Source organism: Heloderma suspectum, chromosome 3 (genome assembly GCF_057233095.1).
Source record: "Heloderma suspectum isolate Gila_16-S chromosome 3, 16-S_ref, whole genome shotgun sequence".
NCBI lineage: Eukaryota > Metazoa > Chordata > Lepidosauria > Squamata > Helodermatidae > Heloderma > Heloderma suspectum.
Window position 1 is genome coordinate 326,528,978 of NC_139460.1, and position 522,203 is coordinate 327,051,180.

Here is a 522,203-nt window from a genome sequence, read left to right on the forward strand (position 1 = left end):
GCTTTTGAGATCTTCATCAGGCAAGATGTTACAAAATGTAGGGTGTGTCTGGGATTTGGTTGGTTGGTTTAAGCTACTTCTGTACCACTTGACTCTGCAGGATCGCCAAATTACATAAAAACATATACAATACAATATAAAAACCAACATAAAAACCATACAAAATAATAAATACCCTACAAATGTTACAACAAGAGTAGTAAAACACAGTAGTGTCAAGATGGAGTACAAGTCAGGGAAAGCCTAAGTGAACACATGTATCTTCAAGTGGTGTTTGAAGCTCACCACAGTTTCACACTTGATAGAGTGTTCCAGAGGGTTAGTGCCACTACCAAGAAGGCCCCACTTACATGTCATTTACCTGATTATTGATCATGGTACGACCAATAAGTCCTCAGAAGATCTCAGGGGTCAATTTGCAGGGAGGTGGTCAGCTAGGTATGGGAGAGAGAGGAAAAAAGTGGACTTGATGGTGAAGTCAACGTGTCTGCATGTTCAGAGTCCCAAGGGGATGCATGGGATGAGGGGTCTTCAGACATGCAATTTAGGCTCTACAGGTCATGTGATGGTTACAGAGCTGGACGTAGAGCTGTCCCTAGAATTGCTGGGAACCAGAAAGAGAAAAAAATGTTGGGCCTCCCATTTGGAAAATACAAAATGCTGCTGTTACTCAGACATGCTTCCATTCTGGGTGAATCAAACTCGCCCCTTTCACCAGCAGATGAAGGGATCTGGAGATCTGAAAAGCTTGCACATTTTTGGTGATATCATGGTTGGCCTAACAGGTATTACACTAATATGGATTTTGGAACAAACAAAAAAAAGCATATGTGAACAGTTACAGAATGAGAAGATCAAGGTCTTACCTTTTAAACCTCTAAATCGCTACTTTCAAGGCAAAAATTGGACCTCAACAACATTTATAGCATGTACACTACACTTATGCACCTCATCAAGGGATGGATGAACCTGTCCGTTTTGCTTCCTCCCACATTCAATTTTTTAAAATTTCCAAGTTCTTTCTGGGCCAAATATGGAGAAATTTGCAAATTTGGTAAATTCTGATCAGAAATGAACTGAAATGAAATTCTCACCCATCACTAACCTAGTCTGTTATACAATACCCGCTTGCCTTAGGTATTGTTACTTTATATTGCTAGCAAACAGACCCTGCTTCACACAGGTTGATTGGAGCAGCCCTGAGTTTGAAGCAGTGAAGCCTTCAAGCAGTGTTCCGCAGCTGTTGGAGTTGGACAAGTCGTGCCCACCTTGAACGAGTGCAGCCATGCTCACTAGCACCCCTAGGCATGGTCCCTGCCATGGTGCACCAACACAGCTCCCCGAGGTAGGGGTTTGTCCGCTCCATTCCCCTGAGGGGGGCTCTCCCACAGCAGTGGGGAGGGGCAGGCCCGTAACTCTGCCTCCCGGCCTGCTAATCTCCTCCGGAGTCAAACTGTGTGGGCAGCAGAGCTATGCGCTGGCTAGATAAGTCTGCCCCTAGTGGCTGAGGCTGTCACTGCAGGCTTCAACCACATGGACACATTAAAATTAACCAACATTAATTAATGTGTTTTAAAAATAAAATAACCCCGAGGTGCACACACCTAGGGTCCCCTTAGCATGCACGCCAAGTTTCAGGTGTCTAGGTTTCATGATTTTGGCACCATAGCACTGACAAATACACAATCCTCTTTTATTATTTTATTTTATTATATTGTATCATATTATATCCTATTATATTATATTAAACGTTAGCATGGTCATCCCATATTTGCAAGCAGACTGGTTGAAGCTGTAGCACACTTAAGGCCATCCAGGGAATTTGTGGCTGAGATGACCTTGGAACTGGGGACTCCCCAACTTGCAATAGTCTCCTCCTCTGAGGCTTCCTCCAGGTGCCTTCTGAGGTTAGGCAGCTAGGAACTAAGCACAGGGCCTCCAGAGTAAAAGCACTGCAGCTGTGGAATGCTTTCACCTGGGAAGCTTACCTGGGGCACCGAGTCTTGTCTCCTCCTGATGTCAGGGGAAGACCTTTTCGTTTGCCAAGACCTTTTGTAAGGCGTGTTGGATTTGTCGGGGTGTTGCTGCTCCTGCTGCTGTCTTATCTGGCCTTGCTGCTTTTGCGAAGTCATATTTCTATTGTTTTATATATTTTTTAACTGTGGATTGTAAACCATGCTGGGGGTTGTAAAACTGAAGGCGAGGTGCCAAGTGTTAAATTGAAGAAATGGGAGTTTGTAGGAACTTTGTAGGCAGTCTATGCATTTATTAAAAAAAGAAGAATAGGCCTCACCTGTCATTACTGTACATCACACTAACTTTATAATCCTCAGTTTAACTACCCTCTTGCTGTGGGTGGATTTGAATCTCGGTCTGGACACACATGCTACTCAAGGCAAGACATTTGTGCCATGAGCATTCTATATCCAGCCGCTTCAACAAGCCAGGGAACTTGACTTCCCACACAACGAGATGAAAGGCAAACGGCCCATCCTTGAGCTCTCCACGCTCCAGAGTTCCTCCTCCAACCCATGACATTCAAGGACAGAGATGACAAGATGACAGGGAATTAGGCTCGGGGGTTTTGAGATGCAGGCAGTCAATGAAGGCGGCTCTAGGATGTAGAAATCTGGCAGACAGGTGACTCATAAAACGGACAGGAAATATGTGGGGTTCTGCTGACGCATCAAGAGGGTGATGGTGGGGCATCCCATTGCCAAGATGAGATCCAGTCCATGTGGATCTCTGTTGCCAAGTTTTACCACACCTTTAAAGCCAGGGGTGGTGAAATCAACAGCTTAGGGCTGTAAAGAATTGGTGGGAGCAAGTTTTAATGGCGGGGGTGGGGGGATGTGGGGGAGACACTTGCCGTTGGCTTTTTGGAAGCTGTGCCATCTCTGGGGTGTTGCCATAGTGGAGAATAGAGATGAAAACATTCCAGAGGGACTTCCTTTTCAGCAATAAGCGGCAGTCTGCAATAGCCCACAGAAGCAGAACCCGGGAACATGCAGTCCCCTGTGTCGCTGCCCCATGGGGCGGGCCACCAGAACTACATTCAGGAGCATCTCCCTGGGCAGTGGAATATTCTCAGACTCTGGACTGGTCCTGCCCATCAAGCCGCAGTGTAGCACAGCCAGGGCTCAAAGGGTCGAGGCCGCGGGAGTTTTTGATGGGCAGGATGATGACATCATCAGCTACCCACACACACTCCCCCTTCTCAGACCTCCCTCTGATCTTAGCTGTGATCATCACAGTGGCCCAGTTTCCATGACAATGGAAAGAGAAGGGAGGAGTGTCTTGTCCACATTTTTGTAGGAGCCGCTTTTGGCCTGGGCAGGGCTCCACGAGAGCGTACTTGGCACCATTCTAGGTGGCTTCCCATAACTTACTTCCGGGAGGGGTGTGTGTTTGGGGTGAATGTCATCTGAGTGGCAGGGGCTGCTCAGCCAATAAGAGAGACTCCCCCACCCCCAGGCTCTGCAAGGAATGTGTGAAGTAGTTACTTCCCCTTGTGTGCATTTGTAAGACAAGCCTCCCAACGAGCCCTAAGCCTCACTGAGCACCATGGGAGTTACTTCTGAGTAGACACACATATGCTTGTGCTGGGAAAGGGGGGGGGAACACAGGGATGGAAAACCAGCCTCCTTTCTAACCAAACCAATACTGCACAGGATCTCTATAACAAAGCTGTGAATTAGTTGCTTCCTAAGGCAATAAAGCAAACAATGGAGAATTTAAACTCTGCCATGTCAATTGAGGGGGATCTCTGTAAGTACTGATGTGGGCATTCAGAGGGCGAGCCTCATTCAGCACAATGGGAGTTACTTCTGAGAGGAGACACTAATGGGTTTGCTGAGGGAAAAAGAGCAGTAAACACAAAGACGGAAACCAGCCCCCATTTTAACCCACAGGATCTCTATAACCAAGGGTCAAAGTAGTTACTTCGGTTCCTAAGGCAATAAAGCAAACAACAGAGAATTGGAGCCTCGAGATTGTGCTTTACTGCACTTAGTGAATTGAGCTTTAAACTGCGCCATGTCAATTGAGGGGGATCTCTGTAAGTACTGATGTGGGCATTCAGAGGGCGAGCCACATTCAGCACAATGGGAATTACTTCTGAGGAGACACTAATTGGGTTGTGCAGGGATGGGGAACACACAGAAAACACTCATTGACCAGGGTCATGGTGAAAGGCACCCCCCTGGGCAGGGCTAGCGTACCAGAGGTCAATACGGGGATTGGGGCACACAGCAGCTATACCGGAGAGAACCTGACTTGAGGAAAAGAATCGGACTTTGAGCAGTCTCAGGAAATCCAGTTTTTCCCTGATAAGCTCCGGGGTGGCTGCTGGATGGCCACAATGTCATGTATCCCTAATGACCTCCACACACAGCCGGCTCGGAGTAAATTGCTGGTGGAGACACCTCCAGTAGCTGGGCAAGGGAAAGGCTTTCCAAGCAACAATAAATGGTTGTGAACTCTCCCATGCACAGAAGTATCACACACACACACGCACACACACACGGATTAACACAGCTATCTGCGTTTGGGGGCTCTCCTTGGGGGAATGGCTATGTGCCCTGTCGTGATGAGTACCTGCACTTCAACACTTGCCATTACACCGCTGCAACTGAGGCTGGCCTTTGGGCCGTCCTGGACAGAAAGGACAACAATGGGCTTCCTGTCTGGGGTGAGACTTTTCTTGAGCAGCAAGGTCTTCACCTCACTCTGGTGAGATTCACGGTGTTCCTCAGCTCTGAGCCACGCCACAACTCCTGGTTCCCATTGGAGAACTGCCAAGGGCTTAGCCTTGACATGGCTTGTTTGTATTCACTTGCAAGTGGTAATGAAGAACGCCACGTGCTCTTAGCCCTTGCCTCAAGGAGCTAGAATCGGTGCACGTACGGCCCTCCCCCCATTTTATCTTCACAACAACCCTGTGAGGTAGGTTAGGCTGAGAGCAGGCAGCTGCCCAAGCTCAGCAAGTTAGCTTGTGGACCCAGTTGGGTTTCTGCCCCTGGCTGCTCGGGTTCAAATCTAACCATTACACCATGCCAGCTCTCACCTCAGCTCAGCTCAAGCTTCTTTCAACACTTTCAAATGGCACCTAGAGGAAGGTTGGCAAATCTGCAGAACTACTTAGATATACTCAGTTGCTCAGTTAATAGAGTAAGGGCCTGTTGCCCAATCAACTATAGATCTTTAATGGACTGGCAACCCTTACAGAAATAAATAAATAAATAAATAAATAAATAAATAAATAAATAAAAAATAAAGAGCAACAAGGCTTCACCTCAATAGCCTCTCATGTTCTACCATGAAATTGGTTTGAAGAGGAGGTGATGATGCCTATATTCTTCAAAGGGACAAAAGTAAGCTGGCGGGGGTGGAGGTGGGCAAGAAAAAGCCAACTAATGTGTTGCATTGGGACCACTGGGAGGGTGGGAGTACTTCCTTTGGTCAGTCCTGAGTTTCCCATCAGTCTCACTGGATAACCCCAGGCTCTAGTATTATGAGAGATTATCCTGGGTTCCAATATTATGAGAGATGACCCCAGGTTCTAGTATCATGAGAGATGACCCCAGGTTCTACTAGTATCATGACAGACGACCCCAGGTTCTAGTATCATGAGAGATGACCCCAGGTTCTAGTATCATGAGAGATGACCCCAGGTTCTAGTATCATGGGAGATGACCCCAGGTTCTAGTATCATGAGAGATGACCCCAGGTTCTAGTATCATGAGAGATGACCCCAGGTTCTAGTATCATGAGAGATGACCCCAGGTTCTAGTATCATGAGAGATGGTCCCAGGTTCTAGTATCATGAGAGATGGCCCCAGGTTCTAGTATCATGAGAGATGGCCCCAGATTCTAATAATATCCACTTTCTCTACACCATGCATAGTTTTGTAAACTACATGTCATAGGCCTCTTACTTGCCTTGTTTCTAATCTAAGAAGTCCTGAAAGTTATAACCTTTCCTCACATGATGTTGCTTCAACTCCCTGATCATTCTGATTGCCCTTTTCTGCCCTTTTTCCAGTTTTACAATATCATTTTTGAGATGTGGTGAACAAAACTGTGCACAGGACTCCAAGTGTGGTCATACCAAAGATGTATAAAGGAATTACAGTATCGGCAGGGTTTTTTTTTTTTTATGATCTCTTCCCTAATGCTCCCTAGCTGCATGAAATTTGCCTTCTTCAGACCTGCCACACACTAGGGTGACATTTTCATGGAGATATCCACCACAATGCCAAAATTCCTTTCCTGGTTGGTCACTGCCAACTCCAGCAGAGAATATGTGAAGTTGACCAGAGAAGGGTATTTATATCAGGCCTGGCCAATCAAGAGTTGTTATATTGCAGCCTTTTTCAACCTGGTGCCCTCCAGATGTGTTGGACTACATCCTCCAGAATGCAGCAGCCAGCTTAGCTCTCCAAGGTTCCTGGAAGAAAAGTAGGGTAGTCACTTACACATCATCAAAAAAGAGGACATGTATTGCCAATACCGAGGACAAAAGATGGAACAGGACTGCATAAAAATTGCATATGCTAATTAATATGTACAGTATGGCTGCAGATTTAGAAATAATTACTACAATCTGAATAGAGATAAAGTACATCTCCATAGTGTGGAAGACTGCGACCAGGGGGCTGTCTTCACAAGTGATTTAGTACGAAGTTAGAGCAGTTCGAGTTTCTTTGTGACAGATGATGTCACCACCAATCCGCCGCCAACTTCCCTCTTGAAAAGCTGCATTTTCTGAAACTCCTTTTACTCTGACTTTTTTTTTTTTTTTTTACTGAAAGAAGATCCCTGGCAGTATTACACAGTGTGCCATGCCCTCCCCCCACACACACATTAAATCCTGGGTGTGCTTCTGTGATGTGGCAGTGACATGGTCAAAGGGGTGGGATGCCCCATTCCCTCTTGTTTCCCTAACTGAAGTAATTTTTCCCATTGAGAAAATCCACAGCAGCGACTCCTCACACTGCCACAGTAGGGAGGACACTCGTTCATCTTAGCTAGCCTGTGTTAATCTTTAACATATCCCCTCTCCTGTGCATGTTTACTCAGAAGTAAAATATATATATATATATATATATATATCGATCCCCTGAAGTGAAAGGGTTAAAAGCTAACTTTAGTAACTCGCCCTAAAGCTGTTGTGATGTTGTGCTTCTTTGATGTTCTGTAGTTTCTCTGTTGTTATGTAAAGTCCCTCCCTTCTCCGCTTTATCGCAGTAATGGCCTTTTGGGTTGGGAGCTTCTCATTGCGAGCAGGGAGAAGGAGGAAGGGAGAAAGGGGGGTTGGAAGCAATTGGCAAAAGTGCACACATGGGGGGAAATGGGGCGGGAGCAATAACTCCACAGCAGTTTGCTGAGATGCAGTGAAATTGGGGTGGGTGGGGAGCGCTCAGGAGCCTTCAGATGCTGCACTGGAGACCTGGGGATTTTGGTTTCTTCTGGGAAAATTATTTGCCCTCCATTCATAATGTAGCAGCAGCAGGGAGCCTGGACAGGGGTGGGAAACAAGCCTCTCTCACTGGCTGGGCAGCCCCTGCCAATCTGATGACATTCAGTTCCACTCCCCCCACTCCACCTGGAAATATGTTCCTTGCAAGTGCTGAAAACTGGATTTTAAAGGCACACTACACCTGGCTTATCTTGCTTCGTGTGTCCCTGATGGACCAAAGCCGATCCCATGAAAATCCAGGTCATATTCCGACGCGCTTCTCATTCCATTGTCGTGATGCTCCCCCAGCCCCAAGTGAACTGTGTGCCTTGCTCAGCCTGCTGTCCAGGTGCTAGCTGTGGATGGGCAACTTCAAGGTCTGGCCCAGCTCTCCCTTCTGGTGGTTCTTTATCTTTAAACTGGGTTTGGACTGGACATCCCTTCAAACAGAGGTCACCTTCAAACAGAGGATTGTTTTCTGTAAAATAGAAAACCTGGGCACCCTCTGAATTTTTGTAATCACCTGCTACCTGAGATCCTGTTAACTGGAGTTGACAGGGATTGAACCTGGGACAGCTTCCATGAACAGCACGTACTCTACCACTCAGCAGTGGGCCCTCCCAATGGCTAAAATTGAGCTACAGCCCCTGCCTTGCTGTTGGATAAATCCATTGTGTCTTCGTGCATTGTTCATTTTCCTCACCCTCCAGCTAATCTGATTTACAGATATTTCTCTATCGGGAACTCCTCCTTGGCATTCCTCTGCTGGGAAGATCCATTCCACTTTTGTTGGGGAGAGGATGGAATGTACATGGCTTAGCCTTGAAAAAGGGTTTAGAATGACTTTTAATGATATGTTGAGGCAGCGTATGATTATTTCTTTGAACATAATGATTGTTTGTGCTGATGGGATGGCAGCAAAGTAATTGAAGCACCCAGGGGAGATCTTCTAGGATACGGTCTGCTCTGAACAAAACCTTTCCTTCCTGGAGATCAAATCCAGACTTGAGTATCCTGTTGCAGGCCACCTTTTTCCAAAGGATTTGCCTTTTTTCTTTTCTTTTTTACAGGTACGCCTCTGTGATGATTGGTGTGTGTGTGCGTTTTAATGTCAAAGCGTGTGTGATCCCTTGGGTGTTGTTTTTAGTTCAACCTGGTACCTGAGGACTGTGTGGAAACGACAATCCCAGGTCTGAAGATGAGCACCTCAGTTGCTTTCCATTGCTTCCTTTCCTAAAAATGAATGTGTGTCCTGTTCTGGTCCCAATGAGGAGTCCACAGGGCACAGAGGAGCAAGGATGTCACAGCACCAAGGAGAGCTCCTAGTAAGCAACTTACTGCAACCCTTGATCTGGTCTGTGCTCATGAGTGGTTTGAAAAGCGGGGGTGGGGGTGGAGGGTGGGGGTTAAATAATCCATTGTCATGGTCAGACCATTTCTATTTGAACCAAAGGGGGACCTGTTTGGATGGTCTGCCGCAAGAGATTGATGGAATCTATGAATACATGGTAGAGTTGCTACAAAGGGAAGACCTCTGCACTATCCTTGACCTTTTGACCTAAACCAGCAAAAAGACAAGATGAAGTTATGCTTTGACTGGGTGCACAAATCCCATCATGTTGCTAGACAAAAGAAGGCACATTGTGGAACCATGCAGAGTCAACAAGTCATTTGGTGCCACGAGGGTGGCGAGGACCAGTTGCTTAGGTGCCTTTCAAAGAGGATTCGAAAAAAGTCACAGAGGAGGGGAGGTATATCAGCTGCTATTAGTCATGCACGTAAGATGGAAGCTCAGTATTTAGATGCAGGATACCTGTGGATAAAAGTTGCTGTGGTTGAGGTGGAGGGGGTGATGGGGCAGTGGGAAAAGTTATTTCCTTCACGGCCTGGTTGTGGATTTCCTGGAAGCTTCGGGTTGGTCACTGTAGTGAACAGGGTGCTGGAATGCATGAATGTTTCGTCTGAACCTGAGAACTAAGCAGAGCTGTGCTGGATCAGACCCGAGCCTCTCTAGCCCAGCATTCTGTTCACACAGCTGCCAACCAGGTGCCCCAAAGGGAAGCCCACAAGTAGCACATGATGCCAAGAACACCGCTGTACCCTTGTGTTAAAAGGCCTAAAACGGGGGTGGTGAACTTCAGGTCTGTGTGCTAAATCTGGCTTGCCCCGGGTCCCAATCCAGCCTTCTGGTGTTCCCCAGGGGGCCGGGGCCCCGCCCCCTATTTCTGCAGTTTTCCCCCATGCTAAAAAGTCGCAGTGCCTCTCCTGTGGGTTAGTTACTGACAGTAAGAGCTTGAAGCTAAAATATGCTGGTGTTTACACTATGCTGGCCCAGCCCCCTTTTGCCTGTGGATCTGCCCACCTCTGGAATGTGGCCCCGAGATCTTTGCCAGAATTGAATTCGGCTCTTGGACTGAAAGAGGTTCAACACCCCTGGTCTAAAGTCATGCGGAGCAGCTCTGCTGCTGAAGATAAGCAGTCCTGGCACAGAAAAACATTTGGATGAGAGTCTGGGAGCCGTACCTAAGCCACGCTTGGCTCTTTGGTGGTGCTGGTGGTGATGGGAAGGAGAGGCATGGGTGATGAGTGTGCTTTGAACTCACCCCACCAGTTATTAACATTTGTCTGCATAGATTAAAATTAAGTGATTCATTCGCTCGAGGCCCCCTCCCACAAGCTATTTTCTTTCCAGAAATCAATGTGCCCCAGCCACTGCAGAAAGGAGGAGAAGGACATTCTGGTTTCTGCTGCTGACCAGAGGACTTAAGGGCCAGTGGAAGGTTGTGCCACTTCCTTTCCAGGAAGCACACAATGGCCAGAGGAAGAGCAGCCTGGCCCCAGGGAGTAGGGTGGCCACTTAGACATCACCAAAAAGAAAGGACAAAAGAGGACACCAATTTGTATAATATTTGCATATGCTAATTTATATTAGCTTCGGCTATTGGACAGTATAGAAATGTGATAAATGAATAAATAAATAAGTCGGTATAGATACACATTTAGAAACAATAACTATTACTTAAATAGAAATAGAAGACATCTCCACCACAGTGGAGAAGACTGACCAAGTGCCCTCCTGTGTGCCCGCCCAGTCTGTTGTCCAGTGCGAAGCGCAGATGGGCAGCTTGAAGGCCCCGACTCTGCTCTCCCTCCCTGTGGCTCATTGACCTTAAGCCAGACTTGGACAGGACAGCCCATCAAACACAGCAAGGACCTTCAAATAGAGGACTGTCCTATGTCAGCATTCCAAAATAGAGGACTTTCTTCCATAAAGTGTGGTATAGTGGTTAGCATGTTGAACCGAAACTAGGACTGGGGAGACCTGGGTTCAAGCCCTCACTTGGTCCTGAAGCTCAATGGCTGATTTTGGGCCAGTCACTGACTCTCAGTGTAAACCACCTCACAGGGTTGTTGTGAGAATAAAGTGGAGAGGAGGAGGCTCATGTATGCCATCCTGGGCTCCTTGGAGGAAAAAGTAGGATATAAATGTAACAAACAAACAAACAAACAAACAGGACACCTGGCCACCCCACCAAGGAGCAAAATGAGAAGCAGCAAAGAGCTCAGCTCCTTCCTCTCTGCAAGAAAGAAATTTGTTCCATCTCCATTTCCGCTAGAGAAGTGAGGGGAAGGAGAACATCTCCCCTATGAGGGAAGGTTACAGTAGCTGGGATTGTTTAGCTTGGAAAAAAGGAGAGTAAGGGGAGACATGATAGAGGTCTACAAAATTATGCATGGTGTGGACAATGTGGATAAGGAGACCTTTTTCTCCCTCTCTCAAAATACTAGAACCCAGTGGGGTCATCATATGAAGCTGGTTGGTGGGAAATTCAGGACAGATAAAAGGAAGGTCTTCTTTACACAGCACACAGTTAAACTATGGAATTCGCTACCACAGGATGTAGTGATGGCCACCAGCTTGGATGACTTTAAAAGGGGGTTGGACAAATCCCTGGAGGAAAAGCCTATCAATGGCTACTAGTCTTGGAGGCAATGTACTACCTCCAGTACCAGAGGCAGTGAGCCTATGTACACCAGTTGCTGAGAAACATGGGTGGGAGGGTGCTGTTGCGCTCATGCTCTGCTTGTGGGTTCCCGGTGGACAGCTGGCTGGCCACTGTGGGAACAGAATGCTGGACTAGATGGACCCTTGTTTTGATCCAGCATGGCCCTTCTTATGTTCTTATTCTGACCTCCAGCACCAACCAGAGGAAGGAGGTCACTGAGAAGTTGTGTGTGTGTGTGTTACTGTTGAAATCCATTGTAAACCACGTTGGAGATAGTTTGATTGAAAGACAGGGTATATATACATCTTCTAAATAAATATAACCAGATTCCAGGAATCTGGCCTGAAAGAAGTTCACTTAGGACTCCATTTGGCAACATCTCTAATACCTCTCAGTATAGTTATATAACTCAGAAATATATTCTCCAGTGAGTTGCAAGTGGTTTGAACTCTCCTTCAATGCATTTTGAGGCATTTTGTTTTCAGGGCAGCAGCGGGCCTGTCCCAAAATTGCTTCCACCACCCTTCAAACATCTTTCTGTCTTCAGCCTTCCTCAAGGAAAAAACCGTCATGAGGCCACTGCAGATCAAAGGGGGCCCTTTCAGTGCCCTGACACTCCAGAGTCTATCACTCATTGCTTTGCAGCAGCTTTCTCCGGAAGGGCAAGGGAAAAAGCCATGCAGAAACTTGACAATGCCCTGAACTGATGAGGAAGTGTACCTTAGGTCACCTTCAGAGAGCTGTGGCACAGATTAGGCAGGGCTTCTTGGGAAAGATGTCATCATTGGTGTTGATGTCATCCACAGGTGAAGTTGCAGAAAGAAAAGAAAAAAGAAAAAGGGAGCCTCAGGAGCAAGCAGTGAACTGAAAGGTGTGGCTGAAAGTGGTGTTGGCTTTAGCAGCGGTTACTCAACATGCTGGCAACACCAACGAGGCCCTCGTGATTTCCATATCTTTTTGTTTCTTTTTGTAAGGCTGCGATTCTCCACGAGTTTCAAATGTAAAGCTGCGCCCCATCTGCCTGCCAGGCTCAGGGCAGTGCCCGCCGGCAAGATCTGGGAATCCAAGGAGGAGCGAGGAATATGGGACCAAAGAGAGTGAGAGACAGAGAGAGAGAGAGAAGGCACTTCAGCTGAAGGTGTGGGCCAAAGACTTGGGGCTGGGAGCAACTCGATTGGTCTCAGATGGGTGGACTTTGGGGAAATTTGGAACAAGAACATAAGAAGACTCGTGCTGGATCAGTCCAAAGCCCTGCCTTGTCCTGCTTCCTGTTTCTCACAGTGGCCAACCGTCTGTGGCAAACACACAAGCAGAGTGGGAGTGCAATAGCCCCCTCCTGCTCATGTTCCCCAGCAACTGGTGTGCAAAAGCATACTGCCTCTGACACTGGGGGTAATATATGGCCATCAGGGCTAGCAGCTTTATCCTCCAAGGACTTGCCTAATCCCCTTCCAAAGATGTCCAACTTGGTGGCAAGGCAGGCTGAAGTCCAGCGGTGCAGAGGGGGGCTCTGGTCCTCCCTCAGCAACAGACTGCCTAAACAGAGGGAAAGCAGTCAGTTCAGGCGCTTTTATATCAGCCAGTGGCTCAGAGGAAGTAAGGAGCAGAGGTCTGGCCCACAGGTCTCCTGTGATCTTTGATGCCACACCAGGGGAGATGCTGCAGAAGCCTCCCCCAGCCTGGTGCCCCCCAGATGTGTTGGGCTGCACCTCCATGGGTCATGCTAGCTCAGCTGGGAACCTCCCACATGGCTAGGCCTACACTCCGCAGCCCAATGGAAGGCAGCTCTTTCTACCCTAACAAGCAGGGGTGCAGAACCGCTTTCATCCTGACTTTCATCCTGAGGGCCAAATTCCATTTTGGAGAAGCTTGTGGGGCCCATGTCCCAGAGGTGGGAGGAGCCAAAGGCAAGAGGGGGCTGAGCCAACGAACCCCAAATACCAGCATATTTTAGCTTCAAGCTCTTACTGCCACCAGTAACGAACCCATAGGAGAGGCATTTCAACCTTCTAGAATGGAGAATCCCTGCAAAAATGCCAGGAAACCACCAAACCATTGATGGCTGGGAGAAAGGAGGCGGGGCCAGGGTAAGTGGGCTGGGCCATCAGGGAAGAGGACTGGATTGGGACCCCGGGGGGGCAGATTTGGCTCCCAGGCCTCAGGTTTTGCACCTCTCCTAAAAAGGGACCAGGGGAGTTCAGCCTGGTTGAGCTTGAAGATCTGTTCCCAGGAGAAGCACAATGCAAATTTGCATTGGCAGTGAAAACTAAGATGTGCCCTTTTGCAAAGGGATTTTATGTAACTAGCTGTACCAGTGAGAAAACCCTTTGTTCTCTGGACAAAATGCCTGAATTACAGATGAGGAAATTTCGAGGATAATCTCTAAAGTAAACAACCAGGGATAAGGGAAAGCCAACCCCTTGCCATACTGGCAATGAGGTGTTTTTCCAAACCTGACACCCACCCCGGGGTTTTATAACCACAATTATGGACAAACAAACAAACAAATGGAGCCATTTCATTATGCACAGGAATGGACTGCATGGGAATTTGTAAAGAAACCTTGAGCCTGGTTTGCCGCTGCTTAGGCATTTCTCCATTTAGTGTATTTTGAAGGATTCAAGTAGAACACCCCGAGGGTTGTTCCAGGGGATGCCCAGATTCTTCTGTCACAAGACAGTAATGACCTGGTTTGCATGATCGTAATAAGTGGTTAATAAGCCACTGTGGCTTGACAACCACCCTGCGTGTGCTGGTTGCATGCCAGCTAGATTTGCATCATTACCACTCACCGGCACAGATTGTTGTGACATCTGAACCTGGCTAGGGTGGGTGGATGGGGTGGTTAACAAACCACCCAACAGCCCCAAAACACGCCATGGGTTCTGGGTGGTTTGTTAACCATCCCAACCACCCACCCTAGCCAGGTTCAGATGTCACAACAAGCTGCACTGGCGAGGGGTAATGATGCACACCTGGCTGGCACGTGACTGGCATGCGCAGAGTGGTTAGCAAGCCGCCCTGGCTTATTAACCACGCTGCAACTGTGCGAACTAGCCCAATGTGTACAATCCCCAGAGAGCAACCTTCTGACAACTCTGCAATAATACAACACACTTCCTATCTTTGAGGCCAGTTTCACAGGTTGAAGGGGTGGGGAGGGGGGCTTTGAATGTTTCTCCAGCACCCACAAAGGTCTCCTTTCACAGGGAGGCTGGACTGATACTTTCTGTATAAAGAGCCAGGGATATTTTGTCTGGAGAGACTGTTCAGTCATAGAACATCAGACTGTTCAGTAATGGAACATCATACATCAGGTCCATTGAGCCCAGTATTCTCTACTCTGACAGGCAGCAACTCCCTAGGGTCTCAGGCAAAGAAGGGTCTTTTCCAGTGGAGGCTGGTGGCACTGCTGTCAGTAGGTGGTTTCAGTCAGAACCAGTCAGAATTCTAAAGGTGGCACCTTGGATGGCTCCTTTAGAGTTCTGACTGACTGGTTCTGACTGATCTACTGCCCCCCTGACAGTACTGACTGATCTACTGCCCCCCTGACAGTTCTGACTGGTTCTGACTGATCTACTGCCCCCCTGATGGAGCCACCAGCCTCCACTGGTCACTGAGTGATGCATAAAGTGTGTGTTTGCTTGTTTCAAAAAGTTCTTTGTTGAACCTCTTCGCCTGCGATCAGGGCCCTCCCACGCACCTTTTTTTACAGCCTCAGCCTGTTCATGTTGTCCTGGCGTCAGCGGCAATTGTGCTCCCCCTGTGGCTGTGGAGCACCATTTTTCTTTCATGCAAGGGTAGCTTCCTACCCAAAAGGCACTAGACCAGCTTCCCCAACCTGTGCCCTCCAGATGTGTTGGACTACAACTCCCAGCATCCCCCAACCAGCATGGAGGGCAGCAGGTTGAGGAAGGCTGTGCTAGAGAGAGGCTCGGAAGCATTCTTTTCTGCTCCTGCCCTGGCTCTGAGTTGGCTTCATGATGACGTGGACATAGAATCTATGGGGGCGGCAGGAGACTCCCAATAGCAAGACCACCACCCAAGTTGCTAAAAGGCACCACAGTGCATGTCACCAAATCACAGCATTGGTTCTTTAAAGTCCTTGCCTTTTAATTAAGGGGGGGGGGGGCTGGCAGTCACCTGGTCCTTGTTAGGGATACCAGGGCTCCGTTGAGCTGTGGCCACCGCCACCTCCTCCATGGAACCAATAGTGATGGAATTTGTGCCACAAGATGTGTTGATGGGCACTGGCATAGATGGCTTTAAAAGAGGGATCAGACAAATTCATCTTGGAAGCTTTTCTTTCAATGGCTCTTAGCCATGCTAGCCAGATGGAGCTTCCATGGTCAGGGGCGGTATACCTGTGACTACCAGTTGCTAGGGAGCAACAGTGAGAGGGGGCTATTTTCCCCACACCCTGCTTGTGGGCTTTTGGGAAGCGTCTGGCTGGCCACTGTGAGAAGCAGGATGGTGGATCAGATGGAGCAACTCGGTCTGATTAAGCAAGGCTCTTCTTTTCGATCTGGTCTGACCAACATCTGCCTCCTCTGTGAGCTCCCAGGTCCTTTTGACCCTGTCCTTAACCATACTCCCTGTTTTCGTTTCTGGGTTTCATTTCAAGTGTTCTTTAACCCACCATGGGCTTACAACCTCACTGGAGCAAGACAGGCCATTTCATGGAAAGTCTGGCTGCCAACATTCATAGAATCATAGAACAGTAGCATTGGAAGGGGCCTACAAGGCCATCGAGTCCAGCCCCCTGCTCAGTGCAGGAATCCAAGTCAGAGAGAGCATCCCTGATGGATGGCTGTCCAGCCTCATCCTGAATGCCTCCAGCGTGGGCGAGCCCACCACCTCCCTAGGTCATGGGTTCCATTGTTGTTTTGCTCTGACAGTCAGGAGGTTTCTCCTGATGTTCAGCTGGAATCTGGCTTCCTGTACCTTGAGCCCATTAGTCCGTGTCCTGCACTCTGGGATGATCGAGATCCTGGCCTTCCTCTTCCTCTTTTTTGGGCAGGGAAAAAGGAAGAGGCTACCTGGTGCTGATGCTATCTGGTGCCCCTTTGCATGAGATTGCTCCCAGAAGATGCAGTGCCAGGCGCTTTGCATCAAGCGTGGGCAGGCACATGGATGACGTGGCCTTCCCAGAAAGCTCTCCATGCATCTTGGTCTGCCCATGAGGATGGAAGTACACAACCTCAGCTTCTTTCATCCCTGCATGTCATGAGTCTTGGGACTCCAGAGAAGAGAAGGGTGAGAATTTCATGTCATTTCAGTCTTGGAAAGAATCTACCCAAACTCTCAAAGTTCACAAAAAGAACTTGAGAGTAAAAAAAAAAACGTTGAATGTAGGAGAAACTTGAACTGACAGATACGTTCATCCAGGCTCAGGGTTTTGAGTGCTTTGCTCTGAAATGTCTGGATCTGAATCCCTGCACATTCAGCCATGTTGGTTCTTAATGTGGCTTGCTACCTCTTTTATTTTGGGGGGGGGGGGACAGGCTCCTCACCTTTAATAGCTAAATGGCAGGCAGGCACAACATGCTCTTCTCCATGCTGGGAATATTGAATTCAATATCTATTGAATTTGGCTGGTGCAGATGGGCGATAATTTTGGTTCAGTCCCATTTTGATAGGAATGTGCCAGATGTCAGGGTGGAAACTGAGCCGATAGAACCCCAGAGCAGTTCTGATTCTGAGGAGGATCAGCAATCCGTGGGAGAGGAGCCCGCTCATCCCTCACAGGCACAGCAGCTGGCAGAGATTCCTCCTGCCGGCATTCCTGAGATAGATAGTGACCCTGGCAATGAGAGAGTGCGGGAGTGGGGCTTGCTAGACGCTTGACGCAGATGCAGGAAGCGACGAGTGATGGAGGGCGCGGAAAGGAGGCGTAGCGCCCATTTGGCGCACAAGCAACGGCTGCGTCCCGTGGACCCAAGGGAAAGAGGGAGGATCTCTCCCTAGCCCATAAGTTCAGGGCCTTCAAGTGATTCTCCTTCAAACGGGGACCAACTGCCTACCCGGAGCATAGGCTACTCTGCTGTTCATTGCTTAGTCGCTGGTGATTAGCATCTGAAAGAGTCATTAAGTTGTAAAAGGATTAAAGCCTTGAAAAGAATCCTTTCATCTGTGTCTTGAGTTGGCTATTGGAGTGTACTGAAAGAGGCTGCTAGGGCGCTCCTGACACCAAAATTCACAAAGTTCTTCATATTCAGGAGAGAAATAACTTGAGATTTTAAAAATCCAAATGTGGGAGAAACTACACATTTGCTCATACCTGCTCCAGTCAACTTCTGGGAGTAATTTAGCATCAAATCCAGTTACTTGAGTCGAGTCTATGGGAACATACAGTCACATGCAGCTGGATCGAGCACAGCATGTGCAATGGGAATCAAACAACCATTGTCACTTGAGCTATGAGAAAATCAATTGCGAGGGGAAATGAGCGATTATTTTCATAAGCGATGCGTAAATGGCCAACTCATTTTTCTGCTTGCTGTACATTCTTTCTCAGTACATTTGCTAAAAGCTACTGGTTTAAATAGAGTTTGTCTGTTCCTTGGCTCCTCAAGTAGGTAATTTTCTTCACTCGACAGCTTGTCCAACATTCTCCAGCGCCAAAAGAGGAGGAAGGCTGACTTTTTTCTGCCGACGTCGCTGCTGTTCCAACAATCTGCCACTTTTGTTCATCTCACTGCCACAAGAAGACAGCCAACGCTTCCAAGATTTCCCTTTTGGTTCCCAACCAGCCTTCTCCACCCCATGCAGTTAAGTGGGTGCAGGGAGGGATGTAATACGCTTGCAGGGGTTCCTCTCTCCTCCCACAAGGTGCTGCTTTATCGAAGGAATGAAAACAGAGTCTCGGCATCACACAAGGTTTGTCAGTCAAGGTGGATGGTGAGGTGTCCACTCAGACTGCTCAGCCAAAGCCAAGGCCTACCAAACAAAATGCAGCACTGGCCTTGGATCATGGCCTGTCAAGTTCTTTGCAGCCTCCCCTGATTCTGCAGTTCCACACAAACAGCACAAGCTGGAAGTTAAACAAGGCATGTGTCGAACACAACAGATCCATTCTGTAATATTCTTTAAAAAAACCTTTTATTCTGCACATTTTCACTCTCTTTGCATCAGCTATTCTGGTTTGTCTAGGAATGGGAGATGGACAAAGAGCTAGGCAGGGCAGTGAAGCTCCCACCAAACTGCTATTTATCTGTTTAAGGCCCCCCCCCCCCCAGCCTTGCAGCACTCCTGAGATTTTGGTGAGGTTTCCCTGAATCTTTTCAAGCATATCTTTGTAACAATAATGGCTAGGAACATACTGCTTGAGTAAAAAGAAAACAGAGATTCTCAGAATTCTGAATCCTGTATGCATAAGACCATATTCAGTGCTTTTTCTGCACTCTGGTGGAATGACAGCATCATACAGTCCTGGCTGCAGGTGACAGAGGATGTTTAATAATCCAGGCTGTCTGTGGAGGCGTCAGCACGGGGTCATAAGTACCCAAGAAAGCAAGAACCACAAGTGGACGTCCCACAATGAAAAGGTGGTGTGGGGAAACAGGATGGCCATGGGAGAAAGTTGATCCCACTGGTCTATTCCAGGGCTAGTGGGCACTTTTGAAATGTTGAGTGTTGTGACCACTCTCACAAAATGGCTACCAAGGGTTCATGACCCATCACTAAACACCAGTTTTTCAGAATGCAAATTGATGAGGCTGAAAGAAAAGGAATTTGCCCAAGAACAAGGTCAGGAGAAGGCGGTCTGAGCTCCAGAGGCAGCTTCCTGTGATCCCAACGGTAATCATAACACAGCAGGAAGAGCACATCTGAACACATAATCTTGCCTGGGGCTCTAAGAATGTAGCTCGGGGAACAATGAGAAGAGCCTCAGAGATGAGGGGTGAACTGGAGCAGATTCATACGGGATGGGTGGCGATTCCCCGGTCATTTAAGTCTTTGAAGACCACAGCCAACCTCTCAAATTGAGCCCAGGAAACAAATTGCTAGCTAAAGGAGCCTCCGCAAAACCAGGGAGGAGCATGGCCTGCTCTGCTTTCTGTTTATTATGCATTTCTTTGTTCTGTTTATTAGTCACTTTATCAAAGATATAAGCAACGTACAAGATACAGCCAATGCAGTTAAGAATAGCATCCAAACCCACTCTAAAAGGGATGAAACAAACAGCAGCACCAGTAAAAGTCAGTCATATTAAGGGCACATTCCTATGCATGTTTGGACGGAAAAAAGGCCTACAACTCCCAGAATCCCCCAGCCAGCCATGCAGGCTGGGGAAAGCTGGGAGTTGTAGGCCTTTTCTCTGTCTAAACATGCATAGGATTGAGCCCTAAAGAGCGAAACCCAACTCACTAACAAAGAAAACACCTCCCCCCCCATCATCAACAGAGATGATGTAGCCACCCTCTGGATGTCAGATTGAGCGGGTCCTCACAGAAAGGACTCTGCTAATGATCTTAGGGCATGGGTTGTATGGATAGGAAGAGGCATCTCTTAGGTACTGAGTTCCCAAGCCATGCTGGGCTATATAGGTCAAAGCCAGCACTTTGGGCCCAGAAATGAATCAGGAGCCAGGGCAGGCAAGAAATGACTATGCATAATATCATTGCCATATTCTGCAGCAGCTGCTTCCCTGTACCATGCTGATTGTGAATTATGGGAGTTGAAGTCCAAAACATCTGGAGGGCACTAGGTTGGGGGCAGACCTATTCAGGCGTTCTTCAAGTGCATGAATAGGATCTCCGTGTGTGTGTGTGTGTGTGTCCCTTTTCCATCCCAGGTCAATGCAGCATCCCATCCATATGCCCGCTGCAATGTGATCCCTCATGCAATCTAATTACCTAATGCCTTTTTTTCTTCCACATCTTTGACCTTGGTGAATCCAGCTTGATACCGATAGCGGTAGCTGTGTTGGCTACCAAAGTATGAGACCCACAGGAGAACCATAAAGTGATACTTTCTTATCAGGCCATCTTCTGTTCATGTTGAGAGTCTACATGACACGGAGCTCATTAGCTCTACAACATTTCTCCAGATTGCCCAATGAGGATTTCTGCGTAACCTGGAACCTGGGAACACACCCACGGACATTGATCTCGTAAATGATGTCCCTTCACTTCTCCTGTTCCTGTCTCTCAGACTTACCTCTGTGTAGGGATGTACAAAACTCACTTACCTTTTCGCAGCTTGCCTTCGCGGTGGGGGGGAGGCACTTCGCTTTTCCCCCCGAAGTTCAGGCGAAGGGGGGGAGGCTTCCCGCCTCGCCCGGCTGAAATTCAGGCCGGGGAGAAGCGCCCCGTCTCCCCGGCTGTGAAACAAAAAGTAAAAAAAAAAAAAAGACCCCGTGATAGGCTACGTGACGATTTACGTAGCCTATCACTGCTAGATTTCCAAAGTCAGCCGTGATAGTCTACATAAATCGTCACGTAGCCTATCACGGGTGACTTTGAAAAAAAAAAAAGCGCGTACGCAAATGGCGGCGGCCCATGGGCGCCGCCATTTGCGTTCCTTATTTTGGCACATCTAGTCTACGTAAAGATTTACGTAGACTACGGCGAAAATAAGGGCAACACAAATAGCGTGCCCTTATTTTCGCCGTAGTCTACGTAAATCTTTACGTAGACTAGACGTGCCAAAATAAGGAACGCAAATGGCGGCGCCCATGGGCCGCCACCATTTGCGTACGCTTTTTTTTTCTTCAAAGTCACCCGTGAGGCTACGTGACGATTTACGTAGACTATCGCGGCTGACTTTGGAAATCTAGCCGTGATAGGCTACGTAAATCGTTACGTAGCCTATGCACGGGTGTGGTGTTTTTTTTTTTACTTTAGTTTTTTTTTTTGCAATGGCGGCAGCGGCAGCCGGTCGGGAGACCGGCCGCCGCCCCCACCCGCGCCGAACCGCCACCAAACCGCCACCGGGACCCGCCGCCGGGAGGGACATTCGCCAAAGGTAAGTCCCGTCCCGGAGGGGCGGGGGGGGGGCGGAGAATTTCACTGCCGATTTTGGGGGGCCGAATGCGTTGGTGCTCGGCCCCCCGAAGATTCGGGGAGAAATTCTCCGCCATCCCTACCTCTGTGCCTTGGACTGGGCTGTTCTCTGCTCTGGATCTGCCCTCCCCTCTAACGGCCAAATAGCTTGCTTCATCGCTTCTCAAGAACACCTGCCCCACCTTTTGTCAAATCCTTCTGAACGGCCTTGGTCTCACCTGTCTGTGCCTCCAGGACCTGTTGCTAGCCCACCCACGCAGTTCACTGGCCAAACTCCAACCTGCCCCATCACCTTTGAAACTCTATCGTGCTGCTTCTGCCAATGCCAGATCCTTGTTCATGTGGAGAGACAGTGGAGGAGGGACGTTTGTATTGCACATGAGCATTCTGGGAGACGTAGGTTTTACATCGTATTACAACACTGTCTGTAGCAAGATCCAGCCTTTTAGCCTGACATGAAAGCGTGCCATTATCCACCTAATGTACCTTGTAAAACCTCTGGGTGTGAACTTTGTCTGTACAGCACGGGAGCAGAAGCTCAGGACCGTGGGCCAAATCCAGCCCACCTGACGTCCCAGTCTGGCCCTCTGGGGTTTCCCAGACAGCCATGCCTTTCCCCTGGCCACACCTTTTCCCTGGCTGCTGATTGTTTGATGGTTTCTTGGCTTTTGTGCAGTTTTTCTCCCATTCTAAAAGGTTGCAATGCCTCTTCTCCCAAGGCTAAGTAATTGACAGTAAGAGCTGTAAGTGAAAGCATGCTGGTGTTTTGGGGCCCACCCCTTTCTCCTTTGGCCCCACCCACCACGTGGCTCTCAAGGACTTCTCCAAAATGGAATCCAGCCCTTGGGATGAAAGAGGCTTGACGCACCTGCTGTACAGCACGAAGCCCCCTTTGGGGGTCCCGTGTTTCGTGATAGCGGGGTATCAGTTGTGAAGGGCCTACACGCAGCCTCGACTGCTGAAACGACTTCAGGCAGCAGACGCCGGAGAGCGAAGGCAGCAGCCGCGAGAAGTTGGGCAAGAGAGCCGCATCTGTCACATGCCCTTCCTGGCACCCCCTAAGCTACCCTGCTGCCCACAGGTGCAGGAAGAAGCTGGCCCACCACCAGCGTTGAAGTAAGGCTCACCTCTGTTGTACACGGAATGGGTGGGGACACCATCTTGCCCTTTCCTCAGGCAGCAGAAGGTCGTTAGCTGGCCTTGAGCACCGGTCTGGGGAAGCACGACCGCTGAGGTACAGGCCACAGCAAGGGGCCACAAACAAGGAGCAGCCGCACTGCAAGTAGGGCTTACAGAGGAAAAGGATTGAGGCCACTCACACAAATGAGCCAAGTGACACACACAGAGATGCCGGAAGTTAGCGGCCAATTTGCACTGGGGATATTTTTCTTCCCAACTCCTAATATGGTGATGCGTGAGACCCTGAGCCCAAGCCAAGACTCGGGAACCGAAAAAACACTGCCTCTGCCGGATCATGTCAGGGTTAAATTTTGTACTTTTCAGAAATAAAACATTAGATAGATTTCAATTTACAATTGTGTCTGTAGTGATGTTTGTCTGTTTGGATTAGCTTGGTTATCCCCTGGGATGCTTCAGACCCATTTGGGGCAGGTTTTGAGGTTAAACAGGACCGAATTTACATTCCTAATCCAGCTCTCTGAACCTTTCCAACCTGAGGCAGCAGAACAATCCACAGCAGAAATAGGAAGGCCAGAAACTGCCTCCCATCCCACCAGATTGCTTGTCCATCCATCCCAGGACTGGCTACGCTGACTGGTGGCGAGTCTCCAGGGTCTTCGGGAGAGAAGGGCCTTTCCTCTCCCTCCCTGCCACCTAAAATTGAACCCAGGACCTTCCACATAAAAGTACGTGCTCTACTGCTGGGCAGTGGTCTCTCCTTTCCAAGGTAATGGATTACAGCTGCATAAATCTGCATGTGACTAAAACTGTTTTGGAAAGGGGTGGCGGGGGGGAGCAGGTTTTATTTTTAAATAATGCACACATGTGTGTTGCAGGAGACCCCCCCCCCCCCCCGGAGCATTCCCTCCTGTATCCCATCTACAGATTTTGACATAATTATTTTTTATTTCTTAAAAATTATATTTATATTCCACCTTTCTTCTTCATGGAACTCAAGGTAGCTACATGGGTTTCCCAAGGGGTCTCCCCTCCAAGCACTGACCAGATCCAGATCCAGACCTGCTTAGTGTCAGCAAGGTGGCATCCTCATGTGACTTCAGTCCATGCGCTGTTTCCCCGTGTATATTTGAAAGTGACTCTGTGTGTGTGTGTGTGTGGCATTTAAAAATGTGCTGCCTGATTAACTTCTGATGCCTTTTAAGTCAATTAAAAATATTTTTATCCAATAGAAGTTTTTTTAATTGATTGATCTAACCAATTAAAGGCTGTAGCCCTCACACAAAGGGAACTGCCACCCCCAGGAATTGCTATAGACTAAGCATCCATACTGAAATGCATCCTCCCTCTGAGCAGAGAGGTTACACTGAGTCAGTCAGTCATTCGTTGGCTCATTCATTCCGTTTCTATACTGTCCAATAGCCAAAGCTCTCTGGGTGGATTACAAAGAGCCATTCCTTCGACAGGCCTCTGGGAATCCAATCGAATCCTTTTTCTAAAGCCACCCAGGCTGGAAGCCGTTAAGGCATCAGATATGGCATCACATCCCAGAATGCTTTTTTCAAGGGAAACATTTTTTCAAGCGACATTTCAAATCAGGCCCAAGTTCACAGCACCCAGGATTCAGCCTTCTCCCATCCTCTCCAGGCAGCGTGGCCAGTGCTTCTGGCTGGGGGCAATGGGAGATAGTACCAGCACTTCTGGAGGGTGCCAGGATGGAGAAGGCTGTTTTAAGCCCCTTATGTCTGGGGAGAAGTCTGGGCTGTGTCTAGAAGTCTCGGATGGGAAAGCCGCCTGTCGGACTGGGCACGACCCCAGGCACTCCATCCCAGCCCCTTGCAGAGGGTTTTCTGGCGTTCTCTCCCTCTGTTTTCCTCTGGCAATGCAAATTTGCCATCCCCATGCCTTACATGGTCAAAACTGCCTTCAGGGAAACACAGGAATTCGGGATCCTGACGTCAGTCTGAAGCCAGTGCTTTGGGTAAAGTCCAGGAGGAGGTTCAAAGGGGGCTGAGGAGAGGCAGGGGGGAGACATTAGCCCAAGAGCAGAAGCTCAAGCAAAAGTTTCACTTTTTCTTTTGGGGGCTGATCTGGAGACCCTTCCCTGTGGTTCTGCGTGCTTTGCAAGGATTCACCTGGTGTGAAGGGAAAGAGGCCAGGTAAGGTGTGCATATGTGAGGGGTGGCAGGAGATGGAGAGCTCGAGGAGGGCAGGAGGGTAGGCCAGGAGAAGTGAAGGGAGCAAGCCAAGGGCCAGGAAACGTAAAAGAAGGAAGGAGTAATCTAGGAGGAGAAATGCAAAGGGAGAATCGGGGTGGGGGTGGGGGAAGGAGTTAAAGAGCTGGAGAGAGGAAAAGGATGAGGAGTGCTTGAAAAGTGGAGAAGGGCAAGGCAGACCATGGCAGAGGCAGGAGAGGGAGAGAAGGATGGACGAATGAATGGGAGCAAGAAATGGTGTTGCTGAATCACTTCCCATTTTTGGCAGTGCCTTAGACTGCTGTCCGGCAAGCAGAAATTCAACCTTGTATTATTGATGCAGTACCATGATGTTGCTTTTCAGAATAACCAAAGCAAAAAGACAGTTCCCTTCCCTGCCCCAAGGAGCTTACAGTCTAAAGACAGACAGGAGGGAGGGAGGGAGAGAGGGCCCACAAAAGGAAGAGTGGAATGAGAGAGACAAAGGTAATGAGGGGTGAGTATGAGTAAACGTAGTCACATGGGCTTAGATTTTGTTTTATTTCGTATCATTAGACTTTATCCCAGATGAGGGTAAGGGGCAGGGCATTAAGAAAGAGCTTTGCATCCCTGCAGCTTCATCCCGGGGGAGATGCACAGCTGCACTGGCTGGTGTTCTGCCTTTCACACAGTGGTGAAATGCACGAGCCCCACTGGAATACAATAAAATGAAAAGGTGGGGCCCCTGATGGGAAAAGGTGAGGTGGGGTGGGGAAAAGATAAAGCAGGAGGAAAGAAAACTTGCAGCTGAAAAAGGAATGTGGTGAAGAATCAAAGAAAATGATGAGAATGGATGAAGGGTATTAGTTAATGGGGAGGAAGTAGGAGAGAAGCAGATGGAGAAGGAAGAATAGGATGAACATGACTGAGGGTGAGAGAAGAGAGGCAGGTACAAGAGAGAAAGAAGGGAGCAGAGAGACGGGAGCAAAGCGACTGGTAGAAAAAGGGGGAAGTGAAAGCCAAAACAAGGAAGATCAGATGATGGCGGGCAGAAGAGGAGGATAAAGGGTAAAATAAATATAAAGGGGTGGAGAATGAAGGTAGCACAGACAGGACAGATTATAGTGCTGACAGGCAGGATGGAGGAGAGCTCTATCCCCCCCCCCACCCCCCAAGTGGGAAATGGAGATTGAAGGAGATATGGAGGAGGCGGGGTTAGAAAAGCATAAAATAAAGGAAAGCTCCAAAGAAATGAGTGAATGAAAACTGGACAAAACAAAGTACTCCAGCTTAGAAAGGAGACGGATGTGGTAAAGGCAAAGAAAGGAGAGAAGAAAGGAGGGGACAGAGAAGGTCGCGATGAGAAGAAGAGGCAGCCTGGTGGGACAAAGCATGGCAGACTGGGGGAATTTGCTGCCCCCAGACTTGGCGAGGGACGGGCTGCTGGCTTGCCGCGAGGTGAGGGCGGGTGGCCTCTTGGCGGCTGTTACTCAGCGTGGCAAAGCGGTGGAACCTCGGAGTTCCAGAATGGGGCGCGCTGGGGCCTCCATGCGCTGCTCACTGTGGGAAATAGGATGTGGAGCAAGATGTGCTGTCCTTTGGTCCGACCTAGCAGGGGCTCTTTTTCTGGCATTATAATGGGTGGAGCAGGAAGGGTATGAGAGCCAGGGTAGTGTAGTGTAGTGGTTAGAGTTTTGCACTGGGGCCCAGGAGATCCGGGTTCTAGTCCCCACTCTGCCATGAAGCACACTGAATCCCTTGGGGCCAGTCGCTGACTCTCAGCCTCACCTACCTCACAGGGTTGTTGTGAAGATGAAACGGAAAGGAGGAAGAGGCCCACGCCAGCGGCCTTGGGTTCCTTGAGGGAGGAACAATGGCAGGACATGAATGTAACAATAGAAATAAGACTGTAAACTCAGTGGTGTTGAAATCGACACAAGAGAAATGTGCATGCCGATTTAAGTAGTGCACAAACTGCCTTTGCGTATCTCATCCTCGGTACTCCTCTCATGGCCCGTTGGACATGCAATGGGCACAGACCTGCGTGGAGCCCAGTAAAAGAGGTGGAGCAAGAAACAATCACAAGGGATTGTGCCCCGCGCCCCATTCCCCAAGCTAATTTATGGAGTAACGGCTTGGTTTGTTCCCCACACCAGGCCATCCACCTTTTCTTGCTTACTGGGGGCGCTGGGCCGGGACTCGGGAGACCGGAGTTCGAGTCCCCGCTCAGCCAGGAAGCTCCCTGGGTGCCTTGGGGCCAGTCGCCGACTCTGAGCCTCACCTGCCTCACAGGGGTGTTGCGAGGATAAAATGGAGAGGCGGGGGCGCATGAGAGACACCCCGGGCTCCTTGCAAGGGGTGCGGGGCGGAGAGAGGATGTAAATGTAATGATAATAATGAATGACCCCCCCCCGTTCCGGGCAGAGGCGCTGTCGCCTGAACAGGCAGAAGCCCGCCGGGGACCCGAGGCAGCCGCGCTCTTCTCGGGGGCGGCGTGTCCGCGAAAAGGCCGGGCGCGCGGGGGCGCGCGGCCGGGGACGGGACGGGACGGCGGCGGGCCCGGAGCGGAGGCCGCGCCGCTGCCGCCCGCCCCTCGGCTGCCGGCCTCGCTGCTCGCGGGCGGAGCGAAGGCGGCGCGGGGCGGAGGCTGGCCGCCTGCCGCCGAGGCGCCCCGCTCCCGGCTCCGCCTGCTCGCCGCCGCCGCCCGAGGCTCCGCGGGCCGCGCGCCGCCCGCTCCTGCCGCCCGGCGCAGGTATGGCAGGCGCCGCGCCCCCGCCCCGGCCCCGGCCAGCCTCGGGGGCGCGGCCCGCAGCAGCCGGGGGCGCCGCTCCTGGCGGGCGCTTGTCCGCAGTGGGGCGGGGGCGCGGCCCCCCCCCGCGCTCTGCGCACGGGCACCGGGAGGGCGAGGAGCGGGGCGCCCCCCGTGCGGGAGGCGGCCGGGAAGGGCCGGGGCCGCCGGCCTTCCGCGGGGGCTGGGGGAGCGGGCCGAGCGCCGTCGCGCCGGGGAGGGGGGCGCGCCTCGGGAGGGGGAGCCGCGCTGCGTGCGGGAGGCCCCAGCTTCAGCCCCCCAGATGGCCTCAAGACGTGGGGGGGGCGAAACAAAACCCCAGCCCCTCCGGGGCGAGGAGGCACCATTGAGCGAGGGGGGCGCGGGGCCTCCGGGCAGTATCCGGCGTTAGCCTTGCTTAGAGGAGACCCGTTGAAATGCACGGCTAACTTCAGCCCCATTCATTGTAATGGTTCTACTCTAAGTCGGTCTCACACCGGATACTGCCCTGCGGCTCCGCACCAGGCAGCTTTTGATGTGCCAGAGAGGCGCGGCCTGCGCTCTGCGGGGACGGGCATTCCGTGCGTGGGGCGGGGAGGGGGAAGGGACGCGGCTTTGCATCTCCGCCTTTCCCCATGTGCAGAAGAGGGGCCTCTGGCGCGGCGCTGCCCTGGTTCACACCATCAGCCCATCTAACCCGGTGTTGTGGGTGCTGACTGGCAGCAGTGGCTCTCCGGCGACCGGGGATGCAGGCAGGAGTTTTTCCAGCCCTTCTCCTCGCAGAGCATGTGCTCTCCTACCACTGAGCTACACATGTGTGCCCTAGTTCAGTCCACATCCGTCCTGTTCCTTGTCACAAACAGTCACAACATTGCCATCCCCGCACACCAGTGTGATGTGACATGGGGTACTTTTTGCAGCCTGCACAAAATTGTGGAACCCCCCCCCCCCCCGCAAGCTGAACAGAGCTCTCATGTGGTGGCTCATTGGAGGCTTGAGAAAACTCCAGGTTTTAGTTGCCCACCTAGGATTGCAAGGTTTCAAGGGGGTTTCGCATAGCTGGCAGGTCATGGGATGTGGCTGCTATGGCCATAGATGTAACAGAGCTGGAAAAGGCGCAGGAAAGGGCAGCCAAAGATGAAAAGAGCAGATGGGTGGTGCATTTTGCGAAAGGAGACGTGCCCCAAATGAAGGATTGTGTGCTTTCTGGGGAAAGACAACTGTTTTTAAGAGATGGGAAGGCAGAAAGACAAAGGCATCGTTGCCAACTGGTATGGCAGGTTTTAAGTTAGCAGAGATGACAGTGGGAGGAGTGTGTAGGCCATGCACAGTGATGCTTCTGTCATAATAACATGCTTCAAGAGAAAACTGTCTCCAGTCTTTGTTGCTGGTGTGCATTGGCTTTAGACCCAATACATCTTGGAGCTTCTCTGTCAGTTGGCCTCATTTGGCCGACACGGTTCAGGTTGTCCCACTTGGAAACTGGAACTCATAACTTTGCCAGGTTGAAATTGTGTCTATTTAAGTGGCCAGGTAGTGAGATGCTATGTGCAAATTTATGACAAAGAACTGCAAATGTGATCAAAATGTGCAGGTTGATGACACATCAATGTGAAAAGGTGGCGGGGTGGGTAAGTGGGATTTCTGTTTTGAAATGTAGATTTCCAGACTGCTGTGCAGATTTTCAGATTCCTCACTTGTTTGGCTGGTTAAGGCCTATGTTGCAAAATCCATGTGTGTGAAATATACAGATTGTATCTGTTTTTCTGTGTCAAAGGCTTCAGGGTATGGGACTGTGGAACCTCTAGACAGTTCTGGTTACAAAGTGGGTAACCAAAGGGGTTTTAGGTGTGGGTAGAGAGAAACCTCAAGGTGACAGACTTTGCAGGGCTGGGTCAGGCTATCTCAAGTTGGAGTGATATGGAACATTGGTCAAAAAGAGATTTCATACCATCGGGTTGAATGCCTTTTCTGCAAGGGATATTTCTGCAAGGTCATTTACTTCACTTTGCGCTCTTAACAAGGCACCATCTGTGTTACACTTGTGTCCAAAGCACAAAGGACAAGGGATGCATTGCTAAAGTGCAGCCTCTCGGGGGCTCTGGGTTTGATATAGCAAGACTATTTGGGTGTTTTTATATTCCAGGTAAATCTGATATATGGGGCACAGGAGTAGTTTCTAAGCTTTTCTTGTTTCATTCTGTAGGGCTGGCTTGTAGGTTCTCTGGGGAAGATGCCCCTCTATTGTTGGCTTCTGAAGTTGGCCATAAAGTGCAAAGTACGTGGATAGCACTGTAGTAGCAATAATGCATTTTATACCCTGCCAATGATGCAGATCAGGGGTGGGCAACCCTTTTGCCATGGAGGTCTGCATTCCGCAATAGGCAGTGGGACAGGGGCTGTGCCATGCAGGCACTCAGGTGCACACACACACTGGGTCGCCCCCCCCCACCAGTGCACGTGGATGTGGAGGTTTCAACCTTCCGTTCCTGCACACTAAGACCACATCACACTTCCTCCCTTGCCAGTCAGCTGGGTGGGGAAGATTTAAATGGAGAAGAGATTTCACACACTGTCTTGCCCTTTTAAATGATGCCCCTGGATGAGGAGCAGGGCGGGGGGGGGGGAGCGGGGTGAATGGATGTCTGTGGCGGGCTGTACAGAAGGCCTCTGATGGATGAAGGTTGCCCCTGCGGTGTGTGGATCAGTGGGGGGGGGGCAACTTGTAACCCTCTGGATGTTTTGGTGTACAACTCCCAGCAGCCCTTGCCAGCATAGCCAATGGTGAATGATTTATTTTATTTATTTATTGCATTTATACCCCGCCTTTCTCCCTCTCGCAAGGAACTCACGGCGGCTTACATTATCCTCCTCATTATCCTCCCATGATGATGGGAGTTGTACGCCAAATCATCCAGAGAGCCACACGTTGCCTCCTGACTCCATAATTCTCAATGCTAAGATTTCTGGCTGTGCCCTGCGGCAAACCCTCTTAAGACCTGGCAAAAGACAGTTGATCGCCAATAGCATTCTGGTGATGCATTTCAGTGGGAACTAGGATGGCCCGAAGAGGCATAGGTGATGGGCGGAGATGACTCGCCTTTCCTGGTGTAGATGGTGCCTTACAGAATTCCATAGGCAACATAGAAGGATCTCTGTTGCCAAAGAGGGCACAATCTCAAACCAAGAGGGAAAGGGAAGGAGTGCAAGAAAGGCAGCGGACACCGTTACACGTCCTGTCAAGATAAAAGATTCAATTGCAAAACAGCTGCATACGTTAAAAGCCCTTGTTGTGGTTGCTTTATACCTCAGACCACATTGTCAACAACACAGTGCTATTCACAATCCTCATTTGTTTTGGCTCTAAGGGCTTTGTGCCTTTGGCGTGTATAACTTACCTTAGAGGCCCTTTAAACTGAGTATTACTAGCACTTTGCTGAAAATTTCTCCCACATTTTTTTCGACTGTTCTCATTCAATCTGAAAGAAATGAAATGGTTTCCCAAAGAAATTCAAAGGAGAAGAAAATTTCAGAGAAATTTTCATGGGTGGAGTTTGGGTTTCTTGTGCTTACCTTACTTATGAGGTGGCCAAGGAGTGTGCATCAGTGTCCTGCACTTTCATTGTACAATTATTGCTCCAGCGGCGTTTAGCCTCCTTGGCGTCCCACACTTAAAGCCCAGGGGAAGGCATCATGAAATAATTCCTCCCATAGGGGTTTTTCAGATCAGGAAGTGCAGGCAGCCTGGGAGGCTGCAGAGCAATGGGGAGATATGCAATAGAAAAGAAAAAAAGACATATAGGCATCACCCTCAGCCGCCTCACAGTGGTTAGGTAAGCTCAAAAACAGCACAAAAATCAGTTATAAAATGCCTTGAGAATGAGGCAGAACAATGGAGGCCTCTTTCACGGGAGAAGAAAACTTTCAGGAAATTAGAAGACAGGTTTTGTCACAGCACTTTCTCCACCTCTTCCCTGGAGCTGGATGCAACACTTCCCGCTCACACCTGCACTGTGGAGGAGGAGAAATGGGGACCAGGGTGCCGACACAGTTGCCAGTGCAAAGAGAAAAAGAAAAACCTTTAGGAAAAAGAAGAAGGAGCCGTGGAACAACCCCCGCCAATGGTGAGCCCTACCTGTGAGAAACTGTTGGAGAGTTTCTCCTCCCCTTGGAGAAATTTGGTGAAATTGTCCCCCCAATTTCTCTCCGCCCATTTTGAGAGAGCTTTTGTGCACAGCTCCAATTATTACTATAGACGGTGCGTAGAATGAGTGACTTGGCTGTTGGTACGAGAGGAATAATCTGAAATGTTGAGTGGGGCTAGCCCACCCCCATGCCGCCTTCCTAAATGGCACCTTGGCTTGTCAACATTTCCGTTGGGGTGTGTGTGCATATTTTGGATGTTAATCAACAGTGCAAAAAGCAAGAAGAGCTGTTGTTGGTGCTTGCCCTTCACCCACTTTGCAGACCTTCCTCAGCTGGGCAAAAGGGTGACCTCTCCTAAAGTTCTTTTTTTTTTGGGGGGAAGGGGCCACCAAGCTTTGTTCTTTGTCATTCAGCAGGCATCTCCACTTCTCTCTGGGGCTTTTGCCATTGAGTGGAGGATGTTGGTGCGTGGCAAACAAAGGCCGTAATTGCTCTAGAAGCTGGCTAAGTAGGACTCTCTAACCCCAGAGAACAATTCAGAGGAAACCAGTGGTGCATCAAGGCAATTTTAGACCCTGGACTTCATGGTCTTAATGGTGCGGGGGGGGGGGGGGGCTTTAGACAGCCATGTGTATTACTTCAGCTGCAAAGTACACAACTAACATTCCAGCGCCCCCCCGCACAACCACAATTCCATGCTCTACAGCTGTTTCTCCATTCCATATACATTAGAACAGCAACAACAAAACTCGTTGCCAAATCTGATTTTTAAAAATCCTCGAAGTAGAGCAGTTTTGCATTTTAAACTCACTTCAACCGTAGCACTATCATGACTCCAAGAATAGAATGGAGTTTGCATCTGCTGCCTGCGTCACCTGCTGCTCTCTGTGTAGTCATTGGGGGGGGGGGCTGGGTGGCCGGGCCCTGGATTTTGGCCCCAAGCTCCAGCTGCGGGCACACCACTGGATGAAACTTTGTGGTACTTGCTCCCAAATAGAGTTCACTGGGATGTAGGCAAAACAAGAAAGAGCCTTGTGGCACCCTAAGGCAGCCTTTGCCAACCCAGCGCCCTCCAGATGCGCCAGACTACAAATCCCATCATCCCCAGCCAGCACAACTATAGGACACACTGAGGATGATGGGAGTAGCAGTACAACACATCTGGGTGGGTGCCAGGTCATGGCAAGCTGCCCTAAAGACTAACAAGGTATTATGGTATAAGCTTTTGGGGACTGGAGTCCATTTCATCGCAGGCATGGTGTTACCTTCTGTTGTAGCTATATGTACATGCGGTTGGGTGGCTGGCTGGGGATTGCAAGCATTGAGATCAGGGGGAGATGAAGTGCAAACAGTACAGACAGTGACAATTGAAAATAAGCACAGTGATTGTTCTCGACAGCTGTGGTAAATGATAACAAGCAATTTAGTAATGCTAAGTTGGACAATAGTGGGACAGGAAACTATTCCCTCTCTTCAGACCCAAATAAATGTCTTTATGATTGTTAGCCACCTTGAGCACCATTTACTTGGTGGAAAAGCAGCGTAACCATTGAATAAACAAATAAATCGTAATTCTGCAGTTTTGGAGTCTCCCTTTGAAATTCCATTGTTCAAGAATGGCCACGTTAACATCAATAGCAGAGTGTCCTGCTAGGTTGAAATGATCTCCTACTGGTTTCTGAATATTGCCGTTTCTGATGTTGGATTTACATTTGTATGGTTCTCGCCCATAGGGATTGACCTGTTTGTCATGTGGAAATGGATAAATCTGGCCTTTTTGTTTTCTGCAGTGTTTCGATTTCTTCAAGCATGTGTTTTGTTCCGTCCAGTTTTTGAATCAGTGTACAATTTTTTTTTTAAAGTACGCACACAAATCTGTATGCATTTTTGTGTACACAAAAATTTGTACACATGTTTCTATATGCAGACTTCCCTAATATATGCATGTTTTGCAACCACTTTCCCCTAATGTATGCCTTTTTTAATGCGATTTTCCCCAGCGTATGCAGTTTTGTATGCATTTTCCCCATGTAGCCATTTTTGCATGCATTTTTTGATCACAACATTTGGAGAAGTGTAAAATACCAGGCAATCTTATTGTTCCACACATAGCTGTATTTGTGGTGTTATATGTCCAGTTGACACTTGATATTCAGTTGCATGTATTTTTTTTTCTTGAAGTTTCCTTACCAGGGTGGTGGGGTGGCCATTCCATGATGGGGTTCATTAGGAAAACTGGCAATATAATAATGCCTTTATATGCATCTATAGTGCAACCACACTTGGGATACTGGTACAGTTCTGGTCACTGCACCTCAAAAAGGATGTTGTAGAACTGGAAAAGGTGCAGAAAAGGGCAGCCAAACTGATCAGGAGCCTGGAGCGCTTCTCTCCTGAGGAGAGGTTACAATGTGTGGGGCTGTTATCTATATTGAAGTTAATCAGTGTGCCTGTGCAGGTGGAGGGCCACTCTCCTAGGGCATACGGCGGAATGCCAAAAATTTGATTCTTGCTACGTTGGTTGTCATTATTTTTAGACTGAATGTTCTTGCAGATACCCAAGCCAAGTAAACCACATGTCTTCGGGAGGAAAAGAGGTGCAGGAGCAGCTTGGCAAATATTTATTGGGCCTACCCGCACATGGACCTACTTAATCATTGGAAGCTCACGGAAGATCTAAAGGGGTGTGTGTGTGTGTGTGTGTGTGTGTAAAACCCTCCACCTTTCTTCTGGTTTGCAAGGGCATCCTCGATTGGTCACTTGACTCTTAACTGACCTGATGCAACAATGTGTGAGTGGCTACTTGGGAGAATGTCTTTCCTGGATGTTTAGTTCCCTGGCAGGAGGAGGCTTCTTGATTTATATATTGTTGCCACAGTGAATTGTTGCGGTTCTGTATTTTAGTTGTTAAGGAGCAGGGCTCTACAGTCTTTTGATCTGTTGCTGCGTCCCCCATGATAAGTTACCATGAAAAAACACATTAACTTTGGGTTACCACTTCACATCCTGAATCTGGTTTCATCTCACTCCCCCTTCCCCAGTTTGAGCACCGGCTCCTGGAGAAAAAAATGAGAATTGTGTAGTCCCACAAAATTTCATAGAGCTGGAAGGGACTTCGAACATCATCTAGTCAGCCCCCTGCCGATGCAAGAAATCCACTAGTACAGCTCTGTGGATAGGTGGCTGTCCAGCGTCTGCTGAAGAATCTCTAATGAAGGAGAAGCCATCAGTTTCTAAAGCAGGCTGTTCTACTGTTGAATGGCTTGTACCACCAGGAAGGACTCACGTTTAGTCAAAATCCGTTTTGTAATGTGACCCCACTGCTTCAGGTCCTACCCTATGGACCAACAGAAAACAAATTTGCGCCATCGTTGCTGTGACAGCCTTTCAAATGGTTGAAAATGGCAAGATTTTTGTGTGTAGTCAGTTGGAATGGAGGAACTTTCAAAGTCCCATAAGCAGGGCAAAGTTGCGCCTAGGCCAATGTTCACATTTATTTAAATATTTGAAATGTTTATTTCCTGCTTTGGGGGCCTAGGGCCCCACAAGGTGAAAAACACAGCCAGCATTAAAAGCAATGCATAAAATAAAACATGTATTTATTTATTAGTAATTATTTATTCATGTAATTGTTACCTCGCTGCTGGACCAGGAAATGGCTCTCAAGGTGGCTTACAACAGTAAAAGCCAAAATAAAAACATAGTTAAAACCATCATAAAATAAATACAATAAAAACACCAAAAACACAATTAAAAACCCAGCAATAAAATAATGATTTAATGAACAATAAAAACAAAGTTCACCCCCCCCCCCGGAACTTAGTAGAAATGCTTTGTTGAGGATGCTTTGGGCCAGGAATGTTCCACCCAGCCTCCTTGAGTTCCTTCTAACTCTGTGTCTGGCACTGGGTACCAAAGTGACTGAAATGTTCTCCGGAGGCCCACACTTAGCACTTGTTGGTTGACTTCTGGCCCAGGTGGGCCACTATTTTGAGCCCACTTGGCTTGTTCCCTGCTCCTGAATGCTTCTAGAGGGACTTGTGCGAAGCGTGGGAAAAGGGCTGAAAAGCCCCAGTGCTGTTGACACACCCAACTCCAAACAGTCCACACCCTTCTGAGAGTTGTAGAGTGTTTACTTCTCGTTTCCAGTTTGCTTGCCTGTCAGCCTGGCTCCCTGAACCTCTTTTAACGCAACCCTTTTGCTAGCTCTTCTTTGGTCTGCCTTCGGGTGCTTTCCCCGCGGATTCTCTATTGATTTATGGATTTCGTTTGTTGAAAAGTTGTGCTCGGAATGATGTTTTCCCCTGGTGGCAGGAGAACATCCTTGTTCCTTAAAGAAACTTTTCATTCTAAATCGCTCCTCGGGTTTGTTTCTTCTGAATATGTTAACTGGCCCATTTAATGGCCAAACATATTCAACATCCTTCCCCGACCTGCTGAACACCCAGATATGTTGGACTGCAACTCCCACCGTGACCCAGCCAAGGCTGGGAGTTGTAGTCCAACACATCTGGGGGTGCACCAGGTTGGGAGCTGCTGATACTGATATCCTGCTGTTGGGACATGATCTACAAGGAGGGCACAACACTCACTGTGGTTGGTTGTACCAATGCTGGCTCCCTTCCTGCAGCAGCATTTAAGTTTTGTTAAAGATGAGGTGTGGGGAGAGGGGAAGAGGAGTGTGACTCAATCCAGAGCTCCTTCGCCGCTAAAACTTGTGTACTAGAGTATGTTTCACTGGGTGCACTTCTTTGTATTGTTCGCTGCTTGACAAGCTGTGCTTGCCAAAATCCCCTTGTGTGCACAACGGTTGGACAACTTATACTGTACACAACCACTGAACGATGATTTCACAAGCCCTGCCTTCCTTTGCATCTGTTTTCCCTTGGAAGAGAAGGCGGCAGGTGGACATAATGGTAAAAAATTAAAAGGGAGTCCTGTGTGAAGACTGTAAGAACTGCTTTCCTGGAATGGACCAAAGTTTCAGTCAAGTGCTGGCTCCAGTTTTCTTTTTTTGGGGTGTGTGTGAAAGATGCTCTTAGTGGGCCCCATTTCTGAGTGGGGACTACTGGTCCTTCTCATTGTCCTTGTTGCTGCTTGTACACTTGGAGAGGATGGGCAAGGTGGCCATGACAGCAAGGAAGAGCAGCAGCAGGGATAGGCCTCCGGGGGTTGGCAGCAGATCTCCTGCTGATGTGTGGACCACGGCAGGTGCCAAACAATGCCGACCCTTGATGCTGGCTGTGATCTGGCCCAGCCCACGATTCTGCTTCTGGCAGTGGCCTATTTCTCTGAGGCGGTCAACCCACGTCTGGGTTGTACCACTCTAGATCTCAGGGGAGGACCACCAAGATGGGGATCCATCAAAGGATCCATGTGCTTAGAAAACTAGCACGTCAGGGAGAACCTCTCGCTGACATGCTAGCTTTCTGTGTGCAAGGATAATTTTGCATGGAGGAGCATTGGTTTGCCCCGTGAAAACTAGGCTATGCACTCTCTTGATAATTAAAGACTGTTCATAGTTGCCTCAGCTTAAAACACCAGTCCTCTGTTAACAGTGTATAGCTGGAAAGGGCAGGCATTCAAATTGGAGGCTTGGATGGCAGAGAGAGAGAAGATGACCAAAAACACAAAGAATTTCCCAAACATGGGCATGAGCAAGCAGAATGTTGCAAGCATTTCGTAATAAGGGAATTGTGTGCTAAACCTGAAGAAGTATTTTTTGTATGTGTGGGTCTTCCCTCCCCTTCCCCCACCTCCTGGAGAGCGTTCGCATTTTGTAAAATAGAAACAAAGCCAGCTAAAAGAGAACATAAGTCAAACTGAAAACCACAGGGCCAAAAAACCCTGAAGACAACAAGTTTTTTAGCAATGTGAATTGATGCCCAACAAGAAACTGGGTTAGGCGGGTGCGATGTTTGGTTGCCTTTGCTCCATAGGCCTGGAGAAATACAGAGTGTGTGGTTATGTTACTAATCCCGATACCAAGAATGTTGCTTGATTGTGAAGATTAAAGAGCATTTAAGATGAATGTCAGCAACACTTGAGTTACAATTCTGCCTTAATCCCAAAGAGATTAAGCTCAGCGGCAAAGCTCATGTTTTGCATACAGAAGGTCCCAGGTCCAGTCCTGGCATCTCTAACTAAAAGGGTCTTAGGTACTGAAGACCTTGCCAGTCGGGTTGGACCAGCCTCCATCTAGATGTGTTGGGCTGCAAATGCCATTGTTCCCGGCCAGTGGCAGTCCGACACATCTGGAGGGCACCCGGTTGGAGGAGGCTGCCATAACCCTTACAGCCCAGTGACTGATTGCCAGGAGATTCTGGATCCCTCCCAACTCCATGACTCCCCACTAAGATTTCTGGGGTGCCCTGCAGCAAAACCTCTTAAGACCTGACTAAAGAGTTGATTGCCAATGGCATTCTGTGATGCGTTTCAATGAGAGCTGGGATGGCCCAAAGAGGCATAGGTGATGGGTGAGGATGACTCATCTTTCTTCCTCCACTAGACAAGAGGCGGGGGTGGGGGGGTGAGTGAGGTCTGTGTGTGGCAGGATGTCAGTCTGTGCTGGAAATGGGTCAGCAATACAGGCAGAGAGCTGACTTTGCTTTCTGCAGGAAATCCTATGGCACGGTGGGTTCCCATAAAAGTCTGATGGAGAACAGGAAGCTATTATCGTGCTAATACTGTGGAGGCGTGTCGTATGCGCCGTCTGTATATAAATGCAAAGACACCTATAACAGCAGTGCCAGAAGTTTCCAGTCAAAGGAAACCAAACTCTGAGTCAGTGCTGGAACCCCTGAAATGTCTCACTGCTCAGAAGTGGGGTGCTCGCATGCCCCTCTGTTTTTGTCCGAGACCACAACATCTGTTTTGAAACCAGCTTAGTAAAGGAAATAGCAGAACACATGAAAGACGGTCAGTTATTTAAGGTGAACTCTATTTACCAGGCTTCCCAATTACAACTAGATCGACAAGTTTCCCAAATTGAAAGGTGTGTGTGTGTGTGTTCTTCCAGAAACAGTTTACAACTTCCTAGTCAGGGCTTGCTTTCAATGCCCAGGGTTAATCAGTGATCGTCTCCTTTAATTTCTTTTAGTTGTTGTTGTTGTTCAGTCGTGTCCGACTCTTCGTGACCCCATGGACCATTTGTTTTAGTACTTTAGTTAAATGGGTGTGTGTGTGTGTGTGTGTGTGTGCGCGATCGCATGTGTGTGTGTGTTTTGGTGTTAGGAAGGTTTTGGCCTTTGAAATGTTATTGCATGCTCTGAACCTTCAGGGATGGAGTGGGTTACAATCTGAATTTGCAGTGCCCGTCCCACCTGGCCATTTAGTGCCCTGGCCAGCAACTGCCTTTGCCAGGGGCCTCTTAGCCTGCAGGTTCACCCTATTGCTCCCCCCAGGCTGTTTTCCTCCACTTGTCGATTGGCCAGCTGGAGGAGCCATGGTGGAGTGAGTGTGTAGACCAGGTTTGGCCTGAGGGTCACTCGGTTGCTAACCCCTCTTCATCTGACCTGCATTTTGGGAAGTGTCCTTTGCATCTCCTGGCTTGGTACTTGATTTAAATACTGAATATCTACCCTTGATCTTGTGGATGTGAGCTTACAAATGGGGTGGTATGTTCCCAAGGATTTTGATGGTGAGGTGGATGCCTCCCCTTTCAGAAGACAAGTTTAGCATGGCCAAGGAGTTCAACCTCACATATCTGCAGTGTGTGTGTGTGTATGTGTATGTGTATCCCAGACAGAAGATAGGACAATACAGTTTTGGATGGTGCTGGTACATCTCCAAAATGAACCCTAGAATGTGAGTGTCTTGGACAGAGGCCTGAATCTTCCTTGTGCCCCGCTCTCTCTAGGGATGGCGGAGAATTTCTCCACGAATCTCCGGGAGGCCGAATGCCAACGCATTCGGCCCCCCGAAATTGGTGGTGAAATTCTCCGCCGGCCCCCCGCCCCCCCCCCCGGGATGGGACTTACCTCGTGCAAATGTCCCTCTTGGCGGCGGGTCCCGGCGGCGGCGGCCGGTCTTCTGACCAGCTGCTGCTGCCGCCATTGCAAAATAAAAAAGGAAAGTAAAAAAAAAAAAACACACACCCATGATAGGCTACGTAACGATTTACGTAGCCTGTCACGGCTAGATTTCCAAAGTCAGCCGTGATAGGCTACGTAAATCGTCACGTAGCCTATCACGGGTGACTTGGGGGAAAAAAAAAGCGCGTACGCAAATGGCGGCACCCATGGGGCGCCGCCATTTGTGTTCCTTAGTTTGGCACATCTAGTCTACGTAAAGATTTACGTAGACTACGGCGAAAATAAGGGCAACGCAAATAGCGTTCCCTTATTTTCACCGTAGTCTACGTAAATCTTTACGTAGACTAGACGTGCCAAACTAAGGAATGCAAATGGCGGCGCCCCATGGGTGCCGCCATTTGCGTACACGCTTTTTTTTTTCAAAGTCACCCGTGATAGGCTACGTGACGATTTACGTAGCCTATCACGGCTGACTTTGGAAATCTAGCCGTGATAGGCTACGTAAATCGTTACGTAGCCTATCACGGGTGTGTGTGTGTGTGTGTTTTTTACTTTTTTTTTCGCGGCCGGGGAGACGGGGTGCTCCTCCCCGGCCTGAATTTCGGCAGCGAGGGATGGGGCGCCTCCCCCCCGGCCTGAATTTCGGCCGGGCGAGGCGGGGCGCCTCCCCCCCCTCGCCTGAACCTCGGGGGGAGAACGGAAGCGCCTCCTCCCCACCGCGAAGCAAGCTGCGGGACCAGGTAAGTCCCTTTTGTCCATCCCTAGCTCTCTCCCTACCTCTTACTTTTGCCTCCTCCGATGGTGATATGGTCTAGGCTGTGGGTCCACCTCCTGCTGGCAGTGGCTGTTCCTAGGGCCACAGCAAGAGAGGAGCTCTTCATAGCCCTGCTCTCAACCTGACTTCCTCTTCACTGGAGATAATAACTTAAAAACTTAAGAGCCCTGCTGGATCAGGCCAAAGGCCTCTCTGATCCAGCATTCTGTTCCCACAGTGGCCAAAACTGGGTGTATGAGCCACAGCACAGAGAGCTTCGGCTATTGGATGGTATAGAAATGAAATGAATGAATGTATGAATAGCTAGCTAGCTAGCTAGCTAGCTAGCGCTCTCCCACTGGTGTTACCAGCATGTGGTATACAGAGTCATGCTGCCTCTAATACCAGAGGCAGCATACAGGCATCATGTCTAGTAGCCATTGATAGCCTTGGGGAGCCACTCTGGTGTAGTGGTTAGAGTGCCGGACTGGGAGTCGGGAGGTCCGGGTTCTGTTCTCCACTCGGCCATGAAGCTCACTGGGCCAGTCACTGACTCTCAGTCTCATCTACCTCACAGGGTTGTTTTGAGGATAAAATGGAGAGGCAGAAGATCATGGAAGCTCCTTGGGCTCCTTGCGAGAGGAAAAAAAAGGTGGGATATAAATGGAATTGAACTTGGGGGATCTGCCTCTGCGCGGTGCCTCCTCCTTTCCCCGTTTCTGTTGCTGACACTGAGCAGGTCGAGCAGCCATTATGTCAGCTTGGCCCCGAGTCCTCGTTCTTTTTCTGGACCAGAGAGGGGGTCTAAGCCAGGCCTGATCGCTGGAGAACCGCGACGCACACGCGACAGTTGACTCCGACAAATCACCCAATCGGTATGGCCATGGCACATGACAGGGATGGTGCTTGGTGAGATGCCTTGTGCTTCCTTCATCCCTTGTCCTTGTACTGTTAGTGGGTGGTTCGTCTGCCCGGCTAACTGATATTCAACCTCTTCTGGAGGGGGCTGCACTCCCCCTAACGGATCACGTTCGTAGTTTGGGGGTGCTGGTATTAACATTCAAAGCCCTTAATGGCTTGGGGCCAGGTTACCTGAAGGATCGCCTCCTCTCATATGTGCCTGCCAGGACCTTAAGATCATCCTCAGTGGCCCTTCTACATGAGCCTGTGCCAAAGGAAGTGAGGCAGGTGGGTACTAGGAGGAGGGCCTTTTCTGCTGTGGCACCCCGGTTGTGGAATGAGCTCCCTAGTGAGGTTCACCTGGCACCTACGTTGTATTCTTTCCAGCGCCAGGAAGACCTTTTTATTTTCCCAGGCATCTTAGCAGTTTAGCTTTATACACTTTTAGCTTTGCTGTTTTAAATCTGTATTTTAAATCCTTGCATCGTTGCTAGGTTTTATCCTGGTTGTATTGTTATACTGTGGTTTTAATGTTTTGTATATTTTATATTGTTTTATTCTCTGCTCTTTGGTTTTAATTTTTGGGAACTGCCCAGAGAGCTTTGGCTATTGGGCAGTATAGACATGAAATGAATGAATGAATGAATGTCTTTGGAACAAATGTTTTGCCAGCGTGTGGATTGACCCAGATTTGTTGGACTTGACTCCGTTGAGGTCCTTCCTTTGGCCAGAGCTGCTAGTTCTAGATCATGCCTGACAAGCGTATGGTTGGGTCTTTGCCCTCATCTTAGAACAGTACTGGAGCAGAGATCCTTGGGGTGTCTTGGTGCTGAGCTGGAATGCTCTCATGCAGAGCAGGCTGGCAGAAGGAATGTGTGTGGTCTGTGCTCATACCCTGTGAAACGTAGTCCAGCGTTATGGACATCTTGGCCCTATTTTTTCCATTTGTGTTTCTAGCCCTCGTGAAGGCAGGCTTGAAAACATATGCAGGGTGAAAATCTCAGAAGCCCAAGGGAGGTTTGAGCGGGACATCAATTGTCAGGGTAGGTCTTCAACCTGGCCAACAGAAAAAGAACAAACCAGTGTTGCAACTGAAGGCAATGAACTGATGGACCAGGTTGCCAAAATGGTAGCTGAATGTGCCATTAGGCATGCAGGGATCTGGATAAGTGATTTTGACCCCCATTTTCAAATCTAGAGTGGTAGTATACATCACTTGCTACCCAGTCCTATTTTAACGGGGGGGGGGAGGGGCTTCTGCATACACAGCATGTGCCCTCCCACTGAGCTACGGGCCATCCACCAGATCCTTCTGCCTGTGATGACTGGCCCTAAGCATTCCTGTTGGGAAGATCTTAGGACACAGCATAGCAGACCACACCAAGGATGCCTGGGCACCTCCCTAAACAGAAAGACATAGATGTGATTTTCCATGGAGAATGACTCCATGGGGATGCTTTATGGGAGAAAACATTAAAAGGACGGAGGACACAAAAAGGAGCTGGATGGTGATCTCAGGAGGTGCCCCGATAAGCATCTTTGCACACCCAAGGGAAGGCGAGCACTGGCTGTGCTAGGAGAAGCAAGGCTCTGACGTCAAACTGCTCGGAGAGAGTTGAAAACACAGAAGGGCACCTGTGTGGCAATCAGCTCCAAAGTGCGAGATGGCAAGATTAGAAGGGAGGGCTACAAGAGAGAAAGGCATTTGAAGGCGTCTGTAATGAGACAGAGCTTTCAAAACACTCTGCTGGGGCAACAGACATTGATGTCATGGTGGTACATCGGAAGCTGCCTTATTCCAGGTAGCAACTCTGCAGGGTCTCACACAGAGCATCCTTCCCCAGCCTGCTACCTGGGTTCTTTTAAATTGGAGGTGCTGAGGACAGAACAGAGACCTTCTGCATGCAAAGCGTGCGCTCTGCCACTGAGCTTTGGCTCCTCCCATGATACGTGGCAACTCCTGATTGGCCAGATGTGACCTGGGCACTGAATGGGTCACCAGGTCTTGATTTCTGGGCCAGGGCTTTTCCTTGGCAACAAACAACTGGCTAGAAATGCTGGTTAGGCCTCTGCCATGTGGTTTCCCTAGTTCAGGTTTTGCCTTAATGGAACTCTTCAGCCCTTCTCCAGAATGCTGATCTCTCCAGCCCTATTTTTGTCGTCCTTCTCCTTCAGTCTGCTGCCCACTCTCATTTTTTCCCCTTGGGTGCAAAGGTCCCCACCAAAGCCACTTGAATTTGGCAGAGTAAACCATGCAAAAGAGGTGGGTGGATGACATAAGCAAGTGCTGTGTGCTCAGAAATAATATCAGAATCCTCTTCCAGGGCATCCAAATTCTGCAATGAGAAGAAAACTCATTTGTGCTTCCTGTTTTAACATATATACATTAAGCAAATCAAAGATAGCAGCTTATCTTGCATAGCGGGAGTGTTGGACTGGGACTCGGGAGAGCCATGAAGCTTACTGAGTGTCTTTGGGCCAGGCACTGACTCTCAGCCTAACCTACCTCACGGGGGTGTTGTGAGGATAAAATGGAGAGGAGGGGGAGGACCATGTAAGCGCCTTGGGTTCCTTGCACGTGGAAAAAAGGAGGAATATAAATGTAATACATAAATAAATAAAACACCTAAAGACATAACATTGTGTATAGTACTTTCCCTAAATGCTTGCAGTAGTTCACTTCCATTGTTATCTAGAAATTCTCACAACAACCCTGTGAGGTAGGCCACTGGTGTTTCCATATTGCAAATAGAAGGCTGAGGTTGAGAGAAGGGGCTCGCTTTAGGCTCCCTAGTGGGAGCGTCACGTAGGCCTCTGAAGACCTACTCTCTTTTGTCCTCATTTTGGCTTCTGAGATCTTCCCAAGCATTGCCACTGTGCATGAACAGCATACCATGCCATATCAGCCACTGTGTGGAGTACTTTAAGTGGCTTCTAGACGGTGGCTGTAACACTGAAATAGGGAACCCTCAAGTACCGGTGACTTTATGATTGTGGAACAAAACACTGCTTATTTGCTTGTTGAAGATAAATATCCCAAGCAAGGTTGTGGGAATATGATTGTAGGAGGGGAGCAGGGAGTTGGAGCACTCAACTCTTGCGCATGAGCCAGACGCTCAACCCATGCTTTTGAATGGGTGGGGAAGAGAGTGCAGTAGCTGACCAGAGCTTTGAGTGAGGAGTGAGTGTGACAGATGTGCAGAAAGCTGGTTGGTGCTCTGGGGGATGAAGAGCACCTGCCCACTCCACTTACCTGCAGATATTGGCTTGACTAGGTGATGCTGTGTGAAGGTATGTAAGGCTTTGCACACCTTGGACATTAGCCAGCTCTTAGCAAGAACATTACAGGAGTTAAAACCACAGAATCCTAGAATCGCAGAAGGTTAGAGTTGGAAGGGATCTTGGAGATCATCTAGTCCAACCCTGCTCAATGAAGGCTCTGCACTGCAGGCTGTAGCTTTGCCTTTCCTGTCAGATGGCTGTCCAGACTGCTTAAATCCTTCAGCAAAGGAGATCCCACCGCCTTCTGAAGTTGCCTCCTCCACTGTTGCTGTTCAGCCAAAAACTGCTTCCATCCGCTGTTTCCAATCCTGCCCTCAAGAACAAGTCTGCTGTGTCTTCTTGCAAGACAGCCCTTCCGATAGATGGTCTGCTGTTGTGTCTTGCTGTAATTTTCTCTTCTCCGGGTTAACTATATCCAGCTCATTCCACCGTTCCTCCCAGGACTTGGTTCATTAGTGTTCATTAATAGATTGTTAAATAACTGCCTGCATCTGTGTGACTCTTGTAAATTTTAGCTACACACACAGGAGGAGAAGGAATGTATCCGATGACTTAAAACGGAGATGCCGTAGGTGGACTCTGTGTTTGCAGGGGCTGCTTCTTCAGAGAATTATCCAGGGTCTTCATTCTTTCCTCACATGCATCATAAAGAGGTGCTGCTCACAGGTCTCTGCTGGCCTAGATCCATCTGTTTCTTAATCCCTTGTTTTGCATGTTGGGTCATAATTACATCGTGTTAACTTCAGGTGAAGGCATGGGGTGGGAGTCAGATGCAACCTGGTGACTGTATCAAAGACACTCTAAGGCTTTCCTGCTAATCCAGACCTATGATAGTCCCTATTAAATCTGAACCTCTCCAGACAATGCTGGTGTGTTTCTCTGATACGTTGGCTATAGCTGTGCAAACTCCATGGGGCAGAGAACATGGCTTCCTTTCTCCCAGGGCACGTGGCAGGGAAGTGCTGTTGGTAAAGGTGCGAACAGTGCCCCTGTGTGGTAGATTTAGAGCTCAGCAGGATGGGATTGTGGAAAAACTGGGTCACACTGATTGATTTTGAACACATGTACTTTGTGCACAATCCTTAAGTATCTTAAGTATCTAAGGGCGCAAGCATATTGGTATAGTTGGCCACGTCTGAACTCAGAGGCGGCGGACTATCCAATGCAGGGTGGAAGGAGCGCGGAGGCAATCTTCTCCTTTGCGCTCTGGCCACCCTGCATTTGTGGCTAGATGGCCGCTTTTGGCTATCCAACCAGGGCGCCTCAGCAGGGGGCGGGGGAGGCTGGGTGGGGCAAAGGAAGTGTCGTAATGGCGCCTCCACCATCCCCTCCTCTCCCCACCCACAGGAACACCCCCTTTCTCCCCGCTCCGCACTGCTTTTCGGAGCGTAGAGCCAGGGACAAACCGCACCTCCTACGAGGTGTTGGGGGAGGGGGTGGGGAGTTGGATTCCTGGGAACCCAGCTCGGCGCGCCGGCCCCACCTCAGTGCCCCCAAACCCCCAAATCTTGTGGTCATCTAGATGCTGTCTAGCGGCCACAGGATTGCACCCTAAGAAACTTAAAAATAAAATGTTCTAGGATAAATTTTAGTCCAGTTTATAATGGATTGTTTTGTTTTATAGTATTTATTTTAAGCAAGCTACCATTTATACCAAGGGTGTTGAACCTTAAGCTCCTGGACCAAATCCGCTCCACCAGGTTTCACCAGATGGCTGCGCTTCCTTCTCCTTTCCCCAACTGCTCGTTTGCTGGTTTCCTGGCTTTTGCATGGTTTGTTTCCCCTGTTCGAAAAGGCTGAAATGCCTCTGCTAAAGTTGAGTTATTGCCAGGAAGAGATTTAAGCTATAAAGAGATGGGAGTACCAGGCCACCTTACCTGTCTCCTGAGAATCCGGTACGAGGGTCAAGAAGCAACAGTAAGAACCAGACATGGAACAACCGATTGGTTCCAAATTGGGAAAGGAGTACGACAAGGCTGCATATTGTTGCCCTGCTTATTTAACTGATATGCAGAGTACATCATGAGAAACACCGGGTTGGATGAATCACAGGTCGGAATTAAGATTGCCGGGAGAATTATCAACAACCTCAGATACGCAGACGATACCACCCCAATGGCAGAAAGCGAAGAGGATCTACAGAGCCTGTTGTTGAGGGTGAAAGTGGAGTGTGCAAAAGCTGGTTTGAAACTCAAACATTAAAAAAACGAAGATCATGGCATCTGACCCCATCACTTCCTGGCATATAGAAGGGAAAGAAATGGAAGCAGTGACAGATTTTATTTTCTTGGGCTCGACGATCACCGCAGATGGTTACTGTAGCCATGAAATTAAAAGATGCTTGCTCCTTGGGAGGAAAGCTATGGCAAACCTAGACAGCATAGTAGGAAGCAGAGACATCACCTTGCCAACAAAGATTCATATAATCAAAGCTATGGTTTTTCCAGTAGTAACGTGTGGCTGTGAGAGCTGGACTAAGGAAGGCTGAGCACCGAAGAATGGATGCTTTCTAATTGTGGTGCTGGAGAAGACTCTTACGCGTCTCCTGGACTGCAAGGAGGTCAGATCAGTCAATCCTAAAGGAAATCAACCCTGACTGCTCATTGGAAGGACAGATACTGAAACTCAAATATTTTGGCCACCTAATGCAAAGAGAAAGCTCCCTGGAAAAGACCCTGATGCTGGGAAAGATTGAAGGCAAAAGGAGAAGGGGGCAGCAGAGGATGAGATGGCTAGATAGCATCACCGATGCATATGGACTTGAGCACGCTCCGGGAGAGAGCGGAGGACAGGAAGGCCTGGCGTGCTATGGTCCATGGGGTCACGAAGAGTCGGACACGACTTAATGACTGAACAATAAATGCTGGTACTTTGGGCATAGGGCCATGCCCCTTTGCCCAACTCTGTTGCCTTCAGCCCAATCCAGCCCTGGAATGCAGTCCCGTCCCCCCGCACTTCTCTGAAATTGAATTTGGCCCTTGGGCTAATTTGGCCCTTTGCAACATTCCCACAAACTAACTAGCTTTGAAAAACCATTCCCAATTTGAATTTGGCCCTTTGCAACATTCCCACAAACTAACTAGCTTTGAAAAACCATTTGTGTGTGGAGCTGCACCTTCTAGGCCGCAACCAGGGACATGGGACCAGTGGGCCATCAGGTTTCAAAAAGTGGAAAAGGGAGTTGGGAATTGCGTTATATCAAATGATGTGGATTACAATTTGGTCCTGTGTATCGTTTAGTTCCTCTGCTCTTAACATTGTTGTTGTTGTTGTTGTTCAGTCGTTCAGTCGTGTCCGACTCTTCGTGACCCCATGGACCATAGCACGCCAGGCCTTCCTGTCCTGCGCTCTCTCCCGGAGCGTGCTCAAGTTCATATTCATTGCATCCGTGATGCTATCTAGCCATCTCATCCTCTGCCGTCCCCTTCTCCTTTTGCCTTCAGTCTTTCCCAGCATCAGGGTCTTTTCCAGGGAGTTTTCTCTTCGCAGTAGGTGGCCAAAATATTGGAGCTTCAGCTTCATTATCTGTCCTTCCAATGAGCACTCAGGGTTGATTTCCTTTAGGATGGACTGATTTGACCTCCTTGCAGTCCAGGGCACTCGTAAGAGTCTTCTCCAGCACCACAGTTCGAAAGCATCAATTCTTCGGCGCTCAGCCTTCCTTATAGTCCAGCTCTCACAGCCATACATTACTACTGGCACAAGTGGTCTATTTTATGTATTCATGACATGCATCTCCTGCTTTTTTTGCCCTACGGTTCCAAGTAGTTGGTCTCTCAGAGGGTCTCCTATCCAGGCACTGACCAGACCGTGCCCTGGGACCTGAGACATATCAAGGAAGGGGGCAAACCACTGTTGACTCACGAGGCTGACAGGTGGAGAAATCTGACAATTACAATTTCAGTTGCTCGTTTTTACAGTCTTAAATTTGGTTCGTCCCAAATGTAGAGATTTTTTTTATAAAAGCTCGCATGAAAATTTGTACACATTTTTATATACAATTTTGCCACACATGCACATAAAAAGGATTTCACCTTCATTATCTGTCCTTCCAATGAGCACTCAGGGTTGATTTCCTTTAGGATTGACTGATTGGACCTCCTTGCAGTCCAGGGGACTCGTAGGAGTCTTCTCCAGCACCACAGTTCGAAAGCATCAATTCTTCGGCGCTCAGCCTTCCTTATAGTCCAGCTCTCACATCCATACATTACTACTGGGAAAACCATAGCTTTGATTAGACGGACCTTTGTCGGCAAGGTGATGTCTCTGCTTCTTACTATGCTGTCTAGGTTGGCCATAGCTTTCCTCCCAAGGAGCAAGCGTCTTTTAATTTCATGGCTACAGTCACCGTCTGCGGTGATCTTGGAGCCCAAGAAAGTAAAATCTGTCACTGCTTCCATTTCTTCCCCTTCTATATGCCAGGAAGTGATGGGGCCAGATGCCATGATCTTCGTTTTTTTAATCTTGAGTTTCAAACCAGCTTTTGCACTCTCCTCTTTCACCCTCAACAAGAGGCTCTTGAGATCCTCTTCGCTTTCTGCCATTAGGGTGGTATCGTCTGCATATCGGAGGTTGTTGATAATTCTCCCGGCAATCTTAATTCCGACCTCTGATTCATCCAACCCGGCATTTCTCATGATGTACTCTGCATATAAGTTAAATAAGCAGGGTGACAATATGCAGCCTTGTCGTACTCCTTTCCCAATTTTGAACCACTCGGTTGTTCCATGTCTGGTTCTTACTGTTGCTTCTTGACCCTCGTACAGGTTTCTCAGGAGACAGGTAAGGTGATCTGGTACTCCCATCACTTTAAGAATTTGCCACAGTTTGTTGTGATCCACACAATCAAAGGCTTTAGCGTAGTCAATGAAGCAGAAATAGACGTTTTTCTGGAATTCTCTTGCTTTCTCCATGATGCAGCGAATGTTGGCGATTTGATCTCTAGTTCCTCTGCTTCTTCGAAACCCAGCTTGTACTTCCGGTAGTTCTCGGTTCGCATACTGCTGAAGCCTAGCTTGTAGGATTTTGAGCATCACCTTGCTGGCATGTGAAATGAGCGCAATGGTGCGGTAGTTTGAACACTCTTTGGCGTTGCCCTTCTTTGGCATTGGAATGTAAACTGATCTTTTCCAGTCTTGTGGCCTCTGTTGAGTGTTCCAGATTTGTTGGCATATTGAATGCAGCACTTTAACAGCATCATCTTTTAGGATTTTAAATAGCTCGGCTGGAATACTGTCATCTCCGCTAGCTTTATTGTTACTAATGCTTCCTAAGGCCCACTTGACTTCACTCTCTAGGATGTCCGGCTCAAGTTCAGTGACCGCACTATCATGGCTATCAGGGACATTCAGATCTTTCCTGTATAGTTCTTCTGTGTATTCTTTCCACCTCTTCTTAATCTCATCTGCTTCTGTTAGGTCCCTGCCTTCTTTGTCCTTTATCATGCCCATCTTTGCACAAAACGTTCCCTTGAGATCTCCGATTGTCTTGAAGAGATCTCTAGGCTTTCCCATTCTGTTGTTTTCCTCGATTTCTTTGCATTGTTCACTTAAGAAGGCCTTCTTGTCTCTCCTTGCTATTCTCTGGAACTCTGCATTCAGTTGGGTATATCTTCCCCTTTCTCCCTTGCTTTTCGCTTCCCTTCTTTCGTGAGCTACTTGTAAAGCCTCATCAGACAGCCACTTTGCTTTCTTGCAATTCTTTTTCTTTGGGATGGATTTCGTTGCTGCGTCCTGAACAATGTTACGGACCTCCGTCCATAGTTCCTCAGGCACTCTGTCTATCAGGTCTAATCCCTGAAATCTATTCCTCACCTCCACGGTATATTCATCAGGGATATGATTTAGGTCATACCTGAACGGTTTAGTGGTTTTCCCGACGTTCTTCAATTTAAGCCGAAATTTTGCAAGAAGCAGCTCATGATCTGAGCCACAGTCAGCTCCAGGTCTTGTTTTTACTGACTGTATGGAGCTTCTCCATCTTTGGCTGCAAAGGACATAATCAGTCTGATTTCGATATTGACCATCTGGTGATGTCCATGTGTAGAGTCGCCTCTTGTGCTGTTGGAAAAGAGTGTTTGCTATGATCAGCGTGTTCTCTTGGCAAAACTCTATTAGCTTTTGTCCTGCTTCATTTTGTACACCAAGGCCATGCCTGCCTGTTATCCCGGTGATTTCTTGACTTCCTACTTTAGCATTCCAATCCCCTATGATGAAGAGGACGTCTTTTTTTGGTGTTAGTTCTAGAAGGTGTTGTAGGTCTTCATAGAACCGATCAACCTCAGCTTCTTCGGCCTCAGTGGTTGGGGCATAGACTGGAATTACTGTGATGTTGAATGGTTTGCCTTGGATTCGTACTGAGATCATTCTATCATTTTTAAGATTGTACCCCAGTACTGCTTTTCCCACCCTTTTGTTGACTATGAGTGCTACTCCATTTCTTCTAAGGGATTCTTGCCCACAGTAGTAGATATGATGGTCACCTGAATTAAATTCGCCCATGCCTGTCCATTTTAGTTCGCTGATTCCCAAGATGTCGATGTTCAATCTTGCCATCTCATGTTTGACCACTTCCAGCTTACCTTGATTCATTGATCTGACATTCCAGGTTCCTAAACAATATTGTTCTTTACAGCATCGGATTTTCTTTTCACCACCAGACACATCCACAGCTGAGTGTCCTTTTGGCTTTGGCCCAGCCGCTTCACTCTTTCTGGCGCTACTTGGAAATACCCTCTGCTCTTCCCCGGTAGCATATTGGACACCTTCCGACCTGAGGGGCTCATCTTCCGGCGTCATATCTTTTAGCCTTGTGATACGTTCCATGGGGTTTTCTTGGCAAGAATACTGGAGTGGGTTGCCATTTCCTTCTCCAGTGGACCACATTTTGTCAGAACTCTCTGCCATGACCTGTCCGTCTTGGGTGGCCCTGCACGGCATAGCTTATGGCTTCACTGAGTTACGCAAGCCCCTTCGCCACAACAAGGCAGTGATCCATGAAGGGGCTCTTAACATTAGTGAACTTTATTTTGAATTAATACTCCTGTTTTACTGTGTATTTTTTTATTTTATGATTTTATGCTGGAGTGAGCTGCCCAGAAAATAATTTTACTGGATGGCGTTATTGGTGATGTGTGTTTTGGTGATGTGCGGTTTCCAGCAAATTGTGAATTTGGAAATGTTCCTATGCAAATTAGGGTAATTTGCATAGAATCATTTGCATCAGAAAATGTTCTCATGCCCTGCAACAGCCTTTCCCAACCTGGTACTCTCCAGATGTGTTGGACTACAACTCTCACCTTCCATGGATAGAGGACAAGTAGACAGTTGCCCTCGTAGAAAGTGATGTGAATGGCAAGGGAGAGGGTGGAGCTAGTGAGCTCATCCCTGCTTCCCTCCCCCATGCTTATACAAATTGAAAATGACTTACACACAATGAAAATGGGGCTAGATTCTCACAACCATCTCAATGAGTGTATAGAGAATGTGAACGCACCGTCAGTGTAACATGTGAATATATCTCTAGTTTGAGACACAATCCTTCCATGTCCTTCTCCTACCACACAGAAAGTAAGAGCAAAGATCGGGCCCCTTGCACTGCATTTCATCTTTCAGAAATGTGGTGTGAGGCCCTGATCCTTCTGCTCCCTACACCTGTGTATTCCATCCCCAGCTCTCAAAATTATCTGAGGGTCAAACTGTATGCTATTTTAAAAGTGTAGCTGCCCCCCCCCCATTTTTACTTAAAAGTAAGCCATGGGGCCTCATATCAATCAAGAAACTAGAGTGGGTGCCATTTTGGCAATGTGAATTGGAGGCATGGGGGCCTGATCCACATTGGGATCATGCGGGTGGGGGAAGGATTAAAGTCTCCCTACCACGTCCCTCCCAGCACAATACCAGGGTCCCAATCTGTGCAGCAATGTCTAGAGTTATCTTGTGAGGTCACATTCCATAACAAAAGGAATAGGCATTGCACATAGAAGCTCTCTGTAATAGAATTCCTCTGAAAACACTGGAGTACTGGCAGCATTCTAGCTTCAGAGTGAAACTGACCATGCCAGATATAATTTTGCCAGTGGTTGCTGCAATTAGCTTTCATGAACGTTGAAACCCCTGCTCAGAATTTCACCAAACCAATCAAAGGCCCACCTCCTTGACAAGCCAGAACAATATACATCAGTTGCTGTTGTTGTTGTTGTTCAGTCGTTCAGTCGTGTCCGACTCTTCGTGACCCCATGGACCATAGCACGCCAGGCCTTCCTGTCCTCTGCTCTCTCCCGGAGTGTGCTCAAGTTCATATTCATTGCATCGGTGATGCAATCTAGCCATCTCATCCTCTGCTGTCCCCTTCTCCTTTTGCCTTCAGTCTTTCCCAGCATCAGGGTCTTTTCCAGGGAGTTTTCTCTTTGCATTAGGTGGCCAAAATATTTGAGCGTCAGCTTCAGGATCTGTCCTTCCAATGAGCAGTCAGGGTTGATTTCCTTTAGGATTGACTGATTGGACCTCCTTGCAGTCCAGGGGACTCGTAAGAGTCTTCTCCAGCACCACAGTTCGAAAGCATCCATTCTTCGGCGCTCAGCCTTCCTTATAGTCCAGCTCTCACAGCCATACGTTACTACTGGGAAAACCATAGCTTTGATTATACGAACCTTTGTCGGCAAGGTGATGTCTCTGCTTCTTACGATGCTGTCTAGGTTGGCCATAGCTTTCCTCCCAAGGAGCAAGCGTCTTTTCATTTCTTGGCTACAGTCACCGTCTGCGGTGATCTTGGAGCCCAAGAAAATAAAGTCTGTCACTGCTTCCATTTCTTTCCCTTCTATATGCCAGGAAGTGATGGGGCCAGATGCCATGATCTTCGTTTTTTTAATGTTGAGTTTCAAACCAGCTTTTGCACCCTCCTCTTTCACCCTCAACAAGAGGCTCTTTAGATCCTCTTTGCTTTCTGCCATTAGGGTGGTATCGTCTGCGTATCTGAGGTTGTTGATAATTCTCCCAACAATCTTAATTCTGACCTGTGATTCATCCAACCTGGCGTTTCTCATGATGTACTCTGCATATAAGTTAAATAAGCAGGGCGACAATATGCAGCCTTGTCGTACTCCTTTCCCAATTTGGAACCAATCGGTTGTTCCATGTCCGCTTCTTACTGTTGCTTCTTGACAGGTTTCTCAGGAGACAGGTAAGGTGGTCTGGTACTCCCATCTCTTTCAGAATTTGCCACAGTTTGTTGTGATCCACACAATCAAAGGCTTTAGCGTAGGCAATGAAGCAGAAATAGATGTTGTTCTGGAATTCTCTTGTTTTCGCCATGATCCAGCGAATGTTGGCGATTTGATCTCTAGTTCCTCTGCCTTTTCGAAACCCAGCCTGTACTTCCGGTAGTTCTCGGTTCACATGCTGCTGAAGCCTAGCTTGTAGGATTTTGAGCATCACCTTGCTGGCATGTGAAATGAGCGCAATTGTACGGTAGTTTGAACACTCTTTGGCATTGCCCTTCTTTGGCACTGGAATGTAAACTGACCTTTTCCAGTCCTGTGGCCATTGTTGAGTGTTCCAAATTTGTTGGCATATTGAGTGCAGCACTTTAACAGCAGCATCTTTTAGGATCTTAAATAGCTCAGCTGGAATACTGTCATCTCCGCTAGCTTTGTTGTTAATAATGCTTCCTAAGGCCCACTTGACTTCACTCTCGAGGACGTCCGGCTCAAGTTCAGTGACTGCAGTATCATGGCTGTCAGAGACATTCAGATCTTTCCTGTATAGTTCTTCTGTGTATTCTTTCCACCTCTTCTTAATCTCATCTGCTTCTGTTAGGTCCCTGCCTTCTTTGTCCTTTATCATGCCCATCTTTGCACAAAACTTTCCCTTGATATTTCCGATTTTCTTGAAAAGATCTCTAGCCTTTCCCATTCTATTGTTGTCCTCGATTTCTTTGCATTGTACATTTAAGAAGGCCTTCTTGTCTCTCCTTGCTGTTCTCTGGAAATCTGCATTCAGTTGGGTATGTCTTCCCCTTTCTCCCTTGCTTTTCACTTCCCTTCTTTCCTCAGCTACTTGGAAAGCCTCCTCAGACAGCCACTTTGCTTTCTTGCATTTCTTTTTCTTTGGGATGGATTGAGTTGCTGCCTCCTGAACAGTGTTATGGACCTCTGTCCATAGTTCCTCAGGCACTCTGTCTATTTCTCTGTCAACGGCATTGTTTTCAAGGTGCTTCCAGATGGATTGCTTTATAATCTGCTCCAGAATTTTGGTCTGACTGGTCTGTAGTTCCCAGGTTCCTTTTTTTTACCCTTTTTGAAGATAGGGACATTAGCCCTCCTCCAGTCATCTGGCACTTCACCCGTCCTCCATGATTTCCCAAAGAGAATAGACAACGGTTCTGAGAGTTCTTCTGCCAGTTCCTTTATGACTCTAGGATGCAGTTCATCTGGCCCTGGAGATTTGAACTCATTCAAAGTAATTAGGTGTTCCTTGACCATATGCCTGTCGATCTCAAGCTGCAATCCTGCCCCTTCAGCCTGTACTTCGCCTTTGCCAGGGGGATCATAGACTGTCTTTTGGGAGAAGACTGAGCCAAAGTAGGAATTGACCACTTCAGCCTTTTCCTTGTCATCTGTTATCATTTTGCCATCCTTATTTAATAGCTGAACCACCATTTCTTTCCTCTGTCTTTTACTATGCACATAGCTGAAGAAAGCCTTTTTGCTGCTTTTAGCATCCCTCGCTAACCTCAGCTCATTCTCAGCTTTAGCCTTCCTGACGCCATCCCTGCAATTCTGTGCTACCTGCCTGTACTCTTCCTTTGTTACTTGGCCTTCCTTCCACTTCCTATATGTGTCCTTTTTTTGTTTTCAGGTCATCTCTAAGCTTTTTATGAAGCCACACTGGCTTCTTCTGTTGTCTTCTGCCTTTTTTTCTTGTTGGAATTGTTTGTAATTGTGCCTTTAGAATTTCCTTTTTTAAAAACTCCCACCCATCTTGGGCTCCTTTTCTCGTTGGAGTCGCTTGCCTTAGGACCTGACTGATCATTGTTCTGAGTTTATTAAAATCAGCTTTCCTAAAATCCAGGGTACGCGTTTGACTACACTCGGCTTTTGCTTCCTTTAGAACCAAAAACTCAAGTATAATATGGTTGCTTTCCCCCAGAGTTCCTGTAAGTGTTACTTTATCCACTAAGTCATCTCTGTTGATTAGGATCAAGTTTGAGGCTTATAAAGGCAGAACCTTTTTTTGTTTTTGCAACTCACTTTAAAGGGACACAGGAGTGCCCCTTTAGTTAATGTTGTCAGTAAGTGAGCCAATGGATGGTCTTGGCCCACTCCAACACTGTAGTTGTGGACTGTCAAGTCTGTGGCCAACATCCAAGGATGCAAGGTGGGCTTCTGCTAAGTTAGATCATTGCGTCCCCTGGCCTAGCATTGTCTCTTTTGATGGGCAGTAGCTCTCCAAGTTTACAGGAAGAGGTCTTTGTGGTGCACTTCTCCTGGAAAAGATCGGGGCCACGCTGCCCCTCCCGATAACATCAGTAGGGATGCCCTAGATGTCATCAACTCTGCATGTGATAGGAGGGCCTGCTGATGGTAGTGGTACGGAACGGATGAGTGGTGAAAGAAGAGATGTGTGTCCATCGCATCTTATCTGTTCCTCCAAAGAATGCAGGTCAGCACACATTGTTCTCTCGCCTTCTCCCACATTTACCTTTGCAGCTGTCCTGTGAGGTAGGTAACAGGCTGAGAGACAGTGACTGGCCCAAATTCACCCTGTGAGCTTCCCTGGCTGAACAGGGCTTTGAACCCAGGTCTCCTTCCTTGCTCTGTGCAACTTTCTACCACTAAACCGCCCTGGATCTCCAAGCATGGGGGCAGGCAATGTTTTATGGGAAATTGATATCTGTGTAAGAAGTGGGATGACCCATGGAGGTCCTGTCAGGTAGGGATGTCAGAGAATTCTGCCACGGATCTGGTCTTCCGACCGGCTGCTGCCGCCGCCATTTCCAGTGTTGGAAAAAAAAAAAAAAAGACGTGATAGGCTATGTAAAGATTTACGTAGCCTATCATGGCTAGGTTTTTTTTTAAAAAAAAAACACGACGTGATAGGCTATGTAAATCTTTACGTAGCCTATCACGTCTGACTTAAAAAAAAAAAAACACGCGCGTATGCAAATGGCGGCGGCTATGGCCGCCGCCATTTGCGTTCCTTATTTTGGACCGTCTTATTGGGCCGTCTTAGTCTGCGTAAATATTTACATAGACTAAGACGGCGAAAATAAGGGGGAACGCAAATAACGTTTTGTTTTTTTTTAAAGTCAGACGTGATAGGCTACGTAAAGATTTACGTAGCCTATCACGGCTGACTACAGGGACGCAAACGGCGGCGGCTATGGCCACCGCTATTTGCGTCCCTGCTAGCCAGCAGCTGGATGTCCAGCTGCTGGCAGAGCCAGCCGGCGGCTCCGCGGAATCCCGGCGGAGCAGAGCTGGCTGGCCAGGATTCCGGGGGGGAAGGCGCAGAGCACCTCCCCCCCCGGCGAGGATTCCAGGGGGAGGGATGGAACGCCTCCCCCCCCAGTGGAACCCGGCGGAGCCAAGTAAGGGCAATTTCGTACATCCCTACTGTTAGGTCCCTGCAAGAAAGAAGTGAAGGAGTGCGTAACATGGCCCTGACATGGAGAGACCTGTAGTTGGACCTTTTGAGAGCGCTAATGTAGGGCAAACCAGCTGCTCTGGGACAAAGCTGTAAATGTAACCAACAAGCTGTCTGAATTTCTCCCTCCCTCATTTCCTTTCCATGACACTGTTTTTGACAGCCAGAACTCATAGGTGGAGCAGAAGGGGCAGGTACAAATTTGTTTTCCTTGTTCCCCTTGCATAGCCCCTAGCAGCCTCAGCTAATAAGAGAGTAGCGTTGATTTGGTTATTTCAGCTAATTGCAAGGTAGAAGGAGAACCGTGCTTTTCCACGGTAATTATCTTGGATAAAAAGAAGAAAATTGCACCTATTACCAATTTACTTCCTAACTCCTACTGGGCCTTCATCTGGAGAGCCCAAGAGACGAATGTGGTTGCCAGCCGTTCTCAGTATGAATCCTGTCGATTGAAAGAAGCCACGCACACACACACTCACCTGGCAAGAGTATTTTTGCGGGGTGTTCCAGGGAAGGCTGGGCCTTCGTTTAGGCAGGGGGTGTCCCTTGGCTCACTGCCAGCTTCTTAAGCTTTGGGCTTGAGGGGGTGGTAGGGAATTCAGACTGCTCTCCCAAGCCAGATGTTGCAGGCAAGGAGAAGGGGCCGTCCTGAGAAAACATTTCAAATATTTGGCAAGCTCCAATTAATACTGTTTTTTTTTTTTTTTTAAAGCGTTGTCACCAAATTTTCACATATCTGAACACGAGAGGTTCTTGGGGGCAAGGATTTGTCTTTGGGGCTTCTGCTGCCCTGGAAAGTGCAATGTACATTGGTAGCATTATCTACTGACATATATTGGAAAGAGGGCCTCTTTGGTGGTGGCACCGTGGCCTTGGCATCCTCTTGGATTCCTGCATTGAGCAGGGGGTTGGACTTGATGGCCTTGTAGGCCCCTTCCAACCCTACTATTCTATGATTCTATGATTCCCCAGGGAGACTCACCTGGAGCTGAGTTGGATGTCTTGTTGCTGTCAGCAGAAACCCTTTTTATTTCCCCAGGCTCCCTCTAGATTTTCTTATTTTGCTTCTGTCCTGTGCTGGTCCTTTGTATGTTTGCTGCATTATTTTTATTTTATTTCATTTATTACATTTATATCCCACCTTTTCCCCTCTGGCAAGGAACCCAAGACAGCTGACATGGTCTTCCTCCTCCTCCTCGACATTTTATCCTCACAACATCCCTGTGAGGTAGGTTAGGCTGAGAGTCAGTGCCTGGCCCAAAGTCACCCAGCGAGCTTCATGGCTGAGTGGGGACTGCAACTGGATCTTCCAAGTCCCAGTCTAGCACTCGCACCACTACACCACACTGGTGGTCTTGGGTATGGTTTTCTGGTTGTGTTGCTTTGATGATTTTTAAACACATTTTGAAAGGCCTTGCAGTGTTCTGAGAATCCCATTGGATCAAAGAGCGGGGGCCTAAATCACAGAAAGAGGAATGAATAAGAATGTCAGATCATGTGGAGAGCCCTGCTGGAGCAGGGCAGCATCCTGGCTCGCACCAGCTAGGTGGCTCTTGGGAAGCCCAAAGCAGGACAGAAGTGCCATTGTGCCCTCAGGATCTGAGTATTTATGGCCTGCTGTGTATCAGTCATGGAATTTTCTCAGAGCCATCATGGCTAGCAGCCGATAACAGACTTTGTCCCATTCCCCTTCGAAGCCATCTAAGCTTCATCACCACATCTTGCGGCACAGAATCCTGCAGATGCGTTGCACATTGTTTGAAGAGGAACCTCCGTTTGTCTGTCCTCAGTCTTCTGCCAATCAGTTGCATGGGTTATGCCTTCCCCAACCTGGCGCCCTCCAGATGTGTTGGATTGCAACTCCCAGCATTCCCATGGGCCATGCTGGCTGGGGAGGATGGGAATTGTAGCCCAACCCACATGGAGGACACCAGGTTGGAGAAGGCTGGTTTTATTATTATGCGAGAGGGAGTCAAACTTTTTTTGCACTGTGCAGAATTATATAAAAAAACCTGTTGTGTCATGTTCCCTGTTAGTTATTCCCCCCCCAAACTAAAAAGCCCTCCATGCTTTTGCCTTTCTTCATAAAGGAAGTGTTCCATCCCCCTGATCATTTTGGTTTCTTTGTTGAGATGTAGCGACCAGAACCATGTACAGTCTTAGAAATGTGGCCGCACTATCCATGTACGAAACATTGGTATACTGTGATGCACCATCGTGGCATACATTGCACTGAGAGAGGCACCGACCAGAACGCCTGCAAAATGGACAGCGATGCTCTGCTCACTATTGGGTAGACGGGTTGGGGTTTTTGGTTTTTTTTGGAGCACTCTGCTTCGAGCTTGCTGTGATGCAAGAGAGATTTTGGCCATGTACAGCAGCACCAGTCTGGAAGCTGCTTCTGCCTCATATGTTCAGGGGGTGGGGGGCATGTGTGTGTGTGTGTGTGTGTGTGAATAATGTGGCTGCAGGGGTCTTTTCCACACCATTGACACCCGATCAGGAGGGAGGGTGCTATTGAATGGGAGAGACCCACATGTTTCCTTTACTTGTGTGGGTGCCCCTGCAGTGTGACAGTACAGCACACAGATGTGGCTCTGTTTGCCACGACTGAACAACAACAACAACAGCAAGTGTGTCTGAAGGGGCTGTCGGGCTGAAACAGGCATCACTTTAAATCAGTGCCTAGCAACTATGTTTCCCTGCCTCCATTTTTATTGTAGAGTAGGTGCAAGGGCCCCAATCCAGAACTTTAAAAACCTTCCAGCCATCACAGTAAGGTCCCGGTCTTGATCATGGGTCCTGTACCTCCTTTAGAGTAAAAAAGAAAAAAAGAAAGAAAAAGATGCAGCTACTAGACACCAGTGTAATGTAATGTCTGTTTTGGCCCTTAGACCCAAAGACTGCGCAAGGATATGGTGGTTTGTAGGGATGGGGGAAGGCAGTTCTGCTGAGGACAGTCCAAAGGCACTGGGTCTGTTTTAGGCAGGAGAAAAGGAGAGTAAGGAAAGATGTGCTGACAGTTTTCAAGTATTTAAAAGGATTTGGGAAAGGAGTGGGAATCGTTGTTTGGTCTATCAAGAGAGGATGAGACGAGAAGCCGAGGATTTCAAATTGATGTTGCCATTAGGCTGGCAGATCAACATCATCTCCTATCCTGTCTGAATTGCGTGCCTTCGGATGTCTCGGAGGTATGTGCAGGCTGGCAGAGTTTGTAGACTTATCTCTGAAGGCCAGTTTTAAATTACAGGCAAGTGGAACAAGGCTTGCCATTAGGATGAACAGCCTGACTTGAAGAGCAGTTCCGTGACCAAAATGCTGCCAGAGGAGCATCCCCACCCATGGGTGGGAACTTGTCCAGTTTTGGCCAGGCTATGAGCCTGGAGGGGGCAGGGCGATGCCAAGGAAGGCCTTGCGCAGACATCCACCAGCGGCAGGGAGCAGGGGCAGGGTCCAAGTAGCAGTTCCAGCAGGCAGGGGGCAGAATTTGCCTGATGGGGGTCAGGCGTTCCCAGGGAAGGCAGACATTGATCCTATTTTGTAGATCCTAGATGTATTTTGTTTGTTCATTCATTCATTGAAAGCATTTTTGTCCCACACGCCCCGGGGTCTACAATACGGTGCCAGTGGGCAACACTGTGCCATAGCCTTCCTGCCTCTCCTGAATTTTCTTTTCTTTCTTGTGATTTTAATTTTTTAAAAAAAATAATAGCTGGGAGGCTGGCACACTGCGAAGCTCCATCTCTATTTGGGTTCCACATAGTGATTTTGTGCTTTGGAGCTCAGACATCCCCCCTCCCCTCCATCTCTGCCTTGTACTTAGGTTTTGGGCAAGTCACTTTTCTCACCAGTTTACCTTCTGGGAAATGGGTGTTTTGCGACTGAGTGTGCCCGCCATGGCAGCCATTTTGTGAATGGGCACATCTCCCCATGGCAGCCATTTTGTGAGTGCCCATGGCACTCCCTCAAAATTCCAAATGTGCCCACTGGCCCCAGAAGGTTGGGGACCCCTGAGCGACTTACAAGAACAAATTATTAGATGAGCCCTGCCCTCAGGCTTACAATCTAAAAAGACACGAGACACGAGGAAAGGGACTGGGAGGGAGGAGGAAACACGCTTGATGGTGGTGCTTGATTCCTTTGCTCAGGTGGATGAGCATATAGCTATTCTGGAAGTAACTGTACTCAGGTTTGCACTGCATCGCTTGTCCTGCTGGGGTGGAATATTGTCCGCTCTCCTTCTCCCATCTGCTCAAAGCATGATGTTGCCTCAAAAGCCCTTCTGGTGGCACTTGAGGGAGGGAGGGACCTGCGCTGGGAGCGCGATCCACAGACTCTCCTTGTCCCCAGCCGGCATGGCCATTAGGCATGTTGGCTGGGGATGGTGGAAGTTGTAGTCCAAACACATTGGGTTGGGCAAGGCTATTCTAGATTAAAAACATGCCAAAAGGGTTGACACATGCGGTACAGAAAGAAAGGATTTTATGTAGAGGATCTTGGTGCTGTTCGGGCAAACTCAACATGTACTTGGTAGTGGCTAGAAAACTGGCCCACTCTTAGCCCAACTGGGCCTGTGTTGGAATACCCAAACCTCTTTGGGGTGAGGGGAGATCTGGTGGCGTTTGAGTCAAGTACTTATCACCTGTTTTACATATGAGGGAGACGTTTGGAGCCCGCTCTGGCAGCGTGTGACCATTTCTCGGTGCCCGGTTTCCAGTTGTTGGGAATGGAAGCCTCTTCCTTCTGGGTGAAGGGCAAACGTCAGATCTTCCTCCTCCTGGGTTTGCTTTCAGAGAGAGGCTCCCTGACCTGGGTGCCCTCGGAGCCGCGTTGTGACACTCCTCCGCTTGACTTCGTTTTCTCCCTGCTGGGGCTGACTTGGCTCATCTGCCCTGCTGCCGCGCTTGAATGTGAGGGATGCCCTGTCAACACGGACCGATGCGGCGAGCCCTGGGACATGTGACGTTAACGCAGCTGGTGTGCCGGGAAGGAGCCTGGCTGGGTGCTAAATTCATTCAGAGCTGACTCAGTTGGACCGCTGCTGGGCACGGAAGGGAACTGATAACGGTGGAGGGATTCAGGATGACCCTGCAGCTATTTGGAGGCTTGTTTATGCCATTTAATCATGAGCAGGATATCCCAAGTATCTCCCCCGTGACTTCCTAAGAGATCCATTTCTTTTCTGAGGAATTTGAGGCTTTGTAGAAAAACTCTGAGGCTGGAGAGAGGAGACAGTAGTTCTTTTCAGAGTGTGGGATGGTACAATACAGGGTGCTTCCAGTAAAGGTTTGTATTGAATCATCCTGCATGGTTCAAGGAATCTTACATCGGGGCGGGGGGGTGGGGTGGGGTGATCACATCATCTTCCATTCATAACCTTATTGCATTTGCCCACCACTTCTTCCATCCTTTTCCTTACTGCAGAGAATCAGTTATGGAAAGGCAGACTGAATAGCTGCAGAATGCCTTCTAATTGGTTGCGCCAGGAGCCTTCTGTCTGGAAGCACCCAGAGCTGCTGTTACTCATGTCTTTGTTTACAGGCTTTGAAAGGTTTTGTATGGTTCAAAAGCCTGCAAAACCTGTTTGATCGGAGCTGGTAGTGGGATGGAGGAAATGAGCGATGAAATGATGGCTTTGCCACGCTGTTTTCAGGTCTCTTAGAAGCTCCAGCCCAAGGAAGGGGCTTCCACGGTCACCCTAGCTTATTCCTCCCTGTAGTCAAGCATTGTGTTTGTCTTGTCCTCTGTAGAAAGGAAGAACACCTGTCTGTTGTTGTTGTTCAGTCGTTCAGTCGTGTCCGACTCTACGTGACCCCATGGACCATAGCACGCCAGGCCTTCCTGTCCTGCGCTCTCTCCCGGAGCGTGCTCAAGTTCATATTCATTGCATCCGTGATGCTATCTAGCCATCTCATCCTCTGCCGTCCCCTTCTCCTTTTGCCTTCAGTCTTTCCCAGCATCAGGGTCTTTTCCAGGGAGTTTTCTCTTCGCATTAGGTGGCCAAAATATTGGAGCTTCAGCTTCATTATCTGTCCTTCCAATGAGCAGTCAGGGTTGATTTCCTTTAGGATGGACTGATTTGACCTCCTTGCAGTCCAGGGGACTTGTAAGAGTCTTCTCCAGCACCACAGTTCGAAAGAATCAATTCTTCGGCGCTCAGCCTTCCTTATAGTCCAGCTCTCACAGCCATACATTACTACCGGGAAAACCATAGCTTTGATTAGACGGACCTTTGTCGGCAAGCTGATGTCTCTGCTTCTTACTATGCTGTCTAGGTTGGCCATAGCTTTCCTCCCAAGGAGCAAGCGTCTTTTAATTTCATGGCTACAGTCACCATCTGCGGTGATCTTGGAGCCCAAGAAAGTAAAATCTGTCACTGCTTCCATTTCTTCCCCTTCTATATGCCAGGAAGTGATGGGGCCAGATGACATGATCTTCGTTTTTTTAATCTTGAGTTTCAAACCAGCTTTTGCACTCTCCTCTTTCACCCTCAACAAGAGGCTCTTGAGATCCTCTTTGCTTTCTGCCATTAGGGTGGTATCGTCTGCATATCGGAGGTTGTTGATAATTCTCCCGGCAATCTTAATTCCGACCTCTGATTCATCCAACCCGGCATTTCTCATGATGTACTCTGCATATCAGTTAAATAAGCAGGGTGACAATATGCAGCCTTGTCGTACTCCTTTCCCAATTTTGAACCAATCGGTTGTTCCATCTCTGGTTCTTACTGTTGCTTCTTGACCCTCGTACAGGTTTCTCAGGAGACAGGTAAGGTGGTCTGGTACTGTTTGTCTTGTCCTCTGTAGAAAGGAAGAACACCTGTCTCCCTTTCTTTAAATATTTGAAAGCTGCACATCTCCCCTAAGCTGGCATTTGACATCAGCCAGTTTCTTCTTGTCTCTTCTTGTTAGGGATGTATGAGAATTTCAGTTTTGCTTGCAAAACATTTGAGCTTGCCCTGTTTGAAGATCTGGACGTGAGCTGCCAAAAATATTTGCAAATTGTCAAACACATGCTCATGTTCACCTTGTTCCCATTTCCAGTTTGATTCGTGCAGATTTCCTAATTTCCTAATAGATAGAATCAGCCCAGCTTTAGTCTATGGAAGAAAGATGCACTAATTTGAAAATTTGCCTAAATTTGGGGTAATTTGATCGCTGCTCGATGTGTGCAAGTTTCCTGTTTGTGCAGGAGCAGGAATCGGGCAGGAGATGAGCAGTGGGGTGATGTTCAGATCTCGAACATTGTTCGTTTGCCCATCCCCGCTTGTGTATGACTTGCCTTTTGCAGTGTGCACTGTCCTTTGTAACTCTCTGAATCTTCTTGTCCAACTTGCCAAAAGCCTTCTTGACTTGTATGGCCCAGAACTGAGCACAAGACCTTTGAGTCGTGTGGTTCTTCCATTGCTGGGCGGAGTTGATTGATTGTGTGAGTGTCTGTGGTTCAAGCAATTGATTCAGAATAAAGAGAAGCTGTGGAAACACCCTGCTTTCTTTGAAGGGTTAAGAAAAAGGTTAGGTGAGGTATCTTGCAGGGAATATATTTATTTATTTATTTAATTTCATTTTTATACCGCCCAATAGCCGAAGCTCTCTCGGCGGTTCACAAAAATATAGGGTAAGATGAAATCAGGTCTGGTTGTCATGTGTTCTCGAAGCCTATACAGGGTTCTTCTCCAGTGGTCTGGGGTGGGGTGAAGGGGGCTAGAAATGTATTTTTCCGCAACAAAAAGATTCACGGCCCAGTGGTACAGTGCATGGGTTGAATGGAAAAGGCCCAGGTTCAGTCTCTGGCATTTCCATTTAAAAAGTTCTCAAGTAGGTGGTCTGGGAAAGATAATTTCGATTGCTGCTGCCACTCACAGTCATATAAAGGAGATGGATTTCTTCCCAGCATTCCACGCCCCCCCTCCCCCAAGGGTAGTTGTTGTTGTTGTTGTTGTTGTTGTTGTTGAGTCGTTCAGTCGTGTCCGACTCTTCGTGACCCCATGGACCATAGCACGCCAGGCCTTCCTGTCCTGCGCTCTCTCCCGGAGCGTGCTCAAGTTCATATTCATTGCATCCGTGATGCTATCTAGCCATCTCATCCTCTGCCGTCCCCTTCTCCTTTTGCCTTCCGTCTTTCCCAGCATCAGGGTCTTTTCCAGGGAGTTTTCTCTTCGCATTAGGTGGCCAAAATATTTGAGCTTCAGCTTCAGTCTCTGTCCTTCCAAGGAGCAGTCAGGGTTAGGTCTCTGTAAAAAAAATTGCCAGTGTGTGCTTGGATAACATCAATGAATTGGAAAAGCAGGACCGAACGATCTGCCCAAAACCGAGAGTGGTGTTTTGATCTTGTGGTGCACTCAAGAGCTGCACTACAATTCAGTTTGTCTGAAATGTATACAAGAGACTTCTTGATCTTGCAAACAGCCATCGGCTGAGGCATTTCATACAAAAGCCAAAGATTACCTAGCAGCATGGAACATCTCTGCCTGTTGCAAGTTTCGAAATGGTTTCCTTTCCTTTACAGGTTGATGTATTGCTTGGTACACACTTTGGTTAAAATGTGGTTGAGTCACCAGGGGTCACAGCTGACTCCTGTGCTTCAAAGTGGCTTCAAAGGCACATCTGACTCCCAGGTTCCCATAGCTCAGTGGTACAGCCCCTGCTTGAATGCAGAAGGCCACATGCTCAATATAAACAGACGGAGCTGGAGAAGGCCTCATTGGCCTACTCCCTGCGCATTGAAGGAGATCGAGAGCTAGGCCATCTGCAATCCCCAGGGAGGGAGAGCACCCCCCCCCCGCCCGGGTAATTGGTTCCATTGTCAAACCGCTCTAGTCATTAAGACATTTCTCCTGGCCTTCCTCCTGTTAACATCGCTGTTGCTGCTTTTAACATCGTCGATGTTTTTGTTGTTTTTATATTTTTATCACTTTTAATATTTTAATTGCTTTTATGTATTTTATTGTTGTAAGCCACCTTGGGAGGGCTTCTGCCCTGAAAGGCGGCCAAGAAATATTTTAAATAAATAAATAAACACGATACAATACAATACTGTGCTAGGCTGCCCAATGATCTGAGAGTCCACTCGGGTTGAACTTTTGAAGGTACTCCTGAATTCAGCGCTGAACCTGGATGCCCAGGTTTTGGCAGTGGCCAGCACCACTGTTTAATTTTTGTATTTATTATCTGTATATTTATATCCCACTTTTTTCTCTTGAAGGAACCCAAGGCAGCTTACATGGTGGTCCTCCTCTCCATTTTATCCTCACAACAGCCCTGTGAGGTAGGTTAGGCTGAGAGTCAGTGTCTGGCCCAAAGCGAGCTTCATGGCCGAGTAGGGACTAGAACCCGGATCTCCTGAGTCCCAGTCCAACAGTCTAGCCACTACACCACACTTGTGCACAACTAAGAGGAGGGCATCAACTGTGCCCATTTTGGAGAAACCAAAATATCTGTTCTACAATGGAGGGATAAGCTATGGTCATTTGCACTCATGGACAAACTTACATTATATGTGCATTCCTTAGGGACACGAGAAAGATTTTCATGCAATTTGGCATCTGTTTATTTCCCATGCTAATGGAAATACTGACAAATTCAACATACCAATATCTCATGTAAATCTATGGAAAGGTTTGGTGTGTTGACAGTGATTTTCATCTTTATATGACTCTTCTATGGAAGGCTGAGAAGAATAAGGGTATGGTCTTTATAAAGGGAGGGTTGTCCATTTCTTGGAAGTATTTTGTGTGTATAGTTTGGTAACTTTATTGTCCATTTGATGATATGTGTGTGTGTGTGTGTGTGTGTGGTTGATTGTATAATAAATTATTTATTTATATTTTTTAAAAAACTATGCCCATTCCTAGAACTGTCAGATTGGCCATGCCTTCATTGCATCTTGTTTGGACTACTGCAATGTGCTCTACGTGGGGCTGCCTTTGAAGAGCGTTCAGAAACTTTAGCTGGTTCAGAATGCTGCAGCTGGACTACTGACTGGGGCTAGTTATAGGGATCACGTGACTCCTGTGTTACAACAGCTTCACTGGCTACTGATCCATTTCCTGGCACAATTCATTGTTCTGGTTATGACTTACGTGATTTGGTACCACGCTATCTGAAAGACTGTATTCTCCCATTCAAGCCTGCCCAGGTTTTAAAACCTTTCAAAGAAACCCTTCTTTCTGTCCAGCCAAAATCTGAGGCCTCCTTGGCAGGAAATGAAGAGAGGGCCTTCTCCGTGGCTGCTCCCTAGTTCTGGAATTCCTTGCCATGGGAAGCCTGTCTAGGCCCTTTTGTAATAAGCATCCGCTGACAGACAAAGACACTTTTATTTAGACAAGGCTTTGGCTTCATGACTTGTTATGGCCACTGTATTTTGGTCTCTGGCTGTTTTTTATTGGTTTTCTTTACTTACTCCGTCATACTTACTGTGTTCCATGTGGAAAGCGATGGAGAGCTCTCTGCAACTCGAAACTTGTCTGGAGACCAGATGTGGGAAACCTTAGGCCTGGGAGCCAAACCCAGCCACCCAAAGGAAGGGGGTGTGGCCATCTGGGGAATCATGGAGGCTGGGTTCAGCCCCTAGGCCTCAGGTTCCCCACCCCTGGTCTACAGACAAGTTCCAAGCTGCAGGGAGCTCTCCATTGCTTTCCACATGGCAAAAGTGAGCATGGCTGTCTGTCCATGATGTTTCCTTGTCCTTGTGTCCTCTGTGATGGATGGGGAGAAAAGGGTTCATGTGTCTGAGTGTGGGAGCAGTAAGAAGAGAATCAAGCAGTTATTCATCTCTGTCTTAAGCTGACAGTAAGGGGGAGAGAGGCCAGGAGCAGCTCACGTTACTTTACAGCGTTTCTCTTATGTGGTAGAGTTCATGGACTTCATGGGTAATATTGGACTGTTCCCCCAGCCATCAGGAACAGAAATATGGCAGAAAGGCATGGGGCGTTCCAGAAAAGAGTGGGTGGCACTTCACAAATGAAGATCTTTTGGTGTATACCTAAAATGAGGTATGCCTGAAAAGGGAATGCGTGAACGTGGCATCGGTTTTGTACAGGTACACTCGGAGAGAAAGAATGGGCTGCCTGTTGAGGCTGCTCTTAGTGGCAAAGCTGGGCTTGCTCCACATAATGACAACAGCTCAAACAAGTATGCTTACAGGTCCCTGAAGGATGGGCATGCAACAACGAAAAGGCAGGGGAGGAACAGGAAATTCAAGGGCAATGGTGCATCTCAGGCCAATTTCGGATGTTTGTTTGTTTGTTTATTTACAATATCTATGTATCGCTCCATATCTAGAACACATTTTGGAGTGGTGAAGGCAAGAAATAAAAGAGTAAAAAGGGCCCTGCTGGCTGAGGATTGTGGGAGCTGTAGTCCAACACGTCTGGAGGGCACCAGGTTGGAGAAGTCTGGTCTAGCTGCTGGTGATGGAGGTGCCACACATCCTTACCAATAGCAAACGTGGAATCCCTGCACATCTCCCGTGCACACACGTATGCCCGGACTTGCCGATGGCACTTAGCCACTTGCCTCTCCACACAGCTCCTTGGCCTCCTTGGCTTCGCCTGCGTTGGCAGGCTCGGACAGCAGAGCCGAGGACGAGCTCCACTCGTTCCCCCGTCCGCTCTGCCTACCAGACCTCCCTGGCTGAGGAATCTCTTAAACAAGAGCGGCAGGGGCGGGGCCAGCGGGCATCTTGAAAATCCCACGGAGAAATCCCTACATCCTCAGATCTATTTTGCCTTTTCACAGGGCTATGCAAAAATTCCCCACTTTGTGACTCTAGAGGATCACGACGAAGGAAAGCCTGCAGCTCACCCGAGTGCCTGTCTCGATCCGTCCACTTGCTAGGAGGCCAAGCTTTTGCAGCGAGAGATCTGGTATGTAGACCCACTTCTCCTTGGGCCGTGACTCCAGCCTCCCACTGTGCTGTCAGGATGAGTGCAGTGCATCTCTGACCCTCCACGCTTTCTTGCCTGGATTTACCAGGAGTAGCTTTGCAGCAGCCTTCCGCTGGGGATGATTGGCTGGGGATGATTGGAGTTGTAGTTCAACCCATCTGGAGGGCAACAGTTGGGGAAGTCTGTCTTCTAGGATAGAGTCAGTTTGCAGAAACTGGAGCTATGAGATGCAGCGTGGCCAACTTTCAGTTGTAAGTCTGCCTGATCAGTGGATAGAGCCAGGGTGGGTTTTGAGCAGTGGGGTTGGGGTAGGGCTGGGGGGGGGGGGAACAGAGTGTGGCTTTTTTATAAAACAGGTCAGGAAGTGGAGTCTGTGGTGGTGTGCTGGGAGGGCCTCATCCTGGCGGTTTTGGGTGGGTCAGCGGGTGGGGCCTGGCAGATCAGTGTGTGGCTCAATGGAATGGTTTTTTCTCCCTCCTCCGGATGGTAAATATGTGGTTTCTGCAACAGAATTCCGAGCACCAAGTCTGAGGCAAAACTATGGAAGAGGCAGTTAAGATTCCGCAACTCTCCAGTGAGGTCTCGGTGCTTAACTGGGAGGGTTAAATCTTGTTATTGATCTTCCATGTGTAACTTGTTTTGAGTGTGGAAAAAGCTTTCCCATTCTGCTCTTCTTAGCTGCATTGTGAGGTAAAGAAGGAGGTTTCCAGTTCTGTGTCCAGTTCTGGGCACCACACTTTAAGAAGGATGCAGACAAGCTGAAGAGGGTTCAGAGGAGGGCAACGAAGATGATCAGGGGGCTGGAAATAAAGCCCTGTGAGGAGAGACTGAGAGAACTGGGCATGTTTAGCCTTGAGAAGAGAAGACTGAGGGGAGACAGGATAGCGCTCTTCATGTACCTGAAAGGTTGTCCCAGAGAGGAAGGCCAGGATCTCTTCGATCATCCCAGAGTGCAGGACACGGAATCATGGGCTCAAGTTCCAGGAAGCCAGATTCCGGCTGAACACCAGGAGAAACCTCCTGACTGTTAGAGCAATATGACAATGGAACCAATTACCCAGGGAGGTGGTGGGCTCTCCCACACTGGAGCCATTCAAGACGAGGCTGGACAGGGATGCTCTGACTTAGATTCCCGCATTGAGCAGGGGGTTGGACCCGATGGTTTTATAGGCCCCATCCAACCCTACTATTCTATGATTACATGATTCTATGGTTTCTAATCCCGCTCCGTAAGAGGGTGGGAAAAACTTATTTTCCCAAGTTTGCTCAGGAAGCTCCTTGTTGGGCTGGACGGTCAGCATGGCCTGGTGCCCTCCAGAGGGGTCGGACTGCAATTCCCATCATTCCCAGCCAGACTGGGAATGATGAGAGTTGCAGTCCAACCCCTCTGGAGTGCACCAGGTTGGGGAAGGCAGATTTGAAGTAGGCTGATCTTATTTTATTGTCTCACATTTATTTTATTGTCTTGTATTTTATGGTTTTAATTGTTGTGAACTGCCCAGGGATCTTTGGCTATTGGGAGGTACGGAAATAGAATACAAATAAATAAATAAATAAACAACCCCGCCCCTTGCGCTCTAGTAAGACCTCACTTGAAGGAGTGTGTCATGGTGCGGGTGCAAGGTTTCAGCCTGGCGTGTGCTCAGGCCCAGGCAGCAGGCAGGAGGAAGGCAGCACTGAAGAGAACCTAATGTCTTCTCTTAGTTATTTTTCCTGGTCTGAGCTGTCTGTCCATCCCTGGCACTGGACTGCTCCTCTAGTTTGTGTCACCTGATTCTCCAGGCCTGCAGGGTTCTGGGATGCTTACTTGCCAGTGTCCCGCTTGATGCACCACTGCGGTCCTGGTGGCACTAGGAGCAGTGAAGCCATGCCTGATCTGCACGGTTGTTGGCCCTAGCCCTGCGTCCAGCACTGCCGCATTGCCTTGGCCCTGATCCTGCCCCTTCAGGAGCAGCCGGCATACAGGCATCTGGCAGGCAAGCCTTCTCCTGAGATGGGAAATGCATGGTGGGGAAAGACTTCGGCTGAATTTCTGGGTGTTCAGTGTCGTTTAAAAGGCAGAGAAGCAGGGCCAGGAGAAAATGGTGGGTGTCGTATTAAGGCAGAGATGAGGAACCTCCTGCCGTAGGTGGATGTGGGCCCCAGGGAATCCCCATCCAGCGTGCAGTCTTGGCCAGGGAGCACTGGTCAGAGAGAAGTGGCTGTGTAGAGGCAAATTGGCCTTTCAACACCCTGCAGAGAACAAGCTGTTGCATTTCACAGACAGAAGATCTGCTTACTTGTGAGTAGACATGCAGAGGCTTGGGGTTTGGGATTCTGTTTGAAAGTGCTGCTGAGTGATTCAGTCCTGCTTACTTCTGAGTAGACTTAACATTGGTAATAATCACATTTGGCCTCGCCCACTCTGGACTTGGCCATGCTCTCAGTTGCAGCGTGTCCCCCGAGACCATTCCCGGTTTGCAATTTGACCCTCGGGCTGAAAAAGGTCCCCCACCCCTGTATTAAGGTGACTAGATGCCAAAGAGGATAAGTCTCCTGTGTCAGGGCATGGCCACCTTGGAATGAGACGACCCGTTGGTCCAGTCCAGTGAGGCATGCTTACTCGGGCTTGCAAAGAGGTCTCTTGGGCAACCTCTGGAGGAAGACATTTTGGGGTGGGAGGGGTGGGGGGGCTTGCTGCTCATAGTCCAGCTTTGCCGCGACCTGGGGCTGGCGTGTGTGTATGTCTTTCCCCAGTGTGGGCTGTTCCACGTGGGGATTAATTGTGCAGACTGAGAGCATCCCAGACATGCACACAACCCAACTTGGGTTTCCAGTTTCTCCCTTCTCCTGTGAAATATGCACAGTGTCGTGCTCCTTTTGCTCTGCCTCCCACCTCCGGATTCTCTCCGCTGCTGGGCTGAGCCCCAAGCCCTGCAATAGTACATCATAAAGGTCAGTTTCTGAGCAGATCCGAGCCATATATGGCCAAAGGCAGCGTCTCTCCTGCCCGTTGCCTACAGAACCGATAAGTTTCTTGCTTGAAAGGAAGCGACAATCGGCCCCCACAATCTCGGCTCTGCAGCTCGTTTCTGCGAGGGAATGGCTAGCTTGCACATTCTTTAGATTTGCAGTGCTCCAATCTTGGAGGGGTCTGTTTGCACTGGGACAGTTAACTGCCTCTTGTCCCCCGCCCCCCCAGCAACCATCAAAAAGAATGGGCCATAAAGATTGCAGTTCCACTGAAATGCACCACCCGGGGGTGGGGGGGATCTAAGGACTTTGCGTGGAGGGAGTGGGGAACCAGAGCAGGGGACCTTGAGCCAGTCTCTGAGGGAGGTCAGGTCTTGCTTTCCAATCCAGCCATTTTGTGCAAGAGAGCTGTCTATGGAAGGATTGCCTTGGAGCAGGGGTGGGAAATGTTTCATACCCAGCAGCCCGCCTTCCCTCATGGGGCTGCATGCCAATAGTGCAGCCTCCCCAAACCTGGCGCCGTTCAGTTGGGTCGGACTGCAGTTCCCAGCATCCCCAGCCAGCATGCTGGGAATTGTAGTCCAACATATCTGGAGGATGCCAGGTTGGGGAAGATCAAAGCCACATATTCCCTCTGTTTATACGTATCCATCCACAACCCCCCTCTCTTCTCTCTCTCTCTCTCTCTCTCTCTCTCATACACACACACATGAATTAGGCTTGAAAAAAGCCTCCCATTGGAGCCAGTGATATTGGGGGGGGGGAGGGGGAGGTTTGCAGTGGGTGTGGAAAGAGAAAGGTGTTAACCTTTCGCTTCCCAACTGAAATCCCCCCCCCCCCACTGCAGCTAGTCAGGAAAAAGCCGCTCAGTGACGAATTGCTGTGCTTCTTGAGGGTCGGAGCAGCTTGACAGTGGAACCTGTTTAGCTGGAGGGTGCTGGGCTCTCCCTGGCTGGAGATCTTCAAGCAGAGACCGGAGGGCTGCCTGTCGGGCGTGCTGTAGCTCTGGATTTCCTGCATTGAGCGGGCGGGGGGGGGGACTGGGTGTTTACGAGGCCCCCTCCAACTCTATGATTGTGCTGCTGACCCGTCTTCCCCTGCAGTGGGAGCACTGGGCGCATTCATGGGCGCCTTCCGTGTTTGTCAAGCCTTGCTGGCATCCCCGGAGACTCTGCAATCTTCCTTGGGAGACTGTAGTATGATCACAAACTTTGTAATTTTGTTCCCTGATTTCTCTCCCCATTTTATCTCCCCATGTGTTTTTATCTTATTTTATCTCATGTATTCTGTGTGTATTTTATGTGTTTTACGTGTTTTTATTTGCTATGCTGGTCATTGACCGTCACAATAAATGATTGATTGAAGGCATCCAGGATGAGCTGAGAGCAAGAATGGAGAGCCCTGATGCTGGATCAGACCAAGGGCCGACCTCCTCCAGCAGTCTGTTCACACAGTGGCCAACCAGCTGCCCCAATGGGAAACCCACAAGCAGGACAGGAGTGCAAGAGCACCTGCCCTCCCATGTTCCCCAGCAACTGGTGTACATAGGTTCACTGCCTCTGATAATGGAGGTAGCACATGGCCATTGATGACTAGTAGCCATCGATAGCCTTCTCCTCCAGGAATTTGTCCAACCCCCTCTTAAAGCCATCCAAATTGGTGGCCATCACTCCATCTTGTGGAAGTGAATTCCGTAGTTTTAACTCTGTGCTGTGTGAAGATGTGCATCCTTCTGTCTGTCCGGAATCTCCCACCAATCAGCTTCATGGGAGGACCCCATTGGGTTCTAGTATTTTGAGAGAGGAAGGAAAATTTCTCCTCACCATGCGTAATCCTGTACACCTCTGTCGTGTCTCTCCTTACCCACCTTTTTTCTAAGCTAAACAGCCCTGGACATCGTATATGGTATCCTTGGTTGCCAAATGACGTGGATTGAGTCCAAACAGTAACATGTTTGAGAACCACAGAACATCTGGGCAGGAGATTTTGCGGTGCAGGAGAAGTTGAGGGAGATGCAGAATGGGGTTTTAGTTTTATTCTGGCCCTGTTATTTGTTTTAGGACAGGGGTGCAGAACTCTAATTGGGTGAAAGGCTGAATTGCCCCTCACCAGGTGCACCTGGGGCTGGGTGACACTGGTGGGCATGGGGTGTGTGTACTGACGTCATTGCCAACCGCCCGCCCCCCAGCTGTTTTGCCTTTCTCCATGCCGGCAGAGTCCGTGTGCTTCACACCCTGCGTGCAGTTGCAAACTGGTCAGCTGGCACCGGGAAGAGCGCCCCCTCATCCCAGCACTGGCTGAGTCCCCTATTGCATGCCTGCTTCGCCACTGTTACCTCTGATCTGAGATTGGAGATAACACCAGGGATTCCTCCACGGGCCGGGGCATGGAGGCCTCCTTGGAAGCTAAGCCCCATCCCCTAAAGAATCCAAGGAGGCTCCAGGGACTGGAGGTTCCGTATCCCTGTTTCAGCTTGCATCGTATCCACAAGCGCCAACGGCCAGTGCCAGGAAGAGAGAACGTTATTCCGAGGCAGCAGACCCCAGTCTGAACTGTACATCTTGAGCCGTTAGCTTCGAGGTTTACTTTTAGTTAACTGGGGATTTTTTTTTTTAAATCACAAGAATATTTCTAGCTCTCATGGTTCTGGGGGCACACGTGAGAAGTTCTTTGGTACTGGTATGAAACTCTCCAGGGAAATTGCCCCATGCATGTAAGAGCTCAGGGATGTTCCATTAGACGTTTCAAATCTGTCATGAAATAAATTGAAACCTTTTGTTTGCTGCCTGTCATTTCATAATAAATGAACGTTGGGCCCAGATGTTCTTGTGCCTGTGTATTTTGCCCATAGGCACAGCATAGCATGGAATGCGTGTTGTTTCCTGTATGGGAAAGCCAAGCTGCAGGGTATGGCTTGGGGGTGCGGGGGGGGGGCGCATGCTTTGCATGCAGAAGGTTCCAGGTGTAGTCCCTGGCAGCTCCAGTTCAAAGGATCTCAGGCAGCCAGTGATGAGAAAGACCCTGTACTACTTGTCCTTCGAGATGTAAGGCTGGACAGAGAAGACGGAACTTGGGCGGACTGATAGTTATGTCGAATAGTTGTAAGGCAGCTTACTACAGCATATGACAGTGCCTGTGAATTTGGTTGGGTTTTCTTTCACTGCACCACTGGAGTTGTAGAATGTAAGCTGGCTTGCCATAATTTCAAAGAAATATTGTGCAAAAACAGAAAAAGTGATTCCTCAGTGCAAAGGCAAACATGGTCAGGACCGCTGGATGCAGAGGGATGGATGGAAGTCTTTCTGATTCTGGCGGGTACTGTTTAGAGCAGCTTTCCCCAATCTGGTGCCCTCTGGATGTGTTGGACTGCAGCTCCCATGCTGTCTAGGAATGATGGGAGTTGCAGTCCAACACATCCAGAGTGCATCAGGTTGTGGAAGGTTAGTTTAGGATAATGTCAGTATCCAACCTGAATTCCACACTTTGCAAATAAAAAGCATAGAAATGGCACTGTTGGAGAATTTTTATTTTTACTTGTTTTTCCTTTGAATCTCCATACATCAACAGAAACAACTTTGGGAGAATTGCACTAGCCCGGAATCCTGTCTTAGTCTTACACAGTGGCCAAGCCAGAAATCCCACAAACTGAGTGTGATGGCGAAAGACATTCAGAGGCATAAAATGCCTCTGAATGGGGAAGCTCTGTTTAGCCATCCTGGCTAATAGCCACAGAGAGGTTACCCTCCACCATGGGTTTGTTCAGCTTTTTTTAAAGCCTTCTGGGCTAGTGGCCATTGTGTCATCCTTCCTAGCCTATGCCTGAGGGTTCTTGCCTTGAAAGGGAGCGAAGGGAAGTCTGTCCTTTTTGCAGGAATCTGGTGGCTTTCCCAAGGCTGCTGTATCAGTAGGGCGTAAGGCCCAAACTGTACGCAGCTGGGAGTTAATCATTGACCCAGGACAGGGGAATTCTGCCTCTGGAACAGCAGGCAGCCCGCGAAAGAAGAAGGGTGATTTTTCTGACATCCTTTGTAGTTGTGATCTCCATATTTGGAAATGTTTAGCCATGCACTGATCTATTGGAAGGGGAGGGGAGGTGACTCAGGGCCTGGTGGAAGCAAGATTTGAATTCCTGAAGTCAGGATAAGTTTTCCCCCCTTTCTTCCTTTCTCTCTCTCTTCCATTTCCTCTGGTTGTGAACAGTTTTAGAGTTCTCTCGCCCGTGGAGCTGGTTCCAAATTCGTTCCACTCTAGGACACAACGTCCCTGGGGAGGGCGACGAGCTGGACTCGAGTAGGTACGTGCTTATTGTCGTAGCAAGCCGGGTGGTGGCGGTGACTGTTTGTTGGGTCAGGAGGCTTGCATCAAGCCCTTGACGATGTGCCGTGCCCTCCGAGGTGCGGGGGGGCGGGGGGGATTGGCTACACTTGGAGTCCCAGCAGACAGTCCCTCCCGGTGACTTGGGAGCTGTCTTGGAATTGAGCGTAGGCTCCTGCCATGTTTTTGCGGCCTAGTGTCCCAGGGCATCCGGGCCGCCTCCGTTTTCGTGTTCCTTTTTTGTGTTTTATGTGGATCCAAGCAGGGCATGAAATGGCCGTTATGGTTTATGCCCCATTTTCTCAGGGAACGAGCTGCTTGCCCATTTATGGGTCTGTTTTGCCTGAAGGAGTATTTATTGCCTAAGTTAATATTTATCTCTGATTCATTGGAGAACTGAGGAAATTGAGATCTCGGCTGGAACAATTTCTTCCTCCTGTTTGCCTTTCCACTGCAATTGTGTTTTGTTTTCTTCTCCCCCCCCCCTTCTTGCTTTTTGGTGCATCGTTTAAGAATCTGGTCTCATCCTGAAGCTCTCTGAGTTTTCTTTCTTCCCTGTGTTATTCCTGAACGGTCGGAAACTACCTTGCAGCCAGTGGAGTTGGTGCAAAAAAATCTGAAATCATTCTGCATCCTGGCTCACATGGGGGAAATGGAAACATATGGGCACCTCCTGCTCAACTCCTTTATTTTGCAGGACAGCTGTGACTTTAGCAGTAGATTCAGGACATATGCAAGCGTTGTCACACCGTGCATAATTCCGTCATGGAAGTCCCTGGCATGAAATGTGATGATGCTCATTCATAGACTTAGATGTCTTTCAAAAAGAAGAAGTCTGTCTTATTGTAGTCATTATGAAACCTAAATAGAACCTCCATGTTCTGAAGCAGTATACCTCCGAATTCCAGTTTTTGGGAGGCAGATGGCGGAGGAGGGCTGGGTGCCTTCATCTCCTGCTCATAGGCAACTTGGAGGCATCTTCTGGCCATCGTTGGAAACCCAACACTGTCCTAGATAGTCCTGCTTGACCTGAGACAGACCTGTTGGGTCTGTATGATTTTAACTGCTGCGTGACGAGTGACGAGTGCCTTTCCCTGCAGCGTTTGGAGAAGGTCCATCCATAGAGCTTCAGCCTCATGAAGCAATTAAAGGATAGGACCCCTTCAGGAAGAAAAGTGATTACCCCAGGTAAACCCCATGACTGCTCGTATTGTCCTATCGGTTTATGTTTCCTTCAGCGCGGACAGTGCGCACAAATGCTTCCCAGCAAGGAGAGATGGGAGATAATAGCACTGGGGCGGCTTTAGGGCACATCGTTTGCTGCTGTAATGGCCATGGCTCTCCCGACTCCAAGGAAACCTGGGGATTGTAGTTCTGCGTGGGGCTATAGTGGCCTTCCCCAACATGGTGCCCTCCGGATGCGTTAGACTAGAACTCCCATAATCCCCCAGCCATTACGTCAAGGTGTTTACCTGTCACGACTGGTACCAGTTAGCTCGGTGCCTGGAGGGTGGAAGAAGAGAGAGACAGAGAGGGCAAAAGCTAAGCCCCTTCCTTCCTTCCTTCCTTCCTTCCTTCCTTCTGCGCCCTCCCCTCCCCTCCCGGCCTGGCCTTTGTCTCACTTCAGCCCTTCTGCTCACTAGTTGACATCAAAGTCATCACAGTCAGATGGCTTTAAAAGGGGACTGGACAAATTCACAGAGGAGAAGGCTGTCCACGGCTGTCAGGCCCGATGGCTATGTGCTACCTCCAGGATCAGAGGCCGCATGCCTCTGTCCACCAGTCGCTGGGGAACTTGGGCGGGATGGTGCTGTTGCACTCATGCCCTGCTTGTGGGTTTCCTGTGGGCATCTGGTTGGCCACTGTGTGAACAGAAACCTGGGCTAGATGGACCCTTGGTCTGATCCAGTACGGCTCTTCTTATGTTCTAAAGTCATTCTGCAACCCCAGATCGGCTGTTCTCTCATTCCCCCCCGGAGCAGGGGAAGAAGCCATCTTGTGGCCAGCCGCTCCGGAGCGCCAACTTTGATTTGGCGCCTTGAGCTGAGGGCCTCTGAATCTGTGCGGGGGGCCCTTTCCCATGAGGGAGAAAACAGGTGTTCCCCCCACGCCCCACCTTTCTTGAAAAAGACACCTGAGAGCATGGAAAAGCCTCCCTGCCTTGTGAGAGGGACCAGCTTCTCTTCCTTTAAGAAGAAAATGGGCAGAAGGACACAGATGGAATTTGCTGCCCTGGGAGGCTCACTTGTCTCCTGCTTTAACCATCTTCTGCCGGCACCTTAAGACGTTTATTTTCTGCCAGGCCATTAGCTTACCAGTGACGTAATACTTACTTCTTGTTTTAATTCTGTCCTTTTCCAGTTTCGCTTTTACTGCTGCTTCTGTATTTTTTTTAATAGATTTGTTTTTACTTTTGTATTAATGTTGTTGTTGTTGATGTTTTTATTGGTTGTTTTAAAGCCCCTTCATGTTGGGGGGATGTTAAAGCCTCCATTGTTGGAGATGGAAGGGAGAGGGAGAAATGCTGCAATTCAGCCTTTCCCAACCTGATGCCTTCCAGAGGTTTGGGGCTATAACATCCATCAGTCTCAGCCAGCACAGCCAATGGTCAGCGTGATGGGAGTTGTAGTCCAAAGCATCTTGCAGACACCAGGTTGGGGAAGGCTGCTCTAATACACATAAATAAATAAAATAAGTGGGAACAGGAAGCATGAAGCTTTGACTGGAAGCTGCCTTCAACAAAACCTTTAGAAGGGCCACGTGCCTCTGATCTTGTGCAAAGTGCTGAAGGGCATCATCTTTGCTCCTGCAGCTAAATGCTGAGGTGGATTTTGAGGATCCTGCTTTGGAGGAGCAGCGTCCAAAGAATTTGGATGCAAGTGTGAAGGAGTGAAATGGGTCAGGGAGGGTTGGCACATCCCTAATTTTGGCACCCTTTTGCACACAAGTGGACAGACACTTGCCTCAGGCAGTTTACGTAGGTTTTTGAAATAGAGAGAGAGACTATTTGATAAGGAGAAGAATGGAAAGATGAGTCTTAAAAGTGAATCATGTTGCATTATAAAGCTATGCCAAGGTTTATGGCACATAAAGATGGTATGTGGTCTGTTAATGGAGCTATGGATGGCGCAGTGCTATTGAAAGTTATCAGTTATGAGGGATGCAGTGTTTGGCAGTGATTTAGGAGAACGGCGGAGGCTGGTGGCTCTGATGTCAGTGGGGCGGTGAATCTGCTCCAGGTTTCACTCAGAACTCTAAAGGAGCTCTCCAAGGTGCAAAGCGTAATCGTCCCCCTTGTGAAGCACCTTGGAGAGCTCCTTTAGCGTTCTGGCTGGTTCTGACTGAAACCCAGAGCCGGTTCACTGCCCCACTGACATCGGAACCACCAGCCTCCATTGGGGCAGAACTGTATCCCCCCCGCATCTTTTATAATCACCTCCCTCAACCAGGTGCCCTCCAGATGTGTTGAATTACAGCTCCCAGCATGGATGGTGAAGGCTGTGTTACAAGAAGCAAGTTCTTGATCTTTGCTTGCTACTCTGTTTTTAGGTGTTTCTCTGCAACCATGAGGTCTTTCAACTTCATGTTCATAAATCCCAGTTTCTCTCTTGTTTTTGATAAGAGTGCCATCCTTAAAAATATTCCCTTCTCCTGCTTGGCAATCTCTTGGTTTTGCTGTGGTTCTGATTACTTTGACCTTCCTCAACTTTTCTAATCCACATTGTTGACTACAAAGGTGAGCTGTCCAAGAGATGAGCTTCCTAGATGCAGTCAAGGCTGACTCTGTGATGCAAATGGGAGTTCTTTAGGAAACTTCAGTTCTCTTGCAAGCTCAGAAAGATCAACTCTTCTAAACCTGAGCTGCTATCCAGTGTGCAGCAGCAAAGCAGGGCTGGACTCATTTGCTGGCCAACTCAGCAGCAGACGGCAAGGCTCACATTTACAAATGGGGGCCCACCAGCTTTGGCTCCCTTTGGTGGACAGCCCATCAGTTGTGAAGGCTTCCTCTCCTCCAGGTCCTCTCACGCACAGGAAGGACTTGGAAAAAGGGAGGGGCTGGGCTCCACCTAGCCCCTGCCTACTTGGAAGTGGGGAGACGTTGTCCGTGCCCATTTGGAGCATCTTCAAAGCATGGAAATGGCCCCAAGTTCCAGAGAGCTGCGGGGGGGGGGGGCATTTGGGGCTTTTGGGAGAGTCCGAAGCACCAAGAGAGTGCACTGCATTTGGAAACCTCCTCTGGATGCCAAGTGGTCTGGCCAGATCAGTGGCAGGGACAACCTTGGGGTCTGTGTGTAGTGCCTTGGCCATGCTGGCTGGAGATGATGGGAGTTTCCGTTTGACACCTTTGGAGGGAACCGGTGGGGGGAGGCCGCCTTAGCCAGTGTGTCATAGTGTCTGCTGTCACTTCACACTGCATGTGGGGGCAGCAGTGGGAATCGCTCCTTTAGCAAGGTCCGTTAACGTAGGCAAGAGGGGAGGGGGATGCATCCAGTTGCTGGATCAGTTCAGTCTTTTGTGAGCAGCATATTTCAAATCTGTGGAGATCAGATCCTGCTCAGCACTGTTCCCCTGCCCTCTCCCGGATGTGCAGGACTGCACTGTTTCTGTCACTGTTTTTATGGTTACTGTCTTTATGGATGGGCCTTTGTCAGGTGTTTCTGAGCACTTCCTTTTGGGGAGGGGGTGCTGGTCTGCCGAAAACAACGGCCAGGCTGCTGCCCTCTTTTAATTCATTGCCTCTTGTGGGTGAGCTTATGAGGTACAGAGCACACAGTTTTTCAAAGCTGACTTCACTGTTAGGTTGGGAACTTGCAATTTGATCAGCAAGTAGCGTTTTGGTTTGTTAGGGCGCAATCCTATCAAGATAGGCGGCCGCCTCTGAACTCGGAGGTGACCGCCTATCCAAAATTGGGCAAGAGAAGCACGGAAGGGATCGTTCCCTCCGCGCTCCTCCTGCCCTGCATTTTTGGCTAGACAGCCGATTGCGGTTGTCTAGCCACAGGAGCACGGAGTGGGGATGTGTCGTACATGCAGTTACTCTCTCCCCGCCCCGGAACACCTGCAGCCACGCCCCTTTCTGGACACTCTGCGCTCCTCTTGCGAGCGCAGAGGATGGGGCTGTTCTGCACTGCCTCCGAGGCAGCGCAGAAGGGGGGCAAGGTTGGTTCTCCAGGAACCGACCTCAGAGTGTGGGGTCCAAGGTCAGTTCCCGGAACATTGGGAACTGGCCTTCCAAATGTGTTGGACTCCAACTCCCATCATGCTGGCTGGAGATGATGGGAGTTGTAGCCCAGCACATCTGGAGGGCGCCAGGTTGGGGAAGACTGGTATATATGATGATTGGCACCAAGTTGATGGCGCTCAAGTGCAGTGAATCCCAAATAAACACTTGTGTACAAATGGGATTCTTATAATTTCCCGGGTAATTGATTGTCTATCCAAGTGCCCAGGACCACTTTCAAGCAGCATGGCAATTGGCAGTGCCTGCAGTTGCCTCCTCTGCTACTTGGAGACACGACAGCAGCAACTTTTTTGCTTCTGGGCATTTGTGCTATTGAATCCCCTTTGTGGGATCTGGCCTAGGTGCTCTCAAAGTGTTCAGATTAGGGCTATAAATCTACAAGAGGCCTTTTATTATCGCCTCTCCCCTACAAAATGTAGATGCAAACATTTTTTGGAGGTAGAGTTTGCTGGGGAGCAACTGCTTGCAACAGACCTTTCGATACCTTGTAGAAGAGTTTGTGACACACATTGCATGGAGTCCATCGAAAGCCTTTGACTCCTGCCCCATAGCCTGTGTAGTGGACTCGGGCTCCTGGGCCCCATCTACATGGCACTGCTTTCACCCTTTGCTCCATTGCTACTGCGCAGCATTGCAGCTTCAAATTAGCTTCTGCTGCGATACACTCGCGATTTACTGTGCGCTTCCCTAACAGACTCGGCCATGCCCTTTTTTTGCCATTATACGTTAATGCACAGCTGTGCAGCCCCGTGAGTGTGTGACACTTCAGTGGCTGTTTTGTATTTTAGGGCTTCTGTTGTGTCTTTCCGTCCATCATTAGGTAAAAAGTGGGTGTTCTGTGCTCCTTCATTTCTATGCCATCTGTTTGTCAGTTCCCCAGCCTGAGACTCTCGTGATGGTTTGCGCTCACAAGCATGAGCGGCGCGTGGCTACCCATCACTCCAAAATGGTGGCCTGAACAAAGTTGGTCCTCCCCCCCCCCCCCCCGGCTCTTGGGCACTGAGTCCAAAAGCAACCGAAGATACAAAGCTGCAAAGATACGAAGCTGCAAAAAATGTGCGGAAGTGTGATTAAATAAATGAAAACGCCTCTCTGTGCCTCTGTAACTGCACAGCTGTGAAGAGACGGGGGGAGTAAAGGGGCGTCACAGAGTGACGCAAGCATTACGCACACCTACAACACGCCCACCGCAAAATGTGAAGTCGGCTTGGGGAAGGGACAGACGGCTTGCAACCGCGGGGAAACCTGCAGCAAATGAAAAACATTGCAGCAAAACACCTCCTTGGAAATCCGCATTTCTGGGAGAAAACGACAGATGGCTGTGAAGTGGCGACTACATTGTCTGTCCCGAGGAACCTCAACTTGCAGCCGCCCTGGAGTAAAAGGCTCATGTAGATGGGGCCCTGGTGGCTCCTGGTGCCCCAGTACCAGCCACATCTCCCCCAGTGATCCTGCAGATGTGTACCCGGGTGGTTCAGGAACTCATGGCCACTAGATATGTTTAAGGCACAATCCTATGCATATTTAGAAAGAAAAAAAGTCCATGCTGGCTGGGGAATGCTGGGAGCTGTTGGATTTTTTTCAGTCTAAATATGTATAGGATTGCACCCTTAGGATGTTTTACACACAAATGTATATTAACTTCCTCTGGAAGCTAATTTGATAAGTCTGTTAAAAGTGGGACACCAGTAATAACTGGAAAGAAAGGAATGATAAAAATCTTTGCAAAGTTCAGTGGCTTCTGTCCAACACAAGACCCTTTTTTTTGGTTCCCACTGATTTGGGCACATATCTGAGGTTTGTGGCTTCGCAATATAAGTTGAGGGTTAGGGCTTGGCTGTCTGACTGAGTCTTGCAGCGGGAAAGGCAGCAAGTGAGAAACGGGCTGAATGGCGCACCTTGCTCAGGGTCATCCAAGAATGTTGGTATTACTTATTTATCACTTTATTGCCAACAGCCCCATAAATGTATATGGCACTTAACAAACAGATGAAGGCCAGAAACACCATCCTGGGAAATTTACAGCCCCAAAGTAGACGAGGAGGGCTAGCCAGGTGGAGGGTGGGAATATTGCCAAAGCATCTGAAGGTGTGATAAGAGAGATTCCTGGAACAAGCAGTTTTGGAAGAGAACAGGAGATGCAGATGAAGGGGAGGAGGTGTGGTCTTAGATACTGAGGGAATACAGGCCTCGTTCTCACGGAGGTGTTCAGCCAGTGTCTGGCCTGTGTCACTTCAGAGTGCAAGACGGGGGCTCACATGATTGAATGCTCTGCCACACAAGAATCCCTGCACACAGAAAGCTAGTGTATCAGGGAGACAGGCTAGTGTTCTTCTCCCTGACGCGTTGGGTTTTTTTATGTACAGGGAATGTTTTTGAATGGAGAAGCTTCTAGTTGTGTGAATAATCTGAGGTAGTACCTCCCTGTCACAGGTTTACTTCCTTACTGAGGACTAGGCCACAGGGAAGGAGGTTTGTAGGTGGAAGAGGAAGAGGATTTAGGTGGCATTTGTGCTGGTATACCTTAAAAAAATCCTTCTTGTTCTCATGCACACTACTTTGTGAAAAACAGAGACTAGGTGGATATACACACAACCAGATTATATTTTTAATTGATATATCTTGGTGAACGTAGAGAAAGACAATGGCTAGGATGGAGGTGGGGGGGATTTGAAGACAGAAGGAATCAGTGGACTAAATAAGAGAACTGGTGGGCTGTAAATTGTTGTGTTCATTTTTGAAGCAGTGGACTTCAAATATGCCAAACAAGCAGATGTATGCAAAGATACTTGATTTGTGCAATTGCAAAAAATAAAGACAAGAAAAGATGTTCCTTCCTGTGCAATTTGGTTGAAGTTTGATTATTGTTAAGGGTGGAGAATATTCCCTGTCCATATTAGGGATATTTGTATATTCTTTTATTTGAAATTAATTCTGATGAATATTTTTACTGAATAGTAATTAATAAATACAAATAGTCTGTCACTTCTGTGAATTATTCAAATAGACATTTGATGCATTAACATCTCCCCCAGTCATCCCTAGCACAATGTAAAAGGAGATTGTTGTTGTTGTTGTTCAGTCGTTCAGTCATGTCCGACTCTTCGTGACCCCATGGACCACAGCACGCCAGGCCTTCCTGTCCTCCACTCTCTCCCGGAGCGTGCTCAAGTCCATATTCATTGCATCCGTGATGCTATCCAGCCATCTCATCCTCTGCCGTCCCCTTCTCCTTTTGCCCTCAGTCTTTCCCAGCATCAGGGCCTTTTCCAGGGAGTTTTCTCTTCTCATTAGGTGGTCAAAATATCTGAGCTTCAGCTTCAGTATCTGTCCTTCCAATGAGCAGTCAGGGTTGATTTCCTTTAGGATGGACTGATTTGACCTCCTTGCAGTCCAGGGGACTCGTAAGAGTCTTCTCCAGCACCACAGTTCGAAAGCATCAATTCTTCGGCGCTCAGCCTTCCTTATAGTCCAGCTCTCACAGCCATACGTTGCTACTGGGAAAACCATAGCTTTGATTATACGGACCTTTGTCGGCAAGCTGATGTCTCTGCTTCTTACTATGCTGTCTAGGTTTGCCATAGCTTTCCTCCCAAGGAGCAAGCGTCTTTTCATTTCATTGCTACAGCCTACAGTCACCGTCTGCGGTGATCTTGGAGCCCAAGAAAATAAAGTCTGTCACTGCTTCCATTTCTTCCCCTTCTATATGCCAGGAAGTGATGGGGCCAGATGCCATGATCTTCATTTTTTTAATGTTGAGTTTCAAACCAGCTTTTGCACTCTCCTCTTTCACCCTCAACAAGAGGCTCTTTAGATCCTCTTTGCTTTCTGCCATTAGGGTGGTATCGTCTGCGTATCTGAGGTTGTTGATAATTCTCCCGGCAATCTTAATTCCGACCTGTGATTCATCCAACCTGGCGTTTCTCATGATGTACTCTGCATATCAGTTAAATAAGCAGGGTGACAATATGCAGCCTTGTTGTACTCCTTTCCCAATTTTGAACCAATCGGTTGTTCCATGTCTGGTTCTTACTTTTGCTTCTTGATCCTCGTACAGGTTTCTCAGGAGACAGGTAAGGTGGTCTGGTACTCCCATCACTTTAAGAATTTGCCAGGGTTTGTTGTGATCCACACAATCAAAGGCTTTAGCATAGTCAGTAAAGCAGAAATAGACGTTTTTCTGGAATTCTCTTGCTTTCTCCATGATCCAGCGAATGTTGGCGATTTGATCTCTGGTTCCTCTGCCCCTTCGAAACCCAGCTTGTACTTCTGGTAGTTCTCGGTTCATATACTGCTGAAGGCTAGCTTGTAGGATTTTGAGCATCACCTTGCTGGCATGTGAAATGAGCGTAATCGTACGGTAGTTTGAACATTCTTTGGCGTTGTCCTTCTTTGGAATTGGAATGTAAACTGACCTTTTCCAGTCTTGTGGCCACTGTTGAGTGTTCCAAATTTGTTGACATATTGAGTGCAGCACTTTAATAGCATCGTCTTTTAGGATTTTAAATAGCTCAGCTGGAATACTGTCATCTCTGCTAGCTTTGTTGTTGGTAATGCTTGCTAAGGCCCACTTGACTTCACTCTCTAGGATGACCAGCTCAAGTTCCGTGACCGCACTACCATGGCTATCAGGGACATTCAGATTTTTCCTGTATAGTTCTTCTGTGTATTCCTTCCACCTCTTCTTAATCTCATCTGCTTCTGTTAGGTCCCTGCCTTCTTTGTCCTTTATCATGCCCATCTTTGCACAAAACGTTCCCTTGATATCATAAAAGGAGATATGTGAGGACAATATGTGAAGAAGGAGAGGAAGAAAAGGAGGAAGAGACCAGAAAAGGGGAAGGAGAAATGTTGGGAGCCAGGGAGACAAATCATATAGAGCAGCCTTCCCCAAACTGGTGCCCTCCAGATGTGTTGGACTACAACTCCCAGCATGCCCCAGCCAGCATGCTGGGAGTTGTAGTCCATCACATCTGGAGGGCACCAGGTTGTGGAAGGCTAATAATGGAGCCATAAGCAGCCTATGCCTTCTTGTTCAAACAAATAGAAACATCCATGCCACATTAACAGAGAGATGGATATATTTGTCTCCAAGGTGATTTGTTCCTTTAGTCCAGTCTTCCTTAACCTGGAGCCCTCCTGATGTGTTGGATTGCTATGATCAGCAAAGGGCCAGACAGCAGTTAAGAAAGCCTGTAAACTAAACGAAATGCAAACGAGAACTGTATAAAAGAAAGATGAAGTGAGAAACAGACAGGTTTGAATTTAAGAGAGAAAGGTATTACAACATGCTGTTTTGTAACTTCTTGTAAACCTCCTTGGTTTTATTTATTTTAAAATGAAAGGTGTTTTTTATAAGTGTTCAATAAGAGAGAGTGAGTGGGTGGGGAGGTGGGGAGCCCCAGCTACCTGTTTACTTCATGGTGGCTGGGGATGATGGAAGTTGTACCACAGCACATCTAAAGGACACCAGGTTGGGTGGGGAAGGCTGCTTTAGGCTAAGTTTCAGTTGAGGATTTGGCCAAAAAGTCATTGCTCGGAGGTAGGACACACACTTCGCATGCTGAATGCACTGTTAATGCCGTGCCATGTCGTGTGAACCCATCCAGGGTGACTTGTTGTTGTGGCCGTTCTGGGTTAGGGTGGACCCTCATCAGCCCAACAAGTCACCCTGGCTGGGTTCTCAGGACATGCTGTGTCGTGCTGCTGGGGGAATTATGCTAATCCTCCCAGTATGTAGCCGGTACACTAGGGGAGGGGAAATAAGACACTGTGGCTTATTTCCCCTCCATGTTCATGCGAACCAGGTCACTGAGTCAGATCCTTGGCCCATCCCGGTCAGTATTGCTTACACCAGGGGTTCTCAAACTTTTGACTCCCAGGGCCGGCTTGAGAGAGCTGAAAATGACTGAGCCCCACCAGTCACAAAATGGTGACAGATGGACGCAGAGTTGGATATAACCAGTTGTCAGTTGCTCAGAGCATTTTATATTGATATGTAATCCCTCTTAGAAAATTGCTAGATACTTTGCCACAGCTATTTCCTTGTACCAGGGAGTTCCATGGTTCAGCTTTCTTCAAGTTCAGTACAGACATTGGCTTTGGAGGTATCATGACTCTCCCTTCCCATTTCGGGAAGAATTTGCTGATCCAGAGACTCCAAGTGAGCGTTTCCAAAATGGTGCCATTGCACTCACCAAGTTCCCTTCCTCTCCTGATTTTAGAAATTCTTTTAAGTGGTAGATTGTCATGCTGCAAAGCGAAGTGCTACCCTTTATTTGGGTTCAAAAGAGTAGTTTTGTATTTTGGAGCTCAGACCCACATCTCTGCCTTGTGCTTAGGTTCCTGGGTTCTTGGGCTAGTTACTTTTCTATTAGTCTTACCAGTTTGCCTTCTGGAAAATGAGAGTTTTGTGACTGGCCATGCCCACCATGGCTGCCATTTTATGGCCGCCCAAACCCAAGGGTTCCTTGCAAGGGTTCTTTGCAAGAGGGAAAAAAGGGGTATAAATGCAATAAATAAATAAATAAAATAAACCCATGAGAATTTCTCTGAAATTTCTCCTCCTTTGAATTCCTTTTTGAAAGCAATTTCTTTTCTGTCACACTGAATGAGAATGGTCGAAAAAAATGTGGGAAAAATTTTCGGCACAGCACTAGTTTTAACAAAATCTGTGCATACTAGTTGAAACCCAGTGGTATGAGTTGGGATAAGAACATGGGAACTGCCATGCTGGAGCTGACCAAAGGCCTGTTTAGTACAACATTCTGTTCCCTCAGTGGGCAACCAGGTGCCTTTTGGGGAGCCCATAAGCAGGGCCTGAGCGCAATGGCTCCCTCCCGCTCATGTTTCCCAGGAACTGATATTTAGAGGCACACTGTGTGTGATACTGGAGGTAATATGTAGACATCATGACTAGTTGCCCTTGGTAGCCTCACGCTCTATGAATTTGTCTAATCCCCCTTTCAAGCTGTCCAAGGCCATTTCAACATCGTGTGGTAGCAAATTCCACGGTTCATCTATGCGCTGTGCGAAGAGGGTCTCATGCATTTAGTCACCCGGTGTTCTACGGAAAGGGATACCAAGAGCTTCCAGCGCTGGGAGGCTTTCGCCAGTCCTTGCTTTATTGCCCTTACGCTTTCTCAGAAGGGAAACCCAAGGCCTTGAGCGTGCAGATGTGTGGCATTAATGGCTTGCTGCTTTGTCCTTGGCCAAGTGCCTGGTGGTCATTGCTGCCTCTTGGGGTCGCCAGAGAGAATAAACAGCTGCAGAGGGCAACGTTTGCTGGTTTACACCCCCTTCTGCGGGCACTGCTGTTAGGGCAATGCACAAGCAAACACAGCTCTCCCCCTCCCCCACACCATTACATGAAAAGTAAAAACCAGGAGGGACTAGAGAATGCATTGTTTTTTTTCTTTTTGGAAAACGTCATTAGCGTATAAAATCTATATATTATAATAATATCTGTAAATATATATAGTGTCTCTGGACTATACAGCTCATTTTCCAAGATCACTTGTTGGGTTACCAGATGCTCTTTGAAAGCTTTCAGAATAGAAACGAAGAGCAGGTTCTCTTGAAACCACCGGATGAATGAAGTTGGGCTGAGGAGCTTCGTCTGCCCCGTGTCCTCTCCCCAGTGGGAGGTGTGGGGAGGCGAAGAGGCTTCTCTGCACATGGACCTTCTGAAACAGGAGAAGCCCCATGCCCAGTGAAGCCATTTGCCAGTGCACCTGACAGGGACCAAATGACATCATGGGGTGTGGCCCCACCCCACTGATGTCATTTGGTTTGTGGGGGGCTGCATGGGGGTCATCCCCCCAATTTTATTTGCCCACTTTTGATCTAATGTTTTAGAAGAACATAAGAATTGCCTTGGTCCATGAGACCAAGGACCCCATCTCTTCCTTTACCATCCTTTCCACAGTGGCCAGTTGGGAAGTCCACATGCAATAATTCTCTCCTGTGGCCAAATTGATTTAACTCAGCAGACAAAATGGCTGGTTTAATAACAGATTTAAATCAAATTTCCAGTTTTCTAAGTCTTATAGTTCCTGAACAAGTGTACATATACATGGGCTACCACAGGAATTAAGCATGTCAGCTTTCAGCTTAAGAGAGACCCTGTATACTACCAAAGAGCATTATCCCAAACCTTTGGATATGCAGCCTGCAGGCCTTTTGCTCTACACAGTTTATAGCTCCTTAGAGGATGTGTCTAGGCAGACAGCTCCTAGCACCAAGAAATCATTGCTCGTCTGCTGGAAGCTACACAAGTGGAATTGCAGTCGGCTTTCCACAGCCTTCGACGGTGTTTTGCATTTTCTTTGTGTATTTGCACTGTGTTTTGTCCACACCAGTGGCTCCTGTGCTGCTTTCCCATCGTTTTTAAGTGGCGTGGTTTTGAAACCCATTGCAAATCCTTTGCAGTGGGATCACTTGGTTCTGTAAAATGGATCGTTCAAGTCACGCTAAAACACTTCTGGCTATACTTTAAAATTCATAATGGTAAAATACCATTTAAATGAAAATGTGTTACAGCACAACACCCCTGTAACTCTCTCTCCCTCTCTCCAGTCTCTCTCTCTCCTTTCCAGTCATCACTATTTTAGCATGGTGAGGAGAAAGTTTTTTAAAATAGTGCTGTATAGTGCTTTTAGAATGCTGATTGACCATCGACGTCTTCGGGAATCAGCGAACTAAAATGGACAGGCATGGGTGAATTTAAGTCAGGTGGCCATTATATCTACTACTGTGGGCACGAATCCCTTAGAAGAAATGGAGTAGCACTCATAGTCAGTAAAAGGGTGGGAAAAGCAGTACTGGGGTACAATCTCAAAAACGACAGAATGATCTCAGTACGAATCCAAGGCAAACCATTCAGCATCACAGTAATTCAAGTCTATGCCCCAACCACTGAGGCCGAAGAAGCTGAGGTTGATCGGTTCTATGAAGACCTACAACACCTTCTAGAATTAACACCAAAAAAGATGTCCTCTTCATCATAGGGGATTGGAATGCTAAAGTAGGAAGTCAAGAAATCACCGGGATAACAGGCAAGCACGGCCTTGGTGTACAAAATGAAGCAGGACAAAGGCTAATAGAGTTTTGCCAAGAGAACACGCTGATCATAGCAAACACTCTTTTCCAACAGCACAAGAGGCGACTCTACACATGGACATCACCAGATGGTCAATATCGAAATCAGATTGATTATGTCCTTTGCAGCCAAAGATGGAGAAGCTCCACACAGTCAGTCAAAACAAGACCTGGAGCTGACTGTGGCTCAGATCATGAGCTTCTTATCACAAAATTTCGGCTTAAATTGAAGAACGTAGGGAAAACCACTAAACCATTCAGGTATGACCCTTATGAATATACAGTGGAGGTGAGGAATAGATTTAAGGGATTAGACCTGGCAGACAGAGTGCCTGAGGAACTATGGACGGAGGTCTGTAACATTGTTCAGGAGGCAGCAACTCAATCCATCCCAAAGAAAAAGAAATGCAAGAAAGCAAAGTGGCTGTCTGATGAGGCTTTCCAAGTAGCTGAGGAAAGAAGGAAACGAAAAGCAAGGGAGAAAGGGGAAGATATACCCAACTGAATGCAGATTTCCAGAGAATAGCAAGGAGGGACAAGAAGGCCTTCTTAAATGAACAATGCAAAGAAATCGAGGAAAACGTTTGTGCAAAGACGGGCATGATAAAGGACAAAGAAGGCAGGGACCTAACAGAAGCAGATGAGATTAAGAAGAGGTGGCAAGAATACACAGAAGAACTATACAGGAAAGATCTGAATGTCCCTGATAGCCATGATACTGCGGTCACTGAACTTGAGCCGGACATCCTCAAGAGTGAAGTCAAGTGGGCCTTAGGAAGCATGACTAACAACAAAGCTAGCGGAGATGACAGTATTCCAGCTGAGCTATTTAAGATCCTAAAAGATGATGCTGTTAAAGTGCTGCACTCAGTATGCCAACAAATTTGGAACACTCAACAGTGGCCACAAGACTGGAAAAGGTCAGTTTACATTCCAGTTCCAAAGAAGGGCAATGCCAAAGAGTGTTCAAGCTACCGTGCTCACAAGTTCACATGCCAGCAAGGTGATGCTCAAAATCCTACAAGTTAGGCTTCAGCAGTATGTGAACCGAGAACTACCGGAAGTACAAGCTGGGTTTCAAAGAGGCAGAGGAACTAGGGTTGGTGGAGAATTTCTCCCCCAAACTTCGGGGGGCCGAGCGCCAACGTGTTCGGCCCCCCGAACAAGTTTCGGGGAGAAATTCTCCGCACCCCCCCGCCCCCCGCACACCCCCCCGGGACGGGACTTACCTTTGGCGAATGTCCCTCCCGGCGGCGGGTCCGGCCGGCGGTTCGGCGGGTCTTCGTCCGGGGCGGGAGCGGCAGCCCGTCTTTCGACCGGCTGCCGCCGCCGCCGCCATTCCAATAAAAGAAAAAAAAAACGCCCCCGTGATAGGCTACGTGATGATTAATGTAGCCTATCACGGCTAGATTTGCAAAGTCAGCCGTGATACGCTACGTAAATCGTCATGTAGCCTATCACGGGTGACTTTAAAAAAAAAAAAAAAAGCGCGTACGGATAATGGCGGCCCCCATAGGGAGCGGCCATTCGCGTTCCTTATTTGGTCGCTGTAGTCTACGTAAATCTTTACGTAGACTACGGCGAAAATAAGGGCAACACAAATAGCGTGACGATTTACATAGCCTATCACGGCTGACTTTGCAGATCTAGCCGTGATAGGCTACGTTAATCGTCACGTAGCCTATCACGGGGGCGTTTTTTTTTTTTTTTACTTTTTAGTTCGCGGCTGGGCGAGGCGCCTTCTACCCGGCCTGAATTTCGGCCGGGCGAGGCGGGAACCCTCCCCCCCCGGCCTGAACTTTGCGGGGGGAGCAGCGAAGCGCCTCCCCCCCACCGCGAAAAGCTTCGAGGACAGGTAAGGGACTTTCGTGCACCCCTAAGAGGAACTAGAGATCAAATCGCCAACATTCGCTGGATCATGGAGAAAGCAAGAGAATTCCAGAAAAACGTCTATTTCTGCTTTACTGACTATGCTAAAGCGTTTGATTGTGTGGATCACAACAAACCCTGGCAAATTCTTAAAGTGATGGGTGTACCAGACCACCTTACCTGTCTCCTGAGAAACCTGTACGAGGGTCAAGAAGCAACAGTAAGAAGCGGACATGGAACAACTGATTGGTTCAAAATTGGGAAAGGAGTATGACAAGGCTGTATATTGTCGCCTTGCTTATTTAACTGATACGCAGAGTACATCATGAGAAACGCCGGGCTGGATGAATCACAGGTCGGAATTAAGATTGCCGGGAGAATTATCAACAACCTCAGATACGCAGACGATACCACCCTAATGGCAGAAAGCAAAGAGGATCTAAAGAGCCTCTTGTTGAGGGGTGAAATTGGAGAGTGCAAAAGCTGGTTTGAAACTCAAGATTAAAACAACGAAGATCATGGCATCTGGCCCCATCACTTCCTGGCATATAGAAGGGGAAGAAATGGAAGCAGTGACAGACTTTATTTTCTTGGGCTCCAAGATCACCGCAGACGGTGACTGTAGCCATGAAATGAAAAGACGCTTGCTCCTTGGGAGGAAAGCTATGGCAAACCTAGACAGCATAGTAAGAAGCAGAGACATCAGCTTGCCGACAAAGGTTCATATAATCAAAGCTATGGTTTTCCCAGTAGCAACGTATGGCTGTGGGAGCTGGACTATAAGGAAAGCTGAGCGCCGAAGAATTGATGCGTTTGAACTGTGGTGCTGGAGAAGACTCTTACGAGTCCCCTGGACTGCAAGGAGGTCAAATCAGTCCATCCTAAAGGAAATCAACCCTGACTGCTCATTGGAAGGACAGATCCTGAAACTGAAGCTCAGATATTTTGGCCACCTAATGCGAAGGTGGCCCTTTTTCTCCCTGGAAAAGACCCTGATGCTGGGAAAGATTGCAGGCAAAAGGAGAAGGGGACGGCAGAGGATGAGATGGCTGGATAGCATCACGGATGCAATGAATATGAACTTGAGCACACTCCGGGAGAGAGTGGAGGACAGGAAGGCCTGGCGTGCTATGGTCCATGGGGTCACGAAGAGTCGGACACGACTGAACAAGAACAACAACAACAACAATATATAAATAAAAAAAGAATGACCCCCTGCCCTTTCCAGTTACCACAATTTTAGTCAAGTGGTTAATGATGATGACTGGAAAGGTTTTTTAAAATGTTTTCTTTAATTAGAACTAGACGGGTAAAGCTCTACACCCCTACAATGTTATAATGCTACTTTAAAGCAAGCATCGTCAAGTGGATCTCACGTAAAATGTGAGTGAATGAGCCATCCATGGTAATTCCACACTAATGCTTGTCTGGAAGCAGCCACAGACAAGGGAGCCTTGTGAAATTAAGGATTTGTACTATCTTGCTCTTTATGCAAACAAGGACACTAAACACGAGCAGTTAGTTGAAGGTTAAACACCCAGAACTTTTCGAAGACAAGGGCTTAGTAATTATGAACAGAGCAGTATTGCTCCATGAGATTGAAAGAATATGGACATTTCCTTGACAGAATGCAATCTTACGTGTATCTATTTGGAAGGAAGAACACACTATTCAGTGGGTTTTCTCCCAGGTAAGTGTGTATAGCTTTGCAGCATTAATACTCATAGTTTGCCCAATAATAAATACAACGCACAACATGACCTATTGTGTGGTATCCATAATACCTGCCCTCAAAAGGTATGGTATCCATAATATGGTATCCCTTCTGATCTGGTCTCTTTCATAGAAAATCACCCTTTAAATGTGTTGGATTAGATCAGGGATGTTAAACTTCTTTCCGCCCGAAGTTTTGGCGAAGCTCTTGGGGGCCACATTCCAGTGGTGGGTGGGGCAAAAAGTGTGGGCCCAGAATATCAAAAGACCAGCATATTTTAACTTAAAACTCTTACTGTGTGTAACCAAGCTATAGGAGAGGCATTTCAATCTTTTAGAGCAAGGGAAAAATGTGCAAAAGCCAGGACACCACCAAACAATCAGTGGTTGGGGGGAAGGCCTGGGGCCAGGGGAAGGGGGCATGGCCTTCTGGGGAAGCCTGGGGGGCTGGATTGGGCCCGCAGGCTGGCCGGATTGGGCCCACGAGCCTGAGGTTCAACACCCCTGGCTTAGGTGGTAGTGGATTCAGGTTTAAGAGATCACGATTGTTTACATCTTCACATGTTTCGTTTTAAATTCAGATTTCAACTTAAATACGTTTCAAAGGATGTCTGCTATAACTGACTTTTTAAAAACATCTTGCTTAAATTCTGGAAGCACTTTTAGCGAGAGGAGCTGCGCCCTGGCTGGGTGGTAGGCTTCCCTCTGGCTGGGCCGGGCGGTGGATATCCCTGCCCAGTAGGGCAGCCTCTTTGTTGGTTTTTTGCCACCTTTTTGAAGATGCATCTAATCCAGCAGGCCCCTGAATGTTCTGGCTGGTCTGTGTTGTATTTCAGCTGCCATCCCGTCAGCATTTACTTTTGCTTTTATAGTTGTTGTTTTAACGTTGATTTTGGATAATGTATTGTTAAGAGATTTCTGTTTTCCCTGTTTGTTTTGATGTTAGATTTTTAGCTATCTTTGTTATCTTAAGATAGAAATCTGGGATAAACATTTGCAAAAATAACAAACAGATAAAATAACAAAGAAATACCATTTAAATTTTGCTTTCATTATTTTTTATCCGCTGTCTCTCCTGCTGCTTGCCTCTAACATCTGATATGAAGTGGTTCACTGCTTCTGAATCTGAGAATTCCACTTAGCTACAATGACTAATAGCCCATTGAGAATCTTTTTTCTTTAAGTCACCCTAGGTCTGTAAGTGGTGATGGGGAGAGAGTATCAGAAGTGTGTTTGGTCTGTTGTGTTTGTTTGTTTGTTTATTTATTTATTATATTTATATCCTACCTTTCTTCCTTTGTGGAACTCAAGGTGGCTGCATGTGGTTCCCAGGTGGTCTCCTCTCCGAGCACTGACCGGACCCAGACCTGCTTAGCTTCAGCAAGGGGGCTGCCTCCTGTGCCTTCAGACCATGTCTTGGGACTTCTTTTGATAGCTTTGATATTAACAATATTTATATGAAATCCATATGTATATGTGGTTTATTGTAATAACGAAACAATAAAATACAAGTATGAACAGGAATCGGAGAATAAAATCAGTATAACCAAAACAAAACTCTGAGCAAGACTAATAAATAGATCTAGAAAGCAAGGATTATTTAAAATCTAGGAGCCTGCATGTCTCTTTGCCTTCCCTACTGCGGCATGTTTTTATTTCCTCAAAAACCACCTGAGCTCCTTGTTTTCACCCTTAAGCTCTTTTGAGCTTCCTCGAGTGAACATTTCCCTGTCTGAAAAAAATAAGACAGTTAATCCATTGCAAAGATGAGAGCATGTAGCTTGGGATGTTGCCAGAAGGAGAGCGCACATGGATATGCTTTTTTAAAAAATCTGGGTTTGCTTATTCAGTAGATAAGTGCACCAGAAGCCACTATGTAGGAGGGTGCTGTGGCACTCATGTTTTGCTTTTGGGCTTCCATGGGCACCTGGCTGGCCACTGTGAAAACACAATGCTGGCTTAGAGAGGCCTTTGGTCCAGCAGGGCTCTTAACGTTCTTGTCAACTTACCTCCATGGGACAGGCTTCCCCTGCCTGGTCCCAGGTTGGAGAAGGTTGCCACAGTCTGCATCTCTTTCCATCATTTTGTCTGTCTGCCTTTGATGCTTTTATGACAGAGGTTTGTTCACACATGTGCATGAGGGCACGCGCGCGCACACACACACACTCTGACTTCCTTCAATCTTTCTCGAATTAAATCCGTCTCGGGGTGTGTGTCATAGAACCATAGGGTTGGAAGGGGCCTACAAGACCATCGAGTCCAGCCCCCTGCTCGATGCAGGAAGCCTGATTCCCAGGCGGTCTCCCACCCTGCTTAAAGAAGTGCTTAAAGTTAAAGGGCTGGTCCTGCTTAGCTTCTGAGATCAGACCAGATCAGGCGCATCCAGCCCATGTGTGTGTCTTGGTATCCACACAGTTTCCTGAAAGGCCTTGTGCCACAGAGGGCCTCAGGCTTCCCTGCAATTGCAAAAGAGTTACTGTGACAAACACTTGCCCAGGGCAAGTTACTGTCTCTTAGCCCTCCACTTGGGCATAAGAATGCTCATGTGCATTAAACTTACAAGGGTTTTTATTTTGTGTTGTTTTGTTTTGTTAAATTAAAACAATGTGACTGACGTCAACTTATATGAAGGAAGCACTTCTTTAAGAACTGAAGAAGCATTACGTAAATACGCAGTGAGGAAGGCTTCGTGACCCTTCTGTTCTGTTGCCCCCTCAACGGACTAGCTGGGCCTAGCGCATGCCCTCCTCTCTGCCTCAGTGAAGGCTTCCTCTGCCAGCCAAGCAGGGCTCTTTTCGTAGACCGTTGCTCCTCCTTGCCATTATGGGAGCCACATTTTGTCCCTGGTATATCCCTGTTTGCCCCCAGTCCACCCCCTTTCCCATAATTGCATCCATGGGGAGTCAAGCACCCATAGCTCACTGGTAGTGATTTTCATGCCGACGGCCCCAGATACAGCCCCTTTGAAGGATGTTGGGTAGGGGGGCTGGGAAAAGCCCCTTCCTTGCAGATACCCTCTGAGATCTCAGGCATTCAGAATAGTCAGTACTGGGCTAGATGGATCAATGGTCTGGCTGGGTAGAAGGCAGTTTCATCTGCCAGCCACGAGAGGTGGAAGCCCAGCCCCTCTCTTTTGGCAGAACACCTCTCTGCCTTCTGTCCAGAAGGCACACATGTCGCCTCGACGCTCTGCCGGCCAACTTCCCTGCGGCATCTGGCCTGCCCCTGTCGGAAGAGGGATGCCGCATTCCGTGTGCCGTTGGGTCTGAACCCAGCAGAACACTTCTGGTGTTCTTCTGCCTGAGCTTCGTACAACATGACCTGCATTGGCTGCATGTTGTACATCTTATCTGTGCTCTCTGGCTGTGCGCAGAGCTATATATAACTCCCCTCAGTGGGAGGTATTTTGGCTGATACACTCGCAGTTATGAGCTGCGGCGAGAGATTTAAAAATATCTCGCTGAGAGCACACAGTGACAGAAGCTGTCGAGAGAGGGGGCGTGGCCGAGACCACGAAAAGAGGCGCAGGGAGGAGAGAGAGAGAGAGAGAGAGAGAGAGAGATTGCTCGTCGCCGTTACTCCCGAATGTGTGTCTCTTGGATTGTTTGGTACTTACATCTTCTGGCAAGATGAGCGAGGCACATTATTTCCTCCTGCCAGAAACATTTTGTGCTTCCAGTTGGGGAGCAGCTGTCTGTCTTTTCTTTCCTCCTAATTCCCGCTTAACTGGTTTTGATCTCAGTGGACACCATTAAGGGGCCTTTGGAGACAAGGAAATGCAGACTCAGGGTGGCGGGGTGGCTGGACCGCTCTTGGCTTCGCTGACAGGAGAGGTGGCGCGCAGGTGGAGGGAAGGGGCCGTACGCAGCCCTGCCCGGCTTCTCAGACTCGAGGGATGGATTGATTTGTTTTGAGAGGACTAAGAAATGGGCTTTTCTTCCAAAGACGGCTTGCTTCAAATAACCACATTCCAGGGCATCAGCGTTTGACGCATTAGTGTTCCCTCGGCTCTAATAATTTCAACCAGAAGGTGCTACGAACGTACTGGGAGCTTTTAGTGCAACCTTAGAGATTAGCGAGAGGGAGAGAGACACGGAGAGGCTCAAGCGACATATGACATTTGTCATGTCATGTCATCTTTTCTTTTTTCTTCTCCCTGCCCCCCCACCCCGCCACCCAGGCTGTTGCATCATCTTGATGCTTATTGTGCCACTAGCTTTTCACTTCGGAGTTGACAACCCGCAAGCTGCTTTGGGCTCCACAGTAGAATAGAAATGGGTACCAGTTTCTCTTCCTCCATGGGGCCCAGTAGTTCCTAGGGGTGTTTCATCTGGGAGGTTTCCAGGGGGCACCTGGGTGGCCACTGCGGCCGTGTGTGTGCATGCATGTGTGCAATTATGAGGGGTCAAGATGGGTTACAAGTTACGATGACATGGTTTGGACCACGGATCATGTAGATTTCACAGCTCAGTTGGCATTTGCAAATAGAAGTTTAGTGGCAGCTTTTGTGATCCCCACTCTTGACTTGACAGAGTGGCACCTTCATTTGCAGGCACATCTTCCCATCTGAACATGGGAAGCTGCCGTATACCAGGTCAGACCCTTTGTCCATCTAGCCCAGGGTTGCTGAACTTCCTTCAGCCCAAGGGCAGAATTCAGTTTTGGAGAAGCTCTGATCTACTCCGCTGTGAGCATTTCATGGATGATAGCCCGAGTCTGGGCATCAGTAAAAATCACAGGGGGTGAGTAGGAAAAAAGAGGAAGACCCTGACCATCAGGGCACTGGAATAAGATGAATTAAGGCAGAGACAGGCGAGACGACCTAAGAGGCCCTTGAGACCTGGCCGGGCTCCCGCTCCCAGTCGTCTGTTTTTGCTTTGGTGGCTGGCAGCAGCTGCACAACCTGCAGCACATATTGTACATTCCCTTGGCTTCTTGGGGGCCCTGATGTAATTCACCCATCCATGTGTCCATTGTGGGACAGCACGAGTCGAGCTAGGAGATGAGGCCGGTGGCGGCAGGGTCGTGTTCCACTCTCAGGCGTATAATGTGATGGACACGTAATTGCGACGGCACCCGCTCCGCCGCTCGGCTCCTGCTCCCCTGAGTGAGGCGTGGGCCTGTTTCGCCAGCCGGTTGGCGCAGCCAGTAAACAGGATGGGCTCTGGGGTTTCCGCTCAGCTTTGTAAATGTAACCTGAGACCCTTCCTCCCTGGGAGAGCTGACACTTGAACATAGTCTTTCCCAGCATGTGCCTTGCTTGGAGCTCATCTCCAGAGAGGCACCTGACCTTGTTCACACTGTTGCCTGGCTCCCCCATTGCAGCTTACCAGGAGCTTAGCCCCAGAACCTGTTTGCAACAGGCAGACCAAATCCACCCTGTGCAATGTAAAAAGATGGCTCTTTTCCTAGACCAGCCTCTCATTTTCTATCATGATTTCCCTTCTGCCTGCTGCTTAATTTCTTTTTTATACGTATCTAATCCAGGGGAGTTAAACCAAAGGCCTGGGGGGCCAAATCCAGCCCAGCTGGGCTTCTACTCTGGCCCTCCAGGGTTCCCCAGATGGCTGTGCCCCCTGCCCCCGGCCCCACCACCTCTCTCCTGAGCGCCAATTGCTTGGTGGTTTCCTGGCTCTTCGCTCTGCCACCCCATTCTAAAAGAACGAAATACTGTTCTTAAGGCTTAGTTACTGGCAGTCAAAGCGTTCAGCTATAGCATGCCAGGCTTTTTTTTTTTTTGAGTCGTGGTGGTGGTGGTGGGTATTTTGGCGCTGCTCCTTTGCCTTCCATCCTACCTACCACTGGACTACATCCCCCAGGAGCTCATCCAAAACTGAATTTGGCCCTTTGGCTGAAATAGGTTTGTCACCCTTGATCTCATCTATCTGCTAAGAATCCTGCTGGATCAGACCAAAGGCCCATCCAGTCTAGCATCTTGTTTCTCACAGTGACCAACCTGGTACCTATAGGAAGCCGACAAACAGGACAGGAGTGCAATAACTCCCTCCCGCTGTTGTTCCCCAGACCTGGCGTTCAAAGGCATCTATCAATTCTATCCAGCAGGTTGGATCCAGACTTAGCCATAGCTACAGTAGACTCACTGAAATCAGTGGGACTTAGGTTAATCGTGATCAGTTTAAGTCCCACTGATTTCAATGGGCCTGCTCTAAGTGCAACCAAGTCTGGATCCAACCCATAGTTTTTATCACAAGGATTTGCAAAAGCAGCACCCAATTCCCCTTCCTAAATATTACAATATTTTGAACTGGATCTACCAATCTTCCTGCCATTCTGCACCTTCCCAACTTCTGCTCTGGTTGCTTTTTTGCTTGCCAGATCTCCAGTCTCAAAAAGCAATATGACTGCGTGCAACCTTAAAAATAGCCCCCATGTGCCAACAAACATAGCAGTGCCATTTCTGACACCAAAAGTGCTTTTGAATGGATTTCAGTTAATTTGTTTACATGTGCTAACCATCCTGAATGATGCAGCACATCACATGCTTTGCACACACAAGGCCCTGGGTTTGATCCCTGACACCGTCAGTTAATGGGAGCTCAGACAGCAGATCTCAGAAAGCCCCTCTCTGCTGGAGACCTTGCAGAACAACTGCCACTCAGAGTGGCACGTGTATGGCGAGAGGGACCCATGGTATGCCCATATAAGGAGGCTTCCTATGTGGATAAATGTGTGTTTCTTTCATGGTAGATGGACTTCCACAGAATATCCCAGTTTCCCAGAGCACGTGGTATTCTCAGATTTCAGATATGCCACAGCTTTCAGTGTAAGCAAGTGTAAAGTGATGCACATTGGGGCAAAAATCTGAACTTCAGGTATAAACTGATGGGATTTGAGCTAGCAGTGACTAAGAAAGAGATTTTGGGTTTGTGATGGACAGCTCAATGAAAATGTTGAGCTAGTGTGTGACAGCTGTGAAAAAGGCAAATTCCACGTTAGGTGTAATTAGGAAAGGAATCGAAAATAAAACTGCCCTTATACAAATCTACAGTGCAACCACATTTGGAATACTGTGTACAATTCTGGCCACCGCACCTAAAAAAGGACATTGTAGAATTGGAAAAAGTGCAGAAAAGGGCAATTAAAATTGTCAAGGGGCTGGAGCAACTCCTCTATGAGGAAAGGTTACAACAGCTGAGATTGTTTAGCTTGGGGAAAAAAGGAGGGTAAGGGGAGACATGATAGAGGTGTACAAAAATGTGCATGGTATGGAGAAAGTGGATAGGGAGACATTTTTTCCCCTCTCTCATATTACTGAAACCCAAAGGGGTCCTCCCGTAAGCTGATGGGTGGGAGATTCAGGACAGATCAAAGGAAGGACTTCTTCACACAGCAGATAGTTAAACTATGGAATTCACTTCCACAAGATGTAGTGATGGCCACCAATTTGGATGGCTTTAAAAGGGGATTGGACAAATTCATGGAGGAGAAGGCTACCAATGGCTACTAGTCCTGATGGTTCTATGCTACCTCCTGTATCAGAGGTGGTATGCCTCTGTACATCAGTTGCCAAGGAACATGGAAGGCAGGGTGCTGTTGCACTCTTGTCCTGCCTGTGGGTTTCCCATGGGTAGCTGGTTGGCTGCTGTGTGAAAGAATGCTGGATTAGATGAAAATGTGCTCTGATCCAGCATAGCTCATATGTTCTTATGAAGAATAATACCTATTGCTCCACACTGAGTGATTCCAGACGGAGGGCTTCTAGCACTACTGATCAAGAGGCAGCTATTCCGTCTTTCTCTCTTTAATGGATTTTTAAGCAGTTAGGGAAAGTAAGGGAGTGTTACAAATGGAAGATGTTGTCATCTGGACCCCCTGTAAAATCCCATGTCTGAGGCAGGGCAATTGCACACTCAAAGCCTCACCTGGGAGTGCCCTCTGACTCCACGCTATCCTGTGCTGCTCAGTTGACTTTTGAGATGAGCTGCACCCAGACCTGTTCCTCCCACTTACCAAAAATCTCTTCTGTGCAACCACTGCATGTGTAGGATGCCAGCACCCCAGTTCCCACTGCAGGGCCGCCTGCAGCTTTTTGGGAGCCCTTGGGTAACTTTACCTAGAAGGAGGGTCTCTTTGGACTGGAGGGAGGAGCGTGTGAGCACAAGGGTCAGGAACTGAGGAAACATCCCAGAATAGCATGTACTGTCCTAGCAACTCTGGGGTACACCTGCACTTGGACTGAGGGCTCATCAAGTTGGAGCTGGTGTGCAGTGCCTCTGAGCTGGCTAGGCATCGCCATGTTGACAGTCTATTTTGGGTACAGCAAATACGTTAATTCTGGTTTGCTGAAGCCGATCCAGTAGTTGAGGAAGAGTTTCCATTTAGTCTTCAAAATTATTTATCTTAGCCCGACCGCTGCAAATTCTCAGGAACTTCGCAAGTTTTGCCATCTCTGCTTGACTCTGGAGCTTCCATAAGATCTCTATTTTTGGTAGACCAAGTAACCTCTAAGGGCTATCTCCATTTTTATAAATGTCCAAGCCCATTCTAAAACTGTACTAGATACGTTATCTTTCAGATAGCCCAATATCAGTAAGGAGAACATATATTCAATGATTGTCCATACGTTAATTGCTAAAATTCAAAGTGCTTGTACATTGTTCCATTTCTGCCACTAATAGCATGGATCCAAGCTACTTACATTTGCACTAGGGAGGAGGCAGCATTTGCACAACCCCCTCACAACTTGTTATGGAGGGTGAGGGGTCATGTGGAACAGCTTTGGGTCTGGGGGTTGGGAACTCAGAAGCGATGACAGTTGGTGACCTTCCTATACAAGGCAAGCAGAAATTCCATCCCCTTGTGCAGCATGATCTTTCGATCTCAGCCATTGAATAGAATGTGTGTTAAGTAGAGATGGATGAAACTGTCAGTTTCAATTTCTCTTCCTTTCCCATTTTACCAGTCTTAAATTTGGTTAATCCCAAACTTTGAGATATTTTCTTCATATGTTCACATAAAAAGTTGCACGCATTTTATGTGCATTTCTCCTGATACCTGCATTTTTCTAATTTTGCCTAATATGTACATTTTTGCGTGCATTTTTCCTAATGTAATACAGTTTTCAACATTATTTTCACAAATATTTATTTACTTATTAATTTATTACATTTCTATACTGCCCAATAGCCAAAGTTGTCTGGGCAGTTTACAAAAAATATATGCATTCCCCTAATATATGCCTTTGATTGCAAAGCTCTTTTGCAAAATTTGGAGAAGTGTGAATTTTGTAGGATGACTGGGTTTTGGTTTGCATAGTGGTTCAAAAGTGCGAAATTAGGTACGTTTGCATTAACATGCAAACTAAACTAATTTCTCCCCCATCCTCCTCAGTGTTAAGAGATGCATATTTCCAGCATTGTCCATTGAGATGTATGGTTTTCTCAGCCTCTCTGGAGATAAGCGCTCAATTGTACACTATTGTAATGGAGCACAGGAGTTGGGTCAGAGCCTGGCTGGAAGATCACAGTGGATTTGGTGGTGTGACCCACCTATTCTGGGGAAGAGAGAGAGAATACCCATGTCTTTATGCAGAACTGGCATGGGTGAGTGGGAATTAATAATTTTACTACAGTGTGGTGGGTGGGTGGGTGGAACATTCTCCATCTCTACAATTTAAACAAGCTTTGAAAGAGACATCAGTTATTTTAAATTTAGACTCCCAGTTTACATTTTGTAAGAACGAGCTGGTGTAGACAAACCCAAGAGCAACAGAAATGTCTTTCTGAGATCGAGATCCAAAAATCAGTGTGAATAGGCTGAAAGTAAAACTGGCTGGGAGCCAATGGGAAATCCAGTTTGGATAGTATTTTTGTCTTCCCTCCCCCCACCCCCAAATTCTTGAGACTAAAAAGAGAAGAAAATAAGTAATCCAGAGAGCTGCATTCAAGAAAGAATGCCTGTGTGGGAAAGTTAGATTCTGTTCTATTTGTTTTCAACACCATTGAATTTCTTCCACAGCACCTTACCTGGATTGGAAACAACAACTTACAAGTATGGGGATGGACCCAATCCACTGGGAATGTCTCCTGCGCCCTTGCTGTTTTAAAGTTTTTTTTAGGCCAACCCGAATGGCAGATGATAGAGAGCTAGAAACTCGATCCCTACGTTTGTGAGACTTTCTCACAGTACACATTTGAGGATGCCTCTTCATAGGCTATTTGGATATGAAGCACTGGGATGACTGGGAAGGCATGTTTGAGGACTCTGTTGTGTTAAAAAGCAAGTGATGAGTAGACTGGATTGCAAGCCTGGAGTTTTCGTCTGCTGCGCGGATGCCTTGGAAATACAAACATCTCTCTGATCACTAAGGCATTTCTCAGCTTGCTTGCCATGAGGCCTGTGACGCCGGGACGCTTTGAGCTTGGCCGTTCGGTTCATGGAAAACAGGATCGAGTTTCAGCATGCCTGCCCCTAGTAAACATGTTGCTGGCCTTTCTGGAAGTGGGTCTGACTTCGCCTTGAGGCAGCTTCGCGCGTTCATTTAGGGGGAGAGGCCATAGTTGGTGACTGAGCACATGGTTTTCATTAGGGCTGTGCACCGCTTCGGCCCGAGGCCTGAACCCTGAGTCGAAGCGGGCTGTTTCAGGCTACTTTTTGACCCCTCCGAGGTGAAGCGGAGGGGGCACGAAGCAGCCCGGAGCGGGTCGGGGGCTCGGTGCCCTTCAGCCCCCGGCCCAGCCCCCCCCCAGCGCCTCCAGGTCCTTATCTGAGCTGCCTTCTCCTCTCTGCCGCCACGTCGCCACTGCCTCTGCTGCTGCTGCTGCACCGCACCGCCTCTGCTTCTGCGGCCATGCCGCCTCCTGGGGCCTGGACGCACGGTGACTCTTCTTCCCGGGAGTTGCCATTTTTAAAATGGCAACCTCCTGGAAGTTCCAAGAAGTTGCCATTTTAAAAATGGCGACTCCCTGGAAGAAGAGTCACTGCGCGTCCAGGCCTCAGGAGGTGGCGGAGGCGGCAAAGATAGTAGCAGTGGGCGGCGGTGAAAGCGGTGCAACGGAGGAGGCGGCCCAGGTAAGGAGCTGGGGGGGGGCATGGGGGGAACCTGCATCAGGTTTGGGGCAGAGGTGGGTCAGGGCCCCCCCGAATCTGCCCGAGGCGTGATTGGGGGCCCCCTGCACAGCCCTAGTTTTCATGCACCTAGTTGTTGTGGCTTCGGCCCCTAGCATCTCCAGCTAAAGGATTCAGGTGGCAGCAGGCAGTGGGAAAAGAACCTTCTCTGCGTGAGACCCCCGGAGAACTACTGAAAGTCAGACTTTCCCAACCTGGTGCCCTGCAGATGCGTTGGACTACAACTCCCAGCATCCGCCAGCCAGCCATGCACCTAAAAATCTCTAAAAATCTCTCTCTCTCTAAGCGGTTTACGAAATAAAAAATCAAAATACCTCATAATCGATACAAAAACCCATCACTTAAAATGTTCAAACTGTTTAGGATGAATTGTAGTTAAGTCCTTCATTTACTGTGTCTCCCTATTGAGGGAAGCGTTTCCGCGTTTGTGGTGTTAGCTAAAGCACCTGCACGTGTCTGCCTCGAGTATTGCAGAAGATTATGGGAAGCAGGTTCTTGGGCGCATGCGCACTAAGTTCTAGTGGGGAGCTGGCCAGCTCCATTGGGCCTCGCCCTTGCCCTATTGTGGACCAGAAAGCCTGGCCTCAGACACCCTCAGGACTCTCCCGGGACGCACATTGCAGGAGAAGATCCACATCTTGCCTTTCGGGAAGTGTGGTCCAGCAATACTGACCACCTCGTTCAGTTTGCCGGAGTGTAGTTTGATTTCAGCCATTAGTTTCTTAAAAGAGAGGTCTGCAGTTAAAGCTTGCCTGTAAGACACAGACCTTTGATCTGAAAGTGATGCTTGCTCATCCAAGATGTTTCGGCTGATGTCACTTATTGGTCATAGAATCATAGAACAGTAGGGTTGGAAGGGGCCTGTAAGACCATCGAGTCCAACCCCCTGCTCAGTGCAGGAATCCAAGTCAGACCATCCCTGACAGGTGGCTGTCCAGCCTCGTCTTGAAGGCCTCCAGTGTTGGAGAGCCCACCACCTCCCCAGGTCATTGGTTCCATTGTTGTATTGCTCGGACAGTCAGGAAGTTTTTCCTGATGTTCAGCCAGAATCTGGCTTCCTGTCACTTGAGCCCATTATTCCGTGTCCTGCATTCTGGGATGATCGAGAAGGGATCCTGGCCTTCCTCTCTGTGACAACCTTTCAAGTACTTGAAGAGCGCTGTCCTGTCTCCCCTCAGTCTTCTCTTCTCAAGGCTAAACATGCCCAGTTCTTTCAGTCTCTCCTCATAGGGCTTTGTTTCCAGTCCCCTGTTGCCCTCCTCTGAACCCTCTCCAGCTTGTCTGCATCCTCCTTAAAGTGTGGTGCCCAGACCTGGACACAGTACTGTAGATGAGGCCTAACCAGTGCTGAATAGAGGGGAACTAGTACTTCCCGGGATTTGGAAGCTATACTTCTAGTAATGCAGCCCCAAATAGTATTTGCCTGTTTTGCAGCCACATCACATTGTTGGCTTGTGTTCAGCTTGTAATTGACAACAGTTCCAAGATCCTTCTTGCTTGTAGGATTGTTGAGCCAAGTATCGCCTCTCTTGTAACTGTGCATTTGGTTTCTTTTTCCTAGGTGCAGAACTTGGCATTTATCCTTATTAAATGTCATTTTGTTGTTTTCTGCCCAGCGCACCAGTCTATCAAGATCACTTTTTTTGTTTCTGTCTTGCAGGGTATTAGCTATCTTGCCCAATTTTGTATCATCTGCAAATTTGATAAGCAAATGGTCCAACATACTGGGTTGGATTGCTGGTACTGAATTTAGATTTTTGGGGTGGGCCATGGCTCAGATTATGGCACATGGCACCTTTAATCTTAAGAACATAGGAAGGTGCTTTATACTGAGCCAGGCCCTTGGTCCATCTAGCTCAGTATTGTTGGCACTGACTGGCAGCAAGGGCCCTCTGGGGTCTCAGGCAGGGGTTTTCCCAGTTTTAATAATTTATGTTGTATATTTTGTTCAAAGAAATTGGAGTTAGGCTCTGTGTTCAGGGATTGCATTTGGCTGGGAATCGACAACCCTTTTAGGTTGGACATCTTCTTTTTGAAGTGTGACAGCAATTTATATTGCTCACATCCATAATCTTGGCACACATGCTTCAAATGTTGTACTCTGTAAATCAGGAGTCTTGTATCTCTTTCAGCCCAAGACTGAATTCAATTTCAGAAAACCAATTGGGGCCTGCATTCCAGTGGTGGGTGGGGCTGATGGCAAAAGGGGCAGGGTCAAAATAATAATAATAATAATAATAATAATAATAATAATAATAAGAAGAAGAAGAAGAAGAAGAAGAAGAAGAATACCAGGACATTTTAGCTTTTACTGCTAGTAATTAAACCTGAGGAGAGTTATTTCAAACTTTTAGCATGGGGGAAAAACTGCACAAAAGCCAGGAAACCACCACAAATGACTGGCAGTCGGGGGAAGGGGTGTGGCCAAGGGAAGGGGGTGTGGCCATCTCAGAAAACCCAGAGGGCTGGATTTGTCCCCTGAGCCAGAGATTCTGCACCCCTGGTGTAAACCCTCAGCTTTCATTTGAACAGTGCCTAGACCTTATATTGAGGCTCATCAATGAACAAAAATTGCAGGTAGCTGTGTTGGTCCATTGGTGGGGGCAAACCCTCCCCCCACCCCCCGCCCCAGTAGGGTATTATCTTCATTGTGGCCAACCAGTATGTAACAAAGCATGGTGGATTAGGCAAACGTTTAAAGCATGGAGAAAGGGGTTGGGTGAGCCAGCCTTGCTTTCTACCAGCCATGTTTTCTGCAAGTGTGAGAAAGCAGGAAAGGGGGAAGCATGGCCAGTAGTTGGGTTGCCAGGAGGCGGGGGGCTATTCTGACCCCACAGCCCCCTTTTGTGTACTTTAAACCTGAGATGGGATTCATCTGATTCCTGCTGTAGCAGCAAGCTTTTGAGTTCAACAGGACTCTTCTTTAGGCTGGATGTGTAGCAAACAAAAGGGCAGGGGGAGAGAGAAAGGGATTGTTCCTGTGCATGATGAAATTGCTCTAACTGGCACTTTGTAAGATGGAGTGGAGGAGGTGTTAGAGGCAGATTTAATTAGGTCAGTTATTTATCTGTATAGAAATTAATATCTCGCCCTTCTAGTGCCTGTGCGTCACTCGGAGCAGCTCAGAACAGTTCAAAACCTCAACACGATGTGAAATAATATATTCGATTCAAAATACAAAGGCAATAAAAAAGACAGGCAAAGACCATAGATAGATAAAACAACCTTTAAATAAAACAGGTTAGACTGTGCGAGGTGCAGAGAAACAGATCCCAACTTTTACGAAAGGCTACTGGGAGAAAGAAACAATGGCTGCCCTCCCTTTGAAAAGTATATATGAAAGCCACCAGTTATACGGATCTGTCTCTAGCATTAATAGGGGGCCCCTTCTAAGGCAGAGAGCAGAATTAAATAAAAGAAAAGAAAGCATGGTGGTTCTTACATTAGCGAAGCTTCAAGTCAGTTTAGAAAGATGCAGAGATAATTCAACACTCTCTAGGGTGCCCTGTGCTTTACCATAATGTCTTCATTTCATTTTTGCAACATCCTGTTCCTGCGAGGTAGGCCTTATAAGATTCCCATTTAACAGGCAGGGAACGCAGGCTGGGAAAATGTGAACTGCCCAGGGCTGCTTAGTGCTGTGTGTGTTTCATGGCAGCCAAGCAGTGCTTTCAAGAAGAATTGAACTTAGGACTGTTACTATTTTTAAATTGAACCGGTTCCTTCTGTTTGCTTTCTAGGCTGATTTATATTCTCCAGAGCTCTCCCTCTGAGTTGTTTTCCCAACTGTCAACATTCATTCTTGGACAGAGGACTCCAGGTAAGCCCTTACAAGAACTGAAAGCAATATACTACCAAATAACTATTGCATTCTCAGGCCTGTTTTTGAACTGTACCAGAAACACCTGGTGTGCTGTGAAGCCAGCTGGTGCAGTGTATGGACTAAGATGCTGGAATAAGGCCAGGGAGGCCTGGGTTCAAATCCTCCCATAGCCAAGAAGCTCACTGGCTGATCCTGGACCAGTTGCCATCGTGCAGCCTACCTACCTCACAGGGTTATTGTGAGGATAAAATGGGTGGGGAATGTATCCTGCATCGAGCTCCTTAGAGGACGAATGGGATAGAAATGTTGTGAGTAAATGTATGAAATTAAATACTGCTGTAGACAGGGCTTATCCTCCCCATTTAAAACAAAAGGCCCTGTTTATTGAAAAATAGCCTGCCAGGAGTAAGGCTGGGCCAGAACTCCTCTATCTGACATCAAGCTTTTTTGTGTCCTTCCATCACATACTTCTCTAGCATATTATTATTATTATTGTTGTTATTATTATTACTATCATCATCATCTTCATTATCATCCTTCTTCCCAATAACCAACATTCTCTGGGCAGATTGCAAACAGATTTTTGTTTTGCCCTTCAGTCCAAGGTTGTCTGTTTGCTCCTGCTTTTCTCGCAACTTTCTGTCCTGGCAAATTTGGATGGTAGCCGGCTTTGCTCTTGCGGGGGGGGGGGGGGATGCAAAACGCCGCAAAACACGCCTCGAGGTAGGGTCCGTTGGCTTGTCGAAAGGTTTGCCCTTTGTTGCTGCTGTGTTTGCCCTTCATTAGGTCTTGCTGTCGCTGTGTGCGTGTGTGTGTTCCTCTCTTTGTGAATGTAAATAATGCATGCAGGATGCAAGCGAGCACTGAAATTTTAGAACAAGGCTGACCTGTCAGATTTTGCTGATCAGCCCGGTTGGTTACGTGCAGCGGAGCCTTGGAGGAGGAAATGATTTCTAGTTTCAAGAAAACACAAGAGTTATTTTTGGGCTCAGTTAACTGCTGCTCTCTGCATCTGAAGCGGAGAGAGGAAGATTCCTCGGAAGCAAAGGGAGAGGGCCGTGGTGTGTGCCCCATTGTCTTATTTCTCCTCCTCTCATGTCTTGGCATTGTTAGGGCTCAAAGCCAGGTGTGTCTCCTACCTTTTTTTGCAGATGCGTCCTGGAACTGCATGTCCAAAGGGTAGGCCAGATCCTGAACTCCATTCCAAACCTCCAGCCACAGCTCACCTCTTTGAAGTCCCATTGCTTTTAGTGAAAGGTTTAAGTGTGTGCTCATCTCTCTCTCTCTCTCTCTCTCTCTCTCTGAAATAAATGAGACTTAAAAGCACCTGATTTTGCATTTCCAGGACCTGGCTGTGGTAGCCCTACTGGGCTTGCATGTCAAGTATGGAGCATGCTAGGCTCGTCCTGTGCTAAACACAGGCTCATAGCAGGGCTGGCTCAACTCCGTAGACCAGGGCTGGGCAACCTCTTTCAACCAACCGGCTGGATTCCGTTTTGGAGAAGTTCTTGGGGGCCACATGGTGGGCAGGGCTGAAGGCAAAAGGGGTTGGGGCCCAAGGTAAAAGGGGTGGGGTCGTTTTTTTAAAAAATACCTGCATGTTGTAGCTTAACATTCTTCCTGCCAGTAACTCAGCCTCAGGAGAGGCCCTTCAAGCTTTCAGAATGGGGGAAGACACTGCGCAAAAGCCAGGAAACCACCAAACGATTGGTGGTTGGGGGGAAGGGGGCGGGGTCATGGGAAAGGGGTGTGGCCTCCTGGGGAACCCTGGAGGTGCATGTTGGAACCCCAGGAGGGCCAGATTTGGCCTCCGTGCTGGAGGGTCCCTCTTCCTGCAGTAGACAGTACAGGTGACTGCCTAGGCCAGCAGAATCTCCCAGGCTCCAGACTAAGTGGGAAAACCCTCTAGAGGGAATGCCCGTCCTCCAGTCCTTGGAACAGCATGCTGAGAGGTGTGGGGGTAGTGATCTCCCCCTCTTTTCCTGACTGCAGTGGCAGACCCCTTCCCTCATTCTGTGCAAATGAGTTGAATGAATGTCACCTTTCCTACAGAACAGGGGAAGAAGAATGCAACTGGCAAAAACCCTTGAAAAAGAAATGCAGCTTTCCCCAATACACTCACGGTGGTGGTGGGGCATATGGAGGGAGAAGGAAAAGGCTTGAGCCAGCCCTGATTCTCAGTACCGGGAAACTGAGAAGACTGGAGATGCTGTATTTTGACCACCGGCTGCACACAGCATCCTCCTGGCCAAGGCCAGCTGAGGTCATCCATGTGTAATTGCTCTGAGAGTGTTGTGTGCACACGCGCACACAATCGATCTCTCTCTCCGGCTCCTTAGGGCTTATTTGGGACCTTCCGGCCTCTCCTCTAGACTTCGAATTGGGCTGATGGGCACTGAAAAGGACAGTCGGGTGGTGGCTCAGGGACTGAGCCTCAGCGAATGAGGGAGCCCCCAGTTCAAATCTCAGCTCTGCGCTGAACGCACTAAGTGGTGTTCACCATGCCAGTGTCCCTCAGTTTTTGCCCCCCTGATCTGCACTATGGAAACTAATGCTGACCCGTCTTGCAGGGTTGTTGTATGCTTAAATGTCTCCTTGATGCTCTGCTCTCCATCTATGGTGTTGTGGTTTAACCCTATTGCTTTCTTGACCCGCCCTTAAGTCAAGAGAGACCTCACTGCCACTCATGCCCTCCCTGAGATCATGAGGGCCAGAGCATTCCTTTTAAAATTAGAGAAGGTGTCTGGGGACCAAGTCCCGTGCTGGAAATTGGAATCTCAGCTTGTGCGGGACTTGTCCAGTTCCGTCCATAGACAAGGGAAGTTAAAAACATGGGGAATGTTGTTTATCGAATGCGCAGCTGTTATCTAAGCCTGCTTAGCCTAAAAAACAACAACCCCTTTAAGAGTTTGCCTGAAGTGGGTTGAATGTTCTTAACCGCTCAAGCTGCCCCCTGGTCAGATGAAGAAAACTGGCGTGTGTGTTTGCGTTAGGAAGAAAGGCTTTAGCAGTGGAGAATCTTAAGCTTAGACAAATGGTTTCGGCGAGGAGAGGGGAGGGGTGCGAATGAGAATAGATTTATAAAATCATGAATGGTGATGAAAGGATGAATGGAGGCAAATTATTTTGACTCCCACGATGCTTCTCGGAGCATTGGCGGCAGGTTCTGGATGAACAAGAGGCTATACGTTGGTACTCTAGATCTAACGAACCCATGGAATTAATTGCCACAGGGGTTTTGTTGGCAGCGGAAGTGATTTTTTGAGCAAAAAAACAGAGTGAGGATTAGACAGATGCATGAAAGTTTAAACGCTATGTTTAGTGGCAGTGAGACCTCCATATCCCAGAGCAGTTTAGCTTCAGCTACCAAATGTAGGGGACAGAAATGTAAGAAATCCTCGGCATGCCACTCATCTTACTGAAATTACTTTTTCTTTCCTCAAATGTGCAGAAACCTCCAGCATAGCCTTGAAATTCTGCTCCAGGCAAATTCTTTTGTGTGGGTGCCACAGGGCAGAGTTTGGAGTTTCCCTGAGGGCATCCAGCTGGGCCCTGTGGGAGACGGCCTGCCAGGTGAAACTAACAGTTGGCCTGACTCGCCTGGAGACCCTTGAGAGGGCCAGCCCCTGGCCTGCCAACTCCTCAGCCCACCGTGCCCACGTGGCTGCCTGCAGCCTGTTCCTAGAGGGAGCCATTGGATTTCCAGCAAAGACAAACAGTGTTGGGAATCTGAGCCGCCCCTGTTGCCGCTCCATGACCCCGTCGGCCGTGCTCAGCTCCATATACGGCCGGGAGCGAGGACCGGGGGAAGAGGGCACGGCGTGAATACCAGACATTCGCCGCATTCTTCATTCACTGCATTCTTCCCGGCTTGCTTCCCTCTCCTTTTCCCATTAATTCAGAACATGAGCTGGGCGTCGCATACGGAGAGAATCCAATGTTCTGAGTGTCACCTCCTGGGAACACTTATTCTCGCATATGAGATAATATTGTGCTTAACTCCACCATCACCACCACTTTGTTCCCAGCATCTGCAGGCCACATTGTCCCGAAATGTGCAGTCGCTTCTTGGCAAGCTCCAGGCAGGTAGTCAGGTCTTCAGGGAGGATTCGTCTCCCCGCCCCTTTGCTTCCTCCCACTGCATAGGATTTCTTCCTGGAATCGCTGCCTCCTCTCATTGCCAGCTGCCGGCAGAAGGTGAAGGGTGTTGATCCGGAAGGGGGTTTCATTCGGAAAACCAAGTGGCTGACTATATGGGCTCCCCGAGCAAAGCAGGGACCTTCCAGCTTCAGAGGAATTCCTGGCTAGGGAGGGACTGTAGTTCCATGATGGAGCGCCTCTGCTGCATGCAGAAGCTCCCAAATCCAGTCGTTGGCATCTCTAGGGCAGCACATGGCAGGGAAGCGTATCTGCCCAAATGCTGGATAGCCCAGCCCGCTGGAGTGAACTGGGCTGGGCTAGATGGGGCAATAGTTGGACTAAATGTACGGCAGACTGCTATGTTCTTTAGGCCAGGGTGTCAAGTCCGGCCCACTTGGGGTGTCAGTCCAGCCCTGGGGGTTCCCAAGATGGCCATGGCCCCTTCCCCTGGCCACTGATGGTTTGGTGGTTTCCTGGCTTTCCCCTGCTTTTCCTCCGTTCTAAAAGGACGAAATGCTTCTGCTAAAGCTTAGTTGCCAGCAGTAAGAGGTTTAGGACGCAGTTCTATGCATGTTTAGACAGCATAGCTGGCTGGCGAATGCTGGGAGTTGTAGGACTTTTTTCTGTCTAAGAATGCATGGGATTGTGCCCTTAAAGGTAAGATATGCTGCGGGTTTGCCCCGCCCCTTTGCTTTCCGCCACTCCTGGCACTGGAATGCGGTGAATTCAGTTCCAGGTGGCCTGCATGATCTCCCTCCTCTCTGTTTTATCCTCACAACAGCCCTGTGAGGTAGGCTAGGCTGAGAGTCAGTGACTGGCCCAAAGTCACCTATTGAGATATTTATTTATTTATTTATTTATTTATTTATTTATTTTTATTCCTCTAATTTATATACTGCTTTCCACAGCAGTATTGAAGTGGCAAACATAAAATTCAGTAGCCTCAAAACAACAAAAAATATAACAATAAAAACAACACAATACAAATTAATCAGCAGTTAAACCACATACTACTGTGTGCCCGAAACTATAGCTGGCTGGATCACACTCCAGGGAAAGCTGCGTTTTAAGAAGACGTCTAAACGTCAGAACTGCGGGGAGCTGTCTAATGTCAACTGGTAAAGCATTCCAGAGAGTGGGTGCTGCTGCAACACTCAAAACGCTACTGTGAGGGAAGGCAACCTTTTTGGGTCATGGGCCCATTTGGCAATTTGAGAAAGTATTCTGGACACCACTGCAAAATGGCTGCCGTGGGAGTAGGGATGCGCGGATTCCCTACCTGCTGCTCCGCTGGGGAATCTGCCCTTGCCGGGAGGTGATCCATCCCTCCCGCCAGAATCCTCGCCGTCTGGCTCCACTCGGCGGCGATTCCGGGGAGCTGCCAGCCGGCTCTGGAGCGCCAGCGATATGGCCGCCATTGCCGTGACGTATCACTGGCTGAGGCTGACTCCGGACACAAATGGCGTCCACTATGCCATTTGCGGCCGTAAAGCCCTTAGTTTAAGCTAAATGCGGCCGTAATGGCCGCATTTAGCTTAATCTAAGAGCTTTACGGCTGCAAATGGCGTAGTGGACGTCATTTGGGTCCGGAGTCAGCCCCACCCAGCGGTACGGCATGGCAATGGTGGCCGTATCACTGGCACTCCAGAGCTGCTGGCGGGGAGGATCCGCCCGAGGAGGATTGTGCAGGGAGGTGGAAGTAAGGGATCCTTTCCACCACGGACTGTGGATTCTTTTGAATCCGGCCTCATTGGGGTCTGTGGCGGAATTCTCTGACATCCCTATGTGGGAGGCATGGCAAAGGACAAGCAGCCTGCTTAAAAGACTGAGTACAAGGCGGAGGTAGGCTAGGATAGTAAGAAAATGTGTTGATAACCCTGACTGTGCACCTGTTCCTTCAGGGGGAGTGCAGCACCATCCAGAACTGGCAAGTGACCTGTTTCCTGGACCTATGACCCCCCCACTAACCCACAGGCGAGGATTCAAACTCCTGAGTCCCACTCCAATACGCTGACCGCTACGTCACACTGGCTCTCAATCCCTTTGTTAACTTAGAGCTTAGAATGACGGGAGTCCTTTCGGTACTGAGGTCAAACGGACAGTGTGGTTTGGGCCGGGCTGTGTGCGTAAGTGAAAGTGAGCTCTCCAGAAGGGGCCCCACTCAGTTTTCTGGGCAGTTCCTCTCCACACCGTGTGTAATTAACATGTGGAACTCATTGCTACAAGTCATTGTGGTGGCGGCTTATTTCTAAGAGGATGAAGCAGAGTCCTAGAGGAGACACCTATTCAGTGGGGATCAGCCATGATAGCTCAATCGATCCTTTCTGTATAAAGGCAGTCTACCTGTAAGTACCAGTTTCTGGGGACAGGGCACCTCTCCTTCGTGCCCCACTTATGAGCTTTATGGAGGCGTCCTGTATGGGAAAGAGGATGGAGGCCAGAGGTCTGCAAGAGCAGAGGTCAGGAAACCCGCTGTGGATTTCTCCTCGACTGCCCCATCTCTTCCCAAGGAGGATTCAGGAGAGGTGTGTGCAGCAGAGGGGCGTTTGCTGCTCTAACTCCAGTCTTCTACCACTGGAGGAATGAGCCAGGAACTTACCAGCGGACTAGCCTTTTCGTGCTCCAGCTTGGTTCAGAAGTTGAGCAGGGCCTAAGTCTGCTGAGGCAGCGGATGATGGAGGCCGTCCTAAGCCCCAGCGCAGCGCAGCATCAATTAGGAAGAAGCAAGCCCCTCATGACTGACTCATCCCGCTTGCAGCCACACGCGGTGGTGCAGTTGTGAGAGGAAATTAATCAGGGAGCCAGGCCTCGTAGCCTCTCTGTTTTACCGGAACGGTGGAAGGTAATTAGCAGGTTTGCCAATCTCCTGGGTTCAATAGGAGATTAAGTACGTGACTTAAGTGGCTTTTGGGGTTGTTTTTTGATGCGTCCTTCTTCGGGGTACATTGGAAGGAACAGGTTGTGATGAGATTCAGCAGTGCTGATTCTGATTTAGCCTCGCAGGGAGGAAATGGGGGAAGAAGCCCATTATCTGACTTGGCTGTGGCCAAAATTGAATTCCACCCCCCTCCCTTTGCTTCATGAAACCTTGTTTTCTTATGAATCATTCTCTTAATTTAATACGGTGAACTTGGGGACCCTGCCGAGGAAGAGAGCGAGAAACTTTTTCAATAGTAACGGGCTTGGGCCAAGCAGCTCTTTCAGCAGACCGCCTCACAGACGTGGCAGGAGTTACAGCACCAGCGGTTAATCTGTTATAACCTGTCTACGGTGTCCAGGGCCGAGCAGTTTTTGGCTGTAGACATACTTGTGTTAGGTCAGTGGAGGCTGGTGGCTCTGATTTCAGTGGGGCGGTAAATCCACTCCGGGTTTCAGTCAGAAACAGTCAGAACTCTAAAGGAGCTCTCCAAGGTGCGGAGCACCTTGGAGAGCTCCTTTAGAGTTCTGGCTGGTTCTGGCTGAAACCCAGCATGGATTCACAGCCCTACTGAAATCAGAGCCACCGGCCTCCACTGGCTCAGGGTGGTGTCTGTGCTCCCACCCTGCCTCCATTGCGGCAACAATGAACCCTGCAATGGAGGTTCACACCGTGAGCTCATGGCTGGCGAGGGATTTGAACGTGGCTCTCCCCAGATGCCATTATGTAGGTGTGGACTACAGCTTCTGTCACTCCCGCTGTCACGTTCCTTTGTCCTCCCACTTCGCAACCAACACACTCCAAGATACCAGGCTTCAGGCTCACTACTTTATTAGTTAACGACTGGGTCCTTTAGAAATGCAAATTCTAGGAAACTCTCTGGCTACAAAGGAAACTGCTACTCCACGCAATTACGGATACCAGTACAGGAGCTGAAGTAGAAGTTAGAGAAGTTGCCGGCAGTTTGAACAAGAACTTCCCGGCTGGACTAGCTGGGTGGGGGTGTCCCTCCCTTACAGCAGCTCCCTCCTACATAGGCTATCACGCATAGCCAACCTGGTGGGGCGTCTGAGCTCTGCCTCTAACTTTTCCTGGTTCGCTGTGTGACGGACGCCAGCATCCCTCAAGTCACGCCCCTCACTCTCCTCCTCTCCTGAGACCTGGGTTCTCATGGAGGAGGAAAGGGGGGCCCTCAGGCTGAGCCATCTGTGTGCCAAGGTCTTGAGAAGAAGGCCTTGCCGTATCCGAGCTCACTAGGGATGGAGCCTCCCCCGGTTCTGGCTGTTCCCATTCTGAATTTGAGCTGCTAGCTATCTCCACATGCTCAGATTCATTCCTGACACCCAGCTAGCATGGCCATTGGCCACTGGGGAAGGCTGCATGACACTATCCCTATTTGGCCCTGCATATTAGTGCCAAATTAGGGATGGTGGCATTCTGTCCGCAAATTAGGGAATGCTGAAGTCCAGCATTCTGTTCACACAGTGGCCAGCCGGCTGCTCACAGGAAAACCCACAAGCAGGATATGAGTGCAACAGCATCCTCAAGCCCATGTTCCCCAGCAACTGGTGTACAGAGGCATACTGCCTCTGATCCTGGAGGCACCATGTAGCCATCAGGACTACTATCCATTGTTGGCTTCTCTTCCACGAATTTGTCCAATGCTCTTTTAAAGCCATCCAGGTTGGTGGCTGTCATGACATCTTGTGGTAGCAAATTCCATAGTTTTAATGATGCGCTATGTGAAGAAGTCCTTCCCTTTATCTGTCCTGAATCTTCCACCATTCAGCTTCGCGGGAGGACTCCACCGGGTTCCACTATTATGGGGGAGGGATAACCGCAGGTGTGCCTTCCTGCTGCAAACCATGCCAGCTGTTTCCAACAACCCTTGCTTCGTGGACGAAAATATCAGATCCACCTGAGATGTGTTCCAGATGTCATTCGACTGCAGCTGGTTGGTCATGTGAATCGATATTGAGGAGGCTGACATGACTGACGTTAGCTTGTGTTTTCCCTGAGTTTTGTGCTCTCCAATTTCTGCCCCTTCACTCCACGTTCCAGATGAGACAAGTATTCCAGGAGGGAGTTTCAGGCACAAGGAACAGCAAAGGGGAAAGGATGGAGGCTCCAAGGCAGCTGAGGTGGTGGAGGAGAGAACATTTGAGAAGAATTAGTGATGGAAAATACAAAGTGTGTCAGAGAATGTTAGTAGTCACCTTGAGTGAGATGAAATGAAGGCATGGAATATTTTGTAGGACATACTGATTTTCTATATATTCCCTGTTCAGCGTACGCTTCAAATGCCATATCCATAAATACGAATCAGGGTCTTTGATTCCAATTTTCAGGTAAGATTAGCTTGTCACTGAGTGCTCCATCTGTTATGCGTTACAATTCACATTTACATCCTCTGAGGGTTATTAACATAATTGGGCTTCTTAAGAAACAATATATATATATATATATATATATATATATATATATATATATTTGTCAAGCAGCAGCTTTCTCTGGCAAATTGTCATTCCAGCCTTTTACTTAATATCCCACGAGCCTTATTTATTATCATACTAAATTTGGGATTATAAATCATTAGTATGTGCTGCAAGAGGAATGTGTGTGGGTGGGGTGGGGGGGAGTACGCACCAAACCAAAACCCCACACAAAATTCTTGAAGAAGTTTTACTTTATTCATACTGCATTTTAAAACTGCCAGTTTTCTAAAGAAAAAAGCAAAAAAAAAAAGCAGGAAGTATGGTTTTGTAATTGGACAACTTTCTTTCGCTGCTTTTAAAATGCAAAAAAAAAAGCAAACTTCTTTTGATGGAAGGACGGAAAGAAAGAGCTGGCTTGTGGGTTTCAGGTTTCGTTTGAATGAACCGCCTGCTAGTTTTGTTTCAGATCTCATCCCCTGTGAGGGAGCTTGGGAAATATTTGCAGAATGGACAGCCATGGTTAAGCAATGAGCAGATGTAGATCCCACATTGGGCAGGGGGTTGGATCTCCAAGGTCCCTTCCAACTCTTAGGATTCTATGACTTATGGCAGCCTTCCTCAGTGTGCTGCACTCCAGATGTTTTGGACTAAGTCCCACCAGCTCCAGCCAGCATGGCCAGTGGTCCGGAATTATGGGTGTTGTAGTCCAAAACATTTGGGGGTCACCAGGTTGGGGAAAATCAGTCTACCAGATGCACGCTTCTCCAGGGCATCTGATAGCCTTATTTTCTGAAATAAAATGGGAAGCATGCTTTGCTCTTAAGACCTGGAAAGAGTGTGTTTTGGCAGTGTGTTGTAACTGAGTAAAGATCACTTGCTCCCTCCCCCACCCCCCACGAGGAAGTTCCACCCTCTCTGTTTCTGCACACTTCTGGGATCAGGCTGCGTCCCGCACTTGAAAGAAGGCGAGCCAGCAGTTCACTCCCACAGAGTTGCAACAGAGAGCCCCCTCTTGGGAGCGGGTCATCCTGCTGCATCTCTGTCCAGGAGCATTGGATGAATCCCATTGCACCTGGAGCCACACTGGCTGGGGTGATGGGAGTTGTAGTCCAACCCATCTGAGGAAGACCATGGGGGAAGACCAGTTTAGACATGTAGCACACATCCTGTTTTAGGAAGGAGGGTAGTTAAGACAATCTGACCTGAGGAGATGGATCCATTTGCTAAGCCCTGGGTGAAGTGAAAACCCGTGAATGTTGGTTGGGGCAGAATGGAAGGCTCCTAATGGAACAGGATGTGCTTTGTGAGGAGATATGGGGAGGTGATGCTGGGTCTGTATTGCATTTGACTGAGACAGGGACTGCAAGGTGCACCTTGAGTTAGCACAACAGTGTGAAAACAGCAGTACCTGCCCAGCTCTTTCGCTTCCTTTTCAAGCCACCATACTTCCTGAAATATTCAGGATCCCACCTTTTTGAGCTCCTCTCAAGAATAATAGTACTCACTACCCCCCCCCCCGGTATGTTTAGTTAGACTTTCATATCCACCAATTAGAGCTGGGAAAGTCCCACGCTGACTCTGATGACATGGAGACCTTTGACTGAGAGTTCTGCGCGCACACGAGCTTTTGCATCTGCCATGCTGCGGTTCCTTGGAGACTGGTGCGCCTCAAGCGTGGCGCATTTCTTTGGACTGGGTAAGAATATGGTAAAGACATGGACACATCAGCCTTGCCCCACTGCTGCTCTCCAACCACTGGTTTTCAGCGTTATGTGGCTGTTCTATGTTGCCTCCATGTCCGAGAGCCTTTCACAGGCCTGTCCACCCCCGTGGATTTATCGAATCCCCCTTCAGAGTCCTCTAAGACAATGACCAGCATCGCATGTCGCAGCCATGAGCTACAGAAATTAGGCCTGCGTAGCTGTTCTTGCCTGTTCATCTAACTTCACGTAGTCTGGGGTCCGTAGGACTGCTGACTGCTGGCAAAAATAAAAATCTGTGGTTTGCTGCCAGAATTTGGCAGCAAACTGCTACAGAGCCTTAGAAAGGCCAAATTTAGCTAGAAAACAAGCTAAATCTGGCTTTTCTAAAGCTCTGTGGCAATTTGCTGCTGGATTTTGGTGGCAAAGCACCATTTGTTTTCCACCGCCACCATGCTGCAGAAGAGGACTGTGGGGCACATGCAGAGCGCAATGCCTGTGGGTTGGCTACACCTGACCATAAATACGATCTTGCATTTGGGGATCAGATGCCATCTCTTCCTTGTACTTAGTTTCTTGGCCGAGTTACTTGTCAGCCTCATGAGTTCACCTTCTGTGAAATGGGTGTTGGAGCACAAAACTCTGGCTTCAAAAGAGTGGATTTGTGTTCTGGAGCTCAAACGCCATCTCTGCCATGTTCTTTGGTTCTTAGGCAAGTTAGTTTTCTTACCATTTCACAAGTTTGCCTCCTGAGAAATGAACGTTTTGTGAACGACCATGCCCACCACATCAGCCATTTCATGAGTGGGCAAGCCCCCACCATGGCAGCCATTTTGTGAGAGTGCCCACAACACTGTATGTATTCCAGATTTGCAACTGAAGGACCACACTGGAGCCATTCAAGACTAGGCTGGACAGCCACCTGTCAGGGATGCTCTGACTTGGATTCCTGCATTGAACAGGGGGTTGGACTCGATGGCCTTGTAGGCCCTTTCCAACCCTACTATTCTATGATTCTATGATTCTGTGACCCCTGACTTGGGATTACTCTCAGTGTTAGAATGGGGTATCCTGGGCATTGCAAGCCCCTCATCCTCTAATGAGATTTCAGATTTTGGGCAGATAAAGGGTGATCACCCTTCTGGAGAGCACATGTTTGGGATGACTTTGTGTGGATGTATTATCCTTCAGCAATCTTTCACCACTCTGTTGAACTAGCAGTTGGGGTGGTAAAGTATTTCATGATATTTGGATCTCGTACATCACCTTCCCCAACCTGGTGCCCCCCAAGATATGTTGGACTACTACTCCCATCCTGCCAGGAACATGCCAAGGACTACACTTGGGCCCTTTTGGATGTACACTAAGAGTGCGCTTCTTCCCTTATTGTCCAAAATGTTCAGGGCTGGGCTGAAGGCCTTCATATCTGTGTTGGCAGAAAGTCACGTGGGAACCTTACCACAAGTGCAACCCCCTCCCGCACTCCCCGCCTCCCCAGCTCCAGCTAGGAAAGGCAGGATTAGAAAGTGCTCAACCTGTGTCTGAGACATCAGGGGCCTTTCCTTTTTTAAATTAAGCTTCACTTTGGAAAGATCCAAAGAATCTGGGGCAGCTTTTAGTACCAGCAAGAAAACAACTTCCAGTGAAAATCAGCTTCCATTTTCAGGAATTCCTCCAGCTGGGAAGTAAGACTTCGTGCTTGGCTTTTCTTTGGCCTCTGAGGGTCTCAAGGAGATCTAATGGTCCCCAGCTTTTTTTTTTTTTTTTAATGCGTATTCCAATTTGTGCAGTGTGGAACTTTCATACTACCTGTTTTTAGTGTTGCATTGTTTTCAGCTGGGGAATAACCCTGATCTTTCTGTGCATGGGAGGGCAACTCTGAGGCATACCCGTTGCTTTTTATACCTGGCCGGCATATGCAAGACGATGGCTGAGGTCTTAAAACTGCTTCTTTTGCCCTGACTTTGGGGCATGTCACCCAGAAGTGCTCCTCTTTGGTTGCAGAGTCTAAAAGAACGTTGTAGAGCTGGAAAGGATGATGGAAATGGACAAGTAAGGGAGCAATCCTGTGGCTGCTAGATACTATCTATAGGGCTATAGGATTTTTCAGTTTACTGGCTTCAAGTTTCTTAGACAGCGCTCTGAGCCAGGAAACCGTGCTCCTGTCCCCCTCCCCCTCGTAGCCTGCACAGGGAGAACCGTGATGGCTGCCTCTCTGTACTTGTAAAATGGAGTGTAGAGAGGGTGGAAATGCGGCGTTCCCTGGGGCAGGAGGCCAGGAGACCACGAAAGCTGCTTTAGATAGCGTCCTACTGGGCCTCCAGGCCTGTTCCCTCCTTCTCCCTGAAGCCACAGCTAAATGTGCAAAAACACATGTCTAGCCACAGATGCAGGGTGGGCGAGGCATGCAGAAGAGGATCTCCTCCATCCTCCATCCTTGATCCTCCATCCGCTCTGCATTGGATAGCCAGTAGCCCCTGATTTCGGAGGCTTTCTCAGTAGGATTGTGCCCTGAAAGGCTCCAAGTGTGTGAGCACCTTCCTTACAAGGAAGTGGCCAGTGGCCATGCTGGCTGGGGGTGAAGAGTTTTGTAGGCTACCACATCTGGAGGGTACCATGTTGGGGAAGGCTGTTTTGGGTTCTTTAGAAAGAAAGAAAAAAAAGATGATGGAGATTTTTCATTGTCATAGTTGTGGATGTCATGTCCCCGCTGGAGGAATCTTCCTCGAAGTAAGAGCTTGAACCTTCAGGGCCAGATCTCTCCAGGGAACAGGCTGCCTCAGAGGACACTGGCACTACCCCAGACGATTCTTGGCCCTCAGGGGTGATGCCTTCAGATCTGCGTTGTGGAGGGACAGGTTGCTCAGCTTCTGAGGCAGAGGGGGAGGCTGAGCCACCACCTAGCCCTCGCAAATGATGAAGAGGGCACCTCATGAGTAAAGACAGCAGCACGACAAGGCTCCAGCACATAAGAACATAAGGAGAGCCACGCTGAATCTGTCTAGTCCAGCATTCTGTGCACGCAGTGGCCAACCAGCTGCCCACGAGAAATCCACAAGCAGGACGTGAGTGCAACAGCACCCTCCCACCCATGTTCCCCAGCAACTGGTGTACATAGTCTTACTGCCTCTGATCCTGGCGGTGGTATAGGCCGTTCACACTTCTGGGTGTGTTAAGCCTCTTTGGGGTCTTTCCTGTTAGTAAGTAATTGCAGCCTCATTCAAAACAAAACAAAACAGAACAAAACTACAATTTTGAAATCCAGGAGTTTCCTGTAGCTGGGTTTGGGCAGCAGTGTGTCTACCAGAAAACAAAAGGTAGTAGCAGACATAGGAGTTTGTGTTCTTTCTACCTCAAGTCTTTTTAATATTTGTTTTCCTGAGTTTATAAACATTTAAAAAATTACCTTGACAATATGCGCAGATAAACTTCATCCTTATTATACCCATATTGCAGGAGGCAGGGCCGTGGCTGAGAAATGCAAGTCCAGCCAAGCAGCCCAGAGTAGTTATTACTATTTTGTGGAGCAAGGGTGTGTTAGAGCAGTGTATGGCAACTCTACAATGTAGTCAAGTGTTGTTGGTGTTCTAGGGAAGTGCAGATTGGGCTGTGAAATGGATTGTAGAAGCAGTGCAATTTCTCAAGGGTTAAAATGGGTTGTTGTGAGATATATAGCTTTAAGAGAACCTGCCAATTTTAGCTCTTGCAGGAGGCCTGAGTGGAACCTCTCCCCATCTCTTGCTTAGCGTTGGCCCTGGAGCTGAGACAGTGTGCCACGCAGCTGCACAGAAATTAGTGTTTTCTCGTGTATTCTAGAAATAAAGAAACCTCTTGTGAAGGTACCTGACCCTACTGTGTGTTTCCTGTAGAGCAGAACCTAGCAGTGGGCTGCAAGCTGAGCAGGTCACCCTACCCCTACCCTAGTATTAACCATGCCCTTTGACCCCGTAATGGCCTTTGGCCCAGAGACAGTCATAGAAAGCACTGAGGGTTTCAGCTGTGGGTGGAAAAACGTTGTCTGGACACCAGGTCTACCCATTGAGAAACAACAGAGGGGCAGACCTGGCATACACATTTCTCAGGCGAGATCTACCTACTTTGGTAGACCTGGTGACCAGGCCTTGTTGCGCCTCAGTCACCAGATCTGCCAGAAAAGGTAGGCTTGTTCTCTGATGCTATCACGGCTTTTTAAAGATGTGCAACCATATGCACAGTTCAAGGAAAAGTATGCCATTCCAAAAGAGCATTGCTGTAGTTAAACATTCAAGCCATGCAAAAGTTGTATTGTTGCCTGATGTAAAAAGTGGCTGATAACAATGTGAAAAGTAAAGTGAATCATCCAGGCTTCTCTGGAACCCTAAGACCTGATCAAGCAGACTCATTGCTCCTTCCAGGGCTAAAGACCCTCCCTGCCGACTCCACTGCTGCTCTCTAGAGCTGCCTTCCCCAACCTGGTGCCCTTCAGAGGTTTTGGACAGCACCTCCAGTGAGCCCCAGCCAGCATGGCCAAGGGTCCAAAACATCTGGAGGGCACCAGATTGGGAAGACTGTTCTAGAGAGTGTTCACCAATGTTTCCAAGATGAAGGAAATAATTCTAGGATGCATCATGTGAAGTTGTTAATGTTATGATAAGGGCAGTGATGCCATAAAATGTACGATATGACATTCTTAAGACAGCTGTACTGTATTTGCGCATGCATTTGCAGTTTTCTTCTCTTTCTCCTGTTGTTCAGTCGTTAAATTGTGTCTGACTCTTCATGACCCCATGGACCATAGCATGCCAGGCCTTCCTGTCCTCCGCTCTCTCCCGGAGTGTGCTCAAGTTCATATTCATTGCATCGGTGATGCTATCTAGCCATCTCATCCCCCGCTGCCCCCTTCTCCTTTTGCCTTCAGTCTTTCCCAGCATCAGGGTCTTTTCCAGTGACTTTTCTCTTTGCATTTGGTGGCCAAAATATTTGAGCTTCAGCTTCAGTATCTGTCCTTCCAATGAGCAGTCAGGGTTGATTTCCTTTAGGATTGACTGATTTGACCTCCTTGCAGTCCAGTAAGAGTCTTCTCCAGCACCACAGTTCAAAAGCATCAATTCTTCGGCGCTCAGCCTTCCTTATAGTCCAGCTCTCACAGCCATACGTTGCTACTGGGAAAACCATAGCTTTGATTATACGGACCTTTGTCGGCAAGGTGATGTCTCTGCTTCTTACTATGCTGTCTAGGTTTGCCATAGCTTTCCTCCCAAGGAGCAAGCGTCTTTTAATTTCATGGCTACAGTCACCGTCTGCGGTGATCTTGGAGCCCAAGAAAATAAAATCTGTCACTGCTTCCATTTCTTCCCCTTCTGTGTGCTAGGAAGTGATGGGGCCAGATGCCATGATCTTCGTTTTTTTAATCTTGCACTCTCCACTTTCACCCTCAACAAGAGGCTCTTTCAGCCATTAGGGTAGTATCATCTGCGTATCTGAGGTTGATAATTCTCCCGGCAATCTTAATTCCGACCTGGGTTCATCCAACCCGACATGGGTTTCTCATGATGTACTCTGCATATAAGTTAAATAAGCAGGGTGACAATATGCACCCTTGTCGTACTGCTTTCCCAATTTTGAACCAATCGTTTGTTCCATGTCCGCTTCTTACTGTTGCTTCTTGACAGGCTTCTCAGGAGACAGGTAAGGTGGTCTGGTACTCCCATCTCTTTCACAATTTGCCAGAGTTTGTTGTGATCCACACAATCAAAGGCTTTAGAGTAGTCAATGAAGCAGAGATAGATGCTTTTCTGGAATTCTCTTGCTTTCTCCATGATCCAGCGAATGTTGGCGATTTGATCTCTAGTTCGTCTGCCTCTTTGAAACCCAGCTTGTACTTCTGGTACTTCTTGGTTCACATACTGCTGAAGCCTAGCTTGTAGGATTTTGAGCATAACCTTGCTGGCATGCGAAATGAGTGCAATTGTACAGTAGTTTGAACACTCTTTGGCATTGCCCTTCTTTGGCACTGGAATGTAAACTGACCTTTTCCAGTCTTGTGGCCACTGTGGAGTGTTCCAAATTTGTTGGCATATTGAGTGCAGCCCTTTAACAGCATCATCTTTTAGGATTTTAAATAGCTCAGCTGGGATACTGTCGTCTCTGCTAGCTTTGTTGTTAGTAATGCTTCCTAAGGCCCACTTGACTTCACTCTCGAGGATGTCCGGCTCAAGTTCAGTGACCGCACTATCATGGCTATCAGGGACATTCAGATCTTTCCTGTATAGTTCTTCTGTGTATTCTTTCCACTTCTTCTTAATCTCATCTGCTTCTGTTAGGTCCCTGCCTTCTTTGTCCTTTATCATGCCCGTCTTTGCACAAAATGTTCCCTTGATATCTCCGATTTTCTTGAAAAGATCTCTCGTCTTCCCCATTCTATTGTTTTCCTCGATTTCTTTGCATTGTTCATTTAAGAAGGCCTGCTTTTCTCTTCTTGCTATTCTCTGGAACTCTGCATTCAGTTGGGTATATCTTCCCCTTTCTCCCTTACTTTTCGCTTCCCTTCTTTCCTCAGCTACCTGGAAAGCCTCCTCAGACAGCCACGTTGCTTTCTTGCATTTCTTTTTCTTTGGGATGGATTGAGTTGCTGCCTCCTGAACAATGTTACGGACCTCCGTCCATAGTTCCTCAGGCACTCTGTCTATCAGGTCTAATCCCTGAAATCTATTCCTCACCTCCACTGTATATTCATAAGGGATATAATTTAGGTCATACTTGAATGGTTTAGTGGTTTTCCCGACGTTCTTCAATGTAAGCCAAAATTTTGCAAGAAGCAGCTCATGATCTGAGCCACAGTCAGCTCCAGGTCTTGTTTTGACTGACTGTATAGAGCTTCTCCATCTTTGTCTGCACAGTACATAATCAATCTGATTTCGATATTGACCATCTGGTGATGTCCATGTGTAGAGTCGCCTCTTGTGCTGTTGGAAAAGAGTGTTTGCTATGATCAGTGTGTTCTCTTGGCAAAACTCTATTAGCCTTTGTCCTGCTTCATTTTGTACAACAAGGCCATGCTTGCCTGTTATCCCGGTGATTTCTTGACTTCCTACTTTAGCATTCCAATCCCCTATGATGAAGAGGACATCTTTTTTTGGTGTTAGTTCTAGAAGGTGTTGTAGGTCTTCATAGAACCGATCAACCTCAGCTTCTTCGGCCTCAGTGGTTGGGGCATAGACTTGAATTACTGTGATGTTGAATGGTTTGCCTTGGATTCGTACTGAGATCATTCTGTCGTTTTTGAGATTGTACCCCAGTACTGCTTTTCCCACCCTTTTGTTGACTATGAGTGCTACTCCATTTCTTCTAAGGGATTCTTGCCCACAGTAGTAGATGTAATGGTCACTTGAATTAAATTCGCCCATGCTTGTCCATTTTAGTTCGCTGATTCCCAAGATGTCAATGTTCAATCTTGCTATCTCATGTTTGACCACCTCCAGCTTACCTTGATTCATTGATCTGACATTCCAGGTTCCTAAACAATATTGTTCTTTACAGCATCGGACTTCCTTTTCACCACCAGACACATCCACAGCTGGGTGTCCTTTTGGCTTTGGCCCAGCCACTTCACTCTTTCTGGCGCTACTTGGAAATTCCCTCTGCTCTTCCCCAGTACTACTTAGTAGTACAGTAGTACAGTAGGACACTTTCCGTCCTGAGGGGCTCATCTTCCGGCGTCATATCTTTTAGCCTTGTGATACGTTCCATGGGGTTTTCTTGGCAAGAATCCTGGAGTGGGTTGCCATTTCCTTCTCCAGTGGACTACATTTTGTCAGAACTCTCTGCCATGAGCTGTCCGTCTTGGGTGGCCCTGCACAGCATAGCTTATGGCTTCACTGAGTTACGCAAGCCCCTTCGCCACAACAGTGATCCATGAAGGGGTATCTTTATCCTATGTGTTCTTTTTTAACCTCTCGCTCCAAATAAAGTTTTGTTGGCGCTCATAATGCTTCTTGACTATAACACTCTTCTGTGTTAGTACTGCTCAGTTTCCAGGATCTTCTACTACTCTGTCTAGGCTTCTAAATGTCATGGAATGTGATGCTAAGCAACAAAGGGCACACACAAGGAAAGTGCACAGGTGTGTTGTAGCAGTGCTTGCTATGTGTATGAATTACAAGCACAAACCGCTGTGTACCTCCCCCCGCTGGAAAAAGTCCAGCAGTTTTTTGGCTGTGAAGCGGAGAGATTGTTCTTTGCATCTAGGGGGGAGCCTAAATGCATAGAGCAGGGTCACCATGGCCAACTTCCTGCGCCCACTCACCCAAAGTGTGTTAACAGCTTTCTGTCCTGTGTTTTGGTAAGTCAAAAAATCTTTATTGTTTATGCTTGCTTGGAACACCATGCAGAAAAGCTGCTGCACTGTTTCTCAAAATGCTGTCATATATAGTGCCTCTTCTACCACTTGGAATGTTTGCAAACATTCTGTGATGTCACAGCAACCTGACCACTAGCATGGGACAGCTGGCAGGCTGTACCCAGACTTGAGCTTGGTCTGTGTATGAGAGTCAGAAATACATACATTATATTAATCTAAGGTGTGTGTGTGTATGTGTGTGTGTATGTGTGTATGCAGGTTCATGGGCATGTATGTGTGTGTGAGAGAGAGAACCCTGACTAACATCTAAGGGGCGAAGCTGTACCATATTTTATTTTTAAAGGGTGAATAAATTTAAAGGGAAGTAATTTGCCTCATACTGCTCCTTTTTATGTCCCTTTTTTAGCTGTTGAACTGCCCTGGATAAACCACACATACAAATACACACACACATACACACTGTGTGTGTGTGTGTGTGTGTGTGTGTGTATACACACACACACACACACCCCATTATCTAGTCCTGCAAAGTGAGAAAAAAAGGAAGTAAGGTAGTCATAGAGCAGATGCTGGGATGACTCAGCTGGCAATTTATGATTCTGGCCTATTTCTGTACCATTTTTAACATGCGGTCGTTTTCTTCTCTTAATATTAGGTCACTGCCATGTAACATGTGGCTGTCGGCTGCATAAATCAAGGGCACGCTTTGTTCCCTTGAAAACAGCCTTCTCATCACAAGGCTGCCGAGGGGCCAGCAACCCCTCTGCGTGGGCTCGCATTGTCATGTGTAGCTTTGAGTCTTGCTTCAGAGCCGCTTGATCTTGGGACGACAGTCGATTGTCAGATGGTGCTTTTGAATTGGTACCCCCGTTTGTTTTTTTCTTAGTTGGGAGCTTGGAACAGATAAGTGCAGCGGTCTAGCAAACACAATAGCCGGCGAGAGGACCAAGGGCAGAGCGGCACAATGAGTGCAAATGAACACTTAACAACGGAGTTGATGAATGAAGGAAAGGCCAGACTTGAGGGCAAGGAACTGTACGGACTCTAAAAATGTGTTGAGGCTACCTGGAAGTCTGAGTAGTGTTGCTGGCTGAAAGCGGGACAGGATGCATTTTGGAAGAATTTGGTCCGTGGGTGGTGTCTCCAACCTGGTGCTCGAGTCACCAATGTGCCCACGGAGACCTCTCTTGGTGCCCGCCAGGCTCCCTGCCCCTCTTGATTTTCGTTTTATTTCTTGAGATTGTGATGATCATTGTCATTATTTTAACTGGGAGGCTGGCGTGTTGCTAAGTGAAGTGCTGCCCTCCAGTGCCATCTGTATGTGGGTTCCAAAGAGTGGCTTTGGGTTTTGCAGTTCAGCCCCCACTCTTATCTACTTTACCTAGGGAGACGGTGGGCTCTCCCACACTGGAGGCACTGAAGACGAGGCTGGACAGCCATCTGTCAGGGATGCTGTGACTTAGATTCCCGCATTGAGCAGGGGGTTGGACTCGATGGCCTTGTAGGCCCCTTCCAACCCTACTATTCTATGATTCTGTGATCTTGTGCTTAGTTTCTTGGGGAAGTTGCTTTCCTTTTAGTCTCCCCACTTTGCTTGTTCGGAAAGGATTGTGACTGTTCATTCCCACCATGGCAGCCATTTTCTGAACGGGTAGGCCCCCCATGGCAGCCATTTTGCTATAGTGCCCATGACACTCTCTTAAAATTCCACATGTGCCCACTGACCCGAAAAGGCTGGGGACCCTTGGTCTAGGGCCATCGGGGGCAGGCAAGTGGGGTGGGAGGCAAGCAGGTAGGATAGGGAGGGATCCAAGTCCTGCAGGGGCCTCATGGAAAGCCTTCCCAAAGGGACAGTCCAGCACAAGGGGCAACAAAGTAGCCCACGGAATTTGAGCACTGCCAGAGTCTGGCATGTTGCAGAGTTTGGTTCAAGGAGATTCTGGCAGGAGTTTCCGAGTAGCCTCCATTGCCTCTTCTGGCTTCTTTTCCCAAGCGCTGTTGGGAGCCTGGAGTCAATGAAGCCACAGCACTCAAGCAGCAGGCCCAGGGGGCAGAGGAGACCAGAGAACTTGGCTCTCCACCCTTGCTATGGTAGCTGGGAGGCTGAGCTTTCTTCGTAATCTCGAAATTGCCAGGGGCACGCGTCACCATGCGCGGGGAGAGGAAAATGTTAGTACTTTCAGCAGGACTGGTGCATTGGCTTTGCTTCCCCCCTCAGCTCCCGCCGTACAGCCTGCTGGGATAGTCAGGGAGATTTCCCAGGTTATTTTATGTTTTTTGACCTGCTGAATCCAAATCTGTCTGTACCTAAATGATACACTTTAGCATTGACCCTAAAAACAGGGAGTGACAGCCAATGTGGGTGATGCAAAGTCCTGAACAGCACACATTTGTCCCTGGAGCCTTGCTGTTTAACTAGTTTTGATGAAATTTTGCAGGCAAGCTTATACTAGGCCTAGTATAATATTTTTAGATGTCCACATTGAAAAATTATAAAATGGCAGCCAACGAAAATTTATTTTGGGCCAGAACACATAATCTGTGCAAACTATGTTATTCTGTGCCCTTGATGTTTGTAAGCACCCAGAGGCAGAGGCTTAGGATCATCCTATGCAGGGTGGGAGGAGCGATGGAGGCGATATTCGCCTCCCCATCCTTCCACCCTGCATTTTTCACTAGATGGGCTTGTTTTGCCTGTCAGGCTGGGGCACTTTGGAGGGGGAGGGTTGGAAGGGGTTCAGGATAGCTTGTATAATGCCTCTCCAGTCTCCTCCCCTCCCCACCCACCGAAACACCCTCTTTCCCTCCTCTCCAAGGTCACTTTTCTGACCTTGGAGGGCAGCCGGCACAGTTCTTTGCGCGCTGGCTGTGTGGGGTTGGGGCAGGGTCCGGATCAACTCCCCCTTCCAAAGTTGGAGTGCTGTCTCTGACCTCGGAGGGGGATTCCAAATAGTCCTATAGCCCCTCAGACAGTGCCTAGGGCCCATAGGATTGCTCCCTTAGGCTGAAGCACACTTACCCTAGAGTAAGTCCCATTGAATGTAATGAGATTTATTTCTGAGTAGGCATGCACTGGATTGCACTGGAAATGTGTTAGTCAAAGAACTTTAAATGACACATACTTTGGTCATACTTTGATGTATAAACCAACTTTCTGTGACACTACGATGCTGAGAAAATGGAAATGTAAACATCCAAAATGGCTGTCAAAATCACAACATATCAATTAAAACTGAAATATACTTATCATTTTGTAATTGGAACAACAATGAAAGGTGTACAACTGCAGAAACAGCACCTGGTATTACTCTAGGGAACAACTCTTTATGACTTCCAGTTGTCTTTAGATCTGCTATTTATATGTTTGTATCTTGTTTTGTGAACTGTCCAGAAAGCTTTGGCTATTGGGTGGTATAGAAATCTAATAAATAAATATCTGTTTTTATATGTGCATGTTAAATATTTCTGTTGAAGATGAAAAAAAAAAGTCGCGTTCCATGCCCATTCTACAAAAGCCAGACAGCAGTTTATTTCCCTGACGTCTTGCTTAACCAACAAAAAGAAAAACTGGTGTGGAAAAAACAGATGCAAACAAGTGTAAACTTCCCTTTAAACGAAAACCTTTAAACGACTGGTATCTTGGCCACCTCTTAGCAAAATGTGTAAAAAACTGGCCATCTGATGGTGCTCTCCTGGTGTTACGAAGCACACTGCCTCAGAACATGGCATCTCTGTTTGGCTATCACGGTGATTTTCCCAAAGCGGCCTAAAAAAATACAAACAAATTAATAAAATAATATTAAATATGAACTATCTTAAATATTGGAATAGTTGCAGTTGTCTCTGTCAGTGAGCTCACAATTTTGACAGCTGCTCAGGTATGGCACCTTATGACTTATTTTATACTACTACTACTAAACTTTTTAAAAGCTTGGATCCTAACAAACAAGCTTTCTTCTTGATGCTTGTTATTTGGTTATGTCATAGCCTTATAGATGTGCACAGTGCTTTACGTTTCTCTTCCTGCTCCCCTTTGGCTTCACAACAGCCCTGCCAAATAGGTCATTGTTATTCCGTTTTGGACAGGGACATCTGAGGTACTGAGAGTGCAATTTACCTAAGGTGCAGAGCTAACGTGAGCCTTGAAGGCAGATTTCCTGGTTTAAAGTCCAGCATTCATTCCTCTGAGCCACCTGATGGGCTGCACTGAATTTGTCTCAAAGCATCTCTGGCATTTCAACACCAAACATTATTATGATTATTTATTTGAGCACTTATAGAAAAATAGGCATCATACAGAATACTGACAAGTCACTCCTATTTTTTCTGGCCCTTTCCTGCTCTTTCTGATAATCCTGGCCACTCTTTGGGAACAAGACAAAGCAAAAGAGAGAAGTAAGTCCCTGTGCTTTCTTCCGTCATGTGTAATTGTTCTGTAATGCAAACTCTGCTGTTCTGGCTGACGGGCCATTCTGGGAAAGCCATTCTCCTGTGCTCCAGTTAAACCTCTGTGGGGTGCGTGTGTATGTTGAGGTTGGGGAGAGGTTGTTCCTGCCAGTTTATTAATTCTGAAGGAACAGATGCTACCTCCCGCAAAGGAGTTGCGTAAGGAATCTGTTGAGACCCAGAGCGTGCTACTCGAGAGTTACCTGGCTTCTTGGGGTGGGGGGAGGGTGGTGCTGTGGGTAATTCTAGGAAAACCAAGGCTCAGAGAAAAGAGGTGTGGGAGAGTGTGAGGACACATGGAACAGGGCAGCTGAGCAACAGGGCAGACAGATCCACCATGCTGGAATACTGTATGGTACCTGCCCGGCTCATTTTACAGTCAGGGCCAGAAATATCGGAACAAGGATAACTGTTTTGGCAGTTGGCCTCTGTACACCACCACATTGAAGTTGAAAGGAAACACACCCAGATGGGAGCGAAGTCAGGACTTCCAGCTGTAATTCAAGGGGTTTGACAAAAGTGGGGCATGAACCAGTCATGAAGTACGGCCAGTGGCATACACACACACCCAGAGTTGGTGGCTCATAAGTAGTGGAACAAACCAACATCATTTCAAGCTTAAGCATCGCCTTTAATACCTGGATGAAAATCCTTTGCAGTCAGTGACTGCCTGAAGTCTGGAACCCATGGACATGACCAGGCCTTTACTGCAGCTGCCTTCAGCTGCTGCTTGCTTGTGGGTCTTTCTGCCTTCAGTCTGGTCTTCAGTAAGTGAAAAGCATGCTCTATGGGGTTGAGATCAGGTGACTGCCTTGGCCATTGAAGAACATCCCACCTCTTTTCCTTGAGAAACTCTTGGGTCGCTTTTGCTGTATGTTTTGGGTCATTATCCATCTGCAATATGAAGTGGCATCCTATCAGTTTGGCAGCATTTGGCTGAGTATGAGCAGAAAGTATAGCCCTATACACTTCAGAATCCATCCTGCTGTTTTTATCAGCAGTCAGGTCATCAATAAACACCAGTGACCCGGTTCCATTGGCAGCCATACATGCCCATGCCATAACACCATGTTTGACAGATGATGTGGTATGCTTTGGATCATGAGCTGTTCCTTTTCTTCTCCATACTTTCCCCATCATTCTAGGACAAGTTAATCTTGGGTCATCAGTCCAAAGAATCTTATTCCAGAACTGGGCAGGCTTTTTTTAGGTGTTTGCTGGCAAAGGCTAATCTGGCCTGTCTGTTCTTGAGCATTACCAGTGGTTTGCACCTTGTTGTGAAGCCTCTGTATTTACATTCATAAAGCCGTCTCTTGTCTTGACTGTATGTTGACAATGACATGCCTACCTCCGCAAGAGCGTTATTCACCTGGCTAGATGTTGTGAAAGGGTTCCTCTTTATTTTATTTATTTATTTATTTATTTATTTATTAAATTTATTAATCGCCCATCTGACTGGTCACCCAGCCACTCTGGGCGATGTACAACCCACCATAAACAATTTAAAACAATAAAATTTTACCATAAATTAAAAAAAAAAAAATGCTGCTCTTCACCATGAGCAGCATTCTGCGGTCATCCACTGTAGTTGTCTTCCGTGGTCTTCCAGGCCTTTTGCTGTTGCTGAGCTTGCCAGTTAATTCCTTCTTTTTCAGGATGTTCCAAACTGTTGTATTGGCCACTCCCACTGTTTTTGCTGTCTCTCTGATGGGTTTATGTTGTTTCCTCAGCCTAATGATGGCCTCCTTCACTCGCATGGACGCCTCTTTGGACCTCATGTTGGGCGTTCCAGTGAACAGCTACCAAATGCAAATGTAACACTCAGAACCACCTCCAGGCCTTTTCTCTGCTTGATTGGTCATGGGACACCCAGGAAACAGGCCACCCTTGGCCATGCAGCTGCTTGTCAGCCAGTCGTTCCATTACTTATGCGCCACCAACGGTGTGTGTGTGTGTGTGTATGCCACTGGCTGTTCTTCCTGAATGGTTCGTGCCCCACTTTTGTCAAACCCCTTGAATTACACCTGAAAGTCCTGGCTTCGCTCCCACCTGGGTGTGTTTCCTTTCAACTTCAGTGTTGTGGTGTGCAGAGGCCAACTGCCAAAACAGTTATCCTTGTTCCAATATTTCTGGCCCTGACTGTATCATCTCCTCCTTGTTGATCTGTTAAGGCAGCGGTCCCAATCCAGCCCTCTGGGGTCCCCCAGATAGCCACGCCCTCTTCCCTCAACCACCTGTTTTTGGGGGGTGTTTCCTGGCCTTGGTGCAGTCCCCCCACCATTCTAAAAGACAGAACTGCCTCTCCTATGGCTGAGTTATGGGCAGTAAGAGATTTCAGCTACAATACAATGCTTCCGAGACCAATTCAAAGTGCTGGTTTTGAACTATAAAGCCCTACAAAGCTCGGGACCACAGTACCGACAGCACACCTCTCCCGACATGAACTGACCCGTACACTACGTTCTGCATCTAAGGCCCTCCTCCGGGAGCCTCCTTCGAGGGAGGCTCGGAGGGCAGCAACAAGGAAAAGGGCCTTTTCGGTGGTGGCTCCCCATTTATGGAATAATCTCCTTGACGAGGCCCACCTGGCACCAACATTGTCATTTTTTTGGATCCAGGTTAAAACTGCCCTCTTCTCTCAGGCATTTGGCAGCATATCCTTGATTGTGTCTGGCTGATTGTTTTAAATTGTTTTAGACATATGTTGTGTGTGTTATTTGTTTTATGTCATTATGTGAATAGTTTTTATATTTTATATAATGTATTTTAATGGTTTTTTATTTTTGTGAACCGCCCAGAGAGCTTCAGCTATGGGGTGGTATAGAAATATAATAAATGAAATGAAATACACTGGCATTTTGGCCCCGTCCCTTTCGCCTTTGGCTCTGCCCACCACTGGAATGCTGCTTCTCCAAAATGGAATTCTGCCTTCGGGCTGAAAGAGGTTTCCCACCCCTGTTGTAGATGCAGCTTTGAAGCTTTTTGTGGGCTTGAGAGCACCTGGCTACCTTTTAACCTCGGAGGTGAAGTTGTATGTCCCCAGATTGGGCTCAGACTCAGGCATGACTGTGGCACTAACTTAATACAACATTTTAATGCATTGATGGTAGTATAGCTTGTTGTTGGCTGAGGCACAGAGAGTTTTTTCTGCCATTAACCTGTGTGTGTGTGTGTGTGTGTGTGTGTGTGTGTATGTGTGTGTTTGCTTTGCGTGTGCTATCCCCTACAGGCTTTATTTATTTATTTATTTATTTTTGGTTCAATTTCTGCTTTTCCCCAAATGTGTGTTGTTGTTTTGCTCCCTTCTTTTTATAGAAGATTGAGTGCTGTCTCGTCGAGACCTTGGTCAACAGCATCTCTTCTAGCTAAATGTCATCTCGTTTCTTTTTAAGGGAAAAGAAGAGTTAGAAATGAGATTTGTATGGGTTTTTCCCCCTCCCAGAAGGCTGCTTTTGTGAATTTTCACCCACCTTGCAAAGTCCACACACAACAGAGATGAGGGGGAAATTGCTGGTCCACATTTTAATGCCATCATGCCTAACTGGAGCTTAGTTTGAACCAGTATGCAAACTGAATCATAGTTCTACTTGGGTATTTACACTTTTCCAAATGTTACACTGCAATTCTCCGGCTAAAAAAAGTGGATAATAAAGCACAAGTTAGTGAAAATAATTTACAAAATGCATTATATTAGGGTAAATTGCTTGCAAGAATTCATATATTAGGCAAAATTACATACAAAAATGTGAATATTTGGAAAGATGCACACAAATGTGTACAGGTCTTCAAATAGGTTCAGATATGGGATGAAACAGAGGGAAGGCTGGAAAAAAATGAGAGATTGAGTGGAACTGAAATAGACAGATTCAGCCTTCCTTAGAACACACAGACATATATAAGTAAAATTAAGTAGACCACTTGTTTTACTTTACGCTCTCCACCTCCCTCAGGAAATACATCATGAGTTACGTCACTGTGGCTAACCTGCCTATTTGAATGGCTTGCAATCAACAGGGTTTGCATATCACTGTACTTAATTGTTTTCTAGCTTTGTTGTCTGAAGAGTTCAGGGCAGGCAGTGATATGATGAGCCTTTCACACATTACATATTTTAGGTGTAAAGCTAAAAGCATCTTAATGTCTTAATGCAATGGGCATGTTATTATAGTAGGTCAGTGGTTCTTAAGCTTTCATCCACTACCACCCAAGTATGCCACATTACCATGGAATGCCCCCCAAGCCACAGGTAAAAAAATAGGATATAGAAACATCACTCCGTCAAGACAGGACAACTTCATTCTGATATAGAGGTATAGTTATGATATACAGACCTCAGCATTGATTCAATGAGATCCTTGTTCCTCGACTGGCACTTTTTGGACAACTTCTTTCTCCTGGTCTTTGTTGTTGTTGGAAGCTTATCACACATAAACTTGTCTCACTGTAAGTGGAGAAAGCAGTAGTTTTGTTGTTGTTGTTTGCCCCGTACATACTCTGTGCTACTTTTCTAAGGTCCTGGGGGAGAAATTCACGATTGGGAGTTTTCTCTGCAGGGCAGAGTGAGCAGAAAACACAACTTTCCTCTGCTGGTTGTCAGAAGGCATTGCAAGAGAGGAAAAGGGGCTGCCTAAAGAAATTCCTAAAATCCCAAATGCCCCCTGTTTCTTCCCAAAATTCTGAATGCCCCCCAAGATTTGTAGAACATACAACTTAGGACATAGGAACCTAGGAACATACCTTATACTGTGTCAGACCCTTGGTCCATCTAGCCCAGTATTGTCAACAGTGACGGGCAGCAATGGCTCTCCAGGGTTTCAAGGAGGAATTTCTCCAGCCCTACCTGGAAATGCCGGGGATTGAACCTGGGACCTCTTGCATGCAAAACCTGCACTCTGCCACTGAGCCATGATCCTTCCCCAGTCATCACCTTCAGGGCTGTGCAGCCCTGGTTAAGAGTTGCTGTACTAGGTACATTTGTTCGAGTGATGGGTTTGGCTGGAAAAACATACTGGGTGAACACTTGGAGTACATGTGGGCCACAGATCCCCAGTGTGCTAAAGCTCTCCACACAAGCAATGGCACTTATGTTGAAATGTGAGGCTGGCCATGTACAAGCCCACCTGACATTAAAAAAATGCCCAGGATCATTTTTAAACCAGGCCAAAAAAGCAAGAGGACCAGCAAACCGCCCCTGTTCTCTCTTATGCACGCATTCTCCGTGCCTTCTGCTTCTTGTGCTCACCATGAGGCAGACACAGGCCTTCTACACAACTGTGTTAAGGAAGTCTCCTTGGGATGCTTGCAATCTGTGAAATAGAGCAATATAGTAGGCAAGGGAAAACTGAGGAGGGGTAGGAGAGGAAAAGGGTAAGGCAGCCTTTCCCCCAACATCGTGCCTTCCAGATTTCTTGGATTACAACTCCCATCACCTCCAGCCAGCATGGCTGTGCTGGCTGGGGATGAACGGAATTATGTAAAGCAGGCCCTGGTCCATCTTTGGAAAGTGACTTTGGTTTGTTGCGCATCCCCATTATAACCAATAAGGCATTAGCCAAGGATTACATGGGACACTTCAGTAGTGGAGCTGGCTTGTCAGGAGAGGGTGGATGGGATCATATTTATAATACATGACTTGCCTACTGGCTGACGGATAGGGTCATTCATTTGGTGTGTGGAGAGCCTTCTAATTTAAAAGCGATTTCTTCTGTCTGTTGTATTACCGGGCAGAAGAACAAGGATGTCTTCTTCAAGTCCTGTGATTTGCTTGCTTGTGAATTCTCGCCAGACAGTGAGGTTTAACAAATATTGTTGCAGCTTTTCCGGACCTACATTTTCCTAGAGAAGGCTAGCGTTGGCCAGTGCTTACATACCTGTTACCCAGAACTGACAACACTATAGCCCGAGTCCTTTACACATTTATTTATTTAATTGATTGATTGATTGACTAATTAATTTCTATACCGCCCAATAGCTGAAGCTTCCTGGGCGGTTCACAAAAACATACAAAATCTGTTCTCTTTGAATTGCTGCAACATACTTTTTATCCCCTCTGGTGAAATTATCTTTCTTGTGTGTATTAATTGTCCCCTGCCCCCTCCATCTGCTGCTGTTTCCTTTTGATTGCAAATGGACCTCACAGTTCACCGTTGTTTGCAATCATAATTTGCGCTGGGCAGTTCTGCTTTGCAGATGAGGGGCTTATGCTCAAATAAGCACAGTGTAAATGGGTGTGACAGTGTGTCCACAATCTTATATTTAAAACAGGAGGGGGAGAAAATGTGTGCTAAGGGTCCCTGAAGAATTGCTGTCTCCTCCCACCATTCTCTAACTCTAGGTGGTGAAATCGGGAATTGACTGGTATCCCAAGGAGGTAAAGGGTTTGTCTTCCTATTGTCACATTGCACAGAGCAGCTAAGAATGGCAAAGCCATCCCAGTGGAATTCTAAGTTTGCAGACCCCTCACCTCTTCCGGGTAACCCCCCCCCCCAATTCTGGACCCAGTATTTCCAAATCTTTATTGCTGATCCAAGGCAAACCCAACCTCCACTCTGCCCATCATATCCCTTTTGATTTGTACACCCCTCCGAAATTCACCTCCAAATCATAATGTCTTGCTTTTGATCTCTGTTTTGATCCACTTAGCTGGCTTTTCCAAACACAAATCCAAAGGCTGGGGAGAAACGGGAGTTATTTGACAACTCCCCAGTGAACAATTGCAGGAGATAAAAGAAATAGTTTTCGTAAATGCTCTCCAAGCAGCTGGTCCACTTTTGTCAGCCAGGTTTTGTCAGCCCTCTCTAGGCAGCCACCCTCACGCCAAGGTCCCTGGCAGTCGAGTGAGGGCTTACTGGCTTGGTCCGACTGGCAGCTGCTGTCAAAAGCTCTAGCGAGTGGGTGAGCCAGGCTGAGTGTTTCCTCTCTGGCTTCCCACCCAGGTGACTCCAAGCTGCTAACAAGCTTGTGTCGAGGGCACCACGAGGTTAAGAGGATCCGTAAGGAGAGAGGGCACCTGTCGACATCTGCTTCTTAGATGCAGATTCTGCCCAGATTAGCAGAGCAGTCGGTGTCATGTCGGGAGGCTGAAACCTATTGGCCTTAGTGCTGGGGGTGGTGCAAAGGCAAACAGATCTGTCAGCTCTGGCATTTGGAGGGGCCTTTAAAACTGGCTGCCCTCTTCAAAATCCGTCGTCCTGGCTGGGTGTTAGTGGTGATCAGGACTTTCAGCTTTCCTAAACACTGTGCTTTGCTAAGAAGTTAAAGGTCCCTCCCCCCAAGTTTCTCTGCAAGATTTCAGCTAAGTGGCAACTTAAGGGAATCACAGAATCATAGAATACTAGAGTTGGAAGGGGTCTATAAGACCATCGAGTCCAACCCCCTGCTCAGTGCAGGAATCCAAGTCAGAGACCCCTGATAAGTGGCTGTCTATCTTCATCTTGAATGCCTCCAGTATGGAAAAACCCACCACCTCCCTAGGGAATGGGCTCCATTGGCATATTGCTCTAACAGTCAGGAAATTTTTCCTGATGTTCAGCTGGAATGTGGCTTCCTGTAACTTGAGCCCATTATTCCGTGTCCTGCACTCTGGGATGGTAGACAAGAGGTCCTGGCCTTCCTCTCTGTGACAACCTTTCAAGTACTTAAAGAGTGCTATCCTATCTCCCCTCAGTCTTCTCTTCTCCAGGCGAAACATGCCCAGTTCTTTCAGTCTCTCTTCACAGGGCTTTGTTTCCAGTCCCCTGATCATCTTTGTTGCCCTCCACTGAACCCTCTCCAGTTTGTCTGCATCCTTCTTAAAATGTGGTGCCCAGACCTGGACACAGTACTGTAGATGAGGCCTAACCAGTGCTAAATAGAGGGGAACTAGTACTTCCCGGGATTTGGAAGCTATACTTCTATTAATGCAGCCCCAAATAGCAGTGGCCTTTTTTGCAGCCACATCACATTGTTGGCTCATATTCAGCTTGTGATCGACAACAGTTCCAAGATCCTTCTTGCTTGTAGTGTTGTTGAGCCACATATCCCCCATCTTGGAACTGTGCATTTGGTTTCTTTTTCCTAGGTGCAGAACTTGGCATTTATCCCTATTAAATGTCATTCTGTTGTTTTCTGCCCAGTGCTCCAGTCTATCAAGATCGCTTTGAATTTTGTTTCTGTCTTCCAAGGTATTAGCTCTCCCACCCAATTTTGTGTCATCTGCAAATTTGATCAGCATTCAGCACCTCCTCCTCCAAGTCATTAATACAAATGTTGAAGAGCACTGGGCCCAGGACTGAGCCCTGCAGTACCCCACTCGTTACCTCTCCCCAGTTTGGGAAGATCCCATTGATAAGCACTCTTTGAGTCCGATTCTGTAGCCAGCTGTGGATCCACCAAGTCATTGTTTCATCTAGCCCACTTTGAGCTAGTTTGCTCATCAGGAGATCATGGGGCACTTTGTCGAAAGCTTTGCTGAAGTCGAGGTATATTATGTCCACAGCATTCCCACAGTCCACCAGGGAAGTGACCAGATCCAAAAATGAGATCAGATTCATCTGGCAGGATTTGTTCTTGACAAATCCATGTTGGCTTCGAGTAATCACTGCATTATTTTCAAGGTGCTTACAGATGGATTGCTTTATCATCTGCTCCAGAACTTTCCCAGAGATTGATGTCAGACAGACTGGTCTGTAGTTCCCAGGTTCCTCCTTTTTACCCTTTTTGAAGAGAGGGACAACATTAGCCCTCCTCCAGTCATCTGGCACTTCACCCGTCCTCCATGATTTCCCAAAGAGAATAGACAACGGTTCTGAGAGTTCTTCTGCCAGTTCCTTTATTACTCTAGGATGCAGTTCATCTAGCCCTGGAGATTTGAACTCATTCAAAGTCATTAGGTGTTCCTTGACCATATGCCTATCGATCTCAAGCTGCAATCCTGCCCCTTCAGCCTGTACTTCGCCTTTGCCAGGGGGGTCATAGACCCTCTTTTGGGAGAAGACTGAGCCAAAGCAGGAGTTGAGCACTTCTGCCTTTTCTTTGTCATCTGTTATCATTTTGCCATCCTTATTTAATAGCTGAACCACCATTTCTTTCCTCTGTCTTTTACTATGCACGTAGCTGAAGAAAGCCGTTTTTGTTGCTTTTAGCATCCCTTGCTAACCTCAGGAACTTTGTGAACTCTCTGAGTTGAACTCAGGGTTCAGATCTTGACCGCAAGCCTGGCTTGGCTCTTAGTTCTTGGGTGAGTGAGCTGAGCAGGAGGGTTCCCAGAACGAAACTGAGAGGCAGAGTAGCAAATGGAGACTTCGGCTGAATGGCCTTGCGCTGCTCTCAGGAACTCTGGGCGATGTAACTTTGGCTTCTTCCAATGCTGGCTCTGGTTTTAGGGGAAGGGACCATGGCTCAGTGGCTGAGGATGCTGAAGCTGATGGTTTTATCTGGATCATCTCCAGTTAAAAGGATCAGGTACCAGGTGATGAGGAAAGACCAATCTCTGCCTGAGACTCTGGAGAGCAGCACAGTACTGGGATAGCCCAGGCTTCCCCAAGCTGGGGCCCTCAGATGTTTCAGATGACAACTCTCAGCATTCCTGACAATTGTCCATGCTGGCTGGGGTTGATGGGAGCTGGAGTCCAAAACATAGGAAGGACCCCAGATTGGGGATGGCTGGGCCAGATGGATGGAAAGTCTGACCTAGCATCAGGCCACTTCTTACGTTCCCAGGTTTCCTTTTCTGTCGGTAACTGTTTCTGGCAATAGAAGAGATCGGGCAGAAGGTGCCAGGAGCAGTGGATGCTGGTGGCTCCAATGACAATGGCACCTTGGATCACTCCTTTAATGTTCTGACTGGTTCTCCCTGAAGCCTGAAGAGGATTCACTGCCCCACAGACATTGCAGCCACCAGCCTCCACTAGCCCAGGGGGGGGGGGGGGAGTCTGGAAAAATGGCCCTGCAGATAGCAGAGGAGGTTGGGGAAATCCTATGTTTATCTGAGTTTTCCAAGTTGGTTGGGGCTTTCGTGTCTGAACCTAGGTTCTGGTCTCCTTTTGGACAGCACCTGATGCTGGTTTCTGGCACACTACTTGCAACCCCTCCCTTGCCTTCTTGGGAATATTTACTAATCTGAAAGGCATTGTTAAAAGAATTTTCATCGGGGCAAGTTTTCCCCATCCCATTTTGTTGATTTCGAGTGATGAACCTGCCTTTGCTCTACGTTCTGAAAACCAAAAGGCTCTGAGCAGGTATATGTGGAAGGAGACAATCCATCCATAACTCGTCATGGATTTTTGCCTTGGGTGAGGTGCTGCAGTAATTGAAAGATGCACAAAGCCTCCCTCAGAGATTTCACTAGTGTTCTTGTAGTTCTCTTAAATTCCCCTCAACATCCCCTAGATGGTTTTCCTGAGCAGGATCTTTGAAATTTGCATTGGTTTTTGCTTTTAGGAGACATCCGATGGCAACCCGTCACTGTGTGTGTGTGTGTGGGGGGGATAAGCAACACATTGCTTGCATCCTGTGTTTTGACTTGCGGAGAGCTACTTTCCTCTGCCTGTAGCCGGCCACGTCTGTCATCTAGAATTTTGCAACATGTCTCAGCTTTCTCCCCAGGATTATAAAAAAAAGGAAGAGAAAACAACAACAACAATCTGATATCATTTTGAGAGTGATGAGGGGAATGAGAAAGTGAGTGCCTTTACAGTAAGTCTTGGGTTTTCAAAGACAGAAACCTGACTGTTAGATTGGGTATTGCGGAAATCGCCCACTTTCACATCTCTAAAGAAAAAGCTGAACTTGCAGCCATCCACCAGGCACCCCGGAAACCACAGAAAGTAAAAGGGAGCTGCTTTGTTTGGGGGCGGGGGTGGGCTGGTTCTTTCCTTGATATGCAGATCCTCAAAATGCTCTTGAGTATTCAACCATGCCAGGCTGCCTAGAGTGGAAGGGCCATGTCAGGATGATTTTGTATATTCCCCTTTGGGTGAAGCATCCTAGGAATTAACAAAATAAGAATTTGGATAAGACTGGTGACATGTCCTGCATGTGTTTTGGGGGGGGGGTCTTCAACACACCCAAACTGTTTATCCCCCCTCCCCCCGGTGGAGTTTTGTGTTTCTGAATGCTTCATCTTGTTTGGAAAATCAGATCTAAATATGGGGATAATGAAATGTAAAGGTGGTTCTAAGATAATTGCTTTGTGGTGCCAATTTGTTGGCTTAAAAAAAAATCTTTCACTTCTGTTAAACAGGACTTATATGCACAAGTCTGTTAGTGCATGTCAAATAGCTAAAGAATAGTCATCACTATTGGTGGCGGTGGAGATGGGGAGATTCCAACATGGGATTTACCATCTTTTGCCTCAGTGATTCCATCTGTTAGCTGCTGTAGCATTATACATACTTTTGAGAAGCTGTGAAAATCTAGCCAGAGCAGGACATAAGAAGAACTCTGCTGGATCGAACCATAACATTCCATTTAGTTGATGGTCCTTTTTTCCAGCTGTTGTCAATCAGATGTTTCTGGGAAGACCACCAGTGAGGCATGAAGACAGCAAGCTCTATCCCTCAGCAGTTGGTACTCAAAGATACACTGCCTCTGAACACAGAGGCTCCATTTGGCTACCTGGTCTTGATAGTCATTGAAAGACTGATCCTCTATGCATTTATCTAAGGCTGCTTTTAAGGCAGCTTTCCTCAACCTGCTGCCCTCCAAATGTGCTATGCACCTGGGAGTTGCAGTACAGCACATCTGGAAGATACCAGGTAGGGGAAAGCTATTTTAAGCCTTTGGCCACCTACACATCTTGCAGCACTTGATTCCATACATTACATGTTGTGCGATAAAGAAATGCTTCTCTTTGCCCTGAATCTACTGCACGTTGATTCAGTGGAGTGACCACCAAATTCTAGTCACAGAAGAGGAGGGAAAAAAACCTTTTCTCCTCTTTTTCCACCCTCTGTAAGCTGAGCCCTTTGAGGTCTTTCGGCAAAAGCATTATGCATGGTTCTTGTTTCCTACCCAGAGGAAGCAGCGCGAATGCCCCCGAGTGGGAAAATATGGGGCATGCGACCTTTAGGAAAGTAGCTTTTACTGCAGTTTAGTTCCTCCTTAGAACTCTTCTGTGTGTCATTTGATGGCTGGAGCAACTCAGAACGGTCTAGAGATTTGTAGAAAATGCCATTTAGAGAAGGAGGGGTAGTGTGCAACTTTGGGGTGGGAAGAGACCGACAACTATTTGTGAGGCGGTGGATTCCCCCCTCCTCTGTGATAAAAACCACAGTATTGTCTTTGATGAGTCTGTGGAGAGCCATAAGCTCTCTGAATCATGCTCTGTTAATCACAGCTTGCCTTCTCTTATTTGATTAAGTCACTTGAAACAATTTAAGTGGTTTTTCCATGAGCCAGGATGTCAGGGAGATTTATTGGGCAAAAATGCACCTCGGTGATTGAATTGAGAATGCCACTTCTGGAGGGAATGGCCCAGGGGGTGGGGTGGGGGGCATGGTCGTATGGACTACAGGGAGCTATTTGCCCTTCTTTTCGTCTTCTTTCATCTTCTTCTTCTGGAATTGCCACGTGCTCTCAGCTCACCCAAACATAACATTGCATTCCCTGGTCCAGAACCCATCCATCTGGAAACGCCAGGAGCTTGTTCTCAGCCGGCTATTGCCAGGGGAGCAATTGGCATTCCTGGATTTGAACGCTGGGAAAGTGGATTGAGGTAACACATCAAGCAACACGTTCTTCTCTGTAGGAGGTGTTCAGCAATAGAACCCTCCGCCCTCAGATGTTTTCAAGGAAAGGTTGAGCAGACATCATCTGGAGATCTGTACTCCACTTGGCACCCCGCTCTTCCTCTGAATTGCTCAGAGCAACATCCATATGGGAGGGAGCATAGCTCCGTGGTAGAGCTTTGCATACAGAAAATCCCAGATCTCAGAAGATCCCAGCATCTCGAGGTAGGGCTATGGAGGAAACCTACCTGAAACCCTGGGGAGCTGCTGCCTGTTAGTGTAGTGAGCCAGTATGGTATAGTGGTTAGAGTGTTGGATTGGGGAGACCTGGGTTCTAGTCCCCACTTTGCCATGAAGCTCACCGGGTGACTTTGGGCCAGTCATTGACTCCCAGCCTAACCTACCTCACAAGGTTATTGTGAAGATAAAAAGGAGGGAGAAGATCATGTCATCATGGCGATCACTCGTAACCGAGTAAGATTGTCTTCCAGGGGTAGAGTCTTAGCAGTGGGTCTGCAGGTGGCTGTGAAGGCCAATTCTGGATCCATTACTTGGGAAGACAGACAGACTAATGTCAGCGTATTGGAAGAAGTAAAGACCACCAGCGTTGAAACAATGATTCTCCAACATCAACTTCGCTGGACCGGCCATGTTGTTCGAATGCCTGATCATCGTCTTCCAAAGCAGCTACTTTATTCCCAACTTATGAATGGAAAACGGAATATTGGTGGTCAGCGAAAGAGATTTAAAGATGTTCTCAAAGCTAATCTAAAAAAATATAACATAAGCATTGAGAACTGGGAAGCTCTAACCCATGAGCTCTAGGAGGTCAGCCTATATTAAAGGCACTATGGACTTTGAAGAAGCATGAGGACAGGGCGGAAGGGAGAAACGAGCTCAGCGGAAGGCACGTCAAGCAAACCCTCATCATAATTGCCTCCTTGGGCACCTTGGAGGAAAAAGTGGCATTTAAATGTAACAAACAAATAAATAAATGACAGTACTGGGCTAGATTTACCAATGGCATAACTTGGTATAAGGCAGCTTCCCATGTTCCTACATCTCACTTTTTCATGAGATCGCCTGCCCGCCTGTCCGCCTGCCTGCCCGTCTGTCCATCCATCCATCCATCCATCCATCCATCCATCATTACATTTCTATACTATTTCAGTAGCCAAAGCACTCTGAACTGTTAAAAAAAATAAAGCTTAAGGCCTTACAATATTTTCAGAAAGCCTTTAGTGCTGGACCTGGCTAACATCAGGAGAAGAATTTCACCATGTGCCTTCAAACTGTTTCCTGGGACGGTTTTCTTTCTAGGGCAACCTGAAAGCCTTCATTTGATGGGTATGATAGGGCTGGGGATTTTTAAAACTACCGAAACATTATAAATGCTCAACATCCCTGTTGCCAGTTGGCTTCCCCCTGCCCATCAGAAGCCATCCCAAAGTTCCGTTGGATGTCCCGTTGTTGTTCAAATCTGTAAATTAGGTGGTAGTGATAACTGATCCTTCATGGTGGGCCACAGAGGAAGAGGCGAAAAATACAACTTCTCAGCTGCTCATCCTTGGGTATAAGGGGCTAAAGCTCTACGGTTCCGGCAAAGAAAAGGGATGGGGCTTCCTCACCCTAGTGGACTCCAAGAGAGGCACCTGGGTTGCATCTCTAGATCTCTTTTGTGGACTCATCGAGCTGCACACAGTTTACTTTCCCAGCCATTCTCCCTCCCAGGGCATCTCGGACTCAGGTGCTCAGCTTAGCTGGCTGGTTACAACCGGATGGAGAAAGTGGCACCCAGTCCGTTACACGTCTCTGTTTCTGGGGTGTGGAGAACCAATGCAGGCATAGTGGTGATGGAGGTGTTTTCTCACCCCCACTTCTGATGGACCTGGCGAGGCCATACATAGCTCTCCTTGCTAAGGAAGTGGGAAAAGGGTGCAAAAAATAAAATAAAAAAATGAGTTATCTGGCTCTCCTCCAGGGGTTTATGTGGAACATCAACCCCTCCACACGTCTTGCGTTGTGCAGGCCTGGCCAAAGATGATGTTGCAAAGTGAGAACAGAAAGGCCAGGGTACATACTCCCCTCCCCCCAAAAAGGAGAGCAACTTTTGGAGAGCTGTGATTAACACAGCCAACCTGTGATTCGAGCCGGTTTGTGTTTGCTCTGCTTTGATGAATGTGATTCAGAAAGTTATTACACAGACAGGAGGCAAGGAGACTAAATATAAATGCACAGAGCAGCAGCACTGTTTTCAAGTCATCCTGCGAGGAAGAAGTGAAAACTGCATCCTGGATTTTTTTCTCCTCTTAGTCATCAAAGGCCAGCTCATAATGATGCAAGGGTTCAGCCCTGAGAAGGCTTAATGCTGCCGAGAAATGGAGAACGGCAGCCTTTGCCAACCAGAACCGCGTGCTGCGCACCTCCTGCTGGCTCTTTCAGTTCTGCCACTGGCTTTGCCATGCAATGGTTGTCAGCTCAAATATGCTACATGCCAGCCACCATGTCTGCCATTTACGGGCTGAACAGCAGAGCCCCCCCCCCTCCCCCGGCAACCAGGGTCGAGGGTGGAGAAATGCAATGAAAAGCCACCTGCATTGCCTTGTTTGTTTCTTTTGGTTCACCAAATAATCTTCGTCTCGGACTCAGAGCCATACTCAGGCAGTGTGGGGCCAGCATCAGAGGGTGATCGTTGCTTGGCACCTGCCAAGGAAGCCCACTGCCAGCCCTGTGGGCATCCTGGCCGTGCTGTTGTTCCTGCTTGCTGTGCTTGCTTGTTCCCCTGCTCTCTCGAATCATGCAGGCAGTGATCAGAGTGAGTAGGTGGACAGCACAGCATCCTTCACTTGCCTCGGGCTCTCCCTCCGGGCAGGTGGACCAACTTGAGTCCAGAGGAAGAAGGCAAGTGCATGGGCTGCGGAGGTGAAAACAAGAAGGAGGCAGGCCTGTTCATGGTAGGGGTCCCATTGAGGGCATTTTGCCCAAGGACCCCCCACAACCTGAAGTTGTAGGGGGTGCATTGACGGCATCTTTCCCAAGGACCCCCCAGAACCTGAAGCCAGCACTGGTCAGTGGGTAGGTGATGATTGGGGCTGCCTCCTTTCTTTTTGGACTGTATCCAGATGAGTCCCTCCCACCCTAGCCCCCTTTTGTGGCTGGACCCCGGAGGTCAACTGGCTGCCCTTTCACCTTTGCAGGTGGGTGGGGCGAACCAAATACCTGCTTCTCGGGCTGAGCAAACGCAGCCCATGTTGCCTGTTCGTGGGCTCGTGCTGTGTGGGCGGGATGAGCTGCCTGGCTGCAGCGGGAAGAGAGGAGGCATTGTGGTTCCTCCTGTGTTGCCGTCAGACTCTCCTCCCCACTGCCTGAGTTTGAACAATGCACTAGGGTTTGTGTCAGCCTTGCTGAGGTTTTGCACCTCTGTCCAGTGCTTCATACTGGAGCAGGTTCCCCACCAACCTCTCCCTCCCCAACCCCCCGAACTTGATGAGAGACTTTGAGTTGATTCTCCTGGCGCTGAATGCTCCTGTGTTTCAGTTCATTTGTTGTTGCTTCTTTTAATGTTTAATGGGTGCTTCACGGGAGCAGGAGATCAGCTTGCACCAAATGCAACATTTTTGGTGTAGGACAGAGCAGCAGCCTTTTGCTCGGGATGTGCGAACCAACAAAAACTGAGCTTGACAAACTTCTCCGAATTCCATCTTGAAGGTTCTTCCAACTTGAGTCCATATCAAATTGTGAGCTTTGATTTTTTTTTTCCTCATGAAAATCCGTGCACATTTTTCTGAATGCATCCGTTGTGCACGTCTTTGGAATGTGCACTTTCTTTGCCCACTGATTAAAGTGTATTTGTGTGCATTTTTTGAAAGTATGCATTTTTCATGTGCATTTTTCAAATGTACACATGTTTTGGCCCATAAAGCCCTAAACCATTTGGGATCAGGTTACTTGAAGGACCACCTACATTTGTGTGGACCTTCCCAATTTAATAACAGCATAATTGAATGAGGAGAAATGAAATACATGGATGTGCTTGCAAAAACAAAGCAACAGTGCTAAGGAGGAATTGTTGACATTCAGCAAAGGGCTAGAGAACAGTTAAGAGAGTTCATATGAAGTAAACTAAAATGAAATCAAGCAAGAATTGCATATACAAAAACAGTGAGAGATAGATGAGTTAGAACATAATAGAGAAAGGTGTTTTATATGTTGATTTGTGTCTTATTGTAAACTTCCCTGGATTGCAATGTATCTAAGGGTGGTGATATTAAGCAGTATTTAATAAGAGACAGTGACGGGAGTAGCTCTCCCCACCCTGGTGCCCTCCAGGTGTGTTGGGTTACAACTCCCATAATCCCCTAAGCAGGATTATGGGAGAAGTAGTTAACACATCTGGAGGACACTCGGTTGGGGAAGGCTGGCGGACTTTATGAGAGAAAGCAAATGCTAGTGTGTGCGTGAGAGAGATTTTCAGTTCAGATTAAATGACCAGGAATTAATAACATTCCAAAATAGGTGATAAAGGTGTGTGAAAAACATTTTAGAAGTGTTCCTAAAATGAAGTTGTTGGTGCAGATACTGAGAATTATTGGTACTATACATTGCCGCATTATTGTTTTGAGCACTTGCATCTTTTAGTTTTCCAAAGTTTTGTTTATGAAATGTTGCCAACTTGAAAATATTTTTTCCTCTAAAGATGCAAGAAAAAATGTTAGGTAAGAAAAGGCCAGTGTGTGTGTGTGTGTGTGTGTGTGAATGTACGTAAAGAAAAAGGTGATTCTGACAAGTATAATAATTGTTATGTTTTTAAAAGGTACAGAAAAGAACTTTAAATACATGAGAAAAGGTGCATAGGGTGATATAACTAAAGGCTGAAAAGCAATATTTCAGATCAAGGAAGTTATGATACTTAAGTATAAACCTTGGAGAGAACTCTTGTTATTTGAGCAGAACAGAAATAGGGGGTAGGATATAACAAAGAAGTAAAGCAAAATGCACAGATAGCATTCTTTTTTTCCAGTTCTGCACTTGATGATGACGATGAAGAAGAAGATCATAGTAATCATTATCATCATGCTTCTATTTGTCTTGGCCATCAGCCAGAACAACGATACCAGAACTAAATATTACAATTTGAAAAACAACCCCCAAACTGTCACATGGCAACCCTCTGCACACTTACTTAGAAGTAAGCCCCATTGTACATACTATTGCTTACATCTGAGAAACACGCATAAGATTGTTCTGTTTGGCTGCAATCCAGTGCATGCTGACAAAGGAGTAATTACTTTGGACTAAGTGGGACTTCTCAGTAAACACATATAGGGTTGTGCTGCCCACAGTAGAGACAGTACCATGAATTGGGAGTTTTGTTTGGGTGGTCTTACTGTTGCTTGCCTAATAGCAACCTTCCCCAACCTGCTGTCCTCCAGATGTGTTGACTGCAAGTCCCATAATCCCTCATGCGTGAATTCCTTGAAGCCAGTTCAGCCTCAGCAGATTCTGAGGCTCTTTATCTCATGACTGCCCATGGCATGGGATCTCCTGAGTGGGTGGCATGCAGGGTGTGGGAACTGGACGCAACTCCAGTCAGTTTATAAAAGGGAAGTGGCCGTGGGTTGCCTGAAGGCACAGGGGCCTGCCCGCCGGGCTTGCTGTGGCCTGAACTGCCCTATTATCTGATGATCGCTGGATCTCTGCAGTTGCACAGTTAAATCCAGCACCAACTAAGAGGCATTACACTGGTTTGAACACTCCACAAGACGAAATGAGGCTGGGGGAACCATGGACAAAGCATCCAGAAATGTTCTTTTGGATAGTCATTGAACATACCCGGACATTAATATCATCACCTGAGGCCCTCCTCCAGGTGTCTCAGCCAAAGGAGGCGAGGTGAGTGGCCATGAGCGAATCGGCAAAACCTGAGCTTGCTGAAATTCTCCGAATTCCATCTTGAAGCTCAATCTGACCCAAGTCCTTATCAGGTTGAGAGTTTTTTTTTCTTTCCACACAAAAATCTGTGCATATTTCTGTGCATATATTTCCAAATGTACACATCTACTGTGTGCATCTTTGAAATGTACACATTCTTCTCCCATGAGTTAAAGTGTATGAATGCACATTTTTCAAAAGTACGCATTTTTCATGTTTATTTTTCAAATGCATGCATGCTGTCAAATGCATTTTTTTTGTCTGCAGATCACATTGAAAAGCTTGAAAACATACAGACTTCAACCGCAGGTTGCCTGGGTGAATTGGGTAAATCCTGATAAAAAATGAACTGAAACAAATTTCTCAAACATCCCCAGCCACGAGGCAGAGGGCCTTTTCAGTGGTAGCTTCCAATTTGTGGAATGCTTTCCTCAGAGAGGCTCACCTGGCAGCTACATTATATTCTTTTGGGCACCAGGTGAAGAACTTTTTAGTCTCCCAGGCATTTTAACAACAGTTTTAGTGGTGTTCGTATTTTATTTTGCTCCTGGTTTTAATTTGGTTTCATGTGCTGACTCAATTTTATTCTTTGCTGCTGGTTTTATCTTGGTTTTAGTCTGTGCCATTTTTTATTCTTTATTTTAATGCTTGCATTTTATATTTGTAAAGGGTTGTACACTGCCTAGAGACTGTGGTTATTGGGCAGTTTAAAAGTACATTAAATAAATATGCAAACACATAAATAGAATTGGAACCAGGATTGTGCAGTGGCCAAAAAAAGGTGTGCATTATGGGTTAGGCAGTCCTGATTTACATCACATTTAATCCCAGCCTTTATGTGCAGTGAGTTGGTGTGCCAGGGATCTGTGGCCCAAGAGTACAGCACACTACACAGATGTGTGCAGTGACCCAGTTTAAATGTGATGCCAGCCACATAGAATGCTGCCGAGGCAGTGGTTCCTGCCTTTGGCACGCTCACTGCTGTGTGTAAACTAGGCTTCAGTGGCCTTAAGGAAGCTGGCATTCTCTTGCTCTCCTCTCTCCATCTGCAGTAGGGGGTCATGCTATGGATTTCTACCATAAATGTGGTGACTGGCATAAAGGAATCGCCTTTGGGGTTGATGCTTAGGTGTCCATGCCTGAGCCAAGGACAGCTCATATGCTGTTCATAACAATAGTTACTCAGTACCTGGTGATGGGGGTGGGGGTGGTGGGGAGACTTCTCATCCCAACCCTTGTAAATGTCCCCCCTCCCCAATCCAAATCCAGTCCACTCCACGCCTCATGTGTAAAGGAGTGCTCACAATGGGGGAAATAAAATGGTTCTATAGTTCTGCCGTGGGGGTGTTTTTAAAAGATTAATATAATTTAATTGCCCACCTGGGTGCTGCCCAACTCCCCTGCAGCACTTCTGATATGCACCATTGTGTTCGCCCTAGCTTTGCTGCTCAGCTTTGATCTGGCACTTATGGCTACCAGGAAGATAAGAGAATGCTCCAAAACGGTGTGTATGTTTAGATATAGAAGCCTTCTGCGCCTTGGTCATTGTTCCTCCCCCACGGCTGCTCATCACTGGTACCTGCCACAAGCCCACTTCCCCCCAATACCCTTTTCGTTCCTCCTTACCTTTGCTGCAGAATTATGAAGGGAAGAACTGGGTATGTTTAGCCTTGAGAAGAGAAGACTGAGGGGGAATAAGAACATCAGATGAGCCCTGCTGGATCAGGCCAAGGGTCCATCTAGTCCAGCATTCTGTTCCCTCAGTGGCCAACCAGCTGCCCACAGGAAACCCACAACAGCACCCTCCCGCCCATGGTCCCCAACAAGTGGTGTACATAGGCTCACTGACTCTGGTTCTGGAGGCAGCACATAGCCATCAAGACTAGTAGCCATTGAACGCCTTTTCCTCCAGGAATTTTTCTCCAGGATATGGTAGCACTTTTCAAGTACCTAAAGGGTGGCAACACAGAAGAGGGCCGCAGCCTGTCCTCCATCATACAAGACACAAAATAATGGGCTTAAGTTTCAGGGAGGCAGATTTAGGTTGAACATCAGGTGGTGGGCTCTCCGTCCTTGGAGGTATTGAAGCAGAGCCTGGACAGCCATCTCTCCAGGGAGGGATGCTTTAAACTGGGTTCCTGCACTGAGCAGGGGTTGGACTCGATGGCCTCAGTGGCCCTTCCAACTCTAGGATTCTATGAAGTTCCTGCAGAGCTGGGTGTTGGAAGCAGAGGTGCTGGTGTTGGAACCTGTTCTGTCTGCATACAGAGCACATGCTTTACCACTGAGCTACGACCCTCCCTTCAGTTCAATTGGAACTTGCCCCCTATTCACTCAGATCTTTGGGTGATCACTCCATAATACACAGCACAGCACTCCTGAACCAGAACAGCTGCCTGAAAAAAAGTTGACCCATCTGTAAAGACACATAAGCGGATGTCTGTTGATGCCAGGAATGCATCCGGAGACATTTTTTCACACTTCACAGACATCTTCAGTGTATTTATTGAGCGGAGATAAATCACTGCCTCTCTCTCTTTGTGCTCCCAAGTGAGATGTGCAGGCCAATGGTGGTTCCCCCAGTACCTCCCCCCCCCTCCCCTTGTCCCCAAAGAAAGGAAGCGCCTAACCTTGTTTAACATTACTTTAGGCGGTAAAGACGGGCATGATAAAGGACAAAGAAGGCAGGGACCTAACAGAAGCAGATGAGATTAAGAAGAGGTGGCAAGAATACACAGAAGAACTATACAGGAAAGATCTGAATGTCCCTGATAGCCATGATAGTGTGGTCACTGAACTTGAGCCGGACATCCTAGAGAGTGAAGTCAAGTGGGCCTTAGGAAGCATTAGTAACAACAAAGCTAGCGGAGATGACAGTATTCCAGCCGAGCTATTTAAAATCCTAAAAGATGATGCTGTTAAAGTGCTGCATTCAATATGCCAACAAATCTGGAACACTCAACAGTGGCCACAAGACTGGAAAAGGTCAGTTTACATTCCAATTCCAAAGAAGGGCAATGCCAAAGAGTGTTCAAACTACCGCACAATTGCGCTCATTTCACATGCCAGCAAGGTGATGCTCAAAATCCTACAAGCTAGGCTTCAGCAGTATGCGAACCGAGAACTACCGGAAGTACAAGCTGGGTTGAGAAGAGGCAGAGGAACTAGAGATCAAATCGCCAACATTCGCTGCATCATGGAGAAAGCAAGAGAATTCCAGAAAAACGTCTATTTCTGCTTCATTGACTACGCTAAAGCCTTTGATTGTGTGGATCACAACAAACTGTGGCAAATTCTTTAAGAGATGGGCGTACCAGACCACCTTACCTGTCTCCTGAGAAACCTGTACGAGGGTCAAGAAGCAACAGTAAGAAGCGGACATGGAACAACCGATTGGTTCCAAATTGGGAAAGGAGTACGACAAGGCTGTATATTGTCGCCCTGCTTATTTAACTTATATGCAGAGTACATCATGAGAAATGCCGGGTTGGATGAATCAGAGGTCGGAATTAAGATTGCTGGGAGAATTATCAACAACCTCCGATATGCAGACGATACCACCCTAATGGCAGAAAGCGAAGAGGATCTCAAGAGCCTCTTGTTGAGGGTGAAAGAGGAGAGTGCAAAAGCTGGTTTGAAACTCAACATTAAAAAAACGAAGATCATGGCATCTGGCCCTATCACTTCCTGGCATATAGAAGGGGAAGAAATGGAAGCAGTGACAGATTTTACTTTCTTGGGCTCCAAGATCACTGCAGACGGTGAGTGTAGCCATGAAATTAAAAGACGCTTGCTCCTTGGGAGGAAAGCTATGGCAAACCTAGACAGCATAGTAAGAAGCAGAGACATCACCTTGCCGACAAAGGTCCGTCTAATCAAAGCTATGGTTTTCCCAGTAGTAATGTATGGCTGTGAGAGCTGGACTATAAGGAAGGCTGAGCGCCGAAAAATTGATGCTTTCGAACTGTGGTGCTGGAGAAGACTCTTACGAGTCCCCTGGACTGCAAGGAGGTCAAATCAGTCCATCCTAAAGGAAATCAACCCTGACTGCTCATTGGAAGGACAGATACTGAAGCTGAAGCTCCAATATTTTGGCCACCTAATGCGAAGAGAAAACTCTCTGGAAAAGACCCTGATGCTGGGAAAGACTGAAGGCAAAAGGAGAAGGGGACGGCAGAGGATGAGATGGCTAGATAGCATCACGGATGCAATGAATATGAACTTGAGCACGCTCCGGGAGAGAGCGCAGGACAGGAAGGCCTGGCGTGCTATGGTCCATGGGGTCACGAAGAGTCGGACACGACTGAACGACTGAACAACAACAACAACAACAAGCCACGGCATCAAGAAAGGCTTAGCAAAGGGAATAATTGTGTGCCTTGGACTGCAAGAAGATCAAACCAGTCCATACTCCAGGAAATAAAGCCAGACTGCTCACTTGAGGGAATGATATTAAAGGCAAAACTGAAGTACTTTGGCCACATAATGAGAAGACAGGATACCCTGGAGAAGATGCTGATGCTAGGGAAAGTGGAAGGCCAAAGGAAGTGGGGCTGACCAAGGGCAAGATGGATGAATGATATTCTGGAGGTGACGGATTCAACCTTGGAGGAGCTGGGGGTGGCGACGGCCGACAGGAAGCTCTGGCGTGGGCTGGTCCATGAAGTCACGAAGAGTCGGAAGCGACTGACCGAATAAACAACAACAGCTAAAACAAATGGCTGTGGGAGTAAAACAAAAAGAAATAGCCAGTAAAAATATTGTCCCCAGCACCAGCCATTCATCCCTGCAAAGTTAATCTCATTGAGCTAACACCTCAAAGGCAAATGGCCTTCCAAAAGCATGGGGAGGCTTTGAAGGCAGATCTGCCCGTGTCAGCATTTGATTCCCTCTGCACCCCCCCCCCCCCGAATAAAAGCTGCTTTCTCTCTTTGCCATCATTAGGTCTTATCTGCTTGTGGGTCCTTCCATGCTTGGGGGAGATGATGTTTGCCTTGCGTTGGGCGTTGCGCATTTAGCTCAGTAGTTAAGAGCTGCAGTGTGGCAGTTTTTCCTTGATATTTGTGGGTACCAGTTAGGGTTGGCAGAGAATTTCTCCACGAATCTTCGGGAGGCCAAGTGCCGATGCATTCGGCCCCCCGAAAGTGTTGGGGAAATTCTCCACCGGCCCCCTGCCCCCCCCGGGATGGGACTTACCTTCGGCGAATGTCCTCTCAGCGGCGGGTCCCGGCGGCATTTCGGCGGCGTTTCAGCGGGGGCGGGGGCGGTGGCCGGTCTCCCAACTGGCTGCTGCCGCCGCCGCCATTGCAAAAAAAAAAAGTAAAGTTAAAAAAAACAACACCCGTGATAGGCTACGTAACGATTTACGTGGCCTATCACGTCTAGATTTCCAAAGTCAGCCGTGATAGGCTACGTAAATCGTCATATAGCCTATCACGGGTGACTTTGAAAAAAAAAGGGGAAAAAAGCGCGTATGCAAATGGCAGCGCCCATGGGGCGCCGCCATTTGTGTTCCTTATTTTGGCACGTCTAGTCTACGTAAAGATTTACGTAGACTATGGCGAAAATAAGGGAACGCTATTTGCGTTGCCCTTATTTTCGCCGTAGTCTACGTAAATCTTTACGTAGACTAGACGTGCCCAAATAAGGAACGCAAATGGCGGCGCCCATGGGCGCCGCCATTTGCATACGCGCTTTTTTTTTTCAAAGTCACCCGTGATAGGCTACGTGACGATTTACGTAGCCTATCACGGCTGACTTTGGAAATCTAGCCGTGATAGGCTACGTAAATCATTACGTAGCCTATCACGGGTGTGTGTGTGTGTGTTTACTTTTCTTTTCGCAGCCGGGTAGACGGGGCGCTCCTACCCGGCCTGAATTTCGGCGGCGAGGGATGGGGCGCCTCCCCCCCGGCCTGAATTTTGGCCGGGCAAGGCGGGGCACCTCCCCCCCTTCGCCTGAACTTCAGGGGGAGAACCGAAGCGCCTCCCCCCCACCGCGAAGCAAGCTGCGGGATGAGGTAAGTCCCTTTCGTCCTTCCCTAGTACCAGTAGAATGTGGCAGAGAAGCAGGTCTCCTTCACAGTGTTGGTTTATTCTGGGCGACACACATAATGAAACAATCATAAACTATCCATACTTCCTGGGGAGAGGTGATTTATTCTCCGAGGCGTGATTCCCGGTGTGCATAGTTCACCTGTGGAGTTCTCTGCCACAAGATGCAGTGATGGCCACCAACCAAAACAGCCTTAACAGTGGGTTAGCACGTTCATGGAGGATAAGGTTATTAATGGCTACCAGTCACAATGGCTGCATATTACGTCCAGTATCAGAGGCAGTCTGCCTATGTACACCAGTTGCTGGGGAACATGACTGGGAGGGTGCTATTGCGATCATGTCCTGGCTGTGTGCTTCCCATGGGCTACTGTGGGAACAGAATGCTGGACTAGAGAGTGGTTGTTGCTGTTCAGTCATTGAGTCGTGTCCGACTCTTCGTGACCCCGTGGACAATAGCATGCCAGTCCTTCCTGTCCTCCGCTCTCTCCCGGAGCGTGCTCAAGTCCATATTAATTGCATCAGTGATGCTATCTAGCCATCTCATCCTCTGCCGTCCCCTTCTCCTTTTGCCTTCAGTCCTTCCCAGCATCAGGGTCTTTTCCAGAGAGTTTTCTCTTCGCATTAGGTAGCCAAAATATTTGAGCTTCAGCTTCATTATCTGTCCTTCCAATGAGCAGTCAGGGTTGATTTCCTTTAGGATGGACTGATTTGACCTCCTTGCAGTCCAGGGGACTCGTAAGAGTCTTCTCCAGCGCCATAGTTCGAAGGCATCCATTCTTCGGCGCTCGGCCTGCCTTGTAGTCCAGCTCTCGCAGCTGTACAGTGCTGCTGGGACTAGAGAGGCCTGTGGTCAGATCTGTTCTTCTTAGTGTGGGACACGAAGTGGCTTTAATCCAGTGGTTAATGGCACAAGTGGTGCTTCCTCGTGGCACGCCAGGATGCACAAACACATAATTTAGCATAAGCAGAGAGACATGCCATTGAACTCCTTTGGGGTCATTAGCTTTTGCCCGGAAGCAGCCAGACCAAATGGATGTCCCTGACCCCCTCGGCTTGGGCCTTGCTCTCGTGGAGACGGTGAACCTGTGTCTGGGCTGTACCATGTCAGATTGCAGAGGTGGGTTGACTAGACCGAATCCTCCTGGATACTGAAATCATCATCATTGTACATGGGAAATTAGGTGTCAGGAGGAATGCGAGGCTCGAATCTTTCTCTCTTAACGTCTAGGTTTCATATGGAGGGACATTCCATCAGGTGATCAGCTCTGTGAGAAGGGGGCTTTCTGTTCTGGTAGCAGTGCCCAAGTCTGATACGAGGACCCTCATCTCCCCAAAGCAAAGAAGCCACAATGGGCTGCAGATGGCTCACCTACTTGGAGCCCTGGACAACTTTGCCAGCCAGAACATCTTGGCTGGGTGCCATTATGCAGGTGCAGTAGTGACAGAGGAAGGCTTTCTTCGCCATCCTTGAAACAGTGGCTTGGATCTTGAAATGAGCTCCAGGCAGCCTTGGATTCAGTCTGAGCCTTACAAGAGTCCTGCGGCGTAGTCACAAGCCGTTTTGACGTCACTGCTACGAAAACATTTCACCCTTTTCCATTGCTTTAGAGGCCTCTTGCGTTCTCCGTCCCAATATCCTTTAGCATTCAGCATCACCTGCTGACTGGACCAGGACTGTCCGGCTGTCAGCCCTCGCTTTTGTGTGCCGTTGGGTGACTTTAAAAAACACCTGCAGCTGAACACCAGCGGTAACCATGGCAATAAGACATCTCAGGCAGCATTTTCTTCTGAGTCAGTCTTGAAATGCTGACAATTAAATAGATACAGGACGTGTGCGAGACCTGTCAGTCGCCCCTTTGTTGTCTTGACAACCGGGGTATATTTAGAAATGTAACAAGGGGTTCAGTCACACATTTGCTTGAGCAGAGTTTTGTGGCTTTGGAAATTGGTTTTGCTGCATGGGGAGAGAGAGGGAGGTGTTAGGGAGATGCTGCTGGTTCTCTGATCCCAGACTCCCCTTTGCCATGGTATCTCCGGAGGGACCCAAAATTCATCAGAGAAGTCAGGGAAGAGCTTCTCAAACTTCTTGCCAAACAGACTTCACAGTTTATTTTCATCATCAAACCCTCTATTGTTGTTGTTGTTGTTGTTGTTATTGTTATCACTATATTTCACCGGGCTTTGAAAGCCTGGCTGTTCAGGCGGGCGTTTGGGGTGGATTAGGGTTTTTTAGTGGTTAAGACGCTGAACTGCAGACCGGAAGGTCGGCAGGACAGCAGTTTGAGACCCGAGTGCTGCGTGACGGAGTGAGCTCCCGTCTTCAGTCCCAGCTTCTGCCAACCTAGCAGTTCGAAAGCAAGAAATTGCAAGTAGATAAATAGGTACCGCTTCGGCGGGAAAGGTAACAGCGTTCCGTGCACCTCGGTGTTCAGTCATGCCGGCCACATGACCACGGAAGCGTCTTCGGACAGCGCTGGCTCTTCAGCTTAGAAATGGAGATGAGCACCACACCCTAGAGTCGGACACAACTGGTTGGGAACACCTTTACCTTTTTTTTACCTTTAGGGTTTTTTAGAGCAATGTTGTTTTGTTTAGTCGATCATGTAAATTTGTTGTATTTTGTGGTGTCTTTTGTATGTACGCTGTCTAGAGTTATTAGCGGCTAATCCATCCATCCATCCATCCATCAAATAAATAAATAAATGTTTTTTATCTCGTAGACCTGAGATGGATTACAATATGATGAAAGCATCTCTTGTGTATTTTCTGTAATAATAAATGTATCCATGCCTGTGATCTGTGTGTTTCCCCTGTCCAGATGTTCAACCAGGGGTGAGATGTATGCACAGAAAAGGGGGGGTTACATTTGGACCCACTGGTCCCCACCAGTGTGCCTCGTCTCCACATGTTCAAGCTGGCATCTGCAGAGTGGCCTGTGGGCAGGCTCTAAATGTTGGATCTGTGGAAGTTTTCATTTCAAACGGATGTCTGAAATAGTCTAATGTTTCCTTTCTTTGAAGTTACTGACATACAAAATCAAGAAGCATCTTGGCCATTGTGCGCCTGTGCTGTTTGGCATACAGCGAGATGTGAGCAGGGCGTGGGAAGAGAGGAGGGTCAGCAAAGAACTTTCATCTGGTCCTGAGAACACAACCTTAATCTGGCAATATTTGTATGTGCTTCTACCCACAGATACACTCAAGAACTGCCTGTTTACTCTGGCCTTCCCGTGCCTACTGAGGTGAGAGGTGAAATACACAGTCATGGTGTTTGTGGACCCCACAACCCCTGTCTGCCACTCCATCAATCTTAGTGTCTGAGTTTGGAGGCTTCTCATTTGAACATGGTGGCCCAAACTATGGCATGGGTGCCCTATCTCCATGGACATGAAGAATATATGTTTTGGTGCTGTTGCTTTTCTCTTGAAAAACATGGCTATGGATGCATATTGCTTGCTTACTACTACAGAACAGAGCTGTTGAACCTCCCCTGTCCATGCCCCCTTTCCCTGGACTACCAGTCATTTGGGGGTTTTCCTGGCTTTTGCACAGTGTTTTCCCCATCCTGAAAGGCTGAGGTACCTCTGCTAAGGCTTAATTACAGGCATTCAGAGCTTTAAGCTACAATAGGCTGGTATTCTTTTGACATTTTTGGCCCCACCCCTACAACCCTGCCGACCACTGCAATGTGGCCCCCAAGAGCTTTTCTGAAATTGAATCTGGCCCGCAGGCTGAAAGAGGTTCGACAACCCTGTTAGAGAAGTGTAGAGTTGGAAGGGACCTTGGAGGTCATCCAGCCCAACTCCTTGCTCAATGCAAGATGAAACTATGCAGCCCTTTCAGATGGCCGTACACAGGCTCTGCTTAAATATCTCCAAGCAAAGGAGAACCAAACCTCTCCGGAGGCAACTCTGTTCCACTGTCAGACTGCTGTTATCATTAGGAGGTTTCACCGAACATTTAGCCGAAATCTGCTTCCCTGCACTTTCCACCTATTCGTTGTAGTTCCTGCCCTCTGGAGCAACAGGGAATAAGTCTGCTCCATCTTCTGCATGGCAGCCTTTCTGACAGTTGAAGACAGCTATCACATCTCCCCTTAATCTTCTTTTCTGTACTACAAGTGTTTTGTTAGGTTTCTATCCCCCTTTTCTCATTGCCGCACTGAAGGTGGCCAATAAAATTGCCATTGCACAAAAACAGAGCAACTCAATGCAAAATCATCATGAACGCGAGCATCACTGTATGGCAGATTATCCTTGATGGAGACATGGAGATCTGGATTTGCTTCCTGTCCCCTTCACTCCTTTCAGTTCAAAGTCTTTCGGTGATGACAGAAGTGATGACACACAATGGGTGGGGAAATGCCCCTGTCTCTGCTGCTAACAGTTGGGAGTAGCTGCAGCTGCAATGGAAAGCTAATATTTCCGTGACACGTTCACATGTCCCAGGGGCTCCAGGTATGTTATCTTGTGATCCTTATAACAACCTTGAAGATAAGCCAGTAGTGTCTTATGGTTTGCATCTGGCAGGATGAGGTTGAGAGACTGCAGGGTTGACAAGGCTGCTTACCAAATTCATGGGACTTCCTGGTTCATAATCCAGACCACCCTTCCCACCCACCAGATGGGTTGGACCGCCACTGCCATGATCCCAAGACAGCATTATTGTGAAATATTATTATGGCTTATTTTTCTATCCCACTTTTTAGCCTGTAGGAGTCACGGTATTTTGTTTGTTCATGAACTGCACCTTCATTCAAATATGGGTTTTAGGGTGGTATGCATATCAATACAGTATTAAAACAAATAAAACATTGAGCGCAATGACAATAATAAATAAAACTTGCGCAACCAGCTGAAGATACGGTTCTTTAAAATTCCAGGGCACACGAGAAGGTTTTAACCTTGCACCAAAAGGAATACAGGGTCGATGTCAGGAGCAACTCCCTCCATATGTGCCCTGTGGTGATGTCACAGCACATTCAAGGACATTTGAACTGCTTCAGTGAACCGGCCAGGGAGCTCCGGCGGTATAGAAATGAAATGAAATAAATAAAAATTAATAAATTCAGAGAAACTGTGAGCAGTAGGATATTGATAAACAGTGCAGGTTTCACCAGGGAAGTAAATGATCAGTTCTGCTACAAGAAATCAACTCTCATCTAGAGGCAGACACAATGGGGAGCTGAGTGGCAGTAACAAGGAGTTAGGGGATTTTACACACTGATTTGAATCAACCTGCAGGTCTCTCTCGAGGTTAGGGCTGTGGAATGCTTTGTACGCTGGAAAATGCTGCAGAGCCAGCACCCTCCACATGTGGTGGACTACAATCCCCATCATGCACAGCCAGTAGCCATGCTGGCTGTGGATGATAGGCGTTATAGGCCAACACATCTGGAGGGTGCCAGTTTGGGGAAGCCTGCTGTAGAGGTTCAACAAATGACTAATTTGTGGTTGCACTGACAAATTAACACAGTTTCTTTGCATGGTTGGACCCCGGCAGACATGTCCAGGATGCAAGCAGCTCCGGTGGATGTGCGTGCTTACTCCAAAATCAGTCTCACTGATTTCAGTGGGCTTACTCTGGGTAACCGGGGGTAGGCTTGCAGGCTTTAGTATTGCTCTTTGCATCATGTGCGCTTCTTCCCTAGCCGGGGCAGGCGGCTGTTCGGCCCCTATTTGTTCTGAACAGGTGAGGGGGCAGCCTCAGAAAATAGATTGTGGATAAAAGGGTGAGATATGATCCAGGGAGCACGATCCACTGGGAGGCGGTGGGCTCTCCCACACTGGAGGCTTTCAAGACAAGGCTGGACAGCCATCTGTTGGGGATGCTCTGACTTGGATTCCTGCACTGAGCAGGGGGTTGGACTCGATGGCCTTGTAGGCCCCTCCCAACCCTACTATTGTACGATTCTATAAAGTTTCTTGGATGAGCTCCTCAAAACTGCCCAGGTTTGTGTTGCATTCTTCCCCACATCGAGAAGTGGGTGGCGTTTCGGTGTTCCCCCTTCGGCAACCAAACGTTTGGTGGCCGGGCTCTGATGGCTGCCGTCTCGCTCTCCTTCAGGTGAACCAGACCCGTTACTCCCGCCTCTTCGTTTTCCTTGCCCAGCAAATCGCAAAGAGCGGGCGATGGGGTTTCAGCATCCTGTTTACCACCAACAGTTGCAGACGTTAATAAAGGGCGAGATGGAGAGGCAGGCAGGGGATTAATAATAGTGCATCAGAATTCGGTTCAAGGCTTGCTCCTCCTAGTTGCCGGGATACAGACGTTTAATGGCTCTGTTGCTCTTGTTAGTTTTGCTCTGTCGAATGGCTCTGGGAGTGGCAGGAACGAAGCAGCCGGCAGCAACGTCCCCCTTGTCAGTTGCTTCTGCTTCTTGCAACGGCCACGTGCAGGTGATGTGCATTCCAAGCAGGGATGTCCAAAGCCCCGCCGAGGGTTGGGTTCTTACCAGTGAAGGCTGGAGGCCCCGATGTCAGTGGGGCAGTGAATCTGCACCGGGTTTTATTCAGAGGCAGTCAGAACTCTAAAGGAGCTCTCCAAGGTGTGACTGAAACCTAGACTGGATTCCCCACCCCACTGACATCGGAGCCACCAGCCTCCACTGCCCAGGACTGTGGGAGGCTGGGAGGGGAAGTTGAGTCTTCTCTCCCTCCCTGCTGTGGGCCCGACAAAAGCCGCTTCTCTGAAGTGGCTATTCGGATGTCGAATAAAGCTGCAATTGGTGCCAATGGAGGCTTTCTTAGAAATTGAAATAGCAGCTTTGGGGAGTCAATTTCTTACCTTTTCAAATATGAAATGCCCAAGGCAGCTAGCAAGAAAAAACGTAAAACAATCAGGCCATTAAATCTACACATGTGTGCGCACGCACTGACACGCACGCGCACACACAGTGCCAGCTCCAAGTTTTGGAGGGCCTTTGGGTAAGACGCCCCTCCCTGAGCGAGTCCACCCCCTCACCGCCATGGCCGCCAGCTGCTCCTCCTCCTCCTCCTCTTCCTCATCGTTGCTCCCGCTTGCTTGCTTGGGAGCCAGGCGGCCGGGGCATCTGCTGCTGCTCCTTCTCACCACCACCGTTGTCTGGGCCAGAGCAAGAGGCAGGTGAGAGGGAGGAGCAGCTCTGCGGGGTCTTGTCAGTGGGCCCTTGCACATGCCTGACCGTGCCTATGCTGGACCCCAGCCCTGCACGCACGCACGCACGCACGCGCACACACACACGTTGTCATTGGCGGGGTCAAAAGGCTTCATGTGCTTTGATGAGGTGGGATGTCAGGGGAGGCTGGTGGCTCCAATGTCACTGGGGCAAAGAATCCGCTCTGGGTTTCAGCCAGAACCACTCAGAACTCTAAAGAAGCTCCCCGAGCTATCCAACCCGGAGCGGATTCAACATCCCACTGGGTCTTACCTAAACTATTTCTGGGTGTTACTGCTGGGTAGCAGAGTCCACATTTACCTTGAGATATTGCTATAGGGTGGGGTGCAGAGCCTTCGGCCTAGCTGGGGTCGCAGTCCCACCCTCCAGGGTTCCCCCTGGCCATGCCCCAGTCCCCTGACCACCGGTTTTTGCACAGCTATTTTGCCATTCCAAGTGGGTGCAATGCCTCTCCTGAGGTTGAGTTACCGGCAGGCAGCAGTAAGAGCTTTAAACTGAAACAGGCTGGCATTTTGGACCTGGCTCCAGTCGCCTTTGGCCTTGCCCACCCCTGGAGTGCTGCCCCAGAGAACTTCTCTGAAGTGGAGTTTTGCGCTTGGCCTGAATGAGGTTCGATACTCCTGATCCCAAGGAGTCCTTTGCGACTGACAGCCCTCCGGCTGCTTCCTTCTGAAGCTTCAGCTCCTTCCAGGGAGGAGAGCATTGCAGAAGCGACATCCTTGAACTACACTGCTCGTCTGCAACGGATCCCTCTCCCGCCCCCCACCAAAAATACATCTTGCTCAGTGGTTCATGACTAACAAAATATTTTTGTTTCCTCTTCCCGGCGGCATATGGGGAGCTCCGGGGAAGCATATGGCCCTTTTCAGGAAAACATATTGGTGAATGGACAAATTAGAGTGGTTGCCAATCTGCTTTGGATGTCTGGCTAGACCACCACAGCGACTCTGCTTGCATCTCCTGCAAGACTTCCCAAGGTGGCAGGCAGCAGGCAGGCTGACGAGAGCTTCGCGCAGCTCCGGTGGAAGCGCAGGCGGGCTGGAAGCGGCACCTGCGCTTTAGAGATGCACGCAGCTCCGGGCGGTGTGGTTTGCCTCTGGCTGCACGGCGGCTGGCTGGCGTGAAGGATCAGGCGCCCAGCGGGATGGCAGAGTGGGCAGGGTCTGGAGGGCAGGAAGTAGAGCTCCAGATGTTTGGGCCTTCAGCTCACAGCCTTCCTGACCATGACCATTGGCCATGCTGGCTTCTGGGAGTTGAAGTCCCAAACATCTGGAGATTACCTTCTGCCCACCCCTGTCCTAAGGGATGAATCAGAGGCAGGGTTGAGCAGGGCCTGTTGGCGTGGGGGGAGACCCTATAAAAGCATGGCTGTTCCCTCAATGACGAGGCTGGTCTTAGCATTCTGTGTGAAAGAGCCAATGTCTGCAGCTCAAGAGACAATCACGTCGCTTGAACCAATGATGTGGGGCAGAGGGGGGGATGCAAGTTCAGTCACACAAGGGGAGAAGCTCAGGACACCTGTTGGCACTCTACGTGGCCACATTGTGAGGTGACCCCCCTCCACCGCTCCATCTCTGTTTTTCCACAGAGACTCCTGCATCTGAGAATTTTGTAGGCATATGGTCCAAGGAGCATCCCACAGGTACACTTGTTTCTGAGACCAAGGCAGGGATGGCTTGGGAGCGACGTACTGAAAGGATGCCCTGCTTCGATATTCTACCCCCCATCACTCCCCCCACCCCCAGTCTCTCTCTCTAGGCAGCATTTGAGGTTGGGTTCCTGGCCCCCTGCTGCTGGAATTTTAGCAGCAGAATACAGTGAGCAAGGCCTTCTCAGTGGCGGCGTTGACACTGTGGGAAGCTCCCTCTAAGGAAGCCCGCCTAGCCTTCTCCGTGGTTTCTTTTCATCACCACATCAAACCCTAGTTTTGCTGGCAATTCTTCCAGTGGTTCTGCTGATTCTGCTGTGTGTCTGTGTTTTGTTCAAGGTGCTGGTATTTGGGTTCTTTTAATTCTATTGGTAGTTGTTTTTGTTTTTTGTTTATGTTGGGTGAGATTTTATTTAGCTGCCTGTTAAGTTTAATTGTTTATGTTGCGCTGATCTTATTTGCATTTTATTTCTACTGTAAGCCACACTGGATTATTTTCCTTATATTTTTTAAACAAACAAAAACACAAAAAATATTGCAGGAAGAAAAGGCATTTGCAAGTGGGAGGAAGGAAAGTCAGCTGGTTGAGCCTTGGGGGTGGCACCAAGGAGAAAGTGTATGAACAGGCCAGGTTGATGTAGCAGGACGGAGAAAGACGTCCCTCATTCAAACTCACAATACCACAAACTCACTAGGTGGGCTTCAAAGCTATGAATGGCTGCTAGACCTGATGGCTATATGCTACCTCTAGTATCAGAGGGAGTATGCCTGTGTACACCAATTGCTGGGGAACATGGGCGGGAGGGTGCTGTTGCACTCGTGTCCTCCTTGTGGGCTTCCTGTGGGAAGCTGGTTGGCCACTGTGTGAACAGAACTCTGGACCAGGTGAACCCTTGATCTGATCCAGCATCGCTCTTCTTACATGCTGATGTCTTAGGGGAGTGACCGACCTCAGCATCCCATTTGCATTATAGGGCTGGTCATAATATTGGCCTACCTTACAGGCTCATTGTAAAGCAAGGGTGGGGGCTACACCACACCCCTACCATCAGATTTGCCAGGGTGGTGGCAGTGAAACAAAGTGCATGGACAGCTTTATGCACAAGCAGAATCACACTCCTGGGAGCTTCCTGGAAGTGCAATTCTGCTTGGAAATGAGGTGCAGACTCCCAGCATGCCTTGTTTCACGACAGGATTAGTTTGGTTTTTGCTGCTCTCACAGAAGAATACTCACTGGCCATGGCAGCAGGGGAGCATGGGTGAGGGGTGGTGCGTGCGGCCGTGGGCCACATCTTGCCCACCCCATTATAAAGATTTCAACAAGATCATGTATGGTGGCTGCATTTGGACATACTGCTAAACTATGGTTAATGAGTAACCATGGTAAATGAGCCTTGTGTCAGGAACGCCCCAGCTGCCTCTTGCGGTCCCCACCAATAGCCAACTCAGGACACAGACGACGAGGAATTCTTTCTGAGGCTTTATTCCTTTATTACTTTATGACTCTTTCAGATACTAATCACTAGCGACTAAGCAAGGAACAGTACCGGGGAGAGATAGCAGAGTAGCCTAAGCTCCAGGTAAGGCAGTTGGTCCCCATTTGAAGGAGAACTGCGGGAAGGCTCTGAACTTAATGGGCTAGGGAGAGATCCTCCGTCTTTCCCTGAGGTCCTTGGGACGGGACCGTTGCTTGCGCGCCAAACGAGCGCTACGCCTCCTTTCCGCGCCTTCCATCTGTCGTCGCTCTCTGCGTCTGCACCGAGCGTCCAGCAAGCCCCCCTCCTGTGCTCTCTCGCTGCCAGGGTCACTATCCCAGGAATGCTGGCAGGAGGAATCTCTGCCAGCTGCTGTGCCTGTGAAAGATGAGCGTGCTCCTCTCCCACGGATTGCTGTTCCTCCTCAGAATCAGAACTGCTCTGGGGCTCTATTGGCTCAGTTTCCACCCTGACATCTTGGACTTGTGAACTCCCCACTCCCCTCTCCAACTCTGGTGCGGCTGCAAGGAGGAGGGAGAGGAGAGGTGTTTGACATTTGCCATGATGTCCAAACCTGGACAAACTGTGGGTAGTCTTAGGTTTTGGGAAACAAGCTAACTTAAAACTGTGGCTTCTGATCCTGGCTTGATTTCCTAAACTACAGTTAAGATTAACCATAGTTCCACGTTGGAACATAAGACACCAGGTACCTGAAAATGAAAGCAAAAAGCTTGTGGTCTTGCACATGGCTATGCCAGAGGAGTAGGGCAGGGGGGATTGGAGGAGCCCTAGGGTCTTCATGTCATGCTAAACCAGAGTTTGGTTTTGTTTTAATTTATTCAAGGTGTTTCTATACTGCTCTTCATCAAATATATCTCAGTTTAGCATTAAGTTCAAACCAAGTCAGTGCATGTGAAGTGCTTTGAACATTCATAGGCGCCATGTACATGTGAAGTATTAATTATCAGTATATGAAGTTGCTGATGATGGCACGGCTAATTAGGGTGTGAGCTTCAGAGTCTCCTCTCCTGCTGCTTTTCGCTCCCTGGCTGCGGTGCTGCTCGTTTTGCTTTGTCTCCATCACCAAGTAGGGAAGACTTCGAGCCTTCCATCAAGGAGGGTGAGGGGTTGATTCGGAGCTGCCATTGTCAGACTTGGGGAATGTCCCCAAATCTCACAGATACTTCAGCAGATGTTGATGGTAAACCTGCAGCGCCCATTGGTGGTGTGGGTTTGTCAAATGGAAAATGTCTTGCTCCATATAGATCCTCAGACACTCACAAAATTCCTCTGAGATGATCAGCATTCACCAGATTTGGATATTGGTTGTAATGTATATATACATGCCAACAAACGCCAGAAACCTGGGCTGGGAACAGATGGTGGCTCTCTCTCGCTCTGTGTGTGTTCGAAGAGAGTTGAAGGTGATTTGCAAGAGGGATCTCAGTCCATAGTGCGTATGCTCATCCCAGTCTTGCCTCTGGTAAACCAGGTTCTCCTACTTTTTTCAGAGACCTGCAAAACCTGTTTGACCAGTGGCATGGTGGATTGGAATCAGCAGCCATCAGCATGAGATGCTTCCGTGAAACTACTTCTAACTCACTTAAAAAAGGATCTGTCCCCATCCTCTGAATGCTTGTGTATGTGTGCGTGTGCGCACATGCGTGCGAGAGCACATTAGGAATCGTAGAATAGTAGGGTTGGAAGGGGCCTACAAGACTATCAATTCCAACCCACCGCTCAATGCAGGAATCCAAGTCAGAGCATCTGATGGGAGAACTAGTGATTTTTGAGGTAATCTAAATTCTCCAGAAAACACTTTGAAACCTGTTTCGGCTCACTCCCATTTTTGTTTTTGGCCTGTTTTTCAAACATTTGCGAAGTGTGCATTTCAGATGGGGGAAGTGCACATTTCCATGCATATTTTTCAAAAGTGTATACTTTCTCCCTTGTTGACTATAGTGTGAAAATGCATATTTGGGGGGAAATGCACATTTCAAAGTGCACGAACATGGTTGTGAATTCAGGCATTTGTGAACATTTCTACAAACAAACAAACAAACCCAAACCACTCCTGCTCATGTTCAGGATTGTGAACAGAAACAAATTCTTGTACATCCTGTGTCTGTGTAAAAAATGGTGGCTTTAAAGTTCTTTTTGGGTAGCTGATTTTCAGTACAGCTGGGAAGCCCGTTGACGACATGTGCAGTTTTCAAAGCGGCAAGGTTCTTGCATTGTATAATCCTTCTCCACATTCGGATTTAAGACGCCTCCCTCCCTCCCATATATATATATATATATATATATATACACACACACACACACACACACACACACACGAGATATATACGAACGAAATCTGGTGAATCCTAAATGATACAGAGCATGAAAAAAACCCCACTCTGTTCTTTGTCACAATATTGAACATTAGTTGCTATTTACAGTAATGAATCAAAATGTCAGTTATAAAAATACGGCGTGTCACAGTTATAAAAATACGGCGTGTCACTTTGCTGAAAAAGTTTGATATGACAGTTTGTTAATCATATGACTATTACATCAAATGTGTCTCACAGCACTGCATGCCTCAAGGAGCTAGTAGATCTTTCTTTTTCTCTTTCCCTCTGCAGTTGGTCTCTGGTCTTGGACAAGATTCCAGCTGCTGTTGGAATTCAAGCACGTTAAGACCGTGTTGATAGATGGCTGTGTTTAGAGAAGAATTTTGTGGGTGTTTAGAAGGGTACTGACTAGCAAGTAGGCCTGGTCAATCAGGAGCAAGTGGCCTTCTAGGGAGACCAGCAAGTACTGTGTCTTCTGCATGTCCTTAGAAGTATGGGGGGAAAAAAACCATAGGATATTGGGCATTCAAATTCAGCTCTCGCTTGAGAAATCAAGTTCCTAGCTCTTATGGTGAGAAAGATCAAAAGTGTGTGGGTGATGTCTCTAGCACTCCTAGAAGGCGGGGGAGTGTCTGAATAAGGGTCCCAGCAGCCAGGGATGGGGCTTCAGACCCCTCTGTACCTCATTGCTCCTGCCCAAGACCCAGCAGAAGCAGAAAAATATGTACATATGCAGGATAGTAACACCAAATTAAGCAAATTAAGAGGCATCATACAAATGCGTTTCATTTGGCTAACTGATACCTTCTGCAGAATTTAAACTGTCTTATCACTGCTCTTGGGGTTCCATAGGGGTTTCTCATAAATTAAAAAGCGTGTCGGGAAGAAAAGAGAAAAATAACAATTTGCTGGACTTGCTAGGCGCAATGCAGGTGGATTTGCTGCTATTTGGGTGGAAGGGGGCCCAGGGGAGGATTAATGTGAGCGCTCAGCCACTAAATTGGCCTCACCCATTCCATCAGGCTGCAGTGGGAGGAGAGGTGGGGAAAAGGGCCCCATCTATTGGCTCTGCTGGGACACCAGCTCCATTGGGCTCCTCTATCCTGCTATGGCTGGATCAGGTTCAGCGCTAGGTTAAATTAAGGTGCAATCCAAAAGCAACTCGATAAACAGGCAATAGTCAAAAGGCAGAGTTTTACCAGGCAGGAGGGAAGAGTCCAAGATCAGTAGTGCTAAGGTTCAATCACAGCGCTCGGTCAGAGGTACAAGGCACTGGAGCTGGTAGAACACATTGTTTCCAGCAATGGCTAGACTGATACTGCGGCCGGGGCCCAGCTTCAGCCCTGCAGTGGGCCTTGTAGGTTATAGCCAGGATTTGATTAGAAGTAGCCTGGAAGGGCTTGGGCCTATTCAGTTTCTGGCCCAAGCCCTTCCAGGCTACTTCTAATCAAATCCTGGCTATAACCTACAAGGCCCACAGCAGTACTGAAGCTGGGTCCTGACAACTGCAGGCTTATATTTCCAGAGCTTCCTAAGCCCCACCCAGGACTCCGCTGCAGTTTGTTACATGCCTTTCTCCTGAGGAGTCCCTTCCTCTTGAGGAGTCCTTCTTTCTATCTGAGCCCTTCTCCTTAAAGGAGCCCTATCGGCCTGCCTCTTGAGGCAACTGCGCTCTTGGGGCCTAGGTGGTCGCCCAGCCTCTGCCTCAGAGGCGGAACTCCTCCCCTCCCATGGGGATGGAACCATGGACACCGCCCCTGAGGGCCCAGGCTCCCCCAGGTCTCCTGCCATGGTGGGTCCTTGGTGTTGGCCATCTCTGGGAGTACTAGCTCCTTCCCAGAGGATAATTCCTCAAGTGAGGGCATGGCATCCTCTCCCTGAACTGTTTCTTTTCAGGTTGGCCATTATAAGAACTACCAGGTGGTACCTAAACCTATTGACCTGTCTAGGAGGTGGGTTTGCTTCAGGCTTGGGCCAAATTTCCCACCAGGACTCTGGATTGGCCAATCCAAAGGTCCCCTCGTAGGTTCATCAGCTGGGTAGCGGCATAGCAGTCAGAGAGGCGTTTGCTTGTTTCCATAGTTTCTGGGACCCACTTGGTTTAATTTAATCAATGGAGAAAGTACATACGCATGGTGCCTTCTGTAGCAATGCAGCCATCCAGGGCCTTATCGATATTCATGGCAGCTTTCCATGCTGTGTCTTTGGGAATCAAGTGGATTCTTGAGCCAGGGGTTCAGAGTAGCGCCAACTAAACCCATAGTGTACAATGCGCATGTCCAGATTGCCATGGAGGAGCCTTGGGAGGGGCTGCCAGGTATTATCCAGGTACAGGCGTGTATATCTGAGATACATCACAACTGGAAGATTCTCTGAGTGGCTCTAATGCCAGGGTGCAGAGCTTCAGGCCCACCTGGGGTCCTAATCCAGTCCCACTGGGACCTCCAGATGGCCATGCTCTTCCCCTTCCCTGGGCCCTTTCTCCTGACCGCCGATCGGTTGGGTCTAACGGTATCGCACATCTTCATTTGGGCTTCAAAGGGAAAGTAAATGGGTGGTTCAAATAGTGAAGCCGGACTTACGATTTGAATGCAACAGCCTGGGTGTCTGTTCCAAGAAAGCCACGATGATCGTGTCCAGTAGATTCTGTGATGTGGTTTCCTTCGCTCGCGTGGCAGGCGTTGAGCAGGAAGCATGAGGAAGATCAGCGGGTTGTAGTTCTTCTGTGGCCTGAGAACAATTCTGGTGGAAAATTGCTTCCAGAATTCATTTGCAGTAGGTTTACCCCCCTCTCGGGAGCCCTGAGAGCACAATTCTCAACCCTGGCGAAAGGCTCCGGAACTGCTAACAAAGACGAAAAACATATCAAATTAAACACCCGCCGGCCAGGGAAGGTGGTGCTGGCAGGCCTTGATTTGCTGAATGAGGATCGCCTGCGTCAGGTCAGGCCTGGCCACTTATCGCACCCAAAAGCTGAACTTGTAATGACGGGGTCTTGAATGCCAAAGCTATTAGCAGCATTCCCCGTCAATCAGTGTGGCGCTTCGTGATTGAAAGGCACCCTTTGCATTTTAAAGATACGAATTTCGGCTTTGGGGGGGTGTCGGTTTACACATCCACAGCAATCGCTGTGCTTGGCAGCCGTTTCTGGGTGCTGCAAGTTGGCAGTTCTCTCAGTCCACCCTCCACCCCCGATTCAGTTCTTTCTCCAGCCTTATAATGAATTACCTCTAGATGATACCAAGGGGTAAAGGCAATACATTAATTTTATCCCAGTGTACTTTAGGTTGGCTGTGGGTACCTCTGCTAGATTCTCACTTGCTTCAACTGAACTGTGCCTGAATATTCCTTAATGACGTGGTTACCTGCAGGTATTAACCTTTTGGTGCAGCAGCCAATGACGAATATAGAATATACACTCAGACTGGACTGAGTTTTCCTGGGGTTCAGTTTACACATCAGAAGGTAACTGTTAAGAAGTATGCTTTAATTTACATGGACGTGCGTATTACACAAATGTAAACCAAACACATGCATGAGGGATCTTTTGGCATTGAACTCTGGGTGCTTAGGAAAACCTTATAACCCCCAAATCTAAGGGAGTTAGAGTCTGCAAAGGCAAGGTCTTTGTTGTATTAAAGAGGATTTTAAAAAGAATTAAATTCACACTTCAGGGGAATTATAACTGCATATTAACCCCAAGAAGTTTAAAAGATAAGCATTTAAAAATCAGTGGTGAAGCTAGGTGCACTGCATTACATAGAAAATAGTGTGTGTGATAAAAAGGGGTGATGGAAGTGTCTTAAAGAGCATAATGTTAACTTTTAGTGAGGGGTGTGTGTGTGTGTGTAAGTGTAACTAGCTGATCATAGAGAAGGGGGAAGAGAGTGGGGGGAGAAAGACATTTCAGCCTGGGATAATGTTAATGAGAGAGAAACAGACTGTTTTGGGGGATTGTGGGAGAGTTTTGAAGGGGGTTTAGAGCGAATGCAAATGGTTTTGGAAGAAAGTGGACAGAGAGGCATAAAAGAGCAACAGGGACCTCCAAGGCCAAGGGTTTTTTTGGAGTTTGCAATGGAGTGAACTATTAGGAAAAAGAGCGAAAAGGAGAATAATTGGAGTATGGACCACTTAGAAGAAAAATAGAAGATCATGCAGAGATTTACTTCTCCGTATCTGCTGACTTGTAAAGCAACAGGAAGCTCTTTTGAGTAGGGATGGCCGAACTCACCCTCATCTGCACTGTGTGCCACTTGCCAGACTCTTGCCAGCCACCTGACCCTGTTCGGTGCACAAATGGCCGTAAAGGGGCCATTTATGCAAAAGTATAGGTGCAAATCTTTTATTCCTGCAGTCTTGAGTAAGTGACCCCTTTATGGTCATCATTTGTGTAAATGGGGATTTAGGCAAAAAATGGCAGCTTGGTGGACCAGTGGCGACCGCTGCACTGACACAGCTTGGCATATGTTGAGTTGGGCAAGCATGGCGTTCTGCGGACTGGAGTCTGGGAGACCAAGCGGGGGGAAGTCTGGCGGACTCCACCCTGTTCCCAGACTCCCATGACATCCCTATTTTTGAAAGAGGAAAAGAAAAGGAGACAGAGAAGAGGAAAGTGTGTGTGTGTGTGGTGGTGGTGGTGTGGTTGCTCTTCTGAGCATAAAGCGTGAGAGTCCCACTTGGATGGAAGGAATCCTCTTTCCCTCTCTAAAATCCAGAGATTTGGCTTGCTCTGTCTATCTCCCCCAGGATTTAGTAATTAACATAAAAACAGCCAAAGATCTTACTTCAAGATTGCTCATCGGATGTTGGAAAATTGATTTTTAGGTATGATACATTGAGAGAAGGAAGAAGACAATGGCTTCTTTTCTCCTTTGTGATGTGAGCAAAGACCTATGGCAGCAGAGATATTTATGCAAAAAATACCTATCAACTTTTTTTTTTTTACATAAATATCTCTGGCTAACACAGGTCCAGGTGAGCAAGATAGCCAGGGGAGTTTTGGTATGGCCTTAAGCAAAGGTGAGCAAGGAGTCATGCAGGCATGTCCGCTTACAGAATATTGGGGTTTTAGGGTCTCACAGCTTTAAAAGGTGTTGAATGCCTAACTTTTCCTTCTGTCTGGCTTAACCAGGAAGGTTAGAAATCAGCATAAAATAGTTTATGCTGGAGGCTTCTGTGGTTGTTGTCCCCGGAGGCAAGATCTGAAATTTGGAAGTGTTAATACAGAGGAATTAAAACCATCAGAACACAGCGGCTGGCTGGAAAGATACCTGCAAGAGGTCTGCAGCTTCACTTGGGACATGCTAGGCTTCAGTATCCTAAAGAAACTTGCTTTTCTGCTGTTCTGCAAGCCCAAAACAAAGCAGTCTTTTTCAAGATTCAGGCCCCTTCTTCCCAAAACAGCAGAAATTGTGGGTACTTGGAACATAATGCTGCAGCACAAAGTCCGGTACTTGCCGGGGGGCAGGGGGGATTAGTTGTTGGCTGCAAAAATTGTGCTCCTTTGCCTGCTCTTGGCAAAGCACTTCCCAAGGCAGGAGGAACGGACTGAGCTGGGCCTCACACCACTGATTGGCTCGATTAAGGCAGTGTGGTGTAGTGGTTAGAGTGCTGGACCTGGGAGTCCCGGGTTCAAGTCCCAGCTTGGCCATGAAGCTCACTGAATGACTTTGGGCCAGTCACTGACTCTCAGCCTGACCCACCTCACAGGGTTGTTGTAAGGATACAGTGGGGAGGAGGAGGATCACGCACGCCACCTTGGGCTCCTTGGAGGAAAAGGTGGGATATAAACATAACAAATGAGTAAATAACGGTGTCTGCTACAGCTGCTTTATTATGGATTTATTTGTTGTACTTGTATACCACGTAATACAGGGGTGGGCAGCTTGTGTCCCTCCAGATGGTTTGGCCTACAACTCCCATCAGCCCTCACATTTGGCTCTGCTGCCTAGGGCTGATGGGAATTGTAGGCCAAAACATCTGGAGGGCCACCAGTTGCCCACCCCTGCCTTAATAGAATAAAATCTCCAAGCCAAGGTTAGGCAACCTGGTGCCCTCCAGATCTTCTGGATTGCAAGTCCTAGAATCTCTGACAATTGGCGATGCTGGCTGGGGCTTCTGGGAGTTGTAGTCAGAAACATTTGCAGGGGCTTCTGGGAGTTGTAGTCGAAAACATTTGCAGTGCCCCAGGTTGCTCTAAGCAGTTTACACTGGAAAAAATATTAAAAATCACTGTTCAAATACATATATAATATAACACTAAATTACAACTTACAACAACAGTGGTAAAAGAAAAAGAAGCCATAACATTGAGCAGTGATCATTGGAAGGAGACCATCTGCTACGTGCCTGGTCCTTTCCCTCTTGCTTGCCGAGAGCTGGCAAGGATTGTACTGCAGGTGGCTGAATGCTTTTGGCCCATTAAAGTGCCTCTGTAGCACTGCTGAAATGGGGCCCCTTTTCTGTGGGGGCAAAATGTGTGGCCAAAAGAGCCCCCTTGCTTCATCTCAGTCCTAACATACACTTGAACTGCTCATCATTCTGCATACAGTATGAGCAAGCTTGGAGTGTGAACAAAGAGCCAAGCTGCTGGTGGGTGAGGCAGGGCCAAGTTTGGACTTGGATCAAGACGGGATCAGATTAGAAGAACCATGGAAAGAGGCATGACCTCCCACCCCACCCCCACCCCCTCCACAAAGATACCAATTGAGGCTGGGAAATCTTGACAAGGGAAAGGATGCAATGAGGTGATACCCCCATCTGCATCCTGAAGTGGTACAGTTCCAGGAAGGGCTATACCACATGCTGGTTTCAACTGTATGGTTCAGCTCAGTCTAAGCCTCAGAAAGGTCGGCTGCCATCAGCCCTATCAGGAGAAGGCTGGGATAGTACAGTTGTGGACTGTGGAGAAAGGCCGTGGCCCAGGGGTAGAGCCCCAGCTTTGCATGTGGGAGGTCCCTGGCTCAGTCCCCAGCATCTTCAGGTTGGACTGGGGAAACTCCTGTCTGAATCCCCCGAGAGCCATGGCTGCCAGTCAGTGTTGACAATACTGGGCTAGATGGATCAAGGGTCTGGCTCAGTATAAGGCAGCTTCCGATGTTCCTATATCCCGCAGAGGAACACTGCTGTCACAGTTATGCCTGTTTCACCCACGCTGGGGTGAGAGGGGTGATGAAAATAGAACCCCAGGCCCAGAAAGGGCCAGTTACTGCATGGCAGAGCATGTGATTTAAATGGGGGGGGGGGAGTCCCAGGCAGTGTAAGACAGCTTCCTATGTTCCTACTGACACTTCCCAAATTTATTTATTTATTTATTAAATTTATTAATAATTTTAATAAATTATTAAAATTTAATTATTTATTAAATTTATTAATAATTTTAATAAATTATTAAAATTTAATTATTTATTAAATAAATAAATAAACTTCCCAAAGTGACTGAGGTGCCATTGAATTTGATAGTGGGTAGATTGTGAGTGGATGCATGCAGGATTGTCTCTGTTCTTTGATGACTTGGTTTTATGTTGCAATAGCTTGGAATGCTTCTTAACATTTCATCAAGCATTGTTGATGCTCTTCCAACCAGAAGTTAATTATTGTGTTTGCATTGGTCTAATTCCAAACCATAATCTTTGCATGAAGTCTAGCATAAAGTGTTGCATTAAAGAAAATAAGGGTTTCATAACATTGAGACTCCCAGATGAGATACAGAAATGCTTTTGGCTCATATCTAGAATGCCTCTTTACTGAAAGAGCTTCACGGCCTGACCTCCGGTAGATGTATCTTAGCGGGGACCAATGGCGGTGTGTGCATGGTATGAGTGAGTGTGTGTGTGTATCATCACCTGCATCATCATCAAATGTTTTAATTTAAGTCACGCAACATTTCTAAGCGGCTCACTGCAACAGGTTCTGGTGGTGATGGCCAAAGGGATTAGACAAATTCCTGGTGGAGGAGAGGTCTGTCTGTGGCTACTACCCATGTCAGCTAAATAGAACCTCTGGGGCAGTGTAACCCTTTTGCCTTCGTACTTATTTTGCCTGCTTGTGGACTTCCTGGAGACTCCTGCTTTGCCACTGGGGAAAAGTAGATGGATCCTTGGTCTGATCCAACACGAGTCAGCTTAAGGTTTTAAGTACCGTACAAAAGTTAAAATCTGGGAAGTGGCTTCGGCCAACTTCCCATAGTCTTAAAAAGAAAGATATGGCATAAAAAGGGTGGGAGCAGAAAATGCACACACCACAAAGCATAAACCGTAACCAAGTGAAAATCACTTTGGCCACAATCCAGTGCGGAGTTCAGCGCGCTCAAGCCTCTTGACTTTGATGGGTTTGAGTGCACCTAATTCTGTGTTGGATGTTGGCCAGCATCTGGTAAATATAGAGCTGTGCACAAATGGCTTCTCAAAATTCTCCACTTTATTTGTGGGCAGAGAAATTTGGGAGACAATTTCACCAAATTTCTCCAGGGGAAGGAGAAATTCTCAACAGTTTCTCACAGGTAGGGCTCATCATTGGCAGGGCCTATAGCACAACTTTCATTTTTGGTAAGGATTTTGGCGGTTTTCGTGCTGCAACAGCATCATCTGTGTTGGCAGGCTGGCCCTCATATTGCATCCACCACAATGCAGGTTTGTGTGTGGGGGCAGTGTTGTGTCAAGCTCCAGGGATGAGGTGGAGTTAATGCTTTTCCAAAATCTGTCCTCCAGTTTCCAAAAAGTTTTCTACCTTCCGCCATGAAAGGGTCTGCCATTGATCTGCCTCATTCTCGGGACAGTCTATAATTTATGTTGAATTTATTTTGGTGGTGTTTTTGAGCTTACCTAATCACAGCCAGCCTCCCAGGCTGCCTGCACGTCCTGATCTGAAAAAGCCCTAAAGGAGGAACTAGCTCATGATGCCTTCTGCTGGACATCAGTTGAAGTGTAGGGAGCTGAGGAGGCTACAGGCTGCCAGAGAGATTTTTGTACAATGAAAAGCAGGGCACTTGCAGTCACTCCTCGGCCATTTCCTAAGTAAGGTAAGCCCAAGAAAACCAAACCCAAACCTTGAGCATTTCTCTGCAATTTCTTCACCATTGAATTTATTTTTGAAAGCAATTGCTCTTCTATCAAATTGAATGAGAATGGTAAAAAAAAAAAAAAATGTGGGAGAAGTTTCCAGCACAGCACTAGATAAATGTACATTCCTAGAATAGATATTTGACATGTTCCTTCATTGTGCAGCTTTCCTCCCACTCTTGACTGTTTAAAACTGGGGTGGATGGCTTGGTGAGGTTGGGATGCCGCATTGGCCCCCAAAACACCTTTTAGTGGGGTGTCTGGCAGGCTGTAGGGCGCCCAATACTGCAGAGAAATGGAGTGTACAGGGATGACTCCCCTCACATGCCTTATTTCTCAGCAGAATCCCTTGGATTTTGGTGGTAACTGTGGTGGAGGGGTGGGGTGGGGAACTGTGGGCTGCACAAATGGCAGTCAATGGTTGCCCATCATTGGTTTAAAAAATATAGTTTGGGACTTTATAGAAGATAATAGGGCTCTGATTAACGGCCTTTGATGTCCAGTGGTTGCAACATCAAGCCACTGGGATTAAGCTGCTTTGTTGGGAGCTGAAATAAACACTTTTTGCAGGTTGGATGTGAGTAAAAGGAATTATTATTATTATTATTATTATTATTATTATTATTATTATTATTAAAAAGCCTGTCCACAATCAATTCCCATCAGCCCTAGGCAGAGCAGTATTGCCAATGGTGAGGGATATATGGGAGACACTGGGAGTTGTAACCCACACATCTTGAGGGCACCAGGTTGAGGAAGGCTGAACTAGACCAAATTGCTTTAAAGTCCTCTTCTTTACCACTCCGTTGATAAAGACACAGTTCATACATTCTCCAAGAACACACATCAGCTGTCCACAGTTTCAGGTCAGGAGAAGATTTGTCTTTCCAGGACTGTGTAATAATTCACTTGGCTACACCCCATGCTCAAAGAATCCATAACTCTTGATACACGGATAGATCAGGGATGTCAGCTAAGAGAGCGCGATAAGCAAGACCTTAGGTTTATTCTTAAAATTAATTTGCTGGGGCTCCAGCTTCAGGAAGGTTACGCCTTGTAGCCTGCAGCTCCCTGATGTGACGATGCTGTCTATAGGGACAGAAATGCATGCGGCACACCTTCCCAAACTTGAGCTGTCCAAAAGAGCACTGGAAGGCTCAGCCCTGGCTCCAGCAAAACACCCATGAGCACGGTTGCAGTTCTGCATATCGGTCAGGATTTGAACGGAAAGCCTGCTGCTCTGGGCATTGGTTCCATCAGTCCGGGAGAGTCAAGGAAGGTGGAGCAGTATTGTTCTCCCTGGCCCCATGGTTCTTCCCGGCCTGCCTTACCTAGATGTCCTTCAGGGTCAGCCTCAAGCCTTTGCTTGGGACACAGTCAAAACCTAGCCTTGATTGCAGTGGATATCTCTGCCTGTCTGAGTGTGTCTCTGTATCCCCCTCCAGTCTGCCTGCATTCTGCCACCCCGCCCCCTCGGCTCAGAGGACCCTCGTCTGCAACCGTCATCTCAGGGCTCCATCCCCCTCTGTCCTGATCTTGCTTTCGCTTTCCATGTGCTCAGATGCCTGTGGCCTACCCTTGCCAATATCCACAGAATTGTAAAGGGGGGGCGTATTTCTAATTGCATTTGCTGCGGCAAAGGCAGTAGCAGATGGCAGAAATGAGCTGCAAAAACATGCGGCCCCCTCTTGCCATTTGGAGATGCAAATACCGTTCTGGCAGGGCGTGGCTGTTTGCTCCCTTTTTATCCATATTAGGAGAGGCAGCTTTTCTGTTTGGGTTCATTTTCTTCTCAAACAATTTATGGCTGTTTAGTAGTGGCTGAGAAGCCCTGCTGTGAAGCCCTGAAACAAACTATTTGCCTTTGAGCCACGATGATTTGAGCTGTTAGCTTGGCAGGCTGTCCTACATCCTTCCTCCAGTTTAAACCTCTTGCTTGGAAACCTGGTCTGCTGGCCATTGTGTTTTGGCTGGCAACCACTTCTAGCAGTGATTGCTAGAATCACCTCTCTGTCCTCCATCTGTGTCTTCTCTCATTGCAGTGCAGACATACGAGAAGGTCAATGTTGTAGCACAGCCTTCCCCAAATGGGTGCCTTCCAGATGTTTTGGACTTCAGCTCCCATCAGCCAGCATGGCCAATGGTCAGGAATGCTGGGAGTTGTGGTCCAAAACATCCAGAGGGCACTAGGTTGGGGAAAGCTGTTGTGGCAGACACCTGTAATAACAAAGACACAATGGGACCCCTCTCATCTGGATCACTGTGTCCAGCTTGGAGCATTAGAGTGCTAGCTAGCTGGAGAGCTACCCAGATAATAAAAAGGTTTGCAGAGGTGGCAATAGATGTAACATTTGAAGAGCAGTGGGGCACCTCTGAATTTGTCCTCACCAAGAGCAGTCCAAAGTATCTGTTACTCTCCAGGACCTAGTGCTGTGCTGAATCCTGTCCCCTATTTCTGAGAACTTTTTCTCTCCCTGCGAAGGCGGCATTGTTTTTACCCCCTGTAACACCCCCTGTACTTACAGGAGCCCAAGACTCTTCTCTAGCCGGGAGTTCTTCCTGAATGCCTATTGGAGAGGGAGAGGTCTCATGACCTCCTGGGAGTCCAGAAAGGACTGCCAGGCTGGAGGAGAGCCCTGGCCTCCTGCAAGTGCTTTTTTGTTTGGGGGTGTTTTTTTGTTTTGTTTTGTTGTTTGTTTTTTAAAATAAAAATAGACAAAAGACCCCTCAAGAATTGCCTACTCTTAAAAAGGTATGTGGAAACCCTGTCCCCCTCCCCGAGGAGAAGATTCTCCGAAATGCTCACCTCTCCCAGCCCCTTTCAGTCAAGTGTTTGTTCTCAACCCCCCTCACACACACTCCTCGCCCCCCACAAAATGCCCCAAATGGAAGAATAGACATTTCTGCTACAGCACTGCTAAAAACCAGGACCAAGTTTGGAGCAGGACTTGTGTGTGTGTGTGTGTGTGTGCACGCGCATGTGAACTTTGATGCAGAATCCATTCTGCCCTCTGTGATACCACCAAGAAAACTCCCTCTACTCCCTAGAGCAGTTTTGCAGATCAGTTTGGGCCTGGGTATGTTTAAAGAATGAATAAGACCGATAAATGCATGGCAGCTTGACGAGCGGTACGGTGGAAGAAGAGACAAGGCCAACAGCTGTGCCAGTGTTTGAGTTGCTTGCAGGCATGTCTGCCATTCCAGTTGGGTCCATCCAGGAAGAAGCTGGATGTGGCTGCTCTGTTAGCTTGTTGTTAGATCTGTTCCCCGTTAATTGATCCCATCTTCTTTAAAGCCGTCACTGCATCTTGTCGCAGCAAATCCCAAAAGCAAAATACATGTTACATCAGAACATAAGAAGAGCCATGCTGGATCAGACCAAGGTCCATCCAGTCCAGCATTCTGTTCATACAGTGACCAACCAAATGTCCAATGGGAAACCCACAAGCAGGACACGAGTGCAACAGCACCCTCCTGCCAGTGTTCCCCAGCAACTGGTGTACATAGGCCTACTGCCTCTGATCCTGGAGGGAGCATATCGGCACCAGGTCTAGCAGCCACTGATAGCCTTATCTTCCATGAATTTGTCTAACCACACTTTAATGCCATCCAAATTGGTGGTCATAACAACATCTTGTGGTTGGCTAAACAAATACTGTCTTTAGTCTGTCCAGTCCTTCCATCAGTTAGTTCACTGGCCAAGAGATCTTGAGTTCTAGTGTTACATGGGAGGGAAAAATAATCCTCACTAACCCACTAATCATTTTAGAGCAGTAATTCATGTATCATCACCCACTGTCATGTTCCCCATCCGTTGCCCTCTTTCTAAATGGGAAAGCTCCCAGTGCTTTAGCTCAGCCTCCTCCAACCTGGTGCCGTCCAGATGTCTTGGGCTACAACTTCCATCATTCCCAGCCAGCATGGCCATTGGGACTGGAAAAGGTCAGTTTACATTCCAATTCCAAAGAAGGGCAATGCCAAAGAGTGCTCAAACTACTGTACAATTGCGCTCATTTCACACGCCAGCAAGGTGATGCTCAAAATCCTACAAGCTAGGCTTCAGCAGTATGCGAACCGAGAACTACCAGAAGTACAAGCTGGGTTTCGAAGAGGCAGAGGAACTAGAGATCAAATCGCCAACATTCGCTGCATCATGGAGAAAGCAAGAGAATTCCAGAAAAACGTCTATTTCTGCTTCATTGACTACGCTAAAGCCTTTGATTGTGTGGATCACAACAAACTGTGGCAAATTCTTTAAGAGATGGGCGTACCAGACCACCTTACCTGTCTCCTGAGAAACCTGTACGAGGGTCAAGAAGCAACAGTAAGAAGCGGACATGGAACAACCGATTGGTTCAAAATTGGGAAAAGAGTACGACAAGGCTGCATATTGTCACCCTGCTTATTTAACTGATATGCAGAGTACATCATGAGAAATGCCGGGCTGGATGAATCACAGGTCGGAATTAAGATTGCTGGGAGAATTATCAACAACCTCAGATATGCAGACGATACCACCCTAATGGCAGAAAGCGAAGAGGAACTCAAGAGCCTCTTGTTGAGGGTGAAAGAGGAGAGTGCAGAAGCTGGTTTGAAACTCAACATTAAAACAAACGAAGATCATGGCATCTGGCCCCATCACTTCCTGGCATATAGAAGGGGAAGAAATGGAAGCAGTGACAGATTTTACTTTCTTGGGCTCCAAGATCACCGCAGACGGTGACTGTAGCCATGAAATGAAAAGACGCTTGCTCCTTGGGAGGAAAGCTATGGCAAACCTAGACAGCATCGTAAGAAGCAGAAACATCACCTTGCCGACAAAGGTCCGTCTAATCAAAGCTATGGTTTTCCCAGTAGTAATGTATGGCTGTGAGAGCTGGACTATAAGGAAGGCTGAGCGCCGAAGAATTGATGCTTTCGAACTGTGGTGCTGGAGAAGACTCTTACGAGTCCCCTGGACTGCAAGGAGGTCAAATCAGTCAATCCTAAAGGAAATCAACCCTAACTGCTCATTGGAAGGACAGATACTGAAGCTGAAGCTCAGATATTTTGACCACCTAATGCGAAGAGAAAACTCCCTGGAAAAGACCCTGATGCTGGGAAAGATTGAAGGCCAAAGGAGAAGGGTGCGGCAGAGGATGAGATGGCTAGATCGCATCACTGAAGCAATGAATATGAACTTGAGCACACTCTGGGAGAGAGCAGAGGACAGGAAGGCCTGGCGTGCTATGGTCCATGGGGTCACGAAGAGTCGGACACGACTTAATGACTTAATGACTGAACAACAACAACAACAAATGGCCATTGGGGATTGGCCATACTGGCTGGGGATTGGCCATGCTGGCTGGGGATCATGGGAGTTGCAGTCCATCACATCTGGAGCATAGCAAATGGGGGAAGGCTGCTCTAGCCATTCTCCCAATCCTGTTAAGCCATCAAAGCAGAGAGAAACCATATTAAGCCATTTTAAAGTAGTGCCTTGTACTTCCTGTTATTTGGGACTTCAGGCAGCCCTCTTGATCTCATTTCATCACTGTTGTAAGAACATAAGAAGAGCCATGCTAGATCAGACCAAGGGTCCGCTTGGTCCAGCATTCTGTTCACACTGTGGCCAACCAGCTGCCCACGGGAAACCCACAAGCAGGACATATCTGCAACAGCACCCTCCTGCCCATGTTCCCTGGCAACTGGTGTACATACTGTAGGCATACCGCTTCTGATCCTGGAGGTAGCATATAGCCATCAGGACTAGTAGCCATTCATAGCCTTCTCCTCCATGACTTTGTCCAGTCCCCCTCTAAAGCCATCCAAATCAGTGGCCATCGCTACATCTTGTGGTAGTGAATTCCATAGTTTATGCGCAGTGTGAAGAAGTCCTTCCTTTTATCTGTCCTGAATCTCCCACTGATCAGCTTCATGGGATGACCCTGTGTTAAGCAAGAATTTCATTAATGAACTCCCATAAGAACATAAGAAGAGCCATGTTGGATCAGAGCAAGGCTCCATCTAGTCCAGCATTCTGTTCATACAGTAGCCAACCAGCTGCCCACAGGAAACCCACAAGCAGGACATGACTGCAGCAGCACCCTCCCACCCATGTTCTCCAGCAACAGGTGTACATAGGCATACTGCCTCTGAACCTAGAGGCAGCATATACCCATCAGGACTGAAGGCTGTAGATCAAGAAATAGATCAGCACACCTCAGTGGAAGGGAGCGTGTTCCCTTTCACCAAGTTCTGATCTGGCCTATCTCCAGTGGTGAAACATTTAGGGATCTCGAGGCTTCCAGTTGGGACTTCTCAAATGAAAGTGTAACCATTCCTGTTCCCCTTCTTCCCCAAACTGGGTTTCATATCCAAGTCTCAGTTTTATATTTCTACATTAAGCAAAAGTTCAGCAGTGCACTGTAAGGGAACACTTCCCTAAGTCTAAAGACCCTGAAACCACAGCGAATTTTCCCATCAAAGGAGATGGCTCTCCACCCTGGGTTTTGCTTTCCAGTCTGCTTCCTGAAATGCAGGTTTCAGTTCTGTATCCTTGAGCACTTCTAGAAACTGAATCCCTTTGCCCCAGCTCCATGGCACAGAAAGCAGAGAGCGAGTGAGAATGAACCAGTCTAGGAATCCACATTTCAGGATATCGTCAGTGTCAAGGCATTTACTCCCGGTGGGGTGTTCAGTGGGAAGAAGCTGTTTGTGAACCTTAATGATGGGGCCGCTTCTGTCTTACCTCCTAGCACTGTCAGATAAGGGCTACCAGGTGTTAGTTAAATGCCAATTCCATGCGGAGACAGCTCAATTTATTCCTTTTACACACAGACACACGTTCCACCATGTGTTACTTGAAATTCTGCGTATCCAGACTCATGTCTGCAGTGAATCTTGAATTGATGACCCAGAGGATGTGAGATGGGGATTTATCTTGTGCACCCCTACTCAGCTCTGTCCAAAGTAGGGAGCTGCAGAAGGCACAGCTGACACCAGCCAAGGAAGGCTCCTTACACCAGTAGGCTAAATACATTGGTCAGGTTATATTCCGTGACCCCTCTAAGACTGGTGAGTCAGGATTGCTTGCTGTTTTCAGCAACTAGCAGATGACTCATTTTTGCTGATATCAGCCCACCTTTGCCTTGTGCTTAGCTGCACCAGAGCTATTTCTCACAACTCTGTCTCTGATGATTGGCCGTTGAATGTTAGAACTACCTCCACTGCATTTTGAGTTGATACTGACTTGTATGAAAATTTTCTGTCCGTGTCATTTGATTTATGATAGCTCTTTCACACCGGCAGTTTGTCATTCTATGTTCCAGAAATCGTGTGTGTGTGTGTGTGTGTGTGTGTGAGAGAGAGAGAGAGAGATGCACAAGGATTTTATTGACACTCCAAACTTTGACAAAAATGGCTCCTTGGAACCCTGAACATGAGCACAATTGCAATTTTCAAAAAAAAGCTTGCACATTCTCAAATGCACCCATTTTGAAAAATGCACACTGTAAAATGTGATTTTTCCAAAAAGGAAGTATTTTCACGCTTTAATCAGTGGGGAGGGGGCTGCACATTGATTTGAAAATGCACACTTTTCCTGTTCAGGAAAAAGAAAAGAAAAATACCACACTTGCATTCACAAGCAAGAACACTGCAAACGAACATCAACATGGGAAAGGGAGAGCTTTGAAATTTGCTTATCTGCCCATCCCTAAAGTGGAAGAACCAGCCCTCAGAAAATGGATCAGAGGGTTGCGTGACCTGCAGCTGCATGATACACTGCTGCTATGAGAAGATGACTTCACTGTGGATTCAGTATCGAAGGTCCATCCTCCATGCAGTGGAGCTGGTCAGCGTCTCATCTCTTGCAAAGCTTATTCATTGTTGAAGAATTAATGTGTGTTACTAGATGTAATTGTTGAATAAGTACTTTTGTTTTGCTTTGAATGAAACCAACCAGAGCAGAGGATCTCCTTGAATACCTCTGGTTGGGTAGGCGGTCCATCCTTTGCTTGCACATTGTTCGTTTTTCATGTGGTATCTTTTAAGGAAGCCTTCACGAAAGTCCCCCCACCCCCATTTTATATGAACGTTGCTTAGCTGAAGAAGAAAAGAACAGCCATCTGTTTGAGCAAGAGGCAAAAAAAAAGATGGATCTGAAACTAAATAAGCTCACATCTGCTTAGCAGAACCATCAAAAGACAACTGAAAGACTTAATGAGAGGCACATGCTGATAAAATCGAAGATATATTGAGGGACATTGGCTGCCAAGGATTTGTTTTTTCTGTGCTGGGCCATCCCGGGAGTGTTGCTGCTCATTTCTTTGCTTAGTTTCAGTCTCCCTTCAGAGTCTTTACCTTACACACCATGGAGAACCAAAACGAGAAGGAGATCTAGCAGACTAAATGAATTAACACCCACCCCCCCGAACCCCTCATTCTTATATCAGCAGCTGGAGTGGAGCAGAGAAGTGAGCCAGTGTGAGGCATCTAAGAGGGATCAAATTGGGAACCCTGTAAGTCACTCATTCTTCTTACTCACTGGTGACACTGGGACAGGTGGTCAAAGGGGGAAATAGAGGAACTGATGAAGGTTAGTTAGGCCACTGGTCCACCTAACCTGGTATTGTCTACTTTGACTGGAAGCCGCTCACTGGGGTCTCTGGGAGAAATCCCTCGCCTGCTACTTGATCCTTTTGAAATGGAGGTGCTGGGGATTGAACATGACACTTTGGTATATAAAGCATAGGTCTTCTCACTGAGCCATGCCCTTGCAGGCAGAAACTTCTTGGCAGAAGCTCATCTAGTGTTAAGTTCGGTTCATCACAAATGTTGAGGGTTTTTTTTAAAGAAGTTTTCATGAAAAATTGTGAGCATTTTTGTGCATGTTTCTCCCAAAATATCCATGTTTGTGTGCATTTTTTCATAATGTACCATTTTTTCAAGCCATTTTTCCTTATATAATTAGTGATGGAGGAACTTACCGCAAGTGAATTCGTAACTTACTTGGGAAGTAACGGATTTATCCATGTGAGCTCAGATGGGCTCCTTTAATACAAAATGCCATTCCATTCCCCCGAGTTTTGGGGCATGCACAATATCAAGGTGCATCTTGGTAGTTGTAGTTTGGAATCACACATTGTGGCATGATGACACTACTCTACTCAGCACTGGTAGACTACTCACTGGTAGACTACTACTCAGCACTACTCATCTGGAGTACTGTGTCCAGTTCTGGGCACCACACTTTAAAAGGATGCAGACAAACTGGAGAGGGTTCAGAGGAGGGCAACAAAGATGATCAGGGGACTGGAAACAAAGCCCTATGAAGAGAGACTGAAAGAACTGGGCATGTTTAGCCATGACAAGAGAAGACTCAGACTGAGGGGAGATATGATAGTGCTATTCAAGTACTTGAAAGGTTGTCACAGAGAAGAAGGCCAGGATCTCTTCTTGATCATCCCAGACTGCAGGACACGGAATAATGGGCTCAAGTTGCAGGAAGCCAGATTCCGGCTGAACCTCAGGAAAAACTTCCTGACTGTTAGAGCAATACGACAATGGAACCAATTCCCGAGGGAGGCGGTGGGCTCTCCCACACTGGAGGCGTTCAAGACGAGGCTGGACAGCCATCTGTCAGGGATGCTCTGACTTGGATTCCTGCATTGAGCAGGGGGTTGGACTCGATGGCTTTGTAGGCCCCTTCCAACCCTACTATTCTATGATTCTATGTCATGTGTCGCCAAGTTACGCTGCCCCTTTCCCATGCTGGCTGGGGTTAATTGGAGTGCAGGCCAGCACATCTGGAGGGGGCACCAGGTTGAGGAAGGCTGGCATCCACACACAGACAGCTGTGGGGGGATCCACATTTGATTGGAGTACCAGCCATTGGAGTTGCTTCCTGCTAGGGATGTGCAAGAATTTCGTTCCTGTTGGCAAATCATGCAAACATGTCCCATTCTCAACCCCAAATGCAAACATGATCAGGAACACAATTCTCGGGGAATTTTGACAATTTCCTGAACTTGGATTCACATTCAAAAGTGTGCACTTGTACACATGCACACTTGTGCATGTATGCACTTGCACAAATATGTATTTGCACAAATCCCCCTTCTCATGTTCATGTGTTTGGGAGAAATGCACATTTTGGGTCAGGAAAAAATACACATTTTAAAAATGTGGCTTTTATAATTTGAAACAATTGTGGACTTTAAAAAATGCACATTTTTTCCAATTAAAAAAAATGATGCTTATATTTGGGCATGCAAACAAGACCAAACAAGCTTTGAGGGGGAAAAAAGTGGAGAACCTCAACAAACCCAAACATTGCATAGTTGCCCATCCTTACTTCCTGCAGGCTGTTCACCATTCTTCCCTTACCACAACTGCTTTTCTCCCTGCGCAAGAAAAGATGCATAGTCCCAGCATCTTTCCCTGCCATGGGTGAGAGAAGCTGCAGCTTGTGCAAAATGCAGCGGCCAGATTGATAACAGGGAGCAGAAGGTCTGCACATATCAGACCGACTCTGGCCCGCTTGCATTGGCTGCCTGTATGTTTCTGTGCCCAGTTCAAGGTGCTGGTCTTGATATATAAAGCCTTACATGGCTCGGGACCACAATACCTGATGGAGCGTGTCTCCTGACACAAATTGACCCATACATAGGGTTGGCGGAGAATTTCTCCCCGAAACTTCGGGAGGCCGAGCACCAACGTGTTTGGCCCCCCGAACAAGTTTCGGGGAGAAATTCTCCGCACCCCCCCGCCCCCCGCACCCCCCCCGGGACAGGACTTACCTTTGGCGAATGTCCCTCCCGGCGGCGGGTCCAGCCGGCGGTTCGGCGGGTCTTCGTCCGGGGCGGGAGCGGCAGCCGGTCTTTCGACCGGCTGCCGCCGCTGCCATTCCAATAAAAGAAAAAAACAAACAAACGCCCCCGTGATAGGCTACGTGACGATTAACGTAGCCTATCACGGCTAGATTTGCAAAGTCAGCCATGATAGGCTACGTAAATTGTCACGTAACCTATCACGGGTGACTTTAAAAAAATTTTTAAAAAGCGCGTACGGATAATGGCGGCCCCCATAGGGAGCCGCCATTCCTGTTCCTTATTTGGTCGCTGTAGTCTACGTAAATCTTTACGCAGACTATGGCGAAAATAAGGGCAACGCTATTTGCGTTGCCCTTATTTTCGCCGTAGTCTACGTAAAGATTTACGTAGACTACAGCGACGAAATAAGGAACAGGAATGGCGGCTCCCTATGGGGGCCGCCATTTGCGTACGCGCTTTTTTTTTTAAAGTCACCCGTGATAGGCTACGTGACGATTTACGTAGCCTATCACGGCTGACTTTGCAGATCTAGCCGTGATAGGCTACGTTAATCGTCACGTAGCCTATCACGGGGACGTTTTTGTTTTTTTTATAACTTTTTAGTTCGCGGCCGGGCGAGGCGGGAAGCCTCCCCCCCGGCCTGAATTTCGGCCGGGCGAGGCGGGAAGCCTCCCCCCCGGCCTGAATTTCGGCTGGGCGAGGCGGGAAGCCTCCCCGCCCAGCCTGAACTTCGCGGGGGGAGCAGCGAAGTGCCTCCCCACCACCACGAAAAGCTTCGAGGACAGGTAAGTGACTTTCGTGCACCCCTACCCATACAGTATGCTCAGAATCAAAGGCCCTCCTCTGGGGGCCTCCTCCAAGAGAGGCTCAGAGGGTGGAACAAGGGGAGGGCCTTCTCAGTGGTGGCCCCCCAATTTTGGAATGATCTCCCCGATGAGGTACATCTGGCACCAACGTTGTCATCTTTTTGATGCCAGATTAAAACTGCCCTCTTCTCTCAGGCATTGGGCAGCATATAGTAAGTTTTTACCAGGTCCAGGATTGTCTTTGGTTGATTGTTTTAAATATTGTTTTAGATATACATGTTGTCTGTGTAGGTGCTATCTATTTATATGGATATATGGTTTTTGCACTCTATACAATGTCTTTTTTAATGGTTTTTAAATTTTGTGAACTGCCCACAGAGCTTTGGCTATGGTCCGGTATAGAAATATAATAATGAAATGAAAATGAAAGGGAAATGGAAATGGAAAAACAATGTGGTTTTGATTGGGAAAAATATACCACATGAGCCTGCAAGGAGGGCATCCAGACCCATAACATGATTCTGTTTGAACTTGACCCCCTCCCCACATTTCAGTTCTTTAAAGTGTGGGAGGAACTCCAGATGTGACTTGCATCACATCTAGTATGGCCTGGTCCTTCATGAAGATACGAACCTGATGGTTGGGGTTCTACTTCATGTCCAAGCTCCACACTTTAGCCATCGCCCCACAGAGGGCAGAAGCCACTACATTCACTTCATCGGAACACCTGTCTCGTGTGTAAAGATGCACCTTCAATTACATTCACGAGTTACCTATTCGCTTTTAGAGGTGGCAGTTCAAATATATCGTAGACATTATTTGGGAAATTAAAAGCTTGGCCTGAAACCAGTCATGTTTTCTGCTGCTTTTCAGGAGTAGTCCTCGGCTGTGGGTTATTGTTTTGTGCTCCTTTATTTAATCCATAAATATTCCTCATCTAATAGGTGAAAATTTTGTAGATGAAGACAAGCTTTTTTACTCTATTGACGGACATCACCTTTCGATGAAAATCACTGTAAACTGTCATTGATCATGGTGTATTCAGTGTAACAAAGGGTCTCTGGCTAGAGTAGAAGTCAACACATTGCATTCCAGTTATATTCTGACTCATAGGAACTTCGAAGGCTGCCTTCCTAGGGATTTGCAAATCAGGAAAACTGGAGCTCGCTGAACTTCTCCAAATTCTGTCTCTAACCTTGAAGTCCATATCAGATTGTGAGATTTGTTTTTTCCTTTCCACATGAAAATATGTGCATATATCTGTGTGTATTTGTCCAAGTGTACACATCAGTTGTGTGCATCTTTGAAATATACGCATCCTTCTCCCATTGATTAAAGTGTATTTCTGCACATTTTTCAAAAGTACGCATTTTTTCATGTGCATTTTTCAAATGTACACATTCTGTCAAACACATTTTTTGGGTCTGCGAATCACACTGCATGCTCAGAAATGTACTGACTTCGTCTATGGTTTGCGCCCGAGTCCGTATTCAGTCTGGAAGGTGCAAAACTGGGTAAAAGCCTGATTTTAAAAAAAATGAACTGAAACACATTTTAATGTATCCTTAGACTGAACATGGTGATATAAACAGTGAGTAAAGGTGTTGTCTTCTCCCCTCGCCCCCCCACCCCACCCCCCAAGCTAACAGCATATCTTGAAAGAATTCCTCTTGAGGTTTATTGTATTTGTTGTCCAGACTTCCTTTTCATGAAAATATGTTCTTTTGGTCTTTTACTATTTCTTCATATTGCACTATATTTATTGTGGTCATTAACAGCAGCCGTGATACTATATGTCAAGCACGATAAATGCATGTTACCAATAACCTTTGAAAAAACAGCAGATCTCTGGAATGAAAATCAATCTACATTTCCTGCAGATTTAAAGAACAGACAGTGATCCATAAATCATATTAACATCTCTACAGTTCACCACTTAATCTAAGCAAATGTTTTCCTCGATTTTTGAGTATCCTCCGCAAACCTGGCCTCGTTTACCTGTCATAAATGTACCTTGGTTAGACACTGTGAATATCATTTTAGCCTGAGCCTCAACATTCGACTCCGGAGGCACCACGCAGGCACAGTGTTTTGCTGAGATTTCTGTGGCGTTGCCCCACCATATTCCAAGCCATATTCAGTGGATATGGCTTGGAATTTCAGTGAAAACAATCTTAGCTGGCGCAGGCCTGGGGCTCAGCTCCCTGGTATTTTTTGTCTTGGTCTTGCCCCGCGCTTCTCCGTCATGGCTATGCCCTTCTCCAGGAAGTTTCTCCTGGTTCTTACTCTGTTGTCGTTTTGCTGCCAAGCTAAGGCCTTTTAATTTCCCCATGCTTTTAAACTTAGACACAGTCGTTTTAAGACTGCCTTTTCCCCCACTGCTGGTTTCATTTGTTATTTGCTCATTGCTTTATTGCTGGGTTTTGTGTGGTTTTTTTGGTTTGTTTTCTTTTTTCATTTTCATCACTTCGTTGTAAGCCAGGGGTGGGGAAACGTTTTCAGCCTGAGGGCTAACATCAAATTAAAAGAAGCTGTCAGGGGGCTTCATTCCAGTGGTTGGTGGGGCCAAAAACAAGTGTCAGGGCTAAAAATAATAGAAAAGAAATACCAGCCTATTGTAGCTGAAAGCTTTTACTGCCAGTAACTGAGCCTTCAGAGAAGCATTTCAAACTTTTAGAAGGGGGGGAAAACTGGACAAAAGCCAGGAAACCACCAACTGAGCAGTAGTGGGGGAAAGGAGGTGGGAGCAGTGGCGGGAGGGCATGGCCTGAGGGTCCCCAGCCCTTTCATAAGCCATTCTGTTACACTGAAGGGTGGGATACAAATCTGTACAATAACTTCATAAATGCATTTACCCATCTCTTTTCTTAGACCTGAGCGATGTCTCACCCATCATGGCTGCCGCCAAAGAACACCAGCGAGCCTGTGGGTCATGTGACTGCAAGGATGGAGACGACGCATGCATTTGGGACCCCTAGCATCTCCAGGTCCACTCAGCAGACACCAAAGAAATTTGCTCCAGTTGTAGCACCTAAGCCGAAATACAACCCGTACAGACAGACAGAAGGGGAAGGTAAGGAACGATTGATTTCCGAATGTGAATCCTCCTTTCTCAATAATGCCTTAAGGTGTCTAACACCAATAAAACAATAAGATGCACATTAAAACAGGGCATATTGAAGAGAGCCCCCCTGGGCATGAGTCCTGGATCTTCTGAGCTGTGCTCTGGATTTTTTGAGCTATCCTAATTACCATTTTTTTAACATTTTGCCATTGACTTGCACTGGAAAACAGAAACAGCCAAAGCTTTTAAAGTTTGTATGATAAATACATGAACTCTGGAGACCTGGTAGTGCCCATGGAGCTGATTGAACCTGCCAACATTCAGACAGTTAGGTCCAGTGACTTTTGTGCTAGTCACAGGTAAAATTTGCTTTTTTCAAGAAAATCTGTCAAAGCAAAGAGCTATAATTTTTTTTGCTCTTCCACATAAGTGCATGGAATTTGGGGACCTGGCAGCTCCTATAGAGTTGACTGAAGCTGCCAACATTCAGACAGTTAAGTCCCGTGGCTTTTGTACTAGCCAGGCATAAAGTTTCTTTTTCTCAAAGACTAAAACAAAAAGTAGGGATGTACGAAAGTCACTTACCTTTTCACGGATTGTGTTCATGGGGGAGGCGCTCCGCCCCTCCCCCCAGAATCCTCGACGGGGGGGGGGCGATCCGGTCCTCCCCTCCGGAATCCTTGACGGCCGGCTCTGCTTCGCGGCAGTTCCGCGGAGCAGCCGGCCAGGCCAGGGCCGTCCGCAGCCGGATTTCCAGCCGCGGACTGGCTCGTGCGGATGCAAATGGCGGCTGCTGTAGCGGCTGCCATTTGCGTCCAGCCAGGGAACCATGATAGGCTACGTAAGTCTTTGTAAAAAAGACTTTTTACTCTGGGTAAAAAAAAAAAACCCAAACAAAACGGTGTATGTAAATGGCGGCGGCTACGGCAGCCGCCATTTGTGTTCCTTATTTTTTGCTGTTTTAGTCTACGTAAATATTTACGTAGACTACTACGGTGAAAAAAAAAGGGAACGCAAATAGCGCAGTGGGCGCTATTTGCGTTCCTTTTTTATTCGCTGTTTTAGCCTACGTAAATATTTACGTAGGCTAAACTGCGAATAAAAGAGGAATGCAAATAGCGCCCACTACGCTATTTGCGTTCCCCTTTTTTCCCACCATAATAGTCTACGTAAATATTTACGTAGACTAAAACGGCGAAAAATAAGGAACGCAAATGGGGGCTGCCGTAGCCGCCACCATTTACGTACGCCGTTGTTGTTGTTTTTTTGATTGGCTTGCCATGATAGGCTACGTAAAGACTTGTGTAGCCTATCACGGCAAAGGCCAGAATGCAAATGGCGGCTGTGGCAGCCAGTCGAAAGACCAGCCGCTGCTGCCGCTGCTGGAGCCACCACCGCCCGGAACATCCGCCCTAGGTAAGTCTCATCCTGGGGGGGATCTGTGGGGGGAGGGCGGGGGGCAGGCCATTCTGCCACGGATTTTGGGGAATCTCACTGAAATCCGTGGCGGAATTCTCCGCCATCCCTAACAAAAAGTAAAAACTGTCAAGCCACACAGGTGATTAGAGATCCTAATCAGAAGGTGTTTAAGGTGACCATTAGGAGGGCACTATCCCTAATATCTGGTGTAGGTTTTTTTGAAGTGCAAATAGTACTTTCCTTTTGTCTGTCCTGAATCTGCCATTATTGAGCTTTACTAGATGACCTGAGGCTCCTCGTTAAGGGAAGAAAAAAGTTAAACATCTCTTTGGCTGCAGTACACATTACCTGAGAAGAAGTCACACTGAACTCAGCTTATTTATTGCACTGCTCCACTTTCACTGCTCCATATAACTGTATAATCCTCCCCCTTATTTGCCTTTCTTCTAAATTAAATAGCCCAAACACTGAAGCCTTTCCTTATAGAGTAGTGATTTTACCCCACTCTTAATCACCCTACTGTGATTGGAGACTGCTGGGTTAAAAGTTCAGCCCTATTGGCAGCTAGATGTCACTTGCCAGGACTCCGTTACCCCTCCCAACTCCTTCTGTCCCCCTCCTAATCTTAAGGAAATTGTTACATTAGAATAATCCAAAGCACTCTGAATCGATTTGGACTGATCTGGACCCACTTTGGATCCAGACTGATTTGGTCAGGCTGATTTGGTCCAAATCACCTTGCTCTGGTTCAGAATTCAGATCCAGAGCAGTGCAGAGCCCTGCTTAATACAAGCCTGCGTCTTCCCTCTGAGGTCAGTAGCCTTGCTGTTACTAGGAGGCCTTAGGTCTCGCTCTGTTGGCAGACCAATAGGGACTCCACCAGTCTTTTAAACTAGAGGGGGCACCACCACCTTTCCTTCCACAGTCCGCTCATTGTCCCCCCCACCACCTACTTTTCTGCTCTTACATACCCACTGTTGGGAGCTTGCAATGAAATTTTGAAGAGGGAGAAGAAAGGGAAGAAAGCCCTCCATGTGAAATACTGGTATTTCACACAGCATCTGATTTTACTGCCCCAAACTTTACTTTTGCCTTCTGCAGAAGTTTAGTAGCTTCAGTACAGCAAAGGATCCAATCAGACTCCACAAACTTATTTCTCCCCCTGTAGGACTCAAATTATTCCAAAAGGAGGGTTAGGACTATGTGGCGTCATGATCGAGAAACTGCTGAGGCTTTTAAATAGGTCTATAGTTTTAAAAAAAGCTGGAAAAAGCCCTCAGCCACCTCACTTCATAAAGTTAATTTAAGTATGTGCAATCCTTATAAATGCTCCACAGCCTCCTAAATTCCTCTGAAGTACTACCTCTCTGAAAGGAGCCACTTGGCTTCGTGAATTCTCCCTACCCCCTACCCCCCCCCCCGCATTTCCAATCACCATTCTTCTTTTTCTTCTTCCCTCCCCTATCCTGTTCTCTCTTTTCTTTATTTCACCCAGGGCATATCTTGAGGAATTCTTAAAGAGAATTCTCTTCAGTGGGAAAGAGAAGTTCTGAACTGTATTTGACTTTATACAAACAGACAAGAGGGTTGGTTTTTCTCCTTCTCCTCACTCAAGCCTTTGAGAAAAGTGGGTTCACATGGTTGCAGAGAAACAAATCTGGGGCTGTTTTGTCTGTCAGTCGCCATTATCGAGCAATAGGAAGGGCTGTCGCTCTGTGGTGGAGCACATGCTTGGCATGCAGAAGGTCCCGGTTTCAATCCCCAGCATCTCCAGGTAGATCAAGGAAAGAATCCTGCCTGAAACTTTGGAGAGTTGCTGTTGCTAGTCAGTGTCAACAGTACTGGGCTAGATGGACCCAGGGCCTGACTCAGTATAAGGCAGCTTCCTATGTTCCTATGAACTGAAGGGTTTAATTTAAAAAATAGGAGTTTGGGGTTTGTTTTTTAAGTGGAGGGGAGATAAATATTCCTAGTTTATGCAATCCTCTGTATGCCTACTCAGAAGCCCCATTATGTTTAATGAAGCTTACCCTCAGGAAAATGTGCATAGGATTCCAGCACAAGTTACTTTTGCAGGGAGGTTTGCACCCTGATGTTCTGCATGTTTTGTTGTTGTTGTTGTGAGCATGGTGCTGCAGGCTTAATGCAGTGCCTACCCAATTCCATTCTAATGAATTGACTACCCTTTCAGCTCAGTCCTATGCATGTTTTGTCATTTGTGGGTTTTTTGTTTTTTGTTTTCATTTTGTATGAACTCTTGCTTCAGTGGTGACAGAAAGGCACTTGGTACATGCTCAGAGTTTCTCCATAACTTAACACTAATTTTGAAAACAGGTTCATTGGCTGGATCTTAGTGAAGTCTTGGCAGAAATGAAGTTATGGGGAGGAAGATACAATGAGAGCTTGTGCATAAGAAGGAGGAGGTAGAGGAGAGTTGCACAAAACAAGACATCTGTTTTTATGAAGAGTTGCTGGAGGATGGTAGGATGAGGAGGAATGGTTGCATAGAGAGGAATAGAATTGGTAGGGGGAGAACATAAGTGCTCAGTGGTGAAAGAAAAGCATTCTGCATATGCTCAGAGGCACTCTATATTTAAGAACATAAGAAGAGCTGTGCTGCATCAGACCAAGGTCGATCTAGCCCAGGTTTCTGTTCACACAGTGTTCAACCAGATGGCCACGGGAAACCCACAAGCAGGACATGAGAGCAACAGCATCGTCCCACCCATGTTCCCCTGCTGCTAACATTGGTGAAATGTAAATACATTCTAGTAATTCTAAATTTGCATGCATGTATATCCTTCAGGAACTTTGCAGGTTTCTTGCTTGGGGGACACCTCTAATGACCTGTGCATTTTCATACACATTTGTTGTTGTTGTTGTTCAGTCGTTCAGTCGTGTCCGACTCTTCGTGACCCCATGGACCATAGCACGCCAGGCCTTCCTGTCCTGCGCTCTCTCCTGGAGTGTGCTCAAGTTCATATTCATTGCATCGGTGATGCTATCTAGCCATCTCATCCTCTGTCGTCCCCTTCTCCTTTTGCCTTCAGTCTTTCCCAGCATCAGGGTCTTTTCCAGAGAGTTTTCTCTTCGCGTTAGGTGGCCAAAATATTTAAGCTTCAGCTTCAGGATCTGTCCTTCCAATGAGGAGTCAGGGTTGATTTCCTTTAGGATGGACTGATTTGACCTCCTTGCAGTCCAGGGGACTCGTAAGAGTCTGCTCCAGCACCACAGTTCGAAAGCATCAATTTTTCGGCGCTCAGCCTTCCTTATAGTCCAGCTCTCACAGCCATACATTACTACTGGGAAAACCATAGCTTTGATTAGACGGACCTTTGTCGGCAAGGTGATGTCTCTGCTTCTTACTATGCTGTCTAGGTTTGCCATAGCTTTCCTCCCAAGGAGCAAGCGTCTTTTAATTTCATGGCTACAGTCACCGTCTGCAGTGATCTTGGAGCCCAAGAAAGTAAAATCTGTCACTGCTTCCATTTCTTCCCCTTCTATATGCCAGGATGTGATGGGGCCAGATGCCATGATCTTCGTTTGTTTTAATGTTGGGTTTCAAACCAGCTTTTGCACTCTCCTCTTTCACCCTCAACAAGAGGCTCTTTAGATCCTCTTTGCTTTCTGCCATTAGGGTGGTATCGTCTGCATATCTGAGGTTGTTGATAATGCTCCCGGCAATCTTAATTCCGACCTGTGATTCATCCAACCCAGCGTTTCTCATGATGTACTCTGCATATCAGTTAAATAAGCAGGGTGACAATATGCAGCCTTGTCGTACTCCTTTCCCAATTTTGAACCAATCGGTTGTTCCATGTCTGGTTCTTACTGTTGCTTCTTGACCCTCGTACAGGTTTCTCAGGAGACAGGTAAGATGGTCTGGTACTCCCATCACTTTAAGAATTTGCCACAATTTACCCAATAACTATTAGTGGGGGGGGGGGGTGAAGGGGAGGGAAAGCAAATCACTCCCTCCCACAAATTGGAGAACTCCCTTTCCACATGAACTGCTGCACCTATCCTTCTGGAACTTTGTTGCTTTCTTGCTTAGGGACACCTCTAGGCTGTCTGTAATTTTCAGAACAATGGTCCACAAGGAACCATATGTCCTCTTTTGGAGACCTCAAAATGTCAGGGCCACCCTTGCACAAAAACCTCTGAGGCTATCATTCTGAAATTTGGCAGACATGATCTCCTCTGATGGGGCAATGAACTCTGAAATGTTTATCCAATTCTTCCAAGTAATAAAGATGTTATTGGCAGTTCCCTTTAAAAGAAAATCAAAATATAACCCTTGCACCCATTTTTTCTGATATTGGGCAGGTGTAATCCCTTTCTAGGGGGGCTACTATGCCTGAAATTATCCAGTTCTGACCCAAGGGAATAAAATAACAGGTTTTTCCTTATTTCCCATGGTAGTCAACAGGAAGCACAGAAACTCATTTTTCCAAATCTTGACTTAAGTTTGGTGATGAGCTGAAGTGGACCGACCACAAATTGGCCCAAGCAGAAGCATGATGTTTTCCAAAACGCTGAATTGGGGTTTAAGTTGAAGTGGCAGGGGGGGCGGGGCGGTGCATACGTCTTAGGTATGTATGTATGTATGTATGTAATCTATACACACACATACAAGCAGACCACACGCACACCAAACACACACACACACATTAGAGGTGTGCTTAGACTTGAGGATACATGCAAATTTGTGTTATGGGCCTGTACCCCAGATTTTTTAAGAACCTAGCAATGCCCCTGCATTAAAATAATAATCAATCATTGCTTGTTATGGGTTTGCATGTGTGTAATGTGTTGTTATTGGAAGGAAGGCTGTTATTACTGTTAGATATACTGTTCCAAAAAAAGAGAAAGAAATGACTGCTTTTATACTGCTGTTTTCTATTGGGGTGTTTTTGTTTAAACATGTTTGTTTCATTATAATTTTTAATATTTTTGTAAGGCACCATGAGAACATGGGGGGGGGGGAATCAAATAAATACCAACATACCTATGTACATACATACATATGTACATAAAAACATAAAACAACAGTCCAACCCCAGTTTACTGAGGTAACTCAAATTTTGAGTCCAGAAGAAATTGTGTGAATTTGCAGGCGTCTACAAATTTGTATATTCAGTTCTGCTTCTGGTGGCTATAGGAGAGATACAGTGCCCCAAAATTCCAGAAATTTGCCCACATGCTTTCAAATTCTCTGCATAACCATAAGGACTAGAAACATGATGGAAGAAATGGAAAGATGAGAAAGAAAGGCAAGACCCTGCACCAATTCTATACTTTCACTGGTGCATGGTCATATTAAAATGGGCTATATAAAGAGCTGAAAGAGACCAGGAGGAAAGGTTTGGGATGCAGACCTGAGATTCTGCAGCCTCCTTTTAAGCTGTGGCAGGTACTTTCTCCAGGATATTTGCTGGGATTTTCCTTCTTCTTCTAGCAGCAAAATTAGCTTAGGAATAGAATGCTGTCTTTTTTTTTACTTGCTGCCTGTTAGTAGCTCTGATAGAAGCCATCTGGTTCCTTTTTAAAAACTCATATCCAAAGGAACAGAAGATTTCTCCCCCCTTTACAGTGTCAGCCTCTGACAGTTTTTTTTAGTTTTTTTCTGTCTGGTACATCCAAATTGACAGCAGAAAGAGCCCTGTGCATTTCTCATGCCTGTTACTCGTTTGAGTCCTGAGTCAAGCAGGTTGAGGCCATCATGGTACCAGAGGGGGGGGAGTGTTCTACTAAAAGCCCAGTTTGCCTTGCCTTACATGGCTGGGATGCCTTCTTGAGACTCGGTGTAACCTCTGGAAATGCTTCCCAAATGTACTTTTCATTGCTTTTCTGGTGTGTGTAGGGAAGTGGACAGAAAATGGGTAACAAGCCATGCCTTCACAATGTCTCAAAAAGGTGACTGCAGTCTTGTGTGGTCTTTTGCTTGTTTGTTTGTTTTAAAAACAAACAAAATAGAATCCCAGTGGTCTTCCAATGTGTTTTGAATTTACAAGCAAGAATGCGCGCTTGAGATCTCTGAATAGTTAGGGCACAACCGGTGTGCAAGTAGTGATTTGGAGTTTGCAACTCTTGCTTAAGAACATAAACACCACTGTGCAGAATCAGACCACCTCATTCAGTACTCTTTGTAAGAACCCCTGCAACTGGCCCATGCTTAGGTGGCCCACCAGAAATTGAATAGTCATCCATCGGTGGACTACATCTCTGAGTTCTGCCCATACCTGATGTCAGGGAGTGTAAAATGAATTTGAGAAACGACATCCAGCAGAGCTTTGGAGATCTTGTCTGCCAGTTGTACGTCTCAGGCTTGCATCTGACAGCATGTGACAAGAATGGCCTTCACCTTTTCTGCAGCTATTTTCAGCCATACAGCACAGGCAGGGAAAAGTAACAGCAGTGAGCCCCACATTGCAGAACCTGGAACAACAAAGGAAACGCCACGTTTAGCTGAACATCATAGGATCCTAGACCGGAGGGTCCCTTGTAGGCGAACTAGTTCAAATCTGCTTGCTTGGTGATGGAAATCCTGAGCTAGAGCGCCCCCAACAGGTAGCTATCCAGACTTTGCTTGCTATAAATTTGCCTGAAACAGGCATTAAGGGCACAATCCTATGCATGTTTAAACAGAAGAAAGTCCTGCATCACTCAGCATTCCCCGCCAGCATAGCTGGCTGCATAGGATTGCACCCTAAACTAACTTGTCTGTGATTACCTGAATCACGGATCCCTTTTTAATAGTTGGTGTTACAGTAGCCACTTCCCACCCTTCTGATACTGAGGTCGACATTAGGGACTTATTACATTTTGTTGTTGTTATTAGAAGATCAGCAATTTCACATTCAAATTCTTTAAGAACCTTTGGATGGATACCATCTGGACCTGGTAATTTGTCAGGTCTTATAATTTCCTTGACACTGTACATCAACCATGCTGGTGACCTCTTGGACTTGGTGCTACCTTTCCTGATCTGCAGGATACATTCTAGGTGAATTTCTATTACTGTGGTTTTGAGTAACCCCCAAGTGTTCTGGAGAGGTTTGATTCTATTGATTTTCCCTTTCAGCTTCCTTTTCACAAACGCCCTAATTTTAGAGCAATTCCTTTGAAGTCAAGTGTGACTTACGTTGGCCTTCCTTGGGGATTTTCCACTTCTGTATAAATTAAATCTGATTGCACTGTGGTCACTATTTGCAGTCAGTTGAACAGCACTCACGTATTGCACTAGGTCCTAGGTACCACTTAGGAATAAGTCTAGGGTCATCTCCCCTCTGCTTGGTTTTGTGACCAGCTGTTCTAAGTCGCAGTTGTTTAGAGTATCTAGCAATTTTACCTTTTTGTCGTGACCAGAAGATGCATTCATTCACTCTGTGTCAGTAATTGCAGTTACACATTACTCACTTTCTCCTATGGATGCTACCCTTATTTCATTCTCCATATGAAGATCACCCTGGGCATTTTGTTCGGGGGGCAGGGGGATAGTATGTCCATAGTAGGGATGTCAGAAATCTGCAGCTGATTCAAATGGGATTGGATTTCTAGGAATCTGATCTTCAGATTCCACAGCGGACCAGCTTTTTCTGAGTCACAAGGATTCCACGGACTTGCAGACCAGTATCTTACTTTCCGGAATTTTATGCATATGTAGTCATACAAAAATTCAAAAATTGTTGGAAAATATGCTAATATATATGCCATTTAACCCCCCCCCCTTATACAATCTCTGATCTGTCTTCAGCCTCTGCTGAGTAGCAGTCCCTTTCGTGTGCATTCTGCTGATTGATTGTACGCTGAGCTAAGAAAAATACGCAAAATGTTACATGTGAGAGGAGGTTCCGTAAGTTGTAGTGGATTTCTTGCATGCTTTTCCAAAGGGGGAAAAACCTGAATCTGTCAATGAGCAGATGACGGAACAAAAGACGCCTGACAATCCGTGAAACACAGACAGAATGGGTTTAACAAAATCTGTGCATCCCTAGTCCCTTGTACTAAATTAATTTTGGAGCCTGGTATTGCCTCCCACAGCTCTTCTGTGGAGGAGTCTGCCCCTTTTAGATTTTCTAGTCTGCTTGACTCTATGCCTAGGGTTGTCGGAGAAATCCACAAGGGATTCAAATGAGTTCGGATTTCTATGAATAACCTACGGATTCCACAGCAGACTGGCATTTTCCGAGATGCATGGATTCCGTAGACTTGAGGGCTGTTGTTGTTGTTGTTATTGTTGTTTTTAAACTTTTGGGGGGATGTGCACTGATGCACACTTGCACGTATGTGCACCTGCCTAAGTGCAAAGAGGAATGAAATTCTTGAAAAAAAATCTGATTCTGTTAATGAGCAGATGGAGAAATAAAAGATGCCTGACAATCTGCCAAACACAGACGAAATGGTTTCAACAAAATCTGAACATGCCTAACTATGCCCTCTTTGACATGCAGAGGATTACTGCCCCCGGTATGCCCTTCAATGTCCTTCCTATAGAATTTGTAGCCAGAGATGACCGTATCCCACTGGCTCTCTCAATTCCACCAGGTTCCTGTTATGCCCACTGTATCTATGTTGTCCTTTAAAATGGAGCACTCCAACTCCCCCATCTTGGCTCAGAGGCTTCTAGCATTGAGTGTAGAAACAGCCATACATGGCGTCCCCCTGCAGATGTCTCTGGTGTGTGTGTGTGTTTACCCTGTGGCCTCTTAGACTGGCTATCATGTTCTGTTGTATGCTCTTGGCTAGGGATATCTGTGAACCGCCCAGAGAGCTTCGGCTATTGGGCGGTATAGAAATAAATAAATAAATAAATAAATAAAATCTGAGAAATTTATTTCATTTCATTTTTTATCAGATCAGACCAAACATGGACTCAGACGCATGTGTGGTTCAAGTCTGTAGATTTCCAAGCTTGCAATGTCACCTGCAGACACCCCCCCCCCCAATTTGTTCGACTGTATGCGTAGCTTTGAAAAATGTGCATGAAAAAGGCATACTTTTGGAAAATGTGTACAAATATGCTTTAATCAATGGAGAAGAATGTGCACATTTCAAAGATGCACATGATTGATTTGTACATTTGGCAAAATACACACACAAGTATGCACATATTTTCATGCAAAAAGAACCCCCCCCCCCCAGTTCACAATCTGTGTTGTGTTATAACACACATAACGTGTGTTATGGACACACGATAGAAAGGAGAGAGCTGGGAGTCGCATTATTAATAGGAATTCCTTTGTGCATGCCTTCCCCAAATTGGTATGCTCGATATGCTGGATTGCAACATCCATAATTCCTGGCGAGTATGGCCAGTGCTTTCTGGGAATTATGGAAGTCGCATCCCAACGTGTGGGGGTCACCAGGTTGGGAAAGGCTGCAATTTAGGCAGTGCAGTTATAGATGCTTTGTATCACATACACCCGTGTATATATCAACAATGCTCAGCGATGAACAGTGAATTTGCAGCCAGAACATTTAATGTGTTCTCTTCTTAAACTACAAAGAAGTCACTCACAAGAGAAGCTTAAAAAGAAAGAAAGAAGAAGAACTCACAAGATTCTAGAGTTGTAGCACCATCTGTTTTAATTTTGGGGAGATAAAGAGAGAGGTGTCTTTGTCTTGGGTTTCATGCTCTTTTAGAAATCCAGGTCAATGTATATATGCCTGTCTTTCTTGCAGTCTTCCAAATGAGTTGTTGTTTTTGCTTTCCAAAAGAGCTCAAATACTATATGGAATGGTGTGTGTGGGGGGGTTCCCTTCAGGGCGGTGGAGGGTGTGATGCTGAAGGGCGCAGTCCTATGCATGTTGAGACAGAAAAAAGTCCATGCTGGCTGGGGAATGCTGGGAGTTGTAGAATTTTTTTCTGTCTCAACATGCACAGGATTGTGCCCGAAACATCTTGCATTTCATAAGTGACAGCTCAGCAATGCATGGGTAGAACCAGCTAAATGCATTCAGGGTTGGCAAAGTTTTCAGTCACTGCACATCTCAGTCCTCCTGACAGCTCCCAGAACTTTGCCCATAGATTGTCCAGTTATGGTTGGGGATTCATAGTGTCATCTGCAATGTCAAGCTGTACTGACCGTCCTCTTCCTCACCCCACCTCACCCCAATACACCAGTTATCCTGACAAGTCCCTAGTATTACAGGGATTCAGATCTCACTGCCTCTTGTGGTAGTTTAACTCTGCACGTCCTTTGTTTTGTCCTGAATCTCCTACTATTCAGCTTCATGGAATGACTCCAGCTTCTTCACACCATGCACAGTTTTACATACTTCTGTCATGTCTCCCCCTTGCTCCCCTTTTTTCTCTAAGCTGAAGAACGGCCATAGAATAGTCTTCCCCAACCTGGTGCCCTCTCTATGTCTTGGACTAGAGCTCCCACCATCAGTAATGGGAGTTCTAGTCCAGCACACCTGGAGGACGCCAAGCCAGGGAAGACTGCCAAAGAATACAAATAGGCTTGGGAAATGCTAGTGCTCAGTGGAACTGGACATGCCTTGCATGCAAAAGGCCCCACAGTTCCCTGGTGGAGTTGGGGAAAGTGTCTGTCTGAAATCCCTGAGAGCCTTTTCCAGCCAAGGCTGGCAGTACTGAGCTAGACGGACCAATGGCATATGGCAGCATTCTATGTTCTGGGGGTGGGGGTGAGGGGAGTTTGCTGGGGATTGGCTGCAGAAATGCACATCTAAAAGTGGAATGCGCATAAAACTCAGGTGTTTGTGCTGTTCTTTCCTGTGAGCAGGATCACTGTGGAAAGGCACTTCTTTTGCATTGAATATTTAACCACTCGAGAGCTAAGTCCTACATTTCAAAACACTTTGGGGGGGAAAGGAGCCCTATGAATTACTCCCTCCCAAATATCACGGCAAGACATTCTACCAGGGCTCTGACTTGCGATCCTCCTGGAGGAGAAGGCTACTAAAATGGCTACTACTCTTGATGATGTGCTACCTCCAGTAGCAGAGGCAGTGAGCTTATGTATACCAGTTGCTGGGGAACATGGGTGGGAGGGTGCTATTGTACTCGTGTCCTGCTTGTGCTTTCCTGCTGAACAGCTGGTTGGCCACTGTGTGAACAGAATGCTGGACTAGATGGACCCTTGGTCTGATCCAGCAGGGCTCTTCTTACATTCTTAAGTTCTTAAGGCGCTTGCTTATGGATGTTTGGGCCTGTAGGGTGAACTAACAAGGGGCAGAATGTAAGATACTGGGGGCTTGAGCATTGTCCTTATTTTCATTCACCTGTCCTGAAGAGGTAGGGCCAGGGGCTGAGCACCTTCAGTCCTGCCTTCTCCCACAGCCATGGCTGCCAGCAAGGGATACTTTATTTATTTTTTATTTATTTATTAAATTTATTAATCGCCTATCTGGCTGGTCGCCCAACCACTCTGGGTGTTGTACAACAATAAAAACAGTTCAATACAATAAAATTCAACATTAAAAACATCACATTTCTGAAATTACCCTAACCCACCCCAAATTCCTGCCTGAACAATCATGTTTTTAGAGCGTGGCAGAAGCTCATTAAAGAGGGGGCATGGTGGAGTTCCATAGGGAGGGAGTTCCACAGAGTGGGGGCTACCACAGAGAAGGCCCTCTCCCTCGTCCTCACCAGCCTAGCTGTCCCGGCTGATGGGACAGAGAGAAGGCCAACCGAGTCTGATCTTGTTGAGCGTCTGGTGTTGCTGGAGGTGCTCCTTGAGATAGGCTGGGCCGGGACTGCATAGGATTTTAAAGGTCAAAACCAACACCTTGAGTTTGGCCCGGAAAACAACTGGTAACCAGTGCAGCTTCTTCAGCACTGGAGTGATGTGATCTTGCCAGCGGCTGCCTTTAATCAGGCACAACAGCCACTCTGAAGCTCAGGACTGGGATGGGGTGCTGCTGCTGCTGCTGCAGGGAAGAGGATGAAGTCCTCACGCTCCCCTTGTCAGCATGGCATTTTCCCCAGAACCAGTGTCGTCCCCCCCCCCCCCGCAGATGCCAGCATGACTGCAGAGGCCTCTGGGCTGGGCTGCAGTTCATGCGGTGTTCACTGGGTGGGTGGGACATCGCACACTGCAGAGGTTTGTGCAGTTGGCAGCCTGCCTCGTGTGTAGCGGTCCACCAATTTTGGGTGGACTTGGTAGCCATCCAGAATTGGTGCTCATCACTGACCCTGTTCCTCCCCTGAGGGGGTCTACTGGGGTCTCAGTTGTAACGTCAGCACCCCTGAGCCCAAGTGCACCTCTGAGGGCAAAAGCCCCCACCCTTCTGTCCAGTTCGAATGGGGGGGAGGTGTCTCATCTTGGTTGCACTGAGCCCCACAAGGTAGTAATCGGAAAGTAGTGAGCTGTCTTACAGCTTTCTACGCCTTTCAGATACTCAGCGTGAGGTTAGGGAGACCCCTCATGCTTCTCCAGCTCCGGATAACAGGGGGGGGGGGGACATTGTCAGAATCAATGATGCTCTAGCAGGGAGTGCGTTTCTGGATACCAGCTACTGGGCACTTTGCCATTCTTCACACTGCCCTCTCTCCTGAATCCAGCGCCACAATGCTATCCTCACCCACAATGCGTATTGGCTACCACTCTGCTTCCAGGGACAATTTAGTGTGCTGGTTATAACCTATGAAGCCCTATATAGCTTGGGACCAGGCTACGTGAAAGACTTCCTTCTCCCATATCAGCCTGCCTAGGTTTTAAGACCTTCGGGGAAAGCCATTATTTTGGTCCCGCCACCATCAGAGGCATGTTTGGGAGCATGGGAGACAGGGCCTCCTTGGTGGCCGCTCCCCAGCTGCAGAACTCCCTGCTGAGGGAGGCTGGGTTGGCCCCTCTCTTTTTCTGAGAAAATACATTTTTCTATAAGCATATAAGCTGGCATGTTGCTAAAGAGGGTTTTAACATTGATACTGTTCATTTCTGTTATGTTGTGTTTTTAATTGTGTTGTGAATTTATTTGTTTTTATGTTATGTTTTCATTAAGATCTTGTTTTTAATCTGGATTTTATTGCTGCCTACTTGAGCACCATTTTTTTTTTTTTTGCAGAAAGGCAGGATATAAAATAAACCCAGCCACCCATGAATCCCCCCCCCCCCCGCTCCACTAGCCACGTACTGGGCCAAAGCTATCATCTATTTACTCATCCTGGTAGAGAGGATGGGAAAGTGGATTCTCTGGTGGGTTTCCAAAGTCTGGTATGTAGCTTCAGGAAATGAATATGGGTCTTTAAATCTTTGTCCCCCTGGTACTTCTAATGCAAGAGGAATGTGCTTGACCGAAGCATTCCACTATTGCAAAATAAAGCCTACACAGTTTGATAACGCATGAAACCCTGGTTCCCTCTCTGGTGGCTTTGCTAGTGGCTGGCTTGAATCTATTACATATGGAAGGCAGAACAATCAGGAAGGGTGGAAGTTCCTCACTAGTGTAGGTTTTTCAGGCTAAGGCTGGTTTCGAGTGGTCCTTTGGTTGTCTCCATCGATTTCTCCCCGATGGTGCAAAAGAAGACGAAGGCAGCTGGTGATCACGGTCTGGTTGCAGTGACATCAGGCAGCATCCAACGGGACCCCTTAGCCTCCCCTGCTGCCTCCCCTGCTTGCGTTGTGCTCATGGGACCTGCTGCTTGCACAACGGGGCTTTTGCGCTTCTGAAGATAACCCCAGACACGAGCAGAAATGCACAGTTTGGGATTGAGACAGATCAGCAGAGCTCCCTTCTGCAAGCTCCGCCGACCTGCCCCATTCCGAAAACGAATGTTTCTGCTCATTTCAGACCATTTTTAGAATTGCAAAAACCCCGTCACGCGAGCAGTGGGTCCCACAACTGCAAAGTCACAATAGGATACTACCCATGATACCAAAATACACCTGAGCCTCAGGACTAAGCCAAAATGATGCTCTGTTGCAACTCAGAGAGGCCAGATTTTAGCCACCTATCCAGGAAATAAAGATGGATAATTGTTTCAATTTTGTATGATGGTCTGTATCTGCACCTCATTCTTTATAAATGCCTGTAGCTCCAATGGAATGGTGAAGGATACAACACCCAAGGTGAGGCAGGTGTAGGCAGATCTGTCCTGCCTGTGGTTGAAGTGTCTTTAAAAACTGCTTGTCAGGCTCTGCTAGAATTAGGACAAAGGGCCAAAGACCTGCAGCCTCAGGAAGGGCTCTGGACAACTCTGGATCCAAGCAGCGAGACTGGAAAGAAGTTGTTCCGGTGTAGCAAGAATTGCAGTTTTTGAAGGAGCAAGGACCAGACCAGAATTGATGGGTCTGTCAGTCTTGGTCTTGTCAACATTGTTGAGATTTTGATGTCCAGCTTGTTCCCTCCCATTTCTGCATGAACATGCGGGGGGGGGGGGAATCCATACAGAAATTCATACTTCTTTTGTGCACATTTTTGAACATGCATTTCTGAAAAGTGGTTTTGTGCATAGTTTTTTTTAACAATATACATTTAGTAATACTTTTGCCTGTTGTGCACATATTTTGTGCCCATTTCCCCGCAAGACGAGCCACGTGGGAAAACTCACAAAAATGTCAGTTTCAGAATGCAACTCTGCCTTGACTCGTTGAAAGGCTCAGGAGGCACGAATTGGGTATATCTGTTAAAAAAGTTGAGCAAATTTCTTGCACATCACTAATCCAGCCCAGCACCCTGTTTCCAACCATGGCTAGCCAGAGGCATCTATGAATGGGGATGTACACACCTCCCTTGCTGTGTACATCCCCATTAATAGTTGGGTCTATACTGCCTCTAAACATGCAAGTTCCATTTAGTTATCATGCCTAATACCTATTAATAGATCTGTTCTTCATGAATGGTGATTTAGGGTCCAATCCTATGCGCGTTGAGACAGAAAAAAATACTGGCTGGGGAATGCTGGGAGTTGTAGGACTTTTTCCTGTCTAAGCATGTATAGGATTGCGCCCTTAATCCTCCAGTGCTTTCTCGCAATCCATAAAGCTCAGGGAGGGGTGTGGTGTTGCATTTAAAAGTCAGAAGTTTAATCTCTTTTTAAAGCCATCTCAGCTAGTGGCTGCCAGTGTGTTAAGATGCTATATTTAATGTTCTCATATCACCATTGCAACCTCTTGCATAGTGATTCATCTGTGCACTGTCCTGTTTGTGAACCACAAGAGATTAATTTGGGCGAAAGAGGAAAAAAAATGAGTATTTTGAAAAGGGGGTGGGAAGGGAAATTAAAAACCCTGGCATGCTTGATAATGGAATGAAATCGTGTTTTTTAGAGCAGCAATTGCCAGAACATCTCTCGTCAGCTATATTAAACCTGTTTTGAAAAAGATAAAGGTCGCTCTATCTATATTTACACATGGTGTGTGTGCTTAATTAAAGGTACAGCATTCTAGCCGAAAAAATAACATTAATGTCATAAAGCAGCAGCTCAGTCTAAGGCTTTTAGGCACACAAAAATAGTCATTTTTTTTTTTGGTTTTGTGTTTCTTCCCCTTCTCTGTCTCCGACTTTTAAAGCAGCATTAGATCTATATACCACCCCATCACTGAACATGCTGGGTTGGGTGAGAACCAATTTTAAAACCAACAGTATTAAATAGAATTCTGAATGAGAATTCAATCTCACTGGGTAATCCCAGGGTTGTGTGAATGCTACAATCCTGCCAGAGCCCTGACATGCTTGTGATACTCAGCTTAGAGCCAGCCTAGCTATCCCTGAGTGTAGCCTGCCACTCCAGCCACTACATCGCAATATCCCCTTGTGGTCTTACCCCTCATTCCCTTGCACTGAGTGAGAGAGTGTGGAGTGAGGCATGGAAACCATACAGGGCTCAGGCGGCACGGATGACACACCTGGACAAGAGTGAGACCAACTTGTGGCATCAATTCAGGTGTAGAGATACTCCCGCCGCCCCCGGCCTGCATACACACTGTGCTCTCCTGGCTTCAGAGAGTACAAGCACGACGACACCATCAGTCCTTCTCAGAATGGCCTCCTCTCCCCTCCAAGCATCCCATGGGAAGGGAAATACCTCCCAGCTGCAATTTCACTCTCAACTACTGATGGTCCAGTGTGGCCTTGATGGTGTAAGTAGCACATCATCCAGGCGCACCCAGGGTTGATGATCACTTAACAAAACGAGGATCAACTTGACCTTGGCACGAAGATCGTTTGTGACTTCTAGAGAGTTTCCATGGAGGGTCCTTCTACAGATTAACCATGCAGCAGGTGTAGAAATATTTATTAAGCTATTTTCAGGTGGTGAGGTATTGCCACAGTGGAGCAGAGTGATCACTCCTTTTTGTGTTGCCTTCTTTTTTTTTAAGTTTGTGAAGTGGCATAAGCTTGCGACTTAACTGTTCTTAAAAGAATGGTGGGGGGGGGTTGCCACTAGCAAGCACCCCTGATGGAATGTTTGGGAGCAAGACTAGGGCAAGCACAGCACAGCTCTGCTCGCAACTCTGCATTTGCCCCAATCCTGTGGATGCTTTGTGATCATTCCTTTGGAAAGCTCACCAAGTCTTGACTTCTTTGGGGGCAAGCAGAGGGATGCTTGTGCATCCCTCTGCTCAGCATGGGGCTGCTGCTGAAAATGGCAGCCCTACAGTGAGAGATCCCCCCTTTGCCAAGTGTAGTCCAACCTACCGATGCCCTCATTTCATGACATTGTGAGCATATAAATGTAACAATAAAAATATCTGCCTCTGCTCCATGTCATTTGGCTGCCCTTGGAGGGGACGGGGAATGACACAACTTGTTAGCTTCAAGACGTGAGCATATTTGGCTACATTTTATAGAAGGGGAGAAGTCAACATGGGACTTCAGTTAAGAACATAAGAAAAGCCATGCTAGATCAGACCAAGGGTCCATCTAATCCCACTGTCAGGAGCGCCCTAGCGGCCTCTTTCAGTACACTCCAATAGCCAACGCAAGACACAGACGAAAGGATTCTTTTCAAGGCTTTAATCCTTTTACAGCTTAATGACTCTTTCAGATGCTAATCACCAGCGACTAAGCAATGAACAGCAGAGTAGCCTATGCTCCAGGTAGGCAGTTGATCCCCGTTTGAAGGAGAATCACTTGAAGACTCTGAACTTATGGGCTAGGGAGAGATCCTCCCTCTTTCCCTTGGGTCCACAGGAGGCGGCCGTTGCTTGCGCACCAAACGGGCGCTATGCCTCCTTTCCACACCCTCCGTCGCTCGTTGCTCCCTGCGTCTGCAGCGAGCGACTAGCAAGCCCCCTCCTGCACTCTCTCATTGCCAGGTAGGGGTGGACGAAAGTCCCTTACCTTTCGCCGAAGCTTATTCGCAGTGGGGGGGAAGCACTTCGCTGTTATGCGTTGCCCTTATTTTCGCCATAGTCTACGTAAAGATTTACGTAGACTACAGCGACCAAATAAGGAACGGGAATGGCGGCTCCCTATGGGGGCCGCCATTATCCGTACGCGCTTTTTTTTTTTTTTTTAAGTCACCCGTGATAGGCTACGTGACGATTGACGTAGCCTATCACGGCTGAGTTTGCAAATCTAGCCATGATAGGCTACGTTAATCGTCACGTAGCCTATCACGGGGGCGTTTTTTTTTTTTCTTTCGTTGGAATGGCGGCGGCGGCAGCCGGTCAAAAGACCGGCTGCCGCTCCTGGCGCGCACGAACAGCTGCCGAACCACCGGCCAGACCCGCCGCCGGGAGGGACATTCGGCGAAGGTAAGTCCCGTCCCGGGGGGGGGGTGCGGGGGGTGGGGGGGTGCGGAGGATTTCTCCCCGCAACTTGTTCGGGGGGCCGAACACGTTGGCGCTCGGCCCCCCGAAGTTTCGGGGAGAAATTCTCCGCCATCCCTATTGCCAGGGTCACTGTCTATCTCAGGAATGCTGATAGGAGGAATCTCTGCCAGCTGCTGTGCCTGTGAGGAATGAGCTGGCTCCTCTCCCATGGATTGCTGATCCTCCTCAGAATCAGAACTGCTCTGGGGTTCTATCGGCTCAGTTTCCACCCTGACACCCGCATTCTGTTCACATAGGGACCAACTGGATGCCTGTGGGAAGCCCACAAGTAGGACATGAGTGCAATAACACACTCTTGCCTATGGTCCCCAGTAACTGGTCTACAGAGTCATACTGCCTCTGATCATAGAGGCAATATATAGCCATCAGGTCTAGTAGCCATGGATAGCCTTTTCCTCCATGACGATGTCTAACCCTCTTTCAAAGCCATCCTAATTTCCTGCCACCACTACATCTTGTGGTAGTAAATGCAACTATGTGCTGTGTGAATAAGTAATGGACAAATGGGTTGGCATCAAGACACAGACAAATTGGACTACATGTTACAGAGAGGGATAAATTGCTGTGTGCCATGGCAACTGTGCCATGGGGTTCCAGAGGGCTCTATTTTATCCCCCACGCTGTTCAACATCTACATGAAACCGCTGGGGGAGGTTATCCGGAGGTGTGGGCTGAGGTGCCATCAATATGCAGATGACACCCAGCTCTACCTCTCTTTCTCATCAAAACCAGGTGAGGCAGTGGCTGTTCTGAATCAGGGCCTGGGCACGGTAATGGACTGGATGAGGGCCAATAAACTGAAACTCAATCCAGACAAGACGGAGGTACTGTTAGTGGGTGGTTCGTCTGCCCAGCTAGGTGATATTCAACCTGTTCTGGAGGGGGTTGCACTCCCCCTAAAGGATCACGTTCATAATTTGGAGGCGCTCTTGGACCCAGAACTGTCACTTGAGGCACAGGTGAACTCAGTGGCACGGAGCACTTTTTATCAGCTTAGGCTGGTATACCAACTACACCCTTATCTGGACAGAGAGAGCCTAGCTACAGTTATCCATGCTCTGATAACCTCTCGTCTGGATTACTGCAATGCGTTATACGTGGGGCTGCTTTTGAAAACAGTCCGGAAACTTCAGGTACTTCAAAATAGGGCAGCAAGATTGTTAACAGGAACTGGCCAATGAGCTCATATTACGCCGGTACTTTTCCAGCTGTACTTGCTGCCAGTCCATTTATGGGCCCAATTCAGAGTGCTGGTGTTAACATTCAAAGCCCTTAACGGCTTGGGGCCAGGTTATCTGAAGGATCACCTCCTCCCATATGTGCCTGCCTAGACCCAAAGTCATCCTCAGCGGTCCTTCTCTGTGAGCCGCTGCCAAAGGAAGTGAGGCAGGTGGCTACCAGGAAGAGGACCTTTTCTGCTGTGGCACCCCAGCTGTGGAATGAGCTCCCTAGAGAGGTTTGCCTGGCGCCTACATTGTATTCCTTCTGGCGCCAGGTGAAGACCTTTTTATTCTCCCAGGCATTTTAGCTTCCTAGTCTTTTAGCTTTGGTGTTTTAAGTCAGTATTTTAAACCTCTGCATTGCTGCTAGGTTTTATTCTGGTTGTATTGTTATATTGTGGTTTTAATGCTTTTATATTTTATATTGTTTTATCCTGTACTTTTTGGTTTCAATTTTTGTGAACCACCCAGAGAGCTTCAGCTATTGGGAGGTATAGAAATGAAATAAATAAAATAAATTGTCATGGGACTCAGATTTACAGATTGCAGTCTCCAGGAGTCCCCCCTTTTATAAAATCTTCTCCAATTCTGCCATTTCTGACACTTGCACGTCCGCAGACACACATACTTGGAAAGAGTGAGAGGGCAGTGACAAGACTCCCAGATGTGCCCAAGACCTCCACAAAGGCAGTTCCCACCTGGCTGGGGTTGTGGAGAGTTTAATGCAGTTCATCACTCCATAATGAGCCCGAAGTTCCTGCATGAGCCATGTGGCGAGACCATGTTCAGACTGTCTTTGCTGTTCACAGTAATCGGGTCAAAAGAGAAAGCAAAGTAATACTGTGTTCCTTAGCAACCAGCCCCAGGAGAAAGAACGAAAAAGAACTTCTCAAACAAAAAAGACTATCTGAGCTGGGGAAGTGGAAAGATACCATTATTATTCTTTCTAAAACTCTCCTGGGAAGTTGGTCGTGGACATAATTCTTTCAGGTAGGAGGGGCATTTGCCTATCGATAATGCTCTGCCTGCCTGCCTGCCACCTCTCTATTATTTCTTTAAACAAAGCCTATGCCAAATACAGTGTCAGGATCACTCAAGACCGACCTCAAGGCACAAGTAACCCATGCCATCATGCATAGGGTGGGCGATACTTTTTAAGGGCGCAGCGTTAGCGTTGTTTATCACAATCTGTGTTGCATGGAACTTAAAGGGGTGGTGCGAAGATGCGATGGAGAGGGATCTGGCGACGATCCCATTGGATTAAGCTGTGGAGAAAGGACTCCATCTGGCCTTGCTCTTGCTGATGAAAACTTGAGCACACACTATCCTTTTGCTAAACTGGGTGTTACGTGATAAGCCTGTAATGTTTTCACGTTCTCCATATGCGACTAGCCACCATCGAGTTGCAAATCTTTATGATCTTCCTCACAGTGGCTGCCAGAAATGTGGAATAGGAGCACAAGGACAAGACAGGCAATGGGAGCAAGTCGCAACTTGATGTCCGGGGAGGAGTCAGTTGAAACAGGGAGACAATTTTCAGTGGTCTCTGTATGTTAGACCCAGCAACGTGGTGGGCGTCAGAGATGAAGTTGTCCACATCAGGGATTAGAAGTTTGTACCTACCAATGGGGTTAAGAACTCTGGTACCTTTAAAGAAAGAAACAACTTGTGAATGTGTTTGATGTAAAATGGGAAGCTTCCGAGTACAGTTGTTCCTAGGAATGTGGTTAAATTGGAACTGATGTGGCGGACTTGCATTTCCTTATTCCTGTGGACAGAAGTGGACTTAAAAATAAACTGTTGCAGATATACAGCATCAGGCATCTCTGTCTGTGTCCCTCTCTGTGTATGTGTGTGTACAACAGGGGTGCACCACCTCAGGCACAGGGCCAAATCCCAGAGGTGCCCCCCTTCCCCTTGACCACCAATCCTTTGATGGCTTCCCGGCTTTTGTGCCGTTTTTCCCCCATTCTGAAATGTTGTGGCACCTATTTTTGCCCCGCCCCTTTTGTAGTTGGCCCTGCCTACCGTGGGAACGTGGCCCCCGACAGCCGCTCTGAAATGGAATTCAGCCCTTGGGCCGACAGAGGTTCAGCACCCCTGGCCTAGAATGTGTCCGCTGCCCCAGCAGAAGGTGGTGCCAATGGAGGTGCTGCCCCTTGGATCGCTCCGTTAGAGTTCTGGCTGGTTCTGACTAAACCCGGAGCGGATGCACTGCCCCACTGACATTGGAGCCACTGGCCTCCCCTGGGAGGTGCACGTGGCATTTGTAAGAGCATGGACCCTTGACATTTCACTGTGTAATGACATGGATGAGAGTGATGTTGTTGCAGAGACCTGGATGTAGAAAGCCTAATTTAAGCATCTGTCAGGAGTGCTTCTCAGTGCAGCAAGTGGGAGAGCAGTTCAGATTCTGAAGAGGAACCGCCAGACATGGCGGGGGGTGGGGATGTTCCCAGGCTAGGCCAGACATGGCTAGGCAGGCTCCTCAGGTTTCAGAGGTCCAGCTGGAGGAAGGTCCTTCGTCACCGCCCCTTGTGAGAGGCAGCAAACAGGGAGAGGCGGTGTTTGGCGAGTCTGAATTAATAGATGCAAGGCGCAGACGCGGAGCCAAGAGGGGGATGGCCAGGGCGGAACGTAGAAGGTCTTCCTGATTGGCTCTGCGTGAACAGCAGCGCTTAGAAGCCTCACGAGAGAGAGAGCGACCTCCCCCCACCCCTGAAGTTAGGCTAGTGAGCCCGCCTTTCTTTCAAATGGTGGGCAACTTTCGCAGCTACCTTTTGAACCCCCTGAAGGCTTTTCCTTGCAGACTGAGAGTCACTGAGAATTTGCATCTGTATGACCCTTTGTGGTAATGGAATTAAAGCTGTAGATTGAACCCTCTCAGAATCATAGAATAGTAGGGTTGGAAGGGGCCTACAAGGCCATCGAGTCCAACCCCTGCTCAATGCAGGAATCTAAGTCAGAACATCCCTGACAGATGGCTGTCCAGCCGCATCTTGAACGCCACCAGTGTGGGAGAGCCCACCGCCTCCCTAGGGAATTGCTTCCATTGTCGTATTGCTCTAACAGTCAGGACGTTTCTCCTGATGTTCAGCCGGAATCTGACTTCCTGGAACTTGAGCCCATGATTCCGTGTCCTGCACTCTGGGATGATCAGGAAGAGATGCTGGCCTTCCTCTCTGGGACAACCTTTCAAGTACTTGAAGAGTGCTATCCTATCTCCCCTCAGTCTTCTCTTCTCCAGGCTAACCATGCCCAGTTCTTTCAGGCTCTCTTCATAGGGCTTTGTTTCCAGTCCCCTGATCATTTTTGTTGCCCTCCTCTGAACCCTCTTATTTGTCTGCATCCTTCTTAAAGTGTGGTGCCCAGAACTTGACACAGGACTCCAGATGAGGCCTAACCAGTGCTGAGTACAGGGGAACTAGTACTTCACAGGATTTGGAAGCTATGCTTCTATGAATGCAGCCCAAAATAGCATTTGCCTTTTTTGCAGCCACATCTCATTGTTGGCTCATCTTCAGCTTGTGATCGACAACAATTCCATGATCCTTCTTGCTTATAGTGTTGTTGAGCCACATATCCCCCATCTTGGAACTGTGCATTTGGTTTCTTTTTCCTAGGTGCAGAAATTGGCACTGATCCCTATTAAATGTCATTCTGTTGTTTTCTGCCCAGCGCTCCAGTCTATCAAGATCCTTTTGAATTTTGTTTCTGTCTTCCAAAGTATTAGCTATCCCACCCAATTCTGTGTCATCTGCAGATTTGATCAGCATTTCCTGCACCTCCTCCTCCAAGTCATTAATACAAATGTTGAAGAGCACTGGGCCCAGGACTGAGCCCTGCGGTACCCCACTTATTACGTCTCCCCAGTTTGGGAAGATCCCATTGATAAGCACTCTTTGAGTCCGATTCTGTAGCCAGCTGTGGATCCACCTGATCGTCGTTTCATCTAGCCCACTTTGAGCTAGTTTGCTCATCAGGAGATCATGGGGCACTTTGTCGAAAGCTTTGCTGAAGGCGAGGTATATTATGTCTACAGCATTCCCACGGTCCACAAGGGAGGTTACTTGATCACAAAATGAGATCAGATTCGTCTGGCAGGACTTGTTTTTGACAAATCCATGTTGGCTTCGAGTAATCACTGCATTGTTTTCAAGGTGCTTGCAGATGGATTGCTTTATGATCTGCTCCAGAATTTTCCCAGGAATTGATGTCAGACTGACTGGTCTGTAGTTCCCAGGTTCCTCCTTTTTACCCTTTTTGAAGAGAGGGACAACATTAGCCCTCCTCCAGTCATCTGGCACTTCCCCCGTCCTCCATGATTTCTCAAAGAGATTAGACAGCGGTTCTGAGAGTTCTTCTGCCAGTTCCTTTATGACTCTAGGATGCAGTTCATCTGGCCCTGGAGATTTGAACTCACTCAAAGTAATGAGGTGTTCCTTGGCCATATGCCTGTCGATCTCAAGCTGCAATCCTGCCCCTTCAGCCTGTACTTCGCCTTTGCCAGGGGGGTCATAGACCCTCTTTTGGGAGAAGTCTGAGCCAAAGTAGGAATTGAGCACCTCTGCCTTTTCTTTGTCATCTGTTATCATTTTGCCATCCTTATTTAATAGCTGAACCACCATTTCTTTCCTCTTGTCTGTGTTTGATTCGGCGTTTGAAGATCAGTGGGGGCAAACGGAATCCTGACAGCATCTCTTGTTAAAACAGCCCCAGTATCTATATGCTCGATCTGATTTCTTGACCCAGCGTCTGCTGTGCAACCTTTTGGGGGCTGTGTAACGTGGGCAGGTGTGAGGAGCAAGGTGAAAATTTAAAAGGGCAAAACCTGCGCAATTGGTATAACACACACCTCCGTCTCTTGAAACCAGCAGGGTTACGGTAGATCGACACCAGATTCTAGAGCTTTGAGAATATCTGTTTCAGTGTTGCATCTGTAAATCACACAGAAATAGCCACGTTAGAGCAAGAACTCTTACTGTGCTAATGGGAAGAGTTTCAAGAAGATGAATGGCCCCCTGCCTTCACTCTTAATAAGTTAGGCTCTTGTTAGAGGATAATCACTGTAGCTCTTTCCTCAATTGAACCGTTCTGAAAAGAACTGGGGTGGGGAGGAGGGAACACCCAGGTGAGCCACTTTTAAGTGCTTTCTCACACATTATGGTTTCTAAGGTGTTCACCTAAAAATGTAGAGTGGGGATGTGGCACACAGATATTTGAAGCCGCACGTATCATAGGTGAATGAATTGTGGGTTGCTTCTGCCCAATGTTCCATGCCGCCTGACTCCTGATTTAATTTGGAGAATTGATTTTTGAATTGCTGGGTGCACACTGTGCATGCTTTGCCACAGTTTTCTGTTGGCGTCTTCCCTTCCTCCTCCTTTTAAACGTATAGATAACAGATGTGCACAAGCACATTAAATCACAGCATAAAAAGTAATATTGATGCCGCTGCACGATCACGGTATGATCCTTTTCTTTTGCACTAAGGTTTAATTAGTGCACATATGCGCTCATGCTCATGGGTCAAGCAAAACAAAGCAGGAAAATTGAACATTGTGGCAAGCTGTGCGTGTGCAGAAGTCTGCACAATGTCCCCAAATCGATAATGGAAGAATAGTGGATTTTCTCACACAGCATCGGTGCTCAGCAGAGCAGACAGGATCAGACGATGCAGACCTACAAAATCTGGAAAGTGATTCATATAGGGAGGAATCCCAAGGACCCCACAGGTATATCCACTGGAGAGCCAGGTCTAGCTGTGACTCCAACTTGACCGATCCAGGTTTTGTCTGTGTAATGTGTGAAAGGGGCCCTAGGACCCTTTTCACACCTGACAAGAAAATGTGGGCTTCTTCTGGACACTCCAAGGGTCTGCTGGACATTATTCTCATGAGTCCAAAGCATGAAGTAACCCTTTAAAATTGGAATGTATGTTTTTAGCTGCTGTCATCATCATCACAGTCCATAACATGTATGTCTCCGGTCATCTGAGCAGCGCAAGATTTGAATAGGTGATCCATCCCCAACCTGCTGCCCTCCAGATGTGTTGAACTACAACTCCCATAATTCCCAGCTCACGTGGCCAATGCTCATGCAAGCTGGGAATTATGGGTGTTGCAGTCCAGGTTGGGGAAGGCTGGAATAAGGGCATTGCTACCACCATGGAAAATGGCTAGAGACCCCAGGGCACAAGAACTGGGGGTAGTTGGACCCTTTAGATGGCTATGCCATGCAAGAGTTATTGCCCAGGATTTCTTGCTGGGGGATGCACCTTGTGGCACCCCTAAAACCATTCCTGTCCCAAGTGAACCAGTGCTTCCCAGACGACTGGTTGGGGAATGCTGGATTGTGTTTTAGGCTGATTTGGAGTGGGGGGTGCCTGGGGGTTGGTGCCTTTGGGCAGGTATTGGAACTTTGGGGTCCTTGCAGCATTATCTCACCTGTACAGAGCTGTGTATTTTGGAGGAAGGATTATAGTTAAAGGCTCCATTCCTAGCATCTTCAGGTACAAGTATCTGAAAGTAGGGCTGGGAAAGACCACGCCAGCCCCACCTGACCCCTGGAGAGCTGCTGCTGTATAGAAGACACATTCGTTTGTGATATATGCCCACAGATCTCTTGTTCGTACACAGCTCACGTTCCTCCAGAGAAATGAATGGGGAAACCTTTCGGGGCAAAGGAGCTCTCTGCTCACATTGGATCTTCCACACCCGGAACCCTTTGTCAGACCAGGACCTTAAATCAGGTTAAAAGCCAGGAGTGCATTGGCTACGAGCTTCCAAGGAGGCTGCTGCATCAGTCTGTTGCAGCAAAAGCAGCGAAGTGTAACACAGTTATAATGGCCAACACTTCCGTGGACTTTCAGCTCTCTTATTGGCACGCTGTCAAGAATGAAGAAATAAAAGAAAGTTTTCTTCCTGTGTCTTCAGCAAGAAAAGAGTTTCCTTTGCTATTTTTAAGATTACCACTTTAAAAGACTTCTGGATGGTTTCCCCACATTGCTGAGCAAAGACTGCCCCGGAGACTGGCGGCAGTGACTCAGTCCGGGAAGGCAGAGGCAGTTCGCTTCCTCAGGGTTGCCAAGCAGTCCGGCTTGGGCTGAATGCAGAACTTCTCCAAAATCAAGCCTGCTGTTATCTTCCTCCCTGCCCCCTTTCTCCCTTCTGCAATAACATCTGGTTCATCCAGCTGTGGTTACAAATCAAAACCTCTTGCTATTCCAATAGCAGATGTAACTCCTCCCTATATATATATGTGTGTGTGTGTGTGTGTGTGTGTGTGTGTGCATGAAGTGTATTATAGGCATTTTGTCATCACAACAACCCCCTAAGGCTGTTGGTGTTCTTATTTGAGAGGCGGAGGAGGTGAAAGGCTTGTTTGCTCCTTGGAAGAATGGCATTCATATAACAACAAATAAATCCAGTGAATTTATGGTGTACCCCTAGGTGACTAGTAGCTGAACATGTGGCATGACACCATTCGAGATGCTCTGTGTGCTTTTTCCTGTGGTGGTGTGCAGTGGAGGCTGGTGCGCCGATGCCAGTGGGGCGGTGAATCCGCTCCGGGGTTCAGTCAGAACCAGCCAGAACTCTAAAGGAGCATAGCTCCTTTAGAGTTCTGGCTGGTTCTGACTGAACCCCAAAGCGGATTCACCGCCCCACTGGCATCGGCGCACCAGCCTCCACTGGTGGTATGACGCAAGGGATGCGCATATCTCAAGTCTGGGAGGGCCTCCGCAGAGCGACAGCCTGTCCTGCTGGGTCCCTGCACAGTCCATCATTAGATCCTAATGAACAGAGGAATGTAAGGAAAGCTGCACTGGATCGGACCAAAGATCCATCTAGTCCAGCATTGTGGTTCTCACACTGGCTGCCACGTGTTCCAGTGGGAAGCCCGCAAGCAGCTGCTCCCAGCCAGGCACCCTCCAGCTGTGTTGGACTACAAATCCCATCATCCCCAGCCAGCATGTTGGGGGAGTACTGTGCTAAATGGACATGTGGAATGACCCCCTGTAAGGTAGTTTGTCTTGTCTTCCCTCCTCCCCAACCTTGTCCAGGGCGGCCTGAGCCCTGTCAGGGTGGACACTGAGCCCATAGAATCCCAGAGTAGTTCTGATTCTGAGGAAGAGCACTCACTCCTGGGAGAGGAGCGCGCTCCTCTTTCCCAGGGCCCACAGCTGACGGAGATTCCTCCCACCAGCATTCCTAGTTTAGTTAGCAGTCCAGGGAGTGACCAAGCACAGATAGCAGACTTGGTGGATGCGTGACGCCGACGCAGAGAGCGGCGCCAGATGGAGGGTGCGGAAAGGAGGCGTAGTGCCGGGTTGGCGCGCAAACAATGGCTGCGCCCAGAGGATCCAAGGGAAAAGGGGAGGGACTCTCCCTAGTCCTTAAGTTCAGGGGTCTGCCAGTAATTCCCTTTCAAACGGGGACCAACTGTTCCAACGTAGGGCATAGGTACTGTGCTGCTCAGATCTAGTTGCAATCGGTAGAGTTGTTAAGTTGTAAAAGAAGAATAAAGCTTTGAAAGGAATTCCTTTGTCTGTGTCTGGACTTGGCTACTGGATTAGACTGAGAGAGGCCTCCAAGGAGCCCTTGACAAGCCCCCAGGACCACCACCGAGCAGATGTGGTCCCCCCCCCCAGCACCCTCAACCTTCTGTGCGAGGCTTTGGGACTTGCCACTTGTGCATCTCCTTTGCCTTGAATCTGAACTCGAGTCCTCTGTCCTAGCCTCCTGTGCTTGTTTTGTAAAACTTTGTCCTGTCTTTTCCCATTTGTACAAATCCCTTTTCCCCCCTCAGGAGAGTCACCCAGTTCCAAGCTCTTGTTTTTAACTTCCGCTTACTCCGGCCGTGTGGGCAGAACGCTTAATCAGGCAGTGATTTACAGACCATCCTCCGCCGGTCCTGACATCTCTCTCCATCTCTTTTGGCGGGGAAAGGGTTACAATTAAGCCCAAAGATGCCATTGTCTCGGAAGCGGGGCCTTCACCGCCCTCTCTGATTAGGCCCTTGTTCCTATGGAGACCGACACATGCCCTCTCATTTCCTTGCCTGTTCTGGAGAGGGCCGCCAGGCAGGTGGGTGGCCATGGTCCTTGGGTGACTGACCTGTCCGCACTGTGAAACATGGTTGATTGGCTGGAAAAGAACAGAAGAGGGGAACAGCACTGCTGTGGCAACCTCAAGAGCTCAGGTCTTTACAATGTCTACTCCCTGGAAAGGGGGCCTGGGGGCGGAACCAATGCAGACCTTCGCATGTTGGTTTGGATGCATTTGAAATTCTCTGTGGGTGAATTGGTGGGGAGGATCTAAAAGATGGGTGTTGTCTGCCTCTGAGCCCAAGTTCTCTGAATCTCAAAGCTTGTTCCAACTGGAGTCCAGATCAGATTGTGAACTTTTTTTTTCTTTTTGCATGAAATCCATGTGTATTTTTGTGCATATTTTTCCAAATGTACGCATCAGTTGTGCATCTTTGAAATGTACACATTCTTCTCCCATTGATGAAAGCATATTTGTGCATATTTTTCAATGCCTTTTTTTTCGCCGGGGGTGGGGTGGGGCGTCCATGAATCACATTGCAAGCTCAGAATTGAACAGACTTCAACCAGGGCTCTGTGGCAGAAGTCCCACAGTATTTACGTACGACAACCTTCCAGTAGGTTATAAGATTTTGGCAATGGTCATTGTTACCTGTAAACAAGCTAGAAATGGTGTTTATAATATTGTTTATAATATTTCTACACCACCCTTCATCACAGGAGATTCCAGAGAGGTGTACAATATAAACAATTAAAAACCTAACACAGCACTAGAAAATGAACACCCAACAGCTGCAATAAACGACATTTGCAATTGCAATTTCAAAGGCAGCCTGAGAGGCTGCATGCATTAAAGTGTGCAATTTCACCTGGCACTGACAAGATTGTAAATGTAGGTGCCAGGTGTACCTCTCTACGGACGGTACTCCAAGCCCAGGGCAGCACTATGAAGGAAGTCCTGCCCTTTGTGATTACCTAGGGCACGTCCGATAAGGATCTCAGTGCACGATCTTAAGACATGGGCAGGCTGGTATGGGAAAATGCACTCTTTGAGCTGTTTGGGTCCCAAGCCATTTCGAGCCTTAAAGGTACGAGCACCTTGCATTGGGCCCGGAAGCGAAGATGACATCAGAACACTATGCAGCCAGTTAGATTTGTCTATGTACTGATGTCACAGAGGGCCGAGGAAGCCGCTTTGAATGGACCAAAACCTTAATCTCATTTAAGATCAAACAGAGAAAACTTGCCCAGGGATGGGGGGGGGGGTTTGAAATAAACTCTCTCCCCCACACACACACATACACTTTCAGCTCAGCAATAATTCGTATTGTTGCCTGGGGCGGGGGTGATGTTAAAATTAACCCAACTTTAGATGGTGAAGAAATGTTAGCACTGTTTTAATCATGACCCCTTGAGCCTTTCACACAGACACACACACAAAATATATCCCCATGGCAACTGCATTTCAGCCTTGACTGAATTGTTGTTGCTAATATATTACTAATTCATGATGAAACAGTTCTATTGTATTCTCTTCTTTTAAACTGAAGTTTTCTACCCCATTTGCCCTGCTAGCTTGCTTCCAAACGACTACTTTATTTCTTCTTAACAGATAATAATAATAGTGATGATGATGAAACATGTTTCTAGAGCACATTTTAATATTTAAAGTGCTTCCTAGATTTCATTTCTTTTATGTGCAGAAAAAACACTGGATTTAGAACCTATCTTGAATGCCTTGCCTGATCATCTTGCCCTGCTTCCAACAGAGGTCAGGCAGATAAATCTGAGAAGTTCACAGGCCATGTGTGAAGGTGCTGGACATCCTTTGGTGTCCAAGACTTTTAGACGTCTGGAACTTAACTTAAGGGAGCATCCAGTCAGTCCTCCTGTCTCAAGAATTTAATCCACATCCAGCCAGCTGCTTACCCAACCTGACACTTAACATACCCAGGGATGGGAAATATAGAAATTGTAGGAAAATATAGAATATATGTTGTTGTTCAGTCGTTAAGTCGTGTCCGACTCTTCGTGACCCCATGGACCATGGCACGCCAGGCCTTCCTGTCCTATAGAATATATATATATCGATCAAAAAGAACAAACAGCACAGGAATTGATAAAACATCCATAAAAATCTGGAACATGGTCTCTAAAATGCTTGGGAGAAAAGAAAGGTCTTTGCCTGGCACCGAAAGATAACAGTGTAGGTTATCAGGCGAATCCCTTTGGGGAGTTTATTCCATAAGTGTGGTGTCACCAGTGAGGAGGCCCTCTCCCTTGTATCCACCCGCCTAGCTTCCTTTGGTGGGGGCACCGGGGGGAGGATCTCCGAAGATGGTCTATGGGTCCGAGCAGGCACATGCTGTTCTAGGGCTCTGTCAATCCAAGACCCACAGCTAGGGCCCATTCTCATGACTACAAGACCAAGAATACAGTAGTACATTTGATAACATGAAGTTACATCCACCCAGAAATGGAGAACATAGCACCACTCCTGTGTATTCTGCCTCGATGGGATAGATGAAGTACTGATAAGGGAAACAGCGCCTCTGCGTGTCTTTTCTTTACCGCTGTATAAGTGCAAGTGACCCCTAAACAACTGGGATTCAGTTTAGCTCAGCACTGGTTTAGCTCTTCCAAGTGTTCAAAAGTGCTTCACATGCATCACTAGCTGTAATTTTTATAACAGCCCTGTAAGGTAGATCAGTATTATCATCCCCTTATTGCAGATGCAGATGGGGGGGGGGGGAGGGAGGGAGGCTGAAAGAAAGCAGCTTGCCTACGGGCATCCAGCAAATTCATAGAATCATAGAATGGTAGGGTTGGAAGGGGCCTACAAGGCCACCGAGTCCAACCCCCTGCTCAATGCAGGAATCCAAGTCAGGGCATCTTCATGGAGCAAGTTCATGGCAGAGGCAAGATTCGAACTGGGGGCTTCCTGATTGGCAGCTCAGTCTATTTGCCAATATTCTACACCAGGCTTTCGGTGAGAACAGAAGAGGAGGAAACAAAGCTCACGAAGAGGGCTTTGCCCTGAAGGGCCTGCCTATGTGCAGATGCTACTCTGCTCATCATGAGACAGTCAACATCCTGCTCTCCATTCTGTGCTTGGACCAGAACCGGTTGCATGCCCCAGTTCTCAGAAGCCCCTTTAGCTCTTGCCTTCTTTCTTAGGCTGTTCTTCACCTAAACCTCTGGGATGCCTACATCGCTTTGCCTCAAAATCCGTGGCATCCGTTAAGCAAAGAAGCCGTCATTCTCATGGTTGCAATGCTGAAAAAGGAGAATTATTGGTCATTATTTGTTTTATTACATTTATTACTTTTCTCCTGCGAGCGCAACAACTGTGCGTATGGCCCTTCCCCCCTCCAGCAAAAACCCTGTGAGGTAGAGTAGGGTGTGAGATAATGACTGGCCCAAGGGCTCCAAAGAAGCGTTTTGTCTGGGTTTGAATCTGGGCCTACTGAGTCCTAGTCTGACTTGCTCACCACTACATCACACTGGCTTTGAGGGGATAAAGTGAAGGTGTGCTGAATGCCCCTTGAGAAATGTTGCTAGTCTTACTGAACCACTTTTGGTTTCCCTTGAAATCCATGAGATGATTTTCCTGAGCAGGAATCTCTACATTTGCCTTGAAATGTTTTGCTTTAGGTGAACATTGGTGATAGTTCTAATCCTGGCTTTCCCACTACATGGAGAGTGTCTTTTTCAGCCAAACGTAAGAGCCCTGATGGATCAGACTGAAGTCCTATCTTGTCCAGCATGCTGTTCCCATGGAGGCCAACCAGAACCCCACACAACACCACAGCTTCACTATCAGCTTGTGTTTGTGTTTTCTGGAGGTTCTGGATAGGACTTTTTGGCCCCAACATTTCGCTAGCATTATCAGAACTCTTCACTTCCCTTGAAATGTCTCTGATGTTTTTAGTAGGGCTGTGCAGAGACCCCCTGACCCACCTCGGAGGCCGCTTCAGGGTTTCTGAGCTGGGCCCATCTTGCCTTGGTCTGCTTCAGGGCGGAAGTGGGATTTGGATGGCCAAAGTGCGCTCCCCCCCCAGTGCACTGCCAATCCACCAGCCCAGTCACCCTGTTGCCCCTCTGCTCAAGCCCCTTGCCGTGTACCTGGACCATCGGGATGTACACCATCAGCTTTTGCATGGGAGTCGCCATTTTGGCGACTTCCTCTATTTCCAGAAATTGAATCCTGTGCAAATGGCAGCCTTATGGCTGTCATGTACACAATATTACAGGCTTTTATGGCTGCCATTTGCTCAGGATTCGCTTTCCAGAAATAGAGGAAGTCACAATGGCGTCTCCCACAAAGAGGCCGATGGCTGCCAGCACACATCCCGATGGTCCAAGCACAGAGAGAGGTTCACATGGAGGGGCAATGGGGCTGGTGGATTGTTCTGAAGCATGTCAAAGCACTTTGGAGCAACCTGACCCACCTCAGGTTGCTTCAGGCTGATCCCGAACCGCTTTGGGTATGGCCCGAAGTGGCCTGAAGCACCCCATTTTGGCTCAGATTCAGCTCCGAAGCTGAAGTGGTGCACAGCCCTAGTTTTTAGAACCTCAAGGGCACAATCCTATGCATGTTTAGACAGAAAAACATGGCCTACAGTGCCCAACATCCCTCCAGACAACTGGGAATTATAGGACTGTTTTGTTTTATTTTATTTTTGTGTAAACATACATAGGATTGCACCCTAAGACTGCTAAGGGTTCCATCCCAGAGGGCAATCCAACTGATTAACCTCCAAAATAGGAAGTTGTTCCCATGATCTACAAATACTCCAGTGCTTTTGAGTATGTTTTAAAGAAGGATGACTGGGAATGACCTTTCTGGGGGAGGGGGGGAGGGTTCTAGGTATGTTCCCCCCTTTTGCATTTCAAATGATAGATGCTCCATCTGGCTGTTTGCCATTTAACACCCTCCTCCCCCTGCGAAAAAGTCAAAGCTACAGCTTGAATGAGTTTGCATGATAATTATGAACCCTATAAAAATTATTTCTCCTGTTTGGTGCTCTGGAAGAAAGGAGTAGTTAGAGAAGACTCTCCTCCTGCACAATCAACTGTTATGAAGGCAGTACGGATGTATGAGAATTCCTTTACAGTTTGCAAATCACTTGAAAATTCCCCGTTCACAACTGCGAATGGGAGCACATTTTCTCCAGAAATGTTTGCAAACCCCTGAACTTGCCTTCAGGCCCACAAAATGTGTACTTGAAAAATGCACATAATTTAAATCACCCACACTTTAGTCTATGGGGAAAATTTGTGCAATACTGGAAGTTTGCAGAAATTTAGGAATTGCCTGCAAAACTTTCACTTTCGATTGCTGTTCATTTTTTATATTTTCCCATTTGTGCAAAACAAATGCAAATCGAGGAGAAATGAGAAGTGAGCTAATGTTCAGATAATCTTGGTGAGCCCAAACATTGCTTGTTCGCCCCTCCCTAAAAGGCGACCTCAGATGATAACTGAAGAACTGTCTTGCTTGATTGTATCAACCCTAGCATTCTGGCTCCAAAGGGGAGCAGCTTCTGGGAAGCTTCTAAGTCCTGAGAGAGCAGGACTTCACTTTTCAATTCAGCTTGTAGAATAAACGTGGCTGTTTCTCTATCCTGGGACTTTACTCTAGAAAGTCAGAAACAGGAGGGGTGGGGTGACGCAAACACTGTGGTAGGAAGGGAAGGGTGACCTTTTTTTCTTTTTAGCAGAGGCGTTCTGAAACTAATTAACAGCAGTAAAATGAGAGACCGTTTTAATAGTCTGTGCAACTATGCATGAACGAACATCCTTTTGAAGCTGTAAAGGCAGATGAATGGAGCGAGGTGGAGAGAGGATTTTTTAAAGCTGAAACTGTATATGGATGGGCATGAAAAATGCATTGGGGAATTTCAGCTAATTCCAAACCACATGAAACATTTAAACGTATCAGTCAAGAAGGGTGTGGTGTCATATATCAATCCAGACTTAAAGCAGTCCACCTCTTCCTCCCACCTGTACAAATTGTTAAAATATATACCATTCAGACAGTCAAACTCCACTCAGGTGGCGTGGGAGGTCGTGGGAGGCCACAGCAGATGTTCGTGCCCAGCAATGCACTGTTCCATTCCGCTCTAATGACACTGAAGCAGCTTTTGCAAACAGAAACAACCTTGTTGTTTTGCACAGCATCATCGATATTAATCTAATCTCAGTCCATGCACCAAATCGAGCCCACCTGGGTTCTCAGTCCAGCCCTCAGGGGTCCCCTGGACAGCTCCGCCCCCTTTCCCTTGACTGCCGATAAGTTTGGTAGTTTCCCAGCTTTCACACATTTTTGTTTTCCTCATTATAAAAAGCTTCAATGCCTCTCCTGAGGCTTAGTTACTAGGAGAAAGTGCTTTAATCTAAAATATTCTGGCCTCTTTCTGTACATGCCCTGCCTCCTTCTGCCTTTGGCTTTGCCCTGTTTTGCCTTTGGCCTCACACACCACTGGAATGTGGTCCCCGAGGGCTTCTCCGAAATTCAATTAGGCCCTCAGGCTGAAAGATGTTCAACTCCCTGGACATAAATGGAGCTTTCCAGAGCAACAGAAGGGAGAGGACATCTGATCATAATGGCACAGGGTACTAGACTACATGAACCTCTGGTGCCATCCTATTGGATGGCACCGAGGTTCATCTAGTCTAGTATCCTGTGTCCAGCACTGGACAGACAGATATTCTTGGGCTGTCTGTAAGCAGGGTCTGGAGGTAACAACCCATCTCCCTTTCTTGGGCACCACCAACTTTTATTCAGAGGTGGATTTACACTGACGCAGAACCTGAAAATTCCATCTAGCTATCAGGACCAGTACCCACTGATGGACCTCTCCTCCATGGATTTCTCCAAACTTGAAAGCCTTTCCTTGTAGGCACAGTTCTACAAACTCTTGACCATTTTTCTCGTCCCTTTTTATGATTCTTCCAGGTTTAGGAAAGGAGTACAGATGCATGAGAATTTTGTTTTTGCTTCCATACTTTGCACAGTTCAAAGCTCTGAAGGTGAGCACGTGTCCTCCAAAAATATTCGCAAATTGTCGAATGTTCATCTCATTCCCGATTCCCAGTTTGATTTGCGCATATTTCCTAATTCACACAAATTTCCTCAGTAGGCTGAATCAGCTCCACTTTACTCTGTGGCGGAAATTGGCACAGATTTGTGTGAATTAGGGGAGATGTACGCAAATCTCTGATTTGATCGCTGCTCAAGTTGCACAACGTTCCCATTTGCACAAAGTGAGCACCGATCACAAATGGGAATGGGAACTGGGCGGTGAGACAGTGTCCGGAGAATCCTAGTGATCTCGAGCATTGCTTATTCGCCCATTTCTAGAAAGGAGGAATGGTCCCCTTACCGAGATGGGCTGACCAGAAAGTAAGGGTGCGTGAGACATTTGTTATATCAACTTGTTTATGCGAATTTAGCAAATGCGGAGTTTCTGAACCAATATGTCAGCTGAGGCAGAGTTGCATGGTGAAAGCTGCACTTTTCTGAGATTGGTGATGCAGTTCATTGGGGAGGGGAAGGGGGAACATGCACAAACAATGTCCTGATTGGGGGAAACGTGTGCACAAAATGCATACATCTCTGAAAATTATGCAGAAACCTGCATTACAGCAATGGCAAGTACTTGAAAAAAACTGCACATTTCAAAAGTACACACGCAAACGTGTGCATTAGTTAAAAAAAATGTACAAATAAAATAAAATAACCCGTGCAAATTTCTGCATGGATTTCTTTAAAAAACAAACAAAAAATTATGTAGAAATGGGATGGAATGAGTTTGATCTCAAAACTCTGTCAATTTTGGTGAGAACAAGATTGACAGATCCATCCATCCCTGGCTACCAGGGATGTTGTGCCATGTGAGGGTTCCACCTCTGGCATTATGCTACTTGCCCCAATCCCTGCTCCAGAGACATTACAGTCTAAATCCAAATGTGAGATACAAAAACCCAGAGAGGACCACGAGACTCATGGTGAGAGTCAAGGGTAACAAGCAGATAGAAAGAGAGCGAAGGGGCGAAGGGGGGAATCAGTCACATATACAAGAATTATATTTCATTTGGGTGTGAGGAGCAATGGGTTAAGCCAAAGCTACACTGGGGGGAAATTGATGGGCTTGAGTAGATCGGAGTAGGTTGGAGAGAATCATAGGCTGCCCCAATAACAAGTTTCTTTATTAGAATTAGACAAACCTCAGCTTGCCTAAAACCTTCTGCGATCTTAAAGAGGTTCAGTGGCGGCCATCTGCCCTCTGGGAAATTGCAGCCTGGGCTGGAATGTCAAGAGGGAGAGAGCCTTTCCGCTGTCATGGAGGACACTTAGGCAGTCTTGAGTGTCGAGTCTGAAATGGGGATCAATAACTTACAAGCTCCCGGAAGCTGGAGAGGGTGGTTTTTCATTTGATGGTGGTGCTAAAATGTAACGGAAAGGAAGGAGAGAGGCGTCATCCTGAAAAGTTCAAGAAGGCAGGTTTGGCTAGTCTAAGTGCATTGCTGATGCACAAGCTGCTGTCCACATCAGGCCACAGGAAGCCGATGTGCAAGTGTCTTGCACAGGACCAGGACTGGCGCTCAGTGGAGCACAGGCCTGGGGGCACCACCGGGCACGCTCTGGTGGCTGCCAGGGCCCATGTGCCCTGGCAGGCCTCTCCCCAGGGCCTATACCTACACTACCATTTGGTGTCCACCCAGTATTGCCACCACCTGCTGGTGCCGCCACACCCCCGCCCCCGGGGTTACTGTGGCAATCACTCGCCTCTGTCGTGGACATGCTTACCTGGCAGTGATGCTCTTGGAGAACGGCAGGAGAATGGACATCAGGCATTGCATTTTGGGAAATAAAAGATTGTGTCCATCTGGCACTGGGTAAGCATGTCTGGGCAGAGAGGAGACTGCAGCATTGCTGTCTGTGTGTGGCGGGGGGAGCGGTGGTGGTGGCCCACGGCAGCTGTGCCAGGCAAGGGCCCTTCCGTGGCACTGTGCTGAGGACCCATTGAAGTGTTGAGCACCACAGCAGAACCAGAGGATGGTCTTTCCAGGAGCAAAGGTGGTTATGGCCCAGGTCGGGAGCTGAAGAATGGGCACAGGGGGTGGGGGGAGGTCAAGGAGGGACAGGGAGCAACACTTGGGTCACAGCTGTGGGCTACACACAAGTCCAGTCTTTGGCTTTGCCCTGGTGAAGACCCACACCACTCCTCGAAGGCTTCATAGCTAGGAAGGACCAGTGGGGTGTTTGTGGGTGGAGCAAGGCTGGGTCTTGGGAAGGCAATACTGTCCCTTCTCCTGTGTTCGTCAGTGATTCAACACATTGGACACCAGTGCACAGATCAGGAGCTTTCGGATCTAACTTCATTTCTCCCAGAGCGTTCCTTCCAAAACATTGATCCGCAGCGTATGGCTAAAACAGGCCTGTGCATCTTCCAAAGTCCTGCTTTACTGGGCATTGCTTGTATCCCGCCTAAGTGGTACATCAGCTCCGTGTTCTGTGCACGTGGCTGAATGGAGGCCTTCCATGTGTGGCTGACTGAAGCAAAATGCTTTTTGATTCAGTAACCATTTGGTCAGAATATCCCTGTCATTTTTTTTCCCCATCAGCCTAATCCACCTGGAATTCCACAGCTCTAGGAACAAAATGAGAACATGCCTAGATCCCTTAAATCGAGGGCAAATTATTGACTGAAGCTGAAAATAGCGGGCAGGATTGCTGTTTATCTGACATTTGGCTTCTTAGTGTGACAGCGTCATGAGGGGATTTCTTAAACAAATTGTTTTATTATTACACTGTGTATGAAAGAATTGGTGGGTGGGGTGGGGGGACTCTTTTATCTCCTGTATGAAAAGAGTTACTCATTGCTTTATCTCAGCATCAGCTCCCTATTTTTAATATGAGAACAGTCATGACCTCCCTCCTTGGATATCATATTTATTTATTTTTTTTGAGTTTTAACCCTTAAGGTTCAAGGTAGGTAATATTTATACATTATTTCATGTAATTCTTAGATTCATATCCTGTGCTGAAGGAAGGCTGATCTGTGCAGCCACATCTCTATATTCATGTATTGTCAAAAAGATTAGAGGGAGCAGAAGGGCATGAATTCATTCTGTGGGTCCCAAGACCTTTCATCTGTGAGAGGACCACATCCCTTTAGGAGCAGGGAGGTTAAGTTGAGGGCCGCTTTGCCCTGGGGTGGTGATGGTTGGGGGCTATGTACTAGTAGTGGGTGGAGCCTCTCTCATAATACTAGAACCTAGGGTCATCCCTTGAAGCTGATTAGTGGAAGTTTGAGGACAGATAAAAGGAAGTACTTCTTCACACAGCACATAGTTAAACTATGGAATTCACTACGACAAGACGGATGGCCACCAATTTTGGATCGTTTTAAAAAGCTGTTAGGCGAATTCTTAGGGGAGAAGGCTATCAATGGCTCCTATCCCCGATGGATGTATGCTACATCCAGTACCAGGGGCAGTTGCTGGGGAGCATGGGCAGGAGGGTGCTGTTGCACTCATGTCCTGCTTGTGGGTTCCCAGTCGACAGCTGGTTGACTACTGTGTGACCAGAACGCTGGACTAGATGGATCCTTGGTCTGATCCAGCAGGGCTCTTCTTATGTTCCAATGTTCAAAGCCAAAAGTGGGCAGATACCCCATTCACCCCCATCCTTCTGCCCTCCTATTCACATTCATCCATCAATCCCCCTTTCACAGTCTTCCATCCGTACATTCCTCCATTCATACTCATCTATCTCATATATATCCCCATGACTCCCACCCCTCCCCATTGCTCAGCTGATTGGTAGCAATACATAGTGAGATGCTGGCAGGAATAGTGCAGTCTCTTCCTCTATCAGCTGCTGTTTGGACGGGGGCTGGGGGCTGGGGAGGAGGAGCCATGTTGGCTGAACTTTCCCTCCACTGTTCTAGGATGGCTGCACGCAAAAGTGCTGAGCTCAGGGTTGTTGAGGCACCAGCAGCCACTAGACCAGTCTTCTCAGTGGTGTATTTGAACATTCTGAGCTTGCCATGGCAAGCTGGACCAAGCTGCCGAATTCACGTCTTCCCACAATGTGGTGGGCACTGTACTGGTGTTTCACCCCCCCCCCCGAACTTGCTTGGTTTTGAGGCGCATGCTTCCAAGTGTGGCGCCCCCTGTGACACACCCAAAGGACACTGAGTTGGCCTTTTCTCTTCGGGGACAGAGCAAGAGAGAAGAAATGGTGTGTGTAACTCCCAGCAGGAAATAAACAAATGCCTGCAAATTGAGCAGCACGCCTTTCTGTGGAAAGCAGCCTTGTGTAAGTGAAACTGAGGGTGGGTCACCTTGTAAGACCACTTCACCTGTGCAGATCCATTTTACTTGGTGTTAAGGTCTGGCTTATCAGGGAATACCAGCAACTTTTATACCTGGATGGATGTGCTTGATTCTGCATTCTGATCCCAAAATTCTGCACTTTGCTTTCATCTCCATCTAAGTGTTAGGGTTGGCGGAGAATTTCTCCCTGAAACTTCGGGGGGCCGAGCGCCAACGTGTTCGGCCCCCCGAACAGGTTTTGGGGAGAAATTCTCTGCACGCCCCCCGCACCCCCTCCGGGACGGGACTTAGCTTTGGCAAATGTCCCTCCCGGCGGCGGGTCCGGCCGGCGGTTCGGCGGGTCTTCGTCCGGGGCGGGAGTAGCAGCCGGTCTTTTGACCGGCTGCCGCCGCCACCATTCCAATAAAAGAAAAAAACAAACAAACGCCCCCGTGATAGGCTGCGTGACGATTAACGTAGCCTATCACGGCTAGATTTGCAAACTCAGCCGTGATAGGCTACGTAAATCGTCACGTAGCCTATCATGGGTGACTTAAAAAAAAAAAAAAAAAGCGCGTACGCAAATGGCGGCCCCCATAGGGAGCTGCCATTCGCGTTCCTTATTTGGTCGCTGTAGTCTACGTAAATCTACGTAAACCGCCATTTGCGTACGCGCTTTTTTTCTTTTTTTTTAAGTCACCCGTGATAGGCTACGTGACGATTTACGTAGCCTATCACGGCTGACTTTGCAAATCTAGCCATGATAGGCTACGTTAATCGTCATGTAGCCTATCACGGGGGCGTGTTTTTTTTTTTAACTTTTTAGTTCGCGACCGGGCGAGGCGAGGCGCCTCCTCCCCCGGCCTGATCTTCGCGGGGGGAGCAGCGAAGCGCCTCCCCCCCACCGCGAAAAGCTTCGAGGACAGGTAAGGGACTTTTGTGCATCCCTAAGTGGCCTGAGTTTCACTTCAAGGTCCTGTGAGCGCTAGCAAAGCCAAGCACTGCACCTTCTTCACAGGGCTCCTATCCGGAAATACATCTCGAAGCTCATTCTGACTCGAGTCCATATCAGATTGTGAGCGCTTTTTTTTGTCTGAAAATCAGTCCATATTTTCTGAAATGTATGCTTCAGTTGTGTGCATCTCTGAAACGTATGCATTCTTCTCCCATTGATTGAAGTGTATTTGTGCACATTTTTTCAAGAGTACACATCTTTTCATGTGCATTTTTCAAATGTATGCATGCTGCTGCGTGCAGTTCTTTTTGGTCCACGAATCACATTGCAAGCTTGGAAATGAACAGACCACAGATTGCGTCTGAGTCTGTGTTCAGTCCAGAAGGCGCAAATGGGTAAATCCTGATCAGAAATGAACTGGAACGGATTTCTCACGCATTCCTGTTGACATCACACTCAGGGGGCTTGGGGAGATCTTCATGGACTAATCTCCTATGCCACCAAAGTTCCTGGATCTCCAACGGGCACCAGGATGTGGGGTGAGGGGGCATAAATTCCCCACAGCAATGTTTTGTGGGGAATTCATTAGTATCTGTGCCTGATAGAAGACATCTGGTGCTTTCCAGGGAAATTTGTCCCCGGGGGTCACCGGTGAGATGAGGAGGTGACTTCTGTGGCCTTGATCCCTGCTTTTCAGTTAGCACTGCCAGTTCCCCTGAGACTACAGAGCTGGAATCAGGGAGCATTGCAGCCTCTGCCAACAGCCAGGATGCCCAGGCCACTGACAGGTTGCCCCCACCATGACCAGCCTGAGAGCAGCCCCGCCCCATCCCTTGGCCGGTGAAGGAGCAGCTGCCCCCATGCTTGCTTTCTGCTTTGCTCCCCACCCCTTTTCCCTTGTGCATCGTGGCTGTTAGGTCATGAGCCTGGGGACAGAGTTGTCGCTGTCTTTTCATTTTTCTGTACAGCGCTTGTGGATCCATATTAGACTGTCGTGGAATGCCGGGAGGCTCCTGCTCCCACTCCCGGCTTAGGATACCTGATTCAGCATTTGACACGGCCAGTGGCCACGCTGGCTGGGGATCACGGGCATTTCAGTCCAACACCCTCGGAGGGCACCAGGTTGAGGAGGTCTGGTGGAAACCTCTTGTGGGCCTGAAATCCCCAAGACGACCACTTGCCATTGCTGGTGCACCAGGCGGTGAATGCTGGAATAATTCTTTGTTGTTGTTTATTCTGTCAGTCGCTTCCGACTCTTCATGACTTCATGGACCAGCCCACGCCAGAGCTTCCTGTCGGCTGTCGCCACCCCCAGCTCCCCCAAGGTCGAGTCCGTCACCTCCAGAATATCATCCATTCGTCTTGCCCTTGGTTGGCCCCTCTTCCTTTCGCCTTCTACTTTTCCTAGCATCAGCATCTTCTCCAGGGTATCCTGTCTTCTCATGATGTGGCCAAAGGACTTCAGTTTTGCCTTTAATATCCTTCCCTCAAGTGAGCAGTTTGGCTTTATTTCCTGGAGTATGGACTGGTTTGATCTTCTTGCAGTCCAAGGCACTCTCAGAATTTTCCTCCAGCACCAGTTCAAAAGCATCTATCTTCCTTCGCTCAGCCTTCCTTATGGTCCAGCTCTCGCAGCCACAGGTTACTACGGGGAATACCATTGCTTTAACTATGCGGACCTTTGTTGTCAGTGTGATGTCTCTGCTGTTAAGTATTTTATCAAGATTTGTCATTGCTCTCCTCCCAAGAAGTAAACGTCTTCTGATTTATAGATGGCCTGGCCATGTTAATAAGATCCCCTGAAATGTCTGCGTCTTTCTGCATTTTCTATCCTTGCTGCAGTAAGGATGGGATTTTTTCAGTTTAAACTAGCTACTTCCTAGCATAGAATAAAATTATATTTCTGTTAGCAGGTGACAAAAATAAATGAAAAGATAGGGAATCCCAACACAAGTTCTTTGATGCGGTTCAGGACTTATAACTTGAAACATTGTGGTGGCACGTGAGGAGCACAAAAACAGCTGGATCATCTGAATGGTCCATCTGGTCCTGTCTCAGCCCAGTGCCTCTGTTTCGTTTTATTCCATACCTGTTGGTCTTCCTCTTCATTGCAAGATTCCGTGTTTGGTCTCCTCCTCTTTGCTGTTTGGGTGATTTTTATTAGGTTTGAACAAGTACACTGCAGTGATAGGGATTGATAGAAGGCAGGGACAGGTTTTGCTCCAAGCTTGCTTTGCCTCCCCTCCTGCTGTTAAGAAAAGCCTCCTCCCCCCCCCCCGCCCCACCAACCCCTCTGCAACAGCTTGGATTTCCATGAGGGTCTTTCACCTGGAAGACAAAAACCAGAGCCGACAGGCTCACGGCAACCAGACATGGGAAGTTGCCCCCCAGAGAGCCTGTTTTGACTCGAGCCGCTTCTCCAACCATCTGGTAGCAACAAGGCTCCCTAAATCATTGCTTGGGCTGTTTATTTCAGACATCGACATTATTTATGTATATAATCACATCTCTATAAACAGCCGCAGTGTGCGCTCAGGAGCCTACTGGAATGTCTCTCTGCATGAGAGGAAAAGTCAGCAGGGCAGAACTTGATCGGACAGGATAAAGCCTTGCCCAAGCCATCAACGTGAGAATAACACTATTTGTATTCGGTATGGCTGTTACCAAGCACCAGGGTCACAATCCAGGACTCTCGATGTATGATGCACATACTGAGCACACACAGATATTGGAGAGGGGCTGTTCTTGTGATGTGCAGAAACTCATCCGTACCCCAGCAAATTTCACTAGTGAAACACTTGTTTGCCTTTCTAGGGTGTTTCTCCTTTGCGTTCGAGGGGTAGGGGTGGCTGTCAACTCCGAGGACTTATCAGCAGTTCCCCTTGCGTGGAGAGTGTCTTCAGCAGCCCCAACGTCCTTAACTTTTAGAGCACAGCTAGACTGACAGCACACATTCGTGTTTTAGAAGAGGTCCAGGTAGAGAGGGGTCAGATCTTTATAAAGAGCACATATAGATATCCTTTGAACTGGTCTGATTGAAGCACATTTTTATTCCCTGGACATTCAGCGGATGAGTCTTCCAGGCAGGAACTTCCATATTTACCTTGACATTTTTCTTTAGGTCAGTTTCAGTTTCAGAGGCAACTGAAAGCAGCAAGTCCTCAGAAACACTGGGAAACAAATTGTGCGGCATGATACCCTCACCCTACCAGTTTCTCCACCCTGCAAGTGGCAGCTATGGAAGAGCAGAGGGTGGGGAAATGGAAGCCGCATAAGATCCCATACCATCTTTTGCTCTTCTGTGCATAACTGGGGAGAGAGGAGGAGGGTTTTTTTGGGAGGGGGTACTGCTTTCCTGGCTCAGCACATCTCTTCATCTGCCCTCGGTTCTGGCAAGTGCTCGGTGCTCAGGGTGTGGCTTAAAGGGAGCTGACTCATCAACCTTGCTGAAACAAAGCAGGTCTGGATCTGTTCCTAGACTCCACTGGGGCACCCCCATGTGTGATGCCTTCAGTTCCATGATGGAAGAATGAAATGAACAAATAAATTAAATAAAAAACTCTATAAAAGGGAGTCTCATTCTCCTTCCTCCTTTATTCACAACTGTATATTGTTTCTTTTCTTCCCTTCTTTTTCTATGTGCTTGGTGAGAAATGTAATTAGCCACTTCGAGAGTCATTTTTCTTGGTAGAAAGGCGGGGTACACATCAAATCAATCAATCAATAATTATGCAGTGCATTTGTGAGAAATACCTGATTCATGTTGCAGGGGGTGGGGGGAACCATTGATTCACAAAACAAAAAGCACACAAATGCTCATGACAGAGATTTTTCCATCAGTGCACAAGAGGGCATGGGACTGGCCTTGGCTGCGCTGGAAATCTCTCCCTGCATCAGAGCCCCCATGAACGTCAGAGTTCCTGGAGCAGGGCAAAGGCTTGGGACCTTCCCCGTCCCTCTTGGGCAGGGGGGTGCTGATATTTATGTACTGCTCCCCAATGGTACCTCTTTGCTGCTTGTTTTCTTGTTTATCCTAAAAACTGGGGGGGTTGTTTTGCAAAAGTTGGAATAGCAGCATGCAGCCCTTGTAGAAGTAGCTGTGTCAACGTGGTCAGAATGCTGTAGTCAAATGCATCCCCCCCCACTCCCCCAGGTTTGCTTGGTTATGGGGCCGAAGGGCCTTTCCCTGTGATCAGAATTAAGTGAACATGAGCCGTATTTTACGTTTAGGTACAGATAAATATATCTGTATTTTATGCAGATAAGATTATATCTGCGTATATTTCTATCATGTATTCTGCTCATGCGTGTGTAGGAGCTCAGAACACACATGGTCCCATCAGGGTCATCCCGCTCCTCACTCCTGATTTGGTGTTGTTGTTTCTCCCCTTTCCATATCTGTAGGCGATTTCCCCCCTCCTCCACCACCGCCACCACCACCTCCTGCCCACGACCCCGGGAGTCTTGCATCACCCCCTGGTGCCTGTCTGCCACCGCCGCCGCCTCCTGATGAAGCCCTTTTCAGTGTTCAGGTAAGAAGACTTTCTTGCTGGTGCTGAGGGAGGGCGTGTGATTGCTGGAGGGCGGAACTGTCCACGCCGCGGTGGGCACTTTGCAAAGTACAGGCCTCACTCACAGGGCTCAGGGACATCGCTCAATTGGGGTTGGTGGGGTGAGGCGTTTACAGAGGAGCGGCAAGGATGGGCCCATGTGTGTCTGCAGGAACAAGGGCAGTTGTGTCCCCCTGTATGAGCTGTAATACCCAGAGTCCCAGCTTTCATTAAAAATAAATACATTTTAACAAGTCTCTAGCCCTTGTAGGACCCGAGATATGAGGCAAAGCACACATCCCTTGCTCTGCCCGTTTGTTTTGTAATTAGAAATGGCCTGCTCCTGACTTCCCGTTTTTTTAGCCAACGAATGAAGTCATAGCAACATTCGACACACCCACTGTCTCGAGAAGGAACTTCTTGGTTCCTTTAAAGTTTAAACCCTTTGCAGGGGAAGCAGGGGGGCAGGGTCCATGATAGGAAGGGGTTGCTGCCTCCAAAAATCCATTCATAAATACAGGCATTCAGTGTCGCTCAGACGGGACAGTAGTGTGTCTCCCTAAAAAGAAAAAGAGGTCATGGTCTTCCTAACTCGGGCCGTATTCGTATTTTTTTCCTGAGTTTGTAAACATTTAAAACATTAGCCTGATGATGCATATGGGTAAAGTTCATCATTATTATATCTGCATGCAAGAGTTCAGGCTGTGGCTGAGAGGGCGTGGGTTACACCACCCTGCAAAGTAGACCAGTGTTAGTATTCCCATCATTCCCATTTTACTGGGGTGGGGCGGTTAGAGTAGTGCATGACAACTCTGCAGTGTGTTCCAGTGTTGTTTCTCCAGTCTCCTGGTGTGTTGGGTGCTTTAGGGTAATTTGGGGTATGTGGGCGTGGTGAAGGTGGTTGTAGCAGCAGTGCAATTTGTTATGGTCCAGAGGGGGTGCTGGGATGTATGTATGTGTGTGGATATAGCTTTAAGTGAACATGAATGTTTTAATTCTTGTAGGAGGCCCAGGTGAGGCCTCTCTCCTGCTCTCTCTTAGTGTAGGCCTCCTTGATGTTGTTATGTAGGCCTTGTTGGTGTGCCATGCAGCTCCTCAGAAATTAGTATTTTCTCATGCATTGTAATAATAAATAACCCTCTTGTGAAGGTACCTGAAACGATTATGTGTTGCTTGCAAAGCAGACCCTAGGAGAGTACTGCAAGCTGAGCAGGTCACTTCCCCCGGCCCCAAATACACACACACACACACACCAGGGTGGATAAAAATCAATGTTTTTTTAAAAAATAAAAACAATTGTTAAATCAGATTTTTAAAATGTAAAATAGATTTTTTAAATTTAAATTGATTTTATGTTTTAAATAATAAAATACTAAATTTCTCTGTCACTTAAAATACCATAGCTACAATTAAATCTCATGATAAACATGCCTCATAAAAATGAAGTTGCCTACCAGTTAAACACGGGCATTCATTCACATTTTTCATCTCATGAAAATGTCTCTGTGCAGCCTAACTACCAGCTCTTGCTTCTTGAAAGTTCTGGTCTTTCGGTTTCTCTGACTAAAGTCACACATGCAAAGTTAGGGATGTGCGAATCAGCAAAACTCGAGCTTGACAAAGTTCTCTAAATTCCATCTCGAAGCTCATTCTGACTGAAGTCCATATCAAATTGCAAACTTTATTCTTATTTTTGCATGAAAATCCATGCGTATTTTTGTGCGTATTTTCCCCAAATGTATGCATCAGTTGTGCATGCCTTTGAAATGTATGCATTCTTCCCACATGGATTAAAGAATATTTATGAACATTTTTCATAAATATGCGTTCTTTCATGTGCATTTTTCAAATGTACGCATGCTGTCGAACCCATTTTTGGGGGTCCGCAAATCACATTGCAAGCTTGGAAATGTACAGACTTTGACTGCAGTTTGTGTCTGAGTCTGTATTAGGTCCAGAACTAATAAAAAATGAACCGAGAGGAATTTCTCATACATCCCTAGCAAAGACAGCGGCTAGCCAGGTTGGGGAAGGCTGTGAGAAACAGCTGTGTCTATTATAATGGTTCAACATGCTGTTTGATACTGTATTTCTGGGTTGTTTGCTGCTTTGAGTTCCCCTAGTGGAAGGAAAGCATTGCAGCAAACGGTGTTCTGGTGTGTGACAGGGGGGAAGGGGGAAATTTCTTGTGGGGGTGGGGGGGATGTTAAGATAACAGGGATTGAGGGGGCGTCTGCTGGGGGGCAGAAGGAGGAGCTGGGATTTGTCAGGTAAAGCAGCTGCTGTGTTTGGGTGGGGTTCTTGGGTTAGGAGTAGGTCTAGGGGATAGCATCTCCCACACTGGGAGTTTCTGTATAAGAGTTTTAAAAACAAAGACACAGAAAGTCTGTGTGTGTGTGTGTGTGTGTGTGTGTGAGAGAGAGAGAGAGAGAGAGAGAGAGAGAGGTTCATACCATAAGTAACACTGCACTCTCCAACAAACCTAGCTCAAATAAAATCCGATACGTTGTTAATCCTGGTCTGTCTTCCATGGCATTCACATTTTAAGGGTCTGAACACCCACCCTCAAGGAAAGTGGTCATGGTGAGACCATGATAGGTGTGAAAGGAAAATGTGATATGCTGTACCAAATCTCTACCACAGGGGTGCAGAAACTCAGGCTCGGGGTCCCCATATGGGCCCACCCCCTTTCCCCCAAACAACAATCATCCGGGGGTTTCCTGGCTTTCGTGCAGCTTTTTCCCCATTGTAAAAGGTTGAGATGCCTCTTCTCCGAAGGCTCAGTCACTGGCAGGAAGAACTTCAAGATATCATGTGCTGGTGCGTTTGGCCCGCCGCTGGAACGCGGCCCCCAAGTGCTCCTCCAAAATGGGATCTGGCCCTTGGCCCTTGGGACTGTATTGCTTGTATTGCTGAAAAGCAAGCTAAGAGAGCTTCCAGGAACTAGGCAGTGACCTTCTCCCCAACCCAGACATACCTCTCAGTGGATAACAATAATGCATCGCTCAGATGGGGAGATTCACAGTGTGAGAGTCGGGCTAAGAGAAGGTCTCTCTTTTGAACCCCACCTCTGCCAATAATTTATTTATTCAGGCAATTCATAACCCACCCTTCAACATCAGCTCCCATAAGTTAAAAGAATAAAACTAAATGGTAAAGAATTCAGCAGTAAAACAACGCTGGATGACTTTAGGCTTGCTTCTCTCTCTCTCCCTCTCTCTCTGTTCCCCCCCCCCCTTCCCGTCTCCCCGGTAGTAGATAATAATAAAGAATTATAACAAATAAAATAATTAATTGTGAGGGAGGATTCACATGACAAGTTCTGCAGCAGCTCGGTGTTGGTGCTGGCGGTGTGGTGGTGGAGTTGCTCCAGACATGCTGGCTTCCGCAGTGCGTGTCACACCCCGACTGGCTCTCCGGATAATATAATGGTGGCATTTTGTTGACTGGCGGGGAATCGGGGACTCTGGTTTGTTGCTGGTTTCCAGCAGATGCACATGGCAGACTCATCCCGCACCAAGACCTCCTCCTCGTCCTCCCCTGATTGTTCGGCGTGCCACGTTGCCATCAGAGACCGTTAATTCTATTTAATGGCTAATTAAACGTTAATTCATGTTGCATTTGGAACAGGATTAAGGTCGGCGGGGGTGGAAGCAGGCAAAGAAATGGGAAGCTCTAGCAGTGGCCATAATTATCGAAAATGAGCTCTGAGCTGTAATTTTATTAATTAAAAGGGGAGAGAAGAGGCAATACCCCGGCTCCTTTGAAGCTCTCTCAGCGATGCTGCCTGGAAGAGACTGAATGACCTCTGGATGGGCCTTGGCCCTGCTCCTGCTCCCCAAATGGGCCGAAGTGGTGATCAGAGAGGATGGGGTGGCTGGGCAGTAAAAAGCCATTCTGGACTTGGTTGCATTTTCTGCTGAAAACAGGCCCAAAGGCACACAAATGCGCCGAAAACTCATCTTAATTCCCATGGACAAGCAGCCATCAGTCTAGCTCAGGGATATTTGTTTGTTTGTTTGTTTGTTTATTTCTATACCCTCCCATAGCCGAAACTATCTGGGCCGTTCACAAAAATTAAAACCACAAAGCGCAGCATAAAACAATATAAAATATGAAAGCTTAAAACCACAATATTGAGCAGCCTCCACCGCAACTTGAAATAATTGAATGCAGAAGGTAGTTTCTTGCCCCGCTCCAGCCACCCCTGCCCTGCCGCCGCCAAGATACCTTTTGTAGGTTTTCATTGGTGGCGAAGCAAAGTGAGGAAGTCTTTAACTGCTTTAACTTCTGCTTTTACTGCTTTAACTTCTGCATGTGATGTTCCCTGTGTTTGTGAGTATATTATTTTTTTATTATTAAGACATTTATGTCCCACCATTTTTCCTCTTGCAAGGAACCCAAGGTGGCTTACATGGGCCGCCTCCTCTCCATGTTACGCTTACAACAGCCCTGTGAGGTAGGTGAGGCTGAGAGTCAACAACTGTCCCAACGTCACCCAGTGAGCTTCATGGCTGAGTGGGGATTGCTCTTTCAGCAACTGCTCTTTTATTGTCTGTTTTTGTTTATTCCTAGCTTCCATTTCTTAATGAGAGGAAATGTGGAGAGGCAGTGTCGTGTAGTGGATCAAGTGTTGGACTGGGAGCTGGGAGATCTGGGTTCTAGTCCCCACTCAGCCATGGAAGCTCACTAGGTGACTTTGGGCCAGTCACAAACTCTCAGCCCAACCTACCTCACAGGATGGTTGTTGTGAGGATAACATGGAGAGGAGGAGGTTCATGTACGCCACCTTGGGTTCCTTGCAAGAGAAAAAAGGTGGGATATAAATGCAATAAACAAACAAACAAACAAACTGGAGCGCTGGGCAGAAAACAACAGAATGACATTTAATAGGGATACATGCCAAGTTCTGCACCTACGAAAAAGAAACCAAATGCACAGTTCCAAGATGGGGGATATGTGGCTCAACAACACTACAAGCGAGAAGGATCTTGGAATTGTTGTCGATCACAAGCTGAAGATGAGCCAACAATGTGATGTGGCTGCAGAAAGGGCAAATGCTATTTTGGGCTGCATTAATACAAGCATAGCTTCCAAATCCCAGGAAGTACTAGTTCCTCTCTACTCAGCACTGGTTAGGCCTCATCTGGAGTACTGTGTCCAGTTCTGGGCACCACATTTTAAGAAGGATGCAGACAAATGAGAGGGTTCAGAGGAGGGCAACCAAGATGATCAGGGGACTGGAAACAAAGCCCTATGAAGACAGACTGAAAGAACTGGGCATGTTTAGCCTTGAAAAGAGAAGATGAGGGGAGATATGATAGCGCTGTTCAAGTACTCGAAAGGTTGTCACAGAGAGGAAGGCCAGGATCTCTTCTTGGTCATCCCAGAGTGCAGGACACGGAATAATGGGTTCAAGTGACAGGAAGCCAGATTCCGGCTGAACATCAGGAAAAACCTCCTGACTGTTAGAGCAATGTGACAATGGAACCCATTACCGAGGGAGGCGGTGGGCTCTCCCACACTGGAGGCCTTCAAGACGAGGCTGGACAGCCATCTGTCAGGGATGCTCTGACTTGGGTTCCTGCAAGGGGGTTGGACTCAATGGCCTTGTAGGCCCCTTCCAACCCTACTGTTCTATGATTCTATGATTCTAAACCAGATCTTTCAAGTCCCAGTCCAAGACTCTAACCACAACAGCACACTGGCTGTCAACAGTTCAACCCTCTTTACATGTTCATCTATATAGAAATAAACACATGGGCGGAGGGGGAGGGGATCCACACCCGCTGGCCTTTGTGATGATAACCTGGGCCTACCTTGCAGTGTTGTTGCATGGACTGCAGCAGGATGATGCATGTGGAGAGCTTGGAACATATAAAGGTGCTATCGTGCAAATGCCAAGGACTGGGATTATTCATGATACTTGATGTTCATATTACTGAATGTTTATTTATGCCCCACCCCACACTCCACCCCACAAGCAGGCTTAAAACTTCCAGTGTACATTATTAATAGGTCCTCCAGGGGCAGACCAGTTAAACTGGTCCACCCTCACACACGAATGTATCCAAATGGCTTCCAAAGGGCTCCAGTAGCGGGACAGGGGTTGGTGGTTCCAGCAGATACGACTGGCTCTCTTGTCGAAACCCTGGTCGATCTGCGGAATGCGGCGATGATGCGGGCAGTCGACACGATTGCTCCTGAGCGCCCTCTCCAGAGTAGAGCTCATACTGCTCCGTGGTATACCCCAGAGCTGAGAGTGATGAAACAAAATAGGAGACGGCTTGAGTACAGATGGAGAATAACTCCTAGTGGATGCAATCAAATGCTTGTATGTGCCTATGGTAACGTATATTCAGGGGCAGTGAGGGTGGGCAAGAAACACGATCTCGCTGCCTCTGTTGAATCCTCTGCATGCTGCCCAGCGGAGCTGTTTGGGGTTGACTGGGGCTTATTACAACTGGCCCTGACAGTGCTGTGGATCCGCCTGAGGCCTGCTGTAATACACTCATTAGGCACTTCCGAGATAAAATATCTTGCATCCGTTGGGACCTAGACTCCAGTGTTGGAGCAGATGAATAGGTGAGGTGTCCAGTTGTCTTGGCTGAGTTTCAGTTGGTACACCTTGAGGATGTTGACAAGGTCCTTGGACAGGTTCGTACAGCCACTTCCGTATTGGGTCCTTGCCCCTCTTGGCTTATAAAACCAGCAGGGAGGGAACAGCCGGCTGGGACAGGGAAGTGATCAGTGCCTCCTTGCAATAGAGAATGGTCCCAGGCTACCTGAAAGAGGTTATGGTGAGACCAGTCCTGAAGAAACCCTCCCTGGAACTGGAAAACCTTATTAACTTTAGGCGGATGGTAAATGTTCCTTTATGAACTTGAGCACGCACCGGGAGAGAGCGGAGGACAGGAAGGCCTGGCGTGCTATGGTCCATGGGGTCACAAAGAGTCGGACGTGACTGAACGACGACAACAGCAAATTTTCCTTTCCTGGGCAAGGCCTTTGAGTGGGTGGTTGCCAACCAGCTCTGGACACTCTGGGATGAGACTGGTTATCTGGATCTGTTTCAGTTGGGGTTCAGGCTAGGTTTTGGCATGGAAACGGCCTTGGCCACCCTGTATGCTGACCTCTGTTGGGAGAGAGACAGGGGAGTGTGACCTTGTCGATTCTCCTTGATCTTTGGGCAGCTTTTGAAACATCGATCATGGTATCCTCCTGGGGTGACTCTCTGAACTGGGAGTTGGGGATACTGCATTTTGGTGATTTCACTCTTTCTTGGATGGTCGGCTCCAGAAGGTGGTGCTTGGGGAATAATGCTCAGCCCCATGGATTCTCCAGCATGGGGTTCTGCAGAGGTTGGGTTTTCTCACCCAAGCTATTCAACTACTAACAGCTACCTAAAACCACTGAGCGAGTTCTAGAGTGCGTTGCCATGAGTGTACTGATGAAATGCAGCTGTTTCTCCTTTTCATCGTCATCAGGTGAGGCTGTGGATGTGCTAGATCAGTGCCTGGCTGCGACAATGGACTGGATGAGCGTTAATAAACTGAAGCTCAATCCAGACAGAAACGAGATGCTGTTCGTGGGTGGCTCTTCTGACTGGATGGAGAGTGCGCAACCTGCTCTGGATGGGGTTGCAGTCCCCCTGAAGGAGCAGGTCTGTAGCTGGGGGGTCCTCCTGCAGCCATCTTTGTGACTTGAGGCTCAGGTGGCCTCAGTGGCATGGAGTGCCTTCTACCAGGTTTGGTTGGTGGCCCAGCTATGCCCCTACCTGGACAGGGATAACTCAGCTTCAGTCATCTGTGCTCTGGTAACCTCCAAGTTAGATTACTGCAACGCGCTCCATGTGGGGCTGCCTTTGAAGATGGTTCAGAAGCTGCAGGTTGTGCAGAATTTGGTGGCCAGATTATAACCAAGACAAGAAGGTCCAAACATATAACACTGATTCTGGCCCTCTTGCACTGGCTGCCTGTATGTTTCCAAGCCTGATTCAAAGTGCTGTTTTTGACCTATAAAGCCTTACATGGCTTGAGACTACAATTAGGGATGTCAGAGAATTCCGCCACAGATCTCGGTGAGGCCGAATGCCAGTGCATTCAGCCCCCCGAAATCTGTGGCGGAATGGCCTGCCCCCCCGCGGATCCCCCCCCCGGGACGAGACTTACCTGGGGCGGATCTTCCGGGCGGCAGCCGCCACCGCCATTTCCAGGCTTGGGGGGGGGGGGGAGACATGATAGGCTACGTAAAGATTTACATAGCCTATCATGGTTGGAGGTAGGTTTAAAAAAAAAACGCGTACGCAAATGGCGGCGGCTACAGCCGCCGCCATTTGCGTTCCTTCTTTTTGGCCGTCTTAATCTACGTAAATATTTACCTAGACTATGACGGCGAAAATCAAGGGGAACGTAAATAGCGTAGCGGGCGCTATTTGCGTCCCTTTTTCATTCACCTTTTTAGCCTACGTAAAATGGGGAATCAAAAGGGGACGCAAATGGCGCCCACTACGCTATTTGCGTTCCCCTTGATTTTCGCCATCATAGTCTACGTAAATATGTACGTAGATTAAGACGTTAAAAAGAAGGAACGCAAATGTTGGCGGCCATAGCCGCCGCCATTTGCGTACGCGTTGGTTTTTTTGTTTGTTTGTTTTACCCAGAGCCCTCCGCAGCCAGAAATCCGGCTGTGGATGGCTCTGGCCGGGCCGGGCTGGGCCGGGCCTGGCCGGCTGCTCCGCGGAGCCGCCGCGGAGCACAGCCGGCCGTTCGAGGATTCCGGGGGGAGGGACGGAACGCCTCCCCCCCCACCATCAACATAATCCGCGAAAGGTAAGTCACTTTTATACATCCCTAGACTACAATACCTGATGGAGTAGGTTCCCGGTGTGAACCTACCTATACATTCCACTCATCATCTAAGGCCCTCCTCCAGGTGCCTCCTCCAAAGGAGGCTTAGAAGGTGTCAACAAGGGATAGGGCCTTCTCAGTGGTGGCCCTGTGATTGTGGAATGTTCTCTCCAGCAAGGGCTACCTGGCACCAACATAGTTAAATTTTCAGCACCATGTTATGACCTTCTTCTACTCTTAGACATTTGGCAGCATATGATGAGGTTTTTAATTTCAGGTCCTGGATTTTTATTGTTGATTGTTAAAGTTATTACAGAGTGCCTGTATCTGTACTATCTGAGTATAAATTTGTATGCAGATGTTTTTTATATTATGTACAATATGTATTTTTAAGGTTTTTAATCTTTGTAAACTGCCCAGAGAGCTTTGGCTATTGGGCAGTATAGAAAAGTAATCAGCGAAATGAAATGAAACCTCCATAGCCCTTGCAACAACAGTGTAAGGCAGCCTTGGTCAACCTGGTGGCCTCCAGAAGTGTTGGACTGCATCTCACATCATTTCCAGCCGGGTTGGGAAGAATGGGGTGGGCAGCTTCCAGTCTTGCCCTTCCTTATCTCATTCCTATTGCTCGTAGATAGTTTGAGGCCTGCAAACCTGACAGGGACCAGGGTTATGAACACAAGAACCCTGATGCTGAATATGACCAAGGGTCCATCTAGCCCAGCATTCTGTTCACATGGTAGCCAACCAGCTGCCTGTGGGAAACCCGCATGTAGGACATGAGTGCAGTGGAGAACCTGGGCTAGAGCACCTGCTTTGCACCCCAAAGGTCCTCAGTCCAATCCCTGGTCTCTCCCGTGGGGTGGAAAAGACCCCTGCCTAAAACCCCGGGGAGCCAAGGACAGTTGGAGTAAGGCTAGATGGAGTAAGGCTCTGATGCGCCAGAATAAGGCCTCATCATGTCCATATATATGTTCATGTGATGGTAGCGACAGAGGAGGAGGTCAGTCTGTCCCCTTGCACCTGACTTCTCCACGAGTGTTAGCACAGCAGCAGGCATTCGCTTTGCTGTGGTTTCTCTTCATCCGAGCATTTGTATGTCTCCATGGATTTCTGTAAGCAGGGAAAGGGTAGAGTGGGGCAGTGAGAATGGGAGGTGGGGCTGCTGCCGGCCCTTTGGATAGAAGATGGGGGCCCTGCGGTGGAGAAGCCCCCACACTCTCACACTGGCACCATCCTTGCGCCTTAGGCAGACGTGGAGTGTCTGGGGCCCTGCCTTGAGCGCATGTGAGGAAGACGTCTTTTGCGTACTGGGCAAGAGTGGAGGAGGAGAGAAGAATCGCTCTTTGATGATGGGAGTGCAGGCACTGTGCCCACAAACCTAAGAGCATCTCTGAGTCTGTCGGGTACGACTGCTTGGATCTGAGCTAACCACAGTGGCATCAGGAGATAGGTACAGGTACAAGTACAGATAGTTAGATAGATAGATAGATAGATAGATAGATAGATAGATAGATAGATAGATAGATCTCCATACTGCCACATTAGGCTTGAAGCAAGCCCCAAATGCCATTTGATGATAGAATTTATGTATGTATGTATGTATGTATTTATTTATTTATTTTCATTTATACCCCACCTTTCTTCCATCATGGAACTCAAGGTGGCTACATGTGGTTCCCAGGTAGTCTCCCCTCCAAGCACTGACCAGACCCAGACCTGCTTAGCTTCAGCAAGGTGGCTGCCTCATGTGCCTTCAGGCTATGCTCTGCGACCACGGAGTGCACGGAGACGTGCACGGAGACGTATGTTTCTGGTCCACTTCCCCTCTATGCGTTCTCCCTCTCTCTCTCAATCTCTTAATTTTTTCATTAACATATTTGAACGGCGATTATATAACCCTGCACTTTCTTTGTTGTTTATTGATTCAGTCGTTTCCGACTCTTTGTGACTTCATGGACCAGCCCACGCCAGAGCTTCCTGTCGGCCGTCGCCACCTCCCGCTCCCCCAAGGTCGAGTCCATCACCTCCAGAATAGCATCCCTCCATCTTGTCCTTGGTCGGCCCCTCTTCCTTTTGCCTTCCACTTTCCCTAGCCTCAGCATCTTCTCCAGGGTATCCTGTCTTCTCATTATGTGGCCAAAGTACTTCAGTTTGCCTTCAGTATCATTCCCTCAAGTGAGCAGTCTGGCTTTATTTCCTGGAGTATGGACTGGTTTGATCTTCTTGCAGTCCAAGACACTCTCAGAATTTTCCTCCAGCACCACAGTTCAAAAGCATCTATCTTCCTTTGCTCAGCCTTCCTTATGGTCCAGCTCTCGCAGCCATAGGTTACTACGTGGAACTGTACTTTCTATACTGCCTTAAATATTGCTGGAAACAAATGTTCCATTGCCTTGGAGATGTTGACGTGGGTCTGAAGGGCCTTGGGGAAGCGGTTGTGCTGTTGTGTGTGTGCTGAGGGAGGGGGTTAGTCACCCCTTTCCAAGAGCATTTTCTCCCACCACAGAACATGCCATTCCTAGTTTAGGAAAAACAAAAATGTTGATTAAGTGGGGACATTATAGAGGTTTATCAAATTTTGAATGGTGTGGAGAAAAATGTATTTCCTCCCCCTCTCACTATGCTCAAACCTGGGGCCATAACTGATGGGCAGCTGATTTAGGGAAGAGAAAAGAGAGCATTTTTTTTCAGTGAATAGTTCATTTGTGGGATTTGCTGCTGCAAGATATGGTTGTAGCCAATTAGCTTAGATGCCTTGGAAAGGGTTAGGCAATGTCATGGAGGAAGTGAGCCCAACCTGTGCATGATGATGGTGGCGATATGGAACCTCCATGTTCAGAGGCAGTATACCTCCGTGAAATGGATACTGTGGGTTAAACAACAGGATGGCTATTTTGTTTCCTGGAGGAAGATGGTTTCCCCCCCTTGGAAGTTGGAAGCTGGAAGCTGGAGTGGATGGATCTCGGCTGTGATCCAGTTGGGCTCCTCTTACGTTCTTATAATGAAACGATTGTCTGGCAGTTGGCCCGGCCCTTTAGCAACTGTTTTCAATAGACAGCCATTTGGTTACTTCCAGGTCCTGTGATTTTCAGTCCTGTCCAAGAATTCATGGCAGTCTGAAGTGGATGTGGCTTCATCCATGTGTGAAACTTGCAGTTCAGAAGAAAAACCAGACGGGGTGGAGGAGGACATGGATTAAACATTAAAAACAGCCCAAATGGTTGTGTAACAGAATTTGTTGTGTGTTCTTTCTCCCCCCCCCCACGCCCCCTGTCTCCATAGCCTCAATCATAGCAGCCAACTATTGTCATCCTACTTACCCATGTCTCTCTCTAGAGTCAGGGACTCCTGCCAGCTATGTGTGAAAACATCTCCATATGATGACAATGTTGTAAGCCTTAACTCTGGATCGAACCATTTAAAGACCTTTTTTCGGGGCTGGGGGGATTTTGTTCCTTTCCTCTCTTAGGTCAACCCTGGTAGCAAGACGTTGGAAGAGAGGCGGTCCAGTTTGGATGCAGAAATTGACTCCTTAACGAGCATCTTAGCTGACTTGGAAAGCAGCTCACCCTACAAGCCTCGGACTCAACAGGTTAGAGCACAGTTTTTATGGATGGAAAGGTGGGGTATAAATCAAATAAATATTAAATAACTTAAGAGTTGGGAATGGGTGGCATGGAGCACAATCCACTGGAATTATTTCTTGCTCAGCCTCTTTTAATGGGGTCTGTGCACAGATTTGTACCCATTGCATGTTCAATGGGCTATGAGAGGGGTGCCAAGGATGAGATACACAAAGGCAGCTTGTAAACTACTTACATCAGCGTGCACATTTCTGTTGTGTCAATTTCAACACCTCCACTGAGTTTGTTTGTTTGTTTGTTTGTTTGTTTATTTTTATTATTACATTCATATCCTTTGTTCCTCTTGCAAGGAGCCCAAGGTGGCTGACATGATCCTCCTCTCCATGTTATCCTCACAACAACCCTGTGAGGTAGGTTTGGCTGAGAGTCAGTGACTGGCCCAAAGCCACCCAGTGAGCTTCATGGTAGAGTGGGGACGAGAACCTGGAGCTCTCAAGTCCCAGTCCGACACTGTAACCACTACACCACACTGGATCTCAGTTGCCAAACAGTCCTGTTATACAGGTCACTAATTCATGCTACCCATTTACCAGTGTGGAACTAAGTGTGAAAGGCAAGCAACTAATTCAGTCAGTGGATGAGATGGTCACCTGTCTCTCGTTTGCTCGATTTATATTTGACATGGGTAAAAGACCATACATGTATAAGTATTATATCTCTGCACCCTGTATGGATGGGAAAACCAAGGATACTCGAGTTTGCTGGAATTCTCTGAACTTCACTTGAAAGCTCAGTCTGGCTCATTCCCATTCTTGTTTTGTGACCTGTTTTTTTAATTTTGTATAAATGGGAAAAGTGTGCATTTCAGATGGGTAAAGTATACATTTTTTGAAAGTATGCACATTTTCTCCATTGACTAATGTGTGAAAATGTGAATTTTTTGAAGTGTGCGTTTTTAAAAGTGCTTTTTTTTTTAAGTGCAGATTTATTGAACATGAATGCAAGTTTGGGAATTTGTGAACACTTTTGGAGAATATGCACTCCCATTCATGTTTGGGGTTGTGAACAGGGCATTTCTGAATGATTTGAGAACTGAAACAGACGTTCTTGTGAATTCCTAGTGTCTTGTCATATTTAATTTCACTTCCCACATGGATCAGGATGCTTGTGTGTAGTTTTAGCATGCCAGCAAAAGAACTGATTAGCCCCCTGATTTCTGTTGCCCTAGCAGTGCACGTGAATGGCCTGGTGCACAGGAGTAATGCATATAAATGTGGTTGTGCGGTTGTGGAATGCGTACATGGATTAGGGCCCATGTACTGTATAAATTGGACCTCCTTTCAGTTCTTTGTCCACTGGATTAGTGTAGGCCCAGAATCTTACCTTATATAATAAAGTCCCCTGTGTCTGTGCAACTCTCTAGCTGCTGGCTGCTCCCTCTGCCCTGCCCCCCTGCCCACTTTTGTGAGCAGGGGCAGGGAAGGTATTTATTGTATGCAATGAATTTGTATGCTGCCCTTCAATAAATATTTCCAGGTTGGTTCACCTAAATATTTCCAGGTTGGTTCACCTAAATATTTCCAGGTTGGTTCACCTACTTAAACAATAATGCATAATAAAACATTAATAGACAAAAGACCAGAATGCTTTAAAGAGCAGCATAAATAATATCTAATAGAGGTAGAACACCTGAGAAAATGAAAAAGGGCTTTGCCTGCTACTGGAAAGAAATAAGTCTTAGCACTAGATGAGACTCCCCGGGAAAGATCAGTCCATAAATGGTGTGCCATGATGGAGAAATCCCTCTCATGTCACCTCTTGCTATGAGAAGGGCCTCCTGTCAGGAGCGCCCTAGCTGCCTCTTGCAGTCCCCTCCAATAGCCAACTCAGGACACAGACAACAAGGATTCTTTCCAAGGCTTTATTCCTTTATTACTTTATGACTCTTTCAGATACTAATCACTAGCGACTAAGCAAGGAACAGCACAGGAGAAAGATAGCAGAGTAGCCTAAGCTCCAGGTAAGGCAGTTGGTCCCCGTTTGAAGGGGAACCACGGGAAGACCCTGAACTTATGTGCTAGGGAGAGATCCGCAGTTTTTCCCTTGGGTCCTCAGGACGTGTCCGTTGTTTGAGCACCAAACGAGTGGTACACCTCCTTTCGGCGCCCTCCATCTGTCGTCACTCCCGGCGTCTGCGCCGAGCATCCAGCAAGCCCCCCTCCAGCGCTCTCTCACTGCCAGGGTCACTATCTATCCCAGGAATGCTGGCAGGAGGAATCTCTGCCAGCTGCTGTGCTTGTGAGAGATGAGCGAGCTCCTCTCCCACGGATTGCTGTTCCCCCTCAGAATCAGAACTGCTCTGGGGCTCTCTGGGCTCAGTTTCCATCCTGACACCTCCAAGGGTAGCCTTAATAATTGGGGAAATCTGTCTGGGAGAAGGTACTGAAACCTACATTCCTCACTAAGGCTGCCACCATAGAGCTGTGCAGACATTTCCCCATTGTGCATATACTGAGCACATAAAGGGGGAAGCGGGATGCAGGGTCTCTGGTCCTGACCCAGATGCCAGTATGTCTATGTCTACCAGCCCCGATTGCCACGCATTTGTCGGAAGGTCTGGATGGCGCTCCTACGTGCAGAGGTTCTTCATGGAATCGGTGCAAGAGTTCCCAGTCATCTAGGAGAGGCCATGCACGTACAGTTGTATATGTGGAGGTCAGAGGTGGGACTGGGGTGGGCATGCTGGGGCCAGGGTCAGCTGGTGAGATCCCACTCCCCCCGCCCCCATGCACGAAAAGCCTTTGTCTACATCTGTGCGTTCTTCAGCAGCCAGTGTTGGTCTTCTGCAGAACGCTTGTGGGTCAGAGGCAAAGCAGGTGGGGGGCGGTCCTGCTTCCCCCTTCATGCTTTCGGGATATGCACAAAGGGCAAACATTTGCACAGCCCTGCTGATGCTTCCTTCTCCAGGAGCTTCTAAATCGATCTGGGTGGATAGAAACCAGGCGGCTTGTTTTTCAAAAAGTTCTCTCTTTGCATGTGAATCTTTCACTTCTGTGATCTGGAGCCCTGTGCTAGGCGTTTCAAGCTGTGTTCACCTAGCTTTGTTGTCTAATTCCCCGTGGCTGAAAATGCTCAGGAATCAGCTCTGTGATCAGCAGGGTGTCTGCGTCAGCGCCGTGGGGTGGAGCTGGGGTGAGGTGGGTGGCAGAGATGGGCTTACTCAGGAAGGTGGGGCTACTGAAAGGCCGTTTGCCATTTACACATTAAGAGGGATAGGGGCTGCACTCCAACACTCCCCAGCTGAGGGTTTTGTAGCTCCTCCATTGAGGCTCTGGGGTTTCGTTGTGGAAGCCTGTCTCTTTAGGCTAACCCTTTCAGTCACCAGAAATCAAGAGTTAGGAGACTTGCATCAGGTGAAAAAGCAAATGAGTGACTACACTGAGTAGCGGCTGGAGGGAATCCATGGGGTACACTGGAGTGTCCTTGTAATCAGAAAGAGGAAACAAATTAGGGTTCTAGAAAGACGGTTGTTTTGGCAGATATTTCCACATTCATTGCATGTTTGGGACACAATTTCCTCAAAGCTGATCTGAGTCATAGTTGTGCATCACATGGACAGGTGGCTTAAATTCCCATTTGTCATTCCAGAGGCATGGGCAGTGGTACACATGGGTGCACAGCTGAATCATGGTTGTCTTAACAGCCTGGCGTTTCATGGCCATGTCTTTTTTCGTGGACGAACCATATTTGCAAACCTTCTCTGTGCTTTCCTGCAGTGTGGAATATGTGGTTTTAATTCAGAAGAGGAAAGGAAGATCTGTGGCGTTCCAAAAAGGGTTGCAATGCTGACCTTGAGCGCTGGGAAGCTTCATCGGTGACCAGGAGTGCCTGTCACTTGTCTGATGAGAAAGTCGCATCCCTTTTCATCCAACTTATCCCTAGTGCACGTTGTTCGTGCTTTTGTAAGCTTCAGAGCAAGGCTGCAGCAATGTGCTCTATGCAGAGCTGCCTTGGAAGTCTGTAAGCTGTAGCAGGCGCTGAATGTAGCAACCCACAACGTGGAGTGTGAGGTGGGAGATTCGATGCACATTGCTCCAGAGCCCAGCCTGACCCCAGTCTCAACAGGGGACAGAGGACTCAACACATTCATGGAGGATAAAGCTGTCAGTGGCTACTAGTCCTGAAGGCTCTGTGCTACTTCCAGTATCAGAGGCAGTCTGCCTCTGCGCACCAGTTGCTGGGGGCTTGAGCAGGAGGGGCTGTTGCACTCGTGTCCTGCTTGTGGGTTTCCCATGCACAGCTGGTTGGCCACTGTGGGAACAGAATGCTGGACTAGATGAACCCTGGGTCTGATGCAGCAGGGCCCTTCTGATGTTCTTTTCTGCAATACAGTCTGAGGGAGGCCAATCTGAGAGAACAAGAGTGTGCTGCCCAGGGCCAATTATTCTGCTGATACAGGAGGGAGCCCAAGCCAGACTTTCCCCCCGACACAATGATGGGGAAACCCAATCAGGGTCGTAAGCCAGTCTGATCTGGGAGGAAATACTTTCCCAACTCCCACTGGGTGATGACTTTGAGCCGAAGCATGGAAAAGCCTTTAAATTACAATGTCTTCCTCTTGATGGACATGTTAATGGGCTGTGGGGATCTAACCCCCTCCTTCTTAGTAGCGTCTTTCTCCCTCATTGTGGCAATCTCTGTTGCCCTAGAGCAGCCTTCCCCAACCAGGTGCCCTCCAGATGTTGTTAGACTACATCCCCCAACCAACCATGCCAGAGATGCTGGGAGTTGTAGTCCAAAGGCATCTGGAGGGCACTAGGTTAGGGAAGGCAGTCCTAAAGAAATTGGAATAGGAGGGCAGCCTCCTAGAACGAAAGAAGAGCCATGCTGAATTAGACCCAAGGCCTCTCTCTCTGGTCACTGTTCACACAGTGGCCAGCCGGATGCCCCAATGGGAAGCCCCAAGCAGCACCCTCGACTCGTGTACCCCAGCAGCTGGTACACAGAGGCATACTGGCTCAGATACTGGAGGTAGCCTGCAGCCCTCATGACTATGTAGCCCAATGCTCCATGAATTTGTCCAGTCCCCTTTAAAAGCCATCCAAACTGGTAGCCATCACTACATCCTGCAGCAGCGCATTCCACAATTTAACAATGCGCTGTGTGAAGAAGTCCTTCCTTTCGTCTGTCCTGAATCTTCAGCTTCATAGGGTGACCCCGGGTTCTGGTATATTGTGGGAGGGAGAAGCAGTGAGAGAGAGAACCAAAGAGCACAACCATATCTAAGGATCCAACATTGCATAGAAGACCCCTCTGGGCCACAAGCTTTCTGTAAGCTACCCTGTTCCCCAGTCCAGGGTGTCTGCTTGGAATGATGCCTGCTGTGAGAGAGACAAGGTTTCCTCTATTTCTTTAGGGCTTGCTTTCTTTAGTTCTGCCCCCCCACCCCGCCTTTCCCTCTGAGACCAGCTCATTCCCCGTGTCCTGAGTAGCAGATGCTTGGATCCACACATCTGCTGCTGTGTATTCAAAGTTAATCCATTCGATAAGATCTTAAAATAAATAAATAAACTTCAGGCACACCCACGTGCAGCCCCCTCTCCTCCCCACCACCCCCATAACCTATGCCAACTTCTCTCAGATAGAAGAGGACATGTAGGCTCTTTGGAATATTATTTCCTCTCATCATTCTCTCTGTAGAATATGCTGAATTACCGCTAGTCCCAACTATAATGTTATTTATTAAGGGGCTACAAAATATTACAAACAAAACAGTAATTATTATTCAAGTGCCTAGATTTATTTATAAAACACACACACACACACACGCACACACAAAACACTCTCCCGTTCAGGCTTACAATTGAAAAGCGTACAATTTGTTTCTATTCCCAGCCTGTTTTGTTGGTTTTTAATCTGTGTGGGTGAAGGGAAACGTAACACTCTGAAGTGTGGTGGAAATAGTTTCAAGGGAAGGGAGGAAAAGAGCGAAGGCGCTGGTGGGAGAATGAAAGAGAGAGGAGAGTTTGATGGTGTGCAGATAACAATATAGTGAAGTGTTTTAAGCCGGCATGGTTTTAGTTCAAAGCTCCGAAAGTGAGTGCAAGCACGTGTCTGCCAAAATATTCACAAATTGTCAAACACGTGCACATGTTTGTCTCATTCCAGGTTACCAGTTTGATTTGTGCAAATTTACTTATTTGCGCAAATTTCCTAATTAGACTGAGTCGGCCCTACTTTAGTATATGGAAGAATTTGCATAAATTATAAGATTTGCACACATTTGGGGAGATCTGCACAAATCTCCCATTCGATTGCTGCTTGATTTGCGCAAGTTTCCCATGTGCCCAACACAACCAGCGATCGCAAAGCAGAATCGGGCACAAGGTGAGCTGTGAAGTGGTGTTTGGAGAATCCAGGTGATCTTGAACATTGTTTGTTCACCCACCCCTGATCTCCATTTAGCATGCTGCTCCCCTTCCATATTGACCCCTCACTTTTCCCTAAGGCCTTGTGGGAGAAGGAGTGGGGTGAGGTGAGGCGGCCAAGGGCTGCCTTCATTTGCAGCTGGGAATCATGGGCCATGGCATGCCTCCGTGATCCCTAGCTGCTTAGCAGGATGTGTGCCCTTGATTTAAGCCAGGCAAGCTTGAAGGGGTCTTTGCCCAATTTGAATCAGGGCCTCCTGGCTCGTGAGGGAGGAGCTGGCATTTCGAGCTCTGCCCTCTCCAGTGCTTGCCCCATTCTCAGTTTCAAGTCATGGGACACTGCCTCAGAGGCAATCGATCCAACCTCTTCAGGAGATAAGTACAGATGTGAGCCTTTGGCTTGCACCCCCCATCCCCCAACCTGGTGTCATGCCCCCCTGGAGGAATCCTCTTCAGAGGATGATCTGGAGCCTCCTGAGCTGGATGTCTCCAGGGAACAAGTCACTTTAGGGGACCCCGGTGCTGACCCACACAGTCCTGGGCCTTCGGGGAGAGGGGGCTTCAGATCTTCCCCCTCGGAAGGTGGAAAGCCTGCTTCCAAGTCAGAGCAGGATGCTGGGCCACCTCCCATCCTCCAAGAACACTGGTGCCTGGAGGTACAGACAGTGGCCAGATGAAGGAGTTTCCAGAAAAGTCTCTGCAAGAGTAAAGGCCTCCTTGTGAACAAGGCCCTCCTCACGAGTCGGACTGTTCCTAGAGGGCCTGTGCTGAACTGCAGCTGAGCCCTGGGTGGGACTGTGGGAGCTCAGGCTCCTTAAGCCTTCAGCTCCAGTCTAGCCACTGCTGGGACAACACCTTACCTCATCTCCTAGTGCCTTGTATCCCGTTTTCCTGACTTTGCCTTGAGATTGAACCTCCATGCTCCTGATCTCTGGACTCCTGATGTTTCTGTTTTCTCTCTCGTATTTGGACCTTGGCTGCACTTCATACCTCTCTTCTGGAAACCACCTACTTGCCTGGTCATACTGTGCTTTGACCATTGCCTGTCTCTTGACCACTCCTGCCTTAGACCGATCCCATTCTGGATTGAAACCTTGGCACTTGATCATTTGCTGGCTCAATTGACTTGCCTGTTGGGTTCACCTCTCTGCTGGCCAAGCACAGAGTCGGAGCCAGCTAGAGCAGGACACCTGGTGCCTTCCAGATGTGTGCAACTGCAGTAACTGGTTGGGGATTCTAGGAGTTGTAGTCCAACACATGTGGAGGGCACCAGGCTGTTTTATGCTATGGAGCAGCAGTGGTCTCGTGGCCACAGCCCTGTAACTTGGCAACATTGACAGAAGTGAATTTAAAACCCATGACTGGCAACCAAGCCCATGGGGACATTTGCCACACTCCCATCTCTGACATTCGTATGACTGTCCACACGTCACAAAGAAAAGCCCATCCGTGGCCATTTTGCCATTGTCAGGAGCGCCCTGGCGGCCTCTTTCAGTACACTCCAATAGCCAACTCAAGACACAGACAAAAGGTTTCTTTTCAAGGCTTTAATCCTTTTACAACTTAATGACTCTTTCAGATGCTAATTACCAGCGACTAAGCAAGGAACAGCAGAGTGGCCTATGCTCCGAGTAGGCAGTTGATCCCCATTTGAAGGAGAGCCACTTGAAGACCCTGAACTTATGGGCTAGGGAGAGATCCTCCCCCTTTCCCTTGGGTCCACGGGAGGCGGCCGTTGCTTGCACGCCAAATGGGCGCTATGCCTCCTTTCTGCGCCCTCCATCGGTCGTCGCTCCCTGCGTCGAGCGTCTAGCAAGCCCTGTTCCCGATGCACTTTCTCACTGCTAGGATCACTATCTCAGGAATGCCGGCAGGAGGAATCTCTGCCAGCTGCTGTGCCTGTGAGGGATGAGCGGGCTCCTCTCCCACGGATTGCTGCTCCTCCTCAGAATCAGAACTGCTCTGGGGTTCTATCGGCTCAGTTTCCACCCTGACAGCCATCACCTCCCTGAACACGTGGCATCCCCGTGTACTCTGAACTCCTTGGAGGAAGGATGGATACAAATGTCATGCAGACGCATCGGGGTTAGGGCGCCATAGTGGCTGGCTGCCATTTCACCACAAGGCTTCATGTGCTTCGATGAGGTGGGATGTCAGTGGAGGCTGGTGGCTCCGATGTCAATGGGGTGGTGAATCCGCCCCGGGTTTCAGTCAGAACCAGTCAGGACTCTAAAGGAGCTCTCCAAGGTGCGAAGATGCACCGCCCCACTGACATTGGAGCCACCAGCCTCTGCTGCAGGATGCTTATAGGTGGATGAGGGCTTTCCATGGCCACCAGTCGTGATGGCCGTATATATTCCCTGCAGTATCGGAGGCAGAATGTTTGCCAGTCCCTGGGGGAATGAGCCGGAGAGTGCTGTCACGCTCAGGCGGCTGGTTGGCCACTGTGTGAGCAGAATGCTGGACAAGATGGACCCTGGCTCTGACCTGTCAGGGCTCTCCTTGTGTTCTTCTATGGGGCTTCTCAACCAATCAGACAATTTCTCCAGTGAGCAATGCTAGTGCTTATTCTTACCCTAGTTTGGTAGGGTGATGGAAAGGCACTTTGCATATGCCCAGTAGCCCTGCAGTATTGCTTCAGATATTCTGGGGCTGTGACCTGGAACAGAAAATAAGCTCTGGGGCTAAGCTCTGATGAGCCCTGGCTCACATCAAGCCCCCCTTTGGCTCTCGAGGGACCTGTGAAGTGGTTTGCAACACTCTTATTTCCCTGTTGAGTATTTCAACAGGGAAAAAGCATTTAGTTCAGCGAACAGCGCTGTTTATCTGTCAGGCCCCGCTCTTGCCTGGCAGAAATAAATATACGATGCGCTTTTTAAGCTCCAGACTGCCTTAGAACAATTGCAAGATGTTCTCGGTACAGAACAGTTTAGCTGTGGGTGGAGGGTGCCACTCAAACAGTTTGCAAGTGGGCCCTCTGCAGCTCTAACCCCCCACCCAGTTTTTTGTTGTTGGTTATCGATTGCCTTTTTGCTGCGCTGGCTGGCTGGAACAGATTGAGATACGACTGCGGATGTCAGGACGTGTCTTCACTTTCTGTATATATTAAAGTTTCATTGACTTAAGGAGAAGAATCCCAAGCCTGTTTTATCCCTCTCTAGCTGAGAAAGATCACAACTGACACATCCTTTCTGGGGTGGGAAGAGAGAATAATGCTTCCCACAATTGGAAATTGCCTTCATGCTGGTAGCATTTCATCGAGAAGGGAGATTGCCAGGTTTACGACCTTGTAATCCATTTTGCAAGGGACGTAGGGAATGTCTCTGCTCCCTTTCTCATCTTTTACTTTTTGTTTGTTTTGATCTGACTGATTGATTGATTTCTAAAATGCCCCCATGACTGAATGTGGGGGAGCATCACTGCTTTGCTTGCAGAAGTTCAGTCCCCAGCAACTCAACGGATCTCGGTTAGCAGCTACAGGGAAAAGATCCTTATCTACCTAACACCATGGAGAGCCATTGCCAGGGTTAATAATCTGAGCTAGATGGACAAGGCAGCCTCCTGTGATCTTAGCACTCATGTCTGTTGTCAGGTTGCAGTGTTTGCTGGAACCTCTGGGTATGTCCTGGCGATCAGCCCCATGAATTCCTGCCAACGAAAGCCAATTCCTGCCTCATCAGGAGCAGTCCTATGGTCTTGTTAGCAGGGGAGCTGTCCAGCAGAGAGAGCAGTGGGGGAGATGTTGCTTCAGCAAGGACTGGGCTCCACTAATTAGCTTTATAGGTGATGCTGGTGCCCCCTTCTGCCTTTTCATTAGGACCCTGATCCAGAGCATGCTTCCTCCCCACAAGCAGGGCTCAAGGATATTTAATGCACTGACAGATGGGCACTGTGCCTCCAGCTCTGGGTTTCTGACTGAACACGCAGCCACCTTTGTTCTTAGGTTTCTGGGGGACATTTCAGTTTGCACTGGGCCAATCCTGAGGAACAGTTTGCATTGGTTCCAAAGGGTGTACCAGCCCCAAAAGGAGCTGGTGTGCCTGGAGTTTTGCCCACATTTCTGGATACGGTCACAATGCATTATGAATACTGACAACCATCCATTCACATGGGAAGTGCGGGGAAGCCCTTGGCAAAAGATTGCAACCTTTATCACACATAAGAATGCATGGCAGAAAAACGTGACACCATGTTTCTAATAATACCAGTGACCAAGCAAGAATGTGCTAGCAAACCCTACCATGTGCTAAGTTGGTCACCTACCGAGCCATGCCAGTGTATTTCATTTGGCACCACATTCAGACCATGTTCATTTCCATTTGGGGATGTTGGGAGAATCCGTCCGGGGATGGAGCTGGCCCAGCTTTCATCACTTAGCCCCCCAGACTCCGGCTCGTTTCCCCATGAGCTGGCCTGATTCAATCTGCATCAAGTCGGGCCAGTTTGAAGATTTTCTGTTGTTTATTTGCATAAATAGAAATGTGCGTAATTTGCACAAATTGTGGCTGTAATTTGCTCACAATTCTATTTATGCAATTTTTTAAAAAAACAGAAAAAGTTCCCGGACATCAGGGAAACCAGCACAGCTCGGCCTGCAAATGCAAGTCGAGTTGGGTGCTCAGCGGGAGTCTGTCGAGCCCCAAAAGGGCCGGATTTCACATTGATAGACATCCCTATTTCCACTGTACAAATGAAGGATTGAGTTGTTAGTAAACCTCTGACTTCCTATTTGGAAAGCAAGTTTCTAGTCCTTATGAATATTGGGATAACCATGAACATTTAACTGGGCAGAGCCTGGTTAAATTCCAGAAGTACAGAAGAGACTGGTAAGTGACGAAGGGCCTTAGGTGTGAAGAATTAAGTGCCTTCTGAAGCTACAAAAACCAGGAGAAAAGATGTGCACATTTGCCTAGGGGTTTTCTTGATGCAGATTTTATTATTTTATTATTCTTTTATTTGTTTTCTTGATGTAAAATATACCTTAGCCACACCATGTTTCATCTGAAATGGGTTTATCTAATGTTAAGATGTCCATTTGTGATCATTTGTGTGAAGGATAATTCAAAGTTTGCTGACCATTTTTGAACCAAGGAGGGGCTCCACTGTTCCCACCTTCCATGGCAGATGGTGTCCTGTATTCTGCACCATTCACTTGTAGAACACTGCATGACCTTGCTGCTTAAAACAGCCCTGTGAGACAGGTCATCCCAATTCCCATTTGCAGAAGGGAAAACGGGCCGTGTGAGGACATGGTTGCCACGCAGCGCCAGAACATCTAGATCAGCACTAAGCTCCCAGCATCAGTCCCCTGGATGCCCCTGGGTGTTCACCAGCAGTGCTCAAAGGTTAAGTCCAGCCTTTGTTGTTTCTCCCAGGTATACTGCCTTGGAAAGGGAGGTTCCACTTAGCTTCACTTGATCTAGTACTTCGTAAAATCCATCCAAGCTAGCAGCCGTCACCACTTCTTGTGCTGCTCTGGCCGTGCTGTGGCTCATTTCAAGAAGATGGATTGCATCTTGTGTTAGGTCATGGGAGGGGACAGGGGGCCTTTTGGAGTTTCTGCCTTACTATGCACCAAAGGTTTTGGGGTCACACCTTTTCAGGAGGTGGGGTTGCCCAGGTGAGACCATGATTTGCCCTTGGTCACAGAGATGAGCCGGGCAGAGGTGGGATTTGAACCCGAGTCCAGCTCTCACACACATATCAACTCATGTCTCACATGCGTACTGGGCTCACAGCCCTCCCTTTCTGTTTGCCCTGCCCGACTGCTCTGCTCCGCTGCCCCCCCCCCGCCCCTCAACCTTCTGTCTTTCTGATTTATCTCTCCATCCACCCACACAACAGACACGCGGTACAAGGAGTTTTACATCTCCAGTACAAAGCTGCAATGAAGCGACTGACAGGCAAGCTCCGTATTATGCCTGACCTGACAATTAGGCAGACTTATTACCATGTCAGCTTGCCAGATGGATCATCTCTTCGGCCGGCAGCGTGTGTGCGTGCATGCGAGCATGCACAGTTTATGCATTTGTCAGCGCAGTGCCTCTTGCTTTATGTTTTCTCAGGTTAAGGGCAAGGGGGAAGAAAGAGGAGGGAGGGAGAGCGGGGAAGGGGAAGCAATTTTATTTGAATTAAACCCCACGCATTTTTAAGTGTATCCGATGACAGCAATGGGTGACAGATAAAAATGACATTCCCGAATCCTAGACAGCGTTGATTTCGGTTTCAGACGGTGGAAGAAAAGGCCAGGGGGAGGGGGAGGGGGAGAAAGACATCCAAAGAAGAAAAAAACATGTTTTTGTTTAAAATAAAAACACCTTGCACTGGTTTTGTTCAAACCCAGCCCGGGTGGGAATTGAGACCTGGACTTGAGTAAATGTAGAGAGTCGTCTCTTGTTAACCTGCCTTGTTGCGTGTTACGTTCAGATCCGATTCTGAGGGTCTGGCTGGGACTGTCACGCAGAGGGGCAATGCAAGTTGCATTTAGATATGGGTTGTCATGCAGCGTTCAAGTTAGGACTTTGAATCCCAGCTGTGGTCTCTAGCCAGGCTGATTTCCGGGCTTCCTGTAGTTGAAAAGAAGGGATTATGGGCACTTCGTCTTGTGCCAGGTTTCTCATACGCTTGAAGCTGCAACCTAGCAGAGAGAACTACCTGGGGGAAAGTGTGTGCACAGGCCCCGCAGTCTTGCTCAAGCATAGAGGTAGGGATGTCAGAGGAAGCCATTTTGGGGGTGGAGCTTTCGCCAACTTGACCCCCGTAAACTCCAGTCCATCTCCTGCAGCTGGCCCGACTCGGCCCTCACTAAGTCAGGCCAGCTGGCGGATTTTCTGCCTTTGCTTGGCAGTGGGGGTGGGGGCAGCCCAGCAGTGGGAGCGGGGCAGTGGGGCCACAGTGGGGGCAGGAGAATGAGAGGAGAGTGGTGCTCCCCTCTCACCCTCCGTTTTGTGCACAAGGGCAGGGCCGTTGTGTATGAGTCTCTCCTTCTCCTTCTTCTGGGCCCAAGAGGAGGGGAGCCTTGTGCACAGCAACCCTGCCGTGCGTGGGTCCTGGAAGGGGGAGGGGGAGCCATTTGCGCACACACCGGCAGTGCCAGCAGTGTTGGGTGTTGGTGGCAGGGACTCCTGCCACCGCCGCCACCCACCACCCGCCCCTCCCGCCATGCGCAGACCCCTCATGCTCAGCTTGCTGGTGTCGGCAAGGAGAGCATGAGGGCTTTGAGCACGGTGGCAGGTGGTAGCAGTGGGGACTCCTGCCACCGCCTGCCACCATTTTGTGCAAAAAACACCAGCAAAGTCCCCGGGATTTGGGAACTATCACGCTGCTCGGCTCAGCTCACAAGTGCAAGCTGAGTTGGGTCCGTTGCGGACCCTAGATGGGGGGGGAGATGCATTTGCAACATTGTCCCCTGTGACTGGCAGGTAGCATGAGGCCTCCGAATTGGCTGGCTGCAGTGTAAATGCTGGCCTTCTACCCTGGCCTTGTTTGCAGAGCAAGACCTTCTGCTGTGGCCCTTGCAGGCTCCAGTGCAAGTCACCAGGTCCATTTTCAGCCATCGACAGCAGGGGCCCTAGACTGGCAACTGCGGCCACCATCACCAGGGGTGGCTGTCCATGGTGTGTCCTTGACATTACCACTCCCTATTCCTTTTTTCGTAAGAACATAAGAACATAGTACGGGAGAGGCACTCCGTCAGGTTTGCGGTCCTGAGGCTTTATACCACCTTGAATCAGGCTTGGAAACATACAGGAAGCCAGTGCAAGAGGGCCAGAATCGGTGTTGTACATTTGGACCTTCTTGTCTTGGTTATAATCTGGCCATCAAATTCTGCACAACCTGCAGCTTCTGAACCATCTTCAAAGGCAGCCCCACATGGAGCGCGTTGCAGTAATCTAACTTGGAGGTTACCAGAGCACAGATGACTGAAGCTGAGTTATCCCTGTCCAGGTAGGGGCATAGCTGGGCCACCAACCAAACCTGGTAGAAGGCACTCCATGCCACTGAGGCCACCTGAGCCTCAAATCACAAAGATGGCTGCAGGAGGACCCCCCAGCTACAGACCTTCTCCTTCAGGGGGACTGCAACCCCATCCAGAGCAGGTTGCACACACTCCATCCAGTCAGAAGAGCCACCCACGAACAGCATCTCGTTTCTGTCTGGATTGAGCTTCAGTTTATTAACCCTCATCCAGTCCATTGTCGCAGCCAGGCACTGATCTAGCACATCCACAGCCTCACCTGATGACGATGAAAAGGAGAAACAGCTGCATTTCATCAGTACACTCATGGCAACGCACTCTAGAACTCGCTCAGTGGTTTTAGGTAGCTGTTAAATAGCTTGGGTGAGAAAACCCAACCTCTGCAGAACCCCATGCTGGAGAATCCATGGGGCTGAGCAATATTCCCCAAGCACCACTTTCTGAAAGTTTCTGGAGCCAACCATCCAAGTAGGAGTGAAGTCACCGCAATGCAGTATCCCCATCTCCCAGCTTAGAGAGTCACCCCAGAAGGATACCACGGCCGATGTTTCAAAAGCTGCCCAGAGATCAAGGAGAATCAACAAGGTCACACTCCCCTTGTCTCTCACTCGACAGGGGTCATCATTCAGTGCAGCCAAGGCTGTTTCCATGCCAAAACTGGCTGAACCCCTGACTGAAATGGATCCAGATAATTTAGCTCATATCTCTTACACTTGAGGGGTTTTTTTAACGTATATATTCAATTTCTCACTCTTTTTTAAAACCTTATTTATTTATTTATTTATTTATTTATGAGATTTACTGCCCATTTTTCATTATAACATAATCCTAAAGTGGGGTACCACCAATAAAACATGATAAAATCATACAACATTGACCAAGAAGCCAATTCAACAGGGGAGAGCGACAACACAGATAAATAATGGATTACATGATGCAGAAAAACATACTCAGTCTCAAAAGCCTGGGTGAACAAATAGGATTTCAGCTGGCAATGGAAGCTTTATATAAGCAGGGAGGGAGTTCCACAGTTGGGGTCCCTGTATCCAGAACACCCTCTCTTGGGTTGCTGCATATTGAACCCCATGTAAATGTGGCACCGAGAGAGCTCCCTCCCTCCCTTCCCCTCTATATCCGCCATGAAATGAAAGTGAAAGCTGCATCTGTTATTACTCAATATTGTGGCAGCATGGAGTAAGAAACTCGGGGGAAAGTGAGAAGTTCAGACACAAACGGCATCTTGCAGTAAAGGACGGAGCCCAGCAAAGTTAATAATACAGCCGGCTCCCACTCTCCAAGCCCTGTGAGAAACTGAGCCTGACATTCTGTTCTTGAACTAATTAGCCACCCATTCTCTTTTGGCATAAGAATCTTATGCAGGGAAATGGAATAGCTGTGGTATGTAATCAGAGGGGAAGAAGTGGACAAAATCACTGTATTTACCCATTTGACTAGGCACAATGCAGCTACCGGAGTCTTTTCTGGAAATCTGGGTAGTAATTGCACTGAGATGCAGGAGGGAGGACATCTTACTAGAGCGTGAAGAATTAAATACAGTATTGGTTAGGGTATGTAAGCACGATGGATCCATCAGTTCGTCTCTATCCCCAATATGTTATTATCAAAATATATTTTTGCATGAATAGATGTTGTGGGCAGATTCCAAACCTTGAGTTCATATGTGCAGTGCAAATAGAGAAGTAAAAATAATTTCTGCAGAACAGAAAATGACAGTCGCAACTGATCTCTGATCCTACTTTTTGCAATGTATCCGTTTCGGTCTGCCCCTGTCCCAGTCAGAAACACTTTTACTGCCCCGTCATGATTTTAAGAGACAACCAGTAAATAGATGAGCATGTGGGAGAGGGCGATCTGGATCAGGATCATGCGCAAGATTTAGCTTTTTTCCCATGCTCCAGTCCCCATCTGGATCCCCCGTGCCTGCTATTTACTAAAAACAAACTAACAAAACTGCTAACACAACTGCTAATTCTGTGAACAAAGTAACAAATCCCAGTTTATCTCGGGGGTGGGGTGGGGGGATGAACCCGAGTAAGCCCAGAGTCCTTGCCCAACTAAAAGCTGAAGAATGAACAGCGCCAGCTCAAGTTCTCTCACCACATTGTTGGTGCCGCTGCTATCCCCACCTCTCACACGGTCACACCACTGTTGTTGCCTCTGCCTCCACCTGCCATCTGGCTCACTTTGAGAATGCTGTCAGACTGAGCCAGAGGGTGAGCTGCGTTGGGCACTCTGGTAGGGATGGCGGAGAATTTCTCCACGAATCTTCGGGAGGCCGAGCGCTGAGGCATTCGGCCCCCCGAAAGTGTTGGGGAAATTCTCCGCCGCCCACCCCCCCCCCCCGGGATGGGACTTACCTTCAGCGAATGTCCCTCTCGGCGGCAGGTCCTGGCGGCGGTTCGTCGGGGGTGGGGGCGGCGGCCGGTCTCCCGACTGGCTGCCACCGCCGCCATTACAAAATAAAAAAGTAAACAAAAAACACACACTCGTGATAGGATACGTGACGATTTACATAGCCTATCACGGCTGACTTTGGAAATCTAGCCGTGATAGGCTACGTAAATCATCATGTAGCCTGTCACAGGTGTGTGTGTTTTTACTTTTTTATTTTGTAATGGCGGCGGCGGCAGCCGGTCAGGAGACCGGCCGCCACCCCCGCCCCCCACGAAACGTCGCCGAACCACCGCCGGGACCCGCCGCCAAGAGGGACATTCGCTGAAGGTAAGTCCCATCCTGGGGGGGGGTGGCGGAGAATTTCCCCAACACTTTCGGGGGGCCGAATGCCTCGGCGCTCAGCCTCCCGAAGATTCGGGGAGAAATTCTCCGCCATCCCTAAGAGCAGCCAGCGGGACTCTCTGGAGCACCTGCTTTTTTTAGTGTGTTGCCTTGCTGGAGCAAAGCAGCAGTGGGAGGTGCTCCTGGGAGGTGAGAGCATGCAATTGGCTGTTCCCCCACACACCACCACCTGAGGCAGGGGATTCACTCTCCCTCATGAGAGGGCTGGCCCTGAGAATGAATAATTGCAGTTGCCTCTTCCTCTTCCCCTCTGACACTGCCAAATTTAAATTGTAAGGTCCTTGGGCTAACCCCCATAACTCTTTTCTCCTTGGGTTACTTGCTAAAGCGCCATGATGTAAACTGATGGTGCTGTATTAATAATGAATCTCATTCTTGGGTCACTCCAGCTGGCACTGGGTGCTGCCATCCTCTGTCTGATGCTTCCCTCGTTCCCCCAGGCCCAATTCCACATGCTGATTTGAAATGTCTGTCTTTCAAAGAGCATAAACTGGACAGCAAACATTGCACGAGCATCCCTGTTCACCCTGAAAGGGGCTTGATTCTCCCGGCACATGCCTTTGCACTCTAGCTGCATTGTCCTGTGTGGGATGCCACGATGTGTAGTGGGAGACGGACACCCCAAGCATTGACTTTGCTGCTGCTGCTGCCACCTCCTCTTCTCCTGCCCCAGCAGAGGTTTGTGGGGCCTGGGCAGGGCAAGAGAAGAAGAGGTGGCAGTGGTGGAAGCTACTGCCTGAGCGTACAGGCCAGCCAGCCCTGCTTGCAGCGGGCTCTGAGCAGAGCCATGCTCACCGCAAGCCTCCTTAGGAAGAATCAAGCAGTGGTGCAGAACCTCAGCCCTCTCGGGGTCCCAATCCAGCCCCCCGGGGTTCCCCAGATGGGCATGCCCTCATCCTCTACCCCACCCCCTTCCCTCCAGCCTCCTAGCTTTTGGTGGTTCCTTGGCTTTTGTGAAATTATTTCCCCCCATTCTAAAACGCTGAAATGCCTCTCCCGAGGCTTAGTTACTGCAGCAAGACTTTTAAACTGAAATATATGGATAGTTTTGGTATCTTTAGCCCCACCCCTTTGGTCTGGGGGGGGGGGGGGCTTGGGTTGATGGGAGTTGTAGCCTAGCACACCTGCAAAGCTCCTGCATCTTGGCCTCCGCTGTGGCTGTGCAAACGTTGTGCAAATTATCTTCAGAATCTCTGCGGTGGTTGGGAGGAGGAAGTCCTGCGAAGTGCAGGTGTGCAAAGCAGGGCTGCCTGTCTCCCAGCAAGCGCGACACGTCTGGCCTGCCTAGTGGCTCCGAATGGGTTACTTCTGCCTAGCAACCGGGAAGGCAGGGGGGATCTGAAAAGCCAGCCGAGCAGGAGTCTCCTGCACTGTGGAGCCGAGGATTCTTCGTGTCGATGTCACGGCTCTTCTCTTTCCCCTGCCTGTAGCACAACTAAGTAACGGTGACGGCATTCAGCGCCTGCCTGCATTAATTATTTCCGCAGGCCCTATTTACTTTCTCGTCCCTTGGGGAAATGTTGTACGTACAGATCGCAGCACGCTGGTTCCATCTCAGCAGCGAGTGGCAGAGGGAGGATTGCTGATGCGTCAGCTCTTCCCAGCATTTCCCTTCTGTTTCCCTTCACGCAGCGTACTTAAATTGAAAAAAAAACCTCATTAAGCCGATTGTATCCATGGCAGGGAGGGACCAGGTTACCCCAGTAACCAGGCTGGCTGGCTAGCAGGCTAATCCTTGCAGAACATGACGGCTCAGGTCCGATGAAATTAGCATGCCGGTGACGTCCGTCCTTGATGAGGTGATGCTGACGCGGCGGCCCGAACAGGGACCTGCGCCCTTAACATTTCTGCTCGTTTACTTGGCGGGACCCCTGCAAGAGATGTGCAGGGATCAGGCCTCACATGATTGACTCTTGGTGTTCAGAACAAGCTGTACCGGCAGCGTCGGGCAAGGGCTTTAATACAAACACTGCTGGCAGCCTGGGCGCTCTGTGCCGAATCCTCCGTGAGCCCCCAAATGAATTGGAACTCTCGCCTCTTGCTTTTTTTGCCATCTGCCGTTGCAGAGCTAGAAGGGAACACAGCCTGGGCCTCACAGGTTCATTTCCATACAGCTGGAGAGATTTTTATTTTTATTTTTTAAAGAGAGCAAGCATATCTTGACTGCCAAAGTGCGTCTGCCTCTTTCCTGTGAACACTAGAGCCACCCCCTCTGCCAATTCTACATTTTCATGATTGTTAAAAACTTAAAAGGCTATTGGTGTGGTTTTAGCATCATTATTTTTTGTGCCTGCATTTTTTGTACCCACTTGATCCCAACCAATCAGGGAACACAAGATGACTTTGTGGCACCATCTAGCCAATCAAATTGCCAAAAATGGGGTGCATTTCATGGGGAAAGAAAGCCTTCATGAAACACATGTGCTTTTTTGGGTTCAGCTGTGGTCAACATAGATTAACTTCTAGCACATGCCAGCCATCTTGTGGTTGCTTCCTCTGTTAGGTTTTCACTACTGGACACCGCCTGTAGGGGTTTGCCAGAATTAGAAAAAGGATCTGGAAGTCCATGGGCTCCATGCAGCCTGAGGAGGTCAGACCACAGTGGATTCCACAGGTTGGATTCTTAATCATCCGACCTCATTTTAGTCCATCTCGGATTTCTCCAGCATCCCTGTCTCTGAGATCCATACCTCCAACACTGTTCTGGAGCTGTAAGGAGCCACCTTCCTCCTCCTTGCCAAAGGTACTCTGTTGTTGTTGTTCAGTCATTAAGTCGTGTCCGACTCTTCATGACCCCATGGACCATAGCACACCAGGCCTTCCTGTCCTCCGCTCTCTCCCGGAGTGTGCTCAAGTCCATATTCATTGCATCGGTGATGCTATCTAGCCATCTCATCCTCTGCCGTCCCCTTCTCCTTTGGCCTTCAATCTTTCCCAGCATCAGGGTCTTTTCCAGGGAGTTTTCTCTTCGCATTAGGTGGCCAAAATATCTGAGCTTCAGCTTCAGTATCTGTCCTTCCAAGGAGCAGTCAGGGTTGATTTCCTTTAGGATGGACTGATTTGACCTCCTTGCAGTCCAGGGGACTCGTAAGAGTCTTCTCCAGCACCACAGTTCGAAAGCATCAATTCTTCAGCGCTCAGCCTTCCTTATAGTCCAGCTCTCACAGCCATACGTTGCTACTGGGAAAACCATAGCTTTGATTAGATGGACCTTTGTCGGCAAGGTGATGTCTCTGCTTCTTACTGTGCTGACTAGGTTTGCCATAACTTTCCTCCCAAGGAGCAAGCATCTTTTAATTTCATGGCTACAGTCACCGTCTGCGGTGATCTTGGAGTCCAAGAAAATAAAATCTGTCACTGCTTCCATTTCTTCCCCTTCTATGTGCCAGGAAGTGATGGGGCCAGATGCCATGATCTTCGTTTTTTTAATCTTGAGTTTCAGACCAGCTTTTGCACTCTCCACTTTCACCCTCAACAAGAGGCTCCTTAGATCCTCTTCACTTTCTGGAATTAGGGTGGTATCGTCTGCATATCTGAGGTTGTTGATAATTCTCCCAGCAATCTTAATTCCGACCTGTGATTCATCCAACCCAGCGTTTCTTATGATGTACTCTGCATATAAGTTAAATAAGCAGGGTGACAATATGCAGCCTTGTCGTACTCCTTTCCCAATTTGGAACCAATCGGTTGTTCCATGTCCGGTTCTTACTGTTGCTTCTTGACCCTCGTACAGGTTTCTCAGGAGACAGGTAAGGTGTTCTGGTACTCCCATCACTTTAAGAATTTGCCACAGTTTGTTGTGATCCACACAATCAAAGGCTTTAGCGTAGTCAATGAAGCAGAAAGAGACGTTTTTCTGGGGATGTACGAAAGTCACTTACCTGTTCGCGGATTATGTTGATGGTGGGGGGGAGGCGTTCCGTCCCTCCCCCTTGAATCCTCACCGGGGGGAGAGGCACTCCGTTCCTCCCTCCCGGGAATCCTGGCCGGCCGGCTATGCTCCGCAGCAATTCTGCGGAGCTGCCGGCCGGCTCCGCCAGCAGCTGGACATCCGGCCGCTGGCTAGCAGGGACGCAAATGGCAGCAGCCATAGCCGCCGCCATTTGCATCCCTGCAGTCAGCCGTGATAGGCTACGTAAATGTTTACGTCTACACTATTTGCGTTCCCCTTATTTTCGCCGTCTTAGTCTACGTAAATGTTTACGTAGACTAAGACATGCCAAAGTAAGGATCGCAAATCGCGGTGGCCATTTGTTTGTTTTTTAAGTCAGCCATGATAGGCTACGTAAAGATTTACGTAGCCTATCACGGTGTTGTTTTAAAATCTAGCCATGATAGGCTACGTAAATCTTTACGTAGCCTATCACGTTTTTGGGAGGGGTGTTGTTTTTTAACCTGGAAATGGCGGCGGCGGCAGCCGGTCGGAAGACCAGCCGCCGCAGCTGCCGCTGCCGCCGAACCACCACTGGAGCCGCCGCCGCCAGGAACATCTGCCCAAGGGAAGTCCTGTCCTGGGGGGGGGCGGGCCGTTCCGCCACCGATTTCACTTCATTCGGCCTTCCCGAGATCCGTGGCGGAACTTTCGTACATCCCTACATTTTTCTGGAATTCTCTTGCTTTCTCCATGATCCAGTGAATATTGGCGATTTGATCTCTAGTTCCTCTGCCTCTCTGAAACCCAGCTTGTACTTCCGGTAGTTCTCGGTTCACATACTGCTGAAGCCTAGCTTGTAGGATTTTGAGCATAACCGTGCTGGCATGTGAAATGAGCGCAATTGTATGGTAGTTTGAACACTCTTTGGCGTTGCCCTTCTTTGGCATTGGAATGTAAAGTGATCTTTCCCAGTCTTGTGGCCACTGTTGTGTGTTCAAAATTTGTTGGCATATTGAGTGCAGCACTTGAACAGCATCATCTTTTAGGATTTTAAATAGCTCAGCTGGATTACTGTCATCTCCGCTAGCTTTGTTGTTAGTCATGCTTGCTAAGGCCCACTTGACTTCACTCTCGAGGATGTCCGGCTCAAGTTCAGTGACCGCACTATCATGGCTATCAGGGACATTCAGATCTTTCCTGTATAGTTCTTCTGTGTATTCTTGCCACCTCTTCTTAATCTCATCTGCTTCTGTTAGGTCCCTGCCTTCTTTGTCCTTTTTCATGCCCATCTTTGCACAAAACGTTCCCTTGAGATCTCCGATTTTCTTGAAAAGATCTCTAGTCTTTCCCATTCTATTGTTTTCCTCGATTTCTTTGCATTGTTCATTTAAGAAGGCCTTCTTGTCTCTCCTTGCTATTCTCTGGAACTCTGCATTCAGTTGGATATATCTTCCCCTTTCTCCCTTGCTTTTCGCTTCCCTTCTTTCCTCAGCTACTTGGAAAGCCTCATCAGACAGCCACTTGGCTTTCTTGCATTTCTTTTTCTTTGCGATGGATTGAGTTGCTGCCTCCCGAACAATGTTACGGACCTCCGTCCATAGTTCCTCAGGCACTCTGTCTATCAGGTCTAATCCCTGAAATCTATTCCTCACCTCCACTGTATATTCATCAGGGATATGATTTAGGTCATACCGGAATGGTTTAGTGGTTTTCCCGACGTTCTTCAATGTAAGCCAAAATTTTGCAAGAAGCAGCTCATGATCTGAGCCACAGTCAGCTCCAGGTCTTGTTTTGACTGACTGTATAGAGCTTCTCCATCTTTGGCTGCAAAGGACATAATCAATCTGATTTCGATATTGACCATCTGGTGATGTCCATGTGTAGAGTCGCCTCTTGTACTGTTGGAAAAGAGTGTGTGCTATGATCAGTGTGTTCTCTTGGCAAAACTCTATTAGTCTTAGTCCTGCTTCATTTTGTACACCAAGGCCATGCTTTCCTGTTATCCTGGTTATTTCTTGACTTCCTACTTTAGCATTCCAATCCCCTATGATGAAAAGGACATCTTTTGTTGGTGTTAGTTCTAGAAGGTGTTGTAGGTCTTCATAGAACCGATCAACCTCAGCTTCTTCAGCATCAGTTGGTTGGGGCATAGACTTGAATTACTGTGATGTTGAATGGTTTGCCTTGGATTCGTACTGAGATCATTCTGTCGTTTTTGAGATTGTACCCCAGTACTGCTTTTCCCACCCTTTTGTTGACTATGAGTGCTACTCCATTTCTTCTAAGGGATTCTTGCCCACAATAGTAGATATGATGGTCACCTGAATTAAATTTGCCCATGCTTATCGATTTTAGTTCGCTGATTCCCAAGATGTCAATGTTCAATCTTGCCATCTCATGTTTGACCACCTCCAGCTTACCTTGATTCATTGACCTTACATTCCAGGTTCCTAAACAATATTGTTCTTTACAGCATCGGATTTTCTTTTCACCACCAGACACATGCACAGCTGAGTGTCCTTTCGGCTTTGGCCCAGCCACTTCACTCTTTCTGGCGCTACTTCGAAATTCCCTCTGCTCTTCCCCAGTAGTATATTGGACACCTTCTGACCTGAGCGGCTCATCTTCCGGCGTCATCTCTTTTAGCCTTGTGATACATTCCATGGAGTTTTCTTGGCAAGAATACTGGAGTGGGTTGCCATTTCCTTCTCCAGTGGACCACATTTTGTCAGAACTCTCTGTCATGAGCTGTCCGTCTTGGGTGGCCCTGCACGGCATAGCTTATGGCTTCACTGAATTACGCAAGCTTGCGTTTAATGGCCTGTTGGTTTAATGGCACCTCTTCACTCAACCATTCTCAGACAGATTTCTCTCCTATGTCCCACTACATCAGAGTCATCCCAGGAAAATATGAAATGAAATAGTAGAATCATAGACTAGTGAGGTTGGAAGGGGCCTATAAGACCATTGAGTCCAACCCCCTGCTCAATGCAGGAATCAAGTCAAAGCATCCCTGACAGATGGCTGCCCAGCCTCGGCTTGAATGCCTCCAGTGTGGGAGAGCCCACTACATCCCCAGGTAATTGGTTCCAGTGTCACATTGCTCTAATAGTCAGGAAGTTTTTCCTGATGTTCAGCCGGAATCTGGCTTCCTGTCACTTGAGCCCATTATTCTGTGTCCTGCACTCTGGGATGATCAAGAAGAGATCCTGGCCTTCCTCTCTGTGACAACCTTTCAAGTACTTGAAGAGCGCTATCCTATCTCCCCTCAGTCTTCTCTTCTCCAGGCTAAACATGCCCAGTTCTTTCAGGCTCTCTTCATAGGGCTTTGTTTCCAGTCCCCTGATCATCTTTGTTGCCCTCCTCTGAACCCTCTCCAGTTTGTCTGCATCCTTCTTAAAGTGTGGTGCCCAGAACTGGACACAGTACTCAGGATGAGGCCTAACCAGTGCTGAGTAGAGGGGAACTAGTACTTCATGGGATTTGGAAGCTATACTTCTATTAATGCAGCCCCAAATAGCATTTGCCTTTTTTGCAGCCACACCAAATTGTTGTCTCATATTCAACTTTTGAACTACAAAAATTCCAAGATCCTTCTCGCTTGTAGTATTGTTGAGCCAGCTATCCCCCATCTTGTAACTGTGCTTTTGGGGGGGGGGGGGTTCCTAGGTGCAGAACTTGGCATTTATCCCTGTTAAATTTAATTCTGTTGTTTTCAGCCCCAGAATAATTGGTGCTGAGAACAACTCTACTGCAGAGTTATTGGTGGTGGAGCAATATTTTCAGAAATACAATGTTTTCAGATCTTTAAAAAAAAATACTGCAAAAAGGGCTGTTGTAACCACAGTAGTAAGCCCAGCCTACTGTGAAACTTTGAATAAAATCACCAAAATGAAGGGCTGCTGAGTGAAAGATTCCTCCCACCCACTGTGAAATTCACTGCTCCAAGTGTATTTTCACTCAGGAATATGGAAAAAAATACTGTGGTGTTCTCAGGTTTTTGCTTTAACTTTGTTTTCTTCGCATTCTAGCTTTTAGTAAGCCTCCCTATGCAGTTGTTTAAGGGGGAAGAGGGTAAATGAAATGAACACACCCCAGATATTGAAGCCACCTCCAATAACCATCTGCACTGCAGATGTGCTATATATGTGCGGCTGGGCCTGAGAGTTGACATTCAGCTCTACCTTACTCTTTAAGAATGGAAATTTCATCTTCAATGAAGGTAAAATTAATGGCCCACCAGTGTTAATGCTGCAGATAAAAGTCAGGCAGTGCTTTAATTGAGGTTCATTGCCTTTTGATTTTCGGCACGGAAGGTTTAAAAAGCAGAACGGCCTGTGGGATGCTTATTATATGAAAGGATTATTATATGGGCAAGCTTTTGGGGAGAGGAGCTTGCATTCTGTTTGTATTTAGGGAGAGGAACAGGGTTATTTTTAGCCCTGTGTATGTGTATAGATATAGATATCTCCTACGTACTAAGAGCAAACTCATTCTCTGAGTGTAAATCTTTATGCAGGCAAAAGGGCACCATCCATACCCAAAAGGGAGATATCCGCATGCTCGGGAGAACTCCAAGGTTTACAGAAGCACAAAAAATATTTAGCAAAGAATCCCAAACAACTCGGGGGGGGGGGTGGCAGTGAGAACTGAGCATGCTCAGGGCTAATGGAATGCTGGGTAGCTGTCCCCCTGGGAAAAGGCCGGGCAGCTGCTTCCATTGTGCCTCTTTAGGATGACATACTGTATTTCTTTCCGCCATGGCTGCAGAGGTAGGTTCCTTTTCGGACCTGCCTGAGGACTTCACAGCCCCACAGCCAGCAAGCTGCTCCCTACAAAACAGACACAAAAACATGGGTGTTTCTCATTGGCTGGCTACTGCTTTGGGTGTGAAGAGTTCTACCTTGTTGGAATGGCCATCAGTGGCGCCAGAATCAAAACCCACAGCCATTCACCTTGGCTGCTGGTGTGTAGTGTGCAACCCCCCACCCACCCCACTCTTGGTTTGGCTTCCTCATCTTCATTTTATGTCATACACTGGGGGCGGGATGCAGGACTTCAGAACCTTTCCCTCAACCAACCATCATTTGGTGGTTTCCTGGCTATTCTACATTCCCCACCCCTGATTCTAAGGGACGGCTTGAAGCTAAAATATGCTGGTATTTTGATATGTTGGCTCCAACCCCTTTTGCCCTTCCCACCCCGGGGATGAAGCCCCTGAGAGCTTCGTTGAAAGGGAATTTGGCCCTCAGGCAGAAAGAGGTTCAACACCCCTGCATTAGCAGAAAGGGGGAACTTTTTTCTTCTTCTGTTGACCTGGAGATGCTCAACAACAAGATAGAGCTGAGCACCATAAAGGACCCATAATCCCCATGTCTTCTGGCAAATGAGGGCCTTTTCTGAATCAGTCCACTTTCTCTGAAGAGTTCTTTGTTGGTTTCTCTTGGAGCTTGCATGTATGTGTGTTTTTCTGCCTTCTGCTTAGAAAGGACCGAGTGTGCTTATTCACTCTTTTTTATTTCCTCCAGTGCTGAGTCACAGAACCAAAAACAGGGATAGAAATGCTGTCTTTTACATTTACAGAACTTTATGCTTTCCAGAAAACTCCCCCCCGCCACAACACACAGACGCACACGCACTCTTTTCATGCTTTGCAAAAACAATCAATCTGCTGTTGGAATAGACAATGGACATTTTCTATTGAAGAAATCCTATTTAAAGAGGGGAAACGGTAACATCTTATTCATCAGCAGGAAACTGAACAATTTCCTTTTCTGCTCTCCCCAAAGAGGTAAAAAGAGCTGTCATTTTTTAAATGACAGGGGGCCCAGGGAGAGTGTACCTGCTTTGCATACTGAAGGCCCCCGATGCTATCTCTGTTTTGTATTGAGTTGGAAGGAATGTTAGGTGCAAAACTGGAAAAGAACTCTGCTTGAGACCTTGGAGAGTCTAAAGGCCAGAACTCCAAGCTCATCTTTTGCAAGCAGAAGGTCCCAGGTTCTATCCTTGGTAGCATCTCCAGTCCAAAGGATCAGGGAGCAGGTGACGGGAAAGCCCCTTTTCTGCCCGAGATTCTGCAGAGCCGCTACCAGTCAGAGTAGGCAGGGCTGGCTAAATGGTCTGACCCTGGTACAATAGGGATGTGTGAACCCAAGCTCCTTGATGTCCCCCGAATTGCACCTCGAAGCTCATTCTGACTCACGTCCATATCAGATTGGGAGTAGGGATGTCTGTCACTGGGAAACCAGGCCCTTTTCTGCACCTAGGAAAAAGTAACCAAATGCAGTTACAATATGGGCAATACACGGCTCAACAATGCTACAAGCGAGAAGGAACTTGGAATTGTTGTAGATCACAAGCTGAATATGAGCCAACAGTGTGATGTGGCTGCAAAAAAGGCCAATGCTATTTTGGGCGGCATTAATAGAATAATTGAATCATAGAATAGTAGGGTTGGAAGGGGCCTACAAGGCCATCAAGTCCAACCCCCTGCTTAGTGCAAGAATCCAAGTCAGAGCATCCCTGACAGATGGCTGTCTAGCCCCGTCTTGAATGCCTCCATCATGGGAGAGCCCACCACCTCCCTAGGGAATTGGTTCCATTGTCGTATTGCTCTAACAGTCAGGAAGTTTTTCCTGATGTTCAGCCGGAATCTAGCTTCCTGTCACTTGAACCCATGATTCCGTGTCCTGCACTCTGGGATGATCGAGAAGAGATCCTGGCCTTCCTCTCTGGGACAACCTTTCAAGTACTGGACAAGCGCTATCCTATCTCCCCTCAGTCTTCTTTTCTCAAGGCTAAACATGCCCACTTCTTTCAGTCTCTCCTCATAGGGCTTTGTTTCCAGTCCCCTGATCATCTTGGTTGCCCTCCTCTGAACCCTCTGCAGTTTGTCTGCATCCTTCTTAAAGTGTGGTGCCCAGAACGGGACACGGTACTCAGGATGAGGCCTAACCAGTGCTGAGTAGAGGGGAACTAGTACTTCATGGGATTTGGAAGCTATGCTCTTTCCTGCCTCCTAGCTGAGCAGAGCAGAGCAGAGGAAGCTGCTCCCGCTGGTCTAGGAACTATAGAAGCAAGCAAGCTCCCAGAGAGCAAGTGATGAGAGCGAGCGAACAGGGAGAGCAAACAGGAATTGGCCAAGGGAGTTGCAGTGGGAGAGGAGACAAAGGCAAAGAGGTAAGTGGGCTGGAGTAAGCCCAGGGGGCTGTCCTTTCCCTTCTGAGTGGCGGTGACCTCATCAGGTGCTCCTGAGTGCTCCAATAGAAGTATAGCTTCCAAATCCCTTGAGGTACTAGTTCCCCTCTACTCAACACTGGTTAGGCCTCATCCTGAGTACTGTGTCCAGTACAGGGCACCACACTTTGAAGGATGCAGACAAACTGGAGTGGGTTCAGAGGAGGGCAGTGAAGATGACCAGGGGACTGGAAGCAAAGCCCTATGAGGAGAGACTGAAAGAACTAGGCACGTTTAGAAGAGAAGACTGAGGGGAGATACAATAGCGTTCTTTAAGTACTTGAAAGGTTGTCACAGACAGGAAGGCCAGGTTCTCTTGTCTATCATCTCAGAGTGCAGGACACAGAATTATGGGCTCAAGTTCCAGGAAGCCAGATTCCAGCTGAATATCAGGAAAAAATTCCTGACTGTTAGAGCAATACGATGATGGAACCAATTCCCTAGGGAGGTGGTGGGCTCTCCCACACTAGAGGCATTCAAGCCGAGGCTGGGCAGCCACCTGTCAGGAATGCTCTGACTTGGATTCCTGCATTGAGCAGGGGGTTGGACTTGATGGTCTTGTAGGCCCCTTCCAACCTCACTGTTCTATGATCCTATGATTTTCGCATTTGCAAGCCAAGCTGTGGGTTTTTCCCCAACTCTGGGGAATTTTTACGTAGTGTGTGTGTGTGTGTTGGCTGTAATTAGTGCAAATAGTGATGCCCAAATTACAGCGGTGATTTTCCCAAAATTTGCACAAATTGCAGCTGTAATTTATGTAAATTTAAAATGCTGACAATGCGCGAGCTGGCTTGACTTGCTGCAAACCGAGAAGGTCCAGAGGAAGACAAATTGGAGTCCGGGTGGCCAGCCAATGGAAGCTCATGAAGCTCCACCCCCACAGCTCGAGTCCTCCAACATCCTTAATTTTGAGGGTGGGGGGCAGACAAAAATGTGTGTGAAATTGCTGCGCATTTTTTCCATATGTACACACAGTTGTGCACAGTTTTTGAAATATATGCATTTTTGTCCCATTGTTTCATGTGTGTTTATGCACATCTTGTCAAAAGTATACTTTTTCATGTTCATTTTTTTCAAATGCACGCTTGTTGCTGTGTGAATCACATCACAAGCTCAGAAATGTATGGACTTCAAGCATAGATTGCATGCAGGTCCGTACTGGGGTCTGGGAGGTGCAAACTGGGTAAATTCTGGTAACAAATGAATGGAAAGGAATTTCTCATACATCCCTAGTTTACTATATTCATGTGCTTTGCATGTAAAAGTTCCTAAGAATCGTCCTGATGGATCAGATCCAAGATCTATCTAGTGACTAGTGACCCTTGGGGGTCCCACTAGTCCATTATCCTTGTTCCTAACAGGGCCCAGCTAGGTATGTATGATAAATTAGTTTCAGTTCAGTTTTTTATCAAGATGTACCCAATTCACACTTTCTAGAAGAAACATGGACTCGGATGCAATCTGTGGTTGAAGTTCATACATTTCCGAGCTTGCGATGTCAGTTGCAAAGCAAAAAAAGAAGAGTTTGACAGCATGCATACATTTGAAAAATGCACATAAATGTGCTTTAATCAATGGGAAAAGAATGCATACATTTCAAAGATGAGCACAATTGATGCAGACATTTGGAAAAATACACATGTAAATACACATGGATTTTCGTGTGAAAAGAAAACGAAAAATAGCTTGCAATCTTATACGGACTCGGGTTAGAACAAACTTTGAGATGGAATTCGGAGAACTTCAGCGAGCTGAAGTTTTGCTGATTCATGCCATTTGCATCCCTGTTGGCGCCATTTGCGTCCCTGTTCACGCGATACGCTACGCAAATATTTGCGTAGCCCATCATGGCCAAAAACAGGGACGCAAATGGCGTAGCGGACACCATAAATGGCGTAGCGGACACCGTAAATGGCTGCATTTAGGCTAATTGGCCAGCTTTACGGCCGCAAATGGCGCCTGCTATGCCATTTGCATCTGGGGGACTGACTTAGACAGAGATACGGCACGGCAATGGCTGCCGGCCGTATCGACTTTCTCCAGCCCTGCGGAGCTGGTGGCCAGCTCCGCAGGTTTGACATGGACAGGTATCCGCCCCAGATGGATCCCGCAGGGAGGCAGAGGTGAGTGGTCCGTTCCACCACGGACTCCGGGGAGGCGGATTCTTTAGAATCCGGCCTCATTGGCGTCCGTGGCAGAATTCTCCGCCATCACTAGTGGCAGCATCATAAGGGGAGGAGCATAGCTCAGCGGTAGAGCCTCAGTGCTGCATGTAAAAGGTCCCAGGTTCTCTCCCTGCAATCTTGAGGAAGGACAGGGGAAGACGGCTGTCCAAGACCCTAGAGAGTGGCTGTTGGTCAGTGTAGACAATATGTAGAAAACAGATGGACTGAGGTTCAAACCCCATATAAGGCAGGTTCTGTGTTCATTAGTGGCACCCATAGCTCATTCATAGGGCACATGTTTTGCATGCGAAAGGCCCTGGGTTCAATCCCTGGCAGTATCTCTAGATAGGGCTGGGGAAGTCCCCTGCCTGCAACCCTGAAGAGTTGCTGCCAGTCAGTGTCAACAATGCTAGGCTAGGTCAGGGTGAGTAGACACCAGGCTTCCAGGATCTACTTTGTGTTGTTGTTTTACTAGAACCCCCAGATACACCTGGTGCAAAAGACATGTACTTTTTAATTTAAATTCTGAGCCCAGGCATTTCTTTCAGGCACCAGAACAGTATAGAGCACACAGTCCTTCCACATAAAAATCCTCTCCTGGTTACCCCAGACCTTTTTTAGCCATGTGCCTCAGGACTGGGGGTAGGTGGGGTGTCATTTTGTTGCTGGTACTGTCAAACAATTATAAGCCAGTAATCTGTGGCAATCTACCACAAATCTCCTGGAGATCTACCAGTACCTCTCCCTCCTCCTGGGCTACATGGTCTTGGGATCAGGGAGCTTCCTATGTTCCTGAATATCTGCAGAAAATTTAACCCTTCCAGTTGCTTATTGTGGACCTGTGACTGATTTTCTTTAGAGACTGGTTTAGATGCAAATCACCCCACATGGAGGCCCCAGGAACGCCTTTTCTCGTAGCACTGCTACATGTGGGACATTCAAAAGATCCTACGGCATACAGCGCCTACAGCACATGTACCGGCATCACCCCAATTCCACATGCTCAGTGCATAGTGTTACCACCAGTGGTGAGGGCTTTTTCTGGCCGGCACATCAGTTAAGTAGTTTATTTACTGGCCCTAACTCTTGGCAGTCTGGGAAGTGTGCATGTTAAAATTGAGATTGGTCCCAAAAACAGGAATCTCAAAAAGCAAGTTTTATGCTGGAGCCTTTTCAGTTTTTAGGACTATGTTGTTCATGCAAGTTAGCAGCCCTTGCCTTGGTGAAGAATTAGTGCCATATTTCTCAGCCCCCCTGCCTCTTATCAAGGGACCTGTGGCAAAATCATTTGGCCTTCAGCGTTCTCCTTAGGGTGCAAAAACACCCTTCTCTGGAATGAATCTGGCTCTAGGGTTCCCCAGCACTGGAAGAGAGATGTGAGGGCCACACACCCTGGCATGGCAGGAAAATAGAAGACCCACACGTACAACAACACCCCCCCAATCCTGGATTCATGAACAGCTGGTCTTTCCGCTTTGGCTACGTACACAGGAAAGAGATTCCTCTGTCAGCTCTTTGCTAGTGTAGAAACAAGGGTTGGCGAGCAGCTGGTGAGCTCTGCTTGGAAGAGTGCTGATTTTGATCCTCTTAAAGCACAGAAATCTGGTTTAGGTGGGAACTTGAGCATTTGTGTATTTTTTTCCTTTGGAATCCCTAGTCCTCGTTGTTTCAGAACAACTCAGAACTTGATCTGGAAACAGGTGTAGGAATCAGAAAGGGATTTCCAGTACTTGGTAAGTGGGGCTCCAAGCCTCAGAAGTCCTGCCTAATAAAGGGGATTAGGGTCCTCATGAACCCTAATCCCCTCTATTATTTATTTACTTATTTAGTGCTTGCAAATATGCACATGTATATTTCTAACATGCTCTGTACCACACACCCAAGCAGCCAACAACATTAAACCACAATTTGATAAAAGCCGCAAATACAATCTACACAAACATTTTAGGGTTCATATTGAAATAGAATTATCCCATCCCTCCTTACGGTAAGAGCCAGGAACACCCTAGGAGGAACCAGGCCTGGGATGTTTGTGTTGGCCAGAGTCCACATGTGGATTCAGTGGCTGGCTACGCCTAGATGCTGCCATCTCACACTGCTAGGGCCATCCCTGCCAACTTTTCAGCCAGCCACTGTGGCTGCGCCTTTGACTGCAGCTGGATCTGCAGGTGAAAAATGCTCGTCTCCTGTGCTGTGAAAAGCAATGGTCGCTGACTGCATGCAGCAAGCTGCTGCTAAAGCCATGAGACCAAGACAGGTGGTTTTTTGGTCAGTTGGCAACGCAGCCTTGATATCACGTCGATGTCACTTGTTCCTTTGCTGCCGTCTTACGGTATGTGCGGTGGGCAATGCCCTTCTTCTGATAGCGCTCACTGAGGTGGCAAACTTGTGTCTGGGCTGTACGACATCAGAGTGCAGATCATGGAGGGTGGAGGGTCGTACACCAGAATGTTCCTCCACACAGTCATGTCCCTGCACATAAAAGCTAGCATATCAGGCAGAAGGGTAGGCTAGAACCTCTTTTGCAAGTCGCTAGTTTTCTGTAAGGAGGGAGTATGTTTGTATGGAGTTGTGTGAGCCCCCCAATCACAGGTTGACAGCAGCAGCACACACACACACACACCCGTCATAGAATAGTAGAATAGTAGGGTTGGAAGGGGCCTACTAGGTGATAACAAAACCAGGATACAAGGAGCCCTTTACCACAGAGTTCTACAACACCCACTCCTTCACAGTCCAGCATTCTTTATTTCTTCATTGTTCCATACTCCTCTGCCTTTGTTACGATGCCTGATCTCCTCCTTCCAGCTTGCATATCCTTTCCCCTTTTCTAAAATCCCCTTCCGCAACACCTCCTGCAGCCCTAATCTCTCTGTCCTCATGTTTGGCTCTTTGACAGAAGCTGCTTTGTACTGCTTTAGTGAGAGATCGATTTTCTTTTTAAACATCAGAAGCCCCTGTGCTGCCCTTTTTTTTTAACCTACACTTTTCTTTAATGTGGCTTATCGCCAGCTTTAAGGCAAAGGTGAACCAAGCTCACCAGTGTGTGCGCACGGACGCACATGCACACACACACTCCAAAAAGTGTTCCTGGGCATAGAAGCGGAGCCTTGCTCCACAGTTTAATCTCTCCCCCCTGACTGCCTTCCTGGCAAATCACATTTTGCAAATGTACTTGTAAATTAAAGAAAGGAGGGAAATTAACCTGGCTTAACCTATGGTATTTATAGTTCTCCCAAGAGTCCAGGCCCAGCACTGGGTTGAATGGCATTTCATGCAAGCGTAGCAAATATAATTTAATCCTACAGTTTTAATGTCTGGGACGAACGCGAATTCTGATGGGAAAAAGTGAGGTGGACGGCTGTCGTGTGTCTGCACACATGAGTGTGTATAGTCTACATTTTGTTTTGTTTTTACTTCTTGCATTAACTGGTTCTGTCACCCAGGAGAAATATATAAAATCAAGAGAAGGGAGAAATAGGGTCCAGGCTACAGACAGGCAATTGTTCTTAAGAGAGCTGAAACAGGCTATGCAAGTTTTTGCAACGATACAAAAACCTGCCGGATGTGTTTGGCGGAGGCCAAGAGGGTGATGAGCATACACATCACAAGCAGGAAAACACTCCCTCAACAGCCTTCTAGTCTTGGGGTTGGGGGCAGGGAGAGAAATTGTTGGTCTCCAACCATCTGTCACTCTTCTTTGGCCGTAGAATTAACCGGAGGACCTATGAAGAGCCCCGCTGGATCAGACCAAGGGTCTCTCTAGTCCCACACTCTGTTCACACAGTGGCCAGCCAGGTTCCTCTATGGGAAGCCCACAAGCAGGACATGAGTGCAACAGCACCCTCCCGCTGGCGTTCCCCAGCCACTGGTATCGAGAGGGATACGGCCTCCGATACCGGAGTCAACATATAGCCATATATATGATATATAAACTCTGGGCTGGTTCACTTGACTGTATTTGAGGTTGAAAGGTCACCATGAGGTGACCCCCCCCCATTTTCACATGTTGGTATTTTTAATTAATGTTACTTTTTATGAATAAAACTCCACCACATTTATTTTTGACATTTTTATCCTACCTTTCTGTATATCCAAGTTGGCAAGCAAACCAATAAAGGTTAAGTAAAATGTCTGATTATCAATTTAAAGACTCAAAGTAAAAGCCATCTAACAACACAGTTCAGATGTATTAAGTGCCCTGTGCATTTTCTTCCATTCCTCTACACCATTCCTTAAAATGGCCCCCTCAGTTGGTCTTAAGTATGATATTCATGCAGCTGCCAGGAACGTGGTTGTAAACAGTGTTCTGTGGGAAGCTGGTGCTCCTCGGAAACTTCCCAGCAGTTCCTTGAGCCATCATGGGAGGCAACCTTTCTTGGAGGACCCTTTGTCCATTCTCACCAATGTTTCTCTGCACGGTGCGGCTCCAGGCGGGTGTTGGGGTGCTCTTAGCTGTGGAGACCCTGGTGTGCTACCTAAAAAACGCCTCAGAGTACTCTACAACAGCCTTCCCCAATGGAGCACCCTCCAGATGTTTTGGATTACAACTCCCATCAGCCCCAAATAGCATGGCCAATCAACAGGGTTTCTGCGAGTTGTAGACCAAAACCTCTGGAGAGTACCAGGTTGGGGGAGGTTGCTGTACAGCGGGGGGGGGGGATGTGGTACTCCAGGTGTTGGACTGCAACTCCCATCAGCCCTAGGCAGCATAGCCTATAGTGGGGGATTCTGGGAGATGCAGTCTAATGACATCTGGAGGGGCACACATTCCCCACCCCTGCTCTACAACATGCAGAGGTTCCTTCACGAAGAGCTCGAGGTTGAAAACATTTCCCTGAAAGTAGAAGGTCCGGAAACTACTGTGCTAGGAAAAGGTGGACATTGAGGGAGGATCATCGTGGTCCCCCGGGAATCAAGAGTCAGCCATTATCGCTGATGGCCATCTTGTCTGCCCCTGGAACTGTCAATGATGATTAGCTGTTTGGGTTGCCTTTGGGCCACCAGCAGATTCCTTTTCGAACCTAATGCTTATTGTAGGACCAAGTCATGGCTTTCTGTTAGGGTTCAAGTTTTTGTCTCTTGATTTTTTCCACACACAGGGCTCTGGGATTCCAGGCGGATCTCCAGTTGCGACTCCTCCAGTGTCCACACCAGTCACTGGACACAAGCGCATGGTCATTCCAAACCAGCCTCCGCTGACTGCCACCAAGAAATCAGCATCCAAGCCTGGCTCTCAGCCATCTCCTATCCCAGTGACGCCAGTCGGCACCCTGAGACCTCAACCGATTCCAGCTTCTTACACCACAGCCTCCACCCCTGCCCGCCCGACCTTCAATGTGCAGGTGAAGTCAGCTCAGCCTGCCCCCCACTTCCAACCACCAGCCCTGCAGTATAGCAGCCTGGCCCCCAACCAAACACCTCAACCTCCGCCTCTGGGGCCAGCTTCCTATGCTCCATCTCAGTCCCGGGCACCTGATTATGGCTACACGCCTCAACCAGCGCATCACCCAGAGCCAAGTTATGGTTACGCTCCCCCCCAGCCTCATTTCCAAGAGTCTGCCTCTCCTGGAGGCCCGAGTTATGGAGGACGGAACAGCACTGAACCATCCTACATGCCACAAACTGCCTGGAAGCCCGAACCGATCTATCCTTCCCCTGGTTCTGCAGCCCAGAATCCCATTGGCCAGTACCCATCCTCTGGTGCCAAGAAGACCTACATCACGGAACCAGCCCCAGTGCCTCAGCCGCCTTCACTGCAACCAAAGGTAAGAGGCAGGGTCAAAATCTTGCTTTGGTCACAGGAAGTGGGTGGAGTCTGGGCTTTGATTCGTGTTGACAGCTTTCTTTCACTTGAATCCACTGAAATCCAGGTGTTCCCCTCATTTTTTCTCCTTTTATGCAACAAAATGGTGCTTATTCCCAGGTAAACGTGTTTAGCATCAAGGCTGCGGAAGCAAATTCCATGTTATTTCTGTAGTCATGACGGTGCTTTGATTTAAGTTCGTTTAAAATGCAGAACTGCACATGCTCAGGGTATTTCTTTTTTATCAGGTTCACAAAGTGTTTTCTTTTCCCTTTCTCACTAGCGTATTAGGAATGTAGAAGCCGTTGTAAGCTATGGAATTGCAGTGGCAGGGGAAGAGAAATGTTAATATATGGCTGTCTACATAAGACCATGAAGGGGCCGTGCTGGCTAGGGAATGCTGGGAGTTGTAGGACTTTTTTTCTGTCTAAAGGTGCATAGGATTGCACCCTAAACCCAGGGGCTTAAATTCCATTGGTGTGTCACTGGTCTCCCTATCAAACCTCGGGTGAGTGAAAGGTGTCCCCCACCCACCCACTCACTGCCTGACGGGGCTGCACCCGGTCTGAATAGCCCCAAGCCAAGTTCCCTCTGGTGGGCCTCCTCCTACGTCAGCGGGGCCCCGACAGCTCAATTGCTGCTGGTGGTGGCAGCAGTGAGCAGAAGCAGCACTGTGACCTGTGCCAGGCAGCTGGAAACCACCTGCAATTTTAATTATCCACAGTGTTGTCCGCTGCACTGTGGGAAATTGCAATGGAAGACAGCTCTCAGGTCCAGCAGGCCCAGTGCTGGTGTCAACAGTGGCCCCTGCTGGGGCTGTCTGAGGCTCGCTCAAGGCACGCTTGATTTTATAGCTTAAAGCAGGGGTGGGCAACTTGTGAGCTTCCAGATGTTTTTGGCCTAGAACATTCCTCACCATTGGCTATGCTGTGGCTAGGGGAGTTGTGGGCCTAAACACCTGGAGGGACACAAGTTGCCCATCCCTGCCTTAAAGCATATTCCACAAGTCAGCTCTCAGTTGTGCGTTCAGAAGAGATGATGGCAAGCGTGGGCCTCTCTCAGTGGGCTGCCATAAACAGAGCAGTGGCAATTGGGTTCTTTCTCCTACAATCCCGATTGAGGGTAGATGCTTTCCCTTAATCATACCTTGCACGTCACCACGTCGGCTTGTGTAAACATGGGTAGTGAGATGCGTGTTCCTCAGCCCCCTGGGGACACATGGTAGCCATGTGCCAGGAAGCGACAGTTAGGGATGTATGGACTGTGTACAATCCACTCCATCTGTGTTTCGTGGATTGTCAGGCGCCTTTCATTCCGTCATCCGCCCATAGATGTGAATTTTTTTTTTGTCACGCGGAAAAATCCGGGAATAATTCCATAAGTATTTACCTAAGTATTTATGTAAGTATTTACACACTTTACCTCAGTACGTAACATTCAGTGTATTTTCCCCCATTCCATTCAATGTTTCTTCAGCAGAAACTTGTGTATTTTTCTACGGATTTATATGTGTACATTTCAGGAAATTAAAAAAATCATCCAAAAGTCCACAGACTCCACATGGCCTGAGGGGGTCACTCCACAGAGGTTTCTGCAGATTGGATTCTTAGAAATCAGAGCTTATTTTAATCCATCTCAAATTTCTCCAGCATCTGCAAACATTATTCCAGAGGATTCCCAGCTGGAAATTTCTACATGCATCTCAGCATGTCAAAAACACTTCTGACCATCCTGATTTAACCTGGACCATTTTGATGTGTGGATCTGCACTTACATTTCCACCATGGCGCGTTAAAGACATGACATTGCCGTGATGCCACCTGAAGGGTGTCTCATATCCATGAGCTCTGTAAATAACAACAACAAAAACATTTGCAAGGAAACCCATTCCTCACAGACTAGGTGCACAAATCTTTGGTGGCCCAGTGAAATCCCTTAACTCCCCATTCACCTGCAAAACCCCTCTAATCTACCCAGTTGTCCCATGGAATGCAGTGTCCTTGCATGCCTCCTTTTGTGACTTCCTGCAGCTCTGCTCCTTCTTCTCTGGCTGCTTGAGCTCTGAGATCAAGTTAGCCTGCTTCTATTGGGCCTCCCATTTCAGGTAATGTAAACAGCACATTGCAATCAGAGATGGTGGAGGAATCCGTTTGTTGGGTGGAGCTTGGCAAGTTTTCACTGGCTTGTCCCCTGGTGAGCTTGCTTGACTTGTCTCCTGATGAGTTGGGTGAGCTCATGGTTTTCTGCTTTTTTACATATGTGGGTGCGCAAATCATAATTTATGCAAATCATAATTTGTGCAAAATTGCAGGCATAAATGGTCTAATTAGACCACAGGGATCCGTCGAGCCAAAAGCAAACAGGATTTGCTTGCAACAGCCATCCCTAAATGCAATGCGCTTGGCACATTATGCATGCTCAGCAAAGGGCCACCAAAGGAGGGGAAATAAAGGACTCTACTGAGTATGTGCCCCCGGTTTGTGTGCATTGAGCTGCATGCATAGGATGGGATGGATCATGCCCACAGTTTTGTGAGAGATTTCCTGATGAAGCAGCGTCTCCTCAAAATTGGCTTTGTACTCTACAACTTTTTCTTCATAGGTTCTGTCTCGATTAATGGTTAAGCTTCTTTGATGGTAGACTTGCGGTGGCCTCTGGTTAAAGCAGATAATTAAGCTAATTAAGTAAATGCATTCCAGGAGCAGGCGAGGTCAGCACTTATCTGAGAACAGCAAAACACAAAAACAGAAAAGCAACCGAAATCCTCAACTTCGGAGTGCAACCCTTGTGCCACTGGTTGGAAATGAGGGAATCATTGTGGGTTAGTGGTGTGCTGCGCATAATTGTGTGAGAGGCTTTAGGTGTAATAGCTGGATGTTCTTTTCTTATTCCTCCTTAACATACTCTTGGGACAATGCCTCAATAGATGCATCCTTTAAGTGAGCTCAGGACTCCTAGCTGGGCTAGTTTGAGCCTAAAGCACTGGAAGACGTTTCCGAAGATTAATTCTTGGTGCAGTTTTCCTTTTTGTCATTTCCACTTCAAATATAGATCAAGATACAAAATTTTATCACACTTTTTTTCTTAAAACCCAAAGCTGCTGAAAGACAATGATATATCAGGAGTGCAGGTAAACAACATCCCTGCTGAAAATCAGTGACCAGTCTCTTTGCAGTCGTCTTTGTCCAGCGATTACGTTGCCAGCTTTGTTTACTCCTGCTTGAGTCGCGATTCAGAGTGGCTTCTGCAGGCAGCCATCTTTTAGCACTTCGTAGCTACCATGGGGCTGTGTTGCCCCGGGCGTGGGCGTTGACCTCTTAATGTAGAGGTGCGAAGATAGTGATAAATCACATTCCAAGGTTTACTTCCAAGGAGACTTTATTGGGTAACTTACAGCACGCAGGCATACCCAATGGTTGGATCAGACACCTTCTCTGAACCACGAGCCATGGGGTACAATGGGTCCTATACCATACATGTTAGCCATGAGGGAGCAAAACAGCAGCAAGCGCCCCTAGCATTCATTCCCAGCATAGACTAGAAGTGTTTGGTTCTCAGCACAGCCACCTGTAGCTTTAAGGTAAACAACCTCTGCTTCTCCGGCACAGCAGTGATAAGGCCTTCTGGCTCATTAGTGTGGAATGTATCGGCCTTTGACTCATCTTCACATGCTCAGAGGCTTACTAGCAAGGGAATTGCACCAATAATGAACTTAAGCAAGCATTATGGATCTCTAGGCCCCTCTAACACTACAGGTGACTTGATTATGCCACTGGGGCCAATACATGGGCAGTAAGATGGTCAAAATTAGCTTGCAAACAAACTAATTTTGACCCTTTGTTCTGGATGCCATTTTTTAAAATATATTTTTGGCAGCACTGCAGTGGGGGAGAGGGGTGGAAAATGGCTCCTAAATCTCCCAAAGTTGCTCCCCCCTGTCATAAGAAGACAAAAGACAAGGGTGTCTACTGCAGAAGAATTCTGTTGGGAAACAAAAGAGGTGGCGGCGCCAGGGCTGATTTCTGAATAGGAGGCTTTGGCTAGGGATGCTGTGCACTCAAATAAGGCCAGATTCCCATGCATCTGACCTGTGAGGTCTGCAGCAGACCAGCTCCCCTTACCTTTGTGCCCGCCAGACTCCGCGTGGAAGGGCTTGCAGGTTTAAAAAGACACGGTCTGCGAATGGCAGTTGCCATTCGTGGACCCAGTGAAAATTACAGCTGTAAATTGCATCTTTCACGCCATTTGCAGACATAAGGCACTTACATCTACATAAATTGCAGCCGTAAAAGCACTTTTACCGCTGCAACTTACGTAGATCAATGTACGTACAAAGGTGGTTTTCTCGGAAATGCTACCTGTTCCACATGCAGGACAAACGAAGCTGAGGAGTCTCAATGCGTGGAGGGGACAATGGTGCAGGGAGGAAGGGTTCAGGCATCGGGAAACATTTTGGGATAAGCCGGGCCTATACAAGAGGGATGGACTCCGGCTGAACCAAAATGGAACCAGACTGCTGGAGCTGAACATAAAAAGGGTGGCGGAGCAGCTTTTAAAGTAAAGCCTGGGGGAAAGCTGACAGGAGCTGGGAAGCATCCGGTTCAGATTAAATCATCTCAAAGGGATGAAGATTAAAATGTTTCTGGTTGTCCAAATGTAGAAGGGAAGGAAATAGGCCAGGAGTACATGGTAGAACATAATAGCCAATCAAAGGGGCCAGTGCCCCATAGCAAAAGATGCACATGCCAGAGGCATCTGGGGAGGGATACCATGTATAGGTGTTTCTATACAAATGCTAGAAGCCTCCAAGCCAGACTGGGAGAGTTGGAGTGCTTGGTTTTCAAGGAGAACCTGGATATAGTGGGCGTTACAGAAATCTGGTGGAACGGAAAGAACCAGTGGGATGCGGTCATCTCTGGATATAAACTCTACCGGAAGGACAGGGAAGGGTGTACTGGGGGAGGTCTTGCCCTGTATGTCAAAGAAGGCGTAGTGTCGAGCAGACTAGAACACCTGAAAGGGGTAGGCTCTTCCACCAAAGTGCTGTGGGTGGCAATACCAGGCTCAAAAAGTGATTTAGTACTAGGAACATGCTATCATCCCCCAGACCAGAATGCTCAGAGTGACCTTGAGATGGAAAACAAAATCAGGGAGGCCTCCAAACAAGGATACGTTGTAATAATGGGTGACTTCAGTTACCCCCACATTGACTGGGCATTGACTTCGTCGTGAATGTTCCAGTCACGACAAAGAGGTTAAATTTCTCGATGCCCTAAACAATTGTGCCCTACAACAGTTGGTCATGGAACTGATCAGAGGAGAGACAACCTTGGGTTTAATCCTAAATGGTATCACCCAGGACCTAGTACAAAATGTAAATGTTTTTGAACCGGTTGGAAACAGTGACCACAGTGCTATCAGTTTTAACATATATTTAAGTGGAAAATTGTCCAGGAAGTCCAACACAGTCACATTTGACCTCAAAAGAGGAAATTTCTCTAAAATGAGGGAACTGGTGAAAAGAAAGTTAAAAGGGGGAGTCAAGAGGATTAAAATCCTTCAAAATTCTTGGAGATTACTCAAAACCACTAGAATAGAAGCCCAACTAAAGTGTATACCACAGTTTAGGAAAAGTAGCACCAAGTCCAAGAGGTCGCCGGCATGGTTAATTTATTTATTTTTATTTTATTTATTTCATTTCTATACCGCCCAATAGCCGAAGCTCTCTGAGCAGTGTTGAGGGAGCTATTAGAGAAAAGAGAGCTTCCTTCAGAAAATGGAAGTCTTGCCCAAGTGAGGAAAACAAAAGGCAGCACAAGCTTCCACAAAGGTGTTACAAGCAGACAATGAGAGATGCAAAAAAGCATTTTGAAGAGCATATCGCTAACAATATCAAGACCAACAATAAAGCATTCCTTAAATATATCAGAAGCAGGAAACCAGCTAGAGAGGCAGTTGGACCATTGGATGACAATGGAGTTAAAGGAGTACTGAAGAAGGACAAGGAGATTGCAGAAAAGCTGAATGAATTCTTTTCTTCTGTCTTCACTGCAGAAGATATAGGACAGATACCTGTGCCTGAACTGGTGTTTTCAGGAAGGGAGGCTGAGGAACTGCAGCAAATAGTGGTGACAAAAGATGAAGTTCTCAACCTTATTGATAAATCGAAAGCAAATAAATCACTGGGCCCAGATGGTATCCATCCTAGAGTTCTCAACTCAAATATGAAATTGCTGATCTACTAACCAAAATATGCAACATGTTCCTAAGATCATCCTCTGTACCAGAGGACTGGAAGATGGCCAAGGTAACACCAATTTTCAAAAAGGGATCAGGGGATCTGAGAAATTACAGGCTGGTTAGCTTAACGTCTGTTCCGGGTAAATTGGTTGAAGGCATTATTAAAGATGAAATTAGTAAGCGTATAGAAGCTCTGCAGAAGAAGAATCAACACGGCTTCCGCAAAGCTAAGTCCTGTCTCACTAACCCTTTAGAGTTATTTGAGAGTGTCAATAAATATGTAGACAGGGGTGATCTGGCAGACATTGTTTACTTGGACTTCCAAAAGGCTTTTGACAAAGTTTGTCAGCAAAGACTCCTCAGCAAACTTAGCAGTCGTGGAATAAGACGACAGCTCCTTTTTAGGGTCAGTAACTGGTTAAAGAACAGAGTAGGAATAAATGGTAAATTCTCCCAATGGAGGGAAGTAAATAGTGGGGTCCCACAGAGATCTGTATTAGGACCAATGTTTTTCAACCTGTTCATAAATTATCTGGAATGAGGAGTGAGCAGTGAAGTGGCCAAATTTGCCAATGACACCAAATTATTCAGGGTGGTTAAAACAAAAAGAGATTGTGAAGAGCTCCAAAAGGATCTCTTCAGACTGGGAGAATGGGCATCGAAAAATGCAGTTCAATGGAAGCAAGTGTAAAATGGTACACATTGGGGCAAAAAATCCCAACCTCAAATATAACCGGATGGAATCTGAGCTAGCGGTGGATCTTAGGGTTGTGGTAGATAGTTCAAGGAAAATGTCAACCCAGTGTGCAGCCTCTGTAAAAAAGGCTAACTCCATCTTAGGCATAATCAGAAAAAGAATTGAGAATAAAACTGCCAATATCATACTGCCCTTATACAAATCTATGGTGCGGCCGCACTTGGAATACTGTGTCCTGGTCACCACACCTAAAAGGGGATATTGCAGAGCTGGAAAAGGTGCAGAAAAGGGCCACTAAAATGATCAAGGGGCTGGAGCATCTCCCCTATGAGAGAAGGTTACAACAGCTGGGACTGTTTAGCTTGGAAAAAAGGAGGGCAAGGGGAGACACAATAGAGGTGTACAAAATTATGGATGGTGTGGAGAATGTGGACAGGGAGACATTTTTCTCCCTCTCTCAAAGTACTAGAACCTGAGGTCATCCTATGAAGCTGCTTGGTAGGAGATTCAGGACCGATAAAAGAAAGGACTTCTTCACACAGCACATAGTTAAACTATGGAATTCACTACCACAGGGTGTAGTGAGGGCCACCAATTTGGACGGCTTTAAAAGGGGTTGGAGGAGAAGGCTATCAATGGGTACTAGTCTTGATGGCTATGTGCTACCTCCAGTACCAGAGTTGGTAAGCCAGTGTACACCAGTTGCTGGGGAACATGGGTGGGAGGGTGCATTTGCACTCATGCCCTACTTGTGGGTTCCTGGTCAACAGCTGGTTGACCACTGTGTTAACAGAATGCTTGACAAGATGGACCCATGGTCTGATCCAGCAGGGCTCTTCTTATGTTCGTAAGGAAAGGCGCCCCACAAAATCTGGTGGGTGCGCACAGGGCTCTGAGGTAATCCAGTGAGCCCAAGAGGCCCAGATTTTGCCCTGGTAGAGCACCCCCCCCCCCCGACCGGACTTCAGGGGGTTGCCCATTCCACGCTTTGGCTGCTTGAAGGCTGAGCAGGTGCTAGACTGGAAGGTCACAGAAGCACACGGGGCTCTCAAGTAATGATTGACAGGGTGTTGCATTTAGGAGGTCGGCTCAGCATGTCCGGGAGCTCAATTGCTTTGAGGGAATTCAGGTCCTTCCTCATCTCTGGTCTTAGCAATCAAGCCCCATCACTGGTCCCCTCTTAACTAGCAACAACCACAGACAGACAAAACAGAAACCCTTTGGCCACCCCTGGCCCATCAGCGTCTGACATGACTCCACCCTCTGGCCCTGCCCATTGAGCCAGTGATGCTGAATTCATAATCTAGCAAACTGGTCCCTTCCTCTCTCGCTTGCTTTCTGCTTCTGTCTTAAACCCCCAATGCAGATGCTGAGGACCTGTGTGTGTGTGTGTGTGTGTGTGCGCGTGAGGGGGGGGGGAGAGAGAGAGACTTCCATTTCAAATTAAACTTGGCTTGGCTGTTTCCTTTTTTCCCTTCTTCTTTTTAGATCTAATGATAAAGAGAGATCTGCAGGGGGGGCACATACAGTAGCTAGGTAACAGCTTCGTGGCGGTATTAATCTTACTTCGACTCCTGCTTAATTGAGCCACCTGGAGAGAGATTTACCTCCAGATCCCTTCACCGTTCATCAGTACATTAAATGGAGCATCATCCTTCACCCAGGCAAAAAGTGTCCACCATCAGGCTAGGGAAACTCTCCCGTAGAAATGACACAAGCAGTTCCTCTTCCCTGCCCCAAATAAAAAATATGTATCACTGAATTGTGCCCACAACAAAATTGGCTTGGAAATCACATTTTCTTTTATCAGGCCCCCCCCCCCCGCTTTTTATTTCCCCCAGCAGCCGTCTGCCTCCGCAGCGAGTGATCATAATATACATTCAGAGGCTGCGGCATGTGTTTTTGTCTGGGGAATTTAATTTTACGAGCTTCTGACTTCAGAACACATTTTCTGCTTTGTTCTCAATACTATTTGTCCTCCCCTCCAACAGCGGAAGGGAGAAAAATCAGATAAGTTGTAGCTAACTCAATACCCATCCTTATCTAGTCCCGAAGTGAAATGGGGTGGGGGAGGGTTACATGGACCCTGCAGATAGATAAGTCAGGAAACTATTTTCATAAGAGTAAGATAAAGCAGAAAAATGGCAGGTTTCCATCAGAGGTGCAGCTTCTGCTGGTGGTGTTATGTTTATGGATACACAGAATTTATATTTTTTAATTTTTATTTTAAATTCCTATTGGCTGTCATTAAGGATAAAAAAATCCTCTCAAGGCGGCTTAAAACAATAATAAAGTATCAATAACACAAAACCGGAACCGGAATTAACTACTAAGTTCTAACAAAAAAATTTTAAAAGCTCCAAAAACCGCCACTAAGATCAATGACAAACTAAAACAAATTCCATTCAACAGCTCAATAAAAGCCTTCGAGATTAAACATACCTTTCACATTGTTCTAAAGGACTTTAAGGATGGGGGCCTGATCCACCTAGTTGGTAGCACGTTCTATAGGCATGGGGCTACTGCAGGAAAAGCTCTCTGTCTTGTACCCGCCAGTCTAGTTGTCTGCAAGGGCAGGCCTGTAAATGGGACTTTGGTTGATGACCTTAAAAGTTGATATGGGTTAGGGTGGTCCTTCAACTAACTTTGCCCCAAAGCATTTAAGGCTTTAAAGGCTAAAACCAGCACTTTAAATTTGGCTTGGGAATCCACCAGCAATATTCTGTCATTCCACATTTGATGATTACCCATCAAAACTAATAGTTTTTGTGGGGTGGGGATTTTTCCTGAAAAATGCTGAAGTCTCTGTGAATATTTGTCTCCCCCTCCCACCCCCAAAACTTCCTCCTCTTTCCAGGATTTAGTCCTATAGATCACATCACTGAAATTAGTGATTGCATAGTTCATGGGAATGATGTCACTGGGCTGTGTGACCAATCAGATTTGCCTGCATGGTGACCTCTGAGAGGGCAAGTGAGGGCAAAAAATACATTTAGGGTGCAATCCTATGCATGTTTAGACTTTAAAATGTCCAACAACTCCCAGCATTCCCCAGGAAATGTGTAGTTTCTGACAAAACATGAAAATATGTATTAAATTACAAATTTCGTGAGTTTAAAAAAAGAAATCACAGATTAATGCAGAAAGGGATGGAATGGACTGAGGAATGAACACACGTGAAAGTGACGTGGACCAAAAGAGACTGAACTGTCCATCCCCATCTGGAGCAAAAGATTGGTTGGTGCCCCTTGCCCCTTCCCCATCCGAAAACATCTAGATCTAAAGTAAGCCCCACAGATCTTTGTCCCAGCTTTCTTTAAAATCCTTCAAGGAAAGGAAACTCAGTATGACCAATGTGCCTGGGCCAGAATGGTTTGACTGCTGACTGAGAGACAGGGTGAGGCCTTCCATGGACCTATTCATGTATTTAACCCATTTATATCGCATCTTTCCAGCCCAAAATGGTGCTTGTTGTTTCGTTGCCTTCTCTACAGCCTGTGGTCTGGTTGAGACAGTCAGTGGGCCCCACATAGATGCCCATTTGCACACACAGATCTACCAGTGTTGCCATAAATCCCACTAAGGGTTGCTTGTGAGGCACCACTTGGTTCCTATGAGCCGTGTGCGGTCTACACACAGGGCCCTTCTCTTATGCTGCAATCCTATGCACACTTACTCAGGTGTAAGAGTGAGTTCAGTAGGACTTACTTCTGAGTAGACATGGCTAAGATCACACTGTTAAGAGGTCCATGGATGTGTGAGTGTTGCAGGAAGAGGGTGGCTCATGCTCAGCCATGTTGCACAGCTGGCAGGCACCACAGCGCTGTGCAGATTCCAGTGAAACATCAGGAAAACTCCCTAACAGTGAGAGCTGTTCAGCAGTGAAACAGATTGTCTCAGGAGGTAAGGGGCCCTCCTTCGCTGGAGCCATTTAAGCAGAAGTTGGATGGCCGTCTGTCAGAGATGCTGTAGCTGCATTCTGCAGTGCTGAGCCTGCACTGATCAGGGGGTTGGACTAGATGATCTCTGAGGTTCCTTCCAATGCTATAATTCTAAGATTGTTTGGGCTGTAGTCCTTGGTGCTTGTTGTGTGCGTTTTTGAGTCAATGCAGTGGAGGCTGATGGCTCCAATGTCAGTGTGGCAGTGCATTGGCTCCGGATTTCAGTCAGAACTCTGAAGGAGCTATCCAAGCAGGGGAAGGCTTTGCACCTCAGATAGCTCCCGTAGAGTTCTGACTGGTTCGGATTGAAACCCAGCACGGATTCTTCCCCCCACTGACATTGGTGCCACCAGCCTCCACTGGGTTAATGAATTGTACTTCTGCAACATCGTGTGATCCAAGGTTCGGAGAGATGGTACCCTGGCCTTGTCAGTGTGGACAGGGTTGCACTTCACAAGTCCGAATCCACCTCCGACTTGTCCTCCCTCTTGGCCCTCAGGAGGTTGGCAGTTTAACTGGCCAACAATGCGTATTCAGTGGCCCAGTTCAATAACCGTCAAGTATGGTCCATGGGGTCACGAAGAGTCGGACACTGAACGACTGAACAACAAATGTACAACTGTGACAAAGTGGGTCGTTCTAATCTGGAACCCTGTGTTAATAAGCTATTGTTAGGAAACAATGCTGTAAGTTGATTGTTTCATGATGCTGTGTCTGTTTTTATGTGGTTTGTGGACTTTATTTGTGTTTTTAGTGTACGTTGCCCTGAGAGGTATCAGCCATAAGGTGACTAATACATTTTAGAAATAAATACATAAATCATGCATTTGATTCTATCCTATTTTACGTGTCTGTCTTTATTTAAACAATGTGAACGTATAGCTAACAATGCTATGCAAATACATGAACAATATTCAAGGGACAGGAAAGTGTTTCTTGGCTTCTTTGCCATTGACCCCCAAGGGATCACAAAGCCGGTACAGATATTCTTTAAAATTGATCTGAACAAATTAAAAAATGCACACCACAGCCTCAGCACTGCCCTGCCAGATCAAGTCGAAGGTCCATCTAGTTCAGTATTCAGTAGCCAGCCTGATGCTCATGCTCAAGGAAACCCTCAAGCAGAGCCTAAGCAGGATGGGGATCCGTTCTGAATGGCGTGAGGATTGACTTCTGAGGGGCTGGGCAGCTGGGAGACCTCGCCCTTGCCATCGTGTCCTCTCCTCTCCTCTCCTCTTCTCCGTGGAACAGCTGAGTGCAGTTATCAAATCTTGTCAGAGAATTGGGCAGTGGACCACAGTTCTTGCATCCAGATCTTGCACAGTGAGTATGTTCTTTCACAGGTGCAGCACCACTAAGCTCCCTGGTTCATTCTTGGGCTATGACCAAACAGCCTTCCTGCTTCTGCAGTAGGGATGCCTGAGAAATTAATTTCAGTTTGTTTTTTATCAGGATTTATTCAGTTTGCACCTTCCAGACCAAACATGGACTCGGGCACAATCTGCAGTCGAAATCTGTACATTTCTGAGCTTGCACTGTGAATTGTGCGGTCCCCTCCCCCAGGTTCGACAGTATGCCTACTTTTGAAAAATGCGCATGAAAGATGCATATTTTTGAAAAATGTGCACACATACAGTTTAATCAGTGGGAGAAAGGTGCATACATTTCAAAGATGCACACAATTGAAGCATAGATTTGGGAAAATACACACAAAAATACACGTGGATGTTCATGTGAAAAGAAAAGACAAAGCTTGCAATCTGACACAGACTTGAGTCAGAACAAGCTTCGAGAGCGAATTCGGAGAACTTCAGCAAGCTCAGGTTTTGCTGATTTGCACATCCCTACTCTGCAGGACTAAGCTGTGTGGGTCTGGAAGTGGGGCAACATTTGATAGTAGAGCAGCCTTTCCCAACCTCGTGCCTTCCAGATAAGTGGGACTACAACTCCCATCATGCCCAGCCGGCATGGCCATTGCTTGGGGAAGGCTGTAGCAGAGCCTGGGTCCTCCAGATGTTTTTCCCTGCAACTCCCGTCAGCCCTGACCATTGGCCATTCCAGCCAGAGCTGAAGGGAGTTGTAGTCCCACTTATCTGGAGGGCACGAGGTTGGGGAAGGTCTCAGGTTCATCCACTGGGGTCTCTAGCTATGCAAAGATCACAGTAGGAGGCCTGCTGGGAAAGCTCTTTCTCTGTCTAAGACCTTGGAGACTTGCTGTCAGTCAAACCTGCTGATGCTGGGCATGACTCCTCCGTATTAAGGCAACATGGGATTGTAGAACACATGCATGAGATCTCCAGTTACAAAAAGATCTTTTCTAGCAGGGCTGGGAAAGACCTCCCTCTGCCTGAGACCCAGGATCCTGCTGCCTAAAGGACAACAGAGAAGGCGCCAGTCTTAGCCTCCCTTAGGACAGAGTTCTACAATCAGAGTGCAATGCCAAAGAGTGTTCAAACTACCGCACAATTGCGCTCATTTCACATGCCAGCAAGGTGATACTCAAAATCCTACAAGCTAGGCTTCAGCAGTATGCGAACCGAGAACTACCGGAAGTACAAGCTGGGTTTCGAAGAGGCAGAGGAACTAGAGATCAAATCGCCAACATTCGCTGCATCATGGAGAAAGCAAGAGAATTCCAGAAAAATGTCTATTTCTGCTTCATTGACTACGCTAAAGCCTTTGATTGTGTGGATCACAACAAACTGTGGCAAAGTCTTAAAGAAATGGGAGTACCAGACCACCTTACCTGTCTCCTGAGAAACCTGTACAAGGGTCAAGAAGCAACAGTAAGAACCGGACATGGAACAACCGATTGGTTCCAAATTGGGAAAGGAGTATGACAAGGCTGTATATTGTCGCCCTGCTTATTTATATGCAGAGTACATCATGAGAAATGCCGGGTTGGGTGAATCACAGGTCGGAATTAAGATTGCCGGGAGAATTATCAACAACCTCAGATACGTAGACACCCTAATGGCAGAAAGCGAAGAGGATCTAAAGACCCCCTTGTTGAGGGTGAAAGCGGAGAGCGCAAAAGCTGGTTTGAAACTCAACATTAAAAGAACTAAGATCATGGCATCTGGTCCCATCACTTCCTGGCACATAGAAGGGAAAGAAATGGAAGCAGTGACAGATTTTATTTTCTTGGGCTTCAAGATCACCGCAGACGGTGACTGTAGCCATGAAATTAAAAGATGCTTGCTCCTTGGGAGGAAAGCTATGGCAAACCTAGACAGCAGAGTAAGAAGCAGAGACATCACCTTGCCGACAAAGGTCCGCATAATCAAAGCTAAGGTTTTCCCAGTAGCAACGTATGGCTGTGAGAGCTGGACTATAAGGAAGGCTGAGCGCCGAAGAATCGGTGCTTTCGAACTGTGGTGCTGGAGAAGACTCTTACGAGTTCCCTGGACTGCAAGGAGGTCAAATCAGTCCATCCTAAAGGAAATCAACCCTGAGTGCTCATTGGAAGGACAGATCCTGAAGCTGAAGCTGAAATATTTTGGCCACCTAATGCAAAGAGAAAACTCCCTGGAAAAGACCCTGATGCTGGGAAAGATTGAAGGCCAAAGGAGAAGGGGACGGCAGAGGATGAGATGGCTAGATAGCATCACCGATGCAATGAATATGGACTTGAGCACACTCCGGGAGAGAGCGGAGGAAAGGAAGGCCTGGTGTGCTGTGGTCCATGGGCTCACGAAGAGTCAGACACGAATGAACGACTGAACAACAAACAACTTGATTTGAGCTTCTCTTGAAGGACCACATGGAATAGTAGGGTTGGAAGGGGCCTACAAGGCCATCGAGTCTTGTATCTCGATGTATCACAGTCTCCTCCAACTTGGTTCTTCAACGTGATGTGTCAGAATACGACACCCATCATTCCCAGCCATCATAGCCAATGGCCATGCTGGCTGGAGATGATGAGAGGTGTAGTCCAAAGAAGTGAAGAGGGAAAGAGCACCGTGAATGACGGTGAAGAAGGGGGAGACAAACTCTGGTGCTCGAGAATGGATCGAGAAAACAACATGGATTGAGCTCAACGCGCCTCGGAATGCTTCCATCCTCAGGAGCTTATACAATCCGTTTGATCTCTTGCTCTGAAATACACAAATGTTCTTACTTCTGGATACTTTCAAAAGCTATAGTTGAAGTCTATTGCTCTCACAACCATGAGATTGGGGAAGATCGGTGTACAGATCTCCTGGTCCCAAGCTGTATGCCAAATTGCAAGTCAGGAGAAGGATCCGGGGGCCGGTGCTTCCATCAGACATCAGCAGGTGCTTTGAACAGACTAGTGGGCAGAGGGAAGTCAGTTCTCCTTTGTCAGCTGCTGCCATCAAAATAATATTTGTCCCCGCAGACGTTGAGTTTTTAAGAGCCAACGTTACAAAAGCAAAATGGGGGGGGAGCCATTTTAATATAGAACTGGGGACTATTGCATAATAAGCCATAATAAAGGGGACTGTTTATCCTATGGGTCCCATTAGGCCTCTTCTGTTCGATACATTCAAGTAATGATTTGTTTTTCCACTTTTCTGTCGGAAGCCTTATTACCGGCCTGTGCAACGCGTAGCCCCTCGCATTTCCCTAGCAATGCTGGCACCTCTCGCCAAAGCCTGCAATTAGATGTTTTATGAAATAATAGAAAAACAGAACACAGCAACATCTTGTCTGTGGCCCACAAACCATCCCCATTTGTATAAAATTATACAGGAACACAAAAGATTAAGTGCTCACTTCGGTGCATGGATGTGTCCTTTTTGACCAGCCGCTACGAATTGTCTTTTTTTGGTAACAGAACACTTTGTACTTTGGAGATAATTGACTGTGGAATATAACGGTGTTTATTCAAAAGCAGGTCACGCAGAAGAGACCCACTTGTCATGTTTCTTCTTTCACCTTATCTTTGATGCCTATGCAAATTCATGAGTATGTGTGTGTGTATCTATATATAATATGTATATTGTTTTAAATCACACATGTTATTTGATTTCCTTGAACTGGATTTTCAGTAAGCTGACCCCTCTGCTAGGTTGATGTGCAAGGGAGGAAAAAGAAAGGGCGGTGGTTGGCTGTCAAGAGGAATTTGTCCAGAGCTGATTTTTAGTTAGGAAACTATATTCTGAGCTAGTCCTTGTTCAAGCAAGCTGGACTAGGAAGTCTAGAGAAAATAGAACTAATCCAGCTGAGTTAACTAAAGAAGCTGGGGTGAACTGTTGCTTGAGGCAATGCAGCTACTTGTAGTGGTCAGATGGGCCCGCCCAGTTGCCAGTTGGCTTCTAAGATTACAGCTGGCATTGCCTGTATCTCTTCAAACTCCCCCCAACCCCTGCCACATGCGCGCAGTCATGAGGACTAGAAGCTTATTTTAAAAATACCAACTGAGAATGTTACAGTACTGAATAAAATCAACATTTAGCATGCAGCCAGATGGGAATGCTGGGAGTTTGGGGTCCTTTTTCTGTGTGAACATGCCTAGGATTGCACCCTTAGGGTGTTCAAAGACAGGGCCAAAGTGAAATGGCTTACGTTTAAAAAAAAAAAAATCCTGTCCCCATTTCCTTCCTCAATCAGGGGGTCTGTGCACCTGATCAGATACAGAGGCATCAGGTGGGTGCTCTGCACGGCAGCCTCAGTGCTCTCATGGGTGTCTTACCTCTGTGGATGCTGCTAATTCAGAGGAACATTTGCTAATGCAAGCAGCTTTTCTGGCTGGAAGAATTGCTCCCGGGAGTAGCGCAGGCGCTCGGAGAGCGTGGCCTGTCCAGGGGGGGGGGGGGGAGGGGTGTGCTCCAGTTGCTCCCAAGGCGGTCCACGCTATCTAGGCACCAGCATCTTCTGTGCTTCTGAGCCAGGTTACACGTCCAGCCTTTAGTCTTGTTTGAGCAAATCTGCTGAGGACAGCCAGAGAAAATGGATTTGGAGACGGGGAAGAAAGCTGAAATCTCTAAAATATATAATTGTTTCCGGTGGAGGGAGGGGGGTCCTTTTACTATTGTTTGCTGAACAATTATTCCTTGTTGAAAAGGTATATTTGAGGTGAACATTGACGGGGAGAAAAAGGAATATTCAGCTCAGTGCAACTTTGCATACCTTCCCTCAGTAAACCTACTGTCTGGGGATGATGGGACTTGTAGTCCAACACATCTGGAGGGTGTCAGGTTGGGGCAGGCTGCCTTACAACAATCCTGTGAGGTAGGCATCGCCATCCTTACATTGCATCTATTGGCTGGAGAAATGGTGGTTTACGTCATGGTAGTGGGTTTGTTGACGGCAAGGGAAAGATGTCATGGGTGGCCCAGGCCTGGCCCGGGGTGAGACCTCCTTGAACAAGGACCCTGATGGCGCAGAGTCCAGAGGCACGCACACACCCCTCCCCAGTGTCCTGGGAAAGGCCAGTCCAAGTTCATCTGCAGAGGAGGATCTGGGAGGAACCACAGAAGCAGGGCCAGACTCACTGTGGAGTCAGAAGGAGAGATCAAACCACCTCCCAGCCCCAGAGAACATCGAGGCCAGCAGGTGCAGGTGCAGGTGGACACCAGCAACAGAGGACACCACATGGCCCGAAGGAACCAGACTCCTCAGGAGTAAGGGGTTTCTCAGGAGTAAGGAACACCTTGCAAATAGGGAGGCCTGGAAGGCTGGACTAACCAGTTGCAACAGAGCCTGGGTCAGGTCTGGGGGACGGGGTCCACAGGTACATCTATCGTGGATGCATCCAGCTGACGCTACAGCTGACACAATGGTGCCGAAGGCATGGAGAAATCCAGTCCCTACTCTTGCCATTCATCTTGTCGCTATTACTCTGTCTGTTTTAATGCCTCATCAAACCACCACCACCATTTGACTGCATCCTTTTTTCCTGAGGGTATGTTAAAATGTCAATGGTCCCATTTAAATGGGGAACAAAATGGGTCAAACTGGGAACCTGAAGATTTTGGAATTGACTTTCTGGGGTGGGTCCCCCTGCCTTATGCCTCCAGGGGTGATGACAGCTCCTGTAAAATTATTTATTTCCCATTTTAGACTTTGGACAGTGACTCATTGTGCCCTGGAAATGTGATTGCCATAATGTTTTTTTAAAAAAACTTTTCTTTATTTTTCATGTGGTGACTCGGTTTCGTGTTAGAAAAACGGGCACTTGCACGCCGAGACGCCTGTAAAAAGTCAGCACAGCACTCTAAAAATACAATATTTGCTTTTACCTTTTAGCTGTCAACAAGTTTTCCTCCATCCTGTCTCGGTCACACACACACGCATGCACACAAATAGCCATCTGGAATAAGTGGCCTCGAAGGAACAGCTCCAGCAAATTCACCTACTGGGGAAACTTTCTGAAAGCATTCCTCCTCGGGCCGCCTCCCACAGCAACGCGGATGCTGCCGGTTCTTAGAGACGCCATGCATGTCCCTGATTTTTGCATTCCGGTGTAACAGCACCCTATTAGCCCTTGCTGATAAATGTCTCAAACAGGCAGCAGGTTTGACAACATTATCCTCATAGGAATACAGGAAGATGCTGCCTCCTGCTGAGCCATACCCTGGCTCCATCTAGCCCAGTATTGTCAACACTGGCTGACAGCAAGGGCTCTCCAGGGCTTCAGGCAGGAGTTTTTCCAGCCCTACCTGGAGATGCTGCTGGGAATTGAATCGGGGACCTCCTGCATGCAAAGCATGTGCTCTACCACTGAGCCACGACCCTTTCCCATACATTCCTGGATGTGTGGGGAAAGTGGCAACTGGCTGTGTTACCTTGATGGCGCTGTTAAGCCGATTGTGGCATCAGCATTTTTTTTTTATTGATTTATATTCTTTTTTACGGGCTGCATTTTAGGGCATAGCACTCACAAGGCTGCTGGCATAATCATAAAATACATTAAAAACAAAGAGTCCAAACAGCAGGTTCAGATCAGCAATTATTAGCTGAATAAGCTAAATTAATAGCTTATTAAACAAATGCCCGCTGGTTGGAATGGGGAACAGAAGACGCGAATAAGGCCAGTGTTAATGGCTTCTCTCTTCTCTGCTGTCCAACAACAATCCTAGCCAAACTCATTTTGACATTCAGCTCAGTTTGCAAATAAGCATGGCCTCGTTCGGAACTGCCCCCTTCAATTCCCTTTTTCCCAAGCATAGCTTCCAGTGGCAACGTCGTGAGGATAGTGAGGGGCAAGGCTGTTTCTCCAGCCTTCATAAGGCCCTAAAGCAGCCTTCCTCAATCCAGTGCCCTCCAGACATATCAGACTACAACACCTGTCATCCCTAGCCAGAGCAGCCATTGGTCATGTGGGCTGGGGTGATGGATGTTGTAGTCCAACACATCTGGAGGGCACCAGGGTGGGGAAGGTTGCCCTAGAGCTATGTCAACAGGAACCTCCCTATGCAGAGTTCCCCAGGGCCAGGCTTCCCGCATCCTTCCTGACCAAAAAGCACTGTCATGAAGAACTGGGATCTCTCTGGGCAGAAATCCCTGCAGATGCAGGAGGGCTCTTTATCACGTTGCCAGCAACAGGACACAAGACTATGCACTTATTTATTTAAAATGTTTCTTGGCCACCTTTCAGGGCAAAAGCCCTCCCAAGGTGAGGTACAGCAATATAACACATACAAACCACACGATATTAAAAGCAATAAAAACAGCAGTAAAAGCCAACAACAAAGCCAGCAATAAAAATAGCAACAACAGCAATCATATTAGGAGAAGGCCAGAGTAAAATAATAGATTTTCAAGGCCTTCTTAAAAGCCTGCAATGATAGAGCATGGTGGACTCCAAATTGAAACTTATTCCAGAGGTGTGGGGCCGCTTCAGAGAAGGCCCTCTCACATGTGGTCATCCACCTGACTGCTGTCACAGGCAGGCAGATGAGAAGGGCCTCTCTCGCTAATCGTAAAGTGCGGGCAGGCTGATATGGGTGAAGGCGGTCCCTCAGACACGCAAGGATATATCTGGTAAATCAGCCACACCTACCCCAGTAGGCACTGCGCCGGCCCCCTGCTCTTAACTCCTGCCCATCTCCTTCCCTGTAATAGTCATTGCTGTCACATTTTTTCATGTGTGGGCTCTCTACTTTTTCTATACAGTTTCACTCACATAGGGTCCTTTTAGTTATTGTTGGATAGTGTCCTGTTGTTCTGTGACCCATAAATCCCTGTGAATTTAGACAAAGACATTGCAGCATTGGGTTTGGTAGCTCTCTGGAACAAAAACTCAAGCCAGCCACCCCTCAACTTTGGATCATTATTATTACAGAGCTACTATAGCATCATGGCTAAAGGTCTGAGCTGAAGTCCCTAACTGAAATCTCTCCTCTCTGGCATAGACTCGATGAGTGGCCTCACCCAACCCCTGCCGCCACCTGGAGTATGGGAATAATAGTACTCATCTACTTTACAGGGCTATGATAAAGATTGCAAGATAAAGTATCTGAAATGCTTTGAACTGCTTTATATACACACACACATAATACACACAATATACAGTGATGACGATGTAACGCCACTGCCTCGTGCTTTACAGAATAACGTAAGAAAAAGATACACCTCAAAAGAGCCTCACGGTGCAATTCACATCAGTCAAAATGGAGAAATTGTGATGGGAAAACTCGTGCAATTCTGCTTAAACCTAGAAAAAGAAATTAACAGAATCAGCAAACTGGAAAGAATCCTCTTTATCGTCCATAACAATTTTCACTTATTTTTCTCTGTCTACATATTTTTTCCTTTCCCCAAATTAAGAAGGTTTTACTAATACTTCCATAAATTGTGTTTGGTGCTGTGTGTGTATCTGAGAGAGAGAGAGAGAGAGAGAGAGAGCAGGTGGGGTGGGGTGGGGTGGGGTGGGGTGGGGTGGGGTGGGGTGGGGTGGAGAGAGAGCCAGGGGGAGGGGGCGGGGAGAGAGAGATGTTCCAATTTGGTCAGTCTGAGAAATCATGATTGAACATAAAAAAGGGAGTTGTCCTCTTAAGTCTGGTGTATTGATGGATGCCCTGCTCATAACATTAGAGAAAATGGAACCATTTTCAGCAGTAAGTGCAGCCTACACAAAACCTTCCTGCTTTTCTAATCTGTCTTATCCTTCCTTCTTGGGTCCAACCACGAACTTTAAAACCTGCCTGGCTATTCTTAGTCACAGGTTTTAGCCGCTGCATTCAATAACAGCTTCTGGGAAGAGAACCCCACAGCCACAGCAAAATCTGTATTCATGTTAAGTTTTTTTCTTTTTTTTAATCTTTCCACCCTTTCTCCTTTTAATCCATCTTTTAATGCTTGCCAATCAGGGATTCAAGTCAATGAAGTGAAGTGACATTGCAAACCACTGCATGGCACTTTCAGGTGGCTTCCTACAACCTGGTGCTCCCCCCATATGTTGGACTGCAACACCCATCATTCCCAGCCAGCATGGCCATTGATAGATGCACCAAGATTCTGTGGAGCCCAATTGGATGTAACTTCGGGGAATGCTTGAAGAGTTTCCTGACTTTTTTTTCCTTTCCACTTTAATGCATTCCTGGAAATCCTGAATTTGATTGGACCAAGAGCACGGATGGAAGGATGATGAACCCTTTCCCACGAGCCATTTGTCTGCAAAGGAATGCCTTCTATGTATAAGTTTTCTACCAGGGGGCAGGGGAGATACATGACCCCAGTCTCTTTTCCCCTTTAGGTGAGAACATATTTGGGTGGGTGGGGCACTTGATTGTGAAAATGGCTGGGCCCTCCGTCCTGTTCCAGTCAAATTCTCCTGCATCATGTCTAATTTGGCTGAGCAGTCACACTGATATGGAAAGCTTCCTGTAGAGCAGCAGGTTTGAAATCCGCTAGCACAGAATGGGAATTCCTTTGGCTTATCTTGAAGTGACTGCAGTATCGCCCTCTCTCTCTGTCCCTCTCTCTCTGTCTCTCTCTCTCTCTGTCTCTTGCTCATCCAGGATTCCTCATTCTTGTTATTAAGACAAAGATACCTGCAGTAAAGCAATACAGAAGCCTTGTTCACATAACCGATGGGTTACACTGGACGTGTGTGTGTGTGTGGAGACTGGGGCCTGATCCCATACCATACCCCTGCCATTCATGCATTTAGCATTCCCAGCTGCTTGCATGTTGGGATGTACAGATGTTGTCAACTCTGTTTCGTCTGTGTTTCTCAGATTGTCGGATGTCTTTCGTTCAAAAGGGTCAAACGAAGCTTGTTTTAAAGTAGCTATGGAGCTCTAAAAGGGTCAAAAAGGCATCAAAATGCCCACTCTAGATGCCATTTTTTTAAAAATTATAATTTTGGGGAGAGAGGGGCCACAGTTGCCCACACCTGGCCTACAGGCATGCATGGTCTCTAACTAGTTCAGGAAAAATGGATTAATCAGCAGGTGTCTTCTTAATTAATGCAACCTTTGGATGAAATAAGGATCTGATGCATGCAGTGTGGTGGTGTCCACACTTCATTTATCAACAAACTATGATCGCCTTCCCTAATTCTGGTGACCTATGAAACCATGCAAACCTTGCTGTTTTTACTTTCCTGCTCTGTATTTCAGCAGCACAATTTGATTTTGGAAGCTTTATTTAGGTTGGGTCTGCACATGAGCGTGATGTAAAACCTTATGACCCACCCTAAGCTTCAGGGATATGGCATCATCGGCATCATCATAATGCTACTAATAACAGCAGGAACTAAATGTAAGACAAAACCCCTTTTTGCAGATGTTTACTCCTGTTTAAAAGAGGGAAAATAAAACTAACCCAGGGCCTCCTTCTTTAAAAGAAAAAGGAAAAAAATCACTGACCTAACATCTTGAACTCAAATTCTACACGTTCTCGCCTTAAAAAAATATTTTTCCCTGTGTGCTCACAACCATGAGGCAAAGGCAGCAATTACAGGAAATACAAAAAAGGCCTGCATTTTAGTCACTGGGAAATTTTTAATCACCCACCACCGTTCTGTTTCTTTGCTTATCGGGGGGTTTAAACAGCCTCCACGGCAGTTCCTTGTGTAGCCTGGGCTGGCAGCGGAATCAGCTTGTCTTGCATCAGGACTGGTGACATCTTATCAATGGATTGTGTCTCCAAGTCCATTTGGGAGTTCATTAAATTTAGACAGCGCCCTTTTACTGCCAGGAGAATGTTTATTAATGAGGCACACAGCCTCCAAGATCACGGAGAGGTTCCCTGAAAGACTCAGACAGGCCCCGGAGAGACTGCAGATCTTGTGGTCGCAGCTCACCACGGGGCTTTTCAAATTAACACACATATTTATTTTAATACCCTGCCACCTGGCGCTGCTAAAGGAACAGGACCATAAGTTTAACAGCATCAGACAAAATCCTGTTGCTGTGTCACATCTGGTATGTCTAATTTTCCTGCTGTCTAAAGTATATTCAGTGTTTAGACTAGCCCTCCCCAACCTGGTGCCCTCCAGATGTGTAGGACTGCAACTCCCAGCATACTGGCTGGGGGTGATAGTAGTTGCAGTCCAACACATCTGGAGGGCACCAGGTTGGGGAAGGCTGGTTGAGGTTATGATTCTGAGACTGTGGGCCAGCTGCTACTGTGTAGCAAGGAAGGGGGATTCCGTCTGCCACCAGAGTCCAGGTTTGAGGGGGGCCAACAAAGGGCCCTTCATGGGCTCCCTCCTACATCGTTGCGCATTCTCTCCCCCACACACCCCGGTCGTCGCTGTGGATTGATGTGCTGACAGCTGCCATTTTAGATCTCCCACAGTGCCCTGGAACACCTGATGTAGCACTGCTCTGGAAATTTACACACCTGCTACACCTGATGTAGCACTGCTCCGTGGGAAATTTAAAATGGTGGCTTGCAGCTGCCCACCACCATATGCAGAGAGCCAGGGCAGATGTCAGTACCGGTGAGTGCTGCTAGGACCCTGGGAGCTGCCCAAGGCTGCTGACACTGGGCCTATGCCTGCCAGCCCACCTCGCCAGGTGCCCCACACAGATAGGATCTGACAGTTGCTGTTGCCTAAAACAAAAGGATAAACATTGTGCACACTGACATTTGCCCCAGACTCTTAAAAACTGGGAGTATGGAGATCTGCCCCATACACATGCACATGCGTGCACACGCACGCACACCCTCCTAAGGTAACTGGACTCAGATTGGACTGGCCCTATGTGTCTGTGACTAGCATCTGGCACTTTCCAAATCTAGAAAATGCATCCCTTCTCCTCGCTGCTCTGTAATGCTTCCCCTTGCGCATCGTGATGTGGAAACACTTTGGATGCTTCCGAGGGTTACCCAAGTCTGCCATCGACAGTAGCAAGTTCTTTCCTCCCGCTCCACAGCGGGTAGCAAAATTTATCCTGTACCCCTGTGGCATCATGTCATGAATTTCCAGGCCCTGATGCACATTCTTGGCTGCCACTGGTAGGGGTAGGGGAAAGGAAGGTGTGGTGATGTCATGACACAGGGAAGCATTCTGACATGTAGGGATGTATGAGAAATTAATTTCAGTTTGTTTTCATCAGGATTTACCCAATTCACACCCAGCATGGACTCGGACGCAATTTGTGGTCAGGGTACATACATTTCTGAGCTTGCAATGTGATTGACCCCAAAAATGTGTTCAACAGCATGCGTACATTTTAAAAATGTGCATGAACAAAGGAGTACTTTTGAAAAATGTGCACAAAAACACTTTAATCAATGGGAGAAGAATGTGTGCATTTCAAAGATGCACACAATTGATGTGTACATTTGGGGAAATGCATATAAAAATACCTAGACAGCATAGTAAGAAGCAGAGACATCACCTTGCCGACAAAGGTCCGTCTAATCAAAGCTATGGTTTTCCCAGTAGTAATGTATGGCTGTGAGAGCTGGACTATAAGGAAGGCTGAGCGCCGAAGAATTGATGCTTTCGAACTGTGGTGCTGGAGAAGACTCTTACGAGTCCCCTGGACTGCAAGGAGGTCAAATCAGTCCATCCTAAAGGAAATCAACCCTGAGTGCTCATTGGAAGGACAGATAATGAAGCTGAAGCTCCAATATTTTGGCCACCTAATGCAAAGAGAAAACTCTCTGGAAAAGACCCTGTTGCTGGGAAAGACTGAAGGCAAAAGGAGAAGGGGACGGCAGAGGATGAGATGGCTAGATAGCATCACGGATGCAATGAATATGAACTTGAGCACGCTCCGGGAGAGAGCGCAGGACAGGAAGGCCTGGCGTGCTATGGTCCATGGGGTCACGAAGAGTCGGACACGACTGAACGACTGAACAACAACAACAACAACAATATAAAAATACACAGATTTTCATTAAAAAAAGGAAGATACAGACATGAGTCAGAATGAGCTTCAAGATGGAATTTGGAGAACGTCAAACAGCTCGAGTTTTCCTGGTTCTCACGTACCTACCTACACGTTATGGAAGGGTATACCTCTGTATACCAGTTGCTGGGGAACACAAGTGGGGCGGTGCTGTCTCTTGCACTCTTGCCCTCCTTGTGGGTTTCCCAAAGGCATCTGGTTGGCCAATGCAGGAACAGCATGATGGACTAGAGAAGCCTTTGGTCTGGTCCAGCAGGACCCTTCTTATGTTCCCATGGAAGGGGGAGAATTCCATGCAGGATGCCATTTTTACAGGCAGAGTTATACCTGTATAACTGTATACCTGTGTGTGTATTCTATATGTGTGCATGGGATACTTCACAGCAATATATTGTTGCTGGGGAAATCCATACTCTCCCCGGCTCCCCCTGAGCTACTGTGACGAGTGCAGTGAAGCTCAGAGGGAACTGGGGGTGGCAGATGATGTCATCATCCTGGCATTTGGCCCTGAGACCCCTGGCTCCACTACCCCACCACTCGGGGCAAGTCACAACAATGTTCCCCAACCAGCAGACCCCTCTGTCTTCAAAGGGCTCACAGGTGAAGTCAGAGAGCTTCGGGAAAGCAAAGAACATCCAGGAAAATGGAACAGGAGGAAAACGAAAATATACACTCAATTATTTGACCACGTCTGGCTTGTCTGGCCACTTGTGTCTTTTAGCAGAGTACATAGGAAGAGCAAAATGAGTTGTTCATGACTCTGTGCCAATTACAAGATGATTAGCCAACTTTCTGTTTTTAAAAAGAAAATGAACTTTGAAAGCGGCGCGGTGGAGAGAGAAGGGCTTCTTGCGTGTACGACTTTCGAGGGTTGTGTCTCCCCTCCTTCCTCCCCCACACCAGTCCCCTCCATTTAATCCTCCCGAGCTTTGACTTGCATTTAGCAGTCTAACTGGATTAGAGACGGGTTGACCCGATCTATGCCGAGGCTGGCATGTCCTCTTATAGGAACAACTGAGACAAGCCACCGGTGTAACATAAGGACACATTCGTCCCCGTCCAGATTGGCATGAGTGCTAGGGGCAGTGTTTGAAGCGTAATATTGACTAATTATTTAACCGTGAGTGACAGCTGTGAACATTGTGTTCCTTGCGCATGGCTTCCTGCATTTACTGTGAGTCTAATTACAATTGGGGGCTGGGGGAGGAGTGTGCGCCTTCCCAGGCCTCTGTCAGAGCACGGGAGGTGTCTTTGCCAAGTGAGCAGAGACAGTGAAAGGGCATGGATGGGAGCGGGGGCAGGGGAGACCACCACTTGTTAAATGGTTCAGCAGCTGCAGTCCATAAGCTGATGTTCCTGTTATGCCCAGCCCCTTTGCGTGCTAGGTTTTGGGAAGAACAAGCGCGGGAGCCTCTCCCCGCCGAGGGTTCAGCTAACTGTAAAGGGATCTGGAAGCCCAAACACAGTATAACCCACGTCGCTCCCTACAACATAGAATGGGCCTTTGAAATTATGCCTGGTGTGGAGAATGTGGACAGGGAGACATTTTTCTCCCTCTCTCAAAATACTAGAACCCGGGATCATCCCATGAAGCTGATTGGTGGGAGCTTCCGGACATGTTAAAGGAAGGACTTCTTCACACGGTGCAGAGTTAAAATATGGAATTCGCTACCACAAGACGTACCAACTGTGGTCCATACCACAAGTACCAACTTGGATGGCTTTAAAAGGGGGTTGGACAAATTCCTGGGGGAGAAGGCTATCGATGGCTACTAGTCCTGATGGCTATGTGCTACCTCCAGTACCAGAGGCAGTGAGCCTATGTACAGTGTGAACACAATGCTGGACGAGATGGACCCATGGTCTCATCCAGCATGGCTCTTCTTAAGCCAACATAGGCTAAAGCACTTGGCCTTGGGAGGTGCGGCGTCAAAGTCCTGCCTCTGCTATGGACACACTCTGAGCACCGCACTGTCTCCCAGCCTCAGTTCCCCATTTGTAAAATTGGAGTGATATTTTGTTTATTTGTATTTCTTTATTACATTTTCACACTACCTAATAGTCCAAGCTCTCTAGGTGGTTCACAGAACAAAACTTAAAACCATCAAATACAATAGCTTAATAAAACAATATAAAAACCATTAAGTTTAAAACAGAATAAAACCAAAGTATAAACCAGTATAAAAGTCAGGAGCAGTCTAAAGATCTGAAACACTTAATGTGCAACCCTATGCATGTTTAGACAGAAAAAAGGCCTGCAGCTTCCCGCATGCCCGGGGCCAGCCATTTGTCTAAGCATGCATGGGACTGCACCTCAAAGAACTGGAGGGCTAAAAAGCCTGTGAAAATAAAACGGTCTTCACTTCTCACCAAAAAGGCCGCAATGGAGGAGCCACCACTTAAAAGGCCCCCTATTTATTTATTTATTTATTTATTTAATTTATATCCTGCCTTTCCTCCCCCTTAAGGAACCCAAGGCAGCATACATAATCCTCCTCCTCCATGTTATCCTCACAACAACAACCCTGTGAGGTGGGTTGGGCTGAGAGTCTGTGGCTGGCCCAGAGTCACCAAGTGAGCTTCCATGGCCGAGTGGGGACTAGATCTCCCGACTCCCAGCCCAACACTCCCACCTCATCCTCACATTCCATTTCATTGTGTTGTTGGTGGGGGCGGGGGGACGTGTTCCAGATTGTGAGGCAGGTGGTAAAGCAGAAACTGTAAATCAGCTATATGTAGCCAAAGCAGACAAGTCATGGGGCAGTTTTCAGTGGAGGTGCAGAGGGTTGCACTGCACCCACCGCGAAGGACAGGTTTGTGTGCACGTGCTTTCACATACATATCCGTGTGCCATGCGCATACAAGGCTATACGTGGGCACGATGCATTGCAAATGAAAACGCACGAGGTGGGGGAAGGGAACGGGGCAGGCGGGCTGGTTTCCTCTGCCCCTTGCCTCCTCCTGCATGCGCGACATTGCGGATGTGGCAGAAGGATGGAGTAAGTGGTAACAAGCAGCCTTGGGAAGGAAGGCACAAAAGTTGCCTTGCCTTCGGGGACGAAGACTGGGGGCCACCCAGAAGCACTGTTCTGTGCATTTGCCTGCTGCTTGCCCTCTCGGCAATGGTGCAATGGAGCCTGGGCTCCCAGGGACAAAGCCCCAGGGCGCTTGGATGATCCGGGACGATGGTGTCACCTGCCTGCCCCATCAGATTTCCCTGCTGCCTCTGAGCTTAGCTGCAGTCCTCACAGTAGCGGGGGGGCGGGATTTCCCCAGTAGCACTGCATTGTTTTGAACTTTCCGTGTTGTAATGCAAAGTATGGGTGGGGGGGTGAGGACCTGAGGCTTTTTTTGACCACCTCACGATCCTTCTTCTAGTCACCAGGTCAGGTGCTTTGGTCAGTGTCTGTCCTCACACTGCCACCGTTAGGCTCTCACCCACAACCCTCCGTTGGTGTACTATGATGCTTCACCACTCTCTCCGTTGCTGCCACCAAGAACCCTTTCAGAGCCACTTTCTTCCTTCTCTCCTGCACAGAGCAAGCAGCTGGCACGTGGGGGTTATGCCACGAAACCCTTCCTAATAACTCAAAAGGAAACTGTCTTTTAAAACTGAAAACAAAGAAGGTTTATTTGGTACAGCAGGATTGGAAATAGGAACTGGGTTAAAAGAAGGCAACACTATAAACTGCACAATGTAACTCTTGCTTTTAGTTCTGTGTTCAAAACCTCCCCCACCCTCTCCCACTCTATCTGACGCACTCCCTAACCCACAGACTGCCTTACTAGAGGTTCCCACTCCAATGTCCAACTACTCTAGCTGTTCCCCATCTACCTTCCTCCCAGACTTACCTGACTCTCTAGAAGCCCCCCCTTTTCTGCGCAAGCTCTCCTCCATGACCCTGCTCTCCATTCCCACTCAGCCACCCCCCTTTCTTCCACTTGCCAGACTGTTCTTCTTGCCCACGCTCTGCCAAGCCCCCCCTCACACTCACCTGTCAGTCATTCCAGATACATACCATCCACCATACATACACACAAACGTTTACTATTTACATATTGTGCATGTGGAATTGCCACAGGGTGGCTTGTTCTTAAATGGGTAATTAAGGCCTATTAGCTTTACAAAAGACCTACAAAAGACATCTATAATACAGAGGGATGGGGAAGAGATCAACACAGCTGAGTCCTTGCTCCTTGGGGGCGTGGCTGTGGGGCTCCTTGCTCCTTGGGGGCATGGTTATGGGGCTCCTTGCTCCTTCGGGGTGTGGCTCTGGGGACTCCTTGCTCCTTGGGGGCGTGGCTGTAGGGACTCCTTGGGGACGTGGCTGTGGGGACTCCTTGCTCCTTGTGGGTGTGGCTGTGGGGACACCTTGCTCCTTGGGGACATGGCTATGGGGACTCCTTGCTCCATGGGGACGTGGCTATGGGGCTCCTTGCTCCTTGGGGGCATGGCTGGGGGACTCCTTGCTCCTTCTGGTCGTGGCTGTGGGGACTCCTTGCTCCTTGGGGGCGTGGCTGTGGGGACTCCTTGCTCCTTGGGGACGTGGCTATGGGGCTCCTTGCTCCTTTGGGGCATGGCTGGGGGACTCCTTGCTCCTTCTGGTCGTGGCTGTGGGGACTCCTTGCTCCTTGGGGATGTGGCTATGGGACTCCTTGCTCCTTGGGGACGTGGCAGTGGGGCTCCTTGCTCCTTGGGGGCGTGGCTGTGGGGCTCCTTGCTCCTTGGGGGCATGGCTGTGGGGACTCCTTGCTCCTTGGGGATGTGGCTATGGGGCTCCTTGCTCCTTGGGGGCATGGCTGGGGGACTCCTTGCTCCTTCTAGTCGTGGCTGTGGGGACTCCTTGCTCCTTGGGGACGTGGCAGTGGGGCTCCTTGCTCCTTGGGGGCGTGGCTGTGGGGACTCCTTGCTCCTTGGGGATGTGGCTATGGGGCTTTTTGCTCCTTGGGGACGTGGCAGTGGGGCTCCTTGCTCCTTGGGGGTGTGGCTGGGGGATTCCTTGCTCCTTGGGGACGTGGCTGTGGGGACTGTCCTGATGAGCACCTCGACTTGAAAATAGTGGTGCCACTGTACCACTGCCGCTCATCCTGAAAACTGGCAGAGACACCACCAGAATGCCCCAATTTTTCAGCATTTTCAGGAGACTGACAATGTAATGCTACCCATGAATTGGTCTACCGCTTGGGGAAATGGGTTCCTGGAAACAATATATGAAATAAAAGATGATTGCAGGCCCTGAGTGTTCCTTCAAACAAAGATTTGCAGAGCTTAAACAATGTCAGTGTTATCTGGATTAGAAACTGGCTTTGCTGAAAGTATAAGGATAAACAATGGCTCAAAACCAGTTCCCTCTCCCACTTCGCTCTCTGTGTGTCACACACACGCGCACACACACACAGTAAAAGATCCACCTCCCCATGATGTTTGTATCCCAGACTCCCTCCAAGGAGCTCAGCACAGCACACATGCCCTTTTCCCCATTTTGCCGCCACAACAACCCTGTGGGGTAGGTTAAGCTGAGAGAGAGAGAGCGACTGCCCTGAGATCACACCCTTCTCTCTTGTTCTACATTTCTGATTCTGTAAACTGGAGTCCTGAGGAAGCCCTCCAGATGTGTCCGCCATTGGGAAAATGGGCCTCGTCGCTGCCCACTCTGCCCACCAGCCTGCTGTCCAAAGCAGAGGAGTTGCTGTCTGTTGGCCAGGCTCCCGCTATGCGCTTCATGAGAGCCAGGTGTGAACAGCCTGGAGAGCCAGCGAAAGGGAAAGAACCTTGGCTCCTAACGTTTCCGAAGCAGCCGGCACCAACGGAGGGAGTTGTGCAGCATCCAGTCTCATGAGCAGTCCAGCAGTGCAGGAGCCCTGATCCCTCTCTGTGGTTCATCTCCTGTTCTTTCCGTTGGACGTGCGCACGCGCACAGCGCAGTACACGAGTGCCTTTGCCCACATGATGGCAGGGACAGTGCGAATCTGCAAAGAGGTGGTTGCGCTCCCCCTTGGGCAGGATTGGGCCACCCACTTGGGCAGGCCACTGTGGAGCGCCATTAAAAGGCAAGCGGTTGTCAAATATTCTGCTTGTTACATTCGTACCGCCGCAGTAGGGTGTCTTGGACCTTCTCTGCCCTACGGGATTGTTGACCACTACGGCCACCTGTTAAAGCCCAGATCCCCCCAGTGTGGGAACGTCCTCTTGCCAGTTTTACTCCTGCTGCTGGGCACTTTCTTCTTCATGATCTCTGTGACTCACACATATGGGTTCTGAGCAACGGCAGGCAAAAAGGTGGGAGCCACACCTAGGAGCGTGCCCAGAGGAGAGTGGGCAGGCCCCTGCCAAGCTCTGCTCAGCTGTAGAACGTTCTAGATGTTGCTCTGCCCAGGTGCAGAACCCATATTTGTGAGACTCCAAGAGCTGCACTTACAGCTGTCCTTCCTCCTCCTGTTGATGCCAAAGTCCACCTTCTGGCTTTGGCCCCTCCAGATGAAGTAGTGTCTCCAGCAGAGGACATCACAGGCACCTGCACTCAGCCACCCCCCAGCTCAAGCGAGGGCAATAATCCTTTTGCTGGTGCTGGCACCCACCATCCTGAAGGACTGGTAGTGATGCAGATGTGGAAAACCAAGATGAAAACATTGAAGGTTGATGTAGAAGTGAACAAATCTCTCAAGCAAAGGAAGAAAAGAGGGTCTCCCGCCCGCCTCCACTGTGGAGAAAGTCACACTGCTTAAAATAAAGAAGAGGGAGGAAGTAATTCTTTTAAAGTCCTAATTGAATGGAGTTGAGTGTTTTGTTTTTTAAAAAGTACAATTCCAGGATTTGTCTAGAAGGACGTCAGGAGCAGGGTGATGAGTCAATAAGTATAAGGCCTTTGGGAGAACTGAGAAGAGACAACTCAACAAGATCCATGTTTAGCTGTCAAAACATTCCCTGGTGTTCAAAGACTTATCTGAGCGAGGCTGTTCATCTGCCTCTGGCATGAAGGGTGGTGGTGATGGTGGTGGCAGGAGTACAAATGAACTTATCTTGCTAATTGGTCAAGAAATTGTTTGCATGGATGAGACGGCATAGAGACAGTGGTGGCGCCTTGTGCTATTTGGGCTGAAGAAGCAGAGGCGACACAGAAAGGAGGAAGAAGCTGCCTGGAGGGTTTTGAGGCGCTTGGAAGAGAGCCGTCCCTCTCAAGGGCTCTCGCGTCATCTTTGCCCATCTCAGAATCATGCTAATAAGGCCCTCAGTGGCAGATATAATAAGGCCCTCAGATGGCAGACATGGCTTCCCCTCATATCAGATTCCTGTGGTCAGTTCTGGGAGGTGGAGAAGGATTTTGACAACCTTCAGAACGATTCTGTGGGGAGCAAAGAGGGTGATGAAGGGCTGTGAAAGGAAATGATAAACAGTTGTAATAGGACCACCAAAATGAGGACCAGCACAGGGAACTGTGTCATTTTACCTCACCAAGATGTTGGTGTAAGGGTGTGGGAGAAACAAGGATTTCAGGATGGAGAAGGTGGATCATATCCTCACCATGGGGCTGGGGCAAGAAGTAACGTAACAAAATGGAAATAAGTTTAGGTTTGACGTGGAGAAAGCAATCCTATGTCCCCTAGACGGTGTCTGGGGGAGATAGGATTGTTCGGTTTTCCAGCTCCAGGCTCGTGGATAGCGCTACCAGCCCATGGCTGGGAAACTGTGCTCCCTGCCCCTCCCCATCGGAGAGAACAGTAGGGATGGGGGAGAATTTCTCCCCGAAACTTCGGGGGGCCGAGTGCCAACGTGTTCAGCCCCCCAAAGTAGTTTCGGGGAGAAATTCTCCGCACCCCCCCCGCCCCCCGCACCTCCCCCGGGACGGGACTTACCTTTCCCGAATGTCCCTCCCGGCGGTGGGTCCCGGCGGCAGTTCGTCAGGTCTTCGACAGGGGCAGAGGCGGCAGCCGGTCTTTCGACCGGCTGCCACCACCGCCATTCCAATAAAAGTAAAAAAAAAAAACGCCCCCGTGATAGGCTTCGTGACGATTAACGTAGCCTATCACGGCTAGATTTGCAAAGTCAGCCGTGATAGGCTACGTAAATCGTCACGTAGCCTATCACGGGTGACTTTAAAAAAAAAAAAAAACCCGTACGGCTAATGGCGGCCCCCATAGGGAGCCGCCATTCACATTCTTTATTTGGTCGCTGTAGTCTACGTAAAGATTACGTAGACTACGGCGAAAATAAGGGCAACGCAAATAGCTATTTGCGTTGCCCTTATTTTCGCCGTAGTCTACGTAAAGGTTTACGTAGACTACAGCGACCAAATAAGGACCGCGAATGGCGGCTCCCTATGGGGGCCGCCATTTGTGTACACGCTTTTTCTTTTTTTTTTAAGTCACCCATGATAGGCTACGTGACGATTAACGTAGCCTATCACGGCTGACTTTGCAGATCTAGCCGTGATAGGCTACGTTAATCGTCACGTAGCCTATCACGGGGGCGTTGTTTTTTTTTTTAACTTTTTATTTCGCGGCCGGGCGAGGCGCCTCCTCCCCGGCCTGAATTTCGGCCGGGCAAGGCGGGAAGCCTCCCCCCCAGCCTGAATTTCGGCCGGGCGAGGCAGGAAGCCTCCCCCCCCGGCCTGAACTTCGGGGGGAGCAGCGAAGCACCTCCCCCCCCACCGCGAAGCAAGCTGCGAGACCAGGTAAGTGGCTTTCGTGCACTCCTAGAGAACAGTGACGGCCACCCCTCTGTGCCTGTCCATGAGCATAAGATGGAGCACGGACAGGACGAAAAGGGGGCACTCCCAGGGGTGGGGAGAGGAGGAGACCGTGGAAGCTGTTCTAGACCCGTTCCCACCCCCTCCCCAAAGCTGTGCTTAGACGCCCAAAATCAGGCATCTGAGGAAAACTGCAGGAATCCTCTCCTCCATGCTTCAGCCACCCTGCATTGGATAGGCGGTCGCCTCCGATGTCAATATTGTTGCACCCTACGAGAACTGTCCTAACTACACAAGAGCATCTACTGAATAGGAACCTCTAACGAAGTTTAGTTCTATCACCCATGGCTTGAATCAATGTTATGCCACTGCAGGTGTTAATTAGCACATCAATTCCAGGATGTTTGTGTTTTCTCAGCACTGCTGCATGAATGAGCACTGTGCTACTCTACATACAATTTACGCGTTAATACAATTGTCACAGTCTGTTTTGTTTTTTGCTTTTTTGCATTTCTTTTCCCTCTCCCCTCGCTGGTTGTGATAATATCATTTATAAACTTATGGGCTTGCCCAGCCATCCCTAACCTGCTGCCTTCTGGATTTGTTGGGTTTCAACTCCCATTGAATCAGTCCGTCCCACTTCATGTAAGCTTGACCCTTGCCCATCTTGGCTAATACGATCTAGTATGGGTGCATTGATTGGGTGGGTCCAGGGGGTGGTAAATGCCTCACTCTGTCAAGGGGGTTATGCTGCCACCTTGAAAGAGGCGGTAGTGCACCCTCTCCTGAAGTGGACCTCCCTGGACCCACAGGTATGTGAGAACTATCACCCCATCACTAATATCCCCTTTGGGGGCAAGGCGCTTGAGCGCGTGGTGGCTGGGCAGCTTCAGATGTTCTTGGAGAAAACTGATTATCTGGCCCATTTCAGTTTGGTTTCAGGCCAGGGTATGGTCTTAGTTGCTCTTACAGGAGGATGAGTTTGGTAGCCCCATCGAGAGCATCTGGATCAAAATACATGGAGCAAAGAATAAAAGGAACCTGGTGGTCGGAGACTACTACCGGCCACCCAACCAAGGAGAAGACGAGGATGAAACTTTTGAAAGCAAATAGCCAGTGTTTTAAGGAAGCATGATGTAGTAGTAATGTGGGACTTCAATTTCCCCAATATTTGTTGGGAGACAAATTCTGCAAAACATGGCCCCTCCAGGAAATTCCTGACTTGGGTGGCAGATAACTTCCTCCTACAGAAAGTAGAGGAAGGAACTAGAGGATCGGCTATCCTTGACTTGATCCTAACCAACAGAGATGACTTAGTGGATCAAGTAGCAGTTACAGGAACTCTGGGGGAAAGCGACCATGTTGTACTTGAGTTCTTGGTTCTAAGGGAAGCAAAAGCCGAGTGTAGTCAAACGCGTACCCTAGATTTTAGGAAAGCTGATCTTAATAAACTCAGAAAATGATCAGTAAGGTCCCATGGCAAGCGACGCTAATGAGAAAAGGAGTCCAAGATTCCTTTTTGGCACCCCTGCTCTGGAATGAGCTCCCTAGTGAGGTTCGCCTGGCGCCTACATTGTATTCCTTTCGGCGCTAGGTGAAGACCTTTTTATTTTCCCAGGCATTTTAGCTTTCTAAATTTTTATCTTTGCTGTTTTAAATCTGTATTTTAAACTCCTGCACTGCTGCTAGATTTTATTGTGGTTGTATTGTTATATTGTGGTTTTAATGTTCTATATATTTTAAATTGTTTTATTGTGTGTTTGGTTTTAATTTTTGTGAACCGCCCAGAGAGCTTCGGCTATTGGGCGGTATAGAAATGAAATGAAATGAAATGAAATAAATAAATAAATACATACATACAAGATGGGTGGGAGCTTTTAAAAAAGGAAATTCTCAAGGCACAATCACAAACAATTCCAACAAGAAGAAAAGGTGGAGGACAACAGAAGAAGCCAATGTGGCTTCACAAAAAGCTTAGGGATGACCTGAAAAGAAAAAAGGACACATATAGGAAGTGGAAAGAAGGCCAAGTAACAAAGGAAGAGCACAGGCAGGTAGCACAGAATTGCAGGGGTGGCGTCAGGAAGGCTGAAGCTGAGAATGAGCTGAGGTTAGTGAGGGATGCTAAAACAACAAAAAGGCTTTCAGCGTTGCCCTTATTTTCGCCGTAGTCTACGTAAATCTTTACGTAGACTACAGGGACCAAATAAGGAACGGGAATGGCGGCTCCCTATGGGGGCCGCCATTTGCGTACGCGCTTTTTTTTTTTAAGTCACCTGTGATAGGCTACGTGACGACTAACGTAGCCTATCACGGCTGACTTTGCAGATCTAGCCGTGATAGGCTACGTAAATCATTACGTAGCCTATCACGGGGCTTTTTTTTCTTCTTTTTCTTTTGAAGTTCGCGGCCGGGGAGACGAGGTGCTTCTCCCCGGCCTGAATTTCGGCCGGGCGAGGCGGGAAGCCCCCCCCTGGCCTGAACTTCGGGGGGAGAAGCGAAGCGCCTCCCCCCCACCGCGAAGCAAGCTGCGAGACCAGGTAAGTGACTTTTGTACATCCCTAGGCTTTCTTCAGCTACATGCATAGTAAAAGGCAGAGGAAAGAAATGGTTGTTCAGCTATTAAATAGGAAGGCAAAATGATAACAGATGACAAAGAAAAGGCAGAGGTGCTCAATTCCTACTTTGGCTTAGTCTTCTCCCCAAAGAGGGTCTATGACCCCCCTGGCAAAGGTGAAGTAGAGGCTGAAGGGGCAGGATTGCAGCTTGAGATTGATAGGCATATGGTCAAGCAACACTGAATTACTTGGAATGCGTTCAAATCTCCCGGGCCAGATGAACTGCATCCTAGAGTAATAAAGGAACTGGCAGAAGAACTCTCAGAACCACTGTCTATTCTCTTTGAGAAATAATGGAGGACGGAGGAAGTGCCAGATGACTAGAGGAGGGCTAATGTTGTCCCTATCTTCAAAAAGGGCAAAAAGGAGGAACCTGGGAACTACAGACCAGTCAGTCTGACATCAATCCCTGGGAAAATTCTGGAGCAGATGATAAAGCAATCCATCTGCAAGCACCTTGAAAACAATGCCGTGATTACTCGAAGCCAACATGGATTTGTCAAAAACAAGTCCTGCCAGACAAATCTGATCTCATTTTTGGATCAAGTCACCTCCCTTGTGGACCGTGGGAATGCTGTAGACATCATATACCTCGCCTTCAGCAAAGCTTTCGACAAAGTGCCCCATGATCTCCTGATGAGCAAACTAGCTCAAAGTGGGCTAGATGAAACAATGATCCGGTAGATCCACAGTTGGCTACAGAATCGGACTCAAGGAGTGCTTATCAATGGGACCTTCTCAAACTGGGAAGAGGTAACGAGCGGAGTACTGCAGGGCTCAGTCCTGGGCCCAGTGCTCTTCAACATTTGTATTAATGACTTGGAGGAGGAGGTGCATGGAATGCTGATCAAATTTGCAGATGACACCAAATTGGGCGGGATAGCTAATACTTTGCAAGACAGAAACAAAATTCAAAGTGATCTGGAGCGCTGTGCAGAAAACAACAGAATGACATTTAATAGGGATAAATGCCAAGTTCTGCAGCTAGGAAAAAGAAACCAAATGTACAGTTCCAAGATGGGGGATACGTGGCTCAACAACACTACAAGCGAGAAGGATCTTGGAATTGTTGTCGATCACAAGCTGAATGTGAGCCAACAATGTGATGTGGCTGCAAAAAAGGCAAATGCTCTTTTGGGCTGCATTAATAGAAGCATAGCTTCCAATTCCCAGGAAGTACTAGTTCCCCTCTACTCAGCACTGGTTAGGCCTCATCTGGAGTAGTGTGTCCAGTTCTGGGCACCACACTTTAAGAAGGATGCAGACAAACTGGAGAGGGTTCAGAGGAGGGCAACAAAGATGATCAGGGGACTGGAAACAAAGCCCTATGAAGAGAGACTGAAAGAACTGGGCATGTTTAGCTTTGAGAAGAGAAGACTGAGGGGAGACAGGATAGCGCTCGTCCAGTACTTGAAAGGTTGTTTCAGAGAGGAAGGCCAGGATCTCTTCTTGATCATCCCAGAGTGCAGGACACGGAATCATGGGCTCAAGTTCCAGGAAGCCAGATTCCAGCTAAACATCAGGAAAAACCTCCTGACTGACTGTTAGAGCAATATGACAATGGAACCAATTCCCTAGGGAGGTGGTGGGCTCTCCCACACTGGAGGCATTCAAGACGAGGCTGGACAGCCACCTGTCAGGGATGCGCTGACTTGGATTCCTGCACTGAGCAGGGAGTTGGACTCGGTGGCCTTGTAGGCCCCTTCCAGCCCTACTATTCTATGATTCTATGACTGCTGACCTACTCCAGGTGAAAGACAGAGGGAGTGCTACCCTGTTTATTCTCCTGGATCTCTCAGCGACTTTTGACACCATTGATCATGGGATCTTACTCGATCAGCTCTGCAAGATGGGAGTTGGGGGCATTGTGTTACAGTGGTTCTGCTCCTACCTGCAGGGCCGATTCCACAAAGTGGTATTGGGGGATTCCTGTTCTACCCCATGACTATTAAGCTGTGGGGTGCCACAGAGTTCTATCCTATCCCCATGCTGTTCAACATCTATATGAAGCCATTGGGTGAGGTCATTAGGAGTTTGGGGGTGATGATACTTAGCTCTAATTCTCGTCGTTGGAGTCAGCTGGGTCAGTGAAGGTGCTGGACCAGTGCCTGGAGGCTGTAATGGGCTGGATGAGAGCCAATAAACTGAAAGTCCTGACCAGATGGAAGTTCTGTGGATTGGTGGTTCCCAAATCCAGGAATTGGGTAAGCGATCTGTCCTGGACGGTGTTGCACTCCCCCTGAAGGAGCAGGTGCATAGCTGGGGAGTACTCCTAGATCCACCCCTGTCACTGGAGCCCCAGGTGGATAGGGATGGCGGAGAATTTCTCCCCGAAACTTCGGGGGGCCGAGCGCCAACGTGTTCGGCCCCCCGAACAAGTTTTGGGGAGAAATCCTCCGCACCCCCCCCCCCGAGACGGGACTTACCTTTGCCGAATGTCCCTCCCGGCGGCGGGTCCGGCCGGCGGTTCAGCGGGTGTTTGTGCGGGGCGGGAGCGGCAGCCGGTCTTTTGACCAGCTGCCACCGCCGCCATTCCAATAAAAGAAAAAAAGAAAAACACCCCCGTGATAGGCTACGTGACGATTAACGTAGCCTATCATGGCTAGATTTGCAAAGTCAGCCGTGATAGGCTACGTAAATCGTCACGTAGCCTATCACGGGTGACTTTAAAAAAAAAAAAGAGCGCGTACGGATAATGGCAGCCCCCATAGGGAGCCGCCATTCCCGTTCCTTATTTGGTCGCTGTATCTACGTAAAGATTTACGTAGACTACGGCGAAAATAAGGGCAACACTATCACGGGGGCGTTTTTTTTAAAAAAAAAAACACTTTCGAGTTCGCGGCTGGGCGAGGTGGGAAGCCTCCTCCCCGGCCTGAATTTCGGCCGGGGCGAGGCGGGAAGCCTCCCCCCAGCCTGAATTTCGGCCGGGGCGAGGCGGGAAGCCTCCCCCCCCGGCCTGAACTTCACGGGGGGAGCAGTGAAGCGCCTCCTCCCCACCGCGAACAAGCTTCGACGACAGGTAAGTGACTTTCGTCCACCCCTACAGGTGGACTCCGTGGCCTGGAGTTCTTGCAGCCAATTTTGGCTGATCCGCCAGCTATGGCCTTTCCTGAACAGGGATGACCTAGCCACAGTAGTACATGCACTGGTGACTTCCCGATTAGACTACTGCGACACACTTGATGTGGGGCTGCCCTTGAAGACGACTCGGAAGGTGCAGCTAGTGCAAAATGCTTCAGCTAGACTGTTGACCGGAACACCTCATAAAAATCATATAACACCAGTTTTAAAGGACTTGCACTGGCTGCCAGTGCACTTCCGGTTGGAATTCAAGGTGCTGGTGATGACATTTAAAGCCCTAAGCAGCTTGGGACCGCAATATTTGAGGGAGCGCCTCTCCCTATATATGCCTGCCTGAGGACTAAGATCTGTTGGAGGGGCCCTCCTCTGCATCCCACCAGTGCAAGACATACACTATGGTGGGACGTGCGAGAGGGCTTTCTCTGCTGTGCCACCCGGAGGCCCAATTGGTGCAGATGCTGATTTCATTTTGGCGCTAAGTAAAAACAAGACTTTTCACCAAAGCCTTTGAGGGCTAAATGAATTCCCTAAAGATGCACACTGTTTTAACTATTGTTTTAGATTTTTTAAATTGGTATTAGCTTGTTTAATGGTTGAATATCCTTTTAGCTGTTTAAATTATTTATTGTTTTAAACTGTTTAAATTGATTTTATCTGTACCCCACGCTGAGATCTTAATGATATAGGGTGGGATACAACCAATGTGGCCATTAAAAAAAAAACCTCACTTACTCAAATGGACTATAAGAGGATTCAGCAAATGAGAAATGGCTGCTGGGGCTGAAACAACAGTCAAATTGGTTATACCAGAAGTTAGCAATGCAGTAGACTTAAGGTATGATTACTCTGGGTTCAGGCTAGATTGTTCACATGTTTTAAAATGTAGTGATCCGCTCCACACAATTGAGTGGTCATTCCTAGGAACAAACATTTTCACATGAAAAGATTTGACATCGGGTTGGGCGAAAGAGTGATGTTCAAGATGGTCAGGATTCCCCAAACACCGTCTTGCTACTCATCTCATGCCCGATCCCCATTCGTGTTTGCGATTGCTACTTGCTCTGCATGAACATAAATCAAGCAGCAATCGAACACAAAATTTGCACAAATTTCCCCAATTGCCTTAATTTGCACAACTTTCCTCCATAAAGCAGAGCTGATTTCTGCAAATTAGGAAACCTGCACAAAATCAAACTGGGGAAGTTGCACAAATCGAACGCAAGCAGATGTCCAGCAATTTGTGAACATTTTCGACAGACACGTGCTTACGATCGCATTCGGGGCTTCAAACAGGGCATGCTCACATATTTTGCAAGCGAAAACAGAGTTCTCATGCATCCCTAGTTTTAAACCGCAAACATTGCCAGCAAGGTAATGTGCAAACAACTCAGTGTAATCTGTACAGGCAGTGGAGATAAAGTAGATATATGCGGGGTGGGGGGAGAGAGAGAGAGCACAAAAGCACAGAATGAGTCTTGAGCAGAGATGTAATATGGGTGCAGGCAGGGGCAGTCTGTATTTGTATGGGGGGGCACACACACGCCCCCAGTAGTTATTTGCATTTGCATTCCCTGCTACTTGCTCTCCTCTCCATTGCCTCAGCCCCTCCCTTGCCAGTTTTCTGTCCCAACTCCCATTCCTCAGAGAGAGGGACAAGAGGGACAAACCCCAAAGCTTTAACCATGGGGGCCACCCTTGCTCTCAAAGACAAAGCCTAGATGTGGTCACCAGAGCACTGGGACTTTGCCGAGAAGTTTCTGAGGACGCTGGCCAAACGGGAAATCATTTCAATAAGTACATTGGATGAGATAAATGATAATACTCCTGACAAGCTCTTGGCCGGGACTCCTTTCCCTTGTGTGGAGTGCGGAACTTGGCATAGCTGCTGCCTGAAAATGTTCGCGCTGATTGTCCCCTGGATCATTGGCAGGGAGATGTGTGAGCCTCTGCTACCTCGAGGTGAGGCTCTTTCCATCTGAGAGGCTGAAACGGGGGTTCAGGGCTGGGTTAACCATAAGGCAAGGGAAGCTGCAGAAAATGACCCTGTATGTGGCAAATGGGAGAATCCTTTCATCCTCAGTTTGTCTGCAAAATTCAGGCTGCTCCTTGTTGCTGAGAGTGCTGCGGCTTCAGACTCCATTGAAGAAGCGGCAACAGAAAACTGTGCAGTCGCACCTGCATTTAGCTGGTGGTATTTCTTGTTGCACTTCAAAGGGAACTTGTGCAGGCGGGGTCTGCTTCTACAGCTCCTGCAAACTTCTCTTGAAACATCACAAGGAATGTCAGCAACTAAACACGGCTATGCATTTGGCGGCTGGATTTCTTCCAAAGATGTCCAGCGCCACTCTGCATCTCAGTCCAAAGCTGGGACCATGCAGTTCTTGGTGGTCAAGGCTCAGACGAATTTGCTTGGTTCTCTGCCTCCTAGGCCAATCCAGATGCTACTTTCAAAGAGTCAGAAGGGAGTTTTTGTTCCATGCCTGAATCATGGAGGAACCTTGATGAAATCTATAAGCCTTCCTGCCCCATTTTAGCCAAGGCATGCCGCTCCACCTTCAAAAAACAGTACCTGAGGAGAGAACCGTAAAGGGCGGTGTGCCCCCCATAATTCAAATACAGCTTAGGTGCACCTGTCCTGACTGCACGTCCCTTGAGAGGCCTACCTTTGACTTTCAAGATCATTCCTTTTCATTGGATATTTTTCTCACCCACCCTCAATCCTTCCTCTCATAAAGGTGGCTTCTTCCCTTTCCAACATATTGTCCTGCAGTTCAGGAATACTGAAGGGCAAATGAAGCTACATGCATCATAGCGCAGGAATTTTGGAAGCTGCCTTATATCAAGTCAGACCATGTGTCCATCTAGCCCAGTATTGTCAACACTGACTAGCAGTGGCTCTCCAGGGTTTCAGGCAGGAGTTTTCCCTACCCTGCCTGGAGATCCTGGGATCAAACCTGGGCCCTTTTGCATGCAAAGCAGGGGCTCTACCTTGGAGCTTTGGCTGCTCCCACTAGCTTAAGGAAGCTTAAGCTCTAGTGCCAAATAAAAAGGCTCAGCCAATCCCCCAGTAGTAGCGCATTAGGTATTCCGCAGCATGAACCAGGAATCTTGTGTCTGAAGGCTGAAGCTAGGCCTGGTGATTTACTGCAGACTGTTGTTTCTTAAACTTCAGAGCACTTTTCAGGCATGGAAGGGAATAGGGATGTATACCACTGGTCCCTCAGATTGGCTGGCAGTATTAAACCACTGGATTGGCCAGGTCTAGGAAGCCTGGCCTTCTGCTTTGCCTGTTCTTCCAGCCTGCTATGTTTCTGGCCCAACCTCCAACTCAAACCACTGACTTTAGGGACCTTGAGCTGGAGGTGCAGATTCCAGGTCTGGATTCGGCCTGGCCGTGATCTAGCGGTGTGTTTCCGTTGCACTTCTCTTGGTCACTTATTCTATTTCACACTGGCGCAGTACCCTCCTGTGGAGCCTGTGGGGTTATTCTGGACAAGTGTGGCAAGGTGCAGATGATCAGGACCAAGGAGAGCTGCCTGTGGATTCAGCTTCAGGATTAAGCCACATGCCAGACTCACTGAAGCCCTTTTGAGCCCCACCACCATGGATTCACTGGACACACGAAGGAGGAACAGAATCAGACCTACTAGCCATCCCCTCAGGCAGCCACAATTTGGGCATTGGTGTATGAGAGGACCTACACATCTAGGGCTCCTTCACATGATCGAGAGCCTTGCCAATCCTGTCCAAAATATCCAGATGGGCTCCATGGAAGAATACCAGGCTAGTGAGAGGGAGCCCAAGCTACCAAAACAAGGGCAACAAAAGCAAGTTATTGTGTCAGGGCCAGGCTGAATCCAAGCTTGAGGTACACACTTCCACCTCAAGGTCCCTAAAGTCAGTTACTTGATAGCGGGGCAGAAGCATAGCAGGCAGGAGTCCTGCGCTGTTGACCAGGCCAAGGGCAGAAGACCAGACTCCGTGACCCAGCCAATCCAGAGGCTTCATGCTGCCTCCCAATCACGGGCTGATATTGCCTGCTCCTTCTGTTGCTGAAGAGGGCTTGGAGGCCTGGCTACATCATCCTATGGAGCTCCCTGGGCTAAGTTGCAGCCTTAAGCCATGTTGTTCCTTTTTCAAGTCCCAGAAACCCTGAGAGCTGAATCCTTGCAAATCGCCTCCCAGCAAGCAAAAGGGCTAAGCAGAGCCTTGGATGGAGTCCCATAGTAGGAGCTGCAAAGAAGTTGTATCTCAGGCAGCCCAAATGTATGAGGTAGTTTGCAGAGACGGGTGTATTGTGGGGAGAGGGGGACCGCAATTTTGGACCCCCATCAGAGGCACAGTAATGTCCAGAGTTATGATCCTCAAAAATACTCCTGCAAATGTGATGCGTATCTGAACAAGCAAGAGGGGGGAAATGAAGGGGGAAAAGAAGTAAATATCAGCAAGGGATGGTTTTTTTGGCAGCTTTTCAGTTCTAAATTGGGCTAATTCTACCTTCTGAAAGGAAGATAATTTCCATGTTTCTTTGGTTGAGAACACATAATTGAAGTTATTTTCCTTCCAAGAAAGGAACCTCTGGTACATCGTTTGCAAATGGACAGGGAAAATGAACGTATATCGTGCCTCCTGAGCGGTGGTGCATTCATTACTGCACAGTTTTTGAATGTCTCTGCCACTTCTGCAAGGTGTTTATCACTTGTTCAGGCGGCTTTTTTCCATTTCCCTTTTTTTTTTTTTTGCGGGGGGGGGAGGCGGCAAAAATGAATGACATTAGATCTAATGTCTCCTCCAGCGAAAGGCTGATCGTTTCAGCAAGGTTTGGAGTGAAAAGAAAAAGAAAACCAAAGAATTTCTGACATTAACAAGGGAGAGGAGTCATTGGCTTCTTGGCCCATGGATTCTGCACAACCGTGCTTCTCGACCAAGTTCTTTAGAAGGCGAAGGTCATTGACAGAGTTGGGAGCTGTTGTTTACAGTTTCTAAATTAACAATGTGGTTGGGTTGTTGCAAGTATAAGCTGAATGTAAGTACTGGCTAGCTATTCTCTGGCCACGTTCCAAGATGATGGTTTTGATGTTTAAAACTCTAATGGAGCAATCCTATGGTCTCTGGAAGGGAGTCACAGGCACTATAGGATACTGCACACCTCAGAAGGAGAGGTCAGCCAGTGGAAGCTCTCCCTGGATTGTGTTTTATTTATTTTTCATTTATAAAATGCATAAAGTGCTCCACACACAACAAATTAAAATGCAAACTAAAAAAGATTGTCAGTAAAAAGAAAGAATGTCAGTAAAACAGTGGCTGGGATTTAGTCTAGACAGAAAATGCTTTCCTGAAAAGGAACGTTTCCAGCAAACACCAAAAAACAAAGTAACGTGGGCACGTGCCTGATCTCTGTGGGGAAGGTGGGAGCCTACACACAAAAGGCCCTATGCCTTTTGATTTTCAAGCAGATCTCTGGCCCAAGTGGAACCACCAGGAGTGCCTCTTCAGAAGACTTTAGAGATCGGCAGGATGCTAAGGGAGAAGGTGTGCCCTCAAGTATACTGAAGCTGTTCAGGGATGTAGTGGAGCTTTCTGCCACCAAGGCTGCCATTCCCAATCAGGGGTGGATCAGCAGAAGCCAATCCAAACATGCCTCCAGAACCAGTGAGTGGAAAAAAGCGAGGGGGTCACTCTTGTGTCCCCAACTGGCGTGAGCCTGGCAGGGCTTAGGAAGCACTGGATCCTCTGCCACAGACTACACACACACACACACAAAAACACCCTTCCCCCATCCCCTCACTTGGTCCCTCAGGAGGTCTATTCTCCAATTTCGTTTTTGCTCAGAAAACATGTAAGCGTGCGCTGTTGGAAGCTCTCAGTCATGAGTGCAAGCATGTGTCCACTGAAAATATTCATAAATTGTCAAGCGCATGCTCGTGTTCATCTCATTCCGATTCCCTGTTCGATTTGAGCAACTTTCCTGATTTGAGCAACTTTCCTCCATATACTGAATCAGCCCTGCTTTAGTCTTCAGGGGAAGGCTGCACAAAATAGGAAACATACACAAATGTGGGGAAATTTGTGCATATCTCCAATTCAATTGCAGCTCAATTTGCGCACATTTCCTTTGCACGCAGAGCAAGTGCTCATCACGATTGTGAATCGTACATGAGACAAGTGGTGAGGTGAGGTTTGGAGAATCCTGGTGCTCTGAGCACTGCTCATTCGCCCATACCTAACCCCCCTTGTCTGCTTTGTACCATCATGACGATTAACCATCGGATGGGAGTGGCTTCTTAATTTTAGTACCATCCGTGTGTCAAGATAGAACAATTACAACACCTAGAGAGGGGTTCTCGGTGACAGTTACAGACATTCCTTCGGGTTCTGTCAAAGCTCAAGTCTGAATACTCCCCGGAACAGCTGTACAACTTCTCGTTTGGGGCCGGCAGTTAGTAGACGGGGTTTAGGCAGGCACGGGGTAATTAAGAGCCATGGGAGCAGCAAACTAGGTAAGGTGGAGGGAGCTTCCAGCATTCTGTCAGTATAAATCTGAAATGTTGATTCCTTCTGAAATAGATAAGATTTGTCCTTTTATATATGACATTTTACATGTGGAAGGAATCCCTTTCGTGGAATATATAAGACATCAACATTTGGGAGAAATTAGATGAAACATGTGACTAAGTTAACAGGAGTTTAAAATTCTGGCTGGAGGAGAAGAGGGCCTTTGCTTCCAGCCATTTATTTACTGGTCATTTTGTCTTAGTAAATTTGTAGGTTGGTTTATTTATTTATTTATTTATTTATTATTAAATTTATTAATCGACCATCTGGCTGGTCACCCAGCCACTCTGGGCAATGTACAGCATATAATAAAACAGTTTAAAACAATAAAATTCTGCAATAAAAACGTTTTCTAAAATAAAATACCTAACCCACCCCAAATGCCTCCCTGAACAACCACGTTTTTAATGCACAGTGGAAGCTCATTAAAGAGGGGGCATGGCAGAGTTCCCTAGGGAGGGAGTTCCACAGAGTGGGGGCCACCACAGAAAAGGCCCTCTCCCTCGTCCCCACCAGTCTAGCTGTCCTGGCTGATGGGACAGAGAGAAGGCCATCCGAGGCTGATCTTGTTAAGCGGCCTGTCTGGTGTTGCTGGGCCTTAAGATAAGCTGGGCCGGAACCATATAGGGTTTTAAAGGTCAAAACCAACACCTTGAATTTGGCCCGGAAAACAACTGGTAACCAGTTTAACTCATTCAGCACTGGAGTGATGTGATCTCGCCGGCGGCTGCCTTTAATCAGGCGAGCCGCCACGTTCTGTACCAGCTGCAGCTTCTGAATCGTCTTCAAGGGTAACCCCACGTAGAGCGCATTACAGTAGTCTAAACGAGAGGAGACCAGGGCATGTACTACCGATGGGAGCAGATGGTCGGGAAGGAAGGGGCACAGCCGCCGTATCAGATGGAGTTGATACAGCGCTGTCTGGCTCACAGCTGACACCTGAGCCTCCATGGACAGCTGGGAGTCCAAAATGACCCCCAGGCTGCGGACCCGGGCTTTCAAGGGTAGCCGTACCCCATTCAACACCAGGGCAACATCCCCCAGCCTCCTCTTGTCTCCCACCAAAAGTACCTCAGTCTTGTCAGGGTTCAGCTTCAGCCTATTCCTCCCCATCCAGCCACTCACCGTCTCCAGACATTTGGACAGGGATTCTACGGCCAACCTTGGTGAAGATTTGAACAAGAGGTAGAGCTGCGTGTCATCCGCATATTGATGACACCGCACCCCAAACCTCCTGATGATAGCCCCCAGAAGCTTCACATAGATGTTAAATGGCATCGAGGAGAGGATGGAACCCTGTGGCACCCCACAAGTGAGTGGCCACGGGTCCGAAACCTCCTCTCCCAGTGCTACCCTCTGGTACCTGCCGGAGAGGAAGGACCGGAACCACCGCAATACGGTGTCTCCAATGCCCAACCCCTCCAGGTGGTCCAGGAGGATACCGTGGTCAACGGTATCAAAAGCCGCTGAGAGGTCGAGGAGAACAAGGAAGGAGCATTCACCCCTATCCAGAGCCCTCCTCATATCATCCACCAAGGCGACCAAGGCCATTTCTGTCCCATGCCCAAGCCTGAAGCCTGACTGAAATGGGTCTAGATGAAATAGATTAAACTATTTCAGAAATGAAACTATTCCAGAAATGCAGGAATTCCACTTGGGTCTGCCTTCAACTGTATTGGCATGTTATTGTTTTTCCTGTAGTTTTAAAGCTGGGGTGTTTGAAATTTCTCACTTTGCTCATTGGAACAAGTTATGCCTCTAAAAACCAAGGGAAACTGTGCAGCTGGACAGTACGGGGCTGAACGACCGAAGGAAAGTGTAGGAGTATGAAGCCTGTGATGCAACTCAGCACAATATGTGAGACTGTAGAACAGTGTTCCCCAGTCGGGTGCTCTCCAGATGTGTTGGACTAGAACTTCTGTCACCCCAGGTCGGGGAAAGCTGCCTCGGAACATTTTGAGCTCTTTCAGTTTTGTGGAAGTTAAGGCAGGAGCCTCAGGGCGCAACCCTATGGGGATAGACTATCCAATGCAAGGCAGGTGGAGGGCAGAAGGGATCTTCTCGTCTGTGCCCTGCATTTGTGGCTAGACATCCAATTTTGGCTGTCTAACCAAGGAGCCTTGGAGTGGGAGGGGGGAGACCAGAGGGTGCATAGGAAGTGTCATAATGGTGCTTCCGCAGTCCTCTCCCCCCCCCCCGCCCCCAGGAACGTCCTCTTTTCGACTGCTCCGCACTGTTCTTCTGAACGCGAAGCTGGGGACGACCCATGACTCCTCTGGGGTGGTGGGGGAGGGAGCGGGGAGTCGGATTTCTGGGAACTGAGCTTGGAACACTGGCTCTGAGCTCACTTCCAGAATCTGAAAAATCCTATGGCTGTCTAGATGCTGCCCAGCAGCCATAGGATTCCACATTCGTTCATGCACCCATTGCCATGCTTTTTGGTGCATGAACAAATTTGCAAAAGCTTTAATATTTAACTTAAACCAATGCCTGTTTGCTTTTATCCTTAATTAATTCTAGCTCGATATTTTGTTACCTGTTCTTGTCTCATCTTAGTGATTAAAAATGAGCAAGATAGAAATTGAGGTAAGGAAACAAATATGAACAGATGAGACTGCTTTAGACTGAGCCAGGGCATCGGTTGATGTAATCCAGGGCTGTCAACTGTCTCTTAAGTGGTAGCACCCCTCAAAGGTGTCTAGTGGAGGTTTTTCTTGGCTCAGTTTTAACTAGTGATGTGGTGTATTAAACCTGCAGCCTTATCCATGCAAAGCAGGTGCTCTGCCACTGAGCTATGGGCCTTCCCCAACTCTACATGACAAATACCAAAACGGATGAGTTTTTCAGGAAGCCATTTTGAGCCATTTAGGGCTCAATCCTATGGGGATAGGCAGCCGCCCCCGAACTCAGAAGCGACTGCCTATCCAGTGCAGGGCAGGAGAAGCACGGAGGGGATCATTCCCTCCGTGCTTCTCCTGCCCTGCATTTGTGGCTAGACAGCCAATTTCGGCTGTCTAGCCATGGGAAGGTAGAGTGGGGGAGGAGGCTGCCGGACGACGCATAGGATGTGTCATACTGGCATTTCTGCCTTCCTCACCCCGGAACGCCCCCCAGAATGCCACATTTTGGCCACTCCATGCTCCTCTTCCAAGCACGGAGCCCGGGGTCGTTCCACGCTGCCTGCAGCGTGGAAGGGGGGGGGAAGGTCGGTTCTCCGGGAACTGACCTCAGAGCACGGGCTCCGAGGTCGGTTCTTGGAAAACCACATATCCTATGGCCATCTAGCCGCTGACTAGCAGTCATAGGATTACTCCCTTATAGTGGTTGCAGAGCTGTAAATAAAGTGTTAAATCAGAACACCATTTTGCTAGTGACTTTGCATTTGCCCAAGAAGTCACAGGACGTGATGTGACAAATACCTGGTGAGAGGGATAGGGAAGTAGAAGGAGGTGATGATGGACAGAAAGAGGCTGAAAGGAGGCAGGCTGTGGCCTTGAACAGGAGGGGTGGGGGAAGAGGGCCTGTGGGGAGCAGCAGGTAGACAGAAGCAAGGGATCTAGGAAAGAAGGGGTGGCGGATGCAGGAGGCCAGGAGAAAGATAAATGGAGGGAAGCGGACATGATGCTATGCTGCCACAGAGTGTTCTTAATGGAAAACCTCACACACTGCCTAGGAAGAGAAAGGACTGCGTGCATTGGGTGAGGAGAGTGGTACTTAGAAGAAACCAATTTGCAAAAGCTTTCGGCATCTACGTGGGAAGCATGCCGTCAAGCTGCCACATGGGGGAAATAATAGGTTGGTTTGAGCACAAAAGATGATTTTTGTAATGGTTAAACCATGATGAAATTTAGGAACAATGCTGAAAGAGAGATTTCCCAAAATATTGTCCAGATGCAGCGAAACCTCAACAAAAACTGCTTTCAGTTCCCTCATCCAATTTTGAACCAAATCATGCTAAGAAGTCATATTATGCAAATTAAGACTAGATTCATGCAGCTATGCTTCCAACTGTGCACATCTTGAACACTGCTGGTGGCCGCCCCAAGGCTCTGGAGCTCCCTTCCCAGGGAGGCGAGAGCGGCACCCTCCTCAGTATGTTTTGGCAGGCAGGTGAAAACTTTGTTGTTCCGGCAGGCCTTTGGGGGTAGCTAGTCTGGACCTGTGAGAATATGATGGATTGATACCGTGGTTTATATTGTTTGTTGTCTTTTTAAATTTTGATGTTTTATAGAATTTTAATATTGATGATTTAATTAAATTTTTAACTTTTGTATATTTCTATTTATAACTGTACAAGTTTTTAATGTTGCAAAGCCACCTTGAGTCCCAGTATTGGGGGAAAGGTGAGGATAATAATAATAACAACAACAACAACAACCTCTTGGGGCCGGGGCAGGGAGGTTTCAGATATGGAGTCCATTAACAATGAGAAAAGGTCGGGGTCTGAGAAGAGGAGCCACGGTGTAGGAACATCCTATCATTTTTGCTTCTGAGTAGAGAAGATTATTGGACGAAGAAGGCCAAATGCTACGTTCCAAAAGCTCACATTGCATAATCTATATAAAAGGGGATGAGTATCCATCTGTCAGCTCCATAGCACCAAGACTGTGAAACCTAGACACCTGAAACTTGGCATGCCTGCTAAGGGGCCCCTAGGGGTGTGTTTTTCAGGGTTATTTAATTTTTAAAACACATTAATTAATCTCAGTGAATGTAAATGTGTCCCTGTGGTTGAAGCCTGCAGTAACAGCTTGCGAGCTTTGCGAGCAGTCAATTTTGAGTTTGTAACAGTTTGCGAGCGTTGTTTTTTTTCTGTTTGCATGAAAATCCATGCATATTTTTATGGGTATTTTTCCAAATGTACGCATCAGTCATGCACATGTTTGAAATGTACACATCCTTCTTCCATTGATTTAAGTGTGTTTGCGCATGTTTTTCAAAGGACACATTTTTTCATGTGCATTTTTCAAATGTATGCATGCTCTTGAGCACATTGGCGGCAGTGGGAGTGTCTGTGAATCACATTGCAAGCTTGGAAATGTACTTCAGCTGCAGATCGTATCTGAGTCTGTGTTCAGCCAGGAAGGCGAGAACTGGGTAAACCCTGGTCAAAAACAAACGCAAACGAATTTCTCATACATCCCTGCTTTGCCCACAGAATATCCCCGGTTCAGTGCCTAACATCTCCATTTAAAAGGATCCAATAGCAGGTTATGGAAAAGACCTCACTGTGTCGGACACCCAGGAAAACTGCTCCCAGTCACAGCAAATGACACTGGGCTGGATAGACAAATAACCTGACCCAATACAAGGCAGCTGCCTGTGAACAAGAGGAGGCATTTGGGCATATTTTCCCCCCAGGAGCTCGACTTTTACCTCCAAAACACAGAATGGGATGAACATTTGGGGCAGCCTTAGTTCCTGGCCAGTTTTCAAATGAAATGTTCATCCTGCTCCTTTTATTCAGCCTTGCACAACAGTGAATTCCTAAAAGCCCTTGAGATTCTGCTCATCATGGAGGGATAACGTATCATTCACTCCATTTCCTAGCAGTTGCAAATGATCCCTGTTTCGGTAGCAGCAGCAGCAGCAGCTACACATCTGAATAATGCCCTTAGCCGCTCATTGGAGAAAACGAAGCGTGTCAGACTGTAGTCAATGATGTGATGCACAGATGGATCCTAAGGCCTTGAGTTTTCTCTCTTATTTTGTCAGAAATGATTTACTGTGCCCTATCAAAGTGTGTGTGTGTGCGCGCGTTTTAAAAAATCAGTATGATTTGTAGAACTTCTTTTTAATGTAGCTAGCAAACCCTTCATTATTAGGATGCAGTTTGGAAAATTCAGGTCATCACAGCAGGCGTTAGAACCTTCTTCCCCCTTCCTGTGTTGCCTTTGATGTGTCAGTTTTAAAACTGTATGTTCCTAAGGTACAGACCTGTCCTATTATACTTTGTAAAGCATCGTGCAGACTGAGGGTGCTATAATAATAATAACAATAGCAACAACCCAGTGCGTGGCCGCTGTAAAAAAGGCAAACTCCATGTTAGGCATAATTAGAAAAGGAATTGAGAATAAAACCGCCAACATCATACTGCCCCTATACTAATCTATGGTGTCATCACACTTGGAACTCCGTGTACAGTTCTGGTCACCACACCTAAAAAAAAGTTATTGTAGAGCTGGAAAAAGTGCAGGAAAGGGCAACTTCAGTGATCAAGGGGCTGGAGCAGCTCCCCTATAAGGGAAGGTTACAAGAGCTGGGCTTGTTTAGCTCAGAAAAAAGGAGGGTAAGGGGAGACAGGACAGAGGTGTACAAAATTATGCATGGTGTGGAGAATGTGGATAAGGAGACATTTTTCTCCCTCTCTCATAATACTAGAGCCCAGTGGGGTCATTCCACGAAGCTGATTGGGGGGAGATTCAGGACAGAGAAAAGGAAGGACTTCTTCACGTACCACAGAGTTAAACTATGGAACTTGCTGCCACAGGATGCAGTGATGGCCACCAATTTGGATGGCTTTTAAAGTGGGTTGGACAAATTCCTGGAGGAGGAGGCTATCAATGGCTACTAGTCCTGATGGCTATGTGCTCCCTCCAGTACCAGAGGCAGAGAGCCTATGTATACCAGTTGCTGGGGAACATGGGTGGGTGGGTGCTGTTGCGCTCATGCCCTGCTGGTGGGTTCCTGGTCAACAGCTGGTTGGCCACTGTGTGAACAGAATGCTGGACTAGATGGACTCTTGGTCTGATCCAGCAGAGCTCTTCTTATGATCTTAATAATAATACCACCACCAGGCAGGAATTAGGCAGGAATAAAAGGCTGCCCTCCTCCGTATAAATATAGCTGCTTTCCAGAATGCCGCTGCCTTGTCTTTTTTCTCTTATTGACCCCCCTAGCCTGTCCTACTATTGAATTGGACTGCACTTCCTTCAGCCTCACTGTACACTCCACGGTTTAACTCTGTGGTATGTGAAGAAGAGCAATAGTTATTGGAAGATGGGCACTAACGATCACTCTTCCATGAACAGTTGCCTTCTCAAATCAGGAGACTTTGGATTGTAAGCTTGCCTGTATACTTGGGTCCCTTTGGCCCTTTATCCTGAAGAAACTGGGCCCATTGCTCAGAGAACCTGGTTTAGCCAGGGCAGGCAAAACCCAGCTTTTTCACAGCTTGCAGAAGATATCAAGATGATCCTCTGGCCACCAGAAGCAGTTCACACAGTCACTTTTCATAGCTGCTATTTATTTATTTGTGTCAGAAGCATCACAATTAAAAAAATAATATAACACATAACATTTAAAATATAAAATGTAGAAGTTAAAATATATAGAAATTAGACAAATCTTGCCCAAAAAGATCTTGCCCATCTCACACCCATACACACAACCACGACCCAAATCCACAGTTTCTTGTGGTTGAGAAAACTACAGAAATAGGGCTGTTGGAGAAAATGGTTCCATAAATTGAACTTTAAGAGATATCACGTACATGGCCAAATGAATAGGATCAGCAAGGGATGGTATTTTTTTTTTTTTAATTGTACAAGGAGTAATTCAGAGTCAGCACATGCAAGCAAAGCTGTAGACAAGCTAGATCCAGCTGTTGGAAAGAACTGAAAGTAAACACCTTTGCAATGGATGGTGAACAACACAAGCTTACAGGAATGGCAAAACAAGTCCAGTTCTCGACATCCCCTGTTAGGGTAAGCAGAACTAGAAAAAGACGCTGCCTGAGATTTTGGAGAGTTGTGCTCGTTCAGGTTAGCCAGTTGCTTGGGTAGATGGCCCACGGTGTGGCTTAGTATAAAGAAGGTCATTGTCCTACTTTTTTCCCCATCCACTCTTGTGGTAATGTGGGAAAGCCTAGTAGCTGTGGTTTGCTGTCCAAGGATGCTTCCAGGCAAGCTTTTATTGTGTAATCACTCTGCCTTGTTCACAGAATTTTACAGGGGGTCCAGATGATGATGTTTTCCATTTGTAACCCTTCCGTGGTTTTCCATTGCCGTTTTTCTTACAGCAGAAAATCAGTTACAGAGGGAAAGACAGAATAGCCGCACAATGTCCTTTGATTGGTAGCACTTAAGTGCCGGCCATCTGGAAGCACCCCAAATATAATACTTCCCCAACCTAGCACCCCTGTAGGTTTGTGTTTTTCCTGTGATCTGGTCTACTTCTGGAACGTCTTAGGGTATGTGTGCACTAGACATCATGTTTTGGTAGGGGAAAAAATTATGCCTCCCTGTGCAGTTTTCCACTCACAAAGATCAACAGAAGAAGTGCACCAACCCACACTCAGAAAAAAGGCTGCAACAGAGTGGCAGGCTTGGGGATGGGTGGGGACCCTTTCACCATGGATCTACTTATGAGTAACTAGACGGTTTTGATCTTGAATTGGTCTAAACAGAATGCCTGTAGTCCTAATATCGGAAACTTTGCAAGTTATCCGTTTCATCTTTCTCCAGAGTGGACACACTGGTCCCAGCCCTGCCTCAAATGCACCTTTATTCAGACCAGAGGATGAGCTGGAACACTTGACCAAGAAGATGCTGTATGATATGGAAAACCCCCCATCAGCAGAGTACTTTGGTAAGTACCAGGTTGTTACTTGTTCTTTTGGGGCCTCTGGTGGCAGAGAATTCTGCAGGTGAGTGGTGTGCCATGGGGGGAAAAATGTTAACTGCTCTAGCTGATGCACTTGGCCAGCCTCCCTCAGCCTGGTGCTCTCCAGATGTGTTGGACTACAACTCCCAGCCAGCTATGGGTTCCCAAACAGGTTGGGGAAGGCTGCACTTGCACTTTAAGGAGGATGCAGACAAGCCGGAGAGGGTTCAGAGGAGGGCAACAAAGATGATCAGGGCACTGGAAACAAAGCCCTACGAGGAGAGACTGAAAGAACTGGGCATGTTTAGCCTGGAGAAGACTGAGGGGAGATATGATAGTGCTCTTCAAGTACTTGAAAGGTTGGCCCAGAGAGGAAGGCCAGCATCTCTTCTCAATCATCCCACAGTGCAGGACACGGAATAATGGGCTCAAGTTACAGGAAGCCAGATTCCAGCCAAACATCAGGAAAAACGTCCTTTCTGTTAGAGCAATATGACAATGGAACCAATTACCGAGGGAGGTGGTGGGCTCTCCCACACTGGAGGCATTCAAGATGAGGCTGGACAGGCATCTGTTGGGGATGCTCTGACTTGGATTCCTGCATTGAGCAGGGGTTGGACTCGATGGTCTTATAGGCCCCTTCCAACCATATTCTATGATTCTATGAACAGTTTTGTTCAGTGCAGGACTGCAGACCACAGATGCCACTGGATAATGGGGCATGGAGATCAGCCAGAAAACAAAAACACAGAAAGAGGGAGAGAATGGGGCCAACGACACTGACTCTAAGGGAGCAATCCTATGGCCGCTAGACAGCAGCTAGACAGCCATAGGATATGTGGTTTTCCAGGAACCGAACTTGGAGCCCGCACTCCGAGGTTGGTTCCCAGAGAACCAACCTCCCCTCACTTGCGCAGTGCTTTGGGGGCAGTGTGGAACAGCCCCGTCCTCTGCGCTCGCAAGAGGAGCGCGGAACTGCCAAAAAGGGGCATGGCTGGGAGCGTTCTGGGATGGGGAGGGCAGAAATGCCTGTACGACACATCCAAAAATGCAGGGCAGGAGAAGCGCGGAGGGAATGATCCCCTCTATGCTGCTCCTGCCCTGCTTTGAATTGGTGGTCGCCCCTGAGTTTGGAGGCAGCTGCCTATCTGGATAGGATTGCGCCCTAATTTTCATTAAACGTTTTCTGCCAGGGGATTTGGTGCCATGGTGAAGGTAGCAGGCCAGATATCCACCCGCAAATCATATCATTAGGTCAAATTTAGAAAGCTGCAGCACAGCATATTAAAAGTAAGTTGAGAGCAGATAGGTTTGGAATGGAGAGATCTAATTAACCTTGCTGGAAAGCTTCAAGGGATTGTATTAAGTCATGAAAATAATTTGGTCCAGTAATTCCATTTGGAAAGCCAGGCTGGCTTGGTAAAGGTCGTTCGGCCGGTCTGCTAGGAGTCCTTGCTTACATGGCGGCACTCTTCCTGCCTGGGAGTCGGTTTCACTCAGCTCACAGTTGTTCAGACACTGAGCAGGTGATACTGCTGTGTTTGAGAGATGGGAGGAAGCTCGTTGTAACTCGGGTTCCTTTGGGGGCCTTCAGTCTCTAATAAGCACACACTTCTTTGGGGCAGCTTCACTTGCTACCGTTGCTGCAGGAAATGCTGCTTGCAGCGGCATTTCCTGCAGCAAATACATGGCATCTGGACATGGTACATGTGTGTGCATGCATCCAGGGAACCCAAATGCTCCACGGTTCCAGACACGTGTACATATGTGTTTAGAGATGTGTATGCACATGTGTGTCATAATCATAACGTTTGGCCTACCCGAGTGACTGGGATGGTGGGAGATAAACTGCTTCCGTGAGTCGTATAGTTCTGCATGGGATGGTGCCACCTCAGAAATGCGAATGGTGAGGATTGCTTATTCAAAACCAAACTCTCCCTACCCTTGCTAAACCAGAGCCTCAGCGAGAAGTCTTTGCCCCCTCGTTTGCTAACGTGGTTGCACATGGAAAAAGATTTTATTGAGGGGGCGCATTCAAGGCAGCTCCCTTAAGGTGGTACAGTCCCAGGAGAGGGCTGGACTATGCGCCTCCCCAAAGTTTTTGGCTCTGCATTGCTGCAAAAGAAAGACTCATGTTATTCCAGGCAAAACCCCGCTTTCTTTACCCAGACATGTTAAGTATTGCATTGTTTGGTTGTTCAGTTGTTTTATTTGGTTTTTACTTTAATTGCTGTATTTCTGTTAACTGCCATGGAACCTGGGGATGCTTGGAGAAGAAATAGTGAAAGCAAAGGTGGTTAAGAAAAAGTGGTAAAAAAACCCAACCCTCAGTTTTTCAAGCATTCCACTTGAACACTCAAAAAGGCCAACTGATTTTTGGAATGAGACATCCTTATTTTCAATTATGGATAGACAAATCTGTCAATGTTGGTTTCCCTCAGTGTCCCATTTTTTCAAATCCTATGTTTGGTTCATCAAAAACATTGAGAAAATCTCTGGTCTTAAGTTTGGTTTGCCCTGAATTTGGGGATTTTTTTTAGTATGTATGAAAATTCACCAGCATTTTTGTGCACATTTCTCCTAATTCATGCATTTTTGTATGCATTTTTTACCTAAAATACACCTTTTTTGCAGGTATTTTTGCAACTATAGTGCATTTTTAATGTTATTTTCCCCAATATACACATTTTTATATGCATGTTTTGATTGGAGAACTCTATTGCAAAACTTCAGAGAAGTGCGAATTCCAAAAGATAACTGACTTTTGACTCACATAGAGGTTCGAAAGTGAGAAATTAGGTAAATTCGAATGAAAATGCAAACTGAACACACACACCCCCGCATCCCTACTTTGGATTGGTGTCCTTCTCATGGGGACTGTCACATTTAAAGTGACCCACAGCCCCTTTTGACACCAACCGCTCTTCACCCAAACATGACTTTGATGGAGGGCAACGGGCTTCTCTTCACACCCCGACAGAGTCCCACGCCATTCCAGGCTGTCTCCTGCAGACTGTGAATATCCTCTCAGGCCGCCCCTCCCCTCTGCCCAAGGGGGTTAGAGGGTGAGTTCAGAAGCGGGGCATACAGATCAAACATGGCTCCCACTGGCCCACTTAACTGAAGCGTGATGGAAATTAGCCCGATGCTGTCGGACATGGGAGAATAGAGTCCAAGCCAATAAAAATTAGAAAGGGAACTGACATAAACCCACTGAGCTGTCAGCATTGGACTGAGTTTTGCTTAAGAAGCTGACAAGGAGCTACTGGGCAAGGAGGTGTGTGGGGAGATTGGAGCAGCAAGGTGAACTGCTAGTTTATTGAAAGACCAGTTCAGGGCTGCAAGGGGCAATTGACAGGAAAATATTCTGAGCAGGAAAATAGCTGCTGCACTTTCCATGGAGGTTACATTGGTAGCACCACTTAGGATGCGTCCACACTACACATCAACTCACCATTTGGTGCTGTATCATTTCCACGCAGGAGAATCCAGGAGCCTCCCAAGGAGGGATAGGAGAGTCAGTGAGACCCCAGCTCATTCAGCTTCTCTGTGTCCCACTTCAAAGCTCCGTCTGCTTCATTCCCATCCCGAAATGTGAGCTCCACCCCACTCACCCACCCCTGGTTCAAATGGGAAATGTACGCATTTGGTTGTGCTTTTTTAAAAGCTGGGCACCCAAGTGCATACTTCCCTCCCACCTCCCATATGGACTAAATCGTGAAAGTGCCCATTTCCCCAAAGTGCCCATTTTTAAGGTGTGTGTTTTTCTAAAGGGCACATTTTGTGAATGAGCCCAGCAAGCCTGGGAATGTGTGAGCTTTGCCCACAGACTGCGCATGCGTTTGCCTCCAGGGCTGCGAACGTGGCAAATTCTGATCTTAAATAAACAGAAACAAAAGTAGTGTACATCTTTAACAAGAACTGCTGCGGTGGCTCAGACTGCTTGCAAGATGCCAGGGGGTGGGGAGGGACCATAGCTCAGTAGGAGAGCCCCTGCTTGGCATACAGAAGGTTCCAGGTTCAATCCCCAGCAGCTCCAAATAGAGCTGGGAAAACCTCTGCCTGCAACTGTGGAGAGCCATTGTTGCCAGTCAGTGTCAACAACACTGCGCTACATGGGCCGAGGGTCTGACTAAAGCAGCGTCTGATGGCCCTGTGTCTCAAACCAGTGGCTGGAGTATTAGGATTCTACACCCAGGCCTGATGCCCACATTGAGCAGAACAAGATAGGAATGGCATCGAGTCCGGAGGCAGCAGGATAGACTGTAGCACTTCAGACTACAGGTTTGGGAGAGCACTCTGGCGTGCTCTGCCATGCCATACAGTCCATGTAAAGAAGCAACTGGCACATCAGGGAGGCATTTTCTCTCCCGGCCCTTTGCTTGCTCTGCTGTTTTTGTTTTCATTTGCAGGGAGTTTTTAACACAGGAGCATTTGTAAGTGTGATTTCCCACCTGCAGCCCAGGTAGTACAATCCATTCTACCACCCATTGTGCTGCGCGTGTAGAACCACAGAATCGTGCAGCTGGAAGGGATCTCAAAGTTCAATTACTCCAACTCCCTGCCGATACGGGAAATCCACTACTACAGCATCCCAACAGGCCTTGCTTTAAATTCTCGAGTGAAGAAGAATCTGCCACTTTCTGAGGCAGCCTGTTCCATTGTCCGACAGCTCGTTCCACGAGGAAGTCCTGCCTGATGTTTCGTTGAAATCGACTTCCGACCAAGCCCCCAGGCTTTGCACACCCAAATCCACTTGCTGGAGGATGGAGGCAGCTGATGGGCTTCCCTTTATTCGATCTATCTATCTATCTATCTATCTATCTATCTATCTATCTATCGCCCATCTGGCTGATCACCCAGCCACTCTGGGTGATGTACTATAATAGAACAGTTTAAAACAATAAAATTCTACGTTTTAAACATGTTATTTCTAAAAAATACCCTAACCCACCCCAAATGCCTGCCTGAACAACCACGTTTTTAATGTGTGGCGGAAACTCATTAAAGAGGGGGCATGGCGGAGTTCCCTAGGGAGGGAGTTCCACAGAGTGGGGGCCACCACAGAAAAGGCCCTCTCCCTCGTCCCCACCAGTCTAGCTGTCCTGGCTGATGGGACAGAGAGAATGCCATCCGAGGCTGATCTTGTTAAGCGGCCTGTCTGGTGTTGCTGGAGGCGCTCCTTGAGAGATATGCCATGTTTGCTATGTTGCAGTGCCACCACTGCGGATGGCCAGAGGGGGGATTGCGACCACCACCCCAGCAGGGTCAGGTCATCTCATAAAGCCACTGATTCAAGCCCAGCTCTTCAGCCTCCGCTTCTGCAAGGCAGCCCGTCTTTGTTAATCCACTTGCCTGTCTATCTTCTCCCCAGGTTGGGCAAAGACCACCAGCCCTGACTTGCTTCTCATCGTGTTCAGCTTTCTGCTTCTGACAATGGCTGGCCAAATGCCACAGGAAGGTTTGGACACAGGCTACGGGGATAATATCCATCTCCTAGAGTTGAAATGAGCACCTGGTGCTCAGAGGGATGCTGTTTCTGGACCATGTAGTTTCTGGTCCTGATGTCCAGGCTAACAGTTGCCCATAGGCTTCCTTCTCACTGTCTTTCTAGCCCCTTGGTATAACCACTTGTGCTGGGCTGCCATCACCACTAGGGAGGCACGAATCAGAAAAAGTTCTCCAGATTCCATCTCGAAGCTCGTTCTGACTCATCCGTATCAGATTGCGAGTGTTGTTGTTTTCTTTTTGCATGAAAATCCGTGTGTATTTTCGTGCATATTTCCCAAATGTACACATCAATTGTGCACATCTTTGAAATGTATCCCTTCTTCTCCACGGATTAAAGCACGTTGATGTGCATTTTTCCATGTGCGTTTTTCAAATGTATACATGCTTTTGAATGCATTTGGGGGGCGGTTTTTTTTCCCACAAATCACATTGCAAGGTCAGAAATGTACAAACTTAAACTGCAGATTGCATCTGCGTCTGTCTTCAGTCTGGATGGTGCAAATTGGGTAAGCCCTGATCAAAAACGAACTGAAATGAATTCCTCATAAACCCCTGTTCACAACATCCTGTAGCAATGAGTTCAACAGCTGGATTATGCATTATGTGAAGGAACACTTCTTTTTATTTCTCGTATTCCTGCCTGTAAATTTCTTCAGTGGAAGCTAAGAGGGTGTTGCATTTCTCAGAGTCTTTCACACATCTATAGTGGACCCCTGTGTGTCTTCAAAGCCAGCTCTCCCTGAAGAACCCACCTACCGAAGAGGCTTTTCTGCATGCTTCCAACAACAACTTCTGGAGACGTGGAGAAGGGGTTTTAGTGCTTCCATTTGATACTGAACTCTCCTTCAGGGCATCCAACAATGCCCTACAACAAAGCAGAATCAGAATACACCTAAAGCAGAATTTGAGCTGGACCCCCACCCCACTCCTCACTGGGCCCCCACCCCACTCCTCATTGGATGGACCCATCACTGGGTCCATCCAGCCTTGTGCTACCTACTCCTGGCTGTGGTGGAGCTCCACATTCTTCCCAAGCCCTCTGCTACTGGAGCTCCTTTTAACCGGGGGGACTCTGGGGGGACTCCAGGGGTTGAACCTGGGACCTGGTTCTGACCTGGATTCCTGCAATGAGCAGGGGGTCGGACTTGATGGCCTTGTAGGCCCCTTCCAACCCTACTGTTCTATGATTCTATGACCTTCTGCGTGCAGAGTCGGGGCCCTGCCTCTGAGTTATGGCTCCTTCCCAGCATTGTTCTGAAGTATGGAATGAGGCATCTTGCTTTGCCCAACTTGCATCAATGAAGGCCAGGATGCAGACTTCTCTTTCCTGCCTTCAGCGCTGTATTGTCTTCTTGTGTGTAATGTTGAAGCCAGGCTGGAAAGGCATTGCTTTTCCTATGTAGCATGCTGAGGAGAAACCAATCCAGACAAGAGAATCCCAGGAAAAAGGGCAGGCAAGAAGTGTGCTCAACCATCTGACTTGACAATCACCGGAAGTATTAATGGGATGTATCTACTCCTGGAATTTGCTGTCACACTCCAAAAACTAGATAATGTGCCCTTGTTATGAAAAAGGACAATTCAGTGTAGAAAATGGTTGTTTTTCAGTCTGACAATCATCTTTGCCGTTTCAGGGGAGGACATGCTTCCATTTGGCATTCATTGTTCCTTGCACTTAGTCTCTCTTTCCCTTCCCCTCCCACCCACCCACCCACCCCTTTTTCTTTGAGAAGGAGAGGATGCCTTTTAGCTGTGTGTTTTCACAGATAATTTTGAGATGGCACAGGGAATAGAGGATGAGATATATGGGAGGGCCATTGCAATGAGAGGCAGTAGCAGTCGGATGCATTCTTCCACGTTGGAGGAGTGCTCGGATCAAATACTTTCCCCCACTCCTCCCCCCAAAGAAAAAAAAGCTGTGGTTGAAATATTTTGAAATGAATAGAGCAAACATTCTTCCACTGCAAAGAAACCCCATGCGTGTCAGTGTCACTGCCCATATCAACACCTGAAAATGGTGTGGGATCAGGAGATGGTCTTGAACCAGACTGGGTGGGAACTTGACTGTCTGTAGCTCAGAGGCTAGCAGCTGAGTCCATTCAGGCCCAGCTGTCCTTGGTCTGGGCTCTGCCACTTCAGACTGCAAGTGGGGGTGCCACATGATGGAATGCTCCTCTCACGCAGCCTCCTGCTCCCCGCAAATAGAAAACTAGCATGCCGAGCAGAAGAGTTCTAGCCTCGCATCGCTGAGCGATGTTCAACCTATTCTGGAGGGGGTTGCACTCCCCTAAAGGATCAGGTTCATGGTTTGGGGATGCTCTTGGATCCAGAACTGTGACTCAAAGCACAGGTGGACTCGGTGGCATAGAGCTTAGGCTGACAGAGTAACTTCATCCCTGTCTGGACAGAGATAGCCTAGCTACAGTTATCCATGCTCTGATAACCTCTCAAAGGCTATCTGTGCTCAAAGGCTGCCTTTGAAAATGGTCCAGAAACTTCAGCTGGTCCAAAATAGGGCAGCAAGACCGGTCAGTATGATCATATTATGCCAGTTCTCTTGTGTCTGCACTGGCTGTCAGTCCATTTCTGTGTCCTATTCAAAGTGCTGATACTGACATCAAAGTCCTAAGCCGCTTGGGGCCAGGCGCTCCTGGAGGATCGTTTCTTCCCATATATTCCTGCCCAGACCCTAAGATCAGCTGCAGCAGCCCTCCTCCAGGAGCCAAAGGAAGTGAGGTGGGTGGCTACTAGGAGGAGGGCCTTTTCTGCAGTGGCACCCCAGTTCTGGAATGCGCTTCCCAGAGAGGTTCGCCTGGCACCTATGTTGTGCTCATTTTGGCACTAGGTGAAGACCTTGTTATTCCCCCAGGCATTTTAGCTTTTCAGTTTGTCTTTATCTGGTACTTTAAATCTTTTAAAAGTTGCTAGCTTCTGTTTAATTATTTCATTTTTATATTGTAATTGTAAAATTTTAAACTTTTATATTGTATTTTAGCCACTGTATTTTATTGTTTTATATTTTATGGTTTTAATGGTTGTGAACCGACCTGAGAGCTTCGGCTATTGTATTTATTTATTTATTTATTTCATTTCTATACCGCCCAATAGCCGAAGCTCTCTGGGCGGTTCACAAAAATTAAATCCAAGCAATACACAATAAAACAATTTAAAATATACAGAACATTAAAACCACAATATAACAATACAACCACAATAAAACCTAGCAGCAGTGCAGGAGTTTAAAATACAGATTTAAAACAGCAAAGATAAAAATTTAGAAAGCTAAAATGCTAAAATGCTATTGGGCGGTATAAAATTTAATAAATGAATGAAGAGAAGAGAAGAGAAGAGAAGAGAAGAGAAGAGAAGAGAATACAATAGCCATCTTGCAGACATGATGGCTCTCGGTGTGTTCAGGGAAAGTTTTAGACAGAGAAGCACCGAGTGAGCCCCCACCTGCAATCTGACGTAGTGCAGCCCAGTCACAGATTGACAGCCTCAATGAGAAGTGGGCCTTAGAGGTGGCCACACCTTGGGTCAATGCAGGGCTGAGCAGGTTCCGTTGTCACTCAGACAAAAGCAGACGTTGGCATCTGGGCAGGCAGTTTGGGTGCAGGCCAAGGAGCAGGCAAGAGGAAGTGGGAGCTAGGGGTTGGGGAAGACAGTGGGGAATCTGCTGCTGCTGCTTCGCTCCTTTTCTGAGCTCCTTTTGTTCCCTTCCCTCCCTTCTGGTGCTAATTTTCCTCCTGTCCTCTGTCGTTGGTCATAACCATGATTTAGAATTACATCAGTGACACCAACCATGGCTCACACTAACCAGGGTTTTAAACCAGAAGTTTTTAAAAGAGGTTTCATTTATTTACTTATTTATTACATTTCTATATTGCCCAAAAGCCAAAGTTCTCTGGGCAGTTCACATAAATCAAAACCCTAAAATACAACATTAGATGTAATATAAAACCTTTAAAGTTTAAAACAGAATAAAACCAGAGTGAAAAGCCTGGTTAGCATTCTGCATTGCACATCGGAATAAATAATTGTCCCTGGGTGCTTTAGGCTGGAGACAAAAGTTCTTCAGAGAGCTGAATGTGGTTTGAGAGTGAGATATCCTTTCCTAAGACATCTACAAACTTTTCTTTGGTCTGCTGTCTCTGGTAAAACCGGACTTGCAGGTTTGTGAAACAATGCAAAATCTTGCCAACCTGTTTACTGGAGCCAAATGTGTTGTTGTCCACATGACATGATCTGGCTGTTTCTGGATCTTTGCCCTCCTACCATGGAATGAGAAACGTCACCACAGTGAAGGCCTCCCAACTCTACTGGAAGGCCTGACTTCTCCGACCACATTGCACATCCAGCACTACTCTGTGTGTGTGTTCTTTTTCCTTTTTCTTTTTTTGAAAACACATTGTCCCAAATAGTCTTATCCCTGGCTCTCAAATGGCTGTCTTGAGAGCGGAAAGTCTTAAAAGAATAAATTTTGGTCCCGGATGGCCTTCTACTGGGAAATCCGTAACCAAAATGCTGTGTGTGTCAGAGAGTGAAGCTGAGGTGGGCTAGGAGAGGAGAGGCAAGGGCTGAGAATGGAAATCTTGTTAGACTGTTGGCTTATGTTCAACATTGTCCTAGAAATGCTGTTTTGTCATCAGTATTTCTTCATTAGGAATAATGATTTTTCCACATTCTGTGCCAGTGGGTTCCCGACCGTCCAAAAGCCGGATGTGTCATGAATCACTGAAGTGCATTTGTTGGAGGGACTCTGAAAGTGGTGACAATTAGAAAAATAGCAACTGGCGGCGAGCGGGGGGTGCACGGTGATGCGGCAGGCACGGCGGTTACTGATGGCACCTGCGGGAGCCCTTAGGCGAATATTTCAGCCCAACGTATTCAGTTCAGAAAATCATCGCGGTGCAGCTCCACAAAGGCAATGTGTCCTGCTTCCTTAGCGCTTCGTCATGTATCACTTTGCAGCAACAACAAGGCTCTGGGGCAGGACGCAAGCCACGCAACTATCCAGAAGCTGTCTCCCCGCTTGCAAAAGAGATGGGAGGGGATGATCGTGCTGATTACTTAGTTTTGGAGCATTCATTCCAGTGTCTAGCCTGGCCTATTCCTTGGCTGAGGGCGACTAACAACAATCGAAAGGCTTAAAAGTGTGCTAAAACACCAGGAAGAGCAAGATAGCAGGACTGTTACCCAGGTTCACTGGGGTGGAGCCTAACCCTACTTTATATGCAAGGTCAGGGCGCAGCCCAAACACACCTGGGCAAGAGAAGAGGTGCAATTAGCCACTGATCTGCCCTCTTCCCCCCACCCCCATGAGCAACAGCTGCTCTTCTCTCCTCCCCTCTCTCTGAGCTGCTACAACTCTTTCTCCAAGTCCAGAAAACAGCCACAGGGCCATTGTTTTCCAGTAACGAGACGGATCTTTTTGTATATATTATGAGCAGGATGATTGCCAAAAGCGAGGGTAGACTGTGTCTTCCCATCAGAATTAAGAAGCAAAATACTTTCTGCATTGCACAGCTGAAGAAATAATTACACCTCTGTTCATTAGGCAGGAAACAGTCATTCTTTAGAGAGTTGAAAGTGGTTTGAGGGAGGGATCCTTTCCTATGGCATCTGCACACTTTTCACATGTCCCACTGTCACTTCTGGTAAAACAGGTCTTGCAGGTTCGTGAAACATTACCAAATCCTGCCAGACCTGTTTACTGGAGGCAAATGTGTTGTCCACATCCCGAGCAGTGGTGCCTTTTTATAATCTTGTTCTGCTGTAGTGGATAGACTATTGCCTGTCTGCAGTCTTAAGATCCTTCCTTCCAGAGCTGGAACATGCTGGTAAGGAAGGGAGTATGAAGGAAAATCCTACTTCCTCTTCCTCTCTTCTCTCTCCTTGTGTGCATCTAGAGAAATGTGGTGTGAAGAAGTAGGAGAGGTATTACTATTTCTCCAGCAAGCCTCTGGCAAGCAGAATCCTTGCCTTTACCTTCAACAATGATTGTTATCGCATGCCTGGCACATCCCAGAAGCACAAATGTTGGGTCCCTGCCCTGAGGAGCTTACAGTCTAGTTTTCAACAGTGGAGGGTGGAGGCAGATAGCAAAGCAAAGGAAGAAATGGAGGAGGCAAGGTAATCAAGGAAGAAGGAAATCCTGAAGAGAGGCTCATTCAAGTTGCACTGGTTTCACACCCAGGTGCAAATTCTCTGAATGAAGCTTGAAAACCCCAAATCTTCCTTCGTTTTCCACATGAAGCATATAAAAGTTAAAACAAAACAAAAAAGAGGGGGTTGGATGTGCTTCAGAACCATAATATAGAATGAATGAAATAGAGGCCAAGTATTTTAAGAATATAAGATGAGTCATTATGGTCAGAGCAAGGATCCATCTTGTCCAAGATTCTGTCCTTATCAGCAACCAGCCAAATTCTTCTGCGATGCTCAAAGTAGGGATGGGGCAGAAATTTATTCTAGTTCACATTATAATGCGAATTTACCTAATTTCACAAGTTCAAACCAATACCCGAACCAAAACTCAGTTATCCTTCAAAATTCACACTTCTCCAGATTTTGCAATGGAGTCCAAAAATGTGTACAGAAATTCATAGGGGAACATGCAAAGAAAAATGTGTATATTAGTGAAAGTGGCATTCAAAAATGCATCATATTAATAAAATTGATTGCAAAACTGTGTATAATAGGCAAAATTGCATACAAAAAGGAATGCATTAGAACGGGGGTGTTGAACTTCATGACCATGGGGTCCAACACCAAATCCATCCCACCAGGGGTCCTAATCCAGACTTCCCGGATTCCCTAGATAGCCATGCAAACAAAACATTGAAAAGCTGAGATGTGGTTACACGTGTGCCACATCGTGCAGAGTCCCAGTGCCTCACCAAAATGATGCTGAAAATGACACACTGGGAAGATTCCATTCTGGAAAATTTCTTCCCCCACACCCCACCCAGGGGAAAGTGTTGCGTAAAATATTTTGCTAATCGGTTTCAATTTCATCTCTTACAACAAGAGGTATGAACTGCTCCCCAGACACCAGCTCTTCTCAGAGAAACACTGCTGGTGTGTTTCTGCCAAGACTGTGCAGTGAGTGGAAGAAACCCCCACCAATGAGCAGGGAGACCAGCCAATATATCCTTCCCTGGAGCTTACAGCTTGCTCAAAGATGGCAAGAAGGTGGGCATTATCTAGATGTGGTCTTGGACCAAACTGCCACCCCCCGCAAAAAAAACTTCTGCTTTCTCTTTCATTGGGCACTGCTACTAAACTCTAAAACCCCTCAGACTTCATTGCTTGGCCATCCGTAAATGAGGGAAAGAAAAACCCTTAACTCTCTCACATAGTATTAGAGCTATACGTACTATGGAAAGATTATTTGGGGTGGGGTGGGGTGTGTACACACACACACAAACACACACATATGCAGGACTACAGAACCCATAATGCAGTGCAGTACACCTCTGCAACCCATCAGAACCCTTAGCGGGTTTTAATGTTCTGTATATTTTAAATTGTTTTATTGTGTGTTGCTTGGATTTAATTTTTGTGAACCGCCCAGAGAGCTTCAGCTATTGGGTGGTATAGAAAATAAATAAATAAATAAATAAATAAATAAATAAATAAGCAATTGTAAGTAGAGCCACTGTGGCAGTGCAAATCAGGCTGGGAATAGGTTGTCCCAGCATGTCTCAGAGAGCAAGAGAGATTGGGTGGATTCAAACAACCTGCCAACAGACTTCCTGTATTAGGTTTTGTGCGGTAACGATCTCATCACTTGGGAGCTTTCCACCATGTGATGAAAGCTTCACAGTGCCCCGCTGTTTAATGATCATTGCAATACTGCCATGAAAATGTAGCCTTCTGGAGAATTCCACCCCTCTACAGAGATCTTGAAAGGTCCTTCATTATGGAGGCTTCAAAATGGTTTGGGAGTGTAGCCAGCACCTTTCCAGACCCTGCTCTGTATCTCATGGACAGGGTGGCCCTGCATTTTTACCGTGTACTTCTCTTGACGCTCCCCAGCACGGCAGGAGACGAGCCAGGTTCTGTCCCCAGCCATAGATTCTGTGCAGCACAGCTGATTGTCAGAGTGAGGAAAGGTGTAATTTGCTTCATGGTGATGTAATGATACAGCAGGATTAATGATGCAGACATTCACGATGAGACCTGCACAACCCCGCTGTCTCCAGGCCACTGATGCAATTGGAGCACGCAGGCCGGCCACAGTGGCAGCTTTAGGGCAGCGACGTTGCAGCTCTTTCAGCCCGGTGGCTGGATTCCATTTCGGAGAAACTCTTGGAGGCAGCATTCCAGTGGTAGGCAGGGCAGAAGGAGAAAGAGGCCAAAATGCCAGCCTATTTTAGCTTAAAGCTCTTACCGCCAGCAACCAAACCTTAGGAGAGGCATTTCAACCTTATAGAAGGGGGGGGGGGGCACTGCACAAAACCTGGGAAGCCAACAAATAATTGGTAGTTGGGGGAAAGGCAGTGGGGCCGCAGGAAGGGGGCCTGGTCCTCTGGCCAGATCGGGAACCCAGGCAGGCCGGGTTTGGCCCCAGGCCTGAGGTTCTGCTTTAGGGTCAAATGGGAAGAGAACTTGGGTTTCCATCAGGCATCTAAAAAGACACAGAAAGGAGCATAGCATGAAATTGAGAAGATGCGACTCAAGGATTGTGCATGCTCAACCTTTTCCCAGCCTGCTGCTGCGCTCTTGCGTTCTCCTCCCCAGCTGATACTCTCCCAGCCATAGTGAACTTGCCTGGGAATCCCAGCTGGGGAAAAGCAAGGGCAAAGTGATGCATGTTGGGGCAAAAAATCCCAACTCCAGGTATAACCTGATGGGATGAGCTAGCAGTGACCGACTGAGAAAGAGATTTTGGGGCTGTGGTGGACAGCTCGATGAAAATGTCAACCCAGTGTGCAGCCGCTGTAAAAAAGGCAAACTCCATGTTTGGCATAATTAGGAAAGGAATTGAGAATAAAACTGCCAATACTGCCCTTATACAAATCTATGGTGCAACCACACTTGGAGTACTGTGGACAGTTCTAGTCACCACATCTAAAGGAAGATATTGATTGTAGAGCTGGAAAAAGTGCAGAAAAGGGCCACTAAAATGATCAAGGGGCTGGAGCATCCCTACGAGAGAAGGTTACAACAGCTGGGCTTGTATAGCCTGGAAAAAAGGAGGGTAAGGGGAGACATGATAGAGGTCTACAAAATTATGGATGGTGTGGATAATGTGAATAAAGAGACATTTTTCTCCCTCTCTCCAAATACTAGAAACAAAAGGGTAATCCTATGAAGCTGATTGGTGGAAGATTCAGGATAGAAAAAAGGAAGTTCTTCTTCACACAGCGCATAGTTAAACTACAGAATTTGCTACCACAGGATGTAGTGATGGCCAGCAATTTGGATGGCTTTAAAGGGGGTTCGACAAATTCCTGGACAAGAAGGCTTTCAGTGGCTACTAGTCCTGATGGCAATGTGCTACCTCCAGTTGCTGGGGAACATGGGTGGGAAGGTGCTGTTGCACCCATGTCCTGCTTGTGGGGTCCCAGTCAACAGCTGGTTGGCCACTGTGTGAACAGAATACTGGACGAGATGGACCTATGGTCTGATCCAGCATGGCTGTTCTTATGTTCTTAAGCAGCTGAGGGAGGAGAATGAAAGGTAGGGATGTCAGCCGAGGGGACGGTTAAGCACTCCATGCCCCTCTGCTACTTCACCACTCCAAATTGCACCCTCTGCACACCACTTTTTAGATGTTTGCCTCCCCAGATCTTGGTCTAGAATTGATCTCTGGTTTGGCCCTTAGGTCTGGCAGGAGAAGCACTCCAGGGAACAATGCTGGACCAGATGAATCATAGTTTGGAGGCTCTACAACCCTTCTTATGATATTTTTTCATGCACATGTTCATATCTTTTGAGCGTTCCAGAATCATCTGATTTATCCAGCAGGGCTCCTCTTATGTTCTTCTGCCGTTCTCCTTTGAGACCAAGAAGAAAAATGGTTCATTACTACATGCCTGTCTTTGCCCCTCCCAGGCCGCTGTGCACGTTGTGGGGAGAATGTCGTCGGGGAAGGAACAGGATGCACAGCGATGGACCAGGTTTTCCATGTGGAGTGTTTCACCTGCATGACCTGCAGCAACAAGCTCCGGGGCCAGCCCTTCTACGCAGTGGAGAAGAAAGCATACTGTGAGCCCTGCTATATTGTAAGTAGCCCAAATCCTCCTCCTCCTCTGCTTTCAGGGGCTGTGTTGTACTGGATAGGTCCAACCCAGGATAGATCCAACCCAACCCACATGCGTATGTTCTGCATCTCTGACTCTGGAGTCTGTCTGACATTTGCTCACATCCCTACTTGTGGAAGAAAAAAAACATCTAAACATTGAGGAAACCCAGCTCAGAACAGTACATCTCAGGGTCACGTAGTGGGACTGAGTCGCAGCAAGATTCAGGACAGTCAAAAGACAGTACTTCTTTGCACAGCATATCGTTGTTTTAGGAAATTCGCTTAAACAGCACATGATGGTAGTCACTGGCTGGGAAGACTTGAGAAGGGGGCTAGCCCAGACATCCCCAGCCTGGTGTCCTCCAGATGTGTTGGACTACAACTCCCAGCATGCTGGGGATGTCTGAGCTAGCCAAACTTATGGAGAGGGAGAGGGACCTTCAACAGCTACTGGTCATGATAGCCAAATGGTACCTCAAGTTGATATGCAGTGAACCTCTGGATGCCAGTCGCTGGGGCACAACAGTGGGAGAGCGTGATTCCTGTTGTGCCCTGCTGGTGAGCTTCCAAGAAGCCTCCAGAAAAAACAAGATGCTGAACTAAATAGAACTTTGGTCTGAACCAGCAGGGCTCCTAGGTTATGAGATCATTGAGAAAAGGGGGTCACCCATTGTGGGCCTAGAGCTGGCATCTCCAACATGGTGCCCATGGGCACCCATGTGCCCACAGACACCTCTCTTGGTGCCCACCGGGCTCCCTGTCCCCCTCTGATTTTTAGTGTATTTTAGCTTATTTTATCTTCAGATTTTCTTTAATTAAAAAAAAATTAACTGGGAAGCTGGCATGCTGCAACCCAAGGTGCTGCCAGGGCCATCCTTATTTCGGTTCAAGACAGAGTAGTTTTGTGTTTTGGAGCACTGAGCCGCACTGCTGCCTTGCTCTTAGGCTCTTGGGCAAGTTACTTTTCTCATTATCTCACCAGGTGGCCTTCGGCCATGCCCACCATGACAGCAGTTTTATGAATGAGCAAGCCCCCCATGGCAGCCTCTTTGCGAGAGCACCTACAACACTCTCAAAATCCCAGATGTGCCCACCAGCCCCAAAGGTTGGGGACCCCTGGTCTAGAGGGGTTTTTTCCCCTTCGCTTTGCTTAAGGAAATGGATTGAGAACAGTTCTTGGTGGAGTTAGGAGGTGGACACCTTACTTGGGTGGGTCAGAGAATGAGGTGGTCTTAGTCAAGGTATCGCACACACACACACAACAAGGGTGGGCAGGCTTCAGGCTTGCAATATCTACTTTATTCTAGTGCTCCAAGATCTACCGGCCAGAGCAGGTGCAGTAGTGGCGCAGGCAGGCAGACACTAAGAGTTAAGGAACCAGGTGTCTCTGAGCACCCGCTCAGCCCAGGAATTTCTGATCAGCATCAGACTCAGACTCACACGTCTTTTCACACACAAAAACCCGCTCCTTCTTTTTCAGCAAACTAATTTAAGGGGAAAGAAACTCTTTTCAGTTGCCGCTATTGTTAGACAATTGGAAGTCAGAAAGGCAAACCCTCACAGCTCAGTCTCATTTTCTCGTCAGGGTTAAATAAAAGTTTATGGCAACATAAAACCAAAATGTGAGGCCTGCCTCATTGCATCCATCATGCTTCTCGGAAAAGAAGGAGCATGTCTGAGGGCAGGGGCTGTAGCTCAGGTTTTGCATGCAGACGGTCCCCAGCTCAGTCCCTGGCATCTTGAGGCAGAGCTGGGAAAACCTCTGTCTGAGACCCTGGAGAGCAATACTGGGCCACATGGACAAAGGGCCTGAGTCAGTCTAAGGTAGCTTCCTGCGTTCCTATGTCTTCTTGGGAAGGAACATGGCCGCCAGAGTTATGCCTGTTTCGCCCACTCCCCTTCCAGGCCCAGAAAGGGCCAGTCACTGCATGGCAGCGCACGTGCTTTGAATGCAAAAGCTCAGGTCCTCTCCATCTCTAGTTGAAAGGATCCCCAGCAGTAAGGATAGCTGGGAAAGGTCTCTGCCTGAGGCCTTAGAGAGCCACTGCTGCTCAGAAGGCCGGGGAGCAACCTGGGCAAGGAGCCGTGTGGGCTCCCCTCCCGCCCTGCCATCACTGGAAATCCATCAGTTGTGGGAGGGCCCATAGCTCAGCTGGAGAACACACAAGGATGGGGAAAGTCGTTATCGAACTGCAGCTCCCATCATCCCCCACCATTGGCTGTACTGACTAGTGCTAATGGGAACTGCAGTCCAAGAACATTTAGAGGGCCATACGTTCCCCACCCTTGCTTTACTGTGAAGAACAGGGGTGAGGAACCTCTTTCAGCCCGAGGGCCAAATCCAGTTTTGGAGAAATTCTTGGGGGCTGCATTCAAGTGATGGGTGAGGCCAAAAGCAACAGGAGCGGGGCCAAAAATACTACGAATACCTGCGTATTGTAGCTTCAAGCTCTTACAGCCAGCAGCTGAGCCTTAAGAGAGTCATCTCAGCCTTTTAGATTGGGGGAAACAAACCGTGCAAGAGCCAGGAAACCACCAAACAATAGGTGGTTCAGGGAAAGGGGTGGTGCCAGGAGCCAACTGGGGAACCCCAGAGGGCAGGATTAGGACTCCAGGAGGGCTGGATTTGGCCCACGGGCTGGAGGTTTGGCACCCCTGATGTAGAAGGTCCCAGGTTCGATCCCAGTGAAAGGACCTTGGGTTGGCAGGACTGAGGAAGCCCCCCAAGCCTATGAACTTGGCAAGCTGCCACCTATCAGAATACACAGAGGTGGGCTGACTTGATTCCAGGCAGCTTATGGACTCTGGAGCTGATTTCTGCTGAGTCACACCATTGGACCATCTAGCCTGGCTCTCGAAGGTGTCAGGCGCAGAAGGATCGTTTTCCTTCATCTACTTCCTGGTCCTAAGAACCGGAGATGCCACCAGGGACTGAACCTGGGACCTTTCGCACGAGCTCCCTGCGTTGCCTTCTTAATGTGGCCCCGGAGAGGCGGGGGTGGGGCAGGGAGGGAAACTGTTTTCAATGCCACATTTCAACCCTGAAACAGGTGATAAAATCAGGATGTGCCTCTGGGTATATGCGGAGTCACTCTTTTTTTTCCTTTTTATCACGGAGTACCTGCAGCCAGCCCTCACCCCTGCTATATCTGCACCTGGATACAAGGGTAGCCAGAGCGCAGCTTCCAAGTGGGCAAGCACTGGGCCCATCGCTTCTCATTTCAGAAATTGGGGCACTGGCACCGCAGAGCCTTGAAGGGGCTGCACTTGCAAGGGGAAAGTCTTCCGAACTGGGTATGAGTCGTCCCCCGCCCCCGAATCTGCTGTAGTTTGGAGGCACATCTGCATTAGGCAGTATAATAATGGGTTGAGATTATTTAATCTCATTACTTACGCACTTCATTAGCCTGAGTGAATTGCTGGCAAAGGTTCAGTAAACGTCCTCCGTTCGGAGATAAAAGGATGAGCAAGAAAATGCAGAAGGATTCTTGTCCTCTTGTCCTCTTTCAAATTTATCATCTAATCTTTGTTAAGGCATAAAAGAATGGTAATTGGCTGGCTGCAGGAGCCTGATACGCGGCACCGCTTTGAGCAACAAGACGGGGTGGTGGACATTTATTGCTCCTTTTGTTTCTTCTTTGTTGTCCATAATGATTGGCCAAGAGCAGCAAAGTGGGATCTTGTAAGCAACCGCCAAGGGTTTTTAACAACTTTGGTCCCTGGAGGCTCAGCAGAGCTAGTGAAGTGTAACTATTAAACATTCAAAATAAATGTGCATGGAAATGATAATATTAAAAATCCCATTAAGAGAGAAGCTCTGTTCACTTCTGGCCACTCAGGAATGTTGTTTTAGGTATACACCTGAGATGTTTGCGGCATGTATTTGAAAATGTAAAATGTGAAGAAACATGTGTTTGCAAAAACACATACATCATACTGCTATAGTTATTAGTGCCCTGACAAATTTTCTCGGGGTTCCAATCTGGGTGCAAAAAAGAGGAATGTGAGGGCAAAATATTCCTGAAAGTCAGGCCGGCTTCAGGGCTTGGCGTTGCTGGGCCACTGCTGAGGCCCGGACTTTGGACAAACCCCTGAGACCCACAGTCCAACTGCTCCTCGGCTTCTCTGTTGCTGCCTCTTCACCAGTCTCTTCTGGGTGAGAAGGAGCAGCAGCGTCCCATCATCTCTCCTCCTCTTTCTGGGGGCTTCCGCAGATCGGCCCAAGGGAGAGGACAATGGGCAAGGTGACAGGAATGAGAAGGGAAAGGTGCCGCTCGTAGCCAAGGGCCCACTGAGGCGATCTTGCTGAAGGGCCCCCAGAAACCTGAATCCGGCATTCCCATATCTTACCTTTCCTGGCACAGGGAACTGCGATTCATAGCCCCAATTATCGAAATCTAGGGTGCAATTGACTGATTGATTGATTGATTGATTGATTTAAAAGTCTTCATTCACTTCGCTCACTGTTAATGCTCAGTAGTGCAAGCCAGGACTGACAGTGGCTTCGTGTCAAGGGTACGTTTGATGACAAACTTGGGTTTTGCCGCTGCATCATGTCTGAACCCGCGCTAAATCTTTGCTCTGCTCTCTTGTATCTCAGGTGGGGAGGGCCTTACCAGGGTGTCAACTGGGCAATGAGATCGCCTTTCGCCATATGAACATGGGGCAACCAGGGTTTTCTTCTGAAGCTGCTCTTGTTTGGCTTAGAGAAGAGACCCAGAGAAAGAGGAGGTCTGTAATTCATGGAGGTTAAGGCTATCAGTGGCTACTAGTCATGATGGCTGTTTATTACCTCCAGTATCAGGGGCAGCATGCCTCTGTTTGCCAGTTGCTGGGGGACATGAATGGGAGGATGCCCTTGCACTCATGTCCTACTTGTGGGGTTCCCACAGGCAGCTGGTTGGCCATTGTAAGAAACATAATGCTGGACTAGATGGACCTTTGGTCTGATCCAGCATGGCTCTTCTTAAATCCTAATCTGGATTAGGGATGTGTATGTAGGATGAATGTCATAACTTGCAACACTTTTGCAAACTATTGTTAGATAAACTTCCTTAATTTCTTGTTAATTCAGATCTTTCCCAAAGAAGGATAGCATGGGTTCACCCTGCCTTTGATTGTCACCCTGAATTATTATCTTGATAGCAAATTTCATCACCTACATTACAGGTCTATTGGGAAGATGAATCTGAATTGGGATGCAGAATCATAGCGTTGAAGGAGGCCTTGTAAGACCCATCGTGTCCCAGGTTAGGCAACCCAGTGCCATCCAGATGTGTTTGACTACAATTCCCATAATCCCTCAATGTTGGCTATGCCGGCTGGAGCTGATGGGTGGGCACAAGGTTACCCCCCCCAACACACACACACACACACACAGACACTCTCAATGCAGAAAATCCCGAGCTAGAGCATCCCCCAAAGAAGGCTTCCAGCCTCTTCTTGAAGGCCTCCAGCAAAAGAGAGCACAGCACCCCTCTAGGTCATTGGTTCCATTATCAAATTGAACTTATCATAAAGACCTTTCTCCTAATGTTCAACTGAAATTGACCCTCCTGAAATTGACCCCCTTAAGCCCATGAGATCTAGTCCTGCCCTCAGCACCAGCAGCGTGCAAACCTTTGCCCTTCTCTGTGTCTCGGACCTTTGGGGACTGGAAGACTGCTTTCATCCCCCTCTTCTGCAGGCTAAACATACACAGTTTCTTCTACCGTTCTTCATAGGGCTTGTTTCCCTTGCTGCTGACCATCTTCGTTCCCTTCCTTTGAACTGTGGGAGGTCTGGGGGCCATTGTCACGCCTCCATAGGGCGCTCCTCCCCTGGATGCCATTTTTTAATTGTTTTTTATGGGAGTCCCAAAAGGGTTAAAATTAGCTTGTTTACAGAGCACTAAAAGGGCCAAAAAGACTTCAGAAATTCTCATACATCCCTACTCTCAGGTAAGAGCTACTTTCCCCCAGAATGCCCCAGAATAATGTTGGCGAGGGGGGAAATGTCAGCCAACACAGCACTGGTAAATTTCACCCCCCCCACCCCTGAAATTTACCCTTAGCCCTTGAAAATTGCCAAAATGCCCCCCACGCACATGCGTGTGTCCTGTAAATAGGGCTGTGAAGTTTGGGGAATGCCTTTTGGGCACAGTAGTACCCTGCTTGCATCGTCGGCCAGCAGCTTTGCATCCCTGTTCATGCAAGCTTTGGGGCTCAAACCCTGGTCTGCAGGTGCCTCGACCTGCAGGTTGTCTGTGCCCCCGCCCTCAGGCCCTGCCTGGGGCTCTCACGTTAGCTCCTCATGTGCTCAGCTGCCCAGAACCCCCTGCTGAGACCCACCCTCTGGCCTTCCAGTAGGGCAGGAAAGACCCAGCATTCCTTTCCCGAAATGCAACCCTTGCCTCATGCGAGCCACAGAATGAGCAGGTCAGAACGAGAAGTGGGAGAGCAGCTGTGGCGGGTGCACTGCAAATGCTAAATCCGCTAATGCATTTCCAATGAGCTGGCCTGCGCCTTCCCTCCGCCTCTCTTCATTTGCCGTGATTCATTTAATCTCTGGGGCCTCATCAGCTTCCCCCTGCCCAGGGTGCTCAAACTGTCTCACCGTTAATTAATCCATGGGAGGCCAAAAGCAGGTTGCTACCAAAGCGCCAAGCCATGCGGGGGCCCAGCCAGCAGCGGCAGCCGCCACCGCAGCACGGCTCCCTCCCAAAAGATGCTGGGGGGAGGGATTTTGGATGCCCAAACTTACCCACGAGGGGCAGTTAATGCAGCTTCTCTCCACAAAGCCTCTCCCAGCAACAGAGTCAGCCCTGGTGTGGTAAACACTCAAGCCACAAAGTCCTCCAGCATGAGTTATTTCTTTCTTTAGGAAAGGTTCCTCCTGTGCAAGCACCGAGTCATTGCTGACTCCTAGAGGGACGCCGCTTTCGCTGGCATTTTCATGGCAGACTGTAGCGGGGTGGTTTGCCATTGCCTTCCCCAGTCGTGACTACCTTTCCCCCACCAAGCTGGGTACTCATTTTACCGACCTCGGAAGGATGGAAGGCTGAGTCAACCTGAGCCGGCTACCTGGGGCCCAGCTTCTGCAGGGATTGAACTCAGGTCGTGGGGAGAGTTTCGGTTGCAATACTGCCGCCTACCACTCTGCGCCACACGAGGCTCTAATTTATTTCTTTAAAACATGCCTATATCGCCCTTCAGTATCCAGTCACAGGGCAGTGTGCACACCGCATTAAAACAGCCACTAAAATGAAAGGCACAGATTAAAAACAACCACCAAGGCAGTTTACTGAGCTGGGTATTACAGTCGGGAAGAGCATGGGCGCTGTAGTTACAGCAGTTCAGAGCTACAGGAGTCCTCACATTATCTCAGCGGCATGTGAGGGCGCCTCTGCAGCATTTCGCACACCGCTTGGGTATTGACGCAGCAGGCAGGGGTGGGGTGCTTATATTTATTTATTTATTTATTTATTTCATTTCTATACCGCCCAGTAGCCGAAGCTCTCTGGGCGGTTCACAAAAACTAAAACCAAACAACACACAATAAAACAATTTAAAATATATAGAACATTAAAACCACAATATAACAATACAACCACAATAAAACCTAGCAGCAGTACAGGAGTTTAAAATACAGATTTAAAACAGCAAAGATAAAAATTTAGAAAGCTAAAATGCCTGGGAAAATAAAAAGGTCTTCACCTGGCGCCGAAAAGAGTACAATGTAGGCGCCAGGCGAACCTCACTAGGGAGCTCATTCCAGAGCCGTGTTGCCACAGCAGAAAAAGCCCTCCTCCTAGTAGCCACCCGCCTCACTTCCTTTGGCAGGGGCTCACGGAGAAGGGCCGCTGATGATGATCTTAAGGTCCGGGCAGGCACATATGGGAGGAGGCGATCCTTCAGGTAACCTGGCCCCAAGCCGTTAAGGGCTTTGAATGTTAACACCAGCACGTTGAATCGGGCCCGGAAATGGACTGGCAGCCAGTGCAGCTGGAAAAGTACTGGCGTAATATGAGCTCGCAGGTCAGTCCCTGTTAACAATCTTGCTGCCCTATTTTGGACCAGCTGAAGTTTCCGGACCGTTTTCAAAGGCAGTCCCACGTATAACGCATTGCAGTAATCCAGACGAGAAGTTATCAGAGCATGGATAACTGTAGCTAGGCTATCTCTGTCCAGATAAGGACGTAGTTGGTATACCAGCCTAAGCTGATAAAAAGTGCTCCGTGCCACTGAGTCCACCTGTGCCTCAAGTGACAGTTCTGGATCCAAGAGCACCCCCAAACTATGAACCTGCTCCTTTAGGGGGAGTGCAACCCCCTCCAGAACAGGTTGAATATCACCTAGCCGGGCAGACGAACCACCCACTTGTGACAGAATTACTTGGACAGAAAGTGCCGTGCCGTGCTTAGTAGACCGAGCTGAGATCCGGGACATCCGGATCTCGCCTCTCTTGGGAAGAAGGGAGTTGGAGAAACCCAAAGTGAATCCAAGCAGCTTCGGATTTCTACGCATCTGGCCTGTGGATTCTGCAGCGGACTGACTGGCTTTTTCCAAGTCGCACAGATTCCACAGATTTGCGGGCCGTGTTTTTACTTTCCAGAATTGTACGGAAATTTAATCGTACACAAATACAAAAGTTGCTGGGAAATATGCTAATATGCAGGCCATTTTAGAAAAGACAAAAACACACACACTGCGTTTTATGCAACTCTGATCTCTCTTCAGCTGAGTGGCGGTCTTTTTTGTGAGTGTGTGCGCTCTGCTCCATGATTGTATGCTGAGCTTAGAAAAAGACGCAACACATTATATGCTAGCAAAAGTCATGTGAATTCTGGCAGACTTTTTGGCGTACTTTTCCAAAGGGGAAAAATATCCGATTCCTTCAATGAGCTGATGATGGAATGAAAGATGCCCGACAATCCACAAAATACAGATGGAACGGAGTAAACAAAATCCGTACATCCCTACAAAACACACCAGGAGGCCCCAGGGGGCCCAAAGTGATCCTATTTACATCACTGTAGCCCTTGTAATTGTAGTTAAAAAAAGTCCTTTTTACACCAGGGAAAGCGGCTTCCAGTGAGGGCAGTCAGGAGTGGAGAAGCGAGGGGAAGGGAGGGTACTTCACCCGTTCCCCACCCACCCTTTCCTTGCCCCAAATTGCCCCCAGTGACTTCCCACCCCCATGTGGTTTCCAGTGACCTCCCCCCTGATCTTTATCTCCTTGGATCAGGAAAAGGAGCTTTTCCTGATCTAAATGGGCTGTCGGGCCACCGTCACACACATTCACACGTGGCATGTAGTTTGGGACTGTCTCTCTCTGCCTCAGCAACCTCCCCGCCTGCCCTGTTTGCAGTATGGGAATAATAGCACAGACCTACTTCACAAGGTTATCGTGAGGACAAGTGTGATAACATAAGTAATGTGCTCTGAACACTCCAAAGTTATATATAAGTGCTAAACATGATCAGTTTAGTGCTCTTCTTAAGATTTAAGATTCAGTGCTCTTAAAAACCAGTCCAGTGTCTATTTGCCTTCTAAAAAATAAGAATATGGTCATATTTGGTATTTGTATATCACCTTGTCTCCTATGTAGTCCAGATTTCTATCACTGTGCCCAGCTGAAGGGGAAAGAAAAGAACTTGGACTGGATAATGGGACTTACCCGTCATACTCTCTTGTTGCTTGGAATAGAGACAATGTGCCTCTGGCCCCAAAGCAGGCTGCAGTCTGGAAGGGGGTGCCTGCCTGCTAGAAATACCAACCATGCCAGTGGCATGCTAATTTCTATGGGAAGGCGTGGCAGGCACAGGTTTGCTGATGATGGCAAAGAAAGTCCAGTACAAACATAAACTAAGGGCAGATTCTGAGTAGACACATACCAATGATGTCATCAGAAACCACTGATGGGAAAGAGCATAACCAATCAGGGAACGGAAGTCTGCATGTCTCTGTTTTTTTACTCCATTCCCCATTAGGGTTAGATCTCTGGAGAAGCTGCAGTGGCAGACCACATGCATTGCATGCAGAGGTTCCACCACTGAATCCCTTGTGTCTCCCGTGAAAAAGCATCTCACGTAGCCAGAGGGGAGTGGGGAAACTTTAGAGAGCCACTGCCAGGAGGCAGTTCTGATAGACCAGGTGTCTGACTCCGACTCAAGACAGCTTCATATAGTCATAGGACGGGCCGTAGCTTAGTGGCACCTGCTTTGCATGCAGAAGGTCCCGGGTTCAATTTTGGGCATCTCCAGTTAAAAAAGGATCTCAGGGACCAGGTGATGGGAAAAACTGCTTTGCCTGGGACCCTGGAGAGCTGTTCCAGTTGGATCAGCAGAAAATACTGGGCTAGGTGGACCAGTTGTATAGCTAAGCATAAGGCAGTTTTATATGTGCATCTATCGGTGCAAGCCTATACATGAATACTCAGAAGTAAGCCCCGCTGAGTTCAATGGGACATACTTCCAGATAAATGATAGGATTCCAGACTAAGCCAACTCAGGGTGCAATGCTATGCATGTTTAGAGAGAAAAAAGTCCTACAACTCCCAGCATGGCCCAGCCAGGCATGCAAGACCATTTACTGTCTAAACATGTATAGCATTGCACCCTAAATTAACTAAAATCATGGTTAAAACAGCCAGCGTAGTATCATAAGATCAAAACATTAAAAGCACAGCAACAGGAGTAGCAGAACAGCAATAAATTCCCTCAGCCTTACTTCTGAAAATGCACTTTGGTGGCTTCTTGAAGGCCAACAGAGAGCAACCTTGGCAGGCCTCCTGGAGGAGGGCATTGCATAAAGGGGGCCACCACAGAGAAAGCCCTGCTGTTCATCACCCAGTCTCAGAAGTCACCCTGGATGACAATATCTCCCTGGATGACAGGAGCACATGTTAGGCATGGCTGCTCCATTATGGGGAAAGGTCAGCACTGTCGGTACAACTATTTATTATTTATTTTTATTTACAATATTTATATACCGCTCCACATCAAAAGATTTTGGAGCAGTAAAATAGCTGTAAAGGGGATATAAACCCACTGAAAAAAATGTGTGAGGTTCATAATATCCATAGTGTCAGTTAACCCTGTGTCGATTGGGTCATTGTGAGAGAGCTTGTACCATTCCCTCAACCCTGCTTCACTCGATTTCAACCTCCTGCTGCTGCCTTTGTTCCCTCCGAAGATGTGAACTGATGCGGTGGAGGATAGGGATGTACAAAAGTCACTTACCTTTCCGCGGATTCTGTTCATGGGGGGGGGAGGCGTTCCGGTCCTCCCCCCAGAATCCTCGAACGGCCAGCTGTGCTCCGCGGCAGCTCCATGGAGCAGCTGGCCAGGCCCAGGCCAGAGCCGTCCGCAGCCGGATTTCCAGCCGCTGAGGGCTCTGGGTAAAAAAACAACAACCCGCGTACGCAAATGGCGGTGGCTACGGCCGCCGCCATTTGCATTCCTTATTTTTGGCTGTCTTAGTCTACGTAAATATTTACATAGACTATTACGGCAAAAATAAAGGGGAACGCAAATAGCGCCCGCTACGCTATTTGCGTTCCCCTTTATTTTCGCTGTAATAGTCTACGTAAATATTTACATAGACTAAGACGGCCAAAAATAAGGAATGCAAATGGCGGCAGCTGTAGCCGCCACCATTTTCGTACGCGTTTGGGGTTTTTTAACCCAACCGTGATAGGCTACGTAAATCTTTACATAGCCTATCACGTCTCTGTAAAAAAACAAAAAAAAAACCCTCCAGACTACAAATGGCAGCAGCGGCAGCCAGTTGGAAGACTAGCTGCTGCAGCTGCCGGAGCCGCCGCCGCCCGGAACATCCGCCCCAGGTAAGTCTCGTCCCGGGAGGGATCTGCGGGGGGGCTGGTCGTTCCGCCACAGATTTCGGGGGGCCGAATGCACTGGCATTCGGCCTCACTGAGATCCGTGGCGGAATTCTCTGACATCCCTAGTGGAGGAGCAGATCAGTCCAGGAGGGAAAGGAAAGGTTAGGTGCAATCTCCTTGCGTGTGCTATTATGAAAGATCGACGAGTGCGATGTTTGGCCAGTGCCAGCTGTCAGCTTTCCAGCATCATTCAGTACTTATCAGAAGGACAGAGCCCAAGGACAGATTGCTCTGGCTGGGGACACAGCTTTGCTAGGCAAATGCGACGTTTGCAGGTGTCCTGATGACAAGCATCCAAACCACCATCGTTTTCTTTCGGTGATGTCATCTCTGTTTCCCTAGTACCTGTTGCTCCCCCCAGCCCGACTCTGCCATGGTAATGCGGTGAAGCTGTGCCATGGACGGCCCTTCCTGGGCCCCGTGCATATGGCCACAGATATCAGCCAGGAACACAGGAGTCAGTCCATTGGTCCATCTAGCCCAGTATTGTCGACACTGACTGGCAGCAGCAGCTGTCCAGGGTTTCAGGCAGGAGTCCTTCCTAGCCTGGAGATACCACGGATTGAACCTGTGACCTTCTGCATGCAGGTGCACTACCACTGAGCTACGGCCCCTCCTGTGACTCCTATGAATATATGAAGCTGTCTGATTTTGAGTGAGACCCCTGTTCCATTTAGCTCTGAACTGCCTACTGGCAGCGGGTCTCTAAAGTTTCCCCACTCGCCCCTGGCTACCTGAGATCACTGGAGACACAAGGGATTGGACTATGGATCCTCTGCATGCAAAGCATGCAGAATTCCAAGACACCCTGTAGAACTGGGGATTGGTAGCTGAAGCAGAACAGAGCTGGGGAAGAAAGTGACCTGCGCTCAGTGATATGCTTTGAGGACCTTTATTTTTGGGAAGAAGAAATGGGTTAAGCAAAGACATGTCATGTGTCAGAGGATACATTTTCTGGCGTCTCTCTAAACATTCCCCAAAATGCATGCTAGATTTGGTGGGCAAGTGCTCTTTGCAGTGGTCCTTGCACCAAGACTTGCTACATCTTTTATATGTCGCTTTTAATTTGCAGAGCGCTTCGCAAATCGTTACTGTTTTTCCCCAGGCGATAACCCCGTGAGGAAGTTGTCCTTTCACTGATAGGATTGCAGACTCCCCACACACACACACCCTTTGATGGAGGCTCTATATATTTAACAGCAGGCTGACAAGCAGCTACACATCCCCACCCCCCGCAATCATGCCCCCCCCCACCCCAGTCCAGGAAACACTGCACTTGTGACTTCCCATTTACAGATGGGGAACTGAGACAGAGAGGTAATGAGGCAGCCAAGACCGCACAATGAAGCCCAGGGCTAAGGTGGGATTTGAACTAGTGATGGGCGAGCGCCCCCCTCCCACCCACCCACTCCCGACTCAGATTGGATTGGCTCAGAATAAGATATTTCCCAACACACTGGAGAGCCAGTGTGGTGTAATGGTGAGAGTGTTGGACTGGGAGTTGGGAGATCCGGGTTCTCATCCCCACTCGGCCATGGACGCTCACTGGGTGACTTTGGGCCAGTCGCAGACTCTCAGCCCAACCCACCTCACAGGGTTGTTGTTGTGAGGATAAAATGGAGAGGAGGAGGATTATGTACGCCACCTTGGGGTCCTTAAGGAGGAAAAAAGGTGGGATATAAATAAAAATAAATAAAATAAAATAAACATGTAGGAAAAGCACCACTTCCAAGCCATTCCAAATTGATTTCTGAGCCCACTCCCCAGGCACCCACCCACCCCATTACAAAGGTGAAAATTACAAGTCCCCGAGTCTTCTGTTCCCGAGCCCAGAAATACAAGTCTTGGCAATACCTTTAATTGTATGGTATTAATATTTTGATGCTAATGTCTTGTTTTGTGAGCCAGCTGGTGGTGAGGGCTCAGCCCTAGGAGGCAGGACAGAAATACCTTACTATGCGATGGTATACACACCTACTTGGGAATAAGACCCACTGAACTCTGTGGAACTTACTTCTGAGTAGTCAAGCATAGGACTGCACTGGGTAATAATAACAATAATAATTTGAACACTGGTCTCCTGGTGCCCAAATCTGCCGTCGCTATTCTCTTGGTGTCAAATGGGGTTTGCACAGAAGAACCTCTGGGTGGATTGGATAGAAAGAAACCAGATGCTTCTGGGTCTGTACAGCAGAAGAATAGCTATTTAAATGTGTGCATGTGTCTATATATAATTCATATGCTATTTTTCCCATAAAAGAGATTATGGGGGAAAATAGCAACCAAGGAAAAATGTAAATCAGATGCAAAAGAATACACGCACACACATTTAAAAATCTTTTATTTTTGTTTTTATCACAAACCAAATTGGAGAGTAATTTACGGAAAGTAGTTGTCGGTGCGGCGCTCTCTGCGCTCGGCAATTTGAATTTTAACTGCTCAGTGGGATCATTAAGACTATTATGTTTGTTTCCCAAAGAGTCTGAAGAATTCTGAGTGACTACTTGAAAAACAAGAAATATGAAATGCATTAAAATGCCGCACACCCTTAAAGCCGAGGCACATCTGAGCCCTTCCAGAATTTCACTCGGGGTCACCTTGCTCCCTCTGCCGGGAAAGAGGTGCCACCAAAATGTGGTGGGATATTCTGTTTTGCGGATGTCAAAAAGGAATAGTAATATCAGTAAAAGCCGGACTCTAGAAGTCAGTGGGCAGGCAGGAGGTTGAGTGGTGGAGCACACGCCCCCCCCCCCCAAGGATGGAGGAGATGGGGGAAGGTGCAGATTCAAAACCCAGGCAGGGGCCGTGATCCAGGGCAGCGATCAGGGAAAGGAAGCCGAAGCAGGACCTAGGGCAGCATCCTGCTTATGTTGCTCAGACTGAGGAACACATTCTGAGCCAGATGCTTTATAGTGCTTGGTGGGCTGCAATTGGCCCTTGGGGATCAGCTGACAGGATGCTCAGCAAGCTGGTACAGCAGCCTAGATTGGTCCCTTAAAGCACGGAACCAAATCAGCCAGGCTTGCCGTGGAAATAGAGCGCTAGTTACATAGGAGGTAACAGGCCGGAGCTAGACTTCAGTGAGCCCTCGAAATACACATATACAACGTTCCTGTCAAGTAACTCCCAAATATGTCCAGCTCACTGAATTCTGCCCCTTGCCTGGTGAGTCCAAAGTCAACATTTCCTGGGGACCGGAGCTAGTCCAGTATTGCAACAGCTGGATTCCTACAGTGGTATTCTGTTTTGCGACAATGGCTTGCATGCCCAGTGCTGTTTTGTGTGCTGTCAGAGCTTGCCCCTGCCAAATCTCTTGGGGTGCCTGGTGGGAAGAGTGCTCAGAGCCACCTGGGGCCAGAGGAGCAAGCATAGGCGAAGCAAGGCAAATCTGTGCCCAGGAGCGGCCTGATGAGAGACTAAGCCTGGCCTGGGAGCTTTCTACAGGGGACCTTGCCACACGGCCTGCTCCTGTCATTGCTAATGTTGCAGGTCTCACAAAATGCAAGCCATATTCTGCAGCAGCAGGTGAAGAATGCCCTTGATCAGATTTGCTGATCGAATTTGCAGATGACCCTAAGCTCGGAGGGACATCTCATACCATGGAAGGCAGAATTAAGATTCAAGCCTCTTTTGACAAGCTGGAACATGGGGCAAGTTGAAATTCCACAGAGATAAATGTAAAGTCCTGCATTTAGGTACCAACACATAAATAAAATAGAAGGCACAAGTATAAGATGGGTGAGTACATGTAGCTGTCTTAATTGATCACAAGTCGAATGTGTGCCAGCAGTGTGATGCAGCTGCCAAAAAGGCTAATGCGACCTTAGGCTGCATTAACAGAAGCATGGTTTCCAGATCTCTCCTATGAAGAAGGGGCAAACTGTGTAGGGATGCGCTGCAGGGACATGCTTGTAGCCTCAACCCCAACAAAGCACCACCACCACCCCGCACCTCTGTCTGTGCATTAGCGTGGATGTCCACGGCAGTGAAGCCTCTGGGCATAGACCTCTACATGTGGAGGTTTCCTTTGGTCCTGGAGCTCAGCATGACCAGGGTTCCGGGACACAAGGAAGAGTCCACACATATTGATCTACACCAGAAGTGTTTCTTGCCTCTGACAGAAAGAGGGCAGACATTGGGGTCACAGTTGGCGGGCACAGCCTTGCTGCCCCCTCTGCATTCGATGTCCCTGTGGAGATGTAATGAGCGTGCAGCCGTCAAATCTATACTCTGTACAGCAGGGGTGGGGAACCTCTTTTAGCCTGAGGACCAAATTCTGTTTCAGAGAACCTTGAAGGGCCGCATTCTGGTAGTGGGTGGGGCCAAAGGCAAATGGAGTGGGGTCCAGAACACCAAAAATCCCAACCTATTTTAATGTACAGCTCTTACAGCCAGTAACTAAGCCTTTGAAGAGGCATTTCAACCTTTTTGAACAGAAAAGAAACCGTGCAAATACTGGAAGACAACCAAACAATCGGCCGTTAAGGGAAAGCGGTGTGCTCACAGTAAAGGGGCGTGGGCATCTGGCTGGATCGGGAACCCAGGCAAGCGGGGTTTAGCCCCAGACCTGAGGTTACACACCCCATAATAGCTATGAATGGATGAACAAGCGGTTTTTGTGATTGACAAGGTTCTGTGAACACCACCTTGAAGCTCAGCTCGCCTCGTTTCCCATGTACAATTGCACTCTTTATTTGCTTTGTTCGAAGAGGAAAGGGGCTCATTTCAAATGGGGGAAACGAGCATTTTAAAAAGAGTGCACTCAGATGTTTACTTTCCGCCATAGAGTAAACCGTGAAAACGTGCATTTTTGCAAAAAAATTTGCAAACATTTTTCCAACATGAAGACACATTCAGGAATTTGCAAACATTTCCAGAGAACACGTGCTCCTGTTGGCATTTGTGTTCAGGGTCGCAAATGGGACATGTTTGCATGATTTGCGAACACAAACGAAAGGCCTGTACATCCTTCCTGGTAGCAGCAGCAGGAGGGTTCATCAAGTTAGTGGCCCCAACTTTGGAAACCTGCAGGCACTGTGTCAGGGGGAAGGAGAAATCTATTTGGCACCACAAGTGATATGGAGAAAGCTTCGTCGTGACTCTTCTGCTTGAAAAGACAGCAGAGATTTCCTTTGCGAAGGGTGCTTCCTCAAATTAAGAAAAACCATGCAACTGCAGCACCGTCTTAGGACAGCAGTTCCTTTTGGCACAGACCGATCGTGCCCATTGGTCTGGAAGGGCAGAATAAGACAGGCATACGAAGGAAACTTGGATGGGGCAGCCGGGGAGAGGGGGAGAATTTCAGTGCAGAGTATGAAGAAGAGAGCTGTGTCACGGGGCTCAAGAGCCACTTGCCAGCCAAGGCATAAGGATCACCTTGACTGCAGAATCTCAAGGCTAGAAAAATCATTCCCCCCATGAAGAATGGATGGAGGGTAATGAGATGCAACTGTTCACAAAAAGAGTTCCATGCGGCTTGGATGGGCTGCTTGAGGCACCTGCCAAATCAAGCCATTCGGAGAGAATGAAAAGACTCCATGTCCCTTTATTCTGCTTCTGATTTTAATGCCAGCCTGTGCGTGACTTGCACAACCTGTGCATGCCATCACCAAAGCAGACACGGTGGGTGAGGAGGATGCAATAGGACAGGACAGGGGGTGGAGGATGGGTTTATCAGTGGCTGTTCACTGTGGCAGCTAAATATGCCTCCGAGTCCTAGACGGGCAAGAGGGGAGGGGCTTCCCGGGAGCATCCTGGCTTCTGTTGGCAACAGGGTGCTAGACAGAGGGACCTTTAGTCTGTCTCAGCAAGGAAGTTCTGATGAACCTAGGGTAGGCTGCCGCTGCCAAATCCAGCCCACCAAAGAGGACCCAACACCCCTTCCCCCACTGCCAACTCAGAGGCGAGAGTGAGAAGCAGCCATGGAAGTGCTCTTTGGGGGAGATGGGGGTGGGGTTGGCCCATCACCCCACTCCCCTTCTCTAAGGTGACCTTGAAAACCAGTTGCTGCCCAGGGCTCGGGGGGGGGGGTGCCGTGGTTTTTTGGAAAGTCCCATGGCCTGCAGCGTAAAGCGGAACACAGGAGTAGGGTACACTGTTATTTCCCTCCTTGTAGCCATGGACCGTTTCCATTTTTCCAAGCAAAGCATTCTGTGACATACAAAAGCTGGCACATATCCCCCGACCACCAGGAACTGCCCTGTCTGGCTGCGAACACACTGAGTGTTCATTTTAAATAGGGGTTTACAGCCCAATCCTATGAATGCCTACTCAGAAGTAAGACCAACTGAGCCCCGTAAGGCTTACTCCCAAGTAAGTATGCCTAGCATGCTTTGTATCTGGGGTATCGCAACAGTGTTGCATTGCAGTCGCTGGTGAGAAGGTTGCCCCTTTCCTCCTTCCCCGAGTTCAGGGCTGCTGCTCCTCTTTTCAGCTCTCGGGGGCCACATGCTGGGGTGGGCAGGGCCAAAGGTAAAAAGGGACAGAGCCAAAACAGACCAGCATCTTTTAGCTGCAATCTCTTGCTGCCGGTAACTCAGCCTTAGCAGAGAAATGTCAACCTTTTAGAATGGGGGGGGGGGATGCACAAGAGTTGGGAAATCACCAAAAGATCGGTGGGTGGGGGAAAGGGGGGGCAAAGGAAGGGAGCGTGGCTGGGCAGAAAACAACAGAATGTCATTTAATAGGGATAAATGCCAAGTTCTGCACCTAGGAAAAAGAAACCAAATGCACAGTGACAAGATGGGGGATACGTGGCTCAACCACACCACAAGCGAGAAGGATCTTGGAATTGTTGTCGATCACAAGCTGAAGATGAGCCAACAATGTGATGTGGCTGCAAAAAAGGCCAGTGCTATTTTGGGCTGCATTAATAGAAGCATAGCTTCCAAATCCCGGGAAATACTAGTTCCCCTCTCCTCAGCACTGGTTAGGCCTCATCTGGAGTCCTGTGTCCAGTTCTGGGCACCACACTTTAAGAAGGATGCAGACAAACTGGAGAGGGTTCAGAGGAGGGCAACAAAGATGATCAGGGGACTGGAAACAAAGCCCTATGAAGACAGACTGAAAGAACTGGGCATGTTTAGCCTTGAGAAGAGAAGACTGAGGGGAGATATGATAGCACTCTTCAAGTACTTGAAAGGTTGTCACAGAGGGGAAGGCCAGGATCTCTTCTTGATCATCCCAGAGTGCAGGATACGGAATAATGGGCTCAAGTTCCAGGAAGCCAGATTCCGGCTGAACATCAGGAAAAACTTCCTGACTGTTAGAGCAATACGACAATGGAACCAATTACTTGGGGAGGTGGTGGGCTCTCCCACACTGGAGGCCTTCAAGACGAGGCTGGGCAGCCATCTGCCAGGGATGCTCTGACTTGGATTCCTGCATTGAGCAGGGGGTTGGACTCGATGGCCTTGTAGGCCCCTTCCGACCCTACTATTCTATGATTCTATGATCTGGGGAAGACTCGGAGAGCCAGATAGGGACTCCAGGAGGGCTACTTTTGGCCCCCAGTCTTGAGGGTCTCCACCCCTCCTCTAGTGCATATTAGGAGCTAGATGGCAACGCTTTTCCTCCCACTGTTCCTTCATATCCAGCAGTCATTCCCTGTCTGATGTAGGACTTCCACTGCTTTTGAGAGCACAGGTTCAACCCGAAGATCAGATCTGCCTGTAGCAATTTCAGAGCACACAGAAGAAGTCTCCTCTGTCCCTCTGTAGGAATGTATCTTTTACCTAGCTTGGGCTTTTCCTGGAAGAAAGAGGAGGAGGAGGAAACAGAAGTTTTCCTCTGAAGAACCCCAAATGATCGTCTCACCGTCATGTCACAGCCCAAAACATCCTTGAGTAGCTTGACTTCCAGAGCAGAATCGACGATCCCTTTAATGTCGAGGCAACACTACATTTTCAACACTTGTTTTGCAGCGGGGAGGAAGGAAACCGCCATGGGCCTCTCAGGCTCGCAGAAGTCGTGGTGGATTTGATGCGCTGCTGGATGAACAGATAGAAGAAATGTCTGTTTGGAGAAAGAAGGGAGATGTGGAGCAGCAGAAGGAAGCAGCTGGTCTCCAAGTGCCATCTCGAGAGTTTTTGCTGAAGTGGATTCTGCGTGACTCTTTCCCCACGTGCTACGAGTGTGTCAACGTCAGGAAAAGAACAATGGCCCTTCTGTGCTTTAAATAGGGATGAGATCAAATGTTACACACACACACACACACAAATACAAACACACACACGTTTTGCTGCCCCATTTGCAGGCAGAAAAAATAGCAGGGGGCAGTCTTAGCTGTTTTGGTGAGGGTCAAATGCAGAGGTCATGGTGGATGAAACTCACTTCCGCCACTGGGAGGGGAGCCCATTTTTAAGCCAAAGCCCCCGGAGCAACACCTTGTGCTGATGCAGCACTGCTCTGTTGAGGCTTCTCGCTTCTTCCCAGAAGCCCCCATCAGGGTGATGCTAAGTCGTCATGAATCTCTGGCGGCCTTGGGGAGGGGAGAAGACGCTTCTCTCCTGGTAGTGGCATTGACTTTTCGGCCCCATGAATTTTACCCCTTCCCCCTCAAACTTCCCAGGGAATTTGGGGCTTCCTTCCACCTCCTGCAAGCCAAAAGGCACACACATCTCTTGAGAATCTTGAGTAGCTGAGCCCCAGTTTGAACAGAGAGGAAAGAAGGTTGTGGTAGAAACCAGTGACTTCTTCTCTGAGGTGCTCCCAGCCATGGCGAGCGGCTTGTTTCTGCCCATGTGTAAGCTTTTGCGCGTTCCTGAGAAAGTATCACCGTAGCACATGACAAACTCCAGAGCAGGGGTACAGAACCTTAGGCCTAGGGGACAAATCCAGCCCCATGGGAATGGTGATCTGGCCTTCCAGTGTTCCCCAGAAGGCCACACTCCTTTCCCACAACCACCATTTGTTTGGTGGCTTCCTGGCTTTTCTGCAGTTCGTGCATATGCACATTTTATGCAAAGCTGTGTCTCCGTTTGCCCTCCTTGGGAGGGATGTGTTCTCTCGTTCTGGGGGGCACTGTGTAAATAGCCTCCCTAGTCAAGGGTCTAGCAGGCCCGTTTGAAAACAACCCAAGTCCCCTGGCACAGGAAGGGGCCAGTGTCTTCACTGCACCTTTGCACTGCCATAGGCCTCGGGCAGGTGACTCAGCACCCTAGTGCTTCTTCAGGTCTCAGTAGGTCTCTTGCGGAATTCATTCTGTGGAGTGGAGCAGAATGGAAGCATTCTTCTCTGTTGCCCAAGCTTTCTGGAGCAGAACGAAGCAGTTCTACCAGTCCTTTTCCTAGCAGAGAGGAGGCTTTAACATCCCAACCTGATTTGATATGGGAGATCTGTGAAAAGTTTCCAGTTTTGTTTTAATTGAAAAGGGTTGGTATGAGCAAGGGAAAGGCATGGGAAAGGGGATGCTTCACCTTTGTCCCTCCTGCCGTTTGTCCACTCAAAATCACCCTCCCCAAACAGCTTTTCTCTCCAGAGGGGAAAAGACTCAGGGACCCCATCCCACACCACCACCACCATCAGGTGGGAAATCACCTGGCACGGGGCAATTTTGAGTGGAAAGACAGCTGGAAGGAAAATGGTTAAGCAGCACCCCGACCAGTCTTCCACTCACAGTCACGACCTCCCACGGCTGCTTTTCCTTGGGAAAAAATGCCAGGAGACCGATCACATTCCTCTCATGTAACATCTGGTTGGGGATTAATATTTGTAGAAGTGAATCCATGGAGCTCTTTAGGGAGGGGCAAGATCTTTGAAGCAGGCAGGCCATAATATTTCTTCTTCTTTCAAAATAAAAAAAATGCTTTTATTTTATTAATTTTTCATCTCATTTAGTGTATGTCGTCTGAGGAAGGGTGTGGGACATATGTGAGTTCCTTTTAGTTTGTGTATTCTGTTGCAAAAATCAATACAATTTTAAATAATAAAAGAATAGTTAGCCATACTGAAAGGAGCTGTACATGTGGGAAATAATAAGCATGCTTCTCTTATGATTGCAGGTATCCTTTTCTATATAGAATTTCTCTCTGCTTTAAATTACAAAACATCTTGATTAGCTGTATCACCTGTGACATACTTCTTTCTCTCTCCGTCTCTCTCTCTTTTTCTAAACTGGCAATCATATTATAACTTTATGATACGATTTCTTTCTTTTAAAAGGTGTTCAGACCTTCTTACTCTGCCACTTAGATTTCAGAAAATCTTTTATGGAGCCCTTGCATCTGTTAATAAAAAGCCTTAATTCATTCTGAACATTTTACAGCCGCTTCAGATAAAAGTTTAATCAGATGGAATTATTGCCCTTCTAATATTCTCTTAACCTTTGTGTTTCGCATCCACACCTTATCACTTAAAGTTTTAAATCCCTCTTTTATAGACTGCTTTTTCCATCCGATTCTTCCAGGAGATTTTGGCACCTGGCGTGCCCTGGCTCATCCATGGGTCACAAGAAACCCTTTTAAAAAAAAACCTTGCAAACCCAAGCTCTCTCCCCATTCTAAGCTTGCTTCCTTTACGCCCCGTTAATTATTTTAATGGAGACATGCGGCTTTAAGAGACACCTTTATTAATCCCACTAAATCTTCCTTTTTATTGTTGTTTAAATACTTTTTCTATCCATTATGTAGATGTGTTTAAAGCCTGCTGTCTTCCGAAATAGATGGCTGCCTAACTCCATATAAAGTGTCCTGACACTTTTGATTTCGCACCCTTCATAGGAGTAAGGAGGCGAGGCGGGCAGGGGGGACATTCTGTTCTTTCCGAATGTCCTCTCGCAAGTAGAGACTGCAGTCTAATCTAGGCAAGAGAGGTGGTACCAGGAACAAACTCCCTGCAGAGATGAAAATCCTACCCCGCGGCCACTAATGATATGTTAAATTATGGTAACACAAAAGCATTTTAAGCTCCTCATTTGCTCCGTGCTTTAGGGCTGTACATTATGTTCACTTGGGGCGTTCGGCTCATCAGAAGGTTTGCTCGCCTTTACCGTACATTTTTTAATGATTCCATACCATGCTGATGATAGGAAATTGCAAGCCTTTTTCTGCAGGGCCTGTCTTCCTATGGGATCTGTGCACCACCTGGGTTTTTAGGAACTCACGCAACGAAAAATAATAATTGTTGACATAGTCTCAGGGCTTGCAGATTCCTGTCAGACAGCCTTCCCCAGCCTGATGGCCTCCAGATGTGTTGGGCCACAGCTCCCATCATCCACAGCCAGCATGGCCAATGGCTAATGCTGGGTGGTGGTGATGGGAGTTGTAGTCCCAATATATCAGGATGGTGCCAGCTTGGGGAAGGCTATTTTAAGATGAACCCTATAAAAAATGCCCTTCCGCCTAATTCCGCCTTGTAGGGCCTGAAATGGGTGGATAGCGCTCTGCATGTGCTCAAAGCTTCCTTCTCTTTTATTGATACTTGATCATCTTCCAGTACTGAGCTCTGTGTTTGAGACCATACATATGAACACATGATTGAAGCTGCGTCATTCTGAGACAGACCGAGCAGTTTTCAAGGGTTTGAGGCAGACTCTCTTCCAGCCCTGCCCTCTGAGATCCTTGAACTGAACATGCCGGGATCTCAACCTGGCACCTTCTGGGTGCAATGCATGTTTCACCACTGAGCTATGGTCCCTCAAGGCTGCGCTCCAGTGAGACCTCCCTCTTCAAAGAAAGGCTCAAATCAACCCACAGAATTCATACTAGATGATATACAGCGGGTGCACGAGGTGTCTACCAAAGCCTGTTCAGATTGGGCATTCAGTGAACACATTTACAAGGAGGGGGGAAGGCTCCACTCCCCCCCTGCCGCCCCCCCCACACACACACATTAATTGAGTGCTTTAATGGAGGGGTGTGCCTACCTATGTGCCACCCACTGTGTTCCTGCCCACACTGACCAAGCCCTCCCTACATGCAGCTATATGCTTGGGGGCTCTGTTCAGGCATTCAACTCAATGCATGTAGGGCAGGGATGGTGATGCTCCAGGTCAAGGGCTCAGATGCGGCCTGTGGGGGTTCCCCATCCAGCCCACCTGCTTCATTCCAAAGCCCTGCTTACACTTCCAGCTGGGAAAAGCTCTTATCTCTGATCAGCAGCTGATTGGAGACAAGAGCTTTCCCCTGCAGGGAAGAGTGAGCATGGCCTGTGGTGTAAGCTGCTGAATGATTCAGTCCTGCTTACCTCTGAGGCTTGTCCTGCAGAGAATGCCTTGCTTACTTGTGAGTAGACACATTGCCCATGCTTACATGTCTAAGTAGACATGCAGAAGCATGGTGATTGGGATGCTATGTGAAAGTGCTGTTGAGTGATTCAGTCCTGCTTGCTTCTGAGGTCCTGCAGAGGATGTCCTGCTTACTTGTGAGTAGAGACATTGCCGATGCTTACTTCTGGGTAGGCATGCAAAAGCATAGTATTTGGGATGCTATTTGAAAGTGCTGCTGAGTGATTCAGTCCTGCTTACTTCTAGGTAGACATGCAGAAGCTCTGCCCTGCTTACTTCTGAGTAGGCTTAAAATCTGTAATAATGACATGTGGGTCACATACACCCCATGTTTCTTTTCGTCATGCCCTCTTTACCTTTGGCCATGCCCACTAGTGAAATAGGCCCCCTCCCCAAGATCTTTCCCAGGTGGGAATTCAGCCCTCAGTCTCAGAACATTCCCCACCCCTGATGTAGGGCTGGGGCCTGCTGCCCTCCTCCTGTGTGTATTCACTGATCGTGTGATCTGACTCCCTGCATGGGGCTCAGATTATTTTTATAACTTAAAAATAATGATGATTTTCACCATCAAAAACTCACCCCCAGCTTCTTCCCCACCTGCGGGAGAAAAGGTCATGGAAGCGTGGTTTGTGAACACCAGCAGAACAGGCTCTGGGGCCATGGCGCAGCAAAGGAAGTCTAAAGCCATAATTGCTACATGAAATCCTCAGTTGGGTGTTCTTTGAAGAAGGTAATTTTCAGTTATATTAATGCCTCTGTAATTCTCACATTTTTAGAAGTGACGATAATCAAGGTACAAGTACTAAAAAAGCACTCAAATCAATCTGAGCTTGAATTTCCAAAACCAATCAAGAAGATGGCAAAGCTGTAATGGGGTTTTTCTGTCCCTCAGTGGCTGTATTTACTTCTGCGCCATCCCTCCTTTTCTTTTTAAAAATCATATTTTCAAAATTAGTATAAACAGATTGCAAGAGTGTGTTCCCTCTCCGATGGGACAGATAAATATATTCATCCTGCTAAGGAACAATTATTAAATAATTCACGAGGCACAGCAAACCCTGGAGTAAGCGCTCCTTTTTCTTGGGTAAATTCTGAGGTCCCCAAGGAGCTCATTATGCTGTCTTTCTTCATAATGTTTTGTAATTTTCTATAAACTGGCACTGGCCCCCTGAGTACAGGATTTCCTGTTACTCTCCTTTCCTCCAGACCCACCTGAACATTTCTTGCTGGGAATATAGTAAGACATACAGTCCAGGCCGCTAACTTTTAGCTTTTGTTTGCACCCTATTTTCAAATGCTGAGGCTGGGTTAAAAGCATTGCTTATCTCATTGGATTCTCATAACAAACCCACTAAAGACCAACCTGCATGTTACACACAGCTACATGGGTCTTTTTCCAGCTTTTTTCTTTTTTTAACAGAAAAAAATCCTCAATGATGGGGGAATACTAGGACAGGCCTCCTTAACTCTTGCCTTCTGGCCATTTTCCCATTCAAAACTTCTCCCAGCTGCTTTCCACCCCACAAGGAAAATGATGCAAAAACCTGTAATTTCTCTCCTCGCACACTCCTGATAGAGTGAAAAGCATTTGGGGGAAATTATTTGAGCAGAAAAAATGTCTGAAAGGGAAAAACTTAAGAAATCCCCTCCCTTGGCCCTCTTCCCAGGCACAGTTGCTTCCTCTGAAGCTGTTTTTTATTTAAAAATGAGCAAACATCCATGGGTGGGGAGTGAGGTGTAGCATGGATAATATCTGAGCTCTGTGGGTATTATGGATCAGGGCAGGGGTCGGGCGGGGGGAGATTCGGGATAATTGCATACATTCTTTGGCACTGAAACCCATTTGAAAGTAGAGTGTCCACTGAAATATTACTTTGAAATTTCACTTTCAAGGAGAAATTTCAAAGAGGATGTGGAGGTTCTTCCTCAGCTGAAGCAACCAATACATTTGGAGGAAGACTGAAGCAGTTTTGATAAGACTACCGGTGATTTCCAGGGTGGGGTAGGATAGGGAGGGGGACACAGGTTTGGCGCAGCCACACCTGCAACACCATGTATAGTTCCGGTTGCCGCATCTCCAAAAGGACAGTATAGACCTGGAGAAGGTGCAGAAAAAGGCAACTAAGATGATCAAGGTGCTTGAGCAACTCCCCTATGAGGAAAGGTGACAACATTTGGGGCGTGGGACACGATAGAGGTGTATAAACTGATGCATGGTGTGCAAACGTGGAGAAGAGAAAAACTTCTCCCTCCCTCATTATCCTAGAACAGTGCAGGGGAGCTTCCAGCCCACAGGCCAGTCCCCATCCAGTCCACAGAGGTTTGGCTTCCTCCACGGGCCCTGCCCCCTGCCCAAACCCCACCCCCAGGCATCCACAGTGGATTTGGGAAGAGGGCAGGAGTCCCCCTGTTGTCTCCAATCAGTGGTCAGAGATAACGGGGATTTTCGTTCATGTGTGCTGCACTTTCCTCCGTCACGTGTCGGATGTGGCAGGATCAAAGCAGCTGTGACACAGAAAGCTGGCTGGAGCTCCAGCCTGTGCTCCCTGCTGGAACAATGCCATCAGGGGCCATGGCATCCTCCAGCCCGCAGCATCATCTGCCCCCCATGCCAACTTCATCCCCCTCCCCTGTCCTAGAACCTGGGGTCATCTAATGGAGGGAAATGGTGCGATATTCGAGACAGGCAGAAGAGCAGACCTCTTCGCACAGCGCATGCAGAATTTATGGAATTCACCTTCAGTGCATGGTCAGGAGCATAGCTGGTTTTTAAAGGGGATGATCTAAATGTATGAAGGCAGCTGCATGGCTGGAGATCCAGGACAGACAAAAGGAAAGGCTTCTTCACACAGCACAAAGTTAACACATGGAATTTGCTGCCGCAGTATGTGGAGAGATCCGCACGCACAGGTAGCTTTAAAAGGGGTTAGACATATTCATCGATGATAAAGGCTGTCAATGACTACTGCTCAAGATGGCTAAATATTACCTCTGCTATCTGAGGCACTGGATATCAGTTGCTAGGGAACACAGACGGTAGGGTGCGATTGCACTCGCGTCCTGCTCGTGGGCTCTCCATAGCCAGTTTGTTTCCAGGCAAAATAGACAGTGCTGGTCTGGTTCTGACCGTTAAGGCCTTGCGTGGTCGAGGTCCAAGGTGCCTTAGGGAGCGCCTCCTCCCCTACATCCCTAAGGTCTTCCGAGGGCTCTCTGCTGCGACTGCCTAAGGTGAGAGTAGCAGCCACAAGCAAGAGGACCTTTTCCTTTGCCGCCCCTCAGCGGTGGAATGGCCTGCCCGTTGAAATGTGTCTGCTGACCTCTTTGAAGATGTTTAAGCAGGAATTAAAGGCTCTATTATTTTTGTTAAATTGTTTTTAACGTTATATACCACCTAGAGTGTTTTGTATATAGGTGGGTTATAAATTGAAACAACAACAACAACAACAACATCATCATTATTATACTGAGGCCTGAGGATGCGGACAAGGTGCTTGGCCAAGTCCAATCGACCACTTGTGTGCTTGACCCTTGCCCTTCATGGCTTATTAAATCAAACAAGGAGGGGTTGTCCGGCTGGGTCCAGGAGGTTGTAAATTCCTCCTTGAGAGAGGGAGTGGTGCCTGCCGCTTTAAAAGAGGCAGTAATTAGACCACTCCTGAAAAAGCCTAACCTGGCCCCAGAGGATGTTAACAATTATAGGCCAGTGGCCAACATCCCCTTCCTGGGCAAGGTGCTTGAGCGGGTGGTTGTAGGACAGCTCCAGGCACTCTTGAATGAAACGGATTATCTAGATCCATTTCAATCGGGCTTCAGGCCTGGTTTCGGAACAGAAACTGCCTTGGTCGCCCTGTGGGATGACCTCTGCCGGGAGAGGGACAGGGGGAGTGCGACCCTGTTGATTCTCCTGGACCTCTCAGCGGCTTTCGATACCATCGACCATGGTATCCTTCTGGATAGGTTGTCTGGGTTGGGAGTTGGAGGCACTGCACTACAGTGGTTCCGCTCCTACTTGGATGGCTGACTCCAGAAGGTGGTGCTGGGGGATTATTGCTCTGTGCCATGGCAATTGTGCCATGGGGTTCCACAGGGCTCTATTTTATCCCCCATGCTGTTGAACATCTACATGAAACCGCTGGGGGAGGTTATCCGGAGGTGTGGGCTGAGGTGCCATCAATATGCGGATGACACCCAGCTCTACCTCTCTTTCTCATCAAAACCAGGTGAGGCAGTGGCTATTCTGAACCAGTGCCTGGGCACGGTAATGGACTGGATGAGGGCTAATAAACTGAAACTCAATCCAGACAAGACGGAGGTACTGTTAGTGGGTGGTTCATCTGCCCGGCTAGGTGATACTCAACCTGTTCTGGAGGGGGCTGCACTCCCCCTAAAGGATCAGGTTCATAGTTTGGGGGTGCTCTTGGATCCAGACCTGTCACTTGAGGCACAGGTGAACTCAGTGGCACGGAGCACCTTTTATCAGCTTAGGCTGGTATACCAACTACGTCCTTATCTGGACAGAGATAGCCTTGCTACAGTGATCCATGCTCTGATAACTTCTCGTCTGGATTACTGCAATGCGTTATATGTGGGGCTGCCTTTGAAAACGGTCCGGAAACTTCAGCTGGTCCAACATAGGGCAGCAAGATTGTTAACAGGGACTGGCCCGCGAGCTCATATTACGCCAGTACTTTTCCAGCTGCACTGGCTGCCAGTCCATTTCCGGGCCCGATTCAAAGTGCTGGTGTTAACATTCAAAGCCCTTAACGGCTTGGGGCCAGGTTACCTGAAGGATCGCCTCCTCCCATATGTGCCTGCCCGGACCTTAAGATCATCGTCAGCGGCCCTTCTCCGTGAGCCCCTGCCAAAGGAAGTGAGGCGGGTGGCTACTAGGAGGAGGGCTTTTTCTGCTGTGGCGCCCCGGCTCTGGAATGAGCTCCCTAGTGAGGTTCGCCTGGCGCCTACATTGTATTCCTTTCAGCGCCAGGTGAAGACCTTTTTATTTTCCCAGGCATTTTAGCATTTTAGCTTTCTAAATTTTTATCTTTGCTGTTTTAAATCTGTATTTTAAACTCCTGTACTGCTGCTAGGTTTTATTGTGGTTGTATTGTTATATTGTGGTTTTAATGTTCTATATATTTTAAATTGTTTTATTGTGTGTTGTTTGGTTTTAGTTTTTGTGAACCGCCCAGAGAGCTTCGGCTATTGGGCGGTATAGAAATGAAATAAATAAATAAATAAATAAATAGCCATCTGGAAACAGAGTGCTGGACTAGATAAGCCATTAGTCCCATCTAGCAGGGCTGTTCTCTTTTACATTTCTTACATTTATATCCCGCCTTTTTTTCCTCCAAGGAACTCAAGGCGGCGTACATAATCCTCCTCCTCCTCTCCATTTTGTCCTCACAACAACAACCCTGTGAGGTAGGTTGGGCTGAGAGTCTGTGACTGGCCCAAAGTCACCCAGTGAGCTTCCATGGCTGAGTGGGGACTAGAACCCGGATCCCCCGGCTCCCAGTCCAGCACTCTAGCCACTACACCACACTGGCTCTTTTCCTTATGTCTGTTGCCATAGAAAACAGCAATACAGGTTGGTCGTCATGCTGTGCTCTGGGTATTGCCATCCTCCGCTTCTCATCAGCTTTGGATGTCCTGGAGCTAGGGAGAAGTGGAGGATGATAATACCTGGAGCTAAAATTCAGAGGGGACAGAATGTATAAGACCCGGGGCTGGCATTGCTCGTGAACTTTGCCAGAAGCAAAATTTCACCACAAAGTTGAAGGCTTCTGCTAAGAAGAAATAATGAAAGAATTTCAAGGAAAATTTAGAGTTTTGATGCTAGAGCTGTGTATGTTTCGCACATCTCTAGTAAAGATGGCTTTTGGTTCCAATTTACATCAGGGGTGCTTCCAAATGAGGCTTTTATCGCACCATTGCCTTACCTTATTCACAGAATTTAATGGGGGGGGGGGCATCCAGAAAATGTCTTCTCCTCATCCTCATAACCCTCCCATGTTTTCCCACCTCTGCTTCCATCTTTTTGTTTGTTTCTTACTGCAGAAAACCTGTTAAGAAAGAAAAGATGGAATAGCTGCACAATGCCTTTGGATTGTTAGCACTCCATTTGGAAGCATCCCAGGATAGGGCTCTGCTTGCCTGTCAGGGTGTAACAGAGGAAGGGGTCTTATACCAGGTTAGAAACATTTGGCCACATCCTCCAGGACTGCCCACCTTACTGGCAGCCACACTCCAGGATTCCAGGCAGAGAAGGTGCTTTTCTGTCTCCTTCCCCCTTTTAACTGGAAGTGCCAGGGGATCAAACCTGGGGCGTTTGCATTCAAAGCTATGGGTTTTTTTAAAAAAGGTTTTATTGCACTGACATTCATTGTTATTTGACCGTTTTTTTGTGGAAGCCCCCGTGAGAGCATTTTACCTGTAAAGTCAGCATGTGTAAAACCTCTCAATTAAAAAAAAGTCCCTTCCCACATAACACTGTGTAGTTACTGTAGCTTCCCTTCTCTTCCAAGAGGAGCTGGTAGCACAAGTAGAGCTGTGCACAAGGGGCCTCTCAAAATTCTCCACCCTATTTGTGGGCAGAGACATTGGGGGACAATTTCACCAAATTTCTCCAGGGGAAGGAGAAATTCTCAGACTTTTTCTCAGAGTGGAGCTCACCATTAGCAGTAGCACAGCTTCTTTTTTCCTCAGGGTTTTTGTTTTTTGTGCTGCCCCTGCAAGTGGCAACAATAGCAGATGCGTTGGCAGCCTGGCCCCCATTTTGCACCCTAAACCATGTCCCATACTTTGTGTCCTCCAAGGACATGATGTATGGGGGGAAGGGAGAGCCACCGCAAAAACGGTGGAGTAAATTTGGCATTGGCCCAGAGTGCAGTGTGTCCTTTTTCTTCCTATTATACATCTCTCCATTGCTCTATAGCCTGCCGGGCTGCCTGCACTTCCTGATCCGAAAAAGCCCTATGGGAGGAACTACCTCATGATGTCTTCCCTTGGGCTTTAATTGAAGTGCGGGAAGCCAAGGAGGCTGCCGGCTGCCAGAGAGATGAGTGGACAATGAAAGACAGGACACTCGCACACACTCCTCGGCTATCTCCTGAGTAAGGTAGGCACAAATCCCTGTACCAAAGCCCTGAGCATTTCTCTGAAATTTTCTTCTCCTTTGAATTTCTTTTTGAAAACAATTTATTTTCTATCAAGTTGAATGAGAATGGTCGAAAAAAATGTGAAAGAAATTTTCGGCAGAGCACTAACTACCAGCAACAGATGCCAGCGGTGCTTTCTGAAATCAGTGTAGGAGAATTTCCTTTATATATCTAATTAATGCTCTATCCTCTTGCTCTTTCGTTTTTAAGATCCTTTATTTACAGCCTTCCCATTTTTACATGATTGCTTACTGAGGTTCCGCACTGTGTAATTATATTGAAGCATAATCCGTTAATCAATCAACGTCTGTGCCGGGACAGGAAGGAGTGCAGGCTGATGAGAGTACAAGTCCCAATGTAATGGAGCTGGGAAGTGGCAAAATTGTGGAAGTCCTGGGCAGGATTGGAAGGACAGGCAAATGGAATATCTGGCAGATGGTCTTTCTGCATACAGTTGTGTGCGTGTGGGTCATGAGTTACATGTTAGGGTTGGTTGAGAAATTCGTTCGGTTCACAGTTCAATGCAAACTTACTAAATTCACGGTTCCTGATCCTAAACACAAACCAGAACACAGGTTGCCACCGATGCATGCCTTCTTGAAGTTTGCAATGCAGTTAACCCCCCAAAAAGGCACATAAAAGTGTATGTTTAAAAAAATGTGCACAAAATGGTATGTGTTCTCAAAAACATGCACAGAAACACTTTATTCAATGAGGGGAAATGTGTACATCTGCCAAAGCACACACCAAATGCATACATTTGGGGAAACACAAACAAAAAATGTGCAATTTAAACAATGTGCATGCAAATGTGTACAAATATCCATGAGGACTAAAACAACATTGCAGTCTTTTGCAGAATCAGGATGGAACAAAGTTAGCATAGGAAAAATGAGAACCTGAGTGAAATCGAGCTTGACCGATTTGCCCATCCCTGGAAAGTGTGCACTGGTGCTGCCACTTGCTGCACTCAACCTCTGCGGATTGGAGGACAGGGGCCATGCACATCATCCCCAATACGTACCCTCTGAGTGTACAATACATACTTTATCAATGGTTTGCCCATACAGAGCCTAAATGGGCCGAACTGCCAAGCATCCGAGACACAGAGGGGTCAGCGGCCACTTCACCACATCCCAAACTCAACCCAAATTCCCAGACTGGCTGCTTTGATGATGAAAATTGGCCTTTGGTACATGAGCTGACCTAAAGGCTCAGAAGAATCATATGGGATAAAATCCCCCCTTCCCCTAAAAAAACTAGGATGTTAAAGAGGAAGGTTCAGGCCATCCTTCTCCCTGATATGCTGGCTTTCTATGTGGGGGGGGGGGCTGCTGTTGGTTTAGTTTTTGTTTTCCATATGGGGCAAGTGCGCAAACCTTTCCCTGCAGCCTGAAGTCATATGGTCCAGAAAGAGCTTTGCCATTTGATTCTGCTGATCGTATAAATTGGTCCAACTCCTCAGGGCGAGGGCTCTTTTTATCCCAAAGCAGATCCCGTTCCCAGAGTCTTCCAGCACTTCTGGTGAATCTCCACAGGAGATCTCTTTTTTTGCGCATCCATCAGCTTCTGCTTCAGCCATTATAATTTATAACCACCAATTGGTGATTTTATCACCCAGCTAATAATAATAAAAGAGTCAAGCGTAGACTGTACGTGCTTCCACCTCCCAGGGTTTTTATGATCTTTTAACGAGCTTAATGAGTCTGGCTGTCACTGTTAGAGAAGAGAATGGCTGCTTTTTCAGGGGAGGGAGGCCCTCTGCTGTTCTCCTGCATGAAGCTCCTGAGCAGACATGCAAGAGTCAGGCATTAGGAACTCTCCCTACTCAATCATGGGTCTGTGAATGCATGTGCCATTGCTTCTGTAACAAGCTGGGCATAGGTGGTGTTCACCTGTGAAGGAAGGAAATCCAAAGATGAGAAGCAGCCACCGGACAAGGAGGAAGCCCAGTAAAAGCTTCCAGGATGATCCCACGCAGTGGATACCATGAGATCTCCATGAATTCCAACAAGTCTACAGGAGTTCCCCGAGTAATATTTGGACATCCTGTGTTTGACATAAACCCCTTCATTTGCTCATTTGGCACAATATCCTGACCTCAGTGGGCCCACAACTGAAAAGCATTCACACAGCGTTGATCACAGATTAATCGCAACCCGCTTAACATAGTGAAACGCTACTTCACTGCACCCCACCATAACTGGTTGGCGAATCTTAGGGCTGGCTCACACAGGAGCCCATCAGCAAGACTCAGCGAGGTCAGAAGTCTCTGGGTGACTGTAACAGCTATTGACTGTAACAGCTGCTACAGTCACTTGCAGAGAACCTCCTCCAGCCATCTTAGCCTCATCACACTTACCCTCCAGCAACACGTGTCTTCTTGCAGCAAGGAGAGAGGAATAAAGAAGTTGCAACAGAAAGGGAATTGCTAGAGCTTCCTTGCTCCTCTGTGCTACTGCAATAAGAAGCCCTGTGCTGCTGGAGGGAGAGGCTCATGGGCGCCCATAGTAGCTGTCATAACCCGTAGCTGCCACAATCATTTGGAGGCCTCCAGACGCGCCTAGGCCCTTTCATGGGCTCCTGTGTGATCCAGATATTGTGTATTGGATATTTTGTGGCCAGAAGCTATTATTGCCGGGGGTGGGGGGGATAGAAGGCAACAGCAAGGAGGCGGTATTGTAATCATAGGCTTATTGGCTATAATTTTACTGAGGGGAATATAAAGGACAGGAAAATGCAACGCAAAACCAGAGAGTGTTTCTTAGTGCCGCTTTTCTGCAAGGCACCCAATGTGTGGGCGAACGGCAGCTTTATCTTTTGCCCTGGAGGGAAATTGCTCATCCCCAAAGGGGCCATGAAATGAAACAGCGCGAAACATGACAAGGACGCTTCAGTAGAAATGGGTCCATTTCCTGTCATTTCCCCCCATAATTGTATGTAAACCGTGTGGCATCTAAGGTGCTGGGAAAACAAGTTTTCATTCTTCTTAGTCCTGTTAGTTTAATTCTGTTATGAATGGAAGCAAAAACAGATTCTGAGCTCAGCCGTGCTATGAAGCTCCTGTTGCCGGCTGCCTAATAGCTGTCCATTTCCAGTGAATACTTATTACCGCAAAGCCATGCTAAAGAAAAAGCAGAGTGGGGGTGGATGCCGCTGTTGCTTGGGCGGTCGCTGAATGGAGCAAACTGTCCATTGAGGCACTGTAGTACACAAATTGCACCTGAGGAGACAGAGCATACGCTCTTGCTCAGTGACGTCTGCAGCACTTCTGCCATCTCTGTGCTCTTGGAGTATCGCTTCTATTGCTGCTTCAAAATAGTGATAGCAGAGTTGCACGAGGAAACCAGGGTCTTATTGAAAGGGCAGAGGGGTGAATGGTGGGTTCCAGGGACCACAGGATTGGGTTGGGGGTGCTGGATGTCTCAGAGACCGGCCTGGGGACTGTGAGGGTTGAATTCAGGTGCCCCATGTTTCCCACGAGTCGGGGTCCTAGGAGAAGAGACTCTGAGTGCAAAACTACGTGTTACATTAAGTGCATAGCATAGAAGCATTCATAACTTTTACTTTTGTGTAAGCACACAGGGCCCCAGTGTGTGTGGGGGGGGACCTTCCCACCCAGGCACTTTTTTTCTTAAAACTGCACCACCACCCACCCCCATGCAGGGGCTCAAGAAGGAAAGAAACCCCACTGAATTGCAGACCGGAAGGTCAGCAGGACAGCAGTTCGAGACCCAAGCGCTGCGTGACAGAGTGAGCTCCCGTCTTCAGTCCCAGCTTCTGCCAACCTAGCAGTTCAAAAGCAAGAAATTGCAAGTAGATAAATAGGTACCGCCTTGGCAGGAAAGGTAACAGCGTTCCGTGCACCTCGGTGTTCAGTCATGCCGGCCACATGACCACGGAAGCATCTTCGGATAGCGCTGGCTCTTCGGCTTAGAAATGGAGATGAGCACCACACCCTAGAGTTGGACACAACTGGTTGGGAACACCTTTACCTTTTTTTTTTTTTAAGTATATTTATTCTCTTTTGCACTTAGAGCTGGGGTGCGGTCCAAGCCCGGCCCTTTATGGTTCCCCAGATGGCCACGGCCTTGGGTGGTTTCCCGGCTTTTGCACAGTTTTTTCCCTATCCTAAAATGTTAAGATGCCTCTTCTCTGAGTGATGGGCAGGAAGAGCTTTAAGCTAAAATAGGCTGGTATGTTGGCCCTTCCCCTTTTGCCTTTGTCCCCACCCACCACTAGATGGGGGGTCCACTTTTTGAATGTCTGGTTCTTCATCTCCAATCCCTGTTGTTGGATATCCCATTTTGGGCCCAAGATGGCTGACTTGAAAGGCAGCCCTGGCTAGATTGCCTGAGCAGAGGGCTTGTAAGATCATAGAATACTAGGGTTGGAAGGGGCCTACAAGGCCATCAAGTCCAACCCCCTGCTCAATGCAGGAATCCAAGTCAGAGCATCCCTGACAGGTGGCTGTCCAGCCTCGTCTTGAATGCCTCCAGTGTGGGAGAGCCCACCACCTCCCTAGGGAATTGGTTCCAGTGTCGTATTGCTCTAACAATCGGGAAGTTTTTCCTGATGTTCAGCCAGAATCTGGCTTCCTGGAACTTGAGCCCATGATTCTGTGTCCTGCACTCTGGGATGTTGGAGATCCTGGCCTTCCTCCCTGGGACAACCTTTCGAGTACTTGAAGAGCGCTATGCTGTCTCCCCCCAGTCTTCTCACGGCTAAACATGCCCAGTTCTTTCAGTCTCTCTTCATAGGGCTTTTGCTTGTTCCTATCTGTTTTGCCTGTTCATTGATAATCATAGTCCAGTAGGTCTTGTGATTTGCCCACTTTGAGCTCTTGGCAAGTGATTCTCTTGGAAACAGCCAGGTCACGAATTACACCGCAGCAGTATGGGAGTTGTAGTCCGACACATCTGCAGGCTGTGGTAGAAGGAAGGAATTGTGATACAGGCCCTTGCATTGTCTAATAATCACTCGTGTCAAATTTATTCTCTCTCCTCCTCCTTTTACACTGTAACCATGCTGCATTGGCCCATCTGTTGAAAGGAGACCCAGTGATAACTGCGGTCCTTCTTCTTCATCTTCTTTCACATTTGATTCTGTGTTATTGCTGATGTTGTTTTTCTTTGTCAAAACAAGAGATGACGTTTGTTCTTCTTTAATTTAAAAAAAAAAGAACCTGCCACGTCTAATGTTCCCATCATTGGGATTGGAAATGCTTGTGCTTTTGATCCTTGGCAATGGCATAATGATGACTGCACTTCATCTGAATGATTCAAATGGGTGAACATTCTCCTGTTCCTGTGAACGAATGCAGTCTTTAAAGACGTCAGGCGGAGCAGAGGGAGAAGTTGGCATGCAAACATCAAGCAGAGAATCATGCTGTAAATGTACCCTACTGAGTTCCACTCTGACATCTCAGAGAAATCTAAGTTCTGCTTTGTTGTTCTTCAAATGTGGCTTTTCCTGCTGAGCGTCTTTCCTTAGATTACCAAATGTTAATATGTGAACATGCATAATGTGGCCAATGTGATGTCATCAAGCACATATGGCATTAAAAACAAAACAAAACATACACACACAAGTCTTTATGTCTCTTGCAAATGCTGCCCAGCGTTCATTTTGCATTGCTCCATCCTTTCTCCACCTACGTGCTTGAATTGCCCTTGCAAACAAGTCCAGAAAAGTTACTAGACCACAAATTCTTTTACTAGTTTTTGCCGTCTCACAGAGAGCCCGGTAAGTCATTAGTCAGCAGCAGCCTGGAATTAAAAAGAAAGGAAGAAAATCCATGTTCCAGTCTAGAAATGCCTTCCTGCTTAGAAACAATAATATTAATTTCAGTAATTATGATGACATCCCTGACATCTGTACAGTGCCATCTACGTACAATCTGCTCCTAAGCAGAAAAGACGAGTGCCTGCCCCAAGGAGCTTACAGTCAGAATATCAACAGTGGAGAAGACAAGGTGGGGGGTGAGGGGAGGCTCGAGGAATTAACAACACAGAGATGACAGGAGCAGCGATCCGTGCATGGAGGTGAGCAACGGCTAGGCAACCCACACAACGCCAATTGACAAGACAGATTTAAGAAAACAACATTTAGCCCTACGGCCTTTTTGCTCATCGCTTTCCACACCCCTTTCCATTCCCCTTGTAACCGGCTCTGGCACTACAAAGGCCTTCTTTTTATTCTGCCACCGTGTACAGGAATCCGTCTGGGGAGGTGAATGGCCCTTGCTGTGGAATTTGCTTTGCTTCCACCAGGATGACATGGTGGAGACAAATTAATCCCTCCAAGATGTAAATGTGTTCCGACTGCGAGCCAGCATCTCCCCAAGCGGCAAGCTGTGATCTAACATCTTAACAGCTGTAAATGCAGGGCAAAGCCATGCTGGATCGCCTCGTTTTCTGCTCCTCCCCGTGGCGCGTGGTTGGTGCCTCTCCGTCTTTACCTCACTGGAGGCTCCTGCAACATCACAGCCTGCAGATGAGTTGTCTGTTAAAACACCTCAACCTCTAGCCGTGGCTCCTTAGTGGTGAGGAAAATGCACTCTTCACATGCTTCCAAGCACTGTCCTCTCTCCATGGGGAAAACTGGCTGCAGGGTTGATGTCTGCTGGACATGAAGCCCCCTAGGCGGATCTGTGGGGGTCAGGAAGGTACATGCAAAGGCCAGGTTCCCCGTGTGTCTGCAGTTTCCAGACATGCATTCCAGATCTCAGTTGAAACAGTCCTGTTGCTCTGGTTTGTTTTGAAAAGTACAAGAAGCCCCTGAAGCCAGAAACAGTCTATAAAACTTTGTGCTGGCTAATTATCAGGCTTTTAGAGACATGTGTGGCAGTAATAAGGTTTAAACTTCAGTTACCCCTCACCGCAAGCTGGCTCCAAAAGTGCCTCCAGGTAGCAGGGAAAGTTTGGCTATTTTTGTGCCTCTTCACGGGTGGAAAAATGGGGCTGTCGAGCCAGATTGCTGTTGCTGGGAGTGTTGGGGGGAGCGTGATTAGAAAATGTCAGCCTGCCGGCCTCCTTGGCATCCCAGCTGGGGCCTGTTTTGGTCTTTGGAGGACAGGCTCAGCCTGTTCATGGGGATTGAGGCAGCACTCAAGACAAGCCACCGACATCCCAGGCCTCAGCATGCCATTGCATGGAACAGGAATGCCTGAACATCATGATACAAGTACAGCGGGTTCCTGCTTCAGATCCAGATCTGGCTGGGGGCAGCACAAGGGAGGAGGAGGCGATGGCTGTCTGCAGCTTGCAAGAAGCAGCAACAGGGCACACAGCCACCCTCCCATGGTGTTGCCCCGCCCCCCAGCATCTGCTATTCAGAGGCATACTGCCTCTGAACATGGAGGTTCCTTTTAGCTATCGCACCTAGTAGCAGCTGATAGACTAAGGATGTGCAAATCAGCAAAACTCCAGCTTGCCAAAGTTCTCCAAATTCCATCTCAAAGCTCATTCTGACTCACCTTCATATCAGATTGCAAGCTTTGTTTGTTATTTTTAACGCATGGCAATCTGTGCGTATTTCCATGTATATTTCCCCAAATGTATGCATCAGTTGTGTGCATTTTTTAAACAAACGCATTTTTGAAATGCGCTAATTTTGAAATGTATGCATGCTCTCAAACGCAGTGTGGGGGGTGGTCTGCAAAGAACATTGCAAGCTCGGAAATGTACAGACTTTGACAGCAGATTGCATCCATGTCCTTGTTCGGTCCGGAAGATGCGAACTGGGTAATATCCTGATCAAGACCGATCTAAAACTAGTTTCTCATACATCTCTTTGATAGACCTACTTGAGGACACACCTTCTTCCTTCTCATCCTGCCCAATCACTGAGCTCTTCTGAAGAGACACTCCTGCTGATGCCAGATGGGTTGGAGATCCCCTTGAAGAACACCACGAGCAGGGCCTTCCGTGTGTTAGCTCCCACCCTGTAGAATGCCCTCCCAACAGAGAATGGGCATACAGCTGCGCTACTTTGTTTTCCGTGTTTGCGGAAGACTTTTCTTTTCAGCCAACCATTTCCTGACTGATGAGTAAATTCCAGCCACTCTTTTATTGGTTCACGGCTCTATTTGCTTTTACTGTGACTTCTTTGTATTTTGTGTTTTAACTGACTGTATAATGCCCCGATATCTCTTGATGTGGAGTGATTTATAAATTCAGCAATGGCAGCAATAATATTTCCCGACGTGAATTTGTCTAACCCCCCGTTGAAAGCCACCTCTAAAAACTCAAGCCCTGCTTGTGTGAAGAGGACAGGCTGGATCTCCACATAATTGTTGAAGGCGTGACTGGAATTGTGAATGTGCCCTCAGACACAGACAGCAGATCCGCAGACGGACTCCTTTGCCTGCAGTGGCCAGGTCTGCGTGAGACGTCTGACAAAGGACGTAGCTAGAGAATCCAGGGCGGCGTAGTCTTGATATGCCATAAAGAGATACCATGGGAGAGAGACGATGGAGACTTCATTGTTCCTGATGTTCACACTCAGACAGGATCTGTCTGGTTACTCTATTTCAAGGTTGCAAAAGGGACTGCAAAATGGGGCGGGGGGGAGAGAGAGAGAGAGAGAGAGAGAGATGTTGACTAGACAGGTCACAATGAATGGCTTGGTTCATCTGGGTCAGCCACCAGCTGTGCTGGCCTGCCGTGTGGGATCGCCCTCGGCGACTTACCGTGTGCATCCTGAAGACCTCCGCTGCTCAGTGGAGAGAGAGGGAAGTCATGTCCCTCACGTGATTCTGCTTGAATGGCAGATCGTCCGAAGGAAAGCGGCCCTGTTAGCCTCCCTCTGGCAATGTCTCCCAGCGTGGGCTGGGTCGGGCTGGCCGCGGGGGCCTGAGGTTGCGTCCAGGTTGTGTGTTGCTGACCACTTCCCACTACATCTTCTCGCCGCAGAATACTCTGGAGCAGTGCAGCGTTTGCACCAAGCCCATCATGGAACGGATCCTGCGCGCCACCGGCAAGGCCTACCACCCCCACTGCTTCACGTGTGTGATATGCAGCCGCAGCCTGGACGGCATCCCCTTCACCGTGGACTCCGGCGGCAACGTCCACTGCATCGAGGATTTCCACAGGTAGGCGCTGTGTGGGCCCCTCTCTCTGCCTGGATCCCCTTGAGGCTCTTGCGGGCACGAGGAAGGACGCGCGGGACCTGTGTGCCTTGTGTGTGCGTGTGAGAGAGAAGAATGACTGGCAGGTGGCAGCAAGCCTGACAGCGGGGTTGGTGTGCGGAGAGAATAAAGCTGGAGAAGGTATGAGTTATTATTTCTCATTCCTTCTGTTTCGGACGTTCAGAGGTGGGTGCTGTTGCTTATGCAGCCAAAACTGCGCCACCCCCGCCTGAGAGGGAAATCCTACGTTTTGCACACACACACACACCCCTTTAGAAAAACAAACCCCTCATGGGGAGTGGGAGGCAAACGTATCTTACTCAGAAGTAACCCCGAAGAATTCAGTGGGACTCTGTCCCAAGGAACCGAGCACAGGCTTCCTTTCCCTTTTCATTCTCAGTTTCTCCCCCACCCCCTCAACCTTCCTCCCAGTGTGAGGGGTATTGCAATATCTATGACAGCGGCTGACTCGGGGGGGGGGGTTTCTCCTCCCCTAACTGTGTTTGACCTATTGTATTATGTGTTGCTACTGCTGCTGCTGATGGGGAAGAGGAGGCCACTAAGAGCAAGAACAGCAGCAGTCCAGTGATTTGCTAGCAGAATGCTGGCCACAAGGACAGGAAGGCAAGTGGGGGCTCGTGGCTGGACGGCCACCAGTCAGGGCAGGGGCTTGGGCTAGATGGCCTCCGAGCCCCTTTCTGACTCTGTGAGGCTAGTCTGCAAGGCCTTCCTAGCAGCAGCGCCTTGGAGGGCTCCTTTGGAGTTCTGGCAGGTTCGGACTGAAACCTGGAGCGGATTCCCTGCCCCACGGACATCGGAGCCGCCAGCCGCCAGCCTCCGCTGCTCTCCAGCTTGGGTCAGCTTGAATGACAGGAGTCTTCACTGCAAACCTTTCTTCCTTCTCTAGGAAATTTGCTCCCCGCTGTTCCGTCTGTAAGGAGCCCATCGTGCCTGCCCAGGGCCAGGAGGAGACGGTCCGCATCGTGGCCTTGGATCGCGACTTCCACGTGCAGTGCTACCGCTGCGAGGTCAGTCGCTTCGGCAGGCGTGAAGAGGAACTGGTGTGGGATTTGCTTCCTGGCAGACGTCGGGGGGTGTTTCTCACCCACCCCCGGCACAGAGCTGCCCCCCTGCTAGCACTGGCTCTGCTCGGCCTTTTTGCAGCAGCCTGGCTGGCACACAGACACGAAGAGGTGCCCTTTTTCCCCCCATCGCTTCCGTGCATCTCCATGCCAGGAAAAACTTCACTAGCTACATCTGTGTCTGTGAAGCTGCTTTTAAAGCCACCCAAGGAAGGCAGCCAAAAGATGGGGCAACTTTTCCCCCAGGATCAGGGGTCCCCAACTTCGGGGGTCAGTGGACACATTTTGTGCCGTGGGCACTCAGAAAAAGGCTACAGGGGCAGGGGGGAGGGGACACACCTGCTTATTCATAAAATGGCTTTTCACAAAACTCTCATTTCCCAGAAGACACTGGTGAGATTAAAAGAAAAGCAACTTCACCAAGAACCCATTACAAGGCAGAGGTGGGGTCTGAGCACCAAACGGGGACCCAGATAATGACTTTGCTGGAGGGCAGCGCTTTGCGTTCCACCATGCCAGCCTCCCAGTTATTTAAATCATCTTCATCGTCATCTTAAGAAATAAAATAAAAGTGGGACAGGAACCCTGGCGGGTGCCAAGAGAGGTGCCCACGGGCACCCTGTCGGAAACCTCAGCCCTGGACAAGAGCTTCAGAATTCTGAGCACCCCTCAGGTCCTTGCTGCTCCCCAAACTGGCACTTTCAAATTCAATTTTACAAAATCCGTGTCTTCATCAGTAACAAAACTTGCCCACTCTAGGAGTTCCATGAGGCTGAAATTCTGTGGTCCAAGTTTCAGGTCCACTCAGTACGATACGGCTACACAGTCCTGAGAAAGTGGGTCAGCCTTGGATTTCCTGGGGCTGCCATTCATGTTGCATGCTCTACCCCTGCTAGCCTCTTTTTTAAAAACCCACCTCCATAACTACGAACATCTCACAGGTTGTTCTACAGCCTGTATGGCTTCAGTCGGAACGTATTGGAGTTAATTGAACAGCCCTCAAATGCACTGAAGTCATTTTGTAGCCATTTCTTTTAGTGTCATTCTCAAAGGGGCAGCACCTCAAACAACATCAGATGACGCTTGATTTCAGCCATGGGAATTCACTGAAAGATAGTTTACAAATCTCTATAATAAATAATTAAGTAATAGTAAAGTGGGCTTAATTTCAGTCTCATTTAATTTATATTTGCTGTTGGGAGTATTTGTTTTGAATGTTATTGTACCATTTTATGTTGGAAGCTGCTTAGTCAGAAAGGAGAGTGGGGGTCATTTAGTCTGACCCCCCCAGCTCCGGTGCAGGAAGCAGCTGCAGCATCCCTAACAGGTGGTCATCCAGCCTCTGTTTAAATAGCTCCAGCAGAGGAGAGCCCACCATCCTGAAGCAGTCTGCTCCGCTGTCAAACACCTCCGACCATTAGGAACTCCACCCTAATGTTTAGCCGAAATCTGTGTCCCTGCAATTTCCACCCATGGGTTCTAGTCCTGTGCCCTAGAGCCACAGAGAACAAGTATGCTCCATCTTGTGTGTGACACACCTTCAGATATCTGAAGACACCCCTCATGTCTCCACTTAACCATCTCATCTCTGGGCTAAATATACTCAGCTGTGGCAGAGAAACAGCATGAAAATACTGGTATAAACAAATAAAACCTTGCAAATTATGGAACAGCTTGCTTTTCCACACAACTTACAGTGTGTAACCCAAAACTGGACACGCAGGCCCTGCGGGGTTTGTTTGGATTTGGGACGCCTCATGTTCAAGCATGGCTCAGCCCCACTGCCTTCTGAGGACAAGCCAAGGTAGTTTTACAAGCAGGTTTTAAAGGTTTGTCAAGCAAGTAGAATCAGAACTTGGATGGAAATGTTTCTTGGCTGCCTTTGCCTTTACTGCATCCCTGGATACAAGCTGTGTTATACGAGTGGATTAACTGAAGAATCAGATGAATCATTAACTAGGGGTCCAACATGGTGCTTGCAATTTTAAGTAGCGTGTCAGTGTCTTTGTCCTTGTTTTGGTAGAGCTGCACGTTTGAGTCATGCTTGCCCATGCGTCTAACGCAGTTCAGCATGTTCAGCATTGCCCATGCTGGCTGAGAATGATGGGAGTTGCAGTCCAGCACCTCTGGAGGACACCAGTTTGGGGAAGGAGAATGTAAACTCTTAATTTCCTTACATAACTAAGGCGTCAGGTTGGGGAAAGCTGAGCTAGACCCACAATGGGAGGATCTTTTGTGCATCAGAAAACAAATGCAACTTGGAGGTTCAGGAAACTGATGTTGCAATATAAAAGAAGATTGCTCAGGGGAGAGAGGAACAATTCCCAGTGGAGGCTGGTGGCTCTGAAGTCAGTGGGGCAGTGAATCCACTCCAGGTTTCAGTCAGAACTCTAAAGGAGTGATCCAATAGCTCTGCTAGAGTTCTGACTGGTTCTGACTGAAACCTGGAGCAGATGCATTGCCCCACTGACTTCGGAGCCACCAGCCTCCACCAACAATTCCCATTGCATATTATGGAGTAATCCTACCTTAGCAGTTATGTAGCCCATTTCAGGTCCTCAAAGGCCTTCAGCAGTAACCCTGACAACAACCCTGTGAGGTACACCAACACTATGCACGTCCCCTTACACCTAGGACATCCTCGTGTCCAAGAGGCCTTGCTTTTGGTGTCACATCGCAGTGTATTTCTCATCTTCCCTCAGGCGGGAGGATGGAGCTGGTCTTTGAATTTTGACTGAGGAAAACTTTGCGAACACATGTGCCAATTTCAAGGAAAGGTCCCATTGCTCCAGGGAGGTAGCACTGGCACAGGCGTGGGGAGCCTGCTGGCCTCCAGATGTTGTGAACCCCAACTTCCATCTCCTCCAGCCAGCATAACAACGGGAGTTGTAGGCCGGCAATACCTGGAGGGCCGTAGATCCCCAGCCCTGCATTAGCACATGTTTCACCGCTTTCCTCCTCTCGAAAATGGAGACAGGAGTTGAGGTGGTATCTCAACCAAGTGAATCATCCCAGGGCTTTTCAGCCACGCATCCCGGGTCATCTGTGGGCCACTCCAATCTCCATTTCCCATGAGCACGCTCATGGCGACGTCCGGGAACTCAGTCTCAGCCATGGTGTCTCTGGGGTTCCTCAGTCCTCGCGATCCCACCACGCCTTTGCCTCCGGAAGGATGTGCAAAGAGGCAGACGGAGTGGTGAGCAGGATAACACCGTTGCCATGCGAGAGCCTGGAGCCCTGGACAGCTCCAACCCTACCCAGAGCTTGGACTGATTTGGGGGACATCCAGCAGACGTGAATCCAGTTGCCTCAGATGAATCCAATAACAATGATGTGGAAAGCAGTTCCAGGTTGAAGCTCATTCCCTTAACATAACCTTTCATTCTCCTGTAAGGCCTATAGTGTAGGCTTCCCTAACCTGATGTTTTGGACTTCAGCTCCCATCAACCACAGCCAGCATGACTGATGCGCAGGGATGCTGGGAGTTGTAGTCCAAGACATTTGTTGGGTGTCAGACTGGGGAAGGCCGCTGTAGGTTATTGTGAATGACTTAAAAAAAATCGGTTCCAGGTTACTTTTTCCTTTCTGATTCTCTTGTGCAGGACTGCGGAGGGCTCCTGTCTGAAGGAGACAACCAGGGCTGCTACCCCCTGGATGGCCACATCCTCTGCAAGACCTGTAACTCGTCCCGGATTCAAGCCCTGACTGCAAAGGCCAGCACCGACCTCTGAATGCGAACGGGAGCACCGCACAACCCTCCCCCCCTCACACAGCTGGAGGGCCTTGAGACAAGAGGGGCATCCTCTGGGGCTGGACCACATCCCGTTCTGCCCTCTGACCCTACACTACAGACTCTTAAATGGATTGAACACCCCTCCCCTCTCCCCAAGGGACCCTGGGAAATGCACTTCTGTGAGAGGCACTGTGGCTTTTTTACAGAAGATTCTCACCCCCTTATGAAACTGCAATTCCCACGACTCTTTGAGGGGTGCCGTGGTGCTTAAACTGGTATTAAACTAACTGAAGTTTGTAGTGTAGATGTACCAAAAGCCTAAAGTATGCTAATGCCACATTAGCGACTTCCTGGCCTTAAGGGGTCAAGAGCAGCCATCCTCAACCTGGTGCCATCCAGAAGTGTTGGAATGCACATCCCATAGACCCTAGCCAGCATGGCCATTGACCATAGTGACTGGGGATGATGGAGATTGTAGTCCAACACCACTGGAGGGCACCGGGTTGGGGAAGGGCAGTCTAGAGAACATTTATCCCGATCCTTTGCTTTTCTCCATCCCCTTCCAGCTTAACCGCCTCTACAATCAGAAATCCATTATTCTGCCAAATGCATTCTGTCATGATGCTTTGGTCATTTATTTTTCACGAGCCATCAAGTTCTGAGCTTGTTTGCACACTAATATACAGAAACACACTTTATATCTATGCCTATACCCATATATGATCATGTATCGTAAAATTTTACTAGTGCCTTAAAGACAACGATGCAGGGGAGGAGATTGCTGCAGTGATGGAGGGATGGAAATGTTGATAGGGAGTCACCGGATGCTGGCAAGCATGTCCTTGTAGAGCCACCCTAAGTCTTGCTCAAAGCCGCCTTAGCTGCGCCTCCATTGGACGACATCTTGGGCTGTAGCAGATGGAATAACATACACGCAAACTACCATTGCCTCCACCTGAAGGACTAATCAGGAAAGGAAACACACACACACACACACTACGGCTAACAGAGAGCCTTGCACAAATCCATAATTTCGCAATTTAGGTCTGGAAGTTTGCAACATACAAATTTCCATTTTACAATTGGATTTTGAGAGCACTTTAGAAACAAAAACCCTAATCATAAACCCTGGTGATACATTCAGTATCAAGTATGAAACTTGCCAAATGTAATATTTTATTCCTTTCCCCACTGCCCAAGAAAAACTGTATATCAAACCACTACCCCCCAGTTGTAAACACCGAAAAGGATCCAGTCCTTGAGACCACATTTGAATTAAACATATTTCTTGGGAGAATGTCATGTCCCCCCATCCCCATAGATTTCAGCACTAAAAAACATTACTGACTTTGATGGAAGTCAAACTGCACTTTATAGCAAGAGAAGGAATTATACCGGGGGATTGCGCGGGGGCGGGGGAGGGATTGGAAATGTAACAGTGCCCCCTGTTCAAAGTGCCTTTTCACACCCCCGGTTTGGTGTATTAGCTCATTGCCAGAACTGGGAGGAGAGTTACCAAAACACAATCATGTGGGTTGAGGGTTCGTGCTGTGCCACCCATGTTTCTACTGCCAAACACACACACACAACACCCTATTCCCCCAGTCTGCTCTGCAGACTACCAGGGGATTAGCAAGGACTATTTTCAACCCTGTGTCTTTCAAGAGCCCTCACCCCAAATGTGTTGAAAGATAGATGCTGCCTGCTATAAGAGGTGGGCAATAAAATAGCACCCCAGAAGTTAGCATCCCATCCCTTCTGACCAGAGTTGACCGACTACAGCAGGCTCCCCCAACCTGGTGCCCTCCAATTTGGGCTGCAACTCGCAGAATTCGTAGCTATTGGCCAAGCTGGCTGGCACAGATGGGAGCTGAAGTCCAAAAGATGTGACGGGCACCAGGGTGGGGAAGGCTGTACCACAACATTAGTTTGCAAGCTGTGTCTGGGGGAACCAGAAGCTGATCAGGAGGTGGGCAAGCTTCCTTGAGAGTAGGGATGGATCTATCTCAGACTCTCTGAGACTGTCATATTTTTAAAGTCAAACTCATCCCATCCCATTTCCACATAAGCTCGCTTTTTTTTTTTTCCAAAGCAAAAATCTGTACAGAAATTCCTATGGGGTTTTGTGCACATTTTTAAAAACGTGCACAATTTTCCCCAGGTTCATTGCATCGCTCAAATTCAGTTTTGAGTGCACTTTTTCAAAGATAGGCATTTTGTGTGCACTTTTCCCTAATATGCGCCTTTGTGTGCACAATTTTCCCAAGACAAGCTGCATTCAGAAAGCTTGCAAAAATGTGGATTTCAATACATGACCCTGCCTCAGCATGTGTGAGGCTTGGGAGGCGCAAATCGGGCAAATCCATAAAAACAAGCTCGACAAAGCAAATTTCTCACCCATCCTTACTTGAGAGATGTCTTGCCTGCTCCCCCTGCTGGTTTTCCCCTTTGTCTGTGCAGCCACGGAGGAGTCTTGGGTGCTCCCAGGTGTGTCTTTTATTCTGCAACAGCCCTGCTTCAAACGTGGAATTTCACGAGGGGCCCGGACATGTCGCCCTCCATCTCCTGCGCTTCTCCACCAGTTCTTTCTGGTCAGGAGAGGGCGGTTGCCACCCCAAAAATTCCAGTAAGGAGGGAGAGATGCATCGCCACGCATTGCCTTTTAATGGGTAGCACTGCTGCACTAGGAGCCATCCATCTAGAAGCACCCCCCGATGCTGTAGGAGGAACGCTCACAGAGCACTGTTGCAGAGCCAACCCTCACGTAGTAGTGCCTTATTTAATCAATTTAGAGACCACTTGCCTATATCTAAAGACATCTTGGAGCGGTTTACAACATAAATGTTTAAAATACAAGACCTCCAAGTTTAAATATTGAAAAACAATACAAAACATCTCAGTTAGAAAAAAACACATTTATTTTTTAAAAAAACCTTTTTCAATTATAACATTTACAATTGGAAAACTAATAATCAACAAATTGGGCAACACGGTTCATCAGGGAAAGCCTGGGTGGAAAGATAAGCCTTCAACATGCCACAGTTAGCACGTGGCACGTTCCACAAAGTGGGCGCCATCGCAGAGACGGGTTGTAAGGCAAACACACCCAGAGCAACTGGAGCGGCTTGCCAACTGAGTGCGTGCCCTAGAATTTCCCCCCAACCAAGCACGTGCCCTAGAATTTCCCCCCAACCAAGCGCGTGCCCTAGAATTTCCCCCCAAGTCCGTTAAACGCGCAGGGGGTCGTTGGCAGTCAAGCTGATGTGGCAAATGTTCCCCCGAGTGTTGGACGTTTGCGAAGCACTGCACCCTAGCTTAGCATTGTAACCTTAGGATCACCCCTAATGTAACCCACGTGCTCCATGACGTTGAGCAGTGTGATACCCGGTCTGGAGAGCTGACAGGAACCCGGAGCAGTTCCAGCCACTAGTTCACTCTGGGTGAAGAGACAGTGACGTGGGCAAGGGAGATCTGGACAGATCATAAGCCTTCCATTTCAAAATTTTTGCTTTTGCAAATTTTTCAGTTTTGCTTTTGCCAAAATATGTGTATGCTGTGAAGAGATGAATGGCCTCCTCTTACACCTGACACTTGCTTTGATGCCTGCTTCTTTTGTCCCAAGTCCCAACTGAAATCTCCGTCAACACAGACAACAATAAAAATGGTCAACCTTTGCCTGAACTAGGCTGAACAAGCACAGGTGAATGCTCATCCACAAAACAAAATGCCTTGCACCTCTAGAGCTAGCATGTCAGGGAGAAGGCTGAGTGAGGACTTTTCTCCCTGACAAGCTACTTTTCTTTTTGCATGGATTTGTCTTTCTAAACGTGGGTGAACATTTACTCCTGCCTTTACAGTCTAGAATGGCACCGCCCAGTGAAAGCTGCACCGCATGAGGCCCCAAATCCCATTTTTCAGTTCTTCGGCATTGCCATCGATGGGGAAGGCGACATGCAGCTTTTGATCTCCCTCAGCATCTGTCTCCTTAGTAAGAACTGTAGTATCTAAGTGGAGTGCTATCAGATGTCACCCTCATAGGGCTTAGTTACAGTAGCGCAGTGTATTTATTACAAAGCTTTATTTAACCTATTGCAAAGAAAACACCCTCCCTTTTTGCCAAAAAGACCTTGGGCACAATCCATTAGGAATGCCTTTTGTGTAAGCCCTGGCACAGTGAATGGGAGTACCAATGCATTTCAATGGTGCGCACTCAGGAGACATTATTGGTGGATCAGGCCCCTGGTTTTAAAAACTATGCATTATTTTTTATTCCTTAAAAGTTTCTTAACTAAGGTTTCTTTATGCATTTTCTAAAATATATAGGATCATACTTATAATGAAAAATATACCATTTTGATGAAGCTTTTTAGGTTTCTGAAGTTTTCACTTTCTATATGTGTAAATTTTCTCAAGTCAATAGAATGTCCCATCTAAGCAAAAAGGAAACAGGCCAATTTCTGGAGCAGTTGATGCCTGAACTGTTGCACTCTTAGTTTTAAGACAAATACTTAGCAGTCCATGGACTTAACCCTGCTTGTTCCCATTAATATCAGTGGGAAGACAGTAGAAACACACACACACAAATAGTTCAAGTTAAAGGGCTGGGGTTCCTGACCTCAGGGTACAGTATCCCAAACACTACTCCTGTGTAAGCCCCCTTGAAAAGAAGGGGATGGATGAGGGCCTTGCCTGTTGTTCAGTTCCATGTTTTCTTTATTTTCCTTTGTTGTGTGCACTGATTTGTGGGAAATGTTGATTATGCTGTAATCACCTGGACGTTGTTCTGAAATGAATTTGGGATGGGAGCATTTGAACTGACTGCCACCAGCGGTGAAGATGGCCGTCAATTTACACTCATAGAGAATAGGTCTGTAACACCTGAATGGAGCTTCCATGCACAGAGGCAGTGTACCTCTGAATAAAAGTCACTCTAGAACAAACCGGGGTGGGGGGGGCTTTTGATCTGTGACTTGCTTGCTAGCAGGGCTGGCCTGATGTTCTTATTTCACCCCAGGTGGTTTTTCACAGTGCCTTTGATTTATTCTTTGTGTTCATTTTTACCAAACTTCACAGTGCAACCCTATACATCTGTACTCAGTAATAAGTCCTATTGAGTTCAGTCGGGCTTACTCCCAGTTGAGTGGGGAGTAGGATTCCAGCCTAAGTGCTTTGTGCAGGAGCAACACTGATCGATGCTAATATTGCTAAAATGCTGCATTAAAAATCCTTTTGTAAGGAACAGGACAATCATGAATCATTTAAGCGCTGGTTCCTTTGGATCTCTTGCCTTTTATTGTTTCTTTTGTGTTCTTTCTTGGGAAAAGTAAAGGGGGGAGTGCTGTCTGAATTCTGTGTCCTCTAGCAGAAACTTTCTTTTAGGCCCCATTTTGGCAGATGGATTATGCATATACCTTAATTTCAAGCCCTTGCCCAAACCTGCTCTTTTACAATTCATCATCCAATGCACTGGGCAGCTCTCCTGGGAGGCTGAATCGGAATTCAGGCTGTAGATTACCTCCAGCATCAGAAGCAGTATGCTGGGGAACAGGAACAGGAGAGTGCTGTTGCTCTCCCATATCAAAAAGCAAAGAACACTCTGCACATAGAAAACTAGCAAGTGAAGGAGAGTGTTGGGATGGAGCTGGTTGTGTTCTATGGGCAGAGTCTTAACTCTGGGTGGCATTAAACCAAGAATGAGGAACCTCTTTCAACCTGAGGGCCTAATTTAATTTCAGGGGGCAAGGCAAAAGGGGTAGCGCCAAAAATACAAACCATGGTGGTGCCCTATTTCCTCTTAAAACTCTCAATGCCTGCAACTAAGTCTTAGGAGAAGAGGCATTTCAACCTTTTGGAATGGGGGGGATGCACAAACCCGAGAAGCCACCAAAGGCTCAGCGCTTAGAGGAAAGGGGGCGGGCCAAGGGAAGGGGCGTGGCCATCTTCCCTTGGGGAGGTTGGATTCGATGGTCTTATAGGCCCCTTCCAACCCTACTATTCCATGATTCTATGATCTAGGGACCCAATCCAGCAGGGGTGGATAGGGAGCTTGGGCCCTAGTTTCCCCGCCCCTGCACTAAACCATGCAAGTTCCAGAGGGCTCGCGGTGTTTGTCCGTTGCAGCTAGGGATGGACAGACCACGTAAAAATCCCCTTCGTCTGTGTTTTGTGGATTGTCGGGCGCCTTTTGCTCCATGAGGTGCCTTTTGGGAGGTACCTTTTGTTCTGCTCGCAGATGGATGCAGATTTTTTTTTTCCCCATCCGGAAAAACACCAATACTCACATAAGAGGTTTCGTAAGAATTTACATAATGTACCTTAGTACATAACATTTAGCGTATTGTCCCCGTTCCATTCCACTTTTCCTCAGCAGAAACTTGCGCATTTTCCTACGAATGAATGTGCGTAAATTTTGGGAAAGTAAAATATATATATATATATATATATATATATATATATATATATATATATGTACAGGGACTCTGCGCAGCCTGAGGGGCTCGCTCCACAGCGGATTCTGCCGGTCGGATTCTTAGAGATCCGAGCTCATTTGGGTTCATCTCGAATTTCTCCAGCATCCCTAGTTGCAGCAGAACCAGCAACGAGTGTTGCCACATCTTAAGTACTAACCGGTTTACTTCAGAGCCAGCTTTCACAATGAATCTGTTAGTGCTGAAGGTGCCACAAGACGCCCTGAGGTCTACTACCCAAAATCTGAAAGAGGAACGTCCAAGGCAGGTGCGCCATGAGGTCTGGTTATTTTTTCAGCTCTTGAGTAGCAGGTCCGAGGGCTGTTTCCCCGTCAACACTTGGGCACCTCCAGGAGGACATTTCTGAAGGACTCCCAGGGATTCAAATGCATGGACGACTGCCCTGCGGTACGAAATTTCAGATGGGGTGGCACTTTATTTCCCCGTGGCCCATCTCTTGTCTCCTGTAGCTGCTCCTAGAAAAGCTACTTATCATTGGTTCTGCACTCTGCCCCATTCAGTATATATTTGCACAGTTCAACAGAAGCTTTTTTTCAGCTTCCCTCAACCTGACGCCCTCCAGATGTGTTGGACGACAACTCCCAGAATCCCCCCAGCCAGCTATGCTGGCTGGGGGGATTCTGGGAGTTGTCGTCCAACACATCTGGAGGGCGTCAGGTTGGGGGAAGCTGCTTTATTTCAGCTGGAGGCCAAGTGCAGAGACTGCAACGTGCTAATCTCCGTAACAAAAAACAATGATGTCCTTTTTCTTTCAAACTCTTATGCTAGAAGTAAAAACCATGAGCTGCAGACACTGCTGAGTGTCAGCCTTTGCAAAGTGGCAGAGCCGGGGGCGGGGGAGAGAGAAGAGGGAATCCTGCAAGAGCGTTTGATGGTGACGATCAGTAAAACAGCAAGACTCGGGTTCTTAACAAACCACTTACTGTCATCTGACTGGGGGGACACAGAGCTGAGCGAAACCTTTGTGGAGGCCTCGGGGTGACAACCACAGCTTCTGCTTGCCCCCACCAAAAGTGAAGCACCTCTAGCCAGGGTGTATATTGAGCCCTCCGGTTGCGTAACAGCGTGCTAGCCCTTTCTCCCGCTAGGATTCCCTCTTTAAACTCTGGGAGTCGTTTTCCTGGCAAAGATGGGTTCCCTCTGATCTATTTGTATTCGTATTTTATTTTTTGCATCAGGCATTGCTCTGACTTTCGCTGACTTCCCTTGTTTTGTGACCGCACGAATCGCAAGACGTGACCTGAACGTCTTTCTCCTCGCGATCCGCATGCAGGAAACAGGTTGCTGAATGCGAGCAGGCTGTCCTGGGCAGGCTAAAGCTGGCGCAAATGTGCTGGGAGGAGGACAAGAAGGGGGAAGGAAGGCTGAACCCAGGAACTAGGGAATGCACATGAGCAGCCCAGGACACTGCTCCATTGAGAAACATGTATACAAGGAAGGCGTTCCAGGCGCACTTCTGAGCATCAGAAGCTTCTGGTCAGGGATAGTATACTGCGGGGGTCCCCAACCTCAAATGGTGCCTGCAAAACTCTCCACGCCCCATCCCCTTCAAAAAAAATTTTGAATGAGGATTGTTTGGGCACTAGGTTCTCTTTCCTATCTGCCACAGATGGATCAGCTGTTCAGTGGCCAGGCAGAGAAGGAAAGGGTTGCTTCCTTACCCAATCTTCTTCCATCCACACAGACCTTTCCCTTTGTGCTCCCTCTCTTCCTCTCTCTCTCCCTCCCTCTCTCTCTCTCACCTAGCCTTGCTATTTCTCCCCCCAAAAAACATCTTCCCTAATCTCTAGCCTTCTTCTTTCTCTCCCTTCCTAGCCCCTAGCCTTGCTCTTTCTCTCCTACTCACCCATTTTATCTTCTTGTTTCTCTCCGCTCTCTGCCTCTAGCCAGGCTCTTTCTCTCCCCCAACCTCTTTATCTTGCTGTTTCTCCCCCATCTTAGCCTCTAGCCTTGCTCTTTCTCTTTCTTGTACTCCTTTGCCTTGCCATTTCTCCCTCCCTCCCAGCCTCTAGCCTCACTGTTCCACTTGGCTCACTTTTAACTAGCCAGGCCCCCATGGTGGCCATTATGTGACTAGCCACATCCTCTGTGGCAGCCGTTATATGGTGGTGCCCACAGCAGTTTCTCAAATTCCCAAATATGCCCACTGGTCCAAAAAGGTTGGGGACCCCTGGTATATTGCTTCACATTTTGCACTACAAATGGGACCGCCCCCAAAATGTTGCACTGCAGAGTGCTGCCAACCAGCCAGCATATGCCCCCACACACACACACGACATCCCCTCCCATCCCCCTCACCACCCCAGTTTTCCATTTCTCAGCCCAAAATCAGTCTGCATTCTGTGTGCACTGAACATGATCAGGCTTTACTGAGCTGGGGGGCAGACAGAGGTTCCCTCTTTAGTGCCCCCCTTTTTTGTACTTCTGTAAAGCTTGTGGTCCCCCCGCATCTTGCTGATGCCTCCTTCTTGTGCATGGGCAGTGTCGTTTTGGCTGCATAACGACCCAGGTTGGGGAAGGGTGCTCTGTATGGAATGCTCTGCATATTTTAAACTGGCAGACAGTGAACTGCATTGAAGCACATCACTGTGTGTCCTCAGTCCTGTCTACAGCACAAATGTGAACACTGACGGCTGAACTCCACACTACGTTGAATGCATCGCACGCAGCGGATCCTACCCTTAAAAAACAAATGAGTGTAAGTGTGCCGGGCCCTGCTCTGGATTGGGACCACTGCACCCAAGGGTTGGGGGGGGGCTTAACCCTTTCTTCCCAGCTTGCTTCCCCTCCCTGAATTTGCCCCCACTCCATACAGAGGCTAAAGGGGGGGGGGGCTTCATTGGTGCCAATAGAGTTTTTTTTTTACTTTAGTCCCTGCATTAGGAGGGATGAGGTGGGGGTGGGGTGGGGGATAGTGGCTGCATGGAAAGGTTTAACCCCCACCCTAAAGTTGTAAACGTTTAGGATCAGCTACACATTTAACGTAGTGTGTCGCTAAGCCCCAGGGGTATACACACACACACATACAAACAGTTCTGTGTACACATGAGCACACAAATTTAAGTTCTTATTTTCATGGATAAATCCTAGGAAATGCAGCGTGTTGAGAAGGTGATGAAGATTCTTTTTCAGAGCTCCCTTATGCCCCTGCTCTTCAACTAGAGACTAGAGTTCCCAGGATTCTTTGTGGTGAAGAAATTACTGTTGTAAGTTGTTCTTTAACAAAACAAAACCCTCTAACTTTCTCTTCAGTGTGCGCTATTGTGCCTTTAATGTGCGCTCTCCTTCTTTGGCTTGGCTTGGGCATGTGTGTTTCTTGCTTCTGGATATTTAAAAAGCCAAGGGAGGAAATATCTGTTTTTTTCTCAAGCTTAGGTTTAGAAGCTTGGCAATTAATAATTTCTATACCTGACCCAGTTTTTACAGTTTCTTTTCAGCTGGAAAAGGGAAAGCTATCTGGATTTAACAGAAAGGGGTTTCTCTTTTAACATATGCCAAAACTGTTGGTGGGAAGTGAAGCTATACTTCATCACTGGCACCTTTTCATGTTTTATGTTTGTAATAATAATAACAACAACAACAACAATAACAATAATAGTAGTAATAATAACATTTACAACAACAACATACACATATTTTGTGTAACCAAGGTGGGTAACAAAAACCAAATTTAAAACCAATCATGATACATTATGATTGAATAATAATGAATAATATTGTAATTATGAATAATAATCAATAAAACCAGTTAAAACCCAGCACAGAAGAAAACCCTCTCAAACACTATTACTAACAGCAGATCCATTTGCAAATTCACCAAAGGCCAGGTTTTCATCCTATGGCAGCCTTCCCCAATGTGGTGCCCTCCAGGTGTGTTGGATTAGAACTCCCATCATTCCCAGCCAGCATAGCCATTGGTGACAGCAAAACAATGATGGATCTAGCCAGCGGGGAGCCCTAGGGTGGCTGTTCTATACTCAGGGGCCACAGCAGACAAGGCCCTTGTATTCTTCATGCTTCCAAGTGACAGGGAAGAGGAAAACCCTCCAGCAATTACTAACGTTGTTTCTTACTGGACTGTAGGAGCTCTGCTTGTCTGCACATGCAGTGAGCTGGTTCTCCTGACCGCCTTTTTGAGCGGGTGGCCCAGATTAAACCAGCAGAGTGTTACCACATATAGTCTTCCACAACTTATGATCCACCAAGCCAAACACGTGGCAAGTCTAGGGAGCAGCAGATCTGTCAGTTTCGCTTTCTCCCACATCCACGTTTTTAAAATCTCAAGTTCTTTCTCTCTTGAATATGAAGAACTTTGTGAATTTAGTAACTTCTTTTCAAAAACAAAGGACAACAACATTCTTACCCATCTGCACCGTCCAGATTCAGTAGGTACAGCTATTCCCAGCATGGAGAGGGCCATGCTGTACCTGCCTGCCATGCAGCTGTTGAAGATGAGGAGACAGTCAGAAAAAAAAAAAGAGGTGGCAACTCCAGTTCAGCACCACAAACATGGCTGAACACACCAGGACTCAAACCCAGACTTTTAAGAGCAAAGGGCTCAAAGCCCTTTGCCTGGAGTTGGGGGCGGGGGGGCAGATTTGACACAGATGCCTGAAGTTCAACACCCCTGTGGTCCACGACTGACTGCACACACTCCTAGAACAGGGACAGCCCAGCCAGAAAGCGACCCATCCACCGTGGGCTGAGGCCTGTTGGGTGCTTGATATCCTATTTCCACAGTCCTAACCCAGGAGGCTCCCCGGGAGGGGAAGACTGAGTGGATTTAGCAGTCCCAAACCTCACGTGCCAGTTCAGGGGGCAGCCCTGATGCAACGAACAGGAGCCATGCAAGACCCAACCAGGTTTTGTCACAGTGTGGCACAAGCCTTCTGAGGCATATGCCTAGCAATAGGCAAAGTCCCGTGTCAATCAATTAGTAGGAAATCTGTAGAAGGCTGAGGTTTGGGTGTTTTTGCTATGGTAAACAGCTCCAACTGCTAAGTAAAAAAGGCAGAGCAATGCCAGGCTTTTCGTGTGCGTGTGTGTGTTTTATCTTCAGCATCTTCTCATAAAACCCAAGCATGAGAAAAATGCTTTAATGTGGAACATTCTGTGAACTGAAGGACTGAACATCTCCTACCTCCCATGCCATGCAAATATTGGCCTGCGTTTATGATTGCAGCTGGATGTTATTTCTGCAAGGGGGTTCGGAAGTTTGCATTAGAGGTTAAACGTGTGTGGGAGAAATACCCTGTAGACAATGTAGTGCGTTTCCGCCTTGCTCCTTGGCAGAATTGCTGACTTCCATATATATTTTTGCAGCCTTTTGCCATAAATATAGTGCAAGCATCTTTATTTGTAGCAGCTATTTTGCTAGGCGGGGGGGATGAGAGGGTTTCCCTCCCCAGCTTTTATTTAGAGGACAGTTCTTTCTCAGTTCTAGTTCCCTTAACCCCTTTGCAGTTCAAATGCATGTCCCAGGAGAGTTTCAGTTTGAAGGTCCCTGCAGTAGACAAACTTCGCATTGTTGACTTAGAGCAGTTGAGTTCTATTTATGTGAGATTTTGGTGGTGGTTGTTTTTTGAAGTCCCTTTTTATTAGGCATTGTTATAAGAGCAATGACAAACTGCAAAGTTGCAATATAAATTACTCAGTGTAAAAGGCAAGATCTTTAATCTTTCCCATATAGTTAATTTACACATATTCACTGCCGTAGGATGTGATGTTAGCTGCTCAGCTTCTTTTGTTCTGTAGCTCCAGCCATCTTTACATCCAGTATCACAGCCAGGATGGGACAAAGAGCAACTGACTGGGGATGTAAGGCACAGGCAAAAAGGGGAAGGGCAGATACAGTCAGTAACTCCTCCCAAATGCTCCTTTTGAAGCAGCCTTCCCCAACCTGGTGCCCTCCAGATGTGTTGGACTGCTGTTCCCATTGTGCCCAGCCAAAATGGGAAGGTTGATCTGGAAGAATTTCTCCAGCCAAATTAAACCCTATTCCACGTTCATTACCTAAAGTCACATTTCCTCGTGGGGCCCTTCGCCCCTTCATTTCTTGATTGCCCCAAGGCCCCGCGTTCCAGTGGCGCTCGTTTTAGGAACTAAAATTCCAAACAGCCAGTCTCAGGAGAAATCAGCTCATTCCTGCTTGCGTCCATGTTCAGAGCTGTGAACAGGACCGCTTCACGCATACCCTTGTGTGCCTCTGTAGATATGATTTGTGAACAGGAACAAAATTCTCATACATGCCCGGGTAGGGATGAGGAAAAGATTTGTTTTAGTTTGTCTTTGACCAGAATTTATCCAACTGGTGCCTCCCAGAACTGAACACACACTCCAGCACAATTTGCGCTTGGAAGTCCTCGCATTTCATAGAATCATAGAATAGTAGGGTTGGAAGGGGCCTCAGGCAGCAACAAAAAATGTGTTAAAAATGTGCACACTTGGAAAATGTGTGTGGAAAAATATGTACATTTCAAAAATGCACACAACCACCCTTTAGTCAATGGGAGGAAAAGGCATGCAATTGGAAAAAAATGTGCACAAGAAATGTGAGCATTTAAAAAAAAAAAAACATGCACCAAAATATGCATGAATTTGTATGCTGAAATGAAGCGGGGGGCGGGGGGGGGGGGACTTGCAACCCAATATGGCCCTGATCTTTGAGGTGGAAATCAGAGAATCTCCATGAGTGTGTGCGATCTGCATATCCCTGCCTGTCCAGGCATGCGGTGGCAGGGGTGGCGGTGAGAATAATAATCAAAGATCTCCACACAGAAGCAGTGTTGGCATTTTTACCACCACTGCACACACACCCTTGTGTGCCTCGGTAGATATGAGGGTGCAGCTGCTGCTATCTCAGTGGTTAATTAATAGGTAGCATTTGCAGCGAGCCAGTGTACGAGGCAATAAAGGGTTTTAGTGGGTGATTAAATGCTGACTTGGAGGGCTTTAATTATCGAAAAAGGCAACTGCCGCCAGCCAGCTCTGAGAATACTGATGCTATTCCAGCAACAGGACGGGGCTCAAACAAAAAATACCCAATTTGGGACAGCCACACATACGCAAGACAGACATCCCCCCGACAAGGACTGGGCTCTGCATATCCCTGAGAACGTTTCCTACTGTGGGAAGGGAGCACCTGACTTATTGACCAAAGATGTTGAGAGAAGGCACAAGGCTTTCCCCACTGCAGGTCTGAACTTGTGGAAGGCAGACCCGAAGGTGGTGTGGGAGCAGCTAGGAGTGGTGGGAGAAATGTACTTTCAAACCAATCCTTGAACTGAAAGCCAGTTAGCACTTGCTGCCCCAAACTTTGTGCAAGCGATGGGGATGTTGGAGTCTGACGCATGTTACCAACGAGTGTCGCCTTCTCCTTGTGCAGCACTTGCCGTCACAACTGATGTCATCGTGGCCACCACCATTTTCATGTTCCCCAAAATGCTTCCCTCCATACACCTGCTCACCAAACACTTTGATCCTACACTTGCTATGCTAAGGTATGAAGATGGCATACCACCCAGTTGTCCACGGTCTCCCCCCATGGTGGCCTGAGGTATCAGGGTCATTGCACCTTGTGTTGCTCTGGGCTCATGACTGGGGACATTCAAATGGTGATGGGGGAGAAATGTGTTCAGTTTGTATTTTAATGCAAACTGTCTAACCTTGTATTTTCGAACTAAAACGGTAATACCTGAACTGAAACTCAGTTCTCCGTTGAAATTTGCACTTCTCAAAGTTTTGCAACTTCTCCAAAAATGCATACGTTAGGGAAAATAGCACACAGAAAGGCATATATTAATGAAAATAACATTTAAAATGCATAGTAGGAATGTTGCTTCCACAAAATGTGTATTTGGGGCAAGATTGCATACAAAAATGCATGTATTAGGAGAAATGAGTACACATTTTAATGCAAACTTAAAAAAAAAAACATTCTCAAAGTTCAGTACGAACCGAACTTAAGATTGGAAAAAATGAGAAACCCCCAAAATGAGAAACCCAAAGTGACAGGTTTGTCCATCCCTGATAGCAGCCCACTTCTCTGTGTGTTTTAAGGGAGGTATTCCTTGGCAAGTTGGGAGATTCAGGCTGAAGAGCAAAGCCATGTCATCGTAGGACACTGAGCGGCTGTGGAATTTCGCCCAAAGCAAACCTGTGAGGCAAAAATGACGTTCCACCCGAGATAAAATATTTGAGGAATTTTGGAGGAAGCAAACATTTGCTATTAGCAACTTTTATTGGGTGGTTTTAGATAATGCCATCATGCTCATTTCAGACTCGGAGGAGTCGAGCCCACATCTCAGAGCTAAAAGATCACTTTGGAAGCAAAGATCTGTGATAAGACTGGTGAAATATCACCTGGGGGTTGTCAGGCAAGCCATGGTGTGGGACAGAGGTGGGGAGGCACCCTCGATCTCTCAGCAGCACTAGACGTCCTCTTGGCAATTTGAGAGTGGTGAAGAGGGGGCCAAAGAGATTAAGAAACCTGGGACAAGAATTGTTGCCCTATTTCCCCTGCAGCTAAATATCAGTGTAAATTATCGAGTTTCTGCTTGAGCAAAACTTCTGTGACATTTTGAGATAAGCAAGATGAGTTTCAATTACAGCTGGGCAGAATATTCACTGCCTGGGATCATCCCCCATGAAAGTGTGTGTGTGTGTGTGTGGGGGTGATTTTGGGTTGGGAGATGTGCTCACCTTAAAGATGAGGTGGTGAAGGATTTGTTTAAGCCAAAAGAAAAGTTTTTCTGCCTCTTCAAGCAGAAGCTTGGCTTCCCTCAACATCCAGGCAATGGCCCTTTGTAATTTGGGACAGACTGAGCAGCTCCCCGCCGCCCCGCTGCCCCACCCCTTTGCATTTCACATTTTCCAAATTTCAGGGTGGCTTGAATTCCAGTCCAGCATCTTCTCAGTTAGATTCTGTTACTAATTCTCACTTCATTGATGGAGGGCTTTGCCCCATGACTCGTTATTTAAAGATGTTGCTGGCTCATACCTTAATCCAAAGCAAGCAAGGCCTAATCCATCCCAGAATGCCCAGGGCTGCCCTGAGTCTTAATTAGCATCTCTAGGGCAGGTAGTGAATCTGGGTGGCACTGACTGGAAGAAAGGCTATTGTGGAACTGTTTGCCAAGCCTTCTCCTTCACCAAATGCTGTATTTCCTGCTCCTGTTGCTGGAGTTTCCTAGAGAAATCCACTCTTCGAAAATCCTTGGCAAGGAAGGAACGGCAGGCAGCCTTGGCACACACCCCCGTCTCCTGCTGGCATGACCGAGCCTCATATTTAAATGTTGATGAGCTTCTCATTGCCAATTAGCAATGGGAAGCACAGACTGTGTGTTAAACCAGGGCTGGAGATTGCTTCCCAACTGCCAAACTGTTTGATAAACTTTCTGCCTACCCACCACCTTCCTCCTTGGGCGGAGTGGGGTGGGGGAGAGAGAGGGATCTAGTTCAGTAAGCTGGCCTTCTTGCTTTTGCTCACTCTCTCTCCTTCCAATAAGCCTGGGCTAATTACAGATCCGCCCCACTGCCCGTGCAGCCCACGTGGTTCCTTGCAACTGCACAATGCCTAGGCAGCACGTGATCTGAGCAATGCGTCCCGTGATCCTTTGCCGCATTACAGACAACATCGGGACACCGCTGCTGGATTTGTATGGAGAGCAGTAATGAAACACCTGCCAACATGATTCCTCATTTTCCAGCTTCTTCCCTTCCCATCTTTATTGCTGCCTTGAGCTTTACTGAACCACATGGGTGGAAGGGATTTTGGTGAAACGTGTCGCAAATTTGAGTTGCGGCTGAATTTGTATGAAATGATGAATTTCAGCTTTAAACACAATCTTGATGCTGGAACATGCCCTTTGCGCTGCCTCCTCTCTTCAGACCCCTCCTCCAAGTTGATCAAATCCCCATCTATCAGATTTTCAAATCCCTCCTCCAGATCTGTCTCTTCTATGAAGACTGTGGCTTAATATCTTACTCCTTATCTGCAACCAGAATGGATCCTGATCATGTCTAAGTACATTTGCTACCTGGGCCTGGAGCAGGTGAACAGGTCTGCTTCCACTCTGTGTTGCTTTTGCATGTCCCCTGCCCTTCTTTGCTTCCCTCAAAATTCCTCCAATGTTTCTCATGAACAGGAATGTCAAAATTTCTCTCAAAATGTCGCATTAGGCGAAGTTCGGGAGTGACTGTGTTCCTGTGGAACTTTTACTTAGGGCAAAATCAAGTAGCATCTCTATCCCAGCCTAGTGCAACCCGGTGCCCTCCAGATGTGTTGGATTACAGCTCCCATCAACCCCAGCTGGCAGGATGGGACTTGTAGTCCAAGGCAACTGGAGGGTGCTGGGTTGGGTAAAGCTGCTGCTCTGTACCCTTGTATAGCTTGCAGAGGGGGCCTTTCAAAGCCCAGTGGTAGCAGCTGTGTCATTTCTCTGGTGAGGGTGTGATTATCCTGTTCAGTTCCCTAATGACCCAGTCCACAAAATTCAATCAATCAATCAATCCCAATTTCAGCATTAATAAACACCCTCCCGTCTTTCCTCCCTCCCCACCCCCAGAATCCAAAGTCACTGCACGATATAAGGGGGATTTAAAAAAAAAATTATCTTGCGCTCTGCTCCACTTTTTTTCCTGGTGCAAGAGGGAGTGGCACACTGAGCGATTTCTCACATGTGAGGCTCACAAGGCCTTCGGATCTTTCTGACACTGTTTTGGTGAACCTCTGACCATGTGGAACCTCTCATCAAACTCACATTATTCAGAGCTGCTGAAGAGATGAGTGGAGATGACCGGCGGAGTAGATTCTGGAGTTTAGTGCCCCAAGGTTCTGTGTCTCTACAGTTGAATATAGCCTTTTGAAAGGCCTGGTCAGTTTCACAGAGGACTGGTCAATAAACAGCCAGTGGAGGCTGGTGGCTCCGATGCCAGTGGGGCAGTGGATCTGCTCCAGGCTTCATTCAGAATCAGCCAGAACTCTAAAGGAGCCATCCAAGGTGTAACCGAAACCTGGAGCAGATTCACTGACCCACTGACATCGGAGCCACCAGCCTCCACTGTGAACACCTCTGGGCTAAATGGAGCCTCTGTTTTCACAGGGAATATACCTCTGGATCCCAGGTGCTGGGAGGGGAGGGGAGGGGAGGGGAGGGAAGAGAAGAGAAGAGAAGAGAAGAGAAAGAGAGAGAACAACCCCCCCTTTCAGTTCCCAGCATCTGGGGACTGGGGAAGACCACCCTGTTGCAAGACCACCCTGTCAGTGCAGTCCGTGCTGACCCATACAGACCAGCAGAAGCTGGCCTGGTATAAGGCAGCTTCCTATATTCCGACGCCCTGCTGCTGGGCTTCCTGTAAGAAACCCAATGCTGGACTGGATGGAGCTGGGGCAAGAGCCAGCGGGACTTGTGTCCTGAGCATCTGCTTTAAACCTCACATTCGAAAACACTCCTAGCATCATGTGTATGTGCTAAAAATGGCGCTGCTGGATCAAACCATTGGCTCTCCAGCACAGCCTTCCCTTTCCACCAGCACAGCTGCAGGGTTACCCATTTTCTGTGCCAGAAGGGTTTCATCCCAGGGTATATGAAGTAATAATAAATCTGACAGTGTCTCTGGACATGGGCAGAGTTCATTACTGTCGGTTAAACTCCAGCCAGCCACATCTCTCATTGGGTTTCCCAGCCAAAGGGTGAAGCGCCCAGGCTGGGTTGAACCGCCAGCCAAGACCCCCAGCTTTAGACAGGCAGCTCTGGCGGTCTCAGCTCCACCCCAGTCTGAACCAGACCCTGGGCGAGTGGGGATTGGGGAAGGCGAGCAGAGCGTGAGACGAGGGGTCCCTCTAGCGGCTGGTCCTGTGAGTGCAGCTGCTCCTCTCCCCCACGGCCACGGCCTGGTCATCAGCATGGCCCCAGGAGGCTGGAAGGACGCACGTGCGGCGGAGGCAGGCCCACCTCCTCTCATGTTCGCAGTGCCGGCAGCAGTCCGCTCTGCAAGCGCATGCCCGGGATATCGTGCCGCGGCCCGCTCAGCCTGCAGGGCCTGCAGTTGCCTCCTTGCCCCTTGATGGAGGCAGCCTGGGCCGCACCGGTGGGCCTCCCCCCTCCAGGGACGCTTCAGGCTAGAAGATGCGGCTCAGAATCACAGAATAGTAGGGTTGGAGGGGGCCTATAAGACCATCGAGTCCAACCCCCACGCTCAGAAGCCCCTCCAGTTCCAGGCCCCTGCTTCTACAGGCAGGGAGGAGGCTGTGGCACTGCGCAGCCCAGCCACCCTCCCACAAGTTGGCGCCCTCCGGTTGTGGCCGACAACAGCTCCCAGTATCCCCGGCCAGCCATGGGAGTTGTAGGCCAACACATCTGTAGTCCAACTCACCTGGAGGGCACTAGGTTGGAGCAGGCTGAATGACATGAAGTTTGGTACTTGACCTGTGCTGATAGCATGGCTAAAGTCGCCAGATATTTAAAAGCATCACTACAACAACTGCTTTTAAGACCCAGTCCTTCCGTCTGTCCGTCTGTCCTTCCATCCTTCCACTGCTTTCCTCCCTTGCTTGCTTGCTTTTTGCATTTGCCTTTCGATGTCCCAAAGAGGCTTTGCTTAGGATCTTCTCCCCACCCCCAGTGCGAACCCACACAAGCATCACCTTCTCTCCTGCTTTCCCCCAAACTGCCATTTGAACTGGCGCCCCTGGATGCAGCTTCCTGGAGCTGCCCTCTGCTCCTCCATCCATTCACTGTGCTGCTTCCAAGGGGCCTTGAGCTCCCCCCTCCCCTGCCGCCTTCCTCCAGGGCTCATCCACAAGGCTGGTGCTTTTCGCCTTGCGATGCTGCTGGGGAATGAGCGGCAGGCCAAAGAGGGCAAACTTCTGCAGCCCCTGCACCCCAATTTAAAGGATGGAGAAAACATGCATGGCGGGGGGGGGCATGAGCTGCAGCCTCCGCCTGGCATCCCTCCCTTCCCATCTCCCGGCATCTCCCGGCCCAGCTCCTCCGGCTCCCTTTGCCCTGCCCCAGGGTCTGGCATCCTCTACAGCAGGAAGCCAGCTAGTGGTTACCGAGGCCTCACCACCCCTGACACAAATGCTGCATGGTCTGGAGCTCAGCAGAGTCACGGGGCCTGCGCGGTCCCTGCGGAGGAACCGTTCAATTATCTCCTGTCTTTCCCAGCAGCGTCTGCCCTGTTTGCTCTGGGATTCGCTCCCCTCCAGTGGAGAAGCACTCCGGAGAAGCGTTTCCAGCTCGGAGGTTTAAATTTAGCTGTGGTGCGTCCCCCGCCCCGCCCCCTCTGAAGCCGGCTCCCCCCCCCCCGCCCCCTGCCTTCACCTCCGAGTTAGCTCCCTCTTTGTCGCATTACACAGTAATCTGAGATGCCTTGGCTGACCTCCAAGGAACAGAATGTACTTGGCAACGGAGCCGCTCTTAATGTCTGCAAAATGTCGGGAACCGCAGCCAAGAACTGCTAACTGGGTCATTAACCTCTCAAAGAAGAGTAAGGACCGCGGTTGCACTCTTGTCTCCCTTCATCTCTCCCATAAAAATGCCTCCACACCGTGGGCAAGGGTAGAAGCACCCCGGGACGGGGTGACTAGGCCTCTGTGCTGGCCTGTGGTGGCGTTCATGGAGAGGCCTGAGGTGGAGGGAGATGCGCATCACCCCCCCACACACACACCAATGAGCAGCAGGTATGACTGCAGGACCATCGGGGGGGGGGGGAATTGAGCCTCCTATGCCGGACCCAGAGCTCTAGGAAGATGTGCAGAGGAGCTGCGACATGGCCAGGGACTTTAAGCCTCCCTAGGAGTGAGGGGAGGGAACTAGCATGCAAACACCAGACTGCACAAACCTCGCAAACGCGTTCAGCAAGAGCCTACCATACTTACGAACTGCCAAAAGAAGGAACGCATCACAAAAGAAGAGGACGAAAAGGATGCCGAAAGTAATTATAATTTAAATAGAAATACAACCCATCTCGCCGTAGGGTGGAAGACGTGACCTAGAGATCCCTGTCACTCTGCTGTCCAGGTGCTGCTGATGGGCGACTAGAAGGCCCGTTAGCTCTTCCTTCGGATGGCTCTTGATCTTTATGGTGGACTTGGACTGGGCAGCCCTTCAAACAGAGGACTCTCCTCTGTGAAAGAGGACAGCTGGCCACCTTGCATTCATTTCCAAGGGGTTTGTGTGTGGAATGGTTTTTTTTGCCATTTTTTGTAGTTGCAGCCGTCCAGCCCGATCCGGGTCAGGAACACAGCTGTGGGCAAAGGGCGAAGCCCCCACAAACTTCCCATGCTAGGCCCCCTGCACTTGCTTTAGAAATAAAAAATGAAAGGAAGACATATCATTAGCTACGTCTTTACAGTAACATTTAGCTTGGCCCACAGACGTCTCTTCCCTTGGCCTCTGTGTTTTTTTTTTTTAAATTATTTATTTATTTATTCAGTCAGTCAGTCATTTATTCATTTGCAATACTTCTACGCCACTTAATATATTAAAATCCCTAAGCGGTTTACATTAAAATACAACATAATAACATGAAAAAACAAGGGAAAATAGCAAATAATTAAAAACAGTTCAGAACGTTAAAAGAAAACATTGCGTCATCATAACAATAAAAACAGGGTGGTAACTCATATGGCCCTTTGGAAAGTGGAGATATTCTACCTTCCCCCAATTATTTTGATCTCTCCCCCTTTTCTCGAGCACCTCATGGACATCTGCAGAATGAGGGGTCACATGGAGTTGCCCTTGATAACTTTCCCTTTGGATGGTTCGCTTCATGCACTTTGTCTGGGCTCAACAATTGACAGATTGCAGTATCTGGGGCCAGGGCGGAATTACTGTTTCCCTCCAGACCACACCAGCTGATGACCCAGATCAGGGCAGGGTTGGAGGCGTTCTCCTTGGCTCACTTTTGCTCGGAATCCCCTGGAGCTCTTTCCTCTGTTGGTGTCCCTTCTTGTGCATTTACTCTCTTTTTCAGATGCTTTTGTATGTTGGACTTCAACCCCAATAATTCCACAGCTGGAGGGCGCCATGTTGTGGAAGGGTGTCTTATACAATGAAATGGTATGCCAGATGTTTTTTACACCATTCATGCACAGAAGGGTTTAAAAAAAAAAAAAAATCCTCCCATTTTTTATAAACAACAATAATTCTAGTCGCAATCAAGAAATTTCCTGTCTTCTCAGGATCTATTTCCAGCAATACTTTTAATGATAGACACATAACTTGAAGCAAGGGGAGGGGGGTGTTGGCATGATAAAGGTTTATAAAATTATGCATGGTGTGGACTGGAGAAAGTGGATAGAGAGGCATCTTGCAGTCAGTCTCTCAGAATAATGGGACTCTGGGGTCACCCAGTGAAATGGGTGGTCAGCAGATTACAGAAAAACTAAATAAAGTGCTTCTTCAAACAATGCACACGTAACTTATGGGGAAGTTAAAAGACGTCTTCACCCAGTGTGCAATTAACCTATGGAATGCACTGCCACCAGATGTGGGCAATGGCCAATGGCCCAGATAGCTTTAAAAGACAGACAAATCCGTGGTGGAGATGAGCTCAGTTAACCACCATGATCTATGCTGGATAAGTTGAGCCTCTTTGTTCAGAAGCAGTGTACCTCTAAATACCAAAAGCAATGGTTGAGGACTGCTGCTGCCTACGGGCCCTTCTTGTGGACATCCCAAAAGCATCCGGCTGCTCACTGTTGCAAGCAGGATGCCGGCCGAGCTAGACGCTCCCTTGTTCTGATCTAGCAGGGCTCTTCTCATGTCCTTAAACTAAAACATCAGCGAACAGGATTCCTGGTGCGCTGCAATGCACGTGCATTTTTTCCTGGGCCTGCTGTCATATGTGCTCTCGGTTCACTTGTTGGCGGTAGCATCGTTTGGAAAGCGGGCTCTCCGCATGGAGGAAACACTTTCGATCCCCAGGGCAACGGCGAGCACTCCAGGGCTCCTTCTTGCCCGTTTCTCCTTCCCCGTCTCCTTAGCAGCCCGCCCTCTGCTGGCTCCAGGAGGGCAGTGCGCTTCCCCCCTGTTCAAGCATCACGACGACACATTGTTGACCACCTTTCCTCCATGCCAGCAACGCCTTACAGAGATGGAAGAATGCTCAGGATCCGGGGTGCGACCACGACGGATCTTGGGCCATTCTGATGGCCCTCCTTCAGCTCGGTAGCTCCCTAGGTGTAGGGAGGCCAGGACAGAGCAGGCGTGAGTAGGATGAGCTGAAACCTACAGGTTTGTGGGAATGGACCAGATATTGACTGGCTAGCCCCTGCACTGAAGCTCAGGATGTTCAACATCCGTTTTGATCGGGCCAAACATTCATGATTGCCAAGGAGCAACGGATCATGAGCTGACCCGGTGCTGTGGGCGGGGGAGGCTGGTGGCACCAATGTCAGGGGGCGGTGAATCCGCTCCAGGTTTCAGTCAGAACTCTAAAGGAGCTCTCCAAGGTGCAAAGCATAGCTCCTTTAGAGTTATACCAGGTACCTGGAGCGGATTCACTGGCCCCCTGACATTGGCGCCACCAGCCTCCCCTGCCCATAGGATTTTAGAGGAGGAAGGGACCTTGGAGGTCATCTGCCCCACCTCCTTGCCCTAAGCAGGAATCTCCCCACTGAGGTCCAGGTCTTGCGTGCTCCATGTTTTGGTTCAAGAGGAGCCCCCTGAAATCTGCCCCCTGCACGAGGCAGCACCAATGGGGATGGGAGAAGGACCTTTCTCTTGGTGGCCACGTTTGGTTGCCCTGGATAGACTGCGGGTGATGTGGAAGATGAGTCTTGCCTGTACTCAGGAGCACTTTGTGACCTTATATATTCCTTAGAGAGAGATATTAGAGATAGTTTTAGGTATGGAAAGCAGAATATAAATTGATGAAATAAATAAAAATAAATATTCCAGGCCTAAGGCCTGGGAATGAAAATGGGTTTGAGGGCAGACCCTTGAGAAGCTCGAGGTCACATTACATCCTGGAGGACCAACGGCTTTTGCAAGGGTGGTCTTTGTAGATGCGCCAAACTGATCTGCTAGTAATAAGTCTTTAACTAGACAGCCGGGGGGGGGGGGAGTGGGGACTTCATTTATCGTCACTGGAAGATGCTTTTTGCTGTCTGGGCTTCATTCTTTCTCTCTTTTCTCCCTCATGCCTCCCTCTCCCCCTGCCCCCGCCAGCCAACACCGACTTTTAAAAATGTACAGGTTCATCATTATCTACCCCTCGATTATCTTGTCAAATGGGTAATTAAATGCCTCAAAAATTCATTATGGACTCAGTGTATTAAGAGGAACGTAATTAAGGAATGTTTGCTTATGTGAGCCGCAGTTTATTACCTGCGCACTGATTTATCTTGGAGGCAATTTATTAAATGTTCACAGCAACCTCTTTCGGATCAATGGAGGCATGCTGCAACTCAATAAGTACCTTATTAGTGCCAAATGAGCCCCTTAATTGGGAGAAAGGAAAGAAATGTCTCCCTGAATCTCTTCAGCAAACTTCTGCAGGCCATACTTGCAGATACGCTTGCAAAAGTAGTCTCTCCATAGGATTGCCACATTTACACTGTGAGAGGGTTCCTGTGTCTTTAAGAGGGATGCCAGGAAAGAGAATTTTGCCAGATGCAACTTTGCCCGTCACAGTCATGTTACGTTAGGAGAAGCTGGAGTTTCTCCCTTTGAGGAACAATTAAAGTACCAAAAGGCAATCGAGGCCTTTTTGAAATCTGACATTTGGATCTGTGATAGTGCTGAACCAAAAAGAGCCTCTGTGTGTGTGTGTGTGGGGGGGGATATTTTGCACGAATGTTTTCAGAAATGATGCAAAGTCTGTTCCATCACCCCCACCATGAATATTACAGAGAGTTCAGTGTCCTATATGGTATATTATTAATAATGTTTGTTTGAAAGTATTCACTTTGGGCTTTGTGTGCATTGGGTTACCAGAGTGGAGGGAAAAATCTTATTTCAAAGGCGGTCAAATGAAAATTAAGAAAAATAGAAAGAAGAATAATAAGAAGGCTGACACTTCACCCCATCCAAAGCATGAGAGATTAAGGGGACATTTTATCCTCCCGAAGGTTTGGAATGGCCTTGAAGGAATCTTTCGAAAAAACCTCCCAGAACTAATCAGTTAAAAAAATGTTTCAAACATTTTGCTTTTTTTGAAATCTTTAAAGAGGTTCCCAGAGGAAAATCGGGCACAGCCACGTGGGAGTCCCTCCTCCCCCCGCCACTGCCACCCTTTCTTTGTTTTGTTTTTTCCCTCTTCTGAGGAAGGAGAGCATAAACAACCCCAAAAGAGAACACACACAAAAAAAGTTTCTTGGAAATGGTTGATGGGTGGATCATTTGGCTTTAGCACATTATTCTTTTTCTGGAGAAAAAGCAAGGAGCAAGAGATATTGAAGAAGACCTAGAAATTAAGAAATGGCCTCTGTCTGAACAGCCTGCCAGTCACCCCCATCCCTGTTCACCCTTTTCTTTCTTTTCTTTCTCTGGGCCTAAGGTGGCCAAGTGTCCTCTTTTACAGAGGACAGTCCTCGATTTGAAGGGTTGTCCAGTCCAAGTCCAGGATCAAGACGAAGAACCATTAGAAGGAAGAGCGAAACGGCCTTGAAGTTGCCCATCAACAGCACCTGGACACAGAGTGAGCACGGTTCATAGGTACCTATGCTATGGTGAGATGTGCCACATTTCTGTTTAAATTACAATAATTTCTAAATTTCCATCTATACATGTAGATTTACCATATGCAAATTTTACGCAACTCAGTATTTTTGTTTTGTCCTCTTCTTTGCCACTTCATGGGTGGACTTGGCAGTGGTTTTTGTGCCCTGAGTTTGAGGCACACACAAAGCCAACCTTGGAAACACTTCTGTGGTGGTTCTGGAAATGTCCCATGCCACATTTGGGGGGGGGGAGAAGACCCCCCCCTCCCCAACTGGCTGTTCGGATGTTTGGAGGCTGAGAAGGTTTCAGGAAAGTCCTTTCCAATTTGCCATTGAAGACCAGAAAATACTAATTATCTGCAAATTTATGAGTGGGAAGAGTTATAAAGTAGGGGTGGTGGAACTGTGAGAACAGCTTCGTCCTCCCCACTCTCTGAGGACCAGCAGAATTTTTATGAAGAACATAAACACCATACAAATCAAAGATATGTTTTTATTACTCTTTAAAAGAAAAAAAGAAAAACCCTGTGTTTTTCCAAAACATCTCCCCAAATGTTTGGAGCTGTTTGCCAAGGGAACTATTAAAATGCAACCATCCCGGCTGCTTGCTCCAGCCTGTCTCTCTGTGGCCAGGCACAACGGGTACCAAGTAGCCTCCCCTTTGAGATCTGATTTTTCAGATTTGCTGTGGTGGGCAATGCTGGCCGGTTGGTGCCTCCATGCAGGAAATCTATTAGCAAGGCCTTTCTGTTTCCAGGTGGTAAATTGTACTCCCTTTTCATTCTCTCTGGCTTAAAAGGGTGTGCCATTAGTTCACAACTCTGGCCAGGGACTCTCAGCTCATTAATAGTGTTCTGGTCACAAAAGTCTGTTGGGTGCCCTTCTCACCACGGTGATAAAGTTGTGTTGAGGGCTGTACCACATCAGATGGCCAAAGGGGCCTCAGCTGATGGGATGGCAAAGAAAGAAAGAAAGGTCTCAGGTGGTACAGCCCAGTACAAGGTGACCACTTCAGTGAGAACTAGGCCTTTGACTCAGTGTCTCTCCCCACAAGCACCTCAATGTGAAGAGTCCATGAGGAAATCATGCACTCTGGCAGAGAGTGGCTAAGTGTCCTATTTTACAGAGGACAGTCCTCTATTTGAAGGGCTGTCCAGTCCAAGGCCAGTTTAAAGTAGAGATGGGAGAACCAGGAATGCTTAAGGTTGCTGAAATTTTCTGAACTTCACTTCAAAGCTCAGTTCGGCTGGCTCCCGTTCTTGTTTGCAACCTCGTTTTCCATTTGTTCTAATGGAAAAAGTTGTGCATTTTTCAAAAGTTAACATTGTTTTAACAGTTGCGCATTCAGGACAGTTATGCATGTTGAGAAAGTTGTGCATTTTTTCAGTGCACATTTTGCGAATGCACATTCGGGAATTTCCAAACAATTTTGGAGGACATCTGCTCCTGTGTGAGTTTTGGGTTGGCAAGGGGGCATTCTTGAGTGATTTGCAAACTGAAATGAAATCCTCATACATACATAGCTGAAAGATAAGGAACTGAAAGAAAGGAGGGAGCACAGGGGCTTTGAAGGTGCCCGCAGACTGGGCCACAGTTCACCTGGTCACAGGCTCCCCAACTATGGTGAGATGCATTGTACCTCTATTTTAATTATACTCATTATCTCTAAAGTTGCATCTCTACATACAAATCAGCATATGCAAATGAATCCTCTCTTTTGCCCTCTTTTTGGGGGAGTGATGCATTTCCTCTTTGGAGGTCATGCGTCAGTGGCTACCCTAAACCCACACCAGTTTTCTGCCTTGGCAGCGCAAGTGCTGCATTCGGCTTGGAGGGGCGTTCAGCAGACAGCCATTACATTGTCCCCAAAGCACTTGGACACAGACTGGGGCATTTTCCCACAGCCACGCTGTGTGGAGAGGTGGTTGTGAGATGCCCTCCAAGTAGGCTGGAGAGCCACTCTCGTCGATGGGAATGCTAGATGGGAACGATGGACGTCGCAGTCCAGCACATTTGAAGAACGCCAGGTTGGACATTTGGACTAAGGCCAGGGAGACCTGGATTCCAATCGCCACTGTGTGACAAAGCTTAATGGGTGACCTTGGGCCAGGCACCCTCCCCCAGCCTAACCTACCTCACAGGGTTGTTGTCAGGATGGAATGAGATAACGCACTCAGACACCACCCTGGGCTCTCTGGAAGAAGAGTAGCTTACAAATATGACTGACAGATAGATTGACAGATGGATGATAAGTAGACACTCCAAAACCAACCGAACAAGGAGCTCCTGAAGGTACCTCTGTGGTGCAGTCTCCTTCCAGACGTCATGCACCCAGGCTTTGCTCACGCGTAATTCTGCTCCTTCGCCATAGCGACAGTCTGGGGAGTGTTTCATGCAGATTTTTTTAAAATGATTATTCACTCAGGTGCAGAAAACTCCCAGGACAGATACGCTCTGACCTCTCCACAGTGAAGATGAGCTATATACAAGAATTGAGACTGACAGATCGGAATCCTTTTTTTCATGTTCTCAATTCACTTCCTGCCTTAGGCGGGGGGGGGGGAGTAGTGCCAGCTTCGCCCCACATCCAAAGATGCCTGAGCCTTCTAGGCTCATAACGGATCGCAGCCTCCCACCGATGCCCTGGCTTCCGCGACGAAAGTGGGCTCCCCCCTCTTTGGGGTTGTGGCCTTGAGTCTGCGAGATGCCTTCCCAAAGAAGCCCTCCTGGGGCAATCTCTGCCTGCCGTACCACGAGCAGTGAAACTGTGGTTGTTCTGGCAAGTTTGGGGCTTCTTCCTGCTACTTTTGTTTTGAGATGTGTTTTTGACCTTGGTGTGTGATATTTTTGCTGTCGTTCGTATCATGTTTCGTTGCTGATCCTGTGAGGCTAGAGCTGCTTGGGGACTGTCTCCAACTTCTTTTATAGATATAGTCTGTTATGAACCATCTTTCCAGTTTAAAAGGCCTCCAGTTCATTCCTTGGCATCTCCAGTTAAAAGGGTCAGGTAGGACATCGTGGGAAATGCCTCTTTCTGCCTGAGACCCTGCACGGCCATAGTCTGACCTTGTACAAGGCAGGTTCGTATATTTCTAAAACAGGTGAGATATTCTTGGAAATAAAATGAATAAACAATACCAGGCTTTGCAACTTTTTACCCCCCAGGGAATCTTTCCACAACAAGTTGTCAGCTAAGGAATATTGTCCTACACACTGCAGAGGAGTACGGGGAAAGGAGCATCTTCCAGAGGAGGAGTGGTTGAAAAGTAGATATCTTTTCAAGTGTTTTGGACGTCAACTCCCAGCATTCCTGACCATTGACCATGCTGGCAGGGCTTCTGGGTGTCCCAAACCCCTGGAGATCTACCTTCTGCCCTCCCCTGTTCTAGGGTATAAAGTGACCCCTTCTGTTGGACCTTATTATTCTATTACATGGCCTGAGTGTGCACCCCAGAACACCCACAGCATTCCCAGCTGTTGAGTAAGGAGGAGAAAGATCAGAAGTGATGGGCAAATGGTCCTCAGAGCACTTCAGAATAACTGAGCTTCTCAGTGTGGAGTCCCCCCATATGCTTCTGAGGAACAGCAGGGTTCCCCGGAACAAAGTTTGTTTATTACACTCATAGGAAATGTGTAGCGAGCTCCATTCCAGGGCAAGGAGGACACATAGCTAGGTTGCCCCCATCGCCTTATCTCCTGCCTTGGCTTTTCAGGGTTGGATGTTGCAATCATCACATGTAGCTAGAGCTTTGCCTGTGTGTCCAAGTTGTTTTGAGTTCATGATTCCCATATGTGGAAACTTTTCAGCTGCAGTGTGTCTCTTGCCAGACATTTCAAGCCCATTTATCTTCTTGCCCTAGATTTCTGTGTGTCCCTCACTGAGGCACTGAGATGTGGAGACACAGCCTCCTGAGTTCTAGACCTTGCAAAATCCATCTCCCAAAACAATTCCTTATTTTATTTTATTTTATTTTATTTTATTTTATAAACCTTCATGCATTTCCCCAGAAAATTTTGCCATTCACGTTTGTATTTTCTCAGGGTTTGTGAAAATAAAGGCACGAGAAGCAAAATGGACTCCCATTGTCTCTGGGTCCTATCAAGAAATTGCAAAACAAGAAAACGTGAGATTGCACGAGGAGCCGCTGTTGCTCATGAGCAAGGGGCACTCTTTACACAGCTGACGTTCCATATCTATTTGGCATCTTCAGGTGAAGAAAAGGGATCAGAGTTTTTAGGCCTACAAAAAATAAAATCTGTGCTTGATTCTTTAATCAGTGACCAGATGTAATCCAGGTCATCACAGCTCCAGCATCCTGTAGGAACAGTGAGCGGCTTCAGTTCTGAATCTGATTGGCAGCAAAATTCTCACCTGTGACTGGCATTCTAAAATCAAGCATGGACGTTTTAAGCCACTGAGGCTGATTCTCCATGGGGACACACTGCGTTCTGTTTTTGCGCCCTAAAGGATGCATGTCCACATTGTACATGAGGCAGCCGTGTGATACAGCTGCACAAAAGGCTAATAAATTCTTAGGCTGCATTAACAAAAGTGGAGCATCCAATTCACCAGTTGTAATAAGTCCTTTTCAAGCATTCGCTGTCTTGCCCCCATGCAATTCATCTCACACAGGAGGAAGAGCAGGACTGCACCTGTTGGCCCTACCACCACCATGGCATCGCTGGTGCTCAGCTCCATCTTCCCCCATGTGTTGGAGAGTGAGCATCTGCTCTACTCATGTAAGCTCCCCTGCGTGATTTAGAGGCAACCCGCATAGAAGCTGCATGCATTTCAAGTTTGTTAACCATATTTATTACAACATTTTATGATTTTATTTCTTTTAAAATAAATATTTTTTTCTATTTCTATCCCACCCTTCATAAAAATCCCAGGGCAGATAACAATATTAAAACAGTAAAATTGTCTGTCTGTCTGTCTGTCTGTCTGTATATGTATGTGTATGTATATATATGATCTAAGAAAACCAATAATAATTGGCAGAGAGAAACAAATAGACAACAGAGATCCAGGCATATTCATTGACCACTAATAAATATGCAGGCAAACAAGTAGGTCTTCGCTTAGCTGATACTCCAGTATAATTGGTGCCATGTGTACCTCTTGGGGGATGACATTCAAGAGTCAGGGAGCGATAACAGAGAAGGCCCTATCTCATGTCACCACTCAATGTACTTCCCCTAGTGGTGGGAGGAGACGGGCCACTTCCCCAGATCGAAGGGCATGGCAGGCTCATACAAGGAAAGGTGTTGTTCCTTCTGATACCTGGGCCCCAAGTCTTTCAGGGCTTTGTAGGTCAATACCTGCACCTTTAGTTTGGTCCAGAGACAGTAGGCAACCAATACAGCTCTTCCAGGATCAGTATTGCATAATTTCTGACAGCTGTCCCTTTCAGCATCCCGGAAGTGGCATTCTGCACCAATTGTAATTTCTGGGTCATTTTGATAAAGCAGTGACATGGTTCTAGTGAAATCTTTAATTAAAACAACAACAACATCAGAGTCCAGCAATGACATTTCAAAAGACTAACACACGTCTTGTGCCATGAGCTTTGGTAGCATGACGTGGTGAGGAAAGTTGGCATGCAGAACAGAAAAAACAATGGCCTGAGCTTTCATTGTAGCTCTTCTGTCCTGCTCAGGCAGGGAAGGCTTTTGAACGCACAGATCCATCTGCACCAGCTCTTCCAAAGAACTCATTGCCTCCGGGGGGGGGGGGCAGCCCCTCCCCATCCAGAGAGTGAAGGCTTGGAATACAATCTTCAGCTTGGAAGAATAATAATTTGAAAAATGAAATTGAAAGGTTAAAACTATCTTTTTAATTTATTAAAAGCATGTGTTGGGTGCATCTAAGAACATCAGAAGAGCCCTGCTGGATCAGACCCAGGGTCCATCCCGTCCAGCATTCTGTTCACACAGTGGCCAACCAGCTGTTGACCAGGAACCCACAAGCAGGACAAAAGTGCAAAAGCACCCTCCCACCCACGTGCCTCAGCAACTGGTGTGCAGAGGCATACTGCCTCTGATCCTGGAGGCAGCATACAGCCATCAGGACTAGCAACCATTGATAGCCTTCTCCAGGAATTTGTCTACCCTGCTTTTAAAGCCATACAAATCGGTGGCCATCACTGCGGCTTGTGGTCGCATGCTGACTTTAACAAATAATCAGGATATCGTTTGCCATGTTGGGCCTAACTGCTATATACTTCTTTAAAAATGGCAATTACAATACAATAAAACAAAGTTGCCACGTCCAACATAAAAAGCTGTGTTTGGCAGAAAATGCCAAACTTGCCAAGAAAATATATGTGTAAAAAAAAAAGTTATTTCTGAATTCTTGAAATAATTCAGAACCTGTAATAAATAACCTGTAATAAATGTTGGAAAAGAAAGAAACAGCTGAATATAGTGCATACTGACTCTCCAGTCTTCATCTTGACATCCACACCTGGCTCCAGAACATCTTAACGGTGGGGTAGGAGTGGAAAAAAAAATTGGGATGGAAGAAGCAGCCCCCCACACAACCCTGAGATAGAGAAAAACATGCAAGAAAATAGGGTGTCCTGCTTTACAGAGGACAATTTGAAGAGCTGCCAGAGGACAGTCCTCTGTTTGAAGGTGTCCTCTATTTGAGGTCTATCCAGTCCTAGGGATGGATGAATGAGTGATGTTTGAGCTCGCCAAAATTCTCTCAACATCCGTTCACTGCTCGTCTCCCCACGATTTGTGCTCACGTCTGCAATTGCCACTCATTTTGCCATCACCAGAAAATCGTGCAAAGTGAACAGCTATTGAATGTGACAGCTGAGCATGCAATTCCCAAATTTGTGCAAATTTCCAACATTGCATAAATTTCTCCCATAAAGCATGGGTGATTGAAAATGTGTGCATTGTGAGGAAGCTGTGCGGTTTGAGGAAGTTGCACGTTGTTCTGTGCACACAAAGGCAGGTTCAGGAATTGGCGAACATTTTTGGAGGAATGTGCTCCCATTCCCATTCGTGCTGGGGATCGCAAACAGGGCATTTTTGAGTGATTTTCAGACTGAAAAGAAACTGTCATACATCCCTATCCAAGTCCAGTTTAGACATCAAGGACTGTCAGAAGGCAGAGCAGAGCAGGGCCTCGAAGCTGCCCATTCACACTGGACAGTGGTCCGAGCAGGTGCACTGGTTGCCTTGTCAGAGCTGTCCCCACTACAGTCTTGCATTTCTACCTAAAATGGAGTGATTAGTTCTACATTTTCACCTATACATATATACCAGCACATGCAAATGTTATGCAAAGCAGTGTCCTCTTTTTCGGTGATACGTAAGTGGCCGCCCCAACAGAAACGTGCAAGCACAATAGCACAAGAAAACGTAAAAAGCACAGAGGGAGGAAAAGGAATGACATGCTGGTTTCTTCTGTGGTTACAAGATACATCTTTTTCTGGCAGGAGTGGTGGGTGGGCTCCGCCTACCTGGACCTACCCTGAACTTAGCCCTGCCCTGCTACTGGGAGTGAAGTGCCTCCTAGGATCATCTCCCTCGCAGGAATGTCACCCTCCTGCCCTATCATTAGAAAACTGGGACTGAAAACCTGCCAGCCTGGATTAGGAGATCAGCCAGTCTTCCTGAAGACGTGTGCGACTACAGCTTCCACTATCCCCAGCCCATGTGGCCAGTGGCCATGCTGGCTGAGGGTGATGGGATTGGCACCTGGTTGGGGAAGCCTAGGATAGGCTATGTTCAGAGGAGCGCTCAGAAGAATATGATAGGAGTCCCGCTACGTCTGTCTAGTCTAGCTGCTTTCTTCCCACAATGGCCAACCAGATGCTTCCTGGAAGTCCAGAAGCTGAGCATGAAGGCAACTGTGGGGTTGCGGTGACAGTGCTGGACTGGGACTTGGGAGGTCCAGGTTCTTGTCCCCACTCAACCAAGAAGCTCACTGGGTGACTTTGGGCCACTCACTGACTCTCAGCCGAACCTACCTCACAGGGTTGTTGTGAGGATAATATGGAGAGGAGGAGGGAGACTACATGAGCCATCTTGGGTTCCTTGTGAGAGAAAAAATGGTGGGATAGAACTGTAATAATAAATGTTTTTTTAAAAAAAAAACTGCTGTCCACCACCGTCCCCAACCCCTGCCCCCTGCCCCAGAGAATAGTATTCAAAAGTATATAATGACTGAACACAGGGTCCACTTAGCTACTGGGACTATCCTCCATGTCCAAGCTCCTAGTTCGAATAATGCACCCATTCGACAAGATGCACATTTATACCAACGTCTGTACATTTGCCAAGCAGATCAGCCACCGAAAGGGCTCTTTTACGCTCTGCATGGGGCACATGCAAGTCTGTTACTGTGTCTGCCCGCTTTAGCTTCCTGGTGAGTACATCTGTATTCAGCTGAAAACATGCTTGTTACATTTTATGTCTTGAGGAATATGCTTAAAATATTTCAGGTGTACATACAGAAAAAGCATCAACCACCCCTCTAAGATTCATTAACCTCGCAAATAGGGTCAGAAATGACCTGTCTGCACTGCAGAAAAACTGCAGGAAAGGAGCAGCAGGACAGGATGGGGCAAAGGAGCACAGAGCCCCAGAATGTGGTGCTGCGGGGGTTCAGACATCCTTCCCCTGGCCATGCCTTCTAAGTAAGACATTCCTCTGAGGTAGCCGGGTGTTCTGCCTTACAGAGGAAAGTCCTCTGTTTTGGAGAGCTGGAAAAGGGTAGCCCTGTATCTGAAGGTGTCCTCTGTTTGATGGCCTGTCCAGAAAGGAGACCAGCAGGGGCCTCGAAGTTGCCTATTCACCGTGAGGATACTGGGCAGGCACACAAGTCACCTGGTCACTATCTTCCCAACTAGTGTGAGATACATTGCATTTCTACTTAAATTATAATTATTATTTCTAAACATGCACCTATAAATATAAATGTGCATATGCAACTGTTATTCAATTATGTGTCCTCTTTTTGTGCTGAAGCCATTCCTCTGTTTTGGCGATAGGGTGGCCATTGTATTTCTCACCCAGCATTGGATGGAGGCAGGACAAGCTTTGGTGACGCAGATGCCCCCCTTGAAATCCTTGGTGAGGAACCAAACAAAGTCAGATGACCGTCACTTCCTCCAGTTGCTGTCTGCTGCCTGTCGCCCAGGCCTCATCCCACAGCTGCCTGGCTGTGTTTCCTGGCAAGCCATGACAAGCCTTCTCGCTCTCCCTCCCAATATTTGGTGGCTTGTTCAGAACTGGGCTGTGCCATACAAGGCAGCCGAACTAACCAAAAGTTCTCCTCCCTTTCCACTCTCTGGTTACTCGGTGCAGAACAGTCCAAACACAGCTGTCAACAGCTCGCCCTGTTGAGAGGAAGAAATGAAAGAGAAGACTCTAACTTTGATTTGATCCATGTTGTGGGTGGACTTCCTTTCAGCCCTATGCAAAAATTCAGCTCAGTTCTTTGTATACTGTACAATCTGTACACTGCAAAAAAGGGCAGCGTGGATCACATCTTAGAACCCTATGCTCACAGGCCACGATGCACGCATTCCAGCCAACATGGCTGGAGGCTTGCAGAAAGCACAGGGCCTACCACTAGTTACCCAACAGCATTCCTGATGCTTATCACACACACAAAGTGAACTGAAAGGATTGCACAGGCCTCTTGTCTCAGGAACATCTCCCCCCCCCCCCCCCGCTGGATGGATTCAAGGTTCCTTAAATGTTTCTGTCTTGCCAACAGAGCTGAAGATATTTATCTATATTACAAATCCATAGACTGCCCTCCATCCTGATGGATTCCAGTATGGTGTACAGTAATAAAAAATACAACACAAGAAAAACAACACAGCATATCACATCATCCTTTTTATAGCAATGCAACTGAGAGGCAACAAAACCATAAAACTCATCATGACAGCAGAGGCAATAAAGCCAATTTAAGAACTCCTGGATAAAAATGCCTTGGCACCGAAAGGATTGCAAAGCTGATGCCAAGAATGTCCCTAGGGAGAATGCTGCAGTCAGGCAGGGAGTCACCACTGAATAGGTCCTCTCCTTTTCTACACTCTGCTAAATGATGGTACTTGGAGAACAGCCTCATCTGGGGATCTTAACACACAGGCAGGTTGGTAGGAGAGGAAACACTTAGGGTGGCCACTTAAAGATCACCAAAAAATAGGAAATGCAGCAGCAAAAAGGAGGAAAAAGAGGACAGAAATTGCATAAAATTTGCATATGGTCCTTTATATGTATAGGTGCCAATTTAGAGATAATATAATTTAAGTAGAAGTACAGTGCATCTCACCATAGTGGAGAAGTCCGTGACTAGAGGGCCTGTGTGTCTGTCTATTCAGTCTGCTGTCCAGGACAGTCCTCTGTAAAAGTGGGTGCATGGCCACCCTAACTTTCACCATCTTCAAGGAGTAAGGCAATTAATCCAGCTTCATCTTCTAGATTCCCAGCAAGGTGGCCTTATTACTCAAATGCTCTGTTTCTTTAAAGTCGACAAACTTGATTTATTCGCTGACATTCCACGGTTAGAACCAAACTAATACTTCTGCTAGAAGTGAGCTAAAGTTGGGTTGGGGGTGAAAGAGAACCTTTCCAGATTCTCTTTTCATTACTTCCTCTGTGCAACCGCAAACCACGCTCTCCGCTGCCTTTTTGCTGCTCCTGTTCTCCTGATATGACCACTAATTCAGTCCCTTGTTTACATAAAAGAACCTTGCAACCTGAGCCGCCGCGTTTTCCACGGAGGGGTACGACTCCCTCTGAATTCAGTGTGGTGTGCGCCTAACTACACATGACGCTAATTGCGTCGCCTGCTTGCAGTCGCGCCGTCAGTTTTTCTTTATTTAATGACAGGCGCCAAAATATTCCATGAGTGGCTGAATAGAGCAAAGCAGTTCTGGGGAAGATCAAAGAAGAAATAGCAGCCAAGACAAGCAGCTCCCATTTTGTTTCATTTTAAAATGTAATCATTGTCTCCTTTTTCCACCGTTTATAATATTTACAGCCACAAACGTTATGAGATTGCAGCTTTACAAGTTGCAGCAAGAACTGTCATACAGATTTATTTTGTAGTGCTGGTACGATGGAAGCCACACACACACGCCCACAGACACACACGCATCTATTCAGCATCTCCATCAGCCTCAGATGCACGCCTTTTACACCAACCATCTAAATCAGGGAGTGGTCAACTTCTGTGGGTCAGAGGGGCACACCCCTGCCCCCCGCTGCCACCGAATTTGCCACCAAAATTGCCATGGTGGCAAAAAAAGAGACAATTTTACTTGAAAACAGGAGGCGCCCTTGGACGCTTGGAGAAGGAATGAAGAGTGTTGGCGTCCTGTTGGTGTGTGGGAAGGGAACAGATATTCAGATGAGGAAGATCAAGGAGAGGGAGCTCCTGTCTCCCAGTCAAACTTGTTTGTCTCTCCAGAAATTAATCTGAGCCTAATTAGAACTTCAAAAGAATACTGAAAAATGCCCTCCCGACTGGATCAAACCAACATTCCTTCTAGGGTAACATCCTGTTTCCAATAGTGCTCAGCCAGCTGCTTCGAGAAAGCCAGCAGAGCATGGAGGCAGGAGCGCTCCCCGATGTTTGTTTTACCAGCAGCTCGTATTCTAAGCTAGACTGCCTCCAAACCTGGAAGCTCCATTTAGCTATCCTGGCTATTACCTGTTCATAGCTGTAAGTTCAGCGGGTTTGCCTAAACTTCTTAATGCTAACTTTTCGAAGCTCCAGAGGTAGGCTGCACTCTTTCCCTCATAAAAAGTGTCCTGCTGAATCAGAACAATGGTCCATATTACAGAGGTGGCCCAAAGCATTTTGCTGCCTGAGGCAAAGAACAAGATGGTGCCCCTCCCATTCCATGTACAAAAGCCAGCTGGACTGGTAGTCGAGTTGGTCTTCAATACCGGTGATGGGACTGTGCCCTGAACTGCCCCTGAAGGCATCAAGCTAGCTTTGGAAGCAAGGGGGGTGCTGTGGGACACACCTCTCTCCTACAGCCCCTTTCTGCCATCTCCCCACCATTGGCCACTCTGTCTAATGGAAGGGGTGGCCTTGACCAGTATCCTGCTTCCAGACAGATGCTGCCAGGAAACCTACAGGCAGGTCAGGGACATGATGGCCTTCTGCTCTGCAGAGGCATACTGCCTACCTCTGGCACAGAGGTGCTATCCTGTCATCATAGTTAGGAGTCATTCATAGATGTATTTTCTGTCAATTTATCGAAAAACATTGCTTGTGTGATAGTTAATTCCACACATCATGAATACATTTGAAAATTATGATTACAAGAGAGTCAGATTGCAGTGGATTATATAATAATCCCCTTAGCTTTATTCAGTAGAGGCCAACCAGCCTGGCTATATATCAACCCATCCTAATGTTTTATTCAAAGGCTACCATTCTAAGTACATTTACTAGGAAGAACAGCCCACTGAACAAATGTAGAATATTTTCATACTGCAGGATCCAGATGTTTCAATTCTGGCTGGCAGTTCAAAACTGCCAGCCAGAATTATGTGTACGAAGAAAAAAAAAGTACTTTTTTCTTCTTCAAGCAAGTAGCACACATTGCATGACAAAAGCTTTAATGTGCAACTAGGCAATAATCCCCGTTTAGAAATGTAAACCTTCAATACGTTCCAAGGCTGGCCACCTAACTCAGCAAATGTGAACATTATGTCAACATGGCAGACGTACAGACCAAGACCATGTGTTTTGACAAACAGATGGAACGTATTATTTCCCTGCCGCCCTGGGCCAGCGTTGATTGGTGCTGATGGCTTTAAAGCTCAACTTCATCTGACCCTTTCCCATATTTATGATGAATTATAGGCAGCCCCAACAACCACGTCCTCTGTAGACAGAACAGAGGATTGGGAGGAGGGAAGGTGTTAGTATCATATGAGATTTGGCTCTTCCAAACTGACGTGGAAGCTGGGACCGAAACAGGAGGATATGGCAGCATTTTGTAAACTCGAGTTTCAGTTTCTAACACTCACACTGATTAGAGCAGTGGGGCAGAACCTTGGGCCAGGGGGCCACCTCTGGCCATCTGGGCTTCCTCAGAAACCCACTCCCCTTCCCCGGCCCCACCCCGTTTCCCCCAACCACCCGCGATTGAGTAGTCCCCTGGTTTTTATGTATTTTTCCCTTCTAAAACATTGAAATGTCTCCCCTAAAACTTAGCTATCAGCAGTAAGAGATCTAAGCCAAAATATGCAGGTATTTGGGGTGCTTTGGCCACACCCCTGTGCCTTCAGCTCCATCCCTTTGCCTACAGCCCCACCCACCACTTGAATGTGGCCCCTGAGAGCATCTCCAAAATGAAATTCAGACCTCAGACTGAAAGAGGTTCTGAACCTCTTCATTAGAGGGATGTGGGACAAGGAGCTTTAAAAAAAAGTTTGCATGAAAATCCATATTTTGTGTGCATTTCTCCAGATACATGTGTTTTTGCATGCATTCTTGCCTAATGTACACATTTTTGCAATAAATTTTCCTAATATAATGCATTTTAAACATTGGTGGGGGATTTGTTTTTGCTAATACAGGAATATTTGTGTGCATTTTCCCCTAATATACACATTTAAAAAAAAAAAATAGAGAACTCTATCATAAACTTTAGAGAATTGCAAATTTCAATGGATAACTAAGTTTTGGTTTGTGGCTTGCTTCAAAAGTGTGCAATTTCTCTCCCAGCCCTATAGATGCAAAACATACCTATTGTTGAGTGATGCTCCCCCACTGTTCATGTTTGAACCACTAAAAGTGCCTGGGTACTTCTCAGCCATTCCAGCTCCACATTGTACATTGAGGGTGTTGAACCTCTTTCAGACCAAGGTCTGAATTCTGTTTTGAAGATGCTTTGTTCCATGTTCCATGTGGGGGTGGTGGGGGTTGGCCAAACTATCAAACATAACCAAAACAGCAGCATATTTCAGCTGAACACTCCAAACAATAGGTGGCCTGGGGAAAGGGGGTGGATCCAGGAGAAGGTACGTGGCCATTTGGAGAACACAGATTGGCACCTCCAGTGAGCCAGAATTGTCCCACAGCCCTGAAGTTGGAGTTGGAAGAACTGCTGAAAAGGGCAAGGCTGGATGCGCCCGATCTCATCTGATCTTGGAAGCTAAGCAGGGTCAGCCCTGGTTAGTACTTGGATGGGAGACCGCTTGGGAATCAGGCTTCCTGCACTGAGCAGGGGGTTGGACTCAATTGTCTTGTAGGCCCTTCCAACCCTGTGATTCTATGAAAATGATCAAGAGGCTGGAGCATCTCCAACTATGAGGGAAGGTTACAACTACGGGTGGGCGGATCACTTACCCTGTTCTGGCTGGGGGGATCTGCAGGGCGGGGGAGGCGATCCGTCCCTCCCCCTGGAATCTGTCCAGGCCAGCTCTGCTCCGTGGTGATCCTGCAGAGCTGGCCGCCGGCTCCACAGCGCTGGAGATACGGCCGGCCGCCATTGCTGTGCTGTATCGCTGTGCTAAGTCCCGACACAAATGGCGTCCACTACGCCATTTGCGTCCCTGTTTTCATGCGATAGCCTATGCAAATTAGATTTACATAGATATTTGCGTAGCCTATCGTGTGAAAAAACAGGGACGCAAATGGCATAGTGGATGCCATTTGCATCCAGACTTAGCACAGCGATACAGCACGGCAATGGCGGCCGGCCGTTTCGCCAGTGCTGCGGAGCCAGCGGCTGGCTCCGCAGGATCACCACGTGGAGGAGCCAGCCTGGACGGATCCCGGAGGGGCGCGGAGGTGAGGGCTCCATTCTGCCACAGACCCCAGTGGGGCCGGATTCTTGGAATCCAGCCTCATTGGGGTCCATGGCAGAATTCTCCAACATCCCTAGTTACAATAGCTGGGATTGTTCAGCTTGGAAAAAAGGAGGGTAAGGGGAGACATGATAGATGTCTACAAACATATGCCTGGTGTGGACGAATGTGGAGAGGTAGACATTTTTCTCCCTCCCTCAAAATACCAGAACCCAACAGGGTCATCCCATGAAGCTGACTGGGGGGAGATTTGGGACAGATAAAAGGAAGGACTCCTTCACACAGCACAGAGTAAAACTAAGGAATTTGCTACCACAGGATGTAGTGATGGCCACCAACTTGGATGGCTTTAAAAGGGGGTTGGACAAATTGATGGAGGAGAAGGCTACTGATGGCTACTAGTCCTGATAGCCATCAGGACTAGTAGCCATCAGTAGCCTTCTCCAGGATCAGAGGCAGGATGCCTGTGTACACCAGTTGCTGGGGAACATGGGCAGGAGGGTGCTGTTGCACTCCTGTCCTGCTTGGGGGTTGCTCACAGTCAGCTGGCTGGCCACTGTGTGAACAGAATGCTGGACCCTTGGTCTGATCCAACAGGGCTCTTCCTGTGTTCATATGTTCTTATGTTGCCTTGCCATCCATAATTATCCACCAATAATTGCTCTGCTTAATATGAGATACTAAAAAGTAACCATACTAAAGATGTTTAAAGCCCCGTGACCTCCGTGGCTGAGTGGGAATTTGAGCCTGAGCTTCCCACGTCCAGGGCCAACAATCTAGCATCCCAGGGCATATTTGTTGTGGTTTCCCACCCAAAATTTGGTAACCCACCCTAGGTCCTAGAGAGCAGCGAGAGGGACCTCCTCCAAAGAAAGAACAAGGGCCCCTCAGTAGAGCCAACAGTTGCCTGGGTTACTCTGGTGGTGCAGAAACAAGCATCAGTCCTAGCACAGATGAGTGCACTTCACTGGCAACAGAGTCATTTGTTCCAGAGATTCTGTGTGGCTTTGGAGAAGCAAAGCAAGCAGGCGGAGGGAACGGCTAAATGAAGCTGTTCTCTGCACAGGAGGAGAAAAACCAGCACCGTGAAATGCTGCCACACAAGCCATTTGGTGAGAGCTCACAACAGTGGGTTATGAATTGCCTCGTCATAAAGCAATTAGCGCCAGAGGATTACTGCAAGCGCATGTGGGGGCCAAGACAATGGAATATGGAACAGACTGGTTTAGAAGTGTTCTGTGCTACCCATTAACTAATGGGTTAATTGTCTTTGCAGCAATTACGCAGGCTGCAATCCAGTGGACACTTACTTGGGAGTAAGCCCCACCAAACTCAGTGGGACATACCTCTGAGTAAATGCATAGGATTGCACAGTCAAGCTGTCATATCAAGTGTCTGTAGGGCTCAGAACATAATGATTCATGAAATTGTTTAAGAAACAGAAGAGTAGCCAAGACTGGAAAAAAGGGTGGGATATTTTTGCTAGATGGAAGCTGAAAAGGGATCTTTGCACACAGTCTGTACAACTGCAGGAGCTGAAATGGGACTGAGACAGGACTTTGTCCCCTGACTGCAGAGCCAGCATCAAACAGGTGTCAGACTAGATGATCTCCAAGATACCTTCCAGCTCTATGATTCTATACCTGCAAAGCCCACCTGGTTGGTGCATTACCTCCAGGTACATTTCTTGGCATGCAAGGAACTGCTACACACTCACCAAAGTCCACATTATGCTCAGAGCGTCCACACATTTCTCTGTGTAGAAATGACCACACAGAAGGGGAAGCAGGATCATGATTGCCAGGCCATCCCCTCAGCCTCCATATGTTCACCCACACTTAGGAATAGTGAGTCAGGCCTGTCTCTGCTGTCATCCGTTATCGTTTATTCTGACTCGTGGCGCTCTTGACCAGTGGAGGCTGGTGGCTCCGATATCAGTGGGGCGGTGCATCTGCTGTGGGTTTTAGTCAGAACCAGTCAGAACTCTAAAGGGTACTTCCGCCACCAGCCTCCACTGCTCTTGATTTTGGCAGAGGACTTCCTCAGCCTTGCATGAGCACGGGGTTTTCTCTGCCCCATTCTCTGCTTTGGCCAGGGATGGCTGGAGTCATTTTGCTGCCTGAGGTGAAGGACAAAACGCTCTCCCTCCCTCCCAATTCCATGCACAGTTGACGGTCAGCTGAATCTTACTTCAACACTGGTAATGGGACAGCACCCTCCATGGCACCTGCGGGCCACGGCCCAGCTTCTGGAGCACAGGACAGGCTGCACAGCACTCAGCGCTGTCCCCCAGTACAGGGGTGCAGAACCTCAGGAACACACCTGGCCCCTGGGGTTCCCTGTTCCCCTGCCCCACCCCCTTTCCCTCAACTGCCAGTTCTTCGGTGGTTTCCTGGCGTTTGCGTGGATTTCTCCACAGTTCTCAAAGGCTGAGTCGCTACTCCTAAGGCTTAGTTCCTGGCAGCAAGGGCTTGAAGCTACAGTATGCTGGCCCTGCCCCCTTTGCCTTTGGCCTGCCCCCAATTTGCCTTCGGGCACACCCACCACTAGAATGTGGCCATGAGAGCTCCTCTCAAGTTGACTTTGTCCTTCAGGCTGAAAGACTGAGCCGCCATTTTACATGGCAGGGGATCGGGGGACTGCACGCCACTCACCGAGTGCCCGTGGACCACCCAGCAGCTTGTTGCATGTGGTGAGCAGGGGCAGGCGGCCAGCGGGGGTCTGGAGAGCAGCACAGACCCAGTGAGTTTGTACATCCCTATTGCCAAGAACATGCCGCTTAACAAGATCAGCCTCGGATGGCCCTCTTTCTGTCCCATCAGCCAGGACAGCTAGACTGGTGAGGACGAGGGAGAGGGCCTTCTCTGTGGTGGCCCCCACTCTGTGGAACTCCCTCCCTAGGGAACTCCGCCATGCTCCTTTACATGCATATCTTCCAAGTGTGTGCATCAATTGTGCACATCTTTGAAACAGTTGTGTTCTTCTGCCATTGAGTAAAACGTATTTGCATGCATGTTTCGAAAGTTCAATTTTTTCATGCACTATTTTCAAATGTATGCATGCTGTCAAACGCATTGTTTTGCTCCACAAATCACATTGCAAGCTTGGAAATTTATGGATTTTGACTGAGGATTGCGTCTGAGTCCACGTTCAGCCCAAAGAGTGGGAACTGGATAGAATTATATAGTCATAGAATCACAGAATGGTAGGGTTGGAAGGGGCCTACAAGGCCATCAGGTCCAATCCCCTGCTCGATGCAGGAATCCAAGTCAGACCTAGGGATGTACGAATTGTGCTCATACCGTCCCGCTTGACTTCCGCAGTTTGCGTCTTCTGTCCCGTTCCGCTAGCCGCAACCCCCCGGAATCCTCTGGGTTTTTTTCCGCCTCGGAAGTTACGTAAATAAATCCTCAGCAAACGTCGAAAAATCCTCTGCGCCCAACAGCTGCCCGTCCTGTTCTGCCATTCTGCGAAAGACTATTCTTCGCAAATATTTACGTAGTTTCCGTTGGCCGGAATTGACCCTATGTAACTTCCGCTGCACTCGCCACTGTTTGTTGTGATTGCTGATGTATTTGTATTTTCTCCCTTGGGGGGAATCCCCCCGTAACTTCCGCCGCACTCGCCATTGTTGTGATTGCCTTGGCCAGAACTTTCCCGCTATTTTCGTAATTGTTTACGTATCTTTTTTCATTCCCTCTGTGTGCTCCCCTGCTGTCTTGTTTTCTCAGACAGGACAGGGACTGTGATTTTATTAATTTCTGTGTATTTGTGCTTGATGTTCCTCGCGTTTACTGGTCTTGTTAACCTGTCTCCCAAATAAAAAAAAAAACGGGGCTGCAGCTCCGCTTCCGCAAAATCTGTTGTCAACTTCCTGCTAACTTCCTGAATGTCGTCTGCATCTGCGTCTGTGTCTGCGTGGTGATTTGTGGCTGGAGTTCTGTTGTGTGATGGTGCTTGTGTCTTAGTGGTGGTGCTTATTGAATTTGCTTGTGTCAGTGTTGTTTGTGCATTGTGGTGGTTTTGTCTGGTCTGTGTGTGTGTAGTTGTGCATTGTGGTGTTTTTGTCTGGTTTGGTCTGTGTGTGTGTAGTTGAGAGCCAGTGTAGTGTAGTGGTGAGAGTGATGGACTGGGAGCCGGGAGATCCGGGTTCTAGTCCCCACTTGGCCATGGAAGCTCACTGGGTGACTTTGGGCCAGTCACAGACTCTCAGCCCAACCTACCTCACAGGGTTGTTGTTGTGAGGATACAACAGTGAGGAGGAGGATAATGTAAGCCGCCTTGAGTTCCTTGCGAGAGGGAGAAAGGCAGGGTATAAATGCAATAAATAAAATAAAAATAATAGTTAAGTGGTGGTTGTGCATGGCTGTCTGGTGTGTGTGTTTGTGTGTAGTAGTGTAGCTGCACTAAAATGGCTGCACCAGTGCTTGGCAGGAGGTGGGACCATGAGGAGACCAAGGCCCTCCTCATTAACATTAGGAGCAGCGAGGTGGTGGCAGCACTGTTTGGCAGCTGCTCCTGCCGCAATGAAGTTTATTGGGGCCGGATAAAGAGGAGGATGGAGCGAGCGGGCCACCATCGGACGACAGGACAATTACGGTCCAAATGGAAGGCGTTGAAGTAGTCCTTCATCAGGGAGGGGATAGCTGCTGCTGAGAGGAGGGCACCACTGTTGAACCCCCCGCCTACTAGTGGCACATCCACAGAGTGTGGGTCAAGGCAGGCCAGCCCCCATTTTCGCAGAGGCATACGCCTGGTAGGGATGGTGGAGAATTTCTCCCCGAATCTTCGGGGGGCTGAGCACCAACACATTCGGCCCCCTGAAATCGGTGGTGAAATTCTCCGCCACCCCCCCACCACCACCCCGCCACCACCCCACCACCACCCCGCCACCACCCCACCCCACCCCCCCGATGGGACTTACCGTAGCCGAATGTCCCTCCCGGCGGTGGGTCCCGGCAGCGGTTCGGCGGGCTTTCGGCGGGGGCGGGGGTGGCAGCCGGTCTTTCGACCGGCTGCCGCCGCTGCCATTACAGCTGAAGTAAAAAAAACCAACAACCCCGTGATAGGCTATGTAATGATTAACGTAGCCTATCACGGCTGACTTTGGAGATCTAGCCATGATAGGCTGCATAAATCGTTATGTAGCCTATCACGGGGTCTTTTTTTTTTTTTTTACTTTCGTAGTTTGCGGCTGGGGAGACGGGGCGCTTCTCCCCGGCCTGAATTTCGGGGGGAGAAGCGAAACGCCTCCTCCCCCACCGCGAAGCAAGCTGTGAGACCAGGTAAGTGACTTTCGTACATCCCTAACGCCTGGTAAGTTATATTTATCCCATCCCATCATCAAGCTTAACTAAATATGAAAACAAGGATGTGTACTGAAAATGAAGCTATCTCTTTGTGGTCTCATGTGGAAACAAACAAATCCTGACATTTAGCCTGCAATCCTATGCTTGGTGAACTTGGACAGAAAAAGGTCCCATCATCTTCCAGCCACTTTGGCTGGTTCAAGAAGGGATGCTGGGAACATCATTGTTTTTTCCTGTACAACCACATGCATAAGATTATGCGGGCCTGGCTACAACTCATATTACACACTGACACGCTGTCCATTTCCAGGGAAATGCTGCTGCTGGTCTCTGCGCAGTGCACACAGGGGGACTGGCACCAGCCCAGCAGCAACAGGACCAGCCTCTCGGTGTGTGCACGTTATCCTTCTTCATGTAGTGATTGCTGAATTTTTGCACCCCACCCCACCTTTCTACCAAGACATTGGCACTGTTGGAGCATATGAAGGCAAGAGTGGAGACATGTTCCGGTGTGAGTCTGCTTCAGCGGGTAGTGACAATGTTGCCAGTGGTGGAGAAAAGCCTTTCAGAGGACACACTCAAGGGAGGGCAAGATAGATGCCAAATGGCAACTTTGGTCAGATTTGGCCAAACACCACGTTTTGTCTCCCAGTGTAGGAGAGGATCACTCTCTGGGCTGCTCTGCATTCCCGAGAAACTCTCTCTGGCATAAGCTTCCAGTTCCTGGATAGCCACATCATAAGCTGATCCTTTCCTGGCTGCTTTGGCACATTTCCCCTGCCCGCTCCCGCTTACACCGAGCTCCACTGCCATTGAGGAGTACAGGTAGAACTTTCCACAAGAGACCCAGTGTGGTGTAGTGGCAAGAGTGTTGGACTGGGAGCTGGGAGATCCGGGTTCTAGTCCCCACTCGGCCATGGAAGCTCACTGGGTGACTTTGGGCCAGTCACACACTCTCAGCCCAAGCTACCTCACAGGGTTGTTGTTGTGAGGATAAAATGGAAAGGAGGAGGATAATGTAAGCCACCTTGGGTGCCTTGCAAGAGGAAAAAAGGTGGGATATAAATGCAATAATAAATAATAAATAAATAAAGATGCCCCTGTGTCTGTATGTCGTGTTGGTGGTACAGCTGCTGTGGCGTCATCATCACCCTTCCTGCTGGTGATGGTGCTGCTGCTGCAGATATTATCTTCAGGGGAGGTAGTAGTACTACTAGCCTCACTCTTCCCCAGCTCCTTCTCATCCAGAACATCTCTCTGGCAGCACTCTATGACTTTCTCTGTCAAATAGCTTTTTAGACTTTGGAAGTCAGGGTTCTGGTTTGGCAGCACCACCCTTGTTGTGCTATCCCGGAACTGTAGTTCAAGGAATATGGCAGCAACGTATTTCATGACCCCCCTCAACGAAGTGATGTGTTCGTTGGTACCCAGCTCCTGCAGAAGGAATTCAGCAAGCCTAACTACAGGATTGGGGACTTGACTGCCTACAGCACTGGTGTGCTCACAAAGCTCAGCATGGCGTTTTCTCAGCACCCCCTCTATAATCTTCAGGACAGGTAGAACTTGGCCCAGTGTGGCATAGTCTGCATTCAGTATCATTGTGCATTCATCAAATATGTTTAAAATGTCCACCACTGCATCCAGAGCCACTGATGCGGTGTGACAAAAAAATTGGAGTGGTGTTGTTTCTCAGTAATGTCATTTATAGATGCTCTCTGCTCACAGAGTCTCTGAAGCATATGCAATATGCTGTTCCAGCATGTGCACACATCCAAAATGAATTTGTGTTCTGGAAGGCCACGGCTACGTTAGATGGCGCCGATTGCCTCCATTGCTGAGCAGGACTGCCTGAAGTGGGTGCAAATGGATCGGGCCACCTTAAGTAGCTTGCCTATTTTAGGAGATGCATTGCTCAATCCGGAATGCACCACAAGGTTCAAGCAGTGCGCAACATACGGAACAAGGTTTAGCCCCGCGATGCGGGCTGCTTTTAGGTAGTTGGAGGCATTGTCTGTTGCTACACAGCCCACTGTTAGATTTAAGGGGGCCAACCAGGACTGAACAACACCACTGATGCTACTGCTGATGTTTTTTGCTGTGTGTGTCCCTGAGAGCATTGTGAGGGCCAATGTCGCTGTTCTCCAAGTCAGTCGGCTGCTCGCACTGACGGATACCCATTGTCCAGTGACACACAGATAAGACTTTGTTTGATTACTTGTCCATGAGTCACTCGTTAAATGTACACTTCCTCCAACTGCACATTTCAAATCCTGTTGGAGTACCCTTCTGATTTCAGAAGCCAGGGCTGGAATGGCAACACCACTAATGTAGTGATGAGAGGGGACATCCCACCAAGGGCTCAATCTCTTCATGAAGCGCAGGAAGACCTCGTCTTCCACCACGGAGAAGGGAAGCATACATTGAGCAATGAGCTCTGTCAGGTCGTGATTCAACCTTCGTGCCTGGACGCTGTCAGAGGGGAATTTCTGTGTCAGCGTGAGACATTTCTCCATTGACGCCTGCCTCTTAGCTAAGTTGCCTTCTGTGCCCTTCTCACCCACTTTGCGTGAGGTCTTTGGAAGATGAGGCAAAGAAGGCGGTAATGTTCTTTTTGGATGGTTGTGGCAGGGACTTCCCATTGCTATCTTTGGGCACAAGAAGCGCATGATGCACCTCCATGTGTCGCCTCATGGCAGACGTGCCCACTCATCCACAGCCCCCTTCTTTTCCTAGCCGCACACGGCTTCTACAAATATCACAAAGCACGACATAGCGGTCATTCTCTGCATATTTGAAGAAGCGCCACACATAGGAACTCACCCTGCCACCACCATTTCTTCTTTGGGGAATGGGGGTATCGGTTTCAGATGAGGTGGCATTGGGAGCTGCACATTTCCACTCATCTGTGGATGGTGTTGTTGTTGGCGTTGTTGATGGCGCTGACCAGCGCTTAGCAGGGGATGTTTGTTCCTGAGGTTTGGGATTGCTCCCAAAGATCCCAGCAGGCTGGAAGTGGAACACAGACTCAGTCTCAGCAGTAGGGATGTACGAAAGTCACTTACCTTTCCACGGATTCTGCCCATGGTGAAGGGGAGGCGTTCCGTCCCTCCCCCCAGAATCCTCGACGGGGAGGGGAGGCGATCCGTTCCTCCCCCCCGGAATCCTCGACAGCCGGCTGTGCTCCGCGGCAGCTCCGTGGAGCAGCCGGCCAGGCCCAGGCTAGAGCCATCCGCAGCCGGATTTCCGGCTATGGAGGGCTCTGGGGAAAAAAAACAAACTGTGTACGCAAATGGCGGCTACGGCTGCCGCCATTTGCGTTCCTTATTTTTCGCTGTCTTAGTCTACGTAAATATTTACGTAGACTATTACAGCGAAAATAAAAGGGAACACAAATAGCGTAGCGGGCACTATTTGCGTCCCTTTTTGATTCGCCGTTTTAGCCCATGTAAATATTTACGTAGGCTAAAACGGCAAATCAAAAAGGGACGCAAATAGCGCCCACTACGCTATTTGCGTTCCCCTTTATTTTCGCCATAATAGTCTACATAAATATTTACGTAGACTAAGAAGGTGAAAAATAAGGAACGCAAATGGCGGTGGCCATAGCCGCCGCCATTTGCATACGCGTTTTTTTTTTTTTACTGGGTTGTGATAGGCTACGTAAGTCTTTACATAGCCTATCACATCAGTTTTGTTTTTGTTTTTTTACAGAGACAAGACTGCAAATGGTGGCAGTGGCAGCTGGTCAGAAGACCAGCCGCCGCCAAAGCCGCCGCCGGAGCCGCCGCCGCCCAGAACATCCGCCCCAGGTAAGTCTCATCCTGAGGGGGATCCGTGGGGGGTGGGGGGGCAGGTCGTTCCGCCACAGATTTCAGGGGGCCGAATGCACTGGCATTCGGCCTCACCAAGATCCGTGGCAGAATTCTCTGACATCCCTACTCAGCAGGGACATTGATATAGAAGGGCTCCTCATCATCTTCGCTGTCCGGATCACTGATGAAACTAAGTCCTCTGGCCTTTTTTTCCAAATCATGTGAGCCACTGCCCACGAGTTGATTATCAGCAGGCAGCTGTGAACCTGGTTCATCTGTCCCACTCCCTGATGCAGGGCCCCTTCATGGATCACTGCCTTGTTGTGGCGAAGGGGCTTGCGTACCTCAGTGAAGCCATAAGCTATGCCGTGCAGGGCCACCCAAGACGGACAGGTCATGGCAGAGAGTTCTGACAAAATGTGGTCCACTGGAGAAGGAAATGGCAACCCACTCCAGTATTCTTGCCAAGAAAACCCCATGGAACGTATCACAAGGCGAAAAGAGATGACGCCGGAAGATGAGCCCCTCAGGTCGGAAGGTGTCCAATATGCTACGGGGGAAGAGCAGAGGGTATTTCCAAGTAGCGCCAGAAAGAGTGAAGCGGCTGGGCCAAAGCCGAAAGGACACTCAGCTGTGGATGTGTCGTGGTGAAAAGAAAATCCGATGCTGTAAAGAACAATATTGTTTAGGAACCTGGAATGTCAGATCAATGAATCAAGGTAAGCTGGAGGTGGTCAAACATGAGATGGCAAGATTGAACATCGACATCTTGGGAATCAGCGAACTAAAATGGACAGGCATGGGCGAATTTAATTCAGGTGACCATCATATCTACTATTGTGGGCAAGAATCCCTTAGAAGAAATGGAGTAGCACTCATAGTCAACAAAAGGGTGGGAAAAGCAGTACTGGGGTACAATCTTAAAAATGATAGAATGATCTCAGTACGAATCCAAGGCAAACCATTCAACATCACAGTAATTCAAGTCTATGCCCCAACCACTGAGGCCGAAGAAGCTGAGGTTGATCGGTTCTATGAAGACCTACAACACCTTCTAGAACCAACACCAAAAAAAGATGTTCTCTTCATCATAGGGGATTGGAATGCTAAAGTAGGAAGTCAAGAAATCACCGGGATAACAGGCAGGCATGGCCTTGGTGTACAAAATGAAGCAGGACAAAAGCTAATAGAGTTTTGCCAAGAGAACATGCTGATCATAGCAAACACTCTTTTCCAACAGCACAAGAGGCGACTCTACACATGGACATCACCAGATGGTCAATATCGAAATCAGATTGATTATGTCCTTTGCAGCCAAAGATGGAGAAGCTCCATACAGTCAGTCAAAACAAGACCTGGAGCTGACTGTGGCTCAGATCATGAGGTGCTTCTTGCAAAATTTCGGGTTCAATTGAAGAACGTCGGGAAAACCACTAAACCGTTCAGGTATGACCTAAATCATATCCCTGATGAATATACAGTGGAGGTGAGGAATAGATTTCAGGGATTAGACCTGATAGACAGAGTGCCTGAGGAACTATGGACGGAGGTCCGTAACATTGTTCAGGAGGCAGCAACTCAATCCATCCCAAAGAAAAAGAAATGCAAGAAAGCCAAGTGGCTGTCTGAGGAGGCTTTACAAGTAGCTGAGGAAAGAAGGGAAGCGAAAAGCAAGGGAGAAAAGGGAAGACATACCCAACTGAATGCAGAGTTCCAGAGAATAGCAAGGAGAGACAAGAAGGCCTTCTTAAATGAACAATGCAAAGAAATCGAGGAAAACAACAGAATGGGAAAGACTAGAGATCTCTTCAAGAAAATTGGAGATCTCAAGGGAACGTTTTGTGCAAAGACGGGCACGATAAAGGACAAAGAAGGCAGGGACCTAACAGAAGCAGATGAGATTAAGAAGAGGTGGCAAGAATACACAGAAGAACTATACAGGAAAGATCTGAATGTCCCTGATAGCCATGATAGTGCGGTCACTGAACTTGAGCCGGACATCCTCGAGAGTGAAGTCAAGTGGGCCTTAGGAAGCATTAGTAACAACAAAGCTAGCGGAGATGACAGTATTCCAGCCGAGCTATTTAAAATCCTAAAAGATGATGCTGTTAAAGTGCTGCATTCAATATGCCAACAAATCTGGAACACTCAACAGTGGCCACAAGACTGGAAAAGGTCAGTTTACATTCCAATTCCAAAGAAGGGCAACGCCAAAGAGTGTTCAAACTACCGCACAATTGCGCTCATTTCACATGCCAGCAAGGTGATGCTCAAAATCCTACAAGCTAGGCTTCAGCAGTATGCGAACCGAGAACTACCGGAAGTACAAGCTGGGTTTAGAAGAGGCAGAGGAACTAGAGATCAAATCGCCAACATTCGCTGCATCATGGAGAAAGCAAGAGAATTCCAGAAAAACGTCTATTTCTGCTTCATTGACTACACTAAAGCCTTTGATTGTGTGGATCACAACAAACTGTGGCAAATTCTTAAAGTGATGGGAGTACCAGACCACCTTACCTGTCTCCTGAGAAACCTGTACGAGGGTCAAGAAGCAACAGTAAGAACCAGACATGGAACAACCGATTGGTTCAAAATTGGGAAAGGAGTACGACAAGGCTGCATATTGTCACCCTGCTTATTTAACTTATATGCAGAGTACATCATGAGAAATGCCGGGTTGGATGAATCAGAGGTCGGAATTAAGATTGCTGGGAGAATTATCAACAACCTCCGATATGCAGACAATACCACCCTAATGGCAGAAAGCGAAGAGGATCTCAAGAGCCTCTTGTTGAGGGTGAAAGAGGAGAGTGCAAAAGCTGGTTTGAAACTCAACATTAAAAAAACAAAGATCATGGCATCTGGCCCCATCACTTCCTGGCATATAGAAGGGGAAGAAATGGAAGCAGTGACAGATTTTACTTTCTTGGGCTCCAAGATCACCGCAGACGGTGACTGTAGCCATGAAATTAAAAGACGCTTGCTCCTTGGGAGGAAAGCTATGGCCAACCTAGACAGCATAGTAAGAAGCAGAGACATCACCTTGCCGACAAAGGTCCGTCTAATCAAAGCTATGGTTTTCCCAGTAGTAATGTATGGCTGTGAGAGCTGGACTATAAGGAAGGCTGAGCGCCGAAGAATTGATGCTTTCGAACTGTGGTGCTGGAGAAGACTCTTACGAGTCCCCTGGACTGCAAGGAGGTCAAATCAGTCCATCCTAAAGGAAATCAACCCTGAGTGCTCATTGGAAGGACAGATAATGAAGCTGAAGCTCCAATATTTTGGCCACCTAATGCGAAGAGAAAACTCTCTGGAAAAGACCCTGATGCTGGGAAAGACTGAAGGCAAAAGGAGAAGGGGACGGCAGAGGATGAGATGGCTAGATAGCATCACGGATGCAATGAATATGAACTTGAGCACGCTCCGGGAGAGAGCGCAGGACAGGAAGGCCTGGCGTGCTATGGTCCATGGGGTCATGAAGAGTCGGAGACGACTGAACAACAACAACAACTGATGCAGGGAGGACAGTTGTGGGTGTCTCTGTAAAGATTCAAAATAGATAGAAGCAGGGTTTCATGAGAAATGCACCTTTTACACATGAGTAATAGCCAAGAGAATAAAACTGTGTACTTGTAGAAATCTATGAAACATAGCTTGGAATTGCGATCAATCAACATTACAGAAGGTGCAGATGTAAGCTACTACTGCACTAGCTAGCACTGAGAAAACAACACATGACACAAGGTGCAAAAAAATGTACTGTACAGACTTCAAAACTCCATGAGCGTTATCTAAACGTGTCCTCACTGGTAAAAGTCTGAAAAGCATGGGTGAGGAGATATTTGGCTCCCTTGCAAGGTCCACTCCTTTGCAGCAGCTCTATTATACCACTGTGTGAGACTCAGCACCTACAGGGCTGGCCTAAAGCATTTTGCTTCCTGAGGCAAAGGATAAAATGGCACCCCTCCATCCTACACAGAGCGACAGCTGAATCTTACTTGAACAGTGACAATGGGAGATCTTCTTCCACCACACCAGAGGACAACAAGCTGGCTGAGGAGGTACAAGGCAGTCTGAGGAGTACCCACAGTTCTGTGACCCAACACCTCGCTGCTACCTAATGATAGGGCTGGTCCTTGAGCACATACTTGGCAAATCCCACTGCCTTTTTCCGGGGTACATTTGTGGTCCCCCGGGAGCAGTGCCTGATTAGTCAGGCCCTGTTTTAAAAACCATCCTCAGAAATGTAATTGCTTAATCAATTCACATTGCAGCTCTAGTTAAAAGAGATCAAAGCCAAACAAGACAGCAAACTATGATGAATGGCTTTGGAAACAAAGCAAGAACAAAACACTGAAGTGTTTTCCCACCGAAAAGGTGTATCATTTGAGAAATTATTGCAGTTCTTTTAAAGAGTTAGGGTTTTCTTTAGTACTGGAGTACCATATAACATTTTAATAATATGAAATATGTTCATAGCAATGAATATGAATGAATGTAAAACAGTCGTGTATGTTTTGTGGTGTTGAAGAAGAAGGTCCCGTGGCGTACTCTTCCCCAAATAGTTGCCTCCAAAGGTTTTGGACTTCAACTCTCATCAGCCCCAGCCGGCATGACCAATGGTCAAAATTGCTGGGAGTTGTAGCCCAAAACATCTGGAAGGCTGCAGGTTGTGGAAGGCTAATGTAGGGACTATTCAAATATTCAAATATATTTATTTGTATCCAGATATTTACAAGCACCTGTGATGACAGAGTCTTACCAGATTCATCCTTTGGAATGACATAGACTTCTTGACTTTCATTCCACCACTGTAGAGTCTCCTTGGGAACATTTTCATCTGCTTTGGAGACACTGCCCTTCTGCTCACCATCCATGAACTTTCTTCCTCTTCCTCTGGAGTTGTGGCTGGCTGTGCCTGTGCCACTTTCTGTGGCGGTAATTGGTGGTGTGCGCTGCTTACGGTTGTGGGGTGGACTCCTGCTGGGGCTGCTGTCACTGCTGGTCACACCTGGGGCTTCCTCCTCTTCCATCTCATTCTTAAAATACCGTTGAAATGCAACCTCAGTGGTGTATGTTCTCTCCGGGCGTCCACACCTCTTTTGAGTGCTGGATTGACTACGGGTTCCTCTTTTCTCCATGTTCATGTCTCTGGGCAGAAGGAAACATAAATGCATGTGGCAAAGCTGAAATCATGTGAACAGCCTACAGTCGCAGATACAGTGCAGTGTAAAAGTAGTTCCCCACCAATCCAGCCATCCAATGCTAACTAAATAGGGGCATATTGTACAGCAGATTAGGCTGAAAAGCCCAGGATGGAGGATGTAGTCCATACATGTGGCCTGAAAAACACAAGCCTACAGTACACACAGGATGCTGGAGAATGGAGTCCTTCTCAGCAGGCCTAAACAAAGGCTGCTGGCCTGGCCTGGCCGCCCAGGCAGGCCCTCCCCAGAATCACTCAGAAACACTAAGTACATAGGGGCACATGACTCTTGGAGTTGAAAAGCACATGGATTAATCCTGAAAAGGCTTGGAGGATGGAGGATAGAGTCCTTCTCAGCAGGCCTAAACACAGGCTGCTGGCCTGGCCTGGCCTGGCCTGGCTTGGCTGGGCCGCCCAGGCAGGCCCTCCCCAGAATCACTCAGAAACACTAAGTACATATGGGCATATGACTCTTGAAGTTAAAAAGTACATGGATTAATCCTGGAAAGCCCAGGAGGATGGAGTCCTTCTCAGCAGGCCTAAACACAGGCTGCTGGAGGATGCCTTCCCAGTTCCCACCCAAAAATCACTAAGCATAGGGGCACATTCAGGTAAAGTAAACATATGAAAGAACATACCTTCACTGTAATAAAGGTTGAACTGCAGTGCTCTAGAACAGGGACACACAGAAACACACTCCTTGCAGCTGCTGGACACGGACACTCTGTCTGCAGCAGCGGCACCTCTGGTCTCTAGTCTGGACTGGAGCAACTGAGGCTGCTGGACACTCACACACCGCCGTCCTATGTGTGAAGGCGGGAAAAATGGTCGATGAGTTCCCTCCCCTCAATGACATTATCTTCCTGGTGGGGTGGGGGGGGTGGCCTGGAGGGATCTCGCTCACCTGACCTCACCTGACCTCACCTGCCTCACCTTCACTGACAATAAAAAAAAAGATGAGGCTACGTGCATTTCGTGACCCCGTCCCTCCCAGCGAAAGAAATCTGCATCGTCGCAGGAAACTGTGTATTTATTAAATACTTTCGTAAAATCCCTTTTGCCATCTATGTCTATTTCTTTCGTCCCAATTTGCGAATTTTCCTTCGTAAATACTTTCGTAAAATTTTCAGCGGAGAAAAAAAAAAGGGTCCGCGTGAGCTCCTGTCCGAGTAGACTGGGGCACCCCATTCCGGGGAGGGTTCCGCGGACCGGATGTGTCTGAATTCGATCCCATTTAACTTTCGGACAGAATTCTCTAACATCCGTAGTCAGACTATCCCCGACAGATGGATGTCCAGCCTCGTCTTGAATGCCTCAAGTGTGGGAGAGCCCACCGCCTCCCTAGGGAATGGGTTCCATTGTCGTATTGCTCTAACAGGACGTTTTTCCTGATGTTCAGCCAGAATTTGGCTTCCTGGAACTTGAGCCCATTATTCCATGTCCTGCACTCTGGGATGATCGAGAAGAGATCCTGGCCTTCCTCTCTGTGACAACCTCTCAAGTGCTTGAGGAGCGCTATCCTATCTCCCCACAGTCTTCTCTTCACGAGGCTAAACATGCCCAGTTCTTTCAGTCTCTCCTCATAGGGCTTTGCTTCCAGTCCCCTGATCATCTTTGTTGCCCTCCACTGAACCTTTCCCAGTTCGTCTTAGTCCTTCTTAAAGTGTGGCACCCAGAACTGGACACAGTACTCCAGATGAGGCCTAACCAGTGCTGAGTAGAGGGGAACTAGTACTTCCCGGGATTTGGAAGCTATGCTTCTATTAATGCAGTCCAAAAGAGCATTGGCCTTTTTTGCAGCCACATCACATTGTTGGCTCATGTTCAGCTTGTGATCTACAACAATTCCTAGATCTTTCTCGCTTGTCGTATTGTTGAACCAAGTAGCCCCCTTCTTGTAACTGCATTTAGTTTCTTTTTCCTAGGTGCAGAACTTGGCATTTATCCTCATTAGATGTCATTCTGCTGTTTTCAGCCCAGCACTCCAGCCTATCAAGATCACTCTGAATTTTTTTTCTGTCTTTCACAGTATTCACTATCCTGCCCAATTTTGTGTCATCTGCAGATTTGACAAGCATTCCCTGCACCTCCTCCTCCAAGTCATTAATACAAATGTTGAAGAGCACTGGGCCCAGGACTGAGCCCTGCGGTACCCCACTCGTTACCTCTCCCCAGCTTGAGAAGGTCCCATTGATAAGCACTCTTTGAGTCTGATTCTGTAGCCAACTGTGGATCCACCTGATACTTGTTTCATCTAGCCCACTTTGAGCTAGTTGGCTCATCAGGAGATCATGGGGCACTTTGTTAAAAGCTTTGCTGAAGTCGAGGTATATTATGTCCACAGCATTCCCACAGTCCACAAGGGAGGTGACCTGATCCAAAAATGAGATCAGATTCGTCTGGCAGAATTTGTTCTTGACAAATCCATGTTGGCTTTGAGTAATCACTGCAGCATTGTTTTCAAGTTGCTTACCGACTGATTGCTCTATAACCTGCTCCAGAATTTTCCCAGGGATTGATGTCAGACAGACTGGTCTGTAGATCCCAGGTTCCTCCTTTTTGCCCTTTTTGAAGACAGGGACATTAGCTCCAGTCATCTGGCATTTCACACATCCTCCATGATTTCCCAAAGATAATGGACAGTGGTTCTGAGAGTTCTTCTACCAGTTCCTTTATTACTCTAGGGTAGGGATGGGGGAGAATTTCTCCCCGAAACTTCGGGGGGCCGAGTGCCAATGCATTTGGTCCTCCGAAGGTTGTTCAGGGAGAAATTCTCCGCCCCCCGCCCCCCCCCCAGGATGGGACTTACCATTCACGAATGTCCCTCCCGGCGGCGGGTCCCGGCGGTGGTTCAGCAGGTCTTCATCAGGGGCGGGGGCAGCAGCCGGTCTTTCGACCGGCTGCCACCACCTCCATTACAAGAAAAGTAAAAAAAAAAACATGCCCCTGTGATAGGCTACGTAACGATTAACGTAGCCTATCATGGCTAGATTTGCAAAGTCAGCCGTGATAGGCTACATTAATCGTCACGTAGCCTATCACGGGTGACTTAAAAAAAAAAAAAAGCGCGTATGGCTAATGGCGGCCCCCATAGGGAACCGCCATTCGCATTCCTTATTTGGTCCCTGTAGTCTACATAAAGATTTACATAGACTACAGCGAAAATAAGGGCAACGCAAATAGCGTTGCCCTTATTTTCGCCGTAGTCTATGTAAATCTTTACGTAGACTACAGGGACCAAATAAGGAACGCGAATGGCAGCTCCCTATGGGGGCCGCCATTTGCGTACGCGCTTTTTTTTTTTTCAAAGTCACCCGTGATAGGCTACGTGATGATTAACGTAGCCTATCACGGCTGACTTTGCAGATCTAGCCGTGATAGGCTACGTTAATCGTTACGTAGCCTATCACAGGGGCGTTGTTGTTTTTTCTTTTGAAGTTTGCGGCCAGGGAGACGGGGCGCTTCTCCCCGGCCTGAATTTCGGCCGGGCGAGGCGGGAAGCCTCCCCCCCGGCCTGAATTTCGGCCGGGTGAGGCAGGAAGCCTCCCCCCTGGCCTGAATTTCGGCCGGGCGAGGCGGGAAGCCTCCCCCCCCGGCCTGAACTTCGGGGGGAGCAGCGAAGCGCCTCCCCCTCACCGCGAAGCAAGCTGCAAGACCAGGTAAGTGACTTTCATGCATCCCTACTCTAGGGTGCAGTTTATTTGGCCCTGGAGATCTGAACTCATTCAAAGTAATTAGGTGTTCCTTGACCATATGCCTGTTGATCTCAACCTGCAATCCTGCCCCTTCAGCCTGCACTTCGCCTTTGCCAGGGGGCTCATAGACCCTCTTTCAGGAGAAGTCTGAGCTAACAAAGTGAGCACTTCTGCCTTTTCTTTGTCATCTGTTATCATTTTGCCATCCTTATTTAGTATTTAAACCACCATTTCTTTCCTCTGTCTTTTACTATGCACATAGCTGAAGAAAGCCTTTTTGTTGTTTTTAGCATCCCTCGCTAACCTCAGCTCGTTCTCAGCTTTAGCCTTCCTGACGCCATCCCTGCAATTCTGTGCTACCTGCCTGTACTCTTCCTTTGTAGCTTGGCCTTCCTTCCACTTCCTATATGTGCCCTTTTTTGTTTTCAGATCATCCCTAAGCTTTTTGTGAAGCCACATTGGCTTCTTCTGTTGTCTTCCGTCTTTTTTTCTTGTTGGAATTGTTTATAATTGTGCCTTTAGACTTTCCTTTTTAAAACTCTCACCCATCTTGGACTCATTTTCTCATTAGAGTTGCTTGCCATGGGACCTTACTTACCATTGTTCTGAGTTTATTAAAATTGGCTTTAGGGTATGTGTTTGGCTACACTCAGCTTTTGCTTCCTTTAGAACCAAGAACTCCAGTATAACATGGTCGCTTTCCCCCAGAGTTCCCGTAACTGCTACTTTATCCATTAAGTCATATCTGTTGGTTAGGATCAAGTCAAGGATAGCCGATCCTCTACTTCCTTCCTCCAGTTTCTGTAGGAGGAAGTTACCAGCAACACAAGTCAGAGATTCCTTGGAGGGGCCATGTTTTGCAGAATTTGTCTCCTAACAAATATCGGGGAAATTGAAGTCCCCTTTTGCTACTACAACCCAGCCATGTACATGCCGGTCCCAAGCCCAGATAAATGGGGAGGGTTGGAGAAAGACCAGGCAACCTACTCTGGAAAAAGCTTGCCAAGAAAATTTTATGGAAATGCTCTCAAAAGTATCAGATATGGTACCCAACAGCAGGTCCCCACGGCCAAAAGGTACCCAACAAGCTACTGGGGAACAGCAAGGGCCTCTGATAAGTAATCATGGCAAAAATGATGTGAATGGGGCAAATCCAGCAGGAACCCCAGCTGTTGATACAGCCAAAGGTGAAAGTAGAGGTCTGCGCTGTACTGTCTGTTATCCATTGAATAGCAACATGGAATGTCAGAGGAATGAGTCTGGGCAAATTGGATATTGTTAAACAAGAAATTGAGAGGCTAAAAACTGACCTTGGAGTCTGCAAGCTACACTGGACTGACAATGGCTTTTTTCAATCTGAGGACTTTACTATTTATTATTCAGGACATGATACTAAGAGAACAAACAGAGTGGCGTTTATTGCAAACAATAAATTTACTTGAGCAGTGGAAAGTTTTTCAATGGTCAACGATCAAATTATGACCATTCATATTTGTGCTAAACCCCTCAACGTCACAGTTGTCCAGGCCTATGCTCCAATGACTGATGCAACAGAACTTGAAATAGAAAGTTGTTATGCCACCATACAAGAAACCCTGAAATCAGTACCCAAGAAAGACATCGTTTATATACTGGGTGATTTTAATGCAGAAGTTGGCACCCAAGTAGAGACAGGCATCACAGGTAGATTTGGTCTAGGGTAAAGGAATGATGCACGTGACCGTCTGGTACAATTTTGTCATGAAAATCGATTTCAAATCATGAATACATGGTTCAAACAGCACAAATGTCACTTACACACTTGGACATCACGAAACGGACTTTATCGTAATCAGATTGACTATGTCCTATGCTAGTATAGATGGACCAGCTCAGTACTTGCAGTCAAAATATATCCAGGTGCTGACTGTGGTTCAGATCATAATTTGTTGGTGGCAAAAATCAGAGTTAAATTTTGTGACATTAAAAAGACTGTACCACCACGGAAGCTTGACGTCACCAAAATTCCTTCTACTTACTTAAGTGAAGTGAAAAATAGGCTGGAACTGCTGGAACAGTGGAAAAAATGCCCGAAGAAATGTGGCAGGAAATTTATAAGATCATCATTGAAATAGCAGTTGAGCATATACCATATAGGAAGCCAGACAAAAAGTGTAAGTGGCTTTCGAGTGAAACTATCAAAATAGCAGAGCAGAGAAAAATAGCCAAAGCAAAAGGAAAATGGGAAGTCGCAAGACGAGTGAATGCAGATTTCCAGAGGGCAGCAAGGAAAGATAATGAAGTCTATTGGGCGAGCGTTGCAAACAGTTAGAAGAGGACTACATGAGGGGCCATATCAGGAATGCATTTCTGCAAGTTAAAAAGATTCCAACATCATTTACTGCTCACAAAGGTACTATTAAAAACAAGCAAAGGTCAAGTATTATCCAACCAACAAAATGTCAAGAACAGATGGTGAGAATATACTGAAGAGCTGTATACTAGTAGCAAAGACGCACTGCCGCTGGATGCCAAGGATTGTGAAGTGGAAAAAGAACCATGCATTCTTGAGGAAGAGATTGCGTGGGCTATGAGACAACTACCAAACAACAAGGCCCCAGGCATTGACAACATCCCTGTAGAATTGTTAAGGCCTGTACCATCCAAAATTATCAAAGTTTTGTGTCAGAAAGTCTGGGAAACCAATGAATGGCCACGGGACTGGAAACTTTCAGTGTTTATTCCACTACCAAAAAAGGGAGACTCCAAAGATTGTTCCAATTACTGCACAATTGCTCTCATACCTCATATTAGCAAAATTTTTCTTAAGATTATACAAAAGCACTTGGTACCAACCATTGAAAGGGAATTACCAGACATTCAAGCTGGCTTCCAAGAGGGACGTGGTACTCATGACCATATAGCAAATCTGCGAGGGATCATGGAAAAATCTCATGAATATCAAAAGGTCATCTACTTATGCTTTATTGATTACAAGAAAGCTTTTGACTGTGTTGAGCATGACAAGTTGTGGAGAGCACTACGAGATCTGGAGGTACCAGCACATTTGGTCAAGTTAGTACAATCATTGTACACAAATCAGGAAGCCACTGTTCAAACATCACACAGAGATACTGATTGGTTTGAAATAGAGAAAGGAGTACGGCAAGGCTGCATTCTTTCACCTTTTCTTTTTAACCTCTATGCTGAAACGATCATGAGGAAGTTAGAGCTCGAAGAAACAGAAATCGGGGTAAAGGTTGGATGAAGGATTATAAATAATATTCGTTATGCTGATGACACAACTCTCCTCTCAGAAACCAAAGAAGGTCTGGAATATATGATCAAGAAAATCAAAGAAGAGGGTGAGAAGTTTGGCCTCTCCTTAAACATCAAAAAGACCAAGCTCATGTCCACTGTGAAGAATGGAAATATTAGCATAGTAGTTGATGGTGAAGAGTTTGAATGTGTGGAAGAATTTATTTTCTTAGGATCGTAGATCAACCATAGCGGTGAATGCAGCCCAGAAATAAAACGTCGAATTGCACTGGGTCGCGCAACAATGATGAGCATGAACCTAATATGGAACAACAAGGACACCAGCTTGATGACAACTAAATGCAGGTTAGTTTGTACCACCATGTTTCCCATAGTTACTTATGGATGTGAAAGTTGGACAACGAAGAAACAAGACAGAAAGAGAATTGATGTATTCGAGCTGTGGTGTTGGAGAAGGCTCCTGAGCATTCCTTGGACAGCTAAGATAACAAATAAGCAAGTACTGGAATGTATAAACCCAGACATGTCATTGGATGGAAAAATCACAAAACTGCAATTGACTTATTTTGGCCATGTTATGCGGAGGAACTCACTAGAAAAAGCAATTATGCTCGGATTGGTTAGCAGCAAAAGGAAACCTGGCCACTAAAGAACAAGATGGCTAGATGCCATCAAAATTGATACCAACCAGAGCATGGAACAGCTCAAAGAAATAGTACAAGATCGGGATACGTGGAGAGAGATGATCCATAGAATTGCCAAAAGTCGGACATGACTGAATGGATAATATCATCATCATGCTTCCTTGAAACATTGGCAATTTGCTTTTCAAAAGTTTCATCCTTGTCTTCTCCTTGATTGGGTGGCTGGTAGTAGATTCCGACCACCAGGTTCCTTTTATTCTTTGCTCCATTTATTTTAACCCAGATGCTCTTGATGGGGCTACCAAGCTCATCCTCGTATATTTCTGTGCAGATATATGTATTTTTCACATATAGTGCAACTCCACCTCCCTTTCTGTTCCTTCTGTTCTTTTTGAACAAGCTATATCCTTCAATTGCTGTATTGCAGTCATGGGAGTCATCCCACCAAGTCTCAGTTACACCTATAATTTCCCTCCTGTATTAAGAGTTCAAGTTCATTTTGTTTGTTTCCCATACTCTGGGCATTAGTGTATAGACATCGAAGACCATGTGCTTTATAGTCTGGGTTTCTTCCTACATGTTTTTGAAGACTATTATTGGGTGCTGTTAGAGGTTCTTTCCATGGTGGCTGCGAGGGGGCAAAGGTGGGGTACTGGAACTCAGAGTCCCCCTCCTGTGATCATGGCAGTGTCTATGCCTTTGGGAGGGGCTATGGTCGCTGGGACGCTCTCCCAGGGACCATGGGATTGCTCTCTTGGTTTGTAAGCCTGATGGCAGAGTCTCTGTCTCCCTCTTTTATTGATGTGAGATGCTTTGGGAGACAATAATTCTCTGAAAAGTGAGATACAAATGCAGTAAATAAATCCATATTTATTTATTTAAATTTGTAACCCTCCCATGTTTTCCCTCTGGTTCATCTGTCCTTTTTCTCACCAGAAAACAATCCATTAAGGAGGGAAAGACAGATTAACTCCACTATGTCTTTTGATGGTTAGAGCTAGGAGCCCTCGGTCTAGAAGCACCCTTCATCCCAACTAACTTCTGGCTGATTTCTACCCTCTGTGTGGACTCCAATATCTTGGAAGAATTGCTTCCCAGTGTAACATTCCAAATCATTGTGGCTGCAACTCAGCACAGTTATGTACGCTGAAGGACAGTTCAAATCAACAGGCCAGAAAAAGCTTCCAGCAGGTTTTTGGATTGCGATTGGTGTATCTGGCATCTCCTGACATGATGCAATGCAATGCACTTGTGAAGTGCCCCCATGGAACCTTGGAAGAAGATGCTCTCCCTCTTTCTGAGGGAAAAGCTGTATGCGCGCGCACGCACACACGCACACACGCACACATACACGGAGAAAGATTTACCAAGCTGCTCCTCCAGCAAGCTATAAAATCTCATAAGTTTGGATTTGTTTGTTTGCACAGTCATTCTGGAACGTGTTTCGCTGTGTGGCCATATGCAGAGGCTCGAGAGATTTGGTAGTATTGCTAAGCTTCTGGTCTTTACCCAAGCCATCCTAGAGGCCACAAAATATATTTTTTAAATACTGTATACAGAACAGAGCCTCCCCCTCCCATCCCTGCAAAGAAGGTCACTGTGACCCAGACTCGAGGCAAGAATCCACCATGCCTTCCTGCTTGAACGAGCTGTGGAAACAAACTTTCCCGGAGCAGCCAAACCACTTCGAAAAAAGGCAAACAAGGCGTCTGTAGAAAGCTTCTTTTTGCCCCGAAAGCTCACAATGGTGTTTGGTGGCCACTGGAGCCACTGGAAAGAAGCATCTTCGGGCCAAGAGTCGGCCTGGGCACAGTGGAATCTCTCGGCAGAGCAGAAATCTTCTTCCTCAGGGCTGAACTCCCAGGGTGCATTTTGTTTCTTCCATTAGCATTATTGAGGGTCAATCTGGAGTCCAAAATCTTTCATTTGCAGCCACAATCCAAGCATTCACTCACAAAACATTCCTGCCTTGGAAAGACACTGCCTAAGAATAAAAATTCTCTTGGAGACCTGCAGCAGCTGCACATTTGGCTGTTCTTTTCAAAACACTTCTCTCTGTGAACCTGTTTGTCCACATTCTAAGCCTGGCAGTTTGCTTCTGAGCGGTTGGAATGTTTGCAAACATTTTGTGTTATCACCGAAGCTCAGACAGTTATGGGGAGCTGCATACAGGAACCACATGGTTAGGTTAGTTGAGCTGTGTGTGTGTGTGTGTATGTATATATATATACACACACACACACACACACACACACATCCATCCATACCATGCACAAGATAAAATCGTTGAATGCGGACTAGCCTTGCCTTACCTACCAGGTATCATATCCGTAGCTAGGGATATACGAAAGTCACTTACCTTTTCGCAGCTTGGCTTCGCGGTGGGGGGGAGGCGCTTTGCTTTTCCCCCCAAAGTTCAGGTGAAGGGGGGGAGGCTTCCCGCCTCGCCCGGCCGAAATTCAGGCCGGGGAGAAGCGCCCCGTCTCCCTGGCTGCGAAACAAAAAGTAAAAAAAAAAAACAACCCGTGATAGGCTACATAACGATTTACGTAGCCTATCACAGCTAGATTTCCAAAGTCAGCCGTGATAGGCTACGTAAATCGTCACGTAGCCTATCACAGGTGACTTTGGAAAAAAAAAGCGCGTATGCAAATGGCGGCGGCCCATGGGCGCTGCCATTTGCGTTCCTTATTTTGGCACATCTAGTCTACGTAAAGATTTACGTAGACTACGGCGAAAATAAGGGCAACGCAAATAGCGTGCCCTTATTTTCGCTGAAGTCTACGTAAATCTTTACGTAGACTAGACGTGCTAAAATAAGGAACGCAAATGGCGGCGCCCATGGGCCGCCACCATTTGCGTACGTGCTTTTTTTTTCTCCCAAAGTCACCCGTGATAGGCTACGTGACGATTTACGTAGCCTATCGCGGCTGTCTTTGGAAATCTAGCCATGATAGGCTACGTAAATCGTTACGTAGCCTATCACAGGTGTGTGTTGTTGTTTTTTTACTTTAGTTTTTTTTTTTTGCAATGGCGGCGGCAGCCGGTCAGGAGACCAGCCCCCGCCCCCGCCGAACCGCCGCTGGGACCTGCCGCCGGGAGGGACATTCGCCAAAGGTAAGTCCCGTCCTGGGGGGGGCGGGGGAGCGGAGAATTTCACCACCGATTTTGGGGGGCTGAATGCGTTGGCGCTCGGCCCCCCGAAGATTCGGGGAGAAATTCTCCCCCATCCCTATCCGTAGCTCTTTTAATATGCAAAATAGGATCGATCCTCAAGATCCAGATCCAACTCATTGTCAGCTGGACTCCCTGCACCTCCACAGCCTCTTGACTCTCCCAGAACCCCTCGGACTGCTAACATTTAAATCCTCGACAGTCTTGTCTGTTCAACATAGATGATGAGCTAACATGGACTGGCATTGGGCATTAGTCTTGGAGGGTGTGTATCCAATTAAAAGCCAACCAACCAGCAAACCAGCAACAAAGGGATATTTGTTTTCTAACTGTATTGAATTGTTCAAGAATCCATGCGGTAGCATCTCTTAAAGAGATAGCAACATGAACATGAACTGGATGGGCCAGAGGTAACTTGGGCTAATGACAACTTGTGGCTCCATGGTGGAGCCCCTGCTTGGCATGCAGAAGGTCCCGGGTTCGATCCCTGGCAGCATCTCCAGGTAGGGCTGGGAAAACCCCTGCCTGGCTGAAACCCTGGGGAGCCACTGCTGCCTGTCAGTGTCAGCAGTACTGGACTAGATAGACCCCATGGTCTGACTCCGTATATGTCAAGCTTCCTGAGTTTAGTCCTCATCACCCCTTCCTTGCTTCGGGCGGGGGGCGGGGCGGGACGGGGGAGGATGAAGGGCTTTGTACCAGGTACGTACCACCTCCTGAGGCCATCTATATCCCAAAATGTGGCAAGATACTTCACTTCTAGAGAACCTGAAGGATTCTCGGGCAGGGTTGCAGGACTTTGGCCCTGCGGGCAAAATATGGAGATCTGGGGATCCCAATCCTGCCCTCCAGGGTTCCCCAGAAGGCCCTTCTTCCATTCCCTGCCCCGATCCTTCCCACACCCCCAACCGCTGCCTGTCCGGTGATTTCTCAGTGTTGGTGCAGTCCTCCCGCCCCCCCGCCCATTATGAAAGGTCAAAATGCCTCTCTCATGGCTTATTTACTGGTGATAAGAGCTTTAAGCTGAAATGTGTGGGTATTTTTGAGGGGGTTGGCCCTGCCCATTTTGCCTGCAGTCCTGCCCACTGCTGGAATGCGGCCTCCCTCGGAGGCCTTCTCAGAAATGGAATCCAGCCCTTGGGCTGAAAGAGGTCCTGCAGCCCTGCTGCAGGGGCCCTGCAAAACATCGGCAGAATTTGACTGAGGAGGCACACCCCGAAACAGAGGCGTTTCTTGGTAAATAGGGATCAGTGGAGGAACAGCACACATGGAGCGGCGCTCCGTTTCATGCTGTTGACCTGGCTTGCCTGGATGGAGACAGACTGCTGGCCGGGCTGAGCCGCATTTCTGATGCTTGGCAAGCAATTTCGCTGTTTACTGCCTTTGCGAGTGCCTTCGCTTTTTGAAGAAATACCAGGCCTGGTGTTTTTTTCTCCTCCTCCTCCTCCTCCTTTCTGGCATATTTTGGCAGTCCACTGCACCAGCCTTACCTTGAGTAACCTCTTGCAAAGAGGCATGAATTTTTGAAAAGGGCCCTATTACATCTTGCCAGTGCTCTTTTAACTGTTTTTTTAAAAAATGAAATGACACAAAAATTTTGCCTGAGAGCTGCGCGGAGGCTGTGTGCATGCTACCATTGCAACGTTCTGGGAGATGAGGAAAGTAGGTCATGGTGTCACTTAAGGCAGCCATGGTCTAACACCAACCCGGCAAGTGGAGCAAAAGTGTGCCAAGTTCGAGATGAGAGATGGCCATCTCTGCGGGATAAACAGGCAACGGGAGAAGACATTTGAGGGAGCAGAGGGAGGCAGGCCCTGGCCAAATGCATCAAGTTCGGCTCAGAACTGGCCCAGCAAAACTTTTCCCCAAGCTGTTAGCCACATTGAAGTTGCCGTTGTCTTTCCTTTTTCTCTTTCTTTTTCCTAATCGGCTGTGTAAGCACCGCATTTGTAGCACCCTCTGCTGGCCCGGACCTGGAGAAAGATTGCAAGAATTATTCCGAGCGTAGAGTTGCCATCATTCTTGCTATAATGCAAAACGCTTGGCCAAAACAGCTGAGGGATTTTGAAGGAGGCCGTAGTATTTTCAGTGACTAGCAAGGTTTCTTGTGCACGGGGGTGGGTGTGAAGGAGGAGTCCTACACATGCCTATGTTGTTACCAGACTTTGCATAGACTGAAATTCAAAGAGAATCTGAAGGTTCCTTCTCAGCTGAAACATCTTGAAACTAGAGCTGTGCACAAATGGCTTCTCAAAATTCTCCAGCCAATTTGTGGGCAGAGAAATTGGGGGGACAATTTCACCAAATTTCTCCTAAAAGAAGAGAAATTCTCCAACAGTTTCACACAGATAGGGCTCACTATTGGCAGGGGTTGTAGCACAGCTTCCTTCTTTTTTTCCCTAAGGATTTTTGGCTTATTGCATTGAGGCCTAACTGTGTTGAGGCCTCCACTTTTCTGAGGCAAAATTATGAATTTCTTTTGGTGGTATTTATGAGCTTCCCTAATCACTGCAAGTGTTTTCTCTCTCCGTTACACGTCTTCCCATTGTTCTGCAGCCTCCCAGGCCACTTGCACATCCTGGACTGAAGAAAACCCATGGGAGGAGTTGCCTCCCGAGGTCTCCCTCACGATGGCTTTAACTGAAGTGCTGCAAGCCGAGGAGGCTGCAGGCTGCCACACAGATTATTGTACAATGACAGGCAGGACACTCATGCACACTCCTCAGCCACCTCACAAGTAAGGTAAGCATAGGAACCCCAAACCCAACCCATGAGAACTTCTCCAAAATTTCTCCTCCTTTGAGTGTCTTTTCAAAAGTAATTCTGTTCTATCAAATTGAATGAGAATGGTAAAAAAAAAAAAAAATGAGGGAGGAATTTTCAGCACAGCACTACTTGAAACATTCTTTGCTTCAAAGAAGCCCTCTCCAACAGCCCCTTTCCCCCAAATTATCAATGCTAAGGCAGGCCAAACTTTTCCTATTCCATGAGAGCAGGCCATGCACAACTGACTATTCACAGAAGGGATCCAGGAAATATAAAATGACATGTAAAGCTGTAGAGAGAGAAAACAAGGCACCAAATGTTGGAGGTTGGTTGTTGCAGTATTATTGTAATGAAAGGAAACTCAAGCTAACATCATTGTGAAGGCGCCTGATTTATCGGTTGGGCGGCCCTTCGGCAGAGGTGGGCAGATTGCTATTTATTAAATCCCCAAGATCCACCAACTGGAGCCTGGTGCAAAAGGCATACACTTGGAATTAAAGAATTCTAAGCCCAGGAATTTGTTTTGAACGGAATCAGAACTGAATAGAGCTTGCAGTCCTTCTGCACAAGAATCCATGGTGGGGATATACCAAGCTTTCTTTATTCAACAATATGATTAACGGATGGTCATTTTGTTGTTGCTGTTAGGAACCTAGGAAGATGCCTTATACTGAGTCAGTAAGAAATGAGCAAACAAGCACACAACTGTGAATAGGTCAGGTGATAACAGTATAATGTTATAACAATATGAACACACAATGAACGTAGTGGGTGTTAGTGATCTATTTAAAATATATTGTTGCTGGAACAATATAATTATACATATGAAAACAATATGAATGCAATTGTACATATATTGGAAGATAGCAGAAGCATCTGTATCACCGGTATATACATATAAATATTATAATTTGTTCAAAGGATCTCAAAGTCCATCCAAAAATCTTACAGGAATCAGGTGTAATCCTGTTTCGCATATGAGTTGCTTCTTCAGATAAATAATAACTGTAAAGATATTAAGATATTAAAATCTATAGTCATATATATATGCACACATATGCACATACATACACACACAGTATTTATTACATGTATATTCACATTAGTTGTCAGTTATTATCATAATATGTACATGTTCAAAAACATTATTCAAATAAACCCAAACATTCTTGTTGAGAATTATCTTATCAAAAATTATTTACATGAAAGTGGGGCTGTACTTTATAAGCAAGGAAATGGTTTCAACTCACCGTCCTTAGACTTTCCTTGCTTATAAAGTACAGCCCCGCTTTCATGTAAATAATTTTTGATAAGATTATGGTAACAATTCTTGATCCTTTTAATTATAATATTTATATGTATATACCCGTGATACAGATTCTTCTGCTATCTTCCAATATATGTACAATTGCATTCATATTGTTTTCACATTATAATTATATTGTTCCAACAACAATCTATTTTAAATAGATCACTAACACCCACTACGTTCATTGTGTGTTCATATTGTTCTAACATTATACTGTTATCACCTGACCTATTCACAGTTGTGTGCTTGTTTGCTCATTTCTTATTGGTTTTTACAACTGTGGCCCTTTTTGTAATTATACTGAGCCAGAACACTGGTTCATCCAGCTCAGCATGGTCGACGCTGACTGGCAGTAGCTCTCCAGGGTTTCAGGCAGGGTTTTTTCCAGGGATGGCGGAGAATTTCTCCACGAATCTTCGGGAGGCCGAGTGCCAATGCATTCGGCCCCCCAAAAGTGTTGGGGAAATTCTCCGCTCCCCCCCCCCCCGGGATGGGACTTACCTTCGGCGAATGTCCCTCTCGGCGGCGGGTCCCGGCGGCGGTTTGGCGGCGGTTCGTTAGAGGCGGCAGCCAGTCTCCCGACCGGCTGCCGCCGCCGCCATTACAAAATAAAAAAGTAAAGTTAAAAAAAACACACACACACCCGTGATAGGCTACGTGACGATTTACGTAGCCTATCACGGCTAGATTTCCAAAGTCAGCCATGATAGGCTACGTAAATCATCACGTAGCCTATCATGGGTGACTTTGAAAAAAAAAAGCGCATACGCAAATGGCGGCGCCCCATGGGCGCTGCCATTTGCGTTCCTTATTTGGACAGGGGTAGTCTACGTAAAGATTTACGTAGACTACGGCGAAAATAAGGGAACGCTATTTGCGTAAATCTTTACGTAGTCTACGTAAATCTTTACGTAGACTACCACTGTCCAAATAAGGAACGCAAATCGCGCTTTTTTTTTTTTCAAAGTCACCCGTGATAGGCTACGTGACGATTTACGTAGCCTATCACGGCTGACTTTGGAAATCTAGCCGTGATAGGCTACGTAAATCGTCACGTAGCCTATCACTGGTGTGTGTTTTGTTTTGTTTTCTGTACTTTTTTTTTTCGTGGCCGGGGAGATGGGGCGCTCCACCCTGGCCTGAATTTCAGCCGGGCAAGGCGGGGCGCCTCCCCCCCTCGCCTGAACTTCGGGGGGAGAAGCGAAGTGCCTCCCCCCCACCGCGAAGCATGCTGCGGGACGAGGTAAGTTCCTTTCGTCCATCCCTAGTTTTTTCCTACCTGGAAATACTGCTGGGGACTGAACCTTCTGCATAGTGATGTTAGAGAAATCCGCTGCGGATTTAAACGAGGCCGGTTTCCAAAGAATCCAGCCTCCAGAATCCGCAGCGGAATGGCAGTACTTACCTCCGCGTCCGGAGGATTGTCTGCAGAATGGCACTTGGCTGCTTCCTTAACCAGAGCTGTTCTCCTCCACGCCAATCGCCATTTTTTTAAAAAAAAGAACGGCGATCGGCAGGATGTGCCCATAGACTTATACGCAAAATAGAGCTGTGAATCTTGCGTATAAGTCTATGGACACATAGATTTATACACAGAGGTACCCAGAGATTTACATAGACTACAGCGAAAATAAGGGCAACGCTATTTGCGTTGCCCTTATTTTCGCCGTAGTCTACGTAAAGATTTACGTAGACTACAGCGACCAAATAAGGAACGCGAATGGCGGCTCCCTATGGGGGCCGCCATTAGCGTACGTGCTTTTTTTTTTTTTTTAAAGTCACCCGTGATAGGCTACGTGACGATTAACATAGCTTATCACGGCTGACTTTGCAAATCTAGCCATGATAGGCTACGTTAATCGTCACGTAGCCTATCACGGGGGCGTTTAAAAAAAAAAAACTTTCGAGTTCGCGGCCGGGTGAGGCGGGAAGCCTCCTCCCCAGCCTGAATTTCGGCCGGGGCGAGGCGGGAAGCCTCCCCCCGGCCTGAATTTCGGCTGGGGCGAGGTGGGAAGCCTCCCCCACCCGGCCTGAACTTCGCGGGGGGAGCAGCGAAGCGCCTCTCCCCCACCGCGAACAAGCTTCGGCGAAAGGTAAGGGACTTTCGTCCACCCCTACCGCAGAGTGGAGCCTAGGGATGTCAGAGAATTCCGCCACGGATCTCGGGGAGGCCGCATGCCAGCGCATTTGGCCCCCCGAAATCGGTGGCGGAACGGTCTGCCACCCCCCCCCGGGACGGGCCTTACCTTGGGTGGATCTTCCTGGCGGCGGCGGCTCCAGCGATGGTGCGGTGGCGGCGGCGGCGGCAGCTGGTCTTCCGACCGGCTGCCACCGCCGCCATTTCCAGTTAAAAAACAAAAACAAAATGTGATAGGCTACGTAAAGATTTATGTAGCCTATCACAGCTAGATTTTTAAAAAAACACCGTGATAGGCTACGTAAATGTTTACGTAGCCTATCACGGCTGATTTAAAAGAAAAAGAAAAACGCGCGTACACAAATGGCGGCGCCCATGGGCGCCGCCATTGGCGTTCCTTATTTTGGCACGTCTTAGTGTACATAAACATTTACGTAGACTAAGACGGCGAAAATAAGGGGAACGCAAATAGCGTAGACGCTACGGACACCCCTGCGGACACCCCTGCCGTAGCCAGAGGTAAGGGATTCATTCATCCCTAGTTACAAGATGGGGGATACATGGCTCATCAATACTACAAGCGAGAAGGATCTTGGAATTGCTGTCGATCACAAGCTGAATATGAGCCAACAATGTGATGTGGCTGCAAAAAAGGCAAATGCTGTTTGGGGCTGCATTAATAGAAGCATAGCTTCCAAATCCCATGAAGTACTAGTTCCCCTCTACTCAGCACTGGTTAGGCCTCATCTGGATTACTGTGTCCAGTTCTGGGTGCCACACTTTAAGAAGGACTAAGACAAACTGGGAAAGGTTCAGAGGAGGGCAACAAAGATGATCAAGGGACTGGAAACAAAGCCCTATGAGGAGAGACTGAAAGAACTGGGCATGTTTAGCCTTGAGAAGAGAAGACTGAGGGGAGATAAGATAGCGCTCTTCAAGTACTTGAAAGGTTGTCACAGAGAGGAAGGCCAGGGTCTCTTCTCCATCATCCCAGAGTGCAGGACACGGAATAATGGGCTCAAGTTCCAGGAAGCCAGATTCCGGCTGATCATCGGGAGAAACTTCCTGACTGTTAGAGCAGTATGACAAGGGAACCCATTCCCTAGGCAGGCGGTGGGCTCTCCCACACTGGAGGTATTCAAGACGAGGCTGGACAGCCATTTGTCAGGGATGCTCTGACTTGGATTCCTGTATTGAGCAGGGGGCTGGACTCGATGGCCTTGTAGGCCCTTTCCAGCCCCATTATTCTAGGATTCTATGATTACAAAAGGAAATCCATACATGGTGGTAAGAATACATGAAGAGCTCTGCTGGATCAGACCAAGGGCCCATCTAGTCCAGCATTTTGTTTCTAACACTGGCCAACAAGATACCCCTGGGAAGACCACAAGCAGGACATGAAGGCAATAGCCTAGTTCCACTGCTGCTTCCCAGAGGGTGGGACCATAGCTCAGTGGGTAGAGCCCCTGCTTTGCATGCAGAAAGTCCCAGGTTCGATCCCCAGCAGCATCTCCAGGTAGTTCTTGGAGAACATCTCCAGGGTTTCAGGCAGGTTTCACCCTGCCTGAAACCCTGGAGAGAAGCTGCTGCCAGTCAGTGTCAACAATACTGGGCTAGATGGACCAAGGGTCTGGCTCGGTATCAGGCAGCTTCCTGTGTTCCTATAGTATTCAGAGCTGGTAGACTGCCTTTGAATATGGCACACAGTCGCCATGACTAATAACCACTGATGATAAGACCAACTGTCATTACCCTTATTGACTTAAATACAAACTGCAAATATTTATGTGGTGGAATACATCCTCAGAATGGTGGTAGTGGTGGTGGTGGTGGTGGTGGTGGTGAAACCTTGGGTAACATTTAAAAAAATCCTTTGTTAAAAAATAATATTTTTACAAAATCTTTTTTAGTTTGGTTTGGAATGTTTTCTGTTTTATTATGGAAGTTCCCTAAGGGCACAATCCTATGTGTGTTTAGACAGAACAAAGTCCTACACCTCCCAGCATTCCCAGCTGGCTGGGGAATGCTGGGAGCTGTAGGGCTTTTTTCTGTCTAAAGATGCATAGGGTTGCACCCTTCGTTTGTAATGGAATGCCTTCTGAAATGTCTTATTATTTTATATTTAAGTACTTGCAAGTTACCTTGACTGCTGTATGCCAGAAAGTCAGCCTAGAGTAATGCCTTCAGTTGCTTTCTCCTGCACCCCCTGGTTCTCTGTCCAGCGCTTTTCTGTGCTTTCGAAAGGGATCCCCTCTAAGTCTGGAGGAGCTGGGGTTATTCTGCAGATGTTATTACATTTTCACAACAGTTTCAGGGGTGGAAGGAGGAGGAGGTCCAAGACACCACTGGGGAAACAGGGCAAGGAGGAGGCAGGGATGTGGGCAAGACTGCTGAGCAAACGACGGCAGATGTAGAATTCCTGGCACAATGTCAGGTGATTGTCTACCCCTTGGAAGAGCACACCATGTCCTCCAGCCTCAGTCCTGATTTATTAATGAAAGTGGTGTTGTTGCCGGTACACGGTGCTCACTGATGAGACTGCAGGCACTTGATACTTCCCTCATCCATTAAGCCTGAGCTCTTAAAACAATTTGTCAAAACATGTATAAAAATATATACCTACAAGAAAGAGATGCACTTAGCTTTTGAAAGCAAAGGCTTGACGCACTGAAGAATCGTCCCCTCATATCTTGCAGGTGGTGCTCTTTGCCCATGCAAGAATTTTCGACAACAGCAGTGAGCCTTGTTGTTGTTGTTCAGTCGTTCAGTCGTGTCCGACTCTTCGTGACCCCATGGACCATAGCACGCCAGGCCTTCCTGTCCTCCGCTCTCTCCCGGAGTGTGCTCAAGTTCATATTCATTGCATCCGTGATGCTATCTAGCCATCTCATCCTCTGCCGTCCCCTTCTCCTTTTGCCTTCAATCTTTCCCAGCATCAGGGTCTTTTCCAGGGGGTTTTCTCTTTGCATTAGGTGGCCAAAATATTTCAGCTTCAGCTTCAGGATCTGTCCTTCCAATGAGCACTCAGGGTTGATTTCCTTTAAGACTGACTGATTGGACCTCCTTGCAGTCCAGGGGACTCGTAAGAGTCTTCTCCAGCACCACAGTTCGAAAGCATCGATTCTTCGGCACTCGCTCAGCCTTCCTTATAGTCCAGCTCCCTATCTGTCTGCTAATCCTATGATTTCAAAGTCTGAGGAGCTTGGTTGTAGGTGGGACCATAGCTCAGGTCTAGAGCAGCTGCTTTGCATGAAGAAGGTCCAATCCCTGGCATTTCCATTTAGGGCTAGCAAGGAATCTTGCCTGCAACCCCAGAGAGCCATTGCTGCCAGTCAGTGTCGACAAGACTGGACGAGATGGTCCCATGGTCTGACTCAGTATAAAGCAGCTTCCGATGTTCCTATGGGGTCATCTCTGTCATGGGGTCTGAAGGTGCCTCAACTGGAGTTGCATCTCCCCTGAAGGAACCACCTGTGATGCCCACTTCTGTACTAGATGAAGTACTAGCTGAGCATCTGCCCAGGAAGTGACCCAGCATGTGATGTGCGTGGATGCATAAGTGCCACTTAGCTGGACATGCCTAAGCAAGGGATGTGTGTAGAAGCAAAACCGAGCTCATCGTTCTCCAAATTTCTCCTCAAAGCTCGTCCCGTCTCATGTCCATATCAGATTGCAAGCTATGTTTCCTCATTTCACATGGAAATCCATCCGTACTTCGGGGCATCTTTTTCCAAATTTATACATCACTTGTGCACATCTTTGAAATCTATGCATTCGTCTCTCGTTGATTAAAATGTATTCATGCACATTTTTCAAAAGTACGCATTTTTCATTCACATTTTTCAAATGTACATGTGCTGTCAAATGCAGTTTTTTGGATCTCCAGTTGGATCATTTATGTACCAGAAAGACTGCAGACATTCCACAGGGAGAAAGCAAAAAAAGAGTGTTTGGGCAGCCGTGGTGAAGGCAGCTACCATCCTCGAAGAGTATGCTACGGCAGAGCACACCCAAGTCCTGGCAAAGGCTCTGGATTCACCATTGTCATCCTCCTTGTCCAGATTGGATGATGGGACCCTGGGAGAAATTAAAGAAGGAAACATTAAAGAAGGAAACTGCCCAGAGAGCTTCGGCTAATGGGAAATATAGGAATGTAATAATTAAATCAATAATTGGGGAAGGGGTCAGGGTGATCATCTTCATTCACTTACAGTCATTTAACTTAACAAGTGTTCAGACACCTGTTGCAGTCTCGTGGTGATGCAGTTACTCACAGTGATAATGATGTGGCAATGGTCATTGTTTCTTGCAAGCGTGATGGGTTGTCCGAATGCTAGACACATTACAGTTTTGTGGTGTGCTAGGAAATGCAGGAGACCCAGCCAGACTGCAATGTGCCTGAGTCTGCATTATGTCAAAGCATCAAAATGATTAGTTGTTCTGTTAGAAAAATCACTCTGTAGTGGTCAGAAGAGGGGTATTCGTGGCCAGGGGAGACGGGAGAGCAGAAGGCTTGTGCACCAACTGACAATGGCCAGCTGGAAGCCCAGAGATGGGGTGGGCTGGGCCACTTCACAGCTTAATTGGGCAACTGCAGACGAATTCATCCACAACAAGAACATAAGCTCTCATGACTCCCACATGCAGGCCCACCATCATGACTCTCCACTGTCCATGTGATATTGCCTCCATCACAGCATGGTGTGCTGGAGTCGACACTGGATGCTACGGAAGTCCTGTCAGTGGAGATTTTACTGGGGTGGCTGATTCACAAATGCACCACAGAAAATGCCGCTTCTTGCCGCAAGGAACTAGAGATGACCATGGATGTGGGAAGTGGGGTGGGGGGGGAGAATCGAGGGAGGTGGACAAAGGGAAAGAGGGAAAAGAAGATGCCCAACAGAGTCTTCTGGAGTCTGGACTCCCTCCCTGCTCGAGGAACACAACCCCACAAATAATGGTTACCCTTCCAAATGGCCAAACCATCCTACTTCTACCCTCCAATGAAAGTGTGGCTTACAGGAGCCACTGCACGCATGAATGGGCTCAGATTTTCCAAGCTGGCTTGTTCCTGTTTCTAAACTCTGAATGAAGTGACGTCCCTCTGGTGAGATCACTAAATTAGGTAGTTGTGCAGTGAGACTAATTTATGACATTGCCCCTGAGGCAACAGGCTGGGACACATGCAGAGTAATTAGTTCTCCAGAGAAACAGCCCTCTGTCCTCCGCCTGCTTCTTCTTCCTCTGGAACTGCAAGGTCTCAGGTGGTTTGACAACAGACTTGGAACAAAGAACATAGGCCTGCTGGGCAGAACAATGCAACCCCCTCCCCGTCTTTGGCCACCCCCAGAAGGAGGGTGGAAGAGAAGAGGGTTTCTCGCTGCCACCAGCACTCCCCCCAGTTCGCTTCGCCAGTGCCAGAACTTGGAAGGAAGAGGGGCACCTAAAGGCAGTTTGTTATGATGAGAATTATAATCAATATAATAAACAACGGTGATTTTTTTTTTTTTAAGTGCAATGAAGAAAACATGTTACTCCTTAATTCTAGCCTGCACAACTTGTAATGAGGGATGCCAGTCCTTCTTCTCTCCATCTGAATTTCTCCCTAGGCTTGGGGTTCTGAATTACTTGGCATGCCTTGTGAGTCTTTAACTCAGTCTAGCCCAAAGGAGGGGAACCTCCCTGCTCTGGGTCACATCCAGCCTGGTGGTGACCCTAAATTGGCCTGCAGAGCTTCCCCGGGTAGCTGCATCCCTGCCCAGTCCAGTGTTCAGCAACACTTATGGGTATGTTTAGCACCATCGCATTGCTGTTTGTGGCATCTAGAAAGGCAGTTTGATGTAACTAAAGGACACCTGGGATGAAAAGAGGCAGGTCCCTGTGATTGCAGGTCCCTTTCTTCCACTGTCACTGCATTCATCCAAGGCCAATCTGTTTTGTTTTGTTTGTTTGTTTTTCTCAAAGAGACTGCCAGAGTGGATTCTAATGGCTGGGTTTCTTTGCCAGCCTCTTGGAATAACCACTGAAATCTTTTAGCAGCAGCTAAAAGAATCTCATCCAATATAGAGGAGATGCCAGAGTTCAAATTGCAGGGTAGCACACACTGCAGCACAACCCCAGTGCTTCAGTTGGCTTGGACCATGGATCCTGATGCTCTGATTTATCTTAAATTTGCCCCCTAGCTTAGATTATTTTGTATTTAATGATTCATTCATTTATTGTGTTTTGATACTGCTTTCTGAAACCAACCAAGGTGGTTTACAGACATTTCAGAATATAAAACCCATGATAAAATAAAAATATAGCAAAACAGTAACATGAACCTTAAAAAGCCATAATTACCATAACAATTGAGAAAGCCACATGAAAAAGATTTTTTTTACTCCCTTCCTGAGCACAGAAAGAGTGGGGACCAGTTGCAACTCCAAGGGGAGTGCAGGCTGGGGTTTGGGAGTAACGCAATAGAAAGCCTTTTACTGATGTTAGACCCTGATTGATTGATTTTAATGTATTGTTACCCAGCCTATGTGTTTGGGCTAGGGTGAGCCATCAATCAAATTAACAAGAAAACAGAACAATGAAAAATAAAAATCTAAGTTTAGAAATACCATATGACTCATTATTAGACAGGTCACGGACCCTAGCCAATAGGTGCTTGTATCCTCCTGACTGCACCACATTTACCATACATCTCTCTACTGGGAACAGGCATCCTGGTTGGGGACAGTGTGCATATGTGTGAGGGAGACAATTTTTCTGGCTATAAAATATCGGCTTCTTGCAGGGAAATGGTGATTTCCCCACAACAAAAGCAGAATAAGGAGACTAAAAATTTGTTGTTGATTCTTTTTACCTGCCTGTCCATGTCATGAGCTCACTTGTTTGTTGTTTATTCGTTCAGTCACTTCCGACTCTTCGTGACTTCATGGACCAGCCCACGCCAGAGCTTCCTGTCAGCCGTCGCCACCCCCAGCTCCCCCAAGGTCGAGTCTGTCACCTCCAGAATATCATCCATCCACCTTGCCCTTGGTCGGTCCCTCTTCCTTTTGCCTTCCACTGTCCCTAGCATCAGCATCTTCTCCAGGGTATCCTGTCTTCTCTTGATGTGGCCAAAGTACTTCAGTTTTGCCTTTAATATCCTTCCCTCAAGGGAGCAGTCTGGCTTTATTTCCTGGAGTATGGACTGGTTTGGTCTTCTTGCAGTCCAAGGCACTCTCAGAATTTTCCTCCAGCACCACAGTTCAAAAGCTCAGCCTTCCGTATGGTCCAGCTCTCGTAGCCATAGGTTACTACAGGGAATACTATTGCTTTAACTATGCGGACCTTTGTTGTCAGTGTGATGTCTCTGCTCTTAACTATTTTATCAAGATTTGTCATTGCTCTCCTCCCAAGAAGTAAACGTCTTCTGATTTCCTGGCTGCAGTCAGTGTCTGCAGTAATCTTTGCGCCTAGAAAGACAAAGTCTGTCACTGCCTCCATGTTTTCTCCCTCTATTTGCCAGTTATCAATCAAGCTGGTTGCCATAATCTTGGTTTTTTTGAGGTTTAACTGCAACTCAGCTTTTGCACTTTCTTCTTTCACCTTCATCATAAGGTTCCTCAGCTCCTCCTCGCTTTCAGCCATCAAAGTGGTATCATCTGCATATCTGAGATTGTTAATGTTTCTTCCAGCGATTTTAACTCCAGCCTTGGCTTCATCAAGCCCAGCACATCACATGATGTGTTCTGCGTACAGGTTGAATAGGTAGGGTGAGAGTATACAAACCTGCCGTATTCCTTTCCCAATCTTAAACCAGTCCGTTGTTCCGTGGTCTGTTCTTACCATTGCTACTTGGTCATTATACAGATTCCTCAGGAGGCAGACAAGATGACTTGGTATCCCCGTACCACCAAGAACTTGCCACAATTTGTTATGATCCACACAGTCAAAGGCTTTAGAATAGTCAATAAAACAGAAATATATGTTTTTCTGCAACTCCCGGGCTTTCTCCGTTATCCAGCGGATATTGGCAATTTGGTCTCTAGTTCCTCTGCCTTTTCTAAACCCAGCTTGTACATCTGGCAATTCTCGTTCCATGAATTGCTGGAGTCTACCTTGCAAGATCTTGAGCATTACCTTACTGGCATATGAAATAAGTGCCACTGTTCGATAGTTGGAACATTCTTTGGTGCTTCCCTTTTTTGGTATGGGGATATAAGTTGATTTTTTTCAATCTGTTGGCCATTCTTGTGTTTTCCAAATTTGCTGGCATATGGCATGCATCACCTTGACAGCATCATCTTGCAAGATTTTAAACAGTTCAGCTGGGATACTGTCATCTCCTGCTGCCTTGTTATTAGCAATGCTTCTTAAGGCCCATTCAACCTCCCTTTTCAGGATGTCTGGCTCTAGCTCACTGACCACACCGTCAAATCTATCCCCGGTATTATTATCCTTCCTATACAGATCTTCCGTATATTCTTGCCACCTTTTCTTGATCTCTTCTGCTTCTGTTAGGTCCTTGCCATCTTTGTTTTGGATCATACCCATTTTTGCCTGGAATTTACCTCTGAAGTTTCTAATTTTCTGGAAGAGGTCTCTTGTCCTTCCTATTCTATTATCTTCTTCCGCTTCCGCGCATTGCTTGTTTAAAAATAATTCCTTATCTCTTCTGGCTAACCTCTGGAATTTTGCATTTAATTGGGCATATCTCCCCCTATCACTGTTGCCTTTTGCTTTCCTTCTTTCTTGGGCTGCTTCCAGTGTCTCAGCAGACAGCCATCTTGCCTTCTTGGTTTTCTTTTTCTTTGGGACGTTTTTTGTTGCCGCCTCCTGAACAATGTTGCGAACTTCTGTCCATAGTTCTTCCGGGACCCTATCTACTAAATCTAGTCCCTTAAATCTATTCTTCACCTCCACTGCATATTCATGAGGAATATTCGTGAGCTCATATCTAACTGATCTGTGGGTCTTCCCTATTCTCTTTAGTCTGATTCTAAATTGTGCGATAAGAAGTTCGTGATCTGAACTACAATCAGCTCCAGGTCTTGTTTTTACCGACTGCATAGATGTCCGCCACCTTTGGCTACAAAGGATGTCATCAATCTGATTTTGGTGTCGACCGTCTGGTGAAGTCCATGTATAAAGTCGTCTCTTAGGTTGTTGGAAGAGCGTGTTTGTTATGCACAGTGAGTTGTCTTGGCAAAACTCTATCAGCCTATGTCCTGCTTCATTTTGTTCTCCCAGACCATGCTTGCCTGTAATTCCAGGTGTCGTTTGACTACCCACCTTAGCATTCCAGTCTCCTGTAATGAAAATAACATCTTTTTTTGCCGTACTATCCAGTAGGTGCTGCAGATCCTCATAGAACTGATCTACTTCTGCTTCTTCAGCATCTGTGGTTGGGGCGTATATTTGGATCACTGTGATGTTAAATGGCTTACCCTGAATTCGAATTGAGATCATTCTGTCATTTTTTGGATTGTATCCAAGCACTGCTTTAGCCACTTTATTATTAATTATGAAGGCTACTCCATTTCTTCTGTGGTCCTCTTGTCCACAGTAGTAGATCTGGTGGTCATTTGATGTGAAGTGGCCCATTCCAGTCCATTTCAGTTCACTGACACCCAAAATGTCTATATTTAATCTTGACATCTCCCCAATAACCACATCCAATTTGCCCTGGCTCATAGATCTTACATTCCAGGTTCCTATGGTGTGTTGATCTTTAGAACATCGGATTCGTTGTTCACCACCAGCACCATCGGCTGCTAGTCGTCCTTTCAGCTTTGAGCTAGCTGCGTCATCACATCTGGGGCTAGTTGAACTTATCCTCTGTTCCTCCCCAGTAGCATTTTGACCATCTTCCGACCTGGGAGTCCCATCTTCCAATGGTATACCGACATATCTCTGGTTGTACTGATCCATTTAGTTTTCATGGCAAGAATACTGGGGTGGGCTGCCGTTTTCTTCCCCAGGGATCGTATGTAGTCTGACCTCTCTGCCATGACCTTCCCGTCTTGGGTGTCTCTTCACGGTTTAGCTCATGGCGTCATTGAGGTGCTCAAGCTCCAGCACCACAACAAGGTAACGATCTCCTTTGCTGGAGGAGCTCACTTACCATGCATTAAACCTCACAGACATAAAATAGAATAGATTGCCAGTTTTTCATTGCTACAGCAAAAACAAAAAACAAAACAAGAACAACCAGAACACCATTATGTGACAGAACTTTACTAAATGCCATCTCATGAAAGGTAAGGTTTTTTGCAACTCTTTCTGGAGGTCAGAATTTCCCTGCAATAGCAGCCCCTTAGAGTGACTTTGAAATACCTTCTTGTGCTGAAGTTGTCTCTCTGTGTACTTAAGGGACATCAACCCATTCCTTGAGTTGCACAGTGCTGAGGTTTTTCTGCTTTACCTGCGCAGTGGGGAAAGTGTTCCCATTACTCATGATGATGTGTTCTTCTGTCCTTATGAATCACTTGGCAAGGATTTTGCAGGGACTCACATCTGCCTTATGTCATCGCTATTGATTGTGGCAGCGCTGACCAACTTTAGATTCTATGTTTGGGTTGCTGATGCTTCTGTTTTTGCAATGCGTCAGGCACTCAAAAAATCCAGCTAGAAGTGGCAGTGGGACACATTAGGGTGATTTTCAACACTTCTGAGCTATTTACCATGATAAACGTGGGAAGCAGTGGCACAATTTATTTAGTTTTATTTATTTTAAAACGTTTATATACAGTTATTCATTTAAAAGCACACTTAAAACTAATAAATAACAAAACAGTAGGAATGTATGAGAAATGTGTTTCAGTTCGTTTTTGATCAGGATTTACCCAGTTCTCACTTTCTAGACCAAACATGGACTCGGATGCAATCTGAGGTTGAAGTCCATACATTTCCAGGTTTGCAAAATGATTTGTGGACCAAAAGAAATGTGTTCAACATGCGTGCATTTGGAAAAATAAAGAAAAAGTAGCATAGATTTTCATGAGAAAAGAAAACAGCAACAACAACAACGATGCTCACAATCAAATATGGGCTCACGTCGAACAAGCTTTGAGAGAGGATTTGGAAAACTTCAGCATGCTTGAGTTTTGCTGATTACCACATCCATTCCCTACAAAACAGCAAAAGAAGAGAAAATACAAAATTAAAACATGGAATTAAGAACCAAACCTAAACGGAAAGGACCGCAGCAGGTCTGTAAAAAATTACAAGGGAGAAAGAAAAATGTCTACAACATTGATATTAACTATCTCCACAGACCTTCCGGAATGAGAATAATTTGTGTTTAATATTTTCTGGAAAGACAGCAAGGAGACTTCTCTAGGAAGGTAATTCCAAAGTTCAAGGGTTGCTACCAAGAAGGCCTCATGCCTCGTGGAGCCAATCCCAGCACTACCCAAAAAAGATCTGGAGCAGGACTCCGCAGGTATCAGGAAGTCTCATACGGGAAGAGACTTCCCCTAAGATAATCAGGATCCAACTGGATGCAGAGGGGTGGCTGTGTTTATTCTTCTCCTCCAAAGACATTCTGACCCTGGAGGAATTATTCACTGCTTGTTGCCTGTCAGGGCTGCTTCACACATTTGCCTTTTTATATGTACACCCAAGATGGCTGGAGAATAGAATCCGATTGGTCTCTGGGAAGGCATCCCAGGGGCCACAGAAGACTGTGGAGATTCCCCCCCCCCCCCGTGGGCAGATGGTGGTGTGTGGCCTGCTGTGAAGATTGTCCCTTGACCAGTAGTGGAAAGCTCTACTGCTGTGACTGCAGGGTCATGGCACTCTGTGCCTGGAAGGGCAAGTAGGTGGCATTCAGGGGGCATATCAGGGGGGGATGCAGGGAGACTTTCAATCCAGTGGAAACCATGGGAGGGAAGATTTAAAGGAGAGCAACCAGGGAATAAAGAAGGAAAGGCTGTATGCTTAAGAATCAGTAGAAAATCAGGCTCTGACGATGGTGGAATAGAGCCAGGACTCACAGGGATGCAGCACCAGCACTTTGGTATTAGCAGGGATGCTGATGTCATCTCTGCCCCCCCCCCCAATTCCCTGTTCTCTCCGAGCTCAGTTGCAGCTCTCACAGCAGCTGGGGGGGGGGATGAGTTTCCCTAGCAACAATATATTGTCTCATGTTGTAATGCAAAGTCTTTTGGGGTGGCTTGGTCTGGAATGGGCCATAAGACCCTTTCACTTTGCAAAGACCTGCTCCTGGTGGAGATGTAAACTGCTAGACCTGGTTTGTTGATAATGGATTGACACAGCTGCCTGAACGTTTGGACTCTTCTTGGGGGTGTGGTGATGACTGTTATGAGGAGTGACTCCACTTCAGGATGTACCACGACGCCACTGGGAACTGGTCCTTAAAAAAGGCACGATTGACGTGTCCAGACTTGACAAGAAGCAATGGTTTAAAGAAGGAAAGGAAATGGTGGCAACCTGTGGAGAAATGTAAGTCATGAATGTGAGTGCCAAACCAGACATTACGTGATGGGAAAACAGCTTAGTGGTTTAGAAAATGTATAAGCCCAGTGAAAGGAATAATAAAAGGGTGTTCACGTACTCTGTCTTTCCTCAAAGGTGGCAACATAGGAAGCCAACCAGATGAGAAAAGAAAAAACGTGCCTTTACAGATTAATGCATCCTTCCTTGCATCCTCCTGAAGTATTGGACTACAACTACTATCATCCCCAGCTGGCATAGTCATTGCAGCAAAGACAATCAGAGTTGCTAGAATTCTGCTCAGCCAAACCTTCCAGGTGAAAGGAAAACTGTCTGCATTACAGAACATTCTGTCATGATAGCAAACGCACTGTCCCTTTAGCAGAATGTCCAAGATTTTAACAGAAGCTCTTAACAAGTGAGTGTCCTCTTTCATCACTTTTCCTAGAGAGTATTAACCAGCATGATGATTTATTTATTGCATTTATATCCTTTCCTCCATGGAGCTCAAGAATCCACACACACACACACACACACACACACACACACCAAAATGTAATACTGTAGGCTGAGAGAATGTAACTGAGCCAGGACGGTCACCCGGTGATTTGAACCCAGCTCTTCCAAATCCTAGTTGAGCACTTTAATTCCAGAGGTGGGGAACCTTTTCCATTCCAAGGATGGGGCAGGAATTGGTAATGAGGAGGGCCAAAGTCAAATGTGGACAGGGCTAGTACTGGTAGTGGGGTAATTGTTTTATTCCTGCCACTCCCTTTTTCTCTGCCAACCCTTCACTCTCCCTTCTCTCTCTCTCTCTTTCTCCAGTTCTCTCTCTGTCTCCCCTTCTTTCTCTCTGTCTCCCCCTCTCCCCCTTCTCTCTCTCTCTCCCCCCTTTGTCCTCCTCTTTCTCTTCCTCCTTCTTTCTCCCCCTCCTTTCTCACTCCCCCTTCTCTCTCTCTCCTCTCCCCCTTCTTCCTCCCTGTCTCTCCTTCTTTCTCCCCTTTGTCTTCCTCTTTCTCCCCCACCTTCTTTTTCTCCCCCCCATCTTTCTTCTCTTCTGACTCCCCCACCCCCGCATTCCCCTTCACACCAAACATTCTTCCCACATGCAGATTTAGGCTTGGGGGGGGAGGTCCCATTCGCACTTTCCCCCCATATTGTGCGTGAGGGTGAGGAGGGGAAGCCAAGCCATACGAAGCGGGATCCAGAGGTGCTGCAGTCAGCATTCAGCCCAAGAGCTGCTGTCCCCCCATCGCCACACCCACCCCATGCTGCTTCTCCTGGCATTTTCTTTTGTATCTGTAGGAGTCAGTTTCAAATCCCATCTGGACATGGAGTATATTGTTTTCGAGGACAGGGAATGAGTGTATCATAACAAACTTATATTGCGGAGAACAGTTTGTGCCAGCCTAATCAATGTTTACAATAAAATGTTAAAATGTTCTATTTAATTTACAGCGAAAGAGGGGTAGGTGGGTGGGCTGTAACAGAAAAGGACAGCTGCAAAATAAACAAGCCATTTTTATGGCCTCCCACTTGTAAATTGATATTACAAAAATGCCAGAAGTCACCAGCAATCTTTTTCCTGGTAGGAAGCTGAATATTGTAAAAAGCCAAGAGACATCTTACCACTTAGGGACGTTAGGGTGCGTGTGTGTGCGCGCGCACGTGTGTGTGTAAAGAGCCACAAAACAATATTTGTGCAAAACTCAGACAATGCTAAAGGGGAAGAGAGATGTAACATTTTAAGTGTGATGGAAGCAGTTTGAAGAAACAGAACACACACTCGCTACCCTGAAAAGCAGTGTCTCCGAACTACTGCAGAGCCAAAGGTTCTCCCTAGGGAACTTGCAGCTTGAATGCTGTGGCTGTCAAGCAATGAAAGGCGAGGATGAGTCCCCTGGTAAATTTCAGAGGGTGGCCCTATATATATATATATATATAGAGAGAGAGAGAGAGAGAGAGGGAGAGAGAGGTTGTTGTAAAGCGGCACAACAGCAAAGCAACAAGGAGGCTCTGGATACACTGTGGATGCAGCCAGTCTGAGAACACAGTATACTGTTTTAACACTCTGGTGTTAGTCTATCTTTCTTTCATATATATATATATATATATATATATATATGTATATATATCTCTCTCTCTCGGGGGGGGAGGGAGTGAATGAACCTAAGCACCTCCTGGATCTACATCAGCCCCGCCCCGTTTTGGCCAATTTCATAAAAATTGGCCAAAAGGATACCCCGTTTTGCCTCCAGTGAATGGGGCAGAGAAACAAAGGCAGGGGCAGAGATTTTCAACCAGCCCTTTAAACGAGCACCAGATTGAGAACAGGGGGGGGGGGTAGGATTCACCTTCTGAGAAGAGGACAAGTAGGAAAATGTGCCCCTAAACAAGCGGCAATGCGTAATACAACCAGCCAGCACATTTAATGTCAGACAAATGTAATTACATGAGCTGGATTCTAGCCAAGGCCTTGAGGTTAACCTTACTGTTTCCCGGGGACAGGGTGGTGGTGGTGGTAGGGGGCATGGTATCTTTAATGTCTGAAAGAGGTCAGAGCCTTCATTTTAATGTGTGCTCTGAAAAATTGCATGTCCCTTTCCCAGGGGGCCACCACGTGCCCCCCCCCCCCAGTGTCAGCCTGCCGTGGACACAAGGGGGAATCGCAAGTTGCTGAGCTGGAGAGGCACTCAGGAGAGGCTCACACTGGAGTGGGCAGCCTGTCTGGGTCTCCATCTGGAGGGTGGGACGTCACTGTCCTTAAGCCATCTCTTCTCGAGGCGTGAAGGGCACATTTCACAGCTGTGTCATGAATCCACAAAATACCTCGCTGGTCGGCGCTGCTCCTTCCTCACTCCTTCTACCGTTGCATTGCATTTGCACTGCTTTTTGTAGGGCAGGCCAATGTTCCTGCACAGAGAAAAGAATGAGATATCCACAGCATAATTCATACACAACCATGTACTGGGAAGAGACCCCAAAGAGGCAGGAAAATGTTTGTTTGTTTGTTTGATTACATTTCTATCCTGCCTTTTTCCTCTTTAAGGAACCCAAGGCAGCATACACAGTCCTTCTCTTCTCCATTTTATCCTCACAGCAACAACCCTGTGAGGTAGGTTGGGCTGAGAGTCTGTGACTGGCCCAAAGACACCCAGTGAGCTTCCATGGCTGAGTGGGGATTAGAACCTGGACCTCCCAACTCCCAGTCCAACACTCTCACCACTACACCACACTGGCTCTTTTATTTAAAACGAAATACTTACGGTGCAATCCTATGGATGTTTAGACAGAAAAAAAGTCTTACACCTCCCAGCATGCTGGCTGGGGGATGCTGGGAGCTGTAGGTCTTATTTCTGTCTAAACATGCAAAGGACTGTGCCCTTAGATGTGTTCATATTGTATCCCACCCCCTGTATTTTTATGTGCATATCTTACACTAGAGACTTAGTACAGTTCAACTTCCTGCTATAAATGTAAGTTGGCTTTAAATAAGGATGCACTAATAACAATAAGGCATGCACATGGGCACATATGTCAACCTGAGAGAAAAAATGGGATGGGGTGTCTGAGGACAGCTCACATGACACCTCATATATCACCCAATTTGCTATGCACCACTGACTTCAACACTGCCATCTGCACCCAACAATTGTACCATGTATACAAGGGATACAATATAGTGTTGGTTCATGTACAGAAAATAACATACTCGCAGCAGCACAATGCTTTCGTAGCGCAAGGAACTCATGGGTGGATCCTCCCTTGGACTGCATCATATGATGGCAGCACGGGCGCTGTTCTTTATTTAATTTAGGGATGTACGGATTTTGTTAAATCTGTTCCATCTGTGTTTTGTGGATTGTCAGGAATCTTTCATTCCATTCTCTGATGGAATCGGATTTTTCTCAATTGCCTGAACTTGAATTCAGGTTGGAAACTGCCCACTTGCACAAATGTGCACTTCTGAAAATAAGCATTTGCACAAATGTGCAAATCTGCTCCAAATGTGTATTTTCACAGTTCAGCTTATGGTGTGAAATGAACATTTTTGGTTGGTGTTCTTTTTCATTTTTCACAGTTTCATACAACTAAATTCGTGTACAATACCGGAAAGTAGAAAGCTGCTGTGGAATCAATGGGTCAGATTCATAGAAATCCAAAAAAATTTGAATCCTGTATCCCTAATTTCATTAATGCACTGATTGATTGATTGATTGATTGACTGATTGGCATTCATATACTACTGCATCTGCTAAAAATCCAACAGGGCAGCATACAACAGTTTCAAACGATAAAACCTAAAAAAAAAAAAGAACATTAAAAATATTAAAAACCTTTAAAGGTGCAATCCTATCTGTGTTTATACAGAGAAAAATCCTACTGTGGTAGGACTTTTTCCTGTGTAAACATGCATAGGATTGTACCATAAAACAACATATTTTGAAAGGTTAAATTGAAAAGATGCCTCTTCACACCCTTTCTAAAGGACAGGAAAGTGGGGGCTAATAACAGTTCTTTAGAAAGTGGAGTCCATAGTAGGGGTGGCGGAGAATTCCGTCACGGATTCCGTCAAGGGATGTGGGAGAATTCCTCCATGGACTCCAGCGAGGCCGGATTCTTTAGAATCCGCCCCCCCGGAGTCTGTGGCAGAACGGACTAACCCCCTGCCACCTCCCTGAAATCCCCCCCAGAACAGACCTACCTGGTGGCGGATGCGGTGGTGGCTCCGGGTCATCTTCCAGCTGCTGCCAAGCTGCTGCGGCTGCAAATGGCGGCCGTCGTAGCAGCCACCACTTGCATCCGTGCCTTAGGCTGTGATAGGCTACATAAATACTTAGGTAGCCCATCACAGCAAAGAGCAGGGGCGCAAATGGCGTAATGGGTGCCATTCGTGCCCCTGCTCTTTGCTGTGATAGGCTACGTAAATACTTACGTAGCCTATCATGGCCTAAGGCACAGATGCAAATGGCAGGCGGCGTAGCAGCCGCCATTTGCATCCGCAGCACGGCATCAGCAGCCAGAAGTCTGGCTGTGGCTGGCCCTGGCCAGTGGCTCCGTAGCTTTGCTGCAGAGCAGAGCCAGCTGGGGAAGATTCCGGGGGGGAGGGACGGATCATCTCCCCCCCCCCAGCGGATGCCCCGGACTGGAACCGGGTAAGTGATCCGCTCACCCCTAGTCACGGACCCAATGAGGCCAGATTCTAAAGAATCTGGCCCCCCGGAGTCCGTGGCAGAACAGAACACTTACCTCCACCTCCCCACAGAATCCTCTTCGGCTGGATCCTCCAGCTCTGGAGCGACAGCCATAAATGGCTGCATTTACCTTAAACTAAAACCTTTACGGCTGCAAATGGCATCCTGGATGCCATTTGCAGCCGCAGTCAATCCCCTTCAGCCAGCAATATGGCATGGCAGATGTATCGCTGGCGCTTCGGAGCCAGCCGGTGGCTCTGCAGAATTGCCACGGAGCAGAGCCGGCTGAAGAGGATTCCGGGACGGATCGCCTCCCCTCTGTGGGAGGATTCCCCACAGACCGGCAGGTAGGGAATCCGCCCATCCCTAGTCCATAGTTTGGGGACAACACAGGGGAAAGCCCTTTCATGCTAGGGATGTACGAATCCCTTATCTTGCTCCGCTGAGGGGCATCCGCGGTGGGGGGGGGCACTCTGTCCCTCCCCCCGGATTCCTTGATGGGTGGGAGGCGCTCCGCCCTCCCCCCAGAATCCTGCCCGGCCGGCTCCGGCCACCCACAGCCGGACATTCGGCCGCTGGCCAGCCCTGCAGGGACACAAATGGCGGCTGTCGTAGCCGCCACCATTTGCGTCCCTGTATTGAGCCGTGATAGGCTACGTAAATACTTAAGTAGCCAATCACGGCAGGGGGGAAAAAAACCCAGCGTACGCAAATGGCGGTCCATTTGCGTACGCTGGGGTTCCCCCCCCCCTGCCTTGATAGGCTACGTAAATACTTACATAGCCAATCACGGCCTCCACAGTGACACAAATGGCCTCCCTGCATTAGCCATGATAGGCTACATAAGTATTTACGTAGCCTATCATGGCTACTGAGAGGAGGAAGCGAATGGCGGCCACAGGATGGCCTCCATTCGCAAAGCAGCGCGGACGGGAGCAGGTAAGTGCTCCATTTCACGCGCCTTTCGTGGGTTGGGGGGCAGGGGCTTCGTTCCACAACAGATTTCGGGGGCCGAATGCACTGGCATTTGGCCTCACCGAGATCCGTCGCGGAATTCTCTGACATCCCTATTTCATGCATGCCTGACAAACAGGCCTCTCCAGGCAGCGGTGCCCTCGGTAATTCAGTAATAGTAGGAGTGAACCATCCGTGAAGGCAGCGCTTTACAGAGTGCCGGCCAAAACAGAGGTCCACCCCTACCTTGCTTTAATGTGCGATTTGCCCAAGTATCTGCAGCATTGACACCTCACTGAGGCCTAGTTATACACAGAAGGCATTGCCTCATACGGAAGAGCCCAACGTGGAGCACGGGACTGGAGCGGCTGGCAAACAATCTGAGGAGGCCAGGCAGAAGCCGACCTCCGGCCTTTGGTTCTAGCTCCCCAGCCCACGTGGACCAGGCTCCTCTCGCAAAGGGACAGCTGGCTTTGGGGCCTATGCCAGGAGCAGGGGAGCCACTTACGCATCGCCTGAAAAAGCAGACAAAAGAGGCGCCAACTTTGCATAGCATTTGCATGTATGCTAATTTGTATCTGTAGATGCAGATTTAGAAAGCACAGCTATAACCCAGATAGGAACGCGGTGCATCGCAGGCGAGTGGGGGGCGTGCGAGCAGGTGAGCTGTGCCTGCGGCTCTTTCTGCTGCCCAGGAGGGAAATTATTACTTGATAGGTGTAACTGAGACTTGGTGGGATGACTCTCATGACTGGAATACAGCAATTGAAGGATACAACTTGTTCAAAAAGAACGGGAGGAACAGAAGGGGAGGTGGGGTTGCACTGTATGTTAAAAACACATATCTCTGCACAGAAATAAAGGAGGAGGAGCTTGGTAGCCCCATCAAGAGCATCTGGATCAAAATACATGGAGCAAAGAATAAAAGGAACCTGGTGGTCAGAGTCTACTACCGGCCACCCAATCAAGGAGAAGACGAGGATGAAACTTTTGAAAAGCAAATAGCCAATGTTTTAATGAAGCATGTAGTAATGGGGGACTTCAATTTCCCCGATATTTGTTGGGAGACAAATTCTGCAAAACATGGCCCCTCCAGGAAATTCCTGACTTGTGTGGCGGATAACTTCCTCCTACAGAAAGCGGAGGAAGGAACTGGAGGATTGGCTATCCTTGACTTGATCCTAACCAACAGAGATGATTTCGTGGATAAAGTAGCAGTTACAGGAACTCTGGCGGAAAGCGACCATGTTGTACTTGAGTTCTTGGTTCTAAGGGAAGCAAAAGCCGAGTGTAGTCAAACGCGCACCCTGGATTTTAGGAAAGCTGAATTTAATAAACTCAGAACAATGATCAGTAAGGTCCCATGGCAAGCGACGCTAACGAGAAAAGGAGTCCAAGATGGGTGGGAGCTTTTAAAAAAGGAAATTCTCAAAGCACAATCACAAACAATTCCAACAAGAAGAAAAGGTGGAAGACAACAGAAGAAGCCAATGTGGCTTCACAAAAAGCTTAGGGATGACCTGAAAAGAAAAAAGGACACATATAGGAAGTGGAAAGAAGGCCAAGTAACAAAGGAAGAATACAGGCAGGTAGCACAGAATTGCAGGGATGGCGTCAGGAAGGCTAAAGCTGAGAATGAGCTGAGGTTAGTGAGGGATGCTAAAAACAACAAAAAGGCTTTCTTCAGCTACGTGCATAGTAAAAGGCAGAGGAAAGAAATGGTGGTTCAGCTGTTAAATAAGGATGGCAAAATGATAACAGGTGACAAAGAAAAGGCAGAGGTGCTCACTTCCTAGTTTGGCTCAGTGTTCTCCCAAAAGAGGGTCTATGACCCCCCTGGCAAAGGCGAAGTACAGGCTGAAGGGGCAGGATTGCAGCTTGAGATCGAGAGGCATATGGTCAAGGAACACCTAATGACTTTGAATGAGTTCAAATCTCCAGGGCTGGATGAACTGCATCCTAGAGTAAAAAAGGTACTGGCAGAAGAACTCTCAGAACCGCTGTCTATTCTCTTTGAGAAATCATGGAGGATGTGTGAAATGCCAGATGACTGGAGGAAGGCTAACGTTGTCCCTATCTTCAAAAAGGGTAAAAAGGAGGAACCTGGGAACTACAGACCAGTCAGTCTGACATCAATCCTTGGGACAATTCTGGAGCAGATGATAAAGCAATCCATCTGGAAGCACCTTGACAACAATGCCGTGATTACTCGAAGCCAACATGGATTTGTCAAGAACAAGTCCTGCCAGACGAATCTGATCTCATTTTTTGACCAAGTCACCTCCCTTGTGGACCATGGGAATGCTGTAGACATCATATACCTCGACTTCAGCAAAGCTTTCGACAAAGTGCCCCATGATATCCTGATGAGCAAACGAGCTCAAAGTGGGCTACATGAAACAACGATCCGGTGGATCCACAGTTGGCTACAGAATCAGACTCAAAGAGTGCTTATCAGTGGGACCTTCTCAAACTGGGGAGAGGTAATGAGTGGGGTACTGCAGGGCTCAGTCCTGGGCCTTAGGGATGTCAGAGAACGCAGAGAAATAAGGAACGCAAATGGCGGCGGCCATGGCTGCCGCCATTTGCGTACGAGCGTTGTTGTGTTTTTTTTAAGTCAGCCGAGATAGGCTACGTAAACATTTACATAGCCTATCACGGCTGACTGCAGGGATGCAAATGGCGGCAGCTACGGCCGCTGCCATTTGCATCCCTGCTAGCCAGCGGCCGGATGTCCGGCTGCTGGCAGAGCCGGCCGGCGGCTCCGCAGAATCCCTGTGGAGCACAGCCCGCCGGCCAGGATTCCGGGGGGGGGGGGAGGAACGGAGCGCCTCCCCCCTATCCAGGATTCCGGGGGGAGGGACAGAGCGCCTCCCCCCCCACCATCAACATAATCCACGAAAGGTAAGTGCCTTTCATACATCCCTACTGGGCCCAGTGCTCTTCACCATTTGTATTAATGACTTGCAGGTAGGGATGTACGAAAGTAACTTACCTTTTTGCGGATTCTGTTCATGGTGGGGGGGAGGTGTTCCGTCCCTCCCCCCAGAATCCTCGACGGGGGGGGGGAGGCGATCCGGTCCTCCCCCCCGGAATCCTCAACGGCCGGCTGTGCTCTGCGGTGGCTCCGCGGAGCAGCCGGCCAGGCCCAGGCCAGGGCCATCTGCAGCCGGATTTCCGTGCAAACAAACAAACAAAAAAACGCGTACACAAATGGCGGCTACGGCCGCCGCCATTTACATTCCTTATTTTTTGCTGTCTTAGTCTACGTCAATATTTACGTAGACTAAGACAAAGAAAAGAACGGGGAATGCAAATAGCGCCCACTACGCTATTTGCATTCCCCTTTCTTTTCTTCGTCTTAGTCTACGTAAATATTGACGTAGACTAAGACAAAGAAAAATAAGGAACGCAAATGGCGGCGGCCATAGCCGCTGCCATTTGCGTACGCGTTTTTTTTTTCTAACCCAGACGTGATAGGCTACGTAAGTCTTTACGTAGCCTATCACATCTATGGGCGGGGGGAAAAAGACACAGACTGCAAATGGCGGTGGCAGCAGCAATTCGGGAGACCAGCCGCCGCCACCGCCGCCGCCGAAGCCGCTGCTGGAGCCGCCACCGTCCGGAACATCCACCCCAGGTAAGTCTCGTCCCGGCGGGGATCCGCAGGGGAGCGGGGGGGTGGCAGGCCATTCCGCGATGGATTTCGGGGGATCAATGAGATCCGTCGCGGAATTCTCTGACATCCCTACTTGGAGGAGGAGGTGCAGGGAATGCTGATCAAATTTGCAGATGACACAAAATTGGGCGGGATAGCTAATACTTTGGAAGACAGAAACAAAATTCAAAGTGATCTGGATAGACTGGAGCGCTGGGCAGAAAACAACAGAATGACATTTAATAGGGATCAATGCCAAGTTCTGCACCTAGGAAAAAGAAACCAAATGCATAGTTCCAAGATGGGGGATACGTGGCTCAACAACACTACAAGCAAGAAGGATCTTGGAATTGTTGTCGACCACAAGCTGAATATGAGCCAACAATGTGATGTGGCTGCAAAAAAGGCAAATGCTGTTTGGGGCTGCATTAATAGAAGCATAACTTCCAAATCCCGGGAAGTACTAGTTCCCCTCTACTCCGCACTGGTTAGGCCTCATCTGGAGTACTGTGTCCAGTTCTGGGTGCCACACTTTAAGAAGGACTAAGACAAACTGGGAAAGGTTCAGAGGAGGGCAACAAAGATGATCAGGGGACTGGAAACAAAGCCCTGTGAAGAGAGACTGAAAGAACTGGGCATGTTTAGCCTTGAGAAGAGAAGACTGAGGGGAGATAGGATAGCACTGTTCAAGTACTTGAAAGGTTGTCACAGAGAGGAAGGCCAGCATCTCTTCTTGATCATCCCAGAATGCAGGACACGGAATAACGGGCTCAAGTTACAGGAAACCAGATTCCGGCTGAACATCAGGAGAAAATTCCTGACTGTTAGAGCAATACAACAATGAAACCCATTACCTAGGGAGGTGGTGGGCTCTCCCACACTGGAGGCATTCAAGACGAGGCTGGACAGCCATCTGTCAGGGATGCTCTGACTTGGATTCCTGCATTGAGCAGGGGGTTGGACTCGATGGCCTTGTAGGCCCCTTCCAACCCTACCATTCTATGATTCTATGCAAGGCCCCTGCTGCTCTCCCTTCTTGTGGCTCTTGACCTTTACATGGGACTTGGAGTGGGCAGTCCTTCAAATAGAGGACTGTCGATTAACAGTGCTTCAAAAGAGGACTGCCCCCTGTAGGACAGCTGACCACTCTATACCATAGTTCAGCAGGCATAGATTCATAGAATCATACAATAGTAGCATTGGAAGGGGCCTGTAAGACCATCGAGTCCAACCCCCAGTCAGAGCATCCCTGACAGGTGGCTGTCCAGCCTCGTCTTCAACGCCTCCAGTGTGCGAGAGCCCACCGCCTCCCCAGGGAATTGGTTCCACTGTCGCATTGCTCTGACAGTCAGGAAGTTTTTCCTGATGTTCAGCCAGAATTCCAGACAGATATTATCATCCATCCCTCTGGGGAAAGTAAGGGGATTATGTGATGCGCACACACTCACATGCGCTACCCCCCAGGTGATAATCTAGGATATGATAACACTTTTCTCTCTCTTGGTTTGCAGGACTAACCCAGAAACAACTGTCAGAGAGGACCAACCAGTGGGCGGGCAATCCATGCTTTACAGTAGCCTCCATGGTTTCCAGTCTGTCAAGGAAGAAGAGATCCCTTCATGCCTCACCATTTCTCCTTCTAAAGCATGGGTAGAAGCCCTTACTCTTCATTAGTCAGCCACTGGCAAGAACAAGCTTTCTCAGAGATCCATGCTTTGTCAGCGGCAACAGCCCTGCAATGCATCATTGGTCATCCACAGTTTTCCAACATGGGTGAACGTGTGGGCCAGGTTTAACAAACAAAGGTAGATCCATGGGTTAGGGGCAGATAGGTTAACCAAAGGAAATACTTCTGAATAATTAACTTCTAGAACTCATTACTTCAACATATGGTGATAGCCACTAACTTAGATGGGTGTTGTTGGGTTGTTGGATTAGATAACTTCAGGAAAGTCAGGTGGATCCATGACAAAGCAAATGAATGCTGTGTGGCAAAAGAAAAGTTTGGATTTTACATCACACCATACTTGTGAGCATCCAGCAGGATCTGGCTGGTCACTGTTGTAAGTAAATAAATGGGAGTTTGATTCAGCCAGGCATTTCTCACATTTTACGGGAACTTGAAAGCCAAACTGCACGATGTTGGTCCATGAGGCCGCTTGTGCATTACTGTTTGCAACACAGATCTGCTCGTCGGCTTTTCCCTTCAGCAGCTGAAAGCTCCAGAGTGAAATTCCTGGAAGGCAAGCCCGGTCCTGCACTCCCAAGCAGATGCTGCCAGGGTAGCTGAGCTCTCCTCAAAACCCGAGCAATCGTACACCATCCCGAGACAGCCCCCCTCCATCCACGCCTCCTTCAGTTAGCAGCAAAATCTCTTTTCCGGCCACGTGCCCTGGCAGAATAGGACTTCCTTCACACCTCTGATGAGCAGTCTGTCCAAGCTGATTGAGAGTGTGAATCTTGAGTGCAGGCACTATTAACTATCTATTGTTCAGGGCTTTTTGTTTTCTTACAAGATTGCTAGACTGCTTTTCAGCAGATGTTTCCAATCAATGTAGTTTACAATATTACTCCCCGCACGCACACACACACCCAAGTATCATAAAACAACATTTAAATTAGTGTTGTCCTGAAAATGTATCCCACATTCTTTTCAAACATTCTCATTCAAATCGATAGAAAAGAAATTACTTCCTAAAAGAAGTTCAATGGTGTAGAAATTTTGGAGAAGTTCTCATGGGTTGGATTGGGGTTTCTTGTGCTTGCCTTCTTTGGTGGCCAAGGAGTGTGCACGTGTGCCCTGTCCTTCACTGTATAATCATCTCTCTGCCAGCTTCCTTGGCTTCCCGGACTTCATTTAAAGCCCAGGGCATGATGAGATAATTCCTCCCATAGGGCAGTTTCAGCCCATGAAGCACAGGCTGCCTGAGAGGCTGCAGAGCAATGGAGAGATGTGTAATAGAAAGAAAACACACACACACCTCGGCCCCCTCAGAAGCACCACAAAAATAAATTATAAACCACCTGAGAATGAGGAAGAACAATGGAGGCTTCGTTCATGAGGGAACAAAGCTTTCACAAAATTGGAGGACAGATTTTGGATCAGCACTAGCTCCACCTCCTCCCGAGAGCTGGACTCAACACTGCCCCCCCACACCTGCATCGTGGTGGATAAAAAACGGGGGGGGGGGCAGCCTGCCAATACAGCGGATTCTGTTCCAGCCCAAATTACCCTTATGAAAAAAAGAAAGAAGCTGTGCTTGCAACCCCTGCCAATGGTGAACCCTACCTGTGAAAAACGGTTGAGAATTTCCCCTCCCCCTTGGAGAGATTTGGTGAAATTGTCCCCACACCCGATTTCTCTGCCTACAAAATAGGGTGCGGAATGTTGAGAGGCCATTTGCGCACAGCTCGAATTTAAACTAAAAATAAAAGGAAATGAAATAACACAACGAAAGAAATGAAATGGCACAGAAGCAGAGCTTTAGTTCCTGTAGGCATGAGAAATATCTTTGCCTGCCTCTAGATTTCATAGAATCATAGAATAGTAGGGTTGGAAGGGGCCTACAAGGCCATCGAGTCCAACCCCCTGCTCAATGCAGGAATCCAAGTCAGAGCATCCCTGACAGGTGGCTGTCCAGCCTCGTCTTGAAGGCCTCCAGTGTGGGAGAGCCCACCACCTCCCCAGGTAATTGGTTCCATTGCCGTATTGCTCTGACACTCAGGAAGTTTTTCCTGATGTTCAGCCGGGAGCCCATTATTCCGTGTCCTGCACTCTGGGATGATCGAGAAGAGATCCTGGCCTTCTTCTCTGTGACAACCTTTCAAGTGCTTGAAGAGCGCTATCATATCTCCCCTCAGTCTTCTCTTCTCAAGGCTAAACATGCCCAGTTCTTTCAGTCTCTCTTCATAGGGCTTTGTTTCCAGTCCCCTGATCATCTTTGTTGCCCTCCTTTGAACCCTCTCCAGCTTGTCTGCATCCTTCTTAAAGTGTGGTGCCCAGAACTGGACACAGTACTCCAGATGAGGCCTAACCAGTGCTGAGTAGAGGGGAACTAGTACTTCCCGGGATTTGGAAGCGATGCTTCTATGAATGCAGCCCAAAATAGCATTTGCCTTTTTTGCAGCCACATCACATTGTTGGCTCATATTCAGCTTGTGATCGACGACAATTCCAAGATCCTTCTCGCTCGTAGTGTGGTTGAGCCACGTATCCCCCATCTTGTAACTGTGCATTTGGTTTCTTTTTCCTAGGTGCAGAACTTGGCATTTGTCCCTATTAAATGCCATTCTGTTGTTTTCTGCCCAGCACTCCAGTCTATCCAGATCACTTTGAATTTTGTTTCTGTCTTCCAAAGTATTAGCTATCCCTCCCAATTTTGTGTCATCTGCAAATTTGATCAGCATTCCCTGCACCTCCTCCTCCAAGTCATTAATAAAAATGTTGAAGAGCACTGGGCCCAGGACTGAGCCCTGCGGTACCCCACTCGTTACCTCTCCCCAGCTTGAGAAGGTCCCATTGATAAGCACTCTTTGAGTCCGATTCTGTAGCCAACTGTGGATCCACCGGATCGTTGTTTCATCTAGCCCACTTCGAGCTAGTTTGCTCATCAGGATATCATGGGGCACTTTGTCGAAAGCTTTGCTGAAGTCGAGGTATATGATGTCTACAGCATTCCCACGGTCTACAAGGGAGGTGACTTGATCAAAAAATGAGATCAGATTTGTCTGGCAGGACTTGTTTTTGACAAATCCATGTTGGCTTCGAGTAATCACGGCATTGTTGTCAAGGTGCTTCCAGATGGATTGCTTTATGATCTGCTCCAGAATTTTCCCAGGGATTGATGTCAGACTGACTGGTCTGTAGTTCCCAGGTTCCTCCTTTTTACCCTTTTTGAAGATAGGGACAACGTTAGCCCTCCTCCAGTCATCTGGCACTTCCCTGGTCCTCCATGATTTCTCAAAGAGAATAGACAGCGGTTCTGAGAGTTCTTCTGCCAGTTCCTTTATTACTCTAGGATGCAGTTCATCTGGCCCTGGAGATTTGAACTCATTCAAAGTCATTAGGTGTTCCTTGACCATATGCCTGTCGATCTCAAGCTGCAATCCTGCCCCTTCAGCCTGTACTTCGCCTTTGCCAGGGGGGTCATAGACCCTCTTTTGGGAGAAGACTGAGCCAAAGTAGGAATTGAGCACCTCTGCCTTTTCTTTGTCATCTGTTATCATTTTGCCATCCTTATTTAATAGCTGAACAACCATTTCTTTCCTCTGCCTTTTACTATGCACGTAGCTGAAGAAAGCCTTTTTGTTGTTTTTAGCATCCCTCGCTAACCTCACCTCGTTCTCCGCTTTAGCCTTCCTGACGCCATCCCTGCAATTCTGTGCTACCTGCCTGTACTCTTCCTTTGTTACTTGGCCTTCTTTCCACTTCCTATATGTGTCCTTTTTTGTTTTCAGGTCATCCCTAAGCTTTTTGTGAAGCCACATTGGCTTCTTCTGTTGTCTTCCACCTTTTCTTCTTGTTGGAATTGTTTGTGATTGTGCCTTGAGAATTTCCTTTTTTAAAAGTTCCCACCCATCTTGGACTCCTTTTCTCGCTAGCATTGCTTGCCATGGGACCTTACTGATCATTGTTCTGAGTTTATTAAAATCAGCTTTCCTAAAATCCAGGGTACGCGTTTGAGTACACTCGGCTTTTGCTTCCCTTAGAACCAAGAACTCAAGTACAACATGGTCGCTTTCCCCCAGAGTTCCTGTAACTGCTACTTTATCCACTAAGTCATCTCTGTTGGTTAGGATCAAGTCAAGGATAGCCGATCCTCTAGTTCCTTCCTCTACTTTCTGTAGGAGGAAGTTATCCGCCACACAAGTCAGGAATTTCCTGGAGGGGCCATGTTTTGCAGAATTTGTCTCCCAACAAATATCGGGGAAATTGAAGTCCCCCATTACTACTACATCATGCTTCCTTAAAACATTGGCTATTTGCTTTTCAAAAGTTTCATCCTTGTCTTCTCCTTGATTGGGTGGCCGGTAGTAGACTCCGACCACCAGGTTCCTTTTATTCTTTGCTCCATTTATTTCAACCCAGATGCTCTCGATGGGGCTACCAAGCTCCTCCTCCCGTATTTCTGTGCAGAGATATGTATTTTTCACATACAGTGCAACCCCGCCTCCCTTTCTGTTCCTCCTGTTCTTTTTGAACAAGTTATATCCTTCAACTGCTGTATTCCAGTCATGAGAGTCATCCCACCAAGTCTCAGTTATACCTATCAAGTCATAATTTCCCTCCTGTATTAAGAGTTCAAGTTCGTTCTGTTTGTTTCCCATACTCTGGGCATTAGTATATAGACATCGAAGACCATGTGCTTCATAGTCTGGCTTTCTTCCTACATGTGTCTGAAGACTATTATTGGGCGCTATCAGCGCTGTTCTCTCCATTGGAGTGCATGCGCCTACGTCCATTGTTACCCCCAACATTACATCTCCCTTCCCCGTAGGATTCAGTTTAAAGCCCTCCTGATGAAGTTCTTCATGCTGTGGCCAAACACATTCTTCCCAGCCTTTGTGAGGTGCAACCCATCCCTAGCCAACAGCCCATCTTCCAGGAAGTATAGCCCGTGGTCCCAGAATCCAGATCTCTCTCGTCGGCACCACCTTCGTAGCCAGTCATTCACCCGGAGTATTTTTCGTTCCCTTTCTATCCCTCTTCTAACTACTGGAAGGATGGATGAGAAAACTATCTGGGCCCCAAAGTTCTTGAGTTTCCTTCCCAAAGCTTCAAAGTCTGACGTGATCTCTTCGTAGCTCCGCTTGGCGGTATCATTTGTTCCCACATGGATGAGAAGAAAGGGATACCTGTCAGTGGGCTTTATGAGTGCAGGCAACCTTTCAGTCACGTCTCTAATCTGTCCTCCCGGGAGACAACATACCTGGCGAGTCCACGGGTCTTCGCGACATACTTGGGTCTCGATCCCACGCAGCAAGGAGTCTCCCACTACTACCACTCTTCTCTTCTTCTTCTTGTAGGCCTGGGTTTCATCGCCTCTGTTTGACTGACCTTCAGCCTCTTGCTCACTCTCATGCAGGTTCCCCTGTGATTCGTCCTCTGCAGGCTGTCCTCCAGTCTCATCTGCAAGTACCTGGAATCGGTTCCACAGCTCCACCGCTTCCACTGGTGCAGAGTGGCGTCTAGTTCTTCTCCTAACTGTCACCGTTTTCCAAGGAGTATCCTCTACTCCATTTTTCTTCTCCTCAGCATTTCCCACTTCTGCCTCATCTTGCTGTTGCTCTTCAAGCTTCTGGTCTGCCCTTTGCTGCTGTAGTTCCCCCATTCTGTCCAAGAACTCTTCGTGTTCTCTTATTCCCCGGAGGGTTGACAGTCGCCGCTCCAGTCCACTTACTTTTTCCTCCAGCAGCGTGATCAACTTGCACTTGTTGCAGGTGTAGGCCATGTTGTTCTCAGGCAAGAAAACAAACATGGCACACACCTTGCAGGTCACCACCACTGGAGAGTCTTGTCCTTCCATAGCCCCTTTTCCCTTTTTGTGTCTAGCTTTGTGATTGTTCTAGACTAGCCTGTGCCTGCTCCTCTACTCAGTAGAGGTTAAAAGCAGAGTCCCACTGGTGTGGAAGTGTGTGTTACAAGACAAATAAATGGGAAAAAGTTATTTAAAAAAAAATGTTAGGGGCCTCCCCCTTGACCTCCCCTGCCGAACTCCCCTGGCCAACTCCTGTTTGCTCCCCCTGTTCGCTCGCTCTGCTCGCTCGCTCTCTGGGAGCTTGCCTGCTTCTGTAGTCCCTGGACCAGCTGGAGCAGCTTGCTCTGCTCTGCTCAGCTGGGAGGCGGGAAACAGACTGAAGCTTCCCGCCCAGTCAGCTGCTGGGAGTACTCAGGCCACACCCCTCCAATTCAGTTGGAGCTCTCAGAAGCTCCTGGTGAGCTCACAGCCAGTCAGAAGGATAAAGGGCAGCGCCCTGGGCTTCCTGCAACCCACTTACCTCTTAGCCTCTGTCTCCTTTGTCTCCTTTGTCTCTTCAACCACTGCAACTCCCCTGGCCAACTCCTGTTTGCTCCCCCTGTTCGCTCGCTCTGTTCACTCGCTCTCTGGGAGCTTGCCTGCTTCTGTAGTCCCTGGACTAGCTGGAGCAGCTTGCTCTGCTCTGCTCAGCTGGGAGGCGGGAAACAGACTGAAGCTTCCCGCCCAGTCAGCTGCTGGGAGTACTCAGGCCACACCCCTCCAATTCAGTTGGAGCTCTCAGAAGCTCCTGGTGAGCTCACAGCCAGTCAGAAGGATAAAGGGCAGCGCCCTGGGCTTCCTGCAACCCACTTACCTCTTAGCCTCTGTCTCCTTTGTCTCCTTTGTCTCTTCAACCACTGCAACTCCCCTGGCCAACTCCTGTTTGCTCCCCCTGTTCGCTCGCTCTGTTCACTCGCTCTCTGGGAGCTTGCCTGCTTCTGTAGTCCCTGGACTAGCTGGAGCAGCTTGCTCTGCTCTGCTCAGCTGGGAGGCGGGAAATGGAGGTGGTCCTCCATTTGATGACATGGAGGACCACATTCCAGAGACAACCCCATTTTCTGTGGAAGCTAATCTGGCATCCAGATGAGATGGTACTTTGAGTGAGATTTCAGTGGCGGTCTCAAGGGAGGAAGATGGGCCTTGAGGTAATCAGGACATAGAGGAGCCTTCCCCAGTCTGGTGCCCTCCAGATGTTTTGGATTTCACCTCCCATCAGCCCCAGCCAACATGACCAATGGTCAGGAATGCTGGGAGTTGTAGTCCAAAACATCTGGAGGGCACCAGGCTGGGGCAGGCTGACCGAGACCAATGTAGAGATTTATAGTTCAAAATCATAACCTTGAACTGGCACTCAGAACTAACTGGAACCAGCACGGTCATTTCAAAACAGGTGTACGATGTTCGCGCCAACTTACCCCATCAACACGACGTGGGCAGCACATCCTGCACCAGTTGAAGTTTCCAAATCAGCTTCAAGGGCAGCCCCATGTAGAGCGTGTTACAAGCAGTCTAATTTCTTAACAGCTGCCACCAGCCTATTTTTAGTGGGCAAATGGGGGAAACATTGAGCCAAAATCTTAATGCCAGACACCGCAAAAACCTGAAACACACACTAGGGAATAAACTTTGTTTCTTAAACTGGAACTGGTGGTTGACTCAACACAAAAGAGGGGCTGTTTTCTTTTTCTCTCCCCAAGTAGCCTAGACCATTTCATTACATGCTTCCAAGCCAGATAAGAAAGGCCTGAGATCAGGGGAGGCCCAGGGCTGGCCAGTGAAGACTGGGAACTAGCTGGTTGTCTACCTACTCTTGGGGTTGGACTCAATGGCCTTGTAGGCCCCTTCCAACCCCACTATTCTATGATTGTACTCTCAAGTAGTACCCCTGATAGCTGGAGGAAATCTGCTTATCCCTGCTAAGGGGGGCTTAAGTAGGAGCAGGTGGTTGCAATTACTACTGACTGGCAAACAAAACAAACTCCAAACCATCATAAGGTGTGGGAAGAGCTCTGATCATTCTTAAAGCTGAGGAGAGGAAGAGCCAAGAAGAAAGGGGAAAATCCAGGTGTACTGCAGAAGAGACGGGGCTACAGGGACAGCTTTGGAGACCCCGGGTACTGTGTGCAAAGGAACCCACAAGGTAGTGAGTCGGAAGCACTCTTGGAGAGGCTGAGGGCTCCTTCGCATGGAGCTTTTATCCTGCGATTGAGATGGCTCCTTCACGGATGTTTGCGAGCTCTTTACATGACGCCGTGATCATTCAAGGCGTCTCTTGCTGTAAATGCCCTTTGCTCCATTTTTAAATAGATCGCAGATAATGAGCTATCAAATTACCCTGTTGTTTCCACTTGTTTCCACTTCAGTTTCCTCCGTGGAAAGAGTAAAAGCGGCAAGAAGAGGAGCGAGATCAATGAAAGAGAATGGAAGACTCAGATACAGGGAGAAGGAGGGGGAAGGGGGTCGGGGAGAAGGAAGCATGTGAAAAAGGGAATCATTGTGATCCTGCATTTAAAACAGAAGCAGAAAGCCCTGTTTTAAATGCAAGATTTTAGGCTGGTGTAGAGATGCCTGAATCTGCTCGTACCCACTGAATCGAACTAAGCAGCCAAACCTTTGCAGGTCTCTACTTACTTCTTAAAAATGTTAAAAATACCTGCTAATGTAACTTTAACAAGCTGGCAGGAAATGTTGTCTCCTTGGTGGTGGCAGTGACACTGATGAAGGCAGACAAATGGCAGGTGAGTAAAAAGTTGCCTCCCTGCTTCACAGTCCGAAGCTCATCGCTTTTATCATATGGAATATGAATTGCTTCCATGTGGTATCAGCATCATGCATTTCATGCGCTTGTTCCCCTGGGGGGAATGTTTTGAAAGTGTTCTGATTTGTTAATTTTTCTGGAAATGCCTCCCCTTTTGAAAGTTGTTGTTGCAGCTGGGAAGTGGCGGGGATGTTTGCACCATTTGGGGACAATGTTCCCTGTTTGCATAATCTGCCTTCACTCTCTCCCCATCTGGCTAGGAATTATGGGAGTTTTTGCCTGACACATCTAGAGGGTGCCTGGTTGGAGAAAGCTGATCTCGAAGTTATTCAGGGGAAATTTCCACTCCTCCAAAGCTGCTATTTTTGACCCAGTAAACTGAAACTGGGGAATATTTGGCACAGCCCTACATCTTGGTAGTCAAAAATATGAGCCTATTTATTTTTGTGGTTATATTCTGACTTGCCCACCGGAGGCCTTTCAGTCGGAGGAAATCAAGAGCCAAAGCAGTCAGAGGGAAATGGTGCCGGAGTGGAACAGAACAGCCTGTCGGTACGGCACACCAGGAAGGAGCATGTCTCAGGCTGTTCAAGGCAAGCGCCTAGACTGAGGAAGGAACGCAAACATCAGTGGAGGCACCTTGGATCGCTCCTTCAGAGCTCTGACTGGAACCTGAAGTGGATTCACCATCCCACTGACATCCCAGCCACCAGTCTCCACTGAGAAAAATAATGAAGAACTGCCATTTCCGTTGCTCCTGCAGGCCCATGAGTTGACCAGGGAGACTCGAGACTCTGTCTGGACTGCAACGTTCTGGTGCAGGTTCCATTTGTTTGGCGCGCTCTTTCTGCGTGGAAGGAAGGAGGACCTTGTGCACTATGATCCCCTGTCTAGCAACCGGCTTTACCCAGGCTCCTCTGCTTTATGAGCCTTATCCAGAATGGGCGACACAATATGAAGTCATGACAGAACTCAACAGGAGAAGCTGCACCTGTGGAACTTCTGTCTGCCGCTGTGCACTTAAGAGAACAAAAGCCCTCCCCAGGATGGAATGTGGCCTTTGGGGCATCCAGCTTTCTGGCCTGGGGGCTTCTTGCCAGAACAGTTGGAGTGAAAGCCATCAGCATATTTTTGACATGGGATAATCTGGATCTGCTCCCTGTTTTTTTTTTAATTTATTTAAAACATTTCTATCCTGCCCTATATCATTAAGATCTCAGGGAGGCATACAGATAAAATCAATGTAAACAGTATAAAACAATAAATAATTTAAACACCTAAAAACAAATTAAACTATTTAACAAGCTAAAGCCAGTTAAAATCTAAAACAGTTAAAACAATGTGCTTTGGAATGCATTTAGCCCTCAAAGGCTTTGGTAAAAAGCCACGTTTTTACTTGGCACCGAAATGAGACCAATGTCTGCGCCAATCAGGACTCCAAGGGGAGGGCATTCCACAACCGGGGTGCCACAGCAGAGAAGGCCCTCTCCCACGCCCCACCATAGTGTATGTCTTGCACTGGTGGGATGCAGAGGAGGGCCCCTCCACCAGATCTCAGTCCTCGGGAAGGCATATATAGGGAGAGGCGCTGCTTCAAATATCGAGGCCCCAAGCCACTTAGGGCTTTAAACTTTCATCACCAAAACCTTGAATTCCGACCGGAAGCATATTGGCAGCCAGTGCAATTCCTTTAAAACTGGTGTTATATGATTTTTATGAGGTGTTCCGATGAACAGTCTAGCTGCAGGATTTTGCACTAGCTGAACCTTCGTCTTCAAGGGCAGCCCCACATAAAGTGTGTCGCAGTAGTCTAATCGGGAAGTCACCAGTGCATGTACTACTGTGTCTAGGTCATCCCTGTCCAGGAAAGGCCGTAGCTGGCGGATCAGCCGAAGCTGGGCCCAAGTACTCCATGCCACAGAGTCCAACTGGGGCTCCAGTGACAGGGGTGGATCTAGGAGTACTCCCAAGCGACGCACCTGCTCCTTCAGGGGAAGTGCAACCCTGTCCGGGACAGGTTGCTTACCCAATTCCTGGACTTGGGAACCACCAATCCACAGAGCTCCTGTCTTGTCAGGATTTAGTTTCGGTTTATTGGCCCTCATCCAGCCCATTGTAGCCTCCAGGCACTGGTCCAGCACCTTCACCGCCTCAGCCGACTCCGACGACAAGGAGAAATAGAGCTGAGTATCATCAGCGTACTGGTGACACCCCACCCCAAAAACTCCTAATGACCTCCCCCAACAGCTTCATATAGATGTTGAACAGCATGGGGGATAGAATATAGCCCTGTGGCACCCCTACCCAGCCAGCTTCCATTGTAGCCAATTCATCCCGCACCCCTCACCCCGCCCCCACCCCGCCAAAAGGCTCTGGATCAGGCGTGTTGCATCTCTTCCAGTCGGAGGGCTGAACTCCATTTTGCAGAAGCTCTCAGGGGCCGCATTCCAGTGGTGGGCGTGGCCAAAGGCAAAAGGGGGCAGGGCCCGAAGTTCTTATGGCCAGGAAGCAGACCTTCAGAGAGGCATTTCAACCTCTTTTTTTGCATGGGGAAAAAACTTGTGCAAAAGCCAGGAAACTGCCCAGTGACTGGTGGCTGGGGGAAAGGGGGTGGGGCCAGGTGAAGGGGAGTGGCCATCTGGGGAAACCCAGGAGGGCCTGACTGGGACCCAGGGAGGGCCAGATTTGACCAGCAATTAGGGGAAGGGGTGGGGCCAAGGGAAGGGGCGGGGTTATCTGGGGAAGGCTGGATTGAAACCCCTGGCAGGCCAGATTTGGCCCACAGGCCTGAGGTTCAACAGCCCTGCGCTGGAGGCCATCAGAGCAAAAGCAGACACGGGCAGGAGCAGCCATGGAGATGGTTCTCGCACACACTCCCAAGCCTCATTGCTTCACGAGGATGCAAGGAGAAGGGCAGGATGCCACTCTCGGCTAGCCACAGCCCCATAAACAGGCAGAGCGCTCTCCTGCTAGCTCAGCTGTCACTGAAGTCCACCTGCCTCTGACCCGCTCCCCCTGTGACTCCTGAGTCTCCCCCACTTCCACCTGCTTCTGAATAGAGAGCAGCCCTCTGAGTGCTTGGGTATCATCGTTCCAGCTATCATGTGGAAATCCCACATGTATTACTCGGTCCTGGGAGGCATATGACGAGGAAGTCCCCCTCTTGCTCAACTTTTCCAAATAAGTTGGGAACTGGGACATTCAAAGGTGGGCCCTTTCTGCGATGGTGAAATAATGGGAACAGCCAGCAGATGTCAGTGTAACCTTGGCAGCAACACAGAAAGCAAAGTCTTGCATTGGGAACAGCAGTCAAAGCAGCAAAGGCGTTTGCCACGGCTGGGGCAAGGCCTGGCTTGGCAGCAGTACATGTGAAAAGGACCTGGGCATTTTGGCTGACCAAGCTGACCGTGAGCCAGGAGGGCCATACGGCAGCTAAAAAAGCAGATGCAATCATAGGCTGCCTTAACAGCAGCACAGTGCCCAGAGCACGGGAGGAAAGAGATCCACGCCACTTTGCACGTCAGGCCACATCAGGTGTACTGTGCCACATTTGAGGAAGGACACTGACAACTGGAGCATGACTAGGATGGAAACCCGGTCCTATGGGGAGGGGTTGAAAGAGCTGGGTGTGCTTAGCCTGGAGAAGCGAAGATTAAGGGGAGGCACAGTACTGGTCTACAGAAGGGCGTCGAAGCCCTGTCAACCCAAGGGCAGGTTCCATTTTGGAGAAGCTCTCAGGGGCCGCTTTCCAGGGCTGGGCGGGACCAAAGGCAAAAGGGGCGGGGCCAGGCCAGGATATCTTAGCTTAAAGCTGTTACTTCCAGCAACTCAGCACTTCAACTAGAGCTGTGTGCCACACATTCCTCCCACATTGTTTCCCGACCATTCTCGTTCAATCTGATCTTCCAAAAGCAAAAGAGATTGCTTTTGAAAAGAAACTCAGAGGAGGAGAAATTTCGGGGAAGTTCTCATTTTTATTTTATTTTATTATTTTATTTTATTTATTTCATTTCTATACGGCCCAATAGCCGAAGCTCTCTGGGCGGTTCACAAAAATTAAAACCAAACAACACACAATAAAACAATTTAAAATATATAGAACATTAAAACCACAATATAACAATACAACCACAATAAAACCTAGCAGCAGTGCAGGAGTTTAAAATACAGATTTAAAACAGCAAAGCTAAAAATTTAGAAAGCTAAAATGCTAAAATGCCTGGGCAAATAAAAAGGTCTTCACCTGGCGCCGAAAGGAGTACAATGTAGGCGCCAGGCGAACCTCACTAGGGAGCTCATTCCAGAGCCGGGGTGCCACAGCAGAAAAAGCCCTCCTCCTAGTAGCCACCCGCCTCACTTCCTTTGGCAGGGGCTCACGGAGAAGGGTTCTTGTGCTTACCTTACTCATGAGGTGGCTGAGGAGTGTGCATGAGTGTCCTGTCTGCCTTTGTACAGCAATCTCTGTGGCAGCCTGCAGCCTCCTCAGCTTCCCACACTTCCGTTGAAGCCATCGTGAGGGAGACCTCGGGAGGCAACGCCTGCCATGGGGCTTTCTCAATCCAGGAAGTGCAGGTGGCCTGGGGGGCTGCAGAGCAACAGGAAGGTGTGTGACGCACAGAGAGAAAACACACACAGCCCCTCGGCCACCTCGCAGTGATTAGGGAAGCTCAAAGATACCACCAAAAGAAATTCAAAGTTGTGCCTCAGAAAAGTGGACGCCTCAGCACAGTTGATGCTGCTGCCGCTTGCTGGAGCAGTGCAATGAACCAAAAACCCTCAGGCAAGAGAAAGAAGCTGTGCTACAACCCTGCCAATAGTGAGCCCTATCCGTGAGAAACCGTTGGAGAATTTCTCCTCCCCTAGGAGAAAGTCAGTGAGCTTGTCCCCCAGTTTCTCTGCCACAAATAGGCTGGAGCATTTTGAGAGGCCCTTTGCGCACAGCTTTAGTTTCAACCTGGGGCGGGGGGGATGCATGAAAGCCAGGAAGCCAGCAAATGACTGGTGTCTAGGGGAGGGGTAGTGGGAGGGGCCATCTGGAAATCCTGAGGCAGGTCAATTTGGGACTCCAGGAGGACTGGATACGAGCCCAGGCCTGAAGCTCCCCACCCCTGTGCTACAGCTCTGTGACGGTTTGTCCTGCCCATGAAAGTGAATTGAACCTTATAGAATCATAGAATCATAGATTTATTGCTTTAGATAGCAATAAAAACAATACAATAAAAGGGGGAGGCATAGCAGCAGAAAACATCTAAAAATTTTCAGTCCCATAGGCAAGAGAAAAGTCTTTGTTATGGCAGGCAATGGCAGTGTGGGAGGGAGGGATTTTCAGCAGGAAAACACCTTGGGAGAAATTGTTAGCCCCTCTCCTCCTTTGCTTCTATCCTGACTGGGGTCACCACTGCCCTTGCTGCTGTGACTTGTAAAGAAAAAAAAAAGCGGGGGGGACACCAATGTTGACATGTTTAGCACCATGGAGTTAACATCCATAGCGCAGGGCTGCTGAGCATCTGTCATCCTAAGGGTGGAATTCAGTTTTGGAGAAATCAAATCAAATTTGATTTGTACCAACTCAATGGCCATTGCAATTTCTAACGATATCTATACAGGTATACATAGTCAAACATAAAACAAACAGTAATACTGTCCAGCATCCATAAAAATCTACCAAAAATTTGCCAAACAGATAAAAACGTTAAAAAACAATTAAAACTAGCATTATGCCATTTAAAACTCAGGATGCCTTTGCTGCCCTCGCTTTAATAGCAATTACTAAAAAAATTGCAATTTTTGCTGTAACCCACCCATTGCAGCCTGCAAGAAGAACGTTCAAATAATAATCAGCTGGACGCTCTGGATAGGGCAGTAATAAAGGGGCAATTAGCTCTTCATGGGCGTTTCTATACAAAGAGCAAAACAGCAACACTTTCATGGGCTGCACTCTAGTAGTGGGCAGGACCGAAGGCAAAAGCGGATGGGAACAAAGGCAAAATGCCAGCATGTTTTAGCCTAAAGGTCTTAGTGCCAGCAACTAAGTGGCATTTCAGCCTTTTTGCATGGGGAACAAATCTGAGCAACAGCCAAGAAACCACCAAGCGACTAGCAATTCTGGTAAGAGGCGGGGCCAAGGGAAGGGGGCAGGGCTATCTGGGGAATGCTGGAGGGCTGCACTGGGGCCCCAAGCGGGCCAGATTTGGCCCACAGGCCTGCGATTCCACACCCCTACTGTAGAGGCTGTTGGAGCAAAAGAAGAAACTCGGGACCAAGAGCCGTGGGGATTGTTCTTGCACACACTTCCAAGCCTCATTGTTTCATGAGAATGCAAGGAGAAGGGCAGGATGCTACCATCTGCTAGCCACAGTCCCATAAAGATACGGGAGTTGCCGTGTTCAGCGCCAAGGTTTAGCGTCCACACGACAGGGGTGCTGAATCCCTTTCAGCCCACGGGCAGAATTCCATTTCAGAGACATTCTCATTGGCCATATTCCAGTGGCGGGTGGGACCGAAAGCAAAAGGGGTGGTGAAAAAGGCAAATGGGGAGGGGCCCAGTAGCAAGAAATCCAAGCCTATTTTAGCTTGAAGCTCTCACTGCCAGTAGCTAAGTTTCGGGAGAAGCATTTCAACTTTTTAGAAGGGCAGGGCGGGGACTTTGCAAAAGTGGGGACATAATCCAACAGTTAGAAGTCAGGGAAAGGGGGCGTTGCCAGGGGAAGGAAGCATGGCCGTCTGGGGAACCCTTAGGGCCGGATTGGGACCCCGGGCTAGCCAGGTTTGGCCCATGGGCTTGCACCCCCTACCGTAGAGCCAATGGGACTCGAGCACTGTCGAAGGAGCTACATCTGGTATCTCTTGAATGCGCCGAGCAGCAGATGCAAACTCACCATCAAAGCCTTTGCAGGTCTCTAGGTGTGCTGTGTAAATGTCACCAGTACCTGCTGGATACCTGTTGCAGTTCCATTAGCAGGTAGGAAATGTCACCTCCGCGGTGTCAGTGGTGACGCTGATTAAGGCAGACGAGTCACAGGTGAGTAGGAAAAGGCCTCCCTGCTTCACAGCAGAGTTGTTGTCTCTCCACTATATCTAATTTCTACCTGCATCTCTTCCATGTAGTGCTTGCTTCATTTCCTTCATATGCTTGTTCCCCTGGGGCATGCTTTGAAATTGTCCTAATTTTTCAAAGGAAGCACTAATTTTTCCAGAAATGGCACACTCATCTGTCACCAGTTTTTCCACTGCTGTCTGGAGAAGCAAGAAATAAGTTGCAGCTGCTGATCAGTGATGCTTCATGCTTGTTTTTAAGCAATGAAGAAAGAACTATTCCTAAAAACGAATTGTGATCTTTGAAGAAGTCCCCACCCCACCCCCGACATACACACACTCCCCCCCCCCTTTTCTCTCCCTGTCTTTCTTTCAGATTTATGGTTAGGTTTGCTGCAGTTGTAACAGACAATTATTACCGATGGGCTTGAGCAAAAATGGCTCAGGAAATTGGAAGGTTGTGCTGGACAGCTCTCTCTTGTGGGTTCCACCGTTCCAGCTCTTGAAAGGCCTCCCTCGCAGACTCTAGCAGCCAGAGCATTAAGACGAGCATCCATAATGAAAAGCAACCTGTGAAATGAAATCCTGCCTTTGTTTAATGTGGACAAAGCACTTCCCTGTGCGGTTGCAAACAAACGCTCTAGCTCAGAGCCGGAAACTGCTCATCGGGCCTGGGCAAGGGGCTTGCGCAGTGGCCCTCCGCCTTCCCCTCCCCTGCAATTTGTTCAAAAGGGGACACTCTGTCTCCTGCACAGCGGTAAGGCAGACCGTTCAGGGTGCCCCAGGCCACTCCATCCAGCCACTCCTGATGTGTCTGTCATTACTGGAGGGAAGTGTATTTGCGTGTCCTCTTGACAGCGGATGCTGGGAAGAAGCATCTTGAAGAACAAGGCAGCGGCAGTTGCAAACGCCAGCTTTAGTTTCCTGTTCTTTTTTATTTTCTGAAGTGTCACTCGGAGATTTGAGGTGGGGGACAATACTATTATTTAAGAATGGCGCTCTCTGCAAAGCAATCAGCTAAAACATCTAGGATCCCTGCCAAACCAAACACATGGGCATAGAGGCTGGCTGGGGTCCAGCATCCTCGTGCGTTTGGGGCTTGTGCTGAGGGCTCTGACGGGTGGTGCTCCGCTGCTACAGTCGCCACTGAATTCACTGGGCTTGCTTCTGCTGTCAGGGGCGAGCTCAGCAGGGGGGAGGGATATCTCCCGCTTAACCTTTTGGCTCAGTTCAAGGAACCTTTGAGTCTCGTCCTGGTCCCCTCTTCTCCTATGCCCCCGCCTCCAAGGACCTTCCTCAGGTGGCTTGCCCCGTGTTCCGCCACTGCACGAGAACAGGTTGGCTTCAGTTCATCCCGACTTTCTCGGACTGGCCCCAGGTCCGTGGAACAGCATCGCACGTATCATCCACATATACAGGGGATTTGATCCTTCCCCTGTTCGTGCTAAAACCACACCACCCACACACAAGGGAGAGGTACCACCAGGCCTGGTCTGCAAATACCCAGGTTTACAAAATACCCAACAATATGCAGGGGAAAAAAGCCCTAAGGGGGCAAACCCCCCTCCCCCAATCAGCCTCGTGATAACTCAATGGTACAGAATGTTGAGTGAAAGGGGCGTGGGGGGGGGGTGAACTGACAACCAGGTGGGAGGAGGAAACAGTATGAGGGGCAGGAACTGGAGGGCAGATACCCGTCAATAAGTATAGAAAGAACATATTGTCTGGATAAGTCATTTCCTGGTTCATACAGGAAAACTTTGCTTAAAATGTCCTCAGGGTTGGAGAAATTAAAGAATGTAATGCAGCTGGATTGTGCATAAGTGTGTCCATGCTAAGGCCCCTGCAAAAGAGACAAAAATCGGGGGATTCAATCCGAATGGAGAGGCAAACCCTCAAACAACCCAGTGAGGATTATGGCTGGCTGTTTTCAGAAGAGGAAAACTGGGGAGAAGGGGAATAGAGGCTGGAATCCTGAATGGCACCCTACTGCAATACTCTGTTGCAGGGCCCCATGCATTATTTATAAGGCAGCTAACGTGCACTTTTCAGTCCCTGATTGCAGACTCACAATCTAAAGAACATGGAACATGAAACAAAAGGCGAGGGAAATCGGATGAAAAGGCAAAAAACATTGCAGAAGCTGAGGAGAAAAAGAGAGAGTTAAATAATATCATAACTAATCTAGGAATAGGAAAGGGGGGGGGGAAATAGTCCATGAAGAAGGAAGTGCAAGAGAGAAAAGTGTTAGCAGGCCTGAGGAAACCACAAGGTTTGCAGAAGTACCAAAACACTTTGGGGGGGGGGTGAAGGGGGCACTCCCCCCCCCACACACATACACAAAAGCAGCCCAATGACTTTTGGGAGGACAGAAAACCAGGGAGAGAATGAGGAGTGCTCGACGCTGCAACACGGTGGCAGGAGTCACATGTTTTTGTTTATTACACATGCTTGCGCACGTGCGCGCACACACACGCACACACACACAGCCCAACATATTTCACCCTGTTTAACCTGCACTCATCTTTCAAGCCTTTATATATAAATGCTGGCTTTCTGCCTTTGCATTGGGAACAAGGTATTTTGGCAAATCAAGCAGAATAAGGAAGGCATAAGTGGTGAGATCAGCTTACCACTTCCCCTACTTGATCATAACGAACTGGCTCATATCCTGCCCTCCTTGTCTCCTTCCCATGACCTGGTAGTTCTTGTGTGTGCAGTCCAATGCATGTCTCCTCACAGGTAAGGAGGAGACCTTAGCTCAGATGTGATTTACCCCTAGATCAGTGAATTGGGGACTGCAGCTTTACAAACAGTGCAGTCTTGATTATGGGATGACCTGCTGAACCCATCAGTTGTATCAGACCAACGCTCCGTGCACGTCAAAGACATCACCTCTCCAACATCAGGCCATATATTTGGATGACGAGTGGGGTTTATGGCAACAGAGAGCTGTTAGCAAGCTTTCTCATTGCCAGGAGTAATTCATTCAAGAAAGCAGCCTAGCAACCTGCTGTCTGATGGCCATGAACTTATGAAGCTGACTCATGCCGAGTCAAAACATGCCTTTATCTAGCATCAGTCATACTCACTGGGGTGAGAGAAGTTGGCCATGCTGACTGGAGATTATGGGAGCTGCAGTCCAACCACACATCTGGAAGGCGCCAGGTTGGGGAAGGCTGGTCTCCCCAACTGCCATTCACTCTCCTGGCTCAGCTACCTCTGTGATGTTTTTAACTGGTAAAGATGGAGCTTGCATAGGGATGGGCAAATGAAAGATATCCGAGAGGGCCAGAATTTTCTGAACATTGGCTCTAGGGATGTTAGAGAATTCCACCATGGATCCCAGGGGGCTGAATTCCAGTGAATTCAGCCCCCCGGAATCCGTGGCGGCCGCGGAACGGAGCCCCCGGCCCCTCCACCCCGCGAAAGCCCCACGAAACGGAGCCTACCTGGCTGCAGCTGCGGCTTCAGCTCCAGCGGTGGCAGTGGCGGTGGCAGCTCCGGCTGCTGCCGGGCTGCTGAAGACACAAGTGGCATCCTGAGTAGGGGACGCCATTTGCGTCCCTATGGTAGCCTGTGATAGGCTATGTAAATATTTACGTAGCCTATGACGGCTAAAGCAGGGACGCAAATGGCGTCCCCTACGCCATTTGCGTTCCCGCTTTAGCCGTCATAGGCTACGTAAATATTTACGTAGCCTATGGCTAAAGCGGGAACACAAATGGTGTAGGGGACGCCTATGACAGATAAAACGGGAACGCAAATGGCATAGGGGACGCCATTTGCGTCCCTGCTTTAGCCCGTGATAGGCTACGTAAATATTTACGTAGCCTATGACGGCTAAAGCAGGAACGCAAATGGTGTAGGGGACGCCATTTGCGTTCCCGTTTTAGCCGTCATAGGCTACATAAATATTTACGTAGCCTATCACGGATAAAACGGGAATGCAAATGGCATAGCCTGCTTTAGCCATCATAGGCTACGTAAATATTTATGTAGCCTATCACGGGCTACCATAGGGACGCAAATGGCATCCCCTACTCAAGACGCCATTTGCGTCCGCACCAGCCCGGCAGCGGCTGGAGGCCCCGCTGCGGGTTGGCCTGGCCGCGGAGCAGAGCCGGCCAGGCAGGATTCCCGGGGGGAGGAACGGATCGCCTCCCGCCCGTCAAGGATTCTGGGGAGATTGCCTCCCCCCACCTGTGGAACCCGGCGGAGCCAGGTAAGCGGGGTTTCGTACACCCCTAATTGGCCCACCACTTGTCTCGTGCCTGATTTATGTTCACATTTGTGATTGCTGCTCATTTTGCATGAATGAGAAAACTGCACAAAACAAACAGCGATTGAACGTGAAAGTTGTGGAACCCCCCAAATTTGCGCAAATTTCCCCCATAGACTAAAGTAGGACTGTTTTAGAAATTTGTGCAAATTTGGAAAATCACGCAAATTGAATGGGGAAAGTTGCACAAATTGAATGCGAGCACATGTTCAGTGATTTGTGAACATTTTCAGCAGACATGTTCTCATGGTCTGAGTTGTGAACAGGGCAAGCTGAAACAAAATTCTCGTACATCCCTAAACTTGTGTACAATGGGCTTTCTCTCAGAAGGTCCCTGATAGCCCACCCTGAATTACTCTCAAAATTGTTTGTGCTTTCTTTTCATTGACAACTCGGTCCATCTCTCAGCATTTTCTTTCCAGGGTCCTGTCAATAACCTTCAAGTTTCTGGCAACAGGTTTCCTTTTGGAAAGATCTAAATCAGCCTTCCACAGTACTGGCTGGAGCACATCAGGAGGGTCCAGGCAGGGCAAGGCTGGTCGAAATGCTGATGAAGGGACAGCTGTTTCTGTTGGATGTGGCTGGGTGCAGCAGGGAAGACCAAAACAAAACAAAAAAACATTCCAAAAGCAATTGAGAGGAAACGGCAGCCCAGTGGTCCAGTGTATCTAAATGGGAAAGGGTTTAGGGCATGGCTAATATGACCCTGCTTAGAAAGAAAGAAAGAAAGAAAGAAAGAAAGAAAGAAAGAAAGAAAGAAAGAGTGGTGTAGACTGCGTTGTTCTCGTGCAGGTCCAGTATGGCCTATAGACTGGCAGCCATCTGCTGCCATCTACTGGATAAATTGGGATATGGCAACGCAAGAGAGAGGACCCCTTCCCAAACTCCGCAGCGCTCAGCGCAGGAAAGCATACGCGGGTTTCCAGGGAGAGATGGGGGGCAGGTTGCTTGTTTGCATTTACGTCTCAATTTTTTAAATTCTTCCTCTTTTTTTGGAACTGCCCAGGGCATACACATACGACAGAATGGTGTGGTGATGATGAATGAATAAACGGCAAAAGTGGCCAGTATGATAAGTTGCTTCACTCGTAATCAATGCGTGTGGGGTCGGAGTGCGCGTGTCCCACATTTCACCTCGTATTTGCTGTGGACTTGTCTTGACAATGCTGATACCCATCAGTGACTACGCACTGAGAGTCTGTGTGTGGATCTGAGGGTGTGTACGCTTCTTTCCTAGAGAGCAGGTTGCCTAGGCGAGCGCTGGGCAGCTGTGGAGGCAAGTAAATCCTATGCTTAGGGGAAGGGGAAGCTTCACTGCTTCTTGCGCAGGATGGCCGACTAGCCATAGAAAATGAGGCCTGGACTGCTCCTGTGCCTTTCCCAAAAGTTTAATGTGCAAAGGGAGCAGCGAATTGTCATGGTCACCTCCCAATTGCTGCAGATCAAATCCTGCTCCTGCCTAGCTTCCCACTGGAATGAGAATGTGGCCTGCCATGCCCCTTGGCTCCCAACCGGTCTGATCCATCCTCCCTCCTGGTTTGCAGAAGCTTCCCAGGTAAACGTGGGTGCCCTGCAGCCAGCCAGGGGCCTCCTCCAGCCTCCTTCTGGGGCCAGGAGAGGGCTTTTCTAGGCCCCTAGAGCTTGGCAGCTGGAAAGCTGTTTGTCCAGCGTGTGGGGAAGAAGCTGGGGGCTAGGTCCTCGGGGTTCCTTCCTTCCAAGCCAGGAGTGCAGTCATGGGTGGTGGAGACAGGAAGGCACTCTGTGCATGCTCAAAGGCACTCACTGATTCTTACTTGACACTTTCCAAGTTTGGAAACTGGCATTTAGTTTTAGCCAGGACCGGTGTCAAGGACAGGCAGGGTTGGGCCCCGCTAAGGGCCCACACGCCAGCAGGGGGCCGCGAGACAGGAGTCCCCTGGAGCTGCTCCTCCTCTTCGCCACAGCTGCCTGGCGATCCCCCGCCTCCCGCTCTGGCCCAGACAAGGGTGGTGGGCGGGCGACACGGGAGCAGCAGCAGGAGCAGATGCTGCAGCCGACTTCCTCCCTGGCTCTCTCTGCCTGGCAAGCAAGGGGAGCAGTGAATTG

The 522,203-nt window shown here is 47.9% G+C and overlaps 1 protein-coding gene, 1 long non-coding RNA gene and 1 pseudogene across 2 annotated transcripts; 2 read left to right on the forward strand and 1 right to left on the reverse strand.

Moving 5' to 3' along the window:
* The first annotated feature begins 27,490 nt into the window (after positions 1–27,490).
* Positions 27,491–410,248, forward strand: LPP (LIM domain containing preferred translocation partner in lipoma). Its single transcript, XM_084847796.1, has 14 exons — positions 27,491–27,536; positions 41,062–41,136; positions 69,049–69,176; positions 109,215–109,294; positions 161,160–161,208; positions 194,135–194,336; positions 240,453–240,580; positions 252,920–253,042; positions 288,635–289,300; positions 343,902–344,025; positions 359,614–359,783; positions 399,982–400,160; positions 401,104–401,224; positions 404,881–410,248. Exons 6-14 carry the CDS (start codon positions 194,144–194,146, stop codon positions 405,007–405,009), a joined length of 1,833 nt encoding a protein of 610 aa, XP_084703922.1. The 5' UTR covers positions 27,491–27,536; positions 41,062–41,136; positions 69,049–69,176; positions 109,215–109,294; positions 161,160–161,208; positions 194,135–194,143; the 3' UTR covers positions 405,010–410,248.
* Positions 279,631–291,398, reverse strand: LOC146351783 (uncharacterized). The gene is made up of 3 exons (XR_014789672.1): positions 291,290–291,398; positions 291,113–291,185; positions 279,631–280,393 (listed from the first exon to the last, which is right to left on the reverse strand). It is a non-coding gene; the product is annotated as an uncharacterized LOC146351783 (long non-coding RNA).
* A 44,213-nt stretch (positions 410,249–454,461) lies between the features above and the next one.
* On the forward strand, positions 454,462–466,477 carry LOC146351784 (protein CFDP2 pseudogene; annotated as a pseudogene).
* Positions 466,478–522,203: the final 55,726 nt, after the last annotated feature.

What these genes read in the sequence shown, in the direction of transcription:
- LPP (XM_084847796.1), top strand. Translation starts at nt 194,144, where the DNA reads ATGTCTCACCCATCATGGCTGCCGCCAAAGAACACCAGCGAGCCTGTG. An exon ending in CCCATCAGCAGAGTACTTTG is followed by an intron (nt 344,026 to 359,613) that starts GTAAGTACCAGG and finishes TGCCCCTCCCAG; the next exon opens with GCCGCTGTGCACGTTGTGGG. An exon ending in TGCATCGAGGATTTCCACAG is followed by an intron (nt 400,161 to 401,103) that starts GTAGGCGCTGTG and finishes TTCCTTCTCTAG; the next exon opens with GAAATTTGCTCCCCGCTGTT.